This window comes from Pongo pygmaeus, chromosome X, assembly GCF_028885625.2.
Source record: "Pongo pygmaeus isolate AG05252 chromosome X, NHGRI_mPonPyg2-v2.0_pri, whole genome shotgun sequence".
NCBI lineage: Eukaryota > Metazoa > Chordata > Mammalia > Primates > Hominidae > Pongo > Pongo pygmaeus.
This window is the reverse complement of record NC_072396.2, coordinates 74,971,634-75,439,970: the sequence shown is the minus strand read 5'-3', so window position 1 is coordinate 75,439,970 and position 468,337 is coordinate 74,971,634. Positions and strand designations below refer to the sequence as shown.

The window sequence follows — 468,337 nt, the reverse complement described above, 5'->3', positions numbered from 1 at the left end:
GGCCGAGGCAAGTGGATCACCTGAGGTCAGGAGTTCGAGACCAGCCTGGCCAACATGGCGAAACCCCATCTCTACTAAAAATACAAAAATTAGCTGGGTGTGATGGCGCATGCCTGTAATCCCAGCTACTCAGGAGGCTGAGGAAGGAGAATTGCTTGAACCCGGGAGGTGGAGGTCACAGTGAGCCAAGATCTGCGCCACTGCACTCCAGCCTGCTCGACAGGAGCAAGACTCCATCTCAAAAAAATAAAATAAATAAGTTATAATAATAATACTGTGACCACCCTACCCTAACTAAAGTAGCCACCTTGCCCTGGCCATCCCCAGATACCATCTACCATTTATCATTCTCTCTCTATCTCTCTCTCTTCTTCTCCTCTCTGTTTTTTTTTTTTTTTTTTTTTTTTTTGAGATGGAGTCTCGCTCTGTCGCCCAGGCTGGAGTGCAGTGACACAGTCTCGGCTCACCGCAAGCTCCGCCTCCCCCAGGTTCACGCCATTCTCCTGCCTCAGCCTCCCGAGTAGCTGGGACTACAGGCGCCCGCCACCACGCCCGGCCATTTTTTTGTATTTTTAGTAGAGACGGGGTTTCACCGTGTTAGCCAGGATGGTCTCAATCTCCTGACCTCGTGATCCGCCCGCCTCGGCCTCCCAAAGTGCTGGGATTACAGGTGTGAGCCACTGCGCCGGGCCTCCTCTCTCTCTCTCTCTCAATACATACTTAGAGAATGGTAGAACTATGTAATAAGACAAAGCAATGCCTTATTCTGGGTTTATTAACACAGAGGAGGAGACAAGCAATCTAGACTAGGGCAACCATGATGGCTACAAGCAGGCGGTGACACTCAAGCTGAATCTTGGGCCAGGCATGGGAGGAGGCATTCCAGGCAAAGGGACTGGAATACATGAAGGCAAGAAGGCACAGGAAATTTAGGGAAGCAATAAGCAGCTTGGTGTTGCTGGAACACAGGATATTTGACGGTATCCAAGCAAACCAACTGTAAAAAGATGTTATTAAAACAATGAGGGAACATTGGACAGGTTATGGTAAGAAATTATTGATAATTTTGTTAAGTACAATAACAGCATGGTGGTTATATACACATATATTTTATATCCTCATCTTATAGAGAGATAAAGAGAAGTATTTACAGGTGAACTGCATCTGGATACTCCAGAGGAGGAAAATGTATGTGGAGGGTGGGGAGGGAGGGGGACATGGGTAAAACAAAATTTGAAAATGTTGATCACTGTTAAAGTGGATTGAATGAATATATGGGAGTTGATTATATAGTCTCTCTGGTTTTGTGGTTTTTTAATTTTCATAATAAAACATTAAAATCTATATTGGTGAGTTGCTGCAAGTAAAGATAGCAGGGGCCAGATTACAAAGGGCTTCCTGTGCCAGGTTGAGGGGCTGGGCTTGAGCATGCAGGTAAGGAAGCCATCAGAGTTTTAAGCCAAGGAGTGGTCTGATCAGATTTGCATTCTGAAAAGCTCGCTCTGGCTACTGTGTGGACAAAAAAATAAATAAATAATAAGGAGCCTGGTAAGGCCCAGCTCCAAAGTGACTGCCTGTGAGAAGCCTCTGTTTACCTCAGATGGAGTCCTGGCACCTTCCTCCTTTGGCCCACTATGCCTTTCTCCTAACCACTTACTTGGTAAGAGAATGTGTGCGTGTGTGTGTGTGTGTGTGTGTGTGTGTGTGTAATGAAATATTTCCCCTCAATATATGCTTCAGGTAAAAACTTTCAGATAATACAGATAATAGTTCCCTCATATCCCTATACTTCAGTGATAACCACTATTGGCAATTTAGTGTTTTTTTTTCCAGACTTTTTTTCATTTGCTCCATAAATATTATTGAGCACCCACTAGGTGCCATGCAACATGCCAGGCACTAGGTTTACATCTGTGTACAAAGAGACAACAATCTCTGTCTCAATGGAGCTGGCATTATGCATGTATGACCATTTGACTTTTATGTAAATGAAATGAAACTGTTCTACAACCTGATTTTTCTTTCACTTAATTATATGCCATGGACAGCTTTCCATATCAATCTAGAAACAGCTACTTTATTCATCTTCCATTATAACATATACCAGACATACCAAAAAGGAAGGCACACCTGATGCTTGAAATGATCCTAGTATATGGATGCTTCCAAATTTGTTTAACCTGTCCCCTATTGCTCAACATTCAGAATTTTCTCATTTTCCTTACAAATAAAAACACTGCACAACAACAACCACTAGAGCTAATAAATGAATTCAGCAAAGTAGCAGGGTACAAGGTTAACAAACAAAAATCCATTGTGTTTCTATACATCAACAATGAATAATCCGAAAAGGAAATTTAAAAAATGGTTCTGGCCAGGTGCGGTGGCTCACGCCTATAATCCCAGCACTTTGGGAGGCCGAGGTGGGCAGATCACGGGGTCAGGAGATCGAGACCATCCTGGCTAACATGGTGAAACCGCGTCTCTACTAAAAATACAAAAAATTAGCCAGGCATGGTGGCACGCACCTGTAGTCCCAGCTACTCGGGAGGCTGAGGCAGGAGAATCACTTGAACCCAGGAGGCGGAGGTTGCAGTGAGCCAAGATCGCACCACTGCACTCCAGCCTGGGCAACAGAGTGAGACTCCATCTCAAAAAAAAAAAGAAAGAAAGAAAAAGAAAACAGTTATATTTACAATAACATCCAAAAGAATAAAATATTTAGGAATAAACTTAGCCAAGGAGGCAAAAAACGTGTACACTGAAACTATAAAATGTTGCTGACAGAAATTAAAGAAGGCACAGATAAACGGAAAAACGTGTTCATAGATTGAAAGACTTAATATTGTATGGTGTCAATACTACTCAAAATGATCTACAGATTGAATGCAATTCCTATGAAAATCCCAAAGACTTTTTTGCAGACATAGAAAAATCCATCCTGAAATTCATATGGCGTTTCCAGAGACCCCAAATAGTAAAAACATCTCGAAAAAGAAGAACAAAGTCGGAGGACTCATGATTCCCTATTTCAAAACTTACCACAAAGCTATAGTAATCAAAACATTGTGTTACTGGCATAAGTACAGACGTATAGGTACAATGGAACAGAATCAAAAGTACAGAAATACACCTATGGTCAATTGATTTTGGACAGAGATGCCAAGTCCATTCAATGGGGAAAAAGAAGTCTCTTTAACAAATGGTGCTGAGACAACTGGATTTCAACATGCAAAAGAATGAAGTTACCCGGGCGTGGTGGCATGCACCTGTAATCCCAGCTACTCGGGAGGCTGAGGCAGGAGAATCGCTTGAATCTGGGAGGTGGAGGTTGCAGTGAGCCAAGATCGTGCCACTGCATTCCAGCCTGGGCGACAGAGCAAGACTCCATCTCGGAAAAATAAAAAACAGAACGAAGTTGAAACTCTATCTCATACTATACACAAAAATGAGTTCAAAATAGATCAAAGACCTAAATGTACGAGGTAAACTATGAAATGCTTAGAAGAAAACATGGGGGTAGATCATTACCTTGGATTTGGTAATGGATTCTTAGCTATGACACCAAAAGCACGAGCAACAAAAGGAGAAATAGATAAATTAGACTGCCAGGTGTGGTGGCTCACGCCTGTAATCTCAGCACTTTTGGTGGCTGAGGTGGACACATCACCAGAGGTCAGGAGTTCAAGACCAGCCTGTCCAACCTGGTGAGACCCCCGTCTCTACTAAAAATACAAAAAATTAGCCAGGCGTGGTAGTGCACGCCTGTAATCCCACCTACTCAGGAGGCTGAGTCAGGAAAATCGCTTGAACCTGGGAAGCAGAGGTTGTAGTGAGCCGAGATTGTGTCACTGCACTCCAGCCTGGGCAACAGAGTGAGACTCCATCTCAAAAAAAAATAGATAAATTAGACTTCATCAAAGTTAAAAACTTTTTTGCTGCAGCAAACATTATCAAGAAAGTGAAAGAGGCCAGCATTTCTGGATCCTCCCACAAGGTGGGAGGATCTCTTGAGTCCAGGATTTCAAGATCAGCCTGGTCAACATAGCGAGACCCTGTCTCTACAAAAAAATTAAAAAATAAAATTAGCCAGGCTTGGTGGCCTGCGCCTATAGTCCCAGCTACTCAGGAGGCTGAGGCAGGAGGATCACTTGAGCCCAGGAGGTCGAGGCTGTACTGAGCCATGATCACGCCACTGCACTCCAGAGCCTGGGCAACAGAGTAAGACACTGTCTCAAAAAAAAAAAGGCAAAGAACTTGATTAGACATTTCTGCAAAGAAGATATTCAAATGGGCAAGAAGCACACGAAAAGATGCTCAACATCATTAGTCATTTGGGAACTGCAAATCAAAACCGCAATCACTTGTCAGTTTATACCTATTTGGATCACTATAATCAAAGACAGAAAATAACAAGTGTTGATGAGCATGTACAAAAATTGGAATCCTTGTACCTTGGTGTGGGAATGTAAAATGGTGCAGCTGCAGTGGGAAACAGTTTCGTGGCTACTCAACAAGTGAAACATGGAATTACCATATGACCCAGCAATTATACTCCTAGCTATATATCCAAAAGAATTGAAAATAGGTATTCAAAGAAATATTTGTATATGAATGTTCATCACAGCACTATTCACAATAGCCAAAAGGTAGCGAAAGAAATGCCACAATAATTCTAATAAATGCCCATCAATGGATGAATGGATAAACCAATTGTGACATGTGCGTACAGGGGATATTATTCAGCCTTGAAAGGGAATGATGCACTGATACTTAATACAATACTTAGAAACATTACGCTAAGTGAAAGAAGCCAAACATAAAAGGTCACGTATTGTATGGTTCTATTTACATGAAACCCCCGGAATAAGCAAATTCATAAAGACAGCAGATTGGTTGTTACCAGGGCCTGGGCAGAGGGGAAAATTGGGAATAACTGCTTAAAGGGTACAGGTTTTGTTTTGGAGTAATGAAAATGTTTTGGAACCAGATAGCAATGGTGATTACACAACATTGTGAATGTACCAAATGCCACTGAATTTTCACTTCAAAATGGTTAATTTACTTTTTTATGGTTTAATTGATATCTAAAAGTTGTACATATTTTGGAGGTATGTGTGATATTTTGATAGCTGTATACAATGTGTAACGATCAAATTAGGGGAACTGGAACATCCATCACCTCAAACATTTATCTTTTCTTTGTATTGGGTAAAACTGTTAAATTTCCATTGTGTGCAATTCACCTCAAAAAAATTGCAACGAAGATCCTCTTACCTATACCCTTGCACGTTTGTTGCATTATTTCCTCATGATAAATTTGTAGAAGTGAAACTGCTGGATCAAAGGGCGTGTAACCTAAAACAAACAAAAGAGATTATAGGTTTTGATTCCCAGAGGTGTTGTCCCAATTCACAGTCCCACTAAAGCTGTGTGAATGTAGCTGCCCCCACACCCTCCCTACAACTTCATCTTTTCCCACCTAAGAAGTAAAACTATCTCATTGTTTGAATTTTCATTTTTTTTTTTGTTTTATTAGTGAGATTGGGCATGTTTTAGATGCTTAATAGTAAGTTATTATTTAGTTACCTGTCTCTTTGACAACACTCACTGACTTTTCCCATCTCTTCAAGTCCAGCACTCATGACAGGCATGTAGTAGGACCTCAGTAAATGCTGGGAGGAATTAAAGGGAATAGCAGTGACTATGAGCCCGTTCTAATTTTCCCAGGGGCTCAGGCTAGCTCTAGACATACAGTGCAATCCTAACGTATCTTCCCCCAAAAGCTACCTAAATGCCTTTTGAAATTCCCTGTGGGGGCTGGGTGTGGTGGCTCAGGCCTGTAATCCCAGTACTTTGGGAGGCCGAGGCGGGCGGATCATTAGGTCAAGAGTTCGAGACCAGCCTGGCCAACACAGTGAAACCCCATCTCTACTAAAAATACAAAAAATTAGCTGGGCATGGTGGCAGGCACCTGTAATCCCAGCTACTCAGGAGGCTAAGGCAGGAGAGTGGTGTGAACCCGGGAGGCGGAGGCTACAGTGAGCCGAGATCACACCATTGCACTCCAGCTCAGGCGACAGTGCAAGACTCCATCTCAAAAACAAAACAACAACAACAAAAAATTCCCTGTTGGGAATCACACTGTGGGCAGCATGGAGGGCATGGGTTTACACAAGCTGAAAGTGAAGGTAAAGGCAGAATAAGGGTGGGAATGATGAGTGAGCTGGGGATTGGTACTAATGTGCACATATGTATGTGAAAGGAGACAGGCTGAAGAGAAACCACAAAATCACAGCTGTAGACTGGTGGGGACAGTGGATGGGTACTGCCATTTCTTAGGCCTACTAATGCCGTGTATTCAGCACTTTTCATCTGCCCTTCCTCCCCTCCACACTGTGGCCATCCTTTCTGGGCCACTCCACTCCCAGGCTGGTGGGCACCGCTCACTACTCTGCAGCTTTCCTGCCAGACTGGAATGCTTCCTCCAAAGGCGCCCACCAGTTAGCCCCACAGCACGGTCCTGGGGTTACCAGAGACTTAAAAGGATAGCGGGTATAGTAGCTCATTCCTATAATCCCAGCACTTTGGGAGACCGACACAGGAGAATTGTTTGAGCCCAGGAATTCAAGACCAGCCCGGGCAACATAGCAAGACCCATCTCCACAAAAAAAAAAATTAAAATATATTAGCCAGGTATGGTAGCACAAGCTTGTAGTCCCAGCTACTCGAGAGGCTGAGGTGGGAGAATCCTTTTGCCCAGGAGGTCAGGCTGTGGTGAGCTGTGATCACACCACTGCACTCCAGCCTGGGCGATGGAGCGAGACCCTGACTCAAAAAACAAAATCCCTGCTCTCATGGACTGTTTACTCTAGTTGGAGAGACAGAGAATAAATACAATATGACAAGCAGTGGTAAGTACTATGGAGAAAATCAAACAAGATAAAAGTTGAGTGGGACAGGGCTATTTTAGAAACGGTGCCCAGGGAAGGCCCATTTGAGGAGGTGACAGTGAGCAAAAACCTGAACAGCTAGCCAGGTGGCCATCAGGGAGAGAGTGTCCCAGCCAGAGGCAACAGCAAATGCAAAGAGCCTGAGACAGGAACTGCCTTGTCATATCCAAGAAATGGCGAGGCCAATGTGCATGAAGCTGAGGGAATGAGGGTGGAGTAGGAGAAAAGGAGTGTAGAGAAGCAGGAAGGATCAGGTGACATGGGCCACTGTAAGAACTTTGGCTTTTACCCTGTATGGGATGGAAAGCCATTCGAGGTTCCTGAGCAGAGGGGACACGACCCCTCTGGCTGCTGTGTGAAGAATAGGGGCCACAGGCTAGAGAGCTGGTCAGAGGGTGACTACAGGGAAGAGATGACAGTGACTCAGCCCAGGGTGGTGGCTATAGAAGTGGTGAGGAGTGGTTTGGATTTTGGCTGCATTTAAAAAAATTTTTTTAGAGACAGGGTCTCGCTCTGTCACCCAGGCTGGGGTGCAGTGGTGTGATCATAGCTCACTATAACCTTGAACTCTTGGGCTCAAGTGTTTCTTTTTCCTCAGCCCCTTGAGTAGCTAGGACTACAGGCAAGAGCCACTGTGCCTTGCTGATTCTTTTATTTTTATTTTTTACAACCCGGATCTTGCTACATTGCCCAGGCTGGTCTCCAACTCCTGGCCTTGAGCAATCCTCCTGCCTCAGCCTCCCTAAGTATTAGGATTACAGAAGTAAGCCACTGCATCTGGCCTCTGGCTGTATTTCAGAAACAGTTGACAGAATTTGTTCATCAGTTGGATCTAGGGGGAGAGAGAAAGAAAAAGATGAAAGCAAGGTTTTGGGCCTGAGAAACTGGGTGAACAGAGGTGCCATTTACTGAGTTTGGGAAAATGTGCAGGGAAAGGGCTCAAGAGCCCTTATGGGGCCATATTCAGGGCAGAGACCTGGGAGCCCTCCAGGAAGCCTAGGGCTGGCTCGCTTGCTCACTGCTGGAGATGGAAGATGGAGAGAGAAAGTCAAGGCAATAAGCATGCTTTACTGAGTAACCGTCTGTACCAGACTCCACGCTTATCTGCCCACATCAGCTTTAGGGACCACAATATAAAGGCTGAATTTCTTAACGTGGCATCCAAGTCTGGATCCTGCAACCTCACAGATCCCATCCTGTGCTGTTTCCTAGCTCCCATCAGCACCTTTGCCCATGCTGTCCCCAATACCTGGAGAATGCTGATCCTCAGCTCAGATGTCACCTCCTATCTCCCACTTCATTTTAAGGTCTGCTTTTCTATCTCCCCCACTATATTGGGAACTCCTTGAGGGTTGAGGTGGTGCCTTGGTCCCTCTGAGGCCTTGGTGACTGAAGAAGGGCCATGTAAGGGCTCAGCTCACATTTGTGGCCTGAATGAAAAACTGTGTGGGAAGAACAGCCAGCCCTGATCCCACCCCGGTGGGTCAGAGAGGTCTGACTTCCCACACAGTTATATGTGACAATGAGGAAAACAGGGCCAAAGAGATGAAGTCAGGCTTGGAACTGGACTCAGATTGAAAGGCTGACTCCAACCCCCAAGCAGTGGGGAAGAGGGGTCAGGGAAGAGTAATTACTTACATGTGTACAGCACTTGAGAGTTTATAGCCATAGACATTATGTCATTCAACCCTGGCACAGCCTCATGACGTAGGCATTCTTATTTTCCCCTACCTGACACGTAAGGAAACTGAGGCCCAAAGAGCCAAAGTCACTTGCCCAAAGACAAAGCTAGGAAGCGGTAGCCTCAGGACTTGAACCAGGGACAGTTTGATGGTGGAGCCCTGTGCTCTCACTATCAGACTAGGCCACAGCTGGAGCTGAGAGGGAGAGTGGCCAGTTGGGTCTGGCAGCCCTTTTCCCCTCCCTACCTATTCCTGTTGGGTTTCAGCTGTTGGTAGCACGAATTGGCATTTACTAATCCCCTCGGACCATTCAAGGCCATGACAAGGCAGCCTGAGATACAAACACAGCAGAGCATTATCCATATTCCAGACTCCAAAGGTCACACTTGGGAGAGGCTTGAAAAAAATGCAAGAGAAGTGCAAAGAGAGGCCATGGGAACCTTCCTCCCCTGGAACCCCAGGAGCTCTTCAGAGGCAAGCCTCCCCACCTTGGACCTGCTGAGGGTCTACTCTGCCTCTAGAAGAAGGCAGTTTCCTCCCCGTACTCCTGCAGCCAAAATCTCCCTTGAGAAGTCTCTTGCGGGGGCTATGCCTTCTTTCCGGTTGGGCGCTGGGCCTGGACAGTTCCTGGCTGGCTGCAGCTGGGCCCTCGCACCTGTCGGTCCAGCTCCCCTGCTTCACAAACACACGCCCCCGCCGAGCTCAGTGCTGCTTCCAGATGGCTGGTCACTTATGCCTTCACCCCACTTTGGGCCTTTTTCTTTCTCATTTGATTTCTTTTCCTTACCTTGTTTTCTTCCCAGGCATCTGCGTATTCTTTCCCTCCACCCCACCCCATCCCCCCCACCCATTGTTATCTTTCTCTCCCTCTCATTGGTTCTCCTTTCTCTCTGCATTGAATACATTTCTTTCTGCTCAGGTCTGTCTTTTTTACCCTGACTCCAGTCCAACCAGGTATCAATACAGCGCTAACTTTCTATTCTGTAACACTGAGTGACAAGTTTGGATAAGGTCATCTCTCCAGTCCTTACCAGCTCTGACATTCAGTTTTGAGGAAAGGTGAGAACCCGAGGGCAGGGAGATGGGGTACACAGTCAGAGAGTGGGGAAAGAAAGATTGAACCTGGAAGAACAGATTCAAATGGTATCATCCTCACTTGCTGGCTGTCTGACCTCAGCAAGGCCATCTCACCTCTCCAAGCCTCCTTCCTTCATCTATAAGATGTGATCAGTAGCTGGGCACAGTGGCTCATGCCTGTAATCCCAGCACTTTGGGGGGCCGAGGTGGGCGGATCACTTGAGGTCAGGAGTTCAAGACCAGTCAGGCTAACATGGTGAAACTCCATCTCTACTAAAAATACAAAAAATTAGCTGGATATTGGTGGTGCGCACCTGTGATCCCAGCTACTCGGGAGGCAGAGCAGGAGAATTGCTTGAACCCAGGAGGCGGAGTTGCAGTGAGCCGAGATGGTGCCACTGCACTCCAGCCTGGGTGACAGAGCGAGACTCTGTCTCCACAAAAATAAAGTCTTCAGGGAAGACCTGATAGTAACAGTGACAACATTCCAAGGAGTGAGGAATCTGTGTGAGAACTGACTTTGCTCATGGATGGGAAAGGCCTTTATGAACTATAAGGGGCAGGTCCCTACTGGCAACGGGCATTACTTAGGGGACAGTGAGGCCCAGTGGTCACCAGCAGAGGCTCTGGGGCCAGTCAGCCTGGTTAAGATTCTTGGCTCAAAACATACAAGGTGTATAACCTTGTCAAGCTGCCTAATATCTCTGTGCCTCAATTTCCCTATCAGTAAAATACAGATGAGGTAATAATAGTACTGACCTAACACCTAAGGTTATTGGGGGATTTAATGAGAGAATAAGCACGGAGCACTAGGAACAGAGAGGATCTGTCTCCTAATAAGTGTTTAGTGACCATTCCCACTGATGTTATTATTTAGAGCTAGTAGGAAGAACACTCCCTTGAGGTGGTATACTCAGGGGTGCCGGGCCACTGCAGGAACCTAAGCAAGCCATGTGGTGACCCAGACTCATCTCTTTGCAAGGCCTCAAACTCTGTGCAGGTTGTGCCCTGAAATTCAGCTTGTGTTCCTCTTGCAAAGCCGTGGGCCCAGGGGTGAGGGTTGTGCAAAGCCCAGAGGAAGCAGCACCTGGTTCTAATTGCTCCTCCCAGAGGAGGCGCCTTTTTGTAATTAGTACAAGCAGACTGTATGTCCTAGCTGAGGCACTCTCCCTGCATCTAGGCAGGAAAGTGTTACCTTGTATAACCAGGCCTGTGGTCCTCTCTGCTTGCCTGGCGGCAGTCTGCACCTTGACCCCCTGAGATACCCCAGATCCTCAATCCATCTCCAGCACTGATCTTGTCCTCAAGCATGCCAGGCCTTCCTGGTTTCACTTTAGCTTCTAGAACACAGGCCTTTGGGGGGAACACAGGCGGACAAGTCTCTGTGGCTGTGGGGATCCGTGGAAATCTTTCCAGTCCCTCAGTTTGTGCATGCGAAATGACTCCTAACCATGTTCACTCAGCCATATTTGTCCAGGCCAGCCTCCCAGCCCCAAAGTTAAGGGCCAAGAGAGGCAATAGGGGCCAGTGGTCCAAGCTGGGAGACTTCTCCATGCCAGTGGAGACTCTTACTAAGGGCAAAGTGGGATCCATGGATGAATGGAAGTGTGAGGCCTCAGCTGAGATGGGATTGGGAGGCTAGGAGGGCTGGGCCCCAAGAAAGGGGAGTCCAGGGAAATGCCCGTAGCTTGGAGATGAGACTCAGGGCAAAGGGCTGCAAAATCTCTCAGGTCTTAGGCCAAGGGAGCAGTTTCAGCCTGCTGTTGCAGGGAGCAGGGCCAGACTGAAGTGGCCTCACCTTTTTAAGGATAAAGTAAGCTGGGAGACACTGTGCTGGCCTGACAATGGCACGTGGCCAAAAAAGGAGAGCAAACAAGACCCCAAAGGCCTGTGTTCCAGAAGCTAAAGTGAAACCAGGGAAGGCCTGGCATGCTTGAGGTCTAGCCAAATGTATTTAGCAACGTGAGATGAGGCCCCTGTCACTCCCTGGCATGGGGAAATTTATGGACTGAGATCCTCTCACACTGCCCTTTAGAGATTTGAAGCACGTGTCCATGATTGTGCTGAGCTGGAGGGGCTGGAGAGGGGAGAGGGATGGCTGCAGTGAAAAGCCAGTGTCCCCCAGGCCCCTCGAGGAGAAAGCCCCTCTCTGTGCCATGGAGAGAAGCAGGGGAAAGTTCCCCACAGTTTGGCCGAAAGTCATCCTGCCGATTGCTCTTTTTGACACAACCTCACTTTCTTTCCAGTCCTATATTCCTGGCTGTGTGTGAGCTATTTCCACTTGGATGTTCTGCCAACAGCTTAAACTAAACATGCTTAAAGCAGAGTTTCTCTTCCCCCACAAAGCCTCACACCTTCCCAAGGCCTCCAGCCTCACTGCTGACACCCGAACAGTCCAGGGCCAGGCCTGCTTGCTGCTTCTCTTTCTCCTCTACACCAGCACCTCTCTCCCTCCCTGCCTTTGAACCCCGGGCTTCTCCCTGGGTAAAGTTTTCAGAGTCATCTTTGCTGCTGCCCTCTCCCAACTGCACCTCATCCCTGGAGATTGCTGCCCCAGCCCCTAACTGGACTCCTCCCTCAAGAGTTCTCCCTAGATCTGGGCCACGCATCCATTCTGGCCATACGTGTTGACTATTTACTGCAATGAGTGTGGTGAACCATCCATTCTAGAAGAAAGAAAAGCATAGACACCAATAACAGGGGGGCACCGATAACAGGGTAGCCTAGTGGGGGATGTTTGGCCTCAGGAGTGAGCCAGACCTGGCTGTGAATCCCAGCTCTGCCACTTAACCCTTTGTGTCATCTTAGGCTTGTTTCCCCTCTCTGTGCCTCGATGCCCTTCTTCCTAAAATGGGGATGATAGCATTGACTGGCTAGGGTTCTTATGAAGTTGAATGCCAGAAGGGGACACAGAGAAGGGACATACACTGGAATGACATCCCTGAAGGCTGGAGTGGGCCGAGCTGTGAAGATGGCCCCTAAGGATTCAAGAGGCCGGGTGGCCTGAGTTGTTTGTGTATTTGCGGTTTTCCCATTATGCATAAATAACAGGAAATCAAGTAGGGAATCAATTCAACTAGACCCAATTCTTGGCCCTTTCCAAACTTCCCCCACCCCATGTGTAAACAGGAAACCAGGGCTAGAATCTACGAAGCTGATTGGGGTGCCCAAGGATGCCCTGTGATCGCTCTGCTCTCTTCTCAATTTTCTATTTCTCCAGGCCCATTCCCCTAGTAACTGATCTTGTTCCCCTTCTTCTTCAATTCATCTTCTCTTCTCTTCTTTTCTTCTTCTTCCCTTTTTTTTTTTAAACACAGAAGCAAAAGTGAGTGCCTGTCCAAGCCTGTTGGCCTGGGTCAGAGGAATGCGGCCACTCCCTCCACGGAGAGCCGCCAGGCCCAGGCGCTCACTCAGGCTGGCAGGGGCAGGCGCAGAGCCGCCCAGGCGCTCACTCAGGCTGGCAGGGGCAGGGGCAGGCGCAGAGCCGGGAAGGATCCAGCACCTTGCTCCGAGGGGCTGGAAAGCACTACAGACGTTAGCTCATCACTCCCTGGCAGAGGCTGACCCATCTGCTATTCTCACTAGCATCTTCCAGATGGGGAAATGGAGGCACAGGCATACTCACAGTGGTTGCAGACTCACAGGATCCTAAGGGGGCTTCTGGGCAGAGTCTCCACATGGAGCAAGAGGAAAATGGCCACCAGAACTTCCCCTAAAACTGTGGTCCTGGCTGAAGTATCTAAAGGGGACACTGGGAAATAACAGGGGTCGGGGGGGGGCAGTTAGGACCCACCATCTCCTGGCAACCCACACGTGACAGGGGCCCCAAAGAGTTGCAGCTTCACTCGATAGCCCATCAGGAAAGACTAGCCACTCTTACTGAGAAGAATTTGCAGCACACAATACCTCTGGAGTAAGAGGCAACTGAGATGAAGTTTGCACGGCCAGACACCAGAGGGTTAACTAGGATGCAGTTGGGTTGATTATTATGTTTTCCTCCTAGTGCTTTTCTGTTATCTGCAAATTCTGTGCAGTGAACAATTACACTTATAATCAGACAAAGTGTTAATTACTTTTAATTATTTTAAAGAGCAGCAGCAACTGGGATATGTAGAAGAGCCTTGGGCTCTTGGAATTGGAACTAGAGTATGGAGACCCAGTCTCGCCTCCCAGTTGTGTGATAGGTCCAGTGACTTCACCTCTTTGAATCTCAATTTTCTATAAAATGGAGATAACTGACCCCACAGGGGTAGCATAAGATTAAAAGAGATAATGTATGTGAAAAATAGTTGTAAAAAATTTATTATGGAAATTAAAAAACATATACATGAGTAAAGAACACATTATAGGCCAGCGCGGTGGCTCACACTTGTAATCGCAGCACTTTGGGCGGCCGAGGCAGACTGATCACTTGAGCTCAGGAGTTCAAGAACTGGGCAACATCACGAAACCCCATCTCTACAAAAAAAAATACAAAAAATGCAAAAACTCAAACAATTAGCTGGGCATGGTGGCACGTGCATGTAGTCCCAGCTACTCTGGAGGCTAAGGTGGGAGAATTGTTTGAGCCCAGGAGGCGGAGGTGGCAGTGAGCCAAGATTGCGCCTCTATACTCCAGCCTGGGTGCCAGAGTGAGACCCTGTCTCAAAACAAACAAACAAATAAACAAAAACACATTATAATGAAGCCATCTTCAACAATTATCATCTTATTTAATCTATACCCCCTGTCCACTTTCCCCCCACCCTCAACTGGAATGTTTTAAAGCAAATCCCAGACATGCTCTTTTTTCCATAAAATCTTCATTACCGAAGTACTTTATACTTTTTTAAAAAATTAATACATGATGACTGTAGAAAATTTGGCATATGAAGAAATCATGTATGAAGGAGAAAACAAAAATCACTAATAACCTCACCACCCAGAGACTACCACATTTTGGAGTAGTTTATTATTTTTTTCTATATACATATTCGTTTTTAACAAAAGTGGGATCATATTGTATATGTTATTTTTAGGTACATTTTATTTTAATTGTAAAAATAGTAAAAGCAGATTACAGAAAATAGAGAGGAAATTACCCATAATTCCTTACCATCTAATATAAAAACTGTTAATATTTTAGTATACTTCCTTCTCATTTTTTTCAATTTACATTCATACTCTTAACCCAAGTGGGATCCCTCTGATTATGTACTTTTCAAATTATGAATCTGTTTTAATTGTAAGAAAGTAATATAATCATATTGCAGAAAAATAAAGAAAAGCAAAATAAAAATATTATCCATAATTCCACTACTCAATTATAATCACTGTTAACAATTTTTGGTGTTAACAGTGATTATAATTGAGTAGTGAGATTATGGATATTTTTTCTACGCACGTATATTTTAACAAAAGTGGGAACATAATATTTATGGAGTTTATTAACTATAAATTCATATTTACTTATAAGAATAATATTGCATAATATGGGGAAAAGAGAAAAAAATCACTCATAATCCCACCACTCTACTGGCACTGTTATCATTTTGGTATTTTCCAGACTTTCGCTTTCTGTACATATTCATACATGATTGGAAACATAGTGAGTATTTAATTTTGTTCTCTTTGTGCCCTTTGCAGCTTGGCATCATATTTATGCAACTTTGTACCCAGCATTTTTTATTTCATATTTTGTTATGAATATTTTCCTATGAATAAGAGTTTTCAAAATCAGGATTTTGTGTGTGTGTGTGTGTGTGTGTGTGTGTGTGTGTGTGTGTGTGTGTCAAGGTACCAAGGGACACCTCCCTTACCAAGACATTTAGGTTCCTTTTCATTTTTCACTATTATTAACAATTCTGCTGTAAATATTCTTGAATAAAAACTTGTGCTTTTAAAGTTTTTTCTACACACGTATTGAGTATATGTTTCTGGAGACCACTCTGTAAGTTTATAGGCTGACCTGTAAAAAGTGGTCACCTTTTTTTGGTCCCAAATTTACTCCTGTCATATGGCTCAGGGAGTCCTTGGTTCTGGAGGGTGGGATTTTAAGAAGAAATCTGCATTTTTCTCTCTTTCTCTCCTCCCTGAGTGTATAGACCTCCTTCATCCCCTCTCAGTCTGATTTTAAAATTAATCATTCAGCAAGTATTACTGAACCTGAAGTATGTGAGCTGAGGCAGGGACGGGAGGCAAAAGGAAAATAATCAGAAGGTCCAGTACGATAACAGCATTTATTGGCCATTTACTACACTGCGGGCACCAACTAGGCTAAGCAACCCCCACAGAGTAGGTACCATTGTTATCCCCATTTAACAGATGGGAAAACGGAAGACCAAAGCATGAAGCCATTGGCCTAAGACTTCGCGGCTAACAAATGGCAAAGTAGGAATTTAAACCTAGGCCTACTGACCCCTGAACCTGTACTCTAGACAGCCTCCTTACCCTCCTAGGCAGCGGGGATTAGGGCTGAGGGTAAAAACTTTGCAGCCAGCCTGACCCAGATTCAAACACTCAGCCACGTGGCTATGTGAACTTGGGCAATTCCCCGAGGCTCTGTTTCACCTTTGGTAAACCCTACCTCAAAGGGCTGTCCTGGGAATTAAATGAGATGACGGATGGGGAACATGCCAGGCCCAGTGCTGGCGCACAGAGGTTCTCGGTAGGTGACCATCCCTGTCCTCTCCTCGCTTCGCAAGCTCGCGGTCTAGTTGCCAAGTTGGAGATAAGAGTTCAGCGGAGAGCTCTGAGCTCTACTGGAGCCAACGGGGAAGTCAGTGATCAGAGCATTTTTGCCGAGAAATGCAAATGTCTCCTTTGCTCCCTCTCAGCCTCTGCAACTAACCTCCTCTCCCATCTCCCCAAAAAGGAAAGGGGTGGCTTTTGTGCTTCAAAGCTGAGTGCTTGAAGCCCCTCTCTTTCCTGCTCCCCAGGAGGTAAGCAGTGGAGATGACAGGAAGTCACCAGGGGGGAGACCCTTTCTGGCATGTGGGCACAGAGAAATGTGGTGGAGGGCGCTCCTTTTTCTGCCCTTCAATGGTCCGGATGGGGGAGGGGGCTGGCTGTTGAGCAACTGCTCCGGAGACACTCCAGAAGCCGAGATGAACATATGCCTCTTTCTAACAATTGGCCTGGGAGCCATCCAATAGATGGAGGGCGGATCCACACCTCCCGGATCCGGAGCCTGCAGCGGAGAAGCTGCCGCTGTTGCCAGACCCGCTCCCGAGCCAAGCCGGGGCTGACGGGGAGGGTGGGTCAGGGGTTCAAATTAGTAACACGCAATTCGAAAGCCTAGAGTCGCTCATTCTCCACCACTTAGTTTTCGCAGAAACATTTTTTTTTCAACCCAGGCAAACACCAAGAGAACTTGAGGGTGTATTTCACACGCGGTTTGCAGTAAGGTTTTAGGGTGCCGACAGATCCCGCCTTTTATCAGAGGGAGACTAGGCAGGGCCCACAATCTGGCAAGCAAAGTGAGAAAGTGCAGCGAAGATGTGTGGGGTGTGGATGCTACCGGGGTTTGTGTTGGGACAGGGTAGGTGAAAAGACTGGAGCTGTGCAAGGCAGCCTTGAGGTCTGGGGAATGGGTTTACCTGGCGACCAAGGCACTCGCCCAAGCTTCCTCCAGATGCCGAGGAAGGGCCTTGATCCGTCTCTCCATTTGCTTCTCATCTTTGTGTCAGTAAGCCGGTCAGTCCGTCAACAAACAGAACTTTGTTAAAAGAGCAAATGCAGGGCACTTGGGGCTACTAAAAAAAGAAAAAGAAAAGAAAAAGAGACCTTCAGGTCTTCAAATCCAATTAAGAAGACAGAACACATACATAGTGAAAATGACTTCGTGACATTCCTTCCCCCCCTTTTTAACATCAGGACCTTTTCTTAAAGAGTATGTTTTATAAACAGTGTAAACTGAGTAGTTGTTGCTGAAAGGCAGCAAAAAAAGAGCGGCGGGGCCGGGGGGGAGGGGTGGGGGGCGGTGACAGAGGGGTAATCCTGATGGCCTTCATGTAAGAGGTAAGGTGGGAATTTCTTGGCCACAAAGAATTCGAATTGAGATGAAGGAGAAGACCCAGACCTCTTTCCAGTAAGGATTTGTAAGACAACATCTCTACCTAAGAAAGACGAACTCCAAATGCAAAACGTTATTCTTGCTAGACGGGAATGACTATGTAGTTATAATAAAACAACCTGGCATCGTGGGAAGGCAGGAGGAATCTCCGCGAACTCTGGGGCAAGCTCTTCGCACCCCGTTGCCTACTGTTGGCTTTTCGGCGAGCCTAGTGAGCTGCACCTGGCCCCACGTCCGGGAGAGTAGCATTATCTCGGGGTCGCATCCTGCCAGCCTCCTGCCCTGGATGACCACAGAACAGAAACCCTCGAACCCAACCCCAGCTCAGAACTTCTAGGAGAGCCACCGCTGCCATATAGGCCCTCCATGCGACTCTGCCCAGAATCTGGCGACTTTAAGAGGAAAAGGAGCCCCCAGCCTCAGCTCTTCAACGAATGAGATAGTACAGTCCCCCAAAAGGCAGACAGGCTCCAAGAAAGCCCTGCAGAAAACTAATGACCATTCCCCCGTCCCGTGTGCGCCCCTCTCTTCCAGGTCACTCCTTGAGCCCACAGCCCTCTCCCAAAACCCCTGAAGCCCGTTTTGGCCCCCGACTAGATTTAGGTCAGAAAACAGACACTAACGGCTCTCCTTTGCCTCAGTGAAATTACTAAGTGGAATTTATTGGGCAAGTCCACGCAGGGCGGTGGGGAGAGCCGGTGTCCGGGGCCCTGGCCCCCGACAGCTTTAGAAGCCGGGCACTGGCCAGGGCTCCGGACGAGGGCTGCCCATAGCCCGGACTCGCCAGCCCCACCCCGGGAGCCTTGGCCGGTCCACAGGGCTGCCGGACCCGCGTGGCCGCGTGGACTCCGTTCCCCAGCCGGCCCTTCGCTTTCACACGATCCGCGGTGACTGCACCAGCTCGAGCGCCTTTAAAGGGCCACACACGCCAGCCGCTACTATAAAAATGTGCCCGGCGGCACAGCTGCAGAAGGGGCACCGCCGAGCTACCGAGAGGAAGCTCGCTCTGCCCGGCTGCCCTCTTGTAGTCCGCCGGCGAGGGGCAGTTCCCGGTGAGGAGGAAGGGAGCAGCGGACGGCACAGCACCCGCGCGGGCCCTCCGTGAGTATCCAGTTCAGATTTTGCCACCAACTCGCCCACGAGCCAGGACATGTGCTAATAATGCCCTAAGCCGGTTATAAAGACGTGGAAATTGAGGGGAGAAAAAAAAGGGAAAAAAAGGGTCTGTCCTTCCTGGGATTCCTAGCCGAGGCCAGTCTGCTGCTGTGTGCGTGTGCGTCAGGGCTCTCCGGGCGGCAATGGGGGCTTGAGAGCCGGGTCCCCAGCGCCGGGAAGGGAGCGCGGTGGCCGCCACCGCCACCGCCACCGCCCCGGAGTCCGGCGCCGAAGCTGCGGGCGGGCGGGCGGGCACCAGCTCGGTCCGGGGCTGCTTGGCGCGGCACTGTGCGGTGCAGCGGCGGCGCGGCGCGGCGCGGCGCGGTGCGGTGCGGGCTTTTCCCAGGCGCCCCGGGGTCGGGTGGCCACCAGCGCGGCCGCGGGCGCTGAGCGCGACCGGTTCGCGGCAGCAGTGGCGGCGGCGTGCGTGCCAGGGGCTGGGGGCTCCGCCGCCTCTCCTGCGGCTCACCGAGCTCCGCGCTTCCCTCTCTCCAAGGCAGGCGGCTTCTCAGAGGTAAGCCGGGCCGCCGGGCTGGGCGCCGGGCTGGGCAGCGGGGCCGAGGACTCCCGTGGAGCGGGTGTGGGGAGTGGGCGGCCACCAGGCGGGCCGGAGGGTTCTGGGGAGACTTGTTTTCTGTTGGAAAGCTGCTCTGCTGGGGGCAAGGGGCCGCCCGCCCGCCCGCCCGCCAGCGCTCGGGTTCGCTCGCCAGCGCGCCCCCCTGCCGGCCAGCGGGGCCGGGTGCCCGCTTCTCCCGGGGAGACGGCAGCACCTTTTCTCCCCGCGCCCGCGCTTTCTCCAGCTTGGCTTCCACCGACTTTGCTAATCTCCCAGACCGCATCTGGACGCTCTGGCTCCAGAGCTGCACAAAGCTCAGATTTACTTCGGGAAATTGAGGCAAGAGGGGCTTTTCGGGCCGAGTTCAGCGGAATTGCGGGATGGAAGTTAGCGAATTTGGGCAACTTGCCTCTACTGCCCAGTCGACCTCAGCTCTCCCCTCCCCCGACACACGCCCACACACACACACCCACGCGCACACCCCTCTCCCTATAAACGCGGGCTGGCGAGCCGCGCGCCGAGTCCCTGCTTCGCAGAGCACCGGACTTGGAGTCAGAGAGACCTGGCTGCGAATCCCGGCTCCGCCACTTTCTAGCGCTGTGACCTTGGGCAAGTTACCGCACCTCTCCGAGCCTCTCTCACTCTTCTCCTAGCGGGGTTTTAGCACTGACCGCAGGCGGCTTGGCTAGGGGGTAGGCTCAGCCTGCTGCCGCGTCGGATGCTCAGCGGGCGCTCAGTAAGTGTTGATCAGGCGCGGGAGTGGCCGCCGCCGGCGCCGGAGTGCGGACTCGCCGCGGAGGCCGACACCCCGTGCCCCTTCCTGCCTGTCCATCCTGTCTCTACGATCAGTTCCTGATACAGCACTTGCGGGAACGGACGCTCAGGTCCCCGGTGGCCTGGGTGCTCGCGCCCGCCGTGCAAGGGATGCTCCCGGCCGCCCCCGGTTCCGCGGCTCCATCTGGGATGCGGCGAGGAGGGCAGCCGAGCTGTCCGCAAACAACGGGCCTTTAGTTTTCAGGTGGCGAAACTGACTGGTCTGGTTAGAGCGCGTCCAAGCCAAGCCGCAGTGCTGTTTGGATTTTTAAATTTCTCCTTCTGAGTGAGAAAATAGCAATCGAGATGGAACCATCCGGTTGGTGCCATTTTAACTTTTGGTCCCCCAACAGGTTAAAGATGAGGCCCCCACCTGCCTCTCCTCTTTTCCCTCTCCCCTTTCCTCCCCTGTCTAGGCGGGAGGGGGCTGCTCACCCAAGGGAAGGCCTGAAGCGAAGAGCGGGCAGCGGGACTGGGAACTGGTGGCCGGGGGCCGCCAGGCATCAGCCGGCGAGGAGGCACTTGTTGCTCTAGGTTTCCCAGCCGCCTGTCGCAGCCGTTTCGCAGTGGTCAGCTCGCGGCTTGGAGAGCGGGCTGGGACGTTTCCGCGTTGCCAAGTTTTGCCCACGAACGGGCTAGAGGGTGGTGGAGGAGGGCAGAAAGCCGGGGAAGCAGAGCCAGGGATGCCGATGGAAATGCGATTGCTTCTTCAGACGCATTCAACAACACTTACTGAGCGCCTATGGAGCACAGACCCAGGCTGGGGTCAGGGTGGGTGGTGGGTCAGTAATGGAAGGCAGAAGATCTGAATGGACACAGGGTGTCTTCTGGGGGAGCTCCCAGATTGAAGAGGGAGGCGCAGTAAAATGGTCTTCCCCCACGAACTGATATCAGAATAGAGATAGTTTTTTTGCTCGTTCTCTCTTTTGATTTTTCTAATGTTTCTCTTTTGGTTTTGCTGTTGTTGCTGCTGCTCCTGTTGTTTTTTCTTCGTTTTGTACATTCGGGTACCAAGCGGCAAAAAGGAGAGGAAAGGCTGGATAGGAACGGGAAAAGATGGACAGGGCCCCCAGACATTTTTCTTAGGACAGGAAAATTGTCTGATACTGATTGTGCTAGGGCTCTTGAAGACGACGTGTGTTAGACTCCTTGTCTGGTGATCACTTGCTTTTGAAATATTTTTCTATGGTTGCCTCAGAGAAGGAGCAGGGCTTCAATCAAGCAATGATGCGGAACCCAACAGCTGATATTTTTTCCTCATGTTTTAAAAAAAATGTTTACCCCTTTCTCTATTTTTCCCTCCCCCACCCCCCATCCACCCAAGTAAGCAATACAAAGATGATACAGAGAGGTAGTAAGTGGCCACTTTCTAGAAGTGTCTGAGCAGATTCTTAATGACCGCTGCGGAGTGGAGAGTGTCATGGAGAATTCTAGCCTCCTTGGAAAGATTAGAGACTCTTTTTAAGGTCCTCAAGATTCTTTGGACCAAGAGGTATTTATAAATATGAAATTCTACATCTCTAATTGATCATGAAAGCTAGAATATATGGGGCTTTTTTTTTTTTAAGAGATAGGGTCCTGCTATGTTGCCCAGCCTGGTATCAAACTCCAGGGCTCAGGTGATCCTCCCACCTCAGCTTCCTGAGTAGCTGAGACTACAGGAGGGTGCTACTGTGCCTAGCTATGGGACATTTTTTCTTCTTTGTAAACAGGCCTCTAGGAAAATAAGTTGAGATTTTCAGAGGTTTGTTTATTTTCTGGTTTGGAGGTATTCTTTTGCCCTCATTCCCTTATCCTTTGGCACTTGAGCCAGGGAATCACTTCTTTGGAAGCCTTTTGAATCCAGCTAGGTATGATGACTTAGCCAGTGGTCTGGTGAGGCATGTGACCATAGGGGTGCTAGATTCTCCTCCCAGAACCGCTGCTACCTGACTAAAAAGCCATTGAATCTCTGTGCCTCACTTGTCACTATAGATGGGAATGGCTGGACTCAGGTTTCTTGGGTAGGCATCCTAGGAAAGCCCAATGCTGGGGCTGTCTTGGAGGGGGCTTGAGACATGGAGGAAAGTGAGACATTCCTAGCTTCTCTGGCTCCAGCTGCCTCAGAGCCCCCAGACCACCCTAATCAGCCTGGCTTCTCACAGGCATGCCCAAGGCCATGCTTTGGAGCTCCATGACATTTGCACTAGAGACTTGTTCTTTCCCTGTGCTGCAACCTCTAGCTTTCTAGGTCTTCCTTGCCCTGACTTCTCACATTCTCCCAGTCCCAGTGGAGGCCCCAACTCTCCAGCCTGGATGCTAGTAGCACATTGAGACAATATGTTGCTTACTCAGGGACATTCCTGTCCTCTGAACCAAGAACAGTGCCACCCTCACCCCCACACATACACCTTGGGACTGTGAAGTCACTTGCATGAGGAAGCAGTGTGTCCCATCTTGGTGATATGGGTAGGTGGCTGCCTGGGCAGTACCTGGCCGAATCAAGCACCTTTCCTGCCTCAGGCAAAAGTTCCAGCTTGATCTCCTCCCTGTGCTCGGGTGATCTCTGGTCTTGGCTCTAACTCAGTCACCATCCTTGCCTCGTAGCTGCGTGGCATTGCCCTGCTTCGGGCTTTGCTAGTGCTTTGCTGGTCAGTGAAGCCTTTTGCCCTTACCACTGCTTCTTCCTCACTTGCAGCACAACAGCTCCAGCTGGCAGCATCGCTTCCCGCCAATTTATCCAACTTCTGCCAAGGCTCTGAAATGCCAACAACGTCGAGGCCTGCACTTGATGTCAAGGGTGGCACCTCACCTGCGAAGGAGGTAATTTTTGCCATTTTACACATGAGTCAGGGAAAGACAAATTTTCCGGGGTCATGGGCCAGGCCCTCCTAGGTGCATTACCCAGTGTCCTTGAGCAGAGAGGAGACAACAGGACTATCTCTGGGGAGAATGAGAACAGCTTCTGCCTAAATTGTGGTTGGATTGAACCCACTAGGGGTGTTGAAAGATGGTGGGGAAGGGAGCAGAGAAATCGAGTTGGAGCAAAACCACTCTGTTGAAGAGACTCAAGTGAGGCTGAGAAGAGGGACAAGAGGTGCCCTTTTTAGGATGGTGAGGTGGAGGCTATGGGGAAGGAGCTGAAAGCATTGAACCCACTTAGGATGGCAGGTGCTCCAGCACTATAACTGGGCTCTGGCCTCAGTGCTCAGAGCCATGGCAGCAAAAGGATGCTTGAGGTAGGAGCCTAATTTTCAAGGGGGTCTTCTTGCTACCTCTCCACCTCTAGTCCCAAATGAAGTGCAGGTAGGAACCTTCTAAATCTGCTGAATATGAAGGACAAGCCAGGAGCAGGGTTACTATGGTGTGCTTTTCTCTGTCTTCTAGGATGCCAACCAAGAGATGAGCTCCGTGGCCTACTCCAACCTTGCGGTGAAAGATCGCAAAGCAGTGGCCATTCTGCACTACCCTGGGGTAGCCTCAAATGGAACCAAGGCCAGTGGGGCTCCCACTAGTTCCTCGGGATCTCCAATAGGCTCTCCTACCACCACCCCTCCCACTAAACCCCCATCCTTCAACCTGCACCCCGCCCCTCACTTGCTGGCTAGTATGCAGCTGCAGAAACTTAATAGCCAGTATCAGGGGATGGCTGCTGCCACTCCGGGCCAACCCGGGGAGGCAGGGCCCCTGCAAAACTGGGACTTTGGGGCCCAGGTGGGAGGGGCAGAATCACTCTCTCCTTCTGCTGGTGCCCAGAGCCCTGCTATCATCGATTCGGACCCAGTGGATGAGGAAGTGCTGATGTCGCTGGTGGTGGAACTGGGGTTGGACCGAGCCAATGAGCTTCCGGAGCTGTGGCTGGGGCAGAATGAGTTTGACTTCACTGCGGACTTTCCATCTAGCTGCTAATGCCAAGTGTCCCTAAAGATGGAGGAATAAAGCCACCAATTCTGTTGTAAATAAAAATAAAGTTACTTACAAAGAGATGGGCCAACTAGAGGTGTTCTTCATTGAGATCTAATGATGTGTAATATGGTCCGATGTCCCTTTAGCAATTCTGAGGCCCATGGCGGGGTTGTGAGTGGCTAGCTGGGAAGGAGCTGGACGGGATGGAAGGAGAAGGGAGGGTGAAGGGGGCTGTTCACTGAATTCCTGCTGCCAGCACCACTGTGGCTATCTCCTCAGGAGTACCTGGTCTCATTGCCCTAAGACTCCAGGAACACCATGGCCTACAGGGGCTGGTTGGGGGCTTTCTTGGAAGAGAGACTGATCAGACGTTTTTGCAGCCTCCTTGCTACATGCACATCCAAGTCTAAAGGCACATCCCTGGCCATGTGGCACACACTTCACCAACTGTAAAAGCCACCCCCACCCACTCTCTAGCCCCAATCCAACTGACCCATGAAGGCCTTTCCTTTGCCCTCTTGCCCATGTGCAATAGATAGATAGGGCTGAAGAAGGATCCTGTGACCTGGGAGCTCAGATTTCTCTGGAAAATTGCAAAAGCAACAGACTCCCATCATTAAACTGGAGTTTGAGGTGCCTTCTCTAGGTTCCTCACATAGCTGCTCAGTCCTCCCAGCCTGGGACACTCTGAGCTGGTCTTGAGTGTCCCTAACTCCTACCTTCCTGGCCCCCCCTGTTTGAGCTGGCCTCTCCATCTTAGAGATACAGATCAGGACTAGGCTTGACAAGTTCAACATTTGGCGATCTATCCCTTGCCTTTCGATTAACTGCTGAGGAAGCAGTGGCTTCAGAAGCATGCCAAGTGACAAGGCAGTGGCACTGCACTGGATCCTGGCCTTGTGATACACTGATAAAGCCTTGTCCTCATGTTGATACAACCCAATGTCCTGGACACTCTGTCCGTGTTTCAGACTCCCAGACAGCCTTCTTCCTTGAATGCTGAAAATGACTCTAATCAGCCTCTCAGGACTAGCATCAGGCCTGCCCCCTAGCAAGCACTTTCAAAAGAGTGTGCTAGCAGGGGCGTTGATTGGATTCAGCACTCCCTGAGCACCTGCTCTGGGCCAGGCACTTTGCTAGACACTGGGAGCATGAATTAGATGAAGTTTACCTTTGAGGGAGTTCCTTATCTCAGAAGGAGAAAGACAGGCACAAACAAATTATAACAAAACAGCATTTCCTAGAACAGAGGGGGAAGGTGCTATTCAATCCCAGAAAAGGAAACAGCTCCATCTGCCTGGGAAGTCTGGGGAAGGCTCCTTGTATTGAACTGCTTTATTTGTTTTCATATTTCACAAGTAATAAATCCATGATCCAATCTCCTTGTAAAAAGTAGAAGCTTTGCAGATAAGGCTAAAGTACCCTTTGACCAAATCTCTCCCTCAATCCTGATTGCCTCTGGTTCTCCACAGAGGTAGCAACTGTTTATCTGTTTGTGGTGCATCCTTGCTGGCCTTGCTCTCTGTCCTTACATAAAGGTATATCCACCCAAAGAAAGTTTTGGCTTTCGAAATAAGACTTGAATCAGCCAAGGGAAGAATGAGTGAGGGGAACAGCTGTTAAACAGGCACAGGTGCATGAGAGGGGTGACAGTGGCTGAAAACCAGGAGTTCAGCATGCAGGCTATGTCACAGGGCTGAGAGAGGGGACGGGAAGAGATGAGGTTGGAGAAGCTCACAAAAGGCAGAGTCCATAGGGCCTTCTAGAAACATGCCTTCACCTTAGTGCCACCAGTCCTGTGGCTCTGGAAGAATCTCTGGAGGTTTGTAGGAAAGCAAATAATTAACCAACTTTTAACATCTTGTTTTTAAGATGATTTCAATAAAGGTAGATGGTTAGATTCATCTAAGGCTGGGAACAGGGAGACATGGGGTTTTGAGGGAGCTGATGAGGCAAGGGTAGGAAAACGGAGAAGGAAGAAAGGAAGGCTGGAAGAAGGTGGGGAGAACAGAGCAGGCTTGAGGGCCTTGGGTCTCTGAGGAGAACACAGGAACTGGATTGGGGGAGCTAGGAAGGGAGAGGAAGGAGGGACCTGACCTCCCAGGTCATAGGATCCTTCTTCGGCCCTATCTATCTATTGCACATGGGCAAGATTTGGGGAGCTAGGAAGGGAGGTGAAGGAGGGTCTCAGAATCTGCACAGCTCCTAGCAACACAAGGGCAGTGTGGACACAGGCATGGCAGCTAAAGCAGAATGACAGGATGTAGATGGAGCCGAACTCTGAAAGGCTGGAGGATCCCAGGGTCCCTCCCCTGCTGGGGCCTTCAAAAAACACAATTCTGGCAAAACTAAACAGGTCAGCAGGCTGCATTCAGCGCCTGTTCCCCAGCTTGCCACCCCTAATCTCTATGAGTATAAACTCTGGAACCCCCAGGATGGCAGTAGCCCTTGGGGTGGAGAGAAACTTGAGCCAGGGGCCAGTGCCTTCAGGAGGGGGATGGGCTGCTTTGGAATCATGGGAGTGACAGGAGTGTGGCTGGGAATGGCCTGAGCATCTCTAGTATATTAACCAGAGTCTACAGAGAAACAGAACAAATAGGATAGAGATATACAGATATATATATGTTGGCTCACAAGATTATAGAGGCTGAGAAGTCCCACAGTCTTCTGTCTGCAAGCTGGAGAACCAGGCAAACCAGTGGTGTAATTCTTCGGAGTCTGAAGGCCTGAAAAGATGGAGGATAGTGATGGTGTAAGCCTTGGTCTGAGTCTGAAGCCTTGAGAAAAAGGAGCACAGAGGTCCAATGACAGGAGAAGATGATGTCCCAGCTTAGACAGAAACAAATTCACCCTTATTCTGTCTTTTTGTTCTACTTGGGCCCTCAACAGATCAGATGATGCCTACCCACATTGCTGAGGGTGATCTTCTGTCCTCAGTCTACCCATTCACATGCTCATCTCTTCTGGAAACACCCTCTCAGACACACACAGAAATGTTTGATCAGCAATCGATATCCTTAGCCCAGTAAAACTGACATATAAAATTACCCATCAAACCTAGAGAAGGTGCTTCTGAATGAGGAGGGAGAGCAGGAACTTTGGCATGGCAACCCTGCCTCCTGGTGCCAGTGGCCAGAAATGTGGCCAACTGAGCAGCCTCCTCTCTAGAGAGCTTGGAGGGAGAAGGCATGGGACATCCTGAAGGCAGAGTCAAGGCCCTGCACAGGGGCAGATGAGGAGGGCATGGGTCAGTAACTGCTTATTGCTAGAGAAGGAGAGGGAGTAAGGGAACCCACAAGGCACAGTGGAGGAAAGGCAGGCAAGTCTCAGTCCTTGCCATAGAGGTCATATTCACACCTCTAAAGGCACAACCAGACACATTCATTCATTAGGTTACTAGAAGATTCCTGAAGCCAACTCCAAGTCCTGGCCTGGAATAGACCCTGGGGGCTAGGAGGCAAGGTACCCAGGTGTACACAAGTAAAGAACACTATCTACCAGCAAGGAGCTTGCTGCTCAGAACAAATGTGTAGCCAAGAGCACCTCCTAGAGCCCAGGAGCAGTGCTGCTCCCTAGGGACAAACTAGAGCGAACCCCCGTTCCTGCATTCCAGGAACTCATAGCTCAGTGGTGGAGACAGCCATAGCCTTGAAAGATGAACTGTATTTCCATCAAGCAGCAATGCTGGTGGGGGCTTGAGTGGATGGCATGGCCTCTAGGCTGAGGGGGCAATTGGAGCACAAATACAAAGATAAAATCAGGGCATGATGTAAACCAGAACAAAATGTTAGAAAACCCAAGGCTTTCTCAAGGAAGTCCCACAGCTTGACTTCCTCAAAGGGCAGAGGACCGAGAGGAGGTAGGGTAAAATCAGATCCTGCAGTTGTTAATACTTTATTCCACAGGTAAGGGACAATCTCTCATTCCACAAATAAGGAGTCAGCACCTACTTTGTGCCAGGAACAATGCTAAGCACTGGGAATATGTGGTAAGCACATTGTCCTTGCTCTCATGAAACTTCAAGTTTAGCAAGGAGATAGCCAGTAGTCAAGTGATCATGCAGATAATTAAAATTATAAATCGTGAGAAGTGATAGGAAGAAAAGGTACAGGGCACTATGAAAGGGTATAATGGGAGTTTAATCTCAATTGCAGTGTCAGAGAGGGCCTCTGAAGGTTTTAAATGAAGAACAGTTGTGGTCAGAGCTTGCATGAGGAAAATTAATCAGGCAATGGTGTGCATGACAAATTGGAATTATGGTGATTCTAGAAAGCTGTGACAGTGGTCCAGGAAGAATAAAGAAGATGGGAAATTAGTTTATGATAAAATGGTAACATTTCAATGGAGAGTTGTTGTTTAATGGGTATAGAGTTTCAGTTCTGCAAGATGAAAGAGTTCTAGAAATCTGTTGCACAGCAATGTGAATATACTTAACACTGCTAAATTGTACACATAAAAATGGTTAAGATGGTAAATTTTATGTTGTGGTTTTAACCACAATTAAAAAAAAACAACAACAAGAATTAGCATTCCAAAGCAGTGAGGAAATAATGGATTACTCAATAAATGCTTTGGGACAACTGGATACACTAACCCAAACTTACACCAAAATGAATTCCAGATAAGCCAAAGATTTAAAAGTAAAAATTGAAACCATGAAAGTAGTAGAAGACAAAAATGGAGATTTTTAAAAAGAAAATTTTGAAATAGGGAGGCCATTCTAAGAATGACACAAAACCCAGAAGCTATGGAAGAGGCTGATATATTTAACTGCATTAAAAAAAATAGGCCAGGCATGGTGGCTTACAACTGTAATCCCAACATTTTGGGAGGCCAAGGTGAAAGGATTGCTTGAGCCTGGGAGTTCAAGGCCAATCTAAGCAATACAGGGAGATCCTGCCTCTACAAAAAATTTAAAAATTAGCTGGGCATGGTGGCGCACACCTGTGGTACCAACTACTTGGGAGGCTGAGGCAAAAGGATCACTTGGACCTAGGAAGTTGAGGCTGCAGTGAGTCATGACCATGCCACTGCACTCCAGCCTGGGCAACAGAGTGAGACGTTGTCTCAAAAAAAACAAACAAACAAACAAAAAAACCTGCAAAGCAAAAAACATACCATAAACAAAGTCAAAGTCAAAGTCAAAAGATAAACTGAGATAAAAAGAAAAAATATCTGCAATTCCTAGTGAATACGAAAACAACTCTTACAAATCAATACATCAAAGACCCCCAGCCCAATATGAAAACAGGCAAATGATATTAACAGTTCACAGAAAATGAAATAGAGAAAAAGAAATTAAAATGGTTTAAAAACTTATCAAAAGATGCTCAACCTCACTCACACTACAAGAAATGTAATTTAAAACTACACTAGGGGCTTCTGATTCTGGAACAAAATGACATAGACTCCCCGCTCCTCTCCTTCAAATGCAACTCTATACCCTAGAAATTATTCAATAAGCAATGATAAAAGGACACTGAAAGCAGGAAAGAAGACAGACTGGCTAGGAACTTCAGGACATGGTGAGCTTCCTCAGTTTTCTTTTTATCTCCTGTATACTCCTAGACTGGGTGCCAAAGAGGCGTGCAACCTAAAACCAACAGTCATACACACACACACACGCATGCACGCACACACACATGCACACACGCACGCATGCACACACAAAGGACTGGGAAAGATGAAGCCAGACACACACCTATTGGGGAGATCTAAGCCCTGCTCCACAACTAAAGCCCCAGAAAGTGGTCCAATCTACTTGTAGCAGCAAGCAAAGTCCTGGGCTGTCTCAGTGCTCCCTCCAGAACTGGGGTACCAGCAGGCAACCCAATTTGCCTGCATAGGTAGCAGGAACAAAGCCCTGTGTCTCCTTTCCCTCCACCCAATGGCATAAGGAGACTCACACACAGTGGCTGCAGCAATTCTCTCCCCTAGAAGATCACCCACCAAAAATATGCAGCTCAAAGAAGGAAGGACCTTCTGCCCCTGTAGACAGAACCAGCAAGGATTGAGCAGAAACCCCAGGAATAGCAGAAAAATCAAGCCGACCAAAGTAACATTTGCATGGGCTCAGAAAACTAAACTGTCATTGGCCAATGACTAAACTGTCACTGGCCCACTAAAGTAGACCAGAACCTACGTGCTAAGTAGGGTAACTACCTGCTAATACCAAAATATTCAGGATACTAATTGAAAATCACTCATCATAACAACAGCCAGGAAAACTACAGTTTGAATGACAAAAGACAGTCAACTGATACCAACATCAAGACGAATCAAATGCTGGAATTATCTGACAAGGGCCTTTAAGCTTCTCAATAATCAATTACAAATTCATTTGAAATAAATGAAAAGTTGAAAATCTCAGCAAAGAAATAGATACTTTAAAATAGAACTCAGCCTGGACAACATGGTGAAGCCCTGTCTCTACAAAAAAATACAAAATGCAACTCTACAACATTTGTATACAAAATTAATTAAATTTATATACAAAATTAATACAAAATGCAGCTACAAAAAATTAATACAAAATGCAACTACAAAGAAATACAAAATGCAACTCTATAAAATTTATATACAAAATTAATACAAAAGTTAGCCAAACATGGTGGTGCATGCCTGTGGGCCCAGCTACTCAGGAGGCTGAGGTGGGAGGATTGCAGGAGGTGGAGGTTGCCATGAACCGATATCACCCCACTGCACTCCAGCCTGGGCGACAGAGTGAGACCCTCTCTCTCAGAAAAAAAAAAAAACTAAAAGGAATAATGGAATGAAAAAAATGACTGAAATTTTAAAACTCACTGGATGGACTCAATAATAGAGTGGAGATGACAGAGGACAGATTCTGTAAACTTGAAGACAGATCAATAGAATTTACTCAATCTGAACTCATTTGAACACCACTTGGCTATGATAAATTATGTGTGTGTGTGTACATATATATATACACACACATATGTATATATGATAATACCTATAGCAACCACTAGGAAAACTATACGAAGTAATATATTCAGAATCAGTATAAATAAATCCAAATGAAATTCTAAAATATATTACAGGAAGGCAAGCAAAAATAAGCAGAATGAAAAAAAGAACAAACAAAAAACAAATAATAAAATGGCAGACTGAATTCCTGACATAATAAAAATTACCTTCAATGTTAATGGACTAAATGCACCAATTAAAAGAAAGAGATAAGCAGAGTGCATTTTTTTGTTTTTTGAGATGGAATCACACTCTGTTGCCCAGGCTGGAGTGCAGTGGCACAATCTCGGCTCACTGCAACCTCTGCCTCCCGGGTTCAAGCAATTCTCCTGTCTCAGCCTCCCTAGTAGCTGGGACTACAGGTACACGCCATCATGCCCGGCTAATTTGTTTTTTGTTTTTTGTTTTTTGTTTTGAAACCGAGTCTCGCTCTGTCACCCAGGCTGGAGTGCAGTGGCGAGATCTCGGCTCACTGCAAGCTCCGCCTCCCGGGTTCATGCCATTCTCCTGCCTCAGCATCCCGAGTAGCTGGGACTACAGGCGCCTGCCACCAGGCCCGGCTAATTTTTTGTATTTTTGGTAGAGACGGGGTTTCACCATATTGGTCAGGCTTGTCTTGAACCCCTGACCTCAGGTGATCCACCCACCTCAGCCTCCCAAAGTGCTGGGATTATAGGCATGAGCCACCGCACCTGGTGCAGAGTGAATTTAAAAAAGCACAACCCTGGCCGGGCATGGTGGCTCACACCTGTAATCTCAGCACTTCGGGAGGTCGACGGGGGTGGATCGCATGAGGCCAGGAGTTTGAGACCAGCCTGCCCAACATGGCAAAACCCCATCTCTACTAAAAATACAAAAATTATCTGGGCATGGTTGCACACACCTGTAATCCCAGCTACTCGGGTGGCTGAGGCAGGAGAGTCACTTGAACCCAGAAGGCTGAGGTTGCAGTGAGCCAAGACTGCACCACTGCACTCCAGCCTGGGTGGCAAAGTGAGAGTGTCTCCCCCAAAAAAAAGCACGACCCAGCTGGGTGTGGTCGTGTGCATCTGTAATTCCAGCTGAGGAAGGAGGAGTTCAAGCCTAGCCTAGGCAACATAGCGAGACACCATCTCTGAAAAAAAAAAGAAAAAAAATCTAAAAAGCACAACTGAACTATACGCTGTCTACAGAAAACTCACTTCAAACATGCCAACATAGGTAGGTTGAAAGCACAAGGATGGAAAAATGATATATCATACAAACATTAATTTTAAAAAGCAGAAATGGTTATATTAATATCAGATAAAATAGACTTCAGAGCAAAGAAAGTTACTAAGGACAAAAGAGACATATTCAAAGGATCAATCCACCAAAAAGACGTAGCAATCCTAAGTGTGTTTGCATCAAACAACAGAGCTTCAAAATACATGAAGCAAAAACCAAGAGAGCTGAACAACAAAATAGATAGATCCACAATTAAGAGTTGGAGGGCTCAACTCCCTCTCTCAGCAATTGGTAAAATGACTAGACAAATTCAGCAAGGATATAGAAGAACTCAACAAAACCATCAACCAAGAGGATCTAACTGACATTTATAGAATACTTTATCCAGCAACAGAAAATACACATTCTTTCCAAGTATTCATGGAGCACTGACCAAGATGGATCATATGCGGGTTCAAAAACAAACCTTAATACATTTAAAAGAAGTGAAATCATACAGAATGTATTCTCTGGCTATAATGGAATCAAACTAGAAATCAATAACAAAGATAACAAAAAAGTCTTTTAAAACTTGAAAACTGAACAGCATATTTCTAAATAATCCATGGGTCAAAAAGGAAGTCTCAAAGGAAATTTCTAAAAAATATATTGAACTGAATGAGAATGAAAATATGACATATCAAAACTTGTGGAATGCAGGTAAAGTAGAGAAGTTTATAGCACCAAATGCTTACATTTAGAAAACAGAAAAGGGACCAGGAGCAACGGCTCACCACTGAAATCCCAGCACTTTGGGACTCAAAGACAGGAGGATCACTTGAGCCCAGGAGTTTGAGACAAGCCTAGGCAACATAAAGAGACCCCCATCTCTACAAAAAAACAAAAGGAAAACAAAAACCAGAAATGTCCAATCAATAATCTAAATTCTTATGTCAAAAAACAAAAAAAAAAGTGCAAAATAAATCAAAACCAAGTAGAAAAGGGGGGAACCATAAAGATAAGAGCAGAAATAAATGAAATTGAAAGCAGGAAAACAGTAAAGAAAATCAATGAAGCAAAAAGCTGGTTCTTCAGAAAAAAAGTCAATAAAACTGACAAACTTCTAGCAAGACTGACAGCAATAAAAAGAGAAAACACAAATTACCAACATCAGAAATGAAAGAGAGGCTATCACTACAGATCCTACAGCTATTAAAGGAATCATAAGGAAATACCACAAACACCCCTGTGCTAATAAATTCAACAACTTAAAAGAAATGAATCAATTCTTCAAAACCCAAAACTCTACCGAGATGAAATAGATAATCTGAATAATTCTACAACCATTAAATAAATTGGATTTGTATAATTAAGGAGCTTTCAGAACAGTAATCTCTAGGCCAAAATTTTTTCACTGGGGAATTTTATGAAATATTCTAAGAAGGATTAGCACCAATTTTACACAAAAGAAGAGGGAATGCTTCCCAAGTATTACACTGATATCAAAACCAGACAAAAACAACATACAAAACAATATAACTACAGACCACTCTCTCTCCTGAATTTAGATGCAAAAATTCTAAACAAAATTTGATCAAATCCAATCCAACAATATATAAAAAGAATAATGTACCATGACCAAGTGGGGTTTATTCTAGATATGCAGGGTTAGTTCAACATTCAAAACGAGGCCAGGCATGGTAGCTCATGCCTGTAATCCCAGCATTTTAGGAGGCTAAGGCCAGAAGATCACTTGAGGCCAGGAGTTCGAGACCAGCCTGGGCAACATGGTGAGACCTCGTCTCTATAACAAATCAGAAAAATTAGCCAGGCATGATGGTCTGGTGCCTGTAGTCCCAGCTACTTGGGAGGCTGAGACAGGAGGATCACTTGAGCCCAAGATTTTGAGGCTGCAGTAAGCTGTGGTTGCATCATTGCACTCCAGCCTGGGCACCAGAGGTGAGACCCTGTCTCAAAAAACAAAAAAAATTCAAAACTCAATGGAAATAATTTACTATATCAACAGGCTAAAGAAGAAAAACGACATGATTATATCAATTAATGCAGAAAAAGCATTTGACAAAATTCAACACCAGATCATGATTAAAACTCTCAATAGGCAGGGTGTGGTGGCTCACACCTGTAATCCCAGCACTTTGGAAGGCTGAGGCAGGCGGATAACTTGAGGTCAGGAGTTCAAGACCAGTCTGGCCAACATGGTGAAACCCCATCTCTACTAAAAATACAAACATTAGCTGGGAGTGGTGGCATGTACGCCTATAATCCCAGCTACTCGAGAGGCAGAAGCAGGAGAACCACTTGAACCCAGGAGGTGGAGGTTGCAGTGAGCTGAGATCGAGCCACTCACTGCACTCCAGATGGAGCAAGACTCCACCTCAAAAAAAAAAAAAAAAAAAAAAAAAAGCTCTCAATACAGGCCAGGCACAGTGGCTTTTGCCTATAATCCCAGCACTTTGGGAGGCCAAGGTGGGCGGATCACTTGAGGTCGAGAGTTTGAGACCAGCCTGGCCAACATAGTGAAACCCCGTCTCTACTAAAAATATAAAAATTAGCCGGGCATGATGGCGGGTGCCTGTAATCCCTGCTACTCAGGTGGCTGAGGCAGGAGAATCACTTGAACCTGGGAGGCGGAGGTTGCAATGAACTGAAATTGCGCCGCTGCACTCTAGCCTGGGCGACAACATGAGACTCTGTCTCAAAAACAAAAAACAAAAAACAAAAAAAAACCCAAAACACCTCTCAATACACCAGCAATAGAGGGGAATTTCTTCAGTCTCATAAAAACCATCTCCAAAAGCTAACAAACAAACAAACAAAAAAACCCCACAGGCAGCATCATACTCAATGAAGAAAAACAAAATGTGTTTCCTCCAAGACTGGGAACAAGATAAGAACATACACTCTCATCATTCTTATTCAGCCTAGTACTAGAAGTCCCAGCTGCTGCAGCAAGGTAAAAAAAGGAAATAAAAGTTATACGGATCAGAAAGAAAACTTTCTCTATTTGCAGCTCTATGTAGAAAATCCCAAGGAATCTACAAAACACTGTTAGAACTAATAAGTGAGTTCAGCAAGGTCAAAAGATACAAGATCAACACACAAAAAGCAATCACATTTCTATAGTCCTGTACTAGCAGTGAACACATAAAAAACAAAATAAAAATATGATACCATTCACCATCACTAAAAATATATGTATACTTACGTATAAAACCTGGTCAGGGTCTGTTTGCTGAAAATTATAAAATGCCGAAGAAAAAAAATCAAAGAACACCTGAAATGATCCATAGGTTTAATGCAATTTCTATCAGACTCTCAGCAAGGTTCTTTGTAGACATACACAAGCTTATTCTGAAATTTCTATGGAAAGGCAAAGGAACTAGAGTGGCTAAGACAATTTTGTTAGAGAAGAACAAAGTGGGACGAATCACTCTAGTCGATGCTCAGGCTTACTATGTAGCTACAATAAATGTGATACTGCTGGAAGGAGAGACATAGTTCAATGGAACAGAATAGAGAACCCAGAAATAGACTCGCATAAGTATAACTAAATGATTTTTCACAAAGATGCAAAAGCAATTTAAAGGAGGAGGGGGCCGGGAATGCCTGTAATCCTAGCACTTTGGGAGGTCAAGGTGGGAGGATTGCTTGAGGCCAGGAGCTCAAGACCAGCCTGTGCAACATAGCAAGACTCTGTCTCTACAAATTTTTTTAAAAATAAAAATAATTAGCCAGGCATGGTGGTGCGCACCTGTAGTTCTAGCTGAGATGGGAGGACTGATTGAGTCCAGGAGTTTGATACTGCAGTGAGCCATAATTGTGCCACTGCACTCCAGCCTGGGGAGCAAGACCCTGTCTCAAAAAAAAAAAATCCATTTAGAAAATGGGCAAAACACATGCACAGACATTTCACTGAAGAGGATATACAGATAGCAAATAAGTATATGAAAAGGTGTTCAACACCACTTAGCTATTAGGGAAATGTGAACTAAAACCACAATAATGTATCACTACACACTTATCAGAATGGCTAAAATAAAAAGTACTGACAACGCCAGATGCTGGCAAGGATGCAGAGAAATTGGATGACCTGTGCATTACCAGTAGGAATGTGAAATGGTACAGCCACTGTGGCATAGAATTTGGCAGTTATTTATAAAACTAAACATGCACTTACCATACAATCCAGAAATTACACTCTTGGACACTGACCTCAGTGAAATAAAAACTTATGTCTACACAAAAACCTGTACACAAATGTTCCTAGCATCTTTATTCCTAAGAGTCCCAAACTGGAGACCACCCAGATATGCTTCCATGGGTCACACAAATGGTGGTACATCCATACCATGGAATACTATTCAGTGATAAAAAAAGAATTAACATAAAGGAAATTATCCTGAGTAAAAACCAGCCAAAATCTAAAGGAGACGTATTTTATGACTTTATTTATATAACATTCATGAAATAGCATAATTATAGGAGTGGAAAACAGATCACAGGTGTATTTAGTTCGTTTCCTTTTTTTTTTTTTGAGACAGAGTCTCACTCTGTCGCCCAGGCTGGAGTGCAGTGGTGCGATCTTGGGTCACTGCAAGCTCTGCCTCCTGGGTTCATGCCATTCTCCTGCCTCTGCCTCCTGAGTAGCTGGGACTACAGGCACCCGCCACCACGCTCGGCTAATTCTTTGTATTTTTAGTAGAGACGGGGTTTCACCGTGTTAGCCAGGATGGTCTCGATCTCCTGACCTCGTGATCCGCCCGTCTCGGCCTCCCAAAGTGCAGGGATTACAGGCGTGAGCCACCGCGCCAGGCCTATTAGATCATTTTCACGCTGCTAATAAAGGCATACCCGAAACTGGGAAGAAAAAGAGGTTTAATTGGACTTACAGTTACACATGGCTTGGGAGGCCTCAGATTCGTGGCAGAAGGCAAAAGGCACTTCTTAGATGGCGGCAGCAAGAGAAAATGAGGAAGAAGCAAAAGCAGAAACCCCTGATAAACCCATTGGATCTCCTGAGACTTACCTACTATCATGAGAATAGCACGGGAAAGACTGGCCCCCATGATTCAATTACCTCCCCCTGGGTCCCTCCCACAACATGTGAGAATTCTGGTAGATACAATTAAAGTTAAGATTTGGGTGGGCACACAGCCAAACCATATCAACGGGAGACTAAACGGTTAAGAGCACAAATAAGTCCTGGAACTAGATTGGCTTCTAAACTCAGCTCCACCATGTGCTAGTGTGACTTTGGGTGAGTTGCTTAATCTCTCTGAGCCTTGATTTCCTCATGTGTAAAATGGTTTCAAATTCATTTATTCAGTTAGTCAATAAACATTTAGTTCCAGGTGCCAAGGATAGCAGTGAACAAGACAAACAAAATCTTTTTTTTTTTTTTTTTTTGAGATAGGGTCTTGCTCTGTCACACAGGCTGGAGCAATCATGGCTCACTGCAGCCTCAACCTCACAGGCTCAAGGGATCCTCTCACTTCAGCCTCCAATGTAGCGGGGACTACAGGCACACACTGCCATGCCTGGTTAATTTTTTGTATTTTTAGTGTAAATGAGGTTTCACCATTTTGCCAAGGCTGGTCTTGAACTCCTGAACTCAAACAATCCTCCTGCCTCAGCCTCCCAAAGTGCTGGATTACAGATGTGAGCCCTTGTGCCTGGCCCAAAATCTTTACTCTCATAGAGCTGACATTCTAATGGGTAAGAGAGGCAATAAACAAAGATAGAAATTAATATATATCAGCGATTGTAGTATGAGGAAAAGTAAAGCAAAGTGAGGTGAAAGAGAAAGCACAGAAACTTTAGCTAGGATGTAGTAAGAGTTCAAAAATATTAGTGTATCACTTCTCAGCCTTTTGGTTAAGATCAAGTGCAAGAATATTAGTGTCATTACACATTGTTATTAATAACCACAAAAAATGCTATTTTAAAAGATTAAATTGTTGGAGAGGGTGAAGGGAAATGAATACTCTCATACACTGCTCGTGCGAGTGCAACTTATTACAGCCTCTTTAGAGGTCAATTTGGCAGGTCCTTTAAAATTAAAAATGCCAGCCTGGCGCGGTGGCTCACGCCTGTAATCCCAGCACTTTGGGAAGAGAGACAGGTGGATCACTTGCAGTCAGGAGTTCGAGATCAGTCTGGCCAACATGGCAAAACCCGGTCTCTACTAAAAATACAAAAATTAGCCAGGCATGGGGTGCATGCCTGTAATCCTAACTACTCAGGAGACTGAGGCACGAGAATTGCTTGAATCTGGGAGGTGGAGGTTGCAATGATCTGAGATCACGCCACTGCACTCCAGCCTGGGCAACAGAGCAATACCCTGTCTCAAAAAAAAAAAAAAAAAAATTAAAATGCCTATGCCCTATAACCCAGCAGACTTCACTCTAGAGCCTGTCTATCTGGGTTCAAATCCTGACCTTGCTATTGACTAGCTGTGTGACCTCTGACAAGTTGCTTAACTTCTCTGTGCCTTAGTTTCCTTATCTATCCTCAAGGACAAAACCATGAGGTTGCTGTGAAGATTAAATGAATGAACATATGTAAAACATTTAGAAACAGCACTTAGCGTAAAAATGTTATAAATGTGTTTGCTGCATAAATCTCACTTTTCATTATCGACCTAGAGAAACACTTGCACATGTGCACCAAAAGTAGACTCAGAGATGTTCAGCATTGTTTATAATAGTAGAAAAAAATGGAAATAACCTAGATATCCATCAATAAGGAGATGGGGCCAGGTGCGGTGGCTCACGCCTGTAATCCTAACACTGGGAGTCCAAGGCAGGTGGGTTGCCTGAACTCAGGAGTTCGAGACCAGCCTGGGCAACATGGTGAAACCCTGTCTCTACTAAAACACAAAAATTAGCCAGGAGCTACTGGGGAGGCTGAGGCAGGAGAATCGCTTGAACCCAGGAGGCAGAGGTTGCCGTGAGCCAAGATCGCGCCACTGCACTCCAGCCTAGGTGACAGAACAAGACTCCATCTCAAAAAAAAAAAAATGTTTTTAAAAACGAGACGGTAAAACAAAGTAAGATATAATGGTACTATGGAATACAGTACTACAAAGCAGCTAAACAGAATTAAGTACATCTCTGTTTTGACATGGAAAGATCTCTGAGAGGTGTTATTATGTAACAAAAACATAGTTTCAGAATAATACATATGGGGTGATCCTATCTAAACAAAATAAAATGTACAATATTATATATATGGATACATATATCCATGCATAGAAAAAAATCCGGAAAGATTCACTTCATAGGGATGTTGTTAGAGTTGTTACCTGATAGGACGTGCAGGAGAAAGCATGATCAGCTGTGAAAGTGGTCAAAAATTATTTTATATTTTACAAGAACATATTCATCTCCAACTTATGCGATTAAAATGAATTTTTCCTATAATAAGGAAGTATCATTAAATGGTCAGAAGTGAACAGTCTTTTCAACAATGATTCTAAAACAATTTGTTATCCATAAATAATAAAATGAACCTCTATCCACACCTTGCATTATATACAAAAGTTAACACAAAAATGGATTGTAGACCTAAATGTACAATCTAGAATTATTAAATTTCCAGAAGAAATTATAGGAGATCTCTGTGACTTTAGATTACACAAAGATTTCTTACATACCATATCAAAAGCAAAATCAATATGAGAAAAAATGGATAAATTGGACTTTATCATAATTAAGTACTTCTGCTCTTTGAAAGACACTTCAGGCTGGGTGCGGTGGCTCATGCCTGTAATCCCAGCACTTTGGGAGGCTGAGGCAGGCAGATCACCTGAGGTCAGGAGTTCAAGACCAGCCTGGCCAAAATGGTGAAACCCCATCTCTACGAAAAATAGAAAAATTAGCCAGGTATGGTGGTGCACGCCTGTAATCCCAGCTACTTCGGAGGCTGAAGCAAAAGAATCACTTGAACCTGGGAAGTGGAGGTTGAAGTGAGATGACATGTTGCCATTGCACTCCAGCCTGGGTGACAGAGTGAGACTCTGTCTCAAAAAAAAAAAAAAAAAAAGACACTTTTAAAAATGAAAACAAACCCCCACAGACTTGAAGAAAATACTTGCAAATTACATGATACAGGATTTGCTTCCATGGTAGTCCGAGTGCAGAGATATTCACAACTAATTGATCATAACCAGTTACAGATTCCTTTGTTCCTTCTCCACTCTTACTGCTTCACTTGACTAGCCTTTTAAAAAAAGGATTTGCATCCAGAATATATAAACAACTCTCAAATGCAATAAGAAGAAGATAAACAGCCCAGTTTTGAAAACTGGGCAAATCATTTCAACAGATATTTCACCAAAGAAGATACATGGGTGGGAAAAAAAAAAAAAAGCACATGAAAATATTTTAAGCATCATTAGCAGTGAAGGAAATGTAAAGTATAATCACAATAAGATAGTACTACATATGTGTTCAAATTGCCAAAGGCTAACCTTCACAGACAACAGAAGAAAAACATAAATGGGGCATTATCAAAATGTAAAACTTTTGTGCATCAAAGGACTTGAGAGTGGAGGAAAAAAACCCACAGAATGGAAGAAAATATTTGCAAATCAAATATCTTGTATTAGTCCATTTTCACATTGCTGATAAAGACATACCTGAGACTGGGAAGAAAAAGAGGTTTAATTGGACTTAGAGTTCCACATGGCTGGGGAGGCCTCAGAATCATGGCGGGTGGCAAGGGAAAAATGAGGAAGATGCAAAAGCGGAAACCCTTGATAAAACCATCAGATCTCGTGAGACTTATTCACTACCACGAGAACAGTATGGGGGAATCTGCCCCCATGATTCAAATTATCTCCCACTGAGTCCCTCCCACAAGACATGGGAATTACAGGAGTACAATTCAAGATGAGATTTGGGTGGTGACACAGAGCCAAACCATATCATATCTGATAAGGGATTAATATCCAGAATATATAAAGAACTCCTAAAACTCAACAACACTAATTAAAAAAAAAACAGTTTAAAGATGGGCAAAGCAGTTTAATAGATATTTCTCCAAAGAAAGTATAATATAAATGGCCAATAAACACATGAAAAGATGCTCAACATCATTCATTAGGGAAATACAAACCAAAACCACAATGCAATGCCATTTCATACCTGTTAGTATGGCAATTATGAAAAACAAAAATGGAAAATAACAAGTGTTGGTGAGAACATGGAGAAATTTGGAACCCTATGCATTGCTGGTGAAATGTGAAATAATGCAGCCACTGAGCTTGGCAGTTCCTCAAAAACTTAAGCATACAATTACCATATGATCCAGCAATTCCACTTCTGGGTTTATATCCAAAAGAATTGAAAGCAGAAACTCAAATGGACACTTGTATACCAACATTCATAGCAGCATTATACACAGTAGCCAAAACATGGAAACAACCCAAGTGTATATCAACAGATCATGGATACACAAAATGTGGCATATGCATACAATGGAATATTAACAGGCATAAAAATGAAATTCTGATACATGCTAAAATGTGGATGAACCTTGAAGATATTCTGATAGGTGAAACAACCCAGATACAAAAGGACAAATATTTATTATTCCTCCTATATGAGATACTTAGAATGAGAAGATTCATAGAGACAGAATGTTGAATAGAGGTTACCAGGTGTTAAGGGTATGGGAAATGGGGAGTTATTTTTTAATGGGTACTTAGTTTCTGCTTGGGAAAATAAAAAAATTCTGGAACTGGTTAGTGGTGATGATTGCACAGCATTGTGAATGTACTTAATGCCAAGGAATTGTATATGTAAGAATGGCCAAAATGGTAAATAAATGTATTTATTTATTTATTTATTTGAGACGGGGTCTTGCTCTGTCACCCAGGCTGGAGTGCGGTGGCGTGATCTTGGCTCACTGCAACCTCCACCTCCTGGGTTCAAGTTATTCTCCTGCCTCAGCCTCCTGAGTAACTGGGATTACAGGCACACACTACCATGCCTGGCTAACGTTTGTGTTTTTAGTAGAGACGGGGTTTCCCCATGTTGGTCAGGTTGGTCTCGAACTCCTGACCTCATGATCTGTCTGCCTCGGCCTCCCAAAGTGCTGGAATTACAGTCATGAGCCACTGCACCAGGCCTCAAAAAAAGTTATGTATATTTCATCACAATAAAAATGTTTTCTAAAGATGGGCCTTAATGTCCGTTGGCAAGGATGTGGAGCGACTGAAATTCTCATACACTGCTGATGGGAGTGTAACATGGCACAAACCACTTTGAAAAACATTTTGGCAATTTTTATAAAAGTTAAATATGCACCTACCGTATGACCTAGCCATTCCACTCTTAGTTATTTGCCCAAGAGAAATGAAAACATTGTCCATAAAAATACTCGTATGTGAACATTCATAGCAGCATTGTTGTAAATGCCCCAAACTGGAAACAACCCACATGTCTATCATGGATAAATGGATAAGCTAATTAATGTTTATCCATACAATGGAGTACTAGTCAGCAATAAAAAGAAGAAGCTAAACTATTGATACACGCAACAACATAGATGAGCCTCAAAATAATTATGCCGAGTGAAAGACACCAGACCAAAACGAGTACATACTGTTTGATTTCTATTTATTTCTATTCTTTGAAAATCTAAAAAATGCAAACTAATCAATAGTCAGAGAAAGCAGATCAGCAGTTGCCTGGGAATAGGAGTGGGGATGGGAGCAGCTGGAGTGAGGGATTACAAAGGCACATGAGGAAACTTTTGTTGGTGATAGACATGTTAACTGTCATAGTTGTGATGGTTTCTTTGCGTGTATACATGCATCAGAATTGTCACATTGTGTACTTTAAACACTTACTATTTATTGTATGTCAAGTATTTCTCAGTAAAGCTTGTGTTTTGGTTTGTTTGTTTTGTTTTTTGATCCTCTCACCTCAGCCTCCAGAGTAGCTGGGACTGCTGGTGCGGGCCACCATGCCTGGCTAATTTTGTTTATTTTTATTTGTAGACATGGGGTCTTGCTATGTCGCACAGGCTGGTTTCAAACTCCTGGGCTCAAGCGATCTGCCCACCTCAGCCTCCCAAAGTTCTGAGATTACTGGCATGAGCCACCGCACCTGGCTGGTAAAGCTGTTTTAAAAATAAGTTTAAGGCTAGATGTGGTGGCATAGGCCTGTAATTCCAACACTACTACCATGAACTGCTCATACACGTCTATCCTCCTTAGCAATCTGGGACAGAATGCTGGGGGACGTGTGTCTCAGTTCTCTCTTCATAGACTCATCTCCCATTCCCACACTTACAGAACTAGAACCATGTACTCTGTGATTTCATTTATTATATGCTAAAGCGGTTCTTACAAAACAGCAGAGGAAAGATCATTCAATATATTATAGTAAGAACATTGGTTAGCTAACATTTGGGGGGAAATATAATTTTTTTCTATTTATTCTATTTATCTTTATCAACCCCAAGTTAATAAAAAATTAAATATATGTTATTAAATAGAATTGAGTATCTAATAGATCTTTGAACTGATAGCAGCTTTCTAAGCTTTGAAGGAACAATAAGAAATTACAAGAGAAAAGATCAACAGATTTGGCTATATAAAATCCTGAAAGTTTGTACACTGAAAAATACAACCAAAAAGAAAATAACCAATTGGTATGACAAAGGATTAATGTCTACATTTTATAAAGCATTCATGGAAATCTACCCAAAAAACATGTCCCCAAAGATAAATGGCCAGAGATACTTCACACAAGAGGAAATGGAATGAGTAAACAAGCATGTGGCAAAATATTCACCCTCACTAGTGGCTTTTTATTTTTTTTTTGAGATGGAGTTTCACTCTGTCACCCAGGTTGGAGTGCAGTGGCACGATCTCAGCTCACTGCAACCTCTGCCTCCAGGGTTCAAGCGATTCTCCTGCCTCAGCCTCCCGAGTAGCTGGGATTACAGGTGCATGCCACCACGCCTTGCTAATTTTTTGTATTTTTAGTAGAGATGAGGTTTTGCCATGTTGGCCAGGCTGGTCTCTAACTTTTGACCTCAAGTGATCCGCCTGCCTCGGCCTCCCAAAGTGCTGGGATTACTACAGGCATGAGCCACCGCACCCGGCCTAGTTGAGATTCTTTAGTGCAAATTAAAATAATTACATTAGCAAAAGTTAAAAATAGGTGATTACCAGGCTGGCACGAGTGTAGTAAAATTGCAAGAATCCTCTGAGAAAGGCTTTTTGGCAATACACGTACGCTACTACAAAAGCATTCAGACTCTTTGACACAGTGCTCTCTTTCTAAGGGTTACTGCCAACCACTCCCCGGAAATAATCACAGAAACACCACTTCTCCCACATCTGAGTCTCCAGCCCAGATCATGCACCTGAGCTCAGGACTGGGTCTATAAGATATCTCCAGGCTGATGTTCCCCCGCACCCTCAGCCCTGTGTCTCAGACTCATCTCCTCATCTTCTCCTCAAGCATACTCCTCTGCCTCCTCCTTGTTCCGGTGAATGCATCACTGAGTCACCAAGTCAGAAACCTGGGAGTCATCCTAATTACCTCCTTGTCCCTCACCCCTGCACATTCATCATTTCCCAGTCAGATCCTGCCAATACTCCATCTGCAATGTCTTTTGAGTCTTTGAGCCCCCTCCTCCTCAGCCCCACAGTCACAAATCTAGGTCTCAGCAGCCTTCAGTTTCTTGCTTGTATTGTTGACAGAGACCTGACCCATGTCCTCCAAGCCACTCACATTTCCTTCAAACCATTCTACATGGAGGAGTTTGAGTTATCTTTTTAAAGCACAACACTGATTCTGTCTTCCTTAAAATCTTTCAACAGCTCTCCATTGTCTACCCACAGGCTAAAGTCCAAGATCCTAAAGATTTAGCTGCCCTCTGTATTACAACCCGCTTCACCACCATTTTTTTCTCTGATAAGCTTCTCCTAGCTTTCCCTCCCCACCCCCGCAGCCTGCTTCTCATATTATTATTTGTTCCTTGAGAGCAAGAACTAGATCTTAATCATCTCTGCATCCTCAGTTCATAATACAGAGCTTGACACAGAGTAAGCACTCAATAAGTGTTGGTTGAAGGAATAGATTTATTCTAAGGAAAATATTCAACTGAAGGAAAAAGCTGTTCACTGTAGCAACATGCATAATAGAGAAAAAGTACAGAAAACTAAACGTCCAACAACAGAGAACTTGTATTAATTGTGGGACATCCACTTAATGGAATATGATACAGCTGTTAAAATAGTAATTATGAGGATTATGTAGCAACTTGGAAAGTGTTTCTAATATAATAAAAACAGAATACAAAATGGTCTGTATGCCAGGACTAAAATTATGTAAAAGTATGCATGCACACAAACCGATCAGAAAGAGAACAGGAAGAGGAACAAATGAATACAGATGATGTGTTTAGGGTGTTTGGGGAGGTACTGTTTGCGATTTACTTAGCTCTTTCCAAATTTCCTTTATTGTTGTTAGAATGTGGTTTGTGCATAAATACAAATTGAGAGAGAGAAATATACTGAAAAAGATGCTTTGATTTCCTCAAGTCCTTTGATAACCTGTGGCATAAAAACAAACCACTCACCTGGGAGGCAAGAGATAAGCCCCCTCATCCCCAAACGGGCTGTGTGATCTTGATTAAGTGAGATCTGCAGCTCTAACCAGCCATTTCTCCTATCCTCTCTAGCTGGAAAACACATGGTTATCCCCCCACTCCCACAGCAACTTCTCCACCATTTCTGTTAATTGTACCACCATCTTCCCAGTGCTCTCAGATTAAAAACCTCAGAGCCAACTTCCATTATCTCATCACTTTCACCTTCTCTCTACTCCTCACCTCCAATTAATCGATCCTTTCCAATAATCACTTATAACATGCTTTATTGTGGATTGTATCCCAGTTTTAGACAAGGAGGAGTTCCTGCCCTCCTAGTTAATACTGTCTGCTTGAGAAGAGCCAACAATGTTTCCCTCTCTTGCTCCTCTGCAGACTGCTGAGGGGTAAAGTGGATGGTAGAGATAGAGACTTGTGAAATGGAACCTCATGAGTTAGGAGCTTGATCCCATGATGGGAAGAATTCAGGCACAGGCTGGATGCTCTCAGGGATAGTACAGTAGGACTTGGCACAATAAGTGGGATGCTGACTCCGTTTATTCATTCAACAAGTATTTACCAAGTGCTGGACACAGTGCCGAGCTCTCTGTTCGGTGGCAAAGGGCCTGCCCAGATGAATTAGGGCAGGCTCCATCCTGGAGGTGCTCAGTTCGGTGGAGGCCAGGTAACTAAATTTGTCCTTGCTACCTAATGTGCTGTGTGCCCTCACCAAGTTTGAACGCAAGCCTCTGGGGCAAGAATGAGGGATTTACCCTGACTGAGGGGACCAGGAGCCCACAGAACCAGAGGGACTTGAACTGTGCATTTCCAAGGCTGAGGTGTGGGATTAGGTGGTACCCAGGAAGGGGGTTTGGCTGTTTGTGGCAGTTCCAAGCTAAGGAATCGAGTCCACAAGCAGTCTTGAAAGAGCTGACTCTAGCCAGGCGCAGTGGCTCAGGCCTGTAATCCCAGCACTTTGGGAGGTCGAGGCGGGCGGATCGCTTGAGTCCAGGAGTTGAGACCAGCCTAAGCAACATGGCAAAACCCCGTCTCTACAAAAAAATAAAACTACAAAAAATTAGTTGGGTGAGGTGGCGTGCGCCAGGGGCTGAAGTGAGAGGATCGCTTGAGCCCAGGCTGTCGAGGCTGCAGTGAGCCATGCACTACAGCCTGGGCGACAGAGTGAGACCCTGTCTCCCAAACAAACAAACAAAAAGAGTTGACTCCCTCGGAACAAACTAGCTTGGTGGGGCTTGAGCTTTGAAGTTTGGGATTGGGGAGAGAGCAATGGAGCCAGATAAAGTTCAGACCTGCTCCCTTAGGGCAGGAAACAGAGGGCCAAGGGCAGTTTTGAAGCAGGATCAGATCTACATTTTAGTTAGATATAACCAGACGATCTCTAATATCCTCTCTCCTCCCTGAGTCTCTGTAAGTGCCAAATGCGTTGTACAGGAAGCAAGGGGGACGATGTCAGGGTTCAAGCAGAGAAGCAAGAGGGGGTTAAAAACGTTGTTGGCTCTTCCCAACTCAGTATGGGCTGCCTGGCTGGCTCAAGAGAACACAAAAAAGGGACAGACAAAATACATTTAAGAAATAACATTAAATATTTATTAAAATGTATTCTATTGATTATATAGTTCTTTTTTTTGTTTTTTTTGTTTTTGTTTTTGTTTTGAGACGGAGTCTCGCTCTGTCGCCCAGGCTGGAGTGCAATGGCGCGATCTCGGCTCACTGCAAGCTCCACCTCCGAGGTTCACGCCATTCTCCTGCCTCAGCCTCCCGAGTAGCTGGGACTACAGGTGCCCGCCACCATGCCCGGCTAATTTTTTTGTATTTTTTTTTTAGTAGAGACGGGGTTTCACCGTGTTAGCCAGGATGGTCTCGATCTCCTGACCTCATGATCCGCCCGCCTCGGCCTCCCAAAGTGCTGGGATTACAGGCGTGGAATCATCTGTACGTGAGACTGGAAGTAAGCTCACTTTGAACTCTCCTTGAGGGCAGGGATGTTGTGTAGCTCATCTTTGTATTCCCAGCACCTAGCACAGAATCAGGCACACAAGAGGCGCTCAGCAAATATGGGAGGAGGAAGGGCGGAAAAAGCGGAGGGAGGAAATCGCCCTTAGGAGACACCCTCTTTCCCCGGCGGTTCCTCAGCTCGAGACTTCTGACCTCCCACCAGCAGATGGCAAGAAAGAGTCCCGGCGCGCCAGCAAAGGGCTGAGCTGGGCGGAGCAGGGGAAAAGCCGGCGCGCGCAGTCTCCAGCCCCAATTTCTGCGCGCACCGGAAGACGGAGGTCCTCTTTCCTTGCCTAACGCAGCCATGGTAAGCCGTTTAGTTAGCGAGCTCTTAGGACGTATCCGCCTCCATCCTCCCCCGGCCGGGGCTGCCCGAGGTTTCGGGATTCCTGCTGGGGATGGCCGGGCAGAGGCGAAGGGATCACGGCCTCCGTGGTAGGCCGGGACGGGCTCCAGGGCGAAGAGCGAACGCTGGCCTAGGGTTGGGGAGGCGCAGATCTGGTGCTGCTGTTGGGAAGGCCTCGGTCTCTGACCCGGCCATACGTCCTGATCCCGGGAGAAGCTGCTTTTCCTCCCGGGCCGGAGCCGCGGCTGGGCCAGGAGCGCAGACTGCGAGCCCGAGGCTGGTGGGCGCTGGGTCTGCCCGGCGGAGAAAGGTTTTCTTTGTCATTGTCTTTTTGGCACGGCCTGACTTTACCATGCGTGGCCGGTAAGCATCTGGACACAGCATTAAAAAGGCTTCCTTACTCTTTTTAAAGTAAAATTGGTGTCAGCTTTTGGCTTTAGTGTACGAAGGAGCAGCACATGTGTTTGTGCGGATGTCAGAATCTTGTTCCAGACGTGTCAAAAACCGACGGTAATAAACTGAAAACTTTAGAAACACAGGTAGACTCCTGGCTCATTTCTGTTGCTGTGCCTTTCACTAGTATGGTGTCCTTGAAAGACCCTAACCAGCAGATACAGTTTCAAGCAGTAACATGGAAACACTTTAAGGTTCTGAAAGATAGTAATCAGTAAACGTTCTGAAACATAGTAACCAAGAATATTCTCTGTTACAATAAGAAGGCTTGTTGCACCTTATGGATCTCACGGTGTTTGCTAAATAACTGTGTTTGCCTCTGTTTTATCGGAACACTATACTTTAATATTGTCCACATTTTGCTGAAGATGAAACTAAACTAAGAGTTTAGTTTCACACTAGGTTTTGTAAGCTCTTCTGAAACCTGATTAACAGCATTGCAATCTAAAACTTTCAGGCTCGTGGTCCCAAGAAGCATCTGAAGCGGGTAGCAGCTCCAAAGCATTGGATGCTGGATAAATTGACCGGTGTGTTTGTAAGTATCTTATATAAATATTTCCGTGGCCACTGTTTTTAAGTGCCTCCCAGGACTCATTTGGGGACCAGGCTAGGGGAGGAATATCTATTCTTGGCTTCCTCTGCTCTTAAAGGAGCTGTACTATCTAGCTGTCCCCCACTTCCAATCTATTTAATATTTTTGTTCCTCATTTATTCCACATACCACATAGTACATTTACATGGACTCAGGATTCATGTTCTTAATGATCCTGGTCCTCTGACAGGGAAGATGCTATAAAACTTTAAGGTATGAAATAGTTTTGGAAGCTTTTTACACCTGTGTAAAAGTCCAAGTTGGGTGTAATATGGACAGTCTTGGTGTTCAGTTAGTGGATCTAGTGGACTAGGAGGTGGGTTTGAGTGCTTTAGTGAATCCCAACAGTGATTATCATTTTTAACGTTACAGGCTCCTCGTCCATCCACCGGTCCTCACAAGTTGAGAGAGTGTCTCCCCCTCATCATTTTCCTAAGGAACAGACTTAAGTATGCCCTGACAGGAGATGAAGTAAAGAAGATTTGCATGCAGCGGTTCATTAAGATCGATGGCAAGGTCCGAACTGATATAACCTATCCTGCTGGATTCATGGGTAAGTGGAAGTTTTAAATACTCTGGAGATGCATATTGATGGCAGCCCTATGGTATCCAAATACTGTCTTGATCATTTCTTTAACCTTTGTAATCTGTCAAGTCTCAGAAACAAAGCCTGACCTTCCCTCTGTTTTTTACTTAAATAAAAAAACATGCAAATAATCATGAAACACTTCTCAAAACTAAATTTCGATTCACTTTTAAATTTTACATGCAGTCATGGCGTTTTGAAATATTGAAGATCTGGCCGTGATCTTTAATCTTCAGAATCCTTGTTGGATTAGAACTGGGAGGCACATGGGGGTTCTTTTTGTTTCTTAGAGAGCTATGGTTGTTGCTCGGCATGAGGTAGTGGGGATCACTGTATGTAGTAACCGGTTACTGCTTGATTTCAGATGTCATCAGCATTGACAAGACGGGAGAGAATTTCCGTCTGATCTATGACACCAAGGGTCGCTTTGCTGTACACCGTATTACACCTGAGGAGGCCAAGGTGAGTGTGGCAAGCAAGCTGGGTCTTTACTCAGTATAGTTACTTAGTTCTAAGGGCCTGCATTGAGTACGAGTGCTGCTTGTAATGAGGTGGGTATTGATTACTTAAAATCTCATACCTGGAAATATCTAGCTAACAATTTGATGAGATTCTATCTTACATGTAACTTTTGGTCATGTTATTAAAAGTCTGGCTAATAGCTGTAGAGCATTGATGGATACCTAAAATTGATCCCCATTTGAAGTTTAACTTCCTCAGCAGATTTTCTTTTTTTGTGGTAGAAATGAATTCCAGTTGAACCGTGACTTCCTGGTGTCTCTTAAGAGTCAAGGAGAGTGATTTCTGAGAACTTGTTTATTGGGTACCTGAAGTATGAACCCTTTGCCATGTCTCCATTTGTGGGAGTAGCTTTACTTTGGGGAGGGGAAGGTGTCGATGGAGGAAACAGACAGTCCTTGAGGCACTAGTTTGAGGTTTAAAAAAAGATTACAGTCTTTGATTATTTAATCCAGTTTGTTTTGATGGTTTTACACAAAAGTTTAGGGCTGTTTGGATTGTTGGCTGTAAATGAAGGTTAATTTAATTGACTGATGTGGCTCCTAATTTCCTTTTGCACAGCCTTGTTATCAGCAGGCTGGAGGGCACGTCCAGTGGGATCTGTGATTATTTGATTTACTTCAAGGATATCAGGGAGTAGAGATCCAAAATTGAAATGCTATGTGAAGTATTTGTTGATTGGATGAACTGGTAATGTAATTGCTGTTTGTGAGACAAAACTCAGTCGTGATGTACAGGGAGCCATTAAGATAAAGTTGAGCTGAAGGGAAGAATTCCCAGGGCCCCATAAGGCTTAAAGAGCCTGGGAAACTGGAGTGGCATTTATATTGGAGGAGTGGAGGGCAATGGTGGATGTTAGGAGGATGAGCCTAGAGAAGGGCTGTATGCAACATACACTTGAGGGTGGAAAGAACGATCAGCGCCACAATTAATCTGCAGCAGTTAGGGAAACCATGGTTCCCGTATAGGGTTAAAAAGTATATGTGAGATGGATTGAATGTGGCTAACCCTTGTATTTTTCTAGTATAAGTTGTGCAAAGTGAGAAAGATCTTTGTGGGCACAAAAGGAATCCCTCATCTGGTGACTCATGATGCCCGCACCATCCGCTACCCCGATCCCCTCATCAAGGTGAATGATACCATTCAGATTGATTTGGAGACTGGCAAGATTACTGATTTCATCAAGTTCGACACTGGTAAGCATCCTCTGCTACCTGGGCACCGTCTTTAAGGCCTAGATCATTACGAATTGCACAGGGTCTGGGTATCTTTTATTAAAAACCATCTGCTCCATCGCCCAGGTTTGTTTATAGCCAGAGGCACAAATGCTCAGAATATTCATTTCTTTTTTTTAAATTGTTTGTTTTTTATAGAGGAGGGTCTTACTGTGTTGCCCAGACTGTTCTTGAACTGATTATAGGTGTGAGCCACCAAGCCTGGCCACAAAATTTCTTACGAGAGCCCCGGGAGTCCTAGCATGGGCAGCAGTTCCATATGAGGAAATTCAAATGGGGGGAAAGGAGGAATAAAATTTGTTTTCGACCCATCTCTGAGCTGCTTGTCATTTGTTACATTGAGTTGAAGCAGATTGTTTCTTCCTGCCTAGGTAACCTGTGTATGGTGACTGGAGGTGCTAACCTGGGAAGAATTGGTGTGATCACCAACAGAGAGAGGCACCCTGGATCTTTTGACGTGGTTCACGTGAAAGATGCCAATGGCAACAGCTTTGCCACTCGACTTTCCAACATTTTTGTTATTGGGAAGGTAAGTCTGCGTTTTCCTTCTCTCCAGTCCGGGGAAATACGTAAATGCAGGTGGGTGCTGGGATTGCAGCATCCAGGCTCCTGGCTGGCTCTGCTGAACCTAGTGCAAAGCCTCTTCTGGATAGGACTCACGCAGAGCTGGGCTGAGTCATAATGATTAGCCTTAGGTACTACTAAACTTTGACTCACTTGAATAAATGGTAGGTGCCTGCTATGCACAATGAACTTCTAAGACATTAATTCTGACGGGCATACAGTGAGTTTCATAGGACAGCCCCAGAAACCCAAGCAGTGGGTACTTTTGGTAACCAGCATCTGTGTCTTGCAACTGCCTAGCTGATGCCAAGTGCTCTCACAAACAGGCTTCAGTTCTGTTAAATGAGGTGACAAATGTAGCATGTGCCAAGCCACTATGAGTTGGTGTGTGGTGGGTTTTGATTCTCCTTGTTTTCTCTTCCAGGGCAACAAATCATGGATTTCTCTTCCCCGAGGAAAGGGTATCCGCCTCACCATTGCTGAAGAGAGAGACAAAAGACTGGCGGCCAAACAGAGCAGTGGGTGAAATGGGTCCCTGGGTGACATGTCAGATCTTTGTACGTAATTAAAAATATTGTGGCAGGATTAGTAGCATTTTGGTTTTGTGGGTTTTTTTTTTTTTTTTTTTTTTTTAATTCAGTTTCCTGCTATTTTACTGCATAACATGAACGTGATTAAGTTCTCAGGCAGGCTTAGGCAGTCTGTTATTGGCTGGGCTTGCTTAGTGGTGGGAAGTAGAAGATACCAGACTTGGGAAAGGAACAGCAACTAACCAAGGAGTAGAAAGAGCCAAGAAATCCCAGAGTATTGATCTCCCCCGCCTTGACTTGGCCAAGAACTTCTCTGCACAGTGGACCTCTCTGCCCTGTTAAGTTCCCTTGGCTTTTTAAAAATCTGCCCTCGTTTTCTTCTCCAGTCTTTATTGCACTAGCCCATCCACAAGCCTGGCTCATCTGTTTTTCCCACTCCTGTGCCCATCTTGCCAAACGCAGGATGAAAATCTCCAGTTGCCGTTAAAGGTCGTCATAAATGGGCTGTTGATGTTGCAAAGCAGTGCACTTCCTTGGACTTAGTGCCCTTATTAATCTCTACCAGTCTCAGGAAGATGTGCCCCTGCTTCATGGGGCCTGCTGTTACACACCTGTTCCTCAATCCAGTCTCTGCAGTCTCAGTGTCAATTATCCTACCTTGTGATTTCAACCTTCTCTCAACCCACTCTGTTGTTCCTGTTAAAGTATGTCTTGCTAAAAATGAAAACCTCCCTTGCCACCTATAGCAGGGCTTTTCAGCTTTGATACTATTAACGTTTGGGGCTACATAATTTGTGGGCAGGTGTCCTGTTTATTGTGGAATGTTTAACAACATTCCTAGCCTCTATCCACTAGATATTCACCCCCCACCCCCTGAGTTGTAATACAAAAATTACTTCAGACATTGCCAAATGCCCTCTGAGAAGCAAGGTTGCCCTGTGTTGAGAGGTACTGCCTTGTAGATGCTGTATCTCAGGTCACCTTCATTTAGCACCTTGCATTTAACTTGCTGTAGACCACTCAGGCTTAATCATCCCACCATCACAGGTTTAGGGGAGAAAATCAGTTGCGTTTTGGACATCTTTAAGATAAACATGTGAAGTCACTTAGCATATTTAGCTGGGAATGTTAAATGGTCCCTGTTTCCCAGGCATATGGTTTAGCAGTGGATAAGAGGCCTGTAGAGGCACTGTGGCTTAGGGCAGTGTCTCTACCCCTGGCAGCATCCTGGGCTTTGAGTCAGCAGACTACTTGTTCTTGCCAGAGAAAATCAGCTAAAGGAGGCATGCCCAGGGGTCCCTGAAGCCCAGATTTGGTCCCATAGGGCTTCTCTGCCATTCATATTGCAGACGCCAAAGCATGACTGGCTGGGGTCCCATTCAGTTTTTTGTTTTTGTTTTTGTTTTAAAGAGACAGGGTCTTGCTCTGTCACCCAGGCTGGAGTGCAGTGGTTCAGTCGTAGCTCATTGCAGCCTCAAACTCCTGGGCTCAAGTGATCCTCCAGCCACAGCCTCCTGAGTAACTGGGACTATGGGCACACACTGTGACGCCAAAATAATTTAATTAATTTGTTTCTGTAGAGAAGGTCTTGCTACATTGCCCAGGCCAGTCTTGAATTCCTGGGCTCAAGTGGTCCTCCCACCTTGGCCTCCCAAAGTGCTGGGATTACAGGTGTGAGCCACTGTACCTGGGCCAGAAAAGGAATTTCTGCAGGGACTGGGACCAGCTGAATCAGGGATGGGAAAGGTGTGTAAGTGGGCTTGCCAGGTATCTTGCTTTAAGAATGGTTCTCTTGCCAAGAGAATGGAGCTCATCCTTGTTCTGTTGAGAGGCCAGGTCAGAAGTAACCTTATGGTGCCCTTCAGAAACAGGCAGGTGAGGCCGGGCGTGGTGACTCACACCTATAATCCCAGCACTTAGAGAGGCCAAAGCAGGTGGATCGATTGAGCCCAGGAGTTTGAAACTAGCCTGCGTAACATGGCAAAACCCTGTCTACCAAAAATTAGCCAGGCGTGGTGTCATGCATCTTTGGTCCCAGCTATTTGGGAGGCTGAGGTGGGAAGATCACTGGAGCCTGGGGAATGGAGGTTGCAGTGAGCCATGATCGTGCTACTGTACTCCAGCCTGGGTGAGAGTGAGACCCTGTCTTAAAAAAAAAAAACAGGCAGGTGAGACTATGAAAGGCCAGAGGGCAGGACTCCAGCCAGCAACCTGGATGCAGGATCCTGAATGCTGGTAGGCTCTTGGTGCTACACTACTCAACACATCCTTGGCTACACTTTGCTTCTTTCTAGGTACTAAAATCTCTGCTCAGCAGATGATAGAAATGTGAATTTTAGCTAAGGGACCAAAGCAAATATGGAAAATGAGAAGCCTCAGAGTTCCTTTCACATATATGATGGTTTCCTAGATGCTAATTGGTGAGCCAGTCAGCACAACTGGAGAATTGGTGTGTTCAGCTGTGGTCTCGTATCATAGGGAGATGTGGGGTTTTGTTTATTTTATTTTATTTTTTTATTTTTGGAGACAGGATCTCACTTTGTCACCCAGGCTGGAGTGCAGTGGCAGGATATGACTCACTGCAGCCTTGACGTCCCAGGCTCAAGTGATCCTCCCACCTCAGCTCCCTGAGTAGATGGGACTACAGGAGCACACCACCATGCCTGGCTAATTTTTTGTTTTTTTGTAGAGATTGGGGTCTTGCTGTGTTGCCCAGGCTGGTCTCAAACTCCTGGGCTCAAGTGGTCCTCTCAAAGTGCTGGGATTACAAGCAAGAACCACTGCGCCTAGCCTGGGAGATTTCTTTTCAACATTTTAAACTTGTGATTTTTTATTTATTTGTTAAACTAGCACAGGGATTTTTTTGTTTTCTTTATTTTGAGACAGAGTTTCGCTCTTGTTGCCCAGGCTGGAGTGCAACGGCGTGATCTCGGCTCAGGGCAACCTCTGCCTCCCAGGTTCAAGCGTTTCTCCTGCCTCAGCCTCCTGAGTAGCTGGGATTACAGGCATGTGCCACCACGCCCGGCTAATTTTGTATTTTTAGTAGAGACGGGGTTTCTCCATGTTGGTCACGCTGGTCTTGAATACCCCACCTCAGGTGATCTGCCCACCTTGGCCTTCCAAAGTGCTGGGATTATAGGCATGAGCACAGCACTCGGCCAGGAATTTTTTTTTTTTTTTTTTTTTTTTTACTAGCAACTTCCCATTGTGGGGAAGATTTCCATTCTAATACTAGGCAAGTGGACTTAGCCCAAGGGCCCTGAATCATCTAAATGAGCTGCAAATTTCCAAATAAAATGGCTTGTGTCTTTGTAAGGCTTTTTAAGCCTTCCAATTTGCTTCATATTCTTAGAGCTGAAGGAAACCTTTGAGATCATCTCAGCAGGGAGCCAAACAGAAGTCCTGAGATGAAACAGACTGAAGCTAGCAGAAATTCACCGGGTTTAGTTTACATCCCTGTGCCTCCAGCAGGCTAGGCCTCACATCTGAGTCAGAGCAGCACAATGCAGCACAGCTTTGAATAAGAAGAATAACAAATAGCTAGGACATATATAGTACTTGATAGTTTACAAAGCCATTTTGATTTTTTGATACCCAAATCCTGTATTCTTTTCCCTAAACCAGATAGAGAAGAGTGATACCTCCCTCTGGTCTGTCAGTCTGTTTATAGTGTCCCCATCAAGCTCCAGCCAAAAGCCTTGGACACATCCTTGATTCCTGTTCCTTTTATCAGAAAATCCTGGTGACTCTACCTTCAAAATATGTCCAGAATCCATATTTAGTGATACTTAGAAATAATTGCTCAATTTTGCACAATCATACAGCTTTTTACGGAGTCCTTATCTTTGAGGATACATACTGAAGGATTTGCATAAGAAATGATAAGCAACCTGAAATTTGCTTCAAGTCTGGGTGCAGTGGTTCATGCCTGTAATCCCAGCTCTTTGGGAGGCCAAGATGGGAGTTGAGGCCAGGAGTTCAAGACCTGTCTGGGCAATGTAGAGAGACACCACCACCATCTCTACAAAAATTTTAAAAATTAGCTGAGCGTGTTGGTTCTCACCTGTAGTTGAAGCTACTTGGGAGGCTGAGGTGGGACGATAGCTTGAGCCCAGGAATTTGAGACTGCAGTGAACTATGATCTCCACTGCACTCCAGCCTGGGTAACAGAGCAAGACCCTGACTCAAAAATAAATAAATAAAAATGGCCATGTACTGATAATGTTGAAGGTGAACGATGGGGAGAGGGGATTCATTATGCTCTCTACTCCTATATATCTTTGAGATTTTTCGTAATAAACATATAAAGGAACAAATAGCACAGTGTATGCCCTCCTCCCAGATAATATCAGACCACTTATCACCTGCATCACTACCACCCTGGTCTGAGCCACCAACAACTCTTACCTGCACTCTAGATTATAGATAGCACCAACCCATAACGGGTCTCTTGGCTTCCATTCTTGACCCCTACAGTCTCAACCGAGCTGCCGAATGGGATCCTGTTTAAGACAGGTCAGGTCACTCCTCACTCATGCTCCTAAATGAGCTCCCATCTCTATCTCAACTCAGACTAAAAGCCACAGCCATAAGAACCTGTGAGACCCTCACAGTCTGGCCTCTCACCTCATCTACCTGTTCCCCCTGAGTCAATCTGTTCCAGCCACACTGGCCTCCTTGATGTTTCTTGAACACGAGGCATTCTCTTGCCTCAGTACTTGGCACTGATTCTTATTGTAGTTTATATTATGAACATTCTCAAGTATACAGGAAAGTTGAAACAGCAGTACAGTGATTACCTATATAGACACCAGCTGGATTCAATAATGGTTAACATTTTTGCCATATTTGCTTTCTTTTCATTCCTGTGTATATACACAAACATCTTATTTTTCTGAACACTTTGAAAGTAAATTGCAGCCAGGCATGGATGGCTCATGCCTGAAATCCCAGCACTTTGGGAAGCCAAGGTGGGAGGATCTCTTGAGCCCAGGAGTTCAAGACGAGCCTGGGCAACATAGGGAGACCCCCCCAACTCTACAAGAAATACAAAAAATTAGCTGGGTGTGATGGCACTGGCCTCTAGTCACAGCTACACAGGAGGCTGAGGTGGTGGGAGGATCACTTGAGCCCAGAAGGTGAAGGTTGTAGTAAGCTAAGATTATGCCACTGCATTCCAGCCTGGGTGATAGAGTGAGACCGTCTCAAAATTTTTTGAGATGGAGTTTCGCGCCTGTTTCCCAGGCTGGAGTGTAATGGCGCAATCTCTGCTCACTGCAACCTCCGCCTCCCAGGTTGAAGCGATTCTCCTGCCTCAGCCTCCCAAGTAGCTGGGATTACAGGCGTGAGCCACACGCCCGGCTAATTTTTGTATTTTTGTAGAGACGGTTTCACCATGTTGGCCAGGCTGTCTCGAACTCCTGACCTCAGGTGATCCGCCCTTCTCATCCTCCTGAAGTGCTCTGATTACAGGCATGAGCCACCGCTCCCGGCCTCAAAAGTTTGTTAAAAAAAGAAAGGGGTGGCTGGGTGCGGGGCAGATCATGAGGTCAGGAGTTCGAGACCAGCCTGGCCAACGTGGTGAAACCTCGTCTCCACTAAAAATACAAAAATTAGCCGGGTGTGGTGGCGGGCGCCTGTAATCCCAGCTACTCAGAAAGCTGAGGCAAGAGAATCGCTTGAACCCGGGAGGCGGAGGTTGCAGTGAACCGAGATCATGCCACCGTACTCCAGCCTGGGTGACAGAGCAAGACTCCATCTCGGGGGAAAAAAGGGAGGGTGGGGGGGCCACATGTTCTCAGGACCTCCTGAGGGCTGTGTCATGGAAAAAAAAATGTTTTAAAGTACATTGCATACGTGACCTCGGGTTCCTGGTACCAAAAGTTGGCAAGTGCTGGGTCTGAGGGACTCCACCCAAGGAGTTAATTTCCATGTTCCCTTGAACATAAACTGGATATCCAAGAGTGATGCTATCTTTTCAGGTAGGACTTTTCTCTCCCAAATTCGAAATCCACTCATCTGCTCCAGGTTGTTTAGTCTGGAAAATTCCCCAAACACAAAGATCAATTTTACAGCCCAAAGGGGCCGGGCACAGTGGCTCACACCTGTAATCCCAGCACTTTGGGAGGTGGGCGGATCACCTGAGGTCGGGAGTTTGAGACCAGCCTGGCCAACAAGGCCATACCCCATCTCTACTAAAAATACAAAAATTAGCCGGGCATGATGGCTGGCACCTGTGGTCCCAGCTACTTGGGAGGCTGAGGCACAAGAATCGCTTGAACCCAGGAGGCGGAGGTTGCAGTGAGCCAAGATCATGCCACTGTACTCCAGCCTGGGTGACAAAGCAAGACTCTGTCTCAAAAATAAATAAAATATTATTAAATTTTAAAAAACCCTTTATTGTGAAGTCCATGTAGCCAGTTGATTCTCACAGAATGCTTTTATTGACTTTTGCCAAACTCATATCCATAGCCAACCTATGGTTATGGTTGCAATCGACAAAAGAATGTTAGCTCCCATGAGAGTATTGGTTGATATTTTTGTTTGCATTAACAAATAAGACAAAAGTGAAACAACAAAGACATATATGTTGGAACTTCAACTCATCTGTCAATGATGTGAGCAGCTTCTTTGCTGACTTGGAGAATAGTTGTTGAATACTGAAAGAATATTTCCTTAATTTTTAACTTTTTTAAAAATTTTTAGAGACAAGGTCTCACTCTGTTGCCCAGGCGGGAGTGCACCCTGCTACTCACAGGCACAGTCACAACACCCTGCAGCCTTGAACTCCTGGGCTCAAGTGATACCCCTGGGACTACAGGCACATGCCATCACCCTTGGCAATTTTTTTGTACAATTCACAATGTAATGGCTACAGTGACAGCACACTTCTAAGTTTAACCTGCATTTTTAAACATTTTCTCCATCACTTCCTTAACTCTAGACAATCACCAAAACAATTAGCCAAGTTCTGATTTGTAGTGTTTGCCCATTTCCATGGCTGATTTGAGGCTACCAACATGTCATTGAACAAGGAGTTGGGAGGAGATGCACGTAGCACACCATTACGTGGCATTTCCACCATGCAGATACAGCAGGTGTGAATAACTTCAAGGGCATCATAGAGAGTAGTAAAATGTAAAATAATGAGGAAGTGATGAGATTTTAGTATTTATTACCTTTTTTTTTTTTTTTTTTTGAGACAGTCTCGCTCTGTCAAAACTTACGTATATATGTTTTTTGTGGGTTTTTTTTAAATGTTTTGGCTGGACATGGTGGCTTATCCCTGTAATTCCAGCACTTTGGAAAGGCCATGGTAGGAGGACTGCTTGAGCCCAGGAGTTCAAAACCAGCCTGGGTAAGATGGCAAGACCCCACCTGTACAAAAAAAAAAAATTTTTTTTCTTGAGACAGGGTCTCACTGCACTGATTTTGGCTCACTGCAGCCTTGACCTCCTGGGCTCAAGCAATCCTCCCACCTCAGCCTCCTGAGTAGCTGAGACTACAGGCGCAAGCCACCATGCCCAGCTAATTTTTTTTTTTTATTATTTTTTTGTAGAGACGGGGTTTTGCCATGTTGTGCAGGCTGGTCTCAAACTCCTGAGTTTAAGCAATCTGCCCACCTCGTGCTCCCAAAATGTTGGGGTTACAAGCATGCAACACCACACCCAGCCAAAATGTTTTTTAAAAATTAGCCAGGCAAGGTGGTATGTGCCTGTATTCCCAGCTATTTGGGAGGCTGAGGAAGGAAGATCCCTTGAGCTCAGGAGTTCAGGGTGGCAGTGAGCTATGATTGCACCACTGCACTCCAACCTGGGTGACAAAGCAAGACCCTGTCTCTAAAAACAAAACAAAAAAGAGACAGGACTGTGCTATGTTGCCCAGGCTGGTCTTGAACTCCTAGCCTCAAGTGTTTCTCTTGCATCAGCCTTCTGAGTAGCTGGGATTACAGGCCTGAGACACCATGCCCAGCAAAAATAATATTGATACTTTTTTTCATTTTTAATGAATGCTGAGAAAATTCCTGAAAGTTTAACAATTGGCCCTTGGGAGCTGGTAGGAGCTGGTTCCAGCTGGTATGAGACCAAGCAGGCTGCCCTGATTCTGGCAAGTGTGCCACCTCAGTACCCCTCACATGGGCACTCCTCCATTCCTTCTGCTACCTCTGCCGTGGGCTACTTTCTGTGCTCCTAGCCTAGTCCCTCTTCCGCAGGCTGCTGCCCACTCCCTAGAGCTCAGCTTGACGTGTGTCACGTTCTCTTCAAAACCTCTTGTTCAAAATCACTGCCTGTAGAATCAAGTTCAAATACTTTGGGCTGTCCTTGCAAGGCCTCCCTAGTGTGGTGCTCAGCTATTTTTTCAATAGAAAGACAACAGTAGCTTGCAATCCCAAGTCTCTGTTTACCACCACGACTTCTTTCTTGGACATCAGGCCCACAAAGCCACCTGCTCCCTGGGCGTCTCCTGTTGGATGGTCTCCTGTTTTTTCTTGTAGGGCCTCAGATTCACCCTGTTCCCTTTTCTCTTCAGACTCTTTGGACAGTTTCTTCTCACAGGAACATTTTTCTTCCACTCTGCAACCCTGCTTGTCCCCGCTCCACTAACTTTTTTTCTGGTGGGCTGTCATCCATCCTTCAGGTCTCAGCTGAAACGTTGCTTCCCCTGGGAAACCTCTGGGAAGGTGAGGGACTCACGCACACCATTTCTCTCTTCTTCCCATCATAGAATTTGCCACATTGTATTAAAATTGTCTATTTGTCTGTCTCCCCCAGGAGACTGTGAGGTGCATAAGGCTCATCTTGTTCACCACTCTGTCCCCAGCACCTAGCCCGTTCACTGGCACACTGTGGGTGCTGAACAAATGAACAAATTAATGAGGTACATCCAGCAGTTCCCCTACAAACCCGCCCCCACATCTGTCTGGTTTCCTTGCTGTTCCCCAAGCACACCTTGTACTTTCTCTTTTCTGAAAACAAAAACAAAAATCCATAGTTTTTGTTTGTGCTTAAGGGGACAAAGTCAGAAAATGTCACCTTCTGAAATTGGAACTAATAGAATCAACATTGAATAGATGAGATCAGCCATCTGCAAAATAATCCACTTTAAGGGTTGGTTTGTAAATATGATACCAATGAGATGAGGGTGCTTCTCAGGTCTCTATGGTGACCAGCATGTTGCTGCAGGCTGGGAATCTGCCAAACGTAAAGAAAGTGATAATGTCAATCAATTGTAACCCGATTGCTAGAGATAATGCTGTATAAACAGGAGGGCCCTTGTCTGCATGGGGTCTTGACAAGAGTTGAGCCAAAGAGCAACACATTTATTGTGTCTGATCATCATTAAGTGCTACATGCAGCCCTTTGCAGTTTACAAAGCTCCTCCTTGCAGTGAATTTCCACGACCCTGAAAAATTGGGCTTATTTGCCATTTTACTGGTGAAGAAAAATGCCCACACCTTCACTAAGCCCACAGGAAGTGAGAAGGTTATGAACTGAAGGACAGAAATACTTCTAGGGCAGACACAGCAGCTTTTGGCTTTGAAGAGGTTTGGCTTGGGGCCTCAGACCCCCTTGAAGGGGGCAGGTTGTCATAGGGTGGGGCGCTGAATGCTGCCAGGTTGATCTCTTGTTCATTCAGCAAACATTTATTGAACCACGACCACGTGCCCAGCAGAGCGCTAAGAACTTGGAATACAGTGGTAAGAGCTCTTTGTCAAACTGACGACCTAAGTCCAGGACTGTGACAAGTAAATAATCACAAATATGTTGTGATAGGTGGTCTGAGAAGGGAAGCACGAGGTGCTCTTGGAGGCCCATAGAAGGGACACCCATACAGGTCTGCGGGGGAGGGTCTGGGAAGGCTTCACAGAGGAATTGGTGCCTTGAGCTGACTTAAGCATCTGAAGGGACTTAGAGAGACAAAAGGGGGCTGGAGGACTCAGAGGATGGGGAGAGAAGGACTTTCCAGGGAGATATGGCAGAAAACGAGAACGCCTGGGAGTGAGGGTGTATGACAAGTAAAGGCAAGGGAAGAGGGGTGGGGGGAAGTTGTGAGAGGCAAGGCTGGAGAGATCATCACAAAATCCAAATTAATATCATCATAACCTCACAATAACTTATAATACAATATAACAAATCCATCATATTAATCACAATTAGTAATCGTTAGTTGATTAAATCAATAAATCATATTACTGGTACTGACAACTTTATAATAACCAGGTCTAATTGGCAGCAAGTGATTAAAGTGCTTAGGTGCAGGGCACCAAGTTGAGCAGGTTACACACCCTCTCTCCTCTCTTACCCTCACAACAACCCTGCCAGGGAGGTACTGTTCTCCTGCTTTACAAATGAGAAAGTTGAAAATTCAAGATGTTAAAAAGCATACCAAAAGTCACATTCGCTATGAAATGGCTGGCCTGGCATTAGAATCGAGGCTTATAGGGACTCCAGAACCCATCCTGTAAAATGATTTGCCTAATAGCACTAGGTCTCATTACACATGTACAAAAATTTGGACTTATCTGAACAGAAAAAAAGTCATCCATGAGTTCTGGACAGGGGGGTTGACACCCAGAATTTTTTTTTTTTTTTTTTTTGAGACAGAGTCTCCCTCTGTCACCCAGGCTGGAGTGCAATGGCACGTCTCAGCTCACTGCAACCTCTGCCTCCCGGGTTCAAGGAATTCTCCCTGCCTCGGCCTCCCGAGTAGCTGGGATTGCAGGTGCCTGCCACCACGCCCTACTAATTTTTTTATTTGTAGTAGAGACAGGGTTTCACCATGTCCAGGCTAGTCTCAAACTCCTGACCTCAGGTGATCCACCCACCTCGGCCTCCCAAAGTGTTGGGATTACAGGCATGAGCCACTGCGCCCGGCTAAATTTTGCTTAATTTAAAAAGCTCTCTCTGGCTGCCCGGTGAAAGCAGCTGGTGGAAGCAGAGAATAGAGGCAGAGAGGGCTGCGGAAGGCTTTTGCCTTTTACTTCAGTTCTCAGGTAGTGTGGCTTGGCCTAGGGAAATAGCCGTGGGGATGGAAAGAAGGGATTGGCTTCATGCAATTTGTAGGGGGTAAAATTGGCAGGCCTTGGTGACTGATGGGATGTGGAGAGTGAGAGCAAGGAAAACTTGAGAATGACTGCCTGAATTCTGGCTTAAGCAAATGGATGAATAGGTGGCAGAGCCAGTTGTAGAAAAGAACATGAAAAGAGGAAGAGGTCCGGGGAGAGACACCCACTGAGTTCACACTGCAGGTAGAGGGTGAGGTACATACGTGGGAGACACTAAGGAGGAGGGCCTTGGGAGGCAGTTGGAGAGATGGTTCTCAACCTCAGAGGAGAGGTCTGGACTAGGCATCAGGATAAAGAAGGTAACTGGAGCTCTGGAGGGATGAGGTCTCTCAGGCGTGCCATGCCCCCGAGTGAGAAAGGCAAGGGCTGAGGATACCCTGATGCACACCGCTATTTGAGGGAGGACAGAGTGAAAGGGTCTGCAAAGGGCCTGCTTGCTCCCATAGGAGAAGATAGCTGGCAGGCTCAAGGGAAAGTTGGGCCTTCAGCTCCTCGAACTGAAAGGACCTTTGGAAAACATTTGATTCAAACGTCTCATTTATAGATGCCTCCCCTCGGAAGGACACAGGGCGGCACCACTGCCAATTTGAGCACTCTTGTATCTTTGCAGCTAGGATGAAGACTTGGGGCTGGGTCTCTAGCTGTGGGGAGAGCTACCCAAACCACCAATCCCACTCTCTTAACCCAGCCCAGCCCCTTTGGAATACAAGGCTCTTATATGTGTGGCAGTGGTTTGATCTAACTGTTGAAGAGACACTACAGCATAGCAGTTAAGGATATGGCCTCTAGGCCAGGCGCAGTGGCTTATGCCTGTAATCCCAGCACTTTGGGAGGCTGAGGCGGGCGGATCACTTCAGGTCAGGAGTTCAAGACCAGCCTGGCCAATATGGTGAAACCCCGTCTATACTAAAAAAAAGAAAAAAAATTAGCCAGGTGTGGTGGCGAGCACCTGTAATCCCAGCTACTCAAGAGGCTGAGGCAGGAGAATGGCTTGAACCCAGGAAGTGGAGGTTGCGGTGAGCCAAGATTGCACCACTGCACTCCAGCCTGGGCAATAGAGTGAGACTCTGTCTCAAAAAAAAAAAAAAAAAAAAAAAAGGATATGGCCTCTGTGCCAGAGTACCAGTGTTCAAAACCCCCACCAACATTCACTAGCTGTGATAGTGGGCAAGTCAATTCACGCCCCTGATTCTCAGCTTTCCCATCTGTAAAAGGGGATAATAATTGTACCAACTTCATAGGGTTTGTTGTGAGGATAAACTGTATTAGAACACTCCCTGGCAACTATTAATAGTAAACTCTGGGCCAGACATGGTGGCTCATGCCTGAAATCCCAGCACTTTGGGAGGCCGAGGCGGGCGGATCACCTGAGATGAGGAGTTTGAGACCAGTCTGACCAACATGGTGAAACCGCTCCTCTACTAAAAATATAAAAAATTAGCCGGGCGTGGTGGTGGGCGCCTATAATCCCAGCTACTTGGGAGGCTGAGGCAGGAGAATCACTTGAACCTGGGAGGCAGAGGTTGCAGTGAGCGAAGATCGTGCTATTGCACTCTAGCCTGGGCAACAAGAGCGAAACTCCGTCTCAAAAAAAAAAAAAAAAAAAAATAGGTAGTAAACTCTATTGAGTGTTAGCTGATCCTGGCCAACAAGAATGTGTTGTTTCCAATTACAGTTTCCAAGTCCATATTCTCTGGGGCCTAACTGCTCACTAAAAATGTTTAGGGCATTCTTAAAGCAGGGATGACAACAAAAGTGTTTTGGAAAATAATATGATAATTGAGATTTCAAATAACTCCATCAAAGTAGTCATCACAAGAAAAAGCAGACCTTGGTTAGACTTTCTTACCCTTTTGTAAAAAAATTTTTTTTAATTTTCTGGCAGGAACTTATAGAGCATTTCTTACCCTCTTTACAGTTTGGTATAATTTTTATTTTGAATCACATAATGGTAGTGGGAGTATTGAGTAGGGGGTGCAGGGGACAAGGTAAAACCCAAATTTTTTAGAGCCCCTGAGTCTTAGTCTCAGATAATCCCATTTGAGCCTTGCATCAAGCCTGTGATGGAGGTGTCATTTACATCCTTCTTCGCAGAGGTGGAAAATGAGGCTCAGAGAGGTCAAGAACCTGGTCCAAGTTTACACAATTAATAGGGATGGGCTGGATGGGAACCCAGGCAGTCTGATGACAGAGCCCCTCATAAGGTGCGGGGTTAGTATTTGTGGTTCTGGAGGTGGGGGTAGGGTTTCCTCAGTGTGGGCCTAACAGTCCCATGTAAAGGGGGTTCATGCTTTTGTACAAGGAGTAAGGGAGTAAGGGCTGGGGCGATTCAGGCCAGAATGCAAAGATGGTTCGCGAGGCCTTTTGGAGAGTCTCTTCCTTGGGGGCCACATGTTTGCAATCAGTGTGTGTGTGGCTGTTGGGGGAAGCCTGTTCTGGCCAGTGGCCAAGCCAGATGTTTGCTGTGTGATTCACACAAACACAAACCTCAGTAACTCCTCGGCGTGCTGGGAATTTTGTGTGCCATAGTTATGACCTGCTTCATCCGGTAACTCAGAAGGTTTCAAAGGTCCTCTAGGCCAGGGCCGGTCCAAGGCAGAGCTGGGGAGGCGGGAGGTGGACCTCTCATCTCCTCACGCCTCCCTGTTGGGGTCCCTTTCCTTGCACAGGACTTCCTTTCCATCACACAGTCCACAGTCTCCACACCCTGTCCTCCTGCAGCCTTCCCCAACCCCGAGACTTCCACTAAGGCCTGCCTGGCCATTGGCTTCATTTCCTCCTGCCTGTTGTGAAGGATGAACCCCATGCACCTCTTTTCTGCCTAACAGAGCCCCACTCATCCTTCCCAGCTGCCTCCAACCTCAGCTCTGCTACGAGGCTTTTCCAGCTTCCTCAGAAAAGGAAGGTCAAGGGAGCAGCAAGTGCTCAGGAAGCACCTAGTCTGTGCCAGCTGTGGAACTGGGGTTTTACATAATCACCTCATTAAATCTTCACAACAGCCCTGTGTACTCCTACAGAAGAGGAATCTCAGGTTCAGAAATGGAAAGCAACTTGCCCAAGGTCACACAGCTAAGAAGGACAGGGGTATAGCCCAACTTAACTCCCAAGTCGCTATGAACTTGAACTCTCTGTTTCACACCACACTGCCTGCCCCAAGACACCTTCCTCCTTGATCATCTTCAACTCCTTTTGTTTTTCTTCCCACCCCATGTCCAATCCATCAGCAAGTACTCTTGGCTCCACCTTCAAAATATATCCAGAATCCACCACTTCTCATCATCTCCCTAGCTGCCACCCTGGTCTAAGTTCCAATCAGCTTTCATCTGGGTTACAGCAATGGTACTCTAACTGCTCCTTTGCTCCTAACAGTGCTCCTAACGACTTTGCCCCTGCCCCTCACGCCCTCCCACTGGCCCCACACAGTCTATTCACCACACAGAAGCCAGAGGGATTCTGTTACAAGTCAAATCATGTCACTTTTCTTTTTTCTTTTTTCGAGGCGGAATCTCGCTCCGTCGCCCAGGCTGGAGTGCAGTGGCATGATCTTGGCTCACTGCAACCTCCGCCTCCTGGATTCAAGCCATTCTCCTGCCTCAGCCTCCAGAGTAGCTGGGATTACAGGCACACACCACCACGCCCAGCTAGTTTTTTTGTATTTTTAGTAGAGACGGGATTTCACCATGTTAGCCAGGATGGTCTCGATCTCCTGACCTCGTGATCCACCCACCTCGGCCTCCCAAAGTGCTGGGATTACAGGCATGAGCCACAGCGCCCAGCTATCATGTCACTTTTCTACCTCAAAGTCCTTCAATGGCTCTTGTTTCATTTGTAGTCTAAGTCCTTAATGTCAGCCTATATAGCCTAGATGATCTGTTCCCAGCTCTTTCCTATTCTCTCCCTTGCTCTGTTGCAGCTATCCTGGACTAGTTGCTATTCCTCCAACATGCCAGAGCCTGAGGGCCTTTGTACCTACTGTTTCTTTTGCCTAGAACATTCTTGGAAGTCTGCATGGCTTGCTGCCCCACTTGTTTCAGGTCTTCATTCAAAACATACCTTCTCAGTGAAACTCTCCCCATCATCCTGTTTCAATTTGCAACACCTACTCCACCAACACTTGCTATTCCTGCTCTCCTGCTTTTTTTTTTTTTTCTCCCTTTTGACTGTGATGGTTAATTTTATGTGTCAACTTGACTAGACTGTGGAGTATTCGGATATTTGATTCAACATGATTTCTGGGTGGGTCGTGAGGGTGTTTCTGGTTGAGATTCACATTTGAATTGGTAAATTGAGTAAAGCAGGGTGCCCTCAGGCTTCATCCAATTCACTGAAGGCCTGAATACAATAAAAGGCTGAGTAAGGAAGAATTCTTTCTCTCTGCCAACTTTGAGCTGGGACATCCATCTTCAAATTGGAGCTATACCTTGGCTCTTCTGGGTCTCCAGCTTGCCAACTGCAGAACTTGTTCTCAGCCTGCATAATCATGTGAGCCAATTCCTTATAGTAAATATATACATGTATGTCACATATGTGTATAAATCTAGAGATCCTGTTGGTTTGATTTCTCTGGAACACACCAACTAACAGTACTTTGGCTATTTTTTTAAAATGTGTTGTCTGCCCCTACTCTAAGGTAAACTTCATGAGGGCAAGGATTTTTGTGTGTTTTGCTCTCTGGTTTTTCCTCAACACAATACCTGACATATAATAGGTGGTTAGTAAGTATTGGTTGAATGAATCACGGCCCTTTATGTTTGACTCTCCCAGGAGTCTGTGAGCCACTTCACTACAAGAACTTGGAGTCCTCGCCTTTGCATTCCCGGTGGCCGGCAAAGTGCCCACCTCCAAAGGTGCCCAGTAAATATCGAATGAAATGCCTTCATATGATCCGTCCAGAAGAACGTTGGAGTTTCCAGAACCAAATTAGGTGGACTGAGCCTTCTTCAGTCCCTAATTCAGGAGCTCCATCTCTCTGCTTTCCCCCACCTCTCCCTGAAACCCCCAGCCTTGCCGTGGCTGTTTGTCTGCTGTGCCCGGCCTCCTTCCCTGCCTCTCAGAGTCCTCTCTCCCTTCCCCCATCCGCCCCCTGCTCGCCCGCCTGAGTACAGGCTATTATCTGGGGGTGGTAATTATTGCGAGTAAATTGGAAGTTGTTTTGCACAGAGCTGTCTCACGCAGGTCGATTTGTATGCTTCCTGGGCACTTCTGACACTCCAGAAATGCCATAGCAACGGCCGGGCGCCGCCGGGCTCACTGATGGCAGGAGATCAGGCGGGGGAGCGGTGCGCCGTGGGCGGGAAGAGGGGCGGGAAGGCGGCAGGAAAGGCCGAGGGCACCACGCGGCAGGGAGGCCGCAGCCTTCTCAGCCGCCACCTGTCTGAGCCTTGATTTCCCTGTCGGTGACACGGGGATGAGAACCTGCAAGCAAGCTGTTGACGGGCATAAACGAGCTAATGGCTTGAACAGTTTGTAAACGAAAACGACGGCCAGCTGGCATTACAATAAATTATTATTATTATTATTATTATTATTATTATTATTTTTAGAGCTGGGGTCTTGCTCCGTCGCCCAGGCTGGAGTTCAGTGGCGTGATCATGGCTCAGTGCAGCCTCGACCTCCTGTGCTCAAGCGATCCGCCAATGGACTATTATTACCACGACTATTATTTTCCTGGTATTGTCTTCTTTTCCCTTTCTTCCTGCCTTTCTGCGGCTCTGCCCCCACCCGCCTCGCCACCACCCCGACTCCTCCCACCTCCCCGGACCCCCGCCCTGAGCCGGTCCCTGCCGGAATCCCCCGCCAGAGCGGGGTTCCTGCTGGCCCTCCTTTATTCCTTGCAAAATCACAGCTCCTGGGACACCTTTTGGAGATGAGGCCCACAGAGACACCTCAAGCTCATCCTGCAGGGGCAGAGCCGCTGATTAAATTATATTCACTCTGCCTTTCAGTCATTCAGATTGGCTGGGATGACGCCAGCTGGAATTAGTGAGAAATTTGAAGCAGAGAATATTGACAAAGAAAGGCTGTTTTATTGCCTGCAATGACACAGGATATTTCAAAGGCAGCTCAGCAGGTCAAGGAGAGCTTAGTTCGTGAATAGATCAGACTTTTTGCTAATTATTTGGATAGACACAGATCTCAAGTTTTTAAAATCAGCTTTGTTTCCTTCAGGGACTTGAAAAACAACCCTTCCTCTCCCCAAATCTGAGATCCTTACCAGGTGAAGGCTTTGAAAACAAGAAAGTACTGTTAAACTATTCATTAATTCCAAATATTTTTTCAGCACCTACTATGTGCTAGGACGATTGTGGCTTTTGAAAATACAGACATGGAGCTGATATCTACAGGAGAAACAAACAACATGGAAGTAAACAGGGAAACAGATACTTTTAAATAGTGGTAAGGACTCTGAAATATATAAATAGGATTAGAGTGCTGGGGATAGCTACTTTAAAGAAGGTGGGTCAGGGAAGGTCTCAGGAGAGATGGCTGATTTCTGAATGATAAGAAGGAGCCAGCCATGCTCAGATTTTAGGGGAAAGAGTTACTGGCCAAGGGGACAGCAAAAGCAAAGACCTGGTGGTGGAGATGGGCGTGGTTGTTCAAAGAACAGAAAGAAGGCCAATGTGCCTGAAGAAACAGGGTGAGATTTGGAAATCACATAGGGACCTGTAGGCCTCAGTGAGGAGTTTCGATAGTATTTCCAGTGTGTTGTGAACTCAATGAAAGGTCTTAAGCAAAGGAGTGACCTGATCTGCTTTATGTGTTTCTTGAAAGGATTATTGGGTACTGTTTGAGGAATGGATTTGATTTGATTTTCTTTTCTTTTCTTTTCTTTTTCTTTTTTTTTTCTTTTCTTTTTTTAAGACAGAGTTTCACTCTGTTGCTCAGGCTGGAGTGCAATGGCATGATCATGGCTCATTGAAGTCTCAACCTTCCAAGCTCAAGTGATCTTCCCACCTCAGCCTCCCATGTACCTAGGACTACAGGCACGCAGCACCATGCCCAGCTAGTTGTTTTTTGTTTTGTTTTGTTTGTAGAGATGGTGTCTCACTATGTCACCCAGGCTGGTCTTGAACTCCAGGGCTCAAGTGATCCTCCCACTTCAGCTTCCCAAAGTGCTGGGATTACAGCATGAGCCACCACGCCCCGCGTGATTTTCTTTTTTCTTTTTCTTTTTTTGAGATGGAGTGTTGCTCTGTCGCCCAGGCTGGAGTGCAGTGGTGTGATCTCGGCTCACTGCAATCTCCGCCTCCCGGGTTCAAGCAGTTCTCCTGCCTCAGCCTCCCAGTAGCTGGGACTACAGGCGCACGCCACCACGCCTGGCTAATTTTTGTATTTTTAGTAGAAATGGAGTTTCACCATATTGGTCAGGCTGGTCTCAAACTCCTGACCTCAGACAATCCAGCCGCCTCAGCCTCCCAAAGTGCTGGGATTACAGGCGTGAGCCACCATGCCCGGCCTGATTTTCTAATAAGGAAAATTGACTGGGGAACAGGAATGGGAATAGGGAGACTAGTTAGGAAACCATTGGTAAATTCCAGGTGGCTTAGGCTTGGGCAGTTGCAGTGGAGTGGGGATAGGTGGAGAGATTCAGGATGTATTTTGGAGACAGCCAACAGGGCTTGGTGATGAACTGGATGAGGGAAAGAGATGATGTTTCTAGTTTCAAGGTTTTTGGCTTGAGCAACTGAGTGGTGCCGTTTGTAGAGCTGGGGAAAACCAGGGCAGATCAAGTTTGAGGGTGGGTTGGGAACTAATAATTCTCTTTTGGACGTTTTCAGTGTGAAATGTCAGATGTTGGGGGGACTTGATATAGGAGTCTGGGACTCCAGTGAGAGGTTTGGACCTAAGAAAGACATTTGGGTGTCCTTAACATTCAGTTAAGAGCCCTTGGATTCTTGGTGACTTGCTCAAAGCTAACACAACTATAACAGAAACATGGTAAGATACCTGCTGTTATGAGCCACGCGTTGTGTCCCCGCTAAAGGTGTATGTTGAAATTCTAACCCAAAACGGGATGGTATTAGGAGGTGGGGCCTTTGATAGGTGATTAGGTCATGAAGGTGAAGCCCTCATGAATAGGATTAATGTCTTATAAGAAAAGACCTGGAGGGACCGGGCGCGGTGGCTCACGCCTGTAATCCCAGCACTTTGGGAGGCCAAGGTGGGCAGATCACTTGAGGCCAGGAGTTCGAGACCAGCCTGGCCAACATGGTGAAACCCTGTCTCTACTAAAAATACAAAAATTAGCTGAGTGTGGTGGCATGTGCCTGTAATCCCAGTTACTTGGGAGGCTGAGGCTGAGGCAGGAGAATTGCTTGAACCCAGGAGGCAGGGGTTGCAGTGAGGTGAGATTGCGCAACTGCACTTCAGCCTGGGTAACAGAGCGAGACTGTCTCAAAAAAAAAAAAAAGAAAAGAAAAGAAAAGACCTGGAGGCCAGGCACTGAGTGGCTCATGCCTATGAGAGGATCACTTGAGGCCAGAAGTTCAAGACCAGCCTGAGCAAGATGGCAAGAACCCACCTCTACAAAAAAATAAAAAATAAAAATAGCTAGGCTTGGAGACCAGGAGGTTGAGGCTACAGTGAGCCGTGACTGTGCCACTGTATTCCAGCCTGGGTGACAGAGCAAGATCCTGTCTCTCAAAAAAAAATTTTTTTTTTATTAAAAAGAAAAGACTCCAAGAGCTTGTTTCCTTTTTCTCTCTGTTCTCCCTCAAGTGAGGGTACAACAAGAAGGTGAATGTCTGCAAACCAGGAAGAGGGCCTCACCAGACACTGAATTTGCCTGCACCTTGATCCTGGATTTCCCAGCCTCCAGAACTGTGAGAAATAAATGTTCTTTTGTTTTTTATTTTATTTTATTTTTAATTTTTTGGTTTTTTTTAGAGACAGGGTCTCACACTGTCACTCAGGCTGGAGTACATTGGTGCAATCATAGCTCATTGCAGCCCCGAACTCCTGGACTCAGGTGAGTCCACTTCAGCCTCCCAAAGTGCTGAGATTGCAGGCGTGAGCTTCCTGCACCCAGCCATGTTTGTTGTTTAAACCACTCAGTCTATGGTATTCTGTTATAGTAGCCAGAACTAAAACAGCTGCCTTCTTCCCTACCTTGAAAACAACACCCCGCTCCTCCACTTGAATGTCTTTATCTGAGTCAGTTAAGACTTAGTCTCAGGGGAAATGCAAAATAAAACTACAAGGTACCACTTTTTAATAATCAGAAGGGTGAAGATAAAAAAGTTGGAAAACACTGTTAGCAAAGGTGGTGAAAACAGGCACTTTCATATATGTTTATGGGAATGTAAATTCATTTATCCCTTATGTAGGGCAATTTGGCAGTTTCTAGCAAAATAAGAAAGACATATACACTTTGACCCACCAATTCCAATTTTAGGAAATTATCCTACAGATACACTCACACATTTTTTTTTTTTTTTTTTTTTTTTTTTTTTTTTTTTTTGAGATGGAGTCTCGCTCTGTCGCCCAGGCTGGAGTGCAGTGGCATAATCTCGGCTCACTGCAAGCTCCGCCTCCCAGGTTCAGGCCATTCTCCTGCCTAAGCCTCCCGAGTAGCTGGAACTACAGGTGCCCGCCACCAGGCCCGGCTAATTTTTTTTTGTATTTTTAGTAGAGATGGGGTTTCACTGTGTTAGCCAGGATGGTCTCGACCTTCTGACCTCGTGATCCGCCCGCCTCTGCCTCCCAAAGTGCTGGGATTACAGGCGTGAGCCACCACGCCCGGCCCACTCACACATATTTTTTTAAAAAATGCATGTACCAGGCCGGGCTTGGTGGCTCATGCCTGTAATCCCAGCACTTTGGGAGATGGAGGTGGGAGGATCACCTGTGGTCAGGAGTTCAGGACCAGCCTGGCCAACATGACGAAACCCCCATATCTACTAAAAATACAAAAATTAGCCAGGCGTGGTGGTGGGCATCTGTAATTCCAGCTACTTGGGAGGCTGAGGCAGGAGAATTGCTTGAACCCTGGAGGTGGAGGTTGAGGTGAGCCGAGATCGCGGCACTGCATTCCAGCCTGGGTGACAGAGCGAGACTCCATCTCAAAAAAAAACCCAAAAAACCATATACCTGAATATTTATTGTCACTATGTTTTTATTTATTTTTATTTTTCATAGAGACGGGTCTCACTATTTTGCCCAGGGTGGTCTCAAACTCTAAAGCTCAAGCAATCCTCCCACCTCTGCCTCCCAAAGTGCTAGGATTACAGGTGTGAGCTACCATGCCTAGCTCTCACTATGTTTTTAACAGCAAAAGATTGGGAAAAATATCCTTCAATAGAGGACTGATTAAATAAAGTACACCTTTACAATGGAATATGTGCAGCCATCAAATCTAAGGAAGTTCTTGGTCATTTTTTTGTTTTTTGAGATAGGGTCTCACTGTGTTTCCCAGGCTGGTCTTGAACTCCTGGGCTCAAGTGATTCTCTCACCTTAGCCACCTGAGTAGCTGGGACTATAGGCACGTACCACCATGCCCAGCTGATTTTTTTTTTTAACTTGAAAAATTGAGATGAAATTTACATAACATAAAATTGACCATTTTAACTATTTTAAAGTGTAAAATTCAGTGCCTTTATGTTTTGATATGAAACAACCTTTGAGATATATTGGTATGCACTTACCCTCACTCGCCTTCTATCCCCACTTGCCTACCTTTGCTTGTGATAGTGGGAGAGAGTTTTTCTGATAGGCATATCTGAAAAGTCTCCAGAACACAGGAGGCTGAGAGGGACTGTTGCCAGGGAAAGGTGGTGGTAATGTTATCAGCGGTTCTCACCCCCGGCTGCACATTAGCATCACCTGAGGAGATTTTGAAAATGCCCTTGCCCAGGCCCCACCTTTAGATACTTTGATTTAATTAGGGGTGAGGCCTGGGCATGAGTCTTAAAATTTAGGTATAATTTACACACAGTAAAATGCATAGGCCTTAAATGTATAGTTCAATGAATTGTGATATTGTGGGCGCTTGTGTAACCACTGCCCCATTAAAACATAGAACATTTCCATTTCTCCAGTCACTGCCCTTCACCCTTGCCAGAGGAAGACACTGTTCTGATTTCTATCATAGATTCATTTTGGTTGTTCTTGAACTTCATAGAAAATGGAATCAAGCAGTATGTAACATTTTGAGATTGCCTTATTTCTCTTAGTATAATGCCCTTGAGGTTCATCCAAATAATTGCGCTGATCAGTAGTTCATTTCTTTTTGTGGCTGAGTGGTATTCCCTTGTATGGATACACCAAAGTTTATCCATTCAGACATCCAGGGACATTTGTGTTGGTCCCAGTTTTTGGCTATTAGAAACAAAGCTGCTATCAACATTCTTGTACAAGTCTCTCTGTGAGCACATGTACTCATTTCTCTTTGAGTGGAATTCCTGGGTTTAACTTTATTTGACACTGCTGGTTTCCAAAGTGGTTGTACCAATTTGCACCCCCACCAGCAAAAAGTGAGACTTACAGTTGTTCCATATCTTTGCTAACACTTGGTATTGTCTGTCTTTTAAATTATAGCCATTCTCATGGGTATGTAGTGGCATGCCCTTTTAGTTTTAAATTGCATTTCCCTAATGGAAAATTATTGTTGATCATCTTTTCATGTGCTTATTGACCATTCATATGTCCTGTCTCATGAGGTGTCTGTTCCACTCTTTTGCTCATATTTTTGGGTGGTCATTTTATTATTGATTTGTAGGAGCTCTTTATATATTCTGGGTATTAGTCTTTTGTCAGATAAATATATTGCAAACATAATTATTATTTAAGATATCCCTAGTGAGTCTCACATGAATGCAGACTTGAGAACCCCTGGTGAACTAAAGATTGGCCCCAAAGGCCCCCTACTTTTGCAAGTCCCCAAACTTACTCCCTAGCAATTTTGCCTGAGGATTGTTTTTTTTTTTCTTTTTCTTTTCTTTTTTTTCTTTTTTGAGATGGAGTCTTGCTCTGTCACCCAGGCTGGAGTGCAGTGGCGCAATCTCGGTTCACTGCAACCTCTGCCTCCTGGGTTCAAGAGATTCTCCTGACTCAGCCTCCCGAGTAGCTGGAATCACAGGTGTGCACCACCATGCCTGGCTAATTTTTGTATTTTTAGTAGAGAGAGGATTTCACTATGTTGGCCTGGCTGGTCTTGAACTCCTGACCTCAGGTGATCCACCACATTGGCCTCCCAAAGTGATGGGATTACAGGCGTGAGCCACTGCACCTGGCTGAGGATTGGTTTTTCAATTCATGTGACTGTTCATGGCTGTGGGGGATTTCAAGAGAGAGGGTTTCCTTGTCAGTCTTTCTCCTGCATATCTGCCTGGCTTCTTGGACAGCTCCATTCATCTGAACTGTTCTCTTACACTCTGACTGTGAGAAAGTCTTTTCCTGTCTTCACCCTAAGATTTTCCACATGTAAAACCTGACCTTAGTGCCTGACCCATTTCTACAACCCAGAGACAGTGTGTGTCAAAGAAATAAGGACATGTTTTTTTTTTTTTTTTCTTTTCTTCTGGATGGAGCAAGCTATGTCCTAGGCGCAAAAGGAGTGTGACTTTCTGTATCCCCTCCTGGCTATTATCCTCAGGCTCCCTATCTGCTCACTGAAGGGAAGAATCATTTTCTAGCAGCCTTGGCAACCGATCACCAGAGGACACTCATTGAATCTGCTGTGTACTTGCTGCATGACCTCGTGCAAGGCAATTAACCTCTCTAATCCTTGGTTCCTTCAACTGGTACAAGAGAACATCTTGTTTGTTGTGGGGAAAGTTCCTGGCATAAATTAGCTGCTCACAAAGGATGGAAGACATGGTTCTAAGATCAGTGGAACTGGACTGTGAGAGGAGCTCTCTGTTCTGGGACTTGCCATGCCCTCAATGTGCCCTAGTGTCATATATCTGCCCCTTCCTTCCACACCTTCAGAGGCCCAGACTGGTCAAGGCCCCTCCTGCTGTGTTGTCTTCACCCTGCCCTTTTTGGCTAATTTGAACAGAACATCCCATGAGGGCCCCTAGGCTCTTTAAGCTCTGAGCAGATGGCTGGGAAGCCAGTTCTCTGAAACATACAGTTCTTGACTCGGATCTGGGCAGGGGGCCAAGACCTTCGAAGGGCTGTAGAAAAACTTCACCTTCGCCCCCACTTCCCTCCTGTTGCCCTCGAGAGCTTGTAGTTTTTACTACCTGTCTCTTTTAGTGCCAAAGAGGAAGGGGAAAAGGCCACACCTATTTGGATTAGATGCCCACTTGGAGTCCCTTCTTGGGCTGGCACCAGGGAGAAGCCTTGACCCCAGGTTTTGTGAGAGGCACCCATGCTATGTAGGGAGGGTTTCTCTGCTGCTGCAGGAGGAGGATAAGGAAGCTACAGGAGAGCTCATGGGGAGCTCCCAGAAATGTCCTTGACTTGGGGAACAAGTGGGTGCAGGGCATCTGGAGAGTCCAGCGACACTGGGCTCTGGCTGGAGCCTGTTCATCTCACAGCCAAGCATGGGTGGCTTTGTCCTAGCACAAGATCTGGGAAGGGACTAGAATAGGGCTGTCTAGTTCCTGGGTGTAACTCAGAATCCTCTGTGTTACTTCCAGGTCCATCTGGAGGCAGGTATAAAAGGGAGACGGGTAGTATTGGCAAGAGAAGTGGCTGGGATGGGTATGCTTGGCCCTCCCCACTTCCCTGGTTTCTGGTCCCCATTATGTCTTTGGATATATCATTCCCACCCAAGGCCTCATTCTAGTTCTCTAACAGAGCACCCAGTGCTCTCCTTTAGGATTACTAATTGACAGATCATCCATCCATCCATCCATCCAACAACTATTTACTGGTCAGCCATTATATGTAGGGACCATTCTGAGCTCTGCGAGGGTATAACTGTGAAAAAGACAGAAATGTTCTTCACAGAGCTCACATGATCACGGGGGAGCCAGACAGGTAACCAGGCAGCTACATTCCATGGAATAAACCCAATGATAAAGGCAGGATGTGGGATCACAGAGGATGACCTGTTGAGAAGGATCAGGGAAGGTTCCTGGAAGCAGGGAGACCTGCACTGAGACAAGAGGAGTGAATAGACAATAGAGAGGTGAAAAGGGTGAGTCCAGGCAGAGGAAACTGCATGTGGGGAGGCCTGGAGGCAAGATCTGAATAGCTGGAAGTTGTTCAGTTTGAGAAGAGATCGTGTGCATGTATGTGTAGGGGTTGTGAAGAAGTAAGATGTGGCCAGAGAGGTAGTCAGAGGCCAGACCAGGAAGGCCTTGTAAGCCATGGTGAGGAGGCAGGACTTGATCTTGAGGGAATCGAGGGGGCTTTGAAGGATTTAGACAGGGCCATGGCATGATCAGTTTGGTATTTTTGAAAGATGATTCTGGTTTTTGGGTAGAGATCAGATAGTGGGGGAAAGGCACAAATAGAAGCAGGAAGACAAGCCAGGAGGCTAGTGCAGTCATCCAAGTGAGACAGAATGATGGCATAGACTACCGTGGTGGCAGTGGAGATGGAGAGAAGTGATTGGATTTGGGATGTATTTTAGACTCACTGATGAATTGAACGTGAGGGGCAAATACGAGGCAGGCCTCAAAGACACTCCCCGGTTTCTGACTTGGACCACTTTGGGGGTTGGTAGTGCCATTCATGGAGATGGGAAATATTGAGAGAGTAGGTCTAGGGGAGAGTGGGTGAGTTCAGTGCTATGTTGAGTTTGAGCTTCCGGGGTGACATGTCCTATAGCCATTTTGCCATCTGGGTCCAAATCTCAGGAGAGAGGATGAGGCTAGAGACAGAATTGTGAGGTCTTGAGAGCCAGTGAGGTAACCCAAAGGGAGTGGAGGATGCCATGTTTTGTGCAGTGGGACTGCCTTGTCAAAGGTTTCTCTATCCTTTGGTGCCCACTTCACCCAAACCCCGAAAGGCAGGTTTAGAAGGCTTTCATCAAAGACTGTGAAACTTAGGGCAAAGACCCTGCAGGTAATCCTAACTCTTGGCTCCCTCCCTTCCTCCCAGTCCCTGTCATTTCCACAGCATCCTGGGCTGACTTGATTAGTTTCCAAGAAGGGTTTATCCATCCCAGGGGCCAGGCCAGCTGCCATTCTTAGGAAATTCAGTTTCTGGCTCCCTCTGCTGGCAGAGCTGGAGATGACTGTTGGCTGGGGCAGCCTCCATCCCACGGCTTTCCTCCTCCTTCCTGCTTCCCCGGGAGATTAAACCCTCAGTCTCAATCCTCTATCCCCTACCCCCAAATCCCACCTACTTTATAAGAACCCTAGCTAGAAATGGGGTGGGAGAAGCCTAATTAGGTATCTGGGAAACACAAATTCTTACTGTTGGCAGAGCTTTGTGGCTCACACCTGTAATCCTAGCACTTTGAGAGGCTGAGGCGGGAGGATCGCTTGAGCCCAGGAGCTGGAGAACAGCCTGGGCAACATAGCAAGACTCTGTCTCTACAAAGTATTAAAAAAATTAGGTGGATGTGGTGGCACATGTCTGTAGTCCTAGCTGCTAAAGAGGCTGAGGTGGGAGAATCGCTGGAGCCTGGAGGATCACTTGAGCTCAGGAGTCTGAGGTTACGGTGAGCCGAGATCACACCACTGCACTCCAGCCTGGGCAACAGAGTGAGACCCTGTCTCGTAAATAAAATTATTACTGTTTCTAATCACTTTCATCTTTTTTTCTGCCCCAAACCCACTCTCGGTTCCTTTTTTTTTTTTTTTTTGACAGGATCTCACTCTGTCACCCAGGCTGGAGTGCAGTGGTGTGACTCTGCTTACTGCAGCCTCGAACTCCTGGGCTCAAAAGATCCTCCCATCTCAGCCTCCCAAGTAGCTAGAACTACAGCACACACCACCACACACAGCTAATTTTTGTGTTTTTTGTATGATGAATCATGTTGCCCAGGCTGGTCTCAAACTCCTGGGCTCAAGCGATCCTCACACCTCGGCCTCCCAAAGTGCTGGCATTACAGGTGTGAGCAACCACGCTCGGCCCCAAACCCACTCTTGATCTCCTTGTGCATGAAGACTTCATTTGGTTATCAAAAACACTCTTCCATTCTCAGTCCCCAAGAGCAACATTTTGCTGGCACTCCCTCCTCATATGCAGGGAAGCCATGATGTGTGCTGGAAAAAACGCTGGGTTGGGAGTGAAGGTACCTAGGTTTGAGTCCTGTTTCTGTCACAGGTTCAGGGTCTGACCTTGGACTGGTCACTTCCTTCTTTCCCCGTGGCAGTTCCCTTACCTGTGACATTAGACTGGAGTCCAAAAAACCGTTTCAACTCGGCATTCTAGACTTGCGCCAACCATCTTATCCTTTTTAGTTTTCATACACATCAAGCCCTCTCCTGCCTCAAGGCCTTTGGTCATGCTATTCCCTCTGCCTGAAATGCCCTGCCCTTCCCTTTTTGTTTGGTTAACTCCTCCCTACCCTTCAGCTCTTAGCTCAAATGCTACTTCCTCAGAGAAACCTTTTCCAGCCCTCCAGATTGGGTCAGATACCTCATGGTATGCTATCATAATTGCCTGTAGTTTTCCTTCTGAGCCCTCTTCACGTTTGTAATTTTCCAAGTGTTTGTGTGATTATTGTTTCAAGTCCATCTTCACCATGGAACTTTAAGCTCTTTGATAGCAAGGACTTGTCTGTTTTTCTCACCCCAGCACCTGGATCCTTACGTGACCATCTTGTAAAGGTTCAACACATATTTACTAAATAAATGAATAAGTAAATGGATGAATTAATCATTTTCTTCACCTGTCAGCTGCTTTCTGTATCTAACTAGCATCATGTTAAAGAGCAAAAAGTCGAAAGCCAGACTGCCTGGGTTTGGAATCCTGCTTCACCATTCACAAGCTGTGTAAACTTGTGTAAGTTATTCAATCTTTCTGTGCCTCAGTTTCCTCATCTGTAAAAGGAGGATGATAATAGTATATACATTGTCTAACAAGGTTGTTGTTAAGGATTAAAAGACAGTGTATGTAAAGTCCTTAGAACAAGGCCTGGCACTTCAGTGCTATCTAAGTAATAGCTATTGTTCTTATTCGGCCTCATCCATCTCTCCATTTATGCATTCTGAACCCTCCCACAAAGCCTCATTATCTTATTTCCGGCCTGTGAGTGTGGATGACTCAGTGTAATTTGCAGATTAGGTTGAAAAGTTTTGTTTTTTAAAATTCTTATTATGGAAATGTCCAATCATACACAGAAGCAGAGAAGAGGATAATGAACCTCTGTAACAAGCTTCAACAATTATCAACATTTTGCCAATCTTTGTTCATCTATACTCTCCTTTTTTTTCCCTCTGTACTGGAGTATTTTAATGTAAGTCCCAGATGTCATATCATTTTGTCTGAAAATACTCCAACATGTATTTCTAACAGACGAGGACCTTAAAAAAAAAAACAGCAATACCATTATCACCCTTTTAAAATTAACAATAATTAGGGAGAGCTTTTTTTGTTTGTTTTTTTGAGACAGAATTTTGCTCTTGTAGAGGCTGGAGTGCAATGGCATGATCTTGGCTCACTGCAACCTCCGCCTCCTGGGTTCAAGCCATTCTCCTGCCTCAGCCTCTCGAGTAGCTGAGATTACAGGCACCTACCATCATGGCCGGCTAATTTTTGTATTTTAGTAGAGATGGGGTTTCACCATGTTGGCCAGGCTGGTCTCGAACTCCACCCACCTCGACCTCCCAAAGTGCTGGCATTACAGATGTAAGCCACCGCACCCAGCCTAGGAAGAGCTTTTTTCTTTTCTTTTCTTTTTGAGACGGAGTCACCCTCTGTCGCCCAGACTGGAGTGCAGTGGCGAGATCTTGGTTCACTGCAACCTCCGCCTCCCGGGTTCAAGCAATTCTCCTGCCTCAGCCTCCCGAGTAGCTGGGATTACAGGCACGTGCCACCACACCCAGATAATTTTTGTATTTTTAGTAGAAACGGGGTTTCACCATGTTGGTCAGGCTGGTCTCGAACTCCTGACCTTGTGATCCGCCCGCCTTGGCCTCCCCAAGTGCTGGGATTACAGGCGTGAGCCACTGAGCCTGGCTGGGAGAGCTTTATAAACCCCATTCCCTTGAGAGACGCTGGGGGAATGGGAGCCCTTGATTGGGGTAGATGCATAATGAGGAACAGCAGATAATTAATCGACACTTTAGTGTTTTGAATGGGGCCTGTCACATAAGAGGGATATAGTAGTAACTATTATTTTGACTCTCTTTGATTCTCTCCATTTACCCACTCAAAATCCTCCCAATCTCTCTCTTATTTTCAGGCTGTGAGCCTGGGTGACCATTTATAAAGGAGGACTAGGAGCCTGGGCTGGGGAGTTTCCTGGGTCATCAGAGCCCTGGGTTGAGACCTGGGACTCCAGAAGGCACCAAGAAGGGCCCAAAGGAAGCAGACTACAGGACCGAAGGGGAGGGGAGGAGCAGCCAGAGCTGGGGAGTTTAAAGGAGGAGCCCTACAGCTGTGTGAAAATGGGGCTTAGAAAATCCAATAGCCAAAGGGCAGGCAAGCTGAGGGTTGGTCCTTCCTTCCCAGTGATCAGGACCTTTGGGCATCACTGCCAGCTGGGAAGCAGAGGGGAGGTAGCCGGGGTTCCTGAGGGAGTTCTCTTTAGCTTTTCTTCACAGCCCACAATGGGGCATGCCTACAACAACCACCAGGGGCCTGCTTTGCTTCATCTTCAGTTCTCAACAATTCCCAGGACATGAGTGATAATGGTGGACCCTGAGCCAAAGCACAACCAGACATGGCCTTCCCCAGACTCAAGATGAAGATTTTTGTGCTCTCATCTCTCTTTTCCTTCCTGCAGAATTCTCTCCTACATCTTCTGCCCTATTCTGCTCTTCTCATTATACTCATCCTTTGGGTATTCAGGGCGCCTGGACACTCAACTCATCCTTAGCTCCTTTGTGCTGCTATAATAAAATGCCATAGACTCAAACTCATATATTTTTTTTTTTTTTTGAGATGGAGGTTTGCTCTTGTTGCCCAGGCTGGAGTGCCAATGGCATGATCTTGGCTCACCACAACCTCTGCCTCCCAGGTTCAAGCGATTCTCCTGCCTCAGCCTCCCGAGTAGCTGGGATTACAGGCATGTGCCACCATGCCCGGCTAATTTTGTATTTTTAGTAGAGACAGGGTTTCTCCGTCAAGCTGGTCTCGAACTCCCAACCTCAGATGATCCGCCCGCCTCAGCCTCCCAAAGGGCGGGATTACAGGCATGAGCCCCCGCACCTGGCCATCAAACTCATAATTTATAAACAATAGAAATGTATTTATTATGGTTCTGGAGGCTGAAGAGTCCAAGATGAAGGTGCCAGCAGGATTGGTATCTGGTGAGGGCTGCTCTCTGCTTCCAAGATGGTGCCTTGTTGCTGCATCCTCTGGAGGGGAAGGAATATTGTGTCCTTACATGGTAGAAAAGCAGAAGAGCAAAAACGGCTTAAACTAGCTCCCTCCAGCCCTTTCATAAGGCACTAATTTATTCATGAAGTAGGATCCCTCATGACATTACTTCCTAAAAGGCCCCGCTTCTCAATGCCACCATAGTGGGGATTAAGTTTCAACACACGAATTTTGAAGGACATTCAGACCATAGCACAGCCCAATCCAAGCTTGCCTCCAGGAAAAGATGTGATTCAAACACTTTAGCAGAGTAAACAAGTTCCTTCATAACCTAGCCTTCAACTGCCTCATCAACCTCATTTCCCCGCCACTGCCCTCTTCTTTCCAGTGTGACACAGCGAAACAGCGCAGATTTGTGTCCATATGGACCTAGTATTGAATTCTGGCTCTGCTGCTTCCTAGCGCAGGAAGCTTAGATGAAGTCACTTTATCTCTCTGAGCCTGTTTCCACATCTGAAAAATGGGGATAATAGTATACTAAAAGGCCTATTAACAAAGGCCTTAAAGTCATACAAACCAGGAAAATAGCCCATGTTCTCCAAGATCCCCCACCTCCCCCCCACCCTTTTCTTTTTTTTGAGATGGAGTCTTGCTCTGTCACCCAGGCTGGAGTGCAATGGCACGATCTCAGCTCACTGCAACGTCTGCTCCTGGGTTCAAGCGATTCTTCCGCCCCAGCCTCCCGAGAAGCTGGGATTACAGGCATCCGCCATCATGCCCAGCTAATTTTTGTAGAGATGGGGTTTCACCATTTGGCCAGGCTGGTCTTGAACTCCTGACCTCAGGTGATCCGCCCGCCTCGGCCTCCCAAAGTGCTGGGATTACAGGTTCAGTGAGCCACTGAACCCGGCCTCCAACATTCCTTTTAACTCATAACGGTCTATAAATTTTATAAAAAGCTTAAAATTCTCTGGACATATGATGTATGACTGGGCCAACAGGTGAGTTTTCCAATACTGAATGCTAAATTAGTGTCTTGAGGAATCATGTCTGTGTTCTTAACAGTATATGAACAAGGACAATTTTTGTTGGCCCACAACCTCCTATTTAGTGTCACCCAAGCAAGCCACTTAAACTCAATCACATTTCCTTCAGCTCTAGGCTCTGCCTCTTTTTTAGGCTCTGCCTTTGAAAATGACTGTATCTTAGTTAGTGCTTCTGAAAAAATGGTGACCACAGCACTACTTCTTTTTTTTTTTTAAATTATTTTTGTCTTCCTTTTATTACACCAAGTATGTGAACCTAGTTACTTATTTCTTAAATAAGAACTTTAATTTTTTTTTTTTTTTGAGATGGAGTCTTGCTCTGTCACCCAGGCTGGAGTGCAGTGGCATGATCTTGGCTCACTGCAGCCTCCACCTTCCGGGTTTGAGATTCTTGAAGACCCTTCTCTCTTTCTCTCTTTTTAAAAAAATAAATACAGCATAACGCCCTGTGGAGAAGAAAAAAAATTTTTTTTAAAGAGACGGGAGTCTCACTATGTTGCCCAGGCTGGTCTCGAACTCCTGAGTGCAAGTGATCCTCCCGCCTTAGCCTCCAAAAAGGCTAGGATTACAGGTGTGAGGCACTGCACCCAGCCTTTTTTTTTTTTTTTTGAGATGGAGTCTCGCTTTGCCACCCAGGCTGGAGTGCAGTGGTGCAATCCTGGCTCACTGCAACCTCCACCTCCTGGGTCCAAGCGATTCTCGTGCCTCAGCCACCGGAGTAGCTGGGACTGCGGGCGCCCGCCACCACGCCCGGCTAATTTTTTGTATTTTTAGTAGAGACGGGGTTTCACCATGTTAGCCAGGTTGGTCTCGAACTCCTGACCTCACGTGATCCGCCCGCCCCGGTCTCCCAAAGTGCTGGGATTACAGGCGTGAACCACCGCGCCTGGTCGCTTCTTCAATGTTAGTTTAAATCACAGGGACTATGCCTCCCAGGGTGTTTGAATTCAAAGCACGGTCAGTGCCAGGTACTGGCGATCAAGGAAGGGAAGCTATCTGTGGATGCGGGGCAGGGGTTGGTTGGAGGACGCAGGCGTTGGAGATCTCCAGGGGTCGCCGCAATGACTGGGATCATATCGGGCAGTCTCCTCCACTCACAATGATAGCACACGCACGCGCGAACGAATTGGCCGCAGCATGGTTTGAACTGGATTGAAACGCGAGGGGATCACAGACTGACGCAGCACACTCTGTGTCTCGAAGGCAGAGATCACCTCCTGCTTCCCGGCGCGCGTAGGCGCAGGCGCCCACCCTCGTGGGCGGGGCTCAGGCGGTGGCGTCGCAGCGCGTGGTCGCGGATTGGCCGGCCGCGAGGCCGACGGTTGGCTGTGTTCCTCTCCACAGGCGCACAGAGCATGCGCGGGGCGGGAGTGAGCGAAATTCAAGCTCCAAGCTCCAAGCTCCAAGCTCCAAGCTCCAAGCTCCAAGCTCCAAACTCCAAACTCCCGCCGGAGTAACTGGAACCCAATCTGAAGGTCATGGAGGCGTCCCGAAGGTTTCCGGAAGCCGAGGCCTTGAGCCCAGAGCAGGCTGCTCATTACCTAAGGTATGTCTGGACCGCTGGGCGGGTCTAGCTAACCGACCTGGCCCAGAGTGGAGGTGGGGTAGCCCCCGGATCCTCCTGGGGACCCGAACTGTTGAGGCGGAGCCTTTTGAGACGCGCGCTCGCACTCTTCTCGCAGTAGGGTGTGGGAGTCAGCTCTGGATGTTTGACCAGATTTCTAAAACCTGAGGAGACCCCGATGCCTCTTCTTTTGGGCAAATGACCCTCCAGTATGAGCTCCTTAAAAGCCAGAGCCTTAATTAATCAAGCCCTTCTTGATTCTTTTCAGTTTATCAAGCCCTAAGTCTAGGGGATACAGAGATGAGTAAAACGAGGTCCCCGCCCCCAAATTGTTTGTAATCTAGTAGTGGAAACGGATCTGTAAAGCAATAATTACTAGGTTTGATAAGTGCTGTAAGAGGTATAATGTATGTGCAGGGCACAGTGTTGGCATAAAAGAGGGAATGGCCAACTACAAGGGTCGTCAGCTAAGGGATGGCGTGGCAAGAGGAGACATTTGAGCTAGGCGTTGAAAAATAAGTAAACATTCACCAGTTGGCTAAGGGTGGGGGGCGTGGTAATGTTGGGTTAAGAATTTAAATTTTTTCTTAAATTGTGGTAAAGTACACATAACATAAATTTTATCTTTTTGTGCAGAAACTGGGTTTTATGAAAAATAAAGTTTATCATCCTAACAATTTTTAAATGTACAGTTCAGTAGTGTTGACTACATTCATATTGTTGTGCAACCGTCCGTCATCTCCAGAACTTTTCTCATGTGGCAAAACTGAAACTACTCCCATTAAACAACTCCCCATTTCCCCCTCCCTTCAGCCCCTAGCAACCATTATTCTGTCTCTGTGAATTTTTGCTTTAACTTTTTTTGAGACACGGTCTTGCTGTGTCGCCCAGACTGGAATTCAGTGGCCTGATCATAGTTCACTGCAGCCTTGAACTCCTGGGCTCAAGCAGTCCTCCTGCCCCAGCCTCCCTAGTAGCTGGGACTTCAGGTGGGTGCCACCATGCCCAGCCAATTTATTATTTTACTATTGTTGTTTTATATATATTTTAGAGACAGGGTCTGGCTCTGTCACCCAGGCTGGAGTGCAGTGGCGCGGTCTGGGCTCACTGCAACTTCCGCCTTCCGGGTTCACGCCATTCTCCTGCCTCAGCCTCCCGAGTAGCTGGGACTACAGGCGCCCGCCAACACACCCGGCTAATTTTTTGTATTTTTATAGAGACGGGGTTTCACCGTGTTAGCCGGGATGGTCTCAATCTCCTGACCTCGTGATCCGCCCTCCTCGGCCTCCCAAAGTATTTTTTTGTGTTTTTAGTAGAGACAGGGTCTCGCCATGTTGCCCAGGCTGGTCTCAAACTCCTGAGTTCAAGCAGTCCTCCTGCCTCGGCCTCCCAAAGTGTTCAGATTACAGACGTGGGCCACCATGCCAGGCCTTTCATTTAGATTTTTCCAATTGTTTGCCATTATACTTTTGTTGTAATAGGCAGCCTTTTGTGTGAATTTTTGTGCACTTTGTAACTGAGTGTACACTTTGGAATTCGGATTGCTGGGTCTTAGGGAATGTGTATTTAAAATTGCCATTCAAGAAAACCATGCCAGATTTTAATAAAGTCAATAGTGTGAGTAAGCATTTATTTATATTCTCTCAGGCTGGTGTGTGATGAGCTATATGGGTCAATTCAAAAGTTAAGATATATAGTTTTACTTTTGAAGCTAGGACTTGTAGTATTTTCTTCTACAGATACACTTACATGAGTGAGCAAAGATGTGTTTGCGTGTGTATACAGTAAGTCCTCACTTAACATTGTCCATAGGTTCTTGGAAACTGACTTTAAGTGAAATGACGTAGCAAAACCAATTTGTTTCTCATCAGTGTTGCAGCAAAATGATATTGAATGAACCAGTGTTGTTCAAGGGCCTGCTGTGTGTCATTTTGCTTAAAGTTGCAGTTGCCAAGAACCTACTGACCACGTTAACTGAGGACTTACTGTACATATAAACATATACCAGAGGTGTGTGCCATGAAGCCCGGCTAATTTTTAAAAGATTTTTGTAGGCTGGGTGCAGTGGCTCGTGCCTGTAATCCCAGCACTTTGGGAGGGCGAGGCAGGCGCATCACGAGGTCAGGAGTTCAAGACCAGTCTGGACAACATGGTGAAGCCCCGTCTCTACTAAAAATACAAAAATTAGTCGGGTATGGTGGCGGGCACCTGTAATCCCAGCTACTTGGGAGGCTGAGGCAGAATTGCTTCAACCCGGGAGGCGGAGGTTGCAGCGAGCTGAGATGGTGCCACTGCACTCCAGCCTGGGCAACAGAGCAAGACTCCGTCTCAGAAAAAAAAAAAAAAAAGATTTTTGTAGAGATGGAGTCTCACTGTGTTGCCCAGGCTGGTCTTGAACTCCTAGACTCAAGTGATCCTCCCAACTCAGGCTCCCAAAGCACTGGGATTAGAGGTGTGAGCCACCATGCCCAGCAGAATCAGACTTTTTATTTATTACACTTCCATTATTACACCACCGTTCAAGTGTTCTACTCTCCATCCTCTACCTTACTCCCTCTAGAACACCAATTCCAACAACTGTTTGATATTGTTGGGATCTATATAGTTCATTGATTCTATCTTTTCACTGTTGCACACCCCTCAGGTTCTCACTTCTCTCCTTACATAATTTGAAGTTCAGAGTCAATAATTGTGGAGGCTTCTTTGTATACAACTTCCACTTATTTTTTTCTCTTTCACACTTCATTATACTGGCTTGGCATTACCAGCCTTCGTATGGTAAGCAGAGTAATGGCCTCCTGAGGATATCCACATACTAATTTCTGAACCCTGTGAATATGTTACCCTCATATGGTAGAGAGGAATTAAGGTCGCTAACCAGCTGACCCTAAAATATGGAAATTGGAATATCTGGGTGAGCCCAGTGTAATCACAGGGTGCTTAAAAGTGGAAGAGGGGCTGAGTGTGGTGGCTCACGCCTGTAATCCCAGCACTTGGGGAGGCCAAGGTGGGTGGATCACCTGAGGTCAGGAGTTCGAGACCAGCCTGGCCAACGTGATGAAACCCTGTTTCTACAAAAATACAAAAATAAGCCGGACGTGGTGGCACACGCCTGTAATCCCAGCTACTTGGGAGGCTGAGGCAGGAGAATTGCTTGAACCCAGGAGGTGGAGGTTGCAGTGAGCTGAGATCGCACTGTTGCACTCCAGCCTAGGCTACAAGAGTGAAACTCCATCTCCAAAAAAAAAAAAGTGGAAGAGGGAGGCAGAAGAGGAGGTCATGGTGACGCAGTGTGAGAAGGATTCAACCTGTCCTACCTGGCTCGGTAGATGGGGGAAGGGGCTATGAGCCAAGGAATGTGTATGGCCTCTGGAAGCTGGAAAAGTCAAGAAGCACATTCTCCCCCTAGAGCCTCCCGAAAGGAACACAGCCTTGCTGCAACCTTAATTTTAGCCCAGTGAGACCTGTGTCAGACTTCTAACCTATATAACCTGCAAGATATAACCTGTAAGATAAAAGATAATACTTTGTGTTGTTTTAACATTTGTGATGATTTGTAACGGCAGCAATAAGAAACTAATACATTTTGCTAAATCCAACTCTGGCCCTCACAGATGAACATGGTTGAAGAAACAATCATGCTGACTGGTCTTACTTGAAATCCATCAATATTAATGTCAAGCAGGCCCTTCATGCTGCCTGGCAATCATATTACATTTCTCTAATGTATTCACTCATCCATTGTACTAGATGCCTGTTTCATACCTTCTTGCTTTTCAGACCTTCAGCATCTCTCCCTCATCTCTATTGCTTCCAATTTCACTGGGTTGATAGACCCAATCAGAAGAGAGTTTCCAGAAGCTTCTTCTCCCATATCAACCTACTTCCCAGCATTATTCCCTCTGTGTTCTTTGCCTTCTATCCTGTTAGTATAGATGAACTCTCCATGCTTCTAGCTAAGGCACAACCCCTCCATTTGTGCAAAAGATCTCATCCCTTGTCACTCACTGGTATAAGGACTTCAACCCACCAATTCTTTCATTGTTAAAAAAAAAAATCCTCTCTTGATCCTATTTTCCTTTCCAGTTATTGCTCCATTTCTTCTCTTTCCTTTACAGCAAAATTCCAGGTGTCATATCATTGTCTACACTTGTCATTTCCTATTTCTTTCCTCCTAACTTCTGTTGAACTCGTCCCAATCAGGTTTTCACCCCATCACTTTACACAAACTGCTTTTATCAAAGTCACCAATCTTTAACTCCTGGACTCAAACGATCTTTCTGCCTTGGCTTCCAAATGTGCTGGAATTACAGGCATGAGCCATTGCACTTGACCAGTTTTATTTTTAACCAACAATAATTGTATATATTTGTGGGGTACAGTGTGATGTTTCAATGCATGTATACATTGTGGAATGATCAAATCAGGCTAATTAACATATTCATCACCTCAAATACTTATCATTTCTTTGTGGTGAAAAAATTTAAAATCCATTCTTCAGCCTGGCCAACATGGCGAAACTCTGTCTCTACTAAAAATACAAAAATTAGTTGGGTGTGGTGGTACGCATCTGTAGTCCCAGCTACTCGGGAGGCAGAGGCAGGAGAATCCTATGAACCCGGGAGGCGGAGGCTGCAGTAACCTGAGATCATGGCACACTGCACTCCAGGCTGGGTGACAGAGGGAGACCCTGTCTCAAAAAAAAAAGTTCATTCTTTTAGCTATTTTGAAATATATGATTCATTATTATTAATAATAGTCACCATGATGTGCAGTAGATCACTAGAACCTATTCCTCCTGTTTAACTGAAACTTTGAAACTTTGTACCATTGACTTGGTACAAAGAGGGGGCTTGGGGCTATGTCTTCTAACGAGTCCTGTAGTTCTGTTGAAAGAGCCTTAAAGTATGTTATGGAAGTGGCTAATCTGCTTGCTCTCAATCCAAGTCCAGAGGTTATACCCAAGGTGGCTATTAAGGGAATGACGTGGATGGCCCTTCCTTTTCTAACATATTGGATGGGTGGGATGGGCAAAGGTCGATCAGGAGGAACAAGTCCAATGGAGGGAGATAGATAAACTAGGGTACAGGTTCCAGTCCAGTTGGTAGGGAGACAAAGGTATGTGTTGGTGCCACACAAAAAGAACAGGACTTTGTCGTGTATACAGGCAGAGATATGGAAAGAGAGTAAGTGAACTAAACATGGGATGTTTTTTCTTTCCTGTGGTTCATTACTCCAAATGGACAAGGAGGAGGCCAGGGAGACACCTACTATAGTAGAAATATAGGAAGAGTTACTTTTTACACATTTAATGCAATAGGATGTTGCACCATTGATATTGAGCCGTGGAAAAAGGTGGGCACCAGGGACAGCACAAGTTAGGCCATAGGCACTGGCTGAGAGAGAGGCTGTCAAACGAGCCAGTTGCAGAAATGCTCCATTTGCTTCAGGTGATACTGGGTAGTTAACTCGGTTAGTTTGATGGTCAGAGGGGTGTTTAATAATGATAGTACGGTTGCATTGGTTAGGTGTTAAGGATCCTACAGGGAGATTTCCTTCAGAGGCTGAAAAGCAAAGTGAAGCTTGTTGTAAAAGGGGGGTGTGTTTAGTTATAGGCCCTTTAATGAGAGAGTCTTGGGGCTTGAGGCGTTGCAGGGAGTTGTAATAGGTTTGAAATAATTTGTTAGCCTGATTGGCCCTGGAAGTAGGATAATTGTCGACCAGGGCGTCAGCTCTTTCAAGAAAGGAAGCTCCCTTTTGGAGTGTATAAATTAGGGTTATGCTCCCTGCTAAAAGGTCATGAAGGGGTGCAGGAAGGGCTGTGTAAGCTGAGGAAGACAGCGATAAGCACATCCAGCATTCGGGAGCAAAGGAAGAGTTAGTTCGCAGCAAGAGGGATTGTGTAAGGTTTGTAGTTCGAGCTTGAGAGCAGTGAGAAGTGGTTGTATTGGTGAAGTTGATGTACTTAGGGTATTTATATTGAAAAAAAAACAAGCAAAAAGCGAAAAAGGTTATCTGGGTAAGAGTAAAGTCCTGGAAAGTTCCTTGAAGCCATAGGTCCCATAGAACAGTAAAGAGCTGATCAGGATATATAATGGGAGTTTCGTAAGGGTACCGCTGAAGGACTGTAACAAGGTGATTAGGAAGCAATGAAAGTTTGGGAGAGAAAGAGACATAAGCGGTTTAGGTGAATTTCTCTTCCTTTTCTTCCAAGATTTGGGTGAGGCAAAGGGAAGTGGGTCCTGTGGAGACACAAGAGAAGGCTGAAGGGGTTTTAGATTTGGTTGTTTGGGTATGTGGCGAAGGGAAGTCTGTTTTCTTGAGAGAAGTATAATGAAACCAGTTGGGGAATCCCTGGAGTTTTGGTGCTGTGGGTGTGGTAAGAATGATTTGGTAAGGTCCCTTTGTTAGAAATGCTTGTTCCCTGGTGCCATAAAGAAATAGCACTTGAACATAAATTTAATTTCCTCAGCAAGGCCATTTTTACTTTCTGCAGAAAGGGCACCCTCGCCAGCAGTTTTGCCAGGAGAGTACACCAAATAAAGGAGACAGGATCATTTATAAACTGACACTTCCACCCTACTGCTGTGTCCAGTTTCCATTGGCTGGAACGGGACCTCACATTCTGTATTTGTCCCGATTGGCTAGCAACTTAGAACTTTTTAAAAGAGGCAAAGGCAGAGGAGAACAAAGGAAGGAGGAAGTAACTTGTGGAATGCTGAGAAAGGTAAAAACACCTTCAAATAAGGAAGAGGAACAGGCTATGACCTAATGCTTGCTTGGACCAGTATAAGCATGCCAGGGCAAATATTTAGGCTAAATTGTGGGCGCTAAGAACATAAAGTACATTGATTTCTTTATTACGGCTGGCCGATATTTAAGAATGTTAGCACAGGTCTTTGAATAAATTTTGCTTCTAAGAGAAGTTGCTATTTATTCCTAATTAGATGGGGAGGAAAGTCTTTGAAGAGGAACCTCTATTTTACTTTTTACACCTTCCATTTAGGTGTGAGGGGGGAATTGGGGGTAGGACTGGGATCTTTTATGAGAACCCAGTCTTCTGGCTATAGGAAGGGATTAGAGGAGTCAGTGATGGGTTGTGGCAGGTATTTGTCAGCATATTCCCAAATGAAATGGCGGATAATATACAGAAGAGGGGAAACAAGGGGAGTTGGTAGAGGTGGCGTTTGACCTTGAGGTGGAACAAAAAGGGCCAGTGGTTTCCCATACATGAGTTCAAAGGGGCTGAGCATTAAGGGTTTATGTGGGAATGTCCAGATTTTTAGAAGGGCCAAAGGTAAAAGTGTAACCCAGTCTTTAAGAGTTTGGAGTGAGTACCTGGTGAGGGTGGTTTTTAGAATGCCATTCATTTTTCCAACCTTTCCTGAAGATTGAGGTCGATAGAGGATATATAGCTTCCAGGTGATATGTAGGGCTTGTGCAAGTGTTGAGTAATTTGAGAGATGAATTCAGGACCATTGTCGGATTGAAAAGAAAGAGGCACCCTGAACCTGGGTATGATTTCCATTATTAATTTGGAGGTGACAGTAGAAGCCCGTTTGTTGGTTGTGGGAAAAGCCTCGACCCATCCTGAAAGGGTATTGACGAGAACTGGAAGAAACCAAACCTTTTTAACTGGGGGCATATGGGTAAAATCAATTTGCCAGTCCTGTCCTGGAAGGTGTCCCCTGGCTTGATGGGTTGGGAAAGAAAGGGATTTAGTGTTGGAGTGGGGTGAAGCCTTTTGGCAAATAGAACATTGATGGGAAATGGCCTTTAGCTGTTCCTTTATATCTGGGGTTATGTGTATATGGGAGCTTAAGAAATGTTGTCGAGGGGAATGGCTAGTATGGAAGAGGTTGTGAATGTCCCATAAAAGAGTAGTTTCTTCAGGGTCAGGTGGGACTAATTTGTTTTGTACAAACCAATATGGGGGTTTGACTTGTGCTCCCGCCGTGATTAGTTGCTGTATTTGGTGTTCTGGATAAAAGGAGGGGATATGTTGTATGAGGGGTAATAGGTATTGGGGGATTGGATGGTTGGTTGAGGCTTGTTTTACCCAGTAGTCAGCCTCACGGTTTCCTATTGAAATGTGGTTTTTATCTGATTGATGTCCTTTGCAATGGATAACTGCAACCTTTTCTGGAAGTAAAGCTGCCTTTAGTAAATGATGAGTTTTCCATTAATGATAGGAAATCCCTTAGCCATGACATAGCCCTGCTCGCTCCAAATTTGGGCATTGGAATGGATGGTGTTATAGGCATATTTAGAATCGGTGTATATATTAACTTGTGTACTTTTTGCTAGGGTTAGTGCTCTTATTAGGGCAAATAATTCTGCTTGTTGGGAGGATATGCCCAAAGGCAAGGGGGCAGCCTCTACGACTCTTCTAGGTGGGTATCATCATGATATCCCTCAATGATGGCATACCTTGCTTGGAGGGAAGGGTTTTCTGATGCACTGCCATCTATAAACCAATCTGGGGCTTGCTTTATGTGAGTGGAAGTAAGTGGGTGGAACATGGTGAGAGAACTTTCAATTAAATTCAAGCATGAGTGTTGGTCAGGGTCTAAAATTGGTCCTGAAGGCAAAAGAGTGGCAGGATTAAGGGGGGAGCATCTATGAAGAGAGATAGAGTGTTGAAGGAGAGTTGAATGTAAGGCCTGCATGCGGGAGGATGAGATGGAGCTTAGCGCCTTATGGCTGAGTATATTTTGCAGACTGTGAAAAGAAAATACCTGAAGGGGTTTGTAGAATGTGAGTTTTTGTGCCTCAGGGATAATTAGAGAGGCTGTGACCAAAATTTTTAAGCAAAGGGGCCAGCCTTTATAAATGGGGTCTAGTTGTTTTGAAAAATATGCTACCAGTTGGAGGGAGTCTCCCACGGGTGGGGCTAATAGTCCAAGGGCCTGATTATGAGAACTGTGTAAATATAGATGAAAGGATCTCGGGGTTTGGAAGGCCTAGAGCAGGGGCCTGTAATAAGGCATGTTTTTGGTGAGAGAAAGCATGATAAAGGGCTGGAGTGGGAGTGAGTGGTTGGTCAAGATTGCCTTTTGTGTGTTCATAAAGAGGTTTAGTGTTAATGGCAAAATTTGCTATCCATAATCAGAAATATCCCACTAATCCGAGGAAAGAAAGTAAGTCCCTTTTTGTTTTAGGAAAAGGGATTTGTTGAATGCTTTGCTTTCATGCTGGCGGAATTTCTCGAGTATTTGGAGTTATGATTAATCCTAGGTATGAGACTTTTGGAGAGGTTAATTGGGCCTTCTTTTTGGACACCTGGTACCTGCATTCAGGCAAAAAATGTAAAAGCCTGGTGGTGTGTTGAATACAATGTTCTAGAGAGGGGCTGCAAAGAAGTAAATCGTCCATGTACTGAAGCAAGATGCTAGGTTGTAGATGTAGCTGGGAGAGGTCTAATTGAAGTGCCTGACTGAAATAGTGAGGGCTGTCCCTAAACCCCTTGGGGAGGACAGTCCAGGTAAGTTGTTGGGAGTGGCCTGTGTCAGGGTCAGTCTAAGTGAAAGCAAAAAGGTTTTGAGAGGAGGGATGTAGAGGAATAGTAAAAAAAGCATTCTTGAGGTCCAATACTGAGAAATGGCTAGTGTTGGGAGGAATTTGCAATAGGAGGGTGTAGGGGTTTGGGAACAATAGGATAAACAGGAACAATAGTGGAGTTGATTTATCACAAATCCTGAACCAGTCTATAGGAGCCATCTGGTTTTTTGATTGGGAGAATAGGAGTATTATGGGGAGAATGGGTGGGGATTAAAATATTGGCAGCCAAAAGTCAGTAGATGATGGGCTTGAGTCCCTGTAATCCATTAGGGTTGAGGGGATATTGTGGGACCACTGTGTAGTGCTTAGGATCCTTTAGTGAGATTTGAATTAGAGAATGGTGGGTAGCTATTATGGGGGAGTCAGTGTTCCATACTATAGGATTTACCTGGCTGAGGAATTTGGGTGTTTTTTGTTCGTTTGTTTTGAGACAGAGTTTTGCTCTTGTTGCCCAGGCTGGAGTACAATGGCGTGATCTTGGCTTGCCGCAACCTCCACCTCCCGGATTCAAGCGATTCTCTTGCCTCAGCCTCTGAGTAGCTGGGATTACAGGCATGCACCACCACGCCCAGTGAATTTTGCATTTTTAGTAGAGACAGGGTTTCTCCATGTTGGTCAGGCTGGTCTCAAGCTCCCAACCTCAGGTGATCCGCCCACCTCGGCCTCCCAAAGTGCTGGGATTACAGGCGTGAGCCAGGAATTTGGGTTTTAAGTCTATTTGATGTGGAGTGTCTGAGCAGGGGTTTTGTTCTTGACATAATAATAAGTAAGGGTGGCTTTGATGTAGGGCCGATGAATGAATGATTCCCCCTAGTTTGTGTAGGATGTCCCTTCCTAGTAAAGGAGTGGGACAATGAAGAATGACCAAGAAAGAGTGAGTGAGGGTGACTCCCTGAAATGAGCAGTATAGAGGCAGTGTTTTGTATGGAAGTTCTTGTATGTCCTTCATGCCAACAACAGAAAATTATGAACATTCTAGTGGGCCTTGATATTCAGTTAATACTGATAGGCTTGCCCCAGTATCCAGGAGAAAGGAAATAATCTTACTGGATACTGTACCAATTACCCTGGGTTCCATGGGCTCACTGGATGTGGGGGCGAAGGATTCCAGGCACCCTCAGTCTTCCGTTGTCAGTACCAGCAGTGAAGATATTTCCTCCTGTGATGGTCGGGGGGCCTCACAGGGCCACTGTCAAACAGGGAGGTTGTACCCATTGGGTGCAGTCCATTTTCCAGTGTCCCCAAAGACCACAAGTTGGGCATGGTTTGGTAGGGGGCCAGGGGCTAGGACAAGCCTTTGCCCAGTGTCCGGGGTTGCCACATTGGAACCCTGATGTGGCACTTCAGGGTGACACTTCCAGAGAGGTGACGGAGTTTCCCTTGGGGTTGTCTGGAGGCTTTTGTGTAACTGACGTTTGGACAGCAGAGGTGAGCATCTGGTATTTTAACCAGAGATGTTTGTCTTTTTGAATTTTTTGTTCCTTGTCTCTGTTGTTAAAGACACAGAAGGCCTTCCAGCACTTTGGGAGGCCAAGGCGAGTGGATCACCTGAGGTCAGGAGTTTGAGACCAGCCTGACCAACATGGCAAAACCTCGTCTCTACTAAAAATACAAAATTAGCTAGGTGGAGTGGCGCATGCCTGTAATCCCAGCTACTCGGGAGGCTGAGGCAGGAGAATTGCTTGAACCTGGGAGGCAGAAGTTGCAGTGAGCCAAGATCACGCCATTGCTCTCCAGCCTGGGCAACAAGAGCAAAACTGTCTCCAAAGGCCGCATTTAGGAGGTCCCGCTGAGATGTTTAGGGACCTTCCTCTAATTTTTTTTTTTTTTTTTCAGACAGAGTTTCACTCTTTTTGCCCAGGCTGGAGTGCAATGGCGCGATCTTGGCTCACTGCAACCTCCACCTCCCGGGTTCAAGTGATTCTCCTGCCTCAGCCTCCCAGGTAGCTGGAATTACAGGCACCTGCCACCATGCCCAGCTAATTTTTTTTTGTATTTTTAGTAGAGACAGGGTTTCACCATGTTGGCCAGGGTGGTCTCGATCTCTCGACTTCGTGATCCGCCCACCTCGGCCTCCCAAAGTGCTGGGATTACAGGCGTGAGCCACCGCGCCCGGCTGACCTTCCTCTAATTTTTGTAATATTTTCTGGATATCTGGGGCAGATTGGGAAATAAATTGGAAGTGGAGAAAAGTTTGCCCTTCTCTAGATTCTGGATCCAGATTGGTATATTTTAGCATGGCTTCAGTGAGGTGTGATAAGAAAAGGGCAGGATTCAGGCCTGGCGCAGTGGCTCACGCCTGTAATCCCAGCACTTTGGGAGGCCGAGGCAGGTGGATCACGAGGTCAGGAGTTCAAGATCAGCCTGACCAACATGATGAAACCCCGTCTCTACTAAAAATACAAAAATTAGCCGGGCGTGGTGACACGCGCCTGTAATCCCAGCTACTCAGGAGGCTGAGGCAGGAGAATTACTTGAACCTGGGAGGCGGAGGTTGCAGTGAGCCGAGATCGCGCTACTGCACTCCAACCTGGGCAACAGAGTAAGACTGCGTCTAAAAAAAAAAAAAAAAGGGGGCTGGATTCTCCTGGGGCTCCTTTGTAATTTCTCTGAGTTTTTCATAATTAACTGCCTTATGGGCATTTTTGTTCATGCCCGTGAGGAGACAGGTAATCATGTGGTTCTGTCGCCTGATGCCATTGTTTCCCTGTTGGTAAGTCCAGTCTGCGTCTCTGTGGGGGACTGCATCATTGGCCACTGGATTTTATATAGGGGCTTGGTTATGGAGTTCATTTGTGTGGGCTTCAGCTGAACACCAGATGCTCTCCTTTTCATCAGGAGTGAGGGTGGAGGTTAAAATTATATAAATATCATGCCAAATTAAATTAAAGGATTGGGTTACGTGCAAGAATTCCCTGCGATAGTGAGAGGGATTTTCAGAGAAGGATCCTGGCTGCCATTTGATTTGTGACAAATCAGACTTGGAGAAAGGGACGTGAATACGAGCAATGCCTTCAACCCCAGCCACTTCCCGGAGAGGGAGAATGGCTGGGGTGGTTTGACTGGTGGCTTTTGAACGGGTAACAGGTGGAGAAGGAGGAGGAGTGGGGTTTGGGGCTGGAGGCTTGAGAGCAGGAGGGCCCCCTGGGGTGGAGGGTTTGGAGGGATGAGGAGCAGAACCAGGGGGCTGGGAATACGGAGGGGGTTCATCTGCAGGGTCAAAAGGGGTTTCAGAGGAAGGGGTTTCGAGCGAAGGGGTTTTGGAGGAAGGGTTTTCGTGGGAAGGGATCTCAGAGGAAAGGTTTTTGGAGGAGGGAGAGACCCAGACAGCGTTTTCATTGAGAAGAAGGCCTTCATGAGGGGTGCAAGATTGACCTAGGGAGGGTTGGGATCTAAGGCAGAAGAAAGCCTGAATGTAGAGAACCTCTTGCCATTTGCCATTCCTGGTTATAAAGTTGTCAAGGTCCCTAAGAATTTGCAAGTAAAAGGAGCCATTTTCCGGCCATCGGCTGTCATTATCTAATGTGTATTGCAGCCAGACCATGTTGCAATAAAAGACTAAATGCTTTGGCTTTATGCTTCCCGGTAAGCCAAGTTTGGTGAGGTTGTGAAGGAGGCAGCCCAGTGGGGAGGATGTAGGAATGTGGGATTGTTTGGCACCCATGTGGACTGGTGAGAAGAAGCCGAGGGTGTCTGTTTTTGTTCTAGGCATCCCCAGACGAAAGACAGAGACCCGGAGTCCTCTTTCTAAAGAGGATGGTCAAGCTGAGATGAAAACTGGGCATCCCCAAGATTTCTTCTAGCTTTTTAGTCCTGCTGGTCCCCTGAGGACTGGGATGGCAGACCTGACTTTTCCTGGTACCGTGAGAAAGCCAGGGGAGGGCAGATCTTAGCAGTTGGCTGGATTAGTGTCCAATGTTGGATGTTCCAGTTGGAATTGGCAAAGGGCCCCTTAGACCGGAGCCACATGAGGAAGAGAGAAAAAGAGAAGGGAGGAGGAGGGGAGAGGGCAAAATACCCATTGTGTGAAGTTGGAGGTGGATTCCCAAGATCTGAAGGTTTAAAGACTTGTTGGGGAGTAGCACCGGCCAGAGCCTCGCAGTCCCCTTCAGGTTAGTTGTCCTCATGCAAATCGCTCCAAAAGTGAAGTGAGAGAAAAGACACGGCAGGTGGCCAGAGACCCTCAGGATCCAGGAATTAACTATGATGAGCTGCCGTTGCCCACTGCTTCCTGGGTTGCAAGAGAGACTGCCCCCAGCACCTGTTCCAGATTTTGGCACCAAATATAAGAGTTAAAGACGAAAGAAACACAAATGCTTGACAGTTAGAAACAGGTTTACTTTAGATAAAACCTGAGAGGGGTTTCTGGCCAATTTTTGGTCAGGAGCGCTTTCTCTTACAGACTAAGAGTATATATTGGTTTTAGGGTGAGGGGGCTTATCATAAGCTTAGAATGTTTCTGTGTGAGGGAGAAGATTTATGGCGGGGTTGGAATCTCTCTGGGAGGAGGGGAGGTTATCTTGGGGCCGACATCTTTCCAGCCAGAGGGGGATTATCTCAAGGCTGTCATCCTCCTGGCCAGAGGGGGGTTATCTCGGGGCTAGCATGTCTCTGGTCAGGGAGGAGTTTGGAATGTTTCTGGTTAGAGATGTTATTTGTGGTTTATGGTCATGCTGACCTTAGCCATTAGGCTGATGCCCTTTAGATTTAGGCAGTTTTTTATTAAGGTGAACTTTAGAATGTGGGGCTTGTCCAAGATGCCGATGCTCCTGCTGAATGAGGGGCTTGTCCAAGATGCCAATGCTCCTGCTCTGTCAACACTTATCTTTCATCTTTTTGATAATAGAAAGTCTAACAGGAATGAGGTGTTATTTCAATGTGGTTTTAATTTGCATTTCTTTGATGATTATTACATTTTTTATCTTTAGTCCTGACCTTCTGAACTCCATACTCCTATATGTGATTGCTTGGTTGACATCTCTGCTTGATAATAGACATATCAGATTTAACATGCCTAAAAACTAAAGGACAAAAAACACATTTCTTACCTCAATAGGTGCAGAAAAACATTTGACAAAATCTAGCACCTTTTCGTGATACAAACACTCAACAAACTAGGAATAAAAGGTAACTTCCTTAACCTGATCAAGGGTATCTACAAAAATCCCATAGCTAACATTGTACTTAATGGTGAAAGACTAAAGGCTTTTCCCGCTCATATCAGGAACAAGGCAAGGATGTTTGTCTGCTCTTGCGACTTCTCTTCACATTATAATTCAACATTATAGTGGAGGGTTTTTTTTTGTTGTTTTTTTTTTGAGACACAGTCTCACTGTGTCGCCAGGCTGGAGTGCAGTGGCGCAACCTTGACTCACTGCAATCTCTGCCTCCTGGGTTCAAGTGATTCTCCTTTCTCAGCCTCCTGAGTAGCTGGGATGACAGGCGTGCACTACCACACCTGCTAATTTTTTTGTATTTTTAGTAGGGACAGGGTTTCACCATGTTGGCCAGGATGATCTCCATCACCTGACCTTGTGATCCACCCGCCTTGGCCTCCCAAAGTGCCGGGATTACAGGCATGAGCCACTGTGCCTGGCCTATAGTAGAGGTTCTAGCCAGGGCAATTAGGAAAGAAAAAGAAAAAACAAAAAGAGCATACAGATTGGAAAGGAAGAAGTAAAACTATCTGTATTTGTAGGTGATGTGATTTTTTTTCCCCTTCAATTTTTTTATTGTTTTAAAACATACATAACAAAATTTACCATCTTAGCCATTTTTGAGTATATGGTTTACTGGTATTAAATACATTCACAATGTTTGTATTAGTCTGTTTTCACATTGCTGATAAAGACATGCCCAAGACTGGGAAGAAAAAGAGGTTTAATTGGACTTACAGTTCCACATGGCTGGGGAGGCCTCTGAATCATGGCACTTCTTACATGGTGGCAGCAAGAGAAAATGAGGAAGAAGCAAAAGCGAAACCCCTGACAAACCCATCAAATCTTGTGAGATTTATTCATTATCACAAGAATAGCAGGGGAAAGACCAGTCCCCATGAGTCAATGACCTCCCCCTGGGTCCCTCCCACAACACATGGGAATTCTGGGAGATACAATTAAAGTTGAGATTTGGGTGAGGACACAGCCAAACCATACCATTCCACCCCTGGCCCCTCCAAATCTCATGACCTCACATTCTAAAACCAATCATGCCTTCTCAACAGTCCGCCAAAGTCTTATTTCAGCATTAACTCAAAAGTCCATAGTCCAAAGTCTCATTTGAGACAAGGCAAGTCCCTTCCACCTCTGAGCCTGTAAAATCAAAAGCAGGTTATTTACTTCCTAGATACAGTGGGAGTACAGACATTGGGTAAATACAGCCATTCCAAATGGGAGAAATTGGCCAAAACAAAGAGGCTGCAGGCCCCATGCTAGTCCAAAATATAGTGGGGCAGTCAAATCTTAAAGCTCCAAAATGATCTCCTTTGACTCCATGTCTTACATCCATGTCATGCTGATGTAAGAGGTGGGTTCCCATGGTCTTAGACAGCTCCGCCCCTGTGGCTTTGCATCCTCCTGGCTGCTTTCACGGGCTGGCGTTGAGTGTCTGCGACTTTTCCAGGTGCATGGTGCAAGCTGTCAGTGGATTTACCATTCTGGCATCTGGAGGACAGTGGCCCTCTTCTCACAGCTCCACTAGGCAGTACCCCAGTGGGGACTCTGTGTGGGGGCTCTGACTCCACATTTCCCTTCCACACTGCCCTAGCAGAGGTTTCCATGAGGGCCCCACCCCCTCAGCAAACTTTTGCCTGGGCATCCAGGCGTTTCCATACAACTTCTGAAATCTAGGCGGAGGCTCCCTAACCTCAATTCTTGACTTCTGTGCACCAACAGGCTCAACACCATGTGGAAGCTGCCAAGGCTTGTGACTTCCACCTCCTGAAGGCACAACCCGAGCTCTACATTAGCCCCTTTCAGCCACGGCTGGAGCAGCTGGGACACAGGGCACTAAGTCCCTTGGCTGCACACAGCACAGGGACCCTGGGCCCAACCCACGAAACCACTTTTTCCTTCTGGGCCTCCGGGCCTGTGATGGGAGGGGCTGCCATGAAGGTCTCTGACATGGCCTGGGGACATTTTCCCCATGGTCTTGGGGATTAACATTAGGCTCCTTGCTACTTACACAAATTTCTGCAGCCTGCTTGAATTTCTCCCCAGAAAATAGGTTTTTCTTTTTTATCGCATTGTCAGGCTGTGAATTTTTTGAACCTTTATGCTCTGTTTCCCATTTAAAATGAAATACTTTTAATAGCACCCAAGTCACCTTTTGAATGCTTTGCTGCATTCAAAGAATGCAGCAAATTCAAAAGAAATTTCTTTCACTTTGGCCTGGCACGGTAGCTCACGCCTGTAATCCCAGCACTTTGGGAAGCCAAGGCGGGCAGATCATGAGGTCAGATTGAGACCATCCTGGCTAACACGATGAAACCCCATCTCTACTAAAAATACAAAAATTAGTCGGGCACGGTGGTACGTGCCCGTAGTCCCAGCTACTCAGGAGGCTAAGGCAGGAGAATCCCTTGAACTCGGGAGGTGGAGGTTCCAGTGAGCTGAGGTTGTGCCACTGCACTTCAGCCTGGGTGACAGAGCAAGACTCCGTCTCAAAAAAAAGAAATTTCTAGGCTGGGCGCAGTGGCTCAAGCCTGTAATCCCAGCACTTTGGGAGGCCAAGGTGGGTGGATCATGAGATCAGGGGTTCGAGACCAGCCTGACCAACATGGTGAAACCCCATCTCTACTAAAAATACAAACAAAAATTTAGCCAGGTGTGGTGGCGTGTGCCTGTAATCCCAGCTACTCAGGAGGCTGAGGCAGGAGAATCGCTTGAACCTGGGAGGCGGAGGTTGCAGTGAGCCGAGGTCACACCACTGCACTCCAGCCTGGGCAACAGAGTGAGACTCTACCTCAAAAAAAAAAAAAAGGAAATTTCTTCCACCAGATACCCTAAATCATCTCTCTCAAGTTCAAAGTCCCACAAATCTCTAGGGCAGGGGCAAAATGCCGGCAGTCTCTTTGCTAAAACATAAGACTCACCTTTGCTCCAGTTCCCAACAAGTTCTTCATCTCCATCTGAGACCACCTCAACCTGGACCTTATTGTTCATAACGCTATCAGCATTTTTCTCAAAGCCATTTGACAAGTCTCTAGGAGGTTCCAAACGTTCCCACATATTACCGTGTTTGTTTGTTTGTTTGTTTTTTTGACCTGACCTGACCATGTTGGCCAGGCTGGTCTCGAACTCCTGACCTTGTGACCTGCCCACCCCGGCCTCCTAAAGTGCTGGGATTACAGGCGTGAGCCATTTCCTCTCTTCTTCTGAGCCCTCTCAACTGTTCCAACCTCTGCCTGTTACCCCGTTCCAAAGTTGCTTCCACATTTTCGGGTATCTTTTCAGCAGTGCCCCACTCTACTGTTACCAATTTACTGTATTAGTCCATTTTCATACTGCTGATAAAAACATGCCCAAGACTGAGAAGAAAAAGAGGTCTAATTGGACTTACAGTTCCACATGGCTGGGGAGGCCTCAGAATCATGGCGGGAGGTGAAAGACACTTCTTACGAGGAAGAAGCAAAAGCAGAAACCCCTGATAAACCCATCAGATCTCATGAGGCTTATTCATTATCACGAGAATAGCAGGGGAAAGACTGGCCCCCATGATGCAATTACCTCCCCCTGGATCCCTCTCGCAACACGTGGGAATTCTGGGAGATACAGTTCAAGTTTAGATTTGGGTGGGGACCCAGCCAAACCGTATCAGTGTTGTACATCCATCACCACTATTTATCTCTGTAACTCTTCATCTTGTAAAACTGAAATTCTATAACCATTAACTGTAACTCCCCATTTCCTCATCCTCCTGGCCCTGGGTGCCACCGTTCTTCTGTCTGCCTCTATGAATTTGACTACTCTAGGCACCTCATAAATGGAATCATGCAGTATTTATCTTTGTGTGATTGGCTTATTTTGCTTACCATAATGTCCTCAAGGTTCATCTGTGCTGTAGCATGTGACAGGATTTTCTTCCTTTTTAAGCTGAATGACACTTCATTGTGTGTATAGACCATATTTTGCTTATTCATTTATCTGTCTGGGTTGCTTCCATCTCTTGGCTATTGTGAATAATGCTAGTATGAACATGGGTATGTTCATATGGATCTCTTCAGGATCCCATTTTCAATTCTTTTGCATATATACCCAGAAGTGGAATTGCTGAATCATATGGTAATTCTATTTTTAATTTTTTGAGAAACTGATATGGTTTGGCTGTGTCCCCACCCAAATCTCACCTTCAATTGTAATAATCCCCATGTGTCAAGGGTGGGGCCAGGTGGAGATAATTGAATCATGGAGGTGGTTTCTCCCATATTGTTCTCCTGGTAGTGAATAAGTCTCATGAGATCTGATGGTTTTATAAATGGGAGTTCCCCTGCACAAGCTGTCTTGCCTGCCACCATGTAAGACGTCCCTTGCTCTTCCGCCATGATTGTGAGGTCTCCCCAGCCATGTGAACTGTGAGTCAATTAAACCTCTTTCCTTTATAAATTACCCGGTCTCCGGTATGTCTTTATTAGCAGCATGAGAACAGATTAATACAAACTGCCATACTGTTTCCCAGAGAGGCTATACTGTTTTACATTTCCATCAACAGTGCACGTGGGTTCACAATTTATCCACATCTTCCCTAACACTTATTTTCTGCTTTTTTTGGTTGGGGAGGGGGCGGTTGGGGAAGAAGGTCTGGTTCTATTGCCCAAGCCGGAGTGCAGTGGTGTGATCTTCGCTCACTGCAACCTCCGTCTCCCAGGCTCAAGCCATCCTCCCACTTCAGCCTCCCGAGTAGCTGGGACTACAGGCATGCACTGCCATGCCTGGCTAATTTGTTTTTTAAGATGATAGTCATCTTAATGGCTGTGAGGTAGTATTTTCTAGTTTTGATGTGCATTTCTGCAGTAATTAAGTGATGTGGAGCATTTTTTCATGTGCTTATTGGCCATTTGTATATCTTTGGAGAATTGTCTATTCCAGTACTTTGCCCATTTTTGAATTAAGTTTTTTGTTTCTTTGTTGAGTTTTAGTTCTCTATATATTCTGGATATTAATCAGATATATAATTAATGAATATTTTCTCCCATTCTGTGGGTTGCCTTTTTACTCTGTTGATAATTGTCTTTTGATGTAAAAATTTTGAATTTTTTTCTGAGGTTCAATTTGTTTATTTTGTAGTTGTTTGTGCCTTTGGTGTCATGTCCAAGAAATTATTGCCAAATCCAATATTTTGAAGCTTTTTTTTTCTTTCTTCTTCTTCTTTTTTTGAGATGGAGTCTTGCTCTGCTATCTCCCAGGCTGGAGTGCAGTGGCGCAATCTCAGCTCATTGCAACCTCCACCTTCTGGGTTCAAGCAAACCTCCTGCCTCAGCTTCCCGAGTAGCTGGGATTACAGGCACGTGCCACCACGCCTGGATAATTTTTGTATTTTTAGTAGAGATGGTGTTTCACCATGTTGGCCAGGCTGGTTTCAAACTCCTAACCTCAAGTGATCCTCCTGCCTTGGTCTCTCAAAGTGCAGGGATTATAGGTGTGAGCTACTGTGCCCAGCCTGGTCTCGAACTTCTGGCTTCAAGTGATCCTCCTGCTGCAGCCTCTCAAAGTGTCAGAATGACAGGTGTGAGCCACCCGTCCAGCCAAATGTTGTGAAACTTTTACCCTGTTTTCATCTAATTATTTTATAGTTTTAGGACTTTGATCCATTTTGAGTTAATTTTTGTATATGATATGAGGTAAGGGTCCAACTTCATTCTTTTGCATGTGAATATCCAGTTTCCCCAGTGCCACTTATTGAAAAGACTGTCCTTTCCCCATTGAATGGTCTTGTGAAAAATCATTCAACTAAATTTGCAAGGTTTTATTTTTGGGCTGTTTGTTCTAGTCTATGAGTCTACATATCTGTCTTTATGCCAGTACCATAGTGTTTTGATTATTGTAGTATTGCAGTTAGTTTTGAAATCAGGAAGTGAGTCCTCTAGGTTTGTTCTTTCTCAACGTTGTTTTCATGGCTATTCAGGGTCCCTTGAGATTTCATATAAATTTTAGGAAGGGTTTTTTTTTTTTATTTTTTATTTTGAGACGGAGTCTTGCTATATCGCCTCCCAGGCTGGAGTGCAGTGGTGCAATCTTGGCTTACTGTAGCCTCTGCCTCCCGGGTTCAAGCAATTCTCCTGCCTCAGCCCCTGAGTAGCTGGGATTACAGACATGTGCCACCAGGCCTCGCTAATTTTTGTATTTTTAGGAGAAATGGGGTTTCACCGTGTTGGCCAGGCTGATCTCAAACTCCTGACCTCAACTGAGCCACTGTGCTTGGCCATGAATTTTAGGAAGGGGTTTTCTATTTCTTCAAAACACATCACTGGGATTTTGATAGGGATTGTATTGAATCTGTAGATTGAAGTGAATAGTATGGTATCTTAAAAATACTGTATTCTAATCCATGAGCATGGAATGTGTTTCCATTTACTTATGTCTTAATTTATTTTAGCAGTGTTTTTAAATTTTCATTGTACAAGTCTTTTACTCCTTGGTTAAGTTAATTCCTAAGTGTTTTATTCTTTTCGATGCTATTATAAATGGAATTCTTTTTGTAATTTCCTTTTCAGATTGTTCATTGTTAGTATATAGAATTGCAACCGATATTTGCTTGTTGACTTTGTATCCTGTTACTTTGCTGAGTTTATTAGTTCTATCAGTTTTGTTGTGAAAAATCTTTAGGGTTTTCTACATCTAAGATCATATCACCTGTGAACAGAGGTAATTTTACTTCTTCCTTCCTAATTTGGAAGACCTTTCTTTCTTTTCTTTCTTTTTTTTTTTTTTTCTTTTTTTTGTTTTTTAGAGAGAGCGTATTGCTCCGTTGCCTAGGCTGGAGTGCAGTGCTGGGATCATGGCTTGCTGCAGCCTTAAACTCCTGGGCTCAAGTGATCTTCCTGCCTCAGCCTCCTGAGTAGCTATGACTACAGGCATGTGCCATCATGCCTGGCTGATTTTTTAATTTTTTTGTAGAGATGCGGGTCTTGCTTTATTGTCCAGGTTGGTCTCGAACTCCTTGCCTCAAGTGATCCTCCCGCCTTGGCCTCCTAAAGTGGTGGGATTACAGGGATGAATCACTGCACCCAGCCCTTTTCTTTCTTTTTCTTGCCTAATTGCTCTGGTTAGAACTTCCAGTACTGTGTTGAATAGAATTGGTGAAAGCAGGGATCCTTTCTTGTTCCTGATCTTAGAGGAAAAGCTTTCAGTCTTTCACCATTGAATATGATGTTCATTGTGTTTTTCATATATGACTTTTATTAGGTTGAGGTAGTTTGTTTTTTGAGCAAAACACTCATGAAAAGGTATTAAATTTTGTCAAATGCTTTTTTTCTGCATCATTTGAGATAATGAAACTTCTTTCATGCTGAAGAACATTGCCTGGTATGATCTCTCTGGATGCCAAAGCACAAGATGTTTTTTTCCTTCATTAGTTAATGTGATGTATTACGTTGATCAACTTTTGTATGTTGAACCATGCTTGCATTCCAGGAATAAGTCCCACTTAGTCATGGTATATAATCCTTTTAATATGCTGCTGAATCTGGTTTGCTAATATTTTGTTGAGGATTTTTACATTAATGTTCATAAGGGATATTGGTCTGTAAGTTTTTTTTTCTTTTCTTTACTTTTTGTAGTATCTTAATGACATGACCTTTAATATAGAAAACCCTAATGAATCCACAAAAAACTATTAGAGCTAATAGATAAATTCAGAAAGTTGCAGGATACTAGATCAATATTCAAAATTTAATTGTATATATAATTATATACGTATATGTACATACATATGTATATATACAATATATATGTACATATATGTGTGCGTGTGTGTGTGTGTGTGTGTGTATATATATATATATATATATTTTTTTTTTTTTTTTGAGACAGAGTCTTGCTCTGTTGCCCAGGCTGGAGTGCACTGGCGTGATCTCGGCTCACTGCAGCCTTTGCCTCCTGGTTTCAAGCGATTCTTCTGCCTCAGCCTCCTGAGTAGTTGAGATTACAGGCACCCACCACCACGCCTGGCTAATTTTTGTATTTTTAGTAGAGGCGGGGCTTCTTCATGTTGGTCGGGCTGGTCTCGAACTCCTGACCTCAGGTGATCCGCCCGCCTTGGCCTCCCAAAGTGCTGGGATTACAGGCATGAGCTATCACGTCTAGTCTATTTATTTATATTTTTTGAGGCAGAGTCTGTTGCCTAGGTTGGAGTGCAGTGGCGCAATCTCGGCTTACTGCAACCTCCATCTCCCAGGTTCAAGCAATTCTCCTGCCTCTGCCTCCTGAGTAGCTGGGATTTCAGGCGCAGGCCACCACGCCCGGCTAATTTTTGTATTTTTAGTAGAGATGGGGTTTCACCACGTTGGCCAGGCTGGTCTCAAACTCCTGACCTCAGGTGATCCTCCCGCCTTGGCCTCACAAAGTACTGGGATTACAGGTATGAGCCACCACACCTGGCCTTATTTATTTATTTTTGGGACAGGGTGTCATTCTTTTGCCCAGGCTGGAGTGCAATGGCGCGATCTCTGCTCTCTGCAACCTCCACCTCCTGGGTTCAAGCGATTCTCCTGCCTCAGTCTCCCAAGTAGCTGGGATTAAAGGTGCCCACCACCACACCCAGCTAATTTTTGTATTTTTAGTAGGGACGGGGTTTCACTGCGTTGGCCAGGCAGGTCTCAAACTCCTGACCTCAGGTGATCCACCCGCCTCAGCCTCCTAAAGTGCTGGGATCACAGGCGTGGGCCACTGTGCCCAGCCAAAACAATTCCATTTACAGTAGCAACAAAAATAAATGCTTAGGAGTAAATTTATACGAGGAGGTGCAACACTTAGATACTGAAAACTATAAAACATTGTTGAAAGAAATTTAAGAAGGCCTAAATAAAAGAAAGATATCCTGTGTTTATGGATTGAAAGATGTAATATCTTTAAAATGGCAATACTTCCCAAAGTGTTCTACAGATTCTAATGCCACATCTAAGAAAATCCCAGCTGGCTCTTTTGTAGCAATCGATGAGCTACCAGCCTGGCCAACATGGTGAAACCCCGTCTCTAGTAAAAATACAGAAATTAGCCGGGTGAGGGTGGTGCACGCCTATAATCCGAGCTGCTCGGGAGGTTAAGGCAGGAGAGTCGGTTGAACCTGGGAGGCAGAGGTTGCAGTGAACCGAGACCGTGCCACTGCACTCCAGCCTGGGTGACAGAGCGAGACTCTGTTTCCAAAAAAAAAAAAGAGAAAGAAATTGACAAACTATTATAAAAGCCATATAGAAATACAGGGGACCCAGAATAGCCAAAACAATCTTGAAAAAGAGTAGTTAGCCGACTGTGGTGCCTCACATCTGTAATCCCAGCTACTCAGGTGACTGAGACAGGAGGATCACTTAAGGGCAGTTTGAGACTAGCCTGGGCAACATGGCGATACCCCATCTCTATTATTAATTTTTTTTTTTTTTTTGAGACAGAGTCTCGCTCTGTCGCCCAGGCTGGAGTGCAGTGGTGCGATTTCAACTCACTGCAAGCTCCGCCTCCCAGGTTCCCGCCATTCTCCTGCCTCAGCCTCCTGAGTAGCTGGGACTACAGGCGCCCGCCACCATGCCCGGCTGACTTTTTGTATTTTTAGTAGAGACAGGGTTTCACCGTGTTAGTCAGGATGGTCTCGATCTCCTGACCTCCTGATCCACCTGCCTCGGCCTTCCAAAGTGCTGGGATTACAGGCATGAGCCACTGCGCCCAGCCCCCATCTCTATTATTTAAAGAAAATTTTTAAAGGAACAAAGTTAGAGGACTCATAGTTCTTAAATTCAAAACTTACAACAAAGCTACAGTAGTCAAGACAGTGTGGTACTTGCATAAGTATAGATATAGATCAATGGAATAGAAGCAAGAGTTCTACACTGTTCTTTCCTGGAACAGCATGGAGTGCCCATATTTCAGGCACTTGCTTATGTGTAGGGAATAATGGTTGCTGTTGTATTTTGTTCTTTTTGTGTTTTGTTTTATTTTTTTTTCTGCTCCGTAAGTTTTCATATCCACCTTCTGGTAATGGTCTTATCCCCTGGCCACTAGGGTGGGCAAGTAACATTCTTTAAAACTTTTATTGTGAAATATAAGATACGTATATTTCACAATATATGCATAAATAAAATGTATAAAACATGAATATTCAATTTAATGGTGGCCTGGGCCTCTTAGGATAGGAGACTACACAAGTTTTGGTTTGGGGCTTGACACTGTCAGCTCCGTACTCTATTTCACCTACAAGAGCAATCACTGAAAAAAGCGTAAGGCTTTCTGTAATATTTATTATCTGGTTATTGGTTTGGATTCCTCAGACAAGAACTATTTGGACCAAACTATATGGCTCAAAAGAGACTCAAGGTTCTTCTTGCTCTTTTAGGTCCTTTATATCCTGTCATAAAGATAATACAAGCAGGCAGGAAGAGCAAAGCTGATTTCAAAGTGAGTAAAAGCAGGCAGGGTTGTTGAACTCCTCCTTTGTAATCAGACCTGAACATTTTAGTGCTGCTTGTGGTTGAACTGGGCAAATACCCTTCTGCCAGAATAAACAGGAAGAAAGCATCCTCCTACATGCTAACAACATGCCCTCAGAAAGCAGCTGAACCTGCTGGCTAATCACTCCGGAAAAAAACAGCATAACAGTAATTATGCCAAAACCAAAATTATCCTTTTTTCTGGCATAGCAGATGTGCTTTGGCATCTAGAGGGTATCCTACCAGCCAATGTTCTTCAGCAGAAAGAAGTTTTTTTATTTTGGGGAGCATTTGGTGGCTAACATCCTGACTGACCCTTTGGAATAAAGTCTAACTAAAAATGAAAAATTCTCCAGGGACAGTTAATTTCTTTTACAATGGGTATAGACCTTTAGTACCTCTGGCTCCTTAATCTTCTAGCCCAAGGTTATCTGGTTAACCACTGCCAAACACAAAAGGACAAATACTATATGATTCTACCTATATGAAATATCTAGAATAGGCACATACACAGAGACAAAAAGTAGATTAGATGTCACTGAGGGGTGGGAGAAATGGGGAGTTATAGCTTAATGGGTACAGAGTTTCTGTTTGGTATCATGAGAAAGATAGCAGTGATGATTACACGTTGTGAATGTAATCAATGCCATTGTACCCGTAAAATGGTTAAAATGGCAATTTTATGTTATATGTATTTTACCACATTTTTTTTTAAAACCTAGACATTCTGTCACAGTTATGGAAACTAAAAGTCTGAAATCAAGGTGTCAGCAGGGTTGGTTTCTTTTTGGAGACTGAGAAATAATCTGTTCCAAGCCTGTCTCCTAGTTTATGGTGGTACTGGCAATCCTAGAAGCTTTTGCTTGTAGATGCGTCACTCCATTCTCTGCCTGCATCTTCATGTGGCATTCTCCTCTCTATGTCTCGGTGTCTCAGTTTACCTCTTATAAGTACAGTAGTCATATGAGGTTAGGGCCTACTCTAATCCAGTATGATCTCATCTTAAATCAATAACATCTGCAATGTCCTGGTCACATTCATGGGTTCCAGGTCGACATGAAATTTTGGAGGACTCTATTTAACCTAGTACAGGGCACTCCCGTGGATAAAATCTTCTGGGAAATGTACATAGAATCAGAAGGACATTGACAACAAAAAGATCCCCAGAAATGCCAACATTTTATAGAGGATATGTGGATGGAGAGGAATTCAAGATGCAGACTGAGTATCTTGAATGGTTAGTGAGGTAGAAGAAATCTAGGAGAAGGGTTGTATGCCCCTGAACCCAAGGGGGAGGGAAAACTTCAGGAGGGATGTAGTTATCAGTGGTTTTAAGCACAGCAGAAAGGTCAAGAAAGATAAAGACTAAGAACTGTCCATGGAGTTTGGCAATATGGAGGTTGGTGTCCTTGATGAGAACAGTTACATTAGAGTGCTAGGTAAGAAGCCAAATCGCAGCGTGTTATGAATCTTGCTTTCTGTATGCCTTCACATTGAGAGGCAGCAGTCTATTGGCAAAGCAGTCTTTTTAGTCTCTCTTTTTCACCTACCACCTAGATTCTGCTATTAACATTTTACTATACTTGCTTTATCACATACCTATTCTTACAATATATCTATTCCATCAATCCATCTTCTTTTTTTAGGATACATTTCAAAGTAAATTGCAGACATCAGGATACTTCCCCCTAAACACTTCAGCATATAAACTATTAGGTGGATTTCAATATTTGTTTAGTTTTTTTCTTTTAAAGTAAAATTTTCATACAAAGAAATGCAGAAATCTTAAGTGTACATTTGGTGAATTTTGACAAGTGCATACACGTGTGTAACCCAAACCCCTATCAGGATATAGAATACTATTATCACCCCAGAAAGTGCCCTCACACCCTTTCCCAGGCATTTTCCACCTCCAGAGGCAACCACTGTCTTGATGTTTTCCACCATATGTTAGTTTTGCCTATTTTAGAACTTGATATAAGTGAAATCACACTGTTTCTACTCTTTTATGCCTGGCTTTTCCTCAGCATGTTTTTGAGATTCATACATGTATAAATTCACACATGTAGTAGTTTGTTCTTTTCTGTTATTGAGTCCTTTGTATGAATATATCACAGATTGATGGGTTTTTTGTTTGTTTGTTTGTTTGTTTTGAGTCAGAGTCTTGCTTTTTCATCCAGGCTGGAGTGCAGTGGCTCAATCTTGGCTCACTGCAACCTCCATCTCCTAAGTTCAAGCGATTTTCCTGCCTCAGCCTCCTGAGTAGCTAGGATTACAGGGACCCGTCAGCACACCTGGCTAATTTTTGTATTTTTAGTAGCGATGGTGTTCCACCATGATGGCGGGGCTAATCTCGAACTCCTGACCTCAAGTGATCTGCCCACCTCGGCCTCCCAAAGTGCTAGGATTACAGGTGTGAGCCACCGCGCCCGGCCTGAACTTTTTTTTTTTTTTGAGGTGGAGTCTCACTCTGTCATCCAGGCTGGAGTGCTGTGGCGTGATCTTGGCTCACTGCAACTTCCGCCTCCCAGGTTCACATGATTCTCCTGCCTTTGCCTCCGGAGTAGATGGGATTACAGGTGCCTGCCACCATGCCTGGCTAATTTTTGTATTTTTAGTAGAGATGGGTTTTGCCATGTTGGCCAGGCTGGTCTCAAACTCCTGACTTCAGGTGATCCAACCTCCTCGGCCTCCCAAAGTGCTAGGGTTGTTTCCAGTTTTTGGCTATTAAGAGTAAAGCAACATTGTTTGTTTTTTTGACTCTTAAATGCCTGTCTTATAAATGGCGCTAAGCAGGGAAAAGCTAATTATTAAATACTGTTTGACGGAAATGTGAACTATATTTTTCCGTAATTTATCTCAGAAATCACTATTTAATAATATTGTTTGTGTTTATATGTGATTTTAAAATGATCCCCACCTTAATTAAAATGACCATCCCTGAAAGTGAAGCCAAAAGGAAGGAATCCTCCTAGCCTACTCTGCCATGACTTGGGCTTTAAATGGACCTGTTTTCAATACTGGCATTCAGGTCACCTGCAATTTTTATGTTATCCAAATGTTTTATGTTTTATTGATTTTGATGGAGAATCAAAAGACATCTGTTGTGTCTAATGCATCTACATGCATCTTGACAAGGGGACTGGACATAGAGACATGTCAGGGAGCAGATACTCCAGGAGCTGTATCAGTATAGGGAAACTGTTAACAGGCGGGTCTTTGTTCTTAGAGCTCCCAAGATGGTGGCAAGCCTTTTGTTCTCTGACCTGGGGTTCTTGGCCTCACGGATTCCAAGGAATGGAACCTTGGGCCACATGGTGAGTGTTATAGCTCTATTAGAAGCTGTGGGTCACGGAAGAGAACCGTGGAGCCCAGCAACTAGTGTTCAGCTGGATTAGGACGAACCCAGGCACTTAGCCATGCAGGAACAACGGTGAGCCTTTAGCCCGACTGGGAGCGGCAATGGGCGCCTTGCTGTATCAGAAACGCAGTGGACACCCTGCCATATCCGGAGGGGTGGAAGTCAGCGGTGGGTCTGCAACCGTGGCAAACAGCAGTGGTGGACGGTGAGCGAAAGCTCAGCTCGAGCTGTAACAAACACAGACCAGAAGAGTGTGCAGTTGCAAGATTTAATAGAGTGAAAACAGAGCTCCCATACAATGGGAGGGGACCCAGAGGAGGTTGCCCCTCCCGGCTCGAATGCCTGGATTTATATCCCGATCATTGTCCCTCCCTCTGTGCTCTCGGGCGATATATGATTTGACTATTTCTTTACCTCCTGCTTTTAGCCTAATTTGTATTTTAGTGAGCCCTCTTTACTACCTGATTGGTTGGGTGTGAGCTGAGTTATAAGCCCTGTGTTTAAAGGTAGGTGCAGTCACCTTCCCCAGCTAGGCTTAGGAATTCTTAGTCAGCCTAGGAAATCCAGCTAGTCCTGTCTCTCAAAACTGGGTTCTTGTTGAGAGGACAGCAATAACCCCACTCACATGCACCGAGATTAGCAGGTCTAGGCTCCTCTACCCCTATATGGACCTAGTGGCTGGTGGCCAGATTACAAAACAAAGAGCATTTCTGATTGTTTTGCATGTGAAGAAAACAAAGTTTTATTGAGTTAGGGTCTTTGCATTCAGTTCTCTGTCTCTTCACATTCTTTTTTTTTTTTGAGACAGGGTCTGGCTCTGTAGCCCAGGCTGGAGTGCAGTGGTGACACGATCATAGCTCAATGCAACCCCTGCCTCCCAGGCTCAAGCCATCCCTCCCACCTTAGCCTCCCAGTAGCTGGGTCTATGGGCGCATGCCACCAAACCCGGCTAATTTTTTTTCTATTTTTTGTAGAGACCAGGGCTTCACTATATTGCCCAAGCTAGTCTCAAACTCCTGGGCTCAAGCAATCTGCCCGCCTTGGCCTCCCAAAGTACTGGGATTAGAGGCTCAAGCCACCGCTCCCGGCCGTCTCTTTACATTCTAAAATAACTTTGTAGGGAATGTTCCAAAGGGCCCTCCATAGCAAGGAAAATCAAGTGTGTGTCTTCTGCAACTTAAGCTTGTGTGCCTTTTCAGCTGCTCATTTGCAAACACTATGTGTTGAGCTTAGCTTAGCTCTTTGGGGCATAGGTATAATAGTATGGCTTATGGGCTTCTCCAGATAGAAAAACTTTTCAGCATCTGAACTGGCAGACCCTCTGTGGAGAAGAAACGTTTCTCAAGGTATCAGCCAGTTCTAAAGGGAGGTGGATTAGATGTTGAGAGGTTAATTGGCTATGGTCAAGGAAAATGTTTGCATCTGAGGAAGTAGCTTTGGGGCAGAGATGATTTTATTATTATTATTATTATTATTATTATTATTATTTTTGAGATGGGGTCTCGCTGTGGTGCACAGGTTGGAGTGCAGTGGTGCGATCTTGGCTCACTGCAACCTCCGCCTTTCACGTGATTCTCATGCCTCAGCCTCCCGAGTAACTGGGATTACAGGCACCCACCACTACGCCTGGCTAATTTTTTTTGTATTTTTAGTAGAGACGGGGTTTCACCATGTTGGCCAGGCTGGTCCTGAACTCCTGACTTCAGGTGAGTGACCCGCCTCAGCCTCCCAAAGTGCTGGGATTACAGGCATGAGCCACCATGCCCAGCTGCAGAGATGATTTTATATGGCCACTTGGGCAGGGCTTCTTATAGAGAAGACCTTTAGGTGGGGTTATGACCCAGGGAGTTAGCAACTGGGCAGTTTTGCCAGTGAAAGGGTAGCTTTCCAGGTAACAGGACTTTGTAGCCCAAGTTTAATTGTTGTATCACCTTCCTCTAAGAGTTGTTTGTATATAATATTTCTTTTTTTTTTATTTTTGAAACGGGTCTTGCTCTGTCACCCAGGCTGGAGTGCAGTGGTGCAATCATGGCTCACTGCAGCCTAGACCTCCCATGCTGAAGCGAACTTCTTGCCTCAGCCTCCTGAATAGCTGGGACTGACTACAGGTGTGTGCCACTGATATGGTTTGGCCGTGACCCCACCCATAATCTCATCTTGAATTGTAATCCAGATTGTAATCCTCACGTGTTTGGGGAGAGACCTTGTGGGAGGTGATTAGATGTCCTTTAAAATAATCCTTAAAGAGAACCATGCTGTAGTCATATAATTTCAGGTAAAACCATTTAAACATACAAATTTTTGTTTTTATTGTCCATTCTATGGAATTAAAAACTGACATTTCACCCCATACTCTAGCACTATTCTTCTCCTTGTTCTCTTGCTTGAGGGGTATGGTTCTTTGTCCTGAACTGGTTACTCCACCCTGTCCTCTTGGCTCCCAAGCAGGCCTGGCTTCTCCCTGCCTATGTTCAAGGAAAATAGGGGAGCAATTCTGGAAAAATATTTGAGCCCATGAAGTGTTAGCTAAGTTATCCAGATCATTAGGGATCCTGTGTGCTATAGATGGATAAATCATTACATTAGCAATAAAAAGGACATGTTTTCCCTCCAAGCCCTGAAAAATGGAAGTGATTAGAAGCTAAGTGGCTAAATCAAACTGCATTGTAAAAAGCATTCTAGTCTTGCAAATAATCAGATATCCAGGGCAGTGCTATTAAAAGCATTTATTTTTCCTCCTGATTCCATTGTAGGGAAAGAATACCATCCTGGGTCCAACTTAATTGGTGGAATAGACTGAGGGGAAAGGAAGAGCTGAGATGTAGTTGTTAGACAGACCTGCTAACTAGGGTGGACCAGGGACTGGGGAAGGCAGCTTGGCTCACAGCAGCGGTTTAACCCAGCCAGAAAGCAGTGATATCTAAGGAATACTGTAAACTCTGGTTGTGGTTCAGGCAGAGGTTGACAAATGGGGGTTCCTGAGGGTGGGTAGAGCACACCAATAAGTATTTTAGGCTGGTGCTAAGACGTCTAGGCACACAGTTGCCATTTAAAAGGCTGGTGTGTGTGATTAGTGGGGACTCTGGCCCAGAGCTAGGGATCAGGGGCAGCACTTTAGTCTCTGGGGAAGACGCCTGGCTAGAGTTACACAGAACCCCAGGTTTCATAGAGGTTTCAGGATACTGGGTAGGTTACCAGTTCAGGAACTTGGAAATAATCTAATAATTTAAGAATGTTATTTTTTCCTTCAAGCTCTAGAACATAGATCAAGACCGCTTTTCAAAGCAGCTCTGAACCATTAATAATTCCCATCAATAGTGGGAGTTTTTCACACCTTGCCAACACTTGGTATTTTCCCACTTGTTGGTTATAGCCATCCTAATGGGAAGTGGTATCTCCTTGTGGTTTTGGTTTGCATTTCCCTGACAACTAATGATGTTGAGTCTTTTCATGTGCCCATCTGTATATATTTTTTCCATTTATTTATTCATTTATTAATTTTTTTTTTTAAGAGACAGAGTCTCGCTATGTTGTTCAGGCTAGTCTTAAACTCCTGACCTCAAGCGATCCTCCTGCCTTGGCCTCCCAAAAGTGCTGGGATCACAGTCATGAGCCACCGCACCCGGCCCTGTATATCTTTTTTCCCCCTCTGGTTGCTTGTGTGTTTGGCATCATATTTAAGATATTGCCAAATCCAAGTCATGAAGATTTTTACACCTATATTTTTTCCTAAGTTTTGTAGGTTTAGCCCTTAGATTTAGGTATATGATCCATTTTGAGTTAATTTTTGTGTATGGTATGAGTAGGGGTCCAATTTCATTCTTTTGCACATGGATATCCAGTTGAAGACTTCTTTCCCCAGTGAATTATTTTGGCGCCCTTACTGAAAGTAATTGACCATAAACCACTGAAGAATTTTAAGCAGAGGAGTGACATGATTTCTTTTATGCTTTAAGACAGTATTGCTGGCTGCTATATAGTGTGTATTGGAGGGGCAAGAGTTTATGTAGGGAGAGCAGTGAGTAGGAAGCTGCAGTTATCCAGGTCAGAGATGATGGTGACTTGGGTCACAGTAATGGTAGTAGAGATGGAAAGAAGGTGGTTATAACTTGGGAAATAAAGTTAGTAGGACTTGGGACTGCCTGGCCTGGGGGTAGGGCATAAAAAGAAAGGACAGGGATGACTCCTGTTTAGGTTGGGGTCAAGGATTCTCTTCAGATTTGAAGTTTGGGTGGCTAAATAGATGGTAGTATTATTTACTACCACACAAATGGAGAAGCACATTTTTAGAGGGGAAATAATGAGTCTAGTTTGGGATGAATTGAATTTGATTTCAAGTGGAGATGTCCAGAAGGCAGCTGGAATACGGGTCTAGAGTAGAGCTTGAGGGACAGCTGTAGGTTGGAGAGAGTGATTTGAGAGTCATGAGCACATAGGTGGGAGTGGAAGCTCTGGGAAAACTTGAGGAGAGATTAAAAAGAGTGAGAAGAGGTCCTAGGACTGAGTCCTCTGGGAGGAAGAACACAGAAGAAATGGTCAGTGAAGAGGAGGAAAACCAGAAGGAATCTATAGGAATCTGGTGAAAGGAGGGAATTTTAAGAGGGGAGGGGAATGATCAATACTGTCAAATGCATCATGGAGGTCCAGTAAAATAAGGCCAGAGAGGTTCCCATGTTTCCATGCCCCTACACATAGAGGTTTGTTTTACAAAAAATATCACTTCATACTTCTTATGGGTGCCAACTTAAAAAAAATACTGTGGAACCAATAACCTTTGCACATTCATTTTCCACAACTAGTGCCTGAAGGTGTTGCTGGCAGCATCTGGTGGATATTTGTTTGTGTCTCAAGTGACGCCAGCTTTCATTGGCATCTTCTGTGCTAATCTTTCCCATCCTGAATTGAGGATATTAAAAGTCCAGCTGCAGTTTGGATTCTAAAATGAACTCTAAAGCATTCTTAGACTGAACGTTCAGTGTTTCCTTTCTCTTCTTCTTCTTCTTTTTTTTTTAATAGATATGTGAAAGAGGCCAAAGAAGCAACTAAGAATGGAGATCTGGAAGAAGCATTTAAACTTTTCAATTTGGCAAAGGACATTTTTCCCAATGAAAAGGTGCTGAGCAGAATCCAAAAAATACAGGAAGCCTTGGAGGAGTTGGCAGAACAGGGAGATGATGAATTTACAGATGTGTGCAACTCTGGCTTGCTGCTTTATCGAGAACTGCACGACCAACTCTTTGAGCACCAGAAGGAAGGCATAGCTTTCCTCTATAGCCTGTATAGGGATGGAAGAAAAGGTGGTATATTGGCTGATGACATGGGATTAGGGAAGACTGTTCAAATCATTGCTTTCCTTTCTGGTATGTTTGATGCTTCACTTGTGAATCATGTGCTGCTGATCATGCCAACCAATCTTATTAACACATGGGTAAAAGAATTCATCAAGTGGACTCCAGGAATGAGAGTCAAAACCTTTCATGGTCCTAGCAAGGATGAAAGGACCAGAAACCTCAATCGGATTCAGCAAAGGAATGGTGTTATTATCACTACATACCAAATGTTAATCAATAACTGGCAGCAACTTTCAAGCTTTAGGGGCCAAGAGTTTGTGTGGGACTATGTCATCCTTGATGAAGCACATAAAATAAAAACCTCATCTACTAAGTCAGCAATATGTGCTCGTGCTATTCCTGCAAGTAATCGCCTTCTCCTCACAGGAACCCCAATCCAGAATAATTTACAAGAACTATGGTCCCTATTTGATTTTGCTTGTCAAGGGTCCCTGCTGGGAACATTAAAAACTTTTAAAATGGAGTATGAAAATCCTATTACTAGAGCAAGAGAGAAGGATGCTACCCCAGGAGAAAAAGCCTTGGGATTTAAAATATCTGAAAACTTAATGGCAATCATAAAACCCTATTTTCTCAGGAGGACTAAAGAAGACGTACAGAAGAAAAAGTCAAGCAACCCAGAGGTCAGACTTAATGAAAAGAATCCAGATGTTGATGCCATTTGTGAAATGCCTTCCCTTTCCAGGAAAAATGATTTAATTATTTGGATACGACTTGTGCCTTTACAAGAAGAAATATACAGGAAATTTGTGTCTTTAGATCATATCAAGGAGTTGCTAATGGAGACGCGCTCACCTTTGGCTGAGCTAGGTGTCTTAAAGAAGCTGTGTGATCATCCTAGGCTGCTGTCTGCACGGGCTTGTGGTTTGCTAAATCTTGGGACATTCTCTGCTCAAGATGGAAATGAGGGGGAAGATTCCCCAGATGTGGACCATATTGATCAAGTAACTGATGACACATTGATGGAAGAATCTGGAAAAATGATATTCCTAATGGACCTACTTAAGAGGCTTCGAGATGAGGGACATCAAACTCTGGTGTTTTCTCAATCGAGGCAAATTCTAAACATCATTGAACGTCTGTTAAAGAATAGGCACTTTAAGACATTGCGAATTGATGGAACAGTTACTCATCTTTTGGAACGAGAAAAAAGAATTAACTTATTCCAGCAAAATAAAGATTACTCTGTTTTTCTGCTTACCACTCAAGTAGGTGGTGTCGGTTTAACATTAACTGCAGCAACTAGAGTGGTCATTTTTGACCCTAGCTGGAATCCTGCAACTGATGCTCAAGCTGTGGATAGAGTTTACCGAATTGGACAAAAAGAGAATGTTGTGGTTTATAGGCTAATCACTTGTGGGACTGTAGAGGAAAAAATATACAGAAGACAGGTTTTCAAGGACTCATTAATAAGACAAACTACTGGTGAAAAAAAGAACCCTTTCCGATATTTTAGTAAACAAGAATTAAGAGAGCTCTTTACAATCGAGGATCTTCAGAACTCTGTAACCCAGCTGCAGCTTCAGTCTTTGCATGCTGCTCAGAGGAAATCTGATACAAAACTAGATGAACATATTGCCTATCTGCAGTCTTTGGGGATAGCTGGAATCTCAGACCATGATTTGATGTACACATGTGATCTATCTATTAAAGAAGAGCTTGATGTGGTAGAAGAATCTCACTATATTCAACAAAGGGTTCAGAAAGCTCAATTCCTCGTTGAATTCGAGTCTCAAAATAAAGAGCTCCTGATGGAACAACAAAGAACTAGAAACGAGGGGGCCTGGCTAAGAGAACCTGTATTTCCTTCTTCAACAAAGAAGAAATGCCCTAAATTGAATAAACCACAGCCTCAGCCTTCACCTCTTCTAAGTACTCATCATACTCAGGAAGAAGATATCAGTTCCAAAATGGCAAGTGTAGTCATTGATGATCTGCCTGAAGAGGGTGAGAAACAAGATCTCTCCAGTATAAAGGTGAATGTTACCACCTTGCAAGATGGTAAAGGTACATGTAGTGCTGACTCTATAGCTACTTTACCCAAGGGGTTTGGAAGTATAGAAGAACTTCGTACTAACTCTTTATTGGGAATAGAAAAAAGCTTTGCAACTAAAAATGAAGCTGTACAAAAAGAGACATTACAAGAGGGGCCTAAGCAAGAGGCACTGCAAGAGGATCCTCTGGAAAGTTTTAATTATGTACTTAGCAAATCAACCAAAGCTGATATTGGGCCAAATTTAGATCAACTAAAGGATGATGAGATTTTACATCATTGCAATCCTTGGCCCATTATTTCCATAACAAATGAAAGTCAAAATGCAGAATCAAATGTATCCATTATTGAAATAGCTGATGACCTTTCAGCATCCCATAGTGCACTGCAGGATGCTCAAGCAAGTGAGGCCAAGTTGGAAGAGGAACCTTCAGCATCTTCACCACAGTACGCATGTGATTTCAATCTTTTCTTGGAAGACTCAGCAGACAACAGACAAAATTTTTCCAGTCAGTCTTTAGAGCATGTTGAGAAAGAAAATAGCTTGTGTGGCTCTGCACCTAATTCCAGAGCAGGATTTGTGCATAGCAAAACATGTCTCAGTTGGCAGTTTTCTGAGAAAGATGATGAACCAGAAGAAGTAGTAGTTAAAGCAAAAATCAGAAGTAAAGCTAGAAGGATTGTTTCAGATGGCGAAGATGAAGATGATTCTTTTAAAGATACCTCAAGCACAAATCCATTCAACACATCTCTCTTTCAATTCTCATCTGTGAAACAATTTGATGCTTCAACTCCCAAAAATGACATCAGTCCACCAGGAAGGTTCTTTTCATCTCAAATACCCAGTAGTATAAATAAGTCTATGAACTCTAGAAGATCTCTGGCTTCTAGGAGGTCTCTTATTAATATGGTTTTAGACCACGTGGAGGACATGGAAGAAAGACTTGACGACAGCAGTGAAGCAAAGGGTGCTGAAGATTATCCAGAAGAAGGGGCGGAGGAAAGCAGTGGCGAAGCCTCCAAGTATACAGAAGAGGATCCTTCCGGAGAAACACTGTCTTCAGAAAACAAGTCCAGCTGGTTAGTGACGTCTAAGCCTAGTGCTCTAGCTCAAGAGACCTCTCTTGGTGCCCCTGAGCCTTTGTCTGGTGAACAGTTGGTTGGTTCTCCCCAGGATAAGGCAGCAGAGGCTACAAATGACTATGAGACTCTTGTAAAGCGTGGAAAAGAACTAAAAGAGTGTGGAAAAATCCAGGAGGCCCTAAACTGCTTAGTTAAAGCGCTTGACATAAAAAGTGCAGATCCTGAAGTTATGCTCTTGACTTTAAGTTTGTATAAGCAACTTAATAACAATTGAGAGTGTAACCTGTTTATTGTATTTTAAATTGAAACTGAATAAGAGGGAATTTTTGTTTCCATAATTGGATTCTTTGGGAACATGAAGCATTCAGGCTTAAGGCAAGAAAGATCTCAAAAAGCAACTTCTGCCCTGCAACGCCCCCCACTCCATAGTCCGGTATTCTGAGCACTAGCTTAATATTTCTTCACTTGAATATTCTTATATTTTAGGCATATTCTGTAAATTTAACTGTTTTGTTTCTTGGAAAGTTTTGTAAAATTATTCTGGTCATTCTTAATTTTACTCTGAAAGTGATCATCTTTGTATATAACAGTTCAGATAAGAAAATTAAAGTTAACTTTTCTCAAGGGTTTTCCATCCACTTTGTTTCACTGAGATGATACTGGCAGATCTTAAGATATGCTTGTGAACATGCTGTTTCATGCTTTCAGCTTAATACAGGTTGAGCATCCCTAATCCAATCCAAAATGGGGAAACTTTCTGAGTGCTGACATGATGCCACAAGTGAGGAAAGTTCCATACCTGATGTCATGTGACATGTCACAGTCAAAATGAAGGTGTATAACACACTGTTTACTCAGCATCCCCAAGAAAAAAGAGATTCTGTTAGACCCCTTCAGCTACTATATATCCTTTCCACACAGGCCCAGATTCTCCCATGCAAGCCTGCCTACAAAGGGTAATAAAATGTTTCAACATACAGAAACTTTGTTTCATGCACAAAATCATTAAAAGTAATTATAAAATTACCTTCAGACTATATATAATGTGTATGAAACATAAATGGATTTCATGTTTAGACTTGGATCCCATCTCCAAAATATCTCATTATGTGTATGGAAATTCTCCAAAATCAAGAACACTTCTGGTCCCCAGCATTTTGGATAGAGTACTAAACTGGAACAGCAGAAAGCTGAGCTAGGTACCTGGTGCTAGGATTCTTTATCACTGGTAGCTTGCCCTGGAGTCACTGCTGACCATTTAGCCATTCTTCATGCACCATTAACTGTGTTCTCCCTTTCGCCAAACCAGGTATCTCGTCTATTCTGACACATATTATCACAGTCTATCTTTGGATTGTAGACTGAAAAGGAGTTTGGTTCCCTTGCAGAAAGATAAAGTGCAGTATAGCACGCTGCACTCTGTCACCAGAGAAGTGGACTATCCTTGATGAAGTACTATGTGTTGGGCACTCCACACAGGTTTCTCATTTCAGCCTTACCGTAATCCTTTGAGGTGAAGGGAGAATAGCATTTCCATTTTTTTTCATGTGAGGAAACAAAGGCTCAGTGATCAGTGAGGCCGTGACTTCCCTGTGGTGACATGGTTGGGGTGAAACAGATTTTTAACCTTGTGTAAATGAATACACTATAATACACTGAGCTGTTTTTACTCAAAACACTTCTGACACCAAATGTGGGGGTTTTCCACATCAAGCAATTCTCCAGTTCTCCAATTCAAAATTGAACTGGTGTCCTACAATTCAGTTTTGACACTACCCAGGGTTAGCATCAGACTCCACAAGTTTAAGGGCTCAGTCCCACCAGACTGCCCTCACTTCAGACGTCAGTGGTAAGTGTTCGGTCCCCATGTTACCCACACTTCTCTCTGACTTGGCTACAAATTAGGGGTTCCCATGACCGTCCCATCCCACCCCCTGGTTTAATAATTTGCTAGAATAGCTTATAAAACTCAGGAAACATTTACTTACTAGTACCGGCTTACTATAAAGACTACAACTCAGGAACACCCAAATGGAAGAGACGTGTAGGGCAAGGTATGGGGGTGGTGCATTAAGCGTCCATGCCCTCCAGGCACACCACCTTCCCAACATTTTGATATGTTAATCCAGGGCTCTCCAAACTCCATTGTTAGGGTTTTTGAGGTTTCCTTAGGGAGGCATGATTGATAAAATAATTGGCCATGGGTGATTAACTCATCTTCAGCCCCTCTCCCCTCTGCAGAGGTTGCAGTTAGGGCTGAATGTTCCCTCTAATCATGCCTTGATGTTTCTGGTGACCAGTCCCCATCCCGAAGCTACTAGGGGCCTCCAGCCACAAGCTATCACATTAGCATACAAAAGACACCAGTTGAGATTTCAAGCCTTTCAGGAACTATATGCCAGGAACCAGGGACAAAGACCAAATATTTATTTTTATTATATCCCATACATATAAAAGTTACTTGTAAATTATATGTATATACACACTAATAATCTCATGTATATTACAAGAGATGACAGACGTTCAAAAGAAGCTGAATTTCAGGTTATTGATGGAACAAAATTTTACTCTTACTAAAAGCAATTATTACTATTTTAGGGTAATATGATTGAATATATATCATAATTTTTGAAATATTGGTGTAACTGTGAAGCAATTCACAGTCTGCATCTGAGTTCAGCTTACCATTTCCCTGTGCTTCCCACCATGATGTGAAGGGAGTGGCTGCGCCCTACATCTTTGTTTTTCTGTCCCTTCTACCACACACACAAATGTTTGTGAAAATTCAGCTAATAAACTTCTTTCTTCCCTGATGTAGAAAACAAAAAAACCCACACAACTTATTTGCCTTCAAGGAAGCTTTAGCGGCCTATATCCATTTGATCTTAACAGTGAAGCGTCTAAGTCCTAGGAATATTTCTCACTGAAAATAGCAATGCTCTTTCTGTTCAAGTGTGTGTGTACTATGACAAATTCTATTGTTTGGGGAAAAAAATACATGCTCATATTCAAACAGTATCCATGGCAGGGATTTTTAACCTGGGGTTCATGGGTAGAAGAAGTCAGGTGTCTGAATTTGGATGGGAAAAAAAGTTTTATCTTTTCTCTGTCTGGTAGCTGAAATATAGCATTTCCTTTCATCATGAATGTGAAGCAGGAAAATAGGGTCTGGAGGCAGGGAACATAAGGCCAATTCACACTAAAGCTACTACAGGAAATATCCTCTCCACAGGGTGTAGGCCAAGTAAATGACTTTGTAACTTCACTTCATCCTTTCCATTTACATAGGGTATACCCCAAGTAACCAATGGACTCCTCTAGGGGATATTTAAACTCCCCAAAATTCTCTAACAGGGTCTTTTGAGCTCCTATGCTGTGGAGTGTAGTTTCGTTTTCAATAAATCCCTTCGTCCCTTCCTTGCTTTGTTTGTGCGTTTCGTTCTTTGTTCAAGATGCCAAGAACGTGGACATCCTCCACTGTTAACAAATGTACTCATAAACTGCAGAAGTATTAGCAGTACATGTTATGTCACCAGTAGAAATCACATAGACTTTGGGGTTATTGCAGATATCTCAAAATGCCATTGATATTCATTACTGCAAAGTCACAGTGCTTTTTAGACCTTCTACCAGGTATTTAATAAAGAGGCACACACACATATTACAAACTTTTTTTTCTGAGACAAGGTCTTACTCTGTCACCCAGGTGGGAGTGCAGTGGCACAATCTTGATTCACTGCAACCTCCGCCTCCTGGGCTCAAGCGATCCTCCCACCTCAGCCCTACTTGCCCCTGCCAGGAGTAGCTGGGACTACAGGTGTGCGCCACCATCACGCCTGGCTAATTTTTTGTATTTTTGGTAGAGACAGGGTTTCACCATGTTCCTCAGGCTGGTCTCGAACTCCTGAGCTCAGGCAATCCACCTGTCTCGGCCTCCCAAAGAACTGGGATGGATTACAGGCGTGAGCCACTGTGCCCAGCCACAATTTAAAAACTTTGGACTACTGTATTTCAGCATAGTTGATGTCTTTTGTAATCCTATGTATTTTACTTTAAGCACTTAAAGTCAACATTTTTTCTTTTTTGAGACAGGGTCTCGCTCTTGTCACCCAGGCTGGAGTGCAGTGGTATCACGGCTCACTGCAGCCTTAACTCCAGGGCTCAAGCAACCCTCCTGCCTCAGCCTCCCTCCTGAATAGCAGACACTACAGGCACACACCACAATGCCCAGCTAATTTGTAAAATTTTTTGTAGACAGGGTCTCACTATGTTGCCCAGGCTGGTCTTGAATTCCTGGCCTCAACTGATTTGCCCTACTCAGCCTCCTAAAGTGCTGGGATTACAGGTGTGAGCCACCGCATCCAGCCTAAAATAAACATTTTGAAAAGGGATCCATAGGCTGGGCAAACTGCCAAAGGCTGCAAGGCACAAATGAAAGGTGAAGACCCCTGATCTAAGGGTGTGAGGTGAAAAATCTCTCACCCTCCTGTCCTGGAGTTCTGGATTCCCATTCCCAGAGACAGTCTATGATGTACAAGCACAAGTACATATGTGTATATATTTATGTTGCTACCCAAATGATAGTGTATTGTGTACACTATTCTGTACCTCATCTTAAATTTTAAAATAACTGCATGATACTCTATTGAGGGATATACCATAATTTATCATCATCTATTGTTGGTGTTCAGTTTGTTTCCAAATAATGCTGTAATGAATATCCTTGTATCTTTTATACATATGATTATAGGATACATTCCTAGAAATGGAGTTGCTGGGTCAAAGGGTATATTTATAAATTTGACAGGAATTGCCAAACTATTTTCCAGAGGATATAATTGCATTTCCACCATTAATGAATGGATGAATGTCTGTTTCCCCACACCCTTACCAAACAATGTTAAACATTTTTAACTTTACCAATCTGACACATAAAAAGAGGGAACTTGTATCTTATTTTGATTTTAATTTGCAATTATTTTACAATGAATAAGGTTTGTTCTGTAAACACTGAACTTAATCAGAGATGTCTTAAAGCAGAATTAAATGCATATGCTATAATGTATATAAATCTGTATAAATCCTTAATTTTTTCATTTGTCAACTCTTTTTTTTTTTTTTTTTTTTTGAGACAGAGTTTTGCTGTTGCCCAGACTGGAGTGCAGTGGCGCAATCTTGGCTCACTGCAACCTCCACCTCCCAGGTTGAAGCAATTCTCCTGCCTCAGCCTCCCGAGTAGTTGGGACCACAAGCATGCACCACCACGCTCAGCTAATTTTTGTATTTTTAGTAGAGACGGGATTCCACCATGATGGCCAGGCTGGTCTTGAACTCCTGGCCTCAAGTGATCCACCCACCTCGGCCTCCCAAAGTGTTGGGATTACAGGTGTCAGACACGCTGCCTGGCCCGTTTACCAGCTCTTTCAGAATCTTAGTTGTCAATCAAAAGCTAACTTCCTAAAGGTTCGCTTGGTGTCAGAGGTCCATTCCTGCCTTACTTTCTCACAGGCTAGCTATAACTGCTCTCTCTCCATACCACAGAATTTAGTTTGCTTTTTCTAGTCCACCTTTCAGTACTCTGGCTTCTTTCCTTTGTGGTGACATCTGTGCAATAGGTATTCACTTAGTATCCTGGGCAAGTCAATGTCCCAAGCAAAGGACTCTAGCTTGGTAGTGTCTCATGCCTATATAGCTCTTCAGAATTTACTGCCCTTATTTAGACACATTGTTTTATTTTATTTATTTTATTTTATTTTTTTGAGATGGAGTCTCGCTCTGTCGCCCAGGCTGGAGTGTAGTAGCACGATCTCGGCTCACTGCAGCATCCACCTCCTGGGTTCAAGCAATTCTTGTGGCTCAGCCTCCCAAGTAGCTGAGACTACAAGCGTGTGCCACCACACCTAGCTAATTTTTGTATTTTTAGTAGAAACGGGGTTTTACCATGTTGGCCAGGCCTCAAGTGATCCACCTGCATCAGCCTCCCAAAGTGCTGGGATTACAGGCATGAGCCACCGTGCCCAGCCTAGAGACATTGTTTTTAATGTAGTTTTCAAAGTACACGTAGGCAGGGTGCAGTGGCACTTGCCTGTAGTCCCAGCTACTAGGGAGGTTGAGGCAGAAGGGTCATTTGAGCCCAGCCTCAGCAACGTAACAAGACCCCATGTCAATAAATCATTAAAAAAAAAAATCAATCAATAACATGTAGTTTCAGCTTTAAATTTTTTTAGACACGGGGTCTCACTGTGTTGGCCAGGCTGCAGTGCAGTGGATATTCAAAGGTGCAATCCCACTACTAATCAGCACAGGAGTTTTGACCTGCTGAGTTTCCAACCTGGGCCAGTTCACCCCTTTTTAGGCAACCTGCTGGTCTTTCACTCCCAGGAGGTCACCATGTTTTTCTTTCTTTCTTTTTTTTTTTTAAGAGGCAGGGCCTCTGTTGCCCAGGCTGAAGTCTGGAGTGCAGTGGGCATGGTCATAGCTTACTGCAGCCTCGAACTCCAAGGCTCAAGTGATCCTCCCACCTTGGCCTCCTAAAATGCTGGGATTATAGGCATGAGCCACTGTGCCCAGATGAGGTCACTGTATTGATGCTGAACTTAGTGCTGATACCCGATTGGCATAGGACACTACAGCCCAGAACTCCTGGGCTCAAGTGATCCTCCTGCCTCAGCCTCCCAAGTAGCTAGGACTACAGGCGCACACCACTGGGCCCAGCCATAGTTTCATCTTACATCTGTTTCAACATCTCTGTATACGCTGGCATATCTGCTCCGTGGGGAAAATCTCATGGAGGCATAACCTACTGAGGTGCTCAGAAACTCTTCTCAAGTGGGAAAGTCAGGTATCTAGGTAAAGTTGCCATTATATAAGCGGGTATAATATCAAATGCAGCTGAGGGAGAGAAGGCAGTGTGTTAAAATAATCTGTTAAGAATCACATAGCTGCGTTGGCAAAGTTTTACTTTTGAAGCAGTATAGTATTCATATTAGTAATCTTTATACTTTTTTATGTGTCATAAATATGGCATTTTAAATTTTTAAAATTTAGATGCACAGAACATTGGCCGTGGAAAGGACAGTCCTAATGTAACCCATACGCTGAAGATGAGGGAGTGACGTTTTTATGCTGACATCCCTCCCTTTAACCAGCACTCGGTTAGTCTAGTACAAAACAACTCATGGAACAACTGAGTGCTTTTTTCCTCCAATAAACATTTATTTAAAAAGAAAGGAGTTAACACTGAAAGGCTATAACGTGCCGCGTACTATGTTAAGACAGTGGAGATAATACCACCTGTCCTGGAAGATCAGAGTTGACTAACATGTAAAACAAATGTTGTCTAGGAACTTATTTTATGATTCTCACACACTAATCTATTTGATGCCCAATATTTTCAGTTGTGTGAATAGTGTGAGTTGATATCTGCTTCCCCTGAAGATGGTTTCTGAATTAATTTATGGGACAGACTGAGAGTCAGATATAGTTCTGGGAGGAAAGAGAACACAGGTTAAAGGGAGTCTGCTTGACTTCTCTTTGAGAACGACTGACTGAATACCTACTACAGTTGACATTCACTTAGCCCCACCCTCTTACACCTACAAACCCATACTTAGAGCTTTCACAGAATACAAGGAGCATCCAATATCTTTTCTTTTTAAAAATTTTTGTACTTCCTTGCAGCTCCAGCTCAAAGGAATATCTAACACCTTTTAAAGAAACAAAATGTATAAAACTTATTCAGTCTTTCATATGATTTTATTTTCTTCCTTCAACCATAATAATATGATATCCAAATTTTGTCTTAACCGGTGGGTCTGTAAACACAGGCTTATCCATCCCACTTACAGGCAAGGCAAATGCTGCTTCTTGAAATGGTCCCACCATGGACCCTCTGGTCATCCAACCCAAGTCGCCCTGAAAAACCCAAAAGATAAGTGATATCAAGTGGCCCTGAAGAGGGAACAGTTCTACTGTAGCTTGAGAGAATTTCCCAACATTTTGCTAAGGTTACGAGGTATATTCCTAAGAGCAATACAGGAACAGGCTCAGTAAGGACAAATAGGTAGAATAAATCTAACTAGACTGAACACATAAGTACTCTCAACACTGCTGGACTTTGAAGTTAGCTGTGCAAGTTTGGTCATGCCTAGGTTTCGACACAGGTGACCCTTATTCTACTATTCACAAGTTGGACATTTCTGCTTTTGAGATCTTTAAACCAAAATATGGCTACAACTAATGGTTGAACAAAGGAATGATCCCTACTTCTGTGTTTCTTCTGTGGAGGATGGAAAATTTTATTTTATTATTTGTCATTTTTACTTTGCTTTCTTACCCTGAGAGAAAATTATAAATAATAAGAGCAACGTACCCCTTGCCTGGCTTTATCTTCACTATACTGTGCGGCCACTTCATTGAATCTCATCCCAGACTTTAACTTTTCCATGGCTTCCATGATTTTGCCATGTTTTTCACATAGAATGTGTCTGACCTGCAAGGAAAAAGTACATTCATGTAATACTTGGAGACCCAAATGACTCCTTAAAGTACAGTGGTTACATTTGGATTACCCCCACCAGTTAAAAAAAAAAACACATTAGTTCATAGCCAAGTAAAAATCCTGGAAGTTTGCCCAGGACAACAACCACAATCCCATTCCCCATATTAAGACAATGTCTCAGAGTCCTGATTTAGATGGAAAATAGGCACCTGGCTGTGGGAAGCTCCTCTTTTTTTTTTTTTTTGAGAAGCAGTCTTGCTCTGTCATCTAGGCTGGAGTGCAGTGGCGTGATCTCGACTCACTGCAACCTCCGCCTCCCAGGTTCAAGCAATTCTCCTGTCTCAGCCTCCTGAATAGCTGGGTTTACAGGTACGTGCCATCACACCTGGCTAATTTTTGTATTTTTAGTAGAGATGGGGTTTCTCCATGTTGGCCAGGCTGGTCTCGAACTCCTGACCTCGTGATCTACCCGCCTCAGCCTCCCAAAGTGCTGGGATTACAGGCGTGAGCCACCGCTCACGGCCGGGAAGCTCCCATCTTTTACCATATACCTCCATGCTAACAGGAGGAAGAAACATGATACAGGTTGAGAGCTGTGGTCCTGGAATCAAATCCCAACTCTGCTGTATGAACTTAGGCTTTATTTATTTATTTATTTAGAGACGGAGTCTCACTCTGTCTCCCAGGCTGGAGTGCAGTGGTGTGCTCTCAGCTCACTGCAACCTCTGCCTCCCGGGTTCAAGCAATTATCTTGCCTCAGCCTCCCGAGTAGCTGGGATTACAGGCACCCGCCACCACACCCAGCTAATTTTTGTATTTTTAGTAGAGATGGGGTTTCACCATGTTGGCCAGGCCGGTCTCGAACCCCTGACCTCAAGTGATCTACCCGCCTTGGCCTCCCAAAGTGCTAGGATTACAGGTGTGAGCCACCATGCCCGGCTGAACTTACGCATGTTTTTAAACCTCCAAGTGTTTCTCCATTTGTACATCAAGATGCGATGATAACGGGACCTATGTGTTCTCATAGGATTGTGAAGATTGAGATAATGCAGCTACCACTGACCAATGGCTAGCTATTATTTCATCAGAGGATAAAAAAACCTGCTAGAAAGTATTTCTATCTTTTTTTTTGAGACAGAGTCTCCGTCTGTTGCCCAGGCTGGAGTGCAGTGGCCCGATCTTGGCTCACTGCAAACTCCACCCACGGGTTCAAGCAATTCTCCTGCCTCAGCCTCCCAAGTAGCTGGGACTATAGGTGCGCACCACCACGCCCAGCTAATTTTTTGTGTTTTTAGTAGAGATGGGTTTCACTATGTTGGCCAGGCTGGTCTCAAACTCCTGGCCTAAAGTGATCTGCCCACTTCGGCCTCCCAAAGTGCTGGGATTACAGGTGTCAGCACACCGTGCCTGGCCAGGAAGTATTTCTTACTAAAAGAGACCCAATGTATAAGCCTCCCCACAATTCCACACTTTGAAAAGGTGTCATAGGTTGAATATTAAGAACACCCAACCCTACTGAAGTATTCAAATTTGACCTATGTTTACATAAAGCCATGGATTTAAAAAAACACTATTATCCTTAAAAATGATTTTGTCAAGATAGCTGTTTCGCAGGATTTCTCATTTCACATTCAAATAGAATCACTTATAGTCATGCGTCGCTTAACTACAGGGAAACATGAGAAATGAGTTATTAGGCAATTTTGTTGTTGTGCAAACATAACACTGTACTTACACAAACCTAGATGGTATGGCCAGCTACACACCTAGGCTATATGGCATAGCCTATTGCTCCTAGGCTACAAACCTGTACAGCATGTGACTGTACTGAATACCATAGGCAACTGTAACACAACGGTAAGTATTTGGGTATCTAAACATAGAAAAGGTACAGTAAAAATATAGTATAAAAGATAAAAAATGGTACACTTATACAGGACACTTTAAATGAATGGAGCTTGCAGGACTGGAAGTTGCTCTGGGTGAGTCAGTGAGTGGTGAGTGAATATGAAGGCCTAGGACATTACTGTACACTACTGTAGACTTTTTTTTTTTTTTTTTGAGATGGAGTTTCACTCTTTTGCCCAGGCTGGAGTGCAATGGTGCGATCTTGGCTCACCGAAACCTCCCCCTCCTTAGTTCAAGTGATTCTCCTGCCTCAGCCTCCTGAGTAGCTGGGATTACAGGCATGCGCCACCACGCCCGGCTACCAGCTAATTTTTTTTTTTTTGAGACGGAGTCTTGCTCTGTCGCCCAGGCTGGAGTGCAGCGGTGCGATCTCAGCTCACTGCAACCTCCACCTCCCGGGTTCAAGTGATTCTCCTGCCTCAGCCTCCCTAGTAGCTGGGATTACAGGCATGCACCACCACACCTGGATAAGTTTTGTATTTTTAGTAGAGATGGTTTCGCCATGTTGGTCAGGCTGGCCTGGAACTCCTGACCTCAGGTGATCCGCTTGTCTTGGCCTCCCAAAGTGCTGGGATTACAGACATGAGCCACCATACCCAGCCTAATTTTGTATTTTTTGTAGAGACGGGGTTTCACCATGTTGATCAGGCTGGTCTCGAACTCCCGACCTCGGGTGATCCACCCGCCTTGACCTCCCAAAGTGCTGGGATTACAGGCATGAGCCACCGCACCCATCCCCTACTGTAGACTTTATACACACTATATATGTAAGCTACAATTTATAAAACACTTTTCTTTATTCAATATTAAATTAGCCTTAGCTTATTGTATCTTTTTAACTTTATACATTTACAAAATTTTAAACTTTTTGACTCTATTTAATAACACTTGGCTTAAAAAACAAACACATTGTGCAACCGTACAAAACTATTTTCTTTCTTCATATCCTTATTCTATAAGCTTTTTTCTTTTTTTTTTTTTTTTTTTGAGATGAAGTCTCGTTCTGTCGTCCAAGTCGGAGTGCAGTAGCACAATCTCAGCTCACTGCAACCTCTGCCTCCCAGGTTCAAGCGATTCTTGTGTCTCTCAGCCTCCTGAGTAGCTGGGATTACAGGCGCGCGTCACCATGCCAAGCTAATTTTTGTATTTTTTGTAGAGACAGGGTTTCACCACGTTAGCCAGGCTGGTCTTGAACTCCTGACCTCAAGTGATCTGCCCGCCTCAGCCTCCCAAAGTGTTGGGATTATAGGTGTGAGCTACCACACCTAGCCACTATAAGCTTTTTTCTATTTAAAATTTTTTTTTTAACTTTTTAAACTTTTTTATTAAAGACTAAGACACAAATACACACACTAGCTTAGGCCCACACAGGGTCAGGATCATCAATATCACTGTTTTCTACCTCCATGTCCTGTCCCATGGAAAGGTCTTCAGGGACAATAACATGCATGGGACTGTCATCTCCTATGATAATGCCTTCTTCTGGAATACCTCCTGAAGGACCTGCCTGAGGCTGTTTTACAGTTAATTTTTTTTTTTTGATTTTTTTTTTTATGAAGTATTTATTGATCATTGTTGGGTGTTTCTGGGAGAGGGGGATATGGCAGGGTCATAGGATAATAGTGGAGAGAAGGTCAGGAGATAAACACATGAACAAAGGTCTCTGGTTTTTCTAGGCAGAGGTCCCTGCGGCCTTCTGCAGTGTTTGTGCCCCTGGGTACTGGAGATTAGGGAGTGGTGATGACTCTTAAAGAGCATGCTGCCTTCAAGCATGTGTTTAACAAAGCACATCTTGCACCGCCCTTAATCCATTTAACCCTGAGTTGACACAGCACATGTTTCAGAGAGCACGGGGCTGGGGATCAACAGCATCCCAAGGCAGAAGAATTTCTCCTAGTCAGAACAAACTGGAGTCTCCTATACCCACCTCTTTCTACACAGACACAGCAACAATCTGATCTCTCCTTCCTTTCCCCACACTTCCCCCCCTTCTTTTCAACAAAACCGCCATCGTCCTCATGGCCCATTCCCCATGGTGGCTGTCTCTTCGGAGCTATTGGGTACACCTCCCAGACAGGGCGGCCGGGCAAAGGCGCTCCTCACCTCCCAGACAGGGCGGCCTGGCAGAGGCGCTCCTCACTTCCCAGATGGGGCGGCCGGGCAGAGGCACTCCTCACTTCCCAGATGGGGCGGCCGGGCAGAGGCGCTCCTCACTTCCCAGATGGGGCGGCCGGGCAGAGGCACTCCTCACATCCCAGACGGGCGGCCGGGTAGAGGCGCTCCTCACATCCCAGACGATGGGCGGCCGGGTAGAGGCGCTCCTCACCTCCCAGACGGGGCGGCCGGGCAGAGACGCTCCTCACCTCCCAGATGGGGTGGCCGGGCAGAGGCGCTCCTCACTTCCTCCCAGACGGGGTGGCAGCCAGGCAGAGGCGCTCCTCACTTCCTCCCAGACGGGGTGGCAGCCAGGCAGAGGCGCTCCTCACTTCCCAGACGGGGCGGCCGGGCAGAGGCGCTCCTCACTTCCCAGACGGGGTGGCCGAGCAGAGGCGCTCCTCACATCCCAGACGGGGCGGCTGGGCAGAGGTCCTCCTCACTTCCCAGACGGGGCGGCCGGGCAGAGGCGCTCCTCACCTCCCAGACGATGGACAGCCGGGTAGAAGCGCTCCTCACTTCCCAGAGGGGGCGGCCGGGCAGAGGCGCTGCTCACATCCCAGACGGGGCGGCCGGGCAGAGGTCCTCCTCACTTCCCAGACGGGGCGGCCGGGCAGAGGCGCTCCTCACCTCCCAGACAATGGACGGCCGGGCAGAGGCACTCCTCACTTCCCAGACGGGGTGGCCGGGCAGAGGCGCTCCTCACTTCCCAGAGGGGGCGGCCGGGCAGAGGCGCTCCTCACTTCCCAGAGGGGGCGGCCGGGCAGTGGCACTCCTCACCTCCCAGATGGGGTGGCCAGGCAGAGGCACTCCTCACTTCCTCCCAGACGCGGTGGCAGCCAGGCAGAGGCGCTCCTCACCTCCCAGACAGGGCGGCCGGGCAGAGGCGCTCCTCACTTCCCAGAGGGGGCGGCCGGGCAGAGGCACTCCTCACCTCCCAGACGGGGTGGCCAGGCAGAGGCGCTCCTCACTTCCCAGACAGGGTGGCGGCCAGGCAGAGGCGCTCCTCTCCTCCCAGACGGGGCGGCTGGGCAGAGGCGCTCCTCAATTCCCAGATGGGGCAGCCGGGCAGAGGCGCTCCTCACTTCCTCCCAGACAGGGTGGCGGGGCAGAGGCGCTCCTCGTCTCCCAGACGAGGCGGCCGGGTAGAGGCGCTCCTCTCTTCCCAGATGGGGCGGCGGGGCAGAGGCGCTCCTCACTTCCTCCCAGACGGGGTGGCAGCCAGGCAGAGGCGCTCCTCACCTCCCAGACGGGGCGGCTGGGCAGAGGCGCTCCTTACTTCCCAGACGATGGGCAGCCGGGCAGAGGCGCTCCTCACCTCCCAGACGGGGTGGCCAGGCAGAGGCGCTCCTCACTTCCCAGACGGGGTGGCGGCCGGGCAGAGGTGCTCCTCTCCTCCCAGACGGGGCGGCCGGGCAGAGGCGCTCCTCACTTCCCAGATGGGGCAGCCGGGCAGAGGCACTCCTCACTTCCTCCCAGACGGGGTGGCAGCCAGGCAGAGGCGCTCCTCACCTCCCAGATGGGGCGGCCGGGCAGAGGTGCTCCTCATCTCCCAGACGGGGCGGCCGGGCAGAGGCGCTCCTCACTTCCTCCTAGACGGGGTGGCGGCCAGGCAGAGGCGCTCCTCACTTCCCAGACGGGGTGGCGGCCAGGCAGAGGCGCTCCTCACTTCCCAGACGGGGTGGCCGGGCAGAGGCGCTCCTCACTTCCCAGACGGGGCAGCGGGGCAGAGGCGCTCCTCACTTCCCAGACGGGGCGGCCGGGTAGAGGCGCTCCTCTCTTCCCAGATGGGGCAGCCGGGCAGAGGCGCTCCTCACTTCCTCCCAGACCGGGTGGCAGCCAGGCAGAGGCGCTCCTCACCTCCCAGACGGGGTGGCCAGGCAGAGGCGCTCCTCACTTCCCAGACGGGGTGGCGGCCGGGCAGAGGCGCTCCTCTCCTCCCAGACGGGGCGGCCGGGTAGAGGCGCTCCTCACTTCCCAGATGGGGCGGCCGGGCAGAGGCACTCCTCACTTCCTCCCAGACGGGGTGGCAGCCAGGCAGAGGCGCTCACCTCCCAGACGGGGCGGCCGGGCAGAGGTGCTCCTCATCTCCCAGACGGGGCGGCCAGGCAGAGGCGCTCCTCACTTCCTCCCTGACGGGGTGGCGGCCGGGCAGAGGCACTCCTCACCTCCCAGACAAGGTGGCCGGGCAGAGGCGCTCCTCATCTCCCAGACGGGGCGGCCGGGCAGAGGTGCTCCTCACTTCCCAGACGGGGCAGCCAGGCAGAGGCACTCCTCACTTCCCAGATGGGGCGGCCAGGTAGAGGCGCTTCTCACTTCCCAGACGGGGCGGCCGGGCAGAGGCGCTCCTCACTTCCTCCCAGACGGGGTGGCGGCCGGGCAGAAGTGCTCCTCACCTCCCAGACGGGGCGACCGGGCAGAGGTGCTTCTCACCTCCCAGACGGGGCGACCGGGCAGAGGCGCTCCTCACTTCCCAGACGGGGCGGCTGGGCAGAGGGGCTCCTCACATCCCAGACGATGGACGGCCAGGCAGAGATGCTCCTCACTTCCTAGACGGGGTGGCGGCGGGGCAGAGACTGTGATCTTAGCACTTTAGGAGGCCAAGGCAGGCGGCTGGGAGGTGGAGGTTGTAGCGAGCCGAGATCACGCCACTGCACTCCAGCCTGAGCAACACTGAGCACTGAGTGAGCGAGACTCTGTCTGCAATCCCAGCACCTCGGGAGGCCGAGGCGGGCAGATCACTCGAGGCCAGGAGCTGGAGACCAGCCCGGTCAACACGGCGAAACCCCGTCTCCACCAAAAATACAAAAACCATTCAGGCGTGGCGGCGTGCGCCTGCAATCCCAGGCACTCGGCAGGCCAAGGCAGGAGAATCACAGGAGCCCGAGGCAGGGAGGTTGCAGCGAGCCGAGATCACGGCAGTACAGTCCAGCTTCGGCAACAGAGGGAGACCGAAAAAAGAGGGAGAGGGAGACGGGAGAGGGGAGAGGGGAGAGGGAGGGTGAGGGGGAGAGGGAGGGGGAGAGGGGAGAGGGAGGGGGAGGGGGAGAGGGAGGGGGAGAGGGAGGGGAGAGGGAGGGGAGAGGGAGGGGGAGAGGGAGGGGGAGAGGGAGGGGGAGAGGGAGGGGGAGAGGGAGAGCTAATTTTTTTTTTTTTCAAGAGACAGCTTCTAGACTGCCTGCTTGCTTCTGCTTCCATACTCACAAAGTGATTGTCTGATACAATTCCTGGGAAAATGTACACTGCATTCATGGTCACAGATAGGGCATACTGTCCACCATTTTATAAATGAATAAACGAGTATTCTACTTTAGACAGTGCGACAAAGAGTTTTTCATTCCTGTGGGGTCTGCAAGTGTGACCAACCAACTGGCAACAGTGCAGCTGTGTCTTGGAGAGCCAAGCTACAGAAAGAGTTTTGGAGTGATGACTATGGAGGTGGCAGCTGAAGTGTGGAATTCATGAGGTTACCAGGAAGGAGATGAAAATGAGAAGAGGAGGAAAGAAAACTAAAGTAACCTTGGAGACTATCAATGTTCAAGCAACAAGTAAAGAACTCAAAAAGTGTAATAAAAAGGGGCCGGGCGCAGTGGCTCACACCTATAACCCCAGCATTTTGGGAGGCCAAGGTGGGAGGATCCCTTGAGGCTGGGAGTTTGAGACCAGTCTGGGCAACATAGCAAGACCCCCATCTCTACAAAAATTTTAAAAAAAATTAGCCGGGCATGGTGGTGCACATCTGTAGTCTTAGCTACTCAGGAGGCTGAGGCAGGAGGATCACTTGAGCCCAGGAATTGAAGGCTGCAGTGAGCTATGATCATGCCACTGCATGTCATGCACCCCGGCCTGTGTGACAGAGCAAGAACCTGTCTCTTAAAAAGAAAAAAGAAAAAGCATAATAAAAAGGAAAGGCCATATAGGTAGGAGAGAAGCGTGTGCTAAAAAACCAAGGCAGGAGAGAGTTTCAAGGAGGAAATGGTCAACAAGGGTTAAGTGTTGCAGAGACATCAGGTAAGAAGTATAATAAATTGTGCAATGATGGAGCAATGATCTCAGAAAAAGGAGTTTCCGAAGCCAGAATGCAGCAGGCTGACTGAGGAAACAATGGCAAGTGGGAGGGTGATTCAAACAAACTAATTTTGTTTGAAAAGGAGAAAGGGCTCTGGCTAGAGGCAAAAAGTGGAAGACATGTAAATACGAAATTTACACTGGGCGAGGTGGCTCAGGCCTGTAATCCCAGCACTTTGGGAGGCAGAGGTGGGCGGATCACCTGAGGTGAGGAATTGGAGACCAGCCTGGCCAACATGGAGAAATCCCATCTCTACTAAAACTACAAACAATTAGCCGGGAGTGGTGGTGGATGCCTGTAATCTCAGCTACTCGGGAGGCTGAGGCAGGAGAATAGCTTGAAACTGGGAGGTGGAGGTTGCGGTGAGCCAAGATCGCACCACTGCACTCCAGCCTGGGCAACAAGAATGAGACTCCATCTCAGAAAAACAAAAACAAAAACAAAAAAAACCCATGAATGTTAAAGGTCCCTGGGCATATTTTCAGAATGAAGGGAAAGACCTAGGAAAAAAAAAACCGGTTGAAGACAGAACAAAAAAGAGGGTAGAGATAAATGAAGGAGCAAGGTTTGGTATTCAGAACACGGTTTCAAAAATTAGCCTTAAAGGAAAAAAGGTGAGGAGGTAACTTTGTTGATAGGGGGCTGAAAGCCAATGAGTTCCTGACAATGGGTCTAGTTTCTACTTTCTTGTTAAAATACTAAAAACATTTAAAAGTTGATGAGTACTTATCTCATTAAATCCACACACTAACCCTGTGAGACTAGATGAGTGTTTCTTAACCCTGGCAGCATATTAGAATCACCTCCAGAGCTTCTAGAAAAGTTTTTTGTTTTTGTTTTTTGAGATGGAGTCTCACTCTGTCGCCCAGGCTGGAGTGCAGTGGCGCAATCTCAGCTCACGGCAACCTCCGCCTCTCGGGTCCAAGCGATTCTCCTGCCTCAGGCTCCAGAGTAGCTGAGATTCCAGGCGCATGCCACCATGACCAACTAATTTTTGTATTTTCAGTAGAGACAAGGTGTCACCATGTTGGCCAGGCTGGTTTCGAACTCCTGACCTCAAGTGATACACCCACCTCGGGCTCCCAAAGTGCTAGGATTACAAGCATGAGCCACAGAGCCCAGCCCTTCTAAAAAAGTTATCAAAGTCCAGGCCCCCCTCCAAGAGATTCTGATGCAGTTGGTCTGGGGTGAGACCCTAGGCACTGGTATTTTTTTAGGCAAATCTGATGTACATCTAGGGTTGAGAACCATGGAATGAAGTTCTCTCTTGACTGATGGGAGTGAGGTGGTGGATGGCTACAGGTGGGTGGTAAAGGATTGCTGAGCAGCACTGAGGGCCTAGGTAAAGTCAGAGACCAAGTGTTAGTAGTCCCAATCCCCAAGGCTGTGTGACTTTCCAGTAGGGCCCAGAAGTTCTGGGGAGTTTTTTTTTTTTTTTTTTTTTTGAGACGGAGTCTCGCTGTGTCGCCCAGGCTGGAGTGCAGTGGTGTGATCACGGCTCACTGCTACCTCTGTCTCCCAGGTTCAAGTGATTCTCCTGCCTTAGCCTCCTGAGTAGCTGGGATTATAGGCACCCGCCACCACACCCGGCTAATTTTTGTATTTTTAGTAGAGACGGGGTTTTACCATGTTGGCCAGGCTGATCTTGAACTCCTGACCTCAGGTGATCCGCACACCTCGGCCTCCCAAAGTGCCAGGAGTACAGGCGTGAGCCACCGGCGCCTGGCTGAATTTTTCTTTCTTAAGTAACTGTTTCAAATTTGAGTCAAGCTACTGAAATAAGTTAATCTATGAGCAAATATAATACTCATATTGGAATTATTAGTAAATATTTTATTTACATACTTATTAAAAATCAAGTATTAATATTTAAGTTGCCCCAAGGTAGACGTTTTCAAGGAAATCTATCTATTCTTTTCTTTTCCCTCCTTTCTTTTTTATTGATGCATAGTACATGTACAGTTTCAAGGTAATGCAATAATCTAATACATTCATATAATTGGTAAAGATCAAATCAGTATACTTGGAATATCCATCACCTTAAATATTTGTCTTTTCTTTATACTAGAACCACTCGAATTCTTCTCTTCTAACTATAGTTCTGATTTTAAGTGCATAGAAAGTAGACCATTGGATTGATCCTGAGTAGCAAGGAGGTGGCCAAAAGAAAAATTGGACCTCCTCAATCCAATGATCAAGCCCTTAGGCCTAATTTTGAGTGTGCAGGGGATAGGAAAACAAACATGAAGCCTAGGAGAAAGTGGGGAGATCAGGGTGGGCTCGAGGGCTTGGGGGTCTGTGAGGAGAAGAACAGAGGAACAGGATTGGCGGAGGCAGGAAGGGAAGGGGAAGGAGGGAAGCTGTGGTCAGTGGATGGGTCTCAGAATCTGCACAGCTTATAGCGACAAAAGGGCAGGGTGTGGGCACAGGGGTGGGGTCTGAAGCAGAATGACAGAATGTGAAAGGAGCTGAACCCTAAAAGGCTGGAGGGTCCCAGGGTCCCTCACCGACTGGGGCCTTCAAAAAACACTTGAAACAACCCAGCTGTCCTTCAACAGGTGAATGGTTTGACATACTACAGCACTTCCACATCATGGGATACAGGTTGAATATCATTTATCCAAAATGCTTGGGACCAGAGTGTTTCGGATTTGGGAATATTTGCATTATACTTACCAGTTGAGCATCCCTAATCTGAAAATTCAAAATCTGAAATGCTATAATGAGCATTTACTTTGAGTGTCATGTCAGTGCTCAAAAAGTTTCAGATCTTACAGCATTTTGCATTTTGGATTTTTGGATTAGGGATACTCAACCGGTACTATTTAGCAATACAGAGGAATAAACTATTGATAAACAAAACCACTTGAATGAAATCTCCAGCGAATTATACTGGGTGAATAAAACCAATCCGAAAAGGTTACATACTGTATTATTCCATTCATATAACATTCTTGACATTATAAAGTTACACAAATGGAGAACAGATAAGTTGCTGCCATGGGTTAAGGGGGCAGAGGTGGGGCAGGAAGGAAGCGGGTATAGTTATAAAAGGCCAACAGGAGGGATCCTTGTAGTGGTAGGATTGTCTGTATCTTGACTACACCAATGTCAATATCCTGTTTGTGCTATTGTACTATAGTTTTGTTAGGTGTTACCATTGGGAGAAACAAAGGAATACGTATTATTTCTTTTCCTTTTTCTTTTTTTCTTTCTTAGAGACAAGGTCTCATTCTGTTGCCCAGGCTGGAGTGCAATGGCGTGATCATGACTCACTGCCGCCTCAAACTCCTGGGCTCGAACAATCCTCCTACCTCAGCCTCCCAAGTAGCTGGGACTACAGGCACACACCACCATGCCCAGCTAGATGTATTATTTCTTACAACTGCATGTGAATCTATAATTATCTCAAAATAAAAGGCTTTATAAAAAAAAAATTTAACCCTAATCTACTTTCCTAGTGAATAACGTGCCACTCCTTTCCATATATCTCATGAGTGGCCACACTGAACTTATTTTTTTTCCAGAGAGGGTAAGACACCTCTTTAAAGCCATATGCACCAGGTGTGGTGGCTCATACCCCTATAATCTTGACACTTTTGGAGGCTGAGGCAGGAGGATTGCTTGAGGCCAGGAGTTCAAGACCAGCCTGGGCAACATAGTGAGACTCCATCTCTACAAAGATAAAAACAACAAAACAAAGTTTTTTAAAAATTAGCTAAAGCCGCCAGGCACGGTGGCTCACGCCTGTAATCCCAGCACTTTGGGAGGCGAGACGGATGGATCACCTGAGGTCAGGAGTTCAAGACCAGCCTGGCCAACATGGTGAAACCCGATCTCTACTAAAAATACAAAAAACTAGCTGGGCGCGGTGGCGGGCACCTGTGATCCCAGCTACTTGGGAGGCTGAGGCAGGACAATCGCTTGAACCTGGGAGGCGGAGGTTGCAGTGAGCCAAGATCGTGCCATTGCACTCCAGCCTGGACAACAAGAGTGAAACTCCGTCTCAAAAAAAAAAAAAAAGTAGCTAAAGCCATATGCAGTGCAACAGGCTCTTAGGTTAGATGCTTGTGAAAGCGTATTAGGTGAAAACTGCATATAGCCAAAATTACCCTAGAATATCCCTTTATGAAGATGTCATATGGGAGACCAGCATGTCAGCTCTCATTTAAGCCCAGACATAGCCAGACACACTCTACTCCGTTTGTAACATGAAGTAACTGGGTTTTATTTAGGGGCTATGTTTTATGAAAACTTATCTTTGGATACCAGGACCTCACTTCACATGACTGGATGCTCATACAAGAATTCAGGGCAACTATAGAAAAGCAGGTGCATGTCTCTCATCTCTCTCTCTCTCTCTGTGGGGCATAGGTTCATTGAATAGAAGAGTGGGCAGAACAGTCCACACCATTCACATGATCTCTCTTTTTTAGGCTGCACATGTATGGCTGAATTTATATGATGCAGTTCCACTGCTATGCTTATCATACAGCAATGAAATATATATCTTTACCTAACTGCTCCCAAGTAGCCTGTGATAACAAGGACCATCTCTTACTTTTTATTTATTTATTTTTTTGAGACAGGGTCTCGCTCTGTTGCATAGGATGAGTGCAGTGGCACAATCATGGCTCACTATAGCCTTAAATTCTCGGGCTCAAGCGATCCTCCCACCTCAGCCTCCTGAGTAGCTAGGGCCACAGGTGTGCACCACCACGTCTGGCTAATTTTTTATTTTTATTTTTTTAGTGACAGGGTCTTGCTATATTGCCCAGGCTGGTCTCAAACTCCTGGGCTCAAGTGATCCTCATGCCTTGGCCTCCCAAAGTGCTGGGATTACAGGAATGAACCATTGTGCCTGGCCCATCTCTTACTTTTTTATTAAATAAATAAATAATTAAAAATCCCCAGAGCCTAATACATTGCTTGGCACAGGGCAGATGTCACTAAGTCCTTACTGAATGAATGAATCAAAGTACAGGCTCCCATATCCTGACTAAAACATAGAAATTGCCTTGTTACATAGCACTTACTAGTTTGCAGATTAAATTTTCTCCCAGCAGATACTCCTCTGGGACTAGGTTAAGTATTTCAAGTAATTATTTGCTGATTTTCTCCTGCCCCCATTTTTATGGTCAAGACCCTGGTTTGTAGCTCACCAGTGGGGAAGCTTTCTAAAGAGACCTGCACCCTTGCCTGTTTATTCAGCAGAGGCCTTTTAACACTTATCTAATCTCTTGGTTTCATAAAATATTATTTTGTCCTGAGAAATAACTCAATTACTGGGAAGATCTAACTTAATGCATTTTAAGGAACAATACTAAAAAAGTATGAAGAAATTCTGGGTATCTGAGAAAGTATATGAGAAAATATTTAAAGGGAATTACTTTTCATAAGCAAGACTGGTCTATATTTTCCATTTTTTTAAAATTTATTTTTATTTATTTATTTTTTGAGATGGAATCTTACTCTGTTGCCCAGGCTGGAGTGCAGTGGCGCAATCTCAGCTCACTGCAACCTCAGCCTCCCGGTTGAAGCGATTCTTGATTCCCGTGCCTCAACCTCCCAAGTAGCTAGGATTACAGGTGTACACCACCACACCAGGCAAATTTTTGTATTTTTAGTAGAGACAGGGTTTCACCATTTTGGCCAGGCTGATCTGCCTGCCTTGGCCTCCCAAAGTGCTGGGATTACAGGTGCGCCCAGCTACAATTTTGTGTTATTTTGATTTTATACCAGTGTTAAGCTAGCCTGTTAGAATGAGTTAAGCATTCTGTCTTTTATGCGTACTAACACATAAATGGAATTTATATTTAACATGGAAAAAAAGGAACCAGTAACTCACCTTTACTGCATTGCCACCACCTTTGGGACCCTGAGCCTTCTTGTCAGCACTGTCACTCCCAGATGCTGCTCCCCCTTTAGAGAAGAGAAGAGATGACAGGTACTCATTTAAACTGCACCTCTATGTTTACAGAAAGGTCCAACACACAACGGGAGTGGATATTTCCATCATAACGCCACACTTCAAAAGGGAACTCGGCCAGACACTTTACAACAACGGTATCCAATCTTTCGGCTTCCCTGGGCCACAATGGAATAATTATCTTGGGCCACACAAAATACGCTAACGCTAATGATAGTTGACAAGCTAAAAAAAAAAAAAAAAAAAAAATCACAAAAAAAATCTCATGTTTTAAGAAAGTTTCCGAATTTGTGTTGGGCTGCGTTCAAAGCCGTCCTGGGCCGTACGCAGCCCGTGGGCCATGGGTTGGACAAGCTTGCTTTACAACATCAAGCTAAATTAATCTGACCCATCTTTCTTCAAACAGGAAATCTGTGCCCTATATAAACCCTTCACAGAAAATGGATACACAAATGAGTGTGCTAATAGGTGAATGAAAGCTCCGGAAGCCTGGCCCAGATTCTCTGCATCCAATTTAACACCCTGCCTTCTGAGGGCAGACTCCTAAGTTCTTGTAAGAGTTCTATCATGTACCGCAACTGTGTATTCAAGCATCACAATTCCAGTAAGTAAAATCTCCAAGAATATATTTTTTAAAAAGATCAAATTTCCCACTACCCATTTTTGGCTAAAGAATACATTCATGTCCAAATTTCTAGAGTCTACTACATTGCCTATTGATGTCTTCCTAGAACCATTAGCAGCATCTTACATTTTACTAGTATGTCATTTTGCTACTATGGTAACTTCTGTGTCAATGGCAGCCTACGTACTGCTAGAGGCTGACGTTCCTAAGAATTACAGTTGAATTAAGGGTTCAGTTCAATAAACATTTCCTATACAACTACTGAGTTCCAGGCACTGGGAGTACAAAGATGAACAAGCCATGTACTTTCCTTCAGAAAACTCATATTCTAGTGAGGAAGACAGATCATTTCAGGAGAATGCAGGAGATGCAGAGATGGTTATGGACAGGGGGCTGTGGAAGCACAGAGGGACACTGGAGCCAGCCAGGGAAGGTTTCCTGGATGAGTAGGAGCTGGTTAGCCAAAGAAAGGATGAGGAGACACTCCAGAATGGGGGAAACGACATGGTATGTGTAAGAAATTGTATGGATGAAGCCAAATCTGAGGTGGGAGTGCACTCAGATGAGCCTGCCTGAGGGAGGTAGCTGAGGGTCAGGGCATTGAGGCCTTTTGGCCCCATTAAGGAGCTTGGGATTTATCCTAGACGTAATAGGGAGCCATCGAAAAGTTTTTTTTTTTTTTTTTTTTGAGACGGAGTCTCGCTCTGTCTGTTGCCCAGGCTGGAGTGCAGTGGCGCGGTCTCGGCTCACTGCAAGCTCCGCCTCCCGGGTTCACGCCATTCTCCTGCCTCAGCCTCCCGAGTAGCTGGGACTACAGGCGGCCGCCACCACACCCCGCTAATTTTTTTGGTATTTTTAGTAGAGACAGGGTTTCACCGTGTCAGTCAGGATGGTCTCGATCTCCTGACCTCATGATCCACCAGCCTCGGCCTCCCAAAGTGCTGGGATTACAGGCGTGAGCCACCGCGCCTGGCCACCATTGAAAAGTTTTAAGCAGGAGTCTCCATCTTGCTTGTCTTAGTATCTCCAAGCCTAGCACAATGCCTGGCACACAAAAGGTGTTTTAATAAATGTTTGATTAAACTGAAAACCCCAAATACGGACTACCAAAACCCTAAAAAAATGTTACTGCCAAAGGAGTGTTATTAAATCAAACTCCTAACTGGGTTTGCTATAGATCCACTCTTGAATGATGATGCCTTCCAGTTATCCCATCCTCTTCCCTGCTGGATGCTGTCATCTTCTGACTGCCACCTCACTGCCTTTGATTTCCTGACAACTCTGGCATCAGCTTTGGGCTTCCTCTCCACCCTCACTCCTGCCATTACCTTGAGTGACCTCACCATCTATCTTGGGGAATCTCACAGTTCTAGGTCTCTTTCCCGAATGTCATGCTCTCTACTCCAAGCTACCTGCCCCGGGGGCACACGATGGAACTGTGCCACTCAGAACTAGTTCAGTCTCTGGCTATAACCTCCTGTCCTTCCAGCTTCCTCATGTCTCATTCCCACACTACTGGCTCTTTAACTTCACAGAACCTCTCCCTCGACCCCACTCCCTTTGTCCTGCTACATTGACCTAGACCACCAGACCTCTTTTTCTCTTCCCACTCTGGACCCCATGTTCATTCATCTGAACTGCATTCCCACTGGCCCTTGTAATTCCCTTGTGTTGCTATCCTCCTATCATAACTGCCTAACAAAACCTCAACCATGGCTTAAGGCTGCACCTAGCTCTTTTCAATCCTATATTGTGCCAGTTGCATGGTACTAGGTAAATCAGACTGTGAAGATTATGTAGTCTACAAATTCATGGGCTTTGATCTTAGTCAGGCTCCTAGCCCTGAGCGCACTTCTTTTGTGTTTCATTCCCTCTCCCGTTAGGATATTCCAGACCTTTACCACTCTCCTCAAGATGCCTACTGAGTCCCTGCCCCTCCATCTCCTTTCCTATGACCTCAAGCATAAGGTGTCCCTACTCCCCCTAGGTCCTGGATTCCATTTTCTCCTAAATCTCACTCTTCTGTACCTTTACCTCTTTTACTTTACTGGATCCTTCAGCTTCACTCCCAAGTTTTCCCCATTCCAAAGAAGCAAAGAAAATAAAACTTTCTCTTAATCCTCTGTCCTTCTCTATCTACCATCCCATTTCCATGCTTTTCAATTAAAACTTTCCAAGAAGTCCAAATTACCACTTTCCAGTCAGTTCTCTAGTCACTGCAATCTGGCTTCTGTTTCACTGAAATCACTTTTACCGAAGGCCACCTCTAATTTCCAAATCTGCTGTGCTTGATAGACTATACCCTCTCTCTTTAAAACATTCTGGTCTCTCCAGCCTCTGGCCACCATTCTGCACTCCCTCTATCTGTCTGCCTCTTTCTCTGCCTGTCCTAGGATCACATCCTCTGCTCTCTGCTCTTTTCATCCTATAAACTCTCCATGGATAATTGCATACACTCTAATGGGCTCAACTACCATCTATAAGTTAATGACTCCTAAAACTTACATGTACAGTCTAGACCTCTCCTTCAAACTTCAGACTCAAATATCCAACCACTTCCTGACTATATCTCCACTGAGATGTCCCACAGACACCTCAAAGCCAATCTATCTGAAAGTGAATTCATCAATCTCATCCCTGCTCCTCATGTATCCTTGATGTTACCCTGCAGGACCAGCAACAGGTTAGAAATCCAATCCAGAAAACAGAATGATCGTTGATCCTCCCTCACCATCCCTCCCCAACCCAATAAATCACCTAGTCTTGACTATTTCACATCCTAATATTTACAGAATCTTTTTTCTCAGTTCCCACAGCCACTCCCTTAGGTCAGTCCACCATCATCTCTCACCAAGACTACCACAACAATCTCCTTACAGGTCTTTCTGATACTTAACTGTCCTTCTTAGCAGCATATATAGCACTCTCCATGATCTGGTCTTTGTTTCTGTTTTCATTCTCACCACTTGCCATTCTGCCTTGAGTTTTTGCTCCAGCAACACTACACTGCACACATCATGCTGTTTCTCACCTCAGTGCTTTTGCTGCTGGACCCCAAGTAAGGAATGCTTTAACTTACCCTCAATGCCCATCTTGACCTCTGCCTAATTCATCTCCAGGAAGTCTTCCGTTCCCTGTTCCCCAGCTAAATGAAGCACTTCCCTCAATTTCTATTATATCCCATACACATCCCTCAACACTACATTTAGTACAGTGCTTTATGATCACTAAGCCTTTATCTTCCTCACTATTTCGGGAGCTTCTTAAGGCCAAAATCTTTTTTTTTTTTTTTTTTTTTTTTTTGAGACAGAGGCTTGCTCTGTCGCCCAGGCTGGAGTGCAGTGGCGTGATCTCAGTTCATTGCAACCTCTGCCTCCCGGGTTCAAGCGATTCTCCCGCCTCAGCCTCCCGAGTAGCTGGGATTACAGGCGCACACCACCACGCCTGGCGAATTTTTGTATTTTTAGTAGAGACGGGGTTTCGCCATGTTGGCCAGGCTGGTCTCGAACTCCTGATCTCGTGATCCACCCTCCCTCGGCCTCCCAAAGTGCTGGGATTATAGGCGTGAGCCACCGCGCCCAGCCCTCTGTCTTATTTTTATATCCTCAGCGCTTAGCACTGTGCCTGACACATTTCTGTTCAATGAATGAATGATTTCTTCACCGATGGTGGGCATGTCATTCTGTAAGCATTAAAGTGAACTTTAAGGACCATAATCAATGTGTACTTCTTATTGCTGGCTTTTGATAAGACCCAATTTTAGAGCTCTAATAACCCCTTGAAATAGCAGCCCTAAGTCATCGCCTCCGAGGAACTATCCCCACCAGATTCCATTACCCACCAGGACCCTGGTCCCTGAACCGTAGCCCAATGTATTCCTACAGATGTAATCGATGGCAGCACTGTGGGGCCACTGGCTACCTGCTGCGTCCGTCCCGGACTCCAGAGATGGACTGTCTGTTCCCCCCCTTCGCTCCTCACCCGCCCCCATTCTCCTTGATCGCTCTGGCCGCTCTACCTTTCCCCGCTTTTCCAGAACCACTTTTTCCTTTGGGCGGCATCTCGGAAGCTTGTTGTTGAACTCTGAACTGCTCCAGTTGCCGTACAAGCCCCTTTAGAACCCCTTCCATGGGCATGTCCTAAACAAATGCCTGAAAGCCGTATCTCAATTGACCGTTCCTATTGCGGCTCCGGAAGCAGGCACAGCTTGGGGCAGACCCCGTCCTTTGACTCTTGGACCAATGGGGCTGAAGATGTCTGACCAATAAGACGCTTGGGCCGAAACAAAGGCAGAGGGGCGGAGACAAAGGCCGGATTAGGGCGGGAAGTCCCGCCTCTGCGCTTTTTGTGACTTCTTTCACGCATCCTAATTTGCACCAGATCCCCCACTCCCCACACTCTACCCCCGAAACTCCCCCCTTCCCCCCAACCCGGCTTTTTTCACGCGTACGCAGTAGGAGCCGCGGGGGGGCTCTGCAGTCCCTCGACGCCAGCTCTGGCCAATCCCGCGGGGCCGCCAGACAAAGGGAAGCAAGAGAACTGTGGTGGCGGCCAACTTCTGCTGTCTCCTCCTACACACGGGGCTGCCCTCCCTGGCAGTTTTACGTTTGTTAATTTTATTCTGCAGTTGTAGCTAATTGGGTTCAAAAGGTAGTTTTTTAAAAAGTCTGTCACCTTTTTGCCTCTTGCAGAGCTCAGTCATGGAGAAACATTGGAAGCAGTCTAAGTGCTCCTCAGTCGGGTACTGCTTAAATAATGTTTTAGCCACACAAGAAGATATTATACAACATTCAAAATAACGATTGTAAGGCTGTGTGTACAGATGGGGGAAATGTTTTTAAGATCAAGATAAAGAATATGATTCCTTGTAAAAGAAGTATATGTAATGTATGTTATATGAATATAAAGGAGAGGAAAGCTATACAGCAAGATGTGGCCAGTGGTGCTAGTGCATACAGGTCATCGTGTTTGTTTCTGTGTATTTTCCAAAATTTCCATAATGGTGCAGCATAATGTAGTAAAAGCATGGATTCTGGAGCCAGATTGCCCAGTTTCAAATCCCTGCTCCACATCTGTCTACTAGCTCCATGACCTTGAGGAAGTTACTTCACCTCTCTTTGGCTCAGTTTCATCATCTGTGAAATGGAGTCGATGATAATAGTACCTACTATTATCCTATCAGATGTTGAGAATAAAACAAGTTCATATCTGTAAAGCACATAAAATGATGGCTTGCTCATATTAATAGTGTTTACCTAAGATAAATGATTTTTGAATTTGTGCCCACACACTTTTTCTCCCCTTACAATCCCTCCCACCATCAATAATTTGTATATGATATGTCAGGGCGTTTCCTCCACTCCGTGAGACAGCTGTCCTAGCTTGCCACTACCAGCCAGAATATAGAGGTCTTCCAGCTCAGTTTAGTTTTTGGATGCAGCCTTGCTGGACCTGGAGATGCTTCATGCTCATACCAGGGAATCAGGTATTTCTGAGATTGTGCTCATGCCCTACTCAAGACATAACATGGAGCCCTCTTATGTTTGGCTGCTGTAAATTCTGGACACATTTTGGGCACTCCTTGTTTCGGATTGGGAGTGATCAACTGCGGAGGACACACCTAGTGGTGAGGGGATCATTGCTCTGCCACTTCTGAGGTGGGTCCTGCCCCTGTACTAATTCTCCAAGTTCGGCTGCGAGATGGAGGGATGGGGGAGTCGGGATTGGGTGTTGACGATGACAGTGTAGCCTTGTGTTCATCAGGTTATCTATGGCCAAGAGGCCCAAGGGGAACCTTTACTTTTGATTTTTCATTGGGAAGAGCCTTTCCTGTGACCACTGGCTATGGCAGTTGTGAAGTAGGAATGAAGCAAACTAGAGTTCCGATCCCAATGAACAGCCAATGTTTGTCAATGGCTGATGTGCCTAGCAAATGCTTAGTGCCTGGAACACTGTGAGAGCTCTGTGCATTGCAGCAGATAATAACAGCAACAATGATAATAAGCAAGCCTGTGTCCATGGCTGAATTTTTCAAGCAAGACTGAAGGCCAACAGCTCCAAGGGGAAAAGAATGGGCATAGGCCTGCTGGAGGTTTCAAGGTCAAAAGCACTTTAAGACAGATCTCAACTATGCAGTATGGATTACAAAAAGATGGGGCAGGTATTATGATACAATTTTAAGTATTCTGAAATGTGAGTTTAACTTTCATTTTCTTCAGTTTATATTATATTCTATCACTTGACACTTATTTTTTATTCAAGAGAAAAAGACAATAAACGTAATTTGAAAAGCAAATCATAGAAAAGCCAGCTTCTATTCAGGGTTAAGTCTGCACCAGTCTATGGAGGCAGACTGTGGATGAGTCTGTGGAGCAGAGTGACAAATTAACTGAAGAGAGAGGGCAGGGGGAGAAAAGAGGAGAAAAATTCAGCCTTGAAACCATGGTAACATCTGCTGGAGTGTGCACTGCGACTCAGCCAGTAATGGCTGCCAGTTGTATTTTCTGCTAATTACCTCGTCAGGTTTGTTCTTTTATGCATTACTTGAGGAAAATCAGGAAGAGAAGCTGGCAGCCCTCTTCCCAGGACAGAGGTTCACAGACCTTGGCCCAGACTCACACACTGCCCCACCTGACCTGCTCCACAGCCAAAGAACTACAGTTTTTTCCTATTTGAGATCCCAGCAGAGCTTATTCTGCAGGGGAAAGCTTGAAGCAACAAAACACAGAGATCTAGTTGATCCCATTCATAGATGGTCATTGCATAGGGAGCTCTAGGCCCCAGACTCTGGGAACAAGGGCAGGAAAAGGTCATGTTTGGAAAATGAAGACAGGAAAAAAAATCAGTACATAGTGGATGAAATCAGCCATCTATAAAAATAACTACTCATCGTGGCAAATGGACATAGGTATTAATATTAAATATATTGCTGATATGACTGATGTGTCTCCATGAGTCCAGTCCGTGGCCAAATAATTTTCTTTTTTTAATATTATACTTTAAGTTCTAGGGTACATGCACACAACATGCAGGTTTGCTACATAGGTATACATGTGCCATGTTGGTTTGCTGCACCCATCAACTCGCCATTTACATTAGGTATTTCTCCTAATGCTATCCCTCCCCCAGCCCCCCACCCCACGACAGGCCCCAGTGTGTGATGTTCCCCACCCTGTGTCCAAGTGATCTCATTGTTCAGTTCCCACCTATGAGTGAGAACATGCGGTGTTTGGTTTTCTGTCCTTGTGATAGTTTGCTCAGAATGATGGTTTCCAGCTTCATCCATGTCCCTGCAAAGGACATGAACTCATCCTTTTTCATGGCTGCATAGTATTCCATGGTGTATATGTGCCACATTTTCTTAATCCAGTCTATCATTGATAGACATTTGGGTTGGTTCCAAGTCTTTGCTATTGTGAATAGTGCCTCAATAAACATACGTGTGCATGTGTCTTTATAGTAGCATGATTTATAATCCTTTGGGTATATACCAGTAATGGGATTGCTGGGTCAAATGGTATTTCTAGTTCTAGATCCTTGAGGGATCACCACACTGTCTTCCACAATGGTCAAACCAATTTACACTCCCACCAACAGTGTAAAAGCCTTCCTATTTCTCCACATTCTCTCCAGCATCTGTTTCCTGACTTTTTAATGATTGCCATTCTAACTGGCATGAGATGATATCTCATTGTGGTTTTGATTTGCATTTCTCTGATGACCAGTGATGATGAGCATTTTTTCATGTGTCTGTGGGCTGCATAGATGTCTTCTTTTGAGAAGTGTTTGTTCATACCATTTGCCCACTTTTTGATGGGGTTGTTTTTTTTCCTTGTAAATTCGTTTTGAGTTCTTTGTAGATTCTAGATATTAGCCCTTTGTCAGATGGGTAGATCGCAAAGACTTTCTCCCATTCTGTAGGCTGCCTGTTCATTCTGGTGGTAGTTTCTTTTGCCGTGCAGAAGCTCTTTAGTTTAACTAGATCCCATTTGTCTATTTTGGCTTTTGTTGCCTTTGCTTTTGGTGTTTTAGTCATGAAGTCCTTGCCCATGCCTATGGCCTGAATGGTATTGCCTAGGTTTTCTTCTAGGGTTTTTATGGTTTTATGTCTAACATTTAAGTCTTTAATCCATCTTGAATTAATTTTTATATAAGGTGTAAGGAAGGGATCCAGTTTCAGCTTTCTACATATTAGGCTAGCCAGTTTTCCCAGCACCATTTATTAAATAGGGAATCCTTTCCCCATTTCTTGTTTTTGTCAGGTTTGTCAAAGATCAGATGGTTGTAGATGTGTGATATTATTTCTGAGGCCTCTGTCCTGTTCCATTGGTCTATATATCTGTTTTGGTACCAGTATCATGCTGTTTTGGTTCCTGTAGCCTTGTAGTACAGTTTGAAGTCAGGTAGCACGATGAGTGGCCAAAGAATTTTCTAACCCACTTCATACTAGGTAATGAAGCTTTAAGTGACTGGTTTTTCAAAAAGGACTTCAGAGAAGAAGGCTCCATCTGTGTTTGTCCAGCATTATCTAAGCAAAAGAACTACAGTTTCTGGAAGACCTTACTATACCAGTATCTCATGAGGTAGATTTTGTTTTTTAGAGGCAGTGTTCACTTAAGACAGTGGAAAACAACCAACACAAATTGCACACATACTATAAGCCAGGAGCTTTCCCTTCGTGATCTCTTTTAGGGTTCACAACTGCCTTATTTGGAAAATATTACTATTGCCATCTTTTTTTTTTTTTTTTTTTTTTTTTTTTGGGGACAGAGTTTCGGCCTGTCACCCAGGATGAAGTGCAGTGGCACGATCTCGGCTCACTGCAACCTCCGCCTCCTAGATTCAAGCAATTCTCCTGCCTCCGCCTCCTGAGTAGCTGGGACTACAGGTGCCTGCTACGATGCCTGGCTAATTTTTGTAGTTTTAGTAGAGACGAGGTTTCACCATGTTGACCAGGCTGGTCTCAAACTCCTGACCTCAAGTGATCTGCCTGCCTCGGCCTCCCAAAGTTCTAGTATTACAGGTGTGACCCACCCCACCCAGCTCTATTACCACCTTAAAGCTGAAGAAACAGGGTCAGAGAAGTTAAGAAATGTGCCCCAAGTTTCACAGCTATCTAGGGTCTGTGGCAAGGTTGGGCAACGAACTCGTCTGTCTGACTTTCAAGTTGGTACCCTCTCCATGATGCCATGCTGCTCCAGGCTTTGACATCCCCTAAATGAAATCTAAGAACATCCAGTTCTCTTTTTTTCTGAGAGCACGTTCACCAAATCAGCTCTCCAGGGACCTTGAGGCATTTGGGGACACTCTGTGCAAGAGGCCCCAAGGTCAAGTTATACCCCCAACATGGGACATAAATAAGCCTTTGGCTTACGCATCAGTGTGTTATTATGAGTAACCTGGAATGTGCTCTCCTCTGCCTGCTGTGCTGGACCTTCCAGGCTGCAGAAGCACAGAGGCAAGGAGAAGAAACATAGTATGGGTGGGGCACAGTGGGCAGGGTACTGTAGACAAGGAAGAGGGGAGCTGCTGGGGAAGAGGTCTTCTGCATCCTCAGCCTTGGGCACTGGTCTCCATGTTCAGTGGATTCTGCCTCCTAAACAACACTTCTCCCTGCCCCCCATAATTTTATGGTGAACAGTGAACATTTTGCTAGATTTGCTTTATCACATATTCACCCATCAATTTTTCTTATTTTTGTTGCATTTCAAAGCAAGTTACGGACATCAGCACACTCCATCCCTAAACACTTCAGTTGTCATAATGTTAACTAGGAGTCACTAATTATCTCTGGCTTGTCCCCTGCCCTCCCCACCACTGCCATAGCCTTCTGCATATTCTCTAGACCATCGGAACAGCCTCCACATTGATCCCTCTGCTGCCAGTTTCACCTTCTCTTCAAACTACCTTCTGCGGCATCTCAGAGGGACCTCTTAGAAACACAGAACTGATACTGTGACTCTCCCAGTTAAGACCCTTCAGTGACTCCCCATTGTCTGATAGGACACTGTCTCACTTTTTAACCTGGAGGCCCAGGGCCCATTATACTGACATCTGCAGCCTCATTTCTCGCTAGTCTCCACTGGGCGCAACCATATAAAGTTACTATTTACAGGCCCTATCTTAAGACTCCATGCTGATCTCTCTCCCTGGAATGCTTTCCCTTATTTTTGATCTGGCTAATTCTTATTTACCTTTCAAGACTGAGCTCAGGTGATACCTCCTTCCTGGAAGCCTTCCCTGACTCTCTTCTTTTTCCCAGTCTGGGCTAGACACTCCTCTGTGCTCCCAAAGTACCCTATGCTTATCCCCAATGATGTATAATTTCTATTATTTTAAATTTGTAAAGTTTTGTTTTATGGCCCATAACATAATGTGGTCTGTCTTGGTAAATGCGTCACGTGTACTTGAGAAGAATAGGTACTCTGCCGTTGTTGAGTGGAAGGTTTTATACATGTTAGTTGGATCCTTTTGGCTGATGGTGCTGTTGAATTATTTCATATCCTTCGTAAATTTAGTTTTGTTGTTGTTTTTAATTTATTCATTTGGCCTTTTTGCCTTTTTAAAAATTATTATTTTTATTATTATTATTTTGAGACAGTCTCGCTCTGTTGCCCAGGCTGAAGTGCAATGGCGTGATCTTGGCTCACTGCAACCTCCGCCTCCCAAGTTCAAGCGATTCTCCTGCCTTAACCTCCCCAGTAGCTGGGACTACAAGTGCGAACCACCACGCCTGGCTAATTTTTTGTATTTTTAGTAGACACGGGGTTTCGCCATGCTGCCTAGGCTAATCTCGAACTCCTGAGCTCAGGCAATCCACCCGACTGGCCTCTCAAAGTGCTAGGATTACAGGTATGAGCCAATGAGCCTGGCCTAAAAAATTATTATTATTATTGTTAATTAATTAATTTATTTTTTGAGACAGAGTCTGGCTCTGTTGCCCAGGCTGGAGTGCAGTGGTGCCATCTTGGCTCACTGCAAGCTCCCCTTCCCAGGTTCACGTCATTCTCTTGCCTCAGCCTCCCGGGTAGCTGGGACTACAGGCACCCGCCACCACGCCTGGCTAATTTTTTTCTGTTTTTTTTTTTGTTTGTTTGTTTGTTTTTGTATTTTTTAGTAGAGACGGGGTTTCACCGTGTTAGCCAGGATGGTCTCGATCTCCTGACCTTGTGATCTGCCCACCTCGGCCTCCCAAGTGCTGGAATTACAGGTGTGAGCCACCACACCCGGCCTAAAAAATTATTTTTAATTGATACGTAGTAATTCCACATATTATGGGGTACAGTGTGAAATTTCTATACTTGCATACTATGTATAATGATCAAATCAGGTAATTAGCATATCTGTCCCCTCAAACATTTATCATTTCTTTGTGTTGAGAATGTTCAAAATCTGCTCTTGTAGCTATTTGAGAATACGCAATAAATTGTTGTTTATTGTTGTCACTCTATAATGCTATAGAACACTAGAACTTATTCTTCCTATCTAGCTGTACTTCAGTGTCTGTTAACCAAACTCTGCCTTGCTAAATTTCTATTTATTTCATTATTTGGTAACAGAGGAGTATTAAAATCCCAAAATGTAATTGTAGATTTGCCTATTTCTCCTTTCAGCGCTATCAGTTTTTACTTCAGATAATTGGAAGCTGTATTATTAAGCACACAAATGTTTAGGATTGCTATGTTCTCTTGATGAATTGGCCATTTGATCATTTTGAAATCACTTTCTTGATCCCTGGTGATATTTGCTCTGAAATCTACTTTGATATTAACCTAGGCATTCCAGATTTTTCTTTTTTTTGAGACAGTCTGGTTCTGTTGCCCAGGCTGTAGTGCAGTGACAGAATCACAGCTTATTGCAACCTCCGTCTCCTGGGCTCAAGCTATCCTCCCACCTCAGCCTCCTGAGTAACTGGGGCTACAGGTGCATGCCATTATGCCAGGAGATATATATATATATTTTTTGCATTTTTGGTAGAGATGGTATTTCACCACGTTGCCTAGGCTGGTTTCAAACTCTTGAGCTCAAGTGATCCACCTGCCTTGGCTTCCCAAAGTGCTGGAATTACAGGCATGAGCCACAGCCACCCAGCCCCAGCTTTCTTCTGATTCATGTTAGCATGGTAAATATTTTTCTATCTTTTTACTTTTAACCTATTTGTGTCATTATACCAAAGTGAGGGCTTTTTTTTCAGGGAGGATATAGTTAAGTCCTGTGCTTTTCCTTTTTAAAAAAATTATTTTTTATTTTTTATTTTTTAACTTTTTTTTTTTTTTTTTAAGAAACAGAGTCTCACTCTGTCACCCAGGCTGAATGCAGTGGTGTGATCACAGCTCACTACAGCCTTGAACTCCTGGGATCAGGTGATCCTCTGGCCTCAGCGTCTCAAGTATCTAGGACTACAGGCATGCGCCACTACACCTGGCTAATTTTTTAAACATTTTTTGTAGAGATGGGGTCTTGCTATGTTGCCCAGGCTGATCTCGAACTCCTGGGCTCAAATGATCCTCCCACCTTGGCCTCCCAAAGTGCTGGGATTATAGGCATAAGCCACTGTGCCCTGCCCTCTGTGCTTTTTCTACTTAATATGACAGTCTTTCCCTTTGGATTGGGAGTGTTTAGATGCTTTGCATTTAATGTGATTATTGATATGGTTAGATTTCTATATGGTTTCTCTTTGTTCCATCTGTTCTTTGTTCCATTTTCCTCTTTCTTTGCCCTCTTTCAGATTGAGTTTCTTTCTTCCTTCTTCTTTTTTTTTTTAATATAAAGAGATGGGATCTTGCTCTATCACCCAGGTTGGAATGCAGTTGTGAAAACATAGCTCACTGCAGCCTCAAACTCCTGGGCTCAAGGGATCCTCCCACCTCACCCTCCTGAGTAGCTGGGACTACAGGCACATGCCACCACCCCCTGCTAATTTTTAAATGTTTTGTAGAGATGGGGTCTTTCTATGTTGCCCAGGCTGGTCTCAAACTCCTGGCCTCAAGCAATCATCCTGACTTGGCCTCCCTAAGTGCTGGGATTACAAATGTAAGCCACCATGCCTGGCCAAGTATTTTTATGACTCATTTTTATCTCCATTGTTGGCTATTATCTATAACTTTTTGTTCTATTATTTTAGAGGTTGCTTTAGGGTTTATATTATAAATCTTTAACTTGGCCAGGCGCAGTGGCTCATGCCTGTAATCTCAGCCCTTTTGGAGGCTGAGGCAGGCAGATCACCTGAGGTCAGGAGTTCGAGACCAGCCTGGCCAACATGGTGAAACCCCGTCTCTACTAAAAATACAAAAAGTTAGCCGGGCATGGTGATGCGTGCCTGTAATCCCAGCTACTCAGGAGGCTGAGGTGGGAGAATTACTGGCACCCAGGAGGTGGAGGTTGCAGTGAGCCGAGATCGCACTATTGCACTCCAGCCTAGGAGACAGAGCGAGACTCCATCTCAAAAATAAATTAATAAATTAATTAATAAATAAATGTTTAACTTTTCATATTATACATTCAGATGATATACCACTTCACCTACAGCATAGGAACCTTACAAAGGTATACTTCCATTTCCCTCCTCTGGCCTTTGTGTTATTGTTGTTATATATTTTACTTATCTACGTCATAAACCTCACAATATATTGTAATTATTTTTGCTTTAAATAGTCAATTATCTTTTTCATTTTAAACATTCTTATTTTAAAAGAATTATAGATTAACAGGAAGTTATAAAATACTACAGAGAGGTTCTGGGTATCTTTCACCCAGTTCCCCCAAATGGTTACATCTTACATAAATATAATACAATATCAAAACCAGGAAATTGGCACTGACATAATGTGTGTTTATGGTTTTATGTCATTTGATGCCCCGTGTAGGTCCATGGAACTACCATCAAGATACAAAACTGAGGCAGGAAACAAGGGTCTGGAGGCAGGGAACCTACGGCCAATTCACGCTGACTTCCTAGAACTAAATCAAAAGGAAAACCCCAACTTTGTACACCTAAGTAACAAAAGGACCAGAAGCTACTTTCTTTGCAACATGCCCCTTTTCTGCAAGGCAGATGGAAAATTGAAAGTACCTCTAATTGGTTGCTTTCTGCTTTGTATAGGAGTGCAACTTTGTAACTTCACTTTAGCCTCTGATTGCGGACCACTACTTACTTCATTTGCATGGAGTGAACACCAAGTGGCCAATGGGAAACCTCTAGGGGGTACTTGGACCCCAGAAGATTCTGTAACTGGGCTCTTAAGCCCCTGTGTTCGGAGTCTTCTCCCACACTGTGGAGTGTACTTTCATTTTCAATAAATTTCTGCTTTTGTTGCTTTATTCTTTTCTTGCTTTGTGTGTTTTGTCCAATTCTTTGTTCAAAATGCCAAGAACCTGGACACCCTCCACCAGTAACACAACTATCCCATCATCCTCATCTCTAAACCCTAGAAATAACTAATCTGTTCTCCATCTTTATAATTTTGTCACTTTAAGAATGTTACATAAATGAAATTATGCAGTATGTTACCTTTTGAGATTGCCCTTTTTCACTCAGCATGGTTCCTTTGAGATCTATCCAAGTTGTTTCACGTATTAATATTTCATTCTGTAGTATTCCGTGGTTTGGATGTACCACGCTTTGTTTAGCCACTCACCTATTAAGGGACAGTTTGGTTATTTCCAGTTTTGGCTATTGCAAATTAGAGTGCTGTGAACACTCATGTATAGGTTTTTGTGTGGACATAAACTTTTATTTTATGTATTTATTTTATTTTGAGATGGAGTCTCATTCCGTCGCGCAGGCTAGAGTGCAGTGGTGCAATCTCGGCTCACTGCAACCTCCACCTCCTGGGTTCAAGCGATTCTCCTACCTCAGCCTCCCGAGTAGCTGGGATTACAGGAGCACACCACCACGCCTGGCTAATTTTTGTGTTTTTAGTAGAGATGGGGTCTCACCATGTTGACCAAGCTGGTCTCGAACTCCTGAGCTCAAATGATCCACCAGCCTTGGCCTCCCAAAGGGCTGGGCTTACAGGCATGAGCCACCGCACCCAGCCCATAAACTTTTTTTTACTGGACTAATTAAACAAGAGTGCAATTGCTGGGTCAATCGGTAAGTATATGTTTGGTTTTTAAAGAAAATGCTAAATTATTTTCCAGAGTGGCTGTACCATTTTGCATTTCCACCAGAATTATGTGAGTGAACTATTTCTTTGCATTTTTACCAGCATTTGGTATTGTCACAATTTTTTTTTTTTTGAGACAGAGTTTCGCTCTGTCGCCCAGGCTGGAGTGCAGTGGCATGATCTTGACTCACTGCAACCTCCACCTCCTGGGTTCAAGCAATTCTCCTGCCTCAGCCTCCTGAGTAGCTGGGACTACAGGTGCATGCCACCATGCCCAGCTAATTTTTGTATTTTTAGTAGAGACAGGGCTTCACCATGTCTCGACGGCCAGGTGGCCAGGATGGTCTCTATCTCCTAACCTCATGATCTGCCCCCGTCGGCCTCCCAAAGTGCTGGGATTACAGGCATGAGCCACCACACCTGACTGGTATTGTCACTATTTTTAATTTTTGTTGTTCTAATAGGTGTGTAGTAGTATCTCATTGCTTTCTTAATTTGCATTTTCTAATGGCTAGTGATGTTGAACATATTTTCATGTGTTTATTTTCCATCTGTAGATAACTTTGGTGAACTGTCCCTTCATGTTCTTTGCCCATTTTCGAATTGCATTTTAATAATCATTGTCTTGGGTGGGCATAGTGGCTCACGTCTTTAATGCCAGCACTTTGGGAGGCTGAGGCAGGTGGATCACTTGAGGTCAGGAGTTCGAGACCAGCCTGGGCAACATAGTGGAACCACCACCTCTACTTTTAAAATAAAAACAAAAAAATGCCGTTTAAGATAATTGTAGATTCACATGCAGTTGTTAGAAATTATGAGTCCATGTGTACCCCTTGTCTAGTTTCACTCAATGAAACTTGCAAAACAATAGTACAGTATCACAAACAAGAAATTAACATTAATATGATCTGTCTATCTTATTCAGATTTCACCAGTTTTACATGCACTCAAATGTATATTTGTGTATTAACTCGATGTAATTTTACCATGTTGTAGATTCGTGTAACCTCCGTCACAGTCAAGATACAGAATAATCTCATTACAAGAATCCCTCATGATATTCTTTTATAGCCACAGCACCTCCCTCCCTCCCTCGCTCCCTAGTTTTTAACAACCGCTAATATGTTTTCCATCCTTGTAAATTTGTTATTCCAATAATGTTATGGAATCATACAATATGTAATATTTTGAGATTGACCTTTTCACTCAGCATAATTCTCTGGAGGTTCATTCCAGTTGTTGTGTATATCAGCGGTTCATTCCTTTTTATTACCGAGTAGTTAGTATTCCATGCTATAGATGTGCCACAGTTTGTTTAATCATTCACCTGTTAAAAAAACATTTGGGTTGTTTCTCATGTTTGGCTATAAAGCTGCTATAAACATTTATGTGCAAGTTTTTGTGTGAACATATTTTCAGCCAGGCATGGTGGCTCATGCCTATAATCTCAGCATTTTGGGAGGTCAAGGTGGGTGGATTGCTTGAGTCCAGGAGTTCGAGACCAGCCTGGGCAACATAGTGAGACCCCCCAGTCTCTACTAACAAATAAAAAAATAAAAAATTGGGAGGCTGAGGTGGGAGGATCACTTGCACCCAGGAGGTGGAGGCTGCAGTGAGCTGTGATTGTGCCACTGCACTCAGCCTGAGTGACAGAGCAAGACCTTCTTTCAAACCCCCACCCCCCAACCATAAGTTTTAATTTCTTTGGGTTAATTGCCTAGGCGTGTAATTGCTGGGTTGCATGGTAATTGCATGTTTAGTTTTGAAACAAACTGCCATACTTTTTTCAGAGTTGCTGTACCAATTCACATCCCCACAAGTAATGTATGAGTGATCCAGTTTCTCCACCTACTTGCCAACAGTTTGTGTTATCACAGTTTTTTATTTTAATCATTGAACCAACAAGATTGGTGGCAAATTGGAAGTGGGTGGTGAGCAAAAGGAAGAATCAAGAATGACTCTTCGGTTTTGGGCTTCAGCGGTTGCATGGATGGTGGTGCCATTTATTAGGGTGGTAAAGATTTGAGAAAGAGCAGGTTTGAGAGGGACAAAGGAGTTCATTTTACACTTTATATATATTTATATATATAAATTTATATATATAAATGCCAGGTGGACCACTGGATACACAGATTGGGCTCAGGACAGTGGTTGGGCTGGAGAAAGAGATTTGGGAGTCACTTCTAAACTCATTCACACAGACTTTTTCTTTCCTTTGCGTAATTTTCCTAATATAGAGGCCCAGAAGTAGGATTACTGAGTAAAACGGTATGAGCATTTAAAATTTCCTATTGCATATTGCCAGATTTTATTTTAAAGGGGTGGTATTTATTCATAGTGTTAGCAGCCAGTAACCGTGCATCAATTTGATATTCTTTCCAGCCTGACATATTGCAATTTCTTCTGCCTCCCCTTAATTTTTGCTACTATAATTGGCCATTCAGTTTTCACAATTTAGTGTGTCTTTGCTCATTAGGAAGTGTAGACATTTTCCCATATGTTTGCCTCTTAATAGTATTTCTTCTTGTCTGTTTGTGCCTTTGCTCATTTTTCTATGGTGCAAGAGTGTTCTTGTCGTAGCTGCAAGGACACAAGCTGGTGACTGTTGGCTGTGCTCTAATGTGTCCCGCAGAGCAGGGGTGCATAAGGGTTGACACGGTTGTCCACTCTCTTTTTGAAAATTTGGAAGCTTCTGTTTTGAGCTTCCTTAACACCCTGCTCTACTGGTTTGCCGTCTGCCTCTGGCTGCCCCTTCTCTGTCTGTTTCCTAAGGAGACGTCTTCTGCAGCCTTCTCTGATATGTGGTATTACTCAGAATTGTATCCTGGGTCCTTAAGAATATTTCTCATTGTAGGCCGGGTGCAGTGGCTCATGCCTGTAGTCCCAGCACTTTGGGAGGCCGAGGCAGCCAGATCATCTGAGGTTGGGAGTTCGAGACCAGCCTGATAAACAGGGAGAAACCCCGTCTCTACTAAACATACAAAAATTAGCAGGCGTGGTGGTGCATGCCTGTAACCCCAGCTACTCGGGAGGCTGAGGCAGGTGAATTGCTTGAACCCGGGAGGCAGAGGTTGCGGTGAGCTGAGATCGCTCCATTGCACTCCAGCCTGGGCAACAAGAGCGAAACTCCATCTCAAAAAAAAAAAGAATATTTATAATTGTACAATATAACATGCATACATACATACATACATATATACACACAGAAAAGTGCTTAAATGTATAGTTTGTACACTTGTAAAATTAGTTACAAGTGAACACCATTGTGACTACCATGCAGGTCAGAAAGTAGAACTTTGCCAGCACCCCCAAAATCTTCCATGTGTCCTTATCAATTACAATTTATCCTTAGAAGTAGCCAATCTCTTAACTTTTATGATAATAACTTGCTTACTTTTCTTTTCTCTCCCTCTGCCTCTCTCTCCCTCTCTCTCTCTCTCCCTCTCTCTCTTTTTTCTCTGAGACGGGACCTCACTCTGTCACCCAGGGTAGAGTGCAGTGGTGTGATCAAGGCTCACTGCAGCCTCAACCTCCTGGGCTCAAGCAATCCTCTGGCTTCAGCCTCCTCAGTAGCTGGGACAACAGACACATGCCACCATGCCCAGCTAATTTTTTTTTTTTAATTGAGAAAGAGTCTTGCTCTGTCACCCAGGCTGGAGTGCAGTGGTGCCATCTTGGCTTACTGAAACTTCCACCTCCCAGGTTCAAGCAATTCTCCTGCCTTAGCCTCCTGAGTAGCTGGGGTATAGGCATGTGCCACCACACCCAGCTAATTTTAAAAATATTTTTAGTAGGGGAGGGGTTTCACCATGTTGGCCAGGCTGTTCTCGAACTCCTGACCTCATGATCCACCCGCCTCGGCCTCCCAAAGTGTTGGGATTACAGATGTGAGCCACCGTGCCCGGTCTTTTTTTTTTTTTTTTTTTTTACTTTTTGTAGAGACAGGGTCTCACCACGTTGCCCGGGCTGGTCTCAAACTCCTGGGCTCAAGTTCTTACCTGTGGAGGGTGTCCAGGTTCTTGGCGTTTTGAACAAAGAATTGGACAAAACACAAACAAAGCAAGGAAAGAACAAAGCAACAAAAACAAGAGATTTATTGGGAACAAAAGTACACTCCACAGGGTGGCAGTGGGCCTGAGCAGCTGCTCAAGGGCCCTGGATACAGAATCTTCTGGGGTCCAAATACCCCCTAGAGGTTTCCCATTGGTCACTTGTTGTTCACCCCATGTAAATGAAGTGGTGGCCTGCAATCAGAGACTGATGTGAAGTTACAAAGTTGCATGTCTATGCAAATGAAGACTTGGCCCACAATCAGTCTGATTGGTTGTGGACAGCAACCAATCAGAGGCTGAAATAAAGTCACAAAGTTATACTCCTATGCAAACATATGATTGGTTGCAAAAAGCAACTAATTAGAGGTACTTTCAATTTTCTGTCTGCAGAAAAGGTGGAGGTTTGCAAAGGGTGTAGCCTCTGGTCCTTTTGTTAGTTAGGCGTGGAAAGTTAGGGTTTTCCTTTCAATTTAGTTCTAGGAAGTCAGCGTGAAATGCCCTTAGGTTTCCTGCCTCCAGACCCTATTCTGCCTCAAAGTGATCCTCCTACTTTGGCCTCCCAAAGTGCTGGGATTACAAGTGTGAGCCACAGTGACCAGCCTTGCTTTTCTTTAGTTTTATCATCTACATGTGCATTCACTTTTTAAAATGTATTAAATAATGTATTTTTCTTGGTAGAGATGGAGGTCTTGCCACATTGCCTGGGTTGGTCTCGAACTCCTGGGCTCAAGTGATCCACCTGCCTTGGCCTCCCAAAGTGCTGGGATTACTGGCAGAGCCATGCACCCAGCTATATGTGCATTCCTAAACAATAATTTAGTTTTGCTTGTTTTTGAACTTTATATAAATGGAATCACACTGTATGTATTCCTTTGTGTCTTCTTTCACTCAACTTCATATTTGCATGATTTATACATGTTGTGTGTGGCTGTAGGTTTTTTTTTTTTTTTTTTTTGAGACGGAGTTTCACCCTGTCACCCAGACTGGAGTGCAGTGGCACAGTCTCGGCTCACTGCAAACTCTGCTTCCTGGGTTCAAGCGATTCTCCTGCCTCAGCCTCCTGAGTAGCTGGGACTACAGGTGCCCGCCACCAAGCCTGGCTAATTTTTGTATTTTCAGTAGAGACAGGGTTTCACCCTGTTGGCCAGGCTGGTCTCTAACTCTTGACCTCGTGATCTGCCCGCCTCGGCCTCCCAAAGTGCTGGGAATACAGGCGTGAGCCACGGAGCCTGGCCGTGGCTGTAGTTTAATTGTCGTTTCTGTATAGCATTCCACAATTTATTCATTTTGCTCTTGATGGACTTTTGGATTGTTTCCAATTAGGGCTGTTATGTATAATGATGCTTTGAACCTTTATATATCTTTCTTTCTTTTTTTTTTTTTTTTTTGGCAATGGAGTCTCGCTCTGTTGCCCAGGCTGGGGTGCAGTGGTGTGATCTCAGCTCACTGCAACCTCCGCCTTCCAGGTTCAAGCGGTTCTCCTGCCTCAGTCTTCTGAATAGCTGGATACAGGCACATGCCACCACGCCGGTAATCCCAGCTATATATATATATATATATATATTTTTTTTTTTTTGTATTTTTATTAGAGATGGGGTTTCGCCATGTTGGCCAGGCTGGTCTCAAACTCCTGACCTCAGGTGATCCGCCCACATCAGCCTCCCAAAGTGCTGGGATTATAGGCGTGAGTCACCGCGCCCGGCCTATATATCTTTCAGTAAAGCTATGTACACTTTTCTCTAGGATATATACCTAGGAATGGAATTGCTGGGTTCTTGGAGATGTGTATCTTCAATTTTAATAGATAATGACAAATTGTTTTCCCAAGTTGTTGAACCAATCAATAGCCCCATCAGCGGTGTATGAGGGTCTCTGCTCCTCTACATCTTCCTCAACACTAATTATCATCAGACTTTAAAAAATTTGCCAGTCTGGCATATGTGAAATGGTATGTTGTTGGTGTGTGTCTGTGTGTGTGTGTGTGTGTATATAACTTTTTTTTTTCTTTTTTGAGACGGAGTTTGCTCTTGTTTCCCAGGCTGGAGTGCAATGGTGCGATCTCGGCTCCCTGCAACCTCCGCCTCCCGAGTTCAAGCGATTCTCCTGCCTCAGCCTCCCGAGTAGCTGGGATTACAGGCATGCGCTACCACGCCCAGCTAATTTTATATTTTTAGTAGAGATGGGGTTTCTCCATGTTGGTCAGGCTGGTCTCGAACTCCTGACCTCAGGTGATCCACCCACCTTGGCCTCCCAAAGTGCTGGGATTACAGGTGTGAGCCATTGCACCGGGCCATATGTGTGTGTATATTTTACAACTTTATTGATATATAATTGATGTACAACAAACTGCACATGTTTTAAGTGATGATTTGATTAGTAAACATCCTTGAAACCAGAGCCACGATCAAGATAATGCACATATCTATTACCTCAAAAAGTTTTCTCATGCTCCTTCCTCATGCCCCATTCTCCCTCATTCCTCATTTCCCTGACAGTAGATGAGGTTAAGCACCTTTCCATGTTTATTGGACATTGGGATTTCTTCTTTTGTGATGAGCTCATACAAGTCTCAACAAAGCTGAACAGTGTAATGAAGTAATCAGATGGGAAAGTTAGAAAGATGTGAGGTTGTGGGGATTGAAGTTAAGATTTCAGTGGTACAGCAGTTCTGGGCCATCGCAAGATCCACTCGCGGCCCTGAGAGTGGGTGACTGGAGCAGAAAGGGAGGGCAACAGAGGTGAGTAGGCTGAAGAAACAAGAAGCGTGGGAAGTGGGATAGATCTTTCACATGAATGTTGAAGTGATTTGGATTTGGGCAAGACTAGGGGGTGGGCAAAAGGATAGAATGGAGGGAAGTGCCTGAGAGGTACAGCCGGTCATGGTCTGGAAGGTGCAGTGGGGAGCAAAGAAGGGGCCCGCTCCACCTCCAGATGCAGAAGTATTTGGGGGAGGGAAAGAATCTCTTAGGAGAGGGCTACAGGCGAAGTGCGGTTCTCAGGAGACAGCGAGGTCTCAGTTAAGGAAGGTGTTTAGGGAAGCTTTCTATTTCTGTTGTTGGGGTATTTAGCAGTCCCTGTGCTATGGTTTGGATGTGGTTTATTTGTCTCCATCAAAACTCATGTTGAAATTTGATCCCCAAATGTTGGAAGCTGGGTCCTAGTGGGAGGTGTCTGGGTCATGGGGGTGGATCCTTCATGAATGGCTTGGTGGCAGTCTTGCAGGAGTGAGTGAATTCTCAGTCTCACAAGACTGGATTAGTTCTCTCAGGAATGGATTAGTTCCTGCGACAGTGGGGTATTTTAAAGCCGGGATGCCACTCAGGTTTTCCCCTCTTTGCACGTGTCCACTTTCTCTTTGACCTTCTCCACTATGTTGTGACACAGCACAAAAGCCCTTGCCAGAAACCAGGGCCATGCCCTTGAACTTCTCAGCCTACAGAATCACAAGATAAAGAAATCTATTGTTTTTCTAAATTACCCAGTCTCAGGTATTTTTTTTTTGAGTTTAAATACATTTTACTTTTAGACAACCTACATGACATGTTTTTCTTAAAAACAATGCCTCCACTCCAAATAAATCAGTCAAAATAATGAAGAACTCAAGATGATATCAGTCCCATTTGTCTTAAGTCCTGGTGTTGTGTGGATGACAAACAGAAGCCAGTTATGATGACAGGTGATAGATCCAAAGTAATTGCCAAATTTGTTAACATTTTTCCATTTCTAAACCATCCTTAAAGAAAATCATATATCGGGTCATACCATCCTCACAGTAGTCCGCAGAGCAACCATGCCATCTGGATTCATGTTTTCTGGTAGTTTTTGAAATTAGCAAGGATGTGCTTGATCTGTTCTGCAGCTCCTGTCATAAAAGATTTTACTCTTTTTGGTCTCTGTTCTTCCAGTTTGCCTTTAATTGATTTCATGTAATCTTTGATGCACTTATTGTAGGCTTCTTTTGTGAAGCTTGTTTCTTGCAGGTGATGATTCATGACAATATCGACACCAGTGATTACTGTGCTTTCAGTACCTTTGCCCTCAGGGCCTTCAGTGGAGGCATTTCCACCAATGAGTGAGTCAAAAATGTTACCTTGTGTCCTACTGACTATCTTCCCTTCCACCTCCAGGCGCAGCCTGTCTGCGATTTCCTGGCTCATGTAGCTGTCGGAGAACATCTCATCATGGCTGATGAGGTCCCAGTAGATAATCATGATGATGGCTGAAGGGAGACAATGGTGGCACTAGATTAGCAGGAGCCCAGAGCTCAGAGTGAGCATGGTGCAGCCGAAGTGGTGCTGGGGGGATGGGGGGAGTGGATGGAAAAACTCAGGTATTCTTTTATAGTAACACAAAACAGACTAAGACAGAAAATTGATACTGAGAAGTACAGTGTTGGTGATAAGAAATGCCTGAAAATGTGGAAGCAGCTTTGGAAATGGGTAATGGGCAGAGGTTGGAAGAATTTGGAAGAGCAGGCTAGAAAAAACCAAGATTCTGGTGAGGGCTTATTAGACAAGATGACTATGGAAGGTCTGGAACTCCTCAGAGATTGGTTAAATGGTCCCGACCAGAATGTTGATGGAAATATGGACAGTAAAGGCCATTCTGGTGAGGTTCCAGATGGAAATGAGGAACAACATATTGGAAACTGGAGTAAAGGCCATCCTTGTCTTAAATTGACAAAGAACTTGGATGAACTACATCTATGCCCAAATGCTCTGTGGAGGCTTCTTATAGAATTGAACTGGCAGGGGCAGGAAATCCCTGCTCCATCTCAGATGGAATTTAATAGAATACTTGGTGGAAGAAATTTCTAAGCAGCAAAGTATTCAGGCTGCTGCATGGTTACTTCCAACTGCTTATGGTGAATTTCTGGAGAAAAGGGAAACACAGCAAAAAAATTTGGAAAATGCGTAGCCTGGCCAAATGGCATAGAAGAAAAGAGCATTTTCAGGAGAGGAGACCAAAGTTGCCAGGTGCTAAAGTCAAGACAATGGAGAAAAAGACCCTGAAGCCATTTCAGAAATCTTCGAGGCTGCTTTTCCCATCACATGCCTGGAGGCCTAGGAGGACAGAATGGTTTCTGGGGTAAGGCCTGAGCACTGCTGCCCCTGCTCCACCTCAGGACGCTGCTCCTCACATCACTGCTACATTGTTTCTGACTCTGGTTGAAGCTCATTGGCCCCTGGTACTGCTTGGGCCATCATTTCAGAGAGTGTAAGCCATAAGCCTTGGTGGCTTCCATGTGGTATTAAGTCTGTGAGAGCCCAGAATGCAAGAGCCATGGAGGCTTGGCAGCTTCCACCTAGATTTCAGAGGATGTATTGGAAAGCCTGGGTGCCCTGGCAGAAGCCTGCTGCAGGGGCAGAACCTCCACAGAAAGTGTTCATGAGGCAATGCTTAGTGGAGCCATGGGAGTAGGGCTGCCATGGGGACCCCACAATTATAGACCCACTGGCAGTGTGCAACTTCAGCCTGGAAAAGCCACAGGCATTCAACTCCAACCTGTGAGAGCAGCCACATGGGTGGTATTCAGCAAAGCCATGGGGCAGGGCTGCTCGAGGCCTTGGGAGCCCACTCCTTGCACCAGTGTGCCTAGGAAGTGGTACACAGAGTAAAAGATTACTTTGGAGCTTTAAGATTTAATGTCTGCCCTGCTGGATTTTGAACTTGTATGGGCCTGTTACCCTCCTTTTTGGGTCCAATTTCTCTCTTTTGGAATGGGTGTGTTTGCCCAATGCTTGTACAACCATTGTATCTTGGAAGTAAATAACTTGAATTTTTTTTTTTTTTTTTTTTTTTTTTTTTTTTGTTGAGACAGAGTCTCGCTCTGTCACCCAGGCTGGAATGTAGTGGCGCGATCTTGGCTCACTGCAAGCTCCACCTCCCGGGTTCATGCCATTTTCCTGCCTCAGCCTCCCAAGTAGCTGGGACTACAGGTGCCTGCCACCATGCCCCACTAATTTTGTTTTGTATTTTTAGTAGAGACAGGGTTTCACCATGTTAGCCAGGATGGTCTCGATCTCCTGACCTCGTGATCCACCCACCTCAGCCTCCCAGAGTGCTGGGATTACAGGTGTGAGCCACCATGCCTGGCCAATAACTTGATTTTTAATTTTACAGACTTATAGCTGTTAGGAACTTGCCTTGGGTCTCAGATGAGACTGGACTTTTATATTGGTGCTGGAACAAGTTAAGACTTTTGGGGCTATTGGGATAGAATTATTGTAGGTTGCATGTGAGAAGGACACTAGTTTTGGGGGGCCCAGGGTTGGAATATTACGATTTAGATGTAGTTTGTTTGTCTGCACCAAAACTCATGTTGAAATTTGATCTCCAAATGTTGGGAGGTGGGGCTAGTGGGAGGTGTTTGAATCATGGGAGCAGCTCCATCATGAATGGCTTGGTGCTGATCTGGTGGTAGTAAGTTCTCACTCTAGTGAGACTGGATGAGTTCTCTCAGGAATGGATCAGTTCTTGTGACAATGTGTTGTTATAAAGCCAGGATGCCACTCAGGTTTTCTCTTCTTTGCACCTATACACTTCCCCTTGGACCTTCTTCACCATGTTGTGACACAGCACAAAAGCCCTTGCTAGAAGCCAAGGCCATGCCCTTGAATTTCTCAGCCTACAGAACCGTCAGCTAAAGAAACCTCCTTTCTTTATAAAGTACCCAGTCTCATATATTCTATCAACACAAAATGGACTAAGACACCCTGGAACTGGGGTTCCAGGAAGGCACAGTTGAAAACGATGGGAGGAAGAGGAGCAGGGAAAATTGGGTATCAGAGCAGAGTATGAAGTAAGTGCTGACCAGAGGAGTTCATAGCCAGGGTAGTGGCCCTTAGATAACAGGAACATGAGGTCCATTGGTCCTGATTCCCAGGGATGCCATGTGAATTGGTCTCAGCAGTGGCTCCACTGGATGGTAAGCTCCATAAGGGCAGGCATGGTGTCTCCCTCAGTCACTACTCTACCCTCAGCTCCTAATGCTCCACCCAGCATGTTGTAGGAGCTCATTAGACATTTGTTGAATGGAAGCATAAAACAAGTGGATGGAGGAGCACATGATGCCTGGCCAATTGTAGGTGCCTGATAGATGCTAGTGACATTTTATTCATGGTATTTTATGGTGGACTGATTTAGCCATTTGCATATGTGACATGACATGTCCTTGGAGAGAGTTTATTAATGGGCACTAATGAGGCTTATGAAACACTGAAGTCTATTTAAAGTCTACTAGCACGTGTCCTAAGATGGTGACAATTGAAGAAAGTTATAAACCTAATAAAATGAAATGTAATTGATCTTAAGTAAGGAGTGGGTGAGGGAATTGGGATGGGCATGGTGGCTCACGCCTGTAATCTTAGCACTTTGGGAGGCTGAGGCAGGAGGATCACTTGGGCCGAGGAGTTTGACACCAGCCTGTGCAATATAGCGAGACTCCGTCTCTACAAAAAAATTTGAAAATTAGCCAGGTGTAGTGGTGCATGCCTGTGATCCCAGCTATTCAGGAGGCTGAAGAGGGAGGATTGCTTGAGCCCAGATGTTCGAGGCTGCAGTGAGCCGTGATTGTGCCACTGCATTCCAGTTTGGGTAACAGAGCAAGACCCTGTCTCAAAAAAAGAAAGGTAGGGGTGGAATCAGAATAAGGATTTGTAAGTGTTTCGCCTGCACTATTCATGGGAGAAAGACACCTGTGATGGACAAAGAACTGTGTCACCAAGATCCCCCTTCAAGGGAGGATTTACTGCCAGCTGCTGAAAGTGCTGTCAGCAAAGAGCCTTCTTCAGCTATTGGTTCCTTCAGGGATTTCCTCAGCTTGAGACAGACATCTCACCCAAGGTCAAGCCCTTCATGGCGTGGCCCAGAGCCAATGCCTTATTGAAGCGGAGATATGAAGGCCTGCCCTTTGGCCCAATGCAGGACAATGGACAGGTCATGTGAATGCCAGAGCCAGCCATTGAGTGAGCAGAAGCTTTGCGACACCTGCATTGCTACTCTTTTCTCCTCCTAATTTTTTTTTTTTTTTTTTAGATGGAGTCTTGCTGAGTCATCCAGGCTGGAGTACAGTGGTGCAATCTTGGTTCACTGCAACCTCTGCCTCCCGGGTTCAGTTCTCATGCCTCAGCCTCTCGAGTAGCTGGGACTACAGGTGCACCCCATCACACCTGGCTAATTTTTGTATTTTTAATAGAGATGGGGTTTCGCCATGTTGTCCAGGCTGGTCTTGAACTCCTGACCTCAGGTGATCTGCCCGCCTCGGCTCCCAAAATGCTGGGATTACAAGCGTGAGCCACCTTGCCCAGCTGCCTCCTGTCTAATCTTGTTTCCTTCCTTTCTCTTCCACAGATGTTGATCCCTAGGGCATTCCCTAGTAAACATCCCACACAGTAAACTCCATCTAAGCATGTGCTTCCTGGGGACTTCAACCTGTGATGACAACTTAATGTAAGGGTCAAAAACTCATATGCCTTCAGGGACCTGAGAGATAATATAAGGGAATGAAGCTGGTTGGGTTTGATGCAACAGGGAGTGGTGGGAGGTAAATTGGAGAGACTGTGCTCCATCTAAATTTTTTTTTTTTTTTGAGATGGAGTCTTGCTCTGTCACCCAGGCTAGAGTGCTGCGGCGCGAGCTCAGCTCACTGCAACCTCCACCTCCCAGGTTCAAGCAATTCTCCTCTCTCAGCCTCCCGAGTAGCTGAGACTACAGGCGCCTGCCACCACACCCAGCTAATTTTTGTATTTTTAGTAGAGATGGGGTTTCACCTTGTTGGTCAGGCTGGTCTCGAACTCCTGACCTCAGGTGATCCAACTGCCTCGGCCTTCCAAAGTGCTGGGATTACAGGCGTGAGCCACCATGCCCAGTCCCCTAAATTTTTAAAAATTGACAAACAGCACTGTGTACTCTAGATAATGTATGTGAATTCAATTCAGCCTGCAGCCCTCCTGTTTATGACCTTTGTTTGAGAGGTATATTCTCTCTTCTGTTAATTAACATACCAGGACCTGTCTTTTGTGAGTTTGGTTAGTATGAGTAAATCCTTAAAAGCTTCATCAGCTTATGATGGTGTGGCACTGCTGTGGTTTGAATGTATCCTTCAAAATTTGTGTGTTGGTCTTCGGTGGCGATGGGTGGGGGTGTGGGCATGATGGACTGGTGGCTTTATAAGAGGAAGAGAGACCTAGGATGGCATGCTCTTGCTCTCTTGCCATGTGATGTCCCCCACCCTGTTATGACTCAGTAAGAAGGCCCTCTCCAGATGCAGCAACACGTCCTTGTACTTTTCAGCCTCCAGAACTGTAAGAAATAAGTGGATTTCTTTTCTTTATTAATTACTCATTCTATGGTATTCTGTTATAGCAACAAAAAATGAACTAAGAGAGGTACAAAGGAGTTCTGAACCTGCTGGAGTGAACACCAGACCCTGAACTGCAGGGTTCTACCAAGGGACTGCTTGCCATGAGGCCCACCTCGAGCTAGCTTCCTTTTCTGACCTTCATCTCCAACTTAAACACGTGCTATTGTCTGAGGGTGGCCCTGGCTCCTCTCCCTTCCCTTGTAGGTTTTCTAGCTATTTCCAGTTCTGGTGTATCTTTTGGAAGAGCAGCCGGGTGGTATCAGGGGCCTGGGGAGACACGGATGCTGGCTACAAGAACCTCAGCCTTAGAGGCCTGGGACAGTTGGGAATAGAGAACAAAGTTCCTTTCTTCTTTTGATGAGATTTGACTCTCAAATATGGCTGTCACCATCTGCATAGTGGGACCATACCCTTCTTGAGGGATGGAAATGATCTGGACCACATTTGGTCTGGGATTTTTCCCTCCCAGCCCAGACTCACTCTGGTCTGCCTTGCTGGGTGACTTTACTGAGCTAGAGAACACAGAGGGAGTTTTTGCCCTGGAGATGGTTGCTAAGGCTGCCTCCTCCCCTCAGGCCTGGTGATGGCTGCCCACTCCCCCTTGTTGACTCCATGAACAGCTGGACTCGAATCCCTGAAATGAAGTCCCAGAACATGGGTTACCTGCCTTTAGGCCCATGGCTCAGTGGGCCAGGTTTCTGCAAGACATTCTGTGCCACATAGCTGTTTTGAGCTCTCAGGTTCGTGAGCATCAAAGCCATTGTGTGTGGGCCCCATACTCATGTGGATGGTTAAACATGCTCACAAACTGGGCTGAGTGTCTGAATAAAAGTATCATTGCTACAATAAAAACCAGAGGGTGAAACAGAAAATGATTTTAACAGAAAAAGTTTATTTTAAGAAGACACAAACAGCTCTAGCTATATAAAGAATACAGTTCAATTGCTGGTAGCAAGCCAGTAAGGAATGCCTTTTTTTTTTTTAAAGAAAGACAAGAAAAACCCTTTGTAATATCACCCCACAGAGGGCTCCCTTCCATTTTGTGTTGGAATCCTAAAAAGATTGAGATCGTGATCTCTCCTACTTTCTGCTTCTTCTTGAAATGTTAGGGACACATTCCCAGCTCTAGGAGATGTGTCTTTCCTGTACCTTCCAGTTTAGGGTATGGTCTGTAAATTCTTGTCTCCCTTATTTTTCTAAGTGCATTGTTGGCACTCAGTAAGCACTAAATGGTAAGGGCTAACTTAACAAAAGTCCACCTCCTGACTGCATACTAGGACTGGCCAATGCTCATTCCTCAGTTTGCTTTTGGCAAGTGTAGTATTTTTGCTGCTTTTGGATCCAAGGCACAAGCCTGGTTTCTCTTCCTAATTCTGGAAATCCTAAACAGAAGGCATAAAGGAACTGTTTCATGGATGCTTTTAAATAGGGAAATCCTGAAAATTACTTGCATCACTGACTTTTTAAAATTTAGATTTCAGTAAGTGGGTAGATCCCTGGGCTCAAATGACAGAAATCAAGCTAAAGATTCTAAGAAGCAATTTGCTGAGCTAGGATAAGTTGCAGCCTGAGACCTAGGTCTGAGTGGCTGAGTCCACATCAAATTAGAGTGCTAGTCCTCTGTATGTCAGCCTGTTTTGAATTGCCAATGGAAAGAAGGTCTCAAGAGGCAAGAAACGGCAGATGCTTCAGGAGCCCCCACCATCCCCTTCTTGACCAGTCCCATCAGATCTGGACCTAAACCAGAGAACTGATGAGGGTGCTGGACTGTGTGTGTGTGTGTGTGTGTGTGTGTGTGTGTGTGTGTGTGTGTGTGTGTGTGTGTGTGTGTGTGTGTGTGCGCGCGCGCGCGCACACGCGCATGTGTGGTGTGATTTGTGAATTTATTAGCCCTCACAGTCCAGGTTGAGAAACCAAACTCACACAGACACATACATATCATCCATTCTTATCCCACAACGTTTATACGAGAAAATGTGAAAATGTGAATCTGAGCTTCAGACTCCCAAGAAGTGTGGGAGGTGGAGATGGGAGCAGGATGGAGACAGACGTGAAGAAGCTTTAGAACAGAATTCATTCAGAGGTTCAAAACACAGGAGGAGGTGGTGTGCTGAATGTCTCGTGGCTGTGTTGTTGCATGGGCAATCCCAAGGAGCCCATCCCAGGGGCTGAGGGTCCAGAAGGCAGGGAAAAACTGTGGACACAGAATATCTTCTGCACCTCATTGGTTTTCTCGCTAGGGCTGAGTGCTCTGTCTAGAACAGGTCCAAATTGCATTAGGAAATGGATACATGGATATTCCAGGTTTAAAAACCAGCCTTTGGAACCTGGTGATTTCCCTAGGAAATTGTAGGCTGAACTGGAATCCTATGGCCTGGGCTGCCATACTTTCCAATGACAGCCCTAAACTCATGATACTAGTATGAGGCAGGACAGGGTGGACAAGGGTAAGGGTGGGAGTCCCCAACCACAGATTTGAGGGAGAAGTTATGGAACAAAATAAGTAAAAGAACTCAGAAATTCTCTCCTTCCAGTTTATCCCAAACCCAGGGAAGCAGAGGCACATTGGGTAACAAGGATAGGTCTGGGGAAAAAAATGAGGGTTTCTACACTGAGGTAGTCAGTAATGAGAGAGAGAGAGAGCTCATGAAGGACACCCTATTGAAGGGTAATGGTTGGCATATGCAGCCCCCCTCCACCTGCCCCTGTGCAGTCAGTCTGGTCTGACAATGCAGTAGATGGGAAGGCAATAAACCACATCAGCTACTGCACAACTCAGTTATCACATAGGGCAGCTCACAGAAATGCCTGTCTCAGAAGACAGTCTGGATCAGGGGTCAGCCTAAGGCTTTGCATAGCCCATGAGCTAAGAATAGTTTATATTGGCAGGGCGCGGTAGCTCACGCCTGTAATCCCAGCACTTTGGGAGGCCGAGGTGGGCGGATCGCAAGGTCAGGAGATCGAGAACATCCTGGCCAACATGGTGAAACTCTGTCTCCACTAAAAATACAAAAAAAAAAAAAAAAAAAAAAATTAGCTGGGCACCTGTAGTCCCAGCTACTCAGGAAGCTGAGGCAGGAGAATTGCCTGAACCCGGGAGGTGGAGGTTGTAATGAGCCGAGATTGTACCATTGCCCTCCAGCCTGGCTACAGAGAGAGACTCCGTCAAAAAAAAAAAAAAAAAAAAATAGAGTGGTTTACATTATCCAAAGGTTGCAAAACGAACGAATGAACAAACAGCAACAACAAAGAAGAATGTGCTACAGAGACCACATGTAGCCCACAAAGCCTAAAATAGTTACTGTCTTAACCTTTACAAAATTTGTCAATCTCCCATCTAGATGATGGGGGAAATCTCACCAGTCTCTGGTGAGAAGCCTTTAAGCATCCTCAAAAAGAGAAACCAGAGGAAGTCCAGGAGAAACAAGGGAACAATGGAAAATAAATGGAAATGCCAATCAATTCGACTAGTGTGGCTCTAAAAGATGCATGGCTTGCAATTCCACAGAATAGTAAGGTATGCATGTACTAAGGAAGGAGGCCCCAACTAAAGAGAGAGCCACACTAAGGAACATTAGGCAAAGAATGTTCTGGAAAAGAGACTGCATGCAGAGCTTAGTACTGATTAGGGAATTCTGTTATTGTTTGATAAGATGGAGCTGGAATTTGAGCCCAGGGATTGACAGAATATCAAGCCAGGGGAAATTTCTACAACACAACTAAATATGAGCATTTAACAGTCTGAAAATTTCTCATAAAGATTAAGAAGGGAAGGCTAAAGTAGACTCTGGGAAAGCTAATATTGGTTGGGTTGTACCCTACTTTTAAATAAACACCAAATACAAAAGTTTGCACTAAAAAAAGTAGAGACATGATGAGACAATGACAAGAGGAATCTCGGTTTTTCAAAAAGAAGTCACCAGAAGGTTCCCTTACATAGGAAGTTTACCTCTAAAAAATGATACTTGATATATAAAAAACTCATTTTTCACACAACTTTTAGCGAAAACATCCATTGTACTAAGTAGGGTGCACATATTGAATTTGGAGGGAAACTAATGTTTATAAACTGAAAATCCAATTTGTCTTTGGATTAATGAATTAAAGAACTCTTGAACATTTTCCCTTAAAGCATATATATTAGTTCATTGAAATACCTGGGAAATTCATGTGTCATAAAAGTAGAAGCCAGCTGTCGGTCTTCTATAAATTGTAGTGCTTTAAATGAAACCAGATTGGGCCCAAGGGCAGGAGACCTGGAATTGAGGCTGGGCCCCACCGCTGACTCACTGAGTGACCTTGTATATAAGTTATTTGACCTTTCTGGGCCTCAGCTTCCTCATGTGTGAAATGAGAGCAGTTGGTCCCTTTCAGCTCTAACATTCCAAGACTGCAGATAAATATAGAAATAAGATAAATACAACAATCTAGAAATAAGAAATATTCCCCAAAGTAAGCTTTGGAGTCAGTAGAAAAAAGTAGCAATGAAATATAATAAAAAGAATAAAATTTTAACCACTAGCCAAGGTAAATATATCTCATTTAAAAATGAATGAAAAGGTTTGTAATTTACAATTCATCAGAAGACCTCAGCACATACATATATTGATATTTCTTTGCCATGATACACATGGGGGAAGGAATGAGTGTGAGGTGACTTGTACAATGAGCACAATGCTGCATTTGCATGCACAACGTTTTATAAAATTGGATGTTAGAAAAAGCTCACGACCACCTAAGGAATAAATGTCTATAAAGCTTGGCATTACAAAGAGGCTGAGAGGGGTTAACTAGTTGTTCCAGTTCAGATTTTGTTTTGGAGTTCGTTGCTATCAAATTCTACTATTTAGGCAAAAATCTTAAAATCAAATATACTTCTGCCAGAGCCTTACTGGAGAACAGCCACCATGGTGAAGACAGGTATTTAAGAGCTGGCAATACCAAACAAACTTAACGCCTTTCCCTTTTTTCTATTTGTGAGTTAAAAAAAATCTGTTTTTGTTTTTTTTTTAACCCAAAGCAGGCCAGATGGGCTGGCTAAGTCTAATCAAAGATTTTGCAGATTGAGCAATTTGTTGATCCAATATGGTAAGTTCTTTTTTATTTTTTTTTCGAGCATATGCACCGGAGTCCCATAAAACATGAGACTCCTCAATCTGATAATTTCTTAAAACCAAGCAAACATATGCCTGACCAAGATAACAATATACACCTCTTGGCCAGAGACTGGTCCTTATGATGAGAGCCAGAATAATGGTAAAGGTTGGAATCAGTTGGAGAGTTGTGGCTATAGTGATTCAGAGGCTTGAAGGAGTAACATCACTGGAATGCGCACACACACACACACACACACACACACTCTCTCTCTCTCTCTCTCTGTCTCTCTCTCTCTCCAGGGATGCTGCTGTTGCTGCTCCTGGAACTGCACTTTGAGAATCATTGGCCTAGATTTTGGGCTTTACTGAACAAAAGTATAATGCCCATTTCACATTGCTCATTACTTATGCAAATTTCTTCTTGCTAACCTTATTAAAAACGCCCCAAATGTGTGTCTATAACTATTTACTATGTATTCCTCTATAAATCTGTTTCAAAGTATTCTAAAACTTTGCTTATTTCATATTATGTTTATATCATTATACTTTTTGCTGCCTTTTGACAAAGGCACTTCCTTATACCTCTTTCCCACTCTCTTGTCCTTTTAAATCCCTAATATCCTTGTCACTTGTAGCTGAAATACATGCAAAGGCTTTGAAAGGATTGGGGGCTGTGGTATAGATATAGTCTCATTTTCACACCAAGCTGGACTGATAGCCCATAACAGAGATGAAGCAGGGAAAGCAGAAGCTTGTAAACGTAAGCTTATTGGAGGTAAAGTTGTACCTCCAATAAGTTTAATAATCACTACCAATACTGGACGACTGACATTGATTGGAAATGGATTGGACAGTTTCACCTTTCACAAACAGGACATATTTTCACAGACTCTTTAATTCTTTATGTTCTTTACTCAAATGGTAAGTAGTATTAATTCCACTTATGTAAAAATGTCAATGTACAATATGAATGATCTAGGCCTTCTCAGTGGCTTTTAGTAGCCATTTCTGAGAGTCCCTTGGTAGTAACCATATTGAATAACATTGGGTATCAGGACAATTTAATTGACCATCAGCTAGTAACTCAAATGATTCCAGGCGATTAAGATATTTTCTATATTCTGGAGTTAGGCATCAGGGAATTTGGCCTTTCCATGGTGAAAAATACACTTCTACAACTAGTTGATGCCTAACATTCTGCAAGTAGAACTTCATTCCATTGGCTTAAGGCTTTTCCCTTGTTAAAATGCAACTAACCCTCAAAAGAGGTAGCATTAAGCCTTATAATCTCAAAGTAAATGAATTTATCCCTTTCCTGAGAGCACGTTTTTCTTAGAGAGGAGGAGAAGGAAGTAGGAGGCACTGAAGAGAGTTGGTGCTGGGAAGCGAGGTTTAGGAGAATGGAGCAGAAAGAGGAGAGGGAGGATCCTGGTGACAGACCTTCAACTCAGTCACTCTTTTGTTGAAAGGCTGGCCTTGGGAGCATCCCTGCTGAAATGGGTGTTAACTTGCCACCTGTAGGATATTACTTAGAAATCAACTATGTTTTCCGATATTAACACTACTAAAGATTCTTTAATGTATAGGCACACAAAGACTTATAGCAATGGAAAAATAGGTAGCAATAAAATATTTGGTGCAACAAGAGTTAGGGAGTTAACCCCCCACCCCAAATCAGAAGGACTATACTTGTTCATAGGAAGAAGATAAACTGATATTACTTTAAAGAGTGCAAATCACAGGGCTGGGACGAGGGTAAGGCACTTGCATGGCCCTGAGAGTGGGCACCTCTTTGAATTTTGCACCCTAGGTGCCTCGCTCACCTCACCCTAGTCCTGGCCCCAGCAAATCATATTAAAGCGAAAGCTCACCATTGTGTCACAGACTTGATAATGGAAGGTGGAACGAGTGAGGAACAGAGCACTGAGCGTGAACTCATCTTTTTCCTGACGTGTTCATTGATGAGGAAGAGGGCAAGTGCATGGACAGATCTGCTCAGACTGACAGGTACAGAGAGACTGCAATCGGGTCTGTGTTGTCCAGATAGTTACACTGGATGTCAGGTGCAGTGCTTGTTAGGAGAGCCTGGTAGGATCTCCTCTGTCTTTGCACGTTCAAGGTAATTTATCCAGATCAACTGGTCAGTTTGTGGTCATTAAGCTAACATTAATTGTTTTGCTTCCTGTTGTCTCATTTCCTTTATGGGTGAGTTGTTGTGCTAGGGATGCAGTTCATGGGATTTGGGGCTGAGGGATAAGTTGGGGCTGGTGGGGGAGGCCCAGTCAGGGGCTGAGGCAGGCCAAGTAGTACAGGATAAGGAGAGGAGACACCAGCAAAGCTTGCTATTGTACTAAGAATAACTACCCTCAAAAACACGTACTAACTACCCACCAAATGCAAAGCATCCTTGGTTAACAATTAACCTCCTCTCCTGGGGATGGTGACTAGATCAAAGTCAGGCTAGCAGAGCCATCTGTTGCTACTGACTGGAATGGGGAGGAAAAAAGAGGATAGGGACGACTTGAAATGGAAGCTGACCTCCTAAGGCCAACTTCATTTCACTCAAATCTCTTCTCTATTCCACCTTCAAAAATTATTATCATTATCATTTGTACTAGTAATTGTAGTAGTGATGGGTTCTCTGTAAGCCTTTCTGAGGGGGCTTTCAGCCTCTCTTCTCCAGTCTCAGCAGTGTAGGTGCAGAAGGCAGTAAACATTGTGGTAAGTGCCTGGGTGGGAGAGAGAGTGGAGTTATGATAATCAAAGGTAGGAGAGAGGTTGAGTGTTAGGAGTGGGGAAGATGCTTGGTGTTCTGTTAATTAGTGATTAGTAGAAATTTTACGGTTTGGTTGTTTATTTGGGACTACGTCTACCTGTTGCAAAATATTAAATGAGGCCAGGTGCGGTGGCTTACCCCTTTAATCCCAGCACTTTGGGAGGCCAAGGCGAGAGGATTGCTTGAGCCCAGGAGTTCAAAACCAGCGTGGGCAACATAGCAAAACCCCCATCTTTACAAAAAATTAATTTAAAAAATTAAGTGAATACTTCCAGTCTTAAATGTTCTCTCTGACCATATGATTTCTGCCCCAAATCCTCTTGTGCTAATGGGAACACCACTGCGTGGGCCACAGTGATGATGTAGAAGATATTCTAAAAATTCCAGGCATATAGAGTATTGTAGAGGAAAACAAGACTAAAGGTAATTGACAAACATCAAGGTGTCTGAGAATTCAGCTTCAGAATCTTTTGGGAAAACCTCCAGAGGTAGCAAGGTGAGGGGAGAGGCAAAACCCATTAGAAGTAGTAAACAAGAAACTTCCAGAAAAGTCAACAGAAGTAACAAGGCCTATACTATGTGAGTCCCATACTCAGCTTTAACGTTCAACTAGTCATAATGGTTCCCAAGGAGCAGACCCTGGTGTCCTTTCATTTTTGCTAAGCAAAAGCACAAATACTCCTTCATTTACTACAGAGGAAAATGTCTGTTTTTTGGAATTCTAAGTCTGGAGCAGACAAATGTGGCATTCATATATAAACTGAGGCCAGGGATGAATTGATTTTATTTCCGGCAAAATCCCTGAAATTTGGAATTTGGTTAAGACCGTCACACCAAGTAGTTCTAGTACTTTCAAAAGCAACTGCGCCTAGCTGTTTATTATTTTAAGTGTTGAAGTGCTGGTTGCAAGGGAGTTGGTGGGCCTGGCCTGTTTCCAGAAGTCTCAGATTCAGAACTATAACAACAAAGGGCCTAGGCCTAGGGCTTCTCTTGTGAGAGGCCCAAGTTTTCTCAGTACTTAGTGTGGTTTTTCAGCTGCTCTGTCCAGCTGGAGTGTGGGCAGTTGAGCTAAAAGGTGGCTTCTCATTGGGCAATACGACCTATCAAAGTTGAGATCTGCTTGTCTCTGGAACCTTACTGCATCCTCCAGGAGGTTGACCATTGAATCTATTGAGTGAGGGGTGAAGTAGGAAGGGGGTGGGGAACTCTCTTTGTGAAGCAGGCTACAATTTCATTCAACTATTCTTTTTGCCTCTTGAAGACAGTAGACAATTAACTTTCCATCATTGGTCAGCAGGTTTTCTTTGCTCAGTGCTTTGTCTTCCTCCCCAACCTCCCAGAAATCAGGCATACAAAAATCAAATGAATCACTGCTCTTGCTCTGCTTAGAAAATTGAGCTGACAAGAATAGTCAATTCTTATAGGCTTCGTCGGGGGTGGGGGCAGGGAGGGGTTGCAATGATTATTCTGAAGCTCTTTCAGTATGCCATTTACCCAGGTTCTTATGCTCTCCCACAGCAAGGTTAATTGAAAGCTGGTCAAACACAGAACCTAAATAGCAAAAAGTAGCCCTTTTGTGTGTGTGTGTGTGTGTGTGTGTGTGTGTGCGCGTGCGTGCATTATGGGCCATAGCAACTGGCAAGACTGCCTTTTAGATTTTTGATAGATCCTTTTAGTTTGTATGTTCTTGGTTTTTGGAACAGAGTCGGACTTCCTTTAAACAAAACCAAACCAACCACAAACCACGATCTGAATTGACTGGTGGGGGGCAAGACGCACTTACTTTCCATTATCCTTGAGCCTTTGATGACGCTGTTCCTTCAGTTAATTACTTCCTGTAATGAATTTTATATGCAAATGAAATGAGAGTTCTTAGAATGCAGCATGAGCTGGGCGCAGATCCTGGCTATCGCTGTTGACAGACACATGGAGGATCTCAACGTGCACTTGTGAGTTACCTCGGCTAGATCTGAGTGAACAAATGGCTGTCTTGTTTGTTGGTCAAGCTTGGTTCATTTAAAGCAACCCAGTCCTGGTCTTTTCTAGCTAATGGGGGTGGGTGGGGGGGGCGTCTATATGTTTATTGAAACTTATCACCCTGATCTCCATGTAGACAATCAAACTGAAAAAGGCATTAAGTTTCAGGATGGAGTCACAGTCATATTTTGCACCACAAAAGCCATCCAATCAACCCCATGCCGAAATAAGTGCACCCTGCAAACCTCTTGTGAGCGCAGGGGAAAGCTAAACTGTGGTTGAGGAGGCATCAGAGTCTTTCTGTGTTTGCACACAGGGCCATCAGAGCCTCCCTAGGAAAGTGAATAATAAGCAATGGCACCCTATGTCCCCCAAGTTTGGCAGCCTCCAATCTGCTCTCACACTGCACTCCTCAGTGACAGGAGCCAGGGATGGAGCAGCCAGGTCACTGAATTGAAAAAGTGGCACATGTGCCCTGACATCTGAAAATTTCTTCTTAGTTAGTGCACACCACTGGGGGAAAATAAGAAGAAACTTGGTAGTCAGTCATGACAAGCTTATAAGTATGAAAACATAAAAATGTCTGAAGATGATTAAGTGCCAGATGATTTTAGCTCTAGATGAAGTAGCCTCTCTCCTGCTGTCCAGAGTGTGAGTTAATGTAAAAGAAATGTAGGCTCTGTTGTTTCCATGGTTCTGTTTAAAGACCCTTTCTCTTCCCCCTTCTCTACTCAAGTTTAGTAAGTAAACCCTGCTTGTTGAGCCCAGGGCTTAGGTACTGGGGTTATCGGTGGTTTCATAGTCTTTTGAAAATTGTGCAATAATTCTCCGAGCCAGTGGGTTAGTGGTCTTCAGCAGTTCAGCTGCTGAGGGACGAGACCTTGGAGTTGCCTTACTTCCCTTCTTCTGTAGCAAGGCCTTGAAATCGTCATTTCTGCCAGCATCTAGGTTGGCACTGCTGCCTGACCCTGCAGTGGCGGTGGACTCACTGATTGGAGACTCAGCTGTGTTCTTTATTGGTGAGTGGGAACTCGTTCTGCCGCCCACAAAGGCCTCACCAGGTTCCTTCCAGCCGAGCAGCTTCCTTTTGGACCTAGATAAGAGAAAGTTTGATTTGAGTGAGTTAATGCAGCAGACATTTACCAGTGCTTCACAGACCCCCATGCCTGTGACACAATCCAGGCGGCAGCCCTGCAAGCGGCCGTATTGACCTGCTTTCTCTCTCTCTCACCTCTAAATCCTCAGAGTCTGTTGTTGGGCCCTCCCGTCCCCACATTCCTTTCAATGCTCCCAGCTGGAGTCACTTGCCCTGTGCCTGTAGCCTCAGTCCTGCCCAGGTTCTGGGACCAAGGACGAATTTCAGGAGACAAGGCTAGTAGCTCAGTGACTCTGAATCAGGACAGCCTGGGGACCGATCCTGTTTTGGACTGGTGGTCTAGCTCCAATAATAGACTCTTTCCAGTTTTCTTGTCACTGAACCCCTGCCTTGTAACCCTGTCCAATAACTGGTCCCCATCTGGTTCCTCTTTTCCTAAGTTCCTGTTTAGATATGCTGCCTGGTGCCCCACTTCACCTCTTGATGGGATTTTTTTGGTACAAGGAATTCTGTGAAGGGTTAAATGTCTCTGACTATAGACAGAGCTAAGAGAGAGCAGATGGAGCCACAATAGGCCAAGTGGTTGCTAGGAGACGAGGGGCCTCTCACTCGGCACCTGCTCCTCCTCTCCCCTCCCTTCCTCCACTTTACCCAACAATGTCAGTGAATTTGAGATGCGAGGCCCTGGACTGCGCTCACATATGTGGGTATCTGAACTTAGCCTCCAGGTGCAATTCTAATGGCTGCTTAAAGGTAGCAGTTTTTCTTATTTTTATTTTTTTTCTTTTTCTTTTACAATTAGGATTTCAATGTGGAATAGCAGGTTTTCTTTAAGTACAAAAAGGGAAGGCAATTGCAATTAGAATTAAGGAAATTGGTGCAGACCTGTGTATCACAGTAAATAAATCTTCAGTTGTGCGTGAAGCCACAAACACGTCATCATCATCCTCCACAATCCATTCGGCTGTTTTATCACTGATTAAACTTTTTTCTTCGGTGCCTGGTTCCACAGAACTCCCTAGACATAAAAAACCAAAAGGAATGACTTTGACCACAATAGATAGGACAAAGCACATTCTCATATGTTATTTCATTTGATGGTCAAAGCAACTCTGTGAGGGCAGCAGGGTGGAGATTTTTAATATCTCCATTTTGCAGAGGAGGAACATGAAGTTCAGAAGCTTAATGATTTGCCCAAGGTGGAGTGAGTGGTGAAGATCAGCATGGGTCCCTATTCTCTCATGTCTTTGTCATTATAACAGGTGGCCCGAGCATTCTCTTGTTTTAAACGCTGTATATCATTTCTCTAAATGAAGGAGCTGGGAGTGATCTAAACTAGTGACTCCCACCCAGTAGGTGAGAGTGGAACCTATTTGAATCTCAGAGAGGAGCCTGTGGAGTCTGAGGAAGTGTTTTCTACAACTACCTGGGGCTTTGATTTATTTACTTGACTTAGTCATGATTGACTCATATTGAAAGTCCAAATTTGCATATAGAAGACCATGAGATTTCGATTTTTGGTGTTAAGGGTTCAGAAAAGAATGAGAAACATGGATGAACCCTGACAACATTAAGCTTAGTGGAATAAGCCAGTCACAAAAAGACAAATACTGTATGATTCCACTTATATGAGGTGTCTAGAGTCAAATTCATAGAGCCAGAAAGTAGAATGGTGGTTGGAGGGAAGAATCTGGGGGGAGGAAGAAAGAGGAGTTATTGTTTACTGGGTACAGAGTTTCAGTTTTGCAAGATGAAAGGAGTTCGGGAGATTGGTTGCTTAACAATGTGAATGTGCTTAACACGAATGAACTGCACACTTAAAAATGGTCAAGATGGTAAATGTTATGGGTACTTTACCACAATTAAAACAAAAAGAGACAGAAAAAGAAAGGATGAGAAGCATTATGTATTATGTTTATGGTTCCAGGAAGAGCCAAAGAACTCAAACCACCCAAGAAAGTGAGCTCCCTTTCCTCCGGAAGGCACAAAAAGAGGCTGCTGGTGGCAACATATTCCATTGTTTCAGATGGCTCCAAGCCTGCCATGGCACTTGAACTCAGTCTGGTGGGGTATTGAGTCCCATGTAGGGAACTAAATTCAGTACAGCCAATGAAAAGTACTGTACAGTGAGGTGGAGTAGTTCCCATGACAGGACGCATGCTTGGCTAGGGACGTGGGATGCTGAAGTCCTAGGGTGCTAGAACCTAGTTTGATTTCATTATCTCAGCACTAGAGACTTAGGGGGAGAGTGGCCTAAACTGGGCCTTGGAGATCTGCCTCGGGCTAGTCTTGATCTCAAGGGCAGTAAGGCCAGCCCGTGGTTCCTATTTAGAGTAATTCAAACCCTCAAGGGGTGCCCGCTACTGACTTGGGATCAGGATAATTATTCTGGGGCATCTGCTTCCATCTCTGGCACTCCATTCTCACCCTCATGTCTCCTGTGACTGAAGGAAAAAGCCAGCAGACAGTTTACTAACCCAGAGGGCTTGCCTCCCTTTCACTGTCAGCCTGAGGAGTTGAAGTCACCCTTTGACCAAGTGATTGCAGGTCATCGCCGGTGGGGGGACACTTGGTGTCTTCCTCCAGGGTGATGATGGGGCTGAGAGGCAGCCTTGGTTCTGCCACATAGGCCTCCGTTTGAGCTGTGGGAGAAGTGAGAGGCAGGTACAGCACGCTGGGTTTTTTTGGTACGGGAGGTGGAATCTTGCCTTTCTTTTTCTCAGCTTCTTCCTGGCTCTGGAGGCTAATTCTTTCAGGCAGAACCCTCACCTTGGGGCCCTCATCCTCTGCACTTCCCTGGGGATGCTGCTGTGTTCCTGAGAAGAAAGCATCAGAGGAACTGGCAAAAGGCGTGAAAACAAGAGATGAGGGTGCTGTTGACTCCCCTGGGCTTCTGCCATCTGGGAAGCTGGAGGGCTTTGGTTTCCGCACTACTGTGTAGCTGTCTTGAGGGAGTGGTCTCGCATGTTGAATTGAGCTCCTGGGGGGCATAGCCAAGGTTGGTGAAGTTAGTGCATACTCCTCAGGAACAGATGGTGGCTTGTGGACCAAGCTTGGAGGCCTCCGGGCCACTGGAGGCTTCTCAGCTACGGGAGGTTTTGTCTTTCTCTCTGGCAAGGTGAAGACTTCTTCTGCTCTGGGTTCCTCGGCATAGTCAGGGCTCTCAATGTCATCTTCCGGCTCAGACTTGCTGACCGACCTCAGGCGAACAGAACGTAGGTCGGACTGAGTAACCATAGGCATGATTGGCTGGTTGGGATTAGTCTTCTGGGCCAGCTTGACACCAAAATTTGTCTCTGAGTGGTGCCGACTCACCTTGGTTTTGCTTCGGATGGAGATACTCATCCCAGACAGATCCAGGTTGGGTGAAGAGGTCAGTGGTAGGTCAAATGATAGCCGTGACTTGGGAAATTTCTCCATTGGTGACGTCGGGGGTAGTGATGACTTCCTCTCAGGTACCACTGGACGTACCCGGCCACTGCTGCTTGGAGGGGGTAAGTGGCCCAGGGTCAGGGACATGGAAACAGTGGGTGTTGGTGTTTCCGACTGGCTGGAGTAGCCACTGGAGGGTGACATCAGTCCAGGGGGCCTTCCCGGGGATGATATCTCCCTGGCCTCCACTTCAATGGAGAGTTGGGAAGGTGTAGTGGCTCTGGAGGTGGAAGGTGAGGCAAGAGACTCTGAGCTGCCCTGAACTTGGGTGCACTCAATGACTGTGGTGCCAGTGGCAGTGCTGGAGCTGGACAGGGATTGGTAGGTGTCACCAGACTTCCAGTCAGTAAGATACCAGTGGTGGGATAATTGTGTACCTTCTGGATCTTTGTGGTTTGGAACAGCTGGGTGACCCTGAGCATCTGGGTGGGACGAGTGATGTCCTTGATGTTCCAAGGAGAGGCAAAGGCTCTTGGGCCTCTGGTCCTTGGGTAGTGCTGACCCACCTTCAGGCAAGAGGCCTGGCTCATCTTTGACCAGTGAGACACTGCGTGTGGGTGGGGAAGGCTTCTTTTTGGCCTTCCTAAGTGAGATACTCTTGGACCTCTGCCTTCTGTGCTGGGCCTCTTGCTGGGCACTAAGGGAGGCGATGTTGTCAGCACTGTTACTGCCTTCAGAGCTCGTACTGGCAAAAGGCAGGGCACAGGCCTCATTGGCCTTCTGCTCCTCATCATAGTCCACATCTGTGGTGCCTGAGTCTGTGGGCACAGACAGTGACCGCTCCCGGAATCTGGTGGCCCCACCAGGGCCTGTCTCCAGCCTCGAGGTCCCACTGGTCAGAAGGCCAATCTTGGAGAGTCTTTCGGGCATGTGCCTTTGCTGAATAAGGCGCTCAGGGTAGCCAGCTGATCCACTGCATCCTGCTGGGTTATCACGAGCGACAAGGAGGGTAGCAGCCTCCTTAGGAACCAGAGGTGGGACTTTGTTTAGAGAGACCCAAGAATTCCCACAGGAAGGATTCTTCCCATTTTCATTGACTTGATTGCTCTGGCTGGTGGCACTTGGAGTCATGTAGGTAAAAGCATCTCCCTTCCAGGAAGTGGAGAAGGTTGATTCTGTAGGTCCATTGCAAGAACTGGGGACACTGTATACCATTCCCATGCTCTCCATGCCAGGAGGGTTTGGGCCACTCCGTGCCTGGTGAGGTTCGTCCGGCTCACTGGAAGGAGTTCTCAGTACTGGCGAGGTGAGACCTGGGAACCGAGCATCCTGACCAACTGCAACTCTTCCATGAACCCCTTCTGGAACTGAGTGACTGGGCCTGATGTCGGAGGTGGTAGAGTGGGCCACACTGCCTGCTGGGCTGTTGCTGTGACCTGGAGGAAATAAACACAGGACATGAGTGCTACAGCAAGGTGTCTCCCACCAGCTGTTTTGAGACACGAGCACCAACTTTTTGCCAAGAAGCATTTGCCAACAGCTTGGTCAGAATTCCTTGGTTCTTCCCTTCCATGGATGAGGATGCTGGGGAAATTGGGTCCTTGCCCATCACTCCACAGTGAGACACACGGTGCCCTTGAATGGTCCAGATGGCTGCCAAATACTTTCCGGCTTTGATTATTCCTCTTAGAGCTGAAGTGTCACGTGGGATTACCTTGCATTTTCCCCATACTTTCACCCCAGGCTCATGAAACCATCACAGACCTCAGCATTCATCCATCTAGAGATGAGAGTAGAGGCTTCTGAACTAAGGACAGCGTGGTGTGATGTTTGGCTCCAGCAGTGACTCTGGAGTATGCCCAAGCTGCAAAGCTAAGAGTCTGGTTGCATTGTTCGCACCCGTCACCTTTACGCTTTGCAACATAAGAGGCTGAGGATAATCTACAGATGTGAGGAAACCTTTTGGATGTTCCAAATCCCCAAAGGTTTTCTCATACACACAAACAATTAATACTGTCATGTCATTATTATTATTATAGCTACTACTGCTATGAGAATTTGTAACAATAGCCACCATTTATTGGACACTGACTATGTACCAGGCACATGGTAGGCAAGTTACATACAATAACGCTAATCTTCATGCTAATTCCACCGTGTCAATATCATTATCCCCACTTTATAGATGAAGAAGCTGAGGCTCAGAGAGGTTATGTCACTTGGCCAAGGTCTCCCGGTTAGTAAGCGGAAAGACCAGGGCTCTTATCCTCTGCTATCTCCCCGGTCTGTGCTGCTGGCCAGCATTCACTTAATGGTAGTAATGGTTCTGTTAAGATGATGGTGAGGATCCCTCTCTCCTCATCTATTTGCCTAAATTTGGCATATCTGGTTGTATTACATTTATAATGGGAAACAATAATGTAATGGATTCATTAGCCCGGGAGACCTACTCTCCATATTCAGTTGCCACCCTTGATGAGAGGCCCTTAGCTATTCTTAATTACCATATTGGCTTTTTCAGGACATCCGGAGGCCCCCTCCTCCACCCAATTATTCCTGTTCCCCATCACCACAGTACCACCTGGGTGGCAGGATTGGCGGGAGTGGGTAAGGGGAAGGGACTGGGGAATCAGCTGTGGTGGGGTCACCTTGGTCTCGCTGGGAAAAGTTAGAGAATCCAATAATGGTCCGCCTCCGCCTCAGGGTGGACTTGGGGTTCACGGCTGTCTCTGTGTTAAACAACGAGTGTCGCAAACTTGCATGTTTATCAAACTGCTGCCCTGTAGCCAAAATAAAGACACTTGGGTGCATCCTGGTTTCTGTTTAAAGCACAGTGGAAATTGGCCTGACAGAAGAGAATGATGGCAGTCGTGATGAGCATGAATAGCATCCAAGGCAGGTGGCACTTCTTCCTCATCCTTCCCAACTTGGCCCTGGGCATGCATGCTGGGTTTCCCAGGCTGCACCCAGGTTGCCTGTAAGTCTTAGGTGGCCTGGGGCAGTGGTTTTCAACCCTGGGCGACATATTAAAATCAACTGGGCAGCTTTTGAAACTGCAACACCTGGACCTTACCCCAGAACACTGAAATCTCTGGGAGTAGGGCTCACGTAGAAGCATTTTAAAAGTCTTCAAGTGATTATTCAGAGGTACAGCCAGGGGTGAGAACCACTGGTGTAGAGCAGCGGGCTGGGACTAGATGCTGCCTGACTGTGATCTTTTCTCAGAGAAGGCCTTTATATGGGCCAGGTGAGGCCAGTGTCTCCAAGAGGCTGCCCTACTGCCCTCCACCATCCAGGAAGATGCCTGATAGTCTGTCCTACAGTCACCTGGTCACATTTTACCAAAGCTGGCCCACAGCATGGTGATTGAGCTCCATTTCTTTCTCTTTCTCTCTCTCTCTTTTTTTCCTGGCACTGGCTTTTCAATTTAGGAAAATTATTGACACAGATTTTAATTATCACTTCATCTGAGTTACATGGTACTTTCAAAATACCTGTTAATTCAGTTTGTTTACTGACTTGATAATGTTTTCAAATTCAACACAATTAAAATGGAAGATTTCCTCAATAATATGCCTTACTTAATATTATTAAAAAATTTTTTTAGAGCTGTATTTCTCTTAAAGTGCTAGGTCAGTCTTTGGGTGCTGGGAAATGGCTGGGTCAGAGTCAAGGCAAGGCAGGGTGGTGGGGCGAGGTCTGTGATTACCCCTCCCTTTCTCTCATTCAGCAGCTGGCTAGCCAGACCCTCCCCCGCCAGCCAAACAGCTGCACACGTTCACAGACACCTCAGCAAATGGCTCTGTGGGCAATGCTCAGGGACAGCCTCATTGAGAGGAAGACAGACATTTATTTATTTATTTAGAGACAAAGTCTCACTGTCACCCAGGCTGGAGTGCAGTGGCGCGATCTCGGCTCACTGCAACCTCTGACTCCTGGGGTCAAGCAATCCTCACATCTCAGCCTCCTGAGTAGCTGGGGCCACAGGTGTGCGCCACCACACCTGGCTATTTTTTTGTATTTTTGGTAGAGATGGGGTTTTACCATGTTGCCCAGGCTGGTCTTGAATTCCTGAGCTCAAAGGATCCACCCACCTCAGCCTCCCAAAGTGCTGGAATTACAGGCGTGAGCCACTATGCCTGGCCAAGATAGACATTTAGACACAAAATGTTCAACATCACTTCTGGAGCCTTTCCTCATCAGCCCTCACTCCTTTTGGTATATTTCCCTAGGCTGTGGGCTGTATTTCCTGCCTCTGATTTTCTGAAATGATGCCAGTGACAGTGGAGGACCCCATATCCAGGGAGCATTGCCACGTGTGGCAAGAGCTGTCCTCATCATCTTCATCAGCATTTCCCAGCAGAGCACAGGCTGGCGCTGGCTCACAGGACCCCTCTGATCCCTTTAGGTTACTGAGATCATGGTTTCATCATGTCGCTGGCCCTAGCTCCTTGTCAGATGACTGGCCCTCCTTCTCTTCCCCTTAGAGCTCATGGAGTGTAGATCATGGATTAATAGTGAGCATGGTATAGTGTGCCACATTCCCCCAGAGCCACAGCCAGCTGGGCTACATATAATACAGCATGTTCCCTACTCTCAAAGTTGTACTGGGTCCCCTTTTGGTCTTTTTTGGCCTTAGGACCTTTCTACCACTTCTTTTCTTGAAAACTTGCCAAACAAGTTGAGGAGGCCCACCTTGCTAGAAGACTAGTGTCCAGTGAAAGTGCTACCAGGCCTTTGGTTACCACCAGCACTCCAAACCCTTGTTACCACCAGCACTCCAAACCCCACTCTCCCGCTCCGACTCTTATCAGTGTACTCCAAACCCAGCTCTGGGCACAAGAAGTTGTCTTGCCCTGACCCAAACAGAACTCACAAACTTTAAGTTTCCGTAAGTGCTCTGAAGAGCACAGAAGTTCATAAGGCTTTGGAGCTTTCTGTTAAGAAAATTTTGTTTGCTATCAAATGGTCTCAGTTAGGGTGGCAGTGCCAGGAGGGGGTGAAGAAAGAGCAGCCAGCGCCCCCTCTTCTGCGTGCCTCCGTTCCCTGGCAAGAGCCATGACCGTGACAGCACAAGGTGAGCCGGTAGCAAAGAAAGTCTCACTTCCCTCCCCCAACACCCAGTGCATCAAAGAGGATGGTCTGTAGAGGCATGAAGGGAAGAAGACAGAGGCAGTGCTAAGCAACTCTACCAGAGATGTTGATGGGCACAATGTCAGACTGCGTGGAGCAAGGCTGAGGCCACTGCTTCTCCTCTAGGATGGGCAGAGGGAAGAGGCTATTCCAGGCAGTTTGCTTGTCGGCTGTGGTAGACAGGCTCAGGGAGGCCTCGTGGGCCCTCACACCCTGGGTGGTAGTCTCATCCTCGCTCAGCTGCCGTTTTGTAGGCTGTTGGGAGAGAAGGTGATGGAAAGGGTGTATTCCTGCCTGGCGATGAGCCAGTGCCCATAGGGTGGCTGTTTAGGCTGGGTAGTTGGAGGCTTCGTCTGGGAGGCAGGAAAGCGTGGATAGGCCGCCAGGCCAGGCACCTGCTGTGCAGGGCCTATCCCAGTGGGGCCTCAGGGTAGCTCTGCTGGTGAGCAGGGGTGAGCAGCTTCCACTGGGTAAAGTAAGCAGCTGGAGGTCTCCTGTCAGTGGGTGCATGCTGGCTCTCCCAGGTGGGGGATGAGGCAACTCACCATCAATACAAACTCCAGACGCCTGGCAGACTGGGGCCTTGGGTTGGGGGTGGGCTCAGTGGCCTCATCAGAAGAGCGGAAGGTCTGCCCCACAAGTCTGGCCTCCGAGTACTGTTCCTCATATTCTTCTGAAAAATAGCACAGTGGAGACACACACTCTAGGGTGCCACAGCCGAGCGCTGGGCCGGGGAAGGGCCAAGAGCCAGGACTCCTGCTCTAGCTGCCAGGCCTGACTTGCATTTTCTTTAGGCTATTTCCAGGTGTTTGAGCCACTGGATTTGGAAATGGAAAAGTGCTTGCTTCCCAGGACCACGAGGGTCGAGGAGAAGAGAAAGTCAATAAATTCACGCTGTGGTGGTTTGGGGACCAAGCCCTTATCTCAATGACCCCCACCTTGAGTGCTCAGTTACGAAAAGAGGCTCAGAATGCAGACACCTTTTGCTACTTTGGACTGCAAGGTCCTCCCTTTGAAGCCCTGCAGCTCTTAAGGTTTTCTGCGACCCTACCAAGGAAACGACCTGTGTGAGGCAAGAAGAGATTTACACCAGGAAGTCCAATCTGGAGTTCTTTCTTGGATGTCAAGAACTTTTACTTGAGCCTTTGTGGGCCGTGTTCCCTGCACCTTAGTCCCGCTGTAAGTGATGTCAGGTCTAGGAGGGCTAAGGTGAAAGAGAGGGAAGGAGGAGGTAACAGCATAAAAGAGGCAGAAGTTCAGCAGCATCATCAGTGAGTAAGGATGCACAAGATTTGAATGGGGTTGATTGAAGTGATGAATTTGATGAATACATGAAGAAAGTGAGAGTAGAGAAGGGACATTCATGCTGTATGTACAGTGAACAAAGACTCAGAATCACAGAGATTTGGGGTTGCTCTTGGGGTTCTTTGGTCGAACGCCTCATTCTGTGCCCAGACTCCCTCCTCAGCAGCCCTTCTAGGTGTTTCTTCAGCCTCAGCGCACACACCTGCAGGGAAGGGGAGCGCCCTCCCTCCCAAGGCAGCTCATTTCTTCCACGGACAGTTGGGGCTGTCAGGTGTGTCAGAAAGTTCTTCCTTATCTGGAGGTGGAATGTGCCTCCTTCTGGGTTTCCACCCACTGGTCCTAATTCTGCCATGGTAGCAACACAGAGCACATCGACTCTTTTTGTGTGTGGCAACTCCTTTGTTATCTGAAAACAAGGCTCATGGTGTCCCTTGGCATCTTGCTTTTCCAAGGTCACCACTGCCCTGGTAGGGGGTGGGGGTTATGGTTGTTATCCTGTTGGTGGCCCATCAGCAGTTTTCTATTCGCCATTAGAGTTAACCTTTATTAGTATAGATAAAGGAGTGCTGACAAGACCTCTTTTCATGCTCAACATCCACTGAGCACCTCTTGGCAGGTGGGGAGGGAATCCAGCCTTGTGCCAGGTGCTTCTGGAAACCTAAGGGTAGCAAGATGTGATTCTTTACATCGAGAATGTCAGGCTTGGTTAGCGGGGACAAAATAGGTGACCTCTGGGTGCTGTGTATTGGGCTTACTTTGGTGAGGCAGTAGCTATCCAGGGGCGGTTATTGCAAGAGCAGAGTGAGTGAAGCCCAGAGTGGGAGATCCTGCAGATGCCCCCTTTGTCTTCTGGTGCCAGGATCCCAAAGGCATGAGCGATGGGGCAAGAGGGGGGCTGGAGGGAATGTAGGCCCACATTGTGGGAGTCTCCCACCCAGCTCTCGGTGAATGGCATGACTTACGGCCCTGCCTCAGCCTCTGTCCTTGTTTCCCCATGGGCTACTGAGCTGAAAAAAGGGGCTGGGGCTGGGGGGAAACAGCCCCGGAAATAGCCTCTTTCAGAATCATTAGGCTGAAGGGTGAAAGCTGGAAACTGCTTTGTCGATTGTTTTTAAACTGTTCTCTCTCTTTATCTTGCTGGTCCCTGTTCTCTTTCTTCTTTGCCTCCCTCCTACCGCTGCGCATCTCGCCTCTGGGCTCCGGCCGGCCGCAGCCCCCCTCCCTCTCGGTACCTTGCAACAGGCTCTGGAGATTGAGCTGCGCCTCGCGAAGCAGCTCCTCTACACTCGGGGGCCTGCCCGAGGAGAGGAACACGTTCACTGGCTGTCGCCATGACGACCTCGAGTGGGCAGTCGCTGTCGCATTTTCCCGACTCGAGTTAGCTGCAGCTAGGGAAGGAGAGAGTCAGTGAGAGGCGCAGGCGAGCTGGAGGGGAGCGGCGCGCGGCGGCCAGTGGGCGCCCGCGGTTCCCCAAGGCCCGCCCTTGCGTGGGGTGGGGGGAGTGCGAGGCTGCGCTTAAAAGGCGGGGAATCGCCAGCCGCAAGATTTTTCCTCGACAGATCCTGCCGCAGTCCGCTCCCTCCCGCTCCGCTCGCCCCTGCCCGCCCGCCCGGTCGCCGCCGCCACCGTGTCGCCCGCATCCTCCGCCTGGCGCCTCCGGGCTCCGTGCCGCCGCCCGCCCTCTCCGGCCCCGGCGACGAGGTAACGCGCCCTGGGCCGAGCCGCCGGGCCCTCCGCCCAGAGCGCCGCCCTCCGAGCTCGCCCCGGTGGGTGTGGCCCGGCCTGTCCCGCGCCCCGCCGCCGCACTTCGGTCCCTCCCGCGCCCCGCCGCCGCATTTCGGCCTCCTCCGGCCGCCCGTAGCTCCAGTTCCCCTTTCCCCACTACGAAGCCCCAGGGCCCCTGGGCTTGTCGAGATGTCTGAGGCGTCAGGAAATCTCAACAGCCTCCGCATGGCGAATGTGGCCCTGCGCGAAGAATTAAATGCCCTTCGCGGGGAGAATGCCAATTTGGGCCTCCAGCTCGGGAGAGCCCTGGCCGAGGTTAATTCCTTGCGGGGCAATGTCTCCAGCTACATCCGCTGGCCAGTACCCATAGTGCCCGTCCTTGCGGAGGAGAACTTGGAGTTCGCGCTCAGTGAGATCGAAGCCATTCCCGGGGGAGAACTGCCCTTCTTGTGCCGGCCTCCGCCACGCGCGGAGCCCGACTGTATCTCGGATGATCTTTTGATTAACGTGATCCAGGATCGCAGCACCCCCGACGGGCCCGCTGATCCCCCTCTGCTGCCCATCCCGCCCCCGCCGGCGCTGCCTCCGCCCGCGTCAAAGGAACCGCCCCCGCAACCCTCTCTGCCACCGCTGGAGCGGCCTGAGATAGAGCCCTTTTCAGGAGACCCAGTCTACCTGGCTGAATTCCTGATGCAGCTAGAGACCTTCATAGCCGACCATGAGGATCATTTCCCCGGGGGCGCCGAGCGGGTGGCCTTTCTGATCTCCTTTTTCACTGGCGAAGCCAAGGACTGGGCCATCTCGGTCACCCAGGAAGGAAGCCCCTTGCATGTCAACTTCCCGCGCTTCCTGGATGAAATCCGTAAGGAATTCTGTGGCCCCATCCCCCAACGTGTGGCTAAAAAGGCCATTCGCAAGCTCAAGCAGGGCCACTGTACCCTCGGCAGCTATGCAGATGCTTTTCAGTTCCTGGCTCAATTCTTATCTTGGGATGACTGCCGCCTCCAAAACCAATTCCTCAAAGGCCTGTCGGAATTCTTCCGCAAAGAGCTCTTATGGTCAACAGAAATGGCCGACCTGGATGAGCTGATTCTCGAATGTGTGGAGATAGAAAGAAAAGTGCGCGTTCCCAAGCCTATCCCGCTCCCTGGAGTTCGAAATATCATCTTCCCTTTTGCTCCGAGTCTCAATGAGGAAGAAAGTGAAGATGAAGAGTACTACAGTGAAGATGAAGACCAAGAGGCACGCAGGCACAGGCTTCACCCCAAGGACCAGAGGAAGCGCATGTGGGCTTTTCAGCAAGAGATGAAGGAAAAGGAGGAGGAGGAGATGAAGGAGGAGGAAGAAATGAAGAAGAAGGAAGAGAAGGAGAAGGAGGAGGAGGAAGAGGAAATGAAACAGAAAGAGGAGGAGGAGGAGGAGATAAGGAACAAGAATGAGGAGGAAGGAGAGAGTAAGGATGAAGAAGATGAAGATGAGGATAGGGGCCAGAAACCAGAGCGAGAGCCGCAGCAGGATCCAGGGACTGAGGAGACCTACGGTGAGGTGGAGGAGGAGCCACTGGATGAGGCCCAAGATGATGACCTAGATGAGCTGATGGAGATGGAGTCGACCTTTGTTCAAGCATCATCCCAGACTTCTGGCCCCGCAAGTGGTTACCACCCTGAAAACTTCCTGGGTGCATCGCCTCCCATAATACAGCCTAGCAGACGGAGGAACCAGAATCGAGTCCCACTTCTGGAAGGCCTTCCAGGCACCAATTCACCATTCTACAGCTCCCCCCAACTGATTCGCCGCACAGGTCGTTTAGGGCAACGCCAAGTTCGAAGACGCCCCCCTGTGCTTTTCCGCCTCACTCCGAGACAGGGGGGCCACCGAGCTGCTCGTGGCCGAATTCGAGTGTGAGTGCTGGGGCCAGATGGCCACCCAGAACACACCCTTCTTTTGCATCCCCCGCCCCTGCTATTGCTGCCATACCTGCCCCATTTGCTGACCAGGACTTCAGGGAGTTTCAGACCTGCAGAACCTGAAGAAGACCTGCAGAATTCCAGACCATCTTGCAACCATGACCAGAGAGCGACGTGTGCCCAACCAGGGCCACCTGGGAAAGGAGGGATCAGCAATAGCTGCCCTCTTGGCATGTACTCTGCTCAGTCCGGCCACGAGCTGGAGAGCCAGTTTCTGGGCCTGTTCCCATAAATGAACTGGTCACCCTCTTGTATTTCCCCTCTGGTTGTTCCTAACCCTCACCTCTCCTGCATTTCTTCACCCTATGTTCTACAGTTTTATTCTCTGACTGACCCACCAGGACTTCACCCAATGCCTCACTGATCTGCCCCAATGAGCAAGAGGACAGGCTACGCTGAACTCCTAAAGCCACTGAGGCCAGTTGCTAGATATAATCGATGGTGAGCAGGATGGTATCCAGAAATGTCCCTAGAAGCCTACACTCATTTCATGCCACACCTCCAGCAGAGGGCCTGGAAGAGGACCCGACATCTAGCCCAGTGAGAGTGTGCAAAGCCACGTGTCAAATGGACAACTTGACCGAGATTTGCCCTTGACTGACTGTGCAGGCTGGTTCCACTTACAGCACTTGAGTTTACCTTTGCACAGATTCCTGTATCAGGGCTCTTGGACTGACTTGCCACATCTGGAGCCCTTTCCTCTCACCACATTGCCCTCCTGGGCACCCCTGGTGGACAGCGCCCAACATTGCAGGCTCCACCACTTTCCTTGATGTTGCCTAAAGGGTAGCCAGTTAGGGTTCTGGAGAGGAGAAGGAGGAAGAAGAGGAGGAGGAGAAAGAAGCAGCAACAATCATTCTGCCATTGTAAAGAGTGACTCTTTCCTTAGGGATGGTGGTCTTCTCCCCTTGCCAGGCCTTGGACTGCAGCCCCCAGTCAAAGGTCTTTGCAGGACACTTTCTATCCTTGGAGTTGCAGAGGAGGCCTGATTGGCCATTCCTTCTGGGACAGACAGAGAGAGGGCCCATGGCCTGCTCTGAGCTCCCTTCAATTTCAAGGAACCCTTAGTTCTGAGAGGAGAGAGGAAGGCTGCACCCACCGTGGCCTCACAGCTGGGACCCCTTCATGACTCTGACATGGGGGCCAACCCCTGGCCTGCTGCTGTGCTTCAGTGACACAGTAAAGCTTAAGAGGGTGGCTGCCTCCTAGGAACTTCTGGGACTTCTAGGTACAAACTCAGGTGCCCTTATAAAGAGACCCACTGCTTGCCTTGAGTCCGGAAAGTACTGCTTCTGCAGTGAAAAACACACACTTACTATGTCAGTTTTGGCCATAAAATGCCAGCCAAATCCACTGCTGGCCTGAACTGCCCCTGGACACTGGACTTTCTGCACAGTGACTGGCAGCAGAGCAAGTGCAGCCAGGGTTTGTGGCCAAAGGGAAGAAAGCAGAGTAAATTCAACCTCTGTTCCTCATGGGAGTCTGACCAATAACCTCAGGCCGACCTTAGGATCTTGGGCCTGGAGGCAAGAGGAAAGAGCTGGAGGAAGAGGAGTCGCAGAGAAACCCAGTCCTCTGACTGGTTTCTGGTGAGGTCTCTATTCATCAGTGGGAGGTAAGATGCCCTTTTCATTAGCGCTTTTGTTTCTCAGCCTGGGGATCAGTGGATTTGGGTTCCTATAACCGGTTGCTACCTTTTAAAAAGGTCCCCTCTCTCCAAAGAGAAAAGTAATACATAATCATTAAAGAAAGTTTGGAAAACAGAGAAAACTATGAGGACAAAAAACCCCCCAGCCATTCAGAGTCCCACCACACAGAGGCAAGCACTATTAACACTTTGCTGCCTTCCTTTCTAGTGTGTTCTTGCTATGTCTTGTCAAAGCTGAGATCACCCTGCCAGTTCTTGATCAGCAGGATTTAAAATGGCTGCCACCTGTGCAGTCATGCATACTGAATAATTCATTTAAGCATTCTCCTAATTTGTTGGACCTTTCAATTGTCTGGTTTTCCCCATCCCCACCAGGGCAGGAGTAAACAACTTTGTAAAGAAAATTTTGTCTGTTTTTCAGCTGATTTTATCTGATTTCCTCAAGAGTGCATTCCAGAAGGGGACCTGCTATTCTTCGAGGGGACCTGCTATTCTTCGAGGCGGTGGACCCTGTTTGCTGATGGTTGACACTCTGGCCCTGCTGCCCCATGTCCCTGTGGAGAAGTGTGAAGGACGGGTGGCTTAAACCCACACTTCCAGGGACCCTTCAACACAGGTCCTGCCTGTTCCCATGGTGCTTCTCACCCCGAACCCTCAGAGCCACAGCCAGGGACAGAGCAGATGAGCAGTGAGCTGGTTTCCACCCTCTGGGGCAGGAGGCGCTTGGGCTTCCCTTTGACCCTCTTCCTTCCTTTCCCAGATCTTCAATATTGGTTGTGATGTAACAGCCATAAGAGCTGTAAGAGGAACTGTGGGCTTTTGGAGCTTTCTTGGGTTGAAAGGGGTGGGGGGAGGGGATGCATGCAGGGGTATGAAGGCAGCCCAAGGTCTCCCAGAGGCTCGGGAGGAAACCCTTTTGGAATACATGTGTTATTGTTGCATTACTGTGTTGTGAAGATAAGAAGCTGCTCTGTATGCTAAAGCTTTCTCTCCTCAATAAAAGTATAAAGGGTGTGTAAAGATTGTGCCTCTTTGTTATTGAGCAAGCATAGATGGGTACAGAGTAGGCATCGGGTGCTTCCAAGGTCCCCTGCCGGAGTCAACCCTACCCTGAAGTCTTGAAATCCTTAGACAAGGAAACCAAGGGCCGGTGAGGCTCAAGGGACCTGCCTACAGTTCTGTGCATTTGTGGATGGCAGAAATTGTTGGGAGGGAAGTGGAAGCACTGGGCATCTTGAAAAATAGCATTCGTTCTCCCGGGGACTATGGGTGGCCCAGCCCTACAGGCACGCATGGGCACGCATGGGACTTTGAGTGAAGGAAGAGAAAGAGGCCAGGTTGGCTGGGGAGGGCCCTTCCGCTTTTTGGCACTAGGTGGCGCTATGGGACACCAGTGAGTTAGCTGGTGAAGATGAATCACAAGTCCCCAGAGCAGTCCATGTAAGAGGCCCTCCAAGCAAGATCTCATGGCTCCTCACGGACTGTGGGGTCAGAAGAAACTGAATCCCATTCTGGGATTTGCCCAAATTTCCCAGCATGAATTGGACTTTTTTTTTTTTTTTCCAAGGGAAGTGGGTGGGAACATTCATTAAGCCTCTGCTGCTTTTGAGTGCTGTGCCAGGCACTTCACATCTGTTATCTTATTTCATTCTGATAATGATATCCTGGGGGGAAAGAACTAACTACCCTTACCCTCATCTTAAAGATGAGGACACCAAGGCTTAGAGAGAAGTCACTGGCTCAAGGTTCACAGCTAGTGAGTGGCTCTGTCACAGCCCTGCAGCTGCCCATTAGCTCTGGGGACACTTAGCACCTCTCTGCCCCCACTCCGCTGGCCCTGCTAACAGGCCAGGCTGGTCTCCTAGTTCTGCCCTGTCCTACCCCCCCACCTCCAGCCTGCAGGATTCCCATGGGGGAAACAAACCCTGGTTTCAGAGGCACATTTGCTTTGTCCCTTTAAGAGGAAGGGAGGGAGGGAGGAAACCATGGTATTTCTGACCATGTGTCAGGCACTTTCGCCAACATCATTTCATTTTATCTCCACAATTAAGTGAGGCAGGTGATGCTGTCTCCTTTTAGAGCTGAGGGACCTGAATCTCAGCGATATTAGGTCATATGGGGGACTCCAGGTCTTCGTGACTCCCAAACCCATATACATTCTTAACTCAAATACACCGTGCTTGCTATCTCCCAGGAGAGACTCCTGACAAGCTGAAAGTCTCAACCTGTCTGGATTCTGGGTCTTTGCCAAAGCAACGAAGCACGCATCAGGTGCACGATCTCTGGAAGCTCTGGGGGAACCAGCCAGGTGGCAGTTCTGAGTATGTGGTTGACTGCCCCTTCTAGGGAGGAACAGGGTTATGGGGTCGTGGACTTCATCAGTGAGCACTGGGACTCCCCGGTACTCTTCAGGGGGCCTGACAAGGTCTCCAGAACCCAGGGGATTTCTTATGACATCACAAGTAGTGATAGGTGAGCCCAGATTGTGTTATGGCCAGAGAAGGTGGAAAAAAAAGAGAAACAGAGTCAGCCGTGCCCCAACCCTAAAGCTGGAAGCACTGTGGGAATGGGGAAAAGAACCCTGGATTCCAGTCCAGCCTTGCCGCTGACTCTATATGGGCTCTGGCATGAGTCTCATCCCCTCTCGGGCCATGGTTTCTTGATCTGTCTAGTCACTGTTGAGTCCCTGGGGCCCAGCACACTACTTGATACACAGTAGAATCTCAATCCTAGTTTGGTACATAAATGAAGAAGTGAGTGAATAAATGGGCCACTGGATGGAGACCTAGAGGCAGCCTGCTAAGGGCATCTGCAGGTGATACAAAGCTTGGAGGACTAGAAGATCTCCTCTAAAAGGGAATGAGGGGCCAAAAAACTCTCCCTAACCTGGAAGGATGCACTGAAATGACCTTTACTAGGGGCTCATCTGAGATCCTGCAGTCAGGTTCAGAAAAGCAACTTCAAAAGCCTAAGTGGGGGAGATGTGGCTTAGAAGAAGCTTGTGAAAATGAAAATCTGAGGATGTGAATTGACAGGAGATTGGTCAGAATCATAGACTGACCTGGCTGTCAGATGCGCCAATGCTTTCCTGGGCTGCTGCAATAGCAGTGTGGAATCCTTGAGATGGGCAGGGCCCACCTGGGGCCCTGGCTGCCCTGTGGAAGGGGACAAAGTTGCACCTCACAGAAGCCCTTTGGCTTGCCAGGAGTAAGAAAACATCAGAATAAAAGGAAGGAAGGAAGGAAGGAAGGAAGACAGTAGAAGGGTGACAAGGATGGCGAGGGTCCTAAAAACCCTCTCCTGGGCTGAGCGATGGAGGAAGGCAAGGAAAATCTTGCTGCCTGTGAAACAACTGTGACTTCCCCACGTTCATTCTGTAAGTGAGGAAACCAATCAGGCAAGTGGCTTGAGGTCACTTGCCCTGTTTGCCGAGTTTGACTGTGAACCCCAGCAGTTTGACATCCAGAGCCCATGCTCTTACCTGTACTCCCCACCTGCACCCACGCCGTTGGAAACAAAATCTCCAGGAATGTCTACATCTAGAAAGCTCCCTGGGTAATTCTAACATCCAACACAGCCCAGCCTAGAGCAGCATAGAGCTTTGGGAACTAACTAGCCCGTGTGACATTTAATGGCCAGTTTGGTTCTGAGCCTTCCCCTAGAGCTCCCTGGAGCAAGAACCGACCCACAGATCCAGTTCTAGCACAAAGTAAGTGATCAAGAAACATAGCATGCGTGACAATCCCTCAGCAGGTACCATGGTCTGATGTGAGCTTGCCCCTCCTGGATACCTGCCTCAGACAGCAGGTGACACCCATTTGAGAGAGATGTGCCACAAGGTCAGTGCAGAATTCTGCCCCCGAGAAACCAGGTCCATAGGAGCCAAAGCCTGTGCCCTTGACAACCAGGAGTGGCTCCTGAGGGTGGGGGTGGACTCTTCCAGGGGATCAGGACAGGCATTAATCAGGCAAGAGACCACCCCTTTAATGGGAGGTGGGGAGTGGGCTCCACCTCCGGCCAGCACTTCCTGTATCCTGCCCAGACTGGGGAAAGCTCGGCAGGCCACTTCTCCCCAGGGACTCTAAAGACAGAAACACAAATACCAGGGCTCTCGGTTGCCCTGGTAACAGCGGGACCTACTTGGAAGAAAACAGTTTCTTAAAGGCTTAGGAGGGTGGATATTTCCTTTGACAGAGAGCAGGCCCTGACCTGTTCCCTGTGTCCCCTCTCCCCTTCCTGCCTGCCACACATCGGGTAGAGCAGGGCCCCTCGCCTCAGCAACTCTCCTGATGGGGGATGGGGGTGGTGTGTTTGTGTGGGAAAGTAGGGCCCGGGCTTTTTATTCTGCTCTTGCAGTGGGCTGTTCAAGTGAGAAAGAGGCTAAAATGGAAGATATCAGCAGGTGAACTCATGGCGAAGGTCCCCTGGCCTGGGGAAGCCTTGCCTTGTAGGATCTCCTCACATGACCAAGCTGGAGAAGGGAGGGTGCCTCCAGCGACTGTGGTCTCCTTCACCTCTTGCATCATACAGATGAGGCCTGTTGGCTATGAGGCTTGCCAGAAAGAGTGTCCCCAAATTGATGACCTCTCCACCCACAGTTCAGCCCTTCCCCCTCTCTCACCTGAGCTACTGAAGCAGGCTCTAGTCTCTACCTGTTCTAATAGGTCCATCTTCAACATGCCTGGGGGTGGGGGCCGTGGGCCTTTGAATTCACACACCTGGCCTTGCTGCTCCTGTACAAAACCCCTCAATGGCTCTCCTTCCTCGTGGGAAGACTTGTAGACTTGCTTTTGGCATTTTCTTCCCTATCTGCTCATTAATTATCTATGCCATCTCATCTGCCTATGCTATCCTTCTTTCCTCTTCTACTTAGCACAAATTCCAGACATCTTGAATTACTTCCTGCTTTTCTGTACATACCAGGCCCTTGCATGCCTCTGGGCCTTTGCACACTCCATTCCCTCTCCCTTAAAAATTCATGAACACTCCTGGCCTCACTCCAACTGGCAATCTTCTCCTCAGTTCCAAGACCACTTCCTCCGCGAAACTGCCTCCACTCCCCAGACAAGCCCCTGCCCTTCTGAGTTCCCCTCAGGCCCTCTAACCCCGACCCCACTGGCCTGTGAGGCTTGAGATCCACTTGGGAGCAGAGGCTGGTCCATGACTCCAAAGTGAATTTGTTACTGCAAGACTGTGGTTCAGTGGGAGAACATGGACTTGTCCTCTTTGCAGATGAAGGCTGCATTGGCAATGGCCTTTGGAAGGAGGACTGGCCCCCTGAGACCTGGCTGAGGGCTGATGGTACGCACGTGGAGCTGGGAGCCCCCCAGATAAGGTTGGAGGTGTGGACAGTAGGGACAAGCAGGGGAGACAAAGCAGGAGCTTGCAGAGTTGCTCCTTCCCAGCGAGCACCCTGTTGATGGCTTCCATTTCTCTGAGGGCCATCACCTCCTCTCAATAGTGTGCTAAAGAGTGACCTCCACTGGGCTTGAGAGTCACACAGACCTGGCTTTGAACCCTGGCTCTGCCACTCCCTTGCTGTGTTCCCTTGACTTGGCCATTTCACTTCTCTAAGCCCCAGTTTCCTTTTTCTGAAAATTGAGATAATAATAGCATATATTAATGAGATGATTGATATAAACCAGCAATAACAACAAAAATAGCTAATAGTGCTTACCGTGTATTGGGCATTAAGTGGTTTACATTTCTTAACCCATTGAATCATCACAACCCTATAAGGTAGGTAGTGTTATTATTCTGCCTTTTGCAGATTAAGAAACTGGCACAGAAAGTTTCTCCTGCCCAGTGTCACAGCACTAACATGCAAGTGCTTTTGACCCCTCCAGTAAGACAGGCAAAGTTCTGTGGATCAGAAGTGAAGCCCATGGAGCAGGACAGTTCCAAGATCCAGGGCAGGGTCTTGATCTTTTTTTAGGTAATGGACCCTTTTGGCAGTTTGGTGAAACCTCCGGACCCCTTCTCAGAATAATGTTTTCACGTGCATAAAATAAAATACATAGAATCACAAAGGCAAACAATCATACCGAAATGGCTAGAAAAATATTTTTTAAATTTTGTGATCTAGTTGTGTTACTACTTTCATAATGCACTAAATCGCAAGATTTAGTGGCAATTCTATAGATTAGAAATGTTGAAGTGGTGATGAACACAAATGATTTTTTGAGATACTTACAACAACAGTAATGTGATATGAAAATATTTGTGATTTCTGTTGGTGATAAAGTCACAGATAACCGCTAATGCTACTGTGGTTTGTCACTTACATTCCTAATTTGAGAAAATGCTAAATTGTTGTTTGAGATTCATGAAGAAAAGATCAAATAATCTTCCCATCCAAGTTTGTAGACCCTCTAAATTCTCTCCACACACCCCTTGGAGGTCCATGGAGCTCAAGTTAAGAAGCCCTGCCCTAGGGTGTCAGAGAAAAGACAATGGCAGTGCTGTCAGTTACGGGGACAAGCTGGGGGCTGGAAGAAAGACAAGTGTGTGGTTTCTTTTTCAAGAACTGTTTACAGAAATTGTGAAGTCTGGCAGCTCCCTCTTCCTCTTGGTCCTGAGTCAGCAGCCCAGGGTGGGGCTGAGGCGGTCACACTTGGTTTGAGTTTCAAGCTAACCACATACTCATCCCAAAGAGTTGATTTGTTGCCATTTCCTTACCATGGAAATGTTGGTGGGCTTTGCTCCATTTTAAAATGGGGACCTGCTTGCACACACAGATTTTTCATTAGTCTGGAAATAATCTTTAAGTGGACATGTGGCTCTAAGACATCTTCTGAACTAATGAATGCTTCCACACTAGCACCCTAGCCAGGCTTAGGGCTTGCAGAGGGAAGGGGAAAGATGACCAACTGGGCCAGGGACCCCAAAACACTAGCCAGGATCAGCACTTGCCCAAAATCCCCAATTCTTTTTCCTGACTTCCTGACTTTACCGTCTGTCAGCTGAGTCCCTGCCAAATAGGGAAGCACAGTCCTGGGCGCCGTGACCAAGGAGACATATGGTCCGAACAGCAGTAGGCCTCTGCTTTTCTAACTTGCCTCTGTTCCCATTCAAGACTCAAAGCGAGTGGCACCCATGAAGAGCAGGCCCCAGGCGTATCCACAATGCCTTGCGTGGGGGTCCCGGCTAGCCAGGGCCTCCTGCTTTCTGCTCTTCCCCAGGCCCTCATATTTAGTCAGAAATGAGCAACACTTGGCTGATGGCCATATACTAAAAGGGCTGCAGCTTAATTTCCACAGTGAGAGGGTAGAATTTTGACAGCCTTATGCACCATAGCCACTGGCTAATAAAGAAGCTGCTTCAGAATGAATCTGCCTCAGTTAGCTGAGGAGACATAACAATATGCTTTGGAGGTTCAGGCTGAGAGCTCCACATGCAGGAGTGTAGAAAAGACTCATTTTCCTGACTGTAAAAGACATATATGTATGTTCTTAGGTTGGCCAAGGCTCTCAAGTATAGGCAGAAGGAGGCGGAGGGCCAAACGGGAATTCAAAAGAAATTTGGTTAGCTAGATTGACCAAGAATCAAAGAGAGAAGACCCCAATTACAAAAATCAGAAGTAAATGAGGGGACATTACAATCACCCTTACAGAAACAAAAGGGATTATAAAGGAATACTATGAACAACTGTATGACACTAAATTAGACAACTTAGATGAAATGCTTAAATTCCTAGAAAGACACAAACTATTGAAGATGGCTGGACAAGAAATCAAAACCCCAAATAGACAAATAACAAGCAAAGAGTTTGAATTAGTAGTGATCAAAACTGCTGACAAAGAAAAGCCCAGACATAAATGACTTCACTGGTGAATTCTTCCAAACATTTAAAGAAAAATTAATGCCCATTCTTCACAAACTATATAGAGGAGGTAATACTTCTCAACTCATTCTATGAGGCCTGTATTACCCTGATACCCAAACTAACAAAAACATCATGAAAAAACTACAGACCAATATCTCTTATGAGTATAGATGCAAAACCCCCCAACAAAATATTAGCAAACCAAATCCAGCAGCATATAAAAAGGATCATACATGATGACCAAGTGGGATTTATCCCAGGAATGCAAGATTGTGTTAACATCTGAAAATCAATTAATGTAATACACCATATCGATAGGCTAAAAATTATTTGATAAAATCCAACACTCTTTCATGATTAAAACCCTCAACAAACTAGGAATAGAAGGGAACTTCCATCACCTGACAAAGGGCATCTATAAAAAACCAACACTGGCATCACAGTTAAAGGTGAAATACTAGATGCTTTTCCCCTAAGATCAGGAACAAGACAAGGCTATTCACTTTCCCTACTTCTGTTCAACATTATACTGGAGGTTCTAGCTAGAGCAATCAGACAAGAAAGAGAAATAAAAGGCATATGGATTAGAAGGGAGAAGTAACCCATATTTGCAGAGATGACATAATCTTGTACATAGAAAATCCTAAGAAATCCACTAAAAAACTATTAAAACTAATAATTGTGTTCAACATGGTTGCAAGGCCATGAAATCAATTTAAAAATTGTATTTCTATTTACTTGCAATGAACAACCTGCAATGAACAACCTGCAATGAAATTAAGAAAACAATTCCATTTACAATATCATCAAAAGAATAAAACACCTAACAATAAATTTAACAAACGTGGCGTGAAACTTGTATGCTAAAAACTATGAAACATGATACAAAATTAAAGGTGGAAACAAATGGAAAGACATGTTCATGGATCAAAATACTTAATATTGTTAAGATGGCAATATTCCTCAAATTGATCTACAGATTCAATGCAATCCCTATCAAAATTCCAATTTCTTTGTAGAAATTGACCACCTGATCCTAAAATCCATATGGAAATTAAGGGGACCCAGAACAGTCAAAGCAATCTTTAAAAAGAACAGAGTTGGAGGACTCACACTTCCCAATGTCAAACTTTATACAAAGCTATAGTAATCAAAATAGTGTGTTGCTAACATAAGGATAGACATGTAGATCCATATAGTGGAAAGAAATTGAGAGTCCTGAAATAAATCCATACATATATGGCTGATGGATTTTTGACAAGGGTGCCAATTCCATTCAATGCTGAAAAGAATAGTCTTTTCAGTAAGTGGCGCTGGGACAACTGAATATTCAAATGCCAAAGAATGAAGCTGGAATTCATTCTCATATATATACAAAATTAAACTCAAAATGGATCAAAGACCCACATGTAATGGCTAAAACTATAAAACATAGAAGGAAACACAGGTATAAATCTTTAAGGCATTAGATTAGGCAGTGGTTTCTTAGATATGACATTAGTAGCACAAGTAACATAAGAGAAAAACACAAATTTGACTTCATCAAGATTAAAAACTTTTGTGTCACAAATAATGCCATCAAGAAAGTGTAAAGAAACCAGGCATGGTGGCTCATGCCTGTAATCCTAACACTTTGGGAGGCTGATGTGGGAGGATCACTTGAGGCCAGGAATCTGAAACCAGCCTGATCAACATAGCAAGACCCTGTCTCTACAAGAGGAAGACAAAATTAGCTGGGCATGGTGATGTGCACCTATAGTACCAGCTACTTGGGAGGCTGAGGCAGAGGATTGCTTGAGCCCAAGAGTTCGAGGCTACGGTGAGCCATGATGGTCCCACTGCACTCCAGCCTGGGTGACAGAGACTCTACCTCAAGAAAAAAGCGAAAAGGCAGTCTACAAAATAAGAGAAAATATTTGCACATCATATGTTTGATAAGAGACTTGTGTCCGAACATATAAAAATATCTTACAAATCAAAGGAGAAAGACAAATAATAATCCAAATCAAAAATGGGCAAAGGATCTGAACAGACATTTCTCAAAAGATAGTACTATATACAAATGGGCAACAAGCACATGAAAAGATGCTCGACATCATTAGTTATTAGGGAAATGCTAATAAAAACCACAATGAGATCCCACTTCACACCCACTAGGATGGCTATAATAAAAAAGTCAAACAAATGTTGGTGCGGATGTGGAGGAAGTGGTACCCTTGTGTTAATACATTGCTGGTGGGAATGTAATGTGATGCAACCACTTTGGAAAACAGTTTGGCAGTTCCTCAAAATGTTAAACACAGAGTTACCATTTGGCCCAGCACTTCCACTCCTAGGCATGTACCCAAGATAATTGGAAACATATGTCCACACAAAAACCTGAACATGAATGTTCATAGCTGCATTATTCACCATACCCAACAAGTGGAAGCAATCAAAATGTCCATCAACTGGTGAATGGATAAATAAATAAATAAATAAATAAATAAATAAATAAATAAAATGTGGTCTATCCATACAATGGAATTATCCAGTCACAGAAAGGAATGAAGTACTGACGCATGCTATAACATGGATGGACCTTGAAACATCATGTTATGCGAAAGAAGCCAGTCACAAAAGGCCACATAGTCAGTGATTTGATCCTATGGCATGTCCAGAATAGACAGATCCATTAAGACACAAAGTCGATTAGTGGTTGCCTAGGGCTGGGGAGGGGATTGAGGGGAAATGGGGAGTGACTGATAATGGGTAGAGTTTCTCTCTGGGATGAAAAAATGTTCTAAATGGGTTGTGGTGATGGCTGTGCAACTCTGAATATATTAAAACCCAGTGAATTGTATGCTTCAAATGGATGAATTGTGTGGTTTGCACATGCTTTATGTCTTAATAAAGTTGTTATCAGAAAAGAACCTTGGTAAGTCAGAAACATACCACAATATCATACTCAAGCATCAAAAGAATGGCCACAAAATGTGATCAGGGCAGCTGTGATAAACTTCAGAAATTCTAGTGCATCATACTTGATCGTATAGTTACTATGTATCAACAGATATGCTACCATTTAAAAGTAAACTGATTACTGGGATGCAAAGATATATACTATAGAGACAAGCCCCATACTCAGACCTCAGTAAACTCTTACTAGAGTGTCTTTGTTCCAGTTTAGAAGGGAAAATAGGGCTGAGAGTAGCATGCACAGTTGGAGTTTCAAACTCACCACATGCCCACCCCAATCATCTGACCTGGGTCTTGATCTTGAAATCAGCTCTCCTGGCCCTATGCCAGGATTTCACAGCCCAGTCTGTAGGACCCTGGTACCTATAGATATGTAGGTGGCAAAATGGAGATAAAAACCCACTGACTAGTTGTACTTATCCTTTATAGATGGAGATTTAGTTGGCACTCTCAAAAAATGGTCAGACTTTCCCATAACAGCTAGCCAAGTTTCTCAGCTTCCAAGACCACCCTGGTTCCAGCTGGATTCTTTCTCCCTCCCTGAGGATGAGGGAGACCCCATGAGCACCCCCTAGCTGTCCTCACTGGGGCCAGCCATCCTTGCTACTGTTATTAAGCATCCTCAGGTGGACCACACTCTTGCTCATGTCTCCTCCCTTCTAACCTTGAGGAACCTTGAGCTTGATTTTCTCCAGTGTAACCTGATGAGCCCAGAACCACGCCCCTGCCCCTGAGTCGAGTGGGGATCCACGCATGCAGTCCTTTATCATGAGTCCTCTATAGTAGTCTCTACTTCAACTCTGTCCATTGCTTATCTTGTGATTCAATATGTTTTTCTTGTCCATCTGAATTTATTTAATATTTGGATCTCAAAGATCTATTATATTTAACCACATTTCAAAAGTTTGTGATTAGAGAAAGAAACCATCCATAATTTCACCTTGTTTATATGCATAAGTATTTGTACATAAGTACAATCGCAGTGAAGATAAAATTTTGTGCCATATTTTTTTACTTATCAAATCACAGGAAACTTTATGATCCAGTTAGAATTACTGTCATACTGAGGGAGCAGACAGAAGTCCCAGGCTCCATTATTTCCAACGATAACAGTTGTTAACATTTATATATATATAGCCCTTACTATAGGCATTGCTCTAGGCATTTGACAAATTTAATCTTCATGACAGCCCTATGAAGCAGGTACTATTATTTCCCTCATTTTACAGATGAAGAAATTGAGACACTGAGAGGTTAGATGGCTTGTCCGACATCACAGTTACTATAACCCAGGCTGCCTGGTACTAGAGTTTGCACTCATAACTCCTCTAGGGGGTCTTAAGCTTGAGTGTGTGCATCAGAATGCTTTGGACAGCCTGATAAAACACGAATTGCTGGGCCCCACTCCTAGACATTCAAACTGAGGAGGTCTGGGGAGGGCCCAGGAATTTACATTTCTAACAAGTTCCCAAGGGATACTGCTGGTGCAAAGATCACATTTTGAGAATCACTGCCCTACACTACACTAGTGGCTCACATGTTAGAGATACCTGGAACCCAACACCAGCCCTTACAGTGGCCAGGAAGGGAGCATTCCTTGTCATCTGCTTTCTTATTTCCTTCTGTCACCCTTCCCCCCACAATGGCAGGGCGTCCACTGAGCAGTTGCATATCACAAGGGGGTTGTCTTATCCGTGCCAGCCCCAGACTCAATTAGCTAAATGCAATCCCATCCATTAAAAGGCCTGATAAAATCAGTCCCTGGCTGTCAGGCTGCCCTGGCCACCGCTGAATTAATGCCTGTGCTGTCACTTGCCTGGCGCCTGTAGCCAATTGATCTCATAGGTTAATAAGATTAACTCAGGATTAACTCAGTCAGTCTCCCTGCAGCCTCTCACGCCCCGCGTATCCACCCCCCTCACCAAACTTCAGGAGGTTCAGGATTGTCCTTGGTGGGAGGAAGCTTTGCCGTCCTCCAAAGACAGCAGCTTTTCAGGATAGTAAGGGGCCCTTTAGGTTGCATCAACTGAGTCAATTTGACTTTGTAATCTGCAGGATTGGGACCAGCTCATCTGAAAATTGATTGCCGGACATGTAGAACAAACTGGTTCAGTGTTAACGAGGAGGAACGGATTTGTCCATCTGACCACAACCCAAATTGCTTGAAAATTTGGGCAGCTGTGTTAACAGGGAAAGAAGTTGGGACATGGAGTTGGACAGACCTGGCTTTGAGACTCTGCCTCATTACGACCTCGCTGTGTGTTCCCTCTGAACTTAGCTTTCTATATTAACAAAATGAGGCCAATAATAATTCCACCCTGTCTGCATTCCAGAGCAATTAAAGAATCATAAATTGGCCTATCGCTGCTTCAAAGGTCACTGCCTGAGGAGACAAATCAGGAATGGAGATCACAGCTCAGAGTGGAAAATGAAGCCAGGCTTCTGAGTTCAAAGATGAGTTCTTCCTCTTCCCAAATTCCCCTCATATCTGCCTATTGGCTTGCCTTTATGGAGGTCACCTCTGCCAAACAGTCCTCTTATAGTGGACACCGTGATGTGCCGCCAAGGTTCCACCTCAGGGATAAACAACTTATTCTCTTAAATGTTGGCCAAGCTGTCAGAAGGCATTCTGTTGTTAGCTCTCTTTGGGGATTACTTTGTCCAACGTCACATCTTGCCAGGGTGGCTCCCTCACCTCAACTCAGGGCAGCTCTGTGGGGCTTTCTCAGCTCCAGAGCTTCCCTTTTGGATTGACTGTGGCCTTTGTTGCAGTTTACATTACCCTCTCTGCATAATCCTGCTTCCTCACCCACTTTCCACAGTTGTGGATCCCAAGGGCCCCCTAACAAACTTCCTGCACACTAATCTCTGCCTCAGGGTCGGCTTCCTGGGGCCTCCAATCTCCTCTGGCAGGAAGGGCCCTTTGCAGTTTGAGAGGCTCATTGGCATATGCTCTCCCGTGGGCTCAGGCATGGCTCAGAGGCCTGCTCCAGAGAGGAGGCCGCTGCTACCTTTCCCACTCCCTTTGTTTCCTAATGGCTTCTAGGCAATTCTCTCTTTTAAAAATTGTCATGCTTTTCTGTTATGCTTTCCTTTTTTGTTCTTATTACAAAAGCGAAACATGCTTATCATAGTTAAAAATCAGAACATACAAACAGAAAGAGGAAAAGAACATTCATAATCCTACACACCAGAGGCAACCACGGCTGATACCTTGGGTATATCTTTCCAGAAATTTTCCTATGCCAAAGATGGAATCATACTGTAAACATTGTTTTGTGGTTTACTTCAACTCTCTCTCATTACCACAATAACTATTTTCTGCCAGCCATGTTCAGCCTCCCTATGAGAATGGGAAAGTGAAGACTCAGAAGCCTGTGGGCAGCCAGAGGCCCTAGTCCAGCCCCTCATACAGAAGAGATGTGGAAACTGAGGGTCAGAAAGAGGAAGGACCTCTTCTCAGGCCCCACACTGAGCCAGACGGGGGCTCCTCTCCAGGCACCCAGAGACCATCCAGATCACCTTCTGACCTGGCTCTGAGCCTCTTTCCAAATGTCTGAATTGCCCAACCAGGTTCAAACCAGGAGAGGAGCAGAAAATGGGACTGGCATAAAAGAAATGTAGGAAAATGAAACCAGCCTGTTGATGTCTGTGCCTGGGTCCAGGCCACTTTGCAGGTGTATGGTAGGCGCACCTGACAGCAATAACTTAAGAAATGAGGTTTGCCACATAGCGGTTGCTGAGGGAAGGTGCTAAGTGAGGGTGCCATATAAACTGCATGCTTTTTGCAAGAGGTTGTGGTTCTCCTGTCCAGCCTGCTCCCACTGGATCACCTCTGTAAGTAAGTTCCCTCTAATAAAACCCTATGTCTCGTTTGCTGGCTATGGGTCTCCTCTTCGGCCTCTTGAACCTGGTGCCATCCCTGCTGAAGTCAATAGGGGTCTAGCACAACAGCAGCGTTCAGCATTTGGTCCACAGGGGAGTCAGCAAGCTGTGTACAGAGCACCCCTCACGGCAGGTGGCACCCCTCCTCTTGCCGGCTACTGAGCAACCCCACCTCCCATCTGTTTCCCACACAGCAACCAGAGGAATCATCCTCAAAAGTCACTCAGGGATGAGGCAATGGATTCTTAGATATGACACCAAAAGCACAGACAACAAAAGAAAAAATAAACTGAACTTACATCAAAGTTGAAAACTTCAGCACTTCAAAGGCCACCACCAAGAAAATGAAAAGGCAGCCCACAGAAATGGAGAAAATATTTGCCAATCATGTATCTGTTAAGGAACTTGTATCTAGAATATAATAAAGATCTCTTATAACTCAATAATAAAAAGACAAATAAGGTTTGGGCATGGTAGCTCATGCCTGTAATCCCAGAACTTTGGGAGGCTGAGGTGGGAGGATCGCTTGAGGTCAGGAGTTTGAGACCAGCCTGGCCAACATAGTGAAATGCTGTCTCTACTAAAAATACAAAAATTAGCTGGATGTGGTGGTGTGCACCTGTAATCCCAGCTACTTTGGAGGCTGAGGCAGGAGAATCGCTTGAACCCAGGAGGTGGAGGTTGCAGTAAGCCGAGATCGCGCCTCTGCACTCCAGCCTGGGTAACAGAACGAGACTGCATCTCAAAGAAAAAAAAAGGAATGAAGTTCTGATCCAGGCTACAACATGGATGAACCTTGTAAACATTACACTAAGTGAAAGAAGCCAGCAAAAAAAGGCCCACATTATATGACTCCATTTCTATGATATGTCCAGATTAGGCAAATCCATCAAAACAGAAAGTTGATTAGTGGTCACTAGTGGCTGGGGAGAGGTAGCGGTTGGCAAAAGTGGAAAGTGACTGCTAATGAGAAAAACGTCTCCTTTTTGGCATAATAAAAATGGTCTGGAATTAAATGGTGACAGTTGTGCATATCTGGGAATATTCTAAGAGTCACTGAATTGTATGCATTACATAGGTGAATTGCATGGTATGTGAGTTATATCTCAAGAAAGGTATTAGTAAAGAAAGAAGTAAATCACATCCCGTTGCTCCCCAGCACATCTTCCCATTGCTTCTCATCACACAGGACTAAAATGCAAAGTCCTTACCATAAGGCCTGAATGATCTGGCCTCTGCCCCTCCCTGCTTGCTGGCTCTTTTCTTATCACAGGGGCCTTCTTGCTGCTCCTCAAACATGCCAGGTCCATTCCTACTTCAAGACCTTTGAACTGGCTGTTCTTTCTGCCTGGAACACTCTTTTCCCTGATTTTCACATGGCTTGCTTCCTTCCTTCATTTGGGTCTCTGCTCAAATATCACCTCTTCAGATAGATCCCTGATCTTGCTATGGTGTCCTGATCCTAGTCACCCTAGCCACATCACTCTGCTTACTTTTCTTCATAGCACTTACCACTACTTGAAGCTTTTCTTGGTAAGTGGTTTCATTGATGACTGTCTGTTTGCCCTATCCTGGACTGTAAGCTCCCTGAGGTCAAGGATCTTGTCTGTCTTGGTCACCAGCATATCCACAGTGCTTGGCACATGGCAAGTGGTCATTAAATGCATGTTGAATGAATAAATGAGTGAATCTCACTTCAGCCAACTGTCTTTGCAAGTATCCACTCCTGCTTCTGAGGAGGACTGAGTGTGAGTATGTCAAGGGGTTGTATAGCCCCTCCCTGCTGCTAAAATGCTACTACAGAACTGCTGCTGCTGCTGCTATGGCTGCAATTCTTTAATTTACCTTATACTTACTTACTGTGGGACTTTGGACAAGTCTCTTCACTGAGCTAAGACTCAGTCTATATTTGCAAAACTGAGATAATAATAATGTCTCACGGGGTTGCTATGAGTGTGTCCAGTACTTCTTAGTGCAGTGCCTGGCTCACAGAAGAAGACTCAATAAAGAGTAGCTATTGTTATTATTTAAGCCTCCCACCTCTCCTTAATTCCAGGAATTTGGGACACTCTTTTTGCAGCAGAGTGGAGGACTACTTGCACACCCAGACAGTGCTGGAACTCTGGTCCAGACATCCTCCGCCCAATTAGCTGTCTTTCCCATATAAACCTTTATGGCCTCAGCCTGCATCACTGCAGGCTCGGCCCCTGAGAGCAGCCCCCAGCCACCCTGCACAAGTCCACCCAGGTAGGGTGGCCGGATGCTCAACTGGCCTTCATCCTCCTTTTCTGGGCAGAGTCCGGGGCAGGGAGATGCACTCACAAACTGTTTTCCACTATTCTGAAAATTCTCAGTCCCAAAACATTGCACATAACCTCCATGGCCAAGTTACTTTCCTAATTCCGGTTGCCATAACAACGCGATTTAATGAAGGAGCAATTTTTTTTTCTTAAAATAATTCAACCCGTTTCCATATCAACAGGGGTTTATTTTGGTTCCACATGCAGCAAGGGCTTGGTAGCCCAGCACCTGACAGCACCTTCTGCACTTTGGGAGGAACTTGAATTTCCAGGGGGCCATTTGAGATGTGGGAAAGGGACTGTGGTGGCCGTGTGTGCTGAGGAGGCCATGGCCTCAATAAAGAGAGCAATAAACAGTGTGGGCACCTCAGAAGTTCCTCCTTGGGTTTATTTTTTATTTTTTATTTTTTATTTTTTATTTTAGGTGGGAGGATGGAAGAAACAAGGAGGGGACAAGTCGTTCAGCGTCCTGTCCAAAGTCTAGGGTCTACAGAAACCAACTCCCTGTTGCTGGGCCTCCCTCATGAGACCACAGGCTAGGAGGAGAGTCCCGGGGCTGGGGTTGGGCCTCTTTGTTGGAAAGCTTGCTGGAGGGGGTCACGGCAGGGGAAGGGGTTGCACAACATGCATAGTAAATGATTCTATCTGTGCCTAAGCTGGCTGTATGTGACTAGATTCCTTCATAAATTTACTCATTCAAGAAACATGACTGAGTACCTACTAGGTGGCTGGTACTGTGCAGGGGACCTTGAGGACACAACGAGATACAGTCCCTGTCCTTAGGAAGCTCCCAGTCTGGTGATGAGGAGGTCATTCTCAGAGGCTGTCTTCTAGGCCAGTGCTTCTCAAACTTTTTTTGCACATGAATCACCAAATCCCCTGGGGATGTTGTTAAAACGCGGGTTCTGTCGCAGTAGGTGGAGCGGGGGTGTGTGTGCTGAGATTCTGTATTTCTTAACACTCTCGTAGGTGATGCAGCTGCTGCTGCTGCTGGTCTTCATACCTCACTTCGAGTAGCAAGGATCTAGACAACTAAGAAGTTGGTGGAGAAAATACGGGACCAGAGAAAAGCACTTCACCCCTCTGTTCCTGGCATCCTTGGGGGGATGCCCCATCCTGTGGATTTTGGCTGCATCTCCTACTGGAATGGGGTGACTTTCTCATTGAGCAGAGAACTCTGCTTTGCTTTCTGAAGAACTTCTCTAATTCTGTGGAGTTTTTAATAAATAAGAATGAAAAGGTGGAACAACCAGGGTGTTTAACAACCCTAGCTGAGAGGCCACCAGAATTGCTTCAATTCCTTTCTGGGGAAGTCTAAGTTAGCCATGTAAAGCAGCACACGGAAGGACAGAGCCCCAGCCTTTCTCAATGAAGACCGTGCCTGGGCTGGGTGAGGTGGCTCACGCCTGTAATCCCAGCACTTTGGGAGGCTGAGGCGGGAGGATCATGAGGTCAGGAGTTCGAGACCAGCCTGGCCAACATAGTGAAACCCCGTCTCTACTAAAAATACAAAAATTAGCCGGGCGTGGTGGTGCCGCCTGTAATCTCAGCTACTTGGGAGGCTGAGGCAGGAGAATGGCTTGAACCTGGGAGGCGGAGGCTTGAACCTGGGAGGCGGAGGTTGCAGTGAGCCGAGATCGCGCCATTGCACTCAATCCCAAGTGACCGTGCAAGACTCTGTCTCCCAAAAACAACAACAACAACAACAACAACAACAACAAAAAACCTGCCTGAATGCACACTTTGGAGGAATGTGTTTAAGGGGGCCAGTATAAGTCAAGAGTCAAGTTCCAGTTCCAGCTCTGTTTCTTCCTAAGCCCTGTGACCTTGGGCAAGTCAAGTCACCTCCCAGTGCCTCATCTATAAAATGGGAATAACAATCACACTTAATTCACAGGGTTGTTTTGAAGAGTAAACGAATTAATGTTTGTAAAGTGCCTGACACACAGCAGGTACCAAAACAGCTCATTCATTCAACAAATACTTAGAGAGCCCTTTCTGTGTACTGGGCCCATAAGCTTGGGGAATACAACAGTGAACAGGACAGACACAGTCCATGCCCTCACGGAGTTCACACTAAAGCAGAAGAGATCTGAATGATAAGAAGGAACCAGCCGCACAAAGAGAAAAAGAGCACACTTGGCAGGGGAAACAGCAAATGCAAAAGCCCTGGGGTGGAAAAGGATGACTGAAAGGAGCCAGTGTACGTGCGATGTATGAGGGGAGCATGGCAAGAAAAGATGTCACAGAGGTGGTCAGGGGCCATATTACTTCAGAGTCTTATGGGCTGCAGTCAGGAATTTGGATTTGATGCTCGATACCTGAAAGCTGTTGGAGGGTCTATGGTCTGGGGAGGGGAAGGGACCTGTGTGGTGTGACCTGACTGCTCTCCTTCACTGCCTACAGTGCCGGCAACCTGGGCTCAGCGTTTCCTTCCCTGCCAGACCCGCATCTCCTCAAATTTCTGGAACTAGAAAGCCCATCCAAGGCCTCGGGATTTCACGTCTAGATGCTCACTGGAGAAATGTGTGGGATGCACACACTACTAGCCTGCTGCAGTTTGCTCAGGCTGGTCTGTGTGCAGAAGGTCTCTGTGCTCAGTGACCACTCTTCTGGCCCCGCCCCCAGGCAGCAGAGCGAAGGCTCTGGAGCAGACGATGTGGGTTCAAATCCTGGCTCTGTCGCTTATTAGCTGTGTGACCCTGGGAGATTCACGTTGCCTCTATGGGCCTCTGTTTCCTCATCTGTAAAATGACGTAAGAATAGTAACTACTTCCTAGGGAAGTTGTGATGACGCAGTGAGTGAATGTGAAGGCAACGCTTCAGCCTGGCACCTAGGAAGTGCTGCACGAAGCCTGTGGACAGGCAGTAGGTTGGTGTCTTTGACTTTGAGGCTGGGGTGAGTTAATGTAAGGGCAAATACTGCAAATGCCCCAGAACCCTTAACAAAGGGCAGCTACTGCCGTGGCTGGGATAACACTGCACACCAGTGTGCCACTGGGTCCCAGTTTTTACTTTCCACCTTGAGGAATCGCCAAGACCTGTCAATCTGACCTCCTAACTCCCTCTCAAATCCGTTCCTTCTCCCACTCACTGGCACCTCTCCAAATCAAAGCCCTGTTACTTCTCAACTAAACAATTACAAGAACCTCCTACCTGCTGCTCTTCCTCCCTCAGATCTTGCTCTCTTATGATCCAGCCTCCACGGGGCCAAGAGAGTCATCTTCTAGACACACAACAAGTCAGATCAGCTCTTCCCTCTGCCTCAAAACCACCAGGATAAAATGCCAGTTCCTCAGCCTGGCTGACAGGGTCTCCCCAGTCTGGCCCCTGCCTCTTCTCCGCTTCACATGCGCCGCTTCCTTTAGGAGCACCATTCACCAGCTGAATTGTTCCTTTGCTCTAGAATGCCATTCTCCCACCCATGCCCTGTTTTCCACCTAGTAGAAGTCTACCCTTGCTCCTAGAGTCTCTATGACGTTGTCCCAACTTCGCTTTTCCTCATGGGTTGTTCCTTCCTCCAACACCCCCCCGGGACTCTATCTTCTGTCTGTTGGTGCACATGGGTCCTCCTCCCCACTAGATGGTGAGCCCTGAGGGCAGAGGAGACAGCAGAGCAGAGCAATGACATCATCTATCACTGTGTAACCTCAGCACCCAGCCTAGCCAAATCAAGGGCTCATGAGCACAAACACTGGCAGGGCCCAGGCAGGTAACACCAAAGAGAGAAGCAGGCTAAATGGGGCCTGCCGTGAACTGTGGAACTCCCTGCCCACCCACAAGGGGGCCGAACCCCTTAGTGTTAGCTGATTCATCCATCGGGACCAGATCTTAAGATTTTTTAAGAAAGTGCATTGGGAACTAACTTACATTATTTATTTATTGTTTATTTATTTATTTAAATTTTTTGTATTTTCAGTAGAGACGGGGTTTCACCGTGTTAGCCAGGATGGTCTTGATCTCCTGACCTCGTGATCCGCCCACCTCGGCCTCCCAAAGTGCTAGGATTACAGGCATGAGCCACCGCGACCAGCCTTTTTAAAATTTTATTTTTTTATTATTATTATACTCTAAGTTCTAGGGTACATGTGCGCAACGTGCAGGTTTGTTAAATAGGTATACACGTGCCATGTTGGTTTGCTGCACCCACCAACTCGTCATTTACATTAGGTATTTCTCCTAATGCTATCCCTCCCCCAGCCCCTACCCCCCAACAGGCCCCGGTGTGTGATGTTCCCCCTTCCTGTGTCCATGTGTTCTCGTTGTTCAACTCCCACCTATGTGTGAGAACATGCAGTGTTTGGTTTTCTGTCCTTGTGATAGTTTGCTGAGAATGATGGTTTCCAGCTTCATCCATGTCCCTGCAAAGGACATGAACTCATCCTTTTTTATGGCTGTACAGTATTCCATGGTGTATATGTGCCACATTTTCTTAATCCAGTCTATCGTTGATGGACATTTGGGTTGGTTCCAAGTCTTTGCTATTGTGAATAGTGCCACAATAAACATACGTGTGTGTGTGTCTTTACAGTAGCATGATTTATAATCCTCTGGGTATATATCCAGTAATGGGATCGCTGGGTCAAATGGTATTTCTAGTTCTAGATCCTCGAGGAATCGCCACACTGTCTTCCACAATGGTTGAACTAATTTACACTCCCACCAACAGTGTAAATGCATTCCTATTTCTCCACATCCTCTCCAGCATCTGTTGTTTCCTGACTTTTTAATGATCGCCATTCTAACTGGCATGAGATGGTATTTGTTTATTTCTTCTTAAGCTGCACTTCTGAGTGTGGAAAATTCATTTTTTGAACTATGCAGAACAAAAAAACCTGAACTTCAGGCCACACTTCATCTTTCAGCCTATCATCTTGCAAACTCAGAACCTTTGTGTGTGTGTGTGTGTGTGTGTGTGTGTGTGTGTGTAATGAGGGAATGAATGAATGAATTTTTCTGGATTCAAGTCTCTTTTTTTTTTTTTTTTTTGAGACGGAGTCTCACTGTCGCCCAGGCTGGAGTGCAGTGGCGCGATCTCGGCTCACTGCAGGCTCCGCCCCCCCGGGGTTTACACCATTCTCCTGCCTCAGCCTCCCGAGTAGGTGGGACTACAGGCACCCACCATCTCGCCCGGCTAATTTTTTGTATTTTTAGTAGAGATGGGGTTTCACTGTGTTAGCCAGGATGGTCTCGATCTCCTGACCTAGTGATCCGCCCGCCTCGGCCTCCCAAAGTGCTGGGATTACAGGCGTGAGCCACCGCACCCGGCCTCATGGATTCAAGTTTCCTATAGCTACTGTAAATTTCAAAGGTTTGGGGGAATTTACACGTAGTCAGTTCAGTTGCTATTTGGTTTGATTTTTTGGCGTAAGGACATGAACGTCAAAATTGAAAGTCAAGTTTTTACATTTCTCTCTTTAAAAATGAAGCCCAACCTTCTTTCACTTGGTGGTTATAACAGTATTGCATTTCCTGGGTAGCTCACAGGCCTTGTGAGCAGACCTGTAACCTCAATTGTGGTGACATCCCTCTTTGAGATGCGGGTCACCCCAGAAGGAAGGGAGGGATGTGAAAGCCACAGAGATTGTTTCCATGGTGGCTGATTTGCTTAGTTTGGTAACCTCTTATAAACAAACTGTGCAGAAGATGGCAACGGCACAGTTCCCTCCAACTTCCACCTACCTCGTCCCACTTATCTTAGCCCCAAGTAAGAGAGGTTGGGGGAAAGACTGAGGACTCTGAATTACAGGCATCAAGGACTCAAATTCCTTTTAGGTCCTGACTCCCTGTCCCTGGGACTCCTATAACTGGCTTTGGGCTGCAGGGAGGGACTTGCCCAAAGGCCTGCAGGGTGGGAGGCAGCCAGTTGCATTTCCTGAGTGACTGGAACACCAGACCTTGAGCTGCTTGATCCCCCATTCAGGACCAAGGCACTCAGTCCCCCAGCTACCAGGGGTGTTGGTTCATGGCTCACAGTTGAGTCTCTTCTCCAAGGTAACAACCCCTTTCCTGGGGGGCAGCCTGCATCCAAGTTCTCGTCAATAGATGGGGTGGGGTGGGAGGTGGGGGAAGAAAGGCCCAGCTGCCTGGCCTCAACTGGGGCCATCTGAAGAGCATCTCAGCTCCAGAGCTTCCCATGTTATCAACTGAGGTCTCCAGTGTGCCCACACTGCAGGTGAACTCCTGTCTCTGACCAATCCTGCTCCCTCACAGGTGCTGTTCTAGAAGGCAGTTCCCAACAAACCTTTTGCAGGCAAATCAATATCTCCAAATTTGTTTCTTGGAGATGCCAGCCTATGACAATCCCGTGCCTTGGCCTCTTTTCTCTCCCTGCCTTTTCTTCCTTGTTGAGCACAATCACTCCAAACGCCCCCATGATCATCTCAGAGGATGATACTCAACTCTTTCCTGTTGCCACGGCCACTCTCCCAGTCTGCCCACTTGCATTTCTCAGAGCCTGGTGGACATCTTCACCTGGATACCCACTTTTTTAGTCTCAAATTTAATATACTTAAAATAGAACCCTCTCCTGCTATCCTAATCCACTCTTCCTCCTGACTTCTGTATTTCTGTTAATGAATCCCAGGCTGGAGACCTCAGCGTCACCTTGGGCAACCTCCTGCTCAGAAACCTTTAGCATCCCCTCAGTGTGAGCAGAACACATGCCCATGCTCCTTATCTTCATACTCAAGGCCTTCCTTGTTGACTCAAATGAGGCTGATTTCCTGACAACCCTCTAATCCAGGATTTCTTAACAGTTTAATGGCTTGGACTCCATCAGGAGCCTAATGAAACTTATGGGCCTCTACTTGGAATGTTTCTACAAGCACAAAATAAAATACATAGGATTACAAACGAAGCCAATTGCATTTAAAGTTATCTATATATGTCTTAAAATTTGCAACATAGTAATATGCATTTCATTATTAACACATTAAGTAACATGAGCTAGTGGTGGGTCCAGTGACTGCCATGATTTTGAAGTAGTCGTGAATGGGACAGTAATTTAAGGCACCTGCAGCAGCAGTAATGAGATATAAAAACATCTGTGGCTCCTGTTAGAGACAAAGTCACAGGCTAACGCCGCTGTGATGTGTGGCCTGTGTTCATAATGGAAGGAAAGCTAACTTTCAATTACAGGTTAATGAAGATAAAGTTATAATTTTTTCTCATTTAAGTACATGAACTCCTGGTCAAGCACTTCTGTGCTATAGGGAGTCCATATTGTAGCTCAAATTGGATATTCACACTTCCCTGAACGAATGTCACGCATCCCACATGCATCCTGGCTGATGCTGGAAACTGGTACTCGGGCACCGGGTCAAGTCGGCCTCACTCTCCACATGGACCTTCTGCCACAGGCTGGCCAGGGCTTGGGGCTAAGAGCTGTGCAGAGCACTGCCTGCCCATGGGCAGACCTGGGAAGGTATCTTCTCTGGCTTTTCTCCTCTCAGGTCCCAGGCCCTGTCTGAGTGAATTTACATGTTTCTGATGGCCCAACCAAGATTACCCAGGCACTTGGCTCATGGGGTAGTGTACAGCCATCAAGCTAGTTGTAGAGCATCTAGTTGAAGATGCCTTCTCCAAGGTGCCATTTGGAGCTGTGAAGAGGCCACTACTCTGCCTGGGTCCTTCTCCTGAACCTTGGACCTGGGACTCATCCAGCTCTACTCTTACCTTGCTACCAGATTCTAAATGTTCTGCAATGCATGGGACTGTCCTGTACAATGAAGAATTGTCTTACCCACAAGGGCCATGATGGCCTCAGTGAGAAATACTGCTTAGGAAGTTTATAACTGTTTGCTTAGTGCTTCAGTAGTCCTTGGCCTGGGGTGCCAGCAACGGAGGCAGAGCAAATCTGTGGGCATTTCTCTGGACTCTTCCCAGTCCCCTCTGGCCTGAAATCCCAGTGACCTTTACATCTAGGATTGGGATTGAGGGAGCGATGTATAATATGGTGAGAACCTTCCCCCACTCCCTCCACTGTGGCCACTGCAGCTATCAGTTCCAAATCCAAGCTTTCCCAGGCATGGGACTTTGCTAGGTCAAGAGGAGCTACCTGGGCTTGACAGCTGCCACTAGGGAGGGAAAAGTTGGCAAGAAGCTGTTTTTAGTTTCCTCCAGATGTCTGCTGGCCTAGGACCCTTTGGCTCTGTCCCCTGGGAAGGAATGTCTGTCCTAGGCAGCCTCTGCTTTGCTACTGGAGCTAGGGAGTGGGTACTCCTATCTGGGGCAAGAGAATGTGCCAACTCCTACTGTGCTTTTGCGGGTGAATCATTTCCAGGTAGGAGCTGTCACGAGTCACCCTGGTGTTCACCTCCATTGCTTTCCATGAACCAGTCTAGTTTCCTAAAAATACCTGCTCCCTGTTTCCCAGGCCAAAATGCTCCAGGAAATGCCTGCAGCCCATGATTGTCAGATAAGTGGCTTCTTCTGTTAGTTTGACCTGTATTCTGATGAAAGGGATTAGTCACTAATACTGCAAAAAACAATATTCTGTGACTTTCAAATTATATCTGTTAAGAATAATGAATACTTATATAGGGCTATTTATTATACTCTATAGTTTATAAAGGCTACTTTATATATTAGGTTGAACCATACCAAATTGCTGGCATTTAAATGCTTTGGACAGTTTTATAGGATTCAACCTAACACGTTTTCTCATTTATTCCTCACCGTAATGCTGGGTAGGTATTTTTAGCCCCATTTTACAGAGTAAAGTACTAAATCTTAGAGTGGTGAAATGACTTTTGACTAAGATTATATATATAGGAAATAGCAGGGTTGAGACTTGAACTAAGGGTTGAGACTTGAACTAAGTCTGTCTGATGCCAACTCTCACGCTCTTGGTTCTCGAGGTAGGATGATTCAGCCTGGAAGACCACTGCAAGGCTTCGAGACTCCTAGACTACCCTCAGGAATCCCCTGGCTGGTTTCTCTTGTCACCTTTTCTTAGTGGGAGAGATCAGCAGGTGCATAGATGCCTGCAAGTAGAAGGCTCTAAAGTGATGAGGTGACAAGTTCTAGTTTTAAGGCTTTGGGAGCCCTGAGGAGGTACAACAAAGACAATATCCAAAGCATGTTAATTCACCCATGCATTTATCCATCCAAGAGAATGCTACTGGGTAGCTCCCATGCATGTGACAGGCTCTGCACTAGGTGCTAAGTTAGTGCAGAGCCTAGGCTGCCAACATTCAGGGAAGAGGCTTAATCAGCAGGGCTTCTACACTTTGGCCAGCCTCAGGAGGGGGCTGAAGCAGTAGAGGCTGGGGTGAGATCACCATGTGCATGGGACTTAGATTTCCTGTGACACTGCTCTGTCTTCCTAGCCCAGGCATGATTTGGGAGGCCACAGCTTGTGTGACCAAGCAGAAAGAAGCTGAGCTGTTGCCTGGTGCTTCAGGAGTCTGATACCACTGAGAGTTTCTAGGCTGCAGGGCTGGAGGAGGCAGCAGTAGGAAGGGAAAAGGAATGCTGGTGTTCTACTCCTCAGCATGGTAATGGGGAAGCTGGCAGGTGGGGCCAATGAAAAAGAGCTCCCTCCCAGGCAGCCACAGGAAGAAATTCCTTTCTCCTGCGCCTAGCTGCTCTGAACCCTTGGCTCCACCATGGGGTTGGGTCTTGTAGCTGGCCAGCTTGGGGAGAAAAGGCTGGGGGAGGGCTCGTTTAGAACTTAGGCAGTGGGCATGCGACCGCCACCTTTGTTCGGGGACAGCATGTTGTCCTGTTGGAGATAATCACATTTCTCAGCTTCCTGTCAATCCAGGGGCCAAGCCCCCAAGCCTGCTGTGGAGTCCAAATGCTTCCCAAACCTGGCCTGACTCAGGCCAGGGCAAAACTGGCTGCTCCACCTGTCCCCAGTGCTCTCCAGCCACCTGCCTCCTCCCATTCTGCCGACACCCATCCAGGCACCAAACCCCGAGCTCAAACCCTGATGCGAGTCTTCTTGCAGGATGCAATTGAGCCCATGCTTACCATTCCAGGCTCTAAGCTGTGCCGCCATGGCTGTCACCACTGCCGCCCAGGAGCACAGTGGCTCTGGGGCCACACAGTTAAGATCTCACAGTTGAGTAAGCCACAATGTGGGTTCTTCACACCACACCCTCCCCAACCACAGTGGTAGGGATTTCCTCAGAGCCCCATTGCCACACACTCTGCTTTTGAAAAAAAAAAAAAAGGAAATAGGCATTGGGTTTTGAGTGTGATGAGAAGCTGTGAACAGAGGCGCCTCTGAAAGCAAAGAAAGGGGAACCTGTGACAGACCTCAGATAATCACCTCCTGAGCACCCAGGCTCTTTCTAGATCTCTGTGGCCATGCTACAGCTTGTGGAAAGGCCAGGGCCATTTGTACAGCAATGTGCCACATAATGGCATGTAAGTTAACACAGCAGTCCCCAACCTTTTTGGCACTAGGGACTGATTTTGTGGAAGACAATTTCTCCACCGACTTGGGTGGGGTCATGGATTCAGGATGAAACTGTTCCACCTCAGATCATCAGGCATTAGTTAGATTCTGATAACGAGCACGCAATTGAGATCCCTCACATGCACAGCTCACAGTAGGGTTCCTGCTCCTATGAGAATCTAATGCCGCTGCTGATCTGACAGGAGGTGGAGCTCAGGTGGTAATGCTCGCCCGCCTGCCACTCACCTCCTGCTGTGTGACCCAGTTCTTAACAGGTCATGGACTGGTACGGGTCCATGGCCCAAGGGTTGAGGACCCCTGGGTTAATGGACTGCATATATGACAACCGCATATATGACAGTGGCCCCATTAGATGATACCATAGTTTTGCTCTATCTTTTCTAGGTTTAGGTATGTTTAGATACACAAATAAGTACCATTGTGTTACAACTGCCTGTAGTATTCAGCACAGTCACATGCTGTATGGGTTCGTAGCCTTGGAGCCATAGGCTGTACCATATAGCCTAGGTGTGCAGCAGGCTACACTATCTAGGTTTGTGTAAGTACACTCTATGATGTTTGCACAATGAGGAAATCACCTAATGACGCATTTCTCTCATAGCGTATCCCCATTGTGAAGTGAGGCCTGACTGTACTTGGCTCGGCTGTTCTGGTCTGCACTCAATCAGCATACGTTGAATTTATTGGAGTCCACAAACCAAGACCCTGAGAAGCTTCATGAGTTGCCTCGAGTGGTGAAGTTGAGGATTTTGTCCTCAATGTCTGACCTTCTAATCCATTCCTACCAACCACAGAGACACACAGCTCAGGTGACATTTTGAATCTCTCTGCCTGCTCAACTTCCACTGTTCAATACAGTAGCCAGAAGCCACATGTGGCTCTTAAGCTCTTGAAATTGGCAGTCTGAACTGAAATGTGCTGGATGTGTAAAACATACACCAGATTTCAAAGACTGAATATGAAACAAAGAATGTAAAGTATCCCATTAATAATTTTTAATATTTGATTACATTGTAAGACACTATTTTTGATATATTGGAGTAAATTAAATATATTATTAAAATTAATTTCACCTTTTCTTTTTACTTTTTAAATGTGGCTACTAGAAATGGGGACACTGGTGGCTGGCGTGGCGGCTCACGCCTGTAATCCCAGCACTTTGGGAGGCTGAGGTGGGCGGATCATGCGGTCAGGAGTTCGAGACCAGCCTGACCAATATGGTGAAATCCCATCTCTACTAAAAATACAAACAAAAAATTAGCCAGATGTGGTGGTGGGGGCCTGTAAATCCCAGCTACTCAGGAGGCTGAGGCAGGAGAATTGGTTGAACTCGGGAGGCAGAGGTTGCAGTGAGCCGAGAATGCACCACTGCACTCTAGCCTGGGTGACAGAGTGAGACTCCGTCTCAAAAAAAAAAAAAAAAAAAAAAAAATGGGAACACTGGTGCCAAAATTGGCAAATAGATGAATGAAATACAATAGTTCAAAACAAACTTATGTATATATGAGCATTTAGGATATAATAAAGGTGGCATTTCAAATCAGCTGGGGAGGGGAATGTAGCTACTAAGACAAAATTCAAAATTCCATAAGTGGCTGGCATTTGTGGCCCACATTATATTTCTATTGGATAGTGTGGTGCTAGACTTTCTATTTTACCTAAATGTCCATTAACAAGGGATGGGTTCCACACATCATGGTGCATCTACACAAGGGGATGATATGCAGCTATTAAGAAGAATGAAGGAGATCTCTTTGAGTAGAAACTAGAAAACTTCAGAGTTATTGGTAAGTTGAAAAAAAGGGGCAAGGAATGGGCCAGTATGTATTGTATGATCTCATTTGTGTATCAAAAGCACACAGATGCTTATATATGCACAGAATAAGTTTGCGAGGACCCACAAGTAACTGTTAATTCTAGATGATTTTGACATGTATGTTTCACTTGAAACTCTCCAGTACTATTTGAAATTTTAACAGCAAACGTGTCATTTTACAATAACAAACCATTAAATATATTTATTTTCATGTAACATAAAACTATTAAAATAAAAAGTAAATAAAATAAAATTTTAAAAAATCAGTTTCTATTATTCAATTCATAGCTTTATTTCTATTCCTCCACTTGTAAACACCCCTTTCAACTTCTTCTTTCTTTTTTTTTTTTTTTTTTTTTGAGACGGAGTCTTGCTCTGTCATCCAGGCTGGGGTGCAGTGGCGCAATCTTGGCTCACTGCAAGCTCCGCCTCCCGGGTTCACGCCATTCTCCTGCCTCAGCCTCCTGAGTAGCTGGGACTACAGGCGCCCGCCACCACGCCCGGCTAATTTTTTTGTATTTTTAGTAGAGACGGGGTTTCACCGTGTTAGCCAGGGTGGTCTCGATCTCCTGACCTCGTGATCCACCCGTCTCGGCCTCCCAAAGTGCTGGGATTACAGGCGTGAGCCCCCGTACCCGGCCAACTTCCTCTTTGTTATTCCTCCCTTTCTGTCCTATTCTTTCCAAACCTTCTCTTTCCTCTCTCCTTCAAAACCCACAAGGGTCTATGAATGAGGAGCCATTCCACTTCTGTTGGCTCCCCTTGCTCAGCTGCTGCCTCTGTCTTCCCGCCAAGGAAGAGCCTGAGGAAGGGCACCATGTTGGGTACTGCTCGATTCCAGACACAATAATCAAAGATGGCCGCATCAGCTCTATCAACTGTGGAGAAAGAGACCTACCTGGTGGAAATACATCCTACCATTTCTTCCTAGCAATTTTGCCACATTCATGTTAAGAGAGGGCGACACAGAAGAGAGGACAATAACTCCGTAAATTGTGTCTGTGTGTTTTTTTCTTTCCTGGTTCAAGGGTGGGCAGAGGCAGGGTAAATGCAGGAGGCATTGGAGAGAAGGTTTGGTCCACATTTGGGAAACCAATTTAATTGCCACCTGCAGTTAAAAATCACTAAGAGGGTTTAAGTGTTTTGAAAAGAGAACTATAGTGGTTGGAGAAAGGAAAAAAGCTCTCCAGCTTCTGGGAAACAGGTATAACAAGAGATGTGTTTGCTCCAGGGCAGATGGGAACCTCAGTCCTTAGACTTTAATTGAGAGAGGAAGAAAGACAAGAGGTCTCAGCAGACTGTCAAGCAGATAATAGCTTCTGAAGGGTGGGCCTGCAAGAACTGAGAAATGAAAGACCTGTTGATGTGTGTAGGGGACAAGTGGTGTGGGAAAATACCAAATTTTCTTTTACACTCTTTCTCAATGCAAATGGAATAAATTCTTTCGAATAAAGAAGGGTTTTGAATGTCTACTGGAACTTTTTTGTTTATCACAGACACACTTTCCCCTCCCGCTTCTCCCCCCAAAAGTTAAGGACCTGGCAGTGCAATAAGTAGCAAGAACACTGGATGGGGAGTCAGGAGACAGCCATGGTCCTGAATTTGCAGAATATGACAACAAATGATATATATGAAATTCCCCTGGAAGCTGTAAAGCATAGTTAACTGCGGTTAAGTGTGGTTAACTGTTATGAAACTTAAGTTTGTTTATGGCCCTTCCCATTTCTTCCCCTTTTGGGCCCTCTTCTCTTCCAACCTGTTGGAACAAAAACTACTGGGCCCAAGGTTTGAAAGGAATCCAATTCAAAGAACACATGTTGGTCCCAGAGAAGATCACCTAGACTGAAGAACGTTTTCAGCATCCTAAGTTAATGGTAACTCAGCTATTTTTAAAGTAATATCCCATTCAAAAATTGGAGGACTAGGAAGAGATTTGTTAAATTATACAAAATTACAGCTGGGGAGGAGGAAAAAGTTCTAGTGTTCTATGCCATTGTAGGATGACTATAGTTAAAAATCATGTATCATTGCTAGGCATGGTGGCATGTGCTTGTAGTCCCAGCTACTTGGGAGGCTGAGGCAGGACGATCGTGTGAGCCCAGGAGTTTGAGTCCAGCCTGGGCAACACAGTGAGACCCAGTCTCTAAAAGAAGAAAAAATTTAAAAACCCAAATGATAATATATACTTTCAAATAGCTAGAAGGAGGATACTGAATGTTCCCAACACAAAGAAATGATAAATATTTGAGATAATGGGTATGCTAATTACCCTGATCTGATCACTATACATTATCTGTATACATTATCTGTATCAAAACATTACTATGTACCACATGAATGTGTACAAATAATTACATTTGTCAATTTTAAAACAACTTAAAAATTGGAAGCCAACAATTTACCTTTAAGAGGAATTCTGCATTCAACATAAAGCTAGAATGCCATATATTATCCTACACAATTTTTAAGTACTAAATGCTTTTTTCAGATTAAGTCTAGCAAGCTGATTTCTGGACTGAAGGACTGACATCATACTGCTCCACAGAGGCGAGATAAGGAGAAATGGACCCTCCATACACTGTACCTCAACAGCCTTGGGATTGGCTTTATGGGCTCCAGTGGCCCAAGTCCTGGGGACACAGTTAGCTAAAATATCTCCTTGCCTCTTCCTCACTCCCAAAAGTTAGTCTGTCACCAAGTTCTGTTGATTCTACTTCCCAAATCTGTCCAGAATCTGGCCATTTCTTACCATCAGCACTGCCACCACCCTAGACCAAGCCACTGTTGCAGGCAGAAGTCTCCTAAGTGGCCTCCCAGCCCCCTCTCCTGCCCTCTGGCTCTACGAAGCAGCCACAGTCAGCTTTTTAAAAGAGCAGCCCTACTGCATCTCCCTTCTGCTTGGACCTCGGATGAGGAGATCTTTGGCTAATATCTGTCTACCCCTGTGGCCTGAAAGCTCAGGGTGCCAGCAGGAACCCTGTCTGTTTTGATGACCACTGTAAGCTCAGGCCTGGCCTCATGCCTGGCATGTAGTAGACACTTATTTGTTGAATGAAGGAATGGATTTTAGCAGTGCACAATCGTACAGTGCTTTAAAGGTAACAAAAACTTCATTTGATGCTCAGAATAACCCTGTCATAACCCTGTGTTATTGCTCTCATTTTGCAGATGAGGAAATTGAGGCTTAGAGCATTGCCTATGTTGGCAGAGTTAATGCAGAGCATATTGAAATCCAGGTCTATGGGGGTCAAAAGCCCATGCCTTTCTGGCTAAACCCCTCAGAGAGCTACGGGAGTGTGGAGGGGGCATGGAGTTCAGAGGCACTTTGATATTTCTTGGCTGTATAAGGGGCTACTTTACTCAGGCCTTCAGGGCCCTAGAGGCAAGTCCTGTGGGGATTCCCTGCCAAGCAGCCAGGGAGGACAATGGATTCTAAATCAGGCTTTCCTGGATGACTACTCTAACTACAGTGACCTTATTTTCTGAATCTCAAATCAGAATTCTTGGTCTGACAAACAGAATAAAATACTTGAAACTGGGACTTTTCCGGAAAATCCAGGGCACAGAGTTGCTGTACCTATACCACATGGCAGCTACATAATGGGCACTTCTCGGCAAATTCTGACCCAGACACCTTGGTCTATCACATCTCAAGATTTCTTTTAAAAAACAAAAGCTGTTTTCTGGGCCTCACCCCAAATTCTTTCCATCTACGTTTCTTGTTTGTTCGTTTAATTACTTCCCTTACTTGCTCTTATCTTTCCTGTTTACAGCTTTCTTCTCAGTCTGCCCGAAAGAGCTTCTAGGTCCTGCTTGCTGATGGATGCTATAAGCTATTGAGAGAAATCATAAGCAAAAAAAGTGCTTGGGAACCATGGCAACAGGGGCCATAGCAACAGGGGCCAAGCACTGAGAGACAGCCCTTCCTGGTTTCTGTTTTAGACCAAGTGGTGCTGATAAGGCCTGATGGTCCCATTGTGTCTGCTAGTCAGGCAACACTGTTAGCAGGAGGCATTATGGCAAAATTCTGGTTTCAGAAAGAGCTTTGCAATGCTCTTGCTTTACTGCACCCTGCATTGCAATGGTGGGCTCATGGTAAAGGGCATTGCCAAATCCAGGGTTGAATCTAAAATTTGCCCCAATTACTCCTCACATGTGGTTCAAGTATACTTAGAGCTCCATGATGGACAGGCAGGCAGGTCCCAGTGTTAGGGTGACAACTGCAAAAATTTGGTTGTCATTCTCTTGGGCCTGGAAGTCGAGAATCATAAGGTTGTTCAAGCAATAGATCCTAAGGATTTATACTGATGTCTGGGAGAGAAGGGGCTCTTAGTGAATTGGGGTGCAAAGTCTCTTCCCATGGAGGTTATCTATCTCTCTGATGTACCAGGTGCCCTTGAACAAAAGGGTGGGCTCTGGAGGGGCTGTGAACCTGCCCTGCCTTTTTCTTGTCTTGTTTTTTTTTAGATGACGAACTCTTTCAAGCATATGGAAAAATATTAGGAACAAATTCATTTCCCTTTATTTGCCTCAGAACATTTTTCCTAAAGAAATAAAATACTACAGCTTGAGTCGAAGCCCCCTGCATGTTTTAAAATGTGCTATGTTTGTGCTCATAAACAATAAACTACACAGTATGGGTTGTATGTTCTTAAACTGTATAAATTGCATCAAATTGTCCATACCATTCTTTGCCATCATGAACATTCACGGCATATATGCCGTCATTCACCTGTGTCAGAGTTTCTCTAGGGTATAGACCTAGGAGTGCAATAACCGAGGTAAAGGGTGGAAGTGTAACTTCTTAAGCCTTTTTGAGGGTAGTATTCTGGTACTTATTTAAAATAACTATACACTGTTGGATGCTGTAACTGCACTTTCATAAAGCTATACTAGGGCCGGGCACGGTGGCTCACACCGGTAATCCCAGCATTTTGGGAGGCCAAGGCAGGCAGATCACCTGAGGTCAGGAGTTCAAGACCAGCCTGGCCAACATGGTGAAACCCCGTCTCTACTAAAAATACAAAAATTAGCCAAGTGCGGTGGAGCACGCCTGTAATCCCAGCTACTCGGGTGGCTGAGGCAGGGGAATCACTTGAACCCAGGAGGTAGAGGCTGCAGTGAGCCCAGATCATGCCACTGCACTCCAGTCTGGGCAACAGAGTAAGACTAGGTCTCTAAATAAATAAATAAATAAATAAACAAACAAATAAATAAAGCTATATTAGGGGAATATTCACACACACGCACACAGATATAAGTCCAAGGATGTTCACTGCTCCATTGCTAGTAATGAGGTGAAAATGGAAGCATCCTCAACATCCATCAATGGAAGGTGAGGCAGACAACCTGTGGGTCACCCACCCTATAGAATACCTTGGACTTTGGAAGGAAGCAGGCCCTTTTTCACCCATCTCCTTGACTCCTGGATTGAAGAAATAATGTTGCTCACAGCACAGGGCCAGGTATTCGGGAAATGACTGGTAACTGCTTGTGTATTGGATAGAGATAACATGACTACTGCCATGTAGGGACCTGGCCAAGGTTCTACATCTGCAGAGAAACCACCTTTCCTGGCAACAAATTCCAATATATCTGGGTAAATAGTCCAGAGAATAGATTCGAACTCAGGTTGTAGAATCATCATAAGGAGACAGACTTTATAAATATTTGAAAGCAATATTAGCAAATTGATGAGATGGCTTGCCTTGTCTCAAAGCTAATTGAACAAGAGAAATAAAAGACTTTTTCCTTTAGTTGTGAACATCAAGAAGTAAACGTATTTGTGGTACCTGGCTGTGTGTTGACTTGAGAAGTCCAAACTTATATCTAGAAACACAAGCACACTTGCATTTACCAGGAGCTTAGCAGGCACAAGTCAGGAAGTTTAACTTGAAAAATGACATGAATCATCTCAACACATAATACTTCTTGAATGTCTTTATGCATTAGGCACTGAGGTGGGTGCTTTGCATTCTTTGTCTGGGCTAGTTTTCATAACAGCACTGCAAGGGAGATACTATAAGCTTCATTTTATTGGTAAGGAAATGGAGAGGTCAGGAAACTTGCCAAAGGTCACCATAGTTAGTGATAGTCAGGATTTGAACTCAGATCTGTTTGGTTACAAAGCCTGTGTTCTTCTCAATACTTCACTTTGGAGATAGAAGTATTAACGCAGTTAATGAATTTGCTGAATTTGGCCTTAAGCCTAATATATCAAAGAGGAATCCAACAATGTTCTCCATGCGTCCCTCACTCGCAGCCTCCTCCTGAACAGAGTTGACAGAGGGATTCCTCAATCTTGGATCACTATTTACTCATTCAGTAAATATTTTGTTGAGTGGCTACTCTGTGCCAGGCACTGTTCTTTAGGTCACAAAATGGACACACCAGACAGCCTGGGCCTGAGTCAAGGGTAGCCATCTTTCAGTTGGGTCTGAGGGTGCCCAGAGGCCTGTGAGGTGCTTTGCACTGAGCACTCAGGCTGATAAGAATGTTCCAGAAGGTGGAGTGACCAATTGACCCAATAAGAACTCCTCTCTTGGGGAACATGTATGTGACAGATACATACAGAGGAGCACAGGCAGTGAGGTGGCCCAGAACCCAGGAGAAGCCCAGGGAGACAGCAGTAGCAGAGCCATGGAGAATGGGGAAAGCAAAGTCATGGGGAGCGGTCTTGTCCAGCACTCCTGAGACATCAGTTGTAAAGAGCAGTGGCTGCCAGGGAGGGGTTCACTTATACATTAATCCTTACACTCATGTCCCATCACCCAAGGAAACGGAAGCACACCTTTGTTCTCTCAACCTGAAACAGGCCATCTAACCTACAGCTCTTGGAAACTCAGACTATGAAGAGCTGTGCTTCACAAGGCACAAGCCTGCACTTCTGAACCTGGCTCTTGAGTTCTGTATTTGGTCCTCTTGGTGCGTGTGTGCGTATGTGCATTCATGTGTGCATGCATGTGGTGACAGTGAATTAAAATACATTTTGCTGGCTTACATCTGCCAGCAAACTGGCTTCCAATCCAGGCTTCCTTGTCCTGGCTTGAGATCCAGAAATGGTTCTGCATGAAGCTGAAAGAGGGTAGTAAGGATCAAAGAATCTCTTTTGACACTCTAAGACTTGCACCACGTGGGTTTGTGGATCATGGGTATCCTGGAGTGCTGCTAGACACCTAAGGTCTTGGGGACACAACACTTGTGGGCTACATCCACCGCTGGGCTGTTGTGAGAGCCTCAACCATACTCACGGGGAACAACTGGAAAATCTCTGCCTTCCCTGACCACACTCCCACCCCCACCACCTCAGGTTCTCATCCTGCTCTCCAAGCACACATTTAAAAGGCTTATCACATGCTGTTATGGGGAGAGAGGATATGGAGGAATAGGCACTCCTATATACAGCTAGTGGGAGGGTCAACTGAAACAACTTCTTTGGAGGGCAGTTTGGCATTAACCGTCAAAGTTTTTTTTTTTTTTTTTTTTGATACAGACTCTTGCTCTGTTGCCCAGGCTGGAGTGCAGTGGCACGATCTCGGCTCACTGCAAGCTCCGCCTCCTGGGTTCACGCCATTCTCCTGCCTCAGCCTCCTGAGTAGCTGGGACTACAGGCGCCTGCCACCACGCCTGGCTAATTTTTTTGTATTTTTAGTAGAGATGGGGTTTCACCATGTTAGCCAGGATGGTCTCGAACTCCTGACCTCGCGATCCACCCGTCTCGGCCTCCCAAAGTGCTGGGATTACAGGCGTGAGCCCCCGCACCCGGCTAACTGTCAAAAATTTTAATGCACATTCCTGTTCACCAACAATTCCACTTCTAGGGATTTCCAGCATAGATTTAGTGCATATGAAAATACATGAACAAAGAATACATGAATATTGGAGTACTATGTGTAATAGCAAAATACTGGCAACAACTCCAGTAGAAGACAGGTCAGATAAATTGTGGTTCAGCCATATAATGGAATTCTCTGCAGCCATTAATAATAATTATGTAGCTAAGATATGTACTGATGTGGAATGTTCTCCAAGATACAATGTCAGGTGAAAAAAGCAAGGTGCAGAATGTTGTGTATAGTATGTCATCAGTTACATTAAAAATCTTTCTCTGTCTTTCTTCCCCACCCCTTCTCCATACACACACACACACACACACTCACATACACTTGTATATGCACAGGTCATTTTGGGAATGACACTAGAAACTGGTATCTGTGTTCGCCTCTTGAGGGAGGAGCTGTTAAAGTGGGGATGGGGGGTTAGGGGTAGGCAGGAGAATTACTTTTTTCATGAAATAGTCTTTTACACTGTTGAATTTCTTTCCACAAACATATAGTACTTTAAGAATGTAACAGTAATAAGCAAAAGCAAAATTAATTGCAGAATTCCTCACCAATAGGGGAGTGGTTAAATAAATTGTGGTATGTTCTTACTAAGGAATACTATACAGCTGTTGAAAAGAAGATATATTCTGCCATAGAAAGATGTCCACAGACATATTAAGTTTTAAAAATCAAGGCTCTGTGTAAAATACGTAAATAATTTCATTTATGTAAAAAGATATGGCCGGGCACGGTGGCTCACACCTGTAATCCCAGCACTTTGGGAGGCTGAGGCAGGCGGATCGCTTGAGCTCAGGAGTTTGACACCAACCTGAGCAACATGGTGAAACCCTGTCTCTACAAAATATACAAAAAATTAGCCGGGTGAGGTGGTGTGTGCCTGTGGTTCCAGCTACTTGGGAGGCTGATGTGGGAGGATCACTGGAGCCTGGGAATTCGGGGCTGCAGTGAGCCATGATTGCACCACTGCACTCCAGCCTGGGTGACAGAGCAAGACCCAGTCTCAAAAACAAAACAAAACAAAACAAAACAAACAAACAAAAAAACAACAACAACGACAAAAACGAGATATAAATACAAACACATATGCAGGCATATTCATAGGAAAAGTTCTGGGATGATATACACCCCACTGTTAATGTGTGTAGTCTTCAAAAAAGACTAGAATTGGTCAAGTTAAAGGCGGACTTTCATTTTTTACCCTAAATACTTGTTGATTCACTTTATATTTTTTTTGTACAGTAAGTTCGTATTTTATTTTACAATAAAACACACAAATGATAAATTACAGGCAGGATAACAAGTCCCACTCTTAGAGGGATCTGCATTCTAAAACTTGGTTTCCTTCTACACTCCTCCATCCCAGATCCCCCAGTGACTTCTCAGAGCAGACAGACCCAGCTCCCAAGCCTGGCACTGGAGGTCTCAGTGCTGTGGTTGCATCTCACCTTTTCTCCCACTGCCCCTTCACACTTTCCTCTGGAAAGGCCACTGGTATGCCTTCCCAGCCCCAAGCAGGTGTTCATCTTTCTTCACTTATTCAATTTGCTTCCCTCATGCTCTGTGCACCTAGATACTGCTTCCTCCCCACTCCACCCCTAGTTTATTGAACTTCCTTTCACTCACGCTATAGACCTAGCCACCTCCTACAAGCCCTCTGGAATCTTCTTGCCCATTAGCGAGTGAGTACCCCAGGGACTCATTCTGAAATTGGGAAGCTGCCTTGTGACATTCTTTATTGGGCTATCTTGTATTGCTAGTTAACTTCTACAGAATCATTTAACTAAAATGTGAATATCACTCTTGTGTTTACGAAGCACTTCCACAACTATTACTTTTTTTTTTTTTTAACAAATCTTCCTGTCCATTTCACGAGGTAGGCAAGGCAAGTATTGACATTATTATTCTCATTTCATTGATGAGGAAACTGAGGGGTAGGGAGGCTTCTTGTTCAAGGTGACACAAGTGGAAAGTGATCTAGAGGAACCTAGATCTTCCTGACTAGTCTAGGACACCTGCTTTTGTTCCCCCAGTCAGAATATAAGTCCCTGGAGGACAGGAAATGTGTTTTCAATGACTCTGTGCACAGTAAAGGGGCAAAGGGAAAGTCATCAGCATTCTGATGGCAAGCTTACGAAAAGGACAGGACAATCGGCCATCCGAAGGGTATGTAGTGAGGACTTGCCAAGTGCTTAGATCAGGGCTGCATGCTGGAGGGAGAAAAAGGCTGTCTTCATGTGAGGCCAACGCACCAATGAATTAGAACACAATCAAATATGAAATGAAAGCGATTTGAGGTGGTACGCAGATGAACTTTTTCCTTTCTTTTTTTTATTATTATTTTTTGAAACCCCCCAGGCTGGAGCGCAGTGGTGCAATCACAGATTACTGCAGCCTGGTCAGTCTGGTGGTGATGTGTAGTATGGACTGAAGTAGGCTTGATAAGGGACCCCAGAAAATGTCACCAAGGTGTTAATGCCCAGAAGAGTCAGGCCTTGAAGCTAAAGTCAAGGCCATTTCACGGAGACCCATGTGGGAGTTGTGCTTTCTCATGTATTATTTAAGGTGTTAAGAAAAATTATCTAAAACTTAACCACAAGGCAAAAAATATCACTGATACCCTTTCAGGAGCATGTGAGAGCACCATCCATGCAGCTGTTTGACTTACAATTCCCTATTAATTAAGTTCCAGACTCGGTAAAGTTAAAAGTTAACTTGTAGAAGAAGGATAAGTTGCAAATGATTTTTGTCTGGTAGAAATGAAAATTAATTCTGTCCAGTAGAAAAGGCAGCCACAAAGGTTACCATTATATTACTCTGTAGAACTAACCAGTTTTTGTTTTTGTTTTTGTTTTTTTTGAGATGGAGTTTCGCTCTTGTTGCCCAGGCTGGAGTGCAATGGCGTGATCTCAGTTCACCACCACCTCTGCCTCCCGGGTTCAAGCGATTCTCCTGCCTTAGCCTCCTGAGTAGCTGGGATTACAAGCATGCGCCACGATGCTCAGCTAATTTTTGTATTTTTAGTAGAGACGGGGTTTCTCCATGTTGGTCAGACTGGTCTCGAATTCCCGACCTCAGGTGAGCAGCCCGCCTCGGCCTCCCAGAGTGCTGGGATTACAGGAGTGAGCCACCGCACCCGGCCAGAACTAACCAGTTTTGTATCCAACTTTTTTTTGTTTGTTTGTTTGTCGAGATGGAGTCTTGCTCTGTCATCCAGGCTGGAGTTCAATGGCGTGATCTCGGCTCATTGCAACCTCCGCCTCCTGGGTTCAAACGATTCTCCTGCCTCAGCCTCCTGAGTAGCTGGGATTATAGGTGCGTGTCACCACGCCCGGCTAATTTTTTTGTATTTTTAGTAGAGACGGGGTTTCACCATGTTGGCCAGGCTGGTCTTGAACTCCTGACCTCGTGATCCGCCCACCTCGGCCTCCCAAAGTGCTGGGATTACAGGCGTGAGCCACCGCGCCCCGGCCCCAACTTTTAAATCTTATTCCAGCATTCTTGTGAAGTCTCTCACACCTTTTTAAAACTACTTCGTTGCAGTAAAATATATGTAAGACACAATTTGCCCTTTTAAGTGTACAATTCAATGGCATGAAACATATTCACAATGTTGTACAACCATCACCACTATGGATTTCCAAAATGTTTCATCACCCCAAACAGACATACTGTAACTGATAAGCAGTAATTTCCTATTTCTCCCTCTCCTAGGCCCTGGTAACTTCTAGTCTACTTTCTGTCTCTCTGAATTGGTAATGGTCTACATGTTTCATATAAGTGGAATCATACAATATTTGTTCTTTTGTGTTTGGTTTCTTTCGGTTAGCATAATGTCTTCAAGACTGAACTATATTGTAGCATGTGTCAGAACTTCATTCCTTTTTTTGGTTGAATAATATTCCACTTTATGGATATCCCAAATTTTATTTCTCTACTCATCTACCGATGGACATCTGGGTTGTTTCCACCTTTCAGCTACTGTCAATAATGTCTCACTGCAGGTCAGACCCCCCAGGCTGGGATGACCCCCAGCCCAGCCTTCCTTCACAGCCCAGGCCCTCTCACAGCCCAGTGCTATGAACATTCACGCAACTGAACATACCTGTTCAAGTCTCTGTTTTCACTTCTTTTGGGTATATACCTAGAAGTGGAACTGATAGGTTATATGGTAATTCTATGTTTAACTTTTCGAGGTAATTCTATGTTTAACTCTCGTGTCTTTTTAAAAAATCAGCTTTACGGTAATGAGTTAAATAAATCTTTGACACGTGATCATTATACATTTGAATAAGACTCATGTTTTTACCCCTTTGAAAATTACATCTTGATAAGGGTGGTTTATTTACCTTGCTTTTTTTTTTTTTTTTTTTGAGATGGAGTTTCACTCTGTCTCCTAGGCTGGAGTGCAGTGGCATGATCTCAGCTCACTGCAACCTCTGCATCTCAGGTTCAAGTGATTCTCCTGCCTCAGCCTCCCGAGTAGCTGGGATCACAGGCACCTGCCACCACACCCAGCTAATTTTTGTATTTTTAGTAGAGACAGGGTTTCGCTATGTTGGCCAGGCTGGTCTTGAACTCCTGACCTCAAGTGATCTGCCCGCCTTGGCCTCCCAAAGTGCTGGGATTATAGGCGTAAGCCACTAAGCCCAGCCTACCTTGCTAACCCTTAAAGCAGAAAGCCGACACCTGCGCCTCCCTGTGACCCCCATTACTTACTGCATCTCCCTATAAGGAAGTATGAGAAATGAGGGCCCCCTTGTTTAACCAACGAGGCCAGCAAGATATTTTGGTAGATCCAATGAGAAAGGAAATTTTTAATTAGGGTCCTGTGGTAGTGATGGGAAATGAAGTCATGTGAGGGCTATAGAACATGTGTATCTTTATTATTGCTGGGAACATATGAAGATGGAACATCTTTCTCCTCTGGAACACAAAACAACTGTTGGTTCTCTACAGCATGATGACTTCTGCTAGGAAAGCGCTAGAGAAAAGCTTTGCTTTAGGTGAACTCTGGGACCAGGCAGACCACAAGGAGGCCCATTGGGAGAGATGCTAGAATTCTTTTTGTTCAGCCTCAAAATTTGCCTTCATTGGCATCTGACAGGGAAGGAGGCCCTGAGGAATCTTTTAGGCAGGGAAGGAAGAGGAGAAAAAGGACTTGGCCTGGAGTTTGAGGAGGAGGGTGGGCACAAAGGTGGGGGAGAGGGCGCAGTATACAGGTGGTGGGGAGGGAGTAGGGAGCAGCTGCACTGCCTGGGACCCAACTCCTCAAAGGGGATTTTTAGTTGCCTCTATGTGGTATTTTCTTCAAACTATACCACCCCACCAAAAAAAAAAAAAAAAAAAAAAAAAAGAATCTCTCCTAGAGCAGTGATCATACAGAAAATCAGAGGTGTTCTTGGTCTCACATATTTTTAATGTTTCAAACCAAGAAAGTTTTGCTTTTTTGAATAAGGCTGACATTTTAAAATACCTGTATTTCCCCCCTTACAGCTCAAAAGGAACTAACTGGATTTTGATCCCAGTTTTCTCACTTTTGAGACAAGATATGGAAGAGCAGATGAGTGCAATGGATGAATTTCACAGGTGGTTAAGAAGGTGCAGGAAAAAGAAAACCAGATTAAAAAAGAATGTCATGGTTATAAATATGATCCGAATATATCTATTTCTGAAAGCATACCGGGCAGGTTAAGAAAATAAAGGTAAAAACCTACTTTCTTCTGACACCCTTATTTTGCTATCTTGCAGGGCTAGGTCAAGATGAAATATATATAATAAGCAAAGAACTGCATGTGTCTTTGAGAGGGGCTGGGTGGTACAGGGGAGAGGGCCCGGGCTATGAAGGCAGGCGTGCTGGGGGTCATCCCAGCCAGAGGGGTCTGATTTGCAGTGAGGTCTAAAGCAAACCCTGGATCTCTATTTTCATATGTTTAGGGTGAGGACAATAATTCGTGCCTTAGAGGGTTGTTAGAAGGGTCATAATAGAAGGCCTCCAAGAAAAGCACGAAAAAAGTGCTGTGGAAACCTGGTCTTTGGTACGCATCACAGGTACACATCACATCACTTACTGCATTGTTCTGGAATAGTCCCTTTTTATATCTGTTGCTCTGGTGATACCAGAAGTTCCCTGTGACTTGTTTGCCTCTATAACCTCCTTGCCTGTAAGCCCAGTGACTGGAACATCATACCCAGCCACTCTGTCTTTTAGCAAACATTTACTAGGTCCTACCAGCTGCCAACTCTTGATAGCCACACTCTGCCCTCCAAACCACTGTTCTCTCCTTGCTGCCTCCTCAGCACCGAAGCCCCAGAGGCTCTGACCAGACCCCTGTGGTGGACACTGTGATGTGTGCCCAGATTCCCCTTCAGGACTGAAGGCCTTATTCCCTCAGCCGCGGAACTGCTGCTGGCTGACGGCCCTCTTTGGGAAGTGCCCAGCTACCTCCTCAGACAGAGATGCTTTGCCCAAGGCTATGCTTCCTCCTGGGGGCAGCCTGCATCTAAGGACTGGTCCCCTCACCCTGACTCAGAACAACTCTAAAGGACCAACCCAGCTCCAGAGCTCCCCAAGTGTCAGCTGAGGCTGTCATTAGGACAGCATCATAGCCCAATTTCTCCCTCCAACCAGTCCTGCATCTTTCCCTTAGACTCCAGATGCTGATCCCAGAAGTACCCCAATAAACTTCCCGCATGTGACATGCAGACCCCAGGCTGGGTTTGTGGCCTGTGCAGGCTCTGGCTTGGCATCTGGAAAGCCTCAATTCCAAGTGACACCAGGAGCTGTGATAGTCCCCAGGACCAGTCACTGACATAGGCCTCACTCACAGTTATATTTCTCTCTCCCCCTCTCTTCTCAAGCTTTTCTTATAAAATGCATTGGGAACCAAGGGTGGAGGATATAGGCCTGTAAGTGAATGATGACAGGAATGTGAGAGATGCTACAATAGAGACATGAACCTGGTGCTAAGCTGAACTTAACCTGGGGAATTTGAAGGAAGGCTTCCTGGAGGAGGTGCCATTTAAACTGAGTCTTGAAGGATGAGCTGAGGTTTGATGAGTGGGCAAGGATATGGGAAAGACATTCCAGAAAAAGGATACAACATGCTGGAAGGCACAGCAGAGTGTGTGGGCAGGGGGAGTAAGGGGCAATAAAGGCTGGGACAAGAGTAGAGACAGATCGTGCAGGGCCTTCTAGGCCATAGGAACTTGGTGCTCAGAAAACATCTGCTGAGTGAATGCCACATTCCAGTGTTGCCTAAGTTTTGGCCATTGGGGTACCAGTTTCACAAGTTTTGCTGTATGTAGGCACCACTGGTTCTATTTACAATTCACTTAATCTTTTTCTCTAAGTGAATTGTTATTTTTTTCTTAAACAAATCAATCTATATTAAAAGAAATTCTATATGGAAACCATAACCAAAACCAAAAGGAGTATCACTTGCCATAAATAGAAAGTGGCTGTATAAAGAAATACAATGAGAACAGAAGAGAGTGATTAAATTCTATGTAGATATTGTTGCCTGTCCATGTCTTTGAGCCTGAGGCCTGCTCTAGCTTTGTTACAAAAGAAGATTAGTAAGCATTACAGAAGTTGAAGAATAGCACCACACTGAGACCTTCTCCTTGATGTAATCAGAAAGCTGGAAAGAGAAGGAAAAGAGAATCATTTTCTCACCATGTAATTCAATGTTCTTTAAAGCTGTACTATGTGCCATTAAAATCGCCTTGGAGTTCCCTCTCTACCACTTCGCAGACTGTGAAAACAGTTGGTAAGCACTAAAGTAGCCTACAAATGTGGTTGTTATTGCCACTTTGCCGCTGCGGCCATTGGCTCTGGAGCCATTGCTTGGCTCAGCGAAGGTTTCCAAACCAGTGCCTTTGGCTACCCTCATCCCAACACTGTAGGGGGGAACCAGCAAGGGTGGGGCTGGAGAGAGGGGGACCCTGGGAATCCTAGACTCTGACTCAGAAGGGCCAGAGAGAGTGTCTTATCTTCCCACTCTGGGGAAGCTGGGACCATAGGAGGGGCACAATTTCTCCAAGGCCACAGGGGTGGTTAGTGTTAGCAGTCTAGGGAACTGTTAACATGAAAAAAAACAATAGTATAGTTCATTGTTTTAGGCTACTGATCCCAGTAGGTGTTATCTGCAAGGCTGGAGTACAGAGTGTGGGAGAAGCCAGCCCATGGGGCCTGAGAGCATGGGGCACCATCAGAGATATCAAACTGCTGGGCTCTTCAGCCTGGCTGAGGTTGGCGGTGGGCCTGAGGCCTGTGTGATGGGCAGTGTGGAAAGAACCTACCAGAGGCTCAAGTGTTTATAAAAGAAACCCAAGGAAATGAGGGAGGCCAGCACATCAGAGCTGCTCCAAAGGGCAGTGCCAGGTCAGCCAGGGACATCCTGGGACTGGGCAAAGCAACTAAGCTTTGGAGTTTGATGGGCCTGTGTTCAATCCCCGTTCTGTCACTTCCTAACTATGTATGACTTAAGGTAAGTCATTTCAGTCACTTAAGCCTCCTCACTGGAGTATAATGTGGGTAAGGATGGTACCCACCTCACAGGGTTGTTGTGAGGATCACACAACCAATACAATCAATTCAAAGACAATGCATCTCAGTCAATCTTGGTGCTTTATTTGCCTCCTGGACTCCTGCTAAAGTGCTGAATTTACTTTTGCAATACCAAGGCATGTAGGCAAGGAGAGGCAGGAAAGGGGAGGCAATTAATGCAAAGCTCCTAGCACAGGGCCTGGTACATTACTTAGCATTGCTTCCCTCCCCACCCTCGCCCCTGCACCCTGCGCAACCAGATTCCTGACCATACATTTTCTTCTCTCTGGCTCCCTCCCCTAGTCCAGACTCCCAAGCCCATACCTCCAGGCCCTGTCTGACCTATTCTTGTGCTCGCCTGGCCCACTTATCTCAGCTATGGGGTTAATGAGGAGTCTTTCAAGTATATGCAGATAACAAAGTTGAAGGGTCACACTTCACAGGGTGGGACAGGGACCTCCTTCACCTAGAGACAGGGGAAGGTGGATGCTCTAGGGCCGATGCCTGGCCAAGCAGCTTGTGCGGCTCACTGGAGGGAGAGGCCAGCTGTGGCCTCTGTCTGTCGAGGTAGAGGTAGCGTCTCTGCTGGTAGAGAACAAAGAAAAACTCTGGTCTCCTGTGGCATTAGAAGGCAGTGCCTGAAGCAAGTCCCTCCATTAAAAGCTACAAGACGGAAGGTTAAATATAGCCCTTTCCAGTTGTCTAGGACAAAGATTTATGAAATGTCAGAGCTGTGTTAGAGTGAGAAACGATCTTATCTCAGCTCTGTTTTTAGAGAGTAGAAAGGAGGCAATAGAGAAGAGAAATAATTCCGGACTTTCACCAGTGGGCCATGGGAGGCCATCACAGGATTTTGAGCAGCTGCGTCTGTTTTTTAAAGGCTCGCTCAGGCTGCAGAGTGGAGAATGGGCTGGAGAGTGGGAAGCAGGGAGCCACATAGGAGGGAGAGAGATGAGGGAGGCCAAACCAGGGGAGAAGTTGTGAAGGTGGAGGTCGGGGGGGTGTTGGGCCTTCATCCCAGGTGAGGGTGGCCCCTCCTTCCCATTCTCTCTCCCTCGGAAGCAGAAAGCTCGCTCCTACATGCCCTTCTTCTCTAGGGCTCACTCTGCGTCGCTGTGAAAAAAGTAACCTGCAAAAGTTACCAAGACCCTTGGCTCCTTCTCAAGGCAGGCCACTGCACCCATGGAGGGTCTGTTGGAAAGTTCCTCCTTGTCTACAGACCTCAGCTTTGCCTCCTGAGGCCCCACGCAGACCCCATCTACTCCCGTCATCCGGTGACAGTCCCTCAAAGACCTGAAGACCAAAGATCACTTTCCTCTGATTCTTCTCCATGCCAAACAGCATGGAAGTGTGGTCCTCACGGGACTTCGGTTTTGGTCCCGTCACCACTTTAGCTCATAAACTGCTTTTGAGCATACACCTGATGCAAAGGGCCAACTAAAACTCCAGAGACACAGCATGGACTCAGTCTGTCCTGCCAGCTACCTCCACAAGCAGTAGCTTTCAGACATTTTCAAGGGCATGTCACTGCGGCATCACGCGCCCCCTCCCCCACCACCACGTGGCTAGTCTTCTTCACAGAAGCCAGAGAGGGGTCCTGGTGTGGCACAGGGCCCTGTACTTGCTTCTGCCTTACTGCCAGGAGGTCTGGCTTGAATTGCAATTAGAAAGCTCTTGGTCCCTTGGTAGCAACCTGTGTGCACAGAAGACCAGTGACAGGAACCCCTTTCCTGCGTCTCTTTGCCTACATGCCTTGGTATTGCAAAAATAAATTCAGCATTTTAGCAGGAGTCCAGGAGGCAAATAAAGCCCCCAGATTGAATAAGATGGATTAAATGAGATGGAATTTTCTACCACCAAAGGGACAAGGCCTCAGAATCTGGGACAAGAGTAGAGGAAGTAAGAGGTGCAGTAATTCTTACACACACACACACACACACACACACACACGTGCAGAATTCCTCCATCACTTTCATTAATCCTTTAGGATCTCAGAATATCAGGGTTGGGATGTGATCACATCCACCCTCTCTTCCAAAGCCATCCGATTATGAATTCCCTTCAGAGGATCTCAGTTAAGTGGCCATCCTGGCCCTCCGTGCACACCTCTAGAACGCAGTCCCACTCCCTCCCAAAGCAGCCCAGGCTGCCCCAGCATAGCTGTGAGTGCAGAAAGCTCCTCCTCTTCCATGAGCCCCAGTGCCTTCCCTTCTTCCCTCTGCTGAGCATGCACCCCTCCTCCCCCAACGACTCACCTCCCCGGATCCAGAAGAGGGTGACAGAGTCGGTTCTCTCCATCCCAGCGGTGTGGATAACCAAGAATCCACATCCAGCAAGTCCTCATGCATGAGAAAAGTGTGTGCTGAGCCCACACTGGGGGCAGGGAGCCGACGGGCTCCACACTGTCCCAAACCCTGTCCCTAGGCTCCTCAGTGGGTGCCCAGGGACTTTCCTGAACCCCATTTCCCAGCACCTTGGTCCCATCGATCACATACTCCTTTGCCCATTGAAGTTGTTCCTGGGCAGCCCAGCCTAGGGAAAGCAACTGAGGATTCAAAAGTGAGTTTCCTCTCTCTTTCCCCACCCTGCTGCACTCCACCCACAGCCACCCTGGACCCGTCGGCCCAGTCACAGCGGATAAGCCAGGGAAGTTTACTGTGAGTTGGGCTTGTCTTTCTCTAGGTAAGGTTCTCAGCCAAAGGCCCGAGTCAGAGCCCCTCGGAGGGCTGACCTCCCGCTCAGCGGCTGTCCTGCAGTGAGGGGAAATGAACAGGAACTGGCTGTCTGAGTCAGCGCCCCTGGTCTATTGTCACTGTGCGGGCCCCTTCCTTCCCAGAGGAGAGGCGTGCACAGGGATAGGTCTTGTTTTTTGCAAGTCTCTCTTCCACACACACACTTTCTCTCTTGGCCTGGAACGAGTCTGTGAACTACGGCTGGATGCAATTCCATTCAATTTCCCCCAACGCCTAGCAATGGCCTACTCTACAGCACATAGAGGTCATCTCCTATCATCCTCACCACAGAGGAGCTAAAGACAACTAGTTCCATTTAATCCAGGAGGAAACTGAGGCTCAGAAAGGGAAAGGGGCTTTCCCAAGGCCCAATGGCTAAAGGATGAGACTTGGGGTCATCCAGCTTGCTCTTCGTGGCATCAGGAGAACCCTGTCGATCTTCCCTACCTCTTCACCCACCTACACTTCTGCCAATAGACTGCAGATTCCAGCAAAGCCTATTTCCTGGTGCACAAAGCACAAGAGAATCACTGGCTTTCAAACACTGAAAACATATCTTGTTCCAATTTGTTTCTCTTTGTTTGGAAGGACAAGGACCCAGGAAACAACTCGCATGTGGGAGAAGCTCCTTACAAAGGGACTTCTTTGTTCTTCATTACTAAATGACTACATTGGCAAAATGAGCATGGGCGATGGATTGAGCCCTCGTTCCAGTAACTGTCTTCTAATCAGAAGAGAGGCATCACTGGCTCTTGCTCACAGGGTGGAAAGAGACTCAGCGTGAGATTTATTCTCTTTTCTATCTTTGCCAGGGACACAGAAAGATAAGGAAACAGCTTGAAGGAAGGCTCAAGATGGAGGTCTACCTTCGCACATGGCCAGAGCCACCTGCGTTGAAAAGACTTTCAACTCTTTGAGGGCAGGGCCAGGGCTCATGCATGGGTCTCTGGAGACCCTATCTTCAGAATGTATTTGTACAGCATGGTACAGAAGCCATAGAAAAAGACTGAGGTGAAATCCCCAGACAAGGAGAATGCATTGTGTCCCTGAGCTGGGAAGAGGGTTAGTTTCCAGGAGCAAGGAATGGTTAGATGCATTCAAGAATTTAAGTAGTCCGAGGCGTAAGCACTGTTCACTTTAGCACCACTCAGAGGGTGACCTTGGCAAGGATGGCTTCACGGAGGCCAGAATGCAGCAGGTTAAGGAGGGAAATGGGAGGGGAGGGGAGACACCTCTCAGGAAGTCTGGCTGTGGTTAGAGAGGAAAGAGGGCCGTAGCTGGAGGGAGAGGCAGAACTGGAGAAGGGAGTCAGATGTTTGTCAGGATGGGAGAGATGCTGTGTGTTTTTAAGTTGAGGAGCTTCTGTGAAAACTGCAGTTCCACCCTACCCTCTGTACTCTCTGAAGGCTGAACTTCACTTCAGACCAATTAAACCAGAACTTCTGAGGGGTGGAGCCTAGGCATTGATACTGCTTCAAATCTCCCCAGGTGGAGAACCATTGCACCAGTTTTTAGGAAAGTCCAGTCTTAAAGCCCAGCTAGTGTGCTAAAAGCAAGGACAGCCTGACTGTCTTACCCCCCTCACATTGGCAGATTAGCATAGGGACTAAGAAGACAGACTTGGGAGCCCTACTGCCTGGGCTCAAATCCCAGCCTCACCATTTACAGCCTGTGTGCCCTTGGGCATGTCACTTAACCTCTCTGAGCCTCAGTTTCTAATCTATAGGTCACTTATGTAGTCTATGGTTTCTCATTTATATGTGCCCTTTAGGAGCTAATAAAAGGACCTATGCCATAAAGTTGCTATGTTGACTCAGTGAGTAAATATCTGCACACTGCTCAAGCTACTGCCTGGCTCCACAGAAGCCTTGCTGGAGCTGGCCCGTGTTTCCTAGCAGTCCTCCTATGGCCTTTCTGACCGGTACCCTGGGCCTTCCCTCTAAGGCGCAGGAGGGCCACCTTTCTAAAACACTGCTGCTCCTACTCTGGGCTTGGCTCTCCCACTGGCTATTCTCTCTGGCCTGCCTCACACATACCTGAGTTTGTCATCCCGTTTCACAGTCACATCTCACCCCGGATCCCTCTGGGCTGGAGGTGGCTGCTGTTGCTGTGGTAGGAGCTGCCATTGCACATTGCACATGGCCAGAGCCACATGTTATTTGAGATGGGAAGACTCCACAAATTAGAGTCCCAGTCCATATTTGTCTTTTGTTCCCCCAACTCAGGTTTGGGGGTTCTTTGGGCTGGAATCATGGTAAGCTATTGTCCCTGGGTGGGGAAATGGCTGTGTATATAAGTTTCCATGACACAGACCTCATGTTTCTGGGGTTGGAGACCTATTAATGAGGGCGGTGGGGAGCCATCTTCGTCCTCAGAACCAGCAGTGTGACCTCTGGCTCTGAGCATCATGACTCTCAACCTTTCCAACCTCGCTCTGTACCCTGGGCAGACAGCTCCCATCCCCCAAGCCAGCCAGGAAGACGGTTATGGTGCAGGGTTGGGATAGTCAAGATTCTGGCAAGGGAGAGGCTAGAAGTGGCAGTATTCAAAGTGGGGAGGTGGGGGGAGTGTGAAGAGCTAAGCCTGGGAAGCTAGAAACCCCTAAAGCCAGGTCCCAGAAACAGAAGCAGGGCCCCAGGCTGCTAGGTGGGTCAGAATATTCCACAGGGGCAGTGAATGCCTTTTATCTCCTGTGTGGCATGGGAAAGGGGATTGCACATCTCTGAGACAAGCTTAAAGGGCCCGAAGAGCACCCCACCTGTACCCCACCCTGACCAGGCCTATGAATTCCACAAAAGGAATTGATAGAGGTGGCTCTGTGCTACCCTCCTCAATGCCAGAAACAAAACTCAGAGAACACACTCCACCTGAATTGTGGGGAGCAATTAGGAGCCTCACCCTGCTCCTGGGACCCCATACCCCTCTGTCTGTGCTCTGGGAGATTTTGACAGGAAACTGACTTTTGAAATAGAAAATCTGCTATTGAGAGAAATGAAGGTTTCATCAAAGACAATTTACTCCACATGACTGGAGATGGCACTTAGGAGGCCACGTTAGCCCAGATTGTTTGAAAGTACTGCCTAGGGGTGATGAGGAGCTGACACATCAGTGTGCAGGGTCTCCTACCAAGGACATCTTTCCTTGTAGTCTCAAGCATCATTTTTGCCTCTTTTCAATGTCAGAGCCTTGTCTGGTTTCTCCCAGCTTGATAATGGCTGTACGGCCATGACCATGTGGCCTAGGGTGTCTCTACTCTGTTAATGAGGAAATCCCAGAGGTCATAAGGACAACTCTTGGGCAGTGGTGGTGGCAGTGGTGGGGAAAGAAGCTGGACTGTTGCCCCTATTGATCTCTGTAGCTGCATGACCCTGGGAATGTCATCTTACCTTTGTGGATCCATAAAATGAAAGGTTTGTGGGAGATTAGTGGTTTCTAAGCACACACCTCACCTTTACTAAAATGCCTGGGTCTCACCATAATGGAGACAAAAAAATCTGCTTTTCTCGTGGAAGACTTTTCAATGTTGCCATGCAAAAATAATAATATGCATGACCATATATAATATACACTGTGCTCGGCTGGGCTCGGTGGCTCACATCTGTAATCCCGGCACTTTGGGAGGCCGAGGCAGGCAGATCACCTGAGGTCGGGAGCTCGAGACCAGCCTGACCAACATGGAGAAACCCCATCTCTACTAAAAATACAAAATTAGCTGGGCATGGTGGCGTATGCCTGTAATCTCAGCTACTCGGGAGGCCGAGGCAGGAGAATCGCTTGAACCCAGGAGGCAGAGGTTGCAGTCTGCTGAGATCGTGCCATTGCACTCTAGCCTGGGTGACAAGAGTGAAACTCTGTCTCAGAAAAAAAAAATACACACACACACACACACACACACACACACACACACACTGTGCTCCCCCAAGACCCCCTCCACATCCCTCTCACCCCCTCGTTGAGAACCCCTGGTTCAGGTGATTTTTAGAGACCCTTCCTACCCTGATCATCTTGGACAATAACAATGGCAGCTCACACACGCTCCTTGCAGCTCACACACGCTCCTTGCAGCTCACACATGCTCCTTGCTTACTACATAGCAGGTGCTTTACATGCAGCACCTGATTTCATCCTCACAACCACCCCATGAGGTAGGCACTATTAATTCCAACTGACCAAGGAGGCTCGATGAGCTTAGGTCACTCGCCTGAAGACACACAGCTTGTAACTGGCCAAGTCTATCTGAGAATCCAAGAGCTGTGGAAGTCTTCACCATGTTCAGAGTTCAAGCATTTTAGAGGAAGAGAAAAACCCACAACATTTTCCTGATGATTTCCCATCCAAGGCAAAAACTAGAAAGCTTTGCTTGCTTAATCAGATTTCAATGGCACCCAGCACTGAGAGAAGACAAGGTGGTTGCTAACTGAAGCCACCCAGCAGCACAGGCCCAGGCTGGCTTTGTTGTCAACTGGGTGTGACAGTGGAAAACAGTATCTAACACTCTTGTTTCAAAGCATCCGTACACATGCCATGATAAGGTTTTACAATATGCAGCATTTTACACTTCACAAGGTCTTTGAGAACGTCCCAGATCATTTGCTCCTCAGGCTATTATTATCAACATTCCTACATTGCAGATGAACAAACTGAGGATACAGGGGTGAAATAGCTTCCTCTAACATAAGGATCTGAACTTGAGTTCAAACGTGCAGCTTCCCACACTAACTTCATGATCTCTCCCCATTCCTTGTAGCTGCCTCTCTCCAAAAAGGTACCTAGTTTTGTCTTTATGTCTTCCGAGTGTGTTCGCTGGCTCAGTGAAATGATATGATTTGGTTTCTCAGCTTGACAGAATGATTTCCCAGTGTAATGGTTGTATGTGTTAATGGCTTTTATTATTCTTTGCACAAACAACATTATAACAACATTAATGGAAATCTAAGGGAAAGAAAAATCCACCAAGCCCGCCACCCACAATAAATCAAGTTTTGATTTTTCCACAATTCTCTTCCAATTATTGGCCATGTGCAGACATACTTTCTGCAGGGTTTGTGAAGCTCAGCATAGAAACAGTTTTGTGTTTTGCCTTTTGCATGTTATACTTTATTATAAGCATTGTTCATGTTGCTCAAGTCTTAATAATTAGCTTTCATGGTCCACCATATTTCAGTGAAGTTGGATGCAACATATTTATTTTGCCATTCCCCTGGTATTTGACATTAGGGTGGCCGTTGTATCTTTCTTTTTACACCTGCTTTTTGCTTCCTTCTATGTTCTGGCCCAGAAAATGTAGGCATATCACGATTGGCCCCAACCCCCAGGGCCTGTGCCTCTGCCTCCAACACATCTCTGAGTCGTGGGAGGAGAGCACCAGGAAATATTTTGTTCGGTGGCCTAGAATGTTAACTTCTTCCGTACCTTCCAATGGACTCATTAAGTCTGACTAGAAAATAGGTCTTTAGGAAGAAGGTCCCAGGGGGATAGGGGTCAATGGACTCCCTTATAAGTCTCTGCCACTTTAGCTTCCACCATACTGAAATCAAGGATGTGAGAATTCAATAAACTTGTGAAGATGAAAGAGCCAGGTCAACTATAAAAATGCCTTGCAAATGTAATGAGATGATTTCCTCATTTTGTTTAGGTACAGAGAAGAGAACGGTGGACTCATTTTCATCCTCAAGCACAGGCCACCGTGTTTACAGCACTGATTCGGTTGCTTGCGGGGAGAGGGATGTTGGAAACCAGCATGATACCAGTTGTCTGGATCTGAAGCCTCTCTCAGCCTAACCTGGTTTAGGCTTAAATTCAAGAATCCTCTACTTTCTTATTACCTCAGGAATCCCTGGCTCTAGCTTCCGGACCCAGCATGGAGTCCCCAATGAGTTCAGTTATTCCAATAATACAAATATGCCATCAAACAGATATGTGGTGGGACTTCTACAAGGCTGGGCATTGCAGCCCTTGTTGCCATAGAGATTTGCTAGCCCTACCACAAGCAAGCCCAGACCCCTCCTTCCACCACATCCAGTCTCCAGGGTTACTAATGCCTGTCACAGATGCAAAGATGCTGAGAAGCACATGGTATGGTGCAATAGGCAAAGGCTTGAGAGTTAGGCAGATTTGGGCTCAAATCCTGGCTCTACAACTTCCTTGTTATCGGATCATGGGGCAGCTCTCCCTTAGAGTCTCAGTTTTCTTATCTGTAAAATGGCATCAATAATCCCTGCCTGGTGGTTTTTCTGAGTTAAGTAAAGTTGTGGATGAAAAGTGCTGGCATATAATATGTGCATGATAGATATTAACTCTCTTTCTCTTCTCTATGGGATGCTAGTTCAAATAGATGGTTCATATATGCACAGCTATGCGTATGCTGTATAGTGACGGTGGCGCTAGCATGCATCCCCCTCCCCACCACATACAGATTCACAGGGTGACAGGGCTACACTCACTCAATAGGCCAAAGGGGCTGTGAGAGTTGGTGAGAACTCAATCCCAACTCATGAGCTTGGCAGACAAGGCTTTCCAATCTTAAAGCAACCTATGCTCTAAGGTCCTGTTGAGTTTCCATGTGCTGCGACTGCCCCGCTCCCCCCTGCCCCCACCCTCACCCCTACTGGCTGTGTGGCTGGTTTTGCTCATGCTTTCCCTGCTGCAGCTCAGCCTGGCTGCTCCTCCACAGTCTCCTAAACCTGTGGGGCTCACTTCTGGCTCCAGCCTCTGGGAAAAGTTTCCTCCCCCTGCAATAATAATCACCCTTCTTCCTTTGAAAAACAATTTCAACTTTCAAAAGCTTTCCTAGCTACCTCACATTGCATCTTCCCAATTACCCTGGGAATGTGCTAAGGATCCCCCCTGAGGATTTGTAGCTTTTTATAGCCAAAGGACAGAGGTAGCAGAGGTGGATGACCTGCCTAAGATCACCCTGCAGGTTACTGGGTAAGAGAGATCGGAACCCAAGTCTTCTGAGTCTTGGTCAAGGGTTCTTTCCCACCCTTTGGTATACAAATTGTAGCCCTTGCCCTAGAAAAGTTTATATTTTACTAGGGGGAGATAAACATGCAATAACAAGTATAAAAATGATAATACCAGCAATGATAAAATGATGTAAAAGGTATCAATTTAGTACTGAGGAGCGGGTGATGAACTTTATTAATTAATTTTGTATGAAGTAAGGCGGTCAGTCAGGGACAGTTTCAGAGAAGAGGAAACACAGGATCAGGATTCTGAAGGCTGAAGAGAAAACTGTCAGGAGAAGATAGCAGGTAGAGGAGGTGTTCCAGGCAGAGGAAAGTGTATTAGTGAAAGCATGGAAATGCTGAATGGGAGCATTTGGAGACCTTCAACTCATTCAGTACGGCTGGATCAAGTTCAAGGTGAGAAATGATAGCTGGTGAGGCTGGAGAAGTAGGAGGGGCCCAATCATGAAAGATCTCTAAGTTGTGCTAAGGAAAATATACTTTATCCTAGAAATGGGTGCTTCTCAAGCCTCAGGCATTGGTATCTCAGTTTCCCAACTTTTGCCATTTCCATGTGCTTCCTATGCTACTATTTACTTCATCATTTTATTCAAAAAGACTCACTTTAAAAACATTTAACCTTACCTTAATTTAAAAAAATATGAGAAATCATGGGTTTGATGTATTAGTTATATATTTTTTGAATACACATTAAAATATATACAGAACTTGAAAGGCAAAAAGAGTTTTCTCTGTTACACCTACAATGATCCCCTGGGCCACCTGAGATCCACTCCACACTTGGGGAGCAATCGTAATCTCTCGTACCCCAATTAGTAAGACTTGAGTTCATAGCAAGGGAGCACAGGGACAGCTCATTCTGGTGGCTGTGTTGGGCGTGCCCAGGAGAAGGTCAGAGGTGGATGCAGGCAGCCCAATTCTGGAATAAGCGAGAGTGACCAAAGGCCTGGATTTGGACTCTGACAGTAGGATAAGAGAGGGGCTCAGATGTCTCAGAGGAGGCCTCAAAAATGAATACTTTTTGAATGAATGAGCAGATAGATGGATGAGTGAAAACTGTAAAGTGTGTAGTGAGGGAGAGAGAGAGAGGAGTGAAGGATGACTACCAGGATGCTAGTTTGGGTTACTGGAAAGACAGTGGGGTCACTAAGAGAAAATGGAAGAGAGAAAAGCGAGCAAGAAGAGAAAGAGTGGCACAAGTTTAGCCCAGTGGGAGTGAGTGTTCAATTGGGGCTTCTGGGATAAGCTAGGGATTGTGAGTGAGCAGGTGTGGTGTTGTGGTAAGGTGAGGACCAGGAGGTGGAAGGGAGAGGGAGGGAAAAGCAGTTATGAGGCTACCTCCTCGTGCTGCCAGAGGCTGTTCCCATAGCTACTACGTCTAGGATGACCCTGGATTGGAGCTGGCATTGAAGATACAAAGCAACTTCTAAGAAATGAAACAATAGCCAGTAACTGTCCCAAGTTGTCACATCAGCAATTATGTAAAAAGTTATCTTCAAGCTTCTGTACTGGGCTGCACAGAGCATCTCCATGTAATACCAGTAGGTCCTGAGCCTTCAGCTCCAAGGCAGAGAAGCAGGAGACTCTGAGGTGGTGTTTGGGCCATTCACCTAATGGTGGCCTTGGAAGAGTATGTCCCTGAAAGATTCCAAAGAAACTTCAATGCTCAGAATTTTTATTCTTTAGCTCAGTCCACCACAGAGACCCAAATTCAGCCCATATAGGAGGCTAAACAAAGCCCTGCTCTGACAGGCGGGCTCCAGAGACAGTTACCCTGCCTGCTAGCATATACCAAGTTGCTTTCCTGTAGCTTCTCTCCCCACAACGCCCTGTAAGAATCGCATTGTAGGGCTGCCCCTGGGACTGGCTGGCCTTGGACAACTACCCTCAACTGCGTAGCCAGCTGAGTCCCCAGAAAGAGGCAGAGGCAACCCTCTGGGCCTGAGCATGGCACACTTTTGGCAAGAAAACAATCCATTTATTGCTTTCTTATGGTAAACGTGAGTCAAACTTGGCAAAAACTTTTCCTTCCTTCCCACTGGCCTGAATGGTGAATGAGAGCTTCCCAAACAGGCACAGAGGGAACTGCAGGCTCCTCCTGGACTCTGTGTGATGCAAAGGGTGTGTGTGTGTGTGGTGGTGGTGGTGGGGGCGGTGGGTGCTGACAAAGTAGAAGAGGGAACTCCACCAAGACAGAGGGAGGAGGGCACAGAGAGAAAGTGCTTGCGACCCTAGTGCATGAAGCCTAACCCCAGGCAGCAGTGGAAGGTACTTTCAAGTGGCCAATGGGTAGATAGGAGGGTAAGAGTTGGTGGAAGTGGGTGAATGGATGAAGAGAAGTTGCTTCCAAATTGTTCTTGCACCGCCTGGGAAGGTGAGCTAGGAAAAGTTGTCTGCAGACCTTGATTTCCACAGTGTCAGCATCCAGGAAGGAGTTGTTGGGGAGAACTATGCCAGCACCCTTGAGTCCATATCTGGAGAGGGGCAAGGAAGGGGCAAAGCAGAGCACACCCAGGGGTAGGGGAACAACAAACTCAAGGCTGGCAAATGCTCCTCTCGCCCATGCATGAGGAGAGCTCTGTCAGGGCTGGGGCAGGGAGGTGGGGGGCAGGGCATTACACAGCAAGAAACAGATTTGTCTGGATCGTTCCATGCATGCAGCATATGAGGTAGAGTCAGGAGAGGTGTAGGTGTACATGTTCAGGGCGGGTATGGGGGCTGGGGCGGGGGGAGATGAAGGTTTGAATAACAAAGGAGGCTCGGCTAGTAAAGAATAAGCCATGCATGGTTCCAAGATTCTGCCTACTGGATCCAGGGAGAAAGCACAGTCCTAGCCATGAACTTCAGTCATTGGCACGCTGCTCACTTCTCTGACACTCCAGCCACCCTCCAGAGGCTACACAGGGTTGCCGGCAAAGGGGCTGGCCCCTCCCAGCTCAGGGTGCTCTGACTTATGCAATTCAGCCTGGCACAGGAGCAGGGGAGCTGGGAGTTCACCCTCATTTCCCTCGGGTTCTCTCCCTGCCCCCTGCCAGCCCCTGCAAGTCACACCAAGGGTCAGGGGCCCCGCATGGCAGCAGCTGGGAGGCCCTGGCTGTAGGAGCCCCGGAAAAGGAGGGAAGGGAAAAGAGTACCTGTTGCTGAATGCATCCTGCTTTGGCTCTTACTCCTCGGTTGCTTGTGGTGAGAGTTGCCCATCATTCTGCTCTGGACTGGCAGCCACCGCGGCGGCCGCTGCCACCTCCTCCTCCTCCTCTTTCTCCTCCTCCTCCTACTCCTCCTCCTCCTCCTCCTCCTCCTCCTCCTCTGCCTGTGCTCCTCCCCAGGTGCTTACATCACCTCAGCTTTGCTTCTCACATACATGGCTCTTCCAAATCCCACTTGTGCCCCTGGCACAGAATTATACAGATCTGAGCCTCTCACTTGGACTAGAGCCTGCTAGGAGCTTCTCTCAGTCTCTCTCAGTCTCTCTCTCTCTCCCTTCCTCCCTCTCTCTCCCCCTCCCTTTCTCCCTCCCCCTTGCTCAGTGCTCCACTCGGGGTCGAGCAGCCCAGGTTCCAAGAGAAACCCTAGCAAGCCCTGAAAGTGGCCCCCACTTCATCTGCCTCTGCAGAAAGGGCCAGCACAGGCACCCTCCGGGACCCGACTCCCCCACCCTCACCGTCCCTGGCTGTCTCTGCTCTCAGTGCTGTCATTCCTGCTGCCGCTCGCTCGCTCACTCACTTGCTCACTCTGTCTGCAGAAGCTTGCAGGAGCGCAGGGCCAATAACAGAGCCTAATCCAGGAGTGTGACAAGGACTAGTGAAGGAATGTGCTACCCAGGAATTCTAAGTGACACAGCTCCCTGCTCCACTGGGGGATGGATCCAGTTCTGTAAGTGACAGCTGCCAATGAGCTCTGGGCTCCAGTCCTGACAGAAATCTGGGAAAATTTGGGCAGAGCACAAAGCTGTCAGGCTGCAGACTTGGAGCTAGCACAGCCAGATGCCACAAGAATGCCCAGTGTGGCCACCAGGTGTACTTGTTTCCTTGTCAGACACACCTGAAGCCTCACTGCGCTCTCCCCTCCCTTGCCTGCTTTGCCTTCCCAGGGGAGGGCAGAGCTGGCAGCCCAGAGATTCGCAGACTGGAACTGGGACCCTTGGCAGCCAATGAGAGGGCTCCTTCCATGAGTCCCACAGCAAATACATGCGCTCTCTCTCTCTCTCTCTCTCTCTCTCTCTCTCTCTCACACACACACACACACACACACACATGCACACACACACGGACACACTTATGCAGCTGCTCACTGTGAGTGCTGCAGCCCTGTGGGATAAGTGACACGGGGCAGGTGGTGCTAGCTCAGTAGCCCATTCCAGCCCCAGCAGCCTGGCTGTGAGGAAGGGCTGTGGCTCCTGGAACCAACTCTGCCACAGCTAGACAGCCTCAAGTGCCTTCACTCAGGCGAGTGGTGGTACTGCTCAATGCTGATGTCATCAGATTTGTGCTCACTGGGACAGGGGGCCTGTCTGTAATAGTCATGGCCACGGAGCACTGTGGGTGTGGGTCCGGCTAGAGCTTCAGCCTGGAAGACTTGGGGCTCTGTGCCACACAGAAAGCAGAGCTTTCTGACTTTGGGGCAAGAGATCTAAAGTGGGATGCCTGCATCCATCTGCCCACTCATCTGCCCAGTCATTCAGTCATTCTTTCAGCAGTTCCCAGGGATCTGCTCTGGCCAGGCTCTGTGTGAGGGTTGGGACATAGAGGTGCCAGTCATTGCCTAGGAGGGTGTGAATGACATGTCCACAGGCCATGACAATACAGAGAAGGATCAATAATGTTGTGGGACTATCAAAGAGAAGCTTCTTCAGTCTGGAAGGTCTGGAGATACCTTCCCAAGGGAGGTGATGCTTGGACTGGGTCATGAAAGATGAAGAAGATTTGGCCAGAAACAGAAAGGGGAAGGACACACTGTTAACTATTTGGAATATTACCCCTGCTAGGAACCTCTCCTGTTGAGACCCCAGCTTTCAAGGGTCTCTTCAGTTTTCTTCAACAATTCCATAAACATCTCTCAAGCTACTGACTTCAGGCTGTCTCAGCCTAGTGGGGGCAACAGATAATTATAGAGAGGAATCACAGGATAGTGTGACCCACGCTTGGGCTTTGCAGCTCACTGTGGAATGGGAGGCTTCCAAGGGGACCGATATGAGGCCAGAAAAGAGGGCTTGGGAAATAGAGGTCCCAGAGCAAGCGTGAAGGGCCAGAAGTGAAGCATCTTGGGAAAATACATTTATGAATATGATAAAAATCATGAAGATTGAACATGGCAAAAATCTTCAAGGTGATAAGTGAATAACTGAAGCTTGGAGAATGTTTGGTTCCTGACCTCTTATCCATTTGTGATGGGTCCTAGGTATGAGTCTTGGTAGCTTCAAGGTTGTAAACATGGACTTTAAGCTCAGAGAGGCTGGAAAAGACAGGACCATAACAACTTGAGATGATTCTAGAATGCGTGGGACATCCTGAAAGTGAAAATAGAATTGAATTTGCTTGGGCTGTGCACTTGGGACCCTGGATTATATTTCCAGGAACCACATGAGGAAGCTTGAATAGGAACAGGTATGTTTTGGAAGAGTTTGGGGAGTAAAGGCATGGGGGGTGGTGGGGAGGAGGAATGAGTGAATGATCACAACCTGGACACACTTGTGTACTCTTACTTAGGTCAAGAAGTTGAACATGACCAGGGCTACAGAAGCCCTTCTCGAAGCGGTTTGTGTGTTTGTTTGTCTGTTTTTTTTGAGACAGGGTCTTGCTCTGTCACCCAGGCTGGAGTGCAGTGGCACGATCATGGCTCACTGAAGCCTCAACCTCCTGGGCTCAAGTGATCCTCCCAACTCAGCCTCCTGAGTAGCTGGGACTACAGGAGCGCCCCAGCACTCCCAGCTAATTTTGCTTATTTATTTTTTGTAGAGATGCGGTCTCACTATGTTGCCCAGGCTGGTCTTGAACTCCTGGGCTTAAGTGATCCTCCCACTTCGGCTTCCCAAAGTACTGGAATTACACCTGTGAGCTACCACATCCGGCCTCAAAGCAGTTTTTTAACCATCATTGCATATCGTTCTCACACCAGCCCTGTCAGGTAGATAATACTAGTTTAATCCACTCCACAGATACTTAAACAGGCTAAGATAGGGGAGGCAGCTTAGCCAAGGTCCATACTGGCTTCTTCTACTGGGCCTACACCCATGCTCAAGATGTTCCCATTGGAGGAAAAACAACAAAAGAGAAGAGCAGACACGGAACCCCTCCTTTCTCCCTTTTGCTTTCTGCCTCACCATTCTTCTCCACTTCTCTTCTGAGCTTCTCATTTGGGAAGCCTATATCTCGTGTCCCACGTCCTCACCTCCTCCTCTCTGTAAGCCCCATTGTGGCCCCTGGAGCTTTTCTCACCCAAGCACCAGTGTCCCCATGGCCATAGCCCATTAGATGCTTAAGGATCTGCTGGGAGTCACATACTCCCTCTGGACTAAATGAACCCAACTGGTACATGGTGCAGCCAGGTTTTGGACCCCTGTCTATCTCCACATTCAGTGCTTTCTCCACCATATCCTTTTTTAATCATCTAAATTGGATGAGGAATGCTTTTAGACATCTTTTATGCTTTCCTCTCCCTCCCCTATCCATTCACTGAGTCCTGTAAATTGTTCCTTAGAACTGTCTCAAATTGGAGCACTTCACGGCATCATCTCCACTTCCCTCACCCTGGTCCCAGTCACCATCATTCCTCCCCAGACCCCTGCAATGAATATCTTCTTCAGTGGGCTCCCTGATTCCACCTCTGCATCCTAAAATCTGTTCATGACACAGCAGCCAGAGTGAGCTTTTACAAACATAAATCAAACCACATCACTCCATTGCTTGGAACCTTCCAATGACCTGTTGTCTAAAGTGTCAAGTCCACACTCTCCAGCTTATACTCAGAACCAGCTTCATCTGACCTCTTTGCCTCCTCTCTCTTGATTCCCTGAAACAGACCCCTCTGCCCATTCAATCTGGGCTACTCATTCTCTTGTTTGTCTTGTCATTGTGGCTTATCATTTCATGGTAAAGCCACCAGGGAAAAGCTTTGTGGTCAGAGAAGCCTAGATTCAAATCCTCATGCTGCCATTTCTACTTGTGTAACCTTGTACAACTTACTTAACCTCCCCAGCCTCCATTTTCCATGTATAATGGGGGAATGAAAACACCTAACTTGTAAGCTACTGTAAGCCTTTCATGAGATAATGCTGAAATGAGCTAAACAACACCAGGCCCATAGTAGGTGCTTGCTAAACAGTGCTTCCCATCCCCTCTCACCGCTTCTACCTGCTGTTCCCAAACCGTACAGGCTGCTCCTCAAGCTTCAGCCCAAATCCCATCACCCCTTGAAAGCCCTCTTTGCACACATCCCTCCTAGCAGTCTGCAGGGATAATTCCTCTCAATACCTTCAGCTCTGGCTGGCTGAGCCTCTCATTTGTCCTTAAACATAGATGTCCTGGAATTGTTCCAAATCTTCCACGTATTCATGAACCTTCTCTGCCCCAGCAACTTATGAATGCTTTGCGGGATGGGCCAAAGTTTGGGTGTTTGAAGCTGTGCCTTGTGGAGGGCCTTGCACAGAGGATGGCTCAGTTAGTGTCTGCCCATTCATGGGCACGGGCCAAGCTACCCTGCTCATGCAGACTTTCCTTCCTCTCCTTCTTCCCAGCCCTCCTTTGCTCCCTGAGGATCCCTCTGAAAGCTCAACATGCTTGGTCCTTGTTCCCCCACCAACCCAAGAGTCTTCTCCAATTTTTCTCATCCCTTTCTACTCATCGGGGTGCACATCCAGGTTGGGTAGGGTGCTGGCGGCGCTGTTCTGATGGGTTCACTGATGTAAGATCACTGCCTGTGGAGAGGGTCTGGAAAGGCTGGCTAGCCTTTTCACTGAGCACTGTGCTCAGGGAGGGAGGCATGGTGGCTTTAGGAGGGGGGCTGAACTCCCTGTGGTGTCTTCACGTGGAGTTTGGGAAAGAATGGCTTCTTTCTTTTTCGCCTGTGTGCAAGCTAAGCCCAGCCAGGAGCACCCAGTTCTATCGAAGAGAGAGGGAGGGCCAGGTCCCACCATTTGGCTGGTCTCCCACCCTACTTGATGCCTTAGGCACACCAAGGGAGGAGACAGAGAAGTCTGAGGCCCGAAAGAAGCAACTCAGGGGCCCAGGTCCCCAAAGTGAAACAGCTTAAGGTTCATCATTACCACCTCACTGGCTGTACCCCTCTGTACTCAGGGATGTCAAAGTGGTGGACAGGGAAGTGCGGCAGGTGGTACTATCTCTGGACTGCCCCCTGGAACCCAAGAGCTGGGACAAGAACTACCCCTGTCACTTTAGTCATACTCTTACTCCTCACAACCACCCTGTCAGGTGCGGATTATTAGGACCTAAGTTGAAGATGCGGAGACAGACATTAGATTAAAAAATGGAGCTAGTAAGTGGCAGGGTTGGGACTTGAACCCAAGTTAGGCTGACTCCAAGCTTGTCTCCTTTTCATTCTGCTGATCCCATCTGCCATAACCTGCACGTGCTCTAATCTGGTGTGGGGAATTTCCAGGCGCAAGTTCCATAAGGAAAAGTGAATTCTAATACACAGTCTGACTCTGACTCCAGTGGGCTGTAGCCTGCCAGCAGCTACTCTCATAGTGCTTGTGTGTTGTGTGCCCCAAGAGAGCAAACTCACTCAACCCTGGGCCCGGAGACACTTTCCAACTGCACATCAGGCACAGTCCCTCAAGCCTGAAACACAAACTTCTCTTCTAGCCCTGATGAAGTGTTCTCTAGGTTCTACTCCTTCTGTCTAGAATGCTTTTCCTTCCACTTCCATCTCTGCTTGTGAAAAGTCAGACTTATTTCTCAAGACCCAGCCCAAATCTCAAGACTCTCCCTCACCATGAGGCTTTCTCTGAGCCTTACAGCCAGAATCGACTTCACCTCTGCACAGCCATATCCTCTCTACAGATCTCAGGTCCATCTTGAGCCTTTTCTGATCTTCCCAAATGTAAATAGTCTTCCCCTTGAGTTAATTCCCACGGTACAGTATTCCCCCAAATGCAGTACACATTGTGCTAGTGGTATGTGAGGTGATAGTACGATGGGGAATTTTAGGAATACATGGATGATCTTTTAAAGTTTAACAGTCACATATTTATTCTAATGTATACTAGATTCTAAAAAAAATTACAGGGGAAAATTGAGTGCATGAAAAGTAATTTCTTGAACATTCGAGGCAGAATGGAATGAGTTGGTTTAAAGAAAAATAATTTGGTATCTGTGAATTGGATTGAATTACTCATACCTTCCTCAAGGCTGCTGGACAAAAGATCTGCAGTGATGGTTAAAAACTGTTTTGAGGGGTTACTTCTGTAGTCCTGGGCATGATCAACTTCTTGGCCTTGGAAGTGTGTACATGAGTGTGTATAATTTGTGATCATTCATCAATGTGTGTGGTTTTTTTTGTATGTTAATTGCCCGTACAAAGTTTATTTTTTAGAAAGTGCCTGACACATAGTAGCCCCTACTCAAGGGAGGTAGAACACTTTGTATTTTGGGCCAAAGTGACCAGAAAGGCAGTGATGTCATTAATAGCCAAAGAACACGGGGATTAGTTACATAGAAAGTGGGTTTGGTGGAGGCAGGAGGCTGTGGAATTATGATTTGGGAAATGTTTTTCTTTTTTGGCCTCTATCCCAGTAAGAAGCCAGAACGCCTTCTGAGAGCTGGTGTTAAGAGTAGTAGGCCAAGGCCAAGGGGGTGGAACCAGCCAAGGCCCGGATCGTGAATAAGCATACACCCCAGAGGCTAAGCAGAGACGCAGACACAAGGGAAAGAGTGCTGGCGGGAGGCTCTATGACCTTGGGCAAGCCCTGGCCGTTTTGAGCCCCATTTAGTTTCCATCTGGACAGTGAAACATATGAACCTAATTACCTCCTGAGGGTCCTCTCAGCTCAGACACTCAGAGGGGGTTGTCCTATGCACTGATATTAGTCAACAAGTAGGTTCTCGAATGATCCAAGCACCTGCTATGTTCCAGGTACTATTCTGGTTACGGAGGACACAAGAATAAGAAGCCCCAGCTGCTGCCCTCAGGGAGCTCCTAGGCCTCAGTCTTTCCCACATACCTCCCCCTTGGGATTGACCAGCACCAATTTCCAGAATAGAAGGTTCTCTAGAGACTTGCAAAGGAAACCCTCTCTGGGGTTGGAAATGCACACGCCTGTAATGGTCAGGAAGGACAGGGCCATGAATGAAGCAGGCTAGGGTAAGCCACAGGGTGTGGTGGAGACCTGGAGCATGCATGCTGGCCACCCCCAACCCTGTTCCCAAGGCACTCAACCTCCAATCTGGGAAACCTCTCTGCTGACTCAACCCAACCTATCTGTAGTTCACATTCTGCCAACAGTCTGCCAGTTTGCTTCCCACCAGCTGTGGTCTCCAAGTATTTTTGAGCCTATACTCCCATATATACATATTTATGTATAAACCATATATAGGTACTACTGTGCTAATCAGTTTTATAAAATTTAAAACATAAACAAACATGGAAATTAGGATATGATAAAGATAACTGTTAAAAGAAATTCTAATATTTTCTCCTTGCACCCTAATAGATGATACATCCACTTTGGAGGCCACAGGTCTAGCACACCACCCTCTGCCTTACAACCAGATGATGGAAGAAGGCAAAAAGAAAGTAATAAACATGTATTGCACTCTATTATCTTTCAGGCTTTGTTCTCAATGCTCTACCTACCTCATTCATTCAATAGATTTTATTGAGCCTATTATATTAGGCCCTGTGCTGGGCACTGGGTGATAGAGGTGAATGAGGCACATGTAAAGAGTTTACAATCCAGGCAGAGGAGACAGACAATAACCAAGTACACAAATAACCAAGGTAGGACTAGTTCCTGAGAAGTGCCATGAAGGAAATCAGCATGGTGATGCGATGGCAAGGGATGGGGCAGGCATGGGGAGCTAGTTCGGATGAGTAGTAAGAGAAGGTCTCTCCTAGCTAAGAACTGAGCCTGAGAAGGAGCTGGCAGAGGGTGCCAAGGCCATGAGGCCACGAGGTGAGAGGGACCTCGATGTCTTTGAGAAATGGAAAGGAAGCCAGCATGTCTAGGGTGGAAGAGGTAGGGGGTAAGAGGTGGATGTTATTTGAAGTGCAATGGGAAACCATTAGAGCATTTTAAGCAAGGGAGCGACAGGATATGATTTAAATGTTTAAAAGACCACCACGTCTGCTATGTAAACAAAGGGCTGGAGGGAAGTTCCAGTAGAAATGGGCAGGAGGCTATCGTAGTAGTCCAGGCAAAAGATGATGGGCCAGGATCAGGGTGACGGAAACAGAGAGAAGCAGGCAAGCATAAGATATATTTAAACCTCATAACAATTTCACCATCTTGCCCATGAAGGCTGTATTACCATCCCCATTGCACGTATGAGAAAACTGAGATTAGGGGAAGTTAAGTAACTTGCCAAAGATCACACAGCTTGTAAGTGATGAAAGCAGGATTCACCCAGGTCTGCCTGGCTTCCTTCCCAGCCTACTCAGGATTCCAAATATGTTTCCTGCTCCAGGGAGTAATTCACCAGGACAATATAGGGTCTTCCTGTTTCAATCCTGAAAAACATTGGGCATTCCGAAAAAAGAAAAAGGGATTGAGGACTATTTGATCCAGCAATCAGCCAAGGGTATGTGAGTGATTCGAACAGTCCATTCCTCCCATTTTCATAAACACGCCGAGTTCACCAGAGCTCTAAGTAAGGGAAAAACCATTCTTTCCTTTGGAGCGGGGAGTGGTCAGGAGGAGGGTAGTGATGGTATATTTGGAAATAGAAAAATAAAAAGCTGCCAACTTGTGCCTTCAAGGAAAACCCAAGGGCGCAGGCCAAGACAGGGGAAGTGACTTGCCAAATCCCTCCTCACAGCCCCCAGAGTTATTCATGTGAAAAAGAAGGCGGAATTGTCCCTGCCAAAGACATGAAGTCCTTTACAGAGCACTTTGTTAGCAAAGCCTAGCATCCCTGTCACTATGCAAAGCGAGCTGGAATGTTGCCATGGCAACGGGCAGCTGGGCCCTTGAATCAGCTTGAGGCCTGCCTTGGCAGAGAGGCCCAAGCCTGTGGGGGCATCTCCTGGAGGTTGGGCAGGGGGCAGGGAGCTGGTTTTATGTTTGTCGATGAGGAGTCCTGAGCTCCTTTCTAGGTACCAGGGGTCCAAAGGCTGTGTCTTCAGGAAGTATTTCCCGTTGTCAGATACGCCTAACTTCCACAACACACAGCATCCCAGGTTGGCATGACCTGATCATTTTCCCAATTCAATGAGAGAAAATGGAAACACCCAACTGCTGTAAAACAAAACTTCCTTATGTTACAAGTATAGGAAGAAACCAAAGCCCAGAGAGGGCAAGTAACTTGCTGAGGGTTGCACAGCCTTACTAGTGCCAGAGTCAAACGGCAACTCCTTTGACTTCTGAGGTAGTGTGAGTTTCACCATACTACACTTCTTTCCTTGGGCACTGGGGAGGGAGAAAAATGAATTGACGTTGACAGAGCCCCTCTATGTACCTAACACCATGCTGGATTCTTTGGCATTCCTCATAGCTCATCTGCACCACAAACCTGCAATGGAGCTATTACTATCCTCAATTCGCACTTTAGGAAACTGAAGCTCAGAGAGATCAGGAAATTGGCTCAAGGTCACACAGCTAGATGGACTTCAAAGACTAGTCTTTGTGCTTCACCACATGGCCTCATGCTTCTGAGGTCAAATGCACTTTTTTCCCCTTTGTGTGAAAGACAGACATAATTGCAAATGATTCTAGACGCTATCCCTACTCTGCTATTTATGGTAAGAAAGTGTTCTGCTGCAGATCACCAAGCTGCCCCTCAGTAAAGCTTCATAACCGCTGATAGAACCCTGGCCCTCAGTTTTTTCATCTCTAAAGTGAGGATACAGTGAGCTTGGGGTTGCTAGAGAATTAGAATGAAAGAGAATGCATAGAAAGTACACAGAGCAAGGTCTGGTGCATAGCAAGTGCTCAATAAATGTTAATTATCATCAAGATTATTCCTTTTAGGGATCAGCTCAAATTCTGCAACCTCAACCACCCCAGCCATCATTTGATGCAATCCCCTTTCACTCCCTAGCCATCCATTCATTGCCAGTTGCCAGCACCCAGAACTGAATTCCTTCCCTCAGAGGAAGGGAAGGGCATCAAGAAAAGGTGATGACGAACTCGAAAAGAATGAAGCAACATTTGCCAGTAAAATGAGGTCTGGAGAGAGGACATTCTAGGCAAAGAGGACATTTTGAGCAACAGCATAAAGGTATGAGGGTTTCTCGTATTTGGGAAGAAAAATAAGTGATCTGGTATAACCAGGTAGAAGATGAGGTAGTTGGAACTAGACCATGGAGGCCTTAAATGTCATGAGAACGGGTGCGGATTTTATCTTGAAGGTGATAGTGAGCCACAGAAGCTTTGGGCAAGGGAGTGACCTGAAGATCAGTAGGGTGGCTGCAATGTGGAAGGCTGATTGGAGAGGGGCCGGGACACCAGTTAGGAGGCTCTGGAAGGGGCCCAGATGAGACATGATGAGGGCTTGCCTCAGGGTGGAGCAGTGGGGCCAGACAGGGAGAACAGACCAAGACGGTGATATGGAGATAGAATGAGTGGTACTATTCCTTAAGTTAGAGAACCCTGGAAAACCAGCAGGTGCGGGGACGAGGAGGAGAGAGCTTGCCTTGGACACAGTTTGTGTGTCTAGAGGGTGGTAAAGATACGTGGTCAAGAGCTGAGAGCTGGAAATAAATATAAATGGAGCAGTCACAAGGTCTTGGGAGTATATGAAGCCAAAAAGCAGGTGAGATGGTCCAGTTTGAGTGGAGAGAATGGGAAGAACAGGGAGCACTGATGTTGAAACTTTGTGTCACAACTCTGTGTCTCTGCCTTCCTCTGCAATGGCAGCCTTCCTGTGCACTAGTCCAACATTTGTGCAGCTCCCTGACATGCAGACCAAATCACTCCTGCAATGTGATGGACAAAGACAGCGTCCACTCTCATGCATAGGGCCTCAGCAAGCCAGGTCAGATAGCAATCCTGGTGTCCTTTACAATGAGGATTTTCTGGACAAGGAACTGGAGAATCCTAACAGATCATAAAGAGTTAAGGGGCAGGCAGAGAAAGCCTTTAAGAACTGGGAAGCTGGCCGGGCACGGTGGCTTACGCCTATAATCCCAGCACTTTGGGATGCCGAGGTGGGTGGATCATGAGGTCAATAGATAGAGACCATCCTGGCCAACATGGAGAAACCCCGTCTCTACTGAAAATATAAAAATTAGCTGGGCGTGGTGGTGCGTGCCTGTAATCTCAGCTACTCCGGAGGCTGAGGCAGGAGAATCACTTGAATCGGGAAGGCGGAGGTTGCAGTGAGCCAAGATTGCATCGCTGCACTCCAGCCTGGTGACAGAGTGAGACTCCATCTCAAAAAAAATTAATAACAATTAAAAAAAAAAAAGAACTGGGAAGCTGTCAAGCCCCTGGTGCCAGAAACAAGTTTTCTAAAATTCTGTTTTTCACTTGAAAGTTCAAGTTTTATCTTTGGTAACAAATACTGTGAGCTGTTTTCCTTGAAGCAACAGGCTCGTTTTGTTCATTTTTGAGAAAAATGTCCACAAAATACCCAAGTCTGACTAACCATAGTTTACCTGTCAATTGTTCTTTCAAGTGAAAATGACGTTCCAGGAAAAAGGAGGCCTGTTGAGCTCACACCTCAAACAATTGCACAGTGCTCTTCTCTAGACAACCATCTCACTCAGCATGCAGCAGAAGTGCTTTCTGTGTTCTTCCTGTTTCATCACACAGGATATTAAAAAGACGTCAACTCCAGGCTTGAGATTTAATAAAAATTGCCATTTTTTACTGCTTTATCTAAGCTACTTTTCAGTAAGATTGGTGGCTTTTTTTCCCCTTTTTCTGAGTATGTAGTGGTGAAAAATACAAAATACAATGACTGCTAGTACAGGCTGGTGCCACTGCCTTGATTCACACTAAGGTGGTAACAGTTTTGCAAATAGTGCAAAAGTCAACCTCATGAAAAACGCAAATAGTGTCCTAGTGTTATCTTAGAAACAGCTCTGACCTTGAGCATCCTCCAAGAGTCTCAGTAACTCTGAGGGGTCTGTGAATTGTACTCTGAAAATCTCTGGTTTAGAGAAATTCTTGCCCAGGTCCCTGGGAGCAAGTCGAGGAAGGTTCATTGCAGCATTATTTATGGTCATGGAGAGTTGGCAGAACCAAGATGTACAGTCTCAGAGGAAGGGAGAAGTAAAATGTGGTGGATGAGTGCCAAGTCAGACAGAAGTGATCAACGAGATGTGCACATAGCAGCACCAAAAGGCCTCAAAACAGAGGGTTGAGGGAAAAAAGAAACAGAATATGATCTATGGATCAATACTATTTATGTAAATTAAAAGCACATAAACACAGAAAACACTACGTAATTTTCAAAGACATCTATATTTCCAGCAGCATGTATCAAACCATTAGAGAGGAACTGGGAGTGGAGATTAGAGATGAAAGGAAAAATAAGATAAAAAAATTTAAGGACCTTGCATGGATAGATAATGGTGTGCACAACAGTATACTTAAGTGTGCCCTTGAATGCAAACAAGGACAGAATGAATGGGAGGCAGAAAATAAAGTACCTTTTCAAGAGGCTTGATGGCAGAAAGAAAGGGGATTGCTAGAGAGAGAGGTTCACAGAGAGAAGTGGGCAGGGATGTCTGGCTTTGCCTTCTAGCAATCTACCCAACATGCTCTAGCCTGGGTTCCCAATGGCCTCCTGGTGTCTGAAGTTCACAGAATCAGGCCCTGGTAGGGAAGGGCACTGAAGGACTCCACACTTGCTGGCTCCCAATTTCTCTGGGAAGTAAGAGATGATATCATCGTCTAAAAGTAGGAGGTGGTAGGTAGTCCGGCCTCAAGAGCCAGGGAAGGCGTAAAGCAGCTGCCACAGAGACCAGACAAAAGTAAAAGTATTTGTAGGCAGCACTGATGGCTCAGCTGGAGATTGAGGGAAGTTTGGGATGGATGGGAGGGAAATTGAAGAATTGAATGCCTGGTGGCCTTGATTTTTCATTCATTTCTTCGGTGGCCTTGATTTTTCATTCATTTCTTCAGCCAGTCCATTAGTCAACAAATATAATATTTATTATCTATTACATACCAAGGTACTTGGGATATCAATAAGGAGTAAAACAGGCTTAGTTTCCATCCTCATGGACATGCCAGTCTGTGTGTGTGTGTGTGTGTGTGTGTGTGTGTGCACGCGCAGATGTTAAATAAGCACACAAATACATATATTATGAAGCAATAACAACTGCAATGAATAAAGGGTACAGGGTGCTGACAGAGTATATTGGTGAGGCTTGATACAGTCTAGGAGGTCTGTTGGTAAACAGACACTTCCATCTTTGTTTTCAACAGCTGCATAATGCCCCACTATATGGATGCTCCATAGTTTACATAACCAGTCACCTACTGTAGGGAACATAGAATTTTCTCCCTTTCTCTTTACATCATAACCAATGTTTTGATGCACATCTTTGTACATGCATCTCTAGCACTCGTTTGATTATTTCCTTAGTATGCATTTCTAAAAGTAGAATTGCCACATCAAAGGATGTATATATTTTTAGGCCTTTTGAAACATATTGCCCAACTGTCCTGCAGAAAGGAGGTACTGATTTACATGGGAAAATGTCCGCTTTTAAAAAAAGGGTTAATGGTGGCCAAATCTAGGTGGTAACAATTCTGTAAAAAATTTTAAAGGCTGCGTAGTATTCCATGGTTAATTAGACTATTTTTTCTATTTTGCCATTACAAAAAAACAATTTACTTATTTAACAACAACAATAACAAAAGTGGAAAGTTTTTGATAAAAGAAACCACCTACCAAGGTTAGAATATGCTTTCATCTGTTCAAGTAATATGCTAGGTGATAGGACTAAAAAGGTGACATCTTTTTTAGAATCTCCAGTAAAAAAGCAGATTTTTAGTCTCAAGGTTCAGAACGTTTGCGTTTCTGTTAAGCAGTTGATTTGCTTTTATCTATGAATCTTATAACTGATCATGTCTCCCTTTTTGTTATCTGCCATGAAAGGTTAAAGTCAAATTTGGGACCCACATTGATCAAGAGGGGACTTCCTGAAATTCACTTTCTATCACGACTTCTTCACAAGTTACCCTTGTTTTCTCTCTGCCTCATCTTCCTCCCTTACATCTAATTTAGGTTCTGTCCAAGTATAGGATGTATCTTATAAGCCACCTTAAACCCTTTTTGGAATAAGTCAAGGTGGAAATAATTTTTTACAAAAATTAAGCTAAATGCTCAGATCTCCCTCCAACACAGTCCTCAAGAGGCATAGGCAAGACACAAACAGAAAGATGCCTCAAGAAAACAACAAAAACCTAATTGGAGGTCAATCGATTTCTGGGCTACATACGTCAAAGCTGAGGTCTTCAGCTTCCAAACACGCAAAGCAATTTAGCGCTCGTGTTCCCATGGCAACCGTGCCAGCGATGGAGAAGATGCAGCAAGCCCGGCCTGGCGGCCTGGCAGTTGCTGGGGAACTCCGGCTGTTGGCCGCGTGACTTTGCTCAAGTCTGAGTGTTTAGATGCGCAGGGACTTTCCATTAACTGGGAGCTCTGGATTCGGACCTAACTGAAAATGTAGTTGCTGAGGAGAAGTGAAAAGTGTACACTGGAAATGGGGTGACACCTAGGTAGCCTCCAATACTTGAAGTTAGTTAGCACTTTCCTTTTTCTCTTTCTCTCCCCCCTTGCTAAAGAAGGGGGTTAGGAAGCGAGAGATGGGACAACAGGCAAAGTGATCCACCCCAAGCTGTCCTTTTACAAAGGGGCTGAAAGAATGATGGGGGAAAGGGTGATCTCATTAGCATATTTAAAGCTCCAGCCTAATGATTGTTTTGTGCCTCAACTGAAGAAAAATTGTGTTAACTGCAGGGGGAGAGGCATCATGGAGGCTAGAAAAGGGGAGCCCTAAAGAACTCAAATGGGGTGAGCTCGATGAATGTCATCCTCGCCACTTGGGGAGAATATAGATGAGTACTTATTTGGTCTGGGAGGAGGCAAGACTTTCTAAGCATTAAAATCACAAAGGAAAATGTCAACATATTACATATTTGGCAGCATCATTCAAAAAAATGTCAGCACATCCCAAAGCACAACAAACCAAAAATCAAAGAGAAAATAGCAAATTGGGAAAGAAAAAGATATTTGTAGCATAGGACAGAAAAGGATTAATATCTTTACTTTATATAAAGAGCTTTAAGTAACAAACTCTTTACCAATAAGTAAACAGACAAACATATTTTACTTTTCTAATCAAGAAAAAACCAACTTTATTTCAGAAGAGAGAAAGAGTCCAGAAGAGCATGTCATTCTCTGAAAGGGAAGCTATTAAGAATGACAGAATGTGGATCAGCTCAGGCAACTGCTAAAATGGCCCAGGGAAGAAAGAGTGAAAATGTTCTGCTTATTGCACTGGAGAGATGGGAGTGGGGATTGGGGGGTTTCCTAAAGCTTACTGCACCAATCAAAAAGCAATCATTTTGGAACAACCTGTCAAAATAGTACTGGAACCTGTCACTGACATACGCAAGCAGGAAGGCTCTACTTCCCACCCACACAGTGTAGACAGAGAAGTATGGCAGAGAAAGTGCTGCAGCATCTCGTTGGAAGACAGGCACCTACAGCAGAGCTGACCCAGAGTAAGCAGGTGTTCAGTGAGGCCTTGTTGAAGAGTTGTGAGGTTCTCTTCATGATGGCCAAGTCCTTAGGTGGGGTCCTTGGTTCCAAGCAGCCTTCAAGGAACTCACCCACTCTCTTTGAGACCCCACCAGGAGCCTGCTGTGAGTGTCTATCCCAAGCTCAGGTTCTGGAAGGAGAAGCAGACTTATTCTGTGTTGCTGTAGATGGTAGGAGTATTAATTTCTTCCACAAACATTGCTTGAGGCCAATTATGTGCTGGAAATGAGACAGGGGTGGAGGAGTGGACCCCAAAATGAGGAGCCTATTACAAACAGTTCCCAGTCTATTGGGAGAGACAACATGTAACTTATGAAACAAGCAGCTTTTGAGATGGGCTTTGAAGGTTGGGTAGGAGGTCAGCACGCAGAGATGTAGTCAGAGAGCATACAAGAATTGGAACTGAAGGCAAAGACATGTGCATGGCGAGATGATCCCTCGGGCCCTTTTCTGTTCTGCCAGTCTACGATTCTGAACTTCAGCCTCATTCTCAGCAATAATATCTCTGTGAAATCATGGATTTCACAGGTATGCTGGTTATACTTTTCTCTCATATATAGAAAAATAAATATGCAAGCATTCAAGTAAAAAGAAAAGTTCATCTGTACCTCTTGAAGGCATTTCAATTAGTGTGGTGGAGTTTACACAGTTCTAGGAAACTGTGCCAGAGGTCATAAGGAGTTATGGAGTGTCCTGTCCCCAGAATGGAGAAGATTGGAGGGGGAGAGAATGGAGACAGGCAAACTGGTCAGGTGACTGTCGCAAGAATCCAGTGAGAGGATGGGCCCCCTAACTTCTCAGAAGAAATGGCTGAGAAGCCTGGGGTGTGCGAGGTGAAGCAGCTGATTAGACCAGAGAGAAGGCTCCTAATTCCTGGTTTGCTGCACTCAAACCCTAACGAGGCAAGGCTCACACTCAATCCTGGTCATTATGTTCTTCTCAACATTGTTTTCCATTTCCCTTACCCAATTTAGGATGTATTATTATGGCTGTTTAAATAAGGTGCCAATCCGACTGGGCAAGAGCAGGAAATGTTTCCACACAGGAAAGACTCTCATCAGATCCCTATTGCCTTTTGCAAATGGAAATCAAGCCTCCTCCTACAGAGGGCATGAGGGCTGAGTCACAGCTGCATTAACGTATTAGTAACACAGAAAATCCTCCTTTTCTGTTAGCAGCTTGGCCAGAGTGTGTCTACAGAGGGGCTGGGGGGAGCGGAGGGTGAAGAAAGGGGTGGAGAGAGGGATGGCTCAGGAGAGGCCCCCACCTACCCTTTTCATTTGCAACCTGGAGGGGGTCTTCCCTTCCCAAACACAGGAAGATGACTCATTTGAAAACCGCCAGGGTGGTCAGCCTAAGTTGGATAGACCAGGCGAGAGTGTCCTGTGCTCCTGGAGGAATGAGAGGGACATGGGGGAAGCTGGACTGGAAGAGGAAGGAATGGGGAGGACTGGAATGTAGCCGCATCCTTACCCCATTTCCTCCCTCATCCCTAAGCCCATCTCTTTCAGTTGAGACCCTTTGCCTTGTTCCAGAAATCATGTGGCCTCCCAGGCAACTCCCAGGGCAGTTGGCTTGAAGGTCACAGGCTCCTGGCCTCTTGGCACGTGTGTGACTTATCTCAAACATGGTTCTCCTTCAACTGTCCAAGACTTTTAATGCCCGACCTGCCATGCAAGCAAGCTCGCCCTGAGGCCCCTAGTTGGTGCCAGGCACTAGGGACAGAAACTAGGAATTGAGCATCCAGTCAGACAGGTGTGCCTCGGAGGACTGAGGAGGGCAACTTTCTCAGAGGATGATAGCCACGCATGTCACCCCTCACCCCATCACACTGGAAGTGCCACAAAGCCAGGAGCCTCATCTGGCTCAGCCACCACTCAGCACCTAGTGCAGAGTAGGTATGTAATACACATTTGTTTAGTTTGTTGAAGGAATTCTAAGCAACAAAGGAAAACGACATCCATTTTGGTTACACTTACTTTCCAAGCAAAAGAGTCAAGAGGCTTTGTGTCTGATTTGTATAAGCTGCTGGGATAAATACTATAATAGAGAAATAAATGCTATATAAAGTACAGTGGGAGCTGAGAGGGGGACTCTGCCTGGAGTTATCTGGAGAGGCTTCCAAGAAAGGTGTCATTGAGGCAAGTTGTGAGAAATGAATGAGGTTTTCCTAGGTGGAAGTGAACACTGAGACTAGGTGTAGGGAATGGTGGCATGACCAGAGGTGTGCAGGTAACAGGTGGGGACATGTTGGAGAGAGGCCCGCAAGTGGAAGAATCTGGAGGAACCAAAGACTTCCTGAGTGTGTGCTGAGGGCAGGCAGCAGGAGATGATGTTGGAAAGGTTGCCTGGATCCATCTGTGGAGGGCCTTAAATTCCAGCCAGAGGAGTAGATCAGGAACATGTTGTGGAGAAGGAAACCTTAAATAGGGTTGAGCTGGCAGTGAGGTAGGAGAAGCAAGAGGAAGGAGGGGTGGATAGGAGATGATCACGTGGTATGACAGCGTCTAGGAAACTCGGTCACTGTGAGAACAGAGCGGGTGGGCCTAGGGTGAAAGGTTGATGGGGCTGTAGACAAACAGGTTCTCTCAGATATTTCTGGCAGAACTGTACATCGGTATAGCCATCTGAAAGAGCGATTTTGCAATATCTACACATACCCCTCAACCCAGCAATTTGACTTCTTTCTAGGTACATACAACGGAAAATTTCTATACGTGCATGGGAAAATATCTACAAGAATGTTCATTGTAACATAGTTGGTAATGGTAAAAAATAGAAATAACCTGAGTGTCTATCAGTAGTGGATTAAGAAATCAATTTTATTATTCATCTGATGGTATATTATATAGCAGTTAACATGAACAAACTACATCTATGGGTGTAAAAGGGACAGATACCAAAAAACATAACACTGAGTGAAGAAAGTACATTTCAGAGTTACCTCATGTAGTATAATAGCACTTATGACAAATTTTAAAAGTGCAAAACCAAATAGTACATACCATTTATGGATGCATAAACATAGCCTGGATTTGCATCACAGCCCAGACAATAAAAAATAGGACTGGGGAGGAGAATGCAGGGACTTCAGTGGCATCTGTAACATGGTTTTGGTTTGGTTTGGTTTGGTTTTTGTTTGTTTTTTTTTTTTTGATAGACAGAGTCTTGCTCTGTCACCCAAGCTGGAGTACAGTGATGCGACCTCAGCTCACTGCAATCTCTGCCTCCCGGGTTCAAGTAATTCTGCCTCAGCCTCTTGAGTAGCTGGGATTACAGGCGTGTGACACCAAGCCTAACTTTTGTATTTTAGTAGAGACGGGGTTTCGCTATATTGGCCAGGCTGGTCTCAAACTCCTCACCTCAAGTGATCTACCCACCTCAGGCTCCCAAAGTGCTGGGATTAGAGGCATGAGCCACCAGGCCTGGCCTGTCATGTTTTCTTTTGCTAGAACAAGTTTCTGGCAAACATGATGCAAATGTTAACATTTGTTCATTTTGGGTGGTTCATATGCATGTTTATCATAGGCATTTGCTACATTATCTTCTGACATTTTTCCTTAGTGTTTTTTAAGCAAAAAAGAAAAAAGGAAAAGAGGGGAGGAATGAAAGAGACAGAGCCGGCCACTACCTCATCTAGCAAATAGAAGCCTACAGACACTTACTGAAGGACAACAAAGCCACAATCAAGAAAAATAACAGGAAAAATGACCCCACAGCTCCTAATAAATGCTATATTTCAGAGCCTGGGCTCATTGCTACCCTTGCCCCTACCCACCTTTGCTGGCTGTCAGTCAAAAAAACAATAAATAGTATACGAAAGTGGATCCAAGGTGGAGAACAATGATTTGGAACTCTTGCCAGGCCCGGATGCAAAGGCACTTGGAGAGCAAAATTTACACGTATGTTCCCCATGTGAGAAACAGTTCATTCCTGCAGGGTGTCTAAGTACCACGAGGCCTTCTGGAGGGAGAGAGAGGAGGAGGGTTTTCAGGGCATCAGACCAAGAGAGAAGAATGGTGAAATCGAAGGGAACATAACCTACCAAAACTAGAACTATAACTAACTAGAAGCTAGTTATAGCTAGAGGATTTATTTATGCTTGTTTTGTGAATTGTTGTGTCACCATAGCCTTGAACAGTGTTTGATACATAGCAGATGTTCAGTAAACATGTGTAAGTGAAAGGCAACAGTGAGTGACACGAGGTGGATGGGAGAAGCCTTGAGTGTTCCCAGCTCTCCCTTATCTTGATTGCTTAAGTGACCAGATTTCAGGTGTGCCAAAGCAGGCACTCACCATGTTTTCTAGAGAATTTCTATCATTGCCTGAGGTAAGAACCGGGGGCCTGGATTGAGACACTGGCAGTAAAAGGGTGATGGAGTTATAGAGGAGTGAGGCTCCAGGAAGAATAAAGAGCCAGAAGGCTTAAGCAAGACATGCCCCTAAAACATGAAAATCTCACGAGTAGGAACAAGTACGAGGGGGTTTTGGGAAGCAAAATGGACACCAGAGAGAATAAAGAAGGGAATTGGGGGGAGTCTCACCCACTCCGGGCACTGCTAATTCATAAGGTGCCTCCTCCTGCTAGATGTACAGCTTGGAGAGCTGCAATGCCTTTGAGAGAATTAGGAAAAAGTGGCCCCAGGATATAGGTCTTGACTATTGGATTGTCCCCACTCACTTGGGTGTGCTTGCGCAGGGCACAACCTGCAGAACCACACACCGAGGCCCTGGCCCCCAGATCCGCATTCTGGGCCACGAGGTTCTTTCTAGTCTCTCATCATTCTGCAGCCCCTCGCCACCTGCTGGGAGCACTCTGCTATCACTCTGGCTGCCATCCCTGCTTCATAGCCCCTGCCAGTTCACTTTGCCCTGGATCACAGCAGGGCCTTCCCTGGCAAGAAGCCAACAGACACCAATCAGTTATCAGGTGAATTTTGAATCCTCCTCCTCCTCCTCCTCCTCCTCAGGTGAATTTTGAATCCTCCTCCTCCTCCTCCTCTTCTTCTTCTCCTTCTCCTTCTCCTTCTTCTTCTTCTCTTCTTCTTCTTCTTCTCCTTCTTCCTGTTTTTTACAGACGGGGCAAGCATAACTCACTATAACCTTGAACTCTTGGCCTCTAGAAATCCTCCTGTCTCAGCCTCCTGAGTAGTTGACATTACAGGCATGAGCCACTGTGCCTGGCCTTGAATATTATCCTGTGTGCAAAGACTCTGTGTTCTAATCAGAAACATTTCAACTGCTTCAGATAGGTAGGCACATGCTTTTCTACCTTCCTGAAACAGGTCGAGTAAAGTCCAAGAAGCCTGAAGCCAGAAACAAGCTGCTGCCCCCCCTGGTGTTGCCTACAGGAAATATTGACATTTCTCCCGTCACCATGGAGGAGAAATGCCCTCCAACCCCAACTCCAGCATCCCAGAGAGAGTTTTTGAGTTTGCCGGGCTGGGACACATGCAAACAGCGGGGATAGAGCATCAGCACTCTCCTCAGGACCTCAGTGGCATTATGTCACCTTTTCTCAAGCAGGAGAATGCAGCCTCTTGAATTCCGAGAAAGTGGTGGCCATTGGACAGGAGCTCTGTCACTCTTCACCAAACAACAAAGTCACTCTTCACCAAACAACAAAGTTACCTGCATCTTCCCCTTCGTGACAACATGTCCTTCATCTTTTCTAAAGGCTACCCCCACCCACACTCACTCTGGCTCCCATTCCTTCCTAATAACCACCTTTTCCTTGAACCCAAGTATGGGAAACTCACCTAATCTCTCCATGCCTCCTCGGATGCATAGGAGAATTAGGAAAAAGCTTCCTCATCTTTATTAGGGGGAGAAAACAGTATCTACCTTATGGGGTTATTGTGAGGACTGAGTGAGTTAATCCGATAAATGTTTAGTGTAATGCCTGCCATATAGTAGGCACTCAAAATGTTGCTTTATTATTATTATTATTATTATTATTATTATTATTATTATTATTATCATGAGTGTGAAAGGCACAGTTAAGGGTAGTGAACTCTTAATGGCACTGAACCAATGTGGACAGACAGGTCTGGGTTAGCTATCTGTGGAACCAAAGTTTGTCTCAGGATGGAGGCCCTACCAAGAAGGCTTCTGGCCACTGCCTGGCTGGCTCCTGGAGCCCTCAGAGTACGTTCCTCTGCTTAGTGGAGTTGGCAACCCTTACCTCCTGACACTCTTGGCTTCCCATCTTGCCTCCTCTTTGCCCTATTTAGACTTGCTCCACTGATCTGAACTGACTGGGCAGTCCCAAAGGCTGCTAGCCCTAGGAGCTGGCCCTGGCACCATGCTGTACCATAGCATGAGGCCACCCTTCTCTATACCCAGCCCAGCACTCTGGGCCTCACAATGTTTGGGAGAAATCTCCTGATGGTTCTCATCAGGAAACACTTGCATATGGACTCCCTGGAACCCAATTTAGGGAGACAACTATTGAGCTAAAAATTTCACAGTCAGGACCAGTCTCAGTATAGGCAGATACGATTTGGGGGAGCAAAAGAAAGATTCCAGAATGTCTGTCACCCAGTGGCTGTTGCCTAAACTTCCACTATTGGAAGGCTTCATTCCTGGGCCACAGCCATTGCTCCCTGTGAGAAGACAAAGTCCCTGAGAATGGGAACATAGTAAGTCAGCCTCCAATGTCGATGGCCTCTGTGGAAGTTTACTGAGCAAAGTCTCTGCAAAACTGGGAAACACAATAGGTACCAGCTCCCTTTTCCCTTGCTTCCCTGCCACAACAACCACTGAGAAATAAAAACTCAAACACAGGTAAGGAGAGCTTGACTGTGGAGATCCTTTGGGGAAAGCTGAGGGCACTAGGCTTCTGGGTATGGTTTCAGGATGGTGGCTGAAGAGGATGATGAAGTGAGATGTGTATGTTGTGGCCGGGGGTGGGGGTGCTGGGAGGGGAAATAAGGGTGCAACCATGTTTTAACTTCACCACCTTCAAGGTGAATGACAGCTATTGTGTATGCTCATCACAATGCATTTTGAGTTAAACAAACCTAAGTTCTAATTCCGGCTCTGCCACTTATTAGCTTTGTGACTTTGGAGATGTCACTTAACCTCTCTGAATCTCAGTCTTTCCATCTGCACAACTCTGTTGTTACTAATAACAATACCAAATTAATAATGTTGTTTGGGGGCTTAAATGAAAAAAGACTTACAAGAGAAACCAGCCCAGTGCAGCACAGTGGCAACTCATTTATCTGCTCCATCTGAATCTTGCTCTGGGCCAGCAATAGGTGCTTTGCCAGCAATGTAAAGACACCGAGAACCAGAAACACACGGCAAAGGTGATCCCTGAACACTTTCTCTGCAGTGTCTGTCCTTGAAATGTCTCCAGGGAAGAGAGCATAATCCTCAGTCTAGGACTTGGAAGCCAGAATCCAGATGGCATGGCCCATTTATCAGCACCACCAGACTCTCAACTTTAATAAGCCTTCTGCATTAGTAACCACAGGAAGAGGAGGAAATGGGCTAGATTCCTTAGTGATAATGAGCACTGCCAGCTCACTTTTATATTGGCAAAGTGCATCGTGATCACTCTGATTAGTTAGTTTGCTCTCATATCAGCCCTCAGGAGGTACAAGGAGTATTTTTCTCTTTGTTTTAAAGATGCAGGAACTGGGAAGCACAAGCTGTCTGCCACTTGCAGCCCTTGGCCTGGTCAATGCCTCTACTCAGTATATGGAGCTGCCTTATGGCTCTTAGAATTTTAGGGATGAATTTTAGAGTCTAGTGCCATTTAGCACTTTTCTGGGAAGACAGGTTGCCTGGTGTTGTCTAAGAGATTCTGTCCTTTACCTATCAGATGAGGCTGTGGGCCGGCCTAGGAGCAAAGAAACTCCAAACCTTAAAAGGTTAGAAATGCAGGACCCAGGGAATTCGGGGAAACAGACCAATGAAAGTGCTTAGCAACATCCCAGGACCAATGCGGGTGAGCCCCTCTGTTTCCATGAGACAGTCTTGATTTTCATTGGCCATGAACATGATACTGTCTCCCTGAATGGGGGTGAGGGAGTGGGGGTTGTCTGCAGCTCTGTTTAGGTGTTTATACCTGTCTATGAAGGGGGCTTAAGAAAACTGGGGGAGTTCCCATTTGGGCCCTTGGCACTGGGAAGTTCTCAGTCATATCAGAAAAATGAAAGCAGTTTGGCAGACTTTTACTGTTGCCATATCCCTGCACAAATGCAAATTGTGCGGGCCATAGGCATGTGGTCTGTACACAATACAAAAAGGCACACATGGTCATCTTAAAGCTCTGAGTGAATAAAAAGCTACTTATATGTCAGTCTCTGCCTGGCCCAGGCCTGTCTCTGTAAGCAGGGAAGGTCAAAGCCCTTCTTCCTGCTCAACTGGCCCTGCTCTGGAATCAGAGTGAATCCAGTCTGACCGGGGACTGGGGGGTTCCCTCCTCAGAAAGTGGTATGAGAGGGGGACTGCAAATAGTGTATGCTGCCCTGGGTGATGCCTCTGAGGCTGGAAGCAAGCTGAGCCCCAGAGGCCACGGGGGCCTCCTACCTCCCACCACCCCTCCACCCCTGCCATGAAGGGCTGGTTTTCCTGACTGGCCACTGTGTGTGGGGCCAACATCCTTGGTCTCTCCAGCAACCCCACCACAAGGGACCTGGCACTTAGTCCTGAGCCTCAGCTGGCAGCTGGGGAGCCACGCTGGTCTGTCTGGCTCCTGCCAGCCCCTCCTTCCCTCATTGCTGGGACTCTGCTAATCCCTCCCATTGTATGCCCAGGACTGCTATTTCACTCTGCTCCCCTGCACTCCCCAAGTACAGTCATCTGTAGCAGACCTGCCTTGAGTATTTCCCACACCCCTGTGACTCTTGTCATTGTATTCAGACTGCTTCTCCTGCCCTGACTTGGGCTGTTATGTGTGCTAGACGCTGGGAAGGCTGTTGGGTCTTAGTTGTCTCCAGCTCCTCTTCCCAGTGTCAGCTTGGACCCTGATGGCCAGATATCTCCACGTGGGGGCTTCTAGCATGCTATGCAGCCGGGGCCACATCAGTTAGAAAATTCCCTTGGGCCACTCTTCTTATGTAATCTCTAGAGTTCTGTGGGGGCCCAAACCATCCAGGGATGTAGAGGAATGGGGGCCACCTGACAAGGATACTGGTTGATGCTCATGCTGAGGTGGTTGTGAGTTCTTGTTTAGGAGCAGGACCTTCCCTGCCACTTGATTAGGGGGAAGAATTCCAAAAATTGGGTGGAATCTGGATTCAGTCAGCTGCCCTAAATCTGGTTGTCTCAAGTGAGCCCCAAGCAAGCAAGAATCCAAAAAGCCACAATGTCCTCCACTGTAGCCATATTGGCCCTGAACATCTGCTTCCACTTCTTTAGGTTCCTGATTTGCACTCGCTTTGCCCACTGTGCCAGTAACCCTGCCTTGGGTTCTAGTCTGCTGGGCTTAGCATTGACCTGTGTTCCCTCAGCTCCATCCTCTTCTCTCCCATGACCACAGCACTGGCCATGTCCCTCTGAAAATAACTCCCCACCGTCCTCTCAACTAGCCTGGTAGCTTTCAGGACAGGGACAGAGCTTCATTTATTTCTGTATCCCCAATATAACACAGGGAGTGTATGACATCAAAGGGAGTCCAATAAATTTTGGCAGAACAAACCCACACCTTCATGTTCTCACATAGGACTCAGCCGGTTTCCTCGTGGCTTGGTCAGTTTATTTAGTACTTGCAGAATCTCCACTCCTGTCTAAGAAATAGCCTACCTAAAACTTGAATTTCCAGTTGCCTGGAGAGGGGGAAAAACAAGGGCTCAGGAAAGTAGAACCCAGGTAAAATGGAGGGTAAATATTTGCCAGAATAATCAACATGTGTGGCTCAAGAGGGACAGGGACCACATCGGCCAAGAGGAGGTCTCAGGGTATTTTGATGCATGGCAGCTCCTAAGAAAAGGGGCTGTACTAAAGAAGCTGTTTCTGAGGGAGCAAAGTATCATGGAAAGAGTACGGGTTTGAGGCTAGAGTGCTTAGGGTCGAATCCCAGCTCGGCCATTTACTGTGTGACTTCAGGCAATTTCCTAAGGAAACTTTTCATTACCTCTCTTTCCTTGTGTGTAAAATGGGGATGGTAACATTGTCTACCTCATGGAGTTAGTACAAAGATTAAAACAATATGTAGAAAGTACCTGGCAACACAGAACATTCTCAATAAGCAATATATATTAATATTAATAATATCATTAATAACATTTAGCATGTGATTGATACTGATGCCCAAAGTTTAACCTAGTTCAATTTGCAGTGACCTCAAGCAGTGTCTTCAGGGTGAAATTATGTGTGTGCATGGGTTATATTTTCTAGGAGTTTCATTTTAGTGTAGTAAAGGAAGTGCTAGTAAATTGGCTATAGAAAGACGTAGCAGGTCTGCAGGAGTTGAGACTCACAAAAGTCAGGAAACAGCGCATTGCAGCTGTGTGTGGCCATGCTCATCTTCCCCACATCAATTGTGAGAACCTCAGCGGCAGGACTGAGTCCCACTCCCCTCTCTCTTTGCCTCGCCACCCTACATACCTAGTCCAGGCCTGGCACAGAACAGATGTGTGGGGAGTGAGAGGGTAACCAAATACTTCTGAACAGGAAAGCTACCTGACTTGAGTGTGGGAGAACCTTAAATTACATGTCTACACCTGGTTCATTCCTTCCTTCATTTATTTATTCAACAAAGCACCTACAATGCACCGGGCACACAATATAGGCCCACATCTTCCATCCAGGCCCAAGGCTCCTTGCTTACTCTACAAAGTCCTTGCAGCTCCTTTTTTTTTTTTTTTTTTTTGGCTCAGGGACTGTCTTCTTGGCCAGACACTCTGCTTTTCTGCCTCAAGCTCCTCCCATTACTGCCGACAGTTAGGTGTGGTCCAGTTCTAACCCCCCTTCTAGCCCCAGGACACATCACCCTAGTCTAGCCCTTACATCCCAGGCAGCTACTGGCCTGAAAAAGAGTGGGGAGCTAGGACCAACTCACAAGCAAAGAAGACAGAGAACAACTGAGTCCTGTCTTCAGAGAGGAAGTGGACATGAGGCAGGGTAGGGCGTGAGGAAGCAGTGAGGCCAGGAACTTAGCTGGTGACTGGTTCATCCTAGATGCCTATGGGGGTGAACTGGGACTGCCAATCTCTCACAGAGGTAGCACACTGGGCTGCCGGCCACTGCAGAGCCACATTCACTCAGAGCCCAAAGAAAGAGCAGAGCTTCAGGTTTTTGTTTCAAAGACAAGTTCAGTCTGCCTGACTCTGTGGTTTGAACACAATTCTAGATATTTTCCTGCTGAAATCACAGGGACTAGGGATTGAAGAGAGAGATCGGGATAGAAGAGTAGAACATCCAGGGGCAGGGCCTGAGAGGGTGGCTTCATCCATGATGCCTGCAAGGCCCTTGTCCCCAAACAAGGCCTCCAGACACTTCCAGTCTCCACTGTAGGCCAGTGTATTCCTGCTTTGCAGAGAGAAAGCACTTGGGATCTGTAGCAGCTGTTTCTGTCAGGGCTGGCAGACCTTGTAGGGAAGCTCAGACCTGAGGGTTGCAGGAAAACAGAAGGCGAGCAGCATCCAGCGTGGGTGGCTCCCGAGCACACGACCTCACCTCACCGTTCTCATGTTCCTTTAGCTTTCATCCCACCCCAGCCATGGCCTGCAGAGAATTGATAGCTGGGGGCCAGAATCCAATGAGTAAATGAGCCATACATAAAACATTTGGACCCAGAAAGGGAAAGAGGGACATGCTATGAAACCCTCCCCCAATTGTTTTCTTCTCCAGTTTCTTAAACCTTATTTGTGCTGTCTTCTGTTCGAAAGCAGATTTTGAAAGTCAGGTGTCTGAACTTCTGCATCACCCAGGGCCTGGACTGTGTGCGGAGGAGAAGAGCAGGGTGCCTGGCCCTGGTTCCCTTCCCAGTTCCTTTTCTTTCCAGCCCCCTCCACTCTCCCAAGGCTGCAGAGGAATGGCCGGCAGACATGTTTTGATGGTGTAGCTTACAAATGTGAAATCGTTGTCAATGTTGAAAAGCGACAATATTTTACATTTTAGAAATCTGGATTTCTGGCATCTCTTGTAAAACTGGAAAATGTAGCAACACTGGGCCAGTAATTCCATATGACAACTAGCAGCAGAGCTCAGCAGCAGCTGTTCCCTTAGACAGGGTGCAGACTCTCCAGTTTCCCACGGTCCCCACACCTCCCTATGGTACTCTGAGCATGGAGGGCCACTGATAATGATCGTGTGGATCTTTGTACGTGACCTGCTTCACTCACTTATGTTAACTTCCTGGGCCCTCTTAGCCTTCAGCTGAGATCCCTGATTTATATCAGCTACTTACTGTTCCCAAAACAGACTTCCATATTCGCCTTTATGTGTGCAATGCCATCCTACAGCCTACCTAGAAAACATCTATCCATCCTTTAAGACTCAACTGAAACCTCCCTTCCCCTGGAAGCCTCCCTTAACTCATGCAAGCAAAGTTAGGGACTTCCCCCTCTGAATTCTCACTACATCTAGCCCAATGCTTTATCATCATTTATCCACTGCATTATAATTATGTGTTTATATGTCTGTTTCTGCTTCTAAATTGTGTGTTTCTCAAGGGTAGGGACTGGGCATTCCTCATCTTTGAATCTCCAGCTCCTAGCACAGGGCCTTTACACAGGGAACACTCGAATGCTTGTTGAGTAAGTGATACAATGACTGACTCAAGGGATGAACAGGGAGTCATAAAGCACTTTTCTTTTATGAGGGTCAGAAGCAAGTTGGGTGGCATCAGAGCATTTCTAATTTCCCCAAAGTGACAGCTCTGTGGAGTCAATCTCATTTGGCACTGAGTGCTTGGCACAGAGCCTGGCACATTGCATGTGCTCAGGGGATGCTCCTGGAATAAAATAACGAAGCTCATCTGACCATGGAGAGTGACACTTGAACTTCAGTTTGTGTTTGGAGTGCTCCAGGGACCACCCACATCACTCTCGTTTAGAATGTGGCCTCCAGCACATCCTAGCTCTGGGATCCAGGGCAAGTAACTTAACCTCTCTGAGGTTCAATGTCCAAACTTGAAAAAAATGGAAATCACGATACTTCATTACAGAGTGTGAATGAGGATTAAACAAGGTACCTCTAGGTCAAGTGACATATTTCACACAGTTAATAAGTGTTAGGGCCTTCTGTTAGTCTGAGTTAGTAAGAGAGTATGTGTGTGTGAGAGAGTGGGAGGGTATGGTAAATGAAATGTGGAACTGTGATCCCAAAGCATGGATATGATCTGTGTTCCCATCCAGCTCTGATTCCTTGGGCTTACCCTCTCAAGGGAACATTAGGGCACATTCCCTAACAGGAGTGGCTCCTGTTACAGGATGGTCAACAAAACCCCAAAGAGAGAGATAAACTCAATTCCTCGATCAAAGGCTGCCTGTAGCCCCAAGCTGAACTCTGCCTCACACCAATCCCCATCCCATAGGTATGAATGTTGCACTTGCTGAACCTATTTTGGTGGCAGTTTCCTCATCTCTATAATGGAAATGATAATAACTACTTGGAAGGGTGGCTGGGACCATTAATGAGACGAAGTATCTAAAAGCACTTAACCTGGTGTTGGGGTACAGAGTAGAGCTCAATAAATGTTAGGCCCTTCCCCTTCCCTGGGGCCACAGGGCTGCAGGCTAACAAATGAAGAATGGCAGAGGGAGGGACACCGAGGGTATGTCATGTACTGCAGACTGTGGACACGAAAGTGACAGGGACTAAAGGACTTTTAACAGGCCACGATGAGATGAGATGAGGCCAAGGGATTGAGAATGAGTAAAGAAGATGCACACATGAGTCCTAAACGTATCATGGGGTCTCTGGCTGAGTCCTCAATATCCACAACTCCACACAGGACACAGCTGACCTGGTGCAACCAGCTCCCATCCAACCAAAATGGGCCAGATTGTGGTTAATGGATCTTGCCAAGATTTCCTACAGACACCACATCATGGGGATTATTGATTGGAAGTGTACGCCACTACACTTGACTGAACTTGAAGTTGTAGACTTTCTCAAATGCTTCAAGAAGCATTTGATAGCATCATTGTTTATAAACAGGGAAAAACTGGAGGAAACCTAAATGTCTAACAACTGGAAAATGGTTAAATAAATTGTGGTACAGCCATTACATAGAATAGTGTACAGCAGTTAAAATGACTAAACTCTAACTCGTGTATCAACATGGATAAATCTCAAAAGCATAATGTTAAAAAGAGAAAGTTCAGACATAAGCCGCAAATTCAGGTTGAGACTACTCTAATCCTCCCAACTATCCCTAAGAGTCATGTTGCACAAGATCACTTTCCCTTTCCCAATTGAAATAAAGGGAGGCAAGGAAGGAAAGCAAAGGGAAGGGAAGGGAAGGGAAGGGAAGGGAAGGGAAGGGAAGGGAAGGGAAGGGAAGGGAGGGGAGGGGAGGGGAGGGGAGGGGAATAGGAGGGGAGGGGAAGGGAAGGGAAGGAGAGGAGAAAAGTTCCTTCAACTAAAGGCTTCTTTGGGCAGCCAATCCACTTCTGCTTCTACAAACTGGTATCTTGGCCTCTGTATGTTTTTTTCTCACAGCTAATCACCCTCTCTGCTTTCTTGGTTCTGTTACTTAGTCTTATCTCCCATGTTGTTATATACCTTGATATCTTTATCTCCTATATATACCATAATGTCCTATTTTATCTCTTATATTATTACATGTCTTTATTCACACATTTCTGCTCTCTACTCATATCAAATGACTTTACATGAATATCATGTCTCATCTCTATTGCTTGGCCAGTCTTCTTTTGGACCAATCATAACACTCTAAATGTACATAAAAAGAGAAATTTGCAGAACATGTATGCACAGTATGATGCCATTTATATGCAGCTTAAAACATGCAAAACAATATTATATACTGTTTATAGATGTATATGTATGTGGTAAGATATAAATACATGCATGGGAATTGGAAACAGACAGTTTGGGACACTGGCTATCTCTAGGCCAGGGTGGGGGCAGAGCTTACAACTGGGTGTGTAATGACCTGTTTCTTAGAAAAGATCTGAAGCAAATGTGGCAAAATGTTAAGATCTGACATTTTCTCCCTACTTTACTGTTTATAAAGAGTTTGAAAGAGTTTATAATTGACTGTTTATAAAGAGTTGAAAGAGTTTGTAATTTTGAAAATGTGGAGAAGAAGATGTTTCAGGCTGCCCTGCCTCAACCTTTTACCCATACCCCTTTGTTAAGGGCCTGCACAGCGGGCATAGGGGTTGCGGCATCTCAGACCACAGCTCATTTAAACTTTTACACAACCGTGGGAAGGAGGTGCCACTTGCGACTTATTCTACAAAGGAGAGACACTTGAGCCTAGATAAGCAAAGTGACTTGTCCAAAGACAAGAAATGTGACCAGGTCGCAGACTCCCAGACCCTACTCTCATACCTTGCACCTGGAAATGAGTCCTGTGCTGCCGAAACAAATAGGGATTCTTTGAGCTTTTGCTATTTTGGATTCTGTGTTAAAAAGGGGGTTGATCGACATTTCTCGACCTGCCACTCACTGGCAGAAGGCAACCCAGGTCTGATGTCTCCCAGCCCTCCACCCAGTGAGAGAAGGTGGCCTTTCTTTCCCTGGTGGCACTGGCAGAGATAGAATGGGAGCTCTGTTGGCACCAGGCTTTCCAGAGAGTTGGCCAGGTGAGGCACCCTCTGCCCTGCAACACGGTATCTCTCATCCCTTACCTAGAGGAACTCAGTGAGAGGCCTAGGAAAGAACCTTCTGCCAACACTGGGGGCACTGGTAGAAATCAAGTGACAGTTTCACAGGCACCTGGCCTGGGGAAGAGCTTTCTTCCCTCACAGGCCTGGTATCTTCCACCCCCACCTACCAGCATCAGTCCTGGGAAAGTACATTCTGCCCCTGTGTGAAGCATCAGTAGTGACCAAGTTAGGGAGCTGCAGCTGCACCAGATGTACAAAGCAGACCAGAATAGCACTGCAAGGACTCCAAAAACTAAATTGTCATTGGAACCACAGCCCACAAAAGTAGGCCCGATCCTACATGGTTTTTTTTTCTTTTCTTTTTTTTTTTTATTTTTTGAGACAGAGTCTCGCTCTGTCACTCAGGCTGGAGTGCAGTGGCGCCATCTCGGCTCACTGCAAGCTCCACCTCCTGGGTTCACGCCATTCTCCTGCCTCAGCCTCCCGAGTAGCTGGGACTACAGGCGCCCGCCACCATGCCTGGCTAATTTTTTTTTGTATTTTTAGTAAAGATGGGGTTTCACCATGTTAGCCAGGATGGTCTTGATCTCCTGACCTCATGATCTGCCCTCCTCAGCCTCCCAAAGTGCTGGGATTACAGGCGTGAGCCACTGTGCCCAGCCAATCCTACATGTTAAACCTAAACAGACTGCCTGCTGAAATAGGAGACTGAAATAAGAGCCTCCTAACATAATATCCAAAATGTCCAGGATAAAAATTTAAAAATCACTCATCATATCAAGAACCAGGAAAATCACAACATGAATGAGAAAAGCCAGTCAACATATATCAACACCAAGATGTCAGATGATAGAATAATTGGGCAAAGGTTTTAAACCATTCATCATAAAGTGCTTCAACAAATACTCTTGAAAAAAATAAAAATAGGAAAGCTCACCAAAGTAAAAGAAGATATCAAAAAGAACACACTGGAAATTATAGAACTGAAAAATAAAATAACAGAATTAAAAACTCAGTGGATGGGCTCAACAGCAGAAAGAATAAGACAGAGGAAAGTATCAGTGAACCTCAAGATAGAGCAATAGAAACTACATGATATAAACATGTGAGAAAAAAGGCTGAAAAGAAAACATGAGCAAAGCATTAGAGAGCTGTGGGACAAAAAAAAAAAAAAAAAAAGATCTAAGATTTGTATCATCAGAGCCTCAGAAGGAGAGGAGAAATAAAATGAGACTGAAAAAGTATTTGACTAATGAAAGGCTAAAAACTTCCCAAATTTGGTGAAAGACACAAACCTCCAGGTTCAAGAAGTTGAGCAAAACCAAGTAAGATAAACCTGAAGCAATTCATGACAAGTCATAATTAAACTTTCTTTGTTAAAAATAAATAAAAACTTTTGAAAGCAGTCAGAGAGAAATAATGATTACTCACAGTGGAAAAGCAAGTCAACTGACAGTGGATTTCTCATCAGAAACCATGGAGGCCAGAAAAAAATGACACATTTTTCACATCCTGAAATAAAAGAGTTGTCAACCCAGAATCCTATATCCAGTGAAAATATCCTTCAGGAATGATGGGGAAATCAAAAAATTCTCAGAGAAGGAAAAATTAAGAAACTTTGTTACCAGGCCTACCCTGGAAACATGGCTAAAGGAAATCCTCTGTCACCAGGGACTGGTTTAATGGAAGACAATTTTTCCACAGATGGGACTCAGGGGGATGGTTTTGGGATGAAACTGTTCCACCTCAGGTTATCAGGCATTAGTTAGGTTCTCATAACGAGCAGGTAGCTTAGATCCCTTACATGCACAGTTCACAGTAGGGTTCATGCTCCTATGAGAATCTAATGCCCCACTGATCAGACAGGAGGTGGAGCTCAGGTGGTAATACTTCCTTGCCCTGCCGCTCACTTCCTGCTGTGCCGCCCAGTTCCAAACAGGCCACAGACTGGTATTGATCTATGGCCTGGGGGTTGGGGACCCCTGCTGTAAACATAAATGAAACAATAAAGAAGGAATCTTGGAATACCAGGAAGGAAGAAATAACACAGTAAGCGAAAATATGGGTAAATACAATAGATTTTTTCTTTTCCACTTGAATTTTCTAAGTTATGTTTGATGGTTGAAGCAAATACTATCTTATGTGGTTCTAAATGTATGTAGAGGAAATATTTAAGATAATTATAAATAAGGGAGGCTAAAAGGGCGTAAAGGTAGATAAAGTTTCTGCACTTCACTTGGGCAACAAGAGCGAAACTCTGTCTCAAAAAAAAAAAAAAGGCAAAAACTGAGCGAGCTGAAAGTACAAATTGATGAATCCACAATTATAGTTGGGTTCTTCAACACTCCACTTACAGTAATTGATAGACATATTAGACAGAAAATCATCAAACAGAAAGAATTCAACAACACAATCAATCCGAGAGATGTAACTGACATACAAAGAACCCTCCACCCAACGGGAGCAGAATACACATGGAACATTCACCAAGGCAAAAATCTCAATAAACTTAAAAATATTTGAAGTCACACTGAGTCTATTCTCTTGACATAGAGAATCAAACTACAAATCAATTTTTAAAATATAAGAGGAAAATCTCCAAACACCTGGAAATTAAACAACACACTTCTAAACAACCCATGAATCAAAGAGAAAGCCTCAAAGGAAATTTTAAAAATATATTGGACTGGATGAAAATTAATTAAAATACAAATATCAAAATTTGTGGGATGCATTTAAAGCAATGCTGACAGGAAAATTTATAGCACTAAATCCTTACATTAGAAAAGAAGAAAGGCTTCATATCTATAAGAATGTATAATAATAAGAGAAAAATAAACCCAAAGTAAGAAGAATAAAGGAAATAAAGAGAAGAACAGCAATCAATGAAATTGAAAAGAAAGCAATCAAGAAAAGTCAATGAAACAAAAGTTCATTTTCGAATAAATCGATAAAATTGATAAATGTCTAGTAAGAATAACAAAGATAAAAAGAGAGAAGACACAAATCACCAATGTCAGGAATGAAACAGGGTTATTGGTACAGATTCTGAAGGCTTTAAAAGGATATTATAAACAACTTTACACTCATAAATTCAACAACTTAGAAGAAATAGAGGAATATCACAAAACCACAAACTACCAAAGCTCAATCAAGAAATAAATAATCTGAATGTGAAATCTTATAATGATTTCAAAAATTGAATTTAAAATTTTTAAAAGCTTCCAAAAAAGAATGTCCAGGCCCAGGTGCTTTCACTGGCGAATTCTACCAAGCATTAAAGAAAAATTAACACCAATTTTACACAGTCTCTTACAGAAAATGGAAAAGGTGGGAACACTCCTCAGTTAATTTATGAGGTATTATACCCTGATACCTAACTAGACAAAAACGGTATACAAATAAGAAAACTACAGGCCAATATAGTTCACGAATATAGGCACAAAAATGTTTTAAAAACATTAGCAAATAGAATTCAGCAACATATAAAAAGAATTATACATCATGACCAAGTGGGTATTTTACTCTAGTGGAGGTTTATTCCAAGAATGCAAGGCTTATCCAATATTTGAAAAATCAATGTAATCTACTACATCAACAGGCTAAAGAAGAATAACCATATAATCCGATCAATGGATTCAGCAAATCATTTGGCAAAATCCAACACCCATACATGATAGAAACTCTTGGAAAACTAGGAGGAGTGGGGGAACTTCCTCAATGTGGTAAAGAACATCTGTTAAAGAACAAAACAAAACAAAAAACAAAACCAAAACCCTACAGCTAACATTAAACTTAATGGTGGAAGACTGTTTTCTCCTTGAAATTAGGAAGAAGACAAGGATGTCTACTTTCACCATTCTTATTCAACATAATACTGGAAGCTCTAGCTGGTGCAATAGGCAAGAAAAAGAAAGAAAAGGCATACAAATTGGAAAGGAAGGAATAAAACTGTCCCTATTTGCAGACGACATAATTATCTACATAGAAAATCCCAAGCAATCTACACAAAAACTCTTAGAATTAATAAATGAGTTCAGCAAGGTTGCACTATAAAAGATCAACACAGAAAAGACCACTGCATTTCTATATATTAGCACTAACCAGGTGGGAACCAAATTAAAAACACATAATACCATTTAAAGTTGTTCCAAAGAAAATAAAACACTTATATGTAAAACTTGTATAGGATATCTATGCTGAATATGACTAAATGCTGGTGAAATAAATCAAAGAAGGCCTAAATAAAGGACAGACATACTATGTTCGTGGATTGGAAGACTCAACATAGTAAAGATGTCAATTCAGAGGCCGGGCACGGTGGCTCACGCCTGTAATCCCAGCACTTTGGGACCCAAAGGCGGGTGGATCACGAGGTCAAGAGAGCGAGGCAATCCTGGCCAACATGGTGAAACCCCGTCTCTACTAAAAATACAAAAATTAGCTGTGCATGGTGGCATGTGCCTGTAGCCCCAGCTACCCAGAAGGCTGACGCAGGAGAATCGCTTGAACCCGAGAGTCGGAGGTTGCAGTGAGCCAAGATTGCGCCACTGCACTCCAGCCTGGTGACAGACCGAGACTTTGTCTCCCAAAAAAAAAAAAAAAAAAAAAAAAAAGTCAATTCTTCCCAAATTGATTTACGGGCTTCATACAATTCCTATTAAAATCCCACAACGTTTTTCTTTTTATAGATATAGACAACTATATTCTAAAATTTACGTGGATAGGCACTAGGCCCTAAAACAGCTAAAACAATCTTGAAAAAGGAGAATAATCAGAGGAATTACTCAGTGCTAAAGCCTACTATATAGCTACACTCATCAACACTGTGTGGTATTGGTGGAGAGATAGATAAACAGATCAATGGAACATAACAGATAATCCAGAAATAGAACCACAAAATATACCCAACTGATTGATTAATTTTATTATTTATTTTTAAGAGCAGAGTCTTGCTCTGTCGCCCAGGCTGGAGTGCAGTGGTGTGATCTCAGCTCACTGCAACGTCTGCCACCCCGGCTCATCCAATTCTCCTGCCTCAGCCTCCCGAGGAGCTGGGACTACAGGTGAGTGCCACCACGCCAGGATAATTTTTGTATTTTTAGTAGAGACGAGGTTTCACCATGTTGGCCAGGCTGGTCTCGAACTCCTGACCTCAAGTGATCTGCCCACCTTTGTCTCTCAAAGTGCTGGGATTACAGCTGTGAGCCACCATGCCCGGCCTACATAACATTCTTGAAATTAAAAAAGTCATATAGATGAAGAATAGGTTCTTGCTTACCAGGAGTTAGCTGATGAGGGGAGTGGGTAGTAGATGAGTACAAATACCAAGAGGCAGCATGAGGAAGATCTTTGTAGTGATGGAACAGTTCTGCATCTCCTTTTTATTATTATTACCGCCATTTTTTTTGAGACTGAGTCTCGCTCTTTCGCTCAGGCTGGAGTGCAGTGGCATGATCTCAGCTCACTGCAACCTCCGCCTCCCGGGTTCAAGCAATTCTCCCTGCCTCAGCCTCCCAAATAGCTGGGATTACAGGTGCCTGCCACAACGCCCAGCTAATTTTTATATTTTTTTGTAGAGATGGGGTTTTGCCATGTTGGCCAGGCTGGTCTTGAACTCCTGACCTCAGGTGATCCGCCCACCTCGGCCTCCGAAAGTACTGGGATTACAGACATGAACCACCGCGCCTGGCTTATTATTATTATTTTTTTACTTCAGTGGCCAGTTACTAGAAGTTCTGCATCTCAATTGTGATGGTTATACAAATCTATACATGTGATAAAATTGAAATGATATACACACTCATATACAGAGTACATGACATGTAAAACTGGTGAAACCTGAATACGCTCTGTGGATTGTACCAACACTTTCCCAGTTGTGTAAGATGGCAACATTGTAAAACTGAGTAAAGGGTCACTCGATCCACCTTGTAAATTTTTTTGCAACTTCCCTTGAGTCTAAAATTGCAAAATAAAAAGCTTTTAAAAAGGGTTAATGTGTTCACTTGATATATTTATTTCCTAGCTTGTCAGAGCTGGCCTTTTTTTTTTTTTTTTTTTTTTTTCCAAGCGAGGTCTTAAGCCAGTGTGTTGGAAAGGAGCGAGAAAGCAGGAAAGGAGCAAAACCAGCATTTGCTGAGAACCAGCTCTGGGCCAGACAATTCACATACATGATCTAATTTAATTCTCATGACAACACTGACAAGGTTGGCACTTTAGTCCCATCTCATAGATGAAAATGAGTCCTAGAGAGGTTCAAAGCTTGTCCAAGCTAGTTGTTAATAATTCTTAATTGAAGCTAATAATTCCTAATCGAAGCTAATAATTAGTAAGTGCTTATGCGTGCTAAGTGCTACACATGAAATAGCTCATTTAACACTCACAATAGCTGTGTAAGGTAGGTACTACAATTACTCTCATTCTATAGATATGGGACCTGAGGCTCAGAGAGGTTAAGTGACCTGCCCAAGATCACACAGCATGGAAGAGGTGGAACCAGGATCCAAAACAGGTGTGTAGGAGTCTGATGCTCTTTTCCTCAGCCCCAAGACACCTCCCAAAGCAAAGTGGAATAAGAGATATATTTCTGATTCAAAGGCAGAAATGAGCCCTCCTTGGTGCCCTCAATTAAGTCCCATGTAGTCTCCTACACAGCCCCTAGAACTCTTTATTGCACATATACCTTCACACGTCTGCCTCTCCTTCCGAGTGTTAAATTATGTAAGCTCCTTGAGGGATAGAACCATGGTTTACTCATGTCTGTGACCTTAGAGCTTGCCACAAGGTAGCGACACAACCGATGTCTGCTGCATAAAAGGAGCTGGAGATCACTTTAAATCCTGTGAATGATTCTCTCCTCACTAAGGGGGCTGGAACTGGGAGTATTTGGGAGCCCACTCCTACCTGCGTTGGGTAGTTGGGTGGACTTGGCTCTCTTTAATCCTTTGTTACAACTGGTGGTGTGCTGGAGCCAGTCTGCTTGGCTCACCAGAGCCAATTGTTAAATTTTCATAATTTTGTGAGCCAGTTGTTAAACTGTTGGTAGCTTGAAATTAGCCATAGCAGGAATATTTATACCACAAAATTAGCAAAAGCTACAAAGCAGGGCACCCCATTACACACAGCAGAACTGGTTGTTAAACATTTACCAGCATGCCGCTGATCACAAACATTTGATTGCAGCACTTGGTGCGTGTAAATACCAAATGGAAGGGGCAAAAGTAAGCCTTCTGGGGTGCTGCAAATGTTCTATATTTTGATCTGGGTGGTGGTTACACACAGATATATACACATACACACACACACACACACATATATACACAGCTTCATTGAAATGTACATTTACAGTGTGCTTTATGCAATTTACTGTATATATGCTTTCCTCAGTAAAAAAGAACTCCCAGACTGTGCACAAAGCTATGATTGATTCTGAGTGCCCCCTGCGGAGACCCCACTTATCAGAATGCATAGATGAACCCCAGTGGTATTGATCAGTGTCACCAATAACGCAGCCCAGTCCAGTGCATTTTTTATTGCACAGGACGGGGCAAAGGTGAGCCAAACAGCTGCTGGCAGCAGGAATCCAGTTCCCTTCATGTCTTTTCTTCGTCATAGCTACTGTCATCTCTCACCTCTGTTATTCCTGGCTCTGTGGCTAGGGTCAGTGCTGTTTGCTGACAGGCAGCATGACTCATTACTCGGCAGATCATTTTTCTGATTAAGTGGGGAGATGGATGGATATTTTCCCATACTTGGGCAGAAACCTCATTCGCTTGGATTCTTTTCCTGGAATTACTCAGCTTTACATTTAACGGGCGGTTTTCTCCACTTTTTTTTTCTTTAATAGTACACATAACCTTTAGCTCTCCTCAAACAATCAGACTTGCAGAGAAAATGGAGAGGAAAACAAAGTGATTCCCAAAAATGCACCCTTACAAGGGAGAGGGAACAATCTTTCAAGGGCTTCTTTCATGAAGTCACCCTACTAGATGGGAAGGCCCAGCTGCTGGCAAGCATTCAACTTTCCTGACATAAGCCCCTGACATTTTCTCCGCCTCCCCTCCACCAGCCACCCTTCTGCACCACTTGCTTGGGGTAGCTGCTTTATTCTGCAAAGGAATGACAAGAGCTCTGAGGGCTTGCAGCCAGAGCCCAGCAATCCAAGAAGTGGGCAGAGCATGTGAGAGGGCAGTAGGCCTACCTGCAGGAGTGGGCAGTTGAGCTTGGAGGTATCCCTTCCTGAGGAGGCAGGAGCAGCCACAGTGGGATTGGAAGGGTGGACAAGGATAAGTTAGCAAAGTGCCACTGTCATAGCCTCAGGACATCACGGCCTATTCCCTATCCCTTTTCCAGGCTCACAAATAACCCTTTAGATAAGCCCAGCTCAATCGCAAACACCCAGTGCAGTGGTAGCTGGGCTATGAGGATTTGTTTTTAAGTAGGGTGGTGGCAGCCCCGAGCAGGCCAATTCAGCCCTCTCAGCTGAAGTCATGAAGCCCACCCGTTGGCTCCACCACTCCCATTTCTGCCTGAGCAGGGTGAGAGCAGACTACACAGGCGCTGGCATTGGTCTCACTGCCCTTCCTCTGTATGCATTAGGTCCTTGTGTGAGCTGCCATTTATGACTCCAGTCCTGAACCCCAACCCAACTTGGACAGGGTTAAACTCTGCCTTGCTTTTGCCGGGCCTTTTCTCCTGGGGGATACTTCCTATATCATACACACAAACATGCTTGTCTATGCCATGCCTAAGCTTTCCACACCCAAAGGACCACCCAAGAGCCAGTATTCCCAACCCTATCCTTTCCCCAGCAGCCAGGTGGCTGAGATCCTAGCATGCCTCCTGCCACAACTTACTTAAATCACAAAGACCAAAGTCCTTAGATATTCTTGGCAAATCCAAACAACGCTTGGTCCACATATGATGCTGAGGACCCAACCAGGGGCCCAGCTCTACCGACAATGTCCAAAGAAGACCTGGGCCACCGCTTCTGTCAGGGAGGGGTTAGGCTGAACTTGTGGATCCCTGTTGTTTCCTGACCTTCAAAATCCTTCCCAGTGGCTGAGGTAATGTTTGGGACCCAGGCCCAAATCTCTTTCAAGAGAGAGTGTTGTCAAATGAGATGTACCCACTCTAGTGCCAACAATGTCAGCACCTATCATGACCTTATCATGTCACCTCAGTACACTAGAAGCTAGTGCCCCTTCCTCTCTCAAATCAGCTGGGGGGTGAGGGAAAGGGAGGAGTAGAGATCTGGGGAAGGAGGCCAGGCGGAAGGACCTGCTGCCATATTAGATTGCTGGTTCCCTGACACCAGTGACGGGCACCAATAGGCATTTAACTGATGTTTGCTGATTAAATACACAAATAAATGAATGAATTATTCCTGAAATAATAGGGGGAAAACATCCTTGAGCTCACAGAAATCTCGAGCTCTCCTTGAATCTCTATCACAAATCCAGTTTGCCTTCTCTACCTCTTCCTTTGTGCTTCCCCCTTTCAGCTGAGTAGCATTAAGTCATTTTCCCTGAAGTGTAAACTGAAGTCCTGAAAAGCTAAAAGCCTTGCTTGTAGTCATCCAACAAAGTTGAAAAAAGCAAGCCCAAGAAGACCTTGAGTGGCTCCTGGCCCACCACACATGCAGCTGGAGCAGATTGAATCACGTTCACCTTAGCTGAGTGGTTCCATGCTACCAAAATCACAGATGGCTGGGGCTGGACATGTTGCCATCTGCTTTTCTCATAGGGTTCCTAGCACCCTCTGGCCTCAATTCCTCTAGCAGCAGCAGTGGCAGCAGCAGCGGCAGCAGCAGCAGCAGCAGCAGCAAACTCAACACCTCACACTCCTAAACTCCCACCCATCATGGGTTTGGTAGGCAACTCACGAGGGTGGAGGTAGGCCAGGCTGCATGGACCAAGCCTCCTTCTGACCCTTAATACAAAACCTCTAGTGGAGTCACCAAAGCCCACCCATCTCCTTCCTGCCTCGGTTACCAAGGTTCTCGGAGGTCTTGAGAGTTCCCTTCCGCCTCCCACAGGGTCTGTGTTGGACACTCCCCAGACTTCCCTGACAGGGTGAAGGATAAAATGTCCAGACCACGTACCTACTCATTCCAGCCACTTGTCCAGCTGTCCTCCAAACTGTGTGCTCAGGAGCTGAAGGAGGGACCAGGTGAGAGGACAAGGCTGCTAGGGAAAGCCCTGGGCTCTGGAACCTCCTGGCCAAGTTCACCAAATTTCCAGACGAAGGACGGAGGAGAGACGAGCAAATGAGAGAAAGGAAAGGAGGCAGGACCAAAGCTAACCCCTTCTTTTTTCTTTCTAAACTCAATCCAGATTCGCCTTCTGAGGGCTGCTTGAAACTGATCCCCGCGGCTCTGACTCGTCCTTTCTTAAAGACATAGTCTCTGCTTTGGAGGTGGGGAGTGAGGAAAATCCCACCTAGCTAAACGATGTCCAGGAGCAAAAGACGGGGGGAAGGCAACATAAGCACGAAACTCAAAATGCCCTATGCCCCCACTCCTGATCCAGACTCCGAGCTGGAGCCTTACTGGAAGTTCCTTCAGAGCAGCTGACTCAAGATCTCTGCTGGATATCATGAGAGACCCTGTCAGAGCCACAGGGCTGTAGTGGGAAGTGGGTCAGTTTTCTGGCACTGGCAGATTGGGGACCAAAGCTGAAGTCTCAGGGTGTGTAGGGAAGGGAGCACTGGACAGGGAGTCCTGTCTCTTCTGCTACTCCCTGTGGCATCATGGGCCAACCACTTTCCTCTTCTCCTCTCAAACACAGTTTCCCTTCTTCACACATTGAAAAGATCATCACTGCAGCCCTGCCCAGCTCCCAAGTTGCTGAAGTCTCTTCTTATAACAAAAGGCAGCACACTTGGGGAACTGGTGTCTGACCCTGGCATGCTGTACTGCTCTGGCTGGCAGATATTTACAGAGACCAGAGGTGGGACTTTCTGCTGGGTTGAGTGATGGTGGAATCCGGATGTGATCTTATGAGTGGGTAGATGGGGAGTCATTTTGTATGTGTGCCAAGGGAGGAGGTGGAACAGACTGTCTCTCGTGTTTCTTACAAGGTGTTAACAACTTATCAGGATCTGCCATTTGAGGGTGCAGAAAGAGGCTGTGAGTACATCCTTACATCCTTATCTCGCCCTCACCTCCATATTTCCCATTTCCCTCTGCAGGAAAACCACCTAGGCCATTGGCCTGGCAGGGCCTGGGACAGCCTCTGGCTGTGGTGCCTTCCCCATAGCTCTTTCTTGCTGCAGGATCCAGCTCCCACTCTTTCCTAAAGCTTAAACCTGCCCACCCCCTCCCCATGCCTGAGCTTCTGTTCGTTTTCATCGTGTCTGCAGAGCAGGGCATGATCTCTGAGTTTCTTCTTCCTTCCTTGTTGTCCCCAAAGAGCAGCACACAGGCCCGTTTCCTTCTGAGGCCACAGTTCTCAGCTTTGTCTCCACATTAGAATCTCCTGAGGAGCTGCAGAAAAAATACTCCAACTCCATCCCCATCCCCAGAGTCAGATTCCAATAGTCTGGGATGAGGCCTGGGCAGCGCCATTTCAAAAGCTTCCCAGGTGATATTAATGTGCAGCCACAGATGGGAACAGTGGATTTAAAGGTTCCTGCTGTCTATACATCAGGGAATTGAGCAGGGGAGACCCTGATAACAGACGGGGAAGGGACAAAGGGTTAATAGACGTCAAAGGTCTTCCAGGAGCCCTGAGTCTTCTCCATGCATTACTCTCTTAGGAGAAAATAATGGCACTGGTTCACACCACAGCTCAAGGCACAGTGCCAAGTGCTTTATGTGTATTACTTCACTGAATCCTCATGACCACCTTAGGAAATATTATCAGTAACTTCATTTTACATTGAGGAAACTGAGGCATCAAGAGGTTAAGCAATGGGTCCAAGAGTACACAAACAGCAAGTGGCATAGCTGGGATTTGAACTCAGGCATGCAGCTGGCCATCAACCACTATGCCCTGGCTGCCAAGCATCAAACCGAGTACTGCTCTAAGACGTTCCCTTCATACCTGGAAGAGCCCTCATTCCACACCCCAGGTCTGGAAATGTGCACTGGGGCTGAAAAAAATGGTGTCACTTAGTTTCCACTCAGGTGTCCTTTGTCCTAAATGGGTCATTTGTTTTTGAGGGAACTGCATTTAAGGGCTGGCAGTCACCTTCCAGAGGAGACAGAGAGCTGCAGTGGTTACAAAATGGACTCTGGTCGGACAGACCTGGATGTGTGTCCCAGCTCCGCACTTAACATGCTGGTGACTGTAGATGAGGCTTCCCTCCTGTCTAGCGCTGGTCTCCTGTGTGTCAAGTGGGATAATCACACCGAGTTCCTGGAGTTGGGAGGGTGAGGTGAGAGTGCATAGGTGAGGTGCCCGGTACAGAGCCTGGCCAAGCCTCCAGCCCACCCTCTATCAGGAGTGCCTTCTAGGCCATGGCATGGACCCCTTTGTCATGCCTTTGGCAGTCTGGCACTGCTTAGGGACCCTTTCTAGGAAAAAAATTGGTGGGAGATCTTTGGGGTAGAAAATAGTAGCTATTATTTTGTGTTTTTAAAGTTTCATTTTATTTTTCATTGACAAATAATTGTATATATTTATAGGGTACGTTGTGAGGTTTTGATACATGTATACATTGTGGAATGGTCAAATCAGGGCAATTAGTATATCCATGACTTCAAATATGTATCATTATGATCATTTATCACACATTTATTATGTGTGAGAATATTTAAAATCTAAGACATTGGTCAACAGGCACTAAGTTACAGTTAGAGAGGAGGAATAAGTTTTGGTGTCCTATTGCACAACATAGGCGAATACAGTTGACAATAATGTATTGCATGTTTCAAAAACTGCTTCTAAATGTATTAGATAAATTACCTAGGATTATAAAAGAAACTGATTACTGTATCTTGAGATGCAATTTACAATATAGCCATATGTGCCTCTTGATTAACACCTTCAATATAACACGATCAAGCAGTGGGTCTAATGACTATTATCATTTGAAGTGGTGATGAGCATAGATGATTTTCTGAGATCCCTGCAACAACCGTAATGTGATATGAAAATAGCTGTGATTCTAGTAGTGACAGTCACAGATACTGCTAATAGCACTGTGGCTTACTGCCCCAGAAACAGCTTTGTGTGCTCTTTTGTTCTTTAGCTATGTGATCTAGACCACCCACTCAGCCTCTCTGTGCCCGTCCTCATCTGTGAAATGAAGGTACCTGTGAGGATGAAATGAGTTAATGAACCAGCAAAAATGGCTCCAACACCATGCAGAGTACTGTGCCATTTGTATTCTTTTGAGATCTGGGATCTTTAAATGTCTCCTTTAAAATACTGCCAAGGCCACATCTTCCTAGGTCAAGAAGTAAGCCCATGTTTCAAGGATTCCAACTCCTGGGCTTCACCTCAGGAGAGTCCCCAGGGCCTCTCCTGGTAGCCCCATTTGTGGCCTCAGTCGCTGTCCTTACCTCCCCACCAAACCACTATAGTTACAAGCCCTACCACAGATTCCAGCTTCCTGTGTAAGAGTTCAGAATTTTCCTACAGACTTCTAACAAGTTAAAGACTAATTTGGAAACCCGCAGGGCTCCCTAATTTGTTATAGTTGTTAGGGGTCAGGGAGGGGTTTAGGGAGCATCAGAGCCATCTCTTTACTGTGCAGATGTGGCAACTGAAACACAGAAAGAGACCCTAAGGCCACATGGAAGCTTGTTGGCAGTGTTAGGCCTGGGACCCAAGATTCCTCTCCCTCAGGCCTCCTAGGGCACAGCCAAATCTCCATCCTCTTTGGTTCCTCCTCCTTCATCCCCACCATCTCGTCAGTTGACAGTTCCCGTCGGTTCCATTTCCTCCTAAATATGTCACTTATCTGTCAGCCCCTGCCTTGGCTCAGGCCCTCTCCCACTCTACTCCCACTGGCACTGCTGCCTCGGCCTCCCCACCAGCCTCCCTGCCTCCAGTCTCAACCTCCAATAGAACCTTCCTAATCCGTGCTTCTCTTCCTGTTGCATGCCAAGAATGTCAAGAGCTCAGAGGAAGCTTGCAGTCCCTGAGTCCAAGCTCCTCACTCACCACCCCACTCCACATCTTGCCATGTCATAGAGGAGGAAACTGAGGCTGAGCCAGGAGAATGGAGCTAGCCTAGTCTGATAGTGAGCAAGAGGTAGAGCTGAAACCAAAACTCAGGTCAAAGGGTCATGGAATTTGAGGGCTAGAAAGCTTAGTTTAGTGCTGTTCCCATTACATCACCCGCCTCTGAGAATCACACCCCCAGATCCTATTGTTTCAGGTAACAACTGGAAATATTGTTTTCATCAGGGCCATAATTGCCACTTCCCTTTCTAGGCGCTCATTTTGGAAAAAGCAGACAATACTCCATCTCCTTCTCCCATTTCTCCCCAAGGCTCTTGAAGTAGGCCTCCAGCATCCGCCAGCCTGATTTTCTTCCTTATCTGTTCTAGGCATAGGCAGGCCCTGCCTGTTACCCAACCATTTTCACACATATTTCTACTGGCCTGGGCCCAAAGTCAATTTGCCAATCTTATGTCATTGGACTTCCCTGTTGCCTTGAATTTACTAGAATATACTAGACCATATTTGTCTCCCCTCTGCTGCCCGAACACCTAGTATCAAGCCTGGCAGAGAATGAACATTCAGTCTCTGAGAAATAAATGAATGAATAAAAGAAAATGCTGGTATTGCAAAGGATAAAGAAAAGAATAAGACACAGACAGTCCTGCCTTCCAGGAGCTTAGAGTTTACTTATGAAGACAAGATCTAGAAAGTAGTAGAAATAGTGAATGGATAACCAGGCAGCCATGTTTGACTTTCCTTTCAGGCCAAGCAGGGACCTGGGGTACTGTATCCAGGCTGGAATGCAAAGAGCTGTTAGGTGCAAGGTATAATAGGTCAGTCATGGAGGTGGGGTGATCTGAGGCAGCATCTAGGATCAAAAAGTGGGGATTAAGTTAAGCCTCAGACTCTTAACAGGGCTGAGAAAGTTGTGAAAACCAGATACGGTCTCTAGGACCTAGACACACTAAGTGTCATGGATTGAATGTCTGTGCACCCTTCTTCGTATGTTGAAACCCTACGCCCCAGTGAGATGGTACGTGGAGATGGGGCCTTTGGGAGGTGATTAGTTCATGAGGGTGGATCCCTCATGATGGGATTAGTGCCCTTATGAAAAGAAACACCAGAGAGCTTGCTTCCTCTCTCTGTTCTCTGCCAAGTGAGGACAAAATGAGAAGGGGGCCATCTGCAAAACAGGAAGAGGATCCTCAGCAGACACCGGATCTATGGGTGCAGTGATCTTAAAATTCCCAGCTTCCAGAACTGTAAGAAAAAAAACATTTGTTGTTTAAACCACACGCCCATGGTATCTTATTACAGCAGCCCAAACGGGTTGAGACATTAAAGTAATGAAAGCAAGTTCAGAATGGAGAAGAAAGATTCTGGAAATAGTTCTTCAAGCCATGGGGTATAGCTGCAGAGGCTTATTATATTATAATAATATTTATTGGCCTCACTTGTGAGTTGGGGTGGAGCTCTTCAAACCACCAACAGGCGGCAGCACTGCTAAAGTGACAGGCTCCTAGCTCAAGGCTCTAAGGGCTCAGGGCAGCTTTGGTGGGTGTGGGGCTTCCTAGAAGCGTGAGAACCTATGCTCTTGAAGCATGGGAAAGATTCTGAGAGGCAGGTAGAGTGCCTGGGTGTTTGAAGTCGAGAAAATATCCCAGAGAGCAGAGGCACCATGGTAGGGGAATTCTAAGGCATGACTGAGGCTAGGGAGGAACAGGATTCAGGGAAGAACCCCACTGGTAGGTGAGGAAAAGAGACATGGTCTAGCACCTCCACATGCCAAGTAAAGTGCTGGGGAAGAAGGAGAAGCCGAGCTGAGGCAGGGGCACCATGACAGCCTTGGCTGTCAGGCTCGGAAGTTTCAACTCTATAGGCAAGAGGGTTTCTCTGAAGGCTTCTGAGCAGAGGAGCTACCGAATGAAAATTTACTTACAGTGTCAGAAGAAGGGAGTTTCCAGCCTCAGTCCCATCCCTGACTCCCTGAATGACCTTAAGTCGCCCAATCTTCATCTTCCCCCTGAGTAAGATGAAGGGATGATATCGTGGAGAGCCCAGGCTTTGAAACTAGAGAGATGTGGATTCGTATCTCAACTCTGACTTCCTCACTATGTGACCTTGGACAAGTTACTCAATGTCTCTGAGCCTCAGTTTCCTAGGGAATAATAATGCTACCTCAGTATAGATTCAGAGTAAGGGAAGTTTGAAGGCCTACCTGGACCCTGAAGAGAAGCTCCCTTTCTCTGCCCACTTAGTCTCCCTTGGAGCACACACGTCCAGTGATTTTAAGTTGGATTTGGGTAACAAGAATTGGGTGACAGGCAGTGAACTGGAGGGAAATGGACCAGTGACAGGAAGGCAGGGGATAGATGAGAAGTGTCTGAGAATAGAAGCAATAAGAAAATAGAGGCAGAGCCAGGGCAAAAATGTCTAAGGAACCAATTCCATTTGGTGACTGAGAAACTGATGCTATCATCACTGAAATGAATAAGTGATTGGAGAGATGGGAACACAGCTTAAGTCTTCTCACTCCTCAGCTTTCTGCATTAACAGGGCAAGCATTCACTGAACACCCAGAACATAGTCCTCAATATTTGTGTGTGTGTGTGTGTGTGTGTGTCTGTGTGTGTATGCGCACGCATGTGTGTGTGTACACACTCTCACCTCTAGGGAGTTTCCCCTGCCCTTTCACTTTCAGAGAAGACAAGGGCAAAAGAGGAATCTAGATCTTTGCTACTCAAAGTGTGGTCTGTGGACCAGCTATGTCACCATTACCTGAGAGTTTGTTACAAAATGAAGAATTTCAGGTGCCTCTCCAGACCTTCTGAAACAGAATCTGCACTTTGCTTCTCAGTGTCAACATACAAACCATCACCTAGAGATCTTGTTTTCTATGTCACTGGTCCATGGGTTACACATTGAAAAGCAAGGAACCAGGGCAAAAAAAGAGCCACTGTGTTGGGGATGGAGCTTCAAAATGGCGGGGGCCAAGGGAAACCAAGTCAGCTAGGGTTATGGGTTTATTTTGGGGGCTTTTCTCAGACAGGTGGGGCAGTAAATCCCAGAGCACTCCCTTCCCCCCTTCCTAAAAAGCTGCTCAGCACTGTCTCTGGTCTGGACCAAAGCAGGGCTAGTGGCCCTCACATAATCTAGCTTAACCCTAGCCCAACTCCAGGAAGGAAGAAGAGGCCACATAGTGGTTTGCGTCCAGAGCCCTGCCTCAGAATGAAACGTCCTCTGAGCAGTATGTTCTTTGAGGATTTAGCCTGATGATCTGCAGCTGGTTAAAGAGTCAGAGTTTTGGGGTCCCAGCCAACACCTCTTCCCATCAGAGACAAACTAATGGAGAGAAAGAGAGAACTGTCCCCAGGTCATGCTTTTGCTGAGAACATAAGACTCACAGCGATCTGTGCCAGTGCTGCTGTGTGAGCTGAAGTGTGTGTGTGTGCGTATTTTAATGAAGGCATAAAAAAATCAAGGAACTATGTCAGGTAGTGAAATTACGGATAGTTTTTATGTTCTTCTTTGTACTTTCCTGTTTTTTCATAATTAACCTGTTAGTATAAAAATCTGTAAATAAAGACTATTTCAAAAAATAACACAAAGAAAAATCATGGCAGAATACAAGTAAGTGCTGACTTTTGTGCTGCAGATAGTTTATCCTATGGGGATAGTATTCAAGGGAGATTTCTAAGGTGAAAGACAGAGGAAGCAGATGGAGAAGGGGTGCCTAAGATCACCAGGCCTTTACTCTGCAGATGGGCTGAGTCAAAAGTCAAAACCTGAGTCTCTTGGACTGCCCAGCACTGGTCAGGCTCTGACTAGGCTAACTGGATTCATTTCTTGAATCCAAGAACCTTAGATCTAGAAAAATCTGAGAAATTACAGAGCCAGCCCTATCCTTTCCTTCTCACAGGAGGGACTGAGGCTCAGAGAGGTGAGAACTCTGAGGACTCCTAGCTTTTGCACAGGCTGTTCTCTGCCTGTATCACCCTCCATCTGGCCCTTGTCTGCCTAGCTAATCCCAACCCTTCCTTCAAGACTCGGTTCAAACAGCACAGAATCTTGTGAGTTAGGTGGCCTCTGCTGTGCTCACAGAACACTCAATACATTCCTCTGTCATTCATTCGACAAATTACTGAGCACCCACTGTGTGTCAGGCACTGTTCTATGTACTCGGGATGCATGAGTGACCAAAAATCTCTGCCCTAGTGTGTGGTGACTAAATCATCGCATTTGTTCATTCAGCCAGTGTTTACGGATCACCTACGTGTCGGGTCTCTGTACCTGGCCTAAGCTATTTTATGGTCAGGGTAATTGTCTCCACAGGCTTGGCCTCCTTCTCTTCCCTTCACTGTGAGTGCCTTGCGACACAGTGAGTGTTTTCTGAATGAATGAATGAATAATGAAATGACCAAGGTCACACAGCAATCTCATGATGGAGCTGGCACTGAAACCCTGGTCCCCCGACAGCTTGTGCACTTTCTCCTGCGCTCCACTGCAGACAGCTCCAATCTTCCTAACCTCCATCACCTCAGGTGAGACAGGTCACAGAGGAGAGCAAGGACCGGGTCCCTAGGCAGATTCATTTTGGAAAGGGGAGACTCATCCTATCACAGACCCTCTCTGGCGAGAGTGGGGACGACACCAGCCTCGGACAGGACATCCCTGCTCAAAAGCTTGGGGCGATCAAGACTGGACACTCTCCAGTAGGGGCCATGTCGGCCCCATCACTCTGCCCAGCGTCTGAATCTTGAAGTACATTTCGTTTCTGGATCAAAAACAGAGCCACCTCTGGCACTGCAGAAACATTCATTCCTCACGCACCCCATCCCTGGGCCCCGATCTTTCCCTCTGAGCCAAAGGTAGCGCTGGCCTTTGGCAGCCAGAGCGGCGCGGGCCCTTGGCCCCGCAGCCGCACTGCAGCGCCCTCTGCCGGGCATCGGGCTGGCGCCGCCGCTCCGCTGGGCGGGGGAGGAGGGCGGGCGGGGGCCCGGCTGCTTCCAAGCAGCCTCCTGTTCCGGAGGTGCTGAGGGATGGTGACTCATCGCGCCGGCTGCGCCCGCACCGGCCACCCTCGCAGGCTCGCCGCCTCCGCACGCGCCTGGTGACTGGCCGAGCTGCTCCGCGCACGAAAAGCAGCCCGGGGGCCGGCCCCCGACGGTAGCGGCGCGGCAACGCTTGCTTTCCTGGCCCGTGCCCTCGCCCTGCCCGCGGACCTGGGCATCATGGAAGCTTCTGGCGCTAAAAGCCCGCTCTCCTCCACTTGTCGCATTGAGTTTTCACCTCTAACCCGGGATAGGGGTCGTTTTTATCACACCACCTTAACAAGAGGGAAACTGGGCGGGGGGACGGTGAGGCGAGGGCCGGGGTCAAGCAGATAAGAAGCACGGGAGGGCCTAGATTAACCAGTAACCTCTGATTCCAGAGCTCAAGGTGTGCTTTCCATAGCATCAAGCTGCATGGTCCCCCTAACCTCCCAGGTCCTCACCCCCACGCAGGCAAAGGAAGGGTAGGTTGGACCACCTCATAGAGGACCTTGAAAGTCAAGCACCGTAATAAACATTTACCATTTTAGAAAGAAAAGAAAAGCTATAAATGGCATTTAAGACGAAAGTCAGGTAAGCGTTGGGCTTGATTCTGTAAATATGTTTTAGATTATATAGAGCAGAGGGCAGTGATCAGAGCTGTGAGTTCGAAAGCTGCACCAAAGTAAAACAGATTGGAGAAGTAGCACCTGAGACCCCAGCAGCCTCAGCAGGGTCTAAATTAGAGTCAGGAAAATGAGGGGGAAAAAAAAGATTACAGATCTGGGAACGGGAAGGACTTAGTGATAGACTGGATTTCAAAAGGTGGGGCAATTAAAATCCACACATCACTTTGTACTTCTACTCAGGTATTCACTACAATTGATTCTGCCTTCTATCTGAGTAATATTTTGCCAGCTTTGTTAGACGGTTAGGTCCATAGAGTAGTGCTGGTGGCTCAGGCCCCATTCCTGCCTTGAGGACCATGACCTTGTAGGGGGAGAATGCAGATATCTGGTGGCAGTGTCCATCCTGTTAGCTGGAACACAGGTGAGGGCCGTGCTGCTTGCCCAGACAGCATCTGCACATACCACAGAACCCCTAAGCCAGCTCCTACTTCCTCCTCGGGAAAAGTCCGGAGGGCTCCAGCTTAACTCCAAGGCTGCCTCACACTACTGAATATCTTTCTGGGCCTACAATTTGCTGGAGCACCTGAGTGGGAAGCTTGAGCTGCTCTGGCAGCCCCACCTCAAGGCCAGGCATCAAGACCTGTGCAGCTGGCTGCGAGCACCTGCTGCCAGCTGGCAACATTGAAGGGACACACCACTGGGCAGGTAGCATGGCTCTATTGTAGAAGGGTACTGTATCCAGGTGTCAGCACCCCACAAAGACAAAATCTCCACAGAACTGGAGAGTATTATGTCAGCAGTGGACCCAAAGGTAGCTAGAACTTCCTCTGAACCCACAATTTGGTCTATCCAGAACATTCAGGCCCAATAGGCCCTGCTACCCAGCCCGTCTTCCCCTATATAGAGGGGCATGATGAATGAGTGCACCCTTCTGGGGTGGGTTGTTTCCTGGTTCCACAGGACCCCAACCCACAGACACCAGCGTGGAACAGGGGCCACTCCTAATTTCTGGTACTTCCCATCCTCCACCATTCATGATAACTTGCTGTCACCCTGGGCTCTCCTGGATAAAAAAGCACAGCCCCACTGGCTCCTAATGTTACCAGATGCTGCTTGTCTACCTCATCCACTCCTCACTCCCTTCCCTGAAGTTCAACAAGGTATGTAATCAAGCCAGAGTTTTGGTGGGTTGGTTTGTTTGTGATCAGGAAAAGGAAGAGTTGCTCCTACTTTGGAAGTACCACTGAACAGCAGAGCAAGTGTCCAGAGCCTCTGTTTATAATAAATATTTACCCTCAGAGCCTGAAGTGTAGGTCCTCAGAAATACAGACACAAATGTGTGTGTGTCTGTGTGTGTGTGTGTGTGTGTGTGTGTATGTGTGTGTGTGTGTGTGTGTTGGGGATGGGTTATGTGGGTTCTTTGACCCCTGAACATCTTTCATGCAGGCCCCAGTGGTCTTTCTGAAGGAGAAAAAGTTGTGTGGAGAAAAGGAGAAAAGATGTCTATTCTCCCTAAATTAATCTATAATCTCATTGCTATTTCAATCAAATCTCCAGAGGAATTTTTCATAGAACCTGACAAACTGATTCTAAAATCCATGTGAAAAAGAATATGTATAAGAAGAGCTAAAACAATTTTTTTGGGGAAAAGAACAAATGAAGGATGACATTATACAAGGTATCAAATCTACAGTAATTAACAGGGAGTGGCATTGGCACAGAAGTAGACAAATGAGTGAAAGAGAACAGAGAGCTCTCAAGCCAACTCATGTAAAGATGTTAAATAAAATAATAAAAGCTGCATTTATAAGTCAGTGGTGAAAGGATGGACTATTCAACAAATAGTGCTGAAGTAACTAGCTTTCCATTTGAAAAAAATTAAATGAGATCCCTACCTCATACTATACACGCACATATTCCACATAGCTCAAACAACTAAATATAAAAAAGAATAGAAACCTATAATGGGAAAAACAGAGATTTATATATTTGTGACTTTGGTACGGAGAAAGTCATTTTAAACAACACACAAACACAATCCAAAAGCCAAGAGGGAGTGGTTGACAAATTTGAATCTACACAAAAGAATGATTTTTTTTTAGGCAAAAGACGCCATCAATAAAGTTAAAATACAAATAATAAACTGGGGAAATATATTTAAAATGTATGTATTAGACAAAGAACAATCAAAATATATAGAGAATTTCTGTAAATCAATAAAAAGGTAAACAACTCAAAATAAATATGGGCAAAGTATATGGAGAGGTAATTCAAAAGGAGAGTTACAGATGGCCAACAGACATTTGAAAAGATGTTCAGCCTCTGGGAATCAAGGAAAGGCAAATGATAACAACCACCAGATATCATCTTTCAATCATCACATTCGGAACTCAAAGTCTGACTATATCAAGCGTTGTCAAGAAGTTGAGCAAAACTGCTACTCTCATACACTGCTGGGTGGAGCACAGCCATTATGGGCAGGAATTGGACAACACCCATTAACATGGAAAATGTGCATCCCCTATTACCCAGCAACGCCACTTCTTAGCATCTATCATGAAGAAACTCCTGCACGTGTACACAAATGTTTATTGAATGGATGTTTATTGAAAGATTGTGTTAGCCACCACAATTAAGCAACAACCTAAAAGTTCATCAATGGGTGAATAGTTAAAAAAATCCTGATAAAAGTCATACTCTGCAAAATTACATAACATTTTAAAAGAATAAGTTAGGACTTCTGCTTCTGGGAAGATGGAATGACATACTTTTCCTTGGTCCTCCCTCTAAAGCACAACAAAAAACCGTGAGCATTATATATAAAATGAACACAAAAAGACTGGAGAGGAGGTGGAGAGAAGAATGTACACCTGCAAGAGACCTCAGGACTCAAGGAACAGCATGTGGTGAATTCCCTGGATTTTTGTTTTGCCTCATATATCCCAGAGTTGAAGCATGAAAAAGTCTGCAACCTGGAAATACCAACAGGGGCAGATTTTTTAAAAAGCCTGCTCTCTTACCAAGACAGAAAATTTTATACACTAATTCTTTAGCCAAATACCACAGAAAAAAATATGTGGTCCCGTTCCCAACCCCACCAGCAAAGGAGGGGTTGAAAACATAGCTTTTCACCCTTGCTAAGCTATAACCAGGTGCCCCAAATTTCTCCACTGGGGTGAAGTCAGAGAAGGCTGAGCAGGCATCTGGGATAGACCTACTAGACAGAAAATCAGCAAGGGTATATAGGAACTCAACAACACCCTCAAACAACAGGATTTAATTTGACATTTATAGAACATCTCATCCAACAGCAGAAGACTACACATCCTTTTCAAGTGCCCATGGAATACAAAACATGTTAGACATATCCTGTGTCATAAAACAAATGTCAACAAATTTAAAATAATTGAAATCAAATGAAATGTATTCTGTGACCAAATTGGAAATCAATAACAGAAAGATAAGAAAATATCTAAAACTTGAAAAATAAACAACACACTTTAAAATAACCCATGGGTCAAACATGAAAATTTAAATTTCAAGATAAATTTTAAAAATACATTGAATTGAATCAAAATGAAAATACAACATAGAAAAATTTATGAGATGCAACTAAAACAATGCTTAAAAAGAAGTTTATAGCTCCAAATGCTTATACTACAAAAGAAAAAAGGTCTCAGATCAATCATCTAAGTTCCTACCTCAAGTAACTAGAACAAGAAGAGCAAAATAAAGCCAAAGCAAACAGAAGGAAAAAAACAATAAAAATAACAGCATAAATAGGCAGAACTGAAAATAGAAAAACAGAGAAAATCAATGAAATAAAGAGCTGCTTCTTTGAAAAGATCAGTAAGACTGACAAACCTCTAGCAAGACATACAAATTGCTCATATCAGGAAGGAAATGAATATCACTACAGACCCTTCAGACATCAAATGGATAATAAGGGAATACTATGAACAATGCTACATGCTTTGACAACTTTGATGAAACAGACCAATTTCTTGAAAAATATAAACTTCCCAAATCTACCAAATATGAAATAGATGATTTGAATAGCCCTATAACTATTAAAAACATGAAATTCATAATTTTAAAACTACTCCCTTTAAAATCTCCAGGTCCAGATGGTTTCACTGGAGAATTCTACCAAATGTTTAAAGAATTCTATGCTAATTCTACACAATCAGTGTAACAAACTAATAGAAATCACATGATCATATTAATCAATGCAGAAAAAGCATTTGATAAAATCTAACACTTATTATTATAAGTTAAAAAAACGCTGAGAAATAGAGCAAAAAGGGAACTTCCTTAACTTGATAAAGAGCATCTACATACAACTTATACCTAATATATATATATATTTTTTCCTGGATCAAGCAATATTAGACTTATACCTAACATTAAACACAATGCTTGAAAGACTAAATGCTTTCCCCCTCAGATTGGAAACAAGGCAAGGATCTCTGCTCTCACCACTCTTATTCAACATAGTGTTGGAAGTTCTAACCAGTGTAATAAGGCAAAAAAAAAGAAGAAAAAAGAAAAGATAAAACATGTAGATTATAAAAGAAAAAATAAAACTGCTCCTATTTGGAGACGACATTATAGTCTACATAGAAAATCCCAAGGAATCTACAAGACAATTCCTAGAACTAATAAGTGAGCTTAGCAAGGTTGCAGGATACAAGATAAGCTTGCAAAAATAAATTATATTTCTATATACTAGCAATGAACACATGGATGCTGAAATTAAAAATACAGTGCCATTTACACTTGCTCAAAAACGAAATACTTAAGTGTAAATGTAACAAGATATGTATAGAGCTTATATGCTGAAAACTACAAAATGCTGATTACAGAAATCAAAGAAGACCTAAATAGAGAAAGAAATATGCCACATTCATGGATCAGAAGAGTTAACATAGTAAAGATGTTAGTTCTCCCCAAATTTATGTATAGTTTTAGCTCAATCTCTATCAAAATTCCAGGAGGATATTTTAAACATAGACAAGTTTATTCCAAAATTTATATAGAAAGGCAAAGAAACTAGAATAGCCAAAACAATTTGGAAAGGGAGAATAAAGTGGGAGGAATCACTCTATCCAATTTCAGGACTTATTATGTAGCTACAATAATCAAGACTATGTGGTATTGGTGGAGGGACAGACACACAGATCAATGAAACAGAGTAGAGAACCTAGAAATAGACCCACACAAATATGCCCTACTGATTTTCAACAAAGGTACAAAAGCAATTCAATGGAAGAAAGATAGCCTTTTTGAATGGTGCTGGAACAACTGGACATAGACCAAAAAATGAACTTTGACCTGTGTAGTGGGCTGAATGGTGCCCTCCCAAAAGATATGTCTACGTCCTGATTCCCAGAGCCTAGGGATGTTACCTTATTTGGAAGATGAGCTTTTGCAAGTATAATTAAGATGAGGAGATCATTCTGGATTCAAGTGAGTCCTAAATCTAATGACACGTATCCTTATAAGACGGATACACAAAGGAGATGATGATGTGAAGATGGAGGTAGAGATTGCAGTGACATGGCCATAAGCCAAGGAGTATTGGCAGCCAGCAGAAGCGGGACTAGACAAGGAAGGATCCTCTCCTAGAGCCTCCAGAGAGAGTGCAACCCTGCCCACACCTTAAGCTCAGACTTCTGGCCTCCACAATCATGAGAGAATACATTCTGTTGTTTAAAGCTACCAAGTTAACAGTTACTTGTTACGGTAGCCTCAGGAAATGATATAATCTGTCTCACAGCTTATACAAAAAAAAAATCAACAAAATGGATCAGAAACTTAAATGTAAAATTATAAAATTTTTAGGAAGAAACAGGAAAGTGTTTGGAATCTAAAGCTAGCCATATAAGCCAGACCTTATACTTGACAATCAAAACACATCCAAAAAAACAAAATTGATAAATTGAACTTCATCAAAATTAGCAAGTTTTGTTCTATGGAGTACTTGTTAAGAGGATGAGAAAAAGCTTCAGACCAAGAGAAAATGTTTGCAAACCATATGTCTGACAAAGGACTGGTATCTAAAATGTATAAAGAACTGTCAAAACTCAACAGTTAAAAATTCAAACAACTCAACCAGAAAATGGGCTAAAGACATAAATAGACAAGTCACTGAAGAAGATATACAGATGGCAAAGAAGCTCATGAAACAGTGTTCAACATCACTAATCTTAGGGGAGTGAGAATTGAAACCAGAATGAGATACTACTTCACACCTAGAGAAGAACGGCTAAAAGGGAAAACAGTGAGAACACCAAATGGTGATGAGGATGCCAAGAAACTGGAATCCTCATACATTGCTGGTGGGAATGTAAAATGGTACAGCCACTCTGGAAAACAGTTTGCCAGTTTTTGTTTTGTTTTGTTTTTGAGATGGAGTCTCACTCTGTCATCCAGGCTGGAGTGCAGTGGCGAGATCTCGGCTCACTGCAACCTCCGCCTCCCAGGTTGAAGCAATTCTCCTGCCTCAGCCTCCCAAGTAGCTGGGACTACAAGTGCGCACCACCACGCCTGGCTAATTTTTGTATTTTTAGTAGAGATGGGGTTTCACCATGTTGGCCACGATGGTCTTGATCTCCTGACCTCATGATCCACCCCCCTTGGCCTCCCAAAGTGCTGGGATTACAGGTGTGAGCCACTGCGCCTGGCCGTTAGTTGTTTTTTTTTTTTTAAACTAAAAAAAACTCTACCTCCATCTTCATATGACTCAGCAATTGTACTCTTGGGCATTTATCCCAGAGAAATGAAAACTTATTTCCACATAAAAACTTGTTACATGAAGGTTTATAGCAGCATTATTTATAATAGCCCAAAACTGGGAATAACCCACATGCCCTTCAGTGGGTGAATGGATAAACGGTCTTTGATACATCCATGCCATGGAAGACTACTCGGCAATAAAAAGGAGCAGATTATTGGAAAAGGGGTAGGGGCAGACTATTGATACACACAACAACCTGGATGGATCTCCAGAAAATTATGCTGACTGAAAACAAAATCCCTAAAGTTTGCATACTGTGTGATTCTATTTTACTACATAACCTGGTTGAAACAACTGGATTTTAGAAATGGAGAATAGATGAGTGGTTGCTAGGGGTTAAGTAGGAGGTTAGGGTGGGAGGGAAATAGGCATGGCTATGATAGGATGACTTGAAGCATCCTTGTGGTGATGGAAATATTCTGTATCTTGACTGTATAAAGGCAACACCCTGCTTGTATATTGTACTATAGTTTTGCAAGAAGTGATCACTGAGGAAAACTGGGTGAAGGGTACATGGGACCTCTCTGTATTATTTCTTATACTGCATGTGAATCCACAATTTAATCACAATTAAAAGTTTAATTAAGAAAACAAGAATGAACTAGATCCATATGTCTCCCAAAACAGAAAGGTTTCCAAGACATATTCCTAAGTGAAAAAAAGCAGTTAGTATATATGGTGTGACACCATTTATTTTGAAGTACCCACATAAAACCAAACTGTGTATGCACAGAAAGAGATGTGGAAGAAAGTGGGCACTCTACACTGATAACAGTGGTTACCTTCGGGGAGCAGAGTGGGATCGGAGAGATAGAGATTTGAATTGTAGCTGAATTGATTTTTTTTTCACAATAAGAATATTATTCCTATGTTATTTGTATAATAAAATCATCACCCTGGACACAACTACGTTGTTCTAGAAATGCATATCTGTTTTGCTTATCCTGATTTCACCTATCCCTGTGTCACCAACACTGTGGTCATAGGACCCAGCTCACAGGTCCCCTGCCCTTGAGCCTCAAGGAAGTGGCTACTGAGCCTCCTAATTTGGAAATAGGCCCACTAGCAATCAAGGCTACCTTTGAGGTATGGAAGAACCACCTGGAAGAACCAGTGCCCCTATGACTATGAATCTACCCACTGTGGCTGATGACAGCTTAAATAATACACAAAGCTTAGTCCATGCCAATTAATGCAGCAACAATTTCCATAAGATTCAAGTCAACAAACTGTTGTGCAAGTTTCAATACCGGAGGCAGCAAAGGCCTTCCCACCCGCCGACCTGAAAACATGGCAGCAGTTGAGCCTCTTTAGAGGAAACTGTGAACAGCAGGAATGAGTAACAACTGGTAACCTACATCCAGCTGTGCCTGGCTGAGAGCAGACTCGTTAGAGTGGCCCCAGAGTGTACATCCATTCAATCATTTATCCATTCACAATTTATTGGACACCTACTCTGTGCCAGGTACTGTCCTAGGCACTGACTATAGCAGTGAACAGAACAAAGTCCCTGCCCTCATGGAGCTCTCATTCTAGTGGGAGAGCCAACAATAGGCAGGGGAAATAAATAAATTACATGTCAGATAGTATTAAGTGCTAGGAAGAACAAACAGCATGGATGGAGGATATGAGGTGTTGAGGGCGGGGGCTTGAAATTTTAGAAATGGTGGCCAGAGAAGGTAACAAACTGAGAAGGTAACAAACATTCTGGTGGAGATGTGAAGGAAGTGAGGGAGCCAACTACAAAGATATCCAGTTGTTCTGGACATTTTCCATTCCACATCTTTTCCACCCTTCTCCACCCAGCTTGTACCCTGGTAGGCTGACCTGTGTGGACGGCATCAACAGGCTCCCTTGCCCTCTGGCTTCGGGTTAGGTTTGACCAATGGGAAGCACCTGCAAAGAAACCAGAAGAAAATGGAAAAGTGAGATTGGGGTATTTAGTCATCCACTCTCTCTGTTCAGGGTCACCATGAGTTGGCGGCATCCCTGTGCCAAAGGCCATAGCTCCTGTCAGGTGGTTCTCTCCACACAGCAACCGTTTCCCAGTTCCTGTGAGCACTCCCTCCAGGGATCCTTCCTGACATACTGGGGAAAAGCATTCCAGGCAGAAGGAAAAGCAAATACAATGTACCTGGAAAACTTAAAGAATGATCAGGAGGCTAGTGTGGCTGGAATGGAGAGGCAGACGATGGGATTTGTAGGAGATCACGTCAAGGAGGTAAGGGGGACCAGATTATGCAGGACCTTGTGGACTACTATAAAGATTTTGGCTTTGAATCTGAGTGAGATGGGGAGCAAGTGGAGGATGTTGAGCAGACACTGACATGCTCACACTATGTTTTCACAGCATCACTTTGGGAGACTGGTGACAGGGATACTAAAATAATCCAGGCCAGAGACGATGGTGGTATAGACTAGGGTGACAGCAGTGGAGGTGGCAGAAAGTATCCAGATTCGGAATCGATTTTGAAGGTGGTGAAGAAAAATCCTGTTCCACTACAATGACCAGGGCTAAAGGCCAAACTCAAGACCAGCAACTTATTCCTCAGCATGTCATTATGTATGACTGAAAGTTCTGTTACGCAGGAAGATTTCAGAAGGTCTTGCATGCAGCATGACAATCTTAATACCCTATCACATGTGTGGGACATACAACTCTGTGCCAAGGTCCAATCCAAAGGGTTTCTAGACTGTTCCTCACTCCAGAACAACTCCAGAAATGATCATCATGGGTTTTCTAGCCAACTTACCCCACCCCAAAGCCGCATCTCCATGGGGTGGTGCTGGGTGCCATTTTGCCCCCTGCTCTAAACCCCTTATTGGCTCCAGCCACTCTACCTCCATTGGCTCCTCCACGAGTTGGCTTAACCATGTCACATCAGAATTTTGGAAAACACTGTCCACAACCTGTCCTGTCCATACCTCCTGTCCTCTACTCACCGACTCACAGGTTGACAGCAGACAGAACACGTCCAACCACTGAGCAGATAGGGACGTGGGTCACACAGTCAGTCAGAACAGAGTGTGGGCAACAACGCAAAGGTGCCAATATTTTGATAAAGATTTTACAATTTTCCTGGGAAAACAGGCAACTGTCAATCATATGCAGGTCATTGAAAGGGAAGAAGAAATGGAAAACTTGGCCCCATAGGCTGAAAGCCTCCAGCTTGAAATATCTCCTGGGAGCAAAAGTACCCTGGTATTTTTTGGTGCACTGTGTTGATTCTCAGAATGAGACCTGTTGCTTCATATTCACGAACCCCCCCAGCAAAGGCACCCAGCTGGAAACTGGAGAAAAGCACATGATTCTGAGGGCTCATTCCAAAGCCAGGAAAAACTGATGGTATTTTGTTTATGTTCAAAGAAATCAATCCAAAGAGATCAGCCCCACAGCCAAAGTCAGCAAGAATGGAGAGCAAACTGCTGCCAACCTCTGGGTCCTGGCCCACTCATCAAGGGGAGAGGATGACCTTCATTGGAATCTGGGATCCAAGACTTTGAAGTGGTGTGCCCTTGGGCAAGATTCTTAACCCTCCTTAGGACCTTGATTTTCTAATCTGTAAAACAGGGCTAATTCCTACCTCACAGAGTTGCAGTAAAGATCAAATGAGCTTTTGTGTGTCTGGCATAGCCCCTGGGATACTAGCTGCTCAGTATGTGTTAGTTCTCTTCTCATGCCCACCTTTCTTTGGCAAGAGCCAGGCCAGTGATGTGGGGCAACTCTGGGGTTCCAGTGGTCCGTGGTGCCCTTAAGAAGAACTCTCTGAGGGATTCTCCAGCTCTTACATGCCAATGCTGCTTTCTGCTCTGTATTAAAAGGGCATCCCTGGGTAGCTGCCATTTGATCCCAGCAGGACATGGTTCCATGCACAGCTTAGCACCAAAGGGCACTAATGCCTATTAATTAACTGTACATTCAGCTGACCTGCCAAAGCAGCTGATTTTATTTTCAGAATCCCAAATGTTTTCTTATTCCACTCTACCATACCTGAATCCTTTATGCATGTGAACCGCCAATGCAGACGTTTGCTCTCCCCCACTTTCTTTCTCTTTCATCCTCTCAGCACCTCCTCTCTTCTCCACGCTGCTCCCTCTGCCTGTCCCTTGGCTTGGCTCCTTCTCTTTCCTAGCTCTTCCACAAACCCTCATCCAAAGACAGTACTTGTAGGGAGAGAGCAGGTAAAAGTGGCTCAAGTAGATCCGTGGTGAGGTTTGAAAGAGACCATTCCACTTCCTCTTTGCCCTGCCATACCGGCCCATCCTCAGCCCCACTTTCTTGTCCATTCACACTGGGCTGGGCAATGGAATTGCAGAGCAAAACGAGTCATGGTCACTGCCCTCAGAGTCTCGTGGGAGAGACTTGCAGTCCCATGGTGTATATGAAAAACTGCATGGCTAAGAGCAGTGGTTCATACCTGTAATCCCAGCACTTTGGGAGGCCAAGGTGAGAAGATCTCTTGAGGTCAGGAGTTCAAGACCAGCCTGGGCAACAGGGCAAGAACCTTTCTCTACAAAATTAATTAGCCAGGCATGGTGGCACATCTGTGGTCCCAGCTCCTCGGGAGGCTGAGGCAAGAGGCTCATTTGAGCCCAGCAGGTTAAGGCTGCAGTAAGCCGTGATGGCACCACTGCGCTCCAGCCTGGGCAACAGAGCAAGAGCTGGAGAGGAGGGTGCACAGAGGTGGGAAGGCATCTGCCTGCCTCTGAGGGGTTGGGGAAACCCAGGAGACTTGCACTGGGCCTTGATACCTGAGTGAGATTTTTCCAAATGGAAAGAGGGTCAAAGAGCATCCCAGGGGTGGAGATAGCATGGAGGAGAGGAAGGCAGTGTGTGTTTGGGGTTCTGTGTAGCCACACAGTAAGGTCTGAGAGATGGATAAACCATGAACCTGGAAAGGGGAACGTGGAGCCAACTCACCAAAGATGTGTCAGGTTGGTGGGAAGCTGGATCGCAGGGGGTGAGAATGCAAGGCTAAGCAGTTTGGACTTGTTGAATGTTGGGAAGGGACATGATGAAAGCCGTGTTTTAAAAAGAAAATTCTGACAGGCAGAGAGCCAAAAGCAGAAAGGAGGCCAGTAAGGAGATTGCTGCAGTGGTCCTGTCACAAAATAAAGTCCCGAAACAGGGTGCTAACCATGGGAACAGAAATGAGGAGGCAGAGAAGAGATACCACTGGGGCCTACTTTCTCTACCTCTGGCCTTTATCTTGAAGTCATTCTGCAACTTTCCCAACACCTTCTCCCTTGATAACCTTAATGGAACCTGGGCCTCAGGTCTAACTCCTACCTCAACGTGGGCTTATCCCAAATTTATATCTTGAGAGCTGACCCCTCACCTGCCCCTGGGATCAGATTCTAGTTGCTTTCTGGACATTTTCAAGTAATCATCTCATCAGCATGTCCAAAATTGCCATCTTGATGCCTGCCCCTCAGCCCTAACCCAGTCTGGTGGAACCATGTAACTCAGCTACATTACGGGCTTCTGGGCCTAACCCAGCCACTGATGAATCATCTTACATTTCTATAAGGCAAACGTGATTCTCCAGTTCTAAACCACCAATTTATAAGTGAACTTAGAGGACTCAACACATTCACACCTTGGAGGTCGCCTTGCTTCACGCCCCATTGTCAAGTTCCTCCACAGTGGCCCTCAACCAGGGCTGCACTCTCCCGTCCCCTGGAAGTATTTGGAAATGTCTAGAGGCATCTCTGTTTGTTCAAAATGACTCCGGGGAACTACTGGCCTTTAGAGTCAGGAAATCAAGAGGTTAAACATCCTGCAATGCACAGAATCCCACCCTGCAAAGAATTGTCTCACCCCAAGTGACAATAGTACTTTCACCAAGAAACACAGTGACCACTAGCTCAATGAGGCAGGGACTGTATGTTGTTCTCCACTGTGCTCTCAGCATGCAGCAGAGTGCACTGCACATGAGGATGTGCAATAAGTGTTGGTTAAATTAACAAATTGGACTGGGTGCAGTGGCTCATGCCTGTAATCCCTGCACTTTGGGAAGCCAAGGCGGGAAGACCCCTTGAGGCCAGGAGTTGAAGACCAGCCTGGGCAACAAAGAGAGACATCTGTCTCTGCAAAAGTTGTTTAAAAAAATTAATATAGCTACTCATTCATTCATATAACCAATGCCTACTGAGCGCTACCCTTGGTGCTGAGGATAGAAAGATGAACAAAACTTGGGCAATACGCATTTGTATCTCAGCCTGCCTTAGCTCGGTGGGTGGGAAACGTGATCCTGAGATGGAGGCTAAAAGTCCAGAATGCCTCGCCTTCCATAACTACCAAGGGGCCCCTTCCCAGCAAGGGGAACTTACAAGCTAAATGCTGAATTGAAAATTCATTCATTCATTCAACCAACACTTGGATAGCACATAAAACTTTTTGAAGCACTTTCTCAGACATTATCTTGCTGAAGTTGGGCTGCCAAGAGAGGAAGGTGGGGGTGGGGGCTGAAAACTGGGGCCTGAAAGGTTCTCGCCCAGCTCTGCTGGGCCCGAGCAGACAGGCCCTAGCAGACAGTCTCCTGGGACTGAGGCGGGGTGGTGGGGGGCTGGGGGGGTGGTTCTGGTGTGAATGGAAATATGCACCACATGGCCTGAATTGCAGGGCCGACCTCAGGCTCCCACAGCCCCAAACACTTCCAGATGGATTTATTTATAACTCCCAAACCAGAGGCAGCACTCCTTACTGCTTTTCCTTACTCCCCTCCCCACTCCTGAAGCAAGCAGTGGCCGCCCCTCTCTACTCCGGAAACCAGCAGGAGACTGGGAATGTGCAGCCGCTGAGCCACAGCTACAGCCAAACTTGGGCCCCTGGTCACTGCCTGTCCCCTAGGTGGCAACAGCAGCTCACGGTGTGGGTGTGCTTGTGGAGCCTGGTCAGATTCCTGCCCACCTGGCCCATCTGGGCTCTCACAGGACGGCTGCTAAATGGGCAGTGCGAGCCAGGCACATTAACTCTGGCAAGCCTCCGTTCCAGATCTGCCTCCACTTCATAATGCCACAGTCACACCCATGTCTTCTCATTCTCTGTCTCCGGGACATTCCTAGCCCCTCCCCTCCACCATCTCCCACAGGATACTGCTCCTCACTGCTGCCAGAGGCTTTGGACTCTGACATTTTCCAAATCAGGAAACTGAAGCTCAGAGAGGTTGAGCAACTTGTCCAAAGTGACACAGCAAGTTAAATAAAAGAGACAGAAGTTGCAAACCCAAGTCCTGCCCCGATACTAATGCCTCCTAAACCTCAGTTTCCTCATGTGTGAAGTGGAACTAATGCCAGGCAGGTGGTGTGGTTAGAAGCGTTGGCTCTAGAGTGGCTCTGCATGGAGCTCATGATGGTTCTGTTATTTACTAGCTGGGTGACCTTCCATGAGTCACTCTTCCTCTCCTAACTCAAGATTTTTTTAATCTTTCCTTTAAGGATTAAAGAGATAATGAATGGCTTAGCATAGGGTCTGTCTGGCCCGCAATACAGAGCAACAACTATGATAGTTTATTGTTCAATTGAATCATTATAGAGCTTACAGATCCCATCTCTTGATGAGATTGGGAGCATTCAGGGTGTTATGGACATAGATCCATCTCTTAAGATATGGGCCAGGCCCCACACAACATCACCTTCTGACTCCTCACACATAGAAGTAAACTTGGGCCTGAAGAGATTAAGTGACTTGCGTAAGGCCATACTTGTAGGAATAGAGGAGAGAGTTGAACCCAGTTCTAGGTGGTTTAGCCCACCCAGCTGAACCTGAGCATTTTGGTGGCCCTAAGCAGAGCTGTGGACACATGAAACCTGGAGTAACCTAGTGGCCCTGGGGCTGAGGCCTTCCTATCTCCCTCCGCTCCTAGCCATGGCTTGGACTGGTGGTGGCTGGAAGGGATAGGGTAGCAAAGAAACCAGATGAAAGCTCCAGAGTGAAACTTCTAGATGTACATATCTGCTGCCGAAAAATCCTCGTTGCCCTCAAAGTTACTCAGAACCAAAGTATGGCAAACCCACCTCTCTGCCTCCAAAGGTCCAGACAAATTTTCCTGCAGCTGTTTAGCAACACATGACACCAGATTTCTGCTTCAGTGGGAGTCTTTGGCACTCACATTCCTTTCTGCTTGCTGCTGTGCAATTAAACACGCATAATTTCTCCATGTTTTCCCATCCCGCACCACACGTCAGTACCACCAGTGACAGCATGAGGGAATAGCACAATCTCTGTGCGCATGTGGACAAGGGAACCAGTGGGCACTCTGTCAATTGAATGTGACTCACCAAATGGGTTCCAAATCCCATCAGCAATTAGGGTCTATTTATCTGTATTTCCCTCATCTTATCAGTGGGCCACCTAGGATGCTCAGAATTCCTGATAGTCCAAAAATAAGTGCAGTTATTTGGTAAATATCCAGCACACAATAAGCATTTAATAAACGCTCAATCTTTTTCCAAACAAAATTAAGTCTCAGAGTTTGTGAGTTTGTAGACAAACTTTACCAGAGAGCCTCAGGGGAAGCTCCTCTCTGCTTCCAGCATTGATACTTAGGAAAGTTTCCTCATGGAACAAAGGCTGTGGCTCTTACCACGGAGACTACCAGATCTACAGCTCCAGTCCTACTGGATAGGCTCTCTGAGCCTCGGTTTCCTTATCTGTGATATGAGAACAATATCACTAATCACAAAGTTGCTCCGAGGCATCTGACACTGAGTCGGGTACATGGTACTCTCTCAATAGATATTACATTTATAAAGCTTTATCTTGCAGCAAAAGTAAATTCTAACACACTCTAGAATTATCTAGAGTAAAATTATTTCTTCTCTCAATATTGATCAAGCATCTACTATGTCCATAGCAGCATAAAAGAAACAAAACAAATTCAAAATAAAGTTTCTTTCCTCTGAGACTGTAATATAGCTGGAAACTTAGGCAGGTGTGAAATATGTCAGATAACTCAAATGCCTTTAGGAGCCAGGAAGGTACTATAAATGAGTGAATGAGGTTGGAGTGAGACAATACGGAGTAGTGGGGACTGTGTCTAGCTGGAGAGCACATACTCCATCTAAAGTGGAAGCTGCCACCCGGCCATACCAATCTAGCTAACTACTGTCTTGGGGGGGATACAGATCCAGTATTACCAGATTTTTCTGTTTTTCAAAGAAGCTAGAAATCCAGATTGTATGGAAAGATTACTAATTGCTACATGTTAGCACATAGTTTAAAAAGAAACAAACCACATGCAGACTAAACAAAATATACCTGTGGGCATTATTTGGCTCACCAGCCAACAGTTTGCAACCTCTCCATAATGGTAGATGATAAATTTGTCAAAATAAGTCCTGCTGACAATAAGTCCTAGACACATACAGAGGACATGAGTCCCTTGGGCTGGGATGATCTGGAAAGTTTTCCTCAAGGTGAGCCTACCTTAAGGTAGGATTCAGACTGGGCCCCAAAGTATGAGTGTAAGTCTGACAGGTAGAAAGGAGCAAAGAGCTGTTGACAAGACTGAAGGTAGAGACAAGAATGTTGTAGTCAGAGCTCACAAGCGGTGAAGAGATGGGTCTGGCTGTTAAGGCTTCCTGGCGGGAGGGGCAACTTCTGGCCATTCGGTTGGTCTCAGTGGAGGAGGTTTCTCGTGACAAGAATTAGGGATCTCAGTGTGGAGGAAACAAGGGAAGATGGGAAACTGTTACTTAGAGAGTCTGTTTCTGAGGAGCCAGTCAGAGAGAAATAGTAAACACAGACAGACATATACCTCATTGGCAGGGGTGGGAAAAGTACATTTTAGTTAAGTCCAGGGCCATTTCCAGAATAAGGCAATGTAAAAGTCTATGAGAAGAACAAATAAATAATGCATGATCCTAGCTGCTGACTAGAAACAGGTCCAGAAGGTGGGAATGGGTAAACCGTAGCACAGCGAAACCAGCCATGTTGGAAAGGAGGGCTCTGGCACCATATAAGCACTGTGGAAAGGAAGTAAAAAGCCAGGAATGCACAAAAATCTTGGAAAGTATTTTTAAAACACTTTAGTAAGAACATAGGTAAAATATATGTCCACGATTAAAAGCCCCAGGGTTTAGAAGCCATTCCCCTACAAGGCTGTCTGACTGGCTGGGTGAATGACTGAAAGGGGCATCTTACTCCAAAGGGAGAGCACAGAGATGTGTGGCAATGCAGGTGTCAGGAAGAATTCCATAGGCCCCACATCAGATTTTGTGACCACTAAAATGACAGGTGAGGCAGGAGAAGGTCAAGGAAAAAGCACAAGAGTGATAGACAGGATTATAGCCCCCACAACGATGTCCACATCCTAACCCCTGGAACCTGTGAATGTGTTCAGTTACATAACAAGGGGAACTAAGGTTTGCAGGTGGAGTTAAAGTTACTTATCAGCTGACATTGACTGAAATGGGGAGATGCTGCGCATCTCATCTGGGTGGGCTCAATGTAATCACGAGGGTTTTTATAAAGTGAAAGCGGGAGGCTGGAGAGTCAGAGTCAGAGAAGGAGATGTATAGAAGCAGAATCAGGGTGATGGGATGTGAGAAAGACTTGAATGGCCACTTTTGGTTTTGAAGTCAAGGAATGCAGGCAGCCACTACACGCTGGAAAAGGCAAGGAAAAGGATTGTCCCGTAGAGCCCTAAGAAGGAATGCAGCCCTGCTAGCATCTTGATTTTAGTCCAGTGAGACCTATCTCAGACGTCTGCCCTCCAGAACTGTAAGATAATAAATTTGTGTTGTTTTAAGCCATTGAATTTGCGGCAATGTGTTACAGCAGCAATAGGATACTAATAAAATTGGCTTTGGACTCAGATGAATGTGGTTTAATTCTGGCTCGCTATATACCAATACTTGACCTTAGTCTAGTCATTTAACCTTTCTTAGCCTTAATATCCTTATCTGTAAAATAGAGACCACAATACCTTCACTTCACAGAGTTGAGGTAAAGAGCACCTGTAATGATGAACACAAAGGGATAGTACAGCCTCGCACAGAGAAGGTGCTGGGCAATGTTCTTTTCTTTCCTTCAATGTGTTTGATGAGATCATAATTCATATGTAGGACCGGTGGTGTTCTGGTAAGTGTTCAGCAACCAGCTCTCAAACAAATGCACAAACGTATATATAAATATACACATACATACATAGGTTTATTATAAATTTACTTATATAAGAATGTGAAGTGCTCAATTTACAGATAATACTGAAATATATAATACTCTTTATTATAAATTCCATATAACCAATGGATTCTCCCATAAGGCTTTCATTGATTTTGCTGAACACATATCAATAGCCAAACTTCGGCCATAACAGAAGAGCAAGTGTAGTTCCTAAATGAATGATGGTTGATATTTTCATTCATGTTAATGAGTAAGAAGAAAGTGAAACAACCAAGAAGTATTGGAACTTGACTAATTTTTTTTAAATGTTGAAATAATTTTAGACTTATAGAAGAGTTGTAAAAATAGTATAGAGAGTTTGTGTGTACCCTTTACCCAGCTTCCCCTTATGCTGACATCTTACATAATTATAAAACATTGATCAAAACTGAGAAATTAAACTTAGTACAACACTAACTAAAGTACAAACTTATTTGGAGTTCATCAGCTTTTCTACTGAAGTCTTTCTTCCATTCTAGGATCCAATCCAGGACCCATACTGTATCTAGTTGGTCATTTATTTTGTAGAATGTCTCTCAATTTCAGTTTGTCTTCTGTTTTCTCATATAATTTAATTTTTAATGATGGCTGTATTTAACAACTGGCTCACACGTTTCCTAAATATTTAACAATTGATTCTCACAAACCACTACAAGCCAGCCCCAGCACACCACTCTAAGCAAAATTGACAAACAATTCATTCACGGTTTTTTCCCCATTAATTTCACAAATATTTATTGAGCGCCCTCTAGGGGCTAGTGCTGGGGATATAGAGATGATCAAAACACAGTCCTTGCCTGAGAAAATCAGAGATTAGGGGAGGTGACAGTGCAGTAGCAGACAGTGCCTGTAGAGCGATGGATATGATAGAGGGTAATAGAATGTGGTGGAGCATTCAGAGGTGGGAGGGCCAAACTCTGCCTGAGCAAGTCAAGGGGAACATCAAGGATGAACAAGAGCTCCGCAGGTCAGACACAAGGAGGTTGAGGGAGGCTTCTCATGTAAGATGATGTGTGAGCTGAGTCTTGATGCATGAGTGGGAATGAGCCAGTCAGCTGAGGAAGCAGAAGGAACAATAGTCACTCATTTATTCCTTCATTTATTAAGCATCTATTAGGTATCCATTCCATACTATGCTCTGGAGATGCCCAAACAGGTAATGAATAAGGGCCCTTCAGTGTGACTGGTGATGGTGTCTGAGCTCTCTTGAAAGATGAGGCAGTGTTTGCATGTGTGAAGGTGGTGTCATGAATGAGCATGGGGCATGAGGGTACTGAGTATAGATCAGCAGTGGAGAGGATCCCACGGCCAGACACTTCCTCCCTGAGAGTGCAGAAAGATGAAGGGGGAGCTGAAAGGCCACTGACCATCGTTTAACCTAGAGCAACCAACAGGTTTTGCCGGAGGACGACTGATGCCAGAACCTTCCTATGCAGGCGCCACATGTTCATAGCCCCCTTCTCTCCAGCCCTTCACACTAAACCTCCAAGTAAAGATCCCCAGAACTACACTGAGCAACTTATCCCTGCCTTAGGCAGAAGGATGAGGTAGTGATGATATGGTGTCACAGGCCAACTCTCAACAGAGGTCCTTGACGTGAGACCAAGACGCCCCAGAAAGGTGCCAGTGTTCCTACCTCAGATGCCTTCTCTGACCATAAACTAAAGCAACCCCAACACATACACAACCCCAGCCATTCTCTATCTCATTATACTACTTGATTTTCTTCATAACACTTATTGCTATCTGAATAAGTGCTAATAAGTCCTATTTAGATCTTTACTTATTTTTGCCAGTCTCCTTCCATTACAAGTTAAGCTCCTCAAATGTAGAAACCCTTGTCTATCTTGTCTTCAATACATCCCCAGCTCTCAGCTCAGGGCCTGGCCCTTAGGAGTATTTGTGAAATATTTGTAGAATAGATGACTGAATGAATGGATGAACGAATGCTTTTACCCATGTTTGACAGCTGTACTCCCAATCCTTTGTGGCCCAAACTTTTGCTCTCCATTTTAAGTCTATTGCATATTCCTTCAGTACCTTGACTTAGAACTTGAACCTTACAAAGAGGAGCAACACTAACATGCATGAAATTCAGAATGCTCCTGTTAGAACTATCGTGAGAATGCAAAAGATAACAACAAAAACTAACACTTGTTGTGCCAAGTGCCAGCTCCCATCCTAAGCCCTTTATATATATTTAATAAATATCTGTTGAGTCCCTGCCAGGTGCCAGGGATTGTTTAGGCCCTAGGGACATGGCAATGAATAAAAGACAAAAATGTCTGCTTTTAGGGAGCCTAAACATTAGCCAACTTAATCTGAAAACAGCCTTAAGATGTAGATCCTGTTTTAAAGATTATTCCCATTTTAAAGATGAGGAACCTGAGGCACAGAGGCTAAGTAACTTACCCAAGATCGCACAGCAGTGGAATGGCAGAACCAGGCAGTATGGGCCCTGAGCCTGTGTTCTTAACCAGTAGGCTATTCTGCCTCCTGAAGAGCTATGGGAAAGTGCTTGGCAAACTTTCAAAGACTTTGATAAATTTGAATTCCTATCATTCTTGGTAGAAACACATTGTGTTATGTGGGGAGTAAAGAGACTGGGCCAGGGAGTTCAGAGGACATGTGGAGGGCAGTGGTCCTAGAGGTGGCCTTTGGCACATCTTGGGCCAGGAGAGCACTAGCTGTGCTGTGACTCCCCAGTCCCTTGCTGGAGACTGTCAGACTTAGCAGATCCACGTAGAGTAAGGCTGCAAGAGGGAGGCTGTAAGGCCTCCCCACTGGCACTTACTTAGCTCTTTGTGGGTTTTTCCCCCATTGTCGTAGAGTCCTGTCCTGATCCCCCTTCTACTGATTTGTTGCCCTTGTAGTGGCCCTGCCCCACCCCCCTTGCCACAGTCCTCCCATTCAGCCTCCTAGCCCAAGAAGACAAAGGAAACTTTGAATGTCCCCCACTGGGCTTTTCTGATTTTCTGTTTCCATTGGAACAAAGAACAGCTCACCAAGTGCTCTCTGATCCTTGGAATGAGAAAGGAAAATAGTTTATCACATGGAGTAACTCGCACACCGCCCCCATTGCTCACTGGTCCCAGCCTCTCAGGACGCCCCACATTCCTGGCAGGGCAAGACGGGGAAGGCGCCTCCCTTCTGCTCAGCCCTCAGGGAACCAGTGGGATAGTGATGACTTCCATCTGGGCTGGCCTGTTTTCCACCCCTTAGGCTCCACCTGTGGCCTGGATGGAGCCGAAGGAAGAACGAAACATCCTTTCTGCCTGTCTCATTGCTCCAACCATGGGTGAGCCTCCTAGACTTTGGTCAGCAGATTTCCAAGAGACTCCTGCATGGGGGAAGAGGTTGTGTGGGACCTTGGGCAACACTCTTAACCCCTCTAAGACTCGATGTTCTCCTCTGAAAATGAGTCTAATAATGCCTACTTCACATGGTTAGCATAAGGATTAAAATTTAATGTAACAAATGCTTGATAAATGCTTGGCCCAAACTAGACCAGACTCTTCTACAGAGTTTGGTCTAGGAGAGGAGGTGAGGTTGCTCCAGCAATGGGCCTACCTGCATGGCAGGTGTGATAGAATTGTTTGCTCTGAAAAATGGGGTGGATGCTATCTCACTGCTGGATTTGCCCAGGCCTTCAAGCCAGAGTGAGGCATACTGCAGGGAGCACAGCTGGCCTGGCTGAATGAAGCTGACTGGCAGCCACCGCCCCATCACTATTTGAACAGCTGTGACATGGTATGTTTATAGATGTGGGGTGAAGATAAGATGGCGCTTTGAAAGAAGTCAAAAAAGAAACGGGGAACTGCAGGAGTGAGGATCTCTGCCCTCATGCCCAGGGGGCATGAATGGCAGCCCAGTTGGCCAGGCCCCCACCTTGCCCCCAGAGGCTCATAATGCTTGTCCTTAGAGACAATCACATCAAATTATAAATTGCTTTATAAATGGACAAATTGAGGACACTGAGGGCAAGGGACTTGCCCAAGGTCATCCTGGCTAGACCTGCTAACTCCTACAGTCCAGTGGCTCTCTCCCTCCCCTACATGATCTGTTCCTGAGAATCCCAGATCACATGGCCCTGAGATAGCCCAGGGCAACCTCACCGATCCCCACAGTTCACCTATTCATTGATCCCATAAGTCCTTACTGAGTGTCTCCCATGTGCCAGGCACTGGTCCAGGCACTAGGAATACCACAGGGGAAAACAGACAAAAGTTTCTGTTCTCATTAAGCTTACATTCTGTGGAGGGAGATAGACAATAAATAAAACAAATGAATAAAATATGTAGTAAGTTAGAATGCAATAACTGGCTTGGAGAAAAATGAAACAATGGAGGGGTTCAGGGGACCAGCAGGGCTGGGGGTGTTATTCTATAATAAGATGGTCAATGAAAGCTTCATTGAGAAGGTGACATTTGTAGAGAGACCTGAAGTGAGGAAGTGAACCACGCAGGTACCTAGAGGAAAAGATTTCTAGGCAGAGGGAACAGCAAATGCAAAGCCCCTGGAGGCTGTTTGGGGATCAGTGAGGAGGCCAGTGTGGCTGGTGCAGAGTGCAGAAGGAGTAGCAGGAGAGCAGGAGGTGAGGTCCTACAGGTCAGGGGGTCAGAAAGAGTATGCAGGGCCTGTGGGCCATTGTAAGGACGTTGGCTTTTCATCTGAAATAGAGATCCGGTAGAGGGTTTTGAGCAGAGAAAGGACATGACCTGACTTATGTTTTTGCTGAATCACACGGGCTGTTGTGCTGAGAGTAGAGCATAGAGGATCCAAGCTGGAATAGGCAGGGAGGCCTGTTAGGAGGCTGCTGCAAATAAATACCCAGGTGAGAGATGACAGGAGCACAGATCATAAAGGTGGCAACAAGTGGTTTGATTCTGGATATATTTGGAATGTAGAAACAACATAAACTACTAATGGAGTGGATGTGGAGTATGAGAGTCAAAAATGACCTTGAGGTTTGGGTCTTGAGCAATTGGAAAGTTGGGACTGCCATTAATTGAGATGGTGAAAACTGCAGGAGCAGCAGGTTTGCGGGGCAAGGCCAGGGGTCTGGTTTGAATAGGTCAAGTCTGAGATGCCTATGAGATGCCCAAGTGGATGCCTATGAAAGCCACCCTTGCCAAACAGGGGTGGGGGCAGCAGCCACTCTCCACATCCCTTCCTACCTCATTCATCTACTCACTCACTCAGCAAGTATGCAGTGGGCAGGTCCAGGCACTGGGGACACAGCTCCCTGGCTGGCCCCCTGTCACCAGTCTCGCCCCCCTTCCTGACTGTGTAACACATGGAGGCTGTAGTGTGGGCCTCGCAAAGCTGAGATCAGACTCATCACTCCCCAGCTCCAAACCTGCAGGTGGCTCCCCATTGCCTTCAGAGGACAAAAAGCCAAGATCCGCAGCCACTTACAGCATCTCATTCCTTTTTTTAAACTTTGATTTTAGGTTCAGGGGTACATGTGCAGGTATACGGGTAAACTGCGTGCCTCAGGGGTTTGAGGTATAGATTATTTTGTCCTCATTCCTTAAACACTAGTCACATAGGGCAACACACTGGGGCATGAACATGCCATTGGTATCCATAACTCCAGGGGTCTGCTCAGGGACTCCCTGCGCCAGTAAGGCCCTGCCTCCTCTTCAGCTTGATTTACTCATTTTGTTCCTCCAGCACCTGGCTGAGCCATCTCCTTTTCACTCGAAGCCTACCTTCCTCAACTTTTACACACACACACACACACACACACACGCACACATACAGAGGAAGCCTCCGTCAGGGATCTCTGAGTCTGTCTGCCCTCCCATCTTTCCTCCTATCAGGCTGGTTGCTTCTCGAGGGCAGGGGTTATTTCTTATTTGTTCATCTCTGTAACCCCAGCACTACCTTTGCCAGAGTAGTCAATAGAGGTTTATTGAATGAATGAATGAATATACTAATATGTTACAATAGATACTAACGGATCAGAGAGAGGAGAAGCATTTGTTTGGCCTAAGGAGAGGATCAGAGAAAGTGGCTCAGAGATGCCATTGGAGCTAGATGTGGAAGACCAAGAAAGAGTTCACCAGGCCAAAAGAATTCTCAGTGATGTACAACTAAATTTTGCTTTTCACATTGGATACAAACTGGCAGCCAGAAGGCTGAATGTGGCTTGCAGATGCTTTTGGTTTGGCCATATTTTTTTTTGTTTGTTTTTTGTTTTGGCCTGCATAGTGTTTTCAAAAGTAAGGTAAAAAGACAGGCATTATGGTTGGTCACACCATCACTTGTCTTACACTTGGCCGACTCTCACCCTTATGGTACCTGCTGGGAGGCAGGTGGGGAGTGTGGCCCTGCGTGCATTTGATTTGCCTCCTCTGGCCAGGGAACCCCAGTGCCTTCTCACTGCTCAAAAGTCCTGCTGCTAAGGACAGAGCATCCTTGGCTCATTCAGACAGAGCCTCCATACCATGCCAGGCCTGGCCAGCTGGTTAGTAGCTATGGGGATGACAACCCAAATGCCCACCACCTACAGGACCATCATGTCTACCTCAAACCCTCCAGGGTACTCAAGAGCTCTCCTTGTGATGGTGGAAGTGGGTGGAGAGGCTGGGCAGTGTGCAGACAGCAGCTACAGACCAGGCCAGGGCTTGGCTTGCCTTGACCCCCAATTACTCAAAAGATAGAGAACAGCAACCTCAGAATCCCCTCCGTGGCTCCCATCTCAGTAGGCGATTGCATTTTAGCAGGAAGCCTCACTGTGTGATGATAAGGCCTTTGGCTGAACATAAGGCTCAGGTATGGGTCTTCAACCAAGGGCTATGCAGGAAAAGCTGGGCTTCCAGGCCACTGGTGGTAGCTGAGTGTGCCAGAAACGGCATAAGTCAATGTGTGGGTTTCCACGGCTTCCAGCTGGAATACTGCAGGCCAGTTAGAGGAGGAATAAAAGCCTTCGGACACCAGCAACTACTGCCAGAGAGACAGGCCCAGCTGGCTATGTGGAAATGAAGGTGAGAGAAGTTCCCGCCCCTCCCATCTAGCTGACACTGGGGCTCTCTGGCTTTGTCGCCCATACTTGTTCCTGTCGCTGCCAGAGCACCCTGGTTTCAAGCTATACGGAACAAATCCACACACTACAGCTACAGCCAGGTCCCTCAGTGCTGTCACAAACATGTACATAACACACAGCACACCCACAGTCATACCAACACCGCATCATGTCCCGCTGTGTTCACGGTCTTCAGTCTCAGCCACAGCCTAGCCCAACCCAGCCCAGATCTAATGCCCTTCAGAGACTGTGCTGTCTTACAGCCCCACAAGCGGGTGTACCCACTTCCCCTGGCAGCCGCAATGATCTTAAGTGTCTCACTTAACGCCTTGCTGACATAAGTTAGTGGCAGTCATGCAGAGAAAACCAAAAACAGAAAGAAAACAAAACAAAACAAAAAACCCTAAAATTGCTTCTCCAGGGCTTTGAAATGTGTTCCATAAAGTTTCTTTGGAAAGTTTGCTTTATCCATTCTATTTGACTTTGACAAACAGTACTAGGGCTTTGTCTCCCTGAGTTCCTAAGCAGTGTAGCAGGAAAGGGCAGAAACAGGGAGACAAAGATACATGGTCAATCTTTTTCACCCCAGGAAAACTGTCCCTGCAGTTGTTCTGGACACATGAAACAGCTTAGTCAGAAACAGTCTTTCTTCTCCCCTTTTCCTTCCTCACCTCCCCACCCCACCCACTATCTCAGATGCCTACAACTGCTACATACAGGTGGATATGTTATTATGTGTCCCTAACTGAATAGCCCCTCTACGCCCTCCACACTGATTTTGGGGACACCCAGGCTCTACATACACCCAGTGACTGCAGCCATTTGGCTCCACAGGCCATCAGTGCTTCCACTTTGACCCAGTGCCTGACTGTGCCCAGTGATGGGCACATACACCCACACCAGCCCTCTCTGCCCACCTCCCAGTACCTTTCACCCAGATGCTGCCCAAATGTGTGGGACTCAGTTGCTGTCCAGACTACGCGAGTGCCTTCCAGCAGCTGCTGTGTTTGTCTAGCATCTCCCAGTGAGCTGTGCCTTGCCTGCCTGTGGCCAGGCAGATCTGCAACTCATGTGGCCCTTGGGACTGGCTAATGCAAAGGAACCCAGTGATGAGAATGCCTCCTTGATCTTCCCTGCCCTCTGTGCGTATCTCTATGGAGTCTTAGTGCAAACTAGGCCACTGACAGCCAAAGACAGACAGAGAGAGAGAGAGAGAGAGAGAGAGAGAGAGAGAAAGAGAAAGACACATAGAGAGACATAGAGAGACAGAGAGAGAGAAATGCTTCTAGCACACACCCCTCATTCAGCACTTTGTTCTGGAAAGGACTGGGCTAGGCAACTTGGGCTAAATTCACACTTTGTGCCTGCAACCAGTGCCCTCTGTATAGGCCCAGCTGGCTGCCAATAGGCACGCTGTGCTTGGTCCTTTCTAGTCTATAAATGGGCACCACTTGTACTGGGCTATGTAAAGACAATTATTTTCAATGGAATAACATCTCCCTCTGCAGCTGACTGCCAAAGTCAGAAATACTAAAGGCATATTCCACTGTTCTTTGGTGGCCTGTTTTGGGAAGGCAGTTAGTCTGGCCTGACTGCTGTATATTAGATGACACTGGAAATCACTTAAGCAAAGCACTTGCAATTTTCATTTCAAAGCAGGTCAAACAAAGAATTCCAGCCACGCCAGAGTTGAAAGGTGAGTAAACACCACCTAATCCTAGAGTCACAAATGTAAATGCCTTTAGGCACCAAGCAGCTAATGAAAATGAGGGAGGTGGGGAGGTGTAAGAAAATGGGAGAAGGAATGGGGAACCACAGCACAGGCGCTTTCCAGAAAGGCATTCAAAATCACGTTAATGTGCCAACCAACAAAACATGTTTGCAGGACCTTCGGGCCCAAGAGCTGCAAGTTTGAGACACCTGTTGAAGACACGAAGCCCAGAAAGAGGAAGGGACTTATTCAAGGTCACCCAACTGGTCAGTGACAGAGGACCCTGCACAACTATTTGGCAAAATGAGTCTTGTGATGGCTTAATCACGCTCATTCTTTCATTCCTTCACTCCCTCAGCAAACAGGTCCTGACTCCCAATGTCCTAGACACTCTCCTGTCCTGTCACAGCCCCAGTAGTTAGCCAGGCTTGTTCTTCATCTTCAAGAAGTTCTCAGTCCAGTAGGGAAGTGGCAAGAATAGAGCTTGGAAATAGAAATAGAGAGCAGGTAGAATGGGGTCTCGAAAACCAGGCTGAGGCATTTGGATTTTATGCTGGAAGCAGCAGAGAAGCCTTGGGGAAGTCTGAGCAGGCCTCAGAAAGCTGTTCTGCGGAAGATTCATCTAGCAGTGTTGACAAGATGGATTGGGGCCAGGCCAGTGTTGTGGGAGGTGTAACTGGAGGCACAGAAAGTAGTAGGCCTGAGGTGATGAGGTTGGAGGTCACTAACAAGAAAGGAGAAAGGGTGAATGTGTAAGACCCTACAAATCAACAGTGTAAGGGGGGTGGTCTTGGGTATGGGTGTGTGTGTGTGTAGAGGGGGTGGCCCAGGGGTGAAGGAGAAGGGTTGTTATGAGGCAAAGAGAGAGTAGAATGAAGATGACTCCTAGGTGGGCTGGATGGCTGGAGCACCAACAGAGAGGGAGAACCCAGAGGACATGGGTTGGGGGAAAGTATGTGGGTGGGAACATCCAAATGTTTTTCTGTGACAGCAGCCTGTAGACCAATAGAAAGAATCTGGGACTGTCTGTTTTATGTTATTAGCCTCTCCTTCCTCAGTATGGAAAATTGAGTCTGGGCCTTTTGACCTCTTGACTCTTCTAGATACCCAGAAGTGACCCCTGGGGAAATCCCATTCAGTGCCTCTAGTTGAAACAGTCCAAAGATTTAACAAACACTAATCAAATAAATAACTAAAATACATTCTCCGCCCCCGAACTCTTTTTGTCCCCCACTCCAAAACAGCTCTGTGGGAAAGTCAATTTGGGAATTTCCCACATGTGTCTATGACCGCAATGCCAGAACAATGGTCTGAGTCAGCTACAATCTTCAAAATTCTGTATTTGCTTCTCAAATCAAAGGCAGCATGCTGGCAGGCGGAGCCCTGGTGATGCTGTAAAATGATTCCCATGTCACCTCAGGGACCACGTGGGACTTCTGTACTGGCTTCCAAAGCCCAACGCCGGAGCCATGAGGTAGAGAGAAGCCTGCCAGGCATGCAACTGAACCAGCAAACCCATCCAGATGATCTACTCTCCCCACACCCCATAGGGATGGTTCATCTGCCTTCAGGTTCCTCTCAAGTCACCCTTTTCTTTGCCCTCTGGGAAGAGGCTGCAGCATTGGTGAATGAGCAGGAATCACTGTGGGGTTCTAAAAACAGCTAAAGACTGCTAGTCCAAGCCTTGGCTACAGAAAAGAGATTTGAAAATCTGCAGATGAAACTGAAGTTGAAGGATGCTTGGGGCTCTGGAAAAAATAGTAAGGGCTTTGGATTCAACTTAGCTTCAAATCTCAGCTTGACCCCCTACCAGATGCATGGTCCGGTCACAGTTTTCTCATTTCTAAAATTGCAATTATGATATTTCCCTCCCAGGACTACGATAAGGATTAAATGTGATGATGCATGCATAGTTCCTGGCACATAGTAAATGCTTAATAAAAATTAGTTTTATCTTTCACATCTTCCCTTTTTTTTTTGAGACGGAGTCTTGCTCTGTCGCCCAGGCTGGAGTGCAGTGGAGCGATCTCGGCTTACTGCAACCTCCGTCTCCTGGGTTCACGCCATTCTCCTGCCTCAGCCTCCCGAGTAGCTGGGACTACAGGCACGTGCCACCACGCCCGGCTAATTTTTTGTATTTTTAAAGACAAGGTCTTTTAAAATAAGGACCAAGTGCTTTGTCAAAGCACCACCTGGTGAGAAGGCTGGGTGGGGTACAGAGCTGAGGGGAAGAAGGGTGCCACTACCTTAGCCTACCAAGTGGGGACTCAAAAGATGCAGCTCGTACTTGATGGAACAAAAACATAGAAAGTGTTAGTATATTGCATAGCTTACTGGGGTAACCAAAAAAGAATACAAAATAGTGATGAGTTAGACAATGGTGCTAAATCTTTAACTAGCTTAGCAGGAAGTCAACAGATAACCAGAAATTGGTAAACAGACTGCTCTGCCTATGGAGTAGCCATTCTCTTATTCCTTCAATTTCTTAGTAAACTTGCTTTCACTTTACTCTATGGACTCACCCCAAATTCTTTCTTGCGCGAGATCCAAGAACCCTCTCTTGGGGTCTGGATCTGGACCCATTTCTGGTAACATCTTTCTGGCAAACCCTGAAGGAACGATACTGAGGAGACCCCCAACCCAAAGGAAATAGTCTGCAGCACCAATTGGCCGACTTTGGGTAAGTGGGGTGCATTTACCAGTGTAAAGGATGGGATTGAGTTAGAGGCCCAATTTAGGGGAGTTAGTGTCTCTCCTAAGACAGAGAAGGTTAAAGGTCCCTCTTAATAAAAGTCAAGGACGCTTGACTGACCTTGGGTTACAAGCCCAACTTAGGAGCGTTAGAGTCCCTTCTAAGATTTAGGGGGTTGGAGATCCCTCTCAGTAAAGTCCCTCTCGACTAAGAACGAGTTTGGCACTACTATTAACTGCTATTCTCTTTGAATTAATCTGCCTTTGCTGATGGCTGTAGGTGACAAGATTAGGTATATACAGGATCATTGGACATGGGGAGCTTTTTCCTCCCTAAAGGGGGAAACTTGAGAGCTGATGGGAACGCTGGAAAAGATCCCTTTGACAAACAAAACCTTCAAAAAAGATCCCTTCAACAAAACCTGAACTTTTCAGTGGCGTTGCAAATGGGTGGCTCTTTCTCTGGCCTCCCTGAGCAACTCGCCTTCCCCATCCTGCCACAGCAATGTTTTTCTCTCTTTCTTTCTCTCCTTTCCATTTCTTATCTTGTCTGTTACTCAGGGCGACTGTCTTGCCAGAGACTACATGTTGAAAAATGTCCTTGGGAGCTTAACCTTGTAACCATGTGGCAGTACTTTCTCTTGGTTGCCATCAGCCAGTGGACAGGAATTTGGGGTTTCATGTCATAGTTAGCCCTAAAAATTATCTCAAGCAGTTAAAAGCTTTTGCAAGTTCAAAATTGGCTGTTCTAGGCTCCTTCTAGGAAGAGAAATGGAAACTTCCCAGTGCTGTAGCTCAGTAGCTAAGGCTTTGTGTCTTCACAGTGGTGGCCTGGCTTCAGGGTTCAATTCCTGGCTTAGGGAATGACTCTATCTTCTGTCTGTCTGTCTGTGTATTTATATGTGTTGTGTGTGTAGTATAAAAGAGTTTTGATTAATTGGTTTAAAAATAAGAGCTTAAATCAAATATTTTATCAGAAAAGTAAAAGTACAAAGCCTTTTGGTTCATGTGACTTTAGCAATCTTTGGGAAATAAAAACAGTTTTAAAGGTTATTGGTAAAATAAAAATGTCTTCAAAATTTAGACATTTGGTCTAAATTCGGTCACATATTAGCTTTGCTAAATGTTGTAAGGTCATAAAGTGCTTCTTTGACTTCTGAAAGTTGTTCAATTTACCTACTACCTTGGAGCATTAGATTCTAGATAAGGCCTGGGGACATATGGACAGCCTACGTACGCTGGAATGAGTCAGCCTTTATCTGCACTTCTGTCTGATGTTCTAGACTCCAGACCTGGTACCTAATTACAATGGCTTACTAGCCAAGCTTTTCACCAAAAGTAAAAGTTGCTAAGAGTTAACCGTGTAACATGTATTTGAGACTACTAAAGAAACAGTTTTTTTCTTTTTTTTTTTTTTGATATGGAGTCTCGCTCTGTCACCCAGGCTGGAGTACAGTGGCACGATCTCGGCTCACTTGCAAGCTCCACCTCTTGGGTTCACACCATTCTCCTGCCTCAGCCTCCCGAGTAGCTGGGACTACAGGTGCCTGCCACCACGCTCGGCTCATTTTTTGTATTTTTAGTAGAGACGGGGTTTCACCATGTTAGCCAGGATGGTCTCGATCTCCTGACCTCGTAATCCACCTGCCTCAGCCTCCCAAAGTGCTGAGATTACAGGAGTGAGCCACTGTGCCCGGCTTAAAGAAACAGTTTTACATGCAAAGTGTGTAAAGAAAGTGAAATGTGTCTTGGTAAAAGATTATAAAAAGGCATAGGAATGTGGACTTTTTTTTCTTGCCTAGATTAAAGGGTTAAAGGATTGTTTTAAGTTAGATAAGATAAAGCTGAAGGTTTGAGCAAGTTATGGAAGGTTTGTGAAAAATTAATCTTGTAAAAGAAATTCTGTGTGTGAACATATTCGCTCAAATTAAAGGGGTATTCAGTTTTTCCATAAACTGAACATTGGACTAAAAGCATACTGATTTGGTGCCAGAATTTGGGCCCACGTGTCCAAATAACAGGGTTTTCTTAGAAGATTGATCTGTTTAACAAAAATTATAAAGAGTTATAAGAGGTTTATGAAAATGATACCTTATGGTCAAACTAATTAAAACTGGATAAACTTATAAAATGTTATTTAAAACTAGCTTTGGCATCAAAAATGCACTAATGCAAATATGAAATTTGGTTTTCTGTTTCAAAAAAGATTTTTACATAATATGAAAAGATAATGAAAGGTTTTTGTCTATGCCTTTGGATAAATGGCAGGGAAAAAGGGAGGGGAAAAAGACAGATTCAAGATTCAATTGGCCTCATGCTGTCTTTATTGGGTCTTGTTTAGAAAGCTGATTCTCTCCTCTCTTAGTGAGTATGGGGTTTTGCCTTTTTAAAATATTTATCATTTTGGTTGAATGAGTGACTTATGGTGACCTGGAATTCTTTTTATAATATCAAGTGACTTAAGCCTTTAATATTTGATAAGCTTTCCAAAATGAAATTATAAAGTATGCCTTTTTCTGACCTAATTAATCTTTTAGATATTAGGTTGCCTAAAGTCCAAAAGTGACATTTGGCTTATTTGGTATAAAAGTAATACAGGAAACATTGTCAAATATAAAATGGTGTTTGGCTTTCTTTGGGCTGTATTTCTAGAAATATGTTATTGGTATGTGTTCCAAAATTATGGGAAACTCTTATAATCCTAATATAACTTAGCATATATTATCAGTAATAATTATAATTATTACATAAAATCATTGTGTGCTATAGAGGTAACCAAATTTCTTTGTCAATCATGTTTTTGGCTGTGGCTGCCCTAAGACATTTTGTCATCCACAGACAACTGTTGTCTTGTTTTGATCCTCTTTAAAAGGTGGTTTATAATCAGCTACAGGACTCTAACAGGTGTTCTTGAATGCAGGTTTCTAATAACTTTGGAGATTATGACATTAGAATAGAGGAAAAACTTTCAAGACTCATGGAAAGCTGAAATGTTCATGAATATAAAGCAGAACAGGAGTTGACTGAATGGACTGACCTAATAGAAGACTGAAGTAATCTTTTTTAACTTAGCTTAAAGCATTGCTGATCCTTTCGTTTTGTTTTTCAGAGTCAAAGAAACTTTTCTTTTAAGCTATTTATAGCGTTTAACAATTGAGTAAAGTATACTCCTGGGAATAAAACTTGGAGCATATTTGTTTCTCTCTACCTGATTTCTCCAGAATTTGGAAACTAGTTGTGAGTGTTCTTAACTTATAGCAATAGTTATTTGCATAAGTGCAATAAGAATCTGTTTTCTTTTGCAACAGGACACAATTTGAGAAACTGGTTATTTTACCAAGGCTTTGAATGGAATGGTGTGTTTTCCTTTAAGGAATCAAACTTGACTTATAGAGCCAATAAAAGCCCCTTGGGAAACTGGCCTCATGCCTTGTCTACACAGTTCCTGTACAGGGTTCCTGACCTGTGGTAAGTTTAAAGAATGTCACCTTCTGACAGGCCCAGGAGCCCCAAGTTACCTTGGGACCTCAAGGGGAGAGGGATTTACTCAACTTATGGGTATCTGAGGGCACCAATCCATGGCTGGGCTCGGCTTTAAAAAGATCTGAGATTCCATCTATGAAACAGAGCTCCATCAGCCGGTCATGGTGGCTCATGCCTGTAATCCCAGCACTTTGGGAGGCCGAGGTGGGCAGATCACGAGGTCAGGAGATCGACGCCATCCTGGCTAACATGGTGAAACCCCATCTCTACTAAAAATACAAAAACTTAGCCAGGCGTGGTGGCAGGTGCCTGTAGTCCCAGCTACTCAGGAGGCTGAGGCAGGAGGATGGCGTCAACCTGGGAGACAGAGCTTGCAGTGAGCCAAGATCGTGCCACTGCACTCCAGCCTGGGCAACAGAGCAAGACTCCATCTCAAAAAAAAAAAAAAAAAAAAGAAATAGAGCTCCATCAAAGCCAATTTAAAAAGGGCTTATGTGAAAAATAATTATTCTTGCTGCACTTTATACAAATAGTCCAACCAAGTATAATAAAGCAAATCAGTCTTACCATGATTTATCTTTAGTAAAAATGGGAGACTGGAGAGAGAAAAAAATTATGTTTCAAGAATTGTGGTATACCTGTTATTAGCTTTTAGTCTCATTAGTTGTTTTTAAGTATTTTTCTGCAATTTATACTGACTCTGCTTATTCCTGTGAATCATCCAGTGATCTCCGACTGCTTCTCAGAAGAAACAAGAGGGATGGGTAATGTAAAAATCTGGATCAGTATTCCAATTCTGGGCACATACTGAAATTGGCTACCAACCCCATATTAGCTTGGTTCCAACAATTGCCTAGTTCATGGAAAGCTTTCTAATTTAGTTTACTAGGGATAATTTTACTTATTTTGCTTTACTATTGTGGAATATATTGCTGTTGTACTCTTTGGGTAGGAATGCAGGATAAGCTTACCGAATGTTTTCTTACATTGAATACTTATTAATCTTCAAGATATCACCTTTTGTCAGAACTCAGAATTGTGAATGGCCCACGACATACCAATGCTTTCTGACTGAGCTCCTCTCTACCCTGATTGCAAGAGATCTAATAGTTAGACAGGAATATCATCACCCCTATTCATTAGAAGATGGATCTTTGTCCCTCTGCAACCCTTAGGATTAAGGGTTCTCTTATAAAAGTGAGGGGGGAAATGTCAGAGGTGTTTGAACCACAGCAACTCCATCTTGAATAGGGGCTGGGTAAAATAAGGATGAGACCTGCTGGGCTGCAGTCCCAGTAAGTTAGGCATTCTTAGTGACAGCATGAGATAGGGAGTTGGCACAAGATACAGGTCATAAAGACCTTGCTGATAAAACAGGCTGTAGTAAAGAAGCTGGCTAAAACCCACCAAAACCAAGATGGCGATGAGAGTGACCTCCAGCCATCCTCACTGCTACACTCCCACCAGCACCATGACGGTTTACAAATGCCATAGCAACATCAGGAAGTTACTCTATAAGGTCTAAAAAGGGAGGCATGAATAATCCACCCCTTGTTAAGCTTATCATCAAGAAATAACCATAACTTTTTCAAGTCCACCATGGTGGCTCTGGGTAGTTCTTTTCTCATTCCTTTTTTTTCCTTCAAGTTTTATTTTTTTTTAGAGACAGGGTCTCACTCTGTTGCCTAGACTACAGTACAGTGGTGTGATCATGGCTCACTGCACCCTCAAGCTCCTGGGCTACAGTAATCTCCACACCTCAGCCTCCAGAGTAGCTGGAACTTCAAGTGTGTGCCACCATGCTTGGCTAATTTTAATTTTTTTTTTTGTAGAGGTGGGGCCTCACTATGTTGCCCAGGCTGGTCTTGAAGTCCTGGGCTCAAGCAATCCTCCCACTTCGGCCTCCCAAAGTGCTGGGATTACCAGTGTGAGTCATAGCACCAAGCAAAATTTATACTGAGATATAATTTGTGTACCATATAATTCAATCAATTAAAGCAGACAATTCAATGGCTTTTTAGTATATTCACAGAGTTGTATATCCATCATCATAGTGAATTTTAGATCATTTCCCGGTGATAGTGGAAAAACAAACTGTTTTTCCTCTGTTCTCACACCACAACAACAATCAACACAGAAACTTCTGTAACCAAATGTGTGGGATTTTCTCTCCCCGTTCGCCAAATAAGCAATCAATTCTACAGTAGACACAGATGTCTTCCAGTTCAATTCTGATACTATCTACCTGAAGATAGCATCAGATCCCACAGGTTGAAGGCTCAGTCCCCAAGACTGCGTCTCCCCTTCTTCACACACCAGTTGCAAGTTCTAGCCTCTGGAACTTCCGGACAACCGGCTTCAAGTTGGAGTTCCCATGACCCCCTCTTTTCTTCTATTAATTTGCTAAAGCAGCTCACAGAACTCAGGGAAGCACTTACTGACATTTACTGGTTTATAATAAAGGACATAACAAATGATACAGATGAAGAGATGCATCAAGCAAGGAAGGTATGTGGGAAGGGGCACAGAACTTCCGTGTCCTACTTGGGTAGGCCACCCTCCATGAATCTTCACATGTTCAGCTATCCAGAAGCTCACTGGACCCTGTTCTTTTGAGTTTTTGTGGAGGCTTCATTATGTAGGCATGATTGTTTAAATGACTGGCCATTGGTGATCAACTTCACCTTCAGCCCCTCTCCCGTCCCTGGAGGTTGGGCTGAAAGTCCCAACCCTCTATTCATGCCTTGGTCTTTCCGGTGACCAGTTCCTATCCTTGGGCTACCTAGGGACCGCCAACCATCAGTCAACTCATAGGCATACAAAAAGACATCACTTTGGAGACTCCAAGGATTTTCGGAGTTGTATGCCAGGAAATGGAGACAAAGACCAAATATATATTTCATAACATCACACCCCCCAAAAGAAACCCTAAACTTATTAGCTCTCTATTATCCTCCCCACTCCAGCCCCTGGCAACAACTAGTCTATTTTCTGTCTTTATGGATTTGCCTAATCTGGGCATTTTATAGAAACGGAATCATACAGTATATGGGCTTTGTGTCTGGCTTCTTTCGCTTAGCCTAGTGTTTTCAAGGTTCAACCATGTTGTAGCATATATCAGTACTTCATTCATTTTTATGGCTGGTTCCATCATATGAATATACTACAACTGTTTATCCACTCACACATTGAAGGACATTTGGGTTGTTTCCATCTTTTGGCTGTTACAAATAATGCTCCTATGAACATTTATGTACAAGCTTTTTTTATGGGGACATATGCTTTTATTTCTCTTGAGTATGTACCTAAGAGTGGAATTACTGGGTCATACAGTAACCTGGGTCATATGTTTAACCTTTTGTGTAACTGCTGTACTGTTTTCCATAGAGGCTGCACCATTTTATGTTCCTACCAGTGGTATTTGAGATTTCCAGTCGCTCCACATCCTTGTCAACACTTATTATTTGTATGTTTGATTACAACCAGTCTATTGGGTGGGAAGTGGGATCTCATGTGGTTTGATTTAAATTTCCCTCATGGATAATGATGTTGAACATCTTTTCATGTACTTGTTGGCCATTTGTATATCTTCTTTGGAGAACTGTCTATTCAGATGTTTGTTCATTTTTAAACTGAGTTGTTTGTCTTTTTATTGCTGAGTTTTAAGAGTTCTTTATATATTCTGGATACAAGTTCTTTACTAGATATATGATTTGCAAACTTTTTTTTTTTTTTTTTTTTGAGACAGAGTCTTGCTCTGTTGCCCAGGCTGGAGTGCAGTGGCACGATCTCTGCTCACTGCAACCTATGCCTCCTGGGTTCAAACGATTCTTGTGCCTCAGCCTCCTGAGTAGCTGGGACTACAGGTGTGTGCCACCACACTCAGCTAATTTTCGTATTTTAAAAAGAGATGGGGTTTCGCCATGTTTGCCATGTTGGTCTCGAACTCCTGACCTCAAGTGATCCACCCGCCTTGGCCCAAAGTGCTGGGATTACTGGCGTGAGCCACTGCACTTGGCCATAAGATTTACAAAACTTTTATCCATTCTTTGGGTTGTCTTTTCCCTTTCTTGATAACCTTTGAAGCACAAAGTTTATAACTTTTCATAAAGTTCAATTTACCTAGTTTTTCTTTTGTCTTTTGTGCCTTTGGTGTTATATCTAAAAAACCATTGCCTGATTCAAGGTTACAAAGATTTACAACTACGCTGTCTTCTAACGGTTTTATAGCTTGAGCTCTTATAGTTATGTCGTTGATCCATTTTGAGTTAACTTTTGTACATGATATAAGGTTAGGAGTCCAAATTATTCATTTTTACATGTAGATTCTCCTTTTTAATTTCAAGGGGCAACACCCTAGTTGAGAATTGGGTCTAGGGAAAATAATAATTATAAAAATCGTTGATTAGGTCTCTATCAGGCACTCACATATGCTACCTGTTATTTTTACAGTAACTCTTCAGGGTATATCTTTCTACTATCCTCCTTTTATAGTTGATCAAAGTAAGACAGATTAACTTGTCCCATATTGCCTGACTGACAAGAAGCAGAGCTAGGATTTGCATCAGGCCCATCTGTCTCCAAAGCCCAGACTCACAGTGCTGCACTGGATTGCAAGTGGGCTTCATTCTGTTCATTGACTCTTTCAACTTATCCTTATGCACATATGTACACATGCTACACACACACACACACACACCACACACACACACTGTTTGGCATGTAAAAAGTGTTTGAGACACCTGAGCTAAATGATTAGATGAGCACAGGTGTTGTTGACAACAGCTGATATTGGGCAAGTTGTGAGCCCAACAACAAAATAAAAGAGGACACAAACAAATGGAAGAACATTCCATGCTCATGGTTAGGAAGAATCAATATCATGAAAATGGCCATACTGCCCAAGGCAATTTACAGATTCAATGCCATCCCCATCAAGCTACTAATGACTTTCTTCACAGAATTGGAAAAAACTACTTTAAAGTTCATATGGAACCAAAAGAGAGCCCGCATTGCCAAGTCAATCCTAAGCCAAAAGAACAAAGCTGGAGGCATCACGCTACCTGACTTCAAACTATACTACAAGGCTACAGTAACCAAAACAGCATGGTACTGGTACCAAAACAGAGATATAGACCAATGGAACAGAACAGAGCCCTCAGAAATAATACCACACATCTATAACCATCTGATCTTTGACAAACCTGAGAAAAACAAGAAATGGGGAAAGGATTCCCTATTTAATAAATGGTGCTGGGAAAACTGGCTAGCCATATGGAGAAAGCTGAAACTGGATCCCTTCCTTATGCCTTATACAAAAATTAATTCAAGATGGATTAAAGACTTCAATGTTAGACCTAAAACCATAAAATCCCTAGAAGAAAACCTAGGCAATACCATTCAGGACATAGGCATGGGCAAGGACTTCATGTCTAAAACACCAAAAGCAATGGCAACAAAAGCCAAAATTGACAAATGGGATCTAATTAAACTAAAGAGCTTCTGCACAGCAAAAGAAAATACCATCAGAGTGAACAGGCAACCTACAGAATGGGAAAAAATTTTTGCAATCTACTTATCTGACAAATGGCTAATATCCAGAATCTACAAAGAACTCAAACAAATTTACAAGAAAAAAACAAACAACCCCATCAAAAAATGGGCGAAGGATATGAACAGACACTTCTCAAAAGAAGACATTTATGCAGCCAACAGACATGTGAAAAAATGCTCATCATCACTGGCCATCAGAGAAATGCAAATCAAAACCACAATGAGATACCATCTCACACCAGCTAGAATGGCGATCATTAAAAAGTCAGGAAACAACAGGTGCTGGAAAGGATGTGGAGAAATAGGAACACTTTTACACCGTTGGTGGGACTGTAAACTAGTTCAACCATTGTGGAAGACAGTGTGGTGATTCCTCAAGGATCTAGAACTAGAAATACCATTTGACCCAGCCATCCCATTACTGGGTATATACCCAAAGGATTATAAATCATGCTGCTATAAACACACATGCACACATATGTTTATTGCAGCACTATTCACAATAGCAAAGACTTGGAACCAACCCAAATGTCCATCAATGATCGACTGGATTAAGAAAATGTGGCACATATACACCATGGAATACTATGCAGCCATAAAAAGGATGAGTTCATGTCCTTTGTAGGGACATGGATGAAGCTGGAAACCATCATTCTCAACAAACTATCGCAAGGACAAAAAAACAAACATCGCATGTTCTCACTCATAGGTGGGAATTGAACAATGAGAACACATGGACACAGGAAGGGGAACATCACACACCGGGGCCTGTTGTGGGGTGGGGGGAGGGTGGAGTGATAGCATTAGGAGATATACCTAATGTAAATGACAAGCTAATGGGTGCAGCACACCAACGTGGCACATGTATACATGTGTAACAAACCTGCACGTTGTGCACATGTACCCTAGAACTTACAGTATAATTAAAAAAAAAAAAAAACCTTGACAAGTTTCTGTAGTAAAATGAAGGGCAACAGATATAGCAGATTTCATCTCAAAAAAAAAAAAAAAAAAGATGTGAGCCCAAGATAGGCTAAATGATGCCAGGGTCAGGGCCAGCCTAACCGAAATATAAGCAGTAGCCTGAATAGTAGTACTGAATGTGCCAACAGCTTCTGATCTGATGCAGGGGTGCCATTCCACTCCTCCATGACTGAATAAAGTGTGTCTTGCTGGGAAACCTCTTCTAGTCCTATGCAGAATGAGGTTAAGGACCTATAGCAAGTGGTTTTTTGGGCTTGACAGTCTATGGAGGATTACCTCAGAAGCTGCTCTGTGCAGAGTCCTGGCACCAAATGAGAGCCTTATGGCTCCAGTTGGGTATAAAGCACCATCCAAGGGCAGGGGTTGGCAGGGCCAAAGGAGGGATATGACGGCAGTCCAAGATTCCCTTATAAAGGTGAGTGCTCTAATCAGGAGCTGAGAATGCAAGGAGATGTGAGAACTAGCTAGTAAAGGAAAACCTAAAAGAAAAGTTTAAGGGATGCCTAGTGATTTCTTAGTTTATTTTCTAATAGCAATGAGAACAGCTACTTTGATTAAGGCTTCTTATGTGGCAGGTCCTGTGCTAAGCACTTTAGATGAATTAATTTGTTTAATCCTCATAACAACCCCATGATAGAGTCGTTATTCTTATCTCTTTTTTTTACACATGAGACAATTGAGGTCAAGGGAGGTTAGGTAACTTCCCATGGCCACACAGAGAGTAAGTAGCAAGGATGGAATCTGAACCCAGGCCACCCCTCTCTAGAGTCTGTGCACTTATACTAGCAGGCTGTACAAATGCAAGCAGTATGTAATAAGGGAGGTGGGATAAAAGAGTATGGTCACCTCCTTCTAGAAAGTTGTTTAAGATTTCAGAAACTTTCCACCATCCTCCTAATGAGGTGTCTGGAGCACTTTGGAAAGTTTCTAAATGTCTATAAATAGAAGGTGCGGCCATGATTAGGACTGTGGTCTTGGTTTTTGGAACAGGTCAAGAAAGAAGAGAGACCGGACAGGCGCAGTGGCTCACGCCTGTAATCCTCGCACTTTGGGAGGCCGAGGAGGGTGGATCGCTTGAGCTCGGGAATTTGAGACCAGGCTAAGCAACATGATGAAACCCTGTCTCTACAAAAAATTAGCTGGGCATGGTGGCACACACCTGTAGTCCCAGCTACTGGGGGGCTGAGGTGGGAGGATCACTTGAGCCCAGGGGGTTGAGACTGCAGTAAGTCAAGATTGTGCCACTGCACTCCAGCCCGAATGACAAAGTGAGGCACTGTCCAAAAAAAAAAAAAAAAGAGAGAGAGAGACTGCCACCAAGTTTGAGCACATATATTCATGAAGGACAAATACTAGCTACTGTTTATAAAATAACTTACTGTGTGTGAGGCAATGTTCTGAGAGCTTTCATGTACTATTTTATTTAATCATCACAACAACCCTGTGACGTAGGTATTATTATTATCTGCCACTTTACAGATGAGAAAAGGAGACATAACATTTCCAAGGTTACACAGATTTAAGTGGCAAAATGGAGATTTGAACCTGGGAATTCTGTTTCTCCATTTGGGGCACCTAACTGCTATGCTAACCTCATCTTGCCAAAGCCTTTAAGGGAGGGCTTAACCACACCTGTTACAAAAGGAGCCAAACCATAATATTACCCTGTTGGCCTCAAAGCAGCTGGCCAATCCTTTCTTGCTTTGCAACTTGTTCTAAATCTAGTTTTAAAAGTCCCTTGTGTTGACTTCAGCAGTTTTCACAAGCATCAGCATATCCTGGCCCCAACCCACCCTGTATCATTCTCACACGGTTACACCACTCTTTCAGATTGGTTTCTCATGGAGAAAAAACAATGCTCTGTGGTTTTCCCTAGGGAGAACTGAATCGCAAGTCTCTCTCATGTCTTCCTGTCCCTGTGTGTTTTTCCCTCTCTACGGTCTAGTGGAAAGACAACAGGCTTTAGTCAGACAGATCTGGAGTCAAATCCTGCTTCCTCCACTTCCAGGTCGGGAGGCCTTGGGCAGGACACTTAGCTTCAGTTTGCTCATCTGTGAAATGAGGATAATCATAGCAGCTGCCTCATAGGTTACTGCGGGGGATGAAAGCGTAGAGGTACTGAGAACATATAGCACTGCAGGGGAGAAAAAAATGAATAAGACAGGAGCCTAGTGTGGCTGAAGCCAGATCAAGAGGGTCTTGAATGTCTAGACAAAGGGGCTAAACTGTATTTAGGAGGCAATGGAGCCTTTGGAGGTCTTTGCAACAGGGGATGACACAATTGTGTTTAACATTTATTGAGTACTTATTCCAGCTTAGGCATGGTTCTTTACTAAGTCCTCACAACAGGCTTACTAAGTCTTCACAACAGGCCTATGAGGAGGTATAACTATTTTTCCTATTTTGCAGATAAGGAAACAGAGATTCAGAAAGGTGAACTAACTTGCCCAAGATTACCTAGCTTATAAATGGCAGCTGGGACTAAATCTACACAGCCAGATCCCAAGGTACAAGCCCTTTACCACAAGACTCTGTTATTTTGAGGCAATTATGTTGTACACAGTAGACTGGGCGGGGAGGGGCATGAAGCAGAGAGACCAGTTAGGTGGCCATTATAGTCATCCAGGTGACAAGGCTTAAAGGCAGGGACCACAGCGGGCCAGTGAAATGGAGGATGTGTCCTTAGCAGGCAGCTTTCCAGAACTGGGCAACTGAGTTAATGTGGGAGATAGGGGAGTTAAATCTAGCCCAGAGATGTGGGGGGTTTTGCTACTTTCCCTAGGTTCTTGGGGAAAAAAAGAATAGTTTTCAACATTTAAAAGTGAGACAGTTTACATTAAAATCTGGAGTTTCTATCTTCTCTTGAAGACCTATAGGTTCTGGCAGCACTGGGCTGTTATTCTCACAGGATACTAGTGGTAGGGCCAGCAGCAGCTTTCCCCCTGAGACAGAGAGGGACATGCCCCAAGACCCTCTGGGACCTGCTTCTCTCTTTCACCTGACTGCTGCAAACCAGGATGCTGGGAGGAATGGTGATGGGGAAGGAGCTAGTTTGGGAGAGGAAAAAAGTACCATCACTATAAAGAAAGCAAGCTCAGAGCCAAGAGGAGGAGGAGAGAAAACAGCCAGGGGAAGGGGCAGGGAATGAGTCTGGAGATAATAATTGGCATAATAAGAAGGGTCTAAGGTCAAGGAAAGAAGGGTATCACAGGGTATAGGCTTTTTAGAGAAGCAATTGGAAGCATTTACTGATGGGGAGAGAGGGGAGAGGAAGAGAGAGACGGAGAGACAAGTGTGGGGTGTGGAGAAGCAGTGTCTAAAATCCAAATATTTGGGCAAAAGCCAAGAGACCATACTGCAGGTGTGCTGGGAAGCTGTGGGAGGAGAGAGGTTGTGCTCCCAACAGAGAATTAAAGAGTGATATCTTGATAAAAATGGGTGTATGAATGATGGAGAGAGTAAATCAGAGGAGTTCAGGGTAAGAAACTGAAAGGCCAGGTCACCACTGTGGTGGTAACGGTCTCCAGCAGCCACTCCTCGGTGTGAACTTCTCTTGCAAAGGCAAATAGCGGAGTGTCGCCAGGGCACAGATGGGTTGGTGTCTGCCTCTCCAGCCCAGTAGTCCCGCAGCCAGCATATGAGGCTGCCAGCTTTAGGCACAAAGGAGCAGCGGATGTCCGCAAACGAGACACAAACAGGCTGAACAAGGGGGAAGAGAAGTGAGAGCTGCCATGGCTGAATCTTCTCTTTGGAGTCCCATACTTCTTTAAAATTGACTATTCCATTGATAAAATGGTGGGGATGAGTAGGCTAAGAAGAGATACAATTGAGGAGAGGGTATCAAATCCAAAGGAGGTATCTTTCCCAGTGGCACAGCGCTATCACACTTTCCATTAAGGTAGGAGTTTCACAGCCTTGCTATTGTTCAGGGAGGGAGAAAGCAAGGCAGAGAGAAGGAAAATGAGCTTTTGCCAACAGTCAGCATGGAAGGGATCACTAAAGCGGTTCAAAGTCACAGCAGTGTCACAATCTGCTTTTCTGCATTTGTGGACCCAGCCTGTATGTTTCTAGAGACCGGATGAGGGGCTATTTTGTATGCTCTTGCCAATATTTACTGACGATAGTTTTTCTCTATAAAAAATTAAAAAGAAATATCAAAACCATAACTGGAGCAACAGCAGAGAAGGCCCTATTTAACCCACAAGGGTTCCCAGGGATGAGATTATTTCTGCTGCTCTAGGGATCAGAATGTTTTACACATAATTACTACTGTTTCCCCTTCTGATTAATGCCTTATTCTGGAGAATAGCTACTTTGCAAAACGTCAACATTTATGTAATAAGTGTGAAACTCTTTATTTTTTTTAAAGTAAGCCTCACATTGTAACACCATTTCACTGTTCTATATGCTTTCTTTCCTCCTGAATAAAATCTTGAGTTTGGGCTTAATTGAGTTCTAGTAGAGATGATATGTAGAGAAGCCCACATCAAAAAATTTTTTTCCACTGTCACAATTTTCAGTTAGGGGACAGGACTTACAGAATGGTTGTGTTGGAAATAGACACTTTTCCTCAGTGAAACAATCATTTCGCTGGTGAAAGTTTTTTAAATAACCATTTAAAGTCTCTGGAAATTTTCCTCAGAGCACACAGTAAGTGGAAAAACATTTATTCAAGAAAATTTACTAAATATTGGTAAGAACAGATAGAGTCTGTGACATTTGAGCCATGACCTGCTCCAGTTCTGCCCCTCACCAGCTCCATGTTACAGAAGCACTGTTCTGGATGGGTGTGGCCAAGAAAGCAAGGTTCTCTATTCCCCCAGCTCCAAGTCTATGGGTTTCAGCTTCACTCCAGGAGTATGTCTCATCTCCCCCAGCTCAGTATTGCAGAAGTTCTATTCTGAGTGAAAGTGGCCAAGAGGACTGGGCTTCCTTCTCCCACCCGGTCCCAGCTTGTAGGGCAGAATCTTTACCCCAGGCACAACAGGCCAAGAATGCTAGGCCTCAATCATCCTACTGCAGCTGGCTAATAGGATGCAAGCTCCATACTGGGAGAGGCAAGCTGAGAAGACCAGGGACTCCTATCCCCTCCCCACCTCCCCAGTGCCCACTCTTAGAGTAAGGGGTGTCACTCCAGGAGAACCAGGAATTCTCCCCATCCCCAGCTCCAGTGCAGTGACTTAGAGGTTCTACCAGGGGCAGACCCTGAAGGCAAGCCGTAAGGATGGAGAGCTCCACAGTTCTGTCCTAAGGGGACTGGTTATTTAGAACAGAGCCTGGAGAAGTTCATGCCTAAGGGCACTGTCGAAAACAATGGAGATCTTCATGGCAAGCAGTTAAGACAGGGCTGGTAGCTTCATGAAACTAGTAGCAACAAGAAAAATGGCAGACCAGCCAGAAAGTTGCCAGAGAAAACCATGGAAAGAAACAGCTAAGAAGACACCTCATGGGATCATACTCATCCCTATGGACTTGGAAGGCTGTGTACATGCACTAGGCTGCACCTACTTCAGGAGCAATCAAGGCAGGACGTGGGACAGACTGCAAAACATTCCTCAAGCCACACACAATTCAAGCAACAAAGGACACAAGCCTTACTGGCTCACAACCTGTGACAAATCACTGACTGAACAATAAGCTACTCTAAACCAGGGGCCACTCCTAGGCAGCCAGGCTTAAAATTTAATCACACTCATCCTTGGAGGTCTGAAAGACTGTACATATGCCTAAGACTAGGCCCTCTCAGGAATGACTGGAGAGAAAACTAAAGTAATAGTTCTTGTTGAACATGGAGCAAAATTGTAAACTTCTTGACCTCTGAAAGCAGTCTCCAAGCCAAACACACACACACACACACACACACACACACACACACACCCAACAATAAAGATAGGCAATAGAGATTTTTCAGTCTGAAGAACAACAACAACAACAAAATGAACAGAGCCTCAGAGAAGTGTAAGACAACATTAAGTGCACCAACATATACATACATAATGGTAGTACCAGAAGGAGAGATGACAGAAATAGGGACAGACAAAATATTTAAAGAAATACTGGCTTCAAACCACTCAAATTTGATTAAAAACATTAATATGCACATCTAATAAGCTCAATGAACTTCTAGCAGGATAAAGACAAAGAGATCCACGCCCAGATGTATCACAGTTGCTGAAATAATGAAGTATTGAAAGACAAAGAGAAAATTTTGAAAGCAGGAGGAAACACTTAACTTATCCATCATGTACAAGGAAACCTCAATAAGATTAACAGCTAACTTCTCAACAGAAACAGTGGAGAGCAGAAGGTATTGAGATGACATATTCAAAATGCAGAAAGTAAACAAACAAACAGACAAACTGTCAACCCTTAAGCCCAGCATAACTATCATTTAAAAATGAAAGCAAAATAGGCCGGGCGCGGTGGCTCATGCCTTTAATCCCAGCAATTTGGGAGGCCAAGGAGGGCAGATCACCTGAGGTCAAGAGTTCGAGACCAGCCTGGCCAACATGGTGAAACCCTGTCTCTACTAAAAATACAAAAATTAGCCAGGCATGGTGGCACGCACCTGTAATCCCAGCTACTTGGGAGGCTGAGGCAAGAAAATCGCTTGAACCTGGGAGGTGGAGGTTGCAGTAAGCCGAAATCATACCATTGCACTCCAGCCTGGAAACAAGAGTGAAACTCCGTCTCAGGAAAAAAAAAAAAGTAAAATAAAGACATTCCCATAGAAATAAATACTAAGTGAATCCATTGTCACTTACAGAAAATACTAAAGAAAGTTTTTCAGGCTAAAAGGGAATGACATTAGACAGCAATTTTTTTAAGAGATGGGGGCTCACTCTGTTGCCCAGGATGGAATGCAGTGGGATAATCATAGCTCAATGCAGCCTCAAACTCCTGGGCTCAAACCATCCTCCTGCCTCAGTATCCAAAGCAGCAGGGACTACGGGTACATGCCACTACACCTGGCTGAGACAGCAATTTAAATTCACACAAATAACCAAAGAGCTCCAGTAAAGGTAGTTATGTAGGTAATGATAAAAGAATAATTACATATTTTTCCTATTTTTAAAAATAATTTAGAAAGCAACTTCATAAACAATATCTATAAAATTGCATTGTTTTCCATAAAATATATAAAAATATAATATATTTGACAACAATAGGGTAAAGAAAGTTGTTGGGAATGGAGCTGCACTGGAATAAGGAAATGACACTAGATGGTAACTCAAATCCACAGGAACAAATGAAGAGAACCACCAATGGTAATTAAGAAGGTTAGTATTTTTTAAACTCTGTAAATATATCCATGCTCTCTTTTCTTCTATTAGCTTCTTTAAAAGACATAAGATTACATAAAGTAATAATTGTAACCAAGTGTTGTTAGATTTGTAACACACATGGACATAATATATATAATAACAATAGCACAAAAATGGGGAAGGGAGCTATATAAAAATAAAGTTTCTGTATCTCACTGGAATTAACTTACTACAAATCTGAAGTAGATTCTGACAAGTTAAGGTGTATATCATAAACTTTAGGACAACAATTGAGAAAAAAACTTTTTTAAAAAGTTAAAAAATAATTAAATGAATTACAGTGTTACACTAGAAAATACTTCATGCAAAACAAGGCAGTAAAAGAGGAACAGAGGTTAAAAAAAAAGAGATGTGAAACATATAGAAAACAAAAAGCAAAACTGAGGCTGAAGCAGGAAGATCACTTCAGGCCAGGAGTTTGAGACCAGGCCGGGCAATATAGCAAGACCGTGTCTCTACAAAAAACTTAAAAATTAACTCAGCATGGTGGCGCACACCTGTAGTCCTAACTACTCAGGAGGCTGAGGCAGGAGGATTGCTTGAGCCCAGGAGTTGGAGGCTGCAGTTACCAATGACTGCACCACTGCACGTCCAGCCTGGGTGACAGAGTGATACTCTTTACAAGAGAAAATTCAAAAAGCAAAAATGGCTTAAGGAACCAGTGAAAGAAAAGCAAACTAAATTCAAAGCAAGAAGAAGGAAGGAAATAATAAAAGAGGAAATAAATGAAATAAATATTAGAAAAGTAGAGAAAATTAACGAAACCAAAAGTTGGTTATTTGGAAAAAAAAAAAAAAAAAAGAACAAAATTGACAAATCTTTAACTAGACTGACCAAAAGAAAACTAGAAAAGACTCATCACTACTGACCTTACAGAAATAAAAAGAGAAATAAACAAATACTATGAACAACTATATGGCAACGAATTCGGTAACTTAGATAAAATAGACAAATTCCTAGAAAGAACAGCTTCTAACTCAAGAAGAAATAGAAAATCTGAATAGACTTATAACAAACAAAGAGACTGAATTAATAATTTTAAAACTTCCCACAAAAAAGTCCAGGCCCAGATGGCTTTACTGATGAATTCTACAAAACATTTAAAGAAAAATTCACAAACTCTTCCAAAAACAGAGAAGAAACAAACATTTCCAGACTCATTCTATGAGGCCAGCATTATTCTGATACCAAAGCCAGAAAACGATATCAAGAAAAGAAACCTACAGGCCTTATAAATATAGATGCAAAGTCCTCAATAAAATACTAGCAGATCAAATATAGCAATATATAAAAAAGATTATACATGAACAAAAGAGATTTATCCCAGGAATTTTAAGTTGATTTAACATCTGAAAATGAATTTAAAATCATTAGAATAAAGGGCCAAAACCACATGCTGATTTCAACAGATGCAGAAAACTATCTGACAAAATCTAACACTTGTTTATGATAAAAACACTCAACATACTAGAAATAGAAGGAAACATCCCAACCTGATAAATGCATCTACGAAAAACCCACAGCCAATACCATACTTAATGGTGAAAAACAGAAAGCTTTTCCCTAAGACAAGGGTGTTTGTTCTCACTACCTCTGTTCAACATTGTAATGGAGGTTCTAGCTAAAGCAATTAGTTTAAAAAGAAAAAGAAACAAAAGGCATACAGATTAAAAAGGAAGAAGTAAAACTATCTCTATTTGTAGATAATATGGTCTTGTATATAGAAAATCCTAAGGAAACCACTAAAAATCTATGAGAACTAATAAACAAATTCAACAAGTTTGCTAAATGAAATTAAGAAAACCGTTTGGCTGGACGTGATGGCTCACGCCTGTAATCCCAGCACTTTGAGAGGCTGAAGCGAGTGGATCACCTGAGGTCAGGAGTTCGAAACCAGCCTGGCCAACATGGGGAAATCCCGTCTCTACTAAAAATACAAAAATTAGCCAGGCGCAGTGGTGGGTGCCTGTAATCCCAGCTACTGGGGAGGCTGAAACAGGAGAATCTCTTGAATCCGGGTGGTGGAAGTTGCAGTGAGCCAAGATTGCACCATTGCGCTCCATCCTGGGCAACAGAGTGAGACTCTGACTCAAAAAAAAAAAAAAAGAAAAAAGAAAATCCTTCAACTTACAAAAGCATAAAAAAAAGTAGGGATAAATTTAACAAAAGAAGTAAAAATTTCTTACTTTGAAAACTAGAAAACATGGTTGAAAAAAATCTTAAAAGATATAAATAAATGGGAAGACATCTCATGTTCATATATCAGAAAATTTAATATTGTTAAGATAGCCACATGGCCCAAATTTATCTACAGATTCAACACAATCCCTATGAAAATCCCGGCTATCTTTTTTGGCAGAAGTTGGCAAGCTGATCCTACAATCCATATGGAAATGAAAGGGGCTCAGAATAGCCAAAATGTTCTTGAAAAAGAACAGCAAACTTGGGGGATTTATACCTTCCAATATCAAAACTTACCACAAAGCTACAATAATCAAGACTACATGGTGCTAGCACAAGACTAGATATTTAGATCAACTGAATAAGCGAGAGATGATAAAGAAACCCTAAAATTATGGTCAATTGATTTTTGACAAAGATATCAAGATAATTAAATGGGGAAACAAAAATCTTTTTAACAAATAATTCTGAACAACTGGATAGCCACATGCAAAGGAATAAAGTAGGACCTCTATCTGAGATTATACACAAAAATTAAAGAAGATTATAGACTAAATGTAAAAGCTAAAACTATAAAACTCTTAGAATAAAACATGGAAGAAAATCTGCATGACATTGGATTAAGCAATGACTTCCTACATATGACACCAAAAACAAAAGCAAAAAAAAGACTGACAAGTTAAACTTAATCAAGGTGAAAAATTTTTGTGCATCAAAGGATGCCATACAAAAAAGGGCAGAAAGAGCTCACATTACGTAAATATTTATTGCAGCATTATTCATAATATCCAAAAAGTAGAAACAGCACAAATGTGTATCAACTAGTAAATGGATAAATAAAATATGGTATAGCTATAAGATGGAATGGAATATTATTCAGCAGTATGAAATAAAGTGGCAGGTTCCACTTCAAGCATGACAGTGTGAAGAGCAGTGGCTCATGCCACTGCTCTTTGTCATCCCAGCACTTTGGGAGGCTGAGGTAGGAGGACTGCTTGAGGCCAGGAGTTCGAGACCAGCCTGTGCAACATAGTAAGACCCCCATCTCTACAAAAAATTAAATAAATTAGCCAGGCATGGTGGTGTGTGCCTGTGGTCCCAGATACTAGGGAGGCTGAGGCAGGAGCATTGCTTGAGCCCAAGAATATGAGGTTACAATGAGCTATGATTGTACCACTGCACTCCAGCCTGGGCAATGGGGCAGAGACCCTGTCTCTTAAAAAAAACAAAAAGATTGACTTCCAGTTAACATGCACGCAGCTTAGAAGTCGCTACTCCATCCTAACAAGTAAAAAGCTGAACACACTGAAAAGTCAATACCTCTTCTTAGATTAATCAGAGAAATGAGGTCACAGGGCAAACCTCTGCCCTCAAGATTAGAGACAGACAGATGAACACAGAGAATCACAACTCATGGGAAGAAAAACTCATGAACAGAAATCAGTACTGGAGTAGGAAAACCTGAATTGTAATTGATGAATTGTTGGATGCTCAGTGAGGATAAATCTGACAACAGTTAATACTTTTTTATGGGCCATTAAACACACTTTTACAAGTTTAAAGGAATAGCAATCATATACTGTCTGCTCTCAGACTACAATGGAATTGAAATAGAAATCAATAACAGAAAGATGTCTAGGAAATCCTGAAATACTTGGAGATTAAACATATATTTCTAAATAACACACGGATCAAAGAAAAAATCTCAAGAGAAATACAAAATATATTGAACTAAATGAAAATGAAAATATATCAAAATTTGAGGGATGCAGCAAAAGCAGTGCTTAGAAGGAAATTTATAGCATGTACATATTAGAAATGAAGAATGTATATATTAGAAAAGAAGAAAAACCTATGCTTCCACCTTTGGAAAATAGAAGAAAAAGCAAACTAAACCCAAAGTAAGCAGAAGAAAAGAAATAAAAACTAGGACAGAAATCAATGAAACCGAAAGCAGAAAATCATTGGAGAAAAAATCAACAAAACCAAAAGCTGCTTCTTTTAAAAGATCGATAAAATCAATAAGCCTCTAGCTAGGCTAAGAAAAAAAGAGAGAACACAAATGACTAATATTACAAATGAAAGAGGGGGGAACATCAGTACAAATTCCATGGACACCAAAAGAATAATAAAAGAATACAAAGAACAACTCTATGCCCACAAATTCAACAGACTAGATGAAATGAACCAATTCCTTGAACGACACAGTCTGCCAAAGCTTACACAAAAAGAAATTGATAATCTGAATAGGCATATATCTATTAAATAAATTAAATCAGTAATTAATAACCTTTCAAAACAGAAAGCACCACGTTCAGATGGGTTCACCGGTGAAATCTGTCAAACATTTTATACCAATTCTCTACAATCTGGTTTAGAAGATAGAAGCAGAAGGAACACTTCCTAACTCATTCTGTGAAGCCAGCATTACCCAAAGACCAAAATCAGATGAAGTCATAACGAGAAAAGAAAACCACAGACCAATATTTCTCATAAATATAGATGCAAAAATCCTCAACAAAATATTAGCAAATTGAATCCAGCAATGTATAAAAATAATTATACATCACAACCAAGTGGGATTTACCCCAGGTATGAAAGGCTGGTTCAAGATTCAAGAATCAAATAATGTAATCAATCACATCAACAGGCTAGTAAAGAAAAATAACGATTGTATCTATAGATGCAGAAAAAGCTTTTGACAAAAATGCCAGCACTCATTCATGATAAAAACTCTTAGCAAACTAGAAATAGAAAGGATATCCTCAACTTTATAAAGAGCATCTACACAAAACCTATGGCTAACTTAATGGTGAGAAACTTGAAACTTTCCCGAAGAACAAGGCAAGGATGTCCCCTCTCACCACTTGCTTCTCAACATTTTACTGGAAGGCCTAGATAATGCAATGAGAAATAAAAGATAAATAGATTGCGAAGGAAGAAATAAAACTGTCTGTGTTCACAGATGACATGATCATCTATGAAGAAAATCTGAAAGAATCAATAAATAAACTCCTAGAACTAATAAGCAATTATACAAGGTTGCAGGACACAAGGTTAATATACAAAGTCAATTGCAGTGCTATATACCAGCAATGAACAAGTGGAATTTGAAATTAAAAACTCATTAGTATTATGTTTGCTTCAGCAGCACATATACTAAAATTGAAACAATACAGAGAAGATTAGCATGGCCTCTGTGCAAGGATGACATGCAAATTTGTGAAGCATTCCATATGTTTGGTGTATATTTATCTCAAACTCATCAAGTTGTGTATATTAAATATGCACAGCTTTTTGTATGTCAATCATACATCAATAAAGTGTTCTTTTTAAAAAATTACTGTTTATATTAGCATTCACAGAAAATGAAACATTTTGGTATAAATCTAATATCATCTGTACAAGATCTGTGTGAGGAAAACTACAAAACTATGATGAAGGAAATCAAATAACTAAATAAATGGGGAGATAGTCCACGTTCATGAATAGTAAAACTCAACATTGTCAAGATGTCAGTTCTTCCCAACTTGATCTATGGATTCAATACAATTCCAATCAAAATCCCAGCAAGTTATTTTGTGGATATCAACAAACTGATTCTAAAGTTTATATGGAGAGGTAAAAGACATGGAATAACTACCTCAATATTGAAGGAGAAGAAGAGTTGAAGGACTCACACTGCCCAACCTTGAGACTTACTATAAAGCTGCAGGAATCAAAACAGTGTGTTATTGGTAAATGAACAGACAAGTAGATCAATGAAACAGAATATACTCTCATATACTCAACTGATCTTTGACAAAATAGCAAAGGTAAAACAATGGAGCAAAAATAGTCTTTTCAACAAATATTGCAGGAGCAAGTGGACATCCACATGCAAAAGAAATAGATCTAGACATTGACTTTATACTCTTTACAAAAGTTAACTCAAAATGGATCACAGACCTAAATGTAAAATGCAAAACTATAAAACTCCCAGACAATAACACAAGAGAGAACATGTAAATGACCTTGTGTATGGTGATGGCTTTTTGAAAACTTCGATTATTAGTCTATTTGTAATTTTGACACCTTATCTTCATCTAGGGATTTAAACTTTTCTTAAATTAATAAAATTTATTTTTAGAGCAGTTTTAGGTTCATAGAAAAACTGAGTAGAAAGTACAGAGTTTCCATATACCTTCCACACACCCTGTCTCCATATACATGCAACCAATCTCCTCCACTATCAACATCCTGCACCAGAGTGGTACATTTGTTAAAATTTATGAACTTACATTGCAATGACAACACCAAAGGCACAATCCATGAAAAAAATAGTTAATAAACTGGACTCATTAAAATTAAAAATTCTGTTCTGTGAAAGACACCATCAAGAGAATGAAAGATGTAAGAGTTTGGAGATGTTCTCAAAAACAGTGGAGACTGTGGCAAAAGGCAATTGGTAGGACAATAATAGATTCATTGGAGATACAGGCTTAACTGTAAGCTGGCTAGTTCACTGGAGAGAAACAGAGAAGAGACAGCTGAGAAGAGCCCTCCTGGTATCAGAACAAATCTCAAATACTGATCTAGGGAACTATACTTCAAAGATGCCAGAATTTGATTGGACCAGTTTTTGGAGCTATTTAGGCCCTTAAGGATTTTTGAAAACAATAGAACAATCAGCCAGCAATTAGTGGGGTTTAACAGCTGGCTGTGTTCAGTCAAAGAGAGCCCTGTCAAAACGCAGGATTTTGGGTTTTAAGAAAATGTGGCACATATACACCATGGAATACTATGCAGCCATAAAAAAGGATGAGTTCATGTCCTTTGCAGGGACATGGATGAAGCTGGAAACCATCATTCTCAGCAAACTACCACAAGATCAGAAAACCAAACACTGCATGTTCTCACTCATAAGTGGGAGTTGAACAATGAGAACACATGGACACAGGGAGGGGAACATCACACACCAGGGCCTGTTGGGGGTGGGGGGCTAGGGGAGGGATAACATTAGGAGAAATACCTAATGTAGGTGATGGGTTGATGGGTGCAGCAAACCACCATGGCACGTGTATACCCATGTAACAAAACTGCATGTTCTGCACATGTAACCCAGAACTTAAAGTATAATAATAATAATAATAAATATATATATATAGCCACTCCACCTTTCTCTTTCTTTTTAGAGACAAGGTCTCACTCTGTTGCCCAGGCTAGAGTGCAGTGGTACGATCATGGCTCACTGCAGCCTCAACCTTCTGGGCTCAAGTGATCCTCCTACCTCAGCCTCCCAAATAGCTTGGACTATAGGAGTGTGCAACCATGCCTGGTTAATTTTTTATTTTTTGTAGAGCTGGGGTCTCCCCATGTTGCCCAGGTTGGTCTCAAACTCCTGGTTTCAAGTGATCCTCCCACCTCGGCCTCCCAAAGTGCTGAAATTGCAAGTGTGAGCCACTGCACCTGGTCCATTCCACCTTTCTTGAGGTTGCTGTTTGCATGACATATCTTTTTCCATCCTTTTACCTTCAATCTATTCGTATCTTTGAATTTAAAGAGTGCCTCCTAGAGACAGCATGTAGTTATACTGTTACACTGTTTTTTGGATCCTGTGTGACAATCTCTGCCTCTTGATTGGATTGTTTAATTCATTTATACTTAATATCACTATTACTATTGATATAATTGAGTTTACATTTGCCATTTTATTTTTTGTTTTTATATGTCTCATAGCTTTTTATTCTCTATTCCTCCTTTATGCTTTCCTTGCATTAAGTGAATATTTTCTATCATAGCATTTTGATTTTTAAAATTATTTTGAATAATAAAAATAAATAAATATTTTACTATATTATTTATGTATTAACTGTTGCTCTAGGGCTTACCATAAACAGATTAATTTACCACTTTCAATAATGGACAGAACCAGGGAGAAGATTAACTTTACACCTCAAGACGCCAGAAAAATAAGAGGAAACTAAACTCAAAACTAGCAGAAGGAAGGAAGTAACAAAGAGTAGAGGTAAATGAAGTAGAGAATAGAAAAAAATGGAGGAAATCAATGACCTGACAGCTGGTTGTTTGACAAGATTAACAAAATTGACAAACCTCTAGCTAGACTGACCAAGAAAAAAAAGAGAAGACACAAGTTACTAAAATCAGAAATGGAAGTAGGGGATGGGCATGGTGGCTCATGCCTGTAATCCCAATGCTTTGGGAGGCTAAGGCAGGAGGATCACTTGAGGCCAGGAGTTAGAGACCAGCCTCAGCAACATAGCAAGACCTGGTCTCTACAAAAAATTAAATAAAAAAAAATTAGCCAGGCATAGTGGCACATGTCTGTAGTCCCAGCTACTCAGAAGACTGAGGCAAGAAGACTGTCTAAGCCCAAGAGTTCGAGTCTGCAGTGAGCTATCATGGTGTCACTGCACCCTAGCCTTGGTGACAGAGTGAGATCTGGTCTCAAAAAAAGAAAAAAAAAAGGAAAGAGATGAAAGTGGGCACATTGCTACCAACCTTACAGAAATTTTTTAAAAACTGTAAGAGAACCAAGTTCCTAGAAACAAAAACACTATCAAAATGAACTCAAGAAATAGAAAATCTGAATAGACCTATAACAAATAAAGACATTGAATCAGTAATAAAAAAAATCTCCCAATAAAGAAAAGTCCAAGATCAGATGGCTACACTGGTGAATTCTACAAAATATCTAAGGAAGAATTAATACCAATTCTTCTGAAAGTCTTCAGAATATTGAAGAGGAGGGAACACTTCCCAACTTATTCTCTGAGGGCAGCATTGCCCTGATATCAAAGACAAAGATATCACAAGAAAATAAACTACAGATCAATATCCCTTATATAAATGTAAAAATTCTCAAGAAAAAATTAGCAGGCTGAATTCAATAGTAGCATATTAAAAGAATATATGCCATGGCCAATTAGGATTTATCCCACGAAAGTAAGGGTAGTTTAACATACGAAAATCAATCACTGAAATGCGTCACATTAATAAAATAAAGAAAAAAGACCACATGATCATTTGAAAATAAAGCAAAACAAACAAAAAACAAAACAAAATTCACACCTTTCATAATAAAACACTCAGCAAATGAGGAAAACAAGGGAATTTTCAAAACAGGATAAAAGGCTGGGCACGCTGGCTCATCCTGTAATCCCAGCATTTTGGAAGGCTGAGGCAGGCAGATCACTTAAGGCCAGGAGTTCGAGACCAGCCTGGCCACCATGGCAAAATCTTGTCTCTACTAAAAATACAAAAATTAGCTGGACATGGTGGTGCATGCCTGTAATCTCAGCTACTCGGGAGGCCGAGGCATGAGAATCGTTTGAATTCAGGAGGCGGAGGTTGTAGTGAGCTGAGATCATCGTGGCACCGCACTCCAGCCTGGGCAACAGAGTGAGCCTCTGTCTCAAAAACAAAAATCAAACAAAAAACAGGGTAAGAGGCATATATTAAAAACCTACCCAAAGCTACATCATACTCAATGGTAAAAGACTGAAAGCTTTTCTCCTTAAATCAGGAACAAAACAAGGATGCCCTCTCTTGACACTTCTATTCAACACTGTATTGGAACGTCTAGACAGAGCATTCAGGCAAAAATAAAATAAATGGAAAACAAGGAAGGAAGAAAGGAAGGGAGGGAGGGAGGAAGGAAGGGAGGGAGGGAGGAAGGGAGGGAGAGAGGAAGGGAGGGAGGGAGGGAGGAAGAAAGTACAGAAGAAAGGAAAGAAGAACAGAAGGAAGGAAAAATTCATTCACATAGTTAAGAAAGAAATAGTAAAACTATCTCTATTCACATATGACATGATCTTATATATACAAAATCCTAGAAAAACTATTGAGCTAATAAACGAATTCAGCAAAGTTGCAGGGTACAAGATCAATATGTTAAAATCAGTTGTACTTCTACACATTATCAATAAACAATCAAAAATGACATTAAGAAAACAATTCCACTTACAATAGCATCAAAAAGAATAAAATACTTACGAATAAGTTTAACCAAGGAGGTACAAGATTCATACACTGAAAATTACAAAACACTGCTGAAATAAATTAAAGAAGCCTAAATAAATAAACGGAAATACAGTCTAAGTTCATGGACTGGAAGACTCAGTATTGTTAAGATGTCAGTACTACCGAAAACAATCTACAAATTTAATGCAATTCCCATTAAAATCCCAATATCCCTTTTTGCATAAATGGAACAGCCAATTCTAAAATTCACGTGGTCTTCCAACAGACCCCAAATAGACACATTACTCTTAGAAAAGAAGAGCACAGTTGGAAGACACACACTTCCAGATTTCTAGTTATACTACAAAGCTACAGTAATCAAAACCATATGGTACTGGCATAAAGAAAGACATAAACAAATGGAATAAATTGGACAGTCAAGAAATAACAGAAAATTGATTTTCTACAAGAGTGTCAACACCATTCAATGGGAAAAGAACAGTCTCTTCAACAAATGGTGCTGGGACAACTGGATAGCCACATGCAAAAGGATAAAGTTGGATTCCTACCCTAATAAAAGAGAAATGGATCAAAGACCAAAACGTAAGAACTAAACCAATAAATTTCTTAGAAGAAAATATAGGAGTCAATCATCATGATCTTGGATTTGGCAATGTTTTCTTAGATATAATACCAAAAGCATAAGCAACAAAAGAAGTAAAAAGCATATGCAACAAAAGAAATACATAGTAGATATAAATTTGACTTTGTAAAAATTAAAAACTTTTGAGCATTAGTAGATAATATCAAGAGACTGAAAGGACAACTCAGAATGGGAGAAAATATTTGTAAATCAAATATCTGATAAGGGCCTACTATCCAGAATATATCAAGAACAATTATAACTCAACAATAAAAAGACAAATCACCCAGTTACAAATGGGCAAAGGATTTGAACAGATATTTCTCCAAAGAAAATATACAAAGTGCCAACTAACACATCAAAAGATGTTTAACATCATGAGTCATTAAGGAAATGCAAATTAAAAGTATAATGAGATACCACTTCACACTCACTGGGATGGTTATAAACAAGACAATATTGCAGAACAAGTATTGATGAGGATGTGGAGAGATGGTACAGCCACTTTGGAAAACAGTCTGGCAGTTCCTCAAAAGGTTAAACTTAGAGTTAGCATATGACCCAGAAATTCCACTCCTAGGCTCTGCAAAAATACTTGTCAATGTAAAGGTCTATCAACTGATGAATGGGTAAACAAAACGTGGTATATCCATATAATTGAATATCTTTCCACAAAAAAAGGGAATGATATATTGATACATCTTACAACATGGGTAAATCTCAAAAAACCATACGTTAAGTAAAAGAAGCTATTTTAGAAAGAAGACATATAATATCGTTTATATGAAATGTCCAGAGTAGGTAAATCTCTAGAGACAAAAAGTAGATTAGACATTTCCTAGTACTGGGGAGTGGAGGAGTAAGAGAGGCTGAGGGATTGGGGGGTCACAGCTTGAGGGTACAATGTGGATTTGGGGGTTTGAAGCTGAAAATCTTCTAAAATTGATTGTAGTGATGATTGCACAATTCTTTAAATATAATAAAAACCATTAAATTGTACATTTTAAATGGGTGAACTTTGTGGTATTTAAATTACATCTTTTTTAAAAAGCTGTTAAAATACTTCAATTAAAACCAGACTACATTTTTGGTATAAATCTGTTTCAGAAATATACTAGTAAGACTCTTACTGTTGTATACATTAACAAATATTCATACGTTAAATTTGTTCAGGATAAGTGGTCCCTCTCTGGGGGCTGCCTTTGGCTGACATCAACCTTAAAGAGGTGCACAGAGCCGACAGGCTGTGGCTGCATCGCTGTAGCACCCTGGGCAGGCAAGAGCCAGATGAGTGGGGGCTCCATCTCCATCCTCTTTCCTATCCTCTGGAGACTTGTAGACACCTCCATACTGGAATTGAAGCCCTGAGTTTTCTTTTCCACCCTTGATCAACTTATTCTTCATGGTGGCACAAGGAGAATAGGTTGCCTAACTGGTAGCTGCCTAACTCTCGCATTTCCCCTTTTTTCTCCTTTGTTCAGTCCCTGGATCGTTTGTAACTAATTTGTAACTGCCAGCCTTCAGACTGTACAGCTGAGGTCACTTGCAGTTAGGAGTCCTGATCTCCAATTTCACCTTCCTATCTGCATCCTTGGCAGTCGCTCAACTTCTCTGGGCCTCAGTTTCCTCATCTGTAAAGTGAAAATAATAATTCCAACTTACAAAATTGTTTTGAAGATTCAATGAGATAATATATTTGAAAATATCTGCTTAAATGAATCCAATATCTTGTCCCATGTCCAGTGAAACCATTCAGTTTACCAGTTAACGGCAGCCAACTGCCTCTGGACAGAAATTAGGAAACAAAGAGGCAGAGAGCAGAGAAAGGGCTGGATTATATGCCCAGGCTCATGCCTATGTATAGCACACCCAGGAATGTCGCTACCCAATTCCCCACTGTGTAGTTTTGGGGCAGCCCAGTGAACAATCTCATGCACAATAATGTGCCCTCCCCCTCCCCCAACTCGTCCCCATTGCTGCCCAGCAATGGTCTATCTGAGCCACATGAATGATGGATGAAGTGAGCCAGAAACTATTGTTCCCTGCATGGCCTTCTCCCAGAGTTGAGGACCTTTATTGTTCCCAGATAAGAGCTGAGCTGGGAAGAAAGGCTTTCATGAGGAAATGTCTGCAAGGCCACCAGGACTGGCTCTCACTTCTGGTTTGGGCTAGCTAGCCCATGAGCCAGCAAGCAGCCCAGCTAAGTCCATTTGGCCACTTGTGGGGGGTCTCAAATCAAGGCATGGTGGGATGGAGGTTGAAAACATGCAGTATAGTGAGGCTCTAGGACTATCACTGATTTGCAGTTCTCTGTGCTCTCTGAGGATATACTAAGGGAGACTTCTGGCCTTAAGTCTGCTGCTGGGGCCTGGAATGCAGCCTGCCTTGACTCCCCACCCCCACCACACAAACATTCCTGAGCCACTGTAGAAACCCCGTCCCTATTCAAAACCAGCTCGAATGTCACCTCAAGCAGGAAGTTTTCTCTAGAGTCCCTTCCCCCCACCACTGCCAGATGTGAGCGTCCCTCCTCCCAAGTTCTTCGCTCAATTGGTTGTTCATCTCCCAAGGCATTTATCACATTCTGTCGTGTGTAACAGTTATTTATGTGCTTGTCTTATCCCTCTTTCTCTGCTACAGTCAGGGACGGAGGCCAATTCATCGTTGTACCCCCTAGTGCTTGACATGGAGTTAGAGTTCATTCAGTCAGTCAGCAGATATTTACTGAGCACCTACTCTGGGTACTTCCTGAGTACTCAGGGAGTAAACACCCTGGGTCTGCTCAGAACCCTGCTACCACCACAAATTCCCCATGGAGGCACTCTTTCCTACCTTACCCTGAGGCACAGTAGGCCGACTGGGGGTCTGAAAAAAAGGGCGGGGGAAGTAACTGGCCCCCCTCCCTTCCTCCGGGGAGTTATAAAAGATGCAGCTGGTGTGGCTCATGCCTGTAATCCCAGCACTTTGGGAGGCCGAGTCAGGCGGATCACGAGGTCAGGAGATCGAGACCATCCTGGCTAACACTGTGAAACCCCGTCTCTACTAAAAATACAAAAAAATTAGCCGAGCATGGTGGCGGGCGCCTGTAGTCCCAGCTACTCAGGAGGCTGAGGCAGGAGAATGGCGTGAACCCGGGAGGCGGAGCTTGCAATGAGCCGAGATCCTGCCACTGCACTCCAGCCTGGGCAACAGAGCAAGACTCTGTCTAAAAAAAAAAAAAAAAAAGATGCAGCTGTTGGGGCACGTGCTCACACCATAATGACTGTGTGCAACTCAGCTCAGCCCAGCACTGCCCCAACCCCAGCCCATAACAGGTCCCCTTGGGGGATTGTACCCCAGGGCAAACATGAGGCAAAGTGCCAGGTAGAGGTCCCTCCTAATCCCAAGATTTCTATCCTGTCCTGCTGACCTTGTGTTCCCACCATGGGGTTTACTGAACATTTGTCCGCACCTGGTACTAGGAGGCTGAATACAATGAATTACATGCCCAGAGAGCATCTGCTTTCTGGAAAGCCCAGTCTAAGAAAACTTAAGACTCCTGTTCTATGGCCTGATTTGGTCTGATTTAGGAGGGCAGGGGAGCCTCCTCTCTTGCCTCCTTACCTACCAGAGGTCTGAGGAGGTGAACTATGGTCCCCAGATTAAACCAGGAGGAAAGTAGAACTATCTCTTTGATGCAAGGACCCTTAGTCATGACAGCAACATGGAGCTAGGCCTGTATTCTTGGGAATGGAGTGTGGGGCAGTGCAAAGAATATTAGATTAGGAGTCACTGCTGGATTTGCATCCCAGCTCAGTTACGTGTTGGCTGTGTAACTCTGAGCCGATCTTCTCTTCTTTCTTAGCCTGTTTTCTCATCTGTAAAATGTGGTTAATAATCCACCCAGAACCCTCAGAACCCGACATCACTCTGACCATCAGCCATGACCCTGCCAGAATGTAACTTGGGGGCATGAGAAAGCAAAGTAGATTACACTTCTTTTATGTTTTTAAAAAATTGCTGTTTAGAAAGGTTGTATCATAGAAAGGTCCTGTCACTCAGACTGACAGGAAACCTTAGCAATTTTTTTGTCCAACTATTCCATTTTATTGATGGCAAAACTGAGGCTCACAGAGGGTTAAGTTGGACTCAGGTCCCCAAGGCCACTGCTCCTGATAGTTTTCTAACATAAGAATAACCCATCAACAATAAAACCATGTTCTTTCCCTTACTTAGGCTATGAAGAAAGATTAAAGGTGATCAATAAGGGGAAACTTTTAGGGGTGATGGAAATATTCATTATCTTGATTGTAGTAATGGTTTCACAGGTGCATACATATGATCAAACTCATCAACCTGTATACTTCAAACATGTGCCATTTAGTGAATGCCAATTTTACCTCAATAATGTAAAAGAAGAGCAAGGTGGGGAGAACCCAAATGTTGAGCAGGGTCTGAGTCTAATGCGGCCTCCAAGTAGCTTTGTTGTTCAAGATCAGCAGTCGTTCCACCCTGTTTCATGGATGCACCACAAGCAGCTTCCTTAGAAGCTGTCACATATGGGGCCTCCCAGGAGCTTCTCTCTGCCTCTGAGTTGCTACAGAGCGTGAGGCCCACGAGGCAAGTTCCTCAGGCTACGTCCTGCTCTTTGGCTCACCCATGTGGTACTCCAGGGCGAGCCAGGGAGAGGCGAAGGACTAACTTTTCTGACTTCCTTCTCCCTAAGGATTCATGGGAAACATGCAGTCAGAATTGAATAAAAACTAAAAAAAAAAAGTCAATTTAAGTCATTTGAAAGCTTCCCATCACTTCCCTCTATAGCCATCCTACCCTCCCCACCCTACCCTCTGTCATTTTCCCTCCTCTCACAGCTCCCAGAGGAGACATACATGGACTCAGATGAGCTTCCAGGTCAAAGAACTGACTTTTTGTCTTTTGCCTCCCCAGTTCAATAAATGCTTTTTGAGACTGTGTGGGCTAGGTCTAGTGGGAAACAAAGATGCCTAAGCACTTCTCTGCCCTCCACATAAACTCCCAGCCTTGAAGACAGAACAGGCAAACTTGGACACAAATAACTCTCGTGCTGGGCAAAAAGTGATGCATACCATCAAGAACCACCAAGTGCTATACAGCACTGCATAAAGAGAGTGGTCACTCTCTCCAGGGAATCAGGGGAGACTTCACGGGGGAGATGCCATTGAGCTGAGCCCTAAAAGATGGGTCATTTTCCTTTACCAATACAAAACAGCATTTGGATGGTGTTTCACATTTTACTAAGGGTTTTTTTCATAGCATTCAATCTCATCATAACCATTTGACAAGGTAAGTGGGCTACACCATCAGGCACATTCGAGAGAGAAGGAAACTGAAGCACATAGAAGATGAGGCTCGTAGGCATGCCACTCTATCCGGCTCTTCGGATTTGAGCTCGTTCCTACTTCACGAAGTTGCTTAATAGGCAGAGGTGGGAGGAACAAGGGGGCCAGAAAGCCAGGAGCGTTTAGGGCATGGTGGGTATTTTGGCCACCAGGAAAGTGAGGATTGTATAAAGAAGTGGTGGGTCACAAGACTAGAAAGGCTGCTTGAGACCAGCTTGTTTGTAGCTTGCAATGCCAGGCACAGGCCTGAATATTTATCATTTATCAGCTATGTTTTAGGGGAATAGGGTTAAAATCAGTGTTTGGAAAGGAAGTGGGGACAAAAGCAGTGGTATACATGAGGGTTGCCTTTGCTTCTGCTTTAGGCCCCTAACAAAACAAACGACACTAGGGTAACCCTGGTCCCCCTCTTCAGCCATGAGTAGATTTCCAGAGAAGGCACATGGTGACACTTATTCAGGTTAAATAACAAAAGCCATTTCCTTCTGAGCAGCTTGCTTTTCAGCTCCCATGGAAGGGCAGCAGGGTCAGGGCGCAGAAGGCAATGGGAGAGTGTAGAAGATAAAGGGAGAGCCAGGAAGGGAAGTGAGGCTCCAGGCTACATCCTGACAGCCAACTGGGCCCAGCCCGAGGCCCTCCAGAGATGCTCTGGCCAGTTTCTCACTAGGACAAAATCAGCTTTAATCAATCTGTTTTCCCCTTGAGCTCATTGTTGTTGCAAGCAAAAGAGAAAGCCCCTGTGTTGAGACCTTTTGCTAGTTGTCCAAACAGCAGCGCGGCAGCACACGCCAGGCAGAAAAGGGCAAGCCCCCACAGAGGCAGTGCAAAGTGCATGAGGGTCAGGAAACCGGGGGCAAGTCCTCCTGGCTTCTGCCCCTTCCTTGCTGTGTGATTGTGGGCAAGTTACTGAGCTTCTCTGAGCTCAGTTTCCTCAGATGTCAAATGACACCTACTGGGCTGGTGTGAGAATTCAGCCAGAATTCAAACCAATAGAAGGCCTAGTGTAGCTCCTGGCTCATGGTAGGGACTCGATAAATGCCAGATGCCTCAGTCCCTTCCTAGCATCCCGTGGACAGCCCCCCAGGGAATGCCTGTAACATGATGGAGCAAGGAGTAGTTTTATAAGCAGAAGTCAAGCTTAGTGCAGATTTCTTCAGTGCAAAAAATGTTTATGAATGCTTCCCATGTAATGCTTCTGGAAAATATGTGCTGGGAGAGTGAGGAGCAAAAGGAGAAAAGATTTGAAAAATCCCCTTTCTCGAAGGTGCAGGCTGGGGATAGAAGGTAAACTATTGAGCTAAAGAGATTCTTCTGAAGAAGAGTAATCTGAGGTTTAGGCACACCATTTCTGCCTTGAATTTCAGCAAGGAAAGCATTATAGGAAGCTAATGAAGAAATAAAATATGGTCAATGGCCCCTTTATCTGTGCTCACAGAGGAGCCTATTAGTAGAACTATTCAAAGGGGAGAGAAAATTATATTCTAGGCTTTCCTTGCTCTCACCAGAGAGCATCAGAGATCTAGAAAGGGAAAGACCCCTGGAACCGAAAGTTGGTAATTCTTTCACACAGTCCTCCTGGCAACTGTCTCTTAAAAGGTTCTTTTTAGAGAGGCAAGTCACTCTAAGGAAGTATGTCCCAATCTTCAGTCACTTGGGGGCTACCTTCACAATTTTTGTCACATCCACATACCCCCTTAACTATTATTGTTAATTTTTTTTTCAATTTCTTACCCTTTTACTTAAAAAATCTGTGAATCATTGATGTAAATGGAAAACCACCACCACATGACTTAAATCGAAGGAAACTGCAAAAGTAAACACATTGCTATTAAAAACATAATACTAATTCATGTCCCATCCAAAAGCATGAGATGGACTCCCACTCCCTGGGGGACACAGGTCTACCTTGGGAAGCCAGCTCTAGAAAACAAGACCATTTGCCTTGAGGATGCATACAGGGAGGCACAGCTACTTCCCAAACAGGTACCCAGGTTTAGAGCCAGAGGGCCCAAATGAACAGCTGATTTGGAATATGGTCTCTTCTGGTCTTACCCTGGAAACTCCTCCTAGACAGTGGAGAGTTAGATGGCACCCACTCCCCAGAGACAGGCTGGGAGCTGGGCCAGAAGGACGTCAGGCAAGGGACCAGCCACGATGCCCTGGGCCTTGGTGGTTCAGACTGCATTCACTGTTGGACCCAAAACTTACACTCAGGAAACCTGTCTATTTAATATGCTGTTCATTGTAATTTTTGCAATGATTTCCTCCTTACTGTCCTGTAGTATTTGACAAATTTCCTGATGAGAATGCAAGATATCTTAGGAGCCCAAAGGAGAAGAATGTGGATCTGGTCCCCAGGTGGGTTAACCCAGGCCACATGGTGTAGTGTGGACAGTGGGGATCAGGGAGAGGACCCCAACAGGAAGGTGAAACTGAAGACACATGTCTGCTATGCTCTGAACATTGGTAGCCCCCCAAAATTCGTATGTTGGAACCTAATACCCAATGTGATAGTATTAAGAGGTGGGGCCTTTAGGAGATGATTAGGTCATGAGGACTCAGCTCTCATGAATGGGATTAGTGCCCTTATAGAAGAAGCTTGAGGGAAGGGAGCCTGTTTACCCCTTCTCCCACATGAGGACACATAGAAGGTGCTATCTATGAGGAACAGGTACTCATCAGACACCAAATTTGCTGGCACCTCATCTTGGACTTTCCAGCCTCCAGATCTGTGAAAAATAAGTTTCTATTCATTATAAATTACCTAGTCTATGGCATTTTGTTATAGCTGCCCAAGCTGACTAAGACAGCATCCCTTCTCCAACTGGAAACACTCTTACTGTAATGCTATGAACTTGGAAGGGCTTCCTTTTTGTTCTTACTTTTGTTTTCCATGAGGTTCACTGGCTCTTTACACTCACTAAGAGATCAATCAGTAAAGGAAATCCCTAGATAGCATTTTTAGTGACAAATCCAGGCATTTTGACACTTGCCCTCTCGTAGCTACATTTTCTATACTTCAACTCATATTGGAGAATAGGCAAGTTTCTAAGAAGGCATAGAACTGCTTGATAGACAGACAAAATAGGGTGTTTTTGGTTTTGTTTTTGCATAGAAGGAGGACCAGATTCACTTACTCTTTTGACCAGATAATGGGTTCAGAGAAATCTGTCACCTCCTTCCTTTTCCCCTCTTCTCCGTTCCCTGAATCTTTTCCTCTTCAGGATGGCTGGCTGGCTATCACAGCAGGGTGGGACTATAAGGGTTAAATACAACAGAAAACAGAGAATCAAAGAAATCTTAGGGCTTACGGAAAGCCAAGTCTACAGTGAGGGGCAGAGAGTATAGAGAAGCCACAGGACTGACCGGCTGTAAGGTTGCAGCCTTCAAAGCATGTAGAGAGTCCAGAGGTAACTGTGCAACAAAGCATTCTTTAAGTAAAGGTCATTCTAACCTATGAAACAATAGCCATATCCAGTGTCCAAGAGCGTTTGGAAAACAAGACTAAATGCGCAGTTTCATCAACAGGTCAAAAACATGCCTGCCACATGAAAAGAGGCTCAACATCACTAGTCATTAGGGAAATGCAAAGCAAAACCACAAGATACCACCTTGAACCCAATAGGCTGGACATTACCAGAAACACAAGAAATAACAAATGTTGGTTAGGATGCAGAGAAATTGGGCCCTTATGCATTGTTGATGGGAATGCAAAATGGTGCAGCCAGTATGGAAAACAGCATTGCAGTTCCTGAAAAAATTAAACACAGGATTACCATATAATCCAGCAATTCTACCTCTGGATATATATCCAGAAGAATTGAAAGCAGGGACTTGGCTGATTCTCCTCAACCTATTTCTTATAGCAAAGCTTTATGTTAGCTTTATGTCTAAAATCTTAGGGAGAATAAATTAGTTTGCCTGGCCTGTCAGTGCAGGTAAGACTCGGACACATAAACACAGAGACACCAATCACTATATCAAATACTGATAATCCAAATATATTTAGACACACAGAGTTGGAGATTGTCAATTTGCAAATAAAATTTGACACCATACCTGTAACTGTGAGATGGCAAACACACAAATGAAAACTGAAAAGGTTCTATCCACTATTTTTTTCAACATGATGCCAGGTATTTGGATGTGTGTGTGTGTGTGTGTGTGTGTGTGTGTGTGTGTGTGTGTGTGTGTATTTTGTATTTTGGGGTCCAAATATGTGGCATTGGAATGTTGAGCATTATAGAAGATTAATTGTTGAAGTCTTTGAATGCCAAGCCCGGGAGTTTGGACTTAACTCTAACGCTTCTGTCAAAATGAGCATTAACCTTTCTCCCCATCACAGCTACAGGCTGCTACTCAGTGTCAGGATATACCAGAAATCAGTAGGGTGTGACTGACACCCACCCACAGAAATGAGGGTGTGTGTGTTGGTTCAGTGTGAGAATGATAAACAGAGCTGTCTAAGTCCAGCCACAGGGATGGGGAGAGTTTACAAGCCATAAGAAAGACCCACCATGTCACAAGTGGGAGCAGAGCCATGGCATAGATGCCCGGCCCTTGGGCAGCTTGTAAGGCATATGCCATTCTTGGGCACTTATAGCAGCAGGAATCCCTGGGGTCATAAAGGCACAAGGGCTTCTCCCTGAAACAGCCACAACACTCTGCTGCTGACGCAAACTCCAGCTAGAACTGGGGCAAAAAGTCCAGCTCTCCTCCCATTATTAACCATCCTCCCAATCCTCCACCCTCAGGCTCACTCTGCTTTTTTTCCAGTCCCAGTGCACCAGCAGGCAAAATACCATGGCAACCTGCCCTAAACAGGGAGCGAGGAATGCCTGCCGAGTATTGTTGGCCAGGCTTAGGTCTTTGGGCTGGGCATTGGGACTGTTACTGCCACTCCTTAGCCTTGCCTTCTGCCCTGCCCTCATGGGCTTTCTCTTTTTCTGGAAGTTATCCTTTGCCTCTTGCCTGGGCCAGATGGACAGCTCGGCAGGCACCTGGCGTATGCCCCTGGCTGGACGAACTTATGGCTGCACCTACTGGCCAAAGGATTCCAGGTGGAAAAAAAAAAATACTCTGATGGATGGAGCAGAGGTCTGGAGAAAACCAAGAAATGGATAATCCAGACCCACCACTTGGAATGCGAAAGCGCATGCTCAGGTGGTCACACTCTGCCCCAGCGGATGGGTCTGGCGCTCCCAGCCGCCAGAGGCCTCCTGCTGCCAACCGTGTGGTCTGGGGAGTCCAGAGGTCATACAGCTGGCCAGGGGGAAGTGCTTCCCCCACCACAACCTCAGGCCTGCCCTGTGGCATTCTGGAGAAAGGAACCAGCCTCTACCCCACCGCCACTCCTTGTGTGTGGCTTGGTATGTGGAAGGCGGAGGGGGGATTTCGAGTTTCCGATGAGCCTGTATGTTTGCGCTGTGGGCTCTGTGCTTTCCCACACACAGAGCTCTGTGCTTTTCCACACACAGTGATTCCTGCTTTACTGAAGCTGCCAGAGTAGGAGAGGAGGTGGAGGATAGGCAAAGTCAGACGAGGAGTTGGGGGTTTGATGCAGAGTGTGGCATCAATTGCCTGGACGGACCGCAAGGAACCCCTTTGGGCTGTGGTGGGGGAGCTCAGTGACTGTCCAATGCAGTGACCTGGACTTTTTCATCCCTGTGTGTGAGCCAGGCGGGTCTGGGACAAATCGGCTCACTCCCCGACCCTAACACTCCACAGGCAAGCTCAAAGGTGCTCACCTGCTGGGTGGCGGCCCAGACTTCACAGATTTCTAGAGGTTGTCTGGACTCATCCTGGCCCAGCTCTCCAACTTGTGCCTTTCCCACCCTTTGTTGCTGAATGTTCTCCTATTCACCCTTCTTAACTCTCCTCAGGCCCCCTTGCCTTCAGGAAGCCCACCTCAAATCCCTTCTCACCCACGCCCAGCCCAGGTTCCTCTCTATCAGCCCCTCTATGCTACTTTTCTTGTTGGGGGATCTGGCATAGCTGTGCCAACATTTTATTTGATCAAGTAAGAGCATTTTTTAATTTAAAAAACTGCCATACTAAAACCAAGATGTCATAAACAACAAAATGATGTTTTAACATCAAACAATTGGAATGACAATTTTAGAATTTAAAAAACTGAACAGATTTGGCTTCATAAAAACTACATCGGCCAGGCACGGTGGCTCATGCTTGTAATCCCAGCACTTTGAGAGGCTGAGGCGGGAGGACTACTTGAGCTCAGGAGTTTGAGACCAGCCTGGGCAACATGGCGAAACCCCATCTCTACAAAAAAAAAGTACAAAAATTAGTGGCCATGATCATGCCACTGCACTTCAGCCTGTGTGACAGAGAACTTGTCTCAAAAAAAAAAAAAAAAAAAAAAAAAAAACTACATTTTTTTTTTTTTTGACAGAGTCTTGCTGTGTCGCCCAGGCTGGAGTGCAGTGGCATGATCTCGGCTCACTGCAACCTCCACCTCCCAGGTTCAAGCGATTCTTCTGCCTCAGCCTCCCGAGTAGCTGGGACTACAGGTGTGTGCCTCCATGCCCGGCTAATTTTTGTATTTTTAGTACAGACAGGGTTTCACCACATTGGTCAGGCTGGTCTCAAACTCCTGACCTCATGATCAACCCACCTCGGCCTCCCAAAGTGCTGGGATTACAGGCGTGAGCCACCGCGCCTGGCCTACATCATCATTTTTTAATTCAGAAGAGTAAAAACTTTGTGAAGGACGAGTGCTGATTTGCACTTGGGAACTGCAGACCTAGATGACAATTGGATAACTAAAAGCCTAGCTTAGAGCGCCTGTGATGCCCCCCACACACTAATTTGGGCAGCACTTGGAGTTTACCAAACCACTTGCACATGCTCACAACCCCTGGGATGTAGGTGTCATTATTCCCATTTTACACATGAAGAAACTGAGGCTCAGAAAAATGAAATAGCTGCCCAAAGCCACACAGGCCAAGACTGAAAATCCTGGGCTTATTTGCCTGCCTGGGCCAAACTGCCTCAACACAACAGTGTCAGCAATTCAATTCAACCGGTATTTATTGAGCACAGACTCCATGTTCTTCTTCTTCTTCTTTTTAGTTGTGTTGACACCTGTTATTTTGTTTTATTTTATTTTATTTTATTTTACTTTTCTCTGTTGGATCTCTTTTGCTTTTTATTTAATGGCCATTTTCTTTCTTTTTTAATTTCCATAGGTTTTTGGGGAACAGGTGGTATTTGGTTATATGAATAAGTTCTTTAGTGGTGATTTCTGAGATTTTGGTGCACCCATCACCAGAGCAGTGTACACTGCATCCAGCATGTAGTCTTTTATCCCTCACCCGCCTCCCACCCTTTCCTCCGAATCCCCAAAGTCCATTGTGTCATTCTATGCCTTTGCATCCTCATAGCTTAGCTTCCACTTATGAGTGAGAATATACGATGTTTGGCTTTCCATTCCTGAGTTACTTCACTTAGAATAATGGTCTCCAACTCCATACAGGTTGCCAGATGCAGTATCGAACACAGTGTGTTCCATATCCTCACAGAGCTCACAGGGAAGCAGGGACACTACAGACAACTTGAATAACATCACCATCTCACAAGGTTGTTGTGACAATGAATGACACAATTTATGAAGCACCCTAGCATAAGGCCAGACACCCAGGAGGCATTCAATGAATACTAGTCTCCTAACTTACTTCCTTTTCCTCTTCAAAGCATCAGGGAGTGATTTGGAAAACAACCCTGCTGCCAACAAGCATCTATGCACCCCAGCCTCAGCACAATCTGTTGTATAGCACATGAAAAGTGCTGCAGCGTTCTTGAATTGTGTTCCTTAACATTTGATGCAGTTCATCCTAGTCCTTTCAATCCGGTTCAGAGAACTAAAGGTAAGTACATCTGCAGGACGAGGTTAGGAACAGAGGCCCATGGCCCAAGGACGTTTCTAGGAGGAGCCAAGAGTCAAGGATCAGCTGGAGTGAGGAGAGGGAAGCCCTGATGGGCTGGTGAGGAACAGGAATTCTTCAGGCTCCTGGAGTGTGAACAGGTTGAGCATGAGGCAGGGAGGGTAGAGGAAGGGGCCATTGTTCAATTTTGCCAGAATGGAAGGGAGGAGAGGGGTAGGAGCAGCAGACAAGGGAAGTGAGAGAAGCTGGAGTGCCCAGGTAGAGGGTGCGCAGCTGAGGATGGAGGTTTGCAGAGTCTTCAGTGAGCCTTCCTGTGGATACCAGCTACCATACGGGAAAATCTTTGGCAACCTCTCCACTGGCCAATGGTGAACCAGGCCCTGTGCTGGGCCCTTTTGTCACATGTGTGGTCTCCATGGATTCTCAGAGCCCTGGCAGCAGGAGGAAGTACTAGTCCCATTTTACAGATGAAGAAATTGAGGTTCAGAGAAACCAGGAAACTTGCCCAAGGTCACACAGCCAGCAAGTGATAGGAGTGAACATGCTAAAATCCATACTCTTCTATATAAGCTGTCTGCTCCAACCAGATTATTTTACTCACCCAGTTACCCAGTTAGCAGAAAAGCTATAAGGAACTTTTAAAAAGACTTGAGAAACCAGGAGATAAGTTGTAAAGACTATCTGACTAGATAGTCCAGATATAAGATGATATGGGCTTCAAGAAAGGCAGTGGTAACAGAGTTGGAAACGATGAGATGGTTGTGAAAGTGGAGCCAGACGACTGCTCCCTGTCAGTCTCCTGTGTGAGCTCATCTTTCTCTGCCTGCCTCTTAGCATTTACCAAGGCTTGGTCCTCGGCCTGGCACTCTGTATAGCCTGCCACGGTAATCCCATTCACATCTATAGCTGAGAACTCCCAATTCCCTTCCTTGCTATAAATGCTTCCATCATGACCCAATTTGAAGTGACCAATCGTCTGATAACCAGCTTGCAAAATTCTTGAATACTTAATCAACAGGCAGGCTATGCCCTCTGCCTGAATTGCTTATTGGCCATCTCCTTCACTGGGCTGACTCGTACTCTTTCTCCAGATCCATACAGCTCATCACTTTCTCTGGAAAGCCTTTGCTGACTCCCTGCCTCCTGCTCCTGTCTGTGATGGGTTCCCCCTTCTCTGTCCTCCCATAGCACTAGGCTCTTCCCCATCAGAACAGGCACTACCCTGTCCTATCACTGCCTGCTTGTCTGTCACACCCACCCTCATGGGTGCAAGTTGCTGAAGACAATGACCCGATCTTATTCACAGCCGCACAGCCGGTATGTCAGCCTGAGGCTTGTCTTGGAGTAGGTGGCTCAATACATTTTTGTTGAGCAAATCCTGATTTCATTATTCCCTGGGTAAGTGACTCTGACTAAGTCCCCTCTGAGCCTGTTTCCCCAAAGGTAAAGTGTGTGTGGGGGTAATACTTGGCAAAGCTCTTGTGAGGGTTAAACAAGATGGCATGTGTAAAGCACACAGCACACAGTAAGCGCTCAATAAATGGCAGCTATTGCTGGGTAGCAACTGGTCAGGAAAAAAGAGAAAAACAAGTCTCTCCTCCCTGCTAGCCCATATACACACCCATCCTGCTTCCCTCCTGTCTTCAGGCTCTTGAATAAAGTTGGAAAACCTGAACCAGCAAAAATAATCTCCTTCAGTAAACTCTTAGGAGAGAACTATCTTCTATATCAACAACACACCCTTGGCTCAGCCTCCAGCAGACCAGCCCCAAGTCGGAGGTCTGGTTTTTCTTTTCACCCCATTCAGATATTTACAGTGTAAACCTTGGATGATGAACAGCAGGGGTTGTGGGGTGGGGGGACGCAGAAGCACAGCCAGTGCCAAGAAACCTCAGGAAGGAACTCACACTGGGTCTCCACACAGTAACGCACACTGTTCTGGAATGGAAGTGTAGTCTTCCATCAGAATGCTTCGTCAGCTGCGAGAGAGAAGAAAGGGGTTTTCTCAGCAGTGAGGCAGAGTGAGGTGGGCCCACAGAGGCCAAGTCTCTCTTTCCACACTTGGAACGTAGCCTGCTAGAGAAATGACCCAAGTTCAAGTTCAAGCTCTCTCTTAACCTTTCCGTCTTCATGGTGAAAGAAGGAATAGTATTGGATGCCCTAACTCCCACTTTTTAAACTTCAGCTGAACTGGACTTCCCAACGGATGACCCCCCCCAACTGCCTCAGAGTTGGCATTCAATTTCAAAAAATACATCTTGGTTGCCTAATTCCTCTTTGATTTCAAACTGGACAACTGTCTTCTCATCTTTTTCAAAGCACACATGTATATTTTACGCAGCCAGTATGTACCTACTATTTTTTTTCTGCCTTTTCCACTTAACGTTATTCCATACGTATTTTTGTACCATCAGAGTTCCTGAAGTAGTCACATTTGGTGGCTGTATTGTAGCCTAATATACTAAAACTCACAGTCTGCTTAGCCAAATCCCTATTATTGGCTGTTTGGGTTGTTTCTATTTGTTGCTATAATAAATAACACTTTGCACAATGTGATTTTGGAAATTTCCTCTTCTAGATTTTTTTCTTTGAGTGCAAATTCAATTCCAGAACTACTCCAGAAAACATACGAAAACCAAAGCTCCAAGGGCAGGGATGATTTTTCCATGAAGAAGCAAGCCTATCCATTCATTCTCCCCTCAGTCCTTGAAGTAGAGCCACAGGCAGAAGCTACTCACCTAGCGGTAACTAAATGGGAAAGCACCATGCTCTACACAGGCTCTTCCTTTCGCCTGAGGGAAACAGCCGAGAAAGCCCGTACGACCAGCTTGACCTTCTAATGGACAGTCAGGGAAATTTAGGTGCAGTTGTTTGGGCACAGGGAAGATGGCTCTTTCTGGAAACCTCCAGGCCTTAGACCTACCAAATCTTAGAACCTGACTCAGGACTGGAGCAGGCCACTTACTCTCTAAACTGGTCTTTATTGAGCTCTTTGGTAGACATTGCTGGTTGCCTACTTCACAGCCATCCCCTGCACCTTCTTCCTTGCTAACAGAACTCCAATTTGTAGCTGGCAAAGATTCTTTCATATCAGAGAGGGAAAACTCAACTCCAGTCCCAGGCTTGAATTATGATTGGTCTAAATCAGTCACTGGTCTAAGACGGAGCACGTGACAGAAGCAGAGTGAGGTGGGCAGGCATTGGCCGAGTCTCCCAGTCCACACTCTTGTAACTTGAACTTGGGCCTTTTCTCTAGCAGGCTATACTCAAGAGTGTGGAGAGAGGGTTCTGGCTAATGAAATGTAAGGGGCAGTCTCCGGGGGAAGTCTCCCTTCCCAAATAACAGGACAAAGCCCCCTGAGCAGAAGACCTTTGCTCCTTCTTCCTGCTTGAATGCAGTTGTGATACCTTAAGATGCAACAGCCACATGTGACCATGAGGCAACAAGCGTAGGACGAAAGCCAATTCACTACGGATGGCAGAGCAAGCAACCACCTAACTCTAAACTTTTTGTTATGCAAAAAATAAACCTCTATTTGTTTAAGCCACTCTAAGTTGGGTTTTCTGTTACTTTCAGGCCAAAGTACACCCAGTTATACCTCCCATATGCCTTGCGTGTTGCTAAATGCCAAAGAGGTTACAAAAGAAATGAAAAGTACACTCCTTTACCTCAGCAAGCTGAGTCTACTTAAAGAGACACAAATGAAACACAAAAAGCAATATAAGGAAAATAAGTAAGTAACCAAATGGAAAGGACTGAACTATTTTAGTCAAGGTATATAGAACAGAGCTAGAGCTAGACATAAGCAGAGTACATCTGAGGAATAGTAAAGACCTAGATGGGTCTTAGAAGGGAAACGGGCAATATGTGCAGATACTGTTAGGCTGAAGCCATAGTCCGAGGACTGAAAATTGCTCATTCAGGAGTCTGGCCATGATCTGATACTCAGTGGAAAACCAATCCAGGAGAAATTCATGGTGAAAGTTGTGCTTAAGGAAGATGAATTGGATGGTGAAGTATAGACTGAGGCTGTGGTATTCAAACGGGTGATGACAGTTGGAAGGAGCACAGTGCAAGAGATATTCTGAGATGGGCATGGTGGCGTGCGCCTGTAGTCCCAGCTACTCGAGAGGTTGAGGCAAGAGGATCACTTGAGGCCAGAAGTTTGAATCCAGCCTGGGCAACATAGTGAGATCCTCTCTCTAAAAAAAAAGAGAGGGAGAGGGAGAGAGAGACTCTGAAGGAAGAATTAACAGGACTTGTTCAAGATTCAGTGTGAAAAAGGAAGACGGAGGGATCCCAGGGATATTACCAATCACCAGGCTGGGAAAGACATACACACACACACACACACACACACACAGGCACACACACACAGAGAGAGAGAGAGAGAGAGAGAGCATGAGAGCCCTCAACAAAGACCAGAAAGTCAAGAAAGGGAGATGGGGCTTTTGACTTTGACCTGTTCAGATGACAGTTGACCACACAGATTACTATGTCTATTAGACAATTCCCAACACAGACATCCTGAGTATGGGGGTGGGGGGCAAAAGAGGCAGCAGAAAAGGGAACGTCATTTGGTTAAGACCACTCTTTCCCAAACCTCAGTCATCTGTATACTACCTTCATGACTTTTGCTACATGTCTAACACCTACACTACTATCCACTTAGTATTTTTCTTTAAATAAACTTCCTTTTCTAAAACTTTACATGGCTTTAAACAATAATACCCTTGAAACCACCAGTTTTGTATGTTAGTTATATTTTCTTCTAAAATACATGAAAATAAATACATAACTATTAAAGTTAAAAAATGTTCAGCCAGGTACTACCTGAAATTATTTCATGTTTCACTAGTGACCTAAACACCACCCTTAGGAAAACATCAGCTCAGACACAAGTCATCAGGGACCAGGTCATTTCAAGGAGCCTGATATCCGAGCAATGGTCCTCTTAATACATTCCCTTCCCCTACATCAGCAATTTACATTCTCTTCAGGGGAAAAAGAATCTTTACCCATCTGTATCAAGCTGTAAGGAAAAGAGAGATGGAGAGAAGATGCCCTGACTATCAGGGTGCCTGGGGAGGGGTTGCTCACACATCAGGCATCTTGGGCTACACCAACCAGGTGAAGGATCCCCTCACATTGCAGTCTAGTCACAGTGGGGCCTCAAATCCTCTCACTAGAGCTCTAAGGAAAGATTCCCATAACTGGAGCTAACCAAGAAACTCAGAAAGAGGCTAAACTGCTGCCTTCCTCTTCCCTTTCCTTCCCTCATCCACCTCCACTCCTCTAGCCCCCTTCCAAATCTGAGTTGGACTTAGCATAAGAGGAGCATGACTCATAGAAACCGAGGACTGAGCAGCAGGGGCCTGGCTGCCAGGATTCTCCCAAGCTGACAATGAGCAGACCCAGCAGCTCGATCCCCAGCTCATGGCAGACTCAGTACTCCAAAGGCTTTGGGCCTTTAGAGCCCACAAGGTGACAAACATTCCCGGAGGAAAGGTCAGAAGACCAGAAAATGGTAAAGAGCTGGTGTGAAGGAAAGAAGACTGTGTTTATTCAATGGTGATGGAGTTCAGATCCCATCTCCCCTAATGTCTTTTCTAAATTCTATTAGGCCCCCAGTGCCTGCTTTCGTAGTAAAATAATCACAATAGTAATAATTGTAATAATAAGTAATGTTTACAGGGAAATAAATATGTGCCAGGTACTGTGCTAAGTGCTTTTTAGTACTGTCTTATTTCATTTTCACAAATACCTTAATGAAGCAGGTACACTTGCTGAACCCATTTTAGAAATGAGGAAACTGGGGATCAGAGAGGTGAAGTAAATCTCCCAAGGTTACACAATAAGTGGGACAGCCTGGATTCAAGCCTAGGCATCAGGTTCCAGAGCCCCTTAACCATTCTGCTTGTTTTACTCACAAAACCTTCTGAAAGATGTTGACGCTGACTGGACCAGACATAGATCCCTGACTCAGGGCAGAAAACCCATAGGTTGGCCAGCAGCCTAAGGGGTGACCTGACCTATCACTCAAACATGAATACAATGACCCGTAGAATCACTCGGATAGTCTTTCCTGTGGATTCTGAATGTGAGACAGGGAGAGGGTCTTCAGTCAGTAATGAAGGCAAAAGCAGACACACAGACATACACAAATACACAAGAGGCAGAAGCCATGAGCATAAGAGCCCTGAATGAGCAGAAGCTATGGAGTGGGGAATGGAGAGAAGTTATAAGCAGCAGCAGAAACAGAAGCTTCTGAATCAGAGAGTAGGAGAATTATGAGTCAATCATTTTAACTACTCCCTTACCGACATCCCCACCTTCTTTACCCCGTTGCCCATCCTTCATCCATCTTGCAAATCCACAAGTGATGTTTAAATCAATCCAAATGTCTACCCTTTGTGCTCCTACTACAGGATTGCTAAGCACTCCTTGGTGAAAATACTCCAACCATGCAGCTGGGAACCACTATGAACCTACTGGGCCTCCGGTACAACTGGGCAACCCTTTTTATTTTCCATCTCCATTGGGCTCTCTCTTCCATTTTATCCAGTGGCTCTCTGAGCACTTCTACCATCTACAAACCCCCAGCCTTGCCACATCCCCCTCACCCAATTTCACAGAGAGAAAGCCACCAGGCAGCAACTTCCCACAACCAAATCTGCACATTCACTCACTGCATCCATACTTTCTGCCTTCCCTCTTGTGACTCCTCCCAACCAAGATTAACACTTCCAACCTGGCCTGCACTCTGTGAGTTCCATCTCCTCCCACCATCTCAGGGACTTCAAGCCTCAGTTGTCCCCTCCCTTACCCGTGTCTCCCATCTTTCCCTCTCTACTGTCAGCCTCTTCTCCATCAGCACTGAAGCATGCCCTCTCTTCTCCCATAACCTGCAATCATCTGCTCACCCTTCCTTTTCACAGACAAACTTCTGGAAAGAGTTGTTTACACTTGCTATCTCCATTTCCTCACTCCCACTCTTCAACCCAATGTAGTCTGACATACAGTTCTACCACTCCACGAAACTAGTCTCACCAACAATTCCTCGTAGCTAACTCCCATTGTTGTTTATCAGATCTTCTTTTATACTGACCTCTCCAAAGCACTGCGACCATTGGCCACTGCCTCTATCTTGAAACTTTTTTGTAGCTTGGCTTCTATGATGCTGTGTTCTCTCCTGATTTTTCTCCCTCCTCTCTGGTTGCTGCTCAGCCTCCTCATTAGGCTCTTTTACCTCTGTCCACAAATGTTGAGGGTTCTCGGGTCTTGCTCCTAGGCCTTCTTTTCTTCCCACTCTACAAATTATCCCTGCACAGTCTCCCAAGGTCTCAATTACCATCTATAAACTGATAACTCTCAAATTTATATTTCTAGCCAAATATCTCCTGAGCCTCAGATCCATATAACCGATTTGCACTTGAGTGTCCCACAGACAACCTAAATTTGACATGCTCAGAACTGAACTCATCATCATTCCTATGAAGCCTGTTCCTCTTCCTTGTTGCCTATAATAGCTAACATTTATCGAACATTTTCTATGCTTCAGATACAGTTCAAAGCTATATATATTATTTCACTTAATCATTAAAAGGAAGGTAGTGTTAATATTCTCATTTTAGGTAAGGAAACTGAGACACAGAGAGGTTAAGGAACTTGTCCAAGGTCACACAGCCAATCAGTGGCAGATCTGGAATTCAAAATCCAGACAGGTTTGCTTCAGAGCCACTACGCTTAACCACCAACCTATTCTCCCATCACTGCTCTCCAGTTGTCTAGGCCAGAAACCTAGGCATCATCCCTGATGCCTGACTTTCCTTCACTGTCCACATCTGTCTATTCTTTCTTCTAAATGTGCCTCAGATTCATCCATTTCTTCCCATCTCCATCACAAATATCTTAAGCAGGTCACCTGCACTCCCAGCCTCCAATGTCACAACTTCCTAACCCACCTTCCATACTGCTTCCACAGTGATGTTTCTGAAAAGCAAGTGTGATCTGAATGGCCAACTATTCCATGGTCCCCTGCTCCCCTCAGGATAATGTCCAAGCCCCTTTACATGGCTTACATGGTCCTTCATGATCTAGTCCCTGCCTGCCTCTCTAGGCTCAGATTCTCCCACTCCCCTCTACCTCCTAACTTTCTGCAACTTCCTTCCTTCCCACCTGCCTTCACCTGGCTACCACCTACTTATCCTTCAGTCCTCTGTTTAGATGAAGGACTATTCCTCTAGGAGGCTGGCTTTGGCTCCCCAAGTCTAGCTTAGCTGCCATTGCCTTATTACCCTGTACTCAGCCCTGTCAGAGCACTTGCCATGCCCTATATTATTTGTTTAATCATTTTCTTCCCCCACTAGACTCTAATTTCTGTGAGACCAGGGACATTGTCTGTTTTGCTCATCTCTGCACCCTATGGTATAAACCATATCAAAGCCCTCTCTGTTCATTTGCCTTCTCCAAGCCATACACTCAGTGGTCAGAGGAATCATCCTGGGGCCAGCTACCTGGAACAGGTCCTGTGCTCTTAAGCTAAGGATATGTTTCCTGAGCTATCAGCTCATACCTTCCTTCCCAGCAGTGGGGCCAAGAGCCAGTGCGTTCTCTTCACTCCATTTCCTGGACAGGATTTGCACTGTGAATTTCAGTTATCACTTGACTTTTAGAACCAGAGTCGAGCTATGTCTTACTTACTGACTCTTTTAATAGCTTTGTGAGATCGATGGGAATGCAACGGAAATAACAATGATGACTCACCCAACCCTACTCTCCTCCCTTCATCACTCTGCACAAAATCCAATCCCACCACTGTCAAGTCAAGTGCCATTCTGGATGAGGTAGCAGCAGCTCCTTGGATATCTGAGCAATCATGCATGGGAGAAGAAGATGCCAAGGAGACCTCAAGTGAGCTGCTAGTCAGACTCTATGGTCAAATGCCCTGTGTGCTTGAAGCCTGTGAAACACAGACAGACAGAAACAGGTAGAGCAGAATGGCGAACTTCCAAGGGGAAAGGGGCTCTGGCTGGAAAATGGGTGCATAATGGGGCAGGCTGCCTTAACAGTATCACCTAAAGGGACACAGGGATGGAAAAAACTCAGGTGGGCTTCCTCAACTCTGCTCGTGCAATCCCTTCTTTCTCCACGACTTCATCAGCTAGGAGCAAGTCATGTTCATATGTTGTACCACAGTGGGCAAGTGGGCTATGATAGTCATTAGCACTGTTTCCCAAATATTCCCAGCACTGTGCCTTGTAGGTAGATGGTGAGATTTCACTTCTTGGCCCATCACAGTTGTGTGGGACCATATGATGAGTTCTGGCCAATGGCACAGAAGTAAATATATGTGACTTCCAAGCTGGAATATTTCTATGCCATTATGATGCCTAACAGGGCTCTCTTTCCCTTTCCCATAATGACTAGCAATGTTCACAATGGTAGATTCTCTGACCACCGGAGCTGTAAGGTAAGGAGACAAGGAGCACAGCCCTCAGCTAACTCATCATAGACATAAAGCAAAGGCAAAGAATAAACCTTTGTTGTCATGACCCACTAGGATTCTGGGGATGTCTGTTAGCACAGCACAAAGTTGTTCATCCTGACCAATAACACAAGCTAAATCTTCCCTTTGGAGTTTAGCATTATTAGAGATAGGAAACCACAACCACCATACTGAGAAGACAGACAATCATTTATCAAAATGACCACCAAAAAATATTAAGCATATTAGTAAGGGTAAGCTTTTAGCAATGTTCTAGATCATGATTTGGGTGGTGGGTTCATGAATGTTTGTTATATTAATATTATTACATTAACAAATGAGGCAAAAAAACACTTGGCTACAAATGTGATGATTATCAGGATACAAACAGCAATTCTGAAATGCATAGTATAGTCCAAGAGTCCAAACCTGTCCATTCAAGGACACAAGTCCTAAGAGGTTCTAGGTCCTTTGGTCCAGGTCCAAACCTAGGCCCTTCCTGGTGCCGCTCTGACTCTCCAGCCTTGCGGAACTACTGATTTCTCTTCCGAAGTCTCCCCTGGTTCTCCCTCCACCCTGGCTACAGCCCCCTCTCTCAAATTCCCAAATTACTGAGAACATGAGCTCCACCTTTTTGTTCTCCACAAGCATTCCCAGACCTCTGCTGCTGCCAAAGAAAGGTACTATGTGTTCTTGATGCCCATCCACCTGTAACTCCTCAACTCTCTTCTAGGAGAGAGCTCCTAACAGGACAGGGTGTAGAGTTTGAGGTCAAAAAGAGCTCGGTTTGAATCCTAGCAACACAATTTACTTGCTATGTGATCTTATAAAAGTTATTTTCACTCTCTGGGTCTGAATTTCTTCATCTTTAAAATAGGAACAATAATACTTAGAACTCAAGGGTTGCTGTTTGCATCCTATGAGTGAGGCTGCAAGCAGAGAAACTGGCACACAAGTAGGCACTCAGTAGCTGTTGCTTCCCTTTCCCTTTTCTACTTTCTCCTCTTTTCAAAATGGCAACTGACCCATACCACTGACCCAAACTGTAACCTCATTCTTTCCTCTTGTTTTCATTTTCCTCTTTTTCCTTCCAGTTCAAACTCCCCCCACCACACACACACACCACCATCATCACTCTCACCACAGTAGACACCTTCATTCAAACTTGTCTCTCATTCACTATCTAGTTCAGGGGCTTTAAAGTTTCTGTTTTGTTTCTCTTTGTTTGTATTTAGAAGTGGCACCCTCTTGCAAACAAAAATCATCTCTAGATCTCTAATATATAAAAGACAGAATCAGAACTGCTCATGGCAGCCCCTGAAACACCTCTGTGGGATTCCCTGGGGCTCAATGGATCACACATTAAAAACTATTGGGCTCTTTGCTCTTTCCAGGTCTTCAGAACATCAGAGCTGGCAGGCCCCTCAGAGGCCACCCACTGACCCACTGCCTAAATTTCTGGATGGGAAACACGCCTAGAGATTCAGAGAGCTTTTGGCTCCAAGGGCTGGAAAGAACCCTGAAGGTCACATAGGCCCCCAGGCTGACTGACAGGTAGTGGGCTCCAGAGTAGGAGAGAGCAGGGGAACCAGCCTCCTGCTCCCATCTCTAGGTTTTGGGAGCACAGCCTGCCTCTCACCATGCCTAGGAAGCAGTATCCCCTAATCAAGTGTCAAGAGGTTGACAAGGCGGACTCAAAGCCTAACACAGCCACTTGGTAGCTGTGTGGCCTGGGGCAAATCGCTCCCTCTCTCTGCAGCTCCATCTTCCCTCTGTCAAATAGGCTCATGATGCCTATCTCACAGAAGCTTTATGTAACTTTACCTGTGTGTGCCTTTACCTCCGCAAAACACTCATAGGCAACACCTGGCTTTCAGACTTTCCAGGAGGGACACAGACAATGGTGGTGGGAAGGAAGATAGGCACCTCACACATTTTTCCTTTTTCCAGGCAGGGGTGAGATTCACTCCCCTCCACAGAACCCTAATTCCTATTTATGAAAAGCCTCTGGCCTCTCACAAATCCCCTAGGCTTTTCCTAGCAAACAGGCAGCTTCCCAGTCCTGGCTGTATTAAGGCTCACCCCTCCCTGCCTCAGGGCCTTCCTTTTGTTCCACTTCCCCTCTCAAGCACACAGCCTGAAGGGCTGCCCAGCTGGCCTTTTCTGAGAGAAAGTTTGGCAACCAGCATCTGAATGGAACCCATTAGTACCTCTTTGCACCACTAATGTGAACTCCCACCCTGAGGCCCTAGAAACTCTAAAGCTACAGAGTGTACCTCAGAACCGACTCCGCCTGGAACCAACCAGGTCAGTGGCCAAGACTCTTTCATTTTATTTCCAGTTTTCCACAACCCCCTCTCCTTCAAATGAGCTGCCTAGGCAACAGGCTACACATTTAGTTAGCAATTGCACTTAACAGCCACAGATTGCCACTTTGGATGGTGCAGCAGCGCATTTGGTTTAGTAAGTGTGCTACCACTATGGTTTTCACATTTCCCTAGGCTGGAAACCACTCTGATAGGATAAAAGGCCCTTCAGACCACCTAGGTCACTCATTACTGCTGACCCCCTCCTGGGAACAAAACAGAAGAGGGCTGCTTCCTAGGATGAGGCTCCTTGAGGGGACAGCCATGGTTGTTGTTTTTAAACTGAGAATCATTAGCAAAAAATTTGTATAAGAAACAAAAATAGTGACAGGACCATGTAAGAGACCCTGAAGGACTCCCGGGAATGGTGCTGTGTGAGGTCCAGAAAGGGCTGCCACAGCAGTGTGTGACATGTGATGTGTGTGGGTGTGTGTTTGTGAACACGTGGGTGTGCATGAGTGTCCTTTACCGAACAGCTTGCCTGAAAAACAAAAAAAGGTCCTGCCAGTTATATTGTTACAAAACAGCTGGAAGCGCACCCTAAAAGAAGTCCAAGCTGAGGCTCCTTTCAGTTATCACTCAGGCATGTCTTGACAAAGTCAAGGATTCTGTGGTTTTGATGCTAGTTAAGAATGGACGCCATCTACCCAGATGTTCAAGCCAAAAACCTGGAGGTCATCCTGGACTCTTATTCTCCTTACTCCCCATCTCCAATCCAGCAGAAAATCTTGTCTGCTTTACTCCAAAACAGATCCTAAATCCATCTGCTTCTTGCCCCTCCACTACCATCTGTGTGGCTCAAGTCACCGTCAGCTGTCCTCTGAACCAGGCCTCCTTCCAGGCCTCCCTGCTTCCACCCTTGCTGCCTCACAGTCCATTCTCTACACAGAAGTCAGGGGATCTTTTAAAAACGTTAAGTCCAATCCTATATCTCTTTTTCATGCCATGGAAGCACATGTTCAAGAGGGAAGCTCCACCAGCTTGGATTACTGAGTGACTAAGAAGAACACATCCCTCCCATCAATCCACATTAGACAGTTCCAGCGAGTGAGAATTTGATACTGGTGGTCACTGGAGCATAACTTATCCTATCCTGACTGATGCATTGAATTCACGTGTATTTTGGGAGCAGGCATTATGGCTTCAACTGAGTCCTAAAGAAGTGTGAGATCCCAAAGGATTATCTTAACCACTGCTCTAGAAGGAAAAGGGAGCTGGCTGAGTGAAGTACAATGTTCAGAGTGTGCAATTAACAAACCTAGTTATGTAAACCCTGGGAAGGGGCATGGTGTTGATGAAAGAAGTCAAGCAAGTAGGCTGCTCAGCAGTCAGGAAATCTGTACCAAAACGAGGATAGAGGACAGGACTTTGGTCCTGGAGGAGAACTGGAATACAAAGAAGAGTGAGTGGGCAGAATTTAGTAGAAGTCAATATGGTGGGAGTGGTAGGGAAAGGGGAAGGAAAGGAAGGGAGGAGGAAACAACCTAGAGGCAGCATGGATCTCCAAGGGTCGCTCTTGGAGGTGCCTGATCTCAGATCAAATTGGCAGCAAGAAGCCCCAGGGACCAATGCAGAGCCCAGCTGTTGTCACAAGTTCCCCAGCTCCTGGGTCTGCTGAAGCCAACGCAATATTTCCTGCCTCTGTTGGGATTTTGGCTCAGTGGCTGGAATGGTGAACCAAGCTGGCCAAAATGAACCTGCCTGGGGATAGCTGGGGGAAGCAGAGGCAGCAGAAATGAGGAGGGGCTTGCACGTCATATTAACAGCTGACAGTTATCGAGTGCTTATCTTGTGCCAGGCACTGTGGCAAGGATATTACATGCTCTCCCTATAATCCTCACACAAACCCCATAAAGTTAGTGCAATTTTATGTCCACTTAGAGACACTGAGCAACTTGCCTGAGATCATACAGCTAATAAATGTCAGAGCCTGATTTGAAACTAGGATATCTCCTCCCCAACCTATGTCTTTCACTATTTTATTTTCTCTTTTTCCTACTCCTTGAATTTATGTATTTGTTTTCCTTTCTCCTAGTTTTTCATTTCACCCCATTTCCTGCCACCTGTTCAATTCCTTCTCCTCACAGTCCTCTACTTGAAATGGAAAAAAAAAAAAGTTTAGTGCACCTTGACATGTCATCTATTATTAATCTTTCTGTCATCCATCTTCTGGCTTAATGTCTCAGTATTTCAGCTTTCCATACATTGACTACTGACAGGTGACCCTTGTCTCTAACAGCAGAGAAACAGGAAGGCTTTTGGACAGGGCGACTCTCACTGGGAAAAGAGGCAGTGTAGCTCTCTGTGCACAAACAACAAATCCAGGTTTACAAATCAGATACTTGGAAGATCTAAACACTCCTGGAGGGCCTTGGTAGCAATGCTGTAGAGATGAATTCTGTGAAAAGGAGGCCAATGCTTCCCTGGGAGCACAGGTGTGGAGGGCTGGGAAACACTTGGTGTCTGTGGGAGAAGTCCTAGTAGTGATCTTCACTTATTATTGGAAACTATTTAGGATGAGCCTTTCTAGAGAGTCAGCTCTGGTGTCATGGAAAAGAAAAAGCACAAGGGTTGTTCTTAGAATAACAGGATTCTGGTCTGGCTTTGCCACTTATTGGCAGGCCAGCACTGGGCAAACCATGATAACCTCTCTGGTACTCAGTTTCCTCATCTGCAAAATGAAGACAAGAGTCTTATACCTTTCTCATGGGGATGATTTGGAGTGAGGATCAAATAACTTAATAACATCTGGAAGGCATCTCAAACTCAGTAACAATGATTCCTCCAAAGCCACCCACACTCATGTACTCTTTATTTTGGTGAAGACCACCCCTGCCAGCACCATCACATAGGCCTCAAGAACCAAGGACTGATTCTGAAACCTCCTCTATTTCTCTTGCATCTGTGAATCTGTCCACCTCCTCTGCAGGGTTGCCATCGCCACCTTCATCTAGCCCTCCCTCATCTCTCTCTCGGACTACAGTAATATCCTCTTAACTGGCACTGATCTTGCACACCCCTCTCCAGTCCATTCTCAGCACAGCAGCCAGAGTGAGCATTTTGAAATCAAAATCAGATCATGTTACTTCTTTGCTTCGGTGGCCCACAAGACCCTGTAGAATTGGTCCCCCTCAGGCAGCTCGCCCTCATCTCATGCTGCTCTTTCTCTTGTGCTTGTAGGTCATCAAATTCATCTCCTTGCAGTTCCTTAAAAGCATCCTCCTTTCTTGCCTTTGAGAATGATGTTCTTGCTGCCTGGAATACTCTTCCCATACATCTCCTCCAACTCAGGCACCTTCCTAATTATTGATTTCTCCAGGAAGGATTTTCTTGGTCCCCCACAACTAAGTCAATCATTTCTATCATTCATTTTAAATTTATTTTGGTGATTATTTGACTAATGTCTGCTTCTCCCACTAAATGCTTAGCTCCCTGAAGGCAAGGGCCATGGCTAATTGTTCACAGCACCTGGCAAAGTATCTGGCACATGGTAGGTGCTCAATCAATATTTGTCAGAAGAAAAAATGAATGTGGATATCCTTGATAAACATTAAACAGCTGGGCAAAAATAAGGCAGTGCTGCAGAAATGAAGAAACTGATCCTACAAATCACGTGGAAATTCAAAGGTCCCAGAATAGCCAAAACAATCTTGAAAATAAAAAACTAAGTTGGAGGACTAACACGTCCCAATTTCAAAACTTACCACAAAGTAATCAAAAGTAATTAAAGCAATCAAAGTTTTCCAAACTGTGTGCTACTGGCATAAGGATACACATATAGATCAAAGTAATAGAATTGACAGTCCAGAAATAAACCCATTCATCTACAGTCAATTGATTTTTCACAAGGATACCAATGCCATTCAACGGAGGAAGGAATAGTCTCTTTAACAAAAGGCGCTAAAACAAGTGGATATCCAAGAACATGCAAAGAATGAAGTTGGACCATTACTTCACACCATACACAAAAATTAACTCAAAATGGATCAAAAACCAAAATATAAGAGCTAAAACTATAAAACTCCTAAAAGTAAACATGTAAATTTGCATGTTCTTAGATTAGACAATGGTCTCTTACATATGATGGCAAAAGGACAAGCAACCAAAAAAAAAAAAAATAGGTAACTTGGGCATCATCAAATTTAAAAAACTTGGATATAAAATTCTTGAGTGACATCTTCCAGTATTGAATTTCTTAAATGTTATTCAATTGAATAGCAGCCAATGTTGCTGTGGAGGAAATCAGGGCCAGGCTGACACATTACCTATTATAGGTTATTATTTATTTTACTGCTTCATGAAGCATTCTTTCTTTACCCTTCAAGTCCAATGATGTCTTAATATTAACCACTCTGTATTATTTTTTTACATTCATTGTGCATTTGTTATATTTAGCTCAAGTATTGTTTTAGTTCTAAAAATATATGTCTTTAATTATAATTATAATTATGGGTTCTCTTTCTAAATTTTAGGATTTTAGAGTTTTTTAAATTGGGGATTCCAATTGTGAATGGCCTGAATCCCCTTATCTGCCTTCTATGTTTATCATATTTTCCCTAATATTTTTTCTCTTTATTTTTCTTTCATTCATGTAGCTCTACCTCACTGTTTATTTGTAAAGAATATTAAAAATATCCATTAAGATAGCAAATGTTGTATAATTAAAAAAAATAAACTTTGTAATCATAAAAAAAGAAAAAAACAAATTTAAAAAACTTCTGTGCATCAAAGGACACTGTTAAGAAAGTGAAAAGGCAACTCACAGAATGAGAGAAAATATTTACAAGTCTATACCCGACCAGGGATTAATATACAGAATACATAAAGAACTATAATTCCACAACAAAATAATAAACAACCAAATTCAAAAACAGGCAAAAGACTCGAATAGACATTTATCTAAAAAGACATACAAATGGCCACTAGGCACATGAAAAGATGTTTAGTCCACAATGAGATACCACTCCACACTCCCTAGGATGGCTATAATAAAAAATTCAGATAATAACAAGTATTGGTGAGGATGCAGAGAAATTGGAATCCTTGTACATTGCTGATGGGAATATCAAATGGTGCAGCCTCTGTAGAAAACAGTCTGGCAGTTCCTCAAAAGTTAGATGTAGAGTTACTATATGAGCCAGCAATTCCATTCCTTAGGTACATACCCCAGAAAAATGAAAGCATATGTTTACACAAAAACTTGAACACACATATTCATAGGAGCATTATTCATAATAGCCAAAGGATAGAAACAAGCCATAGAAACATACTCTTCAATGTGTGAGTGGATAAACAAACTATGGTCTATCCATACAATGGAATATTACTCAGCCATAAAAAATAATGAAGTATTGATACATGCTGCAGCACGGATGAACCTTGAAAACAACATGCTAAGTGAAAGAAGCCAGACACAAAAGACTACATATTATATGACTCCATTAATATGAAATTTCCAAAATGGGCAAATCCGTAGAGACACAAAGTAAATTAGTGGTTACTAGGGACTGGTGGGAAGATGGGGAATTGGACCAGTAAGGGAATGGAATTTCCTTTTAGGGTAATGAAAATGTTCTAAAATTGATTATGGTGATGGTTGCATAACTCCACCAACATGCTAAAAGCCACTGAATTATACACTTTAAATGGGGGAATTATATGGTATGTGAATTATATTTCAATAAAGCTGTTAAAAATAAGGTGAACAGTGAGTTCTAAAGGCTAAGAATGAGCCAGTCATACTAAGATTTGGGGAATGAGTGTTCCAGCCAAAAAGAACAGCTAGTGCAAGGATCCTGAGGCAGGAATAAGCTTGGTGAGGAATAGAAATGAAGCCAGCACAGCTGAAGTGGACCCGGTGAAAGGGGTGGGAGGTGAGGTAAGAGAGGTGGGCAGGGCAAATAGAATGTGGAATCAATTCTGAATATTATGAGGTTCAAGCCACATGGCCACCCCTAATTGCAAGGGGGTGAGGAAGTGCAATCCTGCCATGTTCCTGGAAGAAGGACAGCCAGAGTCTGGGCGTGGTGGCTCATGCCTATAATCCCAGCACTTTGGGAGGCTGAGGCAGGCAGATTGTTTGAGCCCAGGAGTTTGAGACCAGCCTGGGCAACATGACAAAACCCCATCTCTACAAAAAATACAAAAATTAGTCAGGTGTGGTGGCACACACCTGTAGTCCTAGCTACTCGGGAGGCTGAGGGGTGAGGATCACTTGAGCCTGGGAGGTTGAGGCTGCAGTGAGCCATAATCATGTCACTGCACTTCAGCCTGGGCAGCAGAGCAAGACCCTGTCCCCCACCACCAAAAAAAAAAAAAAAAAAAAAAAAAAGAGAAAGAAACAGAAAGAGAACCAGAACTACTCAGTGAGTTGCACTAATGAAAACCATCCATGCACACTACAATCTTGAATAGAGTTTCAGGGCACTCAAGCTCCTCCTTCAAGTCAATTTCTTAGAGCAGGATTAAAATCCCATGCTGGGTCAGTTCTCCAGCTTCGGCTTTGCCTTACGACAGGGATTCTTAATGAGTTAAATTAAGTTCTTAACCAGGTGTTACATGAAGAGAGTTCAGGAGGCCCATGAACTTGTATGTGAAAATAACTAACTTTATTTTCACTAACCTCTAATTGAAATGATGAATGTAGGCAACAAACCACAGAAGTGTTAGCAATACCTGTGCCTTTGTCAGTAATAGAAATCACAGATCATATGACAGTTGTTGAAGGTATCTTGAAATTTCACTCATTCAATATTTCGGTAATTATAAGACCCAGTGCTAGATCTTGTAATTTGAAATATGCTAAGAAGCACATATACTACTCTATATCACAATTTAAAAAGTATTTTGATAACTGTCTTTCAGTACCATTGTTTTCCTTTGTAAGCCTAGGTATTTTATCTCATGCTTAAAAAACAATTATGAAAACAACTGAGAACTTCAAAGTCTTAGGGGATAATTCACATCATGTTAGGTCCCTGCCCTGTCTTCCTCTCAGCTCGCCCTATAAAATTGCCTCCACGGTAGGTCTGCCAAGCCTCATGTTTAAGACTCCATCTATGACAGTATGGGGAGTTAAGCAGAAGAAAACTTGGAATCAGGTTCCGAAGAAGACTTCTGGGTACTACAGTAGATTTGTGTGCTACTCAATTATATCTCCAGGATATGGCCCAGGCTCTCTTATGCAACACTGCATGGCAGAAATATTGACCTGACAAAACCTTCCATAGTTTGCTGCTGGCTTGCTGGGGCTAAGTCTTTCATTTCTCCGGGCCTTAGTTTCCCTATCTATGCTATGAAGGGTTTGGACTGGATGTCCAAACCACCTATGACAGCCCAAGTTTATGCTTCTGTACCATCTGCTTCCCTGGGGTCCCAAAAAGAGGCCCAGTAGTACCAGGTGCCCCTCGACCTTGGCACCAAGTTTGAGGGGCCACCCCAGGCTTCTATACCGTATGGTAGAGGGGAAACAGTGCTTTCCCCAACTCCAAAAATGCCATCCACAGCCTTACCTCCTTGCCTTTGCTCATGCAACTCCCCTTGCCCAGGGCACACTCCGTGTGTACATCAAGGATCCAGTCCAAAGACAAGCATCACAACAAAGCTGTCACTGGTCACTTTGAACTCCCGTGACATTAGACACAAAGCATCTTTTATTGCAATATTCTTATGCATATGTCTGCTGTCCCTACCCACAGAGTCAACTCCTCTGGGTGAGACCCATATTTCCCCATTTTCAGCATTTCCAGGGCCCAATTCAGTTCCTTTATCTTCAGGTATCAAGCCTAAGATAATGGCTGTGTACAGTCCTATACAATCCTGCAGTTGAGTGGGCACTAAAGAATCAATTCTCCCAGGGTCAAATCCTCTGGCTTTGTGGCTCTGTGGCTTACTAGTTAGCTCATTTTTTGCAATAACTACTAACTTAGTTAATGACACAGTGACAACATCTCCATGCCTGGATTTCTTCATCTATAAAATTGGGAAATAGTACCTGTTTCAAATAAAGCAAAGATTAAGAAGCAAATACAAGTAAAGTGCTGAACACTTAGAAGTATTACTTATAAATTTTGTGTGACAAATATTTAATGCCTGCCAGGCTTATAATCTTCATTAACATGCCTATAAAGTTGGTACTATTATTATAATGATCCCTAATTTACAGATAGAGAAACTAATGCAAAGAGATGTCAGGCTACTTGTCCAGGGTCATAAAGAAAGCAAGTAGTAGGGCCGGGTGCGATGGCTCAGGCCTGTAATCCCAGCGCTTTGGGAGGCAGAGGCGGGTGGATCACCTGAGATCAGGAGTTCAAGACCAGCCTGGCCAACACGGTGAAACCCCGTCTCTACTAAAAAAAGTAAAAAAAATTAGCCAGGCGTGGTGGCAGGTGCCTGTAATCCAGCTACTCAGGAGGCTGAGGCAGCAGAATCGCTTGAACCCACCAGGTGGAGGTTGCAGTGAGCTGAGATTGCACTGCTGCCCTTCTGTCTGGGTCAGAGAGCAAGACTCCGTCTCAAAAAAAGAAAAAAAAAAAAAAAGAAGAAAGAAAACAAGTAGTAGACTGAGGATTCAAACCCAGAGAGGGTGGCCCCAAGGCCCAAGCACTTCACTGCTGTGCTATCTCTGCTACCTCTCAATAGCTATCCTTATTATCTGTCTTCTGCCAGTGTTAGACCAACTCTAGGTGCAAAAGAAAATTAGGCCAAGTGGTAGGCGGCTTTCCTCTAGCTCGCTTTCTGCTGCTTCTTCGTGCTTTTGATCTTCAAGACACATTTTTGGTTCTTCTTCCCTCTGGCTGACTTTCACAGCCTGACCCCATTGAGTCCCTCCCTCTGATCCGGCCCTCATACGCACATTTGTGCTGCCAACCCGATGGTCAGCAAGATGGTGAATGAGACGAAGGAAGAAGAGTCCATCTGCTCCTTGTGGACAAACTGCTTAGTGAGAGAAGGCTTGCTCCCATATTTTTGGAATTTCATGAATTTCTGTCTCTCAAATGAAGCATACAGTACTGTCAAGAGGACAAATAATTTAACCTGGGTCTCCAAGAGTGGGTCCTCTGAGCCATTAACATTCCCAGCCCACTCTCCTTTGTAGAATTATAGACCGAGCTGCAATAAGTCTCAGAGACATCCCAGTCTCTCATTTTACAAAGGGAGGAATCAGGACCCAGGAAAGAGAAGGAACTCACCAGAGATACAGCAGGTACTCAATAAACATTTTGTTGCAAGAATGAAGGACCGATGATTCATATGCTCAAGAGGTGAGGGGCACAGCCTGTGAAATGGGACCAAGCTATTCTTTATCTCAAGTGCTTCGTGTAAACTCCACACCCTGAACTCAGTAGCACCATTTGAGGAGGCACATTTTAAAAGTACACATGTCTGGACATAACCACAGAGATTTTAATTTAATTAGCCTCAGAGGTAAAGCCCAGACATTGGTGTATGTGTATATATATATATTCTCAAGGTGATTTTAATGAACAGCCAAGGTTGAAAACCACTGCTCTAAACCAATGGTTCTTGAGTTTGATTGCACACTAAAACCCCCTACAGCAGGTTTAAAATTTGAGTGTGTGTGCACACACACACATCAATGTTTTGTTCAAAGTGTGCCCGGTGATTCTAAAATACAGTTAAGGTTGAAAACCAAAACCAATATCTGTTACTTGACAGAGGGTAATTGAAAAGAAATAAATCATAGTTTATCTACCTAGTAAGTTCCATAAGGATAAATATTTTGGCCTGTCTTGTTCACTCCTGTATCTCCACCACCTAAAACAGTGCAAATGGTTTCTTGGTTTTCACTTCCCACTTGCCACTGTGGGAAGGTCAGTTTTAATATCTCTGAGTCTATTTTTTTCATTTCTCAAATAGAAGTAATAACTCACAGGGCTGTCATGGGAATCACATGAGATAACAAATGTAAAAGAGCTTCATAAATTAGAAAGAAAGGCAAAAATGCTAGTTAATTTCACAGAGAAAATTCAATTTCCTGTTTTTTCTCCCTGTGCCCCTCCCCCAGACATTTTAATTCTTTTTTTAATCTCACTAGATATGTTCCTGCTGAATCTCTTGCAATCCACTAGAAAGCCCTCCATCAGATCCTATCCCAACTCAGTGCATTGAACAAAATCTCCTCCCTGATAGTGGTAAAAACACATTTCTTTTCTGATCCTTGCTTTCAGTAAAATCTATTCCCCATTGACTGTGATGGAGAACATGGACGGGCATTCAAATTGTGGATGCTCAATTTACTCCATAACTCTAAATTGTTTACTCTTCTCTGAGCCTGTTTCCTTATCAAGAAAATTGAGATAATAATGGTAACTATTTCATGCAATCATTGTGAGGATAAAATGAGTTAATGATGTATATATTGTCAGGCACACAGAAAGCTCTTAAAGATAACAATAAAAACATGGGTTTCTGTCCAAAGGTTTTTTAAATTAGAAAAGGAGGGTCATCTCAAGTATAAAAGTAAGATGAGGGTGATCTAGCTGTGACATCTGTCACTTTCTGCTATCTGGAGTTTATTTGGCTGGCCAAATAGAAGTGCAAAAACATAACCCGGGAGGCGGAGCTTGCAGTGAGCTGAGATCGCGCCACTGCACTCCAGCACTCCAGCCTGGGTGACAGAGCGAGACTCCGTCTCAAAAAAAAAAAAGAAGTGCAAAAACATGCCACTCCCTCTCTCTGTTAGTCACTCAGAAAATATGTATTGAGCACTTACTGCATACCAGGGCAGTGGGGGAAAACAGACAGGAATAAAATACAACTCTTGAGGAGTCTGGTGGGAAACCTAAGCTCTTAAGACAAAGGCATCAGCCCAGACACCACTGTCAATTTGGCACTGGTATATCCTATTACAGGCAAATTATCTAGGAGTCAATAACCACCTCTTGGGTGTTACGAGGTTCACAGTGTTGGTAATGGCAAAAATTACCAAAAAAGCTAAGGGTAGGCATTAACTAATATAGCAGATTTATTAGATAATATGCAGAGCTTTAAAGAAACACAAAAACTCATCTCTTACTAGGCCAGTTAATCATTCAACAAACATTCACAGTGTGCCTACTTCCAAACTAGATTTTGAAGAAAGAGGAATGAGTCAGCCACTATCCTTGCCCTAAAAGATGATAATACATAACATTTGGGGAGGTGGGGGGTGATTTTTTGTTTACAAAGCCTTTTCCCATACAGGCTTTCATTTGATCCTCCTGACAAACAGAAAACAGAGGCTCAACACCAAAAATTACTCCATTAGCAAATACTGGAATTGGGCTTACATTGGGCAAAATTAGCAAAGTAAGCCAAGTTCATGATCAGGGCTCTTTCTACTCTCAAAGGCCCATCACTAGCCTACAACCACCTAATGTAACTCTGATTTCCCTTGAGCTAGAAGGAACTCTTTATATTCATCTAAATGTATTGGGATCAGAAGGCCTCAACAGTTCTACTCTGTTTCCAAATCCTCACAACCTTTAAGATGGGCTTTAATTCTCCTAGGAAGAGACCTCTAACTTCTAGCTTCCAGTTTATCTTAGGCCAAGGGATGGCCAGGGTGTTCTTTCAAGTTCTAAAGAAGAGGGTCATATTACTTTCAAGAGGTGGTAAAAGAAGGAAATAAACATGAATTCAAAAATGGTCAATACATACTGGCAGTCTCTGCCTCCTACCCGTAGGGTAGGCTACCTGGAGGAACATAGTGAAAAAAGCATAGCAGGAACATAGTGAAGGGAGTCAGAGAGGGCCGTAAACAGGAAGGAATGCCTGAATAGAAATCTGGAGGAATAAATAAGAGTTTTCCGGAAGACACGAGAGGAAAAGGCTATGAAAACCTTCCCTGCTTCGGTACTCTGTGCTTTTCACATTGGACCCTATGTGAAAGGGTCTGTAGCGAGGTCTGCAGCAAAGGTGTCTTCTTCCATACTGTCTCCCCAGCTAAATGCTAAGACTGAAGAGCAAAAGGTAAGTCTTTTCACTTTGGTATCACCAATACCTGGCAAAAAGCCTGGCAAAGTTATAGTACAATGAGTGGGGTAGGAATTACCCCTCAGAGTCAGCTCTAAATCACCAGATTAAAGATAAACTGCTTTCCTTTATTAAAGAACAGGAAAATTAAAGGGCAGAAATATCTCAGCTACACCAAAACTCACCATTTCAAAGCACATTTAAACAGAACACAGAAAAGTTGTAAAGCCATAGTGAAGTGTTAAATGATTTCCATGTTTTCCCATCTAGAACCCAGAAGCAATGAGCCACCACAATTAACCAGTAACTCTGGCTGTTCATTGTGGAAAGCAGACATTTAGCCTGGATCCCCAGACAGGAGCAGCACAGCCACGTCAAACAACAGCCTGCAGCCCGGGCATCTGGAGGGTGGATGTTTCATCACCATAGAGAGTAGCTCTGCCAGCAGCGACGCAGGAGAGGTGGAGCTGGCAGCAGATGGGGTGAGTTAAAGCCAGTGGGGATTTAGAGGGGCTGTCCTATAAATTATCCAAGAACAGGGTATATCACTGACATATTTCTGTATACCTGGTGCCTGGTGGCACCTGGCACTACAGGACCACTTATACTGTTGTGCAAGTTGTATTCCTACAAGGGTACCCTGCAAAGGGTTCTCAAGTTGGAGACACAATCCAGCCAAGCCCAATGCCTTGTCTGACTGCACATGGAGGAAGAAGTACCTTTATTTAGTTACTATGCACAGAAAGGGTGACTTTTTAAAATTGGTCCACCCAGAGGATACTCCATATTTTAATAATTATTAGCAGAAAAGGGGACTTTTTCTAATTGCTGTTCCCAGAGGATGTGCCTGTCTAAAGATTCCACCAAAAAGAGTGGCTTCTCCTAATTAATCCACCCAGGGAAAGCACCCTTTGCCATCCCTCTACCTGGAGGGGACACCTGCTTGCCAAATTTCTACCAGCTCCCTCTGGCATCTTACGAGAGTGAAATAAATATTTAATAGGACAAAGAGATCCTTCTCCTTCACTAGCTCTTCCCCTTCCCTCATGACCCCACACCCCATGTGCATTAGGTAGTCTGGAAGCTACAGGCACAAAATATAAAACCTCTGTGCAAGCCAATAACATTTGTTTCCTAAATCTGCCATTTTCATTAACTCAGAATTATGGGAAAAAAGATTTCATTGGGCTATTTCGCAACAGGGAGTAAACTTATGTAACTCTTTATTCCAAGAGGTAATACAGGCTGGAAATTGGAATACAGGGAGACTTTGCTATCCAAAATCCTCAAGAAATGAGTTCTCTTAATGGGTAAGTTTCCTGGGAGCTGGAATGTTCCCCACTTTTCAGTATTTAATCTTTTCTTCAATTTTCAGCATTTCAAGTGGAACTCTTCCTGAACACACCCTTCTCAGCCTTCTTAAACAGATTCCTCTGAAGATGCTGAAGCCTCTTTTTCTTTTTTTTTTTAAAACAGTCAAGTTCTCGCCATGTTGCCCAGGCTTGAACTCCTGAGCTCAAAGGATCCTCCCACCTCAGGCTCCCAAGTAGCTGGGACTACAGGCCCGTGCCACCTCTCCCAGCTACAGCCTATTCTGGATGCCTTATTTATCATCCTCGATGTACAGTATTGCTTGGGAGGCAAACTATAGGGGTTACCTTTAGCATCTCCCCTCTCTGATCACACTATGGAGGGATGCCAAAAATGCCCCCCACAGTTCTCCCTTTCCCTTTGTCCCCTTGCCCTAGTATTTCCTAGGGGGGTTGCTGACAGGGTCACATAAGTGGATGTCTCAGGACCCCAAAATAGCCACAAGAGAGGTTCTGCACTGGAAATCCAAACACACAGCCACCTACCCAGAGATCCCTTTGCCCCAGTCCTCTTCCTTTCTCTGGGTGAGTGTTGGCCTAGATCCACATTCTAAAACTATTTCTGTTGGGATCATGAAGGGAAAAAAGATAAATACTCTTTCTTCTGCATCGCATTTGTTGAAGTATAAATGGGATTAAAAATACTCAATACATTTATACATTCTACTGCGCAACTGGGATGAAGAACCCCTGTCATAGATGGTTAAAGCTGGGAGAGACCACTCCAAAGTTTCCCAACTTATTTGAACACACAATCCTTTACAAATTATATTTGTGGATACAAATACAAAATACAAATGTGGATAACACATTTCACTCTTATGCCGTATTATTAACACAATAATCTACCTGCATGAAAGAGTGTGCCACATCAGAGAACACGGGGAAAGCACAGAGTCTGATCTAGACGTTGATTTGGAGGAAACCATTCCAACTTCTATTTTGGAATTTCTCGCACAGCCTATTTCAGAACACTAAATATTCCAACTGGAAGTTTCTTTCCTCTTGCCTATACTCCAGTGAACTTGTGCATAGTGGAGTCGTTATATTCTGTTGCAAAGAAAAATAAGTTGAGATTGACCTGGTGTAGGGATCCAACCCAGTAACATCATGGGTGATATTAAGTGGCGGTGACGTAAGAAAACAAAAATGCTATTCTTGTTTAAAATGTTAGTGGGTTTTGATGACGTGTTATAACCAAAATATGTAAAATAAAAGATGTTTTACTCTACCTCATCATATATTTATCCTTTTTATTAATAAAATAAAATGGTTTCATGTTTCTAATTTCCTATGTTCTCTCTCTCTCTCTTTTTTTTTTTTTTTTCCAGAGACGGAGTTTTGCTCGTCACCGAGGCTGGAGTGCAATGGCACAATCTCAGCTCACTGCAACCTCCATCTCCCGGGTTCAAGCGATTCTCCTGCTTCAGCCTCCTGAGTAGCTGGGATTACAGGCATGCGCCACCACACCCGGCTAATTTTTTGTATTATTAGTAGAGACGGAGTTTCACCATGTTTGGCCAGGCTGGTCTCAAACTCCTGACCTCAGGTGATCCACCAGCCTCGGCCTCCCAAAGTGCTGGGATTACAGGCATGAGCCACCGCGCCCAACCCCTATGTTCTCTTATAATGTTAAAAAATATATTGGCCGGGAACGGTGGCTCACGCCTGCAATCCCAGCACTTTGGGAGGCCAAGGTGGGCGGATCACGAGGTCAGGAGTTCAAGACCAGCCTGACCAACATGGTGAAACCCCATCTCTACTAAAAATACAAAAATTAGCTGGGCATGGTGGCGGGTGCCCGTAATCCCAGCTACTTAGGAAGGCTGAGGCAGGAGAATCACTTGAACCTGGGAGGCAGAGGTTGCAGTGGGTCGAGATCGCACCACTGCCCTCTAGCTGGGTGACAGAGCAAGACTCAGTCTCAAAAAAAACAAAAACAAAATATATATGTAATCTAACCTCGCATTATTACTGCTTACAATTAATTCATCTGCAAGACCATTTTTTTGGTCACTTACTTTAATCTAAGTCTGCATCATCATAGTTCATGCTCATTATCCACAAGTATAATTTGTAAAGGATTGCGTGTTCAAATAAGTCAGGAAACTGGGTCTCTCCCAGCTTTAACATCTGTAACAGGAGTTCTTCACCTAAGCTGCACGGTAGAATCACATGGGAACTTTTAAATAGTACTGTTTCCTGGGCCTCATCCCCCAGAAATTCTGGATTTATTGGTATGGGGTGGAGCCACAGCATTAGTACTTTTTTTTTTTTTTTTAACATTTAGGGTAAATTTTACCAACATGTTGTACTGATTACAGAGGACTTTGTTTTAAGCATCACTATATCTTGCTCAATAATATCTATTGGTCTACCTAATGATTTTGTATAATTATTAAGAATTTAGCAAAACATTAACAATTAAAAAAACTCTCTAGGTGCTTTGGATTGGCAGTCAGAGTCTATATGAGTCTATGGCTGTAATTAAAAAATGAAAAATGCAATCAGACATGTAGTGTGAAGGATTCTACCCAGGGAGATGGCTGGATTGCCTGGTGGCCAGGGCATCTTGTAGACACTGCTGAGGTGTGCCTATGTCCTTGAGGCTGCCTGGCTGTGAGCTCAGGATTTCCTTGCTTCATATCCATGCTGGTGAGAGTTAGGCATGCTAGGCCCTCAGGCAAACTGCCCAGTACTTTACTGAAACACGCTTAGGCCCCATAAGTTCTGGAGAAGGTGTTTCTTAACCCATAAACCAGGCTGGTTCTGTAAAACTGGTGAGCTCAACCAGGAGCCATGCAGACATCCCAAGGGGAAGAAAACAGAGAGCCAGCGAGACACTTGGACAAGAGCTCTGCCCAAAGGCAGGGGACGCTGCCTGGCTGTGCGGCTTGCATCCATCCTCTGCTGCTTCATTAAAGCCCCTCCTTGGCATCCCAGCCTGGCAGGTTCTGTGGTCAGCCAGCACCACATAGTCTCTGTGACAATAAACATCTCATAGCTGCCTTGACTCTTGGTGGTGCCTCAGCTTCAGTTCCAAAGAATGTTTTCCCCCTTGGTTGGCGAGGCAGTGAACAGATGTCAGTGGGGGAGAATGAAGGAAGGAGTCAGCGGAAAGGAAAATCCTCGGGTTGGGAAAGATGAGCTGACAGCCTCAAAGGCTAGATGCGGCTCCTCCGTGGGCACACAAACATTCTTTACATATTCTGGAAAAGGGAAGAATGGCTACAATTCGTAGCTGTCTAGGAACATTCTTATTATAACTTCATCTTGACAGTATCCCCATCCAGGGATTTCAGCAAGCTTCGTGGAATTTCACCTTCTTAGTATTTAGTGATGGTGTGCATGGTTGCAGCATAGGCACCAGGCATTTCATTAATACATACATTATTTTGGATCCTCACAACAACCCTGTGAACTGGGTAGTGTTTAACCCCATTTTACAGATGAGGAACTGTGGCTCAGAGACACTAGAGTCAGCTAGTAGGTGCTGGGCAAGTGGGACTTCACCTGGAAGCTGACGATTCCAAATCCAAAGATCCATTTCCTCAACATGTCATCCACTGTCTTTTCTATTTACTAAAAGTAATAGATGTTGATTGGGGAAATTTTGACAAATACAGAATGGTAGAAGGAAAATAATACCACTCATCCCCATAGTCCCATCACCCCGAGATAATCATTGTCAGCATTTTGGCATAGGCTTCTCCAGTTTCTTCCTATGTGTATGTGTCTGTGTGGGTGCTCTATTTTAGATGATATTGTATATAGTAAATTTTATCTTTGGTTTTTACTTAGCATTATTTTGTGCATTTCCATGTAGCCTTATGCTTCATTTAGAGCATAGCTTTTCATGGCTGTATATTAGTCTATCACATAGACCTAGGAAAATTTATATAACCACTCCCCTATTATTGAATATTTAAGTTTTTTTCCTTTTTCTGGCTAATGCAAATAACCAAAAAATGCAGTGGGGATTCCCTGCACATTTTCCCCCCCACAATATCTGATTATTTCTTTAGCATAAAATCCTGGAAATGGAATTACTGAGTCAAAGGAGACACTCAATGTATAACAAGGCCTGTCTTGCTGACAACTCCTGCAAGGGCAGATACCACCTCCTGCAAGGGCAGAGAACTGCCCTCCCCCTCAGCCCCCAAGGACCGAGGATGTTAACGTAAGGAGACTTCAATCACCTCCGGGCCTCCTAGTCTGGGGGAATAATTTGAGTTTGGTATTTTTCAGTTACTGGGGATCAGGCTATAAATTGTCAGGCAGCTAATTACACTGTTCTCGGAAGCAAATGATTCCAGTCAAAATGAAAACAGATGATAGATATTTTTTAAAAACTCATTTTCTGAGTCCATTTTCAAAAAAAAAAAATTCTGATTTTCCCCTTGATGAATTACAGACGATTCTGAAGAATCTATGCTATTCAGAAAGAAAAATAATAATAAAAGATATTGTCAAGCCTCAAATTTCCCCACTCACAGAAAAGCAGGGGCATAAATAATACATTTAGCTTTGGAGTGCAACTGGATACACACAGCCGGGGACACACAGCCGGGGACACACAGGCAGGTAGACTCTTGCTTTCTCTCTCTTTCTCACTGTGGCTCGGAGCCCCTCCTGCTCTGTCTAGCCTTTTTAGAGGGGCCCAGGGCCTGGCCCTGCAAAGCATGAAGGAGCCGAGGTTGCCTGGGTCTCATCTGCCCAAGGATAATGAAAACTTGAATGTAGATAAAGAAAATCCACAGTTAGTTAATATTACAACTTCATTTGAACCATGCAGTTTAACCTTCTCAAGACCCTCATATCCAACTCCCTGACGAACAAACAGGATGTGAGGAACTTCCCACCCCACCTCCACCCTGGGGGCTTATTCTGAGTCAGGAGGTGCCTTGCTCCCTCTCCTCCTGAATCACTGGCAGTGAATTCCTCCCCCACACCAGCTCTCTCACATATCCAGGGCTTTGCACAGGCTACTTCCTGAGCCAGGAATTCCCTCCCCCGCCTTCTTCAACCTTCAACGGCCAGCTCCAGATCATCCTTCAGAACTCAGACATCACATCTTCCTGGAAGCTTCGCTCAGCCTCTGTCCTGAGTCAGGTGTGCCTCCTCTGCCTTGCCCCGGTAGCCTAGACCTTATCTCCACAGCTCTATGGCTCACTGCTCTCCCCACTGGACTGTGGGCCTGCATCATAGTTCTACTCTATATCCGCAGAAACCAGCACAGGGCAGGGCCCAGAGTCAAGTACTCAATAAGTGTGCAATGGCTAGAAAGAAAGAAAGAAGGTATTCAATCTAACAGGTATTTATTAAGTGCCTATTAAGTGTCAAGCATTGTTTTGGGAGCTGGAGACACAACAGTAAACACAGATAAAGACTCCTACCCTCAAGGAGCTTATATCTTATTGAGGAGCTTACATTTTAGAAAGAGAGGGAGGGAGGAAGGGAATGGAAGGGAGGAAAGGAGGGAGGGAGGGAGGGAGGAAAGGAGGGAGGGAGGGAGGAAAGGAGGGAGGGAGGGAGGAAAGGAGGGAGGGAGGGAGGAAAGGAGGGAGGGAGGGAGGAAAGGAGGGAGGGAGGGAGGAAAGGAGGGAGGGAGGGAGGGAGGAAAGGAGGGAGGGAGGGAGGAAGGGAGGAAGGGCTGCCTAATTGCTCAAACCTCCCAAGTTAACTGACTGATACCTAGTGGTCTTGTGCATGACCTCATAAAAAGCACTTTACTGCAAACTACCTGTACACTTAATAAACATATCTCCTGTTTGTGGCATTATTAAAGTAGTCTTGACTGTTAAGATATTGCCATCCTGTGCCCTCTAACTTGAAAACTTCAAAGAGGGCTTATTTGAGTGAAATCATGGAATTCCACAGAGCAGGGAAGAGCTGATAGCTTGAACCAGGAAGGCCAGCGATTCCCAACTGAAAGTAGAGGACTCTAGAGGACCATAGAGTTATCACAAGAAGTCTGTAAGTTTGCAGATCCACCAAGCATTGTCTATGGACTGAATAAGCACTACTCTTCATATGCATGAAGATAACATTATAGTGTTTAAAACTGCAAATTCATTTAAAAGCATTGCTAAATTCACAATAACACTAACAGAATGACAGATTGGTTTTTATTTTTGTTTTTACCATAGGGAATTCTAAAAGTCCAAATTCCATCTTTGGACCCCAAACCGGACTGAGCAAAAGAATCTTCTGGTATGTGAACTAGGGTCCTGGTTCTGGTTATCAGCTCTCCTCCACCTAAATAAGACCTGATTTCCAGGTACCACATGCTGATGTGGTCGGGAATGAGATGGCACCTACCTCTGCAGCTTGGGAGCTCCTCGAAGGGAGACATTGGGTTTTATTCACCTCTGGGTCTTTAGCACCCAGCACAAAGGTCAGACAGGGTCCAGACGCAGTTGTGCCCACTTTTCGAGGCTAGAAAATAATGATCTAAGGAACAGATGATTTGAGGCCTTCAGAAAGAGAATAGAGCAGCAAAGCCAGTGAGCCTGTTAAGCTACTTGAGCACTGAAGGATAAGAAATCCATACCCTGTAAATGTGTATGCTAAATGCACTTTTGGTAATAATTTTACTTTCTTGTCCCCATTGGTTTTTAATAAAAGGTGCCTTCTGAAATGCCAACTAGCCTCTACTAGAATAACAGAAAATAGTCTGGATGCAGGTGTGTGGCAAATAGTGTCTACAACTGGATTGAAAGCTACAAGGGAGAAGAACAGGTATAAAAATGGCAGAGGGATCAGGAGGGATTGCAACAGTGTCAGGGTCACTGGCCAGCCACCCCTTCCCACGTGAAGATCCTTTTTCTGGAGCAATTTTCCATTCAAAGAAGACTATGTTTTGCTTTAACAAGAGAGCCTGTTGCCTCACACCTATTCTCTATATTCTCTATATGAGAAAGTTTGACCTTCCTTTCTTCTCTCCAGCTTAAGCTCACCCCCGGCCACAACTACAGAACCACAGGGTGCCCTCAGTTACTAAAGGTAACAGGAGTTATTTCTCATCCTGGACAAGTTCCAACTAGAGAAAATGCCAAGACAGTGACTCTCGAAGAACAACTGACTTTGAACTTAGCATCACTGCAGAGGGCAGAGCACTAGTCTGGTTGTCAGAAGGCATGGCTTCTAGGTGGAGGCCTCCTGTCACTGACCTGCTGTGTGACCCAGCCAGTACCACATTCCCAAATCAGCAGATTAAATACATGATTAGGCCACCAACAGCAGGGGTACAAAAGACAAAGAGGAAGGGAGAAAGAATCTAATAAGATATTTTAATTTCAACATCCATGTGAGCTTTGAGTCATTTAAAAAGAGTAACTTTTTTTTAAAGGTTTAGTATTGCTTTCACTTGGAATTACATATGGGGAGGCACTAAAATCTTTTCAGCACTCATGACTCCTGAAGGTCTTGATCTAGCTGGGTGCCTTTGGACAGGTACCTTCCCCTTTCTGGGTCCAGGATGTCAAGTGTTATGACACATATGGTGGTTAATGATTGAATTGTTGGTGCCACACCAGAGAGGTACAGGAACAGATGATGTAAATATACCACTCTCCTCCTAAAACCTAATCAATGTCATCAAGGTCAAGGTTGAGCCCAAGAGCCATAACTTGAATCTTCTCCTATTACTCTACTATTCCAACATCCTGACACTTTTATCACTTTAGCTATTCATGTGTCTAAAAAAAGAGAAGATTAAATGTCTTGTTTCTAAAGTGGAAGAAATTCTAGTGGACATTTTGGTATCCAAATTTCCAGGGAAGATGTTTTCAACACATGGAAATACCATGAAGCAGACCAGGAATTTCATAGTATTTAAAAAGAAAATGGAAAGCAGGGTGGGGTGGGAAGAGAAAAGAAAATGGGTTTCCTTCCCCCTCCATACTCTGTCAACCCTCTGTCCCAAGAGCCTCTGGGGATGAAACGTACCACAGAGACAAAGTAAGCCCTGGCTGAGTGCCTGTTCCAAGTCCCCAAATTCCTGCCACCCTCCCCACTCCATCTGACTCAAGAGGCCATCTCTTCTCTTCATTAGCAAGGACGGTCAGACTCAGGGTCCACAACACCTCATCTAATGGCAAACTCACTGTAGTCTGGAGGTGCTTTTTTCATTTTTTCATCTCCATATAGATTTACAACAGTCTATTCTCACACTGGAATTATGATTTAAACACAAATAAACCAGCTGTCCTTTCTGATTTGGAGCCAGAGTTGCCATAAAGTTGGAAAATCAAGAAGTAGGGATTTTATATAAAGATGAAGAGGGAGTTTCCACCATGGACCCAACTGGCTGTATTCAAGCCAAAATAATTGTAAGAAGCAACAGAACATCTTTCCCACAGCAAGTTCATGAGCTAGTGTAACATGATAGTTTTCCAGTGTTATTAAACATACCTAGAATTATCTAGCCCTTCAGTGACTTCCTTGATGGCAAAGAAGATATTATATCCCTAGGCGGATGGCCTGATTGCTTTTGTAATTATCATCTAAGCACCTACAAACATTATATAGATCTCCAAGGGAGGAGTTGGAAAGCTTAGATTGACTTAGCATATGGTGGCAGGCATGGAGCTATTTCCCAATGGCTTTGACTACACCATTTTTTAGATGAAGAACCTAGTGTACAGGCCACAGATGCCATAAAACAGGACACATTCAAAACCAGATGTGGGGAAAACCTCAACTTATAGGCAGGGCCATGCCTAGGGTGTGGCAACTGCCACAGATCCACAACCACAGGGGCCTTCGGCAGTCCTGTGGTCTACCCTCTCCTCCTTCCATCCCTATCCCCCACACCATACCAGTTACAAGAGCTTTTAGGGCAGTCTCAAAGGGGTTCAAGTTACCAAAGAACAGCCTTCAGTGGAGTGGGTGGGATGTTGCGAGGCAACTAGCCTAGCCCAGTCCACCCCTGTAACCTTGAAGATGGTGGGGGCATGACCCATGATTGTGATTGTGTAGAGAAGCACCTTCAACTTCTTCAGCATCCACTTTCTCCTCCTCTATCTCACTCCTCCTCTCTCTATCCTCCCCCTGCTGCTTCTCAGGGCCCCAGCCCAGCCTGCAGGCTATGGGCCAGTCTGACTTGCCACTATTCAGTCAGTGGCAGCCAAGTTGTCACTGCAGGGAGGCTATATGCTGCTGGCCTGTCAGCTGTCATTCACTCTGGCCATGTTGCCTTCCAACCTTCCTCCCACTTTCCCAGGTTTCTCCTGCCCCATGGTCAAAATAAATAGCTAGAGGAAGAATCTGAGGGAAATCCAGACAGAAGGAGGATATGCAGGGTAAAATGCTGACCCCCAGCAAAATGGTCAGCAAGGGAGTGGGAATCCCAAGAGAAAAATGCATAGGGAAGAAAAAAGGGCAAGACATGACAATGTTCATTTATTTACTTATTGACGGTCAAAATCTAATATTCGGCTTGCTAAACACCCTGTTGAAGCTTATGCCTGAGCAACAAGGGAGTGGCCAGATGGTGCACTGATTATGCTCCCCAACTCTCTTTGCATTTGGCACTTATGTTCAGACCATTGCTGAGAAGGCCTAATTTCAGTGCTACCCAATCACAGCTCCTGAAGAGAAAAGTGTGCCCTGAGAACTTCAAGGGGAGTCTAGGGTAGGGCATTAGACCAGAAAATGGAAAATCAGACCTTTTCACCAACTTCCAGAAGGTAACTGTGTTCCATTTATGCAGCAGTCCCTTGGGTGCCTCTGAGCCGTGGGACATGTACATTCTCAAAGGCAAGAGGCCACAACAGGAATGAGAGATGGCCACTCTTCCCACTCTTGAAAACTGCCAAGAAGCCAAACCAATGGTAATTTAACTTAACAATTGTTCCTCTCCATTGCAAGCTATCCATTGCATAAAGCCATCTCTTTCTAACCTAGCAGATCACCGGAGAGGGTTAGGTCCCAAAGGTGACTTGGTGAAGCCCTGCCTTCCCTCCCACGGAAAGGGCTCGCTAATTCAGTGGACAGGAAGGTAGAGTTGAAAAAAATGTCCTTAACTTACCCTACTGAACTCAGTAGGTGGCTCTCTGCAAACTGTGTAGGGATTTTGAAAACTACTCCTCAAGCTGACTTATCAAATTTCTCCTAGACTACTCCTGTAATCAGTGAGACCCCAGTAAAAAACTGAGCCCTGCCATGCAGAGGCTCTTGGTCCAACGTCTACATTCCATCTGGCAGTCATCTGTGGCTTCCACCTTTCTTTTCCAATAGGACTCAGTTCATTTATCTCCACCAGAGACCTCTGCCATCTACCTCAGAGGTCAGAGACCTTTATGAAGAGAGGTGCCAGGGCCTGACTCCAGTCCTTCCGGAAGGGGTGGGGATGGGGTGGGGTCTGCAATGAAGAGGGGCTGGCCCAGGCAATTCTTTCCCAAGTTAGCTGGAAGCTTGCACTCAGATCAGCCAGCAGTCATCTTCTGCCTCCATCGGGAACTTTCTGGCCACACTGCTCCTTCTCTCCCCAGCTTTCTGGAGGAACCGATTGGCCCTGGTACCTGGCATGCCCCAGCTGTAGTCAGCATTTCCAGCCTACTCAGTCCCCTTGCTTTCAGCAGAAGTCCCACACTCTCAGGGGCACTGCATTTCCACAGACAGAGGATTCCCCGTGTAAAGTGTTGGGATCCAAAACAGTAAAGGACAAGGGCTCGCGTAGCCCCCCTACCCTCTCACACGTCCCGCGTGCTCAGTGAGGGCACCACTGGGACCTGGTGTTTCTCAGGCATGGCTGATTCCTAAAGTGAATGCGCTTCAGGAAATTGATGATAGTTTCTTTAAATGATTCTCTCCAGCAAATAGCAGCCAGACCCTAGCGGTAGTGGGTAAGGGGTCAGCGAAGCCCCGGACATTCTCCCCTCCCCCCTCCCGGCCACTCCCCAGCACAGCGGCCCAAAACTTGCGGAGAGAAACAAGCGGGAGGGCGCTCAGACACTCCTGTGAGTGCGAGCCGCGTCCACGCTCCAGCGGGAAGTTGCACAGGTTTAAAGCTTGTAGGCACCACCGCCGGCTCCTGCCACCGCGTAGGTGGCGGTCGGCTCCGGCGCGCTTTCTGAAGTGGCCGAGCTCCTAGACAGGAGCAAAGAAGGCAGTGGCTCGGCCATTTAGCTCCCGACGCGGCGATGAGGACGGCGCCGAGGGCCTGGGGCTAGGTGGGCGGGTGGGGGAGTATCGCCCAAGCCGTCCTGAACCCAGCGGGTGCCCCCCCAAAACCCCAGGAGGCGGCCACCAACCCCAGGGTCGGGAGTCCCAAGGGCACGGGGCTACTCCGGACGGCGGGACCGGGTCCAAGAGCAGGAAGTTCCAGCGGTAGGGCGGCGGTGGGGCGGAGGCGAGGGTCGGGGAAATGGGATCCCCTCACTCCCAGAATGGAGGGGACGGGAGGGGCGGAGAGAGGCGGGGAGAGGGTGGGCACAGCGCTAAGCGCCGACCGGCGCCCCTAGAGGCGGGGTAGACGCCGGGCCGCGAGCCACCGGGACGCCGTTTTTACCTAGCTCTTTCTCGTCCTCCTCCGGGCCAAGCAGGCGGCAGGGAAGGCGGCGGCGGAGGCGCACGGTGCGCCGGTACAGGCTGTCTGTGCGGCGCCCCAGGGCCAGCAGGTGCCCCTCGAGGTCCTCGAGCAGAGCCAACGAGTGGCCACAGAGGTCGGCGAGCTGCCGGAGCAGGCTGAGCGCTGCCAGGTGGCTCACGTCGCGGAGCTCCGCCAGCTGCTGCGGCGGGTTGCGCGGGCACAGGCGCTGGGGTACCACCGTGCGCCTGTAGAACGGCATCCCGGCCGCGGGCGCGGGCGCGGGCGCAGGGGACCAGCCTGGCGGCGCGGCGGGCTCACCCCGAGCAGCGCCCCTGGCCCGAGCGCCCCTGAGCGGCGGCCCCAGCTCCGGGTGTAGCAGGCCCCTGGGCGCGGGCCGGAGAGCGTGCGGGCGCCAAAGAAGACGGGTGGGTAGGCGGGCTGACGGGTTCCTCGCCTAGAGCGCCGGCTCCCCCGGGGCTGCACACTCGCCGGAGCCACCAGTCCCTCTGACTCTGCTTCGCCGGGCTCCTCCTCCTCCTCCCCCTCCTCCTCTCTTTTCTCCTCCTCCTCCTCCTAGCTCTGCTACTTCGGGATCCCCCCACCCACCTTTTTTTTTTTCTTTTGCGGTCAGAGATTCGCAGATTAACGCTTGATCCGGGAGAGGGAGAAAGGGAAGTAGGAGTAAAAAGAGCGAGCTGGAGCGTGAAAGAAGGAATGTCTGCGTGAGGGGGGACGTAAGGTACGGTGTAGAATGTGTGCCCCGGTCCTCCTGAGAAGCTCCACTCCCAGTTCTGATGGTTAAAGTTATTTTCTGCTTTTTTTTTTTTTTAACTTAAACTTTTTCTTCATAATTACAAAAAAAAAAAAAAAAAATTCAAGCACACCCGCGCCCACACCAGCGGGTAACCAGCGAAGACCGACCGAATAGTTTGACTTCATTGATCTAGCTTTCTTTTCCCAAACGTACTGGGTGCCACGCACGGGCTAGAACTAGGCTGTGAATACAACCTTCTAGCACCCAGGAGCTTGGAAATAAGGACCAAAGAACCAAATATCTTATTCGACTGTTTAAGAAGACAATGTCTCCAGGGAGTCCCACAGTGCCTGGACATTGTAAAGCCATTGGAGTGGATGAATAGAAACAAACCCATTTTCTGGAACAATAGACTTAATTCAGATAGAGGGACGCCACTCCATAGTTTATGCAAAAAGAGAGCCCAGGGACGCCTCCTTCTGGTAGGGTCCGCCAGCTGGGATAGGCTCTATCCCTGGTCAGGCTGAGCCGCTGGGATGCTCTCCGAGGAGGGTTACAGGAGCCGAGATGTGCTTTCAGTGCGGGCAACCCTGTGGTCACGGCCTGATTTCTCTCCATTCCAGAAGGCAGAAAAGAGGGGGCACATTATTGTCCTTAGAAAACCAGAGTACGTCAGCATATGTCCTCGTGCACTTAGGACCTTTCCACTCAGAACGCTTATTTTCAACACACTGAGCTCCCATCTGACTCTCCTCTAACCCACTTCTTTGACTTTGGTGTGCTTCCGTTTCTTCCTTCTCTTCATTCTCTTCTCATTTTTCCTCTTACAAATGTTCACATCCTTATAATCCTTTATAATCTATTAGCAAAACACTTTTTTTTTTTTTAAGAGACAAGATCTACCACTGTCACCCTGGCTGGAGTGCAGTGGTGTGGTCACAGCTCACTGCAGCCTTGAATTCACTCTGGGCTCAGGGGATCCTCCGGTCTCAGCCTCCTGAGTAGCTAGGGCTATAGGCACATGCCACCACTCCTGCTAATTTAGTTTTTATTTTTTGAAGAGACGGAATCTCCCTGTGTTGCCCAGGCTGGCCTTAAACTCCTTGGCCCCAAGCAATCCTCCTGCCTCAGCCTCCCAAAGCACTGGGATTACAGGCATGAGCCACCACACCGGCCAGTAAAACACTTTGAACAGAATACCTGCATCTACATTAATGATTCTGAGCGTGGCCTGTTTTCATGCATTCCTTCAGATAATTAATTGTCCCTGAAGCAGTTCAAGAAGGTTCTACAACTAGTATATTTCAAAATTGCTAATAGATTCTAAATGTTCACACCACAGAAAAATGGTAAATATGTGAGGTAATGGATATGTTAACTAGCTTGATTTAATCATTCCACAATGTATTAATATATATACATCAAACCACATCGTGCCCCATAAATACATATAATTGTTTGTCAATTAAAAATGAAGTAAAAGCGTAATCCGATTTCCCTTTTCAGCATATAGTTGTTTCTTGTTTAGTAAATTAGAAAAGTTGGCTTCTGATTAAAATAAGAACCAACAAATGGGCAAAAGACTTGTACCCTTCCTGAAATGTAAAATCCAGTTGCAGAATAAAAACCCCAAATTCTCTATTTGGCAAACTCAAACCTGAGCCAAGAGAGCAACTGGCAGGAAGCAGGGACTTGGCTGGATTCTCCAGGGATACTTTTCCTTGACCTATGAGCTGTTTAGACTGATCTCTGCTCTGGAGAAGAAGAAATGAGGTATGAGCAGATTGAAGGAGACTGTGTGGTCAGACTGAGCACAGCAGGCCTGGACTGGGCCTGGTCGCTGAGCCTCCCTCACTACTCTGATTCCTTATGCTGATGAATCTTTCAGAGATCTATAATAACAAGCCCAATTCCAAGCAAACCAGCTTTGGCCCTACCCCCTTTCCCCCAGCCTAGTCTGCTCTCACTCCAGCCTCATCAATGAGATGGCCCTGGCTTTCGTCAAGGAAACATCAAGTATTTGCAATGGAGTAACTTCACAGCAGAGCCCCTCCTCCCTTGCCAGGACTAGAGTGGGTCTGCATGTATGATGGAAGAAGCCAAGGGAATATAAGTTGTCACCTTGATTCTTATCCAGTCTCTTCCCAACAGGAAAGGTGAGACCTCGAATAAGGGGCTGCCTTGGGTTCAAGAGGTGAGCAGAGATGCAGAAAGCCTCAGAGGAAGGAGCGTAGGGAGCCAGGCTCTGGTATGTGGAGGGAAAGTTAGAGTTCTTGAAATACCGTGCTCCAGCCAAGCTGGCTGGGCAGGAAAGCAGCTAGGGTAAAGTGTCCTCTCCTGTGCTCCCACATCACCCTCTAGCACAGTATCTGGCACAGTGTACTGGAGGGTGATACGAACATCCTTGTTTAATAATAATACTAATATTCCTTTGTAATAATATTGTCTCCCCCACATGATTGTTAGCTGCATGGCAGCAGGAACCACATCTGTCTTGTTCACTGCTGTATGCCCAGTGCCAAGCCCAGTGACGGGTACACAGTAGGTACTCTGAAAATGCCTGCTGAATGAATGAATAAATGGAGGATTATAGGCAGAGCAAGACATGAAGAGCCTTACTAAAGGATTTAACTCAGCCGAAAGGGCTATAGAGAGTTATTGTGGATTCTGGAGTAGAACATTGCCTGACACAAGGAAGGAAGTGCTTAAGAACTTTTCATGTGGAGGCCAAGGCTGCTACGCCCCACCTGCGCTCACATCTCCAGGACCAAGTAGCCAGAAAGTGCTCCGTGAATTCAACATTTGCTTTGGTTTGCCTATAAACCTTGGCATTTCACATTCAGAAGGAGAGAGAGAAAATGAAACTGCAAAGAAGAGAAGGGGAGGCCCTTGACAGCCAAGCCAGACCTGAAAGTGCTGGATGCTTCCCACGCACCCACCAACTCCCATGCTCCAGGCCTGCAGCAGTTCATCCTGACACCAGATTTTGGAGTTGCACTCTGAGCCTAAGCCTAAGCACCTGTGGAATCAGGTATGGATCCAACCTAGAAACAGAGAAGGAGTAGCCAGAGAGGCAGGAGGAAATGGGAGCGTTGACCACTCAAGACCAGTAAGGCCTCTGCTTTCCTTCCCATCTCCCAATCTGCCTTCCTAGCTGCTGCTAAGAACCTAGAATTTCAATAAAAATGAACTTGAAAGAATAAATAAGTGACACAGGATATGCCATTTCTCGTTCTTTGAGCTGGCAGTTTCCACAGCTGCAAAATGAAAATTTATGAGCAAACCTCATGCAACCTACCCAGCATCCCAGTACAGCCCTCAGTCTTATTTCAGGATGAGAAACAAGAAAACTACCTCCATGTTGCTACCTCTTAAATATGCCAGATAGTAGCAACTTGGTGGCTAAGAAGGGATGTTGGCTTTCTCTTTGATATTCCTCTACAGTCAATTGTTTTATTTAAGTTTTTTTTTTTCTGGTTTTAGGGACAACGTCTTGCTATGCTGCCCTGACTGAACTCGAACTACCCGGCCCAAGCAATCCTCCCAAGTAGCTGGAACTATAGGCTCGCACTGTGTTTTATCTAAGTTTTAAGAATATATATTTCACCCCACACCCTCTTGCCATGAGACTCAATAAAAATATATGTACAACCAGTAGGGGTATGAAAAGGCTGCTCGTTAATCCTAACTCTAACATTCTGTTATCTGGTTCTAAGTGTCTGTACCAAGAGAAATTAACAAGAATTGGCAAATACTAGATTGAATCGACTCTCTTTTTAAATGTCATTTACCCTTTTTGGTATAAATGCATGGCTCTGCGGTTAAGAATACAATTGAACTCTCTCTCCTCAGTTAGGCAGCCCAGGAGCCCAAAGAAATCGAACTGGCAGCTTTTCAGTCAGATAGAGCCTATAATTCAATTAACAATGCAGACAGTATCAAGGCTAATCAATGCTACACTCTGAAAAGAGAGAGATTTGTGGATTGAGTTTATCTTTACAATGATTATTAACAATTTATCAAAACAAATATAAAATTAGATAAATTATTAATGAAGCATGCAAAGTTAAAAAAAAAAAGAGTGGGCACACTGAGTGGATCAGTGCTACAAGATTTGAGAGGAAAGAGCATGCTTCTGCCCTAGAGGCAACAGAGGCTTCGCTGAGTGGGAGGGATGTAACCCCAGAGCTGGGCCTACAAGGGTGGACTGGAAACTTACATGGCCATCAATCATCTCCTAGGGCAGTAAGCGTGTGAGCCAAAGATGGCTCAAGGTCCTAAAATAAATTCCTTTCAGTCCAGTCTCAATGCTTCACACACATGGGGCAAACCCTTCAAGAATTCCATGAGGAAATAAACCTTTATTTCAAAAATAAACTTTGATGTTGTTTGAACTTTGACCCTGACTCTGAGCCCAGGCTGAGACTTCGAAAAAAGACTTGTGGCATTTTGAAGGAAACTATGGGAGATTTCAGCAGAATGTGAACAAATTCTTTTTCAGTCCCTCATCTTCATGTCCTATGTAGATCCTCCCTCACCACCAATCCCTCACCTGCCACCCAACTGTCATGTTTTACCCGCTTTGTCTTGTTAGGATGAGACTATAATTAGGAACATTCTAATGTTGTTGCGTTTAATAGGTAATTTTATCTTAACATGCTTACTTTACACAAGAAAAATCATATTAAGCCACTACCTGAGTATCCTACTCTTGACCTGACAACCACCATTCCTCCTCTGCAAACCTCTGTCTCCCCACAAAATCCCAAAGCAGTAAGTAAAAGTCCTTAATCCCCCCAGAATGGGCTATGTATGCCACGTAATGACATGTCTTCAGTGTGTTTGAGATTAAGGCTAGATTTAGGTAATAACCATGTCCATGTACAGCATTATATTGGGTGTTGTCTTAGTCCATTTGGGCTGCTATAACTAACTGCTATAATAAACTGAGTGGCTTATAGATAAAAGAAATTTATTTCTCACAGTTCTGGAAGCTGGGAACTCCAAGATAAGGTGACAGCAGATTCAATGTCTGTTGAGAGCCCACCTCCTGGTTCATAGATGTTGCCCTTCTTGCTGTGTCCTCACATGGTGGAAAAGGGCAAGGCAGCTCTCTGGGGCCTCTTTTATAAAGGCACTAATCCCATTCATGAGGGTCCCACCCTCATGATCTAATCACCTCCCAAAGGTTCCACCTCCCAATATCATCATATTGGGAACTAGGTTTCAACATGTGGATTTTGGATGGAACATAAACATTCAGACCATAGAAGAGGTTGTTATATAGATCAGGATTTTGTGATTAATTATGGAGAAATACTGAATCTGAATAACTAATGTGTCAGTTTTATCAAGCACCCAAATATGGTTAGATACATGATCAGTCTTCCCTCTCTATAGGAAGCTAGGCAGCAAAACATAGTGATAACAGCCAAACAGGCTTTGGAGATCCACTGATGTGACTTCAAATCTCCAGCTCCATTGCTGGCTGTGTGTCTTGGACAGGTTACTTATACTCTTGGTGCCTCAGTTTCCTCATCCATAAAATGGACGTGGCCAATATTCAATTATTGTGTGTGAGTGTGGCTGTACTGATTGTCTATAGGTGACCATCCTGCTTGGCTAAGGCCTATGCCATACATTAAATATTATGAATATCACTCCTAAAAATGGGGATAACAGTGGTACTTACCTTATAGGATTATTCTCAGGATTACATGAGATAATGTTCATAAAGTGCTTAGCACTGTGCTTGGCACGTAGGAGGTACTCAATAAATGTTAGCTCCTATTATTAGCAGTATAGATAGTAGTTTCCTATTTTTAAAAAAGGAAGGGACTTTTTTTCTCCCTTCTCCTTCCTGGGTCAACATAGCTTCAAGTCCTTACTTCAGAGTTTCTGAAGAATTTATTAAAATCAGGAATAGTCTAGATTTTGTCTCTTGCCAAATTACCTTTTAATTTGTCATAGGCTTTCTGACATTCAGGTTGTCTCAACTTCTTTATCAAGCCTTTCTCAGCCAAATTAATAAGATTTATTAGGTTAAACTGCATTACAAATTTGTGGCAATAACAAGTGCTGGTCCTCATTTGCTTCTTTATGTCTGGGTTGCCCCACTTCCCAATCATCTTAGCTATATCTTAAATAAGTAGGATTCTATTGGTTACTCTCTAGCCCAGAATCATCACCTTGGACAATCTAAATGGATGTTTGCTCAACTCCTTAGTAAGCCCAGTTTCTGGAGTTACCCAGAGAACAGTCACTAAATATCTCAGATGAGTTTACATATTCACATTAAAAATGACTATCTCAGGGAGGAGCCAAGATGGCTGAATAGGAACAGCTCTGGTCTACAGCTCCCAGCGTGAACGACACAGAAGACGGGTGATTTCTGCATTTCCAACTGAGGTACTGGGTTCGTCTCACTGGGGTGTGCCAGACAGTGGGTGCAGGACAGTGGGTGCAGTGCACCGTGCGTGAGCCGAAGCAGGGGGAGGCATTGCCTCACCCAGGAAGTGCAAGGGGTCAGGGAATTCCCTTTCCTAGTCAAAGAAAGGGGTGACAGATGGCACCTGGAAAATTGGGTCACTCCCACCCTAATACTGCACTTTCCCAATGGGCTTAAAAAACGGCACACCAGGAGATTATATCCCGCACTTGGTTCAGAGGGTCCTACGCCCACGGAGTCTCGACCATTGCTAGCACAGCAGTCTGAGATCAAACTGCAAGGCAGCAGCGAGGCTGGGGGAGGGGCTTCTGCCATTGCCGAGACTTGATTAGGTAAACAAAGCTGCCGGGAAGCTCGAACTGGGTGGAGCCCAGCTCAAGGAGGCCTGCCTGTCTCTGTAGGCTCCACCTCTGGGGGCAGGGCACAGACAAAAAGACAGCAGTAACCTCTACAGACTTAAATGTCCCTGTCTGACAGCTTTGAAGAGAGTAGTGGTTCTCCCAGCACGAAGCTTGAGATCTGAGAACAGGCAGACTGCCTCCTCAAGTGGGTCCCTGACCCCCAAGTAGCCTAACTGGGAGGCACCCCACCCCCTGTAGAGGCGGACTGACACCTCATATGGCCAGGTACTCCTCTGAGACAAAACTTCCAGTGGAATGATCAGGCAGCAGCATTTGCGGTTCACCAATATCCGCTGTTCTGCAGCCACTGCTGCTGATACCCAGGCAAACAGGGTCTGGAGTGGACCTCTAGCAAACTCCAAAAGACCTGCAGCTGAGGGTCCTGACTGTTAGAAGGAAAACTAACAAACAGGAAGGACATCCACACCAAAAACCCATCTGTATGTCACCATCATCAAAGACCAAAGGTAGATAAAACCAAAAAGATGGGGGAAAAACAGAGCAGAAAAACTGGAAACTCTAAAAATCAGAGTGCCTCTCCTCCTCCAAAGGAATGCAGCTCCTCACCAGCAATGGAACAAAGCTGGATGGAGAATGACTTTGACGACTTGAGAGAAGAAGGCTTCAGACGATCAAACTACTCCGAGCTATGGGAGGAAGTTTGAACCAATGGCAAAGAAGTTAAAAACTTTGAAAAAAAATTAGATGAATGGCTAACTAGAATAACCAATGCAGAGAAGTCCTTAAAGGACCTGATGGAGCTGAAAACCAAGGCATGAGAACTACGTGACGAATGCAGAAGCCTCAGGAGCCGATGCGATCAACTGGAAGAAAGGGTATCAGTGATGGAAGACGAAATGAATGAAATGAAGCAAGAAGAGAAGTTTAGAGAAAAAAGAATAAAAAGAAACCAACAAAGCCTCCAAGAAATATGGGACTATGTGAAAAGACCAAATCTACATCTGATTGGTGTACCTGAAAGTGACAGGGAGAATGGAACCAAGTTGGAAAACACTCTGCAGGATATTATCCAGGAGAACTTCCCCAATCTAGCAAGGCAGGCCAACATGCAAATTCAGGAAATACAGAAAATGCCACAAAGATACTCCTTGAGAAGAGCAACTCCAAGACACATAATTGTCAGATTCACCAAAGTTGAAAGGAAGGAAAAAATGTTAAGGGCAGCCAGAGAGAAAGGTCGGGTTACCCACAAAGGGAAGCCCATCAGGCTAACAGCTGATCTTTTGGCAGAAACTCTACAAGCCAGAAGAGAGTGGGGGCCAATATTCAACATTCTTAAGGAAAAGAATTTTCAACCCAGAATTTCATATCCAGCCAAACTAAGCTTCATAAGCAAAGGAGAAATAAAGTACTTTACAGGCAAGCAAATGCTGAGAGATTTTGTCACCACCAGGCCTGCCCTAAAAGAGCTCCTGAACGAAGCACTAAACATGGAAAGGAACAACTGGTACCAGCCACTGCAAAAACATGCCAAACTGTAAAGACCATTGAGGCTAGGAAGAAACCGCATCAACTAACGAGCAAAATAGCCAGCTGACATCATAATGACAGGATCAAATTCACACATAACGATATTAACTTTGAATATAAATGGGCTAAATGCTCCAATTAAAAGGCACAGACTGGCAAATTGGATAAAGAGTCAAGACCCATCAGTGTGCTGTACTCAGGAAACCCATCTCACCTGCAGAGACACACATAGGCTCAAAATAAAGGGATGGAGGAAGACCTACCAAGCAAATGGAAAACAAAAAAAGGCAGGGGTTGCAATCCTAGTCTCTGATAAAACAGACTTTAAACCAACAAAGATCAAAAGAGACAAAGAAGGCCATTACATAATGGTAAAGGGATCAATTCAACAAGAAGAGCTAACTATCCTAAATATATATGCACCCAATACAGGAACACCCAGATTCATAAAGCAACTCCTGAGTGACCTACAAAGAGACTTAGACTCCCACACAATAATAATGAGAGACTTTAACACCCCACTGTCAACATTAGACAGATCAATGAGACAGAAAGTTAACAAGGATATCCAGGAATTGAACTCAGCTCTGCACCAAGCAGACCTAATAGACATCTACAGAACTCTCCACCCCAAATCAACAGAATATACATTCTTTTCAGCACCACACTACACTTATTCCAAAATTGACCACATATTTGGAAGTAAAGCACTCCTCAACAAATGTAAAAGGATAGAAATTATAACAAACTGTCTCTCAGACCACAGTGCAATCAAACTGGACCTCAGGATTAAGAAACTCACTCAAAACCGCTCAACTACATGGAAACTGAACAACCTGCTCCTGAGTGACTACTGGGTACATAACGAAATGAAGGCAGAAATAAAGATGTTCTTTGAAATCAATGAGAACAAAGACACAACATACCAGAATCTCTGGGACACATTCAAAGCAGTGTGTGGAGGGAAATTTATAGCACTAAATACCCACAGGAGAAAGCAGGAAAGATCTAAAATTGACACCCTAACATCACAATTAAAGAACTAGAGAAGCAAGAGCAAACACATTCAAAAGCTAGTAGAAGGCAAGAAACAACTAAGATCAGAGCAGAACTGAAGGAAATAGAGAGACAAAAAACTCTTCAAAAAATTAATGAATCCAGGAGCTGGTTTTTTGAAACGATCAACAAAATTGATAGACCGCTAGCAAGATTAATAAAGAAGAAAAGAGAGAAGAATCAAATAGACGCAATAAAAAATGACAAAGGGGATATCACCACCGATCCCACAGAAATACAAACTACCATCAGAGAATACTATAAACACCTCTATGCAAATAAACTAGAAAATCTAGAAGAAATGGATAAATTCCTCGACACATACATCCTCCCAAGACTAAACCAGGAAGAAGTTGAATCTCTGAATAGACCAATAACAGGCTCTGAAATTGAGGCAATAATTAATAGCTTACCAACCAAAAAAAGTCCAGGATGAGATGGATTCACAGCCGAATTCTACCAGAGGTACAAGGAGGAGCTGGTACCATTCCTTCTGAAACTATTCCAATCAATAGAAAAAGAGGGAATCCTCCCTAAGGCATTTTATGTGGCCAGCATCATCCTGATACCAAAGCCTGGCAGAGACACAACCAAAAAAGAGAATTTTAGACCAATATCCTTGATGAACATTGATGCAAAAATCCTCAATAAAATACTGGTAAACCAAATCCAGCAGCACATCAAAAAGCTTATCCACCATGATCAAGTGGGCTTCATCCCTGGGATGCAAGGCTGCTTCAACATATGCAAATCAATAAATGTAATCCAGCATATAAACAGAACCAAAGACAAAAACCACATGATTATCTCAATAGGTGCAGAAAAGGCCTTTGACAAAATTCAACAACACTTCATGCTAAAAACTCTCAATAAATTAGGGATTGATGGGATGTATCTCAAAATAATAAGAGCTATCTATGACAAACCCACAGCCAATATCATACTGAATGGGCAAAAACTGGAAGCATTCCCTTTGAAAACTGGCACAAGACAGGGATGCCCTCTCTCACCATTCCTATTCAACATAGTGATGGAAGTTCTGGCCAAGACAATCAGACAGGAGAAGGAAATAAAGGGTATTCAATTAGGAAAAGAGGAAGTCAAATTGTCCCTGTTTGCAGATGACATGATTGTATATCTAGAAAACCCCATTGTCTCAGCCCAAAATCTCCTTAAGCTGAGAAGCAACTTCAGCAAAGTCTCAGGATACAAAATCAATGTACAAAAATCACAAGCATTCTTATATACCAATAACAGACAAACAAAGAGCCAAATCATGAGTGAACTCCCATTCACAATTACTTCAAAGAGAATAAAATACCTAGGAATCCAACTTACAAGGGACGTGAAGGACCTCTTCAAGGAGAACTACAAATCACTGCTCAATGAAATAAAAGAGGACACAAACAAATGGAAGAACATTCCATGCTAACGGGTAGGAAGAATCAATATCATGAAAATGGCCATACTGCCCAAGGTAATTTATAGATTCAATGCCATCCCCATCAAGCTACCAATGACTTTCTTCACAGAATTGGAAAAAACTACTTTAAACTTCATATGGAACCAAAAAAGAGCTCGCATCGCCAAGTCAATCCTAAGCCGAAAGAACAAAGCTGGAGGCATCACGCTACCTGACTTCAAACTATACTACAAGGCTACCGTAACCAAAACAGCATAGTACTGGTACCAAAACAGAGATATAGACCAATGGAACAGAGCAGAGCCCTCAGAAATAATGCTGCATATCTACAACCATCTGATCTTTGACAAAGCTGACAAAAACAGGAAATGGGGAAAGGATTCCCTATTTAATAAATGGTGTTGGGAAAACTGGCTAGCCATATGGAAAAAGCTGAAACTGGATCCCTTCCTTACACCTTATACAAAAATTAATTCAAGATGGATTAAAGACTTCAATGTTAGACCTAAAACCATAAAATCTCTAGAAGAAAACCTAGGCAATACCATTCAGGACATAGGCATGGGCAAGAACCTCATGTCTAAAACACCAAAAGCAATGGCAACAAACGCCAAAATTGACAAATGGGATCTAATTAAACTAAAGAGCTTCTGCACAGCAAAAGAAAATACCATCAGAGTGAACAGGCAACCTACGGAATGGGAGAAAGTTTTCACAACCTACTCATCTGACAAAGGGCTAATATCCAGAATCTACAATGAACTCAAACAAATTTACAAGAAAAAAACAAACAACCCCATCAAAAAGTAGCCGAAGGATATGAACAGACACTTCTCAAAAGAAGACATTTATGCAGCCAAAAGACATGTGAAAAAATGCTCATCATCACTGGCCATCAGAGAAATGCAAATCAAAACCACAATGAGATACCATCTCACACCAGCTAGAATGGCGATCATTAAAAAGTCAGGAAACAACAGGTGCTGGATAGGATGTGGAGAAATAGGAACACTTTTACACTGTTGGTGGGACTGTAAACTAGTTCAACCACTGTGGAAGTCAGTTTGGCGATTCCTCAGGGATCTAGAACTAGAAATACCATTTGACCCAGCCATCCCATTACTGGGTATATACCCAAAGGATTATAAATCATGTTGCTATAAAGACACATGCACACGTACGTTTATTGTGGCACTATTCACAATAGCAAAGACTTGGAACCAACCCAAATGTCCAACAATGATAGACTGGATTAAGAAAATGTGGCCCATATACACCATGGAATACTATGCAGCCATAAAAAATGATGAGTTCATGTCCTTTGTAGGGACATGAATGAAACTGGAAACCATCGTTCTCAGCAAACTATCACAAGGACAAAAAGCCAAACACCGCATGTTCTCACTCATAGGTGGAAATTGAACAATGAGAACACGTGGACACAGGAAGGGGAACATCTCACACCGGGGACTGTTGTGGGGTGGGGGGAGGGGGGAGGGATAGCATTAGGAGATATACCTAATGCTAAATGATGAGTTAATGGGTGCAGCACACCAACATGGCACATGTATACATATGTAACAAACCTGCACGTTGTGCACATATACCCTAAAACTTAAAATATAATAATAATGAAATAAAATAAAATAAAAAAATGACTATCTCATCACTATATGCAATTGAAGGATCAATTGCATATATTAGCAATTGCAGACAATAAAATATTATCCACCACCAAAATACAGTGAAAGCTTTCTTATTCCAAAGGGAAATAGATTCCATTTTTAGTCACTATCAAAGCACACCAACTGAATATTTGCCTTGTCCATTTTATGGATAAGTAAACTGAAGCACAGAGAGTATAAAGTAATCTTCTCAAGAAACACCAGCCATGTTGGTCTTGGCCTTGTGTATGCTAGGATGCTTTGGCTGTAAGCAGCAAAAAACACAACTCAAAGTTGACAATAAGGACATTTATTATCTCATAAAATAAGAAATAAAGGGTAGGCACTAAGTTTGGTTAATTCAGATGCTTGACAACATCATTTGAGAGCTTGGTTTTCTCTGTCTTTCTGCTTTGCCATCATTGGCATGTTGGCTTTATTCCCAGGCTAGATGCCATTTAGGGGCTGGAGCAATATACTTCTTTATATATATCCAGAGGAAGAGAATAAAAAAAGCACTCTCCCAAACATGGAATAAATATTTCCCCCCCCCATTTTCACTGGACAGATGCCCATCTTTAAATAATTATCCGTCATCAGGGGAATGTACTGACACATTCTAATCAGCACACACATGGAGCCAGGTGTGGAGTGGATACCTGTACAAAAGTGAGGTTCTGTTAGGAAGGAGGAAAGCCCAATGACTGAGTGTAGCAAGGATACTAAGATAGGTCTATTCCAGGGAGAAATGGGACCCTTCTGATGATCATTCTTGGCTTGAGAATAAACTGACAGCTGAAGGATTCCTCGTAACTGACCTGAATCATAGACTGATGGGCCTCTTACCCTCCCTCAGTTCCCTCCACATATTTTCTCAGGAACTTTCCTGATACATTTCTTGCACATCTAGTCCTGTCTTGATATCTGCTTCTCAGAGGACCTAGGCTCAAACAATCACTAATCAACCAACTCAATAAACTCTTCTCCATCCTTATTATACCGGACGTCTCTGTAGCATTTGACAATGATGACCACACCCACATTCTTGAAACTTCATCCTGCATTTTCTTCTTCCTTCTTTCTTTCTTTCTCTTTCTTTCTTTTTTCTTTCTTTCTTTCTGTTTCTAATTTCTTTCTTTTTTCTTTCTTTCCTTCTTTCTTTCTTTTTCTGTCTTCTTTTTTCTTTCTTTTTCTTCTTTTTTCTTTCTCTTTCTCTTTCCCTTTTTCTTTCTCTTTCTTCTTTTTTCTTTCTCTTTCCTTTTTTCTTTCTTTTTCTTCTTTTTTCTTTCTCTTTCCCTTCCTTCCTCCCTCCCTTCCTCCCTCTCTCCCTTCCTTCCTTCCTTCCTTCCTTCCTCTTTCCTTTTCTTTTCTCTTTTCTTTTGAGATGGGGTCTCATTCTATCACCCAGGCTGGAGTGCAGTGGTGCAATTATAGCTCACTGAAGCCTCAAACTCCTGGGCTCAAGCGATCCTCCTACCTCAGCCTCCCAAATGCCTTCACATTCGTAATGCTACTATATCCTGACTCTTCCTAGCTCTCTAATAGCTTCACCTCCTAATCCAGGTTTCAGTTCTAGCCTTCTTGCTGGGAAACAATTTCCGATTGTTCTCTTATGCTTCTACATATCTTGCAAGCAGAAGCACTGACTGCCTTTGTTCCAAACTATCTTTTCAAGGATATTTGTATAGTGAACAGCCTTAGAAGATACAAAAAATGTTGCCCTCTAGATCAAATGTGCTTACCGTCCAGCATAATAAAGATTATGTCTTGTCTCCCTCCAGAATAAAGGGCAACTGTGCTTACTGCTTATTATAATAAAAGGTTCAGATTCCCCAAGCTCAGAGTTCCTCTCCTGTAATGCTACCCACTATGTGTGCAGGTGACACCTGACCTTCTTTGTATTGCTCTATGGGAATTGGTACTCAGGAAACCAGTATCAGAAAATACAAATACTCTGGCTATGCTGTCATTGTAATAAAGTCATTTGTCTCTGATCCAGCAGTCTCATGTCTCTTGCAAACATCTATGAAACTATGACAGGCTAACTTGTTAGCTTGCAAATAAAGTAAAATTTCACACCCCTCACAATTCTTGCCATCTTTTCTCGTCTCATCTCACACTACACTCTACTTAATCAACTCATGATTGGGAGAGGTTAAGAGTACAATGATCTATCCTCCAGCCTCTATGTTACTATAGCCTAGAGTGAAGAGGGGATGCCAGAATTCCACAAGCTTCTAGTAAGAAACCAATGCCTTTGTATTGGGGAAAGAGAAATAATCAGACTTTGGGGAGATTACTGGACACTGGCTCTGAACTGACCCTAATTCTTGGTGACCCAAAATATCACAATGGTCCACTAGTCAGACTAGAGGTTGGTGGAGGTCAGGTGATTGATGGGGTTTTAGATCAGGCCCAACTTGCAGTGGGCCCATTGGGTTCCCAAACCCACTATGTGGTCATTTCCCCATTTTCAGAATGCATACTTAGAAGAGGCATATTCTGCAACTGATAGAATCTTCACATTGTTTCCCTGATATTTGGAATGAGGGCTATTACATTAGCCCTCATTTGGAAAAGCCAAATGGACACCACTAGAACTGTCTCTGTCTACAAAAATAGTAAACCAAAAGCAATATTGCATTCCTGGAAGGACTGCAGAGATTCGTGCACTATCCAGAATGTGAAAGATTCATGGGTGTTGATTCCTGTTGCTTCCTTACTCAACACACCTATTTTGCCTGTCCAGAAGACAATTAGATCTTAGAGAATGACAGCGAAATAAATCAGGTGGTGAATCCAATTGCAGCTGCTTTTTCATATGTTTTTTTGTTGCTTGAGAAAATTAACACCTCCTCTGGTAACCTGGTATGCAGCTACTAATATAGTAAATGCTTTTCTGTATGCCTGTCAACAACGACCACCAGAAGCAGTTTGCTTTCGGCTGGCAAGGCCAGCAATACCCCTTCACTTCAGAGGATGTTGAGAATTTTTCCCCAAGTCCTAAGAATCTGCACTGTGATTTACCTACAGGGATCTGCCAGAGGTTCTAGAGTGTCTATTTGCTATTGCCACTGAACATACCATCACATCTGCTGGAGCATATGACCCAAGTGGCAGAGCAGCTTGCAGTGCAGCCTTGACCTGTTACCAAGCCTTCTCTTGTACCTCAGGGGTAAATCTATTCATTCTCATGTCCACAAGAAACTTTATTGCCTTTACCTTCTAGTTAATAACATATTGGTCTATAAAATTGATGATGCTGTCCTGACTAGACCTGGTGAGCAGGAAGTAGCAACTACTCTAAATAATGTGGTAAGGCATTTGTGTGCCAGAGGATAGGAAATAAATCCTACAAACATTCAGGGGTTTCCATCTCAGTGAAATTTCTTGGGGTCCAGTGGTGTGGGGGGATGTCAAAACATTCATTCTAATGTAAAGGATAAATTATTGCATCTAGCTCATCCTACTACCAAAAGAAACACCAAATCCAGGGGATTTTGGAGGCAACATAGACCTCATTGGGATGTGCTTCATTTACCAAGTGATAAAAAAAACTGCTAGTTTTGAGTGACACCATGAACAAGAAAAGGCTTGGCAACACATCAAGCTTGCAGGTGCAAGCTGCTCTGCCATTTCACCCATATACTCCAGCAGATCTGATGGGGTGTTCAATGTCAGTGGCAGATAGACATTCTGTTTGGAAACTCTGGCAGGCCCTTGTAGGTGAATCACAGTGTAGATCCTTAAGATTTGGAAGCAAACCTACCATCCTCTGCAGATAACTACACTCATTTTGAGAAATAGTTTTTGACTTGCGACAGGGCTTCAGTGGAGACTAAATGTTACCCATGGGTCACCATGTTACCAGGCAATCTGAGCTGCTAATTATAAATTAAGTGTTGTCTGACTTACCAAGCCACAAGGTTTGCTCATTAAGCACTCCATTGTCAAATAGAAGTGGTATGTATGAGATTGGGCTTAAGCAGGTCCTGAAGGTTCAAGTACATTGTAGGAGGAAGAGGTCAAAATACCCATGGCTCCTACTCTTTCTACATTACCTTCTCACTATTAGCCTGCACCTATGAGTGGTTCCTGCAACTAGTTGACTGAGGAAGAAACAACTTAGCCCTGGTTTACAGATGATTCTACAAAATATGCAGGCATCACTAGAAAGTGGCACTACAATCCCTTTCTGGGAAAGCCCTCAAAGACAGTAGGGAAGGGAAATCCTCTTAGTAAACAGAACTTTGAACAGTGCTCCTAGATATTCATTTTGCCTGGAAAGTAGAAATGGCCAGAGCTGAGTCTATAGGTTGACGGGCTGTGGCCAATGGCTTTGATGAATGACCAGGGACTTGGAGGAAATGTAATTGAAAAATTGATGAGTTCTGGGGAAGAGGTATATGGCTAGAACTCACTGAATAGGCAAAGAATGTGAAGATATCTGTGTCCTATGTGAATGCTCACTAAAGGGTGACCTCAGCAGTGGAGGATTGAATAATCAAGTGGCTAAGACTACCTGCTGTACAGATACCAGTCTGCCTCTTTCCCTAGCTACTCCTGTCATTGCTCAATGGGCTCATGAAAAAAGTAGCCATGGTGGCAGGGACCAAGGTAATGCATGGGCTCAGCAACATGAATTTCTACCCTCCAAGGCCCTCTTTGCTTCAGCCACTGCTCAATGCCCAATTGCCAGCAACAAGGACCAACACTGACTCTCTCATATGGTTCCATTCCCTGGAGTGATCAGGCAGCTACCTGGTGGCAAGCTGATTACACAGGACCACTTCCATTATGGAAGGGGCAGTGTCTTGTTCTTACTGGATCCATTTTACTGATCCACTAGCAAAATTTTTACTTCCCATTCCTGCATACACATTTAGGATTGTTATATCTTCTTGAAAAATTGACACATTTATCATTATGTAATGTCCCTTTTTATCCCTGAAAATATTCATTGTTTTGAATTCAGTTTTGTGTAAAATTAATATAGCTAGTTCAGCTTTCTTTTAGTTAGTGTCTGTATGGTATATCTTTCCCCCATCTTACTTTTAATCTATTTCTGTATATTTAAAGTTGATTTTTTTGTAGACAGCATATAATTTGGTCTTTCTTTTTTATCTAGTCTGATAATTTCTGCCTCTTAACTGGTACATTTAGACTATTCACATTTAACATGATTATTGATAGGTTTGGATTAAGTTATATCATCTTGCCATCTGTTTTCAATTTGTTCCATCTTTTCTTTGTTTCTTTTTTCTTCTTTCTCTCCCTTCTCATAGGTTAATGGACCATTTTCTGGAATTATTTTTTTGTGGTAAAATATATATAACATACAATTTGTTATTTTAACCATTTTAAATATACAAGTCAGTGGTATTAATCACATCCACAATGTTGTGCAACCATTACCATTAGCTGTTTCCAAAACTTTTTCACAATCTAAAACAGAAACCCTGCAACCATTAAGCAATAACTCCCCATTTCCACCCAGCCTGGGCAACATAGTGAGACTATGTCTCTAAAAATATTAAAAATAGTATTTTAATCAATAGTATTGATCCAGAAATTCCACTTCTAAGGTATATACCCAGAAGAACTGAAGGCAAGGTCTCACAGAGATATTTGTACAGCTGTTTCATAGCAGCATTATTCACAATAACCAAAAGTTGGAAGCAACCTAAGTGTCCATTTATAGATGAATAAATAAAGTGTTGTATTTCTATATAATGGAATATTACTTAGCCTTAAAAAGGAAGAAGATTCAGACACATGTTACAACATGAATGAACCTTGAAGACATTATGCTAAGTGAAACAAGCCAGTCGCAAGAAAAACAAATACTGTATGATTCCAGTTATATGAGGTGTCTAGAGTAGTTAAATTCACAGAGACAGAAAGTAAAAGGGAGGTTGCCAGGGGTATGGAGGGATGAAGAATTGGTTTTTAATGGGTATACAGTTTGCTTTGCAAGATGAAAAGAATTCTGAAGATCAGTTACACAATAATGTGAAAATACTTAACACTACTGAACTGTAAACTTAAAAATGTAAGATGGTAAATTTTGTATTATGTGTATTTTACCCTAATTTAAAAGTTTTTAAAATTTAAAAAATTCAGAGAAAAAGTATTAACTCCAAAGGAGACATACATATTATTTAGCCTTAAAAAAGAAGGAAGGAAATCTTGTCTTTTGCAACAAAATGAGTGAATCTCCCTTAACATACCAATGGACACTTAGGTTGATACCATATCTTGGCTATTGTGAAAAACGCTGCAATGAACATGGGATTACAGATATCTCTTCAATATACTGATTTCATTTCCTTTGGATATATACCCAGAAGTGGGATTGCTAGATCATATGGTAGTGGTATTTTTAATTTTTTGAGGAACCTACATAGTGCTTTTCATAATGGGTGTACAGCAACCTTTTTATGTAAATGGTCTAGCAGTATATAATTTAGGCTTTGCAGGCCATATGGTCTGTCACAACTACTTAACTCTGCCACTGTAGCATGAAGGCATACATAAATGATACATTAAGGAATTTCTGTGGTTGTGTTCTTTTCCTTCCTTTCTTTCACATCATAGCTCACTGTAACTTTGAACTCCTGGGCTCAGGTGATCTTCCCATCTCAGCCTCCCAAGTATCTAGGACTGCAGGCCCACAACACCATACCCAGCTAATGAGCATGGAAATGTTCTACTAGAACTTTGTTTATGGCCAGGCACAGTGGCACATGTCTGTAATCCCAGCTACTTGGGAAGCTGACACAAGAAGATCACTTCAGCACAGGAGTTTAAGACCAGCCTGGGTAACATAATGAGACCCCAATCTCTAAAGAAGACCCAAAAAACAAAACTTTGTTTAAGAATGCCAAAATTTGTATATCATAAAATATTCTTCTTGTGATTTTTCCCCAACCATTTAATAATGTAAAAACTATTCTTAAGTCACAAGCCATACAAAAACTGACACCAGGCCAGATTTGGTCTATAGACCACAGTTTGGGGTTTGCCTACCCCTGCTATAGATCAAAGAAAATTAATAAACTGTAGCTACTCCTGACAACATGGACAAATCTGACAAATATAATGCTGAGAGAAAGTAACCTGTGTTAGTTTCCTATTGCTGCTATAATAAATTACCAAAAACTGGCTGGGCACAGTGGCTCATGCCTGTAATCCCAGCACTTTGGGAGTCCGAGGTGGGAGGGTTGCTTGAGGCCAGGAGTTTGAGACCAGCTTGGCCAACATGACAAAACTCCATCTCTACTAAAATTACAAAAATTATCTGGGCATAGTGGTGCACACCTGTAATCCCAGCTACATAGGGTGGCTGAGGCATGAGAATCATTTGAACCTGGCAAGCGAAAGTTGCAATGAGCCAAGATCATGCCACTGCTCTCCAGTCTTGGTGACAGAGTGAGATGGTCTCAAAAATAATAACTAACTAAATAAATAAATAACCACAAACTAAGTATTTAATACAAATTTATTATCTTACATCTCTGGAGATCAGAAGTCTAACACTGATCTCACTGGACTGAAATCAAGGTGTTGGTAGGGCTATGTTCCTTCTGGAGTCTCTAGGGAAGAATATGTTTTCTTTTTTTGTTTGTTTCTTTTTTTTATTATACTTTAAGTTCTAGGGTACATGTGCACAACGTGCAAGTTTGTTACATATGTATACATGCGACATGTTGGTGTGCTGCACCCATTAACTGGTCATTTACATTAGGTATATCTCCTAATGCTATCCCTCCCCCCTCCCCCAACCCCACAACAGGCCCCAGCGTGTGATGTTCCTCTTCCTGTGTCCAAGTGTTCTCATTGTTCAGTTCCCACCTATGAGTGAGAACATGCGGTGTTTGGTTTTTTGTCCTTGCAATAGTTTGCTGAGAATGATGGTTTCCAGCTTCATCCATGTCCCTACAAAGGACATGAAGTCATCCTTTTTTATGGCTGCATAGTATTCCATGGTGTATATGTGCCACATTTTCTTAATCCAGTATGTTTTCTTGGCTTCAGCTTCTAGAGGTCTTCTGCATTCCTTGGATTGTGGCCCCCTTCCTCCTTCTTCAAAGCCAACAAAGCTGTACTGAATCTTTCTTGTGCTACCATCTCTATGGTTCTCCCTCTTCTGCTTCCTTCTTTCACTTTTAAGGACCCTTGTGATTACATTGAGCCCACCCAGATAATCCAAAATAATCTTCCTATCTTAAGGTCAACTGAATAGCAGCCTTAATTCCACCTGCTATCTCAATTCCCATTTGTCAGGTAACCAAACATTGTCACAAGTTCCAAGGATTAAAATGTAGACATTTAAGGGGCCATTATTCTGCCTACCATACAATCCAAACCCACAATGACATATGCTGTAAGATTCCAAGATAAAAAATAAAAACTTGCTGTAATGTTCAAAAATGCTCCTTACTGGTGGTAAGACTCTAAAGAACAAAAAAGAAGTGATAACCATAAATTTTAGGATAGTTGTTACTTTGGGGTAAAGCAGAAGATGAAGTGATTGAGAGGAGACACAGGGGAAGCATCTGAGTGCTGGTAATGTTCTATTTCTTGACCTGTGTGGTGATTACAAAGGTGTTTGCTTTATGATAATTCATTGATATATCAATTTATGTTCTGTGATCACCTGTATACACATGACTTTTCACAATAAAAAATTTTTAATGTAAAAGAAAGAAAGAAAAAGAAGACTCCAAATTGGGAATCACTAAGCAGTGTGTGGTGGAAGAGTTTGTGATCAAACACTGTATACATTAATACAACTTTCAGTCAGCATTTTAGTGCTTCAAATTTTAATATTAGTAGAATACCAGGGATCCCATGATATTTGGGAAGGTCTCCAAAATTACAGGAATCAAGACAAACAGAAAAGGAGAATCCAGAGGAAATTTTCATACAATATGGGGAATAGAAAAAAATTTAAACCATAAATGCCAAAACCTCTAATTGCTATCCCAGATAAATGAGAGAAGATTCTGCATACATGCTTTAAAATGGGAACAGAGAATAAGAGCTTGTAAAAAGTAAAATACAAGAGACTTCAAAAAGTTCATGAAGGCCAGGTGCAGTGGCTCACATCTGTAATCCCAGCATTTTGGGAGGCCAAGGTGGGAGAATTGCTTGACCCTAGGAGTTTGAGACTCACTTAGGCAATATAGGGAGACCTCGCCTCCATACACACACACACACACACAAAATAACAATAATAAAAAAATTAGCCAGGTGTGGCAGCATGTGCCTGTGGTCCCAGCTACTTTGGAGGCTGAGGTAGGAAGATTGCTTAAACCCAGGAAATCGATGCTGCAGTGAGCTGTAATCATGCCACTGTACTCTAGCTTGGGTGACAGACAAAGAACTTGTCTCAAAAAAACAAAGTTCATGGAAAAACAAAATTAAGAGATAAAAATAATAAATGTAAACTTTATTTCTCACTTAAGCTCCATCAATGTCAAGACACTTTTGTAAGTGATGATACCAGCTTTTTAACCCATCCCTAAAGAACTGAGGGTCCTGGGAATTTAGGCATGTCAATGCAGTCTTTTGTACATTACTAGCTGAAGAAAATGGGTGCTCTTTAAAGATTTTTTTTAAATTAGGAAACAAAATGAGGTCAAAAAGAGCCAAATCAAGGCTGTAAGGTGGATGTCTAATGATTTCCCATCAAAACTCTTGCAAAATTGCCCTTGATTGTTGAGAAGAATGAGCAGGAGTATCATTGTGGTAGAGAAAAACTCTCCGGTGAAGTTTTCTCAGGTATTTTTCTGCTAAAGGTTTGGCTAATTTTCTCAAAACACTCTTGTAATAAGCAGATGTTAGCATTTTCAGCCCTCCAGAAAGTCAACAAGCAAAATTCCTTGAGAATTAAAAAACAAAAAACTGTTGCTATGACCTTTGCTCTTGATCAGGCTGCTTTTGCTTTGACTGGACCACTTCCACCTCTTAGTGCCCATTGCTTTGATTGTGCTTTGTCTTCAGGATTGTACTAGTAAAGCCATGTTTCATCACCTGTTACAATTCTTCAAATGCTTCAGGATCTTGATCCCACTTTAAAATTTCAATTGAAAGCTCTGCTCTTGTCTGCAGCTGACCTAGGCACAACAGTTTTGGTACCCATCAAGTGGAAAGCTTGTTCAACACTATTTTTTCAGCCAGAATTGTGTAAACTAAACCAATTGAGATAGCTACAGTGTTGGCTATTGTTTGTGCTGTTAATCGTCTGTTCTCTTCAATTAAGGCACTAACTAGGTTAATTTTTTCCTCACAAATTGGTAAGGACGGTCTGCCATTACAGGCTTCATCTTCAATAGCATCTCATCTCTTCTTTAAAAGAGTTATCAATTTGTAAGAGAAACACATCCCATGCTCATGGATGGGTAGAATCAGTATCGTGAAAATGACCACACTGCCAAAAGCAATCTCCAAATTCAATGCAATTCCCCTCAAAATACCACCATCATTCTTCACAGAACTAGAAAAACCAATTCCAAAATTCGTATGGAACCAAAAAAGAAGAGCCCACATAGTCAAAGCAAGACTAAGCCAAAAGAACAAATCTGGAGGCATCACATTACCCAACTTCAAACTATGCTATAAGGCTGTAGTCACCAAAACAGCATGATACTGGTATAAAAATAACCACATAGACCAATGGAACAGAATAGGAAACCCAGAAATAAAGTCAAACACTTACAGCCAACTGATCTTTGACAAAGCAAACAAAAACATAAAGTGGGGAAAGGACACCCTATTCAACAAATGGTGCTGGGGTAATTGGCAAGCCACATGTAGAAGAATGAAACTTGATCCTCATCTTTCACATTATACAAAAATCAACTCAAGATGGATCAAGGACTTAAATCTATGACCTGAAACCATAAATATTCTAGAAGATAACCTCAGAAAAACCCTTCTGGACATTGGCTTAGGCAAACACTTCATGACCAAGAACCCAAAAGCAAATGCAACAAAAACAAAGACAAATAGATGGGATTTAATTAACTGAAAAGGTTCCACATGGCAAAAGAAACAATCAGCAGAGTAAACAGACAACAGAGTGGGAGAAAATCTTCAAAATTTATGTATCTGACAAAGGACTAATATCCAGAATCTACAAGGAACTCAAATAAATCAGCAAGAAAAAACAAACGACCCCATTAAAACATGGGCTAAGGACATGAATAGACAATTCTCAAAAGAAAATATGCAAATGGCCAACAAGCATATGAAAAAAATGCTCAATATCACTAATAAACAGGGAAATGCAAATCGAAACCACAGTGCGATATCACCTTACTCCTGCAAGAATGGCCATAATAAAAAAAGTAAAAAATAACAGATGTTTGCGGGGATGCTGTAAAAAGAGATCACTTTTACACTACTGGTGGGAATGTAAACTAGTACAACCACTATGGAAAACAGTGTAGAGATTCCTTTAAGAACTAAAAGTAGAACTACCATTTGATCCAGCAATGCCACTACTGGGTATCTAACTAGAAGAAAAGAAGTCTTTATACAAAAAAGATACTTGCACATGCATGTTTATAGCAGCAAAATTTGCAATTGCAGAAATATGGAACCAGCCCAAATGTCCATGAATCAACAAAGGGATAAAGAAATTTTGTGTATATATATATATATATATATATACACACACACACACACACACATACATACATATACGTGTATATGTGTATACTGAGTAGTATTTCATGGTATATATACACACAAATATATAAACATATATATACATATGTATATACACACACATATACATATGTATATATACATATATACATATGTATATATACACAGGTATATATACACATATATACCTGTGTATATATACACATATACACATATATACCTATGTATATATACACATATATACCTATGTATATATACACACATGTACATATGTATATATACACATATACACACATATACACATATGTATATATGTGCATATATACACACATATGTATATATACACACATATACATATATACACATATATACATATACACATATATGTATAAATGTATATGTGTGTATATACACATATACATATATACACACATATATACATGTATGTATATATGTATATATACACATATATAGTGTGTGTATATATATATACCATGAAATACTACTCAGCCATAAGAAGGATCAAAATAATGGCATTCACAGCAACCTAGATGGAACTGGAGACCATTATTCTTTTTTTTTTTTTTTTTTTTTGAGGTGGAGTCTCACTCTGTTGCCAGGCTGGAGTACAGTGGTGTGATCTCAGCTCACTGCAACCTCCGCCTCCTGGGTTCAAGTGATTCTCCTGCCTCAGCCTCCCGAGCAGCTGGGACTACAGGCACATGCCACCACACCCAGCTAATTTTTGTATTTTTAGTAGACATGGGGTCTACTGAACCATGTTGACCAGGATGGTCTCGATCTCTTCACCTCGTGATCCACCCACCTTGGCCTCCCAAAGTGCTGGGATTACAGGCGTAAGCCACTGCGCCTGGCCTGGAGACCATTATTCTAAGTGAAGTAACTCAGGAATGGAAATCTAAACATTGCATGTTCTCACGCATAAGTGGGAGCTAAGCTATGAGAATGCAAAGGCATAAGAATACAATTGACTTTGGGGACTTGGGGGAAGGGTGGCAGGGGTGAGGGATAAAAGACTACAAATTGGGTACAGTGTATACTGCTCGGGTGAGGGGTGCACCAAAATCTCAGAAATCACCACTAAAGAACTTATTTATGTAACTAAACACCATCTGTTCCCCCAAAACCTATGGAAATGAAAAATAAAAATAAGTAAAAGAGTTATCAATTTGTAAACTGCTGATTTATTTGGAGTATTGTCCCCATAAACTAGTTCTAGGGTACACATGCAAAATGTGCAGGTTTGTTACACAGGCATACATGTGCCATGTTGGTTTGCTGAATCCATCAACTCGTCATTTACATTACGTATTTCTACTAATGCTATCTCTTCCCCAGTCCCCCACCCCCTGACAGGTCCCAGTGTGTGATGTTCCCTGCCCTGTGTCCAAGTGTTCTCATTGTTCAGTTCCCACCTACGAGTGAGAACATGTGGTGTTTGGTTTTCTGTCCTTGTGATAGTTTGCTGAGAATGATGGTTTCCAGCTTCATACATATCCCTGCAAAGGACATGAACTCATCCTTTTTTGTGGCTGCATAGTATTCCATGGTGTATATGTGCCACATTTTCTTAATCCAGTCTATAATTGATGGACATTTGGGTTGGTTCCAAGTCTTTGCTATTGTGAATAGTGCCGCAATAAACATATGTGTGCATGTGTCTTTATAGCAGCATGATTTATAATCCTTGGGGTATATACCCAGTAATGGGATGGCTGGGTCAAATGGTATTTCTAGTTCTAGATCCTTCAGGAATTGCCACACTGTCTTCCACAATGGTTGAACTAATTTACACTCCCACCAACAGTGTAAAAGTGTTCCTGTTTCTCCACATCCTCTCCAGCACCTGTTGTTTCCTGGCTTAAATGATTGTCATTCCAACTGGCATGAGATGGTATCTCACTGTGGCTTTGATTTGCATTTCTCTGATGACCAGTGATGATGAGCATTTTTTCATGTGTCTTTTGGCTGCATAAATGTCTTCTTTTGAGAAGTGTCTGTTCATATCCTTTGCCCACTTTTTGATGGGGTTGTTTGTTTTTTTCTTGTAAATTTGTTTAAGTTCTTTGTAGATTTGGGGTAATAGCCCTTTGTCAGATGGGTAAATTGCAAAGATTTTCTCCCATTCTGTAGGTTGCACGTTCACTCTGATGATAGTTTCTTTTGTCGTGCAGAAGCTCTTTAGTTTAATTAGATCCCATTTGTCAATTTTTGCTTTTGTTGCCATTGCTTTTGGTGTTTTAGTCATGAAGTCCTTGCCCATGCCTATGTCCTGAATGGTATTGCCTAGGTTTTATTCTAGGGTTTTTATGGTTTTAGGTCTAACATTTAAGTTTTAATCCATCTTGAATTAATTTTTGTATAAGGTGTAAGGAAGGGATCCAGTTTCAGCTTTCTCCATATGGCTAGCCAGTTTTCCCAACACCATTTATTAAATAGGGAATCCTTTCCGCATTTCTTGTTTTTGTCAGGTTTGTCAAAGATCAGATGGTTGTAGATGTGTGATATTATTTCTGAGGGCTCTGTTCTGTTCTATTGGTCTATATATCTGTTTTGGTAGCAGTACCATGCTGTTTTGGTTACTGTAGTATAGTTTGAAGTCAGGTAGCGTGATGCCTCCAGCTTTGTTCTTTTGGCTTAAGATTGTCTTGGCAATGTGGGCTCTTTTTTTGGTTCCATATGAACTTGTCATCTTTTAGAGCAAGTCCTCCCACCTTCTTCTTCTTCATGAGAGAATCTTGGCCATTCTTGGCTCTTTGCACTTCCATATACATTTTAGAATGAGTTTATCAGTTTCCACAAATATCCTGTTGGTGTTTTGATTGGGATTGCACTGAATCTATAGACCAATTTGGAGTGTATTGACATCTTTATAAATTCGACTCTTCCAATCTGAAGACATAGAATAGTCCTCCTTTTGGCTAAATTTTTCAATAAAATTTTATTATTTTCCTCAGAGAGATCATGTATATCTTTTATCAGATTTATTCTGATGTACTTTAAGTAATTTAGATATTATCATAAATTGGAATTTAAAATTTATTTTTTGTATTCATGCTATTTAGAAATAAAATTGATTTCTGTATACTGACTATGAAACAACTCTGCTAAATACTTTCACTAATTCCTATAATTTCTCCATAGATTTCATTTGGCTTTTATATTGACACAATCAAGTCATTCACAAATAATGAGAGATTATACTCCTTTATTTTTCAATTATTTGCTTTCCGTGTATTTTTTCTTGCCATACTGTGCAGTCTAGGTGCTCGAGTACAATGCTGAATACAAGTGGTGAGAGCAGACATCCTGGTTTTATTCCTGATCTTAAATCAAATCCTCTCAACATTTCTCCACAAAATATGATGTAAGTTCTTTGTAGAAACTTTTTTCGTATAGATTGCACTTTTTAAATTTTTGTGGCTACACAGTAGGTATATATACTTATGGGATACATGAGACACTTTGATAGAGGCATGCAATGCATAATAATCACATCATGGAAAATGGGGTATCAGTCCCCTCAAGCATTTATCCTTTGTGTTAGTAACAATCCAATTATACTCTCTTAGTTATTTTAAAATGTACAACTAAGTTATTATTGGCTATAGTGTCCCTATTTGTGCTATCGAGTAGTAGCTATTATTCACTGTTTCCAACTATTTTTGCATAACCATTACCATCTCTACCTCTCCCTCTTGACCCCCACTACCCTTTCCAGCCTATGGTAACCATCCTTCTACTCTCTGTGTCCAGGAGTTAAATTGTTTCGATTTTTGGATATGACAAATAAGTGACAACATGAGATGTTTGTCTTTCTGTGCCTGACTTATTTCACTTAATATAATGAACTCCAGTTCTATCCACGTTGATGCAAACGACGAGATCTCATTCCTTTTTATGGCTGAATAGTACTCCATTATGTATGAGTGCCACATTTTCTTTATCCATTCATCTGTTGATGGACTCTTGGGTTGCTCCCAAATCTTGGCTATCGTGAATAATGCTGCAACAAACATGGGAGTGCAGATATCTTTTCAATATACTGATTTCCCTTCTTATGGGCATATACCTAGCAGTGGGGTTGCTGGATCATACGGGAGTTCTATTTTTAGTTGTTTGAGGAAGCTCCAAACTGCTCTCCATGGTGGTTATACTGATTTACATTCCCACAAAAAATGTACAAGGGTTCCCTTTTCACCATACCCTTCCCAGTATTTGTTACTGCCTGTCTTTTAAATAAAAGCCATTTAAACTAGGGTGAGATGATATCGTAGTTTTGATTTGCATTTATCTGAGGATCAATGATGGTTTACTATTTGTATGTCTTCTTTTGAGAAATGTCTATCCAGATCTTTTGTCCAGTTTTTCATTGGATTATTAGACTTTTTCCCTATAGAGTTTTGCTCTACAGAGTTTGAGCTCCTTGTATGCTCTAATTATAAGAGTATATAACTCACACACTTTTCCTTCTCAGATCGGTAGTTTGCAGATATTTTCTCCCATTCTGCAGGGTGTCTCTTCACTTTGTTGGTTTTTTCCTTTGCTGTGCAGAAGCTTTTTAACTTGATGTGATCCCATTTATTCATTTATGCTTTGGTTGCCTGTGCTTCTGAGGTATTACTCAAGAAACCTTTGCCCACTCCAATGTCCTGGAGAGTTTCCTCCATGTTTTCTTTTAGTAGTTTCATAGTGTGGGGTCTTAGATTTAAGTGTTTAATCCATTTTGATTTGACTTTTGTATATGGTGAGACATACTGGTCGAGTTTCATTCCTCTGCATATTGATACCCAGTTTTTGCCGCACCATTTACTGAAGAGACTGTCTTTTCCCCAGTGTATGTTCTTGGAAGCTTTGTCAAAAATGATTTCACTGTAGGTGTGTGGATTTGTCTCTGGGTTCTCTATTCAGTTCCATTGGTCTATGTGTCTGCTTTTATGCCAGTACCATGCTGTTTTGGTGACTATAGCTCTGTAGTACAATCTGAAGTCAGGTAATGTGATTCCTCCAGTTTCTTTCCTCTTGCTTAGGATAGCTTTGGCTATTCCGGGTGTTTTGTGGTTCCATATAATTTTTAGGATTGTTTTTTCTATTTCTGTGGAGAATGTCTTTGGCATTTTGATAGAGATTGCATTGAATCTGTAGATTGCTTTGAGTAGTATGGACATTTTAACAATATTGATTCTTCCAAACCATCAACATGAAATATTTTTCCATTTTTTTGTGTTCTCTTCAATTTGTTTCATAAGTGTTTTATTGTTATTATACAGATTTTTCACTTCTTTGGTTAATTCCTAGGTATTTAATTTTATTCGTGGCTATTGTGAATGGGATTACTTTGTTGATTTCTTCTTCAGATTGTTTGCTGTTGGCATATAGAACTGCTACTGATTTTTGTATGTTGATTTAGTATCCTGCAACTTTACTGAATTTGTTTATCAGTTCTAATAGTTTTCTGAAGGAGTCTAGGTTTTTCCAAATATAAGATCATATCATCTGCAAACAAGGATAATTTGACTTCTTCCTTTCCAATTTCTATGCCCTTTATTTCTTTCTCCTGTCTGATTGCTCTAGCTAAGACTTCAAGTACTGTGTTGAATAACAGAGGTGAAAGTGGGCACCATCTTTGTCATGTTCCAGATCTTGGAGGAAAGGCTTTCAGCTTTTCCCCATTCAGTATGATACTAGCTGTAGATCTCTCATATATGGCTTTTATTATATTGAGGTATGTTCCTTCTATATCCAGTTTTTTTAGGGTTTTTACCATGAAGGGATGTTTAATTTTATCAAATGCTTTTTAAGCATCAGTTAAAAAGATCATATAGTTTCAGGCTGGGCACGGTGGTGCACACCTGTAATCCCAGCACTTTGGGAGGGCAGGGAGGGTGGATCACTTGAGGACAGGAGTTTGAGACCAGCCTGGCCAACATGGTGAAATCCTGTCTAGACTAAAAATACAAAAAAAATAGCCAGGTGTGGTGGCACACATCTGTTATCCCAGCTACTCAGGAGGCTGAGGCAGGAGAATCACTTGAATTTGGGAGATGGAGGTTGCAGTGAGCCGAGATCATCCCACAGCACTCCAGCCTGGGAGTCAGAGCAAGACTCTGTTTTAAAAAAAATCATATAGTTTTTGTCCTTCATTCTGTTGATATGATGTATCACATTGATTTGCATATGTTGAACCGTTCTTGCATTCCAGGGATAAATCCCACTTGGTCATGATGAATGATCTTTTTAACGAATTGTTGAATTCAGTTTGCTAGTATTTTGTAGATGATTTTTGCATCAATATTCATTAGAGAAATTGGCCTGTAGTTTTCTTTTTTTGATGTGTCTTTGTCTGGTTTTGGTATCAGGGTAATACTGGCCTCATAGAATTAGTTTGAAAGTATTCCCTCCTCCTCCATTTTTTGGAATAGTTTGAATGGATTGATATTAGTTCTTCTTTAAGTGTTTGGTAGAATTCAGCAGCGAAGCCATCAGGTCCTGGGCTTTTCTTTACTGGGAGACTTTTTATTACAGCTTTGATCTCATTGCTTGTTATTGGTCTGTTCAGGTTTTGGATTTCTTCATGGTTCAATCCTGGTAGGTTGTATGTGTCTAGGAATTTGTCTATTTCTTCTAGATTTTCCAATTGATTGGCAAATAGTTACTCATGGCTGTTAATAATTCTTTGAATTTCTGCAGTATCAGTTGTAATGTCTACTTTTTCATCTCTGATTTTATGTATTTGGGTCTTCTCTCTTTTTTCTTTATTAGTTTGGCTAAAGGTTTGTCAAAAGAAAAACCAACTTTTTCTTTTGTTGATCTTTTTTGTTATTTTCTTCATTTCAAATTCATTTATTTCTGCCTCTTTTTTTTATTCTTTTTTTTCTTTTGTCTCCTCTGACTTTTTCTTTTGTCTCCTCTGACTGTGTATTTTCAAATATCCTGTCTTCAAGCTCACTAATTCTTTCTTCTGATTGACCAATTCTGCTATTAAGAGATTTTGATTCATTCTTCAGTATGTCTATTGCATTTTCAACTCTAGAATTTCTTCATTCTTTTTAATTTCAATCTTTTTGTTAAATTTATTTGATAGAATTCTGATTCCTTATCTGTGTTATCTTGAATTTCTTTGAGTTTTCTCAAAACAACTATTTTGGCTTCTCTGTCTGAAAGGTCACATTTCTCTGTTTCTCCAGGATTGGTCCTTTAATTTGTTTGGTGAGGTCATGTCTTCCTGGATGATCTCGGTGCTTGTAGATGTCCGTCAGTGTCTGGACATTGAAAAGTTGGGTATTTTTTTTTTGACAGGGTCTCAGTCTGCCATCCTGGCTGGAGTGCAGTGGCATGATCTTGGGTCACTGCAACCTCTGCCTCCCGGGTTCAAGTGATTCTCCTGCCCCAGCCTCCCGAGTAGCTGGGATTACAGGCATGAGTCACCATGCTCGACTAATTTTGTATTTTTAGTAAAGACGGGGTTTCTCCATGTTGGTCAGACTGGTCTTGAACTCCCAACCTCAGGTGATCCGCTGGCCTCAGCCTCCCAAAGTGCTGGGATTACAGGCGTGAGCCTCCACGCCGGACCAAAGTTAGGTATTTATTGTAGTGTAAGACCCAGAAGGCCTCTTTGGTTGCTTCCAAGAAGAGCCTCACCTCTTGCAGAAGACGAGCAGACACAACTGAGGAGCACCACATCAACATAATTTGATAGCAAATGACACAGAACTCCAGAGATGATGGCACCTTCAAGCAACACAGGCCTGTTATGCTAAGGTCAGGGCCCTGTTTGGAGAAACCCGGTCACCTGAACTATGGGATGGGGATGGCTGGATGGAGTGTGAAAAGTGAGCCTTCCTGTCCTAGCAAGAGCTACCCCGGGCCCCATGCTGGTAGGTGCTACACAGCCCTGGGTCCCACAAAGCCATGGGTGCCTCCCTCAGGGGCTGCCCCATATGCTTTCTGTCACCTCGCTGGGTGATGCTGAGCCGGATAAAGGGAGAACAGAGATTATACGCCAAGCAAGAGATAGCCTGTACAGGCAGGAGACAGGGAAATACCCCGGGAATGGACTTTAAGAGGCTGGATCAAGGGACTGGAATATATGACTAGATAAGCAAGTCTACTCGACTACGGGCACTTTCTGGTATCGTGAGATTTAACACCCTTGCAAATGTGTTTTGCAGTTTTAGGAGGCTCAGCTCTAAGCACGAACTCCATGGAGCCCACCTGCCTTGTTCGTGACCTGCAGCTGACACTTACCAGCCAAACGAATGACCTTGAGCAAGCCTTGAACCTCTCTGTGCCCACTTCTCCACCTGTAAGAAGGTGGCAATAGCAGGCACTTCCACCTAAAACTGTCCCGAGTATGAGTTAACATGTAGCGATAAGGCCCAGAAGAGAGCCAGGTACATAGTGAATGATGCATAAGTTGAGTTTCATGGATCCTGCCAAATTACCCTCCCAAGTGGCCACCCTCCCCCTTTCCCCCAGCAAGTGAGCAAATGCACTGGTTTGCTCAGGACCTCTCCTACCCCCAGAATGGTTAAGCTCTCTAAGAGTCACAAACCTGCCTTGTGTAAATTGAGTTTTGATTTTAGTTTGCACCTTTAGGGTGAGTGATGGAGAGCATCTTTGGGGTATCCTAGACCATTGGTTGGACTTCCGGCTTCGTTGAATAAATGACAGTGGGGTGGGGGAGGCTGGGAGAGGTGGGAAAACTCTGGCCTGCCAAACCACCATACCCATATGCCAATCAACCCTTGTGGGCACACAGCCACGTGCCGATTTGATCACCTATTCTAAGAAAAAGAAAAAAAAAACATCCAAATTGGAAAGTAAGAAGCTCAATTATCTCTGCCTGCAGATGACATGATCTCACATGGAAAAAAACCCTAGCATACACTGCACCAAAAAACGTTCAAAGCCAATAGACAAAGTCAGCAAAATTGCAGAATGGAAAAGCAACATGCGAAAATCACTGGCATTTCTATGCCCTAACAACAAACTATCCAAAAAAGACACGCGGGAAACCAACGTATTTAGAATACCAGGAAAAGAACAAAACCCTTCGGAATACATTTATCCAGGGAGGTGAAAGGTGTGCATAATGAAACCGACCAAACACTGATGAAAGACTCAGAAGACAAATAAATGGGGACACATCCCATGCTCACGGTCGGGAAGACGGTTAACACGTCCGTGCTACCCAAAGCCGTTATAGGTTCAACGCGGTAAGTCCCTAGGAAAATGACACGGGGTTTTTCGCAGCACTAGCAGAAACAACCCTGAAACTTCTGCTTCTTGACTGTGGGCCTCCCTGTCCATGTTCCTATCAGGTGCTACCTCTTAGTGTGGAACACAGGCTTGAAGCTCCTCTGTGCGTCGGGTGATTGGCGTGCATCATGACATATACTCTCCCAAGCTGATGAGCTGGGGGTGGCTCTCCCATTGACCCCTGCCTTACAGATGGGACACTGGGGCTCAGAGATGTGGCTCTCATTGGAAAGTAGGTGCCTGGCCAGAGGCGACAGGACAGGAAGAAAGAGATGGATGGAGAGCTCCAATGCACCCTGGCCTCAAGACCCGACCTGAGCGCAGCCACCCAGTCAAATGACAGGCGTCGGGGCAAACCAAGAGCCCGTGTCCCGATTGGTTAAAGCCCAGAGGCCCCGCCAAACAAAGGGAGCGCTGGTTGGCAGAGGGTGGACCAATGAGAAGGCATGGTGCAGGCTTCCCGGGTGCACAGAAGCCACCGATGTCAGGGACATCTCCTACTGCCGCCTAGGGAGAGGACGGCGGTGACCTGCAGGCCTTGCTGTTCCTCGCGTGGCCCCTTTGGCTGGGCTTGGCTGGGCTTGGCTGGGCTTGGCTGGGCTTGGCTCTTCCCTCCCACCGCTACCAGAACGACCGTCTCCCCACAGCCCAGGCTGCCTGGACTGGCGCCATGAGCTCCCCAGACGAGGTGTCCGTTTGGGGGGCCGGTTTTGGGCCAGAGGGTGGCGAGCAGGTTGGCGCTGGCACGGCCACTTCAGGAGCCCATTGGGGCCACGGGAATGACCACGATCTCGATTTGGGGGTGCTGCACAGCAGCAAGGGCGAGGGCGAGGGCAAGAGCGGGTTCACAGATCCCGAGGGCTTCAGCTTCGAGTCTGAGAGCAAATTGACAGAGCAGGGAAGGGTGGTGCTCTGGGGCTGGGAAGGCCGGCCTGACACCCCAGTCGTCAACCAAGGGGACTGTGTGGACTACTCGTCCTACCTGGCTGACGAGCAGCTGCCATCGTGCCGCCGCCCAGCGTCTGCCAAAGGGTCCGCTGACATCTGGGCGGACCTGGAGGTCGATCCCAGTGGGAGAGGCGCCCTGGGCCCCACCCCTGGAGAATGGGAGCAGGCCTCTGCAGGCCCTCTCCACCTCAGTGGTCCTGGGCCAGGCCGGGCCTGGAAGAACCCGGAAAAGCGGCTCGAAGAGCAGATTGAGCGGCCACGTGGATCCCCAGCAGCCCTCCGCGAAAGGCCCTGCGGGGCACGACTCCGATTCCCCAGATGAGAGCAGCGACTTACCGCTGATGAGGGTGGGCATTCGCCGCAACGAAGGAAGCCAGGCCAAGCCCGGCAGCCCCAAGAAGACAGCAGACACATCCAGACAGGCAAGCTTCCACTGCAAGGAGAGTTACCTGCCCTTTTCCTGACCTCTGCTCCCCGCGGACTCACTCCAGTCGTAGAGAGGCCGGCTATGGGAGAGCTGGAGGACTCTCGCCAGAAGAAAATGCAGAGCAGGGCCTGGGGAAAGGTGGAGTTCAGGCCCAGCTGCTCAGGAGCTGTCGCTGCAGGGGCCCTGCCCCGGGGCCCTTCGAGGAGGAAGATAGCCCAGGAGAAGAAGTCCCTACGGGGTGCCTCTCAACTGGCCCCGGGAAGAGCCTTTCCTGCCTGCGGAGAGAGGCTCTCAGCCACTCCCCCAGAACCGGCCACCTTCCCGCTATTGTCTGGTGTGCGGCCGCAGGGGATGTCCACGAAACCCTAAAAGCCTAAGCACAGCAGCCCTGGGAAGAAACCAGCAGGAAGGAAGACCAGGGAGTCCCAGGCTGCGGCCAGAGAAGATAATGACCCAAATAGAGATGAGGTCCCAAGGGCCCACGGAAGTAGGCCTTGGGAGTTCTTGCTCTCCTCTCCCTTTTCACCCTCCTACTCCTCTGGTCTCCCCCAACGCCTCCTCTCTTCCAGCACACGCCTGTTTAGCCATGCCCCCTCTGTCCCTTGCTCCAGGGTTGTCATCGGGAGCCCAGGGACACTAGAATGCCCGATCGGGGTCTTCGTCGTAGGGGCACACGTTAAGGGGACCACTTGGTATGTGACCGGCATGCCTCCGGACACTCGGCAGGGGCCCTGCTTCCTCCTCCATGGAGGAGCTGGGACGGAAGGCAGGGCTGGCAGCTGGTTTGGATGGGGTGAGCTCTTAAAGTGTGGGCTGCCAAGCTGGGGCACCTAGGCTCATCAACTTCCTGATTCCTCCTTCCTTAGCTGTTGCCTGAGCCACCTGGCAGGCGGCCCAGGCTATCTCAGTATCCCCAGTGTTTTCCCTGGCTGGCCTCTGCCTCCTGGCCTGGGGCTGACTAAGGGAGAAAGTGCTAATGAGATTAGGCTACGGAGTCTCCATCTTACCACAATCCCTCCCAACATGTACTCACCACCCACCCCCACCGCCAGCCTGACTCAGAAATTTCTGTTTTAGCTTCCCACCCACAGGCCAGGGCTGCCTCGCCTGTCTGTGCGTCATGGAGAATTCAGCAGTGGCGACCCCAACATCAGAACTCTCCAAATTCTGGGAAGTTCAGAGCCCTCGGCCTGCAGCCTGGGAGGCCTCGTGCCCAGATGCCATGCACCTTCCTGTGAGTCTTGCGGGTTTGATAGGAGTGGAGGGGAGAGGGGTCGGGAGGGAAACCTCTGGCTCTGTCGCTTCTGGGGGGCTCAGCCTTGTTCCCAGGCTTCACTGCCCACCCAGGCAGCTGCACTACCAAAAACGGGGTATCCACAGGGCTGGCTTTAAGCCACATCATCCTAAGTGGGGTTTGTGTGGTGGGGGGCGATTTGGAGCAGCGCCCCACACTCCAGCTCTGGAAGGAGACTTTCGGTGGTAATGAGCCCTTTTCTGTTAAGTCCTGCTCAGCCACACTGGCCCTCCCAGGGCCTGGCTGTGGCTGCGGCGCTGCTGGAGTCCAACCCGGAGTCACAACGCTAGGGGGCCACAGGTGCAGATGGGTTCACACTGGGGAACAGGGAAGACAGTCCCAGAGGGAGGGTCGGAGTTGCTGGGCAGAGCAGGGGCAACGTGTTGCCAGCAGAGGGTGATGGTGCCTCACTTTAGACCCTTCTAGGCCTTTTCCACCTCACTGGGAGGCTTGGAAGCTGGATTTTGTGTTCTCTTTCAGGTGACCAGCAGCCACCTGTCCATCCCCCAAGACCGGAAAGGCAGCAGCAGCCCCTGGGAGCCCAGGGCTGTCCTCCGGTAATGCTTTGTGTGGCTCTTAGAAATAGAGGTCCACACTAGATGGTGGGATCCGTGTCCAGGTTAAACTGACTTCTGTGTCCCCCCACCCCCCGCCTCCACCTTCCGCACCCCATGGAGAGAGGGTGCCTCCTTTCTATTGAGGGTTTTGTGCCAACCCACCTCACCACTGGGCTGCAGGCTATGGGGGCTGTAAGGGCTGGGGGAGAGAGGGAGGCCGGGGACAGAGCAGGCCAGAATTGACTAACCATTTTTCTTCCTCTGGTGTCTGCTAGTCTAGTGCATCCAGCTGCAGAGGGAAATTGAGGACCTTACACAGCAACTAAGTATGACGGAGCCCTGGCTGAGGCAGGGATGGACAGCAATGTCTTTCTGCAGGTGCCGGGGGCAGGGGTGGGCTTCAGATACAGGAAGCATCACTGGGACTGACTTTCCTTTGGGGAAGAGAACCAAGCAAACCCTGGCCCTGGAGCCTTCTGTGCCTTTCCAGCTAGGGGTGTGCACAGACAGCAATGTGTCATCTGAACTCCGTGTACACTTTGTCCATGAGTCCCAGAGATCTTCTCTTAGGACGGTTAGAGATACTGCATGTATTTTCCCTTTAACTGCTGCCTGGTAGAGCTTGTATGGTTTTTGCTTGCTGGCTGGCTTATCTGTCTTTGAAACACATTCTGAACAGTTCTGGTATGCCCCAGCACCCAAGAACCACTTTCCCGCTTAGAAGGCACTTCCACACTTAATTCAGGTGATGGGTGGGTGAGTTAGTCCCAGGGCTGGTGGGGTTTCTGGTTGCAGAGCTAGGTGGTTCCCCATAGGGGCAGGGGATGGGCTTCTGTTTCCCTGGGTCTGGAGTGCCTGGTTCTGCCTCTCTGTTTCAGCGGCCATGCAGTCCTTCACTGACAAGTTCCAGGACCTTTGAAGTGAGTGTTGCACACACCATGCCCCTTCCCACAATCCTGGTAGCTTAGGAGGGCTGTGGGCTGGCCCTGGCTGGGGGCCAGTCCCTGAGCCTGCTCTGTTTCACAGGTTGGAGCCAGCATCTTCCTACAAGATGAGCAGCTGCTACCTTTGGAGCTCCAGAGCTGCAGCCAAGCGAGTTTCCTCCTTATCCTCCTTAGCCAGGGCTTTTTCTCTTCCTCTGCATTTGCCCCCTTCCCAACGCAGTTCAAAGCAGTGTGGAATAAAGTCGTTCTTATATTCTGTGGTCTGTTGTCTGTGGTCTGCCCTCTCTGCGATTGTTGGGAGTGTTGGGGGATTTGGTGTGTTGCTCTCTTCCCTGGCGCTTGAAGAACAATTCCCCTGGCGCTATGTGGTTGGCCCTCTCCCTACGGGACTACTGGGCTGATCTCTGAGCAGCAGCCCTGCACTCGGGCTCATCATAGTACCCTGGGTCTAGGTGCTGTGGGGGCCCTGCCTGGCCACAGCAGCATTTCCTGCCTTTCCCTTACATGCCTTGCTCATGGTCCCACCTCTTCTTCTCCTACTTCGGGGTCTCACAAGTCCCCTTCTTCAGCGCTATTCTCCCTCCCCTTCTACAGGAACTGATGCCCTCCTAGAACCCTGGTCTTTCTCTCCTTTTCTCCTGCAGTTCACTGTCCCGGTTCTACGCTGTCACTGTCCTTTCCGTTGTGAGCATTCCTTGCTCTCCCACGTGGCTTGACGCCGGTGGTCTTTCCTGCACGGTTATTTCCGTGCTGTTGAGGAACACGTTGGAGCTTATCCTCCCACGCAGGAAACCAGTCCTCTTTCTGGAGCCATTATGTCCCTCTGGTGCCACCACACACATGGTCAGGTCATCTGGGCCAGAAACCAGGTGGCATCCTCAGTTCCTCTTAGCCCTCATATTTGAACCTCAGTTACCAAATCCCATCAGGTCTCCTCCTTCGTTTCAGTAGCCAGGTGGAGGCAGAAGCCACATCCCTGTGGGTGGCTGAGCCAAAGGGAAGGTACATGGAGTGCCGAAGAAAAGGGCAGGGTAGACTCTTGGTTGGAGGTGGGGGCACTGAGTCTGTTCTGGTGCCTGCGGGCCAACCTGGTAGGAACTGCTACACGGAAGGTGGCTTTCTCAACCTTGGTGTCCTATAGGCGGCCAACAGCCTCTTCTGCAGCCAGTCGACTCCATACCCTTGATTTGAAAATGGCAAGCTGCCTTCCAGGGCAAGTCTCAGATTTTCGTGGACATGATATTTCCATATCCCTGGTCAGTCTTTCAGACCACCTCTCGAGGTCACACGAGATTTCCTTGGGTTCCCTGTTCTTCCTTCACCCTCCCTGACAGTTGGGATCACCTGCTTCCTTCAGCCAGAATCTTGGGCTGAGCAGGCCCCAGATTCGGGCACAGATTCTGGTTCCAGTGAGGGGGTGTGTGTATGTTCTGCCAGCTCCCATCTCCAAGAGACTGGGAGTTGAACAGACGAAGACAATAGAAATGCAGATACCATTCAAGGTTAGCGTGTGTATGTGTGCATGTGCCCCTGCATGCACCTGCTTGGGAATCAAATTAATCATGGGTGCTGTCCCTTGAGGGAGAAAGGGCTAATTGACAGAGTGGAGGCCGTGATAAAGGATACCTGAAGGATGGAATGAGCAAAAGCAGGGCTGGGATCCACTTTTTACAAGACCTGGAAGGCTGTAGAGTGGGACGAATGGGAGGTCCCCAAACACAGGGATGGGTGTTGGGGCTGTCAGAATGCTGGAGGTGCCACAGTAGGCTCCCGATCCTCCACGGGATGGATAGGATGTCTCAGCACTCCCATGTGTGGGTGCAGTGATAATACCTCAGAGTCGCTGGTTGGTGCCTCATCTAGGAAGTGGGGAGCTCCCGTGGGAGGGTGCCATGACGCCAGCTAACAAAGACACGGGCAGGACGGACAGTGAGGGTGGAAAGCGGGAAAGCGGGACTGCCTTGGGACAGCTGGTCGGGTTCGGTGCCTGCCTTCCCTCATACTCTCTCTGTGTCTCCCTGCTGGGCCCGTGGTGTGAGCTCAGTGAGGGGGACCATCACGCACGTGGTGGGCCAATCACAGGGCTCAGAGCTGGAAACCAGCTGTGGTAGGGATCCATGCTATCTGCCTCAAACCCCTCGCCTGAGATGGTTGGCTTGATTCCTTGGGCCAAGGCTTTGACCCTGACACAGATGGTTGTTTCTTGGGAGGATAACACAGCGGGCTGGGATCTGGGGAGGACGTCTGTCAGGAACTCTCCAGCTTGGGTTTTTGCCACTGGAGACATCTACGCAGGTTCTGGTTGGGTGAGAACTCCAGCCCCAGGCACTGCCCCGGGGGCCATGGGCCATGGTCAACAGGGTGTGGAAGGGGAGAAGCCCGTGGACGGAGTCGTGGAAGGCGAGAACCCATTCCTCGGTGGCTGAATTTGCCAGCCCCGCCTCTCAGCACGCCACCTCGGTTCCACATTCAGACCACCTTCTGCACAATAATGGGGCTGTAACATGTATACCCCAGGCTATGGTCGGGCGGAGGCTTCCGGTTCTATGGGAAATAAGTGCAGAATCTGAGGCTCCTCAGATTAGAGGAATCCATTTGGGCCCCAGTGGAGAGGAGGTCAAACCCCTCCCCTCATTCAGTGCCTCCCTCTTGCTTTTCCCTCAAGTCTCCTCTCTCACCAAGAGGAATGTGGGGTCCTGCCTGGAGAGCCTTAGACCCCCTCCTGCCTTGTCCTGCCACTCAGCTCAGACGGGATCCGGAGGTCTGCCAAGCTGCGTGCCTCCCCTTAATTCAGCCACAGTGACGGAGCCCTGAGCAGAATCCCACCTGCACTCAGTGCCAGAGATCCCACTGGTACATTTCCAGATAAGACCTCTTACTCCTTTGGCTGAAAAGAGCGTCTCTCCTTCAGGCTCCAGCTGGGTTTGAAGGTGTGTGAGTCTCCTCACACACATGCCAGACAGAGTCCCCAAGGGTGGCCGTCCAGGCTGTGGTGGAGGCTCAGGGCACGGCACACAGGAATGTGAGATGGTAATCATAGGATCATAGTGGTCATGGTGAGTAACAGGATGAACTTTAGCCGGCCTAGAACACAATCCTGGGTGAACTCGGACAACCTTATGCCCATCTGTCCTCAACCTGCACGCCAAGATCTCTTCCTTTCTTCCACACTTTTTCTCATCATCCGTTTCCTTGAAGGATGAAGCCAACACTCATGTTTGCCAGGTACAGCCGCGTAGGCTGTGGCCACCTGGGTGGCCATGCAAATATTATATGCAGGAATCCAGGGTGCCCAGTTCAGATGATCCAGCATGAACGGCTCCCCCGTGGTTGTGCAATGTTGAAGTCCAGGTCACTACCATGCAGAGCAAGGAACAGAAGGCTGGCAGGGTGTTGGAGCCCTCTTGCTGGCCCCACCCCGATCACTACTTCCTCTTTTGCACACCCCTCCAGAAGTAATCACTCTGCTGACTTTTCCAATAATCACTCACTTTCTTTTAAAGGATTAATAATTTCCATTTAATAACCGTCACCAAGATATAAAAGTTAGAGGCAGTTAAATGTAAAATTATATTTTTGAAACAATACACACACACACATACACACATACAAACACACACACACACACACACGGAGAGAACTCAGAAGTTGGCCATTTGACAAATAGTTATAAGGTGATCAAGCCAGGTAACTACTACCCAGGTCATGAATCTGTACATTGCAGCTTCGGAGAGTTGCGGTCAGAATGTCTTTCCCTGAAGGAAGCCAAATGCACATGCTACCTACTGTGTGATTCCATTTATATGACATTCTGGAAAAGGCAAAACTATAGGAGCAGAAAACAGATTGGTGGTTGCCAGGGTCTGAGGGTTAAGACCAGGAGTTCACTACCAGAGGGCGTGAGGGAACCTGGCGGGGATGGTGATGCTCTGTATCTATATATCTTGTGCTGGTGTTTCCACAGCTGTATGCATTTAGAAAATCCCATAGACCTGTGTGTAAGTTATAGCCCAATAGTCCTGACTTTTTAGAAAAAAAAATGTCAGCAATACATCTCGAAAGGAAATTGACACTTAGTCAATAATTTTGTGACTATGAAGAGTGTGTTTCTCTCCCCTAATCTGTTAATGTGGAGAATTACAGCATTTTATTTTCTGAAGGGAAATTAAGTTCATATTTCTAGGATGAAGCTAATATTTGTCATGCCACATTAGGTATTTTCCTTTTTATATCCTGTAGGCTTCTGTGTGCTAAGATTCTGGTTCTGATTTTTGCTTCTATGTCATGAGCATGTGATTGGCTTGCAATGTTTCTCTAAGTATCCTTGAAGTATTTGGTATCGAGGTTATGCCAAGCTCATAGAGTGAGTTGAGGATTGTTCCTCTTTTTCAATTTTCTGCACGAGTTTGTGTCAAATGGAAGAGACATATTCCTAGGATGTTTTTCAGAATGTGGTGGGGAATCCTGGAGTTTATTAGTGGAAAGCCTTTGACTACTCATATCTTTCTGTAATGATTCTGGAACGGTTCAGGCTGGCTGTTCTTTCTTGTGTCAGTTTTGGTAGGTTTTGTTTCCTAGCGATTGGCGACCTTTTTCTTTGTTTTCAAACTGACTGGAATAAAATGGTCCATAATATCCCCCTTCATCTCAGATTGCATTTGTTTAAATTTCAAAGCCACACAAGAGTTGCAGGGAAAGCACAAGGAGCACTCATACGTATATTCTTCTACTGAATCCTCCAGTTTCTAACATTTTCTCACATTTGCTTTATCCCTCCCTCCAACCCATCCCCTGTCTTTCTCTGTGTGTGTGCATGTTTTCCATTATTTTGTGGAATCATTTGAGATCCATTTGAATCATTAAGATCCATCATCCCTAAATACTGTAGCATGTATCGCCTACGAGAATGCATGGTCTTTCACAAAGTCTTAATGCCGTCATCACACTCAGGAAATGTAACATTGAGACCACACAATTTTCTACTGTATGATCACATGAAACATTTTCCAGTTGTCCCCATGGTCCCATAGTATCCCTCATAGCTGCTTTCTAACAAAATTCTCTTTCCAACCAAACATCATGCTTTGCACTTCGTTGTCAAGTCTCTTTTGAGACAGGGTCACCTTCTGTTACCCAGGCTTGCGTGTAGTGTCGCGAACCCAGCCCACTGCAGCCTCGAGCTCCCAGGCTCAAGCTATCTTCCCGCCTCAGCCTCCTGAGTAGCTTGGACTACAGGCACGCACCACCATGCCCAGCTAATTTTTAAAATATATTTTGTAGAGACTTGGTTTCACTGTGTTGCCCAGGCTGGTCTGGAACTCCTGAGCTCCAGCTGGGTCTCCCAAAATGTTGGTATTACAGGCGTGAACCATGGTGCCCGGCCCGTCAAGTCTCTTCAGTGTCCTTTAAAGTGTGCTTTAAAGCAACGTTTAAAATTTGCTTTAAACCAGTGCAGTTGTTGTCAGAAAGCCCTTGAACTTGGGTTTGTTGAATGTCTTCCTTGTGATTAGACTCAGGTAGGTTTAACATTTTTGGCAGGACTACTCTGTAGTAGATGTGCTGGCCTTCTTGGGGCATGACTTCAGCAGATTCTCCATGTTGGTTTGTCTTATGACTGGTGATGTTCATCTTGACCATGTGGTCAGGGCACTGTTCCAAATTACTCCATTGTGAAGGTGCCATCTTTTCTTTGTATTGAATTAGCCAGGTGCTGTTACTGCATGAGCGCTGTGTGAATATCCAGTCCCCCCACAATATCCTCTTTGTATCTTTTGGATGTTTGCATATGATATGGTTTGGATCTGTGTCCCCACCAAGTCCATGTCAAATTGTAACTTCTAATGTTGGAGGTGGGGCCTGGTGGAAGGTGACTGGATCATGGGGCTGAATTTTCAGGAATGGTTTAGCAGCAGCCACTTGGTGCTGTCCTCATGGTGGCGAGTGAGTTCTCATGAGTCTGGTTGTTTAAAAATGTGTGACACCTCCCCCTGCTGTCTCTCTTGCTCCTGCTCCTACCATGTAACACGTACCTGCTCCTGTTTTGCCTTCCGCCATGATAGCAAGCTTCCTGAGTCCTCCCGGAAGCAGAAGTCACTACACTTCCTGTACAACCTGCATAACCCTGAGCTATTTTCTGTTTAAATGGCTCCGTCTTGGGTATTTCTTTACAGCAGCACGAGAGCGGACGTAACATCATTTGTGCTTGTTTCTCCCTTTTCTTTCCTGATAGCTGTGCTCTTCCCCCTTATTTTCTTGACCAGTCTCAAAAGAGTTTTACCAATTTCATTCTTTTTCCAAACACCCAACTGGTTTTGTGATTCTTATGCTTACTTCCCCTTTCACTGATTTCTGCTTTTACCTTGATTATTTCCTTCTACTTTAGTTGGTCTTATCTTGTAACTTTTTCTCATTAATTGTATGCTGTCCTATTTTATATGGCTTGGCTGTGTCCCCACCCAAATCTCAACTTGAATTGTATCTCCCAGAATTCCCACGTGTTGTGGGAGGGACTCAGGTGAGGTAATTGAATCATGGGTGCCGGTCTTTCTCATGCTATTCTTGTGATAATGAATAAGTCTCACAAGATCTAATGGGTTTATCAGGAGTTTCCACTTCTGCTTCTTCCTCCTTTTCTCTTGCCGCCACCACATAAGAAGTGCCTTTCACCTCCAGCCATGATTCTGAGTCCTCCCCAGCCATGTGGAATTGTAAGTCCAATTAAACCTCTTTTTCTTCCCAGTCTTGGTATGTGTTTATCAGCAGTGTAAAAACTGACTAATCTACTAAATTGGTACCAGTAGAGTGGGGCGTTGCTGAAAAGATATCTGAAAATGTGGTAGCGACTTTGGAACTGGGTAATAGGCAGATGTTGAAACAGTTTTGAGGCCTCAGAAGAAGAGAGGAAAATGTGGGAACATTTGGAACCTCCTAGAGACTTGTTGAAAGGGTTTGCCCAAAATACTGATAGTGATATGGACAATAAGGTCCAGGCTGAGGTGGTCTCAGACAGAGATGAGGAACTTTTTGGGAACTTGAGTAAAGGTGACTCTTGTTAGGTTTTAGTAAGGAGACTCATAGCATTTTGCCCCTGCTCTAGAGATTTGTGGAACTTTGAACTAGAGAGAGATGATTTAGGGTATCCGGTGGAAGAAATTTCTAAGCAGCAAAGGATTCAAAGGGTGACTTGGGTGCTGTTAAAAGCATTCGGTTTTAAAATAGAAACAGAGCATAAAAGTTCAGAAAAGTTACAGCCTGACAATGCAGTAGAAAAGAAAAACCAATTTTTTGAGGAGAAATTCAAGCCGGCTGCAGAAATTTGCACAAGGAGCAAGGAGCTTAACGTCAATCCCCAAGACCCTGGGGAAAATGTCTCCAGGCCATGTCAGAGACCTCCAAGGCAGCCCCTTCCATCCCAGGCCTGGAGGCCCATGAAACTGGTTTCATGGGCCAGTCCCAGGGTTTCCGTGCAGTGTGCAGCTAGGGATTTGGTGCCCTGTGTCCCAGCCACTCCAGCCATGGCTGAAAGGGGCCAACGTAGAGCTCAGGCTGTGGTTTCAGAGGGTCAAGCCCCAAGCCTTGGCAGCTTCCATCAGGTATTGAGCCTGTGGCTGCACAGAAGTCAAGAATTTAGGTTTGGGAACCTCTGCCTAGATTTCAGAAGATGTATGGAAATGCCTGGATGCCCAGGCAAAGCTTTGCTGCAGAGGTGGAGCCCTTATGGAGAACCTCTGCTAGGGCAGAAGGGAAATGTGGTATCAGAGTCCCCAAACAGAGTCCCTACTGGGGGACTACCTAGCGGAGCTGTGAGAAGAGGACCACTGTACTCCAGACCCCAGAATGGTAGATCCACTGACAGCTTGCACTGTGCTCCTGGAAAAGCTGCAGACACTCAATGCCAGCCCGTTAAACCTGCCAGGAGGGAGGCTGTATCCTGCAAAGCCACAAGGGCGGAGCTACCCAAGATCATGGGAACCTACTTCTTGCATCAGTGTGGCCTAGATGTAAGACCTGGAGTCAAAGGAGATAATTTTGGAGCTTTAAAATTTTACTGCCCTGCTGGATTTTGGACTTGTATGGGCCCCATAACCTCTTTATTTTGGCCAATTTCTCCCATTTGGAATGGCTGTATTCACCCAATACCTGTATGCCCACTGTATCTAGGAAGTAACTAGCTTGCTTTGATTTTACAGGCTCATAGGCGGAAGGGACTTGCCTTGTCTCAGATGAGACTTTGAACTGTGGACTTTTGGGTTAATGCTGAAATGAGCTGAGACTTTGGGGGACTGTTGGGAAGCCATGATTAATTTTGAAATGTGAGGACATGAGATTTGGAGGGGCCAGGGGCAGAATGATATGGTTTAGCTGTGTCCCCATCCAGATCTCGACTTGAATTGTATCTCCCAGAATTCTCACATGTTGTGGGAGGGATCCAGGGGAAGGTAATTGGATCATGGGGGCTGGTCCTTCCCGTGCTATTCTTGTGATAGTGAATAAGTCTCATGAGATCCGATGGGTATATCAGGGGTTTCCACTTTTGGTTCTTCCTCCTTTCCTCTTGCCGCTAACATGTAAGAAGTGCTTCCACCTCCCGCCATGATTCTGAGGCCTCCCCAGGCATGTGGAAGTGTAAGTCCAATTAAACCTCTTTTTCTTCCCAGTCTGGGGTATGTCTTTATAAGCAGTGTGAAAACAGGCTAATACACTCTTTTAAATATGTGCTTTTAGCAACCTACACATCCCCCTCAGGAATCCTTTACTTGTGCCAACAAGGGTTTATGAGTAGTATTTTTGTAATCATCCAGTTCCAAATATGGGAAACAACGAATATTACAACTTCCATGGGATCAATACATTGTAGTGTGTTCATACAATGGAATACTATTTCAACACTTCATCTAGGAAGTGTTAGATGAGGAATCAAAAGACCTGGCCCTCTCCAGACTTGCTGAAAAGCACTTCCCCTTTCAGAACCTCCATTTCTCCATCTGTGAAAAGAGAAAGATGGCATGGAACAGTGCTTCTCAACTTGAGGTCTATGAACTTTCTGAAAAAGTGAAAGTACAAAGTACTCCTCTACTGAGTAATAGGCATGAGTCTTACAAAGATAACACCGAATGAAAGAAGCAAGTAACAACACGGACATGTTTAATTATTCCATTCCTATAACTTCAAATGACAGGCAACACTAATCTACCTTGTTGAAGAATGCATACTTAGGGTATAAAACCATAGAGAAGAGCAAGGAAAGGACAATCAGAAAAGTCAGGATGTTGGTTTCCCCTTGCAGTAGGAGTGGGGCTGAGCTCAGGCAGGGACACCCCAGGAGGCTTTGGGGGATGCTGGCGGTGTTCTCCTCTGGGACCTAGGGGAGCGTTCCCATACAGGTGCACTTGATAATCATTTATTAAACTATGCACATAGATTGTGATATTTTCTTTCCATACGTTGCCTTCAACCATAGGCGGAGAAAAAATAGTGCTAAGGGAAATAACATTGCGTTAAACAGGTAAGTATTTTATAACTAGAAGGATAACCAAAATTATTTTCGCTATTTATAGCAAATCTCCTTGAGAGTAGTAATATCAGTTTATTGATAATAATAGCTTTATTTTCAACTTCTCATAAATTTCTCTAACCATCATAGAAATGATACATAATTGTGATATTAATTTTTACTTTTTAGTAAATATTTTATATTTGGATGGTAAGTTTTCATTCAGAATTTGTGATTTTGTGCTGGAACCCCATGAACCTGGTAACTTGATACAGTTTCTCAGGGGAGATTTGTCACCTCCCATCCTCTTAACTCTCAGAGGTGGAGGACCAAGAACTGGAGAAAAATAAATGACCAAAAAAAATCTAGATAGATGTGCCTTCAATGTAATACATTAATTTGACCAGGTGAGGGCAGTGCCGTTTTAAGCTGTTTGCTGGGAAGCTAGTAGTGGCAGCTGGTGATTTCATGCCTTTTCAATTTGTCCTCTTCTCTAAGGTTAGCTGCTGGGATTGAAAGGGCCATTTGTGCCAATGAAGGTGGAAACAGTGTTGGCAATTCTTCTGATGGGCTGCATCTCCTTTGCCCGCTTGGCACTTCCATCTTAACACCAACCTTGCCAACAGCTTTCCCCAGCAACTCTTTTCTTCCTCTTTTTTCTCCTCAGGCCCAGCTAAGACCACTGATGTGCTAGACAAAGCACTGGACCCTGACAGAGAGAGTGATAGCAGGCTGGAGTGTGCAGTCCTTTGGGGCCTTATTGTTTGTTGCAACTTTCATGGGATGGGATCAATACATTGTGGTGTGTTCATACAATGGAGTACTATTTCAGCAGTGTAAAAGTACAAAGTACTCCTCTACAGAATAATAGGCAAAGCCAGAGGTATTTTCCTAAAAAGTCAGCCTCCATCCCAGGATGAGTTTCCCCTGCTTTTGTTTCCAGTCTTGTACTCCTCCAGAGTGGCTTGAGTGAAGGCTCCACACTAGTTTGTGGCTTTAATACAGTCAAGTAGGAAGAATGTTGTGGTTATTTATTTCATCGATTGATGAAATGAAATAAAAACTCTTCTCTGGGGGCAGGTTCAGTGGCTCATGCCTGTCTGGGAGGCCAAGGCAGGAGGATCACTTGAGCACAGGAGTTCGAGACCAGCATGGCCAACATGGCAAAACCCTGCCCCTACGAAAATTACAAAACATTAGGCAAGTGTGGTGCCGCATGCCTGTAGTTCCAGCCACTTGCGGGGCTGAAAGGGTAGGATCGCTTGAGCCTGCAACGTAGAGCCTGGCAGTGAGCTGACGAAATCACCACTGCACTCCAGACTGGATGACAAAGTGAGACCCTGCCTCAAACAAACAAACAAAACAAAACAACAAACAAACTATTCTCTGGTTCTCTGGGGGCCACCCCTCTCCTTAGAGATAAATAGCATTTCCCATGATAAGTACCGCTCCATTCTCTGATTCCATTATTTAGAAGTCCAGCAACTGTGAGAACTTACTTAAGGGCGAGTGAGAAGCAGAAATCAAGGAACCACTTAGGTTGAAACTTTAAATTACTACTTAAGTAAAGGGTCTTCTCAGATTCTCGTTAGGGACTTTTCATCTACATTTTCTTTGAGACAGGGCCCCCACCCTCTCACCCAGGCTGGAGTGCAGTGGCATGCTCATAGCTCACTCCAGCCTCGAACTCTTGGGCTCAAGCCATCCTCCTACCTCAGCCTTCCAAAGTGCTGGAATTCCAGGTGCGAGGCAGCACACCCAGCCTTTTTCATCCCTTTAAACTACATTTTCTTTATTGCTAATTCTATCATACCATTAGAAGAAATTTGAGGGAAAAAATTATTTTGCTCTTAATGCTAGGACCCAAATACCTCAACTGATTTTTTTTTTCTCCATGGTTCCCGCTCTAAGATCATGGAAGTACAGAATATTGGAACTAGAAGAACTCTTGGAGAAATTTAACAGGCCAACTCATGGTCAGTGTGCAAGTGAGGAATCTAACAGCTGAAGGGGCAGTGTCATGTCAAGGCCACCAGATAGTTCAAGGCTGCACCTCCTCAGTCTCCATTTTGTCCTTCAGCAGGGCAGAAGCCACTCTATCTCCTCATATGCAGGCCTCATGTGGATTGATATCAAAGTTGGTGCAGCTTCTTCCCAACCTCTTGACTAGTTCTAAGCACTATAATATATCCCATTTGCTGTCAGTTACACCTAGAGCCAGATTAGCCCATGAGAGCATCTTGGGTGAGGAAGAAGCTGTTGCCTTTACTCCATCCAGAGGATCTGTGGTGTGCTGGGGTCACTAAGGATGGTTGTCTCTTGGTATTGTACAGTTCTGTACAGGCACAACAGATGGTAGAATAAGGTAAAACAAGCGCTAGATGAGGAGTCAAAAGAACTGGCTCTCTCCTAACCTACTGAAAAGCACTTCCCTTTCAGAACCTCCATTTCTCCATCTGTGAAAACAGAAAAGTGGCCTGGAACAGTGCTTCTCAACCTGGGGTCCATGAACTTTCTGAAATTGTGTGCAGAGTCGTGGGAGGTGATGTATGCAGTCTCCTAGGAAGAGTGTATAGAGCTTTCATCCCATTCAACAATACTGAG

General features: G+C 45.1%; 6 protein-coding genes, 1 non-coding gene and 2 pseudogenes across 16 annotated transcripts; 6 read left to right on the top strand and 3 right to left on the bottom strand.

Annotated features, from left to right (window-relative positions):
- Nucleotides 1–18,733: 18,733 nt before the first annotated feature.
- On the top strand, nucleotides 18,734–24,262 carry CITED1 (Cbp/p300 interacting transactivator with Glu/Asp rich carboxy-terminal domain 1). 7 transcript variants are annotated; one of them, XM_054472586.2, is made up of 4 exons: nucleotides 18,734–18,866; nucleotides 20,488–20,608; nucleotides 22,967–23,091; nucleotides 23,656–24,262. In XM_054472586.2, exons 2-4 carry the CDS (start codon nucleotides 20,596–20,598, stop codon nucleotides 24,175–24,177), a joined length of 660 nt encoding a protein of 219 aa, XP_054328561.1. In that variant the 5' UTR covers nucleotides 18,734–18,866; nucleotides 20,488–20,595; the 3' UTR covers nucleotides 24,178–24,262. The 7 variants fall into 7 exon arrangements, with proteins under 7 accessions (XP_054328561.1, XP_054328565.1, XP_054328564.1 ...); XM_054472589.2 differs by having other exon boundaries at nucleotides 18,753–18,866; nucleotides 20,495–20,608; XM_054472588.2 differs by lacking the exon at nucleotides 18,734–18,866 and adding an exon at nucleotides 19,955–20,085 and having other exon boundaries at nucleotides 20,495–20,608.
- A 23,903-nt stretch (nucleotides 24,263–48,165) lies between these two features.
- On the top strand, nucleotides 48,166–52,883 carry RPS4X (ribosomal protein S4 X-linked). The gene is made up of 7 exons (XM_054472721.2): nucleotides 48,166–48,304; nucleotides 49,254–49,331; nucleotides 49,761–49,941; nucleotides 50,339–50,436; nucleotides 51,518–51,689; nucleotides 52,100–52,257; nucleotides 52,717–52,883. The coding sequence occupies exons 1-7, from the start codon at nucleotides 48,302–48,304 to the stop codon at nucleotides 52,816–52,818; spliced, it is 792 nt and encodes a 263-aa protein (XP_054328696.1). The 5' UTR covers nucleotides 48,166–48,301; the 3' UTR covers nucleotides 52,819–52,883.
- Nucleotides 52,884–60,759: 7,876 nt separating this feature from the next.
- Nucleotides 60,760–150,193, bottom strand: PIN4 (peptidylprolyl cis/trans isomerase, NIMA-interacting 4). Of its 2 annotated transcripts, none has more exons than XM_054470823.2 (4): nucleotides 150,014–150,169; nucleotides 145,290–145,363; nucleotides 131,182–131,301; nucleotides 60,760–62,013 (listed from the first exon to the last, which is right to left on the bottom strand). In XM_054470823.2, exons 1-4 carry the CDS (start codon nucleotides 150,129–150,131, stop codon nucleotides 61,924–61,926), a joined length of 402 nt encoding a protein of 133 aa, XP_054326798.1. In that variant the 5' UTR covers nucleotides 150,132–150,169; the 3' UTR covers nucleotides 60,760–61,923. The 2 variants fall into 2 exon arrangements, with proteins under 2 accessions (XP_054326798.1, XP_054326797.1); XM_054470822.2 differs by lacking the exon at nucleotides 60,760–62,013 and adding an exon at nucleotides 130,002–130,724 and having other exon boundaries at nucleotides 150,014–150,193.
- On the top strand, nucleotides 85,622–127,710 carry ERCC6L (ERCC excision repair 6 like, spindle assembly checkpoint helicase). The gene is made up of 2 exons (XM_054470821.2): nucleotides 85,622–85,812; nucleotides 119,400–127,710. Exons 1-2 carry the CDS (start codon nucleotides 85,745–85,747, stop codon nucleotides 123,082–123,084), a joined length of 3,753 nt encoding a protein of 1,250 aa, XP_054326796.1. The 5' UTR covers nucleotides 85,622–85,744; the 3' UTR covers nucleotides 123,085–127,710.
- Nucleotides 150,194–168,645: 18,452 nt separating the features above from the next.
- On the bottom strand, nucleotides 168,646–169,365 carry LOC129023920 (TPT1-like protein; annotated as a pseudogene).
- A 6,025-nt stretch (nucleotides 169,366–175,390) lies between these two features.
- Nucleotides 175,391–418,146, bottom strand: NHSL2 (NHS like 2). Of its 3 annotated transcripts, XM_063660747.1 has the most exons (7): nucleotides 417,855–418,146; nucleotides 318,976–319,044; nucleotides 196,506–196,661; nucleotides 194,514–194,641; nucleotides 194,028–194,223; nucleotides 191,484–191,615; nucleotides 187,936–190,271 (listed from the first exon to the last, which is right to left on the bottom strand). In XM_063660747.1, the coding sequence occupies exons 1-7, from the start codon at nucleotides 418,132–418,134 to the stop codon at nucleotides 187,936–187,938; spliced, it is 3,297 nt and encodes a 1,098-aa protein (XP_063516817.1). In that variant the 5' UTR covers nucleotides 418,135–418,146. The 3 variants fall into 3 exon arrangements, with proteins under 3 accessions (XP_054326794.1, XP_063516818.1, XP_063516817.1); XM_054470819.2 differs by lacking the exons at nucleotides 191,484–191,615; nucleotides 194,028–194,223; nucleotides 194,514–194,641; ... (1 more) ...; nucleotides 318,976–319,044; nucleotides 417,855–418,146 and adding exons at nucleotides 175,391–185,460; nucleotides 186,349–186,481; nucleotides 259,056–259,363 and having other exon boundaries at nucleotides 187,941–190,271; XM_063660748.1 differs by lacking the exons at nucleotides 191,484–191,615; nucleotides 194,028–194,223; nucleotides 194,514–194,641; ... (1 more) ...; nucleotides 318,976–319,044; nucleotides 417,855–418,146 and adding exons at nucleotides 175,391–185,460; nucleotides 186,349–186,481; nucleotides 248,474–248,933 and having other exon boundaries at nucleotides 187,941–190,271.
- On the top strand, nucleotides 196,653–201,633 carry RTL5 (retrotransposon Gag like 5). The gene is made up of 2 exons (XM_054470820.2): nucleotides 196,653–200,580; nucleotides 201,035–201,633. Exon 1 carries the CDS (start codon nucleotides 197,188–197,190, stop codon nucleotides 198,901–198,903), a length of 1,716 nt encoding a protein of 571 aa, XP_054326795.1. The 5' UTR covers nucleotides 196,653–197,187; the 3' UTR covers nucleotides 198,904–200,580; nucleotides 201,035–201,633.
- LOC129025479 (U6 spliceosomal RNA) lies at nucleotides 362,416–362,518 on the top strand. Its single transcript, XR_008497235.1, has one exon. It is a non-coding gene; the product is annotated as a U6 spliceosomal RNA (small nuclear RNA).
- Nucleotides 418,147–452,740: 34,594 nt separating the features above from the next.
- Nucleotides 452,741–456,476, top strand: LOC129023917 (uncharacterized protein CXorf49-like; annotated as a pseudogene).
- The last annotated feature ends 11,861 nt before the right edge of the window (nucleotides 456,477–468,337 follow it).

Coding starts and splice junctions, on each gene's coding strand:
- NHSL2 (XM_063660747.1), bottom strand. CDS start 418,134: ATGCCGTTCTACAGGCGCACGGTGGTACCCCAGCGCCTGTGCCCGCGC. Junction 319,045..417,854: donor GGAGGACGAGAAAGAGCTAG/GTAAAAACGGCG, acceptor GTTTCTTTGCAG/GTGCTTCCCATTGGTCAAAC. Junction 191,616..194,027: donor TGTGCCCATCAACATCTCTG/GTAGAGTTGCTT, acceptor TTTTGGCTACAG/GGCAGCAGTTTGATAAACAT.
- RPS4X (XM_054472721.2), top strand. Junction 49,332..49,760: donor ATAAATTGACCGGTGTGTTT/GTAAGTATCTTA, acceptor TTAACGTTACAG/GCTCCTCGTCCATCCACCGG. Junction 50,437..51,517: donor TTACACCTGAGGAGGCCAAG/GTGAGTGTGGCA, acceptor GTATTTTTCTAG/TATAAGTTGTGCAAAGTGAG.
- CITED1 (XM_054472586.2), top strand. Junction 23,092..23,655: donor GCACCTCACCTGCGAAGGAG/GTAATTTTTGCC, acceptor TCTGTCTTCTAG/GATGCCAACCAAGAGATGAG.
- PIN4 (XM_054470822.2), bottom strand. CDS start 150,131: ATGCCCATGGAAGGGGTTCTAAAGGGGCTTGTACGGCAACTGGAGCAG. Junction 131,302..145,289: donor GTGGTGGCAATGCAGTAAAG/GTGAGTTACTGG, acceptor TTTTCCTTGCAG/GTCAGACACATTCTATGTGA. Junction 130,725..131,181: donor AAGATAAAGCCAGGCAAGGG/GTACGTTGCTCT, acceptor TGGGTTTTTCAG/GGCGACTTGGGTTGGATGAC.
- RTL5 (XM_054470820.2), top strand. CDS start 197,188: ATGTCTGAGGCGTCAGGAAATCTCAACAGCCTCCGCATGGCGAATGTG.
- ERCC6L (XM_054470821.2), top strand. CDS start 85,745: ATGGAGGCGTCCCGAAGGTTTCCGGAAGCCGAGGCCTTGAGCCCAGAG. Junction 85,813..119,399: donor CAGGCTGCTCATTACCTAAG/GTATGTCTGGAC, acceptor TTTTTTTAATAG/ATATGTGAAAGAGGCCAAAG.